This window comes from Larus michahellis, chromosome 5 (genome assembly GCF_964199755.1).
Source record: "Larus michahellis chromosome 5, bLarMic1.1, whole genome shotgun sequence".
NCBI classification, from domain to species: Eukaryota; Metazoa; Chordata; class Aves; order Charadriiformes; family Laridae; genus Larus; species Larus michahellis.
Window position 1 is genome coordinate 13,646,126 of NC_133900.1, and position 439,575 is coordinate 14,085,700.

At 38.4% G+C, this 439,575-nt stretch overlaps 4 protein-coding genes across 19 annotated transcripts in view; 2 read left to right on the forward strand and 2 right to left on the reverse strand.

The window, feature by feature from the left end:
• Window positions 1-7,093, forward strand: part of PRMT9 (protein arginine methyltransferase 9) — an 18,839-nt gene extending 11,746 nt beyond the window's left edge. For 2 of the 4 annotated variants that reach the window (XM_074588834.1, XM_074588833.1), the window contains exons 10-14: window positions 2,347-2,530; window positions 4,288-4,999; window positions 5,823-5,976; window positions 6,431-6,553; window positions 6,764-7,093. In XM_074588834.1, coding sequence (XP_074444935.1) covers window positions 2,347-2,530; window positions 4,288-4,999; window positions 5,823-5,976; window positions 6,431-6,553; window positions 6,764-6,979 — 1,389 coding nt within the window. In that variant the 3' untranslated portion in view covers window positions 6,980-7,093. Of the gene's footprint in view, window positions 1-2,346; window positions 2,531-4,287; window positions 5,000-5,378; window positions 5,977-6,430; window positions 6,554-6,763 lie in introns of all 4 variants that reach the window. The other 2 variants (XR_012587215.1, XR_012587216.1) reach the window with 2 other exon arrangements.
• Window positions 7,094-9,127: 2,034 nt separating this feature from the next.
• On the reverse strand, window positions 9,128-20,940 carry TMEM184C (transmembrane protein 184C). The gene is made up of 10 exons (XM_074588838.1): window positions 20,510-20,940; window positions 18,676-18,806; window positions 18,542-18,578; window positions 16,357-16,562; window positions 15,478-15,552; window positions 14,480-14,573; window positions 12,942-13,054; window positions 12,131-12,230; window positions 11,480-11,651; window positions 9,128-11,000 (listed from the first exon to the last, which is right to left on the reverse strand). The coding sequence occupies exons 1-10, from the start codon at window positions 20,624-20,626 to the stop codon at window positions 10,708-10,710; spliced, it is 1,338 nt and encodes a 445-aa protein (XP_074444939.1). The 5' UTR covers window positions 20,627-20,940; the 3' UTR covers window positions 9,128-10,707.
• A 21,949-nt stretch (window positions 20,941-42,889) lies between these two features.
• EDNRA (endothelin receptor type A) lies at window positions 42,890-75,700 on the reverse strand. The gene is made up of 8 exons (XM_074588839.1): window positions 75,259-75,700; window positions 71,868-72,348; window positions 59,090-59,217; window positions 51,646-51,844; window positions 47,620-47,772; window positions 45,389-45,522; window positions 44,878-44,986; window positions 42,890-44,597 (listed from the first exon to the last, which is right to left on the reverse strand). The coding sequence occupies exons 2-8, from the start codon at window positions 72,267-72,269 to the stop codon at window positions 44,457-44,459; spliced, it is 1,266 nt and encodes a 421-aa protein (XP_074444940.1). The 5' UTR covers window positions 72,270-72,348; window positions 75,259-75,700; the 3' UTR covers window positions 42,890-44,456.
• A 73,208-nt stretch (window positions 75,701-148,908) lies between these two features.
• TTC29 (tetratricopeptide repeat domain 29) lies at window positions 148,909-428,244 on the forward strand. Of its 13 annotated transcripts, none has more exons than XM_074588981.1 (14): window positions 215,155-215,219; window positions 235,796-235,977; window positions 241,340-241,627; window positions 295,226-295,322; window positions 299,107-299,190; window positions 313,482-313,705; window positions 325,770-325,955; window positions 344,837-345,049; window positions 349,715-349,800; window positions 365,151-365,242; window positions 372,429-372,552; window positions 375,332-375,563; window positions 423,803-423,876; window positions 424,253-428,244. In XM_074588981.1, the coding sequence occupies exons 4-13, from the start codon at window positions 295,231-295,233 to the stop codon at window positions 423,838-423,840; spliced, it is 1,371 nt and encodes a 456-aa protein (XP_074445082.1). In that variant the 5' UTR covers window positions 215,155-215,219; window positions 235,796-235,977; window positions 241,340-241,627; window positions 295,226-295,230; the 3' UTR covers window positions 423,841-423,876; window positions 424,253-428,244. The 13 variants fall into 13 exon arrangements, with proteins under 13 accessions (XP_074445075.1, XP_074445077.1, XP_074445078.1 ...); XM_074588980.1 differs by lacking the exon at window positions 215,155-215,219 and adding an exon at window positions 216,043-216,160; XM_074588974.1 differs by lacking the exons at window positions 235,796-235,977; window positions 241,340-241,627; window positions 295,226-295,322 and adding exons at window positions 148,909-149,016; window positions 216,042-216,160 and having other exon boundaries at window positions 214,975-215,219.
• The last annotated feature ends 11,331 nt before the right edge of the window (window positions 428,245-439,575 follow it).

A 439,575-nucleotide genomic window follows, 5' to 3' on the forward strand; every position in this document is an offset into this window, starting at 1 on the left:
TGTCTGTTTGTTTTTGTCGTGGCCACACAGGAATGTCCAATTAGTGCAGCTAAAAATAAAAAAGAAAAATTGTGTCTGCTCCTATTGGAATAAAAAAACCTGCTATACTTACAGACAGTAGCAGAATTACCTACTAAAGATTGAAATTCAAATATGAAATCACTTAGCACTAGTACGGTAATTTCAAAGACCCATTTTCTAAGCTCGTATGTCAAAGAAAGAGAGGGATTTTGCTCTTATCTGCTCGTACTAACTATGCTGACCAAAATTGACAGAACTGAGAAAAAGACTTAAAAATATGGTGCAATAGTTTCTCAAACTGTGTTGTAAGAGGCTTCAAAGACATCAGTACAGGTCAGAGAAATAATGGTAAGAAGTTAAAAAAAAAAAATAAATAAAAAGGCAGTTGAGTTTTATGCCGATTACTTTATTACTCCTATTATTAGCAGCAGCCCAGTTCCCTGTTCCCCAGGCAGGGGAATGAGATGTGGCTATAATTACAAGCTGCAGACACTTGCACTTAGCCAGGTACTACCTGCGTGCGTGTTTGCTGGCAGCAGATCAGTGCCACTGGGAGTGGAAGTGAGTGTTTACCTCAACAGCCAGTAATTAAAGCTCAGTCGCACTTCCAGGCCCTAAAGGAACTGAGCTCTTGCCAATGATTACAGGTATGGGCTCTTTCTAATTTTAATGAGAAGTTACTGTGTGGAATATTTGAGAAATTCTGGATCAAGACATAGGAAACTTGATAACTGCATTCTTCCTGTGGTTTTTCCTGAATTTTTTTTTTAATGCAAGTTATCTTTTTATCATTCAGAGAAATGTGGCACAGCATCATTTTGGGTTTTTTTCTGCCTATTCCTGGATTGTTGCTTTATTTTCTTTGCTGTGTCTTTAACTGCACTAGCTGATAAATTGGCATCCTGATGTGCTAGAGCTGTTTGAGTCTGTAACTGTCATAAATAATAGAAAAAAATGCATGCAGTGGACAAATGTGAGGAATAAATATGGGATAAGCAACATGGCAGAGAGTGGAGAAGGCTGGAATAACTGCCTTCAAGTGGGTTTTAAGTGTTGTGTGCCACAAGATAGGGATGTAACACTACAGTTACTAAACTAGTGGATGAGAACTGTGAACCTGCTGCTTTTAAGGAATAATCAGGAAGAATATTTTTAATATCAAATACACTTCTGAACTTCCCAGAAACTGAGAAACAGATGTGTGCTTGTGCTCTTGCTGTCTTGCTTCAAGAGGCTTACTGCCAGCAAAGCTTCAACTTCCTGCCCTTTTTTTGTTTCTCCAGTTGATGTATAGAAAGAATGACTAGCAGCAAAGTACTTTTATTGACGAGCAGTGAGATCTCATTATGAACTTTAATAGCATCCAGTAATTCTGACACATGCATTGTCCAGACATCTCTCAGTTGTGAGAAGAGAGGTAGACCAACTCTTGGAGAACACAGAATGAGAATAAAAAAGGGAAAAATAAAAAAATGCAGTGTGTGAGAGCTACTCTTAGAGTGGAACTTTTTGTTTGCCCTGTGTATAATAAGATTGAAACTTAGAAAGGAGAAATGTTGACATAAGCAGATCGGGAAGCTGATAAATGTTTAGGCAAGGCCGTTGTGTTACTAAATAGAAGGGTTGTGACTAAGACAATCTTTGGTCCCTTGTGACTGACCTCCTGTTACTTGGCTTATGCTGGAACTATCTACATTAGAGCCGGGCCTTTTACGTTTGTGAATGTTCGTAACAAAAGGTAATTACTGAGGAAAATAAATAGTACGTGGAAGTACCTAAAAATGTACCTAATTCTTGTTACATATTCAAAACATTTTAGGAGTATTGGAGAATTTATAACCTGATCCCTTTAGGGGGAGATCTTAGTTCTTTCCAGTAGTGAAATTGCATATGCCTGAGCTTTTACACAAAGCCCAGGTAGCAGAGAAAATATCCTAAGTATGTAGTACCTAAGCATTGGTTTCAATCCAGTCCAAAGACTGGCTCGGTTTACTTCTCGTAAGGCAAGCCTTGCCAGTCTAAAGTCCTTTCTTGCAGTTTTCAGTGTTTTTAAATACGTACGTTTTTAGATGTAGATATGTTTGCTTTAATGGCTGATGGGGGCAGGTTTGTTGTGTGCATAACTGCACTTACATGTGGGAAGACAATTCCTATGCTATCATACTAAGGATAATTGGTATTGAAGCAGCTTGTTAACTTCAGGTTTCTGTTGGGTGCGCTCACGGATTGCTGCAGAAATTTGAGCGACTTAGTGTAATAAAAAACATTTTTTATTTATGGAAAGAAACGCTTTCACGCTTTTTTTTCTCTTTGCATTTTGGTCAGGAGCTGAAAAGCCTTGCAGCTAGAAAGCCCTGGAAGCTCAGCCTGCCAGTCACTGAAGGAGGAATACTAGATGCTATTGTGGTGTGGTTTGTACTACAGCTTGACGATGAGCACACTCTATCTACAAGTCCCAGTGAGGAAACTTGTTGGGAACAGGCAGTCTATCCTGTGCAGGGCCTCCTTGGTATGTCCTGTGGATTTTCTTGTTGCAGTATATTAACTTGAGTTCATTTTGGTTTTGAGCTAGTTCAGGTTATCTCGGAGATTAGAAAGTGGCAGGAAATAGGTTTAAGAAAAGTTGGAACAGCAAGTACCTGTGAGGTGGTTCCTGAGCACGTTTCTGGACTGTAGTGCACAAGTCTTGTTCGTGTGACTCTGCTATGAAGCAGAAAAGGACCTGCTTAAGATCTGGGAGAATGCTTTTCATTAAGTTCTTTTTTTTTCTATACTGGATTAAATGCATTGTGGAGCAACTCCAAAAAGTGGGGCTACTGACTGGCTTTACTTAGTCAAGATGTGACTTGTGAAAGGGAGGTGGGGGACGTGAGGTAGGAATTGATAGCTGCTACTGCCACAAAACCAAAACTAAACATTCCCACCTACCCCTCGCCTCCGTTTTTGGACTCAATTTGAATACCGTTCTCCACACACACACAGTGGCACTGTCAACTCCTGCAGCCTCTACTCTCCATTCACCCATTTTCCATTCTCCTGTTTCATAGAATCTTAGAATTATCCGGAGGGACCCATAAGGATCATTGAGTCCCAACTCCCTGCTCCTCTCAGGACTATCTAAAACTAAATCACATGACTAAGAGTGTTGTCCAGATGTTCCTTGAACTCTGACGGGCTTGGTGCTGTGACCACGTCCCTGGGGAGCCCGTTCTGGTGACCGTCCACTCGAGGTGGGACCGCACCAGTGCAGTGTAGAGTGGGACAGTCATCTCCCTCAGCTGGCTAGCTGTGCTGTGCTCGATGCACTCCAGGACATTAGAGTTGGCCCTTTTTGCTGCCAGGGCACGCTGACTCATTCAATTTGCCATCCGTCCCCAGCTTGCTTTCTGCGGGGCTGCTCTCCAGCCCTCTCATCCCCAAATTGTACATATAACCAGGATTACCCTGTCGCAGGTGGAGAATCTGGCACTTGCTCTTGTTCAGTTTTGTAGAGTTGGTGATTGCCCAGCTCTGTAGTCCATCCAGATCTCTCTGTAAGGCCTCTACCCTCAAGGGAGTCCATAGCTCCTCCGAATTTAGTATCGAGAGACAGTAGGGGCAGCTGTGCTATAGACTGGCTCAACTGAAAGTGTAGGTGAGGGAAGAGATTCTTGTAGCCTGTGTTGCCATTGAAAGAAATGTTTGTCAAACAATAGCAGTTCTGTTTCAAATTTCTGGTCTGTGTCGGTGGATTTACGTTCTTAGAACATACTCTTAGAACATATACAGAGAGTATCCAAAGACCGTCTTGAGCTGTACACCATAAATATGTAAATAAATGTTCCAGTAAAACTTACTTGTAATAAATTACCCTTTCTAAACTGTAGCTGTTGTTTTCCATGTAACAACAAATTTACCTTTGTCTACAGGAGGTATTAAAATGTAAATATTTAATATTTAGCATTTTAAAGCAAAAGCAATTTCTTTACCATGCTGTTTTTGTTCTGCTCTGCTGTTGACAGAACACTTGAAGTAATATCTGTTTATCATAAAAAGGCTTATTTTGAGGATAAATGGATTTTTTGTAGTATGGGACAGTTTAGGGCAAATATTTACACACAGTTGCAGATTTCAGCTTGTAAGCTCCAGACTAGAACAATTCTTTTATACACAGTAGTAAGCAGAAATGAGGTAATGGTTTTGTGGTTTGGTTTTTGTTTTTAAGCACTGTATGGCTGCTTCACTGATGTTTGCTGTAAAGTGACTTTTTTGTGCTGTTTCGCCAAGATTATTCTGTGAAGACTGGAGATACTGTGATGATGGAAGTTTGCTGCCAAGACTGCTACTTGAAGATCCAGAAGATTTCCTCTTTGACTTCAGAGTGTGGGATGGACGTCGGTGACAGAGACGATGCGCTGAGTTTGGGCAATGAGGCTGAACTATGTAATGCTCTGGCTGGTCTTCAGACAAGTAACAAACAGGACGGCAATGGTCAAGTGTGTGTGTTGGAATCCACGGAAATAGCCCTGCTGAACAACGTACCGTACCACGAATGCTTTAAAGCAGCCATGGGCAAAGTGCTGTTGTCATTAAATCCAAGTAAGGACTTACAGTCCATGGATGTTGATGGACACGGCAGTGGGGTGAACCTCCAAGAGAACCAAAACAAGAGCTCTCTAGATGTGGCTCCTGATCCTTTGTACATTTTAGATGTGTCTGAAGGCTTTTCCATCCTGCCAGTTATAGCTGGCAAACTTGGACCAGTTAGAGCCTACAGTTCTATTGAGAAAGAACAGCACCAGGCAGCACTTACTGTAATTTCAGAAGCTAACCATTCCCCGAAGGAAACGTTAGAGTTTTGGCTCAGTCACTTAGAAGATGAAAGTGTGGTGCTACAGAGACCCAAGTCGGACAAATTGTGGAGTATTATTATCTTGGATGTTATAGAGACATCAGGTTTAATCCAGCAGGAGGTGATGGAAAAGGCTGCAATATCCAGGTACAGTATTCTTCATGCTTTGTGACAACAGAATACTCCAGGCAATTTATGGTCATTACCTTTTCTAAGTTTTGAATAAATCTTTGGGTGACTTGAAAGATTTTTTGCTGTAAGAACAAATGGGAAGTTACTCTGACTTTTATCATATGTAGACTCAAATCTGTTGGCATGAAAATACATCCAATAGCGAGCTGCTTAGATACCTAATTCCTATGAGAAGAAGCCTGCTATAGGAGAAGGAAACCTAAACCGATCTATTGAATTGGAGGTTTTTGATATTATGCTGAGTGAAGTCTCCTGTCATGTTGCTGCTCTCAGCAGTGTGATATTCTGTGGCAAGAGACCAAGCAAGCCTCAGTGTTGTTTTTTTTTTTTTCAGAAAAAAATGCTGTTTCCTGTATTGCTGTCAACTTCAGTTAAACACTTCCAAGAAGGGTGACTTAAATTCCCACCAGGTTTTGTTTCCCTGTGGGTGCGCTGCCTCTTTTACCAGTGCCTCCCAACAGCATGTGCTGTGTGACTTCCGGTTTTAATAAGCATTTCTGCCAGTCCTTCAGTATTAGATGCTGCAGCTATGAATAAATCTCACTATCTTCATCTTGAAGTATCACTGTTTCCAATACTGATGCTGAGAAAAGATGACTTAATTCCATAGTTTTAGTATTATGTGACAAGTTTTCCTGGTCAAATGGGATCAAATTCAAATGCTTATGAGCACTTGACTTCGGAGGAAGAACTAGTGTGCCTTTCTTAAATGTAGTTGATGTTCTTTCATTGCTGTTGAATGAAATGCTTTAGGGGTGAAATCTCTCTCATTTTACAGATGTTTACTTCACAGTGGAGGGAAGATTTTCCCACAGTATGTGTTGGTATATGGGATGCTTGTAGAATCAGAGTCTCTGTTACTGGAGAGTGCTGTTCAAGGAACAGAACCAACTCTTGGGTTTAATATAGCCCCTTTTATCAACCAGTTCAAGGTATGAAGTTGGTGGGTGTCTTCCAGGCACAGTTCCAAAGCCTGCAGCTGTCTAGCTGTTTAGTTTTGGTGTAAACTGCAAGAAAACTGCAGAGCTGAAATTTTTTCGTACTGTTGAAGTTATCAGGAGAGGTTTATGTGACCCAACAGGGACCTTGACATAAAGTAAAAAGGGTAACATTTATTTTAGGACTGGTGTGGGAGAAGTTTTGTCTGAGTAACAAAAGATGCAATGTTACTTGTAGAGAAGAGTGACTGTGCTGTTAGTATCTCCTTCATCACCGCGTATGCCGACAGTCACGTTTCAAAAGGGATTAGAAGGGTGTATTTTGCGTTATGGCTGTGTCTCACAGGCATTACAGTAATTCATAGAAACTTATGCATTACGATTAAGTCTCTTCGCTTTTCGCTTTTTAATGGCTATCGATGCCTGAGGTTATGGTGTATACTCTTAGGTACCTGTTCGTGTGTATTTGGATCTTTCTACATTACCGTGTCTACCCTTGAGCAAGCCAGCAGAGCTTCTGAGGCTGGATCTCATGAACCCTCTGTTGAACAGCTCCAGCAGAGAAGTGAAGGTGAGTCGCGTGTACATGAAGTGAGAAGTGTGCTTAACTGCTCTTCTGCAGAGCTGCTCCTTCATTGCTCACCTTGGCTGAAAATTTCAAGACAGAATTTACTTGTCTGCAGGTATCTCTGAAATGGATTGAGATGGTTTGAACTACTTTATTTTCTTACTTCTTTGAAAAGGGTATAACCGATTAAACTCATATTTTAAATATTTTTAGGTACAAATCTGTAAGTCTGGCCAAGTTACTGCAATTCCCTTCTGGTATCACATCCATCTAGATGAAGACCATAGCTTGAATACATCGGATGAGTTCTCGCACTGGAAACAAGCTGCAGTTGTTCTCGATGAGCCCATCCAAGTTCAGGTTGGAGATGAACTTGTGCTTGATGTTCAACACCATAAAAGCAATATTAGCATTACAGTTAAACGGTGAAGAATGTCAAGTGTAAACTGACTTGTGGTTAATTACCTGTGCATAAATTGACTGTTTGTAACATCACTGATGTTAACTTATATTAAAGTCTAAATTTTATCTACTGATCAAAAAGTCTATTTTGTTGCTTTAATAGTAGATACTTAATCATCGAGTCCAGCCATCAACCTAACTCTGACAAAAGCCATCAGTAAACCATATCTCTAAGCACTATGTCTACCCACCTTTTAAATACCTCCAGGGATGGTGCCTCAGCCACTTCCCTGGGCAGCCCTTTCAGTGTAAAAATTTTTCCTAGTATCCAATGTAAGCCTCCCCAGCACAACTTGAGGCTGTTAGTAAACTTTTTAGAATCCCTGAGAGAATCATTTTTCGTAATATAATGGGCCTGAACTCCTGTCTGCATGAAAGTTGTATAAAACATTACATCAGTCACCACAGCACTCCTGCATCCCTTCTAGTGTTACGTTTTGGTATAATAGGGGTAACAAGTTCCTTCTATTAATTTTATATCCAAATGGAAGACTAACAAAAGCTTCTAACTCAGCATTGATTCTACCTCTGTTAGCAACATATTTCTGTAGCTGCATTTCTTTATACTGTCAGTGCTGTCTCTTCAGTGTAGAAGAGGCATTTCTGTGATTGCTCCTTAACAGGAGCTTGTAGAGACACCCACAAATAATTTTTCTAGAATCTCACTGCATGTACTCTTCATTAGGTCAAATGTTTCAGGTAGGCTCTCTCAGTTTAACTTCAGGGACTGCTGGAGCTGTGGTTGTCCCAGCCTGCAGCTGAACCTGCACCTGATAGACTGCTCTAATAAAGCTCCTGCTGGAAGGGTGGAGGAAAGGTCTCCAAATCTTCCCTCCCCCCCACCACCAAAACAGAGGTAAGGAAAAAAGTCAAGTTTTCAGAAAATAAAGTAACTGGATACCATCCTTTATCCAAGAGCTACAATGCATAACAAAATATAAGCGAATTAGAGTGGGCCACAGGCTTTTCATACTACATAGAAAATAGCTTTTCTTTAAAAAAAAAAACAAAAAAACCCCACAAAAACTAAAAAATCCCCAAAACCCAAAGAAAGCCATGATCCATAAAAATCTAAGTTACTGTGACACAACCAAACCTAGTAGGTACAGGATACTTTCACTAAAGTGCAGTTTTATAGAGAATTGTTGAGGCTTCTCAGGCGGGAAGACCTCTGATAAAAGCAAACCCATTAAATAATAGTAGTTAGCCTTATTTATTAAGCTTTTCAGCAACTAATAAGACCGCAAAGTGATTTAAAGAAAAATTAAGGACATATTACTTAATGAGACTTACTCAATGGGACTAAGTAAAGGGCTGAAAATGACCATTTCTGAGTTCTCAAGCAGTGTGTTAAGTAAGGCAAGGGCAATCTTATGAAGGACTATATAAAATGTTAATTTGCAAATAGACTTGGTAAGTCATGCTGTGGAATGCTGCTGTAGTAGTTTCCAAAACACAGTGTAGGTGTCATTGAAAGATTTATTTTGGAAGTTCGGTATCAATCTTCAATGGAAAGGTATGATCCTGTAAGATACTGCGATGAAAGAAAACCTTTTCTCCCAGACAGAAAAAAAAGCAGGAATAGTGTGCACGTGGAATAACTGAGTAATAATAAAATAATTTAATAGCTTTCCAGAAATGACATGAAAGAAGCAACCATCATTTCAAGTATTACAAAAAACTCTTCATTGTGAGACTTTTGAAAAGCTAGAGCACAGTAGCTACTTAGCTTCCAGCAGCTCTGATCCTTCAAGATGCTATTTCTACCACTGCCCTTTTTTACCTGCATACGTGCAGGAAATCAGATTATTTCTAATATAGTGACTACAGTGGGCACTGAAGGCCCCAAGTGTGAGCTTTTACAAGTTGTTTCCTTTTAGAACGTGACTATTACGTGGATAAAAAGATACCTGGAATCAAGCATAAATAAGTAGATTCTGATTCTTCATAAGCTCAAACAAGAATTCCCTTTTTAGTACAAGCCTTAAAATACAGAAAGCACAAACTCTTGTACAAGTTGTACTGAAGATCCCTTCCTTCCATGAAGACAGTTGCATTCACCTGTCATTCACACTCTTAAACTACCGTAGCAGTAAATCAAATGGAAATAAGATGAACAGTTTAAATAAAATCTTTAATTGCTTATTTACAACAAAGGCAATGACTTGGCAAATTAAAAATTATGATTTGCACTTTCCCACTAACTTCAGATACAGCAAGTACAGTCAACTATAAAATATGCAGCCTAGTGAGTAAGGCGCAATATTTACATCACACTAGTACTGCAAAAAAAAAAAAAAAGCACTTAAATGAATTTACCGTGACAGCCAGAAGTTAAACATTTATCCTGTAAAGGCTAACAATCCTGAAAAAGAACCTTCAGATGTCACTTAAAAGGTCAGTGCTCTAGTTTTGTTAGGTTTTGGGGTTTTTTTGTCCGATTGCAAACATGCAAAAAAAGTAAAAATCTGGTAATGGGATAAAAACAATACCCCTCTGATTTTGTCAGTTTTTGCAAAATAACAGTTTGATACAAGTGTACTATTTCTTGGTCTGAAATCTAATGCTAGTAACTTCAGTATTAGACTAGCTACCTAGTTTTACCTTAGCAAAGGTCTTCTCTGGGGTGGTGGGAGGAAAGAAAAAAAAAAAAAAATATCAGCTATTACATTTGAATCCAGGCTATACTAGAAGCATAATACAATAATCACACACACACACAAATTTATGAATACAAATTACTACAGACACATTGTCAAGATACCCTGCTTTAACAGCTTAAAAAAAACTTAAGTGTTAAAGAATTTATTGCAGCCCAAAATAAAGAAATCAGGGTTGTTTTCTACTTCCTTTGACAGCCTTTATTCCCTTCCACCCCCCATGTATTTTAAGGTAGTAACCGTTATTCTTATATTAGGAGGACAGGGAAAAAAGTCGTCAAGTGTAAAGTATTAATCCAAAACCTATCATCCTGGCTGTCTCTTCTATATGTAAAAGACATACTGCAAATTAAGTGCTACAAGGACAACAGATATGCCAACCATATGCTGTGAGCATGGCATTTTGTAGCGAGACCTGTAGGGAATGCTTTCCTTGTACAGGTTCTTTACTGATGCTCTGTAATAACTATCTTCATGAAGGGGTTTTATTTAGCAATGCAGGAAAGGGAAGAAGATGGCATCTGTACACAAGTTACCATTTCGTCCACACTCCATTCAGCACTGGGGTAGGGAAGTTACCATCATTAAGAGGACAACCAAAGCTAATACAAACACTTCCTGCTAACTGCCCTCCCCACCTTAAATTACATTCTTGAAATTAAGTTTTTTCCATCGCTAGTAGTACTTACGCTTCCTCTTTAGAAGAGCAGAGTATTTTTTTCAAATGTTTCTTTTGTATTAATAAAAGTCAGTGTAATTTTGACATGATGCGTTAACTGTTTAGCAGTTTAAGGAGTCAATTCTTAAATTTATGCAGAAACTTTTACAGTGTGCGTGTTTTGTATTCGTGGGTACTCAAAGATACTCACAGCCATTATAGATTCAGAATTCAGATGTCAGTTACGGCCATATCCTCTTCCTGTCTATGCAGTAGCTTTTCCAAACTTCTCAGGTTTCATCACTAATGGTACATGTTAACAGAACGTGTGGCAAGTCTATAACAGATTCCTTAACACATTCAAAGAAAAAGTGAGTCTAACTTTTATTCAAAGCCTTCTCTGATAAATTGTGCTCTAGTTCGGGTGGCTCCTCAGCGTCTCGAATACCAGAAGTGTTATAAATGCCATCAACTGCAGGGGCCGTTGTTGGCGTTGTGAGAGGTGTCACAGTGTGTCCAAACCCCTGATAATGACCCATGGGTGAAGATGGCATTGAAGAAGCATCAGAAATTGGGTCTTGAGTGGATGAAGACAGCAAACTCGTATGCTCGTTTTGTTCATGATCCTCAGCAAAAAACATTTTCCTTGGCTGACCCAAAACCGTCCTTCCTAGAATTATGCCAAATGAAAATACGTTTTAATACTTCCAGCACTATACCAAGGTCTTTGAACACATCAACTCTAAAATAGGCATGTTACATTAGAAGATGAGTCTTTTTTTATAACAGTTTTACATGGGCATCGTTAGCTTTAATAAATAAAAGGATGTCTTTCCATTAAGAAAAACCACAAACCCAAAAAAACCCGCAGCCACAACAAGAGAGACATCCCTCTCTTCTACGTATCACACCTGAAACTTATCCTGAGATCCACCTATTTAAAAGAAAAATTAAAAACTAAACTTCAAGTCAGTCAGGAGTACTGGAAAGAGCAAAGTACCAGATAAACCATCAAATCCTCTAGGAACGCAGCTGCCACTAATTTGGTACGGAATGTTCTCAAGGTCCTACAGAGATGGATAATAATGTAAAATGAAGCTGAAAATACATATGCTGTTAACAGATCATACAAATCTGGCTGTTACTTACCAACGTTTCGAACCTGTTCTGATATATCTGCCCTTATATCCGAAATATCCCACATTGCAAGAAAAGAGTCAAAGCACGACCCTTCTTCAGCTTCTTGAACATAAGGTTTATAGGAAAAACTGTAGTGATGCGCAATAGCAGCCAGGAACATCTCAACACAAATGATAAAATCCTGCAATGAGAGAGATAGTAACTCAATAGTTAATCATTCATAACTGAAGAAACAACTGAAAGACTGCAATTGCCTTGGGATACTGGCATCAGCTACTTTTCCACCAGAGGCAGGATATTCTGGGCAGGCTTCGGAGAGCCGTAGATACTGGAATCAGTCCTTGCCTGATGGACTGACTTACTGGAAGCGGATATTCAACAAGCAGCAGCTCTACAATGAATTCTTGCAAGAAGCAACGCACAGATATCCAACAGAAGTAGTTAAACTGGGGCACATTCCTCCTGCCCAACGCACGGATATAGAAGTGTCAAGCAGAGAACTCACTTGGGGAGACTGGCTGAAACTCAGCCCAACTTAGAATAAATTCAGTACTAATCTAGCTTGTGTTAATGAAAGTGAGTATGACAAAATTTGCTTGACATCAGCTACGTCATCTTATGTATAGCCATTCCTCCTAAGAAGTAATTGTCTGCTCCTACCTGTAAGCCTGTAGCCACAGCTTCCACACTTTGCCATTCCCAGGTGTGTTTCTCAGAAATAACGCCAACTTTCACCAACAATGCAATAAGCACAGCTTGCCTATAAAGATTTTTTTTTTTAATTGTTATTGTAACAGTAGTGCCAAAAAAACTTCAAACAAATCTGGTAAACAAGGCCTGTTTGTATGTGTACGTATGTATGAACATAAGAAGAATGTTACAGAAAACTTACTGTTTATATATTTAGATTTTTAAGAGGAGGAAAACAAAACCAAACAGACTTGAAAAGAGATGTCATTCATCCATGGTCCTAAAGACCAACAGAGAACCCAACCAAAGAAGAGTTTGTTGCTCCAGTTAGTTATTAGAACAAGTTGCTTCTCTTTCGGGGTATTGCTGCAGCCCACAGAGTAATGTTCAGGCAGTTAAAGGCACTCTCATTAGCAGCTATGCATGAGCAAGGCTTAAAATAGTAACTAATAGCAACTTATTCTGAAAAGGTTAAAGTATTTTTTTCTTTTAGTTTAGTTTAAAAAGTAAAAATATCATTTTTCATTTTGAAATAACTGCAAGTGAAGATTCTAAAATAAATTCTGTTCTCGAGAATCACCTTACAAAATTGCAAGTCTAAAAAACAATCTTAAGTGAAGAAGCCTGGTCTGTCCAAGGCACCCTTTTCCCCTCACAGCACTTCACCAAGATTATGGGCAGATTTTTTTGAGGCCTCTAACCTCAGTAATAAATCCAGCCTTTTTAGCTCTTTTATGATCCATCCTGAGAGCAAGAAGCAATAAGTAAATAATTCACTTACCAGAAAGAAACAAAAACGACCATCTTCACACAAAGGAACTTGCCAACAGGTTGGATAGGATTCAGTTCCTCACGTAGTACTTTATAAAACAGCACCAGACAATACATAGCAAACTAAAAGACAAGGAAGAAAAGCTTTATTTTGTGAGGGAGTTGTTTTACAGCATCTCTTCAGTTAAAAAATGTATCACAGTATGATACAAACTTAAGCTATCTATTTTAGAAAAGGGGCTCTGGATTTATGGAAACTTTGCCATACTGTTTTAAAGCAGACTTTTTTTTTTTTGCTTGAAGTTGTATTCCTTGAATGCGTGGTATTGGCAGACAGAGATTGAGGTCATCTATCTACACACTAAAGCAAAGCACAGGAAGGTCCCATAAAATCTTTTCAATGCTAAGCACGTCTCTAGGGAAAATGGGATAAAAAGCACGTGTTCTTTCAGGCTTCTGTTAAGAACACCTGAAATGTTGCCTCTTTATGAGAGGCGAGGCAATGAATGCAATCTTCACTGCAAATCGGAATGAGTTTCCTATTAATGGCAACTGCAAACTACTGAACTAATGCATAGCCAAACCTCAGGAATTGATCTTTTCGCACCTTTTCACACACATTCTCCTAGCCTCTTGCTACTACGTTTCTTTAAGCAATCCTGTCAACCAGGACATGCAGAAGTATCTGCTGGGACTGTTGTCACAGCAGAAAGCAGTCACAGCTCCTTCTCTAACAGTCACCCATCAAACACGATGGTGGCAGTAGGAGGAGGACACCCTTTTTGGATGGGATGTCACGCTGTTCTGACTCCTGCTGCTGTTGCCAAGAGAAGAAGCTTGGAGGCTAGAAGGCTAAGCAGCAAGGAGACAGAGCTGCTGCTCTCTCCTCTTGCAATAGATCATGTGTAATATGCCCTGGGTGAAGCAGAAAATTATTCCTCTGGATTCCCAGCAAGCCACTAAATGCAATCTCTGACCTCCAAAATGAAATTTTCAAGTCTAGGGGCTGACATCTTATCCTTACCCTGACATCATCTGGCAGCTGAACCAACAAGACAAGGTTGGCAGGCCAGAATCTTAGCACTGCACGCACCATCTCCATTTTTTCCTGTCAATGTTGTTACCAGCAGCTTTGTAACACAGAATTTTTAACATAGCCACTGCCGATTTTTACAAAGGTACATGTGCTGGGAGGAAGCTACATGGGTGAGCGAAGTCGTCTCTTCTGCAGAGGGGCAAGTCCACAGCTCTAACATGCTCAGGCCATATCACTTCACCCATCACATAGTTTGGGGTAGAAAGGCAGGGCACTTAATGCTTCATGGAGCTTTGCAGTAAAAATAATAAAAGTTTTAGGTTATCTGTTTTCCTAGTATTTTGCATACATAGTATTTAACAGATAGTAACTTTAACTTACAGTGGGAAATATTCTACCCATAAGAATCACCAGACATTAACACAATTACTGTTAATAGTTCACATAAAAAGATTCATGCAATATTAACATGATGACTTAAAAGAGCAGAAAGGTGTACTCGTGATACTCACTAGCTGTGACATGTTGTTAAGTATAACCAAGTAAGTCCAAGCATTGTTGAAGCTGAAGTTTCCTTCATCGTACACTCCCACGAGTTCACAAATTCTGAAAGAATTTTTAGAATTAATCACAATGTAATAAATGATCACTTTCTTGAAGTGATAAATCTTCGTTACATCGATCAACTGTTATAATCCAAAAGCTCTTTCGGTACTCAAATATGGGCACTGGGGGTCTGCACAAGAATCAATTTCCAACAGCATATGGCATAGGTTTCCACCCGTATTGTATCTTCCATAGAAGAAACTGTTTGAATGCAGGGTAAACATACCCCATTGCTGAATGAGTTCAACAATTAAACATCAATTATTTTTTTTTAGCTGTTGCTTTTAACTGTTAGAACATATACAGCTAATATAAACATTTACGTGGATATTCTTGGTGAGTAGCAACTTCTTCCACAGTCCCACAGAATTAACAGTAATGACCATCAATACAAAGTTCATGAAATTAAGCTTTCAGCATGAACATGCATAACTGCCTGCTATTCCTTTACAGCAACAGGTTATATGATATGTATGAAGGCACACGGTCAAGCTTGTCACATGCAAAGTTTTATAAAGTTAAAAAAGTTACATGAAACCTGACTTTAAAAGTATGCTATTGTTGAAGCCAATGAGAAAAGGGGAAAGGAGGAAAAAAGGCTCTAAAAATTAAGAGATCGTAAAAATGTCTTTCCCACATAAACAGTGCTTCACATTCTCTCCCACTGCTTTCAGCAGCAGGCATTAAGTATTTACTATTTCAATTCTGCAAACAGTGATTTGCTATAGAGAATTCATAAAGAAATCACAGGTTGATTCAAATTGCCAGGACCCATTTAGCACATAGCACAAACAGTCTGCTTTCAAACTGCCTTGATTCAATACAAAGGGCATGAAAATTCTTTCCAATGTAACTCAAAATTACATCCTGAAGATCATTATCAATTATTTATGGGCATACTTACAAAGCAATAATGGTAGTAAATGGTCTGACAACAGTGTACTGCAAAACACCCAGTTTACATCTAAATAATAAAACTCTGCAAGAGAAACACAAAATTCATTGTACAAGAATTTAAAGACAATTCACTTATGGAAGTTTCCTGTTCTCAGTAGTTCCGATAAACTGAATTTTTATTTCACAGTAATTTCAACTTCTGCTTCCAGGACTTCAGTTTTTACAGTTCATAGTGTGTATATATGCAATACACAAAATACCTAGACTTTTATAGATACATAACAGGAAATACTTAATGATTCAGTTCTTTTAGCCATGGAAAGGTTCCAGCTGGGCTAAATAAAGATAATGCAATCTTCACTGCGTTTGAAGATGTTTAAGAATGACTTACATTCATAGTTTGTCTTTAACATTTTAAATAGCTTTATTAAAATCTCTTAAGAGAGATGCTTATCAGATTAAGCGTGCAGGAACAAACAGTTCACAGGCATATGGCCTTTTGTCCTTCACCTGTAGAAGTAAAAGCAATAGCCTATCTGGTCTACCAGTGATTCTACATGAGGTTTTTGGCAAATATTGTATGATAGGAAAGGAAACAAATTCAAGGAGACCTTTTTCCAATATTTTTCAAAAATAAGGAATTTTCCTTCAGCACCACTTGAGTCAATGTATGTTAGTAACTAAGTGCGATTTATAGGATGTTTTACAGCTAGATGAAAACGTGTTCACAGCTGCTTCCAGTAGAGGTTCATAGTGGATAAACAAAATGTGTGCAAACCATAAACTGACTCTGACAAGCCACAACAGTTATACTACTAAGTATGAAAACAAAGTATTTGTATCTGATTACACTGCTTAAAATTTTAAGATGTCATCATATACTCACTCTCCCATAGCCCACGATGGACAACAACAGAGAGGCGGCAGATGTCTCTGCTGATCTTTTGCTTCTATTATTAATACGAGGTTTGGATACCGGTTGGTTAGATAATTTGAAAGAAAAACCATAAAATTATAGATGACATAAGCTTCATAGCATTCTCGACATGTATCCACATATATTGCAATGTTGGGGTATTTCAAAGCTATCCACTGTAAGAAGAGAGGTACACAAAAGGTTACATGCAAGAAAGACAAAAGTGATTCCAATGACAACACTGGCTGGCTAGTTCAGCAAGCAATACTTCATTAGATAGCAGGCACTAATTAAACAGGGCTTGAAGCATTTGGCTAATGAGAGCATGAACGCTACAGCTAGAAAATATTCTGTGAAAATGCAAGTAGAATTTCAGATCGCATCTCTGCTGCTTCAAATGCAAGCGTGCCTAAAGCACTGCACGAGAGATGCTCTGTATCTTTGACCACACAATTCAGTCCTTAATTTAAAAGTAACAAAGGAGATGGTTCCTTACACATAACCTACTCCTGTTAGGAGGGGACAAGATTGAACTGTTTCCTGAAATTCATATATTCATTGTTAGTATGTGTTTGAGAACTAAGTCTTTAGTCCCTCAGTATAAAGTTGATTTATTTTGGTATCTAATGGGTAAATGTTTGTTCTGGCATGTTTGCAAAATATAGAAGGCAGCAGCAGATCAGCCTTAAAGTGGTAGTCATCCCTCTAAACGAGAATTTCAGACAGAAAAGTGATTTTTTTTTTTTTTTTTTGCAAAACTGTGGTTATGGAGCTGTCAGAGCTTTCAATTTTTGATTTTGAGTATCACACTGCTGTTGCACTGTTTAGTGCATCCTGCCCTACTGTTTTTTTTGTTTTGTTTTGTGGGTTGTTTTTTCTTTGGGGGTGGGGAAGGGGTTAAATAGAGGCGGATCTTTTGAGTTTACTTTGCTTCCCTAGGTTGTAATAGAGCAAATGCTGTGCCTTCTCTGACCTTCTTATTAGAACTACAGGAAAATGCTTCACATCCTCATCGTAGTTAAGAAATACTAGAGATAACAGATGCTGCAACACTTTTGTGGAAGATGTAATACAGCATCTAATAGACTGAGAATACAGTATTTGAATCTGAGAAGAGAACTTTAAATGCAGCTCAGATTAAGCAGTCTAGCAGGATACCACATATGCAGCAAAGACCATAAGATCCAGGAGTCTATGGAAGATTTCTGTATGTCAGAAACATCCCTGAATGCCTGGCTAGAGCTCACGTAATTAGCAGGTAGTTTTTCTTCTAAGGGAAAATTCTATACTTGAAATTGAAATATCAACCTGAGGTAATTGATATTCCCCATAGGAAACAGATAGCCTTGTTTTCTTCCCCACTCTCCTTCACTCTCAGATACTCTAAATCCCAGTCCTTCAAAAAAATAAAAAAATAAAAAAGAGGCGGGGAGAAAACATACATACATAAGGATGACACTCCATAAACACTCAAGAGATGGGAGAAAAATCAAAGGAAAAGTTCCTGGAAAGCTGTCTCTTATGGTGGAAACAGAAGCATTTGCAATGTCAAGAGATGATGACAACATGTAAACACACATCCTGTACAGTCCACAGGTTTAGTATGTTGCTTAGCTCTGGCTGAAATCATGTCTACAGGCGACTTATTACCATGAACCATATCTGGTATGGCAAATAGAATCTATTGCATAAAAGCATTCAGAAGTGGATTTTTTGTGGGATATTACCCTTTGCCTCCTGAAGCAAAAAGGATGAATTTTAGCACTAAGCATAACTCAGGAAAGAATTTTAGTTCTAAGCTTAACTGGTAAGGCACTGAATTTTGAGACAGTACTTGGATCTGTCTGGTTTCCAGTTCAGCCGTTACTGAAGATGGAAGGACCAAATGCAAGCTCTTGTCGTACCCCTTTCCACATCTGTCATAAAGGATACTGAAGGTTAAAAAGGGTTAGCAAAAGTGATCCCACAAGCTCCACAAGAAGAATGTAATATCGCTAGAACTACGTTTCTGATGTATTCCATTAATAGGAATGACCAGAAGTTTCTAGGACTACGACTCTCCATGCAGCGTATTTTCTGCTAACTGTGACACTTTTCCCTCACTCCCACAGCAAACAGAATTTTATCGAGCTGTTAACAGTAAGAGAACACTTACACTGTCTAAACTGTAAATCGGCACCATCCATAGAATCCTGTTACAATAACAAAAGAACATTTAATATTACTAGAAGTATTTTTAGTCTGAATTAAATTCAACATTTGTAGCACAGATAAAATATGAAATGTTACCTTATTATTGGCTTCTGTAATTCAGGTTGAGTATAATGGACTAAGTGTTGCAGTATTCCCCAGAGAGATATCGGTATAGTCATTAGTAGAAATATCCCAGCAATAAACCATGCCTTGGTATGAATTCCAACCTTGCAAAGAAAAAGAAGAATGCAAGATCAAAGTTTCAGTACTAATACTTTAAAGTTTTACTAGTATAGCAAGAAAAATAATTTATCTTTCTTTTTCTATACCGTGAATAAAGTTTTAAGATGGATATTAAGTTTATCCCAATAATAAGTTTGGTTTTTCTAACTCTCCCTTCCAAACATACAAAATCCTAAAGTCTCCCTTGCAATCTGTTGATGTGGCTTAGAGTAAAACTTAAAAATTCAAAAGAAAAATATGAGGAATCTTCCAAAACCAAACAAAAACGATCACCAATAAACACAAAACGTTCTACAAAAACACCGTAATGCTCCCTATTTAATCTACTGAAAGCCACAACAGATTCCTTGCTTTTCGTCTGGAACTTATCTCAGTTCAGTGCTTCATTATAAAGTTTCTGAAAGATTGTGGATTTAAAGTATTTTTAGCTTTAAAACAAAGTTCCAACTAGTAATCTATTTCAACTAGTTTCATTTAACAATCTGAAATAGATATGCATTTATATATATGTATGGCTACAACTTTAAAACAAAGTTCTCTGAAAAATAACTATATTAATAACCCTAAGTACCCAAAACTGGGAAACATAGTAGACTCTTCTCAAACAGGTTTTTTTTTGTTGAAAATGTCTTCTTTGATCCCCTACTGTACATGAACATCCCTCATCTTCTGTTGCTTTACAGGTCAAAGATCCTTTCTGAGTAGTTTCTCTACCAGTATCGGATTTAATGATTTTGAAATTTCAGATACCACTTTGATATAAACATCCATTATGCTAAACATGTGAAAGCATCAGAACAGGGTTTCAAAACAGGAAACTTAAAATACACTTAACACAGATTTTACTGTCATTAAGTGCTTAAGATTATACCATGAAAAAGGTTACCTCCAGTAGAACAAGCCTGTATTAAATTGGACAATATATTTTTTAAGGTTACAATTTTACCTTTTGTTAGAAAAGTAATACTATCACATGTATGCGTAATTCATGCACCACTGTTACGAGATACTACAGTATGTCACACCACCACGGACATACCACCAGCACGAAAAAGAAGCTTCTCTACTACTATCTCAACAGACCGGGCAGAACTACCTGAAACATTTTAAGCTGAAAGAGGGGAGTTTTAGATTAGATACCAGGAAGAAATTCTTTCCTGTGAGGGTGGTGAGGCACTGGAACAGGTTGCCCAGAGAAACTGTGGATGCCCCATCCCTGGATGTGTTCAAGGCCAGGCTGGACGGGGCTTTGAGTAACCTGGTCTAGGGGAAGGTGTCCCTGCCCATGCAACTAGATGATCTTGCAGGTTCCTTCCAACCTAAATCGTTCACTGATTCTATGAACGCTCGTATTACCACAAAGTGTCAAAACATAAGTTCTGGGCAGGGCAGCGGCAGAGGTCCAAGGTCCAGCCGTGCCCCTACAGAGACCGACTCCAATTTGTTCAGCATCGCATCAACTGTTAAAACACCGACTACTACTGAACCGGAAGGAGAAAGCAATCCTGTCCCGTTCCATCTTGCTCCGTTCGCGCTGTAACAGCCCCATAAACGCCCGCAGCCGCACCGCGGAACCCCTCCGCCCTCTCCTCTCCTCGCCAGGTCTTTGCCCGGGGCTGAAGGCCGCAGCCGCCCCGGGTGGGCCCGGGCTGACAGTGTTACCCCCCCGCCGCAGCCCGTCGCTCACCTCCAGCTTCTGCAGCTCCCAGACGCAGAGCGGCACCACCACCAGCAGCCCCACGATGTACAGCAGCACAACCAGCGGCCGGATCCACCGCCGCCAGTTCCCGCAGGTGCACGGCATGGCGGCGGCGAGGCCGGCCCCAGCGGCACCGGCACCGAGGCTCCTCACGCACCACCCCGGGGCCCGCCGCGCCTCAGCGGGCCGGCGCCGGGCCCGCCGGCGTCCGCATCACCGGCGGGGCCGCCCGCACGCCCGGCCGGCTCCACATCAGCCTCCGGCTCGGCTCGGTGCCCCACTGCCCCCCTCAGCCCGGCCGCTCCCGAGCCCGGCCGGCCCTGGTCCAGCCCAGCCCGGCTCGGCTCGGCTCGGCTCGGCTCGGCTCGGCTCGGCTCGGCTCGGCACCGCCCCGCGCACACACACACACCCCCCGCGGCACTTCCGCCCCACCCTTCAGCCGCCGCGTCGATTGGCTGCCCGCCCTGCCTATCGCGGCTTGCCCCGCCCCAGGGCGGGCCGGCGCCTGGGACAATGGGCCGGTAACGGCGTGGCCGTGCCCTCCCCGGAAGGGTGGTCTGGTGGTCTCTTCCGCCTGTCCTCCCCCGCCCCCCCCCCCGCTATCCCCTGGCAGTGGTCCGTCCCGCGCCGGGGAGGGGTTGGCGGGTAAGCCCGGGCTCGAGGGCACCGTTACTTCGTCTGAGGTAACGGCTGTGCACGCGCCCGGCCGTTAGTCGCCCTTCAGTTCGGCGGCTCTCCCCGAGCTGTGCCCTGCTGACGGCGGAGGGAGAAGCCTCCCCCGCACGCACACACACCTCCTTCCCGGCGAAAGTAATTAATTAACGAGCGGTTGAGGAAAGAGGCAGGTGGCCTTTCCCCAGGCACCACAGCGTGCGCGGGTAGCGGGTGCGCCTCACGGCGGAGGAGCGCGGAAACACGGGGTCACGCACCAGGCCTGTGGATGCCAGTGAGAGCCGGAGCTAATGAGATTAACGTTAGGAAGCGCGCGGACGGGCAGAAGTGACAGGATTTTAAATTAAGAGATTGTAACAACTTCACGGCTGGACAAAGCATCTGTAAACAGGGTCCTGTCTAAAACGCCTGTATGGATGCTCACCTGAGAGCAGGACGGAGTGAGCAGTCTGGTGTAGAGAGGTACTTAACAATTCCAAGAATGGATGACAGGTTGTGTGACGTGAAGACTCCAGTGGGCATATGAGTAATGCAAAATATGTATTAAATTTCAAGTATTTGCTGGACATTTTTTTTTTTTTTTTTTTCTGTAGAAGTGCCCTGTAAAAACTGCAAAAATGCCAGTGAACTCCACAACTCCGCTAACGAAACAGAGGACCTCAGGTGCTGAACTAAATTAGGACCATTAGTGATACTCTGCTAAATATCCAAGGAACTGCAGCTGTAAATTTTTGGAAGGAGGCAAATGCAGATTTCAGTTTGAGGTGTGACAGAGAAGTGTGTGCTGGAAGAAACCCCGTAGAATAAGAGGTACTAAGGAACACTGGCTGGGGTCTGTCTCTTTTTTCTCTCTCTAGCTAAATTCCTGACCTTTTTTTTTGTTCCTTTTTTTTTTTTTTTCTCTGCATTGCAATTGTTTGCGCAGGCTTTCCACTATTAAGTTACCAGTGGTGCAGGCTTTTATTCAAAGAATGAAGCTACATGTTTTTTTGAATTGCTGTCTCTATATTGTGGAAGTGTATGCACATTCATTGAACGTATGCACAGTGAATAGACATTTCCTACTCAGTAAATTGCAAAACCCCAAAACTTGTCAGGTTGCGTATCCCAGAATTGACATAATCAGCAGCGTGAGGCCAGATTCCTGTTTGGGAGATCTTTTTTCGTACTTCACATACTGCAATGATGTGGCATCTAATAGTGCACAGGGCTATGTGTGTGGATGAGGCAGCAGCTCATCTCAGATGGAAGTGTTCAGTTGTCCAGCTACTATGAAGTGCAACTCTTCCCTGTCTCCTCCAAGGAAACGTCAATGAGGCTGAACTCAGTTGAACTATACAGGCTTAGCCAGAGACCGAGATTGTGATAATGGGTTGTTAAATTTTCCTTTTCCATCCAATCGCTTAGGAGGCAAAGCAACCTCAGGTATTATGGGTATCCTCAGTAACTGGTAGGTTCCCCTACAAGTGAGGGAGGGTTATAAGGCCCTTCCTAGTAGCTGATGTGTTTTGGAGTTAGTATGAGAATAATGTTGTTGATAGGTAATGCTTGTATTGTCGAGGACTTTTTCAGCTTCCCATAGAAGCTGAGAGGGAGCATAGACAGGACACGCTGGCCAAAGGAATGTTGTGTATCACAGATGTCGTGCTCAGTATATAAATGGGGGTTGGCCAGGGGGCAGGAATCCATGATCACTGCTCAGGATGGGCTGGGCAACCGATCATCGAGTGGTGAGCAATTGTATTGCATCACTCATTTTGTATATTCTTTTATCATTATTACTATTCTCTTCCATTACCGTTCTATTAAACTGTCTTTACCTCAACCCACAAGGTTGAGATAATAAAAAGGTTTCCTTTTTTTTGGATTCTCTTCCCCATCCCACTGGGGGGTGGAGTGAGTGAGTGAGGACTGCGTGGTCCTGGTTGCCAGTTAGGGTTAAACCACGACACCATGCTAAGTAAAAATTCTGATACCTCAGTTGCCATTTCTGCCATTTCCTACCAATCAGTGAAATAGCTATAAATTAAATTTTCAAGTTTAAGGATAAGAAACATTTTAAGGGAACGGAAAGATCATCTCTGTGTTACAGATATAATAAAAATTCAGCGGAGCTAAGTGATTTGCTTGAGGTTATGGCAGACTTGTGAACAGAATCTCTTTCACTGATACTGGCACTAAAGAACGGTTCTTCCTATACTGTTCTGAGCTGAAATACTACATTTCTATATTGTATTAGCAAGTCAGTATTAAGGTGCCTATTCTGTTCACCTTTGTTCTTTGTATGTAACCCATTCTTGGCAAGATGGTACAAGAAGTAGGATAATTAGAAGCTACCAAGCTCAGTCAATAATAAAAAGAAGTATGTAAATATAAGTACTTTCCTGAAACATGTAACACACACAAGCCCAAATGTTTCCAACGTTTCCAGAAAAGCAGACAACACAAACGCATGAGGACTAGAAATAACTATGATGGTAACTTATCCATAATTAATATATCCAAAATGACAGAAAATATTTTACATCATTAATGAATAAACACAGTATTATTTTTTTTTAAGGTCAGGAATTATTTTAATTCCCCCTGTACTTTAGTTCACTGAAGGCCAAGCACTGATTTGGTTTTAGTGGTTTTTTTTATACTTCCCTAAGAATATCAAGCTGCGAGCTAACTTCTTAGTGATGCTTTTGATACTCATTCTTGCATCATTTGTAGGACTCTTAGGGTTTCTTCAGCACTTGCTGGCCTAAAAAAAAAAATCACTGGGGAAAACTTAAACACAGACTTAAAATCATTGTTTTGAGCTTATCCAGTCCTTTTCTGTCTACTGGTGTTTTGTGTGCTTGCCTCAGGTTCCAAAGTAGGCATCTTTTGCCAGAACAAGTCTGGTCTCTTTACAGTTAGATTTTTTAGAAAGCAAAGCTTAACACAGTTGTGTCATATTGTTGCTGGCTTGACTTCCCCTCTAGTGAACTTGAATCTTTTGGCCAGTTTCAGCCCAATCTGAATCAAGGGTCAATGTCCCAACCTACAAAATATGTTCTTTTAAGTTTTGTAAAGGCTGGTAAACTAATGCTTATCTTTACCCTCCTGAAGGAAAGGAACCTCACGTTACTCGTACTGCTTATCACAAGCATACTGGCTGGCCAGTCACTGTAGATTGGTTTTAATTAATATTTCATTAGAATACCATTGGACTAGAAACCCTAATAAATCTTTACAACCCTGCTGTCTTTGATTTCCTGTGATGCCCTAGAGGATTGATACACTAGTCTCAATCTATGGAAGAAAGGTAATAAGGTTATTAAATTGGATACTCTTTTCCAGTGGCAGTTCTTAATGTAAAGCCATATTGTAAAAATGTAAGTAAATATAAATCCTGAAAAAAGGTTAAAGGAAGGCATTTCTGCAAATAGGTTGTTCTGAATACTCTCAGAAAGTTTTCCTACAAAACAAATAAAAAGTGGAGTGCTTTTTTACCATAAATCTGAGGGTTTAGGGTATTTTAACAGTCTAAAGGGAAAGCAGGTTTTCCACCAATTCAAGTCAAAATATGTGAGTGAGTAATGCTCAAACAACTTTGGAAAATGCCATCACTAATTATAAATGTAAATAAAAGTATCTTTCATAGGAGAGGTGAAGCAATCATTCTGTTCTACTTAGCATTGGTAAGGGCTTAACTGGAAAACTGCACGATGTTAAAAAAAAAAGGAAATCTGTGTCTGCTGAGAAGCAACAAGCACGATCAGAAGTTAAAAATGCAGAAACTTTCAGGAAAGACTAAAATAACTGTGTTTAGAGAAGGCTTAAAGGAAACATGATAAATGTGTAAATATTTGCTACAAAGATAAGAATTATATTTTGTTACTTTTGATGTAGATAGTGCAAGTGTGCTGAAACTGTGGCGAGAGGAATTGTGTATACATAAGCACTGAAATAGATTAGTTTCAGTGATCGCCACCATTGAAGGTTCTTATTGGGAATCTTCCACTTCCATGTCCCAGAAATGATTCTGAGTTTTGATTACAAGAGGAACTGGTCTGATCTGTCAGGTTCTAGTCTTCTGTTGGGAAATCATTTGTTAGGAAATTGCCTTTTTCACTATTCCTGTCTTTTAAGAGATCCGAGGGCATGTTCTGTCTTTGTTGTGTCAAGCTTCCATTGTCAAGAACCAATTCTTCTTCTAAAATAACTTCATAGACCAAAATGATTTTATAACAGAAATGAATATGAGTTAATAACAATATGGCCCTCAAAATGCAGCATTCTTGTGAGCTGATAGTTATAAATATTCTTGTTCCTTAGTCATGTTTCAGTAATACAGGAAACAACTGTATGAAATTTCATCCTCACGCATAGATTCATGTTCATGAATGTATTATTTTTCAAAGTATTGTGCAGCGAAAAAGTCATAGTTGACACATAAGAGAAGGGAATGTTTTCTGAAGTGTTGTATGCGTTGTCAGTGAACTAGCACCACTGTGTGGGACAAATTCCATCTCCAGAACACACACAAGCTTCCTTGTTTTCAGCAAGAGGCTACATGTGAAATAACACTAAAAACCAAACCGACAGAGTTCATCTTCACTAACTGTTAAGGCTTCTAATATTAGAGAAAAGAGTAACAAAGCTAGTCCCCAGAACTTGGAGATAACAGCAGTACTAGCATCATTCTCCATTACTGGAAAGACTGATGTGAATTATTGTTGATGTCAATCATTATGTACATTCTGCTCTCATGAATTTCAAATTTATTTAGAAGAGAATTATGTCAAAACATAATAAACTGGGATTATTCCTTAGTATATGGAACCCAATAAATAATTTACTAAATTAAAATGGCAAGGAAAACAGACTATTTTATAATTGCAGTTGGAAAAATATGTGGTATATATTATTCATGAATTATATTTTTATTTATATGCCATTACTTTCATAGGTTTCCTCGTTTTTACTTCTTACTTTGTATTATGCACATGTAGATCCTTAGTGATAAGCGGGCTGTCCATCTTGCCTGATCAGAATTTCACTGTGGGGTGGACAGTAAGGATTAAACTCATATTCTCATACAGTGAAAATCACAGATTTCCCCTCTGGTGTTATGGTGGTATTACTGTCAGCTCTTTGAGGTGCACATCCAACAGTATACAGCTGATTAGTTCACGCTCCACTCTGGTGCTTACTCACACCGGCAACCTTTCTAGTGCATTTTTGTTTCATTTTATTAAAACTTAATGAGAGTTTAAAACTCAATTTAATTTCCTTTTCTCTTTCCATCATCAATTTTCTGTCCCAGGGCTGTCATCAGTTCTAAGAAATTGATTTTGTTATGGAAATGCTGCCGTCACATTCTGATGACTTCCTTGTTTCTTTTGTGGATGATGGTTGAAGGGAATGGTTGTTGTTCGGATCCAGAAGCATCTGTAACTAGCAGTTTGGGTGGTAACTTAAGAGGCGGCTTCTTTGTTTTCATGTTTACTCAGACTTTTGCATGTTAGCTAACTGGGGACTTGTTAGCTACCTACTACCACTAGGCTATTTGGCATTTTAAAACATGAGCTCCTGTTGCAGTGAATGGAGTTAATGGACATCTGTCTTTTGCTTGGCAAAGCACTGATAGAGTTTTGTTCATTTATTTTATGTATAATGCCTCAAAATACATTAAGCAATGTAACAGTAGGTGCTGTGTAAAAGGAAGTAGTGAATATGAAATAATCAAGTGTAAATAACCCTCATACACAATTCCTCAGAAGGCTACGTCTATCATTCCTGTGAAAGAATGGAAAGAACACATGCCAAATGTTTGGAAATTCAGCAAGATTATTACGAAGTCTTCTTGCCACTTGGTTCTCAAAGGAAGGATCTCCCTGTAGAATTCTGTAATACAAAAACCTTTCCAAAATTTTATCAGATATGACTTGCAGTAAAGAACAAACAGCATTTCGATTCAGTTTTAACTGAGCCAGTATACCTCTTTTCTAAAAGTCTGTGCTCCAGATGAAGGACAAATTAAAATTAACAGATTTTTTGGGGTGTTTTCTGTAACAAAGAGGACTATTTGGTATGATTTGTTGAGGAAGTACTTATTTAATGTGAGAGTGACTGAGCACTGGAAGAGGTTGCTCAGAGGGATTGTGGAGTCTCCATCTTTGGAGATACTCAAGACCTAACTGGACATGGTCCTGGGCAACCGCCTCTAGGTAGCCCTGCTTGAGCAGGGGAGTTGGACAAGATGCACTCCATATGTCCCTTCCAACCTCAGCCATTATGTTTATGGCATTCATGGGAATAAAATAGATGCCAGAATAATATGGTGACATAATATGGTGGAAAAGATGCTGCTCAACACCTCCTCTATCACAATTTTTTTTTAACTCTGACAAAGGTCATATAAAAAAATTACTCCCATACCCCATCACCTGTGAAGAAAGAAAACCATCACCATGGACCATGACCAGAGGTCCCTTCTGACCAGAACTTGTTTCATTAAGCATAAAAATATATTTATAGTAAATAGCATTACCTGCAAATCTTTTATCCTTTACCTGATACGTGCCTTTCTGTTGAGAAGTTAGCAGATTTTTATTGAGAACCCCCTTTGTTACTGTTGAGGTTTTGTTTATAACAAGGATTCCTGAACTCTGGTACGTAAATTATTCCAGGAAATGATCTGGCCTGGTAGAGAAGCAGGCAGTACTGTTGCTTAGGTTGTACCTGCTGTTACAGCCACTGTCAGTGCTCATTGAGAAAATGTTTGTGATCTGTGATCAGAAAAACACCCTGTCATCTCTTACCTTGCAGCTACAGCTTTAAAACACAATATACATGCCCATCTCGGGTTGTTAACGGAGTTTCGACTGCTGGAACCTCGCTTTTCTTTCACTCTCCCTCTTAGGAGAGAATTATGTGGGACCTGCCTGTGCTCCTCAGCATTATAGGGAAGGATGGACTCGCCTGTAGGTGGCGCACAGGGACTATTTCTGGGCAAGTTTTCATCTCAGCCAAATTGAGACATTAACGTTGTCAGTAACATATGTATTGAACATGAGTCAGGCAGGAGACCATGAAGCTAAACTAAAAACTGGGGGTGCTTTTAACTGAGTTCTGATTTTTGAGCCTTTGGAAAACTCATATATTAGTAGCAGAAAATGTGTTTCTCCCATATAATATGATTTTAAATATCTTAACCATGAACAAAATACCAAAAATGTATCAGGCATTAAAATTACCCTATAATAACTGAAACTGATTGAAGAAGGGGAAAGAAATATGTGAACCCAAATATGAGAGAACAACAACATGGGAGGGTCAATTCATGATCACCACCGGAATGGAATGGAATGGAATAGAATAGAATAGATTTCAGGTGGAAGGGACCTACAATGATAATCTAGTCCAACTGCCTGACCACTTCAGGGCTGACAAAAAGTTAAAGTATGTTACTAGGGACATTGCCCAAATGCTTCTTAAACAGTGACAGACTTGGGGCATTGACCACCTCTCTAGGAAGCCTGTTCCAGTGTTTGACCACCCTCTCAGTAAAGAAATGCTTCCTAATGTCCAGTCTAAACCTTCCCTGGCAGAGCTTTGAACCATTCCCACATGTCCTGTCACTGGATCCCAGGGAGAGATCAGCACCTCCCTCTCCACTTCCCCTCCTCAGGAAGCTGTAGAGAGCAATGAGGTCACCCCTCAGCTTCCTTTTCCCCAAACTAGACAAGCCTAAAGTCCTGAGCCACTCCTCATAGGACATTCCTTCCAGCCTTTTCACCAGCAGTTCAGCCTATAAAGCCTGTCAGGGATACAGTACTCCATTTACAGATCTGTTCCTTTAAGAGACAAACATGTTACCTGATATTTCTTATTGAGAAGATATACATTCAAAATATGATAATATCGGAGAGTGAGAAATACACTGAAAGGTTTTGCAGCTATGCAAAATTGTGAACTTACCTGAGGAAAAATATCTTCAAGATTTTCCATATAGGCATTCCATATTTCATAGCTCTCCACATAAGAAGTCATTTAAAAATCTCTAAATGGTGTTGTTACAAAATGTTGTTTTAACACCGTTAAGCAACATTTTATTTCTATTTTCTCTTGATTGCTGCCTGCTTCAACAGACAGCTATCTGATTGTGCTGCATACTTGGCTGGCAAAAAACACATTAAAATGCTGTAATAGATGCATTTTTGATGACTAAATTTATAGTTTTATTAACTAGCTAAGGACTTAGTAATGTGTATAGCCCTTTAGTCATATTTCCTAGATAAAGCTGCACAGATGAAACTGAAGTAAAACCAGAGATGTTGTTTTATCCTATTGGAAAATGAAAACAAAAGGACAAACTGCACTAGTGTTCATTTTATGTTCTGCCTAAAAATAGCTAAAATGATGCATAGTCAGAAGCATGTTCTTGTTTAAAAGATGTATAGAACCAATTTTAAAATATTCCATGTTCCTGAATTATCTCAGTTTTATTAATTGAAGCTTCTTTCCAAAATCCCAACTTCATTCTTAGTTGTTCCATAAAGGAAAAGAAGAAAAGTGCATGCATTGAAGGATACCGGGAGAGTATTTATGCAGCTACGACTGAGGTGTTGTGTAAACCAAATATCATGGAATGGTGTGAGTAACCACTAGGATGTGCTGTCGGCCTGAAATTGAAGCCCTGGTATTTACGACACTGAAGTTTCAAAATTCTCAAGTGTGGTGTAAACGTAAAACCCTTGTATTCTCATTTCGAGATTTCAGAAAAGAAGTACAAAATACAGGTTTTTGCAAGGGAAAGAATGGTGTATTTGAATGATAGGAAAATTTTCCTATCATGCTAATATCCTTAGCAGTCATACTTGAAGTGAGAGTTTACTAAAGGAATGTCATAGACATGACCATATTCAATTTATTGAATATCTAACATTAGAACTGATATTGCTGGAAATTATGCATATTGTTTCAAGGTGTGGTCTCTGTGGTGAGACCTTATGTGCAATACATGCAACATCTTTGCACAAAAATAATTAATTGTGTTCTATAACAAAATACTTGTGCTCTTGGTCTTCTGTTGCTTGTTGTAAATGTAAACATGTGTCAAACAGTGCTCAACTAAGATTTGTGGATTTAAACTGATATACTGAACTGCTGTTTGTAAAGCTATGTTTATCAAGATGTAGAGTTCTGAAAACTCTACATGGTTGTTAAAGTTTGCAATTTGTCAGTTCAGTAATACTTAAGTGTTTTATCAGTTTTGGTACTTTAGCCTAGAAATGGTTTACTGTGTTAGGATTTTCCAGCACTTGCTACTTTATAGTGGCTAACATACTCTTAAATTGGGTGTGTAGAAACTAGATCGATAAGCCATGCAAGTGAATTTACGGATGGATCTGTTTTAACTGTTCAAGCCAAGAATATGATGCGTAGGGGTTGGTAGCTGGCAATCCTTTCAAGCCAGCAACAATTCTTGCAGGCATCCAGAATTACAGAAGTCCTTCAGCAAGGAAGGGAGAAAGAATCCTACTTTTGGGTTTTTTTGTTTATTTTTTCTGGATTTTCCATCTTAAAAAATATAGCAGGAGCATAAAATGTTAAAGATCCCTAAAATACTTCAATATTTATGTATTACGGGCAATGCTGTTACTGGTAGTGATTAAGTGATCTAATAAGCCTTTTCTTTAATTTGAGCGATTGTCTAACTGATGCACCAAGCTTGCATAATATTAAATATAGTGTTTCCAATCATTCCTTCTAACACCACTCAAAAACTGAGGTTTACTACAGATAAGTTTTGATCATACTTTCTCAGTTATTTACCTCTCAGTGTTGTTAATAGTCTACCAGGATTGAAAGGTAATGCTGCAAAGTTTTTTGTATTCTTTGGAAAAAAAACCCACAACGTAGACCACTTTAAAAGAAAAAGTCCTTGGTCAATTAAAACATGTCAGCATAACAACTCTTGCTTCTGAAGAGCAAGATTTTATCTCTTTTCTTTCTTCTGAGAGGCATGAACTGAGCTCTAGTCTGAGAGCCAGGAATTCCTCCATTCTAATTCTGATACTGACTCAGTTGTAGCCTACGGCAATTTATCACATTTTTTTATATATGTAAAATGGAAATATTTGTCCAGGGGCAATATGAAGATTAATTACTTAATATTTATAAATCGTTCTGAAAATCAGCATTACGATTTATTATGATATTATGATATTATGATATTATGATAATATTATGATTATTTCTGAGCAGTTGATTCTAACCTGGGATGAGGTCCAGAAAAGGACATAAACACCTGATGCTCAAGTAGGTGGAATTTAGATGCCTTGGGTCAAAATTGCAGACCTAAAAGTGTTTACGCATCTATCACGTAACCCTGGAGGTACCTAAGTTTGATTGGAAGCTCAAGCATTTTTTATTATGAGACGCATAACATACTTCAGCGGTGCTTATTCATGTTCTCAAAGGTACTTAAGCTGTAACAGGACTGAGCAGCCTAGTAATTAACTCAGGCTAATGCCCAGTAGGTGTCCAGAAATGAAACATTCCTCTGCATGTCTCCTTGGAGAGTTCAATCCAGTAGGTGAGCTCTGAAAATGCTTACTAGGCCAGGACCTTGCAGCAACAGCTGGCCCCACAGTGGAAAAATCTGTTTCCCTTCAGACTGTAGCTCAGTCCTTAGAACAGACAGAAATGTGGATGAGATCCAGGTTCAATTCCCTTGTTTGTCTGAAAGGACTGAACCGCTCCTTTGGACCATGCTTTAGTCAGCAGGCAACAGACTTTTTAGAATGTAGGAAGGATTCTCCCATCTTCAATTTCACTTTCCAGAGAAGATATTCACTATTCACCGTCAGCATTTAAGTCTTGCAGTTATGGCACATTGGTGAGAAAGAGGATCTGTTGTCAAATTTTACAGAAAATAGAGAAATGATCAGACCTGGATAAGTACAAAAATAGTTGTAGGAGCTGGGATTAGAACCTAGGGCAGAGAGCTCTTCAGTGAGTGCCTGCTTGTATTAATCTGCTCCCTATACAACATGATGACTTTTGTAGGTGTACCAAATCCAAAACCTCTCCTTCATGCATTGTATAAAGACTAAACTCTGGATTTAATTATGCAAGCCAGGAAGATGAAAATCAGGTGGTGTAATACTTAGGAGTGCAGTGCTTTGTCTTTTTTGAGATCTGTCCTAGGTTCAGCAATAGGGATCTGTCAGATACGATAGAACAATCTCTCTCCCTTTCTCCCTTGCTTTCTTTCTCTATTTCTCTCCATGCTTGTGGTCAGTTCTTAAAATTGACCAGATAAGAAACACAGTCTGACTCTGATCTTTTTCTTCAGAAGTCAAAAGGAAAAATCCTTGTGATGTTAATGAAATGAGAATTGGGCTCCAAGTATTAATTGAAGAAGAAATCTTCTTAGAAGTTTCTTGTACAGTACCTGTTATACCTAAACCTCATGCATTTCTGCTGTGATTTGTCAAAGCTGCTATTTCTGCCAAGTCAGTACTTGTCGTAATACTTCAAAATAAATTAATTAAAAGGAATTTTATAGTGATTTAAATTCAAATGCTCTGAGATGTTGTCTGTTAAATGGCTGAAAATACTGCTAATATGGAGAAAAAAGAAAAGTAAGTAGGCTTTTTTTTTCCAGAATACATGCATGGTTTTGCTTTTAGCCTTGCATGGATATGTTTAGCAAAAAGATTTGTAACATCTTGTGCATATGACTAGGCCATCATCATGGAACAAAATTGTAAAGACAAAGTTTTCACTTTTTGAGGAATGTTGGTATAAAGAAACATGAAGAGTTGTGAAGATGAAAATAGACTTTGATCCCTGCCAACGTGTAAACAGTAATGTGACTGGAAGATAATCTTCACACTAAATACATTTCTACATATCTACAAATAGATAGCTATTAGCGGGAAAAAGAGAGAGAGTTTTTCAATAACCATAAAACCAAAAGCTTTCCTTTTCTAAAGCAGCACTGTTTTTCAAACATTATAATATTACAGGGTTTTTGGGTGCCTGTAACAAATTGCTTGCTCTTGTGCTGCAGCTTAGAAAAATCCATGAAACAGACTGAAACCCCCTGAACTGGGCCTCTGGAAAAAAGAAAAAAAAAAAGCTTTTCCATATTTTAAAGTGGCTTTTCAGGCCTCCCGAGTCTTTCTGGCACATCATTCTCAGACCCTTATGGACTGGGATGCTGCCAAACTGCTTTTTTCCCACAAAACTTTAATAAACTTTGAGTGCTGGACAGAGGAGTAGTGCAATTCCCAAAGAGAGATTTCACTACAGGATTCCAAAATACCTACAATACAGAAACTAGCCTCTGAATGAACCCAGCAATATTTTTCCTTCGTTTTCTGACAAATACAAGAAATTCAGTTCTGTGTCTTACACTGGTTTAGCATTTTGCTTTTCTCTGTTTAAGAAATTATTTTCCTTCGCCAGCAATATGATTCCTAATATTGTTTTATAAATTAGATGTGCTTATTCTAATGCAAGTATAATTTGATTTTGCCAGACATTAAACCATACTTACAATTACTTACAACCGCATCAAAATATTTTGTAACTACAGAGTATTTAGACACACATTTCCCAGAAGGAGAAACATACTGGAGGAGTCATGGCCAAATTTCAGCGCTTAGTTACCATGGCTAGAGGAAGTCAATCCAAGCGAGTCTGTAGCATTTCTTTGGACTGTAATCCACTGCTAGACCTTCTCAAACTTTAGCATTCTCTAACTTCCATTACAAACAAAAATATTAGCTGCTATTGAAAATAGAGCTTTTCTATATAGTTGCTTTTTTTTCCCTACACTTGCCTCTAATGCCTGTGCTACTTGGAGTTTGGCGAAAGCTCATTTCGTGTTCCAGGTAGGAATATTGTTTGTTCTGTGTGTGCTTGAAGTAGTTCAAAGCTAAAGTAGCAGGAAATTTCTTCTGATGTATTTTGAAGGAAGTCCATAGGAGGTGATAAATAGAGAACTAGAGCAAAAAGGTTCACATTAGTCATCTCAGACTCCTAGTCATAGAATCATAGAATTGTCAGGGTTGGAAGGGACCTTAAAGATCATCTAGTTCCAACCCCCTGCCATGGGCAGGGACACCTCCCACTAGACCAGGCTGCTCAAAGCCTCATCCAGCCTGGCCTTGAACACTTCCAGGGATGGGGCATTGACAACTTCCCTGGGCAACCTGTTCCAGTGCCTCACTACCCTTACAGTAAAGAATTTTTTCCTAATATCCAATCTAAATCTACCCTCCTTCAGTTTGAGGCCATTACTCCGTGTCCTATCATTACACTACCTGATAAAGAGTCCCTCCCCATCTCTCCTGTAGGCCCCCTTTAGGTACTGGAAGGCTGCTATAAGGTCTCTGCGGAGCCTTCTCTTCTCCAGGCTGAACAACCCCAACTCTCTCAGCGTGTCCTCACAGCAGAGGGGCTCCAGCCCTCTGATCATCTTCGTGGCCCTCTGCTGGACCTGCTCCAACAAGTCCATGTCCTTCTTGTGTTGAGGACTCCAGAGCTGGACACAGTACTCCAGGTGGGGTCTCACCAGAGCAGAGTAGAGGGGCAGAATCACCTCCCTCGACCTGCTGGCCATGCTTCTTTTGATGCAGCCCCGGATGCGGTTGGCTTTCTGGGCCACAAGTGCGCATTGCCTGCTCATGTTGAGCTTCTCATCAACCAACACCCCCAAGTCCTTCTCAGCAGGGCTGCTCTCAAGCCATTCTCCGCCCAACCTGTATTTGTGCCTGGGATTGCCATGACCCAGGTGCAGGACCTTGCACTTGGCCTGGTTGAACTTCGTGAGGTTCGCACAGACCCACCTCTCAAGCCTGTCAAGATCCTTCTGGATGGCATCCCTTCCCTCCAGCGTGTCAACCGTGCCACACACCTTGGTGTCATTGGCAAACTTGCTGAGGGTGCACTCAATCCCACTGTTCATGTCACCAATAAAGATGTTAAACAGCACTGGTCCCAGTACCGACCCCTGAGGAACGCCACTTGTCACCAGTTTCCCTGTGGACATTGAGCCATTGACTGCAACCCCTTGAGTGCGACCATCTAGCCAGTTCCTTATCCACTGAGTGGTCCATCCATCAAATCCATGCTTTTCCAATTTAGAGACCAGGATGTTGCGCGGGACAGTGTCAAACGCTTGCATAAAAACTTTTGCCTCTGATGTGAGACAGAAGCATTCATCTTTTTATTGATTGCAATTCTGAAGAGGCTTTTAGAGAAAACTTGTGGGAAGTTGATAGAAAGCCTTTCCTAAAGATGGGAAACTCATTTCAGTACCAATATTTAATTGCTTTTTTCCCCATTAATTTTATTCTGTTTCCTATAATGACTTGCCCTACAACTGTTACATTTTAATTACTTTGTCTTCAGGAACTACCCTGACAATTGAAGGTAGGTTCACATTGGAACTGTTAGTATAGGGATGCAATACCTAAGGCCAGCTTTAGGCCTGGATAATGTTAACACTTGAAGTAGTGGAAGCAGTCAAGAGTTCAACATAAGTTAATTCATACTGCTTATTGGCAATGATAAGACAAGGATAAGAAAGAATCTCAGAGAGGAGGAGAAGATAATAAGAGAGATGTCAAGGACAAACTGTAAGCACCAAGTCAGAGAAACTGGAATTCAACATACAATTTGCAGTTTCTCTAACTTGTATATTAGACTATTTAGAGAAAGTTTCTGTTATCTGTTGAATTTGCAGAGTTCTCAGGCTTCTGCAAAGTTTGGATAATGAAAAAGAGTTAACACTCAAAATTTCTTGTAGATCACTTCTCATCATCAAACTTTTAGTATAAATATTATAAAGTTTCATTTTTAATGTTTTATAAAATTGTTGTGCAGCCTATGTTGCCACGGGCTTGCAAAGTGTAGTTTTGCAAAAAATTATTAGAGTATTTATACAACACATAGTTGAAGCAGCATTTGGAATAGATTTTCAGCTCCCTGGTGAGCTCAGAATTGTTCTTGAATTGCATTGTTTGTTTATTTGGGTTGGTCGATCCTTTCCATTTTCCATCTTGGCACCCACTGTAACAAATTGTTGCTAACACGTCTGTAACTGTTAACCAGTTCTAAGCATAGCATGGTAATTTGGGTTACAAAGTAGTGGTGAAGTAATCTTACTTGAACTAAGACATAAAAGGTATATTAAATTCATTATCTGTGTTCAATTTTGAGACTCAACAGGGAAGAAGTTAACCAATTATCCAGTAAATTAAGCATTGTGTGGCATTCTTATTTTCAATTCAAGGGAAGGATTATTGAAATTTACTATCAGATTAACTAAAAAGTAATCTACTATTACCAAGTGGAGCAAGTATGTCAGGTTGGCTTAGTTATAGAGAGCGCCTTTTCTTGTGACTTCTAATTCCTTTTCATGTAATACATTTTCCATAATATTTTACTTGATTATTTTATTTGCATACAGAACAACATTTATGAAATCACATACCCGTGGCAAAAACTGCAAAGTGGGAATGACTGTACATGACAGTTCTCATGCAGTGTTCAGTTAGTGCAAACTGTGTTTTCCCAAAGCCTAGAAAATACATCCTTAGAACAGCTAAATATGTAATCAACTACAGAAGATTAAATTTTCTGAAAGAAGGCAGATCTCAGAGGTCTGTATATGAGGAGAATTGTAAAGGTTTTCAGTTTGACTCAGCAGGGTAAACCCCCACAGAGATACTTTTCTCTTGTATATATCAGCTTCTTCAGGAATACAGCATACTACATCCCCTGCAGTAATAAATATTGATCCCGCGATTCCTCTGACATAGGATTGCTATATTTTTGAGAGATATGTGCTCACACTGTAATATGTCCACATTGATTTCAGTGTAGACCAGAATTGTTTCAGTAAAACTGATCTGCATAATTGCAGTAGGCATGTCAGGGATACGTAATGTTAGGATATTCCAGCCAACTGTACATTTCCAATATCTGCCTGAACAGTGAAGAGGACACATGCAGTAAGTGCATTGACATAGATCATTCTATTGATACCTGTGCAATAACTTGTATAAGAGTTACATCTTGGAGTAAGGACAGGATCAGGACAATACTCTAGATTTTCAGAATATCAGCATGCCGTAGTAAGGATTGTTCCCTGCAAGTAGACAATCTTCCTATTCCCCATTTCTGGCCATCTGTCTCTGTTGGTGGAGTGGTGTGAGAAGAGAAGCCTGTTATGTCTGATTTCTTTTATTAAGCTGATTTTATAGGAGGGAAAGTGTGCCAAAGCTTCTTTTCCCACATGAGCATATGAGATGATTTTGCAATTATTCATGGAAGCCCCAGAGAATCTTTTACTTCGTCTGTCCTGCTTAGCTGTAATGGGCTTAGTCACATTGCTGTAGTTACCATGCTGATGGGACTCCATCATACATTTTGACTGAAATCACAGTCCTACTGAAGTCAGTGGCAACTTTAAAATTAACTTCCATAGGTTTAGCATTTTATCCCAAGTTACTACTCGAAATATGAAATTACTTAAATGGCTTTTTTTAAGTTTGGCTGAGGTAATACCTTCAGCTGGTGAATAAAAGAACATCCTTCTTTATTTTCTTATGCTTTCATTCAGAGTAGATGCATTCAGTGCATGCATGAGCAAATTATAATCTCGGGTAAGTAAAACTAGACTGGCTAAGTCTTGATATCATTTTCATACTTTCCAAGCAGATTATTAAAAAACAAAAAAACTCCAAACTCAAAAATTGATAAAATGTATAAAAGTCCTTAATGGAAAATGTATAAAAGTCCTTAATGGAAACATATATTAGTTACGAAACACAGAACTGGGATATAGTTCATATGTAAGACCACTTCTAGTCTGAAAAATTTTGGTATCTTAGAAGTGAATTTGATCTTTCTTTAGCTGCTTTTTTAAACTGAAGTTGTAGCCAATAATTTTCTTTGTAGATTAACCTCATGCCTTTATCCCAGTGGCATTTCAGACATAGGCTTAAACAAATTTGCGTGTTCAGGCCAAATTCTTGTATTTGTCATCAAGTGGATCTACCCAATTTTTGAATTTACTGCTGTGCTAATCTCTTTTATAGAATATTGAATATTGAAACAAACTTTCATGGTTATGAATGTATTCATTCTTTTCTATTTCTCAACAAGCACTTATATGTTAAAACATTTAGGTCTTTGATTGCCCAATGGGCTATTCATATCTTTGGTTATCATAGTGTACAGTCATATGTGATATGAAAGTGCTTGTAGTTAAACTACACAGTATTTTTTTCTGCTTTCTCTCCAAATGGCTCACATTTTTTAAGTAAATGGAAGAGAAGATCGGGAATTTTTATATATAAGTGCACTTTATATGGAAGAACAACCACTGCTTAAAGTTCTGTACAAGCAAATTCTGATATATTCAAATTATCATAAAAAGGAAATAATTCAACATTTTATTCCTTGATTTTTGAGAAGCCCTTGGCATTGTAATTGCTGCAGTTCATTCGTGATACAGGAAACCCAGAAGATGCTGAATATTACAAAAAATATTAGCCAAAGACTTTTTTGCAGTGCAAGAAGGCAATGTTAGTTAACACTCAGTAAGGCATCTCCTCTTCTTCAGAATTATCTCTGAGGTTGAGATGTCTCCTGGAGCTAATACTTTAGAGAAACACTGCAGGGAAATCAAAGAATCTTGCATTGGATAGTTACATCTTCCTAATCCCCGGAATTTAGACTTCTTTTATATACTGAAGCATGAAGATTTATAGCCCTTACAGTATTTTATTCCAGCTCATGTAACTATTTTCATTATTCATGTAAATATCTACTCTTTTACTTATTATTTTAATTCTGGATGAATTGGCAAAAGTAATGTAGGTTTGGGGGTTTTATCTGTAAAAAATCAATATATTTTCCACTAGTAGTACTGAACTGTAGTATTCACTTGTCCCAAGAGTACTGTGTTAATTTTCTGCTAAAACTTGACCCTAAAACTTTTTTACTTTTCTGGTAGCGTGGTTTAATTGTGCTTCTGTATTGGAATGTATCTGGAGGTGGATGCTTTATTAATACTGTGTAGATATTTGAAAGAAAGCTAATCCAAATGCATACTTTATTCAGAGGCAATACCAAGGAGGCCACTGTACAAAAATTTTGGAGGAGAAAAGACACAAAAACTTTAGACATAGAAATTTCAATAAATATGAACTGTGGATACAGGATGGCACAGTGGTGTCTAGTAATGATGGATTTGTAATCTTCCCCTATGTTTCAAATATATACTAGAATGCATGTTCTCTTGGATGGCTTAGAAATGCTTCTCATTAATTGTTTTGGATGCTTGATTCAGTAACTTGTAGACTCAGGCTTTCTACTCCCAAGGACTAAGACAGCATGAGATTAAAGTAAAAGCCTTATTTGGAGATGCACCAAGTATTTCCAAATAATTGATTTCAGAGCAGTTTTCAGATACTCAGTTACTCTGAGAAATGTGGACAGAGTGCTGCTGAAGAATGGAATACATTCTTTTTTCTTATCAGTTGTTGTTGAGCTTTATTGTAATAATAAGCTACTGTAACTAATGAGACTACAAAACTGACTCAAGCAACAGTTTATTTCAGAAGCAGTGGTGTCTGTACAGGGAAAAAGCTGATTCTAGATGAGATACTAGAGGTCAATTAATTTCATCTTCCTTTAGAGAAATTGGAAATGACCTACATTTTTTTATATGTTCTTGTCTTCCTTTCCCACACTTGGACTAATGATAAGCTGTGTTTCTTTTAGGGACGCATTTTAAACATGCCTGGTTTTGGTTGGCTTTTTTTTTCCTATGCAATTTGGGAATTGTTTCTGTTCTGTAAACTTTTAATGCATTTTCTCTTACTCTGATTTTGGAGGTAATTGCCTTTATTTAGTCTTTGAAAGGCTGAGGAGTGTACATTAGGAATACTCTGCTGAGCCAAGCTTTCCACAACTGATAGGAAGAAATTTTGCAAGGCAATGTTAGCATGCAGTCCGAGTGTGTTTCTTCTAATGAAAATGCATGCTTTGCCTCAGGGACTTTTGAGCAGAAATCTGTTCACAAATGCAGCAGAATTTGAATTTGTACCATGTCTTCTCACAAACTGAAACCCATAAGGCTTCACAGAATCAAATGATATAGTAACAAGATTGTGGTACATATGTAAATGATGAGAGAGAAACAGCAAAACAGCAAGTAATTCCACACGCAATGGAACTTACAAATACTGGTTTCCAAGAATTTGTGTGTTGTGGTTTGATTCTCAGATGTCTTACAAGTTGCAAGCTCTGATCAAAGCTTTTGCTGCATCTGTAGTTTTCACAACATCTCTCTATCACGTGAATTTGTTGAGTACATATAAACTCCATTTCAGCAATTTTCTGCATAGAGCATGAGTAGGATCTTGTTCTTCTACTTATCCTGCAGGTTTTGTGAAATTCTCTGTTACTTCATAATGACGATAACTCTGTTCTGTAAGATTTATTGAAATTGGGTAGGGGGTTCATGGTTGGTTTTGGAAGATGGAAGGACAGACAGGTAAACACCTGAAACTGATTGTATTAAAAGCAAAAATGAACATATTCAGACATGAGGGTTGCATAAGCCTCCTTTCACAGAACCAAGCTAACAGTTCTATCAGGTGACATTTACGATGAGCTCCTACATAGGCACTTTTTTCCAAAGCACAGGAGTTGTCTAGGTCAGGCCTGAAACACAGAGTTCCAGAAATAAATAAATAAAAGTGAAAACCTATGTATGTTGTATCTTTGAAGCAAACAAGTATAAAATATAGCAAAGAGGAAATGTTTAGTAAGGTAGTTTGAAAAAAATGCATATTTAAAACAAGGAGAGTAACAGGATTCTAAAATTAAAGAAAACTCTGCAAAGCGTTTAAAGTTGAAATGTGAGACTGTATGTAAGAGGAAACATTCAATGAAATTTTACACTGACTGGACTGACAAGAATTGGGAATTGTGAAGTCCATAAAGAAGATGATTGTGATAGTTAAATGGATTCTGATTGTAATGAACAGATGTTTCAAAAAGTATAATAAATTTATCTGCAAATTTTGGAATAGAGATCCTGTCATCTGCAGAGAAAAGCTAGACTTGGTTCAGCTGAAAAATGCAAACAGCAGATATAAAAACATCTATAAAATAAGAGGAAGATGGAAGCATACTTGTGGTTCTCACGTGAAAGAGAAAGCAACTTCTGTGCAACATCAGAGCAAAATCCCAACTAAACCTACACTGTCTTTGATGCACAAAGAGAAATGCTAGAGCACCTTTTTGTGGAACTTGTCAGGAAAAAGAATGGTTAAAATTAATTATGGTTGAATTTCAGAATTGTGGAAAACTTTTGTTGCTTCTGTTGGAAAGGTGGCTTTTTCAGAATCGAGCGTAGATACAATACGAGGAGGAATATTTACTATTATCACTGGGAAGAATAGGAGAGAATTTAAAAAGTGTAGTACCTTAGTAAGTTTTACAGAAACAGTCCCCCCCTCGCCATATTGTCACATCATAACACCCTTTGTCCTTATGATTGGTTTGTGAGTGGGAGCAGCCGCCGCGAGTGAAACTACAAAGGAGCATGCCCGGCAAAAAGGAGTCTGAGACCTCCCGAGACCTCACTTGTCACTGCTATTTAGGCTCTGTCTGTCCTTCCACTGGCTGGAGGGGACGGAATGAGGATCACCAATTAGTTTTTATAGGATTCGATCCGCAAGTAAGCTTCCAAAAATAATTCTAAAGCATTCAAGAAACACCTCTCACATCTGTTAGATACTTTATCCTCTTTTTTTCTTTAGTTAAAAAGTTTTGTATTTTATAATGCTGCCACTAATGTCAGTCAGCTCTTTGGGCAGTAGGAAGATGTTTTTTACATGTAGGCTGAACTGGCTTTAAGTATGCTTTGTGTGTGCAGGTGCATATATCTTTGCCTCATAATAGAGCCAAGTATTATTTTGAAAGCAATAGATGTTTGAAGTGTTAATGCTGGAAGGAAAACTGTTCTCTTTTCATGACTTGTGGTTGGTAACAGTGCTAGTAAAGCCTAAAATGGTCCATTTCAGGGTCTGAAACTTTTGCAGGTAGATGGGTTTTTTTGTGTAGAATTTAAGAGTCCTAAAGTTTCTGTGCTGGATTGTCTCTACTGCTCAGTGTCTTACATAGACAGATAGAAAAGATTTTCTCTGAACAATCAGAGTACTGATTTGCTGATATAGTATGAATTTTTTTGTTCATCTAACCATTGCATAAATAACAGAAAAGGGGAATTTGCACAAAGCTTTTTCATGCCTTGAAATAAAAAAGAGTCAATTTGCAACTTAAATCCATTCCTCATGTCTGTTTTGTGTTTACCTTTATCACCTGCTCGATACATTCTGTTAATGGAACAGTGAAGGTGTCAGGACGTAAAGAGACTCAGTAATTCAACCTTCTCAAAGGAAAGCAATGCTAGTCATTTACTATGATTTTTGATACAGTTTGAGGATGAAATGTTTTGAATAAAATTCAGCCAAGTCTCATTCAATACCATGCTCTTAAGCACTACTACAGAGCACTGTCAGAAGACTGTATATAGGTTTATAACATACGAACATAAATTTGTATGTATTTATACACACATATATGTCACGGAGACAAAAGCACACAAAAATACATAAACCAATTTAAAGTCTTTTTTTTTTAATATACTTTAGAAGATTTGTGTGAATGTAAACATTTGGGAAACTTGTGCAGCAGAAGTCACTGTAGGCACTAGCATTTTGACCTCGTAAATAAAAATATGCAGGATTATATCTTTTACTTGTAATGGATGTTTAAAAATTTGTGGAATTTTAATTACTGTTGCTTAGACTAGCACAACATATGCTATAAATTTCATAGCAGATTTGTGCATGAGGCATATTATATATGACACCACACTAATTAATTCCACTATTTAATGAAAGGCCACCTATTAAAAATTTTTATAGCCAAACAAGGAGTCTCTTGCCATGTAACCATACTGGATGGAAATAATAAGTATATCACCAGTTTACATGTATGCAAGCAATATTTTCTATATATTATTCATAGCATTTTTACGGTTAACAATTCTAATAAACTATCAAACCCCATTAAAATCTTTGAACGTTGTGAAAGTAAGACAAAGAACTCTGTAAGCATAAGGCACAAAATAACCTTGTGCACATCAAACTGTTACAGACTTCCATAGTTCTGCACTCACCATGACTATAACCTCATGTTCACAATGTGTAAGTAGTGTTGTGCATAGTTGCTATGATAATAACCATATTCTCAGAACTCTTTGGACAACTTTAGTAATGTTTCACTGTGTTCCAATGACCCTCATTTCGACTTAGATTTAATGCAGCTATAGTCTAAATAGATTAATAGGTTCATATAGTTTAAGAATTAACATGGCAGGTTCATTAAAAAGACATTGTAAGATGCCCCTCTGTGGGCATCTTTCATTCTTTTTGCTGATATAGATTATGTTTATTATGTTTATTTTGTACAGAGCGTTAGAATAAATAACACAGTATAGTACTGTATTATTAATACCTTTTTTTGGTATTAATAAGTGCCAAATGTTAATGCTACTTGAAATGGTCTCTTCCTATTTTTGAGTACTGAAGTGCTACAAATGTGAACTGCCCAGCTAATGTCCTGAACCATTGTAACATAAGTAAATAAAATACTGGTGTGGACCAAAACATTTTCTAACAGAAACCAGAAAAACAACAACATGCAAAACATACGGGTGCATGGAATATATCCACCACACAAATAAAAGTTAAAAGACAAATGGGCAGAGAGAAAATAAAGTCACAAACAGATTCCATTTTGGTATCTTCTGAAAAATTCCGGAGTGATTAATTCTAGGTGACAATCAGGTAAAATGGTTGTATTGTACCAGTCACAGACACCGGACATGTTCTTGCTTGGTTCAGGAGAGCAAACCGCTTCTGTAGTTCAAGTCAGTTTTTTGGTGTCATAATCACATCAATATAATTTTCAGAGACAGAATTACCATCCAGTGGATCTCAGTTCACAGAACATCACAATTATAGTCAGTCATTCTACTCAGTCACCTCTAGAATTAGGTACGAGCGTGCACATGTCTGAATTGATTATGGAACAGTCACTGGGCTTCCTGTTGAAATAGCTTTGTTGTGACTTTTTTTTTTCCTGTTTGATGCCGAAGTGGTATCAGAGTCCTTAATTTTCAGTTTATGCTGTCTTTATGGCTGCTTCGGTCTGTGTTGTGGTTGTTTAGTTCTTGATTTTTCCACTGAATGCTTGTTCCATTCATGGGCACTGAAGTCACTAGGCTCTTAGACTGGGAGCAGCAACAGCAAAGACATGACTGGAAATTAAAAAAACAAAACAAAACAACAAACAGTTTACATATTTGTATATGAGGACTATGACAAACTTATTTACTGGTTTAGCATTTTAGTTAAAGCGGATAGCTCCACTTTCAGTTTGGTATGTGTGCTATGCAAGTTGCTAGTGGTTAAACTAGACAATTTATAATCTTTCATTCCTTTGCATGTCTCTTCTCCCAACTGCTAAAAATAGACAATAACTAAGTGGTTTAATACAGTTCATTAACTGGACATAAAATCTTATCAAAAAGATCTTACCTGGAAACAGTTTTTAAACTTCTTGCTCACAAAATACAGAGCTATTGGGTTTATACAAGAGTTCATGGTTGCCAGATTGATGCTGATATAATCCAATGGCAGCAAGAAACTAAGCAACAAAAGAGAATGCAAAACATTAAAAATGTACATATACCATAGAAGCATTCATGCTCTTTGTGGTCACAAATTCTTCTGTCACAGAAACTAATTCTCTCTTACCTAACTCTCTCAATCTGATCTTGTACCATGTCTATAATAACCTGTTTCACAGAAGTTCACAAAAGCCGGAGGAAAGTGATTGCAATGGTGACAGGCAACATCTAGTGAAATTATGCTACCCCATTAAAACTGAAACCCCTGAAAATGGATGCAGCTGAAACATCATAAAATATAGTGTTTGGTCTTCCAACACCACAATTGCATGCATGATCACACTTCTCACATAAACTCCAAGTGTGCGGCATTATATATGTTCAGTATAAACAATCGATTGACATAGAAAATGAAGTACCTGAGCAGTTCGCATCTGCCGGGGTCTCTTTCATTGTATACCATTTTCTTCAAAATTCGGCTCAAATGGAGAGGGAACCAGCAAAGAGCAAAAATCACTACTAAACAGAAAACTGTCTTTGCAACTTCTCGACGCTAGAAAAAGAAGTAAAGATAACTATGACTGAGTGCCTAATTCATATTGGCAGGTGATTGTACCGTAGTGATGTTGGCAGCAAAGTAATCTAGATAAAGCATGCAAGGATCCACAAAGTGCAGCTTCCAGAATACCTGATGTCCCTGAACTGTTTTTTATGGGGCTTGTCATGTTCTTGATTCTGGCCATCCTCTATAGAACCTGCTCATCGCTGAGACTTTAGCAGCTAGAGCACACAGGTCATTGCCAGAACACTGTAGATGTTCGCCAAGTAAAATCCACTGCCGGGCTTTCCTGAACCTGATTACTTTCCCAGCCCTTCTTATTCCTCTGCACAGGATTAGTTTTCTGGCAATACCTCAGATAAACCTCTTTCTTCAGAAACATGCATAATCTGCAAGAAAACTTCTTCATGTATGAGGGATTGATAAACCACTTGTACCTAATCTTTGATGTGGGGCAATCTGTAAACCCAAGGCACCTAATTCAACTGGCAATAAAAGTTCCATTCAACCATGCACGTAGTCAGGATGTCAAACTCTCTCTGCTGTATTATTTTGTATTTAGTATGCATAATGTTACAGAAAGGGATACTGCACAGTATATTAATTTTGCTATGTGATCCTTGCTATGTGATCTTGATGTTCTTAAGTAAATAGCTCCTCTACAAACAAAATTTTAGAAATGCCTGTATTACAGCTTAAGCTTGTAATACTTAGTCAGGAAATAATTTCAATTTAATGGATATTTTATATGGCACTAGAGATTTACAGATGTTCTAGTGGATTTTTGACAATGCATACCAGTGGTGTTTGGTAGGCATAGATTTGATAAACAGAAGCATATGAAGGGGTAAGAATACCACTTCTGAAACTGCCACTGTAATGTAACAATAACAAGCATTGCAGGGCTCTGTCATTAAAAAACTTAAAGACAAATGTGTGATTATGGTAAGTCTTGCTGGGCTTTGAATGTGACTAGTGTTGTTTCTTCTTTCTTATAATAGCAGTTTTTATCAAAATGCAAAAAGGTTCGTGACTAGACATTTAACGTGGATGAGGCTGTAGGGAAGAAAACTGTGTAAATTGTGGTATTAAAGTAATCTTCCAGCAACCAGTCTGAGTTGCTTGCTGGGCAGTGCACATCAGGATGGGAAAGCCGGAGGGTGGATTCCCTCACCCCGTACATACTGTTCTAGTTCTAATGGGTGGAGTAGCTTGTGCGTGGCCCTAGGACAGACTGTGTTGCAGGCCCTGGGGCCTGACAAGGTGGGGGGAAGTGAAAGATCTGCAAGAGGGAAGGGTTTTCTGGTCTGCCCTGGTCTGGAATGAAACAGCAGAGGAGGAACCTCTGAGAACTCACTCCAATGCAGAGGGGACTGCTTTAGGGATCCACATCTATGAATGTGGCATTTGAAAGAAAGTGGAATTTGAGGGTCTGACATTAACACAGGGGAAAAGCTACAGATTGTTTTTAAAATTTCATCTAGGAATTAAACATCAGGCAGTACTGCAAAAAGAGTAAAGTGAGATCTGTCGGTTCTGTGCGTGACTACTCTATGATCATTTGTTTGTACTATTCTCCTGTTGCTCTTTTCAAAGCAGCGACAGTACTGGTACTGCCACAGCGCAATAACCCTGGAAAAAAAATCCACTCTATTCTAAATCAGGTTACTCTACAGTTGCTTTTTGTATGAAACTGAAGTTGCATATCAAAGTGTGCCAAAAGTAGGGAGGACCCATCGAGTCATATCTTTATGAATAAAAAGAAACATTTTTTTGGCAAATCTTTGTAGTTAAATTTCAAAGCATTTAGCCAGTAGCGATTTGAGGTTAAAGACCAAGAGACACAACTGTCATACATACTTAAGAAAGAAACTGGCTAGTTTCCTGAGTGTGCTATCTTCAGTAGCTTCTTAATACTATGATTTAGTTTTGTGTTCCAGGTTTAAATTAGTACCTTAACGTCATAAATAACCTACATCCTCACTTTCTATTTCTGTAATTTACTGTATTCACGTACACTTTGAAACATTTCTAAGCTAACCCAAAGAGAGAAGAACAGTATTTTCAAACAATGGTGTTCCTAATATTTACCTGCTTAAGGTGTTCACTGAGAGCGATTCTCAAGTTGCTGTTTCTTCTGTTTAGCATTTCACAAGTCATTAATGTGTAAAAGATGGCAGTACACGCCAGTGGCATGCAGAAATAGAAACCAAACAGCCACCAATCCTTTGCATCTTTGTAGAACTGTAAATAAGGTAAAGAAAAGAGAAGATATTTTCTTGTGATTCAATGGAAAGTACCCCAGAAAGGTCCTGGAAAGCGTGACAGCTGGTATGCTGGTATCTGTCTATTGGTAAACTGCACCAATTATATAAACTTTCTTATCATTGATCCATTTTGCACCAACATCAAAATGGGAACTGTGGCAGTTTAAACATCTATTTTACCTTACAGATGGCCTTTACCTTTGTTGCAATCTGTCTTGGATTGGAATTAATTTTTTTGGTTGTGTTTTCTGAACATTCACACTCATTCATGAAAACTGGAATACAGTTTCATGAAAAAGACATACCAAAATGTAGCCAGTGTCAGTTTCAGATAACAAATCTTACTAAAAGCCTGTGTCGGGAAATGCCATTTACCTCTATGGCTTCTGTCCTGATTCCAAAAAAGGAAAATTCAAAATGTCTTCTAAGTTTAATCACCTTTTGTTATCAGTGAAAAGATTGGGAACTGGTTTGCTTATGCACTGAGCAGATAGGAGCCACTTCATAAGTGTTTGTCTGATATATGCAAAGCTTAGGATGGATGCCTTCTGGTGGTACAGTTACTTTTAACCCTTTGCCTGCCATTCATACCATTTGCCTTTTGTGAGAGGCACTGAGGGACTTGATAGAATAGCAGTACTTTGCTGTGGAATCTTAAGTGTTAGCTGTGATTTAAGCTGTGCTTTATATTAATACATTTATGTATTATGGGAAATACTACATTTGACAAAACATTTAAAATTACTCTTTTCTGTAGACGATTATATTTTCAGACTTGAGAAAATATTGTATCTTGGTTTTTAACTTTTATGCTCAGCCAAAAGGGTGCACTGAAACATGACATTTTAAATACTTCCTGTCTCTATGTTATTAGTCACTGAGATGGATGTGTGTAAAAGGGAACCTTCTTTCTCATAATCTTTCCCCCAGCTTGTTTATTCCTAGCGGATGTGCTCTTGTAACATCACAGTTCCCACACCAAATGTCAAAATGCTAATAACTGAGGATTATATGAATCCTGTTTGAAAAAGTCAAACCTTTGACATGTAGTTTACATTTAAAACTGAACAGTATTAAACTTCGAAAGATGAAAAAAATGGATGCAATTAATAGACTAGTATTTAATAATGGTCATTTTAAAATCTGCTTTAGTTACACTAGAAAGTTGATTTACTAAGAAAAAAAGAATGCTTTTAATTTTTCTCCCACTGTCCCAACACAGTTAGGTGCTTACAGAGCTTGCTAATTTAGAATATGCTGCTGGTATCTAGGCCACAACCCCACCTCACAGAATATTTTGAATTCTGTTGATGAACTTGTTTCCTCCTCCTCATTAGCTTCATCCCAGCGTGAGGAGGGGCCTCAGTCTGCTGCATAGTTGCACTCCCCTTGGGGACAGAAATTCCCCCACTGGGAACTGAGCTTCTGCCAGTAGAAAACCAGAAAACAATATGCCTCATATTTGAAGAGTTTGTACTGAGGGGAAATCTAATTACCACTCCTTCTGCAGAGAAAAGGATTACAAATACATGGAGACAATTATCTTTTCCGTGGCAAACTCCTCCAAGTCAGACTGGAATCATATTGGTTGGGCAGCACAACAAAATGTGTACTGTCTGAATCCATGCTATGTTTACAAGGAAAACTTAACTCATATCAGTCTACCAGCTTTTGTGAGCATTGCCTGTCAGTCAAGAAAACACACACATAAGACTTGCATGTCCAACCCTGACCAATGCATCAGTTCTGTATGAGGACTTGGCTTTGTGAAGTTATAAAACCTACACGAAAATGTCTGTAAATGATTAATTGTGGAATCTGAGTTTCACAAAGCTAACATCAAAGCACAAAACTGGGTTGATTTAAGAGAAGTAGACATTCTTTTGTTTGTCTTGAAAGCCCACATGGAACTGGTTTTCTACAGGAAACGTGCTTTTTAAACAAGCTTCCTAGTGCACTCAGCCTCTTGGGAATCATGGTTTAGCATGAATCTTTTAAGTCTTTCAAGGATAGCTTTAAAAATGAATAAAGCTCCTACTAAAACCAAAAGTTAATCATAAAACCTTCCCAAAGTTTAGTAATTGTTTATTGTGGTGGTTGTGGTAGTAAATACTATAGTTAAGGTTAAAATGGTCTTTCCATTTTGATCTCATGTTTGTACTTGCTTGCAACACATTGAAACACAACACTCTTCATTTTGACTGACATGTCCAACATTTACTCTCAGCTTGGATATAAATGCTGGTTTGTTTCCTTGAAAATCAAACTGACATAGGGAGATTTGGAGCTTTTGAATTATGATGAGCAAGTAAAAGATACTAATTCCTGCTAATAAAACAAAGCAAACTATACTACTTACCACATTAAGAACAGAACAATAATCATTAAAGTCAGCATGCCTATGGAAGACCTGAACTGTAGTATTTCTGAGAAGAGGGAAAACTATTCTTTTTCTTAGGGAAAGAGGAAGTTAAGATTGTCCAGGCACATTTGTGGAGAAAAAAAGCCATAACAAAAGGGAAATTTTCTGCAGTGCGCATTTCATAAATCATATATTCTTATACCTACACTATCTACAGTCATATAGTCTGTAGAGTTTAGAAGCAAAGATATAGTAAGTCCTGGGCAACTCCACTCCATCTTTACCTGCATTAATTATTTCCATTAGGGAATTCCTTTTGTCTTCTCTTGCAATTGTCTCTTGCTCTTCTGCCGTCCATGCAGTCTGTGTAACCCTACCAATGTTGGGGATGTTCCTCTGAAAAACACTAATCATCCACGCTTTTTCTAAATTTCCTTGGTCCATTTTGCCCTATCCTTCCCAATTCTAGCGCAAGACATATTCTTATCCAAAAAAAGGAGAACTGCCAGACATTCAAAAGAGAGAAATTTGCGCTCTATCATGAAAAATTCTAGTCCAGAAAAAAATACGGAGTTTCCTTCAAGACCATGCACTATCAGCCTTCTCTGAGACAAAGCAGAGTATTACTGTCTTTTTATTACTGGGTGAATAGTGGCTGGCCCTTCTTTGGGTTCACAAAGAAAAAATTAAGATACCACTTTCCCATTTTCTCAGTGTAAGGCCAGATGAAAACATCACTATCCCCCTATGCAGTAAAGATCTATTAATTCTGTAATGACAACTCACCTGACTTGCTTTGAACAAGCTAATGTGGGTATTGGTAACTGTCAAGCTGCAGTAGCACAGAAGATGAAGGCTATGAAACGTGCCAAAGCAGCCTGGTGTCTCACGCACTTCTCTTGATCTTGAATTGCTTTACCTAGATGACAGATAACAGTGCCCAAACTACCTAGGTTGGAGATATGAGTCTGTCAGATTTGTAGTCAGGATTTCTTGTAAATGAAGGGATTATTCTCTGTTTGACTTTGTAAGTGTGTACAGAATAGGAAAAATTATGTTAGAGCATGGCCCCACCCTTTTCTTTATCTGCCAAAAGAGCTGGCTACTGCATGCAAAATGATGACTAATCATCGTAAAACATGGATTTTGACAGTTACAAGCTCCAAGGTGTTATACCTAGAAACACAATAGCTTCCAAGGCTCTGACTACCCTGATATAGCCCTTGATTGTACTTAAAGCAGGCCGGAATTGCACATTTCTGTATTAAGAATCTTCAGTAGTGAAGAAATTAAAATGTTGTAAAGTCCCATTTAGTGTCTCTGGATGAAAGTAGAGATAGGTCACTGTACATGAAGAATCCTCTTTGCACCAATATACATTAGAATACATTTTGCACTTCAATGGATGAATAAAGCATATTATAATCCAGTATCTTGTCTAACCTCTATACTGTGGATTCCAAAAAGGGAAGAAAGGATGTTACTTACCAACATAAAATTATTTGTAGGATTGAGCATGCAGGTAACATAACCTTCATCCTTGTATCTGAAAGGTACTACAGCAAAACCAATTGCTTCTGGAATAGCCAGTATGAAGGACAGAAGCCAAATGGAGAAAATTTCAATAGCAGTGATCATAGGGATTCCAATTCCCTGAACACGGCTCCAGGAGGCAACTGCTCGATACCTGAAAGAGACAGGCATGGTTTCCAACCTTCAGTTTCTTCCTTAAATTCAAAGATCTTGGTTCAGTTTTATACATTAAGTAAAATCCTAAAGCTGACACCTTAAGCCTTGTATTGCGTGGTTTTTTCTGCCTGTTCCAGGGGCTCTGCCAGCTATCAAGCCACGTAGGACACAGCAGAGCACATCAAGGGGTGGATAGGGATAGCAGAGAGCTGGCTGCAACTGTTCTTAGGCACAGGATTGCATGGAATTCTGCTATGTGGACTACGCTAATGATTTCTAATTAAAGTAAGCAAGGTTTATGAGGACAGACTGCATCTTCCACTAGATCAACTGATGTTACAAGAAGAAAAATATCTTCCAGGTACACATACCATTCTAATAGATACAAAACAACTATCTCCAGCTACCTCAGCTGTAACAGTGGTGCTATCTGAAGTGGTCAGCTTCCATGCAATGAAATACTGTGAAAATAATCTTCATGAAATGAAAATGCATTTGTTCTATTTATGCTATTCGATGTTAAAAATGCTGGTTTTATCAGCATGTTCTGTATTTGCTTTAGACCATGACTGAGTGCTAGTTTAGGCTGTCTGATAGCTACCTCAGCCTCTGCATCACCTTTCTGATTAGAAATTGAAGTGCGTGGCTAAGAAGTCTGTACATGCCAAAACCAACGTATTTTCCCACTACTTTATCCCTTAGACAGCAACTTGCTCTGTAAAAAGTGGAATTACTGAAACTTACTTTCCTACGTGTATGCGTCTCATAACTAATCTTGGTAAAAGGTGAGAACTCTTAAAGAAGTTTCAAATAAAGCCCATGCATTTCTCTCTTTTCTCCTCCTCTCTTTATCTTCTCTGTCCCTCCAATGCTGGAGGATTCTTGTTACCGGGTGCAGCCTTTCCCACTGAACTGAGAGGGTCTTTTTCCTCTACTTGTCTGCCGGTTTCAAGGAACCTGTAGAAATTTATTAGCTTTGAGACCTCAACCTCTCTGTCAACTCTGGTGAAAAGGTTTTGAAAATTATTTGGAGAAGACTGATAGGCATGCAATCCAGAATACAAACCAGACCATAAATAAAATTTTCAGTAGAAGACTTAGCTGTTGTCTAGCAATAACTGCAGTAAATGAGTTACTTAGCATCTCCAACAATTTAGCAAACACAGCACTATCTAAAAATTATGGAAAGAACAAATATTATTTCTGATCTTATAATAATCTGAAATGCACGATGGATAGCCTTCTGTCATTGGTGATGCAACAGTTTCTAAACTGCTTATTTTTACTGCCCCAAAATAATAGCACCTTCTCATTGAGAATTACAGTGCTACATGGATATATAATGGCATCCCCTGGTGAAAGAGTCGTCTTTTAGTTAAGGAGAAAATAAGTCAAGAAAGGGTGTTCACCTGCTTTAAAAAATGTCAGAATAAGAAGTCACTGAAGCAGAATTGTAAATTGTAAGCAGCTGTGTCATTTTATTGTCCTGACTATGGCAAGTGTTCTTTTCTTCCTCAGACATGCCCTCGTTTTCTGCCCCTTGAGTCCTGGCAGATACATTTGGATACGTGCAGCTGCCACCTCTGTTCATAACACCATGGCACGAGCCAAGGTTAAGCTTTCAAGCTTCTCAGAGAAAACCAAATAGGATGGTGATTTTAGCTGATGAGAGCAGCTAACTGGAGTACAAAAGGGCATACCAGCAGGCACAAGGAAGGTGAAAGGGATGGGGAAAGGAGATGTCCTCAACAGGCCAGGAGCATACAATTTGTAAGTGTGTAGGCTCTGAGTTGCAGGGATGAGTGAGCTTTGACAAAGGAAGGAAAGAACAGGGAAATTTAGATGAGAAAGCCTTAGGTTGGAGGATTAGGTTGTGGGAGGATGAGAGTGGGATGGCAGAGGTGATTAGAAGGAATACAGAATTTTGGCATGGGCTTGAAGGCTCAGGGATAACACAGATTTAAGGAAAAGCATAGTTGAGAGCTGAGTTAGGATGCATTGAGTGTACTGGGAAGTACTGGATTTTGAATTTCTGAGATGGAAGGAATGAAGAGCTTCCGATGTGGAAAAACATTACTTAGGGGATATAGGACCTTGGCTATAGAGGTCAGTAAAATTTAGAGTTATTAAAAGGCATCCTCACCCCTTCTCTAACCAAGACACTAATTTGGGATTCACACACAGAGCGTTTCTTCTGACTTCCTGTATCACACCCCCTTTTGCCTTTGAAGTGTGCATGTTAACAGGATGGAAAACTTGTAAATTAAATCCTTTGTAGCCTCAATATTAGAGGAAGGAAGATGCATGAATGCAAGATCAGGCTGTAAGCCCCTCACAAAAACTTCAGAAAACATTATTACTCAACATCAGTGGAAGATCAGAGCCTTGTATGCCATCGTTCTTGCAGTAAACAGACTAGAAACTTTTGCTTTGATATCTATAGCAGTATCATACACAGCATACTCACAGGTGTACTACGGACAGGTTCTCAGTACATCATTTTAGCAGAAATGGATGTATAAAGTTTTTGAACATACTAAAGCGAACTACATTTTGGACTTGCAGACTAAAGGTAAAATCATGTTCTAAAGGCATCCTTATCTTCAAAAAATATCAGAAAGGAGGGAGGCAATGGTTCACTCATGGGGAGGAGGTCTACAAGATTGGAATTCTCAGCATTGAAACAAACTATACTGAGATAATTGAGAAAGTAACATTCAGCATCATATCTTCTCACACATATTTAGTCATATGAAAATTAAAATTTAATTTTAATTAAATTGTGATAATCTCATATTTAATTTTACCAAATATCAAATTTTGGTTTTAATGACTAAATGGAATATTCATAGAAAATAACCTTTCACACAAATACTCAAATATTTGTGAACTTTGAAAATTTAGCAATCAACTCAGATTTTACTTTCTGTTGACTGGCAGGTTAACAATCAGTCCCATCAGCTGCACGAGGTACATGGTACTGTCTCATCCTTGACTCAATGATGTTCTTAGTGAACAGGGGTCTGTAGACCCCATATTTTTCAAGTAAGAAATGTAAAGTTTTTGTTGTGTCACTTGTATAACTATGTAATTGACAACAAATGGGTTGTAAATAGTGAATACAATTCTTCCCTTTCTTGCTTTTTTGTACCTGTTCTGTTTGAGTTACATCTGTTTTGTGCATGAGAAGATCAGTATGCACAGCAGTAAGGATTTGGGTCCTGTATGGTAGCAATTTTTTAGCAATTGCTAATATTAGCAATTTTTTTTCAATTCACAATTCAAGTAATTATCAAATAGGGATTTATCGGCTGAAGAATTTTATGAATGGTTTTGGCTGAAGTGTAAGAAGCTCAGTAATTTGCTAAATGCCTATTAACCTCCTACTACTTGGACACTTTATTCACTGCTCTAAAAGTGATTTGAAAAATAGTGGTAGTGTAATTTTTCAAATGGGTGTTCTGTGAGTTATGTAATATATAGGATCTTTGTCTAGCCACAAACCTCCCATAATTAAGAGTGGGAAAATACTGCAGGGTTTATTTCCCTCACACTTAGAAAATATAGGATGTCTGCCAGGCAACTGACATAAAATACATACATCATGCATTACGTTTAATTCCTCAATCTAAAATCTGTGTGTTTTGTCCTACTTTTTTTTTTTGTTTGTTTCCCTTTTGTTCCCAATCTTGTCTAAAGTATTCAGTTCTTTTCCAGGTCATTTCCTTTTCTCTGTTAAGTGTTGTGGCTCCTCTTCTCTCTTCCCTTTTCATTTTCTACTTCTCATGAATGTGCTGTCAACTTTAGTATATCCCTCTTCTCCCATTCTTAGCTGTTTATTCCAACTTGCTTTTCATGGACTCTGCAGTTCCTCCTGCTACTTATAATTAGAGATGCACGGTATTTAATGATAAGGGATCATTACATCAAGAAGTATACATACATACAATTAAATATTTTGCACTCCTATCTAGATATAACTTCTTTAAAGCATTACTTTCAGAAGGACATCCTGTCTTGATCTGAGAACATTAAAAGCAGAGTACCTTTGCCTTTCCCTGGTGGTTTCTTCCTGTAGTTAATCACCCTCATTGTTAAAAACGTGTAACTTATTTTCATTTTGAATTTGTCTGGCTGAAACATTGTTCTATAGGTTCTTATTATATTTTTCTTTGCTAAGCTAAAGATCCCATGATTATCTGGTACATCATCTGTATTTCAGTACTTGGGTATTATATTTAAGAGGCTTCTTAAGTATTGTTTTTGATAAGCAACATGTTGAGATCTGCAAGGCCACTGAATCATTTCTGATGCTTTTCTACACCTTGTACGTGATTTCATCGTTTTTTGGTAAAGAATATTCTAGAACTCTAGTTAGACTTCCAGTATTGGTCTCATTAATCCAGCATGGTTGTAGTTTTTGCTGTGGCCCAGATTAGTTTTTGGAACAATTTGGATGAATTTTACCATAGTGGTATCCAATCAGAATTTTAAAAAAATGTATTGTGGGCCTTAAGAAATGAAATCAAGGAGTATCTGAAAATTGTATCATGGGCTTTAGTTTGTCTGTGGACTATCAGTCTCCTCTGTCTGCTGTCTTACAGAGCAGGTGCTTTTGTTCCCTTATTCCTTTTGACTGCATTAGAAAATTAGTTATTCAAATGGACCACTAGTATAACTTATTTCTGTTCTACAAGTATTATCAGCCCTTTATAAGAGGGAAAAGCACTACAGAAAAGATAAGAGACTTTATCAAGGAGGTAAGAAGCAGTAACTGCCAAGATCAGTGTCAAGACAGTTCCTAAATGACACTACTGTTGCTGATATCGATCTGTTCCTCTTCATTGCGAGAGATCACAGCTGTTCTTCATTTTAAGGATAGCCAGCAGTGTGTTGATTGCAAAGCTCTTAATACAATAAAGCTCTTTGAGCTTTGTTTTAGTGGTAAAATCTTGACTTATCTTAACTTACTGGAAGTTGGGCCAGATGAAAGTACCTACCCTGAGATTTCTGTTCTATGCAATTTGGTATGCAGAGGAGGCAAGAAAAGGGTGTACACATATTAAATGAGATCCATATCTTCACTCTTTTTCTTACAACCATTTCTTCATCAAAATCATTATGCCCAAGACATAAACAAGCATAAAAGTCCAGGAAGGTAAATATCCTTCCTCTTAGTCACAGTCAAGCACTGTTTAGAAAAAGAGTCAGACTATCATTATCGTCACCATCATGACCTGGAGTTTAAAAATGCCATAGGGGCATCTGAAACAAGTGTGAGCTTCCTCTGAAGGGTGAATGGCTGGTTTGGTGTTTTCTGTCAGCCTCTTAAAACCCTTCCACATGTAAGTGGACATTGTTTCCCTCGGGCTTGCACAATTAAACCTTAATACACTGTCAGTGCAAGTCACTTTGTGCAAGGGGCAGTAGTAATGAGTGGAGTTAGCACAGGGAACAGCCCTTGCAGGAAAACAAAATAATCCTGTTCAAAATTAAGGCTGTAGTCTGTAAGAGGGACAGAGAGTCAACAATTACCAAAGCTGTGGAGCTCTGAATTTATTATACCAATTAACTCTATCTTTTTCTACCTCCTAGAATGCAATTCCATATATAGACACCCAAGATAACTCTAAATGAGATTGTTTTCAGGACCTTTTTAAAGAAGAGAGTAACTCGCCTGTAGACCAGAAACAGTCCAGTTGTGACAGCACACAATTCCATATTTACTCATTTTCCATGCTAAAAAGCAAACATTACCTGATGTGGAATTCTGTATTAATGTGACTATGCCACTTCCAGTGCCCAACCTAACTTGTTGAAGGTGCTCTCAGATCCTGATTTTATGGTGATTTAACCTAGATTCACTTTGTGTTAGTCAATATCTGACTGTATACATGTGTCTTTGAACACACATTCTCTGCAACCATTTACTAGAGTAGCACCAGATGATAAAGAATATGTCCTTTTCAAAGCACGTAAAATGGGGGAGGAAATTAAATAGTCTGAGTCTGATCCCATACAAGACTATACTCAAATGGAAACAGCATTTGGTTGTTGCGTGGATTAGCAAATCAGTGCTCATTAAATAATATGTATGCATATATAAGAAGGTAGCTTCAGCTGTGTTACTTGCAATTTATGAAAATGTATGTAACAGTAGGACTAAATCTAGTGATACTACATTGGTCGGAACGCATCTAACAAATTCCCTGTTTCATATGTGCTTGATCTATGATTTATTCCTTAGAGCAGTCCATGGGATTGTATTTTATGCTGGGCAGATATTGTTTGAGAAATAGTATTCTTTTTATAGTTCTCAGACTTAAAAAGGGAAACAGAACACTTGCCTGTGCTATATTTTTTTGTTTCTGGCTTCAGCTAATGAGTCACTAATACAATAAGGAACTGTATTTCAGGTGTGGATACTAGTAAGTTACTCATCCGTTGCAAACCTTGTACATCTACTTTTTATGTAAAACCAAACCAAGATTAATTTTAAAGTTTCTTTTACCTTTGCATTGCTGTACTAATACACATAAGGTATTTTATTTATAAATATTTTCTATATCAGAATTACTGATATTTTGGACTAGTAAAGGATCAAGACCAATAAAAATAGCTTTTACAGAAGTGAAGTCTTCACCTGCTATTGCCTTATATGAATGAAGAAAAAACATAAAAGAATAATGTTCAAAAGTACATCAGCTGTTATTCTATCAAAAAGTTTATGTATCTTCCTGAGCACTTCTAGCAGAGGCATTAATTTTCAAACTATCAAAGCAAGTTTCTAACATGTTTTCCAATAAAACTCAATTACTTATAAAAGTTATCAAAATAAACACTGGTCCATAGGCAGTCAGTTGAAAAAAATTATTTTTAAGACTAAAGATTATGATACTGTTCAAATACAAAACAAGCACGAGGTCATATGAAAGAAAGAATTCTGAATACTGAGTTAAATCCCAGTAAATTTTTCTCTGGTAAAGGAAATTGAAATAATGCTTTAGGAGAGCTTTTAAATACCTTTAAAAAAAACCTGTAAAGTTAATTAGTCCAATGGCTTCATATTATACTTTGAGTCACAGATGTGGTGCTTTGTTATAGCCAGGATATCAAAAAACAGAATGTAAGTTACATCTATACCATAGTCTGCCTGCTAGGATGACCATACTCAGTGCTCCCAGTTTTAGGAAAACTGCAAGGGCAAGAACGGTGTCTGTCAACAGAGTAAAACATACTGTACCTGTCCACGCTAAGGGCACAGAGGTTAAGGACTGTGATTCCCACCGATGCCTTCTGTATAAAGGGAAGGAATTTGCAGAGAAACTGTCCAAATTCAGAATCTCCAAAAGGCCACTTCTGAGCAAGGAGCTAAAAAGAAGATATAAAATAATCAGAATATTTAATCAGTAACTTAGCAAGTATATAATAATTGTAATTATTTCTTGTCTTAGACACAGCCATTGTAACCTTGAATTTTCCATACCTCAAGCATGTCCTTAGTACTGAGTGAATCTGGGAAGTAACTGCTACTACAGAAGCACAGAGCATGCAAGTTTAAACTTAGGTGTTGACCTTGTGCTGTTGTAATAGTAACTTGCATTGTTAAAAGATTTTTTATTCTTGTGCTTCAGCCACCAGTACTGAATAAGGGAAATGTAACTCAACCCTGTCATGAGTGGTTGCAATTACCGTGTCCCAGAACCAAGCAGTCAAGTCATAGCTCACAGTTCATAATGAAATACCTCAGAGCCAAATTCTCATGCTGCACGCAAGTAGATTCTTGTCATTGTAAATGTACCACTGTGTAACTCATTACAATATTCACTGCCAGATTCTTAAGTGTGTGGAGAAAATATTGTACATACATAATTTGTTCCATATTATGTTTTAAAAGACTACCATCATACATACGTGTGGGCTGTCCTACAAGGCAACAGAAAAGCATCCATTTGGAAAGACGTGAATGAGTGGCTGGGGTTTAGATTAGTATTTCCAAGGAGACATTTACATAACAGATATGAGTACACTGATTCATGTGAATAGTTGTGAATAATTAGGACGTAAACAGCAATCTTTCTAGCTGTAACTATTAAAGCTTTGAACAAGTATACATACAAAATATCGGATACAAAATTATTCAGGGTAGTCAAATCTACAACTGACTGCAGAGTCACAGATCATCTCCCTTTACTGGATGCGTGGCAGTAAATCTAAGTAAATGTAATGAGTGAAAAATTATTAAGTCCACACAAAGTACTGAGCTGATTCCACTCAAGAAAGGGATCTTACAGTCACCATGAAGAGTTGAAGAACTAAGTCACTAAACCTTCTCACCAGAAAGGGAAGAGTCACTCTTGCAGTACTGTGTTTTTTAATCGTCTTCCCCAGTCTCTACTACTGAGGCTTTGTCAGGGGTAGGATAGTGAATAAGGGGTAAGATGAGTTCTTTGTGTGATGTAGCGCAGCAGTTCTTATGCTCTTAACAACTTCTGTTGAAGTGGTTGTGTAATAGAAAGCATTAAATTTGAAATAAAAATATCAAGTGCTTGAGTCAGATATGTAATTTGTCAACATCTTAGCGGATGTTGTATCCCCTATATAAACAGGGGGCAGAGTTTTAAAGTCAGTAATAATAACTGTCTTACTGGATAATTAAATAATTACTACTATTGTGCAGTCATTGGTTTTGTATTAAGCCTTACTGAACAAAAGCTGGAACACAGAATATTTTGATGGTACCATCTAAATTTTATGTTTTTATTTGCCTCAGAGGAAGACAGCAAACGATACTCTGTGGAGTAACAATTATATGCCAAACCCAAGCTTCTGAAAGCTTCTAAAACCCAATTTTGCTGAATTTTTGAAGATAGTCAGATAGAGACCTGGGACCGTTTTATGGAACTAAAATAGATTTAGACTTCTCAACAGTTTTATTACCAAGTGCCTGAGATGGAGATAAACTGGTGGCATAACCAGCATTTCCAATAAATACAGTATGTGCGATGTGCCACAGTCTAGCTGTTCCTGGGCGAGAGTGCAGAACGGAAAACAGAGAACAAGGAACCATAGTTTCATCTGCACAAATGTGCAAGGACTGACACCTCTGCATTCTGCATGCAAAAATTAGTTGTGTTCTTTCAATGATAGATACAACCTATGAATCATATATTTTTAACATTTTTACAGTTAAAACTGAAATAAGATTATACTGTTTGGAATATGATTAATTCAATAGAAATTTGAATTGTTGTTTTCAGAGTTTATTTTCTCGCAGACCTGTTCTGCCACGCCATCTTCATATTTGGGCAGACTTCTTTGCTTACAGTCAGTTCACATTTTGAGAGTTATCTTTGCAACCACAAGGCCTATAAATTTTTTTCAGTAGAAGCTTAGGCTCTGGAACACACTCATTTGGTAAGAGTGGGTGGATTCTGCCTGTAGAATTAGAAAAACAAATTTTGGTTGTAGCTCAGAACTGCAGTATTCAAAGTAAACATTTTATTTCTATTTTAATTACTGTTAAGTTGAAACATACTAGTAATCACTACCTTTAACAATATAAATGTTAACTATGGGGAGTTAAAATTCACATCCATCTTCATCTCAGTTAAGTTTCACAGCATGAATTTTTCTGGGCACTTTGCTGTAGTGTACAGGATGTTTATCACTGAATGCCGGATTTGTAAGAATCCATCTTCTCTTCACCAGTCCTGATCTGGCTTTTTCACATCCTCTTTTTGTTATAGCCATTCATCACAATGCTGAATTACTTGTGCTTTTTTTCCCCAAAATAATACCTCAAAAATGATGAAAGCAGCTATGTATTACATAGTGCCTATGTCTCTCTAGGACCATATTCATACTGTCATTTGATTACTTGTATTTCAAGACAGATTTTAGCAATTCATAGCTTTTAGCCATCTGGTTGTTAATACTATGAAGCAAACCTATGTGTATGACTGCTCGTTAAATAGGAATGGCATTATCTGTTAGGCGTTATATTTTTAACTGGATTTTTTTTTTTTTTCAGCCGAATATTAACGTGAGATTTCTCAACATAACCTATAGGATCAATCCAAGTTTGTCTACTCCCTATTTCTTGAGAGTGGTAGAATATCATACAAATATGCTTCCATTTGTGATTTACCTTCAAGACCACAGCAGAGAAAATGTGAGCACCTTTGCAATGTTATTCTAGTTCAGGGCAATCACATTTGACGAAAGCCCTTGTGCCAGAAGCTAGGGAATGGATCGCTAGGATTGGTGATTTAACTATTGTCGGTACCTTCAGTAAGAAAGGTAATGAGATTATACTTGCAAACTGTTGATTAATTCCTCGGATTTTACCTGTTATCTATACACTAAATGAAATACATGGAAAGCTCTGGCAGAATTATTTTCTAGATAGATTTGCAATATTATAATAAATGGTTGCATGGCATTGTTTTGCCTTTTGCCTACAACTCTTGCATGAGGCTTTAGTTTATGTCAGGGCTGCAGAAAAGATGTTGGAAAACGAAGGGGCAATCTGAATCCATGGTAATTCTCCAGCCAGTTGTAGTCACATGGAACTTCAGCTCCAGAATCTTGCCTGGGTTTGGGTAAAATCAGAATAGTTTTCAGACACCACTGTGTGAAGGCTAAATTATAAATGGCACTGCCAGGGAAAAGAGGCCCTAGCAGACTTTTGTCAATCCCCTGTGCCAACCAGAGCCCCAAAACTGATTTATCATTACAGATCACACTTTAAAAGGCAACTGAAAGATAGCCACCTATTCATTTATGTGCCCTGACTGTGACTGTAGCGTATACCCAGCAATAGGAATGAACAAGCATTTTGTAGTGACTGTGAAACTCCGTTACTACAAAGCAAATATTAGCTTCAAAAAGAAAAGTGTTGTACTTGAAAAAGGTTCACTAACTCGTTACTCCTCACAGGGAAGTTTTATCATGGTTTCAGCGTGTATACATCTTCCCCACACCCCAGGAAGCTCTCCTTTTTTAAGATTAAAAGTATTTTATTCCTTTTGTTTCTTACACTTTTCCACTAATTGAAGTAACATCAGTACAAAGTCATTAGACATTCTTTTCAAGTTGATTTTAATCAAAATCACTGTGATCAGAATTATTTGATTTTTAAGATTAACTTTGCAATCATTTCCATGGGTATACTCCATTATCATTCCACATCAGCTATGCATTCATTACTTCCCCTTGGATCAGGTGCCAGATTTTTCTTCTGTAGATATTTTTAGTTGGCAAATCTGATCCTGTCTTTGGTTTTACTAATTTTACATCAAAACAAGTCCATTGCCCTCTGTTCTGCCCCAGCAGGGTACAGAAACTTCAGAGGGAAATAACACATTTATTTTGTATAAAAAAAATGGGCCCAGGAATTTAATTGAATTAATCTGGTTTTACTTAGGTACAATATAAGAACTGAGACTACGTCTCTGCTCTTCCAGTGGTTTTGCATGTTTTAATATCCAAACAAAATGAGATTACATTTTCTCTCAAGGCACGAGGATAGGAGGAATCAGGCTGATTATCCCAACTTGTATCCCAGTTCTCCCTGAGTTGGTCAAATGGATCGTGCTTTTGGAAACCCACTCACAAAATCTCTGAGATTTCGAAATAAGATATGCGGCAAAGGAAGTGCACTTTTCCCCCTGTGCAGTTTGCAACTTAGCAGTATTTCATACTGTTCAACTGTGGAGCAATTCCTAAGTGAGAAAAGAGGGTAGTCAACAGCATATTTTTACACTGAAATCAGAAACCAAGATTTCAAGGTTCTACTGTTGGTCTTAGAAAACCTCAGCAAAGTGACCAGACAGCCACAGCTTCCTTGAGCATCTCCCCTTCTCTGCTGCTTTATAAGGCCTCTCTGCCCTGATGCTGCAGCTTGAAACAAACAAGACAGCAGCGCTGAGAACATTCCTTTGCAATGATTTTTAAATGTCACTCAGTTGATTTTATTCTACTGCTGTTGCTATTTTCTAATCCCCATTAGTATGCTATCTGATGTACAAAACATAAAGTCCCACTGTGCATCCCAAGCAATTCATATATAGTCTAAAAGAGAGAATGTTATAATCCAACCACATGAGTATTCACCAGTACATGCTCATGTGTATCCACAGTGTTTATCTAATAGTCGGCTGATACTGTGTGTTTACAGGCAGTGATGACCCTGGAGCTCAGCCCAAAATAGATGGATTGGGTTAGATGCTGGATATGAACCAGCTCTAAGCTGCTCTATAAAAACTGCTTTGGGTCAACAACTACGTATCAGGAGGTCCTCTCTGCCACGTGGCATTGAGGATGAAAGCAAAGGTTTCATACCTGCCCTTTCCTGCTCCTAGTGCTCTAGAACCTTTCTTTTCCTATATCCACGTGGGACCATTGTTGTGCTGACACAGAAGATCCGTTTTCCAGAACCTGAACTGTGTTTCATAAAGATAGTGCTTGCCCCTCGTGCCACCCCCATGCAGGATACTCTCCTGAGTTTCATGGCATTTAAATGTTGAATGATACTGATGGAACAACTCTGGCACAACCTTGGCAGTCAAGAGTTTCTGCTCTGTCTTCAGCAGGACAAATAGAATTACCTTCCATGACTTCTTACACTTGTGCAGTAATGGAGAAATGGACCAAACCAGCAGATTTCTGTTCATATGGGTAATGTCTAGTTGTGTAAGTGACCAGCATCTCCTAATTGTAGTTACAAAACCAGTGTATTCCAGGGTGATTTCCTTTCCTTGCAACATAGCCCAGAATGAAAGATGAGAAATTCCTCTGGTTTTGTCAGATCAGCAGATTTGGGGTTTTTTTAAATTTGTTTTTTAAGGCTAGTTTCCTCTAGGAGACATTGAGCTGTCTTAGTAAAGCTCTGTCTTACATTGCATTCTGCAAGTATGCATGCCCTTGTCTGCTTCAAGGCATGAGCCAAATATGGTACCTGGCTATTTTGCTTGGAATCCAGGTGAAATCTGAGTGAACACAGAAGTGTCCAAAGTCTATACCAGTGAGCTGACTGCGTCAAGTGACAAAAGATGATGATTCTGACTGAAGTGTTCCTCCTGCCTCTGATCCATAAGACTGGTTAATTAGGAAGAAGGGTGGATTGAGTCTCCTGCTTGTGGTATTTTGATTGTGGTATTTTGATTCAGTGACTCAACCGGGACCCTTCTGTCTCCATGAAACTTCATAGGACAAGAATTCACTGCATGTTCTCAAGCCTTTCTCTTTGTCCTGCAACCCATATATCCAAGAGAGAATTGCATTGCAGGACAATCCTCATCCATTGCTTGCTTGGGACCCACAGACAGTTGTTCATCCCACATATGTAGCTCAGCTGTGCTCCACCACTTTGCTGTAAGGGTGAAGGAGAGAGAACACAGCCTGTCTCTAGGTACTCCTTCCCTTTCCACTGCTGGAGTTAAAAGCCTTGACTTTGGGAAGGACAGTGAGTAGAGGAAAAGTAGAGGAAAACAAAGAAAAAGGCTAACGTTTATAATGCAGGGCACAAGACCAATATTGAGTATATCATGGTGACATGATAGTTTGGGCTTCTGCTAACTTTGGTATCACTTGTTTTTTTTCTTTATACTTAGATTCATGATACTGCCATGGGAGAGAAGGCACACTGCATCTCTTCAACTGTCCTTGGCAGGAAATACATTCCTAATTTTGCTACAACCAAGAACCGTCTTTTTTCCACTTTGGGTGGATAAAAGTTTGACTGTTTTTTTTTTTTTCTGGAAGGAGGAAAGGTTATGTGGGGATCCATGGGAACCATCAAAGACATTTTTTCCTCAGAATTGCCATACCACAACTTTTTCTGCTATTTTGGTCATCTTTGCCCAACTGAGTAAAGGTGGAGGTACCAGAGGGTCTCATGCCATTTCATGAATGCCTGCAGACTTTTTCTCCTGCTTAGGCAGCTCTGAAAGGGAATGTATAGTTTTTACACAAGAGAAAACAGATTATACTTCAAGAGATCCTGAAAAGTGAGAAAACAAATGCCCTGTTTTTGAAGCAGAAAATTCTGTCTCAACTAACTGATAAAAAAATAAATCCTAAGTTTTACGTTCTTGTTAAAATGTTTATATTTATTACAAAAATCTACTTAGTGGTAAAGCATTCCTAACAGCTCTAGACATCTCCCCTGTGGTATTTTTGCTGTTTACAAAGTAGGATTAGTTTCTTTTTTGTTGTTCTGTGGTGTTGGCTAACTTCCTATCCTTTTACGTAGACTGTTTCTCAAGCTGCTCTTCTTCAGGGAAATGAGCTGCAAGGTGTGCTTATGTGCATGGCGATTTGTTGAAAAGAATTTTTTCAATCCCTGGGCAAAATATTGCTTTTGTTATTCTTCCAACCGTGTTGTCTTTTGTGTGTGGCTAAAGAGAGTGACAGGGTTGCTAAGAAATTACTGCAGAACTGGTAAACCCTGGATATGCACAATCAAAACAATTCCCTGTTATCTGTAGAGTTCAGCTGATTGAAAAATAAAGAGAGCGAACATACTAAAATATTCTGTTAAACTTAAGAGTCTCTAGGTACTACACGGTACTACAAATCTGCAGAACAGCAAGGCAGGCATGAGATGTGAAACTGAAGATGAGGGAGGAGATGCCTGTGCATTGAAGGGAACATATATCCCACCTCCCCAAAGTACAGCCATTAGTTAAAGGCAGAGTGGATCTTGAACTAAGACCTAGAATATAAAATCTCTTCCTTAACCCCTACCTTGGTATGCATATTAAACACTTTCTGCTAGGAAGCTGAAGTCTGTACATGGAGAGAACATTCCTGATTGACTTCCCTTCCCTGTTCCATTTTGCATAACTTCTGCCTTCTGACTCAGTTCCTGTGCTCTAGATTTATGTACGATCGTGACATGGAGACACACACCCAAATAACAGGTCATGTTCTGAGCAAGTTATATGGATTTCTGCATCACATGGGACTACCAATATGTTACTTCTTGGAATCACTGATAAGACTTCAGTGAAAGCCAGAATGCAGTTGTTAAACTGGTGGCCTCAGAATTTCCTACTGATGCTGGTACTTCTTGAGAACTATACACTGCACACATGACAAATTTTGCTTTTAAAGGGGGGTTTCTTTTCTAAGTACACTTAACTTTTTGTGGGCTTGGCCTTGTAGTCCTTTGGTACAAACCTGTAACTACTGTGGATGTCACTTCCTCTGTTAGCCTACACGATTGGTCTAAATGTGTTCAATTATCCCTGCTTATGTATAATATTAATTCTGTCAGTAAACGTAATCAGGTATGCCAAATAATTTGTGATTAAGAGGGAACTGGCTAACACTTACGCATTTTCTCTGATGTTGAAAATTGTCCATGACTAGAAATGCTTCAGCTAAGTCTTCCTTTACTGAAGACAAAATGGCTGAAGATGTTTGCTTACTGCCAGCTACCTTTTATACTTAGACTCATAATGTGCTAGGTGGACTACTCAGATTTAGATGCTGTCACAACTAAGGTAAGCATGAATACCAATTTACTAACAAAAAAGCTTAGTTTATTAAAGAAAACATCATCTTCTTGAGTTGAGCGGTGGACAGTCTTGCTTGTTTTCTGGGTAGATGTCTTTCACTTTATACCAGTAAAATAATTAGGAAAATATTTTTATTCACATTTAAAGAAACAGGTTAGAATCTGGATAATTAGCTTAATCTACTTCTTTTTAAACTAATGGTTTAAGGAGTTAAGCATATTAAGATGTAAGACAATATCATTTATGTCAGTCCTATGTAGGTCAGTTTGAAATAAACAGAACTAATTTAAACATTTTTCTCTAAATTGCATAAAAATGGAAGCAGTCACAGCTCAGGACTTCCCAGTAACATAGTTAAAACAATTTTGCCATTCCACGCCTTGGCCTAGAGTGTTTTTAGCTCCAGGAGCTCAGGAAAGAGCAATGGACAGCTTTTTCTGCGGAGAGCACATGTTGTTCTTGCTGTTGCTCTGTTAAACCTTAGCTGGTGACAGTGACAGCAGCATCAGCAGCAGCCATAAGGGCTTTCCAGCACTTTAGCACAGCCAAGGCAATAGTAGTGCTACGGATATTCTGCTGCTGCCTATGTATAGCCTTAGAAAATTGTCTAGTTTCTGTATGGAAAGCAGACCTCTAAAGAAGTTTTCATACAAACTTAGCTTCTTTGCTACAAATACATATGGCAGCGATGCAGCAGCTTTCAGCTATGTGCTATGCCACCTGATGCGATGGTATGCAAAAAAGAGGGATGAAAAAAGAGGTATGAAACCTGTCTCTTCTTCAGTGCCTTAACCCTACCTCTACAGCAGCATAAAGCATAAAAGTTGTATTTCCCAATCTTCTTTTCACTGCAAAGAAGTCATTCTTACTGATTTGGAGGCTTTAGGCTTTGGCATCTTGAATGTCTGAGATGGGTATGTTTTGGGTAAAGAGGAACTATTTGGGTCCAGGTGGTACAAATATGTGATTAAAAATGAAATTGTCTTAGTTTGGTCTATTAAAGCTGGATTTATTTCCAATAAAACTCAATTTGTTACAATTTTTAATATTGATTTGATACTACAAGTGGATATACTAGTGGTAATTAAGTGTAATGGGGCTTTAATACATCCAGAATATCTTCAAAGGAGGCTGGTGAATATTACTCACATCTCAGTCCATTTAACAAATTGCTAAGGGGAATCCGCTATATAATTACAGTAGCTGGAGAAAGTAAGGGGAATTTTTGGGCCTACTGTACCATGAAGAAAGGATAAAAATGTCCAATACCATATGACCATATCTTTACTGACATAAATGACATAATTTTTTTTTCCCCAGCATCACATCTTTGTTAATTGTATAGATGTGTAACAGAATGATGGTCTCAATTCTCCTGGGATCTTAAATTTTCAATTAATATAATCTTACAGCTGCTTCTCCTTAGAAGCATTTGTAAAATGGATCTGAGTATCAGTAACATTACCTACTTCTCTTTGGAAGGAATTTCAAAATCGTTAAGGCTACCTTATGTTTCAGGAAAGTAATTATACTTGTTTCTGATATTACGTTGTAATTACATAATATTACACGTTTCGTTCTATACGACATGGCCATCTTAATACTGTACTATTGGTTATTTGAATAGGCAGATGAATGCTTGTTTACTGTAATTCTGATTTCAGACCTGTTTTGTCCTTGTAAAAATGAAGATCTCACCTATAAGGTATTAAGTGTTTGACACCATTTGTTTATATAGGATACTAGTAAATGGTTCAACATGAGGCTAACTCTAAAGCTAAAAGAATCTTTAAAATAAAGTTCAGAACTAAGTGTATAAAACACTTTTAAATTTAAACTTTAAAACAAAAATAAAACCACTTTATTTTTTTTTCCTGAAAAGACTATCACTTCCACTTTCAAATTGTGATATTTCCAGTGCTCACCCTTCATACTGTCACTCAGCAAGAGGAGCTAAATGGTGCCACAGAGTTTAGGATCCCTCGTGATACAAACCAGACTGGTATTTAACAAACTTTAAAATCAACTCCTAATGTAGGCAGACATGTTACTGAATGGTTTACATGAAAAATGGACTGTAAATAATAACAGCATTTGTTACCAGAAGTACTAGACTCCCTTATAAATGCTATAAATGCTTCCCTATGTCAGAATACATGCAGCTAACCTTATACAACAGTTGTATGTGGTAATTTTTAAGTAATTTATTTTGGAGGTTCAAGCACTCAAAATTACTAAAAGCTTGAATGCTTGTAAACACAATTTTAATTCTGCCTTCTTAATGTGGGAATTGACATACATTGATGTCAAGGGGATGCAGTTTCATTCACAGCCTTTATTTATCAAATGCTTCGCTGCAGTACAGAAATAAATTTTCATACAGGCTGAGGTAATTTCATTTGTACAGACATTTAGGACCACAGTTTAGCTCATCATATTAGATACAGCACGGCAAGTGAACCTATAGAATACCAAAGAAGTGTCAGAAAACTAATAGAAAAAAATGTACTGCAAAGTAAAAATGTACTGCAAAGTAAAGGGAATGTAAAAAATATTGTTTGTTACTTTTAACTAGACTTCTAAAGAATTTTCAGAAGACCATCAAAAGGCAATTCTGAAAGGCAAAATTAATTCTAGGTTTCCATTCCTCTTTGTGAAGAAGCAGCAGAGCTCTTGAAAAGTTAGAGAAAATTGTATAAAAAACCAGCTGTTCTTTCCCAAACTCAGCTCTGAAAAAACACGTGCCATTTTCCCTAAAATTTCTTATCAGAAATACAATAAGAAGCAAGAACACTGCCTTAGCAATTATCCATAAAGACATCAGGATAATTTACCAGGGAGAAAACTGTAATGCATCATGGGAGATGCAGTCCAGGCTACGAGTCCAGTTCACCAAGAATAATGAAAACATGCAGAACCCCAGTCCTGTGTCCCATTAGGCATCCACACAGTTATGGAAGACAGGTGAATCTCAAATCAGGCAGAGACTAATCTTTCTCATCAACTTGTTAATCCAAAATACTCTACAGATATCTGATATCTTGTCAACAAATTGATTATTTAATTTTCCATTTGAAAAGTGGAAACTAGAATTTACATTAAATCACGTGCATTATTATGCACGTCTTTATCCTAGCTTCAAATTCATATTATATTAAAACCAGATAAAGTTAAAAGACTTATCTGTAATTTATACTACTGGAAGATCAGAACCAGGTACTGCATTTTACAATGGGATAATATGCCTTGGTATAAATGTAGTGTTTGCACATACACATATTTTTAATCCATTAATGAATTCAAATTTTTATGATCTTGTCCTATCAGTACCTGCATTATAATGCAGGTCAATAGTTATGATGTCTATAGTTATACAGACACAAAATACGTCTTTTCAATTCACTGTTTCTTTAATTTTAAAATCCAATTTGAAACCACAGGACAGTAGTTATTATAAAGTTATGCATTAAAATGTTTTGTTTAAAACACATGTAAATAAAATCAAAGTCTCTGGAATCTTTAAGGCCCAAAATTGCAAAGAATGTTTTTTTTCATTATATTACCTAGTGGTTTTTTTACTAACAGAAACACTTTTTTACTGAGAAAAGAAAGAAAAATTACAATATCCTATCAGCTATGCACCTGTATACAATCCACAAAGATACAGATAGAAGCTTACAACATTCTTTGACAATTTTCTAAGATAAGTTAATAGCAGCGAGATATATTAAAAGAGGACTCAGTTCTGTTCATTCAAGCCTGTTCTGGAATCATGCAAGTTACATAAGTAAACATATATTTGTTTATGGCACTGCTTTATGGCTTTGTTTAATTAAAATGGAAAATAAAAAAACTGGGACAGGATAACTTTATACCAGATTAAAGAATTGGTGAGGATCCTTCTTAGACTTGGACAAATCCAGATGAAATTTAATATTTCAAAAATGTTCTGTGATATAATTGATTTTACTAACTCTGTAATAATTTTGAGAATCTGCTATTAATTAATTAAAACCTTACTGCTCAACTTAACTGAAATAATCTCTCTCCACAAAGTCATAACATGAAGACCACGGATCACAGATTATTTTCTGTAAAAACATAAAGTAAGGATAGGGTATTCCAAAAATAGCAACTAGTCCAATGCTGTATGTCCATCAAGGAGGAGAACAGTTTATAAAAAGTCTTCCCTCATAAATTCTTTTGCTAGCTATAGTAGCTATAATAAATGAAGAGTTCCTGTGAAATGCTCAACGCCGTGCTTTGGTTAAGAGCTAAAAGCTACATCACCTTTAAAAGGAGATACGCTTTTTCTTTATGGAGGTGACACCTGAGAGCAAGGTTTTTGCTGTAGAAGAAAAAGGAGCTGTATTTTTTCTGAAGTGCACTATTCATTGACAAAAGAGCACTCCTTAGACAAAGAAGTAACCACAGAGAACAGACAGTGTACTTGTAAGGAAACTGCAATTAGAATGTATTGTTGTTGCATCCTACCTTGTACACAATGATAGGAATATCAATGACGATATAGATAAGGTCTCCTAGTGCCAGACTGGCGATCAGTGCATTCGGGCCATTCCTCATACACTTGTTCTGGTAAATGATCCTCAGCAGAGTTGCATTCCCAACCATTCCAACGATGAAAATAGCACAAGATACCACCGTGTTGATATATTTAAAAGTTTCAGCAATCTTGGTCTGCTGGGAGCATTTGACAGTTTGGTTGGACACCAGGGGCTGTCTGGTGGTTAGGAGTATGCTGGATTCGATCCCTGAGAAAGTGGAAAGGTAATTTCCCAAGTCACTCCGATTGGCAGTGTATCTGTCAGAGCTGTCACAGAGGACAAATCCTGGAACCAGCAGCAGCAAGGAAACTCTTAAACACAAGGCTTCCATCCTGAAGTCCCAAAAAAGCAGATTCAGTGAGACAACAGTTTTTTTCAGTATTTCAGTGAGGTAATTCTCACTTCTTCACCTGCAGAGAGAAAAAATAAACAAAAACAAAGAAGAAAGAAACACAGAATCAATACAACAGGTAGACTACACACCCTGCTTCTCGCTTAGGAAGGTATTTGAATGTACAGTCTCTACAGCGCATATGTATAAACACCTGCTTATAATCACTGTGCTACTCTGAAATCTAAATTACCCACGTTTTACTGTCTGACAAAAGGCAAAGACAAAAAATTACATAAGTAATTGATAGCTTATACAAATGAGATCCAGGAAAACCCTCTTAGTTTGAGACAGAATTTGTATGAGTGGAAAAAATATCATGGATGAAGTTCTGTTTTCAAATATAGTCTTGCAAGAAAAGCGTACCAGCAAAGAAAAGCGTACCTTGGAGACTGATGAATGATATTTTAGTTACAATAAAAAGTTACTATTTTTTCTTTGAAAAAGTAAGGTATCAGCACTGCATTAATAATTAAAATATAAATAAATAACAAAAAATTGTTAATTTTCTGAGTGTTTGTGATATATTGCAACACTGAGGCTTTATATTATTTTTCTCTGATTTTATAATTACCTGGATTTCAAGTGAAGACTGAAAATACATGTATTTCAAGTAAAATTTTGGACCAGATCCAAAGTCCCTAAATATTAGGAGGAAGACTTATAGTCTCAGGGTAGACCTCAGGCCAGGAAAATCCCTTCAAACTTTACATGTCATATGGTCACTGAATGTCATTGCAGCTCCTGTTCAGTACTTACTCATGGTGAAGTTAATTATAAAAATATAAGCTCTTTTAAAGATAAAAAATACTTGGTTTAGTATTCTAAGCAACAATTCATGACATTTCCAGATAGAAAAGGAAGCATCATAGCATTCTGTCCCAAAAAGTATGACTGCCTATGCGTAACCACCAGAGCTGGCTCCCCGCCACAGGGAGTATAGATACTACCCCTCCCCTGAAACGAAGGAGGCCACTCAAGTCCATTTCCTTGAAGCCTCAGTTTAATTTAAGATAAAGATTTTTTTAAATGGCTCATATCTGCAAAACATGACGAAGTGCTGCAGTGTTGCCAAAAGAAGAGTGAAAAGTCAAGTATAACTTTCTTATTTCTAGGGACTTGCACGAAGGATTTGGGAGGATCCTTTTTAATAAATGATCCTAATTTCATTCCCTATGGGGCTATTAAGTCAGAGTTTATAGCAAGAAGTTTACTAGAGAAAGAATGTGGGAGACAATTTACTGATAGGAGCCACAGTATAAATATTTACTACTATTATCCTGTTCTGTTGTGTGTGGTCTGTAGAAATGTGTGTGTACCTATATACAGCAGCAAATGCAATGTTAACCTGAGTAGTCCTGTCTGGCATGTAGAGTGTCATCCCTCACAGACCAGACATTTACAGTCTTGTATATTGGTGTATTTGAGATGAGGATCTGACCAACTGTGAGTTCCTGGGCACTCATTGTTAAAGTTTAATATACTAAATAGTAAATCCTTCTTTATTAAATGCCGGTTAAGATGGTATCTCAGAGCAGTTAGCAACAGTTTGCATGATGTAAATGTGTTCACTTTAGGTTTCTAAATCATATCAGAAACAACAGACTTATTTGACTGTGACTCTTTTCAGGCAAGTATTAATACTTTTCTTATTTGCTATGACTATGGTTCTCCAGTTTACAAATGGAAAAACTGAATCACTAATGATTTAAATAACTAAGTTCATACTTCCTAAGTAAATGTGATACAGCTATGAACAGAACCCCCAGCCCTATGCTTTAGTGGTTTTATTAGTATCCTCCTTATTTAATGACCTTTTCTTGCGAAAATTTGATATATGTATATCATACAAACATGGTGGTAGCATGGCAATCATGCCGCCAGCATGCAAAGCTAGGAACAAACTTGCCAATTACCATCTCTTCCCTCTCCCGAAAAAAACTTTTTCATAAGAAGCAAAACTAGAAAATTTTTAATATAATAATTTCTAAGGATATTTTCTTAAGGATTCCTGACAGCCCTTCATTCCTCTGTGCATATTTTCAAAGTAATTCTGTTGTTACGGAATGTAACATGCAAGCTACCTCATGTAAGCAACATACCAGCATCTGTAATAACTTTTTGTAATAGCATAATCTAGTATTCTCCTTCTCGTGTAATCTGAGTAGCTGGAGCGTGTGCGGTTGTTGCGTGACTGTGGAGGCCACATGCATGTGCTGTGCCTGTGCTCCTACGGCACTGCAGAAGTAGCCGCGGATGCGGAGAACAAAACTCCTAACTGGCCTGGGGGTGTCAAGCCGAAAAAATTCCCATGCCGAGATTCCCAAGAAGAGACCCTGCTATCGGAAATGAAATTGTTCAAAGGATTACAGACCAGCTAAAACGTTAACAGTGATTAATCTGCCCAAAAGGCAGCCGAGATGTAAACAGGAGCTAATAAACTTAAGCAGGGCACAAAAGCGCTGAAAGAAATACATTTCTCTTGGTTGTCTCCCGCTCCAGCGCAGGCAGTGGGAGCTCTCTGCTGCTGGGATAATTGCCTTGCATTTCTTCCTCTTAACACACAAGAAAACATTCTCCGCTTGTAACGCTATCAAAAGATCAATTCCAACAAGCACTTGGCAAATCAGTACTACCTCCCCTATACAGAGCATCTGACAAAATCTACATATTGTTAAACTTTATTTAATAATAGTTATCCCAAGCTGCCTCGTGCCTGTCTGTCGTCCTCTCTCTTCCTCTCTCCCTCTCTGACTCGCACACGCTCGCACACACACACACACGCACTGAGAGGTGCAGCATCGCCACCTAATCGCTATCTGGAGCGTTATCGAGAAGTGCTGGAAGTGTCCCGCGGTCTGGGCCGGGCTGTCCCCGGGGCCGGGCAGTGGCTCCCGGCCGGCTGCGGCAGCGGGGACCGCGCACTCACCCCCGCCGTGCCTCCCCCGCCGGGCTCGGGCTCGGGCTCGGGCTCATGCTGTGGCTGCTGCCGCTGCTGCCGCTGAGAATTTCCTCCGAGTGGCTTTTCCTGGGATAGTCTTACCAGATCCTCCTGCCTGCGTCTGACTGGGTGGGATTGAAAATCTCCACCTCCGCTAGATCAGTAAAAGAAAGAGGCAGACTGAAGAAGTCAGAGCGTCCCCTCTTTTCTGCCCCCTCCCCCAATTAAAACAAACCTCCAGCCCAAACTGAGCCCCTGCCAATGTTAAACACAAAGGCTGCCTCCCGGGCACAGGGGAACACTGAGCTCTTTAACTGTTTCCTCGCTGAAATGGAGCTGAACTACTTTGCTAGACTCATCTGTGCAACAGCCTTGGGAATCCACTACTGTAGCTGCCTGCTAATAAATAGCTCATAGGGTTCTCAGAAAGGTTGCGTGTCTGATCGAACCAGGCGATGTAGGAGCCGTGAGCAGAGCGAGGAAAACAAATCTCATGAGAAAACATACAGCTTTTGCGTTGCATTTTCCCCAGGTTTGGCCAGGTTTATAATATGTTTCCAAGACAATCAGTAAAACTCGGTGTGTAAGAGTTTCAAACAAGCTGGATCTGTAAACAGTGTCTGTTCCTGGGTGAAGATATCTGTGGTCCATCTAGGACACACCTTGCTAATACCTCTTAGTTTTCAAGACCAAAAATGCATTTACAAAGGTAATAAAAATGCAGCATTTTCTGGCATTCCTGTGGTCCCAATACTGTTCTTCTGTCAGAACAGTGGTACAAAAAAACTTACGCAGAAAAAGTGGGAAGTTCTCTTATAGATAATAGTCTTTTCTCATGATGAAAAAACACCGGTGTATTAGAGGGAGCAGCTTGTAGTGGAAACAGTTTAAAAATCCGTCCATGCTAGCAAGTTCCAGAAATCTTGAGTCCCTTGTTGAATCAATGCAGGATCCTCATTTCATGGCAAGTTTCCATCTGGCCATACCACAGAAATTATTTTCTAAACACATATGGGCTTCTTTTGGATACATAAAGGCAGTCTTCCTAAATATGATATAAAAATACGTGATCCTAAAAGAATAAAAACAGACTGAAAAGAACAATAGAAAATGTGATGCTAGTGGCCTGCAGAATTAAAATATCTGGCACTAAATCATGTAAGAAATGGTTTTCAACTTGATGAGTTTTGCATAATTAAAAGAATGTTTCTGTAGACATTATTTTAAATCATCTGATAAATCTTGAACAGGAAAAAACAGCATCTGGATTGACTGGAACAGCAATACTTTATTTCTTCTAGAAAGTCATCTCAGTTAAATGATGTGTCAAAACACAAGATCTTTGAAGGAACATAAGTCTCCAGGCAGAGAATCACAAGAAGCCTACTGTTTGCAAATCAGGTAGAAAAGTTTAATTCAAAATCTCAAATTGCCCTGAAATTGAATAAATGCTGATAAGCCACTAAATTGTCCACATATTAGTAAAAGTTACTTTAAATTCTTTGCAGTTTGGTCATAGATGCATAGTACTAATGATTTGCTTTGTCAATATCTGTATGATAACTTGTTGGAAAAACTATTGAAGAGCTAGAAAGATGTACTTAAAGTCATGCAAACTTTATAGAGTGCTTTATCGAATGTAATTCTTAAATCTCTTATATGTTCTCTAAATGTTCTTAACACCCTATTCCTTTCCGAGGATCATTTGAGCTTCATGTCTAAACACCTAGAGTTGTTAAAAAAAATTAATTTAATGTTTCTGATCTCATTCAAACACACCTTTGTCCTTCCAATTCCTAATTCCATTAATTCGGAAGGCTTACATCATATGTTCAGACACTGCCATCCATAACTGTATTTACTATTAGGGCAAATACATTTACTAGTGCTGTTTACTAAGGTCTGTTTCAAAATATGAAAAAAGAGAGGTCTTTATTGCCATTGTGAATGCTTCATAATTGCCAACCCACATAAGTAGTATTAATTATTAGAAACTACTGAATTGCTCAGTTCTGTGTTCTTTGTTATTATTATTGTTGCTTATTTAGTAATTGGACCTTTGTTCCGTCTTTCATCTTTTAGGTGTCTGAAACTGAGTTGCATTCTTGTCAAACTAAGTTAAATTCAAAAGTTATATGTAATTGTTCCTGCTAGGGTTTTTTCACTGTGTTCAGGAAAGTGACATGGAAAAGGAAGTTATATATGAATTATCCAAAAACTGCAGCTGCAAATGCAATTCACCTCAGCTACTGAGAAAAGTGATAAAATACAGTTCTTTACACCAAGATATTTTCAGCTATTAGAGACACTTTCACCATCACTGTAGGACTGCTATGCTGTGCATACGTTCTTTTATGGATGTTCTTGACTGAGGACTCTTCCACATTCAGCGCAGTGAAAGTGTTTCCTCTGACCTCCTCTGTTTTGCGTCTTCAACTAACTACTTAGCTTGTCTTACACAACTTCAAAGATTCAGAGTAAGGGTGACATATTAGTCTCATCACAAAATAACCCATTATACTTAAGTTTTAAGGATACCTGGGGTTTGCAGGTGGAATCATGCTTCAAGAAGACTCTGAACATTTTGTAAAGCTATTAATTTTCCTGAAGCCTTCAGGTATTAGAAAGGCATACTTTTTGCAAGTGTTACTAGCCTAATGAAACTAAAGCTGCAGTGCCTTTTATACAACTACCTCAGAGGCAATTAAAGAGGATCTTTAGTTATGTTTGGAGGAATTAATTTTATTGATTGAAATGAATGTTTAGCGAATGTATTACGTGTTAAGCCACATATCTCCTCAGATTTGGTATGAAATAGGAACATAAGTTCATCAGCTCATGGAGTCCTAAATTGCATTCCTGAGACTCAAAAGACCAAAATCAAAACCACATATTGTCGATAATTGGCATTTTCATAAGCAGTCAGTCGATGTGGTTATAGTCTGTAGCATTTTCAGAAAATCAGGAGAGTTATTCATGGCAAAGTATGTAAATATCTAATTATTCTTCTTTCTTCCACTTGATTTCTGATATAATTTTTGTTCCCTCAGGAAACAATACAAAATATTATGTTAGGAACCACTTGGATAATGTGGAAAAATGAACCTAGATACTTTGGTTAAAATACTGGATAACTGTTGAACTTTGAATTCTGTATGTAGATCTAGTGAATAATTTTGCTTTGTATTTTTGAAATAAAAAGGAACTCAGCAAATCCAAAAGCTTTCGTAGAAACATGATAGTTTGAAAAATATTTGGTGGGCAAGTTTCTCAACTTTTACTAACCCTGGTTCAGTCAAAAGTTGCACCTCATTTAAAAAAAAAAAAAAAGGATCCAAACCATAAATGGTATTTGTATCTTTTGTAGGTTTTCTATTGTTTGAGAAGAGATACACATATGCACTGGCTTTAGAATAATTCAGTTAAATAGAGTACCTACCAGAAAATGTAAATTCATTAAAACTCAGGCCCTGTTATTTCCAGTGGTTATTGAACTATTTATTTGTTTCTATTACAGAACATTTCTCTTTCCCAGTAGCTGCTTTATTTAAATTGTGTCGCTAGTAATGGCATATCTATAACTCTCTTTATGTGCTTAGCACAAATAAATACTCTTTCTGGCAAGAGTATCTTGCTCCTCTCTCCTTCCTCTCTCCTTCCTCCCTCTATCTCTCTTTCCCCCTTTTGTTTCCCTCTTCTTGCTAGAAATTTTTGGCAATTTACAATATGAATTTATAATTCAAAGAGAATTTATATTAGTTTATTCTAATAATTGAAAAGGTATTTGTATTGGAACCACTGAAATATTCCTGTCCTCGGACTATGGGAAGTTGAAACCTGAAGCTCTGATGGATTCAAAAGGGAAAAAGGATTGACGTTTAAAGGACAAAACAGACCACAGTGCCAAATAATTAATATAGGAACAATTGCAGGAGCTATTGCTCCCCAAGTGGGAATATTAGTCAGTAACTGTGCATTGGGTGTATATCAATTTTGCAGAATCATAACAGAAAAGTTTTAGTAAGAAGTGAGGTTGCTGGACCTTTAGTGTGCATATTGGAGAAGTAGTACCATGTATTGTTAATTCCCTTTAATTACTGAGCATTTTAGCTTCTTCTGTGGAATATTTTTCTACTGTGTTAAATGCAATAGACTAAGAACACTTCATGAAAGATTTACTGGGAGAGTAATGTTGTTGGTCTCCATTTCCATAGATGGAAAGCCTAATTTTCAAGCTCTTGTTTCATAGAACCTGATAGGAATGCACCCATGAGTGCTGAGTGATTTGGCCAATGTCATTGCGAGGCTACTCATGAAAAGGCTACATGAACCAGCAATGTGCCCTCACAGCAAAGGAAGGCAATGGTATCTGCAGCTACATTAAGCAGGGTATTGCCAGCAGGTCAGGGGAGGTGAACCTACACCTCTACTCAGCATTGATGAGACACACGTGGAGTGCTGTGTCAAGGTAGATATGGACCTACTGGAGTAAGTTGAGCAAGGGGCTAAGAAGATGATTCAGGGATTGTAGCATCTATTATGTGAGGAAAGGCTGAGAGAGCTGGGACTGTTCAGCCTTGAGAAGAGAAGGCACATGCAGGATCTTAACAATGTGTATGAATACCTGGTGGGAGGCAGTAAAGGCAGCAGAATCAGACTCTTCTCAGTGGTGCTCAGTGACAGGACAGGAGGCAGTGAGCACAAGCTGAAATACAAGAAATTAAATTTAAAGATAAGAAAAAGCATTTTCGTCATAACTGTGATCAACAGGTTGCCTAGAGAGGTTGGAGAGTCTCCATCCTTGGAGATGCTCAAAACCCAACCAGACACAGTCCTGAGCAACCTGCTCTAGATGACCCCGCTCTGATGGTCCCTTCCAATCTCAGCAGCTCTGCAATTCTGGGATTCTGTGATTTGGATGAAACTTCCATTATATCAAGAGTTTTTTCACTTGAGCTTTGGAATTATAGTGTTCAAAATACATAGAAATGTATATATATATATACGCACACACTGTTTCTATTGGAAAATATATGGTATTGAATTGAGCATGAACTACACTACAAAGAGTACTTGTAAATTAATATTCTGTGGCAAGTTGGATATTGTCCAAAAGAATAATGTGGGATGTTTATTGAAATATTTAGCAAAGAGTGTATTTTTTTAACATTAGGTCTATTAAGAATTTTTTTTTCTTCTTCTCTTCTGAGGCCAAGACAATAAAGCAACTGAATGTAGAGAGCATTTAGGGAACTTCAGCTGTTCTCATTCTTCGTCCCCATTTCAGGCAACCTGAAACTAGCTGTGAGCTGAGGAAGTTCAAGGAACCTGCTCCAAAAAGACCAGTCCTTAATGGTCATAGATAAAAAGATTTTACATAAAACCCTACATATGTAGTAAAAATGTATACATAATGAACAATGAAACAGAAATATGTCACAGAAGATGCCTGTTATAGAATCGTGCAATGAGTGAAATTATGCAATGAGTGATTATATGCATACTAAAGAAAAACATGGAAGAACGAAGAAGTTGTATGAAAGGCACTGCAGTTCTAGTTTCATTAGACAAATTAAAATTTAACTTAAAGAACACTAAGAGGAAGAAAATTTATTAGATTAGAAAATATTTCATAACTTATGTTAGTTCACAAATTTCAATCTGCATTTGCAGATGGGAGCCCATGCAGAACACGCGTTCTGTGATAGAGGAATGCTGTTCTGCTGCCAGATGCTTCTTTTATATCCTAAGCACTAATAAAATTATCTAGATAACATAGTGAGATGTTAGAATGCCATTTTATCTTAATCTAAATAAGGTTAAAATTATTTCTATTGGCTACTCTGCGGTGAAGCATTTCTGTTTCATGGAAAACCCTGACTCATCTCACTTATTTCTAACGTTTCTAAGTTACATAATTTTTGGTTAGCCTAACTAAAGTTAAGTTGAAATAAGCTAGTTGTACATTTACTTTGATACAGTAAATTCCCATTCTTATATTATTCAATGTCTAATGATTAGCATATAGTATTCCACGTATTATCCTACTGTAAGTGATGCAGATAGGCCTATTTACAGACTTATAATTAAGTGATAGATCTACAAAGTTCTGCATCTTTTTTTAGATGTGAGGAATGCTCTGCAACTCAATTTTAGGATAAAGACTTTTCTAAGATCAAGGTTTCTGGAAAAGGTTCCATAATTCCTTTCTGCTATCTAGAAAAACATTCTTTATTGGAAACCAAAGCGCACATTTAGGTAGCTCGGATAGCATTAAGACACTGTAAACAGAAAATCTAGGTTTGTCATATTTGAGAAAGAAGGAGCAGACAGCTCTCTAGATTTCGGTGACAAAACTCTTCCAACCATCCAAGAATAATCCTTCTATTTTTATGTTTATGCATGTGGATCATTCTATTTGTTTTAACAGTACAGTTGGCTCTATCCCACGTTTAGAGGGGCTGGGTTAAGATATGACCGGATTCGTGGCTGTAGGATTGGTATGATGTGCTGTCATGTGCTGCTACAACCTTTGTATGAGTATCACCTAAATTGCAATACTTATAACTGATGAAAGGAGATAGCAATAGTTTTTGTTAAGCAAGTTACCTTTATTACCTTGCTGTGATGTGGACTTCCATTGCAATGAATTTCACCCTCTTTTACATAGATGAGAAAAACCAAGCATGAATGTTATTATGTCAAGAGGCAAATGAAAGTCCTTGTGCTAAGGCCTCAGGTTAGTTCCTTGCAGTTGGTACCTAAAAACATGTTTTGTGGGTTTGTTTTTTTTTTTTTTTACTTCATTCAGTAAAGAACTATCAGGAATCTCATGAAAAAAAATCCAGGACAATGTCATAATGAACATTTTCATTAGACCAGTCCAGCATTTTCTGCATGACTAATACAAAACTACCATAATCCAGGAACTTCTTAACAGTCATATACAGATCCACAACAAATAAGAACATATTAACGTTAAGGACCTATTTTGAAATCCTGCATTTTGATTAGAGAGGTAATTCAGAATTATATTTTGGGTGTTTTCCATAAAATGCCATAGACTGATTCAACGTAATCCAATTTCACAAATCTCTCTCTTACACTAAAAGTGCCATGGGACCCATTTTATCATTGGGAATTGTTCTGTGTTTCTTGAAGTTAGACACTATATGGAAGAAGCGCTTTTACTGGTACTTGGCTGTGTTAATACAATTCAGTGATAGTAAGTTTCATAATTGTCAAGAAATCTGAACTTGTCTTGAGGATTCAGAGGGTTGGGAGCCAACTAACCTTGGCTCCTTTCATTCCTTTTCCATCCCTGCTTGTTCATAGAGAGCCTTATCTCTTTTGCTGTTTTCTTTCTAATTAATGAGAACTACTTATATCTTCCGCACATGCCTGGTAGGCATCGAACGCTGACAAGAGCGTTCATCAGCCATCTTCCTTCTACTGATCCTTGTCCTACCCACTGTTGATGATCTACTGTAGTTTCTCACATGCTTGGTAGTGTGCACATTTCTTCATACACTAAACACTAAACGGATGAATTTTGCTAGTTTAGCCTTAATCCCAATCACAGTGCTGGGGTTTGGTGTGGTGAGGAAAAGACGGACAAGAAAAGCAGACAATGTCAAGCCTCTGGCTGGCAAGGCCCTTGCCTTGCTGCCTGTGGTATCCCCCTTGGCTACTGGCTCCCCAGCTCTGAGGGAGCAGCCGGCTCTTGCTGTTCCCTGACAGGCAGGGCATGCTGGAAAGAAAACAGGGAGTGATTTCATGTGTCTTAGTCCAAGTATCCTAGACAAAAGATCCAACTCCGTTCTGCTATCTTTTGACAGAAATATTTCTTTCTCTGGTGATAGCAATTTTACTGTCATGGTTTAGGCTGATTACTTTGCCTTATAAAACAACTTGAAACTGAGCTGATTTCTACGTGTCAAGCCACTGTGAATTAACCTATGTGCTCTCAAATAAAGGGAAATTATGGAAAGATAAATTAATAATGCTGTTAAAATATACAGGCATATTAATACTCTGTGTATTCTTTGATTTTATTTTTATTCTTGTCACAGGACTTTCAGATTTTTCAGAATGTGAAATGAAAATGAAGAAGACATATTTTTGCCAGTTTCCCTTTTCTGTCTGATATTCCACTACAGTTAAAGGACTTTCATTTTATAATATTGGATTTTTGTCATGTTAAAATCCTGTGTAATAAGAATATAAATACCATACAGAAGAAAGTCCTACAAAAAGTCCTTTGTATCAAGCTATAACACAAGACTATTCTGTTTGTGTAGACTAAAAAAAAAAAAAATTTGAGACCTATGCAGTTCCTGGGCACAGTAGGGTAAATAATGATATTAGCTTTTTATGAATATAGCCAAAAGTGAACTGTTGTTAGTAATTAAATAAAATTAGGAATTTTAGGTAACAAGAACCAGTATAGCTCAGTTTTTAATTTTTTAGCTACTTCTTATCCTAGTCACAGACTTTCATCAATTCTTAATTGATTTAATGTGCTGTTCATTTTAACTGTTCAGGGAGTAGACTAAAAAATACAACCAATAAATGCATGCAAATATTATTTTATGTACTCTTTGAACTGGTGAGTTTATAATTTGCGTCATACTTTCCTAGGGAAGAACATCTGGAAAAACACTTTCCACTTCCTTATGAATGTAAAACTCATTTTTACTAATCCATAAGTAAATGGTGTAATGCTAAATCTTAACTAGGTCAGACTTAAGTTGGTGGGATTTAATGTTCTTTTGTGCATGATGAAAGGTCTGTAGTTATTTAGAATAGTGTATTATGTGGTTATGAAACAGATGCTGAAAACATAGATATTAATACTGGAATCAAATGTTATTTACTTCAGACCCACTGAAATCAAAGATATGTTGTGGGACTTTTACAACACTGTTGGATCAGATTCTCAGCTGGCATAAGTGAGTGTAAATTTCTTGATAGAAATGGAAATACATCTATTTGTATTGCCAGGGAGTGATCATAAATGATATAATTCTTTCCAGCTCATATTAATATACGTTTTAGGGAGCCATGCCATCATGTACATGTATCTCAAAATATATCTGAAATAGGACAGTTACTGCAATTTTCTGCAACAGCTGTTTCTGCTTGTTAAGAATTTTGATTAATTTCATAACTTTTTTTAGTAATTCCTGACTTTTTTATGATTATTAATTCACAAGTGGCTATAATAATCCAGATCTGTAAATTTTCAATAAGTGTTGAAAAATAGTTGAAAATCAAATTTTGATTCTGAAATATTCTGTAATCTGAAACATTCTTACTGGAAATGAGGTTCCTGGGACTGAGAGTATTTAAAGAAATCTGCATCCAAACAAGCTTTAAACTGAAATAAAAAACCTGAGTATTGACTCAGTGAATGGGCCTTACTCAAAGCTTGAGGGAGGCTAATGTTTTTTAATAATTACAGATAATGTATATGTATGAAATTATATTGTTCACATGAAGTTTATAATCAAAGATAAAGTTATTTTAAAAATTTAGACAAAATATTTGTACAGCCATATGAAGATCAAATGAGTGGGCAAAGCTGGATTCTTGCAAATTAAATAGTTCAGCTGTTTGGCATACACCCATAGCAAAATATCTGGATCAAACCATCAGCAGATGCCTGTGATTGAAAAATATGGAAATAGCTATCCTGTTTTTTTTTTTTTTTTTCAGTTGGTGCTATTTAAATCTAATCTGTACTATTACTTTTGAAATAATGGCCAAGAACAATAGAAGCTTACAAGAATTGTGAACAATATAGGAAAGAAATGCCTTTCTGACTTAGATTCAGAATACTGTAGCGGTCTAGCAAAACGCAAGATGGACTCGAAAAGTTCTTTCAGCTTATTTTAGAACCTTTATTTTGTATCTTAGACTGAATTTTATTTGGGTCAGGATCTGTGTGCTGACTTTTTCTCTTCAATTTATATTAAAAAGTGGAAAAATGAGGAAAGGTATACCAAAAGCCTCAATATTATTTTCTGAAATTTTGTAATACTTTCTTGGAATGTTGCAATATACTGAAATACTTGAGGGAATTGCTTGTGAAAAACTTCTGCTGAGGTATTTTGGTCTCTGCAATATTTTTAGTTAAAGTTAGAAAACAAATCTATTAAAACTGTCCTATCTCTGAGGAATGTTTGTTAGCTCCACTAACTGCACCTTTATTCCTAGATAAATGTCCTCAGATTAAAGAAATTTACCCAGCTTTGCAGTTCCTTGAATACACATGCCTGTACATATATATCAGATACAGAACCCTAGAAGATCTTGTTTATTGTCAAAATTCATATATGCAAAAAAGTCTTTCAAGTTATGCAGAAGTAGGAAAAAAGTCTGTGTGATTTTCGCTGCTAGCATTTGGCGAGACTAAAGGGAAATGAAACAAACAGATGTCCTATAAGCTGTCAAGACCTAATAAGTCTGGTATTAATAGACATGTCTGGGCCAAGTACTCTCTAGAGATAGTAACAATAATTGTTGCCTCCAGATAGTCACATGCTTAGTCTCTGCAATTTTCTAAAGGGTTCAAATTCTCAATTGTTGTGTTTTTAAAATTTTTTAATTAATCATTACTTATTATAATGCTGTCTGTAGATTTAAGTACCCACCCCTAATGAGGTGTCTCAACATGAAGCAAAGTTTAAGGGTTTTTTTAGTGGTGAATAGGAACTGATAGTTTAATTCCTTCTGCCCTGGAGGGCTGGTATGACTTGGTATATTAAGAAATGCTAGTTTGAACAGATATGTTTGGCAACTTATATCAAAATGATGAGACTCAGATTCAGGTTATTTCCTTGTATGAGGTTGTTCTGATATAGTACACCTTGCCCTCCATTGTCACCTGGTGGTTCTCTCAACTAACACTATACTAGGCTGAGTATCTCAAGTGCTTAGGAAGGTGGATGAATAATACGTTCAGAGACAGTCTCCTTTTCACTTAGGGCTTTCGATATGAAATGATATTAACTAATCAGCTTTTTATTTCTTCTGGTAGAGCACAGCAATTTTTGGTCTCTTATTTAACCACTGTCAAACCATTTAAGTGAAAACCCATAGTCCTAGTGGGGGACTTAAGAAATCACAACACTCCTTTACGGAAAGCACACTTGGAACAGATGTAAACACAGGTAAATAGAGGGAGTGTCATAGAGCATTATTCTGTTCTACTATTTACCCTAGCTGAGGTTAATACCATTTGGCTTGCTAAACAAGACATCACATTAGTCAGTCACCATCTTAGGAAGGATCTTCTTCAAAGAAAGCAACTCTCTCATGCTTTCTTATCCTCCAAGTTGCTTGTGCATATTTATGTTTATAATATTTTCCTTACTTCACTTGGCTACATACTCTACCGTGCCCTACAGTATTCTACAGGCTAGACACTTTACCCTGTTTGCTGAGATATTGCTGCAAAAGCCACTATTGTAGGGCATTATTGTTTGCTTTGATTAATTCTATGCTTCTTAGAGGTCATGCAATTCTGAAAAAAATGTTATGTTACTGTATTCGTATAGACAGTCCTTTTAACTTATTTACAGTATCTTGTTTTGGCCACCTATTTCTAGAGCATTATATTTATTGCTAAGGTTTTAAGCTTAATTTTTCCTACTAGAGTTTGTAATTTAGAAAACTAAATTAACTTTGAATAACGAAGAGCTGAGATAGATCCAAAATTCCGTTTGGAAGACGCTGTTTTGTTTGGAAGACAACACATATCATGATATGCATGCAGTTATCTAAAGGGTTGGGGGCCCTTTGCCATTTTCTTTATTTACCCATACATGATAAACCATATTCAGAGAAATACTCATGAGCTGTGTTTATACTAGAAAGCATTCAAAAGACTGAATTGACAGTTTAACCAGATCTTTCATTAAACATTTACATTTTTCAGATATGTCTGATACCTGTTTCTCCCTGTGTACTCACAAACATCCAGAGGAATTAAAACTATCAATATTTAAAAAAAATACACTCTTTGTATGTAACATCACTGTAGATGCATATGAAATTCTCAGTGGCAGTGCTGTGGCTTTTTTAAAGAAAGATGTTAGGGTTTTTGCTTTTAAAATGGTTGAGTCAAATGTTTTCAACCACTTAATAAAAACAAGCTGGTACTAAGCTTTTAAAATAAGACTCAAAATGGCTGGCACTAGAAAAAATATCTTTGCACAGAAACTGGAACGTTTTTGCAAGTTTGTGGTATTCTTTTCAGTTTTCAGTAGGAAGAACTGGTATACAAAATCTGCTTTCTGATTGCTTTGAAGTAAAATAGCTCTTCTCTCCTAGTTCAAAGTAGGCCACAAACAGGCATCTTCTGAATTTAGTTACCAAACTTTAGATGGTACTACCCATCCATCCATTGCTTGTCACCAACCAGAATCTGAACATAGCCTTCCCCTAAAGCTCTGCTAGGAGAGGAAATATTGTATGTGTTTCTAATTCACCACATGCCAGGTCCACCTGCTAATAATACCCACTTGTACTTATGCATTAAACTAGAGCAGCTGAGTTGGTCTGAAACAAATAAAGGGACCCTTGGGCAGGCTGCCCTTGTAGAGGAAAGTTGGTGGTGAGGAACAGGTAAGAGGGTGCTTGAAGATAAAATTTTTTGCAAAATGGATGTTGGTTAGTGGCTATGACTCTTAAGAGCACTATAAAGCTCAGAAAAGTTTTCCAGTTATTTCTAGGTCAGAATTGCAGGGTACTTCTGTTTTGTTAAGTGGCTGATGTAATTAACTAGTATGTGCTGGGAGTTGCTATAGCTTAAGCTTTATAGAAAGGGAAAGAAAAATGAAATAAACTGATGTTTTAGTTAAATGTTTGCAGCTTCCTGTTTTCCATAGTTTGACTTTTCCTTATTTTGTTTTTTTTAATTCTGTTGTCAGAATGTTGTTCTGATTAGCCTGAATTCCAGACAGTGTGTACTTTGCTGAACAGTATGTGAATGGGCTGACAGTCCTCAGCATGGCCATTTACTTTGTAGTCAATTGATTGAAAAAACCCTTCAAATGTTGAAGACCATCTTCTAAGTGGAGGGAGAAGGTTTAACTTTTCCTTGTGTTATTTTTTATTTCTTGTTATCTATATTTGTTATTTTGTTATACTATTATGCTTTTTAATGCTTTTTTTAGTTTTTCTTAATTCATCAATGTGCTGTCTGAATAGGCACTGAAGTAGAATCACTGATTCATGCCTAATCACCATGTCTGACTGTAAACTACCACATTTATTTATGACTGCAGAGTATGTGACTCTGGTGAGAGGCAAATTTTCTTCAAAATGTGTTTCTTGAAAGGAACATGCTATTTGCTCAGCCAAAACCCATTAGTAAAAAGCGATTCAACCAATATGAAAAAAATTACCCCAACCCCAAGTCACACAGTTTATAAAAACTCCAGAAATTGCAGGTTTAAAGTTTGCATAGACTAAAATGTCTAAAAGGTTGGAACGGGAAGCAGAGATAATCTTTCACTCTTTGCATGTATATTTTACAAAGTAAAACCTATTTTGAATCAGATTGGAAAGGTTTTTTTTCTTTCCACCAATCCATGCCAGAATCCAATTATAGAACACATCCCAGTAGTGGCAATAAATAATAGTTATAAGAGCAGTGTGAGGAACGGGAAGGCATGCTACAATTTGTTGTTGCCAAATAAGACCCTTTAATAAGAACCCGTCTTATTCTCTTTAAAGTGACATTTCAAAGGCTTTCTTCCCACTTTACAACTTAAGAATTGGTATACTTCCAGTATCTTGGTGCATTTGAAAATTAACTAAATGAAACATATTTTTTAAACTTCAGCAGCTTATTCCTCCTCTGAATAAAATCTGAAGCATATAAGGAATGAAATCCTGACCACTTCGAAGTTGCTTGGAAAATTCTTTTTGTTTCTCAGTGAAGCTAGAATTTCACCCCAAGTGACTCAAATCTTATGCTATTCTAAATTGCATTTGAGAGACCAATCTTTTTGTGGAGGAAGTCATATTGCCATTTTACATCATTATCCTGTTTTAAACTTTAAAATAAATTCCAACTGGCATTTTGCTCAAACTCATTAAAGAACAGGCTATTCTTTTACGTTTCTCTATGTAGTCATGGAGGCCTGAGAGCCAATTCAGAGTTCCAAAATTGTCATGTTGAAAAACAGAAGGCTACATAAGAGTCCATGCTCCTGTGACTGTACAGTAAAGACTACATACAGATGACTTTTTCCTGTGAACAATTTAAGAATCTGTATCAACAGATACAGCTGTATCAACAGAAAAACAGTGAGTTCAACAGTCATGACTTTTAGAGAGTTGTAGTGGCTATTTCATTGACATTACATTAGAAGCATTGGACTCTCTTGCTGCTGATTACAACCCTATTGTGGAATAGGGATGGGGCACATGAAGAGTTTCTTTGTGCATTTCCAGTGCTGATTAGTTTCTCTCCATTTATTTGCTACCAATTAGTTTTCAATCAAGGAAATAGCTGTGCATATTTTCTGATGGTAATCACCCACAGTGTTCAAGATTTGTGGGGGTTGACATTAACTCTACAGGCATAATGAGCTCCATGTTGGAAGGGATGCTTAGTGAAGTCACACCTATCAAAGTGAAGGCTTTAGAGACCTGCTGTTAGTAGGACTTAAAAATCTCAGCAATTTTCATGGTGCTTTTGGTGTGTTTTAGATTAGTTGGTTCTCTCTTTCCCCTTCCTGTGTCTGGCATAGAAAGTATCGTGGATTCAGAACTGGTAGCTTGTCTTGGAGAGTTGTAAGGGTATCCAGCCATGTCAATTTTACAAACAAGACTTTATTTCTTTTCTTACCATGGGAGTAAATTGTAGCACTTCTGAAAGTGCACAAGATAAAATACCGGACTGAATACAGATGTTAAGACAAAAGATAGTAGAGACCCCTAGAAAGAGGGTGAAAAACACAGGATATATCTTGCCAAGAAAAATTATTTATATTTCCAGAACTACAAGAAGGATGTGTTCTTTATTATAAATCCATTCCAAATTCCTTTCAACAGAGAGACATACTGTAGAGTGTATCCTGTAATAGAATCCACAGATAAGTATGACTAGAGTAAGTAAAACTAGTAGATAATAAATGATAGCTTGCAATCTATAGAATAAGTTTATATTTGAAAGTTTATGTGGCATGGGAAATATGTAATCCCCGTGGAGGTGAGCACACTTTATCCCCATACTTGGTTTATTGTACAAGGTGTGCTTCTTCAGTAGAAGATGCCAGGCGCATGGCCAATACATGTTTTCCTTTGCTTCCTGTCGCTTTGTTTATAGGAAGGAAGCAGGTGATGTAATTAAATTGCACATGTATATTTTACAATATATAGTAAAACACTCCAAAAGGTGAGTTGAGAAAGATGTGTGTACACCACAGGAGGTAACTGACCTTTTTCTGGTTGAGGATTTCCCACTTTTTCTCAACATGAAAACTGAGTTTTTCAGAGTCTACCATTATGGATGTGTGTCAGTACTGAGCCGTAACCTAAACTAACCTGAGCCTAACCTAAACCTAAGTAGTTGGAAATTCTTTGTAGCCTACCATTTAAAAACCTGCATCCCCACTGGGCAAACTGCTGTGCTATCATACAATGTAAGTTCAAACTGCTTCAGTAAAGTGCCTCTGGTTTATGTAAAGGCCCTTACATTAAGAGCTTGCCTCTTGTAAATTTTACACTTTTGCTCTTATCTGTTACAGAAAGATAACTAGCACAGCATACAACCTATAAGAAATAAGTTTCCTAATGCAAAAAAGCAAAAATGCTGTGCTGCTGTATCGGTACGAACAGAATGTAGTAACTGGAATGTAACCATGGAATGATTAATTTGGCCTACAAATATTAAAACCCAAACTTCTGGTAGTTTTAAAGCTATTCTGTCTTAGGTACTGCTGTTTTGTATGCTAGTTCTGCCATTGGTGGTAGGAGTTATAATGTCATTTTGTTTTACTAACATCAGCCAGTCTCTGACTTATAAGCAAATACGCAAAGGTAGCTAGCTGAATGTGTACAGAGGGATGTCAGGAGAATAGGAAAGACTAGTAGGAGTGCTTGCCCATGAGTAGCATCACATGTGTTAGCATTGTCATTGAGAGATTATGTTCAGACCTTTTTTAAAAGTAGCATACAAGTCCAGCATCTCAGAAGTAGCCTTAGAAAGAAACTGTTGTCCAGAATTTTATGTCACAATTCTGTTGTTGCCCCATCTTTTCCCTAGGTCCTGTGATATCCTATGGCTTTGCTGGCTAATCTATAGCAGAGAATTGAACCACGCATCTGCCTCTTTCTCGCTGCTTCTTAACTCTTTCACATTCCTGTTACACCTTGAATAAAAGTCTTAATGATGGGAGAGCTGTTATGTGCCTCCTATCTGCAATCAAAGTGCACAAACTATACCTGAACCTTGCTGCTTTAGTTTTTCTGAATAGCTGATTTTGATTAGAATTATTTCAGACTATAGCATATGATTTGCAATATATTGCATCTGAGAAGAGGAATGTTTTTCCTACAGTGTTTTGAAATATAAATTTACTGTATTAGTGATAGTATGTATAATGATTATATCACTGCACATACTCCACATGTGTGAAGTTTCCCTAACTGGATTTAAAAAAAGGAAAAAAAAAAGGGAATTTTCCTGTATACCATAAAACCAGTATCATGTAAAGTCAGTTTGAACCCATGATTAGAAAGTTTTCAATGGTTTAGATTCATATCTCAGGTTAGTCCAGTGTGTAGTGGCATTGCCCGAGATGCAGAGATAAGATGGTACTGTGTGACATGTGAGGAAAAATTAGTAGCGATGACCTCAGGTCACAAAACTCTGCCTTGCAGATCACATTCATACCAGGACACACCGTTTTTTCACTCTGAATTCCATTGACTTCAATTAAATTGATTGTCCAGTTTTTTGGATATGTTCACAATTCTGTCAATATTGACATTAGTGGACTGACTGTAGATTTTCACAGGGATAGCAGAGGGAAGATTTTGGTTTGTTCCTTTCTTACAAAAATGGTTGAGTTTGCCTTTGAAAACCCTGTTCTGCATAGCTTTCTGTTAGCAGCCACATTCCAGTTCAACAAAATGTTTAGTGGCAGTTGTGCACATTTTGGGTATGTCGACACTGAAATATACTGAGTGGATCAAGTTGAAATGTAGCATTGGTAGTCTGAAAACATGGGAAGCCATTTTAGACAGATCTTTATGTTTATTTAAGTTTTAGACTGGAAACTAAACATACAGTGACTTTACTGAAAATCTACAAAGAAAATAGTAAAGAGGAAGTCGTTTCCGTGTTGATTGAAAAGCTTCTTAATGCTTCTCTGCTTTGAAATTATAAAGGTGATTGAAGGGAGAATTATGTCTATAGAGAACATAAACAGATTGCATGCTCAGCTTTTACAATAATTGTTACATGTCAAACTCTCAGATTTTGTTGGGTAGTGAGTGGAAGTTTGATGCTTCTCCAAAATGTATGCCTACTTCTGAGACGAACAGAACTGGTCTGGAAACCTCAGGACACTAGGCTTTCTTGGAATTTTTCTGGCACTTATATGTTCTGTATTTGATGGAAGTGCCATCCAGACAGTCTTTCCCACAGCATTTTGGCACTACTAGACTTGGCTTTGTCTAAAGAAGCTTCTCAGATATACACAAATGTGAATTGCCAAGTCTTGGACATGAGCTGATGTTGAGTCAGTGAAATTGGCTTAATTTATATGAAGTTTTTTAATTCACAGTAATAATTTTAAAATCTATTTTCTTGAGAAGAACACTCATGAATCCAAGGCATAACCTTATTCTACCTGTAAATTAATGGGGTTTAGTAGTTCCCTGGTTTAACTAGTATGTGTAATTTGTGTTATTGCATCTCCAAAATTTTTGGTTTTCTGAGCAGGTGCTGAATTCTCCACATCAAACTCACTATTCTTGCCTTCCTCTGAAGAAATGCTGCTGCTTCTTGGATGTGTGCAGCTGTACACATCTTCTCCCCTTCCCGTTCTTTAGCTTTTCTTCTGCTTAAAACAATGGTTTGCTGTGATCTTTGCTTATTCTCTTTTGGCAATAAAAATATTAAAAAAAATAAACAAACTTGTCCTTTAGCTTTTCTTGAATGAGTAATATAATAGCTTTTAAGGGATTACTTGGGCATTAGCTTCAATTTCCCTAGTCCGGGTTGTGGGCAGAAATTTATTTGATTTCTGCTCATGAATTTTGTGGTGAATTTATTATTCTTCTTAATGTGAGTTATATTTATTCCCGTTAACATAGCTTTTACTTAGGAGAGCAGTCAGACAAACCAATTGGAAATTTAGGATCCAGAATCTCTAGACAACTGGGATTAGGCTCTGCTGTCACAGACAACCATATCATTTAGCGCATGACAAGAATTTATCAGTGGTTCTGCTTGAAACCAGTTTCTTGTCCCTTCTAGTTCCTAATTAAAGGGTGATCTAAAATATACTCTTCCAATTTTTTTGGCATAAATTTATTTAGGGTTTCATTGAAGAAAATTTCTCTTGTGCTAACATTGTATTTAACTTAGGTCATTTTTCTTCCTCGGTGTTTTTAGAAAGAGAGAAATAATTTGGCTTTATTTCGCTTGGCTAGCAAACTAGGTTGCCTTATATGTCTGTCTTACAGCAGGTTAAATGGGAACCTATCATGCCGCTTTACCTATTTCTGACTGACTGGTTCTTTCCTGACAGCGGGGTATGGAAACTGTGGACAGCAGTTTCTGTTGTAAACCGGGACAGGCAGAAATGACTTGGGGGCGGGGAGAAAAAGCTAGCAGTATTTAGCGAACATTTTGACTACAAGCCATTGGTTTGAAACAAATCATAGACTCATAGAATAGTTTGGGTTGGAAGAGACCTTTAAAGATCAGTGCAGAAAATGCAGTGTTAAGCTGCAGCAGCAGATAGGAGTGTATCCCAAGAATACAGCAAAGTTGTAATACCATTGCACAAAGTACTAGTGAAATCCTCTGTGTTCTATTTCAGAATGTGTTTTCTTCCTGTCAATATTACATTTAAATCTCATTTGTTTGTTCTCTGTGTTTAAAGGTTATCTGTTCTTCTGATGTGATTTCTGTGGTGGCATAGCTAATGCCCTGATTTGTGTCATCAGGGCAAGTGTTTTCACAACACTTAAATGTAAGCAATGAATGAATAGAGGTGTCAGTATTCATAGCACCTAAGCTAGAAGGGTCATCTGTCTAGAATCTTTCCTAGTCCCAGGGGAGATATCTCTTCATTTTCTGCAAAGGCAAATCATCCTCCTAACATAGACACCCTAATGCGATAATTTGAATACCCTCCTTTCTGCCTTCAGACATTTTTATTAGCATGTTCCTATTTTGTATAAGAATTTATTTGTTCAGTGTCCAACTTGGTGTGAAAATGCATATTGCTAGGCGTGTTTACTAACTCTATATGAGTTAGTCCTGATCCTAGTTCCAAAAGACTTGGAGCTTTTAAGGAGTGGGGAAGAGGGATACTAAATGATACATGCATGATCTTATCTACTTATATGTACTGTCAGGTTTAAAAGTGCCTCAGTCTTGCTATGGTTAGGGAGCTGACCTTTAAAGTCCTTGTGATTGTGTAACTGAAATTAGGCATGTGTAGCTATTAATAAAATTACGCGCATAGGTGAATGTTTGCCAGGTTTTAGCTCATGAGAAAGCTTATTTTTTTGTATAGGTACCATGGCAGGACTCCATGAGAGACTGAAAGAGTGCTAGAGTGTGAAGTCTGAATATAGAGAAATTGGAAATAACTGATCCAATTGATAGTACTCTTTTTTGTCATGTTTTTTAAAAAAACAACAACACTTCAGTATATATGCATTAGAGGTTTTATTTGCAATAATTTGCATCCCTCTATGCAAACCCTGTAATTTTCACTTTGCCACTCCTGTTGCAGTATTTTAATGATGTATGATTTCACATTCTGCCTGTCATCTTAATGTTCATAATTTATTGAGAAGTCCCTTTATGTCTTTATGATTTGGACCCTCAAACAGGGACTTCTTCAAAATGTTAGTGTCTCAAACAAAATATGTACTTGTATATCCACTTCTGCGCACATAGATTCACAGAATGATTGAGATTGGAAGGCAACTCTGGAGGTCATCTGGCCCTCAAGCAGGGCCACCTGGAGCTGGTTGCTCAGGACCATGTCCAGACAGGCATAGGTTGTTTATCAGGTGCATTTCCTGACAATTCATAGCATTTGTATTTCAAATTATGCTTGTTGTGAATAGTGTTTGTGACTTTAAACAGCAGCTTGTTATTGTAAAATCTTTGTATTTTGAATCTGTGTCTCTGAAAGAACCATGTAACCATACTTGGTAATATTAACAATATCTCATTCCCACTTATTTACTACATTTTCATTTATTGGATCTAGAACAAATGTGTTTGAAATATTTAACTCTTGAACAAAACAAGCAGGAAGAACCAGAAAAAACAGCTGGTAATACTTATTAAATAATCAGTTCTGTCTCTGTATCAGCATTGTAATAGTTTCTCTAAGATGCCCCCCAGCTCAAGTTTAAACAACTGCAATAACCTAGATCCTGTCACTTTCTTCAGGAACCGGCCCATGCTTGGCTGTCCTATGGAAACATTCCAGTTCTAGGACATCCTTTTTCCCTCGCAGCACCGTATTCTCTGAATTTTTTCATATATTCTCTGAAAGGGGGACACACTAAAGAAATCAAAGTGTAGGTATGCTGTGCATAGCAGTAATAATAAAGTTAAAAGGGATATTGTGAAATTTTGTATTGATTCCCTCTGTGGCTTCTTTTTCCAGAGAAATAGGTGAGTAAAAGTTGCAAATAGAAAACAAAGAACTCTGTAAACTCCAATTGGCATATGTCCCCAAGGTTGTCTTCTTTCTTGCTTTGGCAGTTTGAAATCAGGCGACCACAATGTACTTAATTGGTGTTGGGTGTAAGCCAGAGGGAAACCCAGGGTGTACTTGTCCTAAAAGCTTTGTGGTAACTTGAACAAAGCTTACTAGTAAAAAAAAAAATTTACTTTCTCCATGCTTTGTTCACATGCTTTGTTCACAATTTATACAGAGTTAAGAGTGCTTGGAAGAGGGTTGCACTTGAGGTATACCTCTCAAAGATAGTCTCAGTTATTCTAGTTCACCCACAGTAGCTTTAAGCAGTAAAAACTCTGGAGTCTTCTATATAAGCCCACTAAAGTGAATATGTGTGAAAACTCCACGCTTGCCTTGCTATATAGTTGTTGCTTTCCCCATATATTAAAAAGTTAGTTGGAAACTAGCCAAACAGCCTGATCTGAATCCTTCTGAAATTAAATGGATATTAGTCACCGACATAAACTTTGGATGGTGGTGTATCATTTTCTACCTTCAGTAGTCTTTGACCTTCCATTGTATTTATAAGGTGACTTACATGCTAGAGAATAATGTTGCTATAATTCATTTCTTCCTCAGTTTCCTTCCTTATTGAATAAATCCAATGTTAGGAATGTTCATAGCTGTATGAGACAGTGCGAATACAAATGTGCAAATAATATAGCAGTGTGTGTCTTTATGGCTAATGAGTGGAAAATGAAGTAATATTTGAAACAGAACAGTACATCTCTAAATGCAATCCAGATGTTAGATTCTGGTTGCAATCTCACTGGTGCAGATTGTGTGAAGTAGCTCTATTTCAGGATTTACAGTGATATCAAATAGATTTTAATTGAAGCTAAAATGAATTCGATCAAAATTTCAGAGACAGTAAATAAAATTGGAAGTTAACATTTGGTATCTTGATTGTATGACCAATATCAGATGGGATGAACTTTTCAGAATTACATTGGAGGTGAAAATTATCCATGCTCTGCATCTCAAACTCAGGCCATACTATCATGATTCTTAAACTGGCTTGGGAACATGAGGAAAAAGAACTGTGAAGACTTCAGCTCAGTGCCTTAGGGGTCAGCAAAGTATGACTATGCTGACCAATAGCATGACATCAAGAACTATGAATACATTTGATTTACTAACTTAAAATACACCAGGGTTTCTATAATAGTTCTACCAAAGTAATGTTTTCTTTAGTTAATTTCTTTAATTCTGTATTAGTACAGCAGGTAGCAGAATGGGGCATTTTCCTTAATAAAAGCTGATGGGTATTACAGTAATACGATCAGATACGTCAGCTGCTGTTAAGCCATTGTTTAGCTCCATGTCCTCTATATCATAAACGTAGGTATATATGGGACATATATTTATCTTCTTGATTTCATTATAAAAATCAAGAGGCTTGGCATGTGTAAAGTATAGTCAGTTGAGGTGTGTTACAAACACCCCGTGTGTGTGCTTCTGAAATTCCCACCTCCTACATCCTCTTCTCCAGATAATGTTGATTTTGCTTTGTAACTTTCCTTGGTCTGAGATCTATCACATTCCTCACTTTTATTTGTATAGGCAAAAATCCCACTTTCTAAAATTGCCTATGTGTATTGGTAACATGATCTGACAGTTCTAATACTGAGAGTGCAGAGCGTACACTGTATACAGCATGCATACAGAACTATATGAATAATAAACTATGTGTTTGTTACAAATGGTAAGGCTGTAACTCTTCCTGTAGTAGGTTGGGTGGGATTTTTGGTTTTTTTGTTTTTTTTTTTTTTGTATCCAGGATTGTTCTAGCTTTTGTTTTTCATCCTGTTCCACTCTGATCAGGCTATACCAAAACCCACTGGGAAATGCGTGCATTTCTGTGAATACTTCACAATACCTTTGGTTACAAAGAAATAGGACACTTGGGATCAAAAGATGTCAAGGCTGAGTCAGCTTTGGATAGATATCCAGACATTTTTGTCCTGGAAATTGAGCAAGAACAGGCTTCTTATGAATTTTTATTACCTCTCTGTGTCAGCCAGATCAAAAGTGCTATGAGAGTAACCTCTCTCACGATCTTTCTGTCTCACATTCCTTTTTTTCTCATGTTTCTTTCACTTCATCTTTTGCATATTCCTTAAAGGGGAAGGTTCAGAGAGAACAATATATTATTTTGAAAGGTGTATAATGTATGCTTTTGGCTTCCCTTCTTAAGGAGAGCTTGGAGCTTGTGTGAAGTAATTTTCCTATTTATGAAATTCTTTCCTGCTGTCACAAAGTGGACTTGAGCCAGAACTATGTAACTGATCTTTTGTGTCAACCTTCAGAAGCCATGTCTTGAAAAACTTATTATTGCAGAAGGTTCTGGGGACTGTTAAAGACGAAAATGCGTTCCTAATGACCTCTGTGGAAGCATGTAGGTGTCAGAATTCCAACAGGACGTAGACATCTCGCTGCTTGTCTTTCTGGAAACTGAACTCGATGATTCTCTGCTGCAGCTCCCTTTTTCATTGGTCTTATTCTGCAGTATCATATTGCTATGAACTGTAGTGAGAAACCAGTGTCAGCTTGTGCTGTGCAATATACAAACTATAAAGAGTGGAAAGCTAATTTAAAGTTTGTAATGTCAGTACATAGAAGAGGCAAAGTAGGCAATAAGAGATAAGGAGCCTAAAGGAACAATAAAACAGCTTTGGCTAACATGATACTTGGTGGTAGCTGGGCATAAGAGCTTAATAGTTAGCACCACTAATAATTTTATGGCAGCATAGCAAAAAAGAGCCTTGGAGATGTTTGTGTGATAACTTTGTGAGTGTTTACAGGGAGCTCTATGCAAGTGTGAGGGGCAGCATGGTAAAGAGCCCAGTGATGTTTGTTTTGTTTTTCAAATGTAAGAGGTATCAGATGATCTCCATGGCTGATCAGAAGTGGAAACTGACATTTATTTGGATAATGAACAAGCGATAATCCATATGGAATAGGTCACAGGTAGCAGAGTCATAAAAAGTGAAGGATCTGATCGTTGGAGAAGAATAAGGACAGTACTGGTTCTAAGGTTTGTACCAAGAGTCACCAGGGGTTTTAATGACTGCAAATTCAGTGGTGATCCAGATGTAGGAGCAAGATATGGGACATACTGAAGGACAGCTTGAAACAGCAGTTTTAGTGATACTAGAGAGACTAGTGATAAAACAGAGAAGGGATACGTAGATGTTGTTGAAAGGCAATTAAACACAAGGCCTTTTGAGTTTGCTTTTAAAGCAGTTGGATACTAAGGAACACTTGTGTTGTGAAGGATGGAGCTGGAGAACACTATGGAAATTGAAGAAAAGGCGAATAACTTTTATAAACTTCAAACTAGAAAATTAATTGTTCTGAAGAGGCTGAAACAACTTTTTAAAATGTTCTTGTAAAAATGAGTTCTTTGTGAAATCAACACACTTAGAAATATTTGAGTTTTTTAATTAGTATTTTTCCAGTGAATAAAAATTTTATCAGAATTTTCTGACCACGCCTAGCTCAAGCATAATTTTTGAACACCAAAGAATTTTCCCTTACTACACTGATACCAGCTAAGTTGCCACTTAAACCTCTTTATGTTTATACCATCTTGATGAAGGATGACATCATTCATGATAACTCCTTTCAGTTCAGAAAGTGTTCGCTGAATTATCAACTCATAAAAAAAATGACGCCAGCCTTCATGTTAACTACTAATCTCAGCTCATCCTGGTGGCTAAAAGCTTATTTAAGTGCCCAGTCAAAGCTGTTTTAAGCTTCCTGTTACTCATGGTAACTTTAGCTCTGCAGTTTTGATTAAGAAACATAAATTGTTTCCCAATTTTCAGATGAGGTTTATCCTCTTGTATTACAGTAGTTTTCAACTGATGTTATATAAAGTCTACTGTTAGGCAATAATATAAAGGAAGTATTGAGAAATGTCTGAATCTGTAAACCAAAAATTCTTCGTCATTAACCAAAGTTCTGGTTCCCCAGTACTATGTCTTTTTCTCTCCCCTCCTCCTTATGCTTTAAAAGAAACCTCATACTGAGTATCCTTTTAGAAACTCTAATTTATCTGTCAGGAAAAGTAGAATAGGGCGGAGGAGTAACCAGCTACTTGCAGATATAGTTAGTCTTAAAGCAACAGTTTTAAAGAGATGTTTTAAAGGCAGCTGTATTTGTGATCAAGAAAAAATTAACTGCACTTTACTGGAATGATCACTACCAGTTTCCAAACATTATTACTTTTTTATTTTTATTATTACTTTGCCAGTACAAACATCTTCATACCTACTGGGATATTCCAAAGAATGGAAATCTGTCATCTCCTTTTCTGATGGATACCCAGCAAAGGCTTCCAAGAATCAGTGAATCATGAGACTTAGCTGATTTATTCTTGATGTTTCCATGGAGAGCAATGTCCAAAATCAGGACCAGTTCTTGCAGTTCAGGGAGCTTTTACATTGTAAACAAGGCATTAGAGTGAAAAGACTTTGCTTCTTTTCTTACTAAATAACTAGATTCAGAGCATTTTCCTCTTCCATGCAATTGTTTGGGAATTTAATGGGGGAGGGGGGAAACTCCAGTGCAAATTACATTTTTTTTCAGCACCATTTCCCAACTGTCATTCGTTCTCATACTGTGGGTGTTACAACACCCACAATGTTCTCTTAAGAGTTGGGTTCAAACCTTCCTTGAAATAAGAACACTGATAAGTCATTAGGAACTCTGGATGAAAAAGCAAGCAGGGGCATTGTGTGATTGTATTCCAAATGCAAGGCCATTTTGACAGAGGTGCCACATGGGCAGGGTGATAAGCGTGTGTGGTTACACAGGAGGTCAGGTACTGGAAGAGTCAATTTTCATTTGGAGATGCTCACATGGTAGTTATTGCTGCAATAGTGGGCTGTGATTAGCCATCAGTGAGTCATACTGCAATTCCTCCTCATGTAGAAAAGTTATTTGGCTGGTTTGTAAACACATAGGTCACAGGAGTCATTTGACTAGTGTGTTCCTGCCCTTCTGTGTAGGTGGTACAGGACATGGAGAAAAGCACAGGGAAGAGGAGAACCCATGTTCTCCCTTTATTCTCCACAAACATATTTGAACAAATAAAGACAAATACCAAGGTTCCTGACTATGCTTGAGAAAGAGGGTACTTTTGATGCCTCAGGGAAAAAGGGTAAAGATTGGTGGTGTTCTGGGCTGGTGGGAAGACCTTTTCTAGTGATTCTGTCCTGTCTTTATAACTAAAGACACTGAAAAAAAAAACCCAGGCCTCAGTCTCTGTAGGTACATTTGGAAGATTCCAATAAAAGGGTAGGATGAGGACCTCTATTGTGGTTTCTCGGTCAAAAACCCAGTGTATAATCTGAGCATGTGTACTATGGCAGTGATCCAGGATATGGGCCTTTAAGTATGCTGCTTTCAGTTTTATGAACTCATAAGAGTGGTGCTTGCTGCTATAGTTTGTTGTCAGATCACTTCCTCACCCTGTTGCCATGGTACTCTTCTGGCAGCAAAACCACATGTGCAGGCTATTACTAGGAGAAACCCCCAAATGTCCCATGTCAGGGAAGGAAGAGAAGCAGTAACCAAAAGTGGGAGGACTGTGAGATTAGTGCTTTTGCTTTGTTAGATCAAAGTAGTGGCACAGGAGCCGTAAGGCATGAGATGCCTGATGGATTATCTCGGAAGGACTGTGAGGGAGGAGACACATCTAGTGCGTATCATGCCTCTGTTGTATGCACTATGAAGACTCTTGTCCAGTTTAGCTTCTGGTCCGTGACTGTTACTAAGCTCAGCTGAATTCAGAGTGAATGTGATTATGATCCCATGTTAGTATTAATGACTGGGAGGGAAACAGGGCCCCAGAATGAAACAGAGGACAAAACAAATGCAGATGCACCTTAAATACATCTTAGTTTCTTTCTCCCTGCCTTCAGCCTTCTCTAACTTCCTAGAAGCTGGTCAGTATGTGTGCAGACCACTTAAGCCTTTCCAAGGATTTTAAATTAATGAATAGTCACCTACAGTTCATCTTGTAATGATGGCAGGTCCTGGGAGAACTGTATGCTGGTGCTCACAATGTGGAGAAGGGTGGTGGTTCCTTTTTACACCAGGCAAACTGAAGGAGTCTTTCTTCTTATTGCACTTACAGCAGAAGCTTGAAAAAACAAAAACCAAAATATGCACAGAACTTTCTCGTGTTTGCAGCCAAAACACTTCAATAACATTAGAAAATGTAGGGCAAAGTGGATGAAGTGTCTGACTGTGTAATACAGTCCCGTCATCAAGGATGAGAAGTATCACACAGGAATGCAGAAATGGGGGAATCATCCAGCAGAGTGGAAGAAGGCAACTTCAGCCTGACTTCTCACTTCTGCCTTGTCGTCTGAGTCATCCCATTTGTACATCCTGCTAAAATCTGTGATATACTTCATCCTTGATGATGGGACTATCTTGCGTGATCAGTGCTGGGGGGAGTTTCATGCTCTGTATGTGAGCCTAGAAAGTGCACACTGGACTCTTATTTATTATAGGTCCATGACCGTGTGGATTTTTAAGCTGTAACTGTCCACTTCTGTTTTATCCTTCGATTTCTGACTTGCTTTGCTTTAAATTCACATTCCAATAGTTTGGGGTTGGGTTATTTTATAAATTCTTCATGGTTTTGTGTCAGAAAGTTTTGAACATGACTTTGAAGAATTACGTAAGCTATAGTTCATTCTTTGTACATTGTCACTTGTAGTTGTTCTATGTTAGAAGAATATGACTTTTAAGTTGTTTTTTAGAATTAGCTTTATTTTATTTTTCCTGTGATAAAAACAGGGTGCAAAATTTCCTTCCCCTGTATCCACAACTCTCCAGAATCAGTCAGGTATTACAAATGTAACTGAGTGCAGAATTTGGCCTAGGTTGCGTAAATCCCCAGAGAAATCCTATAGCTGTGTGGGAAATGTAACTTTTCTTGTGTTTTCCCATTCATTGCTCCTCCTCTTTCCTGTTCAGCTTCTGGGATTCTCCCCAAAGAAACCCAAGACAGTCTCTTTTAATACATGTTTACAAAAGCATAGAAGCAATGTTGGATTTTGTGCCTCTTGAAAGAACAAATGGGTGTAAATTCAGATTACTTCCAGTTCACGTGCTGATATTAGCTGAGTTGCCTATGTTTATGAACAATAAAGGAAAAATCATTCAAACAGATTATTATTTAGTCACTAACTTTCAGTTGGTTAAAAGATCAAAAATAAGATGATGCGGGTTTTGATATAAACCAGAAAATTAAATACCAGATTTTATTTTTTTTAGTCATCAGGAAGGACATTGAGTTGTGAATTTTCCCAGAGAAAGTCAGTGTTATAGCTCAAATTAATTATTTGCTCTCTGCTCTTACTTGGATTACTTGGACACTGCTGTACTTGATGTTATTAAACTGTTTCGACTTATGATCAAAGTTCATGCTACCACAAATCACCAGATGGCCGACTGAAAGGACATGTACAGTGTTTGTGGGATTTGCAGGCTGCAGCCCACATACATTTCCTACAGACCTTTGAAATTCCTCTCTACCAATCCTCTGGAAATACAGAGGACATAGAAAAGAGTCACATTCCTTGTTTCTCATACGCATCGAAAAGATACAAGCATTTTATAATCCTCTGATGCTGGACGCATAAAAAGTAAGCTTCAAAGTGCATAGTTACCTTCAAATCTGCTGGTTTCTCCCTGTGTTCTGCTCTCTTGCTCCATTTTTTAGTTTGGAGCGTTAAGGCGGGAGTGCATTTAGCGTGCTGTCTAGAAGATAAGTGAAAACACATGCATAGCAACTTCAAATACTACAATTTAAGTGGCCGATATCTGATGCATGTATCCCAAATTATGGTGTTTCTGACCCTACTCCAATAAAATAACTTTTATTTGATTTAGGAGCTTTGTGATCCAGCTTATTTACGGAGATACTGAATTCTTGTTCCCATGCTGATTTTTCTTTTTTCTACATTTTCAATCAACTGTTTCTTTTCCTTCTCTGCTATATCCACTCTGATCAAATTACCATATGTACAAAATTCAGCTGCAAGATTTCTGACTTGCCCTGGGTCCTGGGAACATACCACCCTCATTTTGATCTCTCTAAATTAGCTTCCTGTACAATTTCCTGTCAAACATGAGTTTCATGAGATTTGTCCTTGAATGTGTGTGTGATCATCCCTTCTCACTGCAATGAAATTTTGGCTGCCTAACTAGCTGGAACATTTTCACCAAGCCTGCTAGTAAATACTAATGAGACTTATTTTCTTTCTTAAGTCTCAAGAACTACTCTGCAGAGAAAATTCAGGTTAACTCTCGTGTGAGAATTTTTAAGCAGGGGTTTCTGATACTCATGTGCCTGTGTGAAAGACTCTTCCCTCTCCCCCCCACCCCCACCCCAGCATCTTGTGAATTACGTCTTGTATTATTTATTATGATCTCAACTTCATGAATCTTCTTATGTTCAGATAATGTAAAATGAAATTGCATGAAGAAAGCAGTGTCTACTAGTTAAGACAATTGCAGGAATACTCTTTATTGGAACTTGATGTGTGACTAAGGAGAAGACATTAATAAGCATTCTCAAATGCAAACGTTATTTCCTTAGGGATGAATCCTGAGGATGTTTTGTCTTGCTGAGAGGGCTTCTGCTGCAGGATACGTGTATCTCAACTGAAAAAATCAGATAAACATGGTTTCCAGTGAGTCTAAAATCAGTAGCTACTTTCAAAACTTTTTCTCAGATTTGTTCTCTGCTACTTTCTTTTAGGTTTTATGACATTTAATTCTATGTGCAGAGCAGGTTTAAAAGTGTAGATACAAACTTCTAAAAATCTAGTTTCTCACTTCCCAGTTTGTTTCTAAACTGAATTTTCTGAAGACTTACATTCCCAAATTGAAGATTTGCAGGGCATGAGGCTAATTATAGGTCTGCTTCTGGCATGGGATGCTTTCTGTTGACTGCCAGACATAAGCTAAGAAGCAAAAAAAGTTCAAAGAACCATCGCCAGGTAAACAAAGTAACAAGAATACCTGATTTTTAATAGTTTACTGAAAACATTGATTAGGGAAAGCGGCAAGCAAGTATGTTTTGCTTTCACGCAGTATTTGTAGGATAAGTTTCAAAAACTCAAAAGAAAAAATTCTTAACACTGAAATGTTAAGAAATGGTGACTAGTGCCCAGTGTTTTAAGGATAAATTTTGCTGTGACTTAATTTGTTAAGTTGCAAGAATACTTTTTACTCGCAGCCGGGAAACCTCAAAACAAACATGAGCTAAAGGAACAGCTCCTAATAGCAGAGCACTTCTTTTTGTAATCTGACTCTTGACGTTGCATGATTACATATACTGCAAGCAAGTATACCCAATTTGTCACTCTTCCTCTTGGCATACTGGGTCTAAGCTTTAGTGTTAGCGATGCCATGTGATTGATTGGAAGAGTCTGATCACGTCCTTCAATCAGCTCTAACTACAGAGGTGAAAATGTTATTTGTTTTCATAGCTTCTTGCTTGTGACCATTCCTTTTGATTATTATTCTTCAACTGACATCTCTTTTTGACCTAATTTATGACAAAAACATTTTTGTGGACTTCTTCATAGGTGTTAGTAATAAAAGCTTAGAAGAATTATGATACGCTCTCTGGCATTTTTAGCATGCACTTTCTGCTAGCTTTTCAGGTCAGGAGCCCCTTTTTTTGCTCTGTAGAACAGCTAGCGTACTGGGGTCTTGATCTCGCAAACTTTAGAGACAGCAAGGGTCATGAGGACAGGGTTAGGTGCAAGATAAGAATTGTCTTTCAAGTTTGTGTTCAGATACCTAGTGGCTTCTGAATTTGGGTGTAGCTTGGCACAAGCAGGACACACCTGGCTATGTGGAAATGTGGATCTACCAGGATGGGAGACAGGGCACTGTACTCTGGGATCGATTCCAATACCAGAGATTAGGTACCTGACAATTTAATACAACTTTAATTGTAAATTGGGGCTCCTTCCAGCCCCCTGTGGTGAAATAACATGGAAATAGCTGTGAAACCTGCGGAGGTGGTGACTATGCCTACTCTGACAGATCTTTTTGATCTTACCACCCATTCCCTAATGATTTGACATCAATACTCAGTCCGAGCCCAAACCAGCCCTGTATTTCAGGCAGTCAATCAACAACTGCTACTGACTAGGAAATAGTAAGAAGTCTTGTTATGCCATTATTCCCCCATTCCTTCCTCTGCCTAAATCTAATCAATCTTTGCAGCCCATACTAGCCTGAACTTAAAAACCCCCTAACTCTAAAAGAAATAGTCAGAGGAGCTGTTGCTAACTCTCTTAAATACAGTTTAACAGCTCCCAGGAAGCCCTGTTGTGCCAGAATAGGGACAGGGAAATTGAGGGTGAATGAACGCTTCCTGGTTTTTCAACTCTGGATAAGAATCTAAAGTCTAGCTGAAAATCAGGCATTATGGGAGGTTTTCACCTAAAAATGAGTGGAGGTTGTTTCAACCCTCTTTCCTTTAACAGTACGTTCTGCCAGGTGTCCGTGTAGGCTGGATGGGACCTTTTTTGGTTGCAGGTCAAGAGAAGGCCATACAGTCATGGCTTGCGGAGGGAAAGAGCATGGCATAAGCAGATTGTAAAGTCTAGTATGCAGACTGGTTGAGGATAATGGAGTACAAAGAATGTGAGGGGTTGTAAATAGGTTTTTTTGTGTGACTTCTTGACCGCATTGCGGGAAAAATACTACACTTCATGTAAGAAGTAAGAGAAATTACAGCTAAATATGGAATTTAGCCTTTTTTATGATGGCACATCTTTGGAGAGGTCTTTGCACCTGTGATTGGATAGGACTGCTAATGGGACTGCTAGTCAAGAAGTGCACTTGAAGGAATTAAATTGTTTCTGACTATTTTGTTGACCAGTTCTGTGAAGTTCTCCAGGCTACTTGGGGAACTTGACTGGGGTTTTTGGTGTGTGGGCTTGAAGGAGTAGGGAGGTATTTGGATTCTCAAAACGGGTGGCAGACCAAGTCAGTGTCTGATGCCAGGATGGGTCAGCAGAGCAAGCTTTGGCTAAGATGTTCAGGCATGACCTGAAAGGAGAAGCTTGATTTATGGCTAGTTAGAAAGGGGATATATGTAAGGTGCAAGAATCAGAAGTTCTGCCTGCTTCTGAGCTGTGGTCCACAAGAACTGAAGAATTGAGGAGTGGGTTCACTTCACTGGCGCTTTCTGTGTAAGTATCCATGGGCCTTGCCAATGTCTTAGAGTAGTGGTATGTGGTAGAGAGCTGCTAAATAGGGCTCCTTCTATGCTGGCTGGCTGTAAATGAGGGTATCAATAAAATCAGAGGGCTTAAAAGCAGCTTGTCTTCATTGCAGGTGCTGTTAAGGTAGTTTAACAATTGATACCTTGACAGAGAATAGAAGAAAGGAAGGGATGCGTACCAGCTTCAGTCATAGATTGTCCCAAAGAACAGACATAGCAACTGGCTGCCTAAGGCAGCAGTTTACAGGGACTCACAAACAATCTAGCTTTCTTATGTGTAAGGAAACAAGATTTTCAGACTGAAAAACTAATGCCTACCTACTTCCTTTGCCGTTGCTGCTGGCATAAAGGTTGAATGTATGGGTGACAGCTGTGCAGATAGCCTCTCTTAAAAGAAATAATCACTGTTCCTGTATTCTCTCCTATACATGGTGTTTTCAGAAATAGAAAGCCTTGAAATGGGAGATTTTTCCTTATACCGTATTCACTCCCTGGCCCCTTTCCCCTCTCTGTGCCTCAGCAACAAGTTGAAATTTACCTCTTTTTGTAGTCGAGGAAGAAATAGGAGCCTCGGAGGGAGAGGGGCTCAGCACGTATCAAGAACAGAAAAACAGATGGATGGAAGAAAGTGAACAGAAAACAACTTCCAACTGTAGCTATTTTACTGACGGTAGATGGAAGGAACTGTGACCAGTTAGATATGGAAAATACATATATCAACATGCATTTTGAGAGAGAGCAGTTACAGCTTTACCCTCTTATCTTTTCTCTTTGAACTATCCTTTTGTCCCACTCTATATTTAGCAAATGCAATGTGGCAAGTGCTAGAAGAGGAGCTGTTACTTATCGTGTAATCCCGGAACGTGCATCAGACCTGTTATGGGTATGCGACCAAGTACCTAGAAGTGTGTCACACAAATCCCTCCCACTTACTCCTACCTATTCTTAGAGGAGAGAAATTTCCCTCAGAGATTATCATTCATTAGTGATTTATAAGTAATGATACCTCATTTTGTTTTTAAAGACTAATTATAGCTGCAATATGACACTCCTGCATTCTGAGTAGCATATTACTGTTTTACCTGGTAATTTGGGGTAATTATTGAATGTTTAATGAGTGCTATTCCAGAGTTTGTGGACAAAGCAAATACACTTCTATAGCCTAATTCTTTTCTACTTTGTCTGTGTATAGTGCAGGATTTACTTCTGATTTACCTCCACTTTACTGATTGCATTCAGGTGTAATGAATGACATGCAGAGAACAGCAATTCAAAAGATCAGTTTTCAGTTGGGATCCTTGTTTGAGTCGACATTATTGCTATAGTTCTTACATTTTTGTCACTTGTACACTTGTATGTGTCTATTATCGTAAGTTTTACTCTTGATTTATGCTAGTTTAAGCAGAATGATAATAGAGCTCTCAAAGGTTGACTTAAACAGTCTAGCTGTACTGTACAAGTTTACTTTTTTGCTTCAACAATAAGGGAGCTTTCACAGTGTTCTTTTTTTTTGTACCCGCTGATCTCTACTTCTAATCATTGTTCAGGAGTATAGTTTTCATGCAAGTGTGCCCAGATTGCTGCTCTTTTATTGTTGTTTGCTGAACTCTGAACATACCTGTTAGACTATGGTTTCTGAGATGGGGTAGAGAGTGCAAATTTTGAACTTCTTGAGGCCTGAGAGTGCTACTCAAACATAGAAGCTGTTCAAGATATTAATGCCTTTGGATATGTACCTAAGATTACTAGCAAAACACACGTTTACCAGTGCTTAGATCTCTTGTGTGACAAAGCTTTCTGTAGATTGACCTCAGTTTAGCTGTCTAAATTCTTCTTAAACTACCCTTCAGATACCTGCATCTTCTCTTTGTATTTGTCCTTAAACCAATTTCTGTCTCATCTGGTCAATGAAAGTAGTAATATCTTTCTTTTTACAGGATAATTAGAGCTTGTCTAATCTGTAGGAAGTCTGGTAAGACAGGTCATATCAATACTTTGACAGCTAATGATAAGGACAGTAAGCAAGAACAGACAAGACTGGAGAGGTGAAGAGTCTGGCCAAAAATTGTACAGGGTATTTGTGTGATAGTGAAAATAGTTCTTGCACACCTCTTTATTACTTTCAAATTGTAACGAGAAAAATCTTGTTTCTTTTATCATGGCTAGTGGAAGCCTTATCAGAAAACTTTTTTTTTCTGGTGAATAATACATTTAGTGTAGGAAATTGGTTCAAATACATTAAAGTTGTTTATCGGCTCAAACATTCCAGGAAACAATTATCATTTAGGGGACATCTTCCTCACTGACTTGCAGAGTAGAATCACTTCCCAAGCATATGCTACTCAGGAAGCAATACCAGGTAGCTCATATGAATTTGTGTTTCATTTGAAGGAAAAAGCAAACCTGTTTCAAAGCAAACCTGAATCAGTCTCATGTATTTATAGTCAATCATTTCGAATCCATTTTAGAAGAAAGGCAAGGGCAGATAGCAACTGTGGTGAGGTTGTTGACTTGGAAAAGCGGATGCTAATGTTAAGTAAGTGATGGCTTTTATTTACTATATGAACATCAGAACATGATACATTTCCTTAGTTCTTTGTTCTGTCTCTTTCTTTCTTGCTCTACTTCAGAAAGGAACTTAAAGACAAATTTTCATTGAAACACAATTGTTTCTTTTAAATCCAAGATTGTAATTATTAGGAAATGAAACAATGAGATTTTGTTCTGATATACTAAATAGACAGACAACAAGCAAGGAAAGCAAAATGCTTTTCTGAGAACTGGAACATAAAAATCATATGAGCTCATGATGGATAGACCTCTATTCTCAGGAGATGCTCTGTGCTTTAGTGGGAACCCATGACCAATTTCCTAAGGGTTGGCCAAGTGCCCAGTAGGAAAACCAACTTTTTAACTATTGCATGCTGTATTCATTTGCAAGCCATCAAAGTATTTTAAAATTAAATTTAGGGTAAGAGAACATCTGCTGCAAGTAGTCCTGCAGGTGGAGACTTCATAGTCTTTCATTACCTTACACATTTCTAATGTTCATGTTCAACTATTATTTTTCCACATCATCATTGTAATTGGAAAAGAAAAAGGGGAAGAATGTTTTGTGAGAAAACCCAGAGAAACCCTGGAAGTTCCTACTGAAAATTAGCCAGCTAAACAAAATGATCTTTCTGTAAGACAGATGATTTCAAAAATTATAGAAAGATATTATCCATCTTTCTGAACTCTTTGCCACTTCACTCATTTTTAAATGGTCAACACCAGATTGCAAAACATAAGCTTTAATCATTGCTCAAGAAAAGTACAGCCAATAGCTCTAATGAGTTGCTTCAGTGACCCTTCAGTAATATGGTCTGATTTGATCTCAAAGATCAAAAAGTTTCATTGCTTCCAGAAGACTGAAAGCTCTTACAGAGGCAGTCTTCCACGCAATGTTCAGCAAACTCATTTGACGTTAGCCACTGCCTGCCACTTCAGAGTCCCCAATCCTTGACATCCTGGTGGCATGTTGCTCTGGCCAAACTCCAGCTCCCTTCTTGGCTGACTTTCACAACAGCAGCTGCTTAGGCCATGTCACCTACCTGCCCACCGTTCTAGGTTTCCTTTCCACCCATGTTGTCTCTTTCCTCAGTTCTTCTTTCAACCCTTTCCTTAACCTTCATTTAACTGAACCTAGTTGTATAACTGTAAAAGAACAATTAAGATCAATCGCATTGTTTTTTACTGTGCATGTTTGTAGTTAAGCCTGGAGAAGATAATTTTATGAAGTAGTGCTACTGCAAATACAAAACTGCGGTGCTTAACAGACTGTTACTACTTGTTTAATCTCTGATTGCTTTTTATATAGGAAAGACACCTGTGCCTCTAATTATGAGCATGTTTTGATACAAGTAAGATTCCCCAGATGCACTTTCTCCTATAGTACAATGCAAGGCAAGGTGGATAAAAACCTTGACTTCAATATTAGCGTACTTGTATTTGTGGTGTCATCATTCAATTTGAATACCTGTCTCTTTTAAACTACATAAAGAATGAATTTATGGACTTAAAACTTTGAAACTTTCCGCTGAAATTATTTATTTTAAAACAGCTGGTTTATCTTTGGACTTATGTAAGTACAGAGGAAAAGAGGGAAGAGATGGTAGAAGTGTTTTGCATTGGCCAGAGGAGCCCTGGGGAGTGGAACAGACTGTCCTGTAACACAGTTCCCCAAGTACCACTCAGCTTTTTTGGTTCCACGTTGTTCCCAACTCAGTTTGGGCTGTCGTCTGATCTTGTCATCTAATCCTGTCCTTTAAATTCCCCTAAATTTTGAAAGAAGGGGGAATTTTTGGCAAGAACTACTTTTGGCAATTTAACAACAGTGCAACAGTAGCATAAAGTCAGTTTTGTATCTGGGCTACACAGAAGGGCACAGTCAGACCTGCTCTGAGAATTTTCAGATGCATCCTTTAACTTTTTTTTTTTCAAACTTCACTTAAGCATAGGCAAATGCTGGCCATTGCAACTATGTTACGGTTCACCTTATGAAAATACTCAGTGAAGGAATTTCTTGACATACTTCTGAAATCAATGGGGAAAGGGAAGAGATTTTCTGTTCACTGTTTTCCTTGTCTGATGCAGAAATGGAGTCTAGCTGCCAATACTGAGACCTGACCACATCTGCTGAAAGATAGCGATCATTTTTCAGAAGGAAAAATTTCCCCAGGATCCAGGAGATTAAGGCTACTCTAGTGTTTATAAGGAGTTTGCTTGTGTTCTGGTGCTTCTCATATTGCTGAGTGCTTCAGTTTAATAGAAACTAATTCCATGTTGAAATAGGGCATGTCTTTTAGAAACCCATCTATGTCTGATTTTTAAAAAAAAAAAAGTTAAGTTATTCCAACAGGACCCTACCCTAAGTATTTAAGAACCAACCAACCAAACAAAACACACTTTATCTCTGGCTTGAAATTGTCTGTTTTGAGTCCTATTCGTAGTATTTCTGTAACTTTGAGGTTGAAATACTTTCTATCATGTTTATATTTCCTGGCCAGTACTCACAGGATGAACCAAGTTGCCCTTTAACTGGTTTTGGTTAGGCTAGAGAGATTGGACTCCTAGGATTTAACATTACTGTCCATATTTCTTCTGATCATCAGTTACTCCTATTCCCCTTCTTAAAACTCTCGCATGTTATTAGGGCCCTCCTTAGAGTCTGGACACCAGATCTGGACATGGTATTCTGTTAGCATGATACCTCTGTCAAATACTGGGGTGTAATCCTTTCCTGCTGATGAATTAGATTCCCTTGCTTAGGTATCCGTTGATTACATTTGACCTTTTAAGTCCCACCAGTACAACAGGCACTTCATGGCTAGCTAATTGTCCTCTAAACTTTCTAGTCCAATCCAGTCTCAGGGTTTTCCAAGACAACATTTCGGTTTGTATATTTATGCTTATCTTTTTCCTTAGATGTATGACTTCAAAATAGCCACGTGCTGTTTGCAGGTACCCAAATTACCGAGCAGTCCTGAGAAATCAAAATCGACAAGCTGCCCTCATTACAAATCCTCCACTCTTCCTATAATTGACAAACTAAATATTCATTACGTACCCCTGATCAGCAAAAGGACTGATAGATTAATAGTATAGCATCAAGCAATGGCTTTATGATTTTGTGTGTGGTGTGGAACACAGAAAAGAGGGTACATATGCAAACTGTGGTCTTACCCTGCACATATGCCATTTCTTCCTGCACACTAGTTTGTACAAAGCTAGTGTGGAGGCTGGGAGCTCTATGTTAAACTCAAGGTCAGTTCCAAATGTGGTGAAAGAATAGGACAGCACAACGAATTTTGAAGCACGCTGGCCGCATGGTTGTGTACAGCCTAGTTGATTCCCTGGAAACGTGTCCATTCAGTTAGGGCTTCTGTTTACAGTTCTATTTTGATAGCAACCTGTAGTGATTTTTGTGTTGTTTAAATGTGTGTCATATTGTTTTTATGTTGTTTTGTTTTCTAAGTAAAAATGGCTACGTTCACACCAAGCTGAGCTTGCTTTGTTACTCCCCAAAGAGCCTGAAGCTGCTTTCTTTCCAAATACACAATTACCCAATTCTCTTGGGTCTGTGTTCAGTCTCTGATTCACTCTGACTATTAGACAGCACTCAATAGCAAAGGCTTTGTAGATAAAAGAATGGGTAGGAATCAGAGTTCAAGCAGGAGCATTTCCTGCTCACACGTAACTGCATTAAAAAAAAATAGGCATATGACACTACAGCAATCTTCCAACTCTGTCTCCCTGTCTTCCCCTCCTCTGTCCTGTCTTCTGGCACAACTGGGTATGTGAATTGTGATACTTGCCACTATATGATCGAAATTCCCTGAACTATGCTCCACAAAAGCAGCAGTGAACTCGACAGAGAAAAATGTGAGCCTATTTGTAAGGCAGAAACAAGAAGGACTTCACACTTTGCATTTCTGATGTTTGTTTGTTTGTTCTTTATCTGCTGTGCAAATTCATTTGGTTTTGGTTGCAAGCCACTGGGGTATCTTTGCTTACTTTTTTAAAACAAAGTTTATGCAAAATATCGTACAAGAACAACTCAATCTTCCATTGCACTTACAGAGCTTTTCAATGGGAACAAGAGTAGAACAGGGTCCTTAAAATTGACTTTCTGTTACTCAGACTAATGGTGAGACCTTGATTAAGCAAAGTTCAGGTGTTGCAAAATGTATGCTTTTAGATCTTAAATATTTAAGGAAAATGCAATGCAGAAAGGATAGTGGCAGCTACTCTAACTACTGAATCAATACAAGAGCTTATTATACAAGTGTAGTTGTGTATCATGTAGGTTTTAGCTTCCTCATATGAAGACAGCTGGGGCTTCCCCTTCAAGTAGTTTGAAAATGTTCTGATCAGTATCCAGACTTAGAGAATAAGTTAAGCAACTACATTTTCAGGATTTAACCATCACAGATTATTTCTGCGCATACCAAATATTTACAAAAGCTTAGTGAAAAAGAGGTACTGATTGTGATGGCTGTTGCAGGTAGTATGGTTTATGGCAGTTAGGTATTCCTGATACTGTATTTTAACAGATTATTATTATTATTATTGGTTATACAAGACTGAAATACTGTGACAGTATTCTTCTTGGAGAACTTGCAGTCAAAAACAATGTATTGACAGGTAATAAATTATGTGAAACTAAAGTGAAAGGGCCTTTTAATACCATTATACGCCCTTTTTAGTTTTACATACGTTTAATTTATCTTCTAACTTGGTGCTTGACTCATCTGCTCTTGAGACATGAGTGGAAAGGTAGGCTTTCTGTTCCTGAAGGCTTTGGAAAGAGAACAGAGGGAACAAAACCTTACCCTAAAACGTATTCTCCCTTCCAGAAGTTTTGCTTTTAATTGCCTTTTTCTTCCTTTCCCAGAAGTGCTCTTTTCTGAATCTACATCCATCAAAATATTTCTAAAACAACTTAAGACTTCGTATAAAACAATTCTTGAACAACTAGTTTTCTAAATTGATTTTCCAAGATGCTAATTAAAACCGTTATTTGTCACACACTCTACACATGACTCTTCTCTATCTCTGATAAAAGTGTCTCTTGACACTTTTTCCCCAATAGGCAGCTTATTTGCAAGTTTGTTGTACAGATGCTGTGCAAGCACAAAGAGTTCAACAGGAAAAGTAGCCAAGGATTATGTTGCTAACACTATCCTTGTGACATATACATTCAAGTTACTCATGTGCACACTTCTAAAATCTGTTCCCAGGATACTGCAGGAAAGAAAAATACAATTCTGACTTCACTTTTATTTTATCAGTAAGTTTGTTTTGCTTTTGTTTGTTTGTAGTTTCTGGAAGTCATATGAAACTATTCATTTTTCTCTTTCTTTCCTTTATCAGTGTGTCTCTGATCCGCATATAACTCTATGCTCTTTCAAACTGTACATTTATTACTTGTTTCTGAATAGTAAGGTGCAATCACAGAAGACAGATTTTTTTTTTTAAAGACCTAAAGGGGAACAAAAGTATGTATGTGTCTGTGCATGTGTAAAATGAATGCTGATTTTGTTAGCCATATCTCAAGCAACTGCAATTATTGTGGTCATTTCCATGTGGTTTTCTGGTTATTTTTCTTTGATTAGCAATATATTTATGTGCAAACAGGTGTAACCTAAATAAAGTTATTAATGAAGGAAAAGAGTGCATTTATTTCAAAGATATTTTAAATATGAACTCTAGCTGTTATTTGATTCTGCGATATATTTTAAATTCTTCCCTTTCAGTTTTTAAGTATTTGTATTTAAGATAAAATGACTGTTCAGGTTGTCAGGCAGACTGAGCAGGACTGATATGATTAAAATGTTGCAATATTTCAAAATACTTGTTTGCCCTAACAGAATATTTCTGGAGTAAACTAACAGTGGTGTAAGAGCTTCAGTGAAAGACAAACTCAAATCCAAGGACTTAATGTTAATCCATGTATTCAGTTGAATTGAAGCTAAATCATTTGTCTTAACTGTGGTCCTCATCTTACCTGAATTAGTAATATTAATCTCCTTTCCAGTATCTTCCTAGGGAATGTGACATTTAATTCTTTATGCCAGGACATTCGAGGTTCAAATGCCTTGAATCTTTTCCATAACTTCTGAGAAGAGGTAGACATACATGCTGCATTGAGAGAGAAACGTACACAATTGTTTGAGAAGAACCAAAACCTCAAGCAGAGTGAATTCTCTACTATGAATCAAACACATCATGTGTACTGTGGTTATACACAGCCTCAAATACCTACAGACTGAAATTTTCCCTGGTATGATTCGCAGCCCCAGCTGACTCACTGTCCCAACCAGGATGTTTTTGCTTCTGGTGGTGGTCTGTTCTTCTTGGATGCAATACATGTGAATCTCAGTCTCTGCTGCTTTGTTCAGTGACTGGCCCCATGGTTACGGTCCTGGTCAGAGCATTTTTGCTGAATTAGGCTATTCCTTTAGTACAGCTGCGTCCTGTTTGTTGCCTGGGCTGATTTTGGTCTCAGGCTCATTCTTTTGCTTTCTTTTTACTTTCACCTTTTTGCTAGGGCTGGCCAAAACCAAAGGGTTGGGACTCTGCCTCAGTTCAATTTGAGTGTGGCAAAGCTTCTTCTGAGAGCCATTCCTCTACTGTCAACTAGCAACAAGAAATCTGGTGTAAGACTTCCTCCCGTTCATCTCTCAAGCACAAGGCTGGACCAGTTGTGCATTGTTCACAGCAACGATGGAGAGAAATGTCCTTTTAATACATAGCACATAAAAGAGCTGGGGCTCCGGATATTTTCTGCTTCCTGTTTCAGGTCTCTCTTCCCATGCTATTAAACATTTTTAGTAGGCATTTGGAAGGAAATAAAGCGGTGTGATAACAGAAGAAAAAGTGCTAAAAGTACATGGCTAAATCCCATCTTCTGCACACACGGCTTGAACAGGAGCATGGCCCCCATGTTCTTCTGGAGCTGTTAAAATGCAGCTGGTAAAGGCAGAGCCCAGGCAAATCTGAAACTATGGTGCGGAAGAAAGTGCTTTTTGCAACTGGCTTGTTCTGTATTCCTCTATTTACAACAGCTGCTTTCAGACTATTACTTGGGACACTATTTTTTAATTCTTTGGAAACTTCTCAGTAGTTCTGTAAGCCCAATAGCTTCAGTGGCAGTATGTGCTAGTTCCATCTGTGATGAGTGAGAGGAAGGTTCTTAGTTCAGTGAAACAAATCTAGTGAGAGTGATCCACGCATGACCCTCAGGTTTAGCTAATGCAGCAGGAATTTGTGCTGAGTGTGTATGTATGTGAACAAATGTATTGGTGAGTGGCCATGTGTGTTTCAAATGCTGTGTAGCTTTATGACCACCAGCAGTCTCCTTTTTATTTAGGAGGGAAAGGGATAATTTTGTTTTAAAAATCTGAAATGGAAATACCTACATCCATTTCAGTTGTTGCATTACTGATGTTGTTGTTCATGACTCTTTTGTTAATAACAGCAAGGATATATTGTCATAAGTAAACACAGATCATCTAATCTTCCTTTTCTGTAACTTGAATCAGGTAATTTAACTGCATTTCCTAGCTGGGAATTTAGTTGGTTTATTTGTTCAGAACCTTGCAAAAGCTGCAAGTTAAGTGTGAAGGTATATGGCATAGTTTCTGAAAAGCCAGGAACATGATATAGTGATCCTTTTGTGGTGGTCAAATGATGTGAGTAGTTCTTTTGACACACAAAAAAGGTATACGTATTAGGACTGAAGAACACTTTAGCTGGATAAAAACTAGCTTTCAAAGGTTTCACATTTGTTTTTCTGTGCCAAGTGTGTATGGGAGAAGCCTACAAGGTCAAGAGAAAATAAGCAAAAGTCAAAGATGGACTTGTAAGACAAATAGTAACATCTGGTAAATGACTTCCTTCTACATTTGTAGAGCTCTTGTTTACTGCGGTAAATGTGAAATGTTTTTCTTGGCAGGATTACGGGATTAAAGTCTATCAGTCTGGGAATAAAGTTAATACAGGTTTATAATATTACTAATACACAGTAACAAATTGCAAATGTAGCTGCATTTAAAACCTGTATGGAGTAAAAAAATAATCATCAAACAGTGAAGGTTACAATGGTTAGAAATAAGCAGGCTTTATTCTCTTTTTTTGGTTGTTTTTGAAAGGCATTTTGAATATTTCCTCTGGTTTATACTACTATATGAAATGCTGTGATTGTGCCCTGTGTCAATCTCTATCATGTAAATCTGACTTTCTGGTGACTAAAGGCCCACATTCTCAGGGAAACAATGGAGCAAGGTAGCAAATAGCTGCTAGTCATCTAGACTGAGGGTGTTACACAAATGAAGCTTTGTCTATCCCTTGTGTCATGGACCCCCCAAAATGGAAAAATTTGCTGGAGAAAGGTAAGTAAAAGGCAGAGCTGATCTGGTTTGGTGGATTTCTGTGTTAGCCGGCCAATCCCACACTGCCATCCTTCCCAATAGAATATTCAGGGAGAAATGGTCATGCAAACAGAGCTTGATTTCTATGGGAACTGTCTTCCCAGATGAATGTTTTTCCTCGGGGCGGGAGAAGGGGAAGAAAAAAGAAGAGAGAGTGCAGATTGCATAATTTTTGATAGTGTGGGTATGGCAAATAAACAACTTGCCCCTCTCCCCATCTCCTTTCCTCTAGGACTCAAATTCTGCAGAGGTTAAAAAAAAAAAAAGGGACAGCTGGGCTCCTTAAACAGAAGTTGCAGAGGTTTATTCAGTTGTAGGAGTACTTCAGTGAGTTCATGTAAGCATTTCAAGTTTTATTCTCTGGTAATTAATGTTCCTGTGGTATTTTGCATTGCTTGGAGTTTGTTCAATGCTAAATAGTTTAACTGGAACAACAGAAGTGATCCCCCCTGAGATCAGGCACTTGGATCAAATGGAAGATGCAAAAAGTCCATAGGACTAGCTGATGCATACACTAAAATCAGTCTTGTAGTTTAATCTCAAATGCGTCGTGGAAACTTCTTTGTAGCTTTTAAAAGTTTTAGCTGTGATATTAACTGCAGTCTCTAAGACTAGGCAAATGAGGATTTCCTTGTGCTTGCAGAAAATTGAAGAGAGTTGAAAGAGAAGAGAGGTGTTTGTGTAAAGTTCTTTCTGCTAGAATTGTGTATAGATACATTTCTAGAACAGTTCCAAAACCCCTGATTGTAATTTGGAAGTGTATGTGTGGCTGGTATCAACTCCTGCTTGCATTACTTGAAAAATCAGGCCAGTTTCTAGAGAACAAAATGTGGCTGTGTTGTCAAAATTCTTGCTCATTGCCTACAGATTATTTGATAGTTAGTTTTCATGCCAATATACCAGCTTGGCTGCATTGACTTGGACACAATCTCTCATGATTTAAACTTGGTTGTGGAACCTGGCCCTTTGCGTTTATATTTATGATGAAGTCTGTTTATTGTCTTTGATAAAAGCAGGAGAAACCAGCCTGCTGTAAAATCAGGGTGAATTGTTCAGTTATCCTTGTAAATGAGGGACAGTTGTATTTTGCTGTTATCTTTGATTAATGTGCTCTTCACCACTACACAACTTCCCTATGGATTTCACCAGCCACATGTCAGCAAGTGTAAGAGCCAATTTCTTGCCCTTTGTAAATCAGGCCAAGGGGAGGTCTTGGGAGCATAGTGCCATTATGGGCCATGAAAGTCTGAGAGCAATTATTTCTAGCTAATCGAACACAAGAAATAGCAGGAAGCAAGGTTTACTTATGGAAGAGATGTCTACTAAGAAACTTGCAGTTTTTATTTACTACTTCCAAAGAAGATTACTAGAAAATGATCAAAATAAAAACCCTGTAATGTTTGAAAATAAAGACAGTTTAAAAATCAGTCAGAAGGGAGAAAAATCTCTCATGTATTTAAAAGATGCAAGATCATTGTTTCATATCTGCTATCTAAATAGCATGATATCTCTTCATTTTTTTTAAGGTGATAATGCTATGAAAATGATTAGGACAACAGGAAGTGGATGTTTCAAAGTGAGTCAAGCTTAACTTATTTTGAAAGGTCATAGTTAATGAAGTTTTAAGGTGTAGACTAAGGCAAATTATTTATAGCCTGGATTCAGGCCAGTGCAGTGCCATAGCAGCCCCTGGGTAGCTTAGGGGGAAATTTCACCTTAAGCAGGAAAGAACTTCATTTCTCTGAATAGTAGAAAGCTGCCCAAAGCTACCTCACTTCACGGAATACAGAGTATTAACTTCCTAGATACTCTTACTCTTTCCCATTGTGCTACCACCTTTTTCTCTTTGGGGATGCTGGAGGGGACGTTTTCTCCCTGATGTTGCAGTAGAAGTGTCCCATCCATTTGTGTAACTGCTTGGTCCCCAAGTAGACTGTGTGGATTGTTGCCTGTATCCACCTGTCCATTACCACTGTCACACTCTGTCTCTGCATCTGGCGTCACCTGTAATCAAGTGTAGGTGACTTAAGTTGTCAGCAAAATGGAAGCTCAGGCTTTTATTACAAAGAGCAAAACACTGCTAATTTTGTTGTGAAAGATGTGTCCTATATTTCTTCATAATTATATATTTGGTGTGTATTTATTTGGTGAGCTACATTAGGAGGAGTGTGTTGTGGTAATGTTTCCCTCTACTCAGCACTGGTGAGGCCAAAGCTGGAATGCTGTGTGCAATTCTCTAGTACACGAGACAGATGGAACTACTGGAGAGAGGTCAGCAAAGGGCCACTAAGATGATTGAGGCACTGTCATCAGAGGAAGGGCCGAGAGAGCTGGGACTGATCAGCTCAGAGAAGAGAAGGCTCAGGGGAGATCTTGTCAATGTATATAAATACCTGAAAGGAGGATGCAAAGAAGAGGGAGCCAGGCTCTTTTCAGTGGTGCTCAGTGGCAGGACAAGAGGCAGTGGGCACAAGCTGAAACACAGGAGATGCTGTCTGAACAGCAGAAAACACTTTTTTTTTACTGTGAGGGTGACTGAGCACTGGCACTTACTGCCCAGCGAGGTTGTGGAGTCTTCCACCTTGGAAATACTCAAAAGCCATCTGGATGTGGTACTGGGCAACTGGGTCTAGAAGGCCCTGCTTAAGCAGGGGGGTTGGAGCAGATGACCTCCAGAGGTCCCTTCTGACCTGAACTATTCTGTAATTCTGCAAAGGGTGAGTATTGAAGCCCTGTACATGAAATAGCATGTTTCCAGTCTCCTTGGAGCTCAGTGCTTCTTAGAAATCTAGATGGAGCCACACTCCATGGTCCCTAGCATTAGGAAAGAGAGTCTCCCCTGCAAATCAAAAGAGCTATTTTTCTCATCTCTCCTGTTACCATCTGTTTGCACTAGACAATTTAATCCCTATTAATAAAGACTCAGCTCTGAAAATATTTGACAAAAATCTCTATGAACCAGTCAATCATGGCCTGAAATAAATATTGAAGAGCACTAGAATGTCTTGGCCCAACTATCAGACATATCTGGATGCGCTGGACCATTGTTCAAAGCTTCATTGTGCATAATTGTGATTCTGACATATGAGCACTGTCTGCCCGGATTATTAAAGAAAATAAAAATAAAGCCATCTGTTTATTATACTTGCAGGTCGCTTCCTGCTTATGCAGTTCTTGGAGATAAATGCTGTGAAGTATGGAACAGTGCCTCTTGTATTTTAAATTAATTCAAGAAGGCATACTGGTGTTTATGACATCATAATTACATACAAAGGAAAAGAAAGAAATCATGCCTTTAGGTGAAAAAAAGTTGACCAAGAGAAAAATTGTGTGTGAGCAATTGAAATAAACTTATAAATAAAAATTATTTTATTACCAACAAGCTAAGGCTTCAGAATAACATGTATTATTTTCTAAATAAAAGCTTTTTTTTTTTCCCAGGTACAGCATATGAATGGAGAGATCCTGAGCCTTTTCTGTATATCTGTTTGGTAAGGTTTCTGTTACGCTTTGACTGTGTGGTTTTCTCTCAGATAAATGCATCGTGGATCCCCACCCCCCTGGTGACCTGGGAAAGTGAAAGTAATTTTCCAATTGCTCTTTAGTGGCACTCTGTTTGGCATCTTTCTGTGTTAGATGGAAGTATGCTGCTCTGGTGAGAGTAAATGCTGTGTGTTTCTACTTGAGATGTTTCCTCTGAGCTTCTGGAGGCTATTGGACTAGATCCTTGGAAAACATGAACAATTACAGTTATATTGTATTTGGCCTATGAGAAGACTTTTTTACCTGCATTCACAGCTATGAAGGGTTAACTGTTGCATTTTAGTTTGACTTAAACAGAGCATCAGCAATATCTTTACTTCAAGGACTGTCTGTATAAGCTGCAAGGGAAATCAGCCTATGTCAATCTACTCTTTGGACACTGGCTTACTTCCTTACAGTGCAGCAAAGAATGTAATTGCACAAATAATCTGAAAGACATATCCATGACATTTCACTGCTTTTCCAGAGAAATAGTATGTAGGTGTCTTAATGTTGTCTAAGATTAAGAAAGGATGATGTCTTTTTTGGAAACTGTTGAATAAGAAATTGCACTGGACCCTAAATAGCCTTGACACTCTCTAGCCGTAATAATGGCAACTTTTGTAGCCCTTGGCAATAGAATTAAGAAGAGTTTCTCTGCTCTCTCCCTCATTTGCACAGGCATACAGAGGTAGGACAGTTTTGCCAATTGGTTCCTTTGTTGCTGGCAGACAAAAAGATAAATTAGCGTTGCAACCTGCCTTTCCCTTTCCTTTTTTAAAAGTTTGCTTAAAAGACTACGACTAAGATCAAGAGCTTTGCAGATGTATCAAGAATTAATGACCCTTGTGTAAGTCACACATCCTGTGCCAACCAATCTACATCCCAGCTGAGGTGACGAGTACAGAGACAAACTCTGACAGGGAGTATGTCATGGGAGTAGCAACTGTACAGGAACAAGTATTGGGAATGACTTCTTACAGGGAAAACAAAAGAAGATTAGGGATTCAGAAAAAGACATGACCAAGATGTCCATAAAAATGAAAGTTGACTAGTCTGACAAGTCTTGGATTTCAAAGTTTTGTTGAATGGTGTATCTAGACCCTAATGGGTTTGATTTTTTTTTGACTGTCTTTTTTTTTTTCTTGCTGCCTTTTTGGCTTTCCTTTGTGTTGGTATGAGACAGAGGTATCTTCTTACGCAGTGATTCCCTTGAGCTTTTCCTACTTATCTGTCTCTTAATCATAGTGAAGAATCCAGGCTTTCTGATATGATCCCCTATCACAGATGAGCGTTAGCTAGGATGAGGGGAATTACCCACCCCATGCTAGGCAAGGTTGAGGTATAGTTAAGGGAAAACATATGCATTGCTTTGTTTTAGCTTTTCTTGATGTGCTGTAGAACTCTAGAGGAAAGAACAAATAATGCTTTCTTCTGGGGAAGCCATTTGGAGTTACTATTCAGTCAGTGTCACATTCAGTTTGGCCTCTTAGGAACAAGGGGAGTTGCAGCCTGTAGTTAGACTCAAAGAATGTCTGGGCCATGACAGATGGAGTCATCACAAGGGAGAGAGGTATTAAGCGCTGATTTAGTGTTTAAAACTGTTTTAAGCTGTGTTTAAACTCTCCATGGTCTGTGCCAGAAATTATTCAAAAGTCTTATCTTTTTGTCTGTGCAGAAGAGTCGGGCCAGGTCAAAATCCTGTGCCTGGATCCTTACTATGGAAACTTCTGCATCAGGCCTTAAATCAAAACCGTGTGGGTCATGTCTGTCTATGCCCTTGAATAAGAACAACCAGTGCTGCCGTATAATAGAGTATTTGCTAGTGCAATTAAAATATCTATAAAGTGAAAGACAAGATGTGAGGTACATAGTTATAAGGCAGGCCCTTGAAATAAGAAAATGCTGGGTATCATCAGGAATAGTACTAAGAAAAAGACAGAAGACACTGCTTTGCTGCTATATAAAAAATTGGGCTTTGCACATGTCTTAAATACCCTATGTGATAATTGTCTCCTCATCTCTAAAAGGACAGACTGGAGTTAAAGGAGGTACAGAGAAAGGAAACTAAAATGGTGAAGAGGATGGGGCTGCAGCATAACAAGGAGAAACTGAAATGTCTGGGACTCAGAATTAAGGGGAAGAGAAGGTTGAGAGGTGGAATTGTTTTTTACAAAGCTATGAAGAAAATACGTCAACTGCAGTCCATTATTCACCAAACCCTTTAGTGATAGAACTTGAGGCTACATAATTTCTTTAGTCTTAAATAATCCTCTACTAGTTTCATTACTTTGCATACCGCATAGTTAACTTCTAATATGTGCTGCCACAGAAGATGGTGGAAGCAGACAATATCAACAAATCAAAAAGTTAGATAAAACCATATATTGGATATCCATAAATAGGTACTGAAGGGGTTAGGTAGGAGGATTCTGTAACAACCCCAGTACAGCTCTTGAAGAGGAGACAGAATACTTGGCTAGATGAACCCCAGTAGAGTGTTCCTTATGTTTTTGTGTATTTAAGGCTGTCACATGTGGTGTCTGGTGAAATCAAAGGCTAAAGATATAGGTGAATTCTTTTCCCAGCAGAATGCAAAGACTTTTTTTCTTATCTTCTGGGTTGGCTATTCCAGGTTATGAACTGTCATACATTGGTCTGTAAGAATGTGTCGTCATCTTTCGTTTGTCTGTAGATCAGCCATTTCAGTCTCATGGAACAGAAAGTTACAGCTTTTTTATTTTTTGTTATTTTGTCTTGGCTTTTTGTTTTGGGTTGTTTTTGTTTGTTTTTAATAAGAACTTCAACCAATGCCTGGAGTTAAGTACAATTACACATAGCGTAGGAAGAGGTAGTAGAACTATATTGTACAATTATTTTATTTTTGGAAAATAGTTTGCAACTGCTTGTGATTACACTTAATATTGAAAATAATCTATAAAAGAATTCTGGAAAAATGTATTTTCACAACTTAATGTAATTGTGTCATATTCTGTACTGGCTTAATTTTGTTAAATTTGCTGTTCTCGACTAGTATATTTTGGTTTTTTTGACATCTTAATGGGATTAGCTGCTAGGTCTGACTAGAATTTGCAGAGTTGATCCCTTTTTGGGGTCGAATTCAGTCACTTCATTCAAGATTTGAGTCCTTTGTGCTCTGCTTTGAGGAAGGTTGAAATTATTTAATTTTTGGTGAATTAGAAGATTCTCCTTCTTCCTCTTTTTCCTTCATTGGAGTAGTTTGTTACTGTCAGGCTTGAGAGCATGGAGTTTATTTCTTTGCAAGCAAACTGACATGAGACTGTCCATGCAATTATGTTAAGCAGACTTTTGGGTGCGTCTTTTGCTTTTGATGGACAGTCATGCCTTTACTATGCTTTCTTCTGTCTGTGAGATGACTTAGGAGAAAGGTAAATTATTGTGAAAAATTTATACACTCCACCAAGAGTTTTCAGGAAAATAGTTATTGTGCTAAAATTTGTGAGTTTTGGGGGTCAATAAACACTTTCTTTGCTCTCTAAATACCAGCTTAAAGCCGATAGGTCAAACAAATAATAGCACAAAGAATTGGGGAATATTTCTGCATGATTGTACTTTGGTATTATCTCTTTCAGGATGAATTACAAGACTGGGAACAGTCTAAATGGCATACCCTGGAGTAGCCAGTTTCATTCACCAGGTGCAAGGTCCTGCATGTGGGCCAGGGCAATCCCAAGCATAAATACAGGCTGGGTGGAGAATGGAGTGAGAGCAGCCCTGAGGAGAAGAATTTGGGGGGTGCTGGTGGATGAGAAGCTCAACATGAGCAGGCAGTGTGCACTCGCAGCCCAGAAAGGCAACCGCATCCTGGGCCGCATCAAAAGAAGCATGGCCAGCAGGTCAAGGGAGGTGATTCTGCCCCCTACTCTGGTCTCATGGGACCCCACCTGGAGTACTGCATCCAGCTCTAGGGCTCCCAACATGGACCTGTTGGAGTGAGTCCAGAGGAGGGCTGCGAAGATGATTTGGAGGGCTGGAGCACGTCTCCTATGAGGACAGGCTGAGAGAGTTGAGGTTGCTCAACTGTGAGGAGAGGGGGCGCCGGGGAAACCATTTAGCCCCTTCCAGTACTTAAAGGGGGTCTACAGGAAAGATGGGGAGGGACTATTTATCAGGGAGTGTAGGGATAGGACAAAGGGTAACAGTTTTGAACTAAAAGAGGGTAGACTTAAATTAGATATTAAGAAGAGATTCTTTACTCTCTGAGGGTGGTGAGGCGCTGGAACAGGTTGCCCAAGGAAGTTGCCCCATCCCTGGAAGTTTTCAAGGCCAGGCTTGACGGGGCTTTGTACCCCCCTCTGGAAGCAGGACAGGCCTTTCCACACCAGCCTGAGAGAGAAATAGGCAGGAGGAAGGTTGTATTCCTCCTTCCTTCAGACACAAACATCAGCGCTCCACCTTGCCCAGTAAAATGCCAGAATACTTTGTCCAAGGTAAGCAGGTCCCAAGCAAGGAGTGAGCAATGAGCCTGTGCTGGCGGTGTAGGATCTGACAGTATGGGAGGAGATGAAAAGGAGTGGGTCTCTGTGTCCCAGTGATGCTTCAGATAACCTCCACAGTCAAGTCCTTCTGGAGAGGTCACAGACCCCTTCGCAGCCCTTCCCAGTGAGGTCAAATTCTCTCAAGCCCTGTACCTATCTGCAGATACCTAAATCTTTTTGCACTTACTGTTTTTGCAAACACCACAATAGTTGGCATTATCACAAGACAAAGTCATATTTTGCGTCAGTAACACAGAAATTCCAGTGGTGTCACCTATTGCTGTCACAGTCATTATCACTAAGGCAGTTACCCGGCTTCCCAGCCAAACATAGCTCTCTCTTCAGGAGACTGGGAGGAGGTGGGGAAAGCAGAGTTGGTGTTTGACAGCCTGCACCTGGGAGTGTACATGCACCCTTTCATGCCTTATCACACAGTTATACCAGCCAAATACTTTCTTTGTGTGGCAGGAAAAGGTGCAGTGACAGGAGCTGGCTGCCAGTATTTGACAAGAGAGTGGCTCAGGGAGAGAATGGGATGGTTAGTTGAAGCTAAGATGCTAAAAGATGTATGCCAATGACTCTGATATTTGATGTGGCTATGGTGAAAGAATTAGTGACCTTTGCAGTGCTGCTAATGGATCACAGAGTCAGGTCTCAGGAAAAATTTTGCAAAGCTTAGGCTGTAGTGTTTCTTGCCATTGAAAAGATTTTTGAAGATGAACATATGGGAGAGAGGAAATTACAGGAACATATTTGCAAAATTCCTGTTATTTTTTTTTATTTAGGTCTTGAAGAGAGGTTTTAGAGACTCAGAGTAGCAACCTGTTTTTCTTGACACTCACCAATATTGTCTGACTTAGATTAAAGCCCTGCAGAGTCATTTGCTCTTCTCGTGCTCACTGATGGCCAGAACCTCTTGCTCTTACAAAGGCTGGTGTGGCTTGACATGGCTTAAGGCTGCCTCAGTTACGAGCTTCACAAACAAAAGTTAGCTTTGCCATAGCTTCAATGCCAGAAAATAAACACGCATACACTTAAAATCCAATGAAAGTCAGGCAAAGTCTTTCTAGGTTTTTTAGTTTAATCACTACAGCCCTACTCAACTATGGAGCCTAGAGAACAAGTAAAGAGTAGGAGGAAGAGTCCTGCTTGCCTTTCATGTAGAAAAACCTGACTTCATCCTTTTCAAGGCAACAGAATGTCAAGTCAGGTTGTGTTGCCTAAGGCTGCTATGCAGTGAGGGGATTTAAATGTAACCTCCGCATACAGAAAAAGGAAGTCCCTTAATTCATTCAATATTTTATTAGAAATCTCTTAATGCTGGTCTTATTCCTAAAGGTAAACATCTCAGAGGCTTTTCAAAGCCTGTATTTCATTATTTAATAATCTGTTTTCAGTAACACAATTCCCTAGGTCTGAGCTTGTAACTAAGTCCACGGGCTGGAAATATCAGCAGTCCAGGAACTGTTAAATAATTAAGCCATTGGTGCCTGTAAGTGTTAGGGCTTGAATCACTCATATTTTATTTTCACGAACAGCTGGGAAAAAAGTGCTGTGAAAAAAGATTACTTATTGGCTCTTTTTAAGGACAATATAACTTTTGTCTACAATGGCATGGTCTGAAACTCCATGAATTTTTGTCTAGAAAGTGGTATTTGTAGGAGAATGTTTAACAGTGAGCCTGTACATACCCGGCTCTTTGTGTAGAGCAGTTTCACCTGTATGTAAAAGAGTGCTCCCGTCTTCTGGACTCACTGGAAATCCCTGCCTCCATTCAGAGGCCAAATATATTTTTATAGGCCTTCTGTATGGCAACCTCTTTAAAAGAATTCCTGGGAATAGCCATTGACTGGAAAATATGGGGTAGTGTTTGGTTGTGGAACGGCACATCTGTATACTAGGTGTGTGCATAAATGCTCGTTCTTGTGCTTGCACATGTGTGTATGTATATGTGTACAAAGGCACATATTTGCATGTATCATGTCTCTCAAATGGGGCAAACATCTCTGAAGGTAATGGAAGGCTAAATTTTGACATCTCAGACACTGAGGTGGAAGTGGGATCATTTTGAACACATAGGATATGACATACTGCTCTCTAATTTCAAGCAGATGGAGGCAGGTCAGTCCACTGAGGGAGTTTCTCATCCATGAATGATATATGTCATGATTTTTCTTCATCAGAGAAAGAAGCTGAGATTGGTTTTATCATGGTACCATTTACCCTGGAGGAGGATGAAGTCGTACAATCATGGATATAGTGTAAGAGAATAGGAGTTCAAGGAGGCATAACAGAGGGCTTTTCTGAGCAATAATAACATGCAGTCCATAATTTAGTCCAGACAGAAAACAATTGAGTGAGCACCATAATTTAGTATGGAACCAGATTACTGTAGACAGTTTGAATTTGGTAGATCTGTGGAGTGAGACAGCTGGGTAGAAACAGGAGGGGAGGGGCAGAAAGGGGAAGAAAATGAGATTTTGATGAAATGTTGTAGGACATGACTATATTTTCCTTGTACTGCTAAATTGAATTCCATACTTAGCTGTGCAAAAACCCCCAAATTAGTATAAGGCAGGAAATACATATGGACTGCCTCAAATACTGTTTTTTGTTCTCTTGCATATGATAGTATGCGATGGAGATCACTTCCACTGGAGATCATTCATTTGTCCAGTGATGCTTTCAGTGCTAAAACTTGCTGATTTGTCTTAGTGAAGTAATTCAATATAGTAGCAGCAACAGAGGATGAAACCAACTGCATGACATACCAAGTAGCTCTTGGTCGCGAAGGACCTAATTAATTTATTAATATGAATATACATGTATGGTATTTACCTCACACTGAGAGGCTTCTGGATCTAACACGGTGCTGTGTTGTATTAGGTCAAGGTTTTAGAGGGTGGGAATATTTATTTTTTTCTTAAGTCTTTTTAGTCTGTTGCAATGATACTGTATTCTTTAGTTCTTCAGATGACCTCTCTGAACTTAAAGTGCATATTTTAAAGCACCAACCAGACAAATGACGGGATGGAAGCTTATGACATACTGATTTTATTTGAGACTGGTACTTCAACATTTTACTCTTTAAAGAACACAAACATTTTCTGGTTTGTTTTTTATAATTGCCAGAGTTGTGTCCCCAGTCACCTCACTAAAATAAATCAAAACAGTTCCTTGTATGCACTGTATTATAACCACAGCAGATGACTTATTCTAATGACATTTTATCCTTTTTTGAGAGGAGCAGAAGCATTAGTGTGATGGATGACTATTATCTACAATAATAATAACATATTTAATCAGTTCCAGGTAAACAGCCTCAAATCACCACAGATTTGCAACAGGGGAAGCACATATACAGGTAGTTATCATAGAGCTGCTAAACTGTGGTAGCTCGTCAAATTTTCTGCCCTATTCTCGCTCACTCTGTGGCAAACGTGATGCACCTGGCCCCCATTTTTGTCTTCTCTCTGAGGATAAAAGGACGTTCATAGCAGCAATGTTAAGAGGCTTCTACCAGTTTTCCATTAATAGGTAAATTCAGTATTATTTCAGGAATGCATGTCCCTGAAGAACAGAAGGAAGAAATAAATAGCTCTCTTGAACAAGTATTCTTAGAATAAACACGTGTAAATATGAATGATGTAATGCACAGTATTCTTTAGAATTAAGATTTCCCTTTGGAGTTAGCAGGCAATTAAATGCCAAATTTAAGTCAGAAATTGAAGCAAGATGCTAATAGATTATTTTTTCTCTGTTGTAACAACCGTTGTTTCCTCTTTAAAAATCCAGCTTATTAAACTGTTTTAGATGTCACGAAAGGGCTTGGACAAATAGCTGTTAATCTTGTTAACTTTGATATTGTTGGCTTACTGTAAACCACAGGAAGTCATGCTGTCATGCGTCTGTCCACAAAATTAATCTTAACACCACACTGCAGCTTGCTTTAGAAGCCACTCCTAACATAAAGAAGTTTAAAGAACCCATCAGTTACACCTGGAATTTCACTGTATCTCTAATGGGAATGGAAGTCAAATGCGGTTTTTAATGCTTGTCAATAGATTCCAGTTAAGCTTTCATTCTTTTTGTCCATGTTGTCCAGAATAACCAGTAAATGGCTAGAACACATTCAAATGTATAGCGTTTGAAGGTGAGAGGGAAAAATCATGGATTTATGAAAGGAAAGAAATAAGTGGATAGTACAAACAGGAAAGAAAGAATAAGTAGAAGGTTTAGCTTTAGGTCTTTTTCTAAGACATACAGAATATATCTGCTGATGTTGCCGGCACCGAGACTGCAGTCAGAGACTTCCGAGCAGGAATGGGACACCAGTAGCGTACATTTTGTACGTGGTGGTGCTGACCCCCAGCTCCTCAAGGTGAGGCTCTGCTGGCCGGATTCTGTTCTCACGTGGGCTGATGCAAGGCGCCTCCTCTGGAAAGGCTCAGGTGGAAGGTATAGCACTTCTGGAAACTCTCAACCATCGTAGCATGCCTATTCTGGCAATTTAAAATTCAATTAGCATGAACATTTGACCCAAGTATTTAAATTTAAACTAGCACCCTTTCCTCTAAACATAATAGAGCCGTGAAGAGGGCAACTGCTTTGAGCCAACACTGTGCATCACGTACTGCAAGAAATTTGCCAGTATAGGTGGTAAAGGAGCAGTGAACTTGCATTATGTCTTAAACAGGGTACATCATCCTAAACTGAGTGCAAGTGTATTCTGAACCTTGTTCTCCACTTGCAATGTTTGGAACCTATCCTGATTAGGTGTAAGCAATCTAATTGGATTATTGTACTAGAAGTGTGGCCTTTGAGATTTTTTTTTTTATTGTTAGGCTTTTTAGCTGTGTTAACCTGTACCATGATAAACAGCAAATACTGTCAGCATCTCTGTGGCACATCTCCTTCTGTTGGGTTGACATTTTTGCATATTCTGGAAAAGAAACTAAATTACAAATGACAGCCTACAGCATTCCCCTTTGCATTAGTTTGAATGAATTAAGCAGGTTATAGAACTATGTTTTCTTATGCCTTTTTGGTTGAAAGCACATTATTGGTTTTGCCAGATCCTTGACTTCTTTTGTGTTGAGGCACAGGGTGTTTGCAAATCCACATTACTTCAGGGAGAGTTTAAAGAATTCACCAGTTCCTGGAGGGTCCATTGCTGGATCAGGACAATGGTAGACAAACAGGAATGCAAATTACTTCCATTATACAATTTTAATAAATATGATTCAAAGACAACTGTTCCTGCAGCTTGTCCAACAGGAAAAAAAAAAGCTCAAGCCAACTGCTAAACAAAAATGCCAGTAGCTATGATGAATTATAATTCAATTTGGACAGGAAAGAATAAATATGACCTAAAGGAAAAGAAAACTTCAGGCAATGTAATTAGGGGGGAAAAGATCCCATTAGTATTATGAACTATGGGCTGCGCAGGAAACTCCCAAGTGTAAGAAATGAGGCTCCAAATCAGCAATTGTTCAAAAACAAGCTAGAAATGCATACAGGAATGATGCAGCAAGTTTTGCAAAAGGTGAGGGTCTTCAATAAAAGACAATTTCTAGGATTCTAGATGCTTATGCATCTAAAATTCAGGAAAAGTATCTGATTTCACATACAGAAAAGTGCTAAGAGCAGCCTTAACAATAAGAAAGTCACTTCACTGTTACAGGAACATTCTTGCCTACAGAAGATTGCTAAATAGAGTTCTGCTTTCCCATGCTCAAAGAACCTCTTCCATTTGAGAGCTGTTTATTTGTGCTTGTGGGCCAAACTCCAAGCTCAGGGTGACTTGCCTAGCCTTCTGCCTTTTCTGTTGTCTTATCTGCTCTGTCCTCTTCCTCTAACTTTATATCGTAGTTCCTCTTCTTGTTTTCCTTCTTACAAGATATTTCTTAGCCTTTAAGTCCATGAGAAATGGTCGCGAGTATTCTCTTCATTGTCTTATTTCTGCTATAGGAGAGACCCTGTGTCTACAACATTAAACTTCGTGTCATCAAGTACAAATCTCAAATCACCCATCAATTTCTACATATCCATTCATTGATCCATCCTTTCTTCAGAGACGCAGTATATTTTCTTTTTCCTCCTTATTCAGACCATACCACTTTCCATGGGATTAAGGTTGGTTGTAAGTCACTGTTTTAGTGCTTCAATTTGTAGCTGCAGTGCCCTGCAAGGAAGCGTGGTGTGCTTCCCGTTACTCTGCTAGCCTCAGATCATGGGATGGAAAATAGTATTTAAAGATGGATCCCTGAATGTCAGAGCTAACAATGCTTTGAAAATTAATTTGGTAATTTACCATTCCCCTATTCCTAATCTCATAAGACTTTTTTTTTAATTATGGAAGATAACACTGGGTCATGTTATCATAACTGGATTCCAGTAAAATTAATGCTATGTGTTAGATTTAAACTAGTCTTAACCGTCCCCTGGCAGTGAGACCTACATCTACTGATGTGTACCGTTTAAACCAGTAACAGACTCTGTGGAACTTAATGCTGTGGTGTGTCATTGTTTCAGATGTACGTAGATTGCAATTTGAAGTTGTGTTTATTTTTACTGTATGTTTCTCCCATTGCAGAGTAAGTTTGCTGAAATTCATAGGAGATATGCAATAACAAACATTAAGTGTACTATTTACTATTCTAGGGTCTCGGTTTTGCTTCTGTAACTAGTCACTAAGGTTAAATGTGTGGAGAGTGGAAGTTACAGAAGCTGTTATCAATGAATGGGAGCAGGGTTGCATTGCTGTGCTGAGATACATAGCAACAAGCAGCACACAAAATAATAGACTGGAGTGAAAGCAGAGTGGCCTCTGCTCTTTTGGCTGCCAAACTCAAGCTCTTGTAGACTGCTGAAGGGAATGTGCTCCAGAGGTGAGGCCATACTTAAAAAGATAGCTCCTCCGTGATGCTTAGAAAGTTATGACAAGAGAAGAGACAGGGAGCATGTACAGTCTCCATTTGACTTTTCCTCCTGGAACTGTTAAATGGAAGTGTGTGCCTAGGACCTGAGGCTGTGTTGGTGGGTTTGCTTGATCCTTCTTGACACCAGTGTACACCAGGAGTCATTTTCAACACTTACCAACTGTATTTCAAAATTAAAGGCCTTTTTAAGTACAAATGATGTGTGGAGGAATGGCATAAGTGAGCATGTGCAGAAGTGAGCGTAACAAAGTGAGGCAAAAGACAGCACTGTGTCAGGCTGACCCAAAGGATCCCGTGTGGGCAGCCCATGAGTGACTCCTGGCATATCCATTAACTGCTGTCCATCTCCTGCTGCTCTTGTTCCTTCTTTAACCAAGACCATCCTGGTGTGTGTGGTGCACTATGCTGGACAGCCGTGTCCCTGCTTTATGAGGGTGGCAGGAGGACTGCATTGCTTACTCTGTCATCTCCGATGTCTAGCCCAGGAGCCCAGTTGGAGCTGATTGCTGATGTCGGCTGAGTCTGATACTCAGATTAGTGAAAAACAAAAAAAGTGATATCTGAGTGACAGCTGAAATTCCAACTATATAAGATTCCAGAGCTAGAGACTATGTCGTCTGATCCTGTGAGAAGAGGAGACCCTGTATTTAAACGTTGAATGTTAGATTAAATATTAAGGCCCAGATTCTTCATTGCATTGCACCGGTGTTATTCCAGGATCAGTATTCTGACTGCACCTTTAAATATTAAATTTCTTCTGACAGGATGGAAGCTGATATGCAGCCTCTGACACTGGGCTCCCATGCTGTTTCTTATGTCACAAATGATGACAATTGCCAGAAACAGTGACTAGCAGCAGCAAGAGACTCTGCAATATTCACTTTAATTGCATTCTATATTTTCAGTTATAATTTACAGTTTTAAAGTGTTGAAAAATGAGCGTCCTGACATGAGTGCTCAGTATCGTGTAGCAAGCCACTGGGAACAGGAAAGTTTTTCTTTCAAGATTCAACAAAAACAGTCCCTTACTGTGTGACAGAAACAAGCTGCACCAAACCTGCCAATGATTCAGCATGTTTTTCTAAATTCAAACTGGGCTGCAGCCTAAAGTTTGCAGTAGGGATTCAAACCCTGCAGGGAAACACCAGAGGCTCAAGCCTTTCTCCCAGCATCCGTCACAGTGCCAGGTAGGAAACCAAACGAGTAGCAAAACACTCTCTGTACTAAAATAGCGTAACAAATGGCTCCAGGGCACACAGAGAGAGGCCAATACACAGCATTAATTAGCCTAAAAGTAATTAGCAAAATATTGCTGAAAAATCATAAGTGGCACAATTGAGAGCTGGATGAGTTTTTGAACTCAGCAATATGAAAACCCCTGTGTAGTAACTGGGAATTTGATGCACATTGGGAGGTTTCAGTGACAAGCAGACCAGTTTTGACTGGAAGAGAGAAACATAGTATAAAGTATAATTTGCTGTAGAAATTAAAGGCTCTGAACAAAATATACATTTTTCCAGTAAATTCTGACCTATGCAAGACAGAGAAGAAACAGACATTACTCTTTACTAGAATTAGTCACATGAATTGCAGTGAACATTTTCTTGACTTTAGCTGTGTTTTTCTAGGTGCAAACTGTCGAAGCGAATCATTCCCTTTTCAAATGCTTTCATTATTCAAAAGTTTTAGACAAATATTTATGAGACTAGATTTCGGCATATGGATCATGCATGAATAGCCTATCCTTAGTTTTACTTCCCACATTCAATATTTAGTATGACATCCTTGAGCTACGTGATCCAATAGGAAATGAAGAACGTGTTTATCATACTTTTCTAAACACCGGAGTCTAACATGACTGAAGAGTCAAGGCATTTTTGACACTTTTATCTTCCCCCCCCCGCCCCTGTTTCATAGAATTTGTGAAGTGTTGAAGTGATTAGGACTTCATATAAGGACTTAGGCTCCTAAATCACTTCAGAGTCATGAGAAATATATTATCTCTAAAAACTTTGGTGTATCTGTTACCACAGATCAAGCTAGAAAGCAATAGTCTGCAGGATTCTTCATCAGGGATGAGGGTTCTCCCTTTCTGTGCTCATGATGTTCTTGTCTGATGCTTTTAGCAATATCCTTTAACAGTATCGGGGTTTGCCCTCCAGCGTATAGTTATATCATCTGTCACATTGCTCCTATGTAGTTCTGGTTTTGTGACTATTTTCTTCCCCGGTATAACTGCTTGAAATGAAGAAGATCTGGTTTAAATTTCTAGTTCAATTACAGTTTTCCCTCTGCAACTCTAGTGTGTCCCTTTTTTCATGATCAGTTTCTTCTCCATCAACTTTCTGAGGTTGCTTAAAAAGTAGATACCTGAGTTTTTGCAATGGGTAATTTCCTGTAAATACTGACTTGACTTTAAAATCTTGATTATTGTGGCACGTATGAGCCTTAGCTAGGTGACATCCAGGTCAGACTCTGATCAGACGTAGACTTTGTGTAAGGCTGGGAACAGTTTAGCATCTCAATAAATGTGTTAGTGTAAATGGAAAGTGCAATGTGTTCATCCAAACTGTTTTTTAGGTGCTCATCCAGCCAGGGACAAATAAGTTGAATATCAGCATGCAGTTAATTTAATTTAGATGAATTTTGAAATAATCACACATTTTTTAACTGACTCAAAGGAAAAATTAACCTGGACGCAGACACGGTAAGAGATCATGCACTGCTTGTAGGCGTTCTTTGAGCTGGAAAGCCAGTGTAACTTAATACATAACTCCTTCATGAGTTAGTCACATAGCTCTACTGCTGACGTAATTTAGTGCTGGCAAAGCTTTTCACATATCAAATGGTATGATGCAGGTGCACAGCACTGCTTGTGCTAAACAGGAAATTCCCTGGGCTTAAATCTTCATTAGATCTGACCTGATTCTTCATCTGACGCTTGCTCTTTTTGTTAACCATCCTTTCACATTTCAAATAACTTCTTAAAAACTTCTCTATAATTCCAAAATTTGGCTCATTTTTTGCTTCTTGCTAAATCATTATCCAGATTCTAAACTCTGCATTTTAGAAATTCACCTTCAATTATAAACATGCAGGTACTTCTGCTGACCTGCACAAACTTGTACCCAGCTCACATTTGCTTCAGTAAGCTAAGTTACAGAAAATATCACTGACCAAAATGAAAAGAGCAAATGTAGCGCCCAATTCTTTTGTATAAACTAGATTGAATCAAGAGCTAAGGGTCTTAACAAAAAAAAAAAAAAAATCTTCGTGCAACTTCCAAAGAAACACTTATTCAGTAATGTGGTAGTATATATTGTTGTGAAGTCAAATGCCAAAGGCTGTATTATTGAAGAATCCAGGAGTGGACAGTATGGGTGTATGCATACAGTTATGACATAACTTGAGTCAGAAGAAAGGCTGATGCCTTTTTCTTTCTGCCGCTGTTCGAGAGACACCTACGATGAGTCTGAAGGGCACATCTTTGTTACAGTTTCAGCAGCTAGGTTATATTTTGCAATATAGTCATCCTTCAAGTTTCTGAAAGGCAACCAGTTGACTGCTTGTCTATGTGAGAAAGGTATCCATGGATAAACCAAAATGCCTGCTCCCTTTTGCTCTTCCATTTACAGTTGGAGCAGAAGGGGATGAGAGATTCTTGCTGTTGGAGGGGATTTTGTTTTTTGTAGAAACACGTATTATTGTTGGTCAGAAAATGTAAAATATGTTTTTATTTTCACAAGCACCGAAGTTCATTATTGCTTGAGTTACTTGTCTCTTTTTTTTTTTTCCATGACTAGTCCTGTATTTGTATATGCCATACTAAATCTATCATTTTTGATAGCACATTATGGCAATGTGTACTAGCAGGCATATGAATGAGGCTCATTGCTTCTGGTTTGGAGAAAAAGGTATATGAGGAGCTGGAAGCAGCTGAGCATTAAATTAATTGAAAATCAGATTCTTAATACTCTTAGGGAGTAAGTTGCTACAAAATGTTAAGATACCAAACAGAAGCTCAAGATCAGATAAACAGATTATACCTGATATACTTTATGCATTCTCAGAGATTACAAGAATAAGGAGGCAAAAAAAATATATTTCTGGACTCAATCAAATGTAACGTGATCATTAGATTTGCAACAAAGGAGAATAAAGAGGGAGGCGAGTAGTTAATGGCTAGACAAGGCCCAGGAAATAGCGTATCATAAAATTAAAAAAAAAAAAAAGGGAAGATCTGTACTGTTTTCTGTTTCTGTTGTGAATGTTTTCCTTTGAGAGTTATCAGACTAAACAGCAACAGTCATTCCTCAACCCTACATACATCTATGATAATTAAATGTTTCCTTACTGCCTGCTCCTTTTATATAGGATACCTTCTGCTGCAAAATACATTGATGGGATGACACATGATTCCTGCAGTGCAATTTTAAGAGACTAGTAAAAGAGGACTAGGTACAAATTGCATGTGTCAAAAATGAAACCAGGTCGAAAATACCAGAATAATTTGGGGATAAATTTTGATGTGTTAAAAATGCCTGGGCAGCACGTAAAAGAATTTCTTGCATGAATATAAATTACATGAATGGAAATTCAGTTGTAGTGATTGTGTAGACATAAGCAGTTAGCCTGTGTCAATAGCAAACACGGCAAAAGGGCTTTAAGAAGGAGATGGTACACAAAAGTTTCAAGATGGAAACGGAGAGAAACGGTACCTAATGGAGATGCCTAATCTAAGTCCTGGAAGCGAGAGAGCTGGGTGAACGTAGCCTCCTGCCCGGCCAGCCCTGCTGCCAGTCGCTGGTATCACAAAGTGGGTCTGGGGAGCATTGGATTCAGAGTGGTTTCAGTTAATTACGTTGCTGACTCGCTTGGGATCTGCTATGTCAAATAGGTCTGGCACTTCTAGAACACCATTAGAGCCTTTTTTAGAAAAAAAAAGTCAAATTATGAATCAATATGTCTTTTAACATACAATAATAGCGTATTTATATAAAAATTAATAAAACCATCTTCTGACCCCCTAATACCAGCCACTCTTCTCAAATGGTCTTGTTGCTATAGGAGTAGTCATATACCTTCATCCAAGCAATAGAAGTGGTGATGGTCATCCAATGTTTGATGTGTCTTACTGAAAGCAGTTTTATTTACAGAATATTTTTTTTTTCTGGGAAGCAGGAGAATTCCTTAAGGAGCAGCTGTTTCCTTTCTATGCAAAATGTGGAAAGCTACGGTGTACTTAAATGCTTTGACTTTGCATGTTATAAATGCTCAAACTATGAGATCTAAAACAATATTTAGTCTGGAATATGCTGAAAGACAGAATATTTAGATTCAAGAGCTTAATTTTTTTTCTGTGGAGAAGTAGAGGGGAACAGCTATTTATACAGTTTGTATGTAGGGTTGCACTCGGATTTGAATTTCCTTAATTATTTGTACAATGTGAGTTTCCAGTTTAGACTTAATCCTAAAAACAAGTCCAACTAAATATTTTTCTATATAAATGGTATTTATTTACACATGAGATTTATCAACACTTCTGTGATAATGATAATGAGAATTTGCTATTTGCTAATTTTGAAGTAACAAGATTTAAAAAATATGGGTCAGTAATTGTATCCATTCTTAAGCTTTAGGGGACGTGTTTGGGTTAAGAAAAGCCTACAATATGTTTTCCATGCAAATATGCAAGGTATCTACCTAATTCTACCACTGCTGGTCACCTGTGACCTAACAACATTTGCTGAAAAAGATACAACCAAGAAATGCAAAAATAAACAAAACACTTGGCATTTGCAAAGTTTTTTTTATCCTAAGACTATAAAGTGCTTTACAAAAAATGCTGCAAAGCTAGACTTTGAAGCATCTCTTCTTCAGCTGCTGAGTTGAGGTGTTTTTCCCCTTGGAAAGCTTTAGATGTATTTGTCAAATTACTGGAAATAGTGAACAGATTATGTGTTAATCTGTGCTAATTAATTTCTTTTGCCTCCACAAAATTTCCATCTCTCTATGGGCCACTGGGCTGCATTTGCAGAGTGGCTACTATCCTTAAGAAGAGGTTAGAGATATCATACTCCACAGGGTGACATTGTCCCCTAAGTGTTGTTTATGTCCTAAATACATTGACAGCAGCTGTGTTCACAACCAGGGTGGTCCAGTGCATAAGGCTTAAAGGTGGGAGTGGGGAGAGCTTGCTTCTACTCCAGAATCTGTCATTGGCTTCTTCCTGGACTGAAGTTTGTCTCCATGTCTCTTTCACTTAGCACTGTCTTCCTCTTGTAGCTGGTTTACACAGACTGTAGTAGATGTACGCTGATTAAGACCTTGGTTTGAACTCTCACAGAGCACTATCCATGACTAACAGTTTCTAATCCCTCCAGCTGTTTTGAACATTGCACCCCACTGTAGCTGATCTTGGCCTAGAATCAACTTTTTGTGTATTCATTACCATTTAAGCAGACTATAACAATGAGATGTGTCTGGATATGGCATCCTTAAAATGAATTAATAAAATTGGAGTAATACAGAGACCTGTAGCCCATCAGCATGGGTTACTGGCACTGCATAGGCACACGTACCTTTTCTTTGTTCTCTGCTCTGGCTTCACACATGGTCTTGGTGGCCAAAGTTCAAAGCTTCACTCTCCTTTTTCAAGGCATTCAGCAGTCTGACCCCAGTGGTATTCAAGACCAAAAGCATCTGTCCTTTAAAGACCTGAGATGAAGATGGGGGTGGATGATTCTGCTCCTTCTGTATAACTGTCTTTTTATATTTGGAATAAGGTTCTTTCTGATCACTTGAGACACCTCAAGTGTCAAAAATACAACCTGTGATCCTGAAACCTGTAAGAATCAGAAAACCATGAGAGCAACATTTTATAGGAAACATGGAATTTGATAAAAAGAAAGAGAAATAAAATTTCAAGTCCAGGCAAGAGTAAGAATCTCTGGATTATAGCTCCCCACCATCCACAAAATCTGCCTTCGACCTATGAAGGTTAACTTTCTGAATGGTGGGTCCACTGAGCTAAGTGAAAGTATGCCCTTTACAATACACACAGGTATGTCTCTGATGTATTTAGATTAATATCGTTACAAAAAATAAACACCTTTGTTTCTCCCTTTGGAGCTAATAAACAACTATCTCCAACGCCTGTCAAGGAGACTTTCAGAAAAATTTGGAAGAATGGATTGTGTGGCTTCTTAAATTCCTTCAGCATACAGTAATCTTTACTCTCTTCCTTGCAGATGGCTTGTCATCCTGTTCTCACCATTATTGAATATAAATATGACACACTGCAGTACACTGTAGAAAGAACAAAAAATTTCCCACTAAGAAACAGTTTTTCCCTAAGAGAGATAATGATGCCTCTTCCCTTTAATTATTGATTTTACAAAGTATTGTCAGTAGTGAAATGGTTTTGAGATTGTTGTCTTTGCACAACTGTAAACAAGGTAAAAATAATTCAGATTAGATGTGGTTGTAATAGGGTCCATATACAAAAATCAAGAAATTCAAATGATGGTTCTCACAAATTACATTCACGTTCAGTGCAAAAGTGAAAACCTGAAGGATGGTGCTGGTACTACTGCCTGTACTGCTGACTGTCCAGGTTGCCTGACATTTCTTGTTAAATTAAGCGGTTTCAAATTGTTTATAAATTTGCTGAACTTGAAAATTCTTTGGGCTAAAATTTTACATGTTGAATAACTACCTGAGGCTATTTTGTTTGATTCATTTTACTAGAACGGGTTTGGATGTTTCAGAGATCGTTTTCATCTTGAAGGAGAAAATACTTTATTCTTGTTAAATTGAAAAAACACCTGCTAAGTTTTCCTTTAAAAGTACGCAGTGCTCTTCAGACCATTGAATATTTTAAATTTTCTTTTCTCCAGCACAATTCTTTACCAAGATGAACAAGATTTTCCTCACTGGTCAATCTGCATCAGTTCTCCCTGCCATTGACTGAACGTCAATGCTAGCACATGGCTGGGAGTGGGGAACCTGGGGCTGGGGGTCAGGGAAGAGTGGGAGCTTGGAGCCTAGAATTAAATTGTTTTAAGTGTCTGTGGAATTGCCTCCAAAAAATTCAGAGGGAACCTAGACTAAAGTGATTCTGGGCATCCCAGCCTTCTTGGGAATTACACTAGGTTTGACTAGGATGATTACTATCAAACATAGACTTTGGTACAGATCAATTAGTTAAAACTGTAAAATATAGTAATGTTTAAGAAAACTGAGTCAAAATACAGAATAAAATTTAATCACCCTACTGTATAACCTCTTTCATGTATAGATGCAAAAGGGCTATACAGCTCCCTGCTAAATGAATCTCAAAGTGCCTTTGCAACAGGTTATTACTAATATTTTATGAAATGCTGCATAACATTTTAACAATATGTCAGTTCCTCAGCTGGCATATGTTTCTAACTTCATTGTGTTTACTTGATCTGAGATGATTTTATACCAAAAGAGCATCTATTATATTTCCTAACTATTTAGAGAGTAACAGCTTGATGATGATTATGATGATGATTATCACCGCATTATTGTCTAGAGATCCATTTCTACCAAAAGTTAGGAAGAATAAGGACGGGTGAAAAAGGTATACCTAGTGACCCTGCATATCTTGAGGTTCTTGTTCAGGAAAAAAACTTAGCTCTGGCAAAAGCACCGTTCCTTGAAAAGATAATGACTAACAGCATTCTCCTAGACTGTGTAGACGCTATTTTAGCAAAAGCTGGTTCATAAGGGACTAATAATGGTATAGTAACCTCCTTGCAACTTTGCAAATTCACTAAGCAGATATGGGATTAATATCCTGACATATTGTGAATGGCAATATAGGATTGGTTACGCTTTCTTAAAATATCACATAAAGTTCATTTCAAACAGTGGTTGAAGTAAATTTGAAGATTGGTCCTGCTTCAAGCAGTAAAGGACTACCAAAGGAAGGGTGCCAAAGAGTCATCTGAAAATTTCTTCATGTGGGACTAGGCTGGAGGTGGGTGTCTTAGGCTAAAAGTAAGCTAATGCTCAAGGCTAGAGTTAGGATTTAGGGTGGGAAAGAAACAAAGCCTAGCATTCCAGTTGGAGTGGGACTGCAATAAAGCTGCCAAAGGAAAGGACGGGCTGCAGAAAGACTTCTCCCTGCAGAAGTTCATCATGTGCAGTAGGGATGGGGACCTTGGGCTAAGGCTCAGCCTTAGGTCACCTTGATCTAAGGTCAAGGATTATGTTTAGGACTGGGAATGGCAGAGAGACTAAGTTTATTGCATCCTTTGGAGTGGGGATGCCAAAAACATTGTCCACTGAGGACTTCTTCATGTGGCACTAGGCTGCGTCTTGACCTAAGGTTTAGTCTATGCCAATGCCTAGGATTAGGATGGTGAACTGAGGAGAGACAAAGCTTAGGGCTGCAGGTAGACTGAGGCTGTAAATGCCAAAGGAGGGAGGAGGCAGGAGGCTGCTAAAATGTTGTCCCCTGAGAACTTCATGCAGGACTAGGTTGTGGAATTTGGGCTAAGGCTCAGCACATGTATGGGCCTAGGGCTGGGCTTGAGCAAGAGACCAAGCGTAGAGCTGTAGGTGAAGTGGGGATGTAAAGATGCTGCCAAAGAAATTGTCAGTCTTCAAGTAGACGTCTCCCTTCAGAATTTCATCATGTGCAGGAGGGCTGTGGGGCTTCCTGTATGGCTCAGCCATTGCCTAGGGTTAGGATTGGGGTTGGTAGAGAGACAGACCCTAGAGCTGCAGTTGGATTGGGGCTGCAAAGGGCCTGTCAAAGAAGGAGCAAGCTGGAGAAGGATTTCTCGTGCAAGAACTTCATGTGGGACTTCATGTGGGTTTTACCAGTTAACATCTAGAGTTCCATTCCAACCTATATTATTCTATGATTATGTATTAACTCTGGGAAACAATGTGAAATGAAACACAAAAAATCTCTGTGGCTGTAGTTCAAGTTTAAAAACCAGAAAATTCAGGATTATTCTCCCATGGTCTCCTCAACATGAAAGAGTCTGATGCAGCACTGCATTGGCTACTATCCAGTCTAGTTGGGAGGTAAATTGTAATTCTCCTCCTGGAATCCAGCCTTCACCGCCAGTGCCCCTGACCCCTCTTCTCCTGAGAGCTGAAGTCAGCCAAGTGGAACCACAAGCCCTGCAAGACACTGACATTCACAAACCAGTCCTCCCACCCTTTTACCTCAACATTTCCCTCTTGTTTGCTGAATTTCCTTCTTGGCCCAGACAACTCCAGGCTAGACAAGTCTTTGCTGTGGCAAACCATCTAACCCCCTTGGGCATGGAGAAGACAAAATGTATTTCCTGGCTCCAGCTTGCAAACAGATGAGTCTTCATGGTACCAGAAATTCAGCTGTTGATTCTAAACATGTGACACTTCCAGCACATATGGGAGAAACTGCCTGGGAACTGGGAATGCTGTGTTTTGAATGGCTGATCCGTCCCTTCTTGGGAATGCCCTTTGGGAGTCAGTGGACAGGTAATTTTGTGGGCCCGATTCAAGTAGTCAGTCTGGCACATCAGGCCTACTAGACGTTGATTTGTCAGCAAGATACCTTTCTGCAAGAATCACAGAAAACATGTTCTCTCTTATAAGTTTGCAGTTCTCTCTATAAATCAAGACGTTTGTAGAGATAAGGGTCAAACCATAGAATAAAATATTTAGTAAGTACTAAGTGCTGAATTTTTAAGTGTTGCCCATTTCAAGGGCCAATTTAAACAAGCCAGAATTATGTTGAGCTGTTTACCTTCCTAACACTGCTTGCTGTAGCATAATAAATGATGGGGCTGTAAGCCAAGGAAGGCGACTGGAAGAATGTTTTGTTTAGACTGCTACAATAGCCAATTCAACATCATGGTAGGAATGCAGTAGGTTAGGAGCGAGCTGAACTGGCAGAGCTACCAGAAGAGTCATGAGTTACTGAAATGACTGAAGCGATTGAATTTATGCTTCAGATTTCCCCAAATACCCCGGTAGTATTTAAAGATTTTAGAAGCGGATGTTATTTTATAAAGGGTGAGGGGGAAGAGATTACTCTTGTCTCTATTTTACTCTTTTTTTTTTTTCCTACATTTTTTCTGCATGGGTATTTACTTCATTGTATTTCTAGTTTTACCACTAGCTAAGTGCTTTTTGAGAAGTCACTTCATTCTCCATACCACTGTTCTTCCTGTGAAACAGCAACTGTTCTTCCTTCTTTGTCTCTGGAGCCTCCAGCTCTCTAAGTCTCTAGAGAGCTTTCATTATATTTTGTTTTATTGGCAGCAGGACCAGCAACTTTAGAACTGCACAGAGAACAAAGAAAATTTAGCTTATGAAAACACTTGTGTCCAATTCAGTGAGAAACAAGCTCCAAGAAGCATTTTGCTGCAGGCCTTGGGAGGCTTGTGATTATAGAGCTGTGATGAGAAAAGAAAAAGCACTGTCTTGCACAGAGCAGTGCACCCTTCTCCCAGAACCTGGCTACTTTTTTATTGTCGGAAGGTCATTTTCATACTCTTTTCAAGCTCTTTATTACTCCTTTGAAATTATTAATATACTGTTGACAAAACTCAATTTTGTTCCTATTTCTGATACCCTTGTATTCAGCTGTTTCTTTTCCTATCTTTTAGCTCTTCATCTGAAAGCAAGAATTTGAAAAAGAAAGTTTTGAATTATGCAAATTAAACAAGATTTGGTATAACTGTATATTAAAAAAATGTGAGTATTTGGTCATAGCTTGTAAAACACTTATCATAGTTCAAATAATCTTTGTCAAAAAGAAGGTTAGGGTGAAGAAGTTGTATCTGAAATATTGAGGCATTTTGCAGATGAGGATTTATCAAGAGGAGGAATAAGGAAAGACTTTATTCTCTCATGTTTTACTACTGATTGTTAATAAGTACAAGCTTCTCCCAAGTTATGTCTTTATATCTGTACGCATTCATCACCAATTCTATTTTAACTATTAACTGACGATATTAGGTTTAGCTAAAAAAATATAAAAAGATTGCGAATATACACAAAACAGTTTTGAAGACCAAAGTAGTTTAGGTATAATCCTTAAAAAATCTATTCTTTCTTTACTAGCATAGCACTGAGTATCTCAGCCAAACATACTGAGGTTTTTCTGGGGAAAAAATATCAGAAGTACTTAGGACTTTCAATGAGACTGAGATTCTGAAGAAAATAAAGGCTGGATCTTTAAAGATATTGGTACTTTCCACTAATTCTTCTAAGAATGTGAGCTGAGTTAATTTTTGAAATTGAGATTTAAAGACAACCAAAAATTTTATCCATGATGTCTGAATCCTTCTTTGAAATTTTTTGGGGTCATAGCAGAGCCATAAAAGAGATAAACAATGACTTTACAAATCTCTGGTGAAAAATCCACAGTGTCGTAAAAATGAACTAATAAGTTTGTGTTGCATATTCTTACTGGTGATACTGCAGAAGAGACCAGCCCAGTGGTAATTTTACTTTTCACTTAATTTAGGATTTATTGTCAAGCTCATTTTCAATAATGCTTACAAATGGATAATAAAATAGTTATTGTGGTTAAAGATTTACTTAGAGGTTAAAAAGTTGTTTTAAAGGTATTTAAGGCTCTTTGTAAATTTTTTTAATATCCCACTTTTGCAGCACAGTTTTGACCAGTTTATGCCTTTTTCATTTTACAGACTAACCAACCAAACACACAAACAAAAAATCACATCTCAGTTGTTTATCATATTAAACAACGTCTATAAACAGTGTCAGCAAGTACTGCCGTGTAATCCAGTACCTAATATAGTCGTGTTAGCATTTGTTGAGTAACATAAACTTGTAATAACTTTTCTTACAATATGATTTTATGTTACTTATGTCCATGGAAACAATGGTGTCATGAGGAGTTTCACCCTTGGCTGAAAGCTTGAAATTGTAACTGATCTCTTCAATATGCCATTTTCTGTCTTTGTGAGGATATGTGTGTTGATAGATGGCTGAGAAGGTCATAGCAGCAAAATATTGGATATGCGTTTTTATAGTGCCTGAAATGTTTAAAAAATTAAACAAATTTTCATCATATTTTGAAGTATTGTTCACAAATTTGCTGTGATCTCTTCGTTGTAGCTAAACTCTAAGCTTTTTTTTTTAGTTTTGTTTTGGTTTTTGTTTTTTTTTTAGAAGGCTTTCTATACTGCAGTAATCATCATCCAGCTTCCTAAAATGGTCCAGTGTTTTTCTTCTGTGCTCATGCACTTCTACCAGAAGAGCTCTGATATTTCAGTACAAAGCTGCATTAATAAACTGCTTTTGGAATTATCAGACAAAGCAGTATGACTGTGAGTGCTGAACAATTTGAAATCGTGAATCAAACCAGCTTGCTGTGGGCCCTTTGAAATGAACAAGCGCAGTGTTTCACCAGGTCTCCTAAGGAGTTTTTTGTATTTATCATAAATATTCATCTGTGTCTTTTCTGCCTTTTGGATTGTTTCTAAGATGCATTGTTTGTAGTGCTTTTAAAACGTGTTTAGTATGCTATTATAGGATACTCCAATTAGGTGAACCTAATTGGTTCACCTGTTGTGACTGTTGGTCTGCTGTTCTGCTGTTGTTCTGTTGTTCTGCTGGTCTACAAGCCCATTGGAGGAGTGGGAGCCATTGTAAAGAAGAGCTCACAGTTTAAATAGGTAAGGTAGAATAAGAAGAAAACCCCCGTGGCTAAATGGGGACAGTGATTTGGTCGAGCTCCAGCAGACACAGCTGGGAATATAACTCAGACCAGTACATGCTCTGATATAAGCCCATGTGTTTCTGAATAAGAATCTGAAATTAAGAAAGAAAAACACAGTTCTGTGAGATAAGACTTAAATTAGTCTATTAGTTTGAGAGGAGATATATGGCTACTTACATTCAGGCTATTCCTCTTTGTTTAAACACTTCGTAGTATTACATCAGGCCATTTTTTGCAACAGTGCAATGGCATAACATCATGCGCAAAGCAGTTCTGTTCTTCCTTTAATGTTTGTTCAAGTACTTAGCTTTTTATTTAGCTTAGCACATGGTAGATTAACTTGTATCTAACCCTAGTCTTGCTCTTATTTTGAAAACCATCAACTGGGTAGTATTTTTTGAACATCACATAAGACTCAGATAACAGTCATGTTTCTCTCTTTTTTATTTCTTAAATGTGTCCTATTTCAATACACGATGTGATGTTTTACTTGATTTTGAGAGGCAAAAAGTTCAGTTGGTGGAGGTTAATACTTTCTCAAAGCCTGAAGTCATGATATGTGTTTGGTGCCTGTTAAAAACACTTGGCTAACAACATTTTTTTGTGGAAAAAGTAAGGAGCATCCCCACGTGGATTAGATTAATATCTTTGCTACTTTGAGGGGCCTTTGAGAAATTTAAATTTGGTCACACGTGTAGTACTTGTATACAATGGAAAGAAAACACCCTAGCCCTGGTTTTTTTTTTAGCTAGTGGATTCATATCACTTAGGAATACTTCATCCTAGAATAGCCTTCTCCCTGTGGGCTGCAGCTGAACTGAAATTGGCAGGGGCTGCTTCAGCTTGGTAAGGTAACTTCACCCCACCAATGAATTTAAAACACATGTGACAAGCCGCACCTTTCTAACTGAGAGCTGGAATCTGGGCCAAAGTGTGCGGAAAGAATTTTCATACTGTGAAGGTCTCTCAATTTGCACGTGTCAATAGGTAACGTTCATTTATGTCCTACAAGCTAGCACACCAAAGTGGACTCATAGGAGGTGAGGCATCTGGAGTCTTACTTGGCAAAAGCAGAAGTATTTTAACTCCAAAAGAAAGAGCAAATGTTGTGCAAGATCTTTACACAATATTGATGATTCTGAGTTTGCAGTCTAAGATAGAAACCCAATCCAAATAGCATATTGAACTCTGATCCTGCTGTTGGTTCATACTCTATCAGAAAAAAATAGAACTGGGACAAGTCAGACACAAATATGGACTTTATTTCAGAACCCAGAAAATGGAACAGGGAAGGCATTGTTCGGGAAGCAGGCATAGTTTACACAGAGGACAAACGTGTTTGTGTTTCTTATACTGAATTAATTATTTCTTAGGTAAAGAATGTCTTTCTTATGGCCAAGATATAGTAGACGTGGAAATTTTTGCTATTTGAGTGCCAATTGCTGAGGATGACTATAACCTGTTTAAAATTGCACATCTAACTTACGATAAATGGTCTCTTTGTTCCCATAAATCCATGCAGTTTGTTCATTTTGTACATCTTATTCCCCTATTTTTCATTATCTGGTGGTTTTCCCATTTACCACCCATGACTTCTGCAATTCAACGATTTTTAGCATGTCAGGTTAATATAAATCATTTGTAGAGTTTTTAATTGATTCCTGCTTCTAGTGCAGCTGATTTTAAGCTGTGCTTACGTACTTTTGGTTTCCCTGAGTATTAATGTATGGCTGTCCTAAACACAGCTGTGACAACCATGATCTTGCAGAGAGTAACACCTTTACCCTTCCTCATTAAAATCTTCGGTTTGGCTTAACTTCATAAGATGTTTGAAGGTAAGATATCTTTCACTTTTGTGTGTCTTCTGGTTTTGAACTTCAGTTTGCTGAAGAGGACTTTCATTTTAAATGAAAGAGGACGTTCCTGGGTACGTATTTGATTTCAAGAGCTGTAGTGTTTGGGGGAGGAATTTTATAAATCTTGATGGAAACTTGGGAGTTGGCAGCTTTGATTACAGGCAAAAAGTATTTCTGAAAGACTCTCTGAAGTAAAGAACCAAATGCTGGTTAGTTGCATCTCCACTCCCTCTACTTTTCTTTTGCTTTTCTCAGATTGTCTAGACACTTAACTGGCAGGAACATTCATGAGACAAATAAACTGTAAATTCAGTAAATTATTGAGGAAAACAAATTTGGAATTCGTCAGTAACGAGTATTTCTAGGAGAAACCTGACTGTAAGTTAGTCACTTAATAAGTAAATCATAACACTACCATATGGTTTGCATACAATCTAACTAAAGTAGCACAAATTTGAAAGCCTCTTATTTAGTTGTTGATAAATTATAAATCAAGAGCTGGTAGACATCATTGTGAAAGTAATTGTTATAGAATTAAGAAAATCAATAATGGTTTATGCTGCTCACAGGACAAAAAGCTGCATTTGTTGAATCAATTACTGTATGGCATTTGCTATTCTCTAGTATGAAAGTATTTTAAAAAACAAATGCTTAATACCACAAAAAGATCTATGTCCAAATGCTTAATACCACAAAAAGATCTATGTCCAATCGACAGGTTTATTTCATTAACATTAACAAAGCTGGAAAGATGCATAAGCTAGAGCTGATTTATATATTCATGGGGGTGTTTTGCGTTGAATCCCAATATCAATTGGATAATAGAAAGCAGAGTTCTCTGTGCTACCACAGGGATGTCAGGGTTTTCTTTCACAACAGCCATGAGCATGGACACTCTGGCACTTTTTATTCCCTCTTCTTATTTGCATCCTACCTGCTGGTCCAGACCCCAGAACTAAATTGTTTGTCTGCTTTTCTACCACCCACTCACATTGTTCTTTGACTATGGTGGTTCTTCCTTTGGTTTTAAGCTTTTCGATATTGACTAGAAATTGATTCATTATTGATTTCAAATAACGTTGCTTTTACAGTATGTATGCACCTTGACAAAGGAGAAAGCAGGATTCAGTGCAGGAACAAAGGTGGAGTAAATCAGAAGGTCTTTGTGGGATGGGGTACAAATACTGAAGATTGTGAGTCTTCATGAATATGCAATCTCATGAAGCACATTAAATTACACTAAACATTACCAAATGGGAGAACACAATACTACGCGTTTTTTGTTTGCCCTGATGTAAGAATGATGTAAAAATGATTTGATATCGCTCTGATGAATAAAAAAAAAGAAAAGAAACAGGAGAAGCTGGTGTAACATGACTCCTTCCATCTGGTGGAGTCATGGTTAGCAAATTATATTTCCATATAATATTATGTGATTTTTACTTTTGAAATTTCTGTTAAAATCCAGCTGCATTATCAGTTTGTCATGAACATTGAAGTCATTCTAACTGAGTGATATATCTGCTTATAAGTTTCTGAGATGATAGATTTTTGCCTGACACTTTCTATGCCTGGCCTCAGCTACAATGTCCAGTCTTCAGCAAAATTTAAGCAAATTATGCTCAGCTGTTTTGTAGTTACAGTGAGGCAAAGTTATAGGCTTCGTGTACTCCAAGTGACACTTCTGTGCTTTCGTAACTCACACAGCTGTTGTTATAAATCTTGAAGTAGGATTGTTTCATCGTTCTCAAACTGGAGAGAAAAACAAGCTGAAATTCAGAAATATGGGTTCGTTATTTTAAAAGTTGACATTTGCAAATGCACAATAGAATGTCCTTTTTTTTTTCTGGTTAACAGAATAACTTAACATCTTATGCATCAAAAAATAGCATATTAATTAATACCATCTGAGGTATAAAGACAAATTCAAGTAGAGATTTATCAAGACTTTAATTCAACATTTTTAAACTGTGTAGTTTAACTTGGGGTATGTTAATTGAAAATGTGTTATTCAAAGGACAGTTTATAATTTCATTTTATATTTTTTTTAAAAGCAAATATCTTAAATATGAGAACTCAAGAAAACAAGATGCGATAAAGGGGATTAACTCAGTGACGCTCAAGTCCAGTGTACATATTCTTATTCAGAAATAAAATAGCTCTGTTCAGTTTATCATAATTACTTTCCACAATTAATTAGGATAAACACATATGTGCAGGGCAGTTTAATGTGATTCTACTAATCCATTTTACAATTTTATTGACATTATTTTCCAGAATATAGATATAGAAAAATATCTTCATTTGCAAGAAAGTAGATAATTATATGGAGAAATTAACCTTTTTTGCACTTTCATTGTTTTGTCTATGTGGTAACATGAAGTTGAATTGGTCTCTCTACTTCTGAGCATAGCCCTATCGCTTTTCTTAGTAGCGTGAATCTTACCAGCGTCAGCAGAGGAAAATGTTTCTAAACCTACAAAAATCAGAAAAGAGCCCAAGTACATACTTTACCAAAAAAAAGTGTCTTGTATTTCATTATACATAGAATTTACATTGCTTATGCGTCCTTAGGTTTTATTGCTCAAATAGTTTAGGAGCACTGAAATATTTTGTGTGATTTTCTATTTTTCTTAAAAGTTAGAGAACATAGTTTTTAAAACTACTGTTTTTACAAGATAGAACCAACAGATGAAAACCCTGGAGTCAGGATTGTCTATCAGTAAAGGTTGCTGTCATCTACCACTATATAGATATATAAATATTTTATATATCCACTTTCACTAAAAAATGTGTGCCTTAGCTACTTTTAGATACTTAATAATAACATGAAATTTGGCAATATTAATTTTCCGTTTTTCCATCTAGAAAGGAATCACTATAATATTTGGAATTCCCCTTGAGTCCATGGTTTGACACTTTGCTTGGCTTTAATGTTTTGTTAAGGGTACCTTATTTAATATTGCTATTATTATGTAGATTTATGCTGCCTTAAACCTCAAAACAAGTGAAGTTGTTAATCAAATAGCTATTTAAAGGGAAATAAATTTGCTCCATTAGTTTAGAGTCTGTGCTTTACGATGTAATCCAATTAAGGAACACCTCACTGGGCACGGGCAACGGCATGATGCTATCTAGCTGGAATTCTCAATCATACTTACCATCATCACGTAATGCTAAGGAACTTAGCTTCAAGCCAAAAGTTTCAGCCCGGCAGCATTATATAAATGAAGCAAAGACCCGTAATAGCATCTCTCCAGACCTCTTTTAAAATGGATTGTATTTTGGACTATTTTTCTTTCATAAAAATGTTTTACAATAATTTTGCTTTCGTATCTGCTGTGGCACTCTGTAAGCATACCCATGGTACATGTCATTCTTCTGTTGTGAAAAATTAAAACCTAAGATAGATAAGGTGATGTATAAGAAGTGTATTTTTCCTTTTAAGTTGTTTACCACTATTACGAGGGAAGACAATATCATTATGGAGACAGCTGCAGGGAATGCTGACATCAAGGATGGCATTTATCATTGTCTTATGTTTGGGAATACTCAGGGTAAAAAAAGAGCTGTTAGATACTTCTCTAATGAGAAAGCAAGCAGCAGTGAGACTGGCTGAAGCGATACTTACAGTTCTTGAGAAAATTTGAGAGGTACATTAAAAAAACAAGTCCAGAGTTTACCCAGGTTCCAGGGCTGGTTCTGCATGGGAACCGAGGGGGCTGGGAGTTGGAGGTTTCACCAGACCCGAGGAAGACAGCCTTGACTTTGTTCATCTAGTATGCATGGCATATTGCTACGGTGTAACTTTGTGACTTTTAATGACTCCGAAACCACCTCATCGCTTGTGGAAGGAATATGCTGGAGTTTGCCTTCACTCAGCTTGACAAGGTGATGGGAGGGATAGATCCCCCTCACATGAAAACACCTGTCAGGTGTATCAAATTTGGCAAGACAAGCACCAATGTCACCTTGAGAAAAATGTAACTCAGATGACATTCGATGCGTATGCCTACACTACATGCTATAACACAGCCTAATTTCATGTGATATATGCAAATACAATCTATTTTGCCTTTTTCCATTTCCGTGGTGCTCTCTCAGAGCTGCATCTTGGCTGATTAAAAGCAATGTGCAGTTTCTTCTGAGCTCTTGGTTTAAATAAGCAATGAAGGTGAATTCTGTGTGTGGTGTTATACAACTTCTTCTGAATGTTGCCTGTTTAAGTAGGTAACTGGAGAATTCTCTGACATGTTGTTCAGGTTAGTTAAAAAACACCAACACAATAAGAACCCTGAATGCTGTCAGACAACAGTTTTTGTGATGTTTTAGGATTTGGTTTATATTCTCCCAGTCAGCCAGCCAGCCTTGATTCAAAGCATTATAATTAAATATGAATGGATTATCGGTCCTTGTAAGCACAATGTAACAACTGAACCCCTGGTGTCTACTACTTCTTTGGTAGTATCCCAGTAAAGATCGTGGTGCTTTTATGTTAAATCTGATTCTGTTAAAAGGATCACGGTAAAAGGATTCTGTTAAAAGCATACATGAAAGCTGAACTAACCAGTGCTAACAGCGACACCCTTCACTGGTGCAACAGAACTTAAATAAGATTGATCCTTTATCCAACCCTATTGCACTCCTGCTTAGAATTTCCTAAAAAAAGTGGATGCAAAATTCACTCGTTTAAGAAATAAATGGGGTGTATAAAATAGGTACAGCTCAAAACTATGACCTTCCTGAGCAGTGAAGTCAAAATGCAGTCTTTGCTTCATTTTACAGTGCTAATTTTAGTTGAAATATTTTTGCCACTTTAATTATTTTTTTCTGCTGGGGGAGTAATCTATTTGTCATTAAAATTGTCTGTTTATTTTTCATGTTACCACCACTTGTTTCTTTATGTTGGGATTTTAAGTCAAAATCTATATTAATAGAGACGTGCTGACCACTTGTAGCCCTCGTTGAAAGAAACTGCATTGGCACGTGCTTGATATCTGCCCGATACCTATCTCAGTTTGAACAAGAAAGAGGTGAGCAGCTACTGGGGTTCATGGGTTAAATCTCTTGGAAAGAAAAGCATGGCAAAGTTGCCAGTTTTACAGGGCCTAAACTGTTTCTCATGCTTCCCTTCATCTGACTCTTGCAGACTGAACATATCTGTCAAATGCTGCTCTTGGCCTCGTGTCTGAGAAATCTTCTGCTTCTGACGTATTTTCCTAAGGGAGTTGCAACTGTTAGTGCTTATGCTTTGGCAGCCTATGATCAAGAATATTTTAATTGCCTCCTAACAGCTTGAAAATGTGACTAGAGATGCCCCTTGTCTTTGCTTGACCTCCTTCTTCTGGAAGACAGTCTGAGCATTCTTGAGGTGTACTGCAAGTGACTCCCATGGTACTGCAAAGCTCTATATTTTGCTCAGTTGCTAAAGGCTGTACAAAGATGAATTAGAGTATAGAAATTCCCCTTTGCAGCTGCTATTGAGAAGTAAAAATTAAAAGAAGAGTTCTGCTCTTCTTTAATACTGCTGTATTAGTTTGAGTCTGGGCAGGGAGGTAGTGCATAGTAAGCCGAGCGCAAGCAACCCTGTCAGAACTTGCTGTCTGGACATTTGTACACAGTGATTATACAAATTAGATTACTACAGCCATTCAGAGACTGGAAGTTTTTACTTTGTGGGAGAAAAACTACAATGTATTTAGAATGACTGTGACAATTCTCATCCTTGCCTAGTAAACCTTAATTTGAAAGTCACCATCAACATTGCCATTTACCTGCTGTGGTTGCACGTCAAGAAATTCCAACAGGAGAAGTCATTATAATTGGCAGCCAGTTTATTAGTTTAGGGGGTTTTAGGGATTAGGTGTTTATTTAATAAGGGTGTTATGAGAAGGTTCTATGGTAAGGGATGCTCTTTTGTCATCTAGGAAAGATTTCAAAAGCTACAGCCTGCACCAGGGGTGAAAAGGTATTTATTACATGGATGCTGTCTAGCCAAACTTGAAAACGAGACATATTTGCTCACAGGACTGGAGTTTATCATGCAGAAAGAGTAATTAAATTTGAATTGTATCAGCCAAATACCTTAAAATGAAGAGAAGTCAATGAATGTTGCTCAGAGGAGAAAGAAGGAAATGATTAGTTATAATTATACTCAGTGTCCAAGACAAATGTTTCACACCCCTCAAATCTGTTGCAAAGGGAGGAAAAAAAACCTAAACAAAGTACCTTCAATATTTCTCTTGTTTAAAATTTCTTCAGTTCATGATTCACTATGGGAATTAGAGGAAAACAGATATTACTGTACTATAGTACAGTACTATTCTAAGGATTGATGGATGGACTGTTTGGTGGACGAGGAATTGGTTGGATGGTAATATCCACAGGGTAGTGGTCAACGGCTCAACGTCCAGGTGCAGATCAGTGATGAGTCGTGTCCCTCAGGGGTCCGTGTTGGGGTCAGTACTGTTTAGTATCTTCATCAGTGACATAGTGGGATTGAGTGCACTCTCAGCAAGTTTACAGATGATACCAAGCTGAGTGGTGCAGTTGACACACCTGAGGGAGGGGATGCCATCCAGGGGGACCTGGACAAGCTCAAGAAATGGGCCCATGTGAACTTCATGATGTTCAACAAGGCCAAGTGCAAGTCCTCCACCTTGGTCGGGGCAACCCCTGGTATCAATACAGGCTGGTGGATGAAGGGGTTGAGAGCAGCCCTGCCAAGAAGGACTTGAGGGTACTGGTGGATGAAAAGCTGGACATGAGACAACAGCATGCACTCACAGCCCAGAAAGACTTTTTAGCAGGGCCTCTTGCGATAGGACAAGGGGTAATGGCTTTAAACTAAAAGAGGGTAGATTTAGACTAGATAGAAAGAAGAATTTTTTTACAATGAGGGAGGGAGAACACTGGCACAGAGAGGTGGTAGATGCACCATCCCTGTAAACATTCCAGGTCAGGTTGGACAGGGCTCTGAGCAACCTGATCTAGTTGAAGATGTCCCTGCTCATTGCAGGGGGGTTGGACTAGATGACCTTAAAAGATCCCTTCCAACCCAATCTATGCTATGATTCTGTGATTCTAAGTGCCCTCAGTAACTGAATGCAACCAATGAGGCTCAGGTAAAAATGCACTTAGAACAAACTTGCCCATTTTATTTTAATTTAGAAACTGTTTTAGCAATAGGAGATCAGAAAAGATTTGCATTGAAACCTTGGCTTGCGGTTAATCTGGAAGTGCTTGAATGAACCATTTGTACAATGTCACACAATACAAACCAAGCTGGTCCTTTGAGAAAAACTTGAGAAAAACTCCTCTGAGAAAACAAAAGATAAGATTCTTGTTATTGTTTAAAGTTGTGAAGCTGGTGAAGCTGGCAGAGGTTGCTGTCATTAAAGTTATGGGACCTTTTTTATTGTAGCATATAACTTGAAAAAATTGGACCTGAATTCTCCATGGCTAGCATCAGCCTTAGGCTGATTTTTTTTCTTTTTTTTTTTGGAAAGTTTCAGTAGGCAAATAACAAATTCAAGGCAAAACTTATTGTTTAACCAATGGTTAAGAAAATAATCTTATAACCATCTTTTTGAGAAGCTGGAGAGCCTGGGGTCCAGAATCTGCTTAAATCTGGCTGTATCACAAGCCTCTGAAAATTTGCTATTGTACAGTCTCTGAGGGAGTTTGGCAGCAATAGTCCCTGAAGACTCCATCTGTGCTGGCCATTCGCTAGAGCCCAGGGTGTCTGGGCTGAACAGGAGTTTTCCTTATGTTTGACCTCCAAATCTACTTGTGGCTCCTGTGGTTTATCTTTTCTCCCTTCCTAGCATCTTTGTGGCTCTATTTTATTTGTACTGGACCAAGCAGCACTGATGGATTAGTGCTTGGTTGAGTTTGAAGGTAAGGTGTCACAACAGAGCAAATGGATGGAAGAGCACAATAGGAAGGGGACAATTAGAGCATGAATGAACAGATTTTTAAGTCACTGATGTACATAAGGAGAAGGTAAAGGCAGTCTTGTCAGTCAGTTGGCCTTTCAGCCCTACAGACAAGGCACTATATTGAGCCCCACATTAAAGAGATTGCTGTACTTTAAACAAATGCTTGACTAGATAAAACAAGCAGCTAGTAGACCTGTGGGACTCCTTGCCAAAAGATGTGTGCCTTTTACTTCCACAACACGGATTTTAAGGGAGACCGAACAGGTACTTGGAAAAGATATCTATTGGGGTAATTGAGAAGGCAAATCACAGAAAGCTCAGAAAATGCCCTAAACTGCTTCTGCTTGGAGGCTGAGAGATTGTACGGGGTGAGGTGGACTCTTGATCTAAAATAGTATGTCCATTCCTATATTCTAAGATGTCACAGATGGCATTTTTTGGAGCCCAGGATCCTTTTTATCTTGCACAGTGTTAAGGTTCAGGGGCTTTAGGAGGGAGGGGAGAGTTTTCCCAAGCTGCAGACAGAGCTCAGCTGTGATATTTAACAGATATTTAAAGTTCTTCCAGGGACCTGTTTGGTGGCTCTCAGGTCACAGTCCTGTGAAGTCTGGCATCTCTCGGTTGCACGCTTACGTTTGCTCAGTGCAACTGGTTGGATTACTTATTTATTCCACTAGATAAACTTCCATATGGCACATAAATTGCCCTATGTCATGTTGTCTCAATTTATGCCAGCAAAAGATGTAGTAATTTTTTAATTTTATAAGGTGAGTTTTCTCTCTGAAAATTAAAGTGTTTTTCCAGCCGTTTCACAGGCTTAGAACAGAAAATCTCTGTCTTGTTTAGAAATGATTAGTTGCAAATAAATTGAAAAATGGCACAATTTGCAGATTTGTTTTGTAAAAAGACTGTTGTGATTTGATACTAGATGGGAATGCTAATAGTTTAGGAAATAATTTGTATTTACTCTGTATTTTTTGTAATACTGAATACTGTTTCACTTTTAAATAATCTTTATATTTTGGCATGTTTCACTTCTTGGAGTTGTGGAATGAGGGAGAAAGAGATCAACTGTAGGAAAACAGTAGAAGATTGTCCCTCCAGCTCCCTTTTTCCCTGTAAAGAAAAAGGCAGGCAGGCAAAGAACTGACCTGGTGCTTCATATTGTGAATGATGGTACAGGGAAGAAGCAGTTGTAATAGTTAACCCAGTCACAAGCAGATTGCTAACCGTCCCATTTTCAATAAAGCTTTTACTTTCAAGGATGTAAAAGAAGGACAGAAGGTGTCCTGATCAGGGAATCTGAGTACTTTTGCTCACCCTGAGTAAAATCACTAACATAAAAATTGCTTTCCTAATCGTTACATCACTCTGGCCAAAAATCAATTAGACTTACCAGAGATTCTGGTGAAACTTTTCTCTCATGACTACGACAGGTGTTCTGTATACTAGTTATCTCCAAAAATTAGGCCTCCAAAAATTTTGCCTAAGGATAAAGCATAATTTAACCAGACTAATAGTAACTCTTAATTAAGATGTATGTTAAAGACTTAAGAAAGGAGTACGTGAAAGTAAATATGGTAATAAATTCTATTTAGGGCTTGGCATTATTCAGTCTGAAGAGAAAAAAAAAAGTTACAAATTTCCATATCTCTTTCTAAATTATTAATTCCCTTATGTCATTTGTAAAATTAATTTTTTTTCCAGTCTTAGCTTAGATCTCAACTATTTGATGACATGTCTGCACTTTAGAATGATATTTGATTTGAAATTGTTATGATCGATTTTGGAATTGTTATGAAGGGAGAAATTATAAGAGACATGTTCAATTCAACTTCTATTCATTTTTCTGAGCCAAAATTTAAAACAGGAGGTAGTCCAAAAATATGTTTTACTCTGGATTCTTTTTATTATATCATGGCTATAAACTACAGATGAACCAGAATTCACAGTGAATGGCGTGAAAAAACATTCACAAGTTTAGTTATTTTCTCCACTTTAACTAATTTAGATTAAGCCTGAGAAATTAATTCCTCAGAGGTAACTGTTCATGTAATTTTTATTCAAAATATTCAAGCTAGTGCAATTTCCACTGAAGCAGTGTTTTACAGCTTTCATTTATTTAAAAGCTATTTAAGTATATAAAGGTGTTTTAAAGATAATCCACTAGCCAGACTCTAAGGTCTCCAAGCAAAGGGTTTCCTAGATGGTAATTCCTTGATCTTCCCCTGGTCCCCCTTTTTTTTTCTCCACAGAGAAACGTTTAATTTACCACCAGATTCTTATTTAAGCTACTGCGTTCCCCCTGCCTCAGCTGAAGGTACTGCCTGGGAGGTGATTGCTGACACCTGGGCTCAGGATGCATTATAGGAGAAGCACTTCTTTTTTTCTCCCTCCTGGAGGGACTGAAGTGGTAGGGTACGTGCTCTTCCTTCAGCCATCTGATTTTTCTCCATGGTATGTAATTTACATTTAGAAATATCTTTGATAATCCAGTAAATCTAATAAGGTTACCCAGGAGCATGTTTCTTCCTCCTCAGATATCTTTCGGTTTTGTTATTGTTGTGTTTTTGTTATATTCATGGAAATTTGGATTTAATTCCTCAATTGCTTGGTCTTTTCAGCCTGTGTTTCTTTTGGTAGGCAGCCTATTAAAAGGGAAAGCATAGAAGTTTTACTGAGTATAAAATGGTCTGTTCAAGACTCACCATCTTGTTGCCCTCTAGGAAAAAAAAAGAATGCCTCTTTGTGATTTATGCATTTTGGATGATTTTACTGCTGACTCGTTTAAGAGTGTCCTTGAAATTAGAGGTAGGGAAGCTTCCTGGATGGCAGAAAGTAAAGGGATAATGTTCTGTGCTCTAAATAATGGCAATCTTCTGCTTGAACTTGAGAGGCTAGAAGAAATCAGGATTAGATCTCATTTTCGATAGTTGCCTGTTGGGGTACGACATCCTTTCTGACTTCCAATTTTCAACTGAAAAGGAGAAAAGGCTATATGGTCTAAGAGAGAAAGGGAATAGTATTAGAACACTAAATTTGGAGTGAGTTTTCTTTAAAGCCTTGCAAAACAAAGCTAACTTTCTTGTGTGTTGCAAGTAGAGGAACACATTGTTGTTGGATGATGATTGAGAGATTTGTGCAAGTAGTGCTTCTGCATCTAATTTTCCATCAGAAGCATGCAGGTGTGTTGTATTAATCGATAGCACAGGTGCATTGAGGACAAATCAATTAGCCCTTACAGTGCTAGTTTTCATGTATATTGGGTATGGGGTTTGTGCATGCAAATGGAAATACCCATATGTTTTTCATATGTCAACTCTGGCCTTCATCATCTTACAAGTATGTTTCAAAATGTTGCTAAACTTCATGCAATTTGAAAGAACAAAGCATTAAGGACAATAATTTTATGCTTTTGTACAGTATAAACAAAAAACCCCAGAACTTTCCAGGCAAGGGAAGGGAGTGTGTCAAATTAATCTATAAAAGTCAGACAAAAGGACTTTGCTTGGAAAAGAAACGCGGAGTGGTTTTAATTAACACTTTGCTTCAGGTCATGCCATGTTCTTTCAATTAGGACTTTGGTGTAAGAAAGACTGTCTCTTCTTAAATCTCTTTACTCCTTTAAAGGGAAAGACTTGGTCATTTTCCACAGATGGGGGAACGGGATATTTTCAGTTGTCTTCAGTATGGGGGAGTTTGAATTGTGATTCTCTCTCAATTCTGAGTTTAATTGGGAATGGTCAGGATCAAGCAAATTTAAGTGCCGTTCTTAAACTCTTCATTTTTTTTTCAGTTCAGCTCTCTTTTTGTTTTATTCAGAATATTTTTCCATTGCAAAACTCTGGCATAAATAATTTCCCTGATGCTTTAATCACTGCTTTTCTTTAAGGTTAATAGTTTGTCTCCAGTTGCTGGAATGGGAATAGTTTTCTGTGTGTTGTCTTTCAGTGTATGTCTTAAAGTACCTGGACCTTAGAGTTTTAGAGTTTGCAAACACATTGCTCCTTTCTCCTTATAACAACTTTTTTAAAACAATAATGTGTTTCCTCAACATATGCGTGTGCTCTACAGTGGGACCTTTTTGTTTTCTAACCTTCTAGTTCTGGGTGGAATGAAGTACTGAAGCAAACAGGAAGGTTTGCTGAGAAACTCCACAAGAGTTCCATGACAATTTCCCCTTAGGTCCAAGCTATAGCCCGCTTCTGGCTGATACCTGCCGAATGAATGCCATAGTTCCTATTTTGCCTGCTAAAACCAAAGTAAAACAAGTAAGAAGAATAAACTAGCGTATCTACATATCTAAAGAGTGCAAAAGAACTGTAGAAATCTTATTCATTAACATTTCCTATGTCCTCCACAAGCATGGGGTCATATAAATATCAATCTAGGTCTTTATTTATGTACAAAATATATTAAATAGTTAGTCATGCATTCCTTAGCGCTGAATTTTGTACTAGTGGAATAGCAGTGTTGTTACTAAAATGATATTATAGACTGTAGATTAGCAGCAGTGGGGGGGGGGGGATTTTATTTTTTTTAAAATACTACTTAGTTTCTAATCCCAGCCTTCAAAAGTTCGGAAATTCCAGATTCAGAACTGCCCTTGCTATCTCAATTTGCCACATTGTGCATCTATCTTACTCTTCTTGTAAGACAAACATCTTGTAGAGAAAATTTGTGAGTAGTCCTCTAATCAGATCGTATCATAACATATTGGTATAAGGACATAATATGTAATTGTAAACCTACTTTTGCCCAGCTTCTGGCTTAACCTTATAGACAGTGAAAATTATATTTAGAAATTGTCTTTGAGCTGCTAGGTATTTTAGAAAAGGAGAAAAAAAATAAAAATTCTTTGGCATGCTGCAGCTGCCCAAGCAGTGGCGTGAGTCCAGCTCCTTCCCATAGTTAGGGCCATCTTTTTCTTTTGAGATGTTACCAGTATCTTTCTGAGGAATGCATGTGGCAGGGGAGATTGTTGTTTTACACACATCATTCATCTTCAAAACCGGTGCCTTCTGCTATTCCTTTGCAAACAATTTCAAATGCTTAAGGAAAATAATATTGGACCTTCTCAAGCAAAGGTCAGAGGAAGCTTTTAAGACTGAAAGATTTAGCCTAAATATAGGGCTTGCTATGAGATCCCAAAATAAGTGAAACAAGAAAATAGCCTCAGTAGTCTTATAAATGTACCATTGAATGCATTGGTTTGAGCTTTGGTGCTGGGTATGAAGTTTGCTGAATATTTTAACTTATTAACAAAGGAAAGTGGAAAAGGTTCTGGTGGAAAAGATATATATGAGAATATAAACAATGTTAGCTCTTGTGGCCTATTAGATTCAGTTGTCAGAGCCTGATGTAATTTAATAGGCATGTCATAATACTTTATACTGTTATATTTACAGACCAATGTACTTATGGCGAAGTAGTTTGGTGTTTGTTTGTTTGCTTTTTTTTTTAAAAATACTGCCTAGAGATGCCTGTGTTATTCACAGTAATATGAACAGAAATTGTTAGTGCCTACTTAATTGTTGTGGGCTCCCTGATAAAGCCTGCTGTCTTATGCATTTCCTTCAGCTGTGTTTATTGTATTTAAATAGCAATGGGCACAACTATTACCTTGTTGCTCTCTGAATATTTAGCCGTTTACAGGTGTTTGCCATCTAGGTTGGATCCTATTTAATTTTTCCTTGTCAACTATAGAATGCTGTAATTAATTGCAAATGAGATTGAGATATGAAATCAATTTGTTGGAAGTATTTTATACTTTCTAGCTGTTAGGAAATGCAATATATTATTGGTGTCATGTCTCAGCTCCTGGGCTGAGGCAAGCATATTGAATTAATTCCAAGAATGAAGATGACTGCTAACAATGCACAGTGTTAATGGTTTCAAATCTCTAAATATCTGCTTCCAGTCTGCATGCCCCTTCCCATCTGTTTCGTGCCCGAGTCAGCTGGTTTGACTGTGCTGTAGGAGATATCATTAAGTCTACAAAGCTTTGGTGTACTATGTGTGCTTTACTAAACAGGCTGGATACATCTGAGTCAATGTGTCTGTCTATGTAAGAGAACCTATTGGGATCCCTTTAACTTCTCTCTTAAGAAGCACCTGGAGGGTGACAATTGCATTTGAGTCTCTTAGGTTAACGTGACTGGAAAAAGGAGGTTGAAGACAGAAGGATGTGGTTAACCACAGACCCAAACACATGTAGTGGAACTGCAGGGGCCCATCAGGAGAGGGTGAAAAGAGCTGCCAAGGGGGTGCGTTTCTGGTGTACTGCAATAGCTTCAAGATCCAGCCTGAAGGGTGGTAGGCTGCAGAGTTTAACCTGTTGGAAAGAGGTCAGATCAGGCCCGTCACTGAGAACTAGTACTCTCAAGAGAGCTGAGGAGAGATGGCAAGCACAGCTTGACCCAAACAAATCGCAGTCCCAGCACTGGGAGAGCTTTGGCCTCCAGGGAAGCTAACCCCTGGAGATGCTGGCATTGCATAAAACCACTTTGAACCAAACTCAGCACAGAGAATCTGCACAGCTCTGACTGAAACAGTCTTTTGTTGTAATGAAAAGAAAGCTGCAGAAGGCATGGTAAATGATGAATCTTTTCCTTTTATTTGGAGCCCAAAATTGGCTTGCTAGTGTTATACAAAGAACACTCTGCACTCAAAGTCCATTTGAAATTTAGTCAAACATTGCAGCAAATGATGTAACTTGCTGCCGGGAGCTTCTCCAGACCTCTACTGTTTTATTTGTTTATTAGTAAGGCTTGTTTCACAGTGCAACTTCTTTTTTCTCCTTTTCTTTTCTTTCATTTCTTTCTTTCTTTCTTTTTTTTTAAATTTACAGACTCTATGTTTGCACTTCTCAAATATTTTCTACTTAGGGTTTTGCTTAAAGCAATTCTGATCAAATGATTGGTTTACTTAATATCCTTAAATCATGGATTTGGATCTTTTTGACATGTAATAATTTTCCATGTTCGTTAAAACCACAGCTCTTCAGCTTTAATAATTGCTTCCAGGCTCTTTAGAAATAAATAAACGCTGGACTCCTCCATTTGACGCATTGCTGTATCCTTTATCATGAGCTGTAATCCTTACAATTCTTTCTAGTCTTCTGCTTTTATCATTCTAAATACTTTTCGATCTCAAGTTTTATGACACAGTAAATCATCTCAAGAGTGCACAACTGAACTTTGACCTTATGAAGGCATTCAGTCAGATCTGTTTACAAAGATGTTTAGGATCATTTATGGCTTTTTAAAACAATTAGGGAACTATGTATTTTTTTTCTTCAAGTTACATATAAACACTTGTATGCATACGCCTGTTTCTCTGTGTGTAAGAAATATGCTTAGTGGTTCTATGGGAGAAAAGGTTAGATGCATTAGAAACACCGCAGAAAACCTGTTCCAAATTTCTCTTTTGTTGCTGCAGTTTTCTACAATAACACTTAGAGGCTTTTGCTGAACCAAAATCACAGGTCACGTTAACTTGAATTTAGAGACAGCTTTAACTGGTTCTTCTCTCTAGCAGCTACTTCAGCATGTCTCGCTTAACCAAAAGGACTCCAAAAGGGACACTCCATGGCCTATTTGTCTTTTCAGGAAATCTTTTGCTGTAGGGGAAAAAAAACCAAACCAAACAACCAAAAACACGTCTTCCAGTTCTAGCTTTTCTTGAATGCTGTGTGAATATGAAAATTAGTCAAGCCTTAAGTCACTCCTGGTCATGTTTTGTTTGTGTACAAACTGGTCCCAGCAGCCAAACCTACATAAATAAACTGCTGCAAGAACCTTGTCTGCCGTGCTGAGTCTCACAGCTTCAGAGATTTTCCAGAGCTTTGCTGATGACTTTTCAGCCTCCCTATATCTCTTGAAGACACCAAACAAGAGATACTGGGGCTGTAGCAAGCAAATGTGGAGATAAGCCAAGGATTGTATTGTGGGGATACAGTATTTTGCAATGTGTCTGAGATCTGCAAGTTGTTAGCATCCCTGTAGATCCCCTTGAGCACAATAGAATATAGTCTAAATGTGATACGCTGTCTTTTTCTCTAAGCGTCCTAGATTCCATGACTCCTATGACGGCTACAGAAATATTTGCGGTGCGGAGGATTTTCAGGAATATCTTTATCTTCAATTTCCATTTGAGTTTAGGTTTTAATGTCTAAGATGCTCTTATCAGAAAAGATGTGCTTGGTTTGGTGGGGTTTTTTTATTCATCTGGTGAGAATTTTACAAAATCCACCTGGAACTCAATTAGATGTCTCAAGTGTAGAAAGTTGAGTTGACCCATGGAAGACGTATATTCATAGGTATATAATCATGCAAAAGATGAGTTGTGCCTGAAAATGTTGGCTCCCACATGCAAGGAAGCCTTGTCTTCATTGTAATGCCTTGTAGTTTTTACAGTAGTTGAGCTACTGCTAGAATAGATCAGATCAGATCCCAGGGTGGGATCCTTGCAGCTGACTAATAGAAGTGGCTTGTGACCACTGGGAAGACCTGGATTGTGAATATGAAGTATTTTTACTACAGATGTCTCCTGGTAGTGTGAGAACATAGCACCTGTATGTTTCTATATGCATGTCTGTGAGTGCATATGCTCTTCCTTTTGTCTGAAAAGGACTGGTTCATATTAATGCTATTTTGTTGCAACTGTTGTCGCAAAAAGTGACTTTTCATGCTGGGCTGTAACAGCAATAGTAGACCATGCAAAACAGGAGAGGCATCCCTGTTCCGCTAAGCGTGGTGACAACTTGACTAGAACAGTGCGTCAGGTTTGGGGGTTTCATCTCAACTAGAAGTGGGCCCATGAGAGGGGTTCCAGATGAGGGCAACAAAAATGATCGCGAGTCTAAAAACCATGAGCTACCAAAAAAAGGTCAAAGGAGTCAAAACTGCTTAGTCTAGAGGATACTGGGATCACCAATGTAGTTGTTGTCTATTAAAAGGCTACTGCAAGGAGAAAAGGTGACTTTTTGCCACGTTTGTGTGGTGTAGGAGGACAATAAGTCCTATGGGCTGAAACTGCAGCAAAGATGACTTGGATTAGACTTCAGGAAACCTAACAGGATGGTGAAGTACTGGAGCAGGCAGACTTGCAGACTGTCTCTTATGGGAGGCCTTTGAGAAAAAGATTGTGTCATTCCAGACCAACAGCTGCTTAGGTATAACCGATGTTACCTCATGGCAAAGAAACAGTACAGATGACTTTTTGGAGGCCCTTTTCAATCCTATGGTTTCTCTGAGGACCCTATTTTATTAAATGGAAGGTAGTTTTCCAGCATGACACAGATTGAACACTGGCCCTTATGGTTTGCACATTTGGTGTGTTTTTAGAGCGTCGAGCTTTACAGGAAAATGCAGCTGCCTATTGACCAGCAGTTGGCACTAGCTTCTTCCCGGCTTGCCAGCAAAATGCTGCTGACCAAAGGGAACAGGAGGTTCTTTAATTCCCCGCTTGTGTGCAGCCATAACACTCCAGGCTTCAAAGGGGAAGGAAGCTTGAGTGCTCCGTGTTCAGATATTAAATATTGCTGTCTAATAAAAATTGACTGGAAACACGCTTCAGAGTGTCCAAACTCTTCTGTTGGAAGTAGTGGTTATCAAGCCATCAGTTTGATGCTTGCCCAGTTAATATAGGCCTACTTTAGCTTATCTGAATTTAAGTCTTTTCAGAGAACGTTTCTCTCTCGACCTTTTTAGTATTACTGCTTTTTTTCTTCCCAAATAAGGAAGATTTAACCACAGTGTCTGCCTGCCAAACTTTAGCTTTTTGGAGCTGCAAATATGAAGCAGGATGCTATCTGTTTTTATGAGGTTTTTCTGTTATTTCTATAATCCTCAGCTAGCCAAGAACCCCTCATTTATCCTCCTGTTCTAATCCTGCTGTGTAAACAAAAGCCAGACACAGGCTTCATTCCAACTCAGCTAAAAGTTGAAGCAACTTAATGTATAAACGTAACTTATAGATGGACCTATTTTTTAGAAACATGTATCTTTAAAGAAATTGTGTTACTGCCCTCCACTGTTTGAGGAACACCTGAAGAAATGTTACTTTCTCAAATATATTTTAATTTGTTTTACAGGGGGACCTAGAGGCCTCAATTAAGAATTAGGGTTTTGTTATGCCAGATGTTGAGCAGTGCCTATGCTGAAGAATTTGTTTACTTTAAAAGCAGATGAGGCGTTGTCTAAGAAACATGGAGGATGATAGTGAAAATAATATGAAAATGTACATAAAGGCTTATTTGAAATGGAGTGAAGTCACATTTGTAGAAGCTGTAAGATTTTAAAAAAAAAAACAAAACCAAAAAACAAACACATAAAAAGGACATGACATTACTAAACCTCTGATTTGCTTGTTGTGGCCTACTCTAGTACAAGAGATACTAGAATAAAATCTCTTCTTTTACTAGAGTAAATCTAGTTCTCTTACTAGAGTAAATCTTTTCAAGTGAAGACCTCTGTGTACTGTTCTAAAGGCTGATACTTTCCCTAATTTATCAGCTTGTTTAAATGTAGGGCTTTTAAAAATATGTTTAATGACTCCATGGTGCAAATTATAAAGCCTTTAGTTTCCTCAAGAGTTTTTTGTAAAACTCAACAAAAAAAATAATAAAAAAATAAAAAAGAATCCTTGGTTCTTCCTCAGGCCCTGAAATGTTGCAGATACTAGGATGAAAATCTGACCAAGTCAGAGGTAAAACTTCCATTAACTTAATGAGGGATTTTGCTCCATCAATATTCAAAAATACGAAAGTTACACTGAGATTTCTGATCTTATTTCGGAAAATAAGGCCTTCCTTTTTGCAATGGACCTATCTGTGAAGTACCAAGAGAATTTCTAACAAAGCCTGCAGTGCAGGAAGTTATTGCTTACCTGTTGTAAATTAGATTTGATTACAAATTATATTCAGAACATGAGACAATTATTCTTATGTCTTGATTACATATTGATAGTGCACCGTTGTGGTTTCCCCTGTTCCTTGAGTGAATTTAAAGTAACATTTAATATAGTAGAAGGGTAGAGTTGGTTTTGTTTTGCTTTAATCTACAAGTGATGTTCATACTGATTTAAAGCAAAGCACCTTGTTGCCATAAATTTGTAAATGAGCAGTAGGTATAGCCTCATAAAACTAAACAGAAAGGTTGTATGAAAAACGTAAACCAATATGGTACTAGAAGTAGCATCCTGGAAAAAGGTCATAAAAGTAACAGAAAATTATAAATGAGGTTGATTCTTATATCAAATAAACAAACTTTAAAATAAACAGCATCTTAATTCTTTCAAATCAAGCCAGACGGAACACCACATGAACAGTGGAAATAAGCATCTAATCTTTTTAAATTACCCAAAATCAATGGAAATACTCAACATGTGAGAAACTTGAGACATTTTGTGACATAATATTTGTCAGTGATCAGTAAACCCATTTAGTACTTTGTCTTTGATGAGGTTCCAGAAGCTGCACAATTTCAATAGTCCCTGAAATCTTAGGGACAAATATTTTCATTGGATCCGTCTTCTGCTCTTCAGTAAGACTTTAAATGAATAACAGTTCAGACTTAAATACATTTATTTGCTGACTTTTCTTCTTAAAAGCAAAGAAACTAATCTTTGGCTGAAGTTAAGCCTGTAACTTTGTAACAACATTAAGGCTATGTCAGTTAATGCCAGCAAGGGATTTCAAAATCTGTGGATGTTAAAACGTCTAACAAATATAAAAATTGTTTTAAAACATTGTCAAACAAGAATGGTAGACAGAAATCCACAGAAGAACAAAAACTAGTCTGTAGACAGTTTGCTACCAAGCTACTTGCGTTCAGAAATCAGCAGGTAATACACAAATTCTACCTTAATACATGAACAAAAAAAAAATAACAACAAAAAAACCCCAAAGAAACATTATAAAAGGAAAAGAAGCTGGGTACATAAAGCCACTGGCTAAATCGTTAGTAAAAGAACTTGGCTTTTAAGAGCTGGACTAATTGCATACATTCCTCAAGCAAAATGGAACCTGACTGTGAAAATGTGAAGATTAACAAAAATCAGGACAAAATGAATCCAAAATATCAATAAACCTATTAAGAGCCATGTGAGAAACCGATCAATAGGGCAGGCAGTAGGGCACAGCTGCTGAACAGTCCACTTTAATACCATCAATAGCCCATAGGGAAAACTCAGCCTGTTGGTTTGGGAGCATGAAAGAAAAAGATTAACTGTAACAGGGGAAAAAAAAAAAAAACAACAACAAAAAACCAAACCCGAAACAAAGTAAATTATAAATTCATTGCTTTCAGGGGAAAGCATACTACTTGCAAGAATTTAATTTATTTCTGATTTAAGAGAAGTATCTGGTGCTGATTTAAGAGATATGTTTATCATCTGCACCAAAATTGAGAAGGGAATGATGGTAACATTAAGGTAGACTGTTCAGAAGTCAAATGTCTGAGTTCTGGTCCTCTTCAGTTTCGGTGGCAAAAATGCAAAAACTGCAGTCAAAGAAGAAGCGGATCAACACTCAGCTCTGCAGAGCTTCTTACCCCTTTTCTTAAAATGCAACTGTCATGCAGCAACATCGTTGGTTTCTTTGCTAAGTCACTCTTAGCAAATTCCAAGGGGTCAGAATGCAGAGCTGTGAATTTATTTTAAAACCTTTGCAGAAATATTTGTGGAGGCAAACACACTGATGGAGCTGGGGGTTCTTGTCAAATAGCATTAAAGTTGATAACAAATGGACTTTATAAACACGGTGTGTTTCAAATGTGCCTCTATCTGGATAGTTTCTGACACTGCGCAGAGGCTTTGCTCCAGAAGTGTCCTCCTTGTAGCTCCGTAGGAGCACAACCCAAACCTTGTCCCTGCTTGTGAGCAGCTACACCTTACAGAATGCTTACAGTGATTCTGTGTTTGTAACGGTGCAGCTCACCACTGCCTCTCCTCCCTGCAAGTGAGCTTTAAAAGCCACGGATAAGCTTGGATATATATGGATTGCATCTCAAAAAGATTATTGTACCTTATTGCATCCCTACAATTGTCACAGAACAGTCGTGTATGGCAAAACTGTAAATGGCTATTGCACGTGGACTATAGCTTATAATTTTACTCAAGTAGTAGTGGTTTGAAGAGGTCCTTCACTTGATGGCTGACATAGGCTTTGGATTTCTGGGATATGCCTTTCTCTGTTGTGAGTTCTATTAATGCTGGAGCTACAGCGTTACTTTTCCAAGATGCAAAGCCCTACCTGTGCAAACTGTAGATTTAGGAGTAGCTGCCATACATCCTTGCAGCTTTCTTTAGTACTATGTTGAAGGTCTTCCAACATCTGTTTTCAGCCTCAGTAATTAACTGCTCTGATACAGTATGCTGTAATGTGCTTGAATTCCCATACCTGGGCCACTGAGCAGAAGCCAAAGTCATCTTTCTGATGAAACAGAGTGCAAAACCAAGTCTGCTTCATTGCTGTATTCATTCAAGTCAAGTAGTGAGGGGTCAACTTCCTCAAAATCTGATTAGTCCTCTATAATGAGATGAACAGTCTACGGTTTGCAGTGAGTTCATCTTTGCTCTTTCATCTGTTAGAAATGCTGTTTATTTTAGTTCTGTACCTCTCCTGCTTACTCCCACACCCTTCAACTATAGCTGCTTGTTGTGTCTTGGATACCCTTGGCCATATTGGCATGTGATTCCTAGGCCTGGGATATTGGGTTTTGACATAACATAGCTCTGCTGTCGCCTTGGGCAAAATCCTGTGCTTGATGACTTGGGTAATGTAACTTTGCTATCATAAAACTTTAAATTTGTTTTTATTGGTGACCTTTTTCCCCTCTTGCTGAAGAAATGCTTGGGACAGACCTACTTGCATCACCTCTGCAATGTGCCAATTACTGTAAGCGTGCTCTGCTCTTGTCTTGGCATTATTCTAACCTGAAACTCACCTGAGTTTCATGAATTATGTGTTTAATGCTGGATGAAAGTGTAACAACAGCATTATCATCATCAAAATGCTGTCTCCCAGGTCAGTGGTTGATTCCTAGACACAGGCTTTCTCTCTTTCTCTTTCTCTTTTTTTTTTTTTCCTTGCCTTTAAACTCCAGCATAATGATTCTTTTTACTTGACTGTAATGTGTAACCACATATAGGGTTTCATTTTCAGCCTGAGTTCAGTATTATTTTTTTTTATTCTCCATCACTTTGATGTCTGTCTCTGATACTTTGATAGCTCCTCAGCAATTGTATGTCAGTGGAGGGAGGGTTATGTTTTCCCCATAATACTTAGGAATTGACTGCTGCATCTCTGGTTGGCACCTGGGTACGAGCCTTTCTGCTAGGCTCTTTCTGTTAGGAGAAATCCCCAAGTTCTTTGGTCTCTCCTTTATTTCCCAATGTTTAGAAGCTACTTGTTGCAAATATAGTTTCTCAGAATTCTCTTTTTTTTTTCTTTTTTTTTAATAATCTACTGTATGTGTTATGTTAAAACCTGAATTGTGACAGAGGCAAAGGTCTCCAAAGTTTTGGAAGCAGAATCTGGAGGGACAAGGTTTCAGGTCAGTTCATACCTTTTCAGTTTTTAGCAAAATTGATTTTACTTTAATAAATGTGAAATACGATTAATTTCAAGCTCCATGAATATCAGAACAAAGCACTCTGAAAATTAATCTAGGTCATCAAAAATAGGATTTTATTTAGATTTATTAACTTTTTTGAAAGCTTCAAGTCAAATACAACTTACTGACCAAATATGATTTGAAATTTTCTGGTAGCTCTTACTTCTAACCACCAGAAGAAAGAACTGCAGCTATTTTTTAGCTTGTATCCTAGTTCCTATTGTTGATTTTTTATTTTATTTTATTTTTTTTCATTCAAGATACTGACCTTGGTAATAAGATGTCAACAGCTGACAAGTCTAGAGGTAGGAATGTTTCTGAGTGCAAATTGCCCTGGACTTCCAGATCATACCCCAGTTATGCTTTTGTGTCAGTGCTTACAGCTTTACAGAAAATGGATTTCCTTGGATATCTCAAGGTGCTTTTGTTTCAAATGACTTTGTGTTTCAGTAACTAATTGTGCAGAATTTACTTCCCTAGATAGCTTTTCTGTAGAGAAAACTAGTGTCTCTGCCTTGTTTTTTTTTCTTTTAAGTTTGGTTTCCAGGGTTCTCTGTTCTGATAAAGTTTGTTTCCCACAACTTGGAAGCTGTAAGTCCCACAGGACTTTATAGCAACATCAGGAAAAGCATGAACTCAATTTCTTGTTACTGAAGTACCACAGCGAGATCTATGTGTCTCGGCTCCCTCAAACCAATTCATTATTTAATTCACAGTAATTTTTAACCTCCCTCCCATGTCACTATTTTCCTGAGATTACCTAGATTTATGCGGGGCTCTAACGTTAATACTATGTGCAAGACCAACTAAAGGTTAAAGCGTTTTTGTGCTGACAGGACACCCAATGTGTCAAACGGCAGCTTTGGTTGTTCTGATATACAGCCTGCTGGTGAAAGCTGCTAAACATAGTTGGGCTTATCGCAGCCCTGGCGAAGGGGGGAGTGTGGCATTCCTGTGACAGGAAGCCGGCACCGGGCACTTCAGACGTGCCATTCCTCATTCTCTTTTGCAGGGCTTGAGCCGGCGTTTAGTCTTTATCATCTAAAATCAATTCTGAAAAAGCATCTGCCGTGCAAAACCCTTGCAATTGTTTGGCCCGATAGCTGCCGAATTTATCGTGCGCTAATCAGTTACATCATGACACTTTGCAGGGAAAGAAGCGAAACAGGGCTAGAATAATGCAGACAGTTCATAGAATGAGTTTGCGTGAAGTTGGACGGCTCTGGCGCTGTGTGTCACCGTGACCTGTTTTCACTTGGGCAAGCCAAAATTAACCTTGAAACAGAAGGTCCTGCCGCACATTAAAAACAACAACAAACCCGGGGGGAGCCAAAAGCCTTGAAAGATGATAATTGTCTCCATTTCCTATTTAAATCAAAAAGGGATTTCAAGGCAATTAAGATCATAACAGAATCGGCGCCCTGTGGATTGATAAAGATTCTGAATGCCAAACCAAAACTGGTGTGTTCATGTATCTTTTTAATTCTCTTTTTTAAGCTTTAGGAGCCTTGGGCACACAAGGCGTCAGTTTTACATCTTTGTTTCAATTCGTTTAGTGCTGAATTTGCGCTTTCTAAAGCCACAGATGGTGTAAATAGCAATGGCCGTTGCTGCCTGGGGCAGGTGCTGAGGCCCTGCAAGGGGCAGTAAACACACAGCCCGAGTGGTTCAAGCGCAAATGCCACTTAAAAAGTGTGCTGTGTGACTTGGGGTAGGGCAGTGTTACGTGGTTTTGTAGGGCAGTGGAGTAAGCGCAGGCTTGTGACAGTGGTCTCACAAATAGGTTTGAACAAAACCTATGCAAGTCAGACCTGACCTCCTTCAATTTTAATCTTGAATCTTAACGGCAAGGAAATATCATCTCATGAGATAAATATAAATATTTTTTTTTAGGGTGCTTCCTGCTTTTACTGGGATTATAAATAGCACAAGGGCAACCTAGATGAAAAGCAGAAGCATGCATGTTTTGAACACTTGCTCACTGACAGCAACACATCTCACCGCAAATACTATTTCCAAAAAATTAATTGACCAGCTTTACTTGTGGTACTTCTCATACGTTTCTGCTGGGAGCCAGACAGTTAACTTTAATAAGCCTCTAATTATTATTTTTATTACTGGCGATTTTTATCTGATAAACTGAAATTTTCATGGGTTTCTTCTAGATGTACTTTGTACTTCAGGGATAAAAATGTGGAAAAAGCTCTCTCTATGACAGCCACCTCATTCTCCTGAGAGAATCCATACTTCAGAGAAAGAGGCCATAGATTCACATATGAGAAAAGAGAAAACCAGAGGATTAATCGATACCTAAATTTGACTTGACTCTGTTCAGCTTCTCAGCATTGAACTGCTGTGAGGAGGTGAATATCCTCTCCTGGGAAAGGGACTTGGCTGCCTCTCATGCAGCCACAGGAGAGATCCTGGTGCCAGCTACAGAGGTCACTGCTCATTTGCCCTCTGGCTTGAAATGGAAAAAAGGAAACATAGCCAGAGAAGAAGAAGAAAGAAGTGCAATGGAGAAGAGGCAGTGTAAGGCCAAAGGCAAAAATGTGGGTTGTTATGGGTATACTAGAGAGGAAACGGTTAGAAAAGAAAAGAAATCTGACAAATAGGGAAATGGACTAAGCGTCCTGGGGCAGCATCAATGGTCCTGGCAAGCAGGATGTTGACAAACCACCCTTGGACAGGAAAAAATCAGACGGGGCACAGAGCGCGGAAAGGAAGGGAACACAAGGGCAATGGAAATCTTGTCCTTCAATGATTGCCCATCTATTGTATCGCAATGCAAACAGCATTGCCAGAGAGAGAATATAGTGCTGTTTCTGGGTCTCTCAATACGATATGGTGCGCTTAGGCTGTTAGAGCCCTAGGAAGAGAAGCTAAGTTGAAACTAAGTGGCAAAAAGTTTGTCGTTTTTTGGGCGAGAGTTAAAAAAAAAAAAAAAAGAGAGAGTAGCCTAAATGTGTGTTTAGTATTTAATGAATCTCAAGAAATTGTTGTTGCAGTAAGATTGTGGAATGCTGTGTGCTCATGGAAAGCCATTAATATATATTTTGTTGCCTAGCTTTGAGACCGGAGAAAAACCGGGTTCCTCTGAGGAGCAAAGAAGTGGATTAGAAAGAAGTCAGAGAGGAGAAACAATTGAAAGTGGCGCGAGATGGGCAAGTGAATATTTGGGTGCTTGAGGGACTTGACCAAATACCACTGTCAAGTTCTGTCATATCAGATCAACCTTTGACACTCTTACTCTGAAGCCTAGCTCCCTGCTATTGTCTGCCCACGTCCAGCTCCTGAAGTCCTCTGGGTGGGCAGGTTTTATAGGCATCAGCTCTTTGGACAAACTAAGCTTATTAGAATGGGCAGGATATCTGCTTTGGGATGCTTTGGACTGCACGTTAGCAGTGTCTGTTCCTTCTGTTGACTCCAAAAGGAATCCAGTTGACCAGCTTGGGTGCGAACTTCTTACGCTGTAGGTATCTCAAGATATGCTCATATGTCCCAAGCCCCATCCATAGCATATTTGACTGTACTCAAACGTTCTGGCATGCAGCCAAAGCACTATGTATGTTTAGCAATATCCACAGGTACCTCATAAAAATGCATTTGTATAACCAGGAGTGGCTACAAAAAAAAGGGTGGATGTGGGGGGTAACTTGCACACTTTTTAGTCAGCTTTTGATGACTGTTGGTAAAGTGTTTTCCCGTGGCATAAAAATTAAAAATGAACAACTTCTAGCTAACATTCAGGGACTACTTTTCACTGAAATTAAACCTCTAGAGTGATTTCAGGTTTGAGTGGGGTGCTTTTGAGGGGTTTATTCTAGCTTTCTGTTTGGGTTGTCATCTCCTCTGCCCCTCTCCTGAGCAAGGAAAGAGTTGTAGATGGAAGTAATAACTTTTTTTTAAACTGTGTGGCAGGACTGGGCAATTGAGGAAAAAGACAAGGTGTAGGATATGCTGTTCTGAAATGAAAGCAATGAAACTGAGGGATAAACAACTATTGTCAGACCGAGTTCTTTAGCAGAAATACTGACAAGTGGCTACTGGTGATTGTTTTTCCTGTGTGTGTTTTTTTTTTTTTAATAATCCTGGCAGTTCTGCCAATGTGGCTGTACTGTGAACCAGGTCAGGGAACAGAACTCATTTTAAAGAAAGATTTATGGGGGAGTGGGAGGAGGAACTGTTATATGTTGTTATCAAGCCAGGTCAGCTCTCCAAACTGGCTTATAAAATGGCCACCCAAATAGCTGTGCAATGGTGATTGGTGGTTTTGGGAGACAGCTGGGAGAAGGAAGTGGGATGGATGGGGCAGGAGCCTCTTCAGCTGATACTGCTGGCCAGAGAATGTCTTGTGAAACTCAACCTCAACTCAAACGCGTTTCTTTAGCGGCAAGAGTGGCTTAAAAAGTACTTGACCCCATCTCATTCCCAGGTATTCTTCCTGCCCTCAGACTGTCCCTGGCATTGTACCAACAATGTTTGTATAGCCACATGCTAAGCAGGTGCAAACTGATTGGAAAATGCTCTTTCTGTAAAAATGAAATCAAGTGATTTCTAGGCAATGGAGAGAAATAGGAACTTATCTGCGCCAGAGCTCACACAGACACATCTGTACTAGAGACAGGTAAAAACTGATAAGCTGAACTCTACCTACCACATCCGTCGCGCAATGTGGAGGGTCATGCATGCACTATGAATGTACCCAGGGGGATAGAGAAGGAAGAACTACAGAAGCAGTAGAAACAGAGGTTTACCATCTTATAGAAATCTCTTGAAATAGGTCAGTCAGTCCTTGCTATGTAAGTATCAGAAAGATGATCTTTGAGAGAGCCCTAAAGGTAAGAGCACGGACACATTTCTTTCCCCTCTGGTGTAGACAAAAGCTAGTGGCAATATTGACAACAGAAGTGTTACGTAGCGAGGATGGGTCAAGAACTTGCTTTCTGTAGCAATTTGTCACTGCAGCAGACCTTGGAAAATGATTGCATAGAATTAACCTTCAGGGTGAAAAATCAGTGAGACTAGACTATGTATTTTGAAATGCAATGTGACTGTGCCTTTAAAAGTTGGATGTGTTTCTTAAACCAGTAATCATAATTAAAAAGATGAGGGAATTTTCATCTCTGCTCCTGTGCGCTGGCTTATGTTAATGATTATAAAACATTTGAAATATACCAAAACTATGTATAAAGAGATTGCCCTTTAGAGAAAAAAAGCTAAAAATCTGTGAAGGATTGAAACTTATACAATTCTCCAAGCCTACAGCTGCAGACCTCTCTGAATATCGGCTGTGATGTGTTGTTTACTTAGTGCATTTTATTGCTAACCAACTGTTGTGTTGTGGGGAAAAAAAAAAAAGACCTCCATAAACTTAGACCACTATCAGCCCAGCAAATGGACAAATATCAGCCGTGTGAATGGGTGGGAATGCAGCTTATATGGCAAGCTGCCTTGTGATTGTAAGTCCTTGATGCTTTGTGGCTGTGGGGTGACGGAAGGCACTGCCTCTAACTAGAAAGCAAGCGCTCTGCGTAGCTTACTAACTTGACTGTAAAAAGATGCCATTTGCTCTTTAGTGTCCCTAAGGCTCACTGCGTGATCTCAAGAAGCCAATGGACTTTGTGTCCTGCTCCAGTTTTTCTGTCTTGTGAGGAAGTCTACTGATTCCTCCTAATTACAAGAGAGATGGATTTTTTTTTTTTCTTCCCCATTTCTCAAGCTGTAGTAGACTCTGAAAATGAGTAAGCATGGTAGATGTTTCTATGGGGGCTCCAAAACCACAACAAGGCTCTGAGCTGTCTTTATGAATACACAGCTAAAATGCTCAACCTGAAACATATTTTGCCTTCCAGACTGCTTAGAGTTGTTTTTCTTGGCCATTCCCAACTTTCTATACCTGCATAGGTCCAGACTGCATTTGATCGTTATATTTTTGATCAAGATAACATAAGAACATGAGTTCCAATTGCTTTTCCTTAAATAGACTTCTACTGAACTTAAACTCTTAAAGTACTGAAGTGTTGAGGTGGGAGGTAACCAGACTGCTTACTGGTGCAGAGGAAGACGCTCTGTACTCTGAGCTAACAAAAAATGATGTGGATAAGGTTAGGGCAGTATTGAGCCCTAACAAACAGGTCCTAGGGGCAGGATAAGATTACATGAACTTCTAGCAAGCTCATGTCTGTCTGCAAAATATTATGTTTCCAGAGATGGGAGCAGGAACAAAAACCACAAAGTTTTTCTTCTGAAATATGGTTGTGAACTTTAGAAGTAACACACTGGTAATGTTTTAATACAGCCCTATGGCATTCTTTCATGTCTTGAAAGATTTTTATTTGCTAGCAGCTAAATCTAGATTCTGCTGTCTGTTCAGACTTACCTGATTAATGGAACTAATCCTGCCAAACTACGTGTTTTCATGCAATATACTTTAAATATCCAAAACTATAAATTGAGTACAAGTGTCCACAAAAAAATTCTGTGAGGATTCTCTATCAACATCTTTCCCTCAGGCATACCCTGATATTCATTCAGCATTAGCTTGAGGATAGATTAGAAAGGGTTGGACTATATCTTCTGTGGCTCTTTTGTTTGTGTGGGGTTGTTTTGGTTGGGTTGTTTTGGTGTGTTTTTGTGGGTTTCCCCGCCCTGTATTAGATCAATGGTTGGCAAATGTGCGTGGTAGGATATTGAATACTTATCTGTGTTCCACTTCTCCATTTTTCTCTAAATCTGCTTAGGAGAAGTCAATAGTATTTCTCTAGAGCCTATCAACTGCTCATTTTTATTTTTTGGGGGAGGGGTGTGTGTGTTTGCCTATTACCATAAGTCAACAGATACCTGGCAAAACGTGTAACGTTTGGGGGATTAAAATCCTGTAATGATGTTTTTAAAAGCTTTCTCAATGTTCACACTCTTGTGTAGTTTCTACTAGTCCATAATTGGCATCATATTGCTTAACTCATGCTTGAGGTAGTTGTGTTTTGGTTTTTTGTTTTGTTTTTTTAATTAAAAAAAAAAACAAAAAAAACACAACAAAAAAAGTCCCAAAGAAACAAACAAAACAAACTCTTTGCTCTTCTGTATTCTCATTAAGGCTTTCTTTTGGGAGGGGTTAGGAGGGACAACTGAGTTGTGTCAGCACTTTCATTTTGGCATTCTTAGAAGACAACCTGACTGTACAGTAAAGAGTAAAATTTTGTTATGTATTTTCAATACTTGAAATACTCCAAATACCAAGTTAACAAGAAAACACCCACACATGTTCCCTGGTTGATACTAAAAGGCCAAAATTATGCTCTAGTGTAATATTTCAATGGGTAATCTAAGCACTATTAAGAAAGAACAGCTTTACAAATTAAAAGACTGTTTGAATGTGTCTGTTCTTTCATATAGAAAAACTTGAGATACCTATTAAGAGTTTATACTTGAATTAAAGTGAGGTGAAGTTGGAGTATGGATTGTTTTAGCTGGAAGAGGAAGTAAAATGGAGTGTGTGAATAAATTAGTAATAGCATTGGAGTAAACTGGTTGCAATAAAGCACGTAGATGTTTTTCTCTGCATATTTCTCTGGGTTTCGTGTTTCCAAATGTCAGCATGCAATCTGAATGCAGATATTACAAATGTTGTGGGTTCCCTCACCCCTGGGGAATCTTGCATCTTTTAATGTCATGTCATGAATTACAGGTGATCCTTTCAGTCATAAATTCTGAATTCCAATAACCGTAAACCCTAGAAAAACTCTTGCTACTTACAGCCATAGTATTGTCTCGTAGGGAATAAGAGCAAAGCCTGAATCTTGAACCTTCCAACGGTCAGTTTCAGTCTTTGCTGTTTAAGTTTGACTGGTTGCAGATGATCTTTAGTTCAGCTAGAAGAGGATGTTACACAGTCTGAATGACTTATGCAAGGGATTGTTGGAAAGCAGTAGTTCACGGGAGATCAGACTCTTGATCCCAGCCATGACTGCAAGAAAAATGTGACTTAAAGGTGAGGAATGAGATCGCCAAAGAATACTCAGAAGCAGTATCAATGAAAGGTGGAATTTGGCCTAGAGAGGTGGTACAAAATCAGAGGAGAATTTTGACAGAATCACATAGTCAAGATTAATACTTATGTGAATGTATTTGGGTTTTTCTCTTGCATAGTGGTAAGAATAGAGTACGCCCTGCTATGAATAGCTCTGTTACATCTTATAAACATCTCCAGAGATGAAACAATGAAGAAAAGAGAATCTGTTCTGAAAGCTTAAAATCTTAAAAGTCTGAAAATGGGTAGAACAGGAGAGCTGTTCAGATACAATGGCCTTATTCATGGTAGAAACCTCATAATAACCTTGGCAGTTTTAGGGCAAAATTTTCTATATGGTTGACTTTGGCACCAGTTTTCTGATTTTTGGCATTCCTAAAGTAGTTTAAAATATCACATTGAATTGAAAACAGAGTTTGCTCTTAGTTGTGGAGATTTCCACTGTATACATCTATACCAATTATTCAAAGATGAGAAATAATTTCATGATTTTTGAAGGACGTATTTAATTGCTGCTTCCAGTTAGGAAAGATTGATCTCCAGCGTACTTCCAGTGTTTTTGTTTCAAAAAGGCTATGAGTAGATGCAAATTGAGATTGCTGTGTTCTTTTCTACCTTGCTCAGAAAGGTGCAGCTTTTTTTGGATTGAGTGGATTTTATAACCCTCAAAACAGTAAATATTTTTTTTCCTGGCAAAGGTGCCAAAATTGTCAAAAGAATATCTCTGCTAATGTTAGAGGATGTTTCCCCTACTGCGCCAGTGAAACCAGGATTCCACAACTCTTCACTATCTCAGTAACAACATACTCCACTCAGAATCCCAAATTCTTTGCTTTTAGTTTGAGCGCTATTTTTTTTTTTAAGCTGTGCTTGTATGCAGTGACATAGATGCAGTGTCTCCTTGCTGTATACCTGCTCACTGCCTCCCCAAAGGCTTATTCCCTGTGCATGTTTACCAATGTTAATGTGAGTTCAGGTGTGATGGAATGTATTTCCAGTATTCCTCATCCCAGCATAGGATGTGCTGTCTTACATTTATCCTCTTTACGCTGGGAAAGAATCCTTTCCATGGAAGAATCTCTCTTTAAAAAATCCAAAACAAAAGAAAAAAACAAACCGAACGAACAACACTGCTGTGGATTCACTGAAGCTTACTTTGAACTTAGAAGTCAAGAGCACGCAAATCCTGAAGTCTTAATGAAACATTCGAAGTATTTGCCCAACTCAAACATGTAAGCTAAATCTTTTTGCTTCACAAGGACACTCCCTTGCTTAAAGTTAGGTACGGGTCTTTAAGTATTCTTGCTGGGTTTTGTCTCTTGTAAACCATGTTCCAGCTGCTGTCCCTTATTTATGAGTACAGATAGCTCAGTAACATTCTTTTTCCTTTAGCAGAATACTTAAGAGAGCCAAATGAACTGTTTTTAAATCCTGCTGGTTAAAGAAGGCTTTAAACTAGAATGTGATTTTTTTCAGAGATAAGGTAGCATCATCTTTATCTGACCTGGCTAGACATGAACATCAAAGCTCCATAAAGGTAAGGAATGTGATACTCCGATTATGCTAAGAGAATGCTTGCAATAAACCAAATTATTCAGTGCAGTCACTCCATCAAGCGGATACGAGGTATCTCTGTTAACAAATCCACTGCAGTGCATAACATCCTACGGGTTCTCATATACTATGGCATATGCTGGTATTACTGTTATATGATAACCAGTGAAAATTGCCATCTTTTTTCGTTAACCGGAAAGAAAGCAAATTAAGTTAGTTCTATCTGCTTTGCACTGGTGTTTCTGTTTTGGAATGCATTTAGGTTTTTTTCTTCATACTTTCAGAAGAAACACTTTTATGTGTTCTAGAATCATAGAATGGTTTGGGTTGGAAAGGACCTTAAAGATCATCTAGTTCCAACCCCCCTGCCATGGGCAGGGACACCTTCCCCTCTACTCTGCCCTGGTGAGGCCGCACCTGGAGTACTGTGTCCAGTTCTGGGCTCCTGGTTCAAGAAGGACAGGGAACTGCTGGAGAGGGTACAGCAGAGAGCAACCAAGATGATTAGGAGACCGGAACACCTTTTTTATGAAGAAAGGCTGAGGGATTTGGGTCTCTTCAGTTTGGAAAAAAGACAGCTGAGAGGGGACCTTATCAACACTTATAAATACTTAAAGGGTGGGTATCGGGAGGATGGGGCCAGGCTCTTTTCAGTGGTGCCCAGCGACAGGACAAGAGGTAATGGGCACAAACTTGAGCATAGGAAGTTCCACCTAAACATGAGGAGGAACTTCTTTACTTTGAGGGTGGCAGAGCCCTGGCACAGGCTGCCCAGAGAGGTGGTGGAGTCTCCAACTCTGGAGACATTCAAAACCAGCCTGGACGCGTTCCTGTGCAACCTGCTCTGGGTGACCCTGCTCTGGCAGGGGGGTTGGACTAGATGATCTCCAGAGGTACCTTCCAACCCTATGATTCTATGATTCTACTAGACCAAGAGGCTCTTACTGCTGTCTTTACCTACCTAATGAAAAGTTATAGGGAAGGCAGATCCAGGCTCTTGCTGGTGTTCACAGTCAAAGACCAAGAGGAATTCACATGTCACATCAAGAAAAATTCTGATTGTGCTCTCTTTTTCATTATAAATATAGCAGTCCTTATTGTCAAATCAGTCCCACCACCACTTTGCTTCCAGAAGGGTTTATCTCTGTGCCCTGTAACTATACAGAATTTGTAGTGTAGAAGTTATAAATCCATGCTTGAATGTCCCAGTTTAACTGTTGCATATCAGGAAGAAAAATCTAAGTCCGCTTCTTAGTCTAAGCTGTGTGAATAACACCAGGGAGGGGGGAAACATGTCTAAAGAAAACCATGCAGTTAAATCCTGAATGTCCTGTGCCTGACTGATTAATTTTAAAGTTGTTTTCATCACCCTGAAAAGTGGCCTGTGCTTTTCTGGCGTGAAGAGGGAAAACAGCTCAAATTGAAAAGATAAGTAAGTTGTTACATGGTCAGTGTGGGGACTGTGGATTTGACTCTGAACATAAACAAGCTTTTTCCTCATCGCTTAGTGCTCTAAGGCCAGTGTAGCTGTTCTAAATAGGAACCATGTGTACAAGGTTAAGGAGGCAGCTTCTAATCTGACAGACTGATTTGTAGGTATGTGATGTTGTCTGATGTCAACCAAAGTTGCATATCTGTATTGCAGGGTGAGGATGGTTGGGTTTTGTTTTTCTCCCCTTTCTCTGGGTCTGAGAAGGCAACTTGAGCTTGCTGCACAAAATTATGTGTTTGAGGAACAAAAGGGTTCTTTTTGCCATTCCACCTATGTGCCAATACTTGGAAAAATCTTGGTATACTCTTTGCCTTATGCTAGCAATAGACTTCTGTGAGGTTCTTTGGCATCAAGAAAGTTAGGGATGTCAGTTTTGGCTCAGTGCTTAGAAGATAAATTCCTGAAGTTGCATAGCTAGGCTTCCCTTTGTGTTTGCCTTGATTAATAGGCTATACATAGCATAAAACAGAGCGACTAACCAGTGCAAGTAGATCTGAAACATGTGTAAAACTTGATTCCTGTAAGCACCTTAAACTTCAAAAATTCTTCTAAATAAGAACCAAAATGGGCGAGTCAGTTGGTGACTCACAGATTTAAGCACTGCTGCTTTTAAGGGGGGGGATCATCAGGGCACTCCTTCACCTAAGGGGAAAAAATATGAGCGTGGTTATTCCTCATTGTATTTTAAGGACATTAAACACAATACAACTGACTCCTAGTTGAAGTATAATCTCTTAAAGTATTTATTTTCACTGGCACTCAATTCATTTTGATTGCCAACTGTGGAAGGTTGATAGATTTGCCTGCAAAGTTTATAGCCAGCTGCTTGAAAGGAAAAGAGTTTTTAAAGTCTTAACAATACTAATGGGGATTCACTCCTCAGCTCCGAGAGAAGAAAATGTCAACAGTGGCAGAAAGCGTTATTGTGGAACTGCAGTTTTCCCAGGCAGAATTTCTAGAAAGATAATGGCCTTAACTCATAAGGTAACCAATGAGAATTACTAGTAGTGCTCTACTGCACAAATGCCATGTTACAGTTTTATCATTCTATTTGCTACAAAAAGGCAGGTTAAGGGACAGAGTTCCCAAAGTTTGAGTTTGCACAACTGTGTATGTGATATTATCCTGAATTTGCATGTGTACCTAAGGTACAAGTAGGTTATCAGGTTACTAGTGGCCACTTGGATGTCTAACTGTACCACAGATAACCTGAAAAACCAAAAGTTAGAACTTGGGCTCCCCAAATTGAAGGGTTTTTAGTACACACTTTGAACGTGGAGGTCTCTAATAGGCATATTTAAATGGCTATACTTGTGCAGTAGTGTGGGGGGAACCATTCTCAGAAAAACTTAGTTGACTGTTTATTAAAGTTACAGTTGTCTCTGAAATCATGAATGGGGCAGCAGCATTAATGATATCCCTCAAGAAAATATTAGCATTTCTAGTAAAAAGATGACAGGTTATTTACCCCAAAAGTAAAACACAGAGGTTTTAAAAGACCAACTAGATCCCCACACTCTAAAGGCTCATTTCCTTTTCTTAGTAAAAAGTATTGTCAGAGGCCCAATTAGATGGAAGTGATACATTAACACTCAGAGAGCTATGAGTTATCCGAACACTTCTTACTTTCAGCAGTGTTTGCTGCACTCATTGGTTGTTTATATTGTGATAAGGCCTAGAGACAACGTGCATTAGACACATGGAAGTATGTCCCCGCCTTTAGGATTAGGAAGGAATGAGAAATAGCAGATGTCCAAGACAAATATATGTGTCAGAATACAGAATAATGTCAGAATAAGAAAAATACTGTGATATACAGCATCTTACTCTGTCAGGCTGAAACGCTACAGCTCGTCCCTTGCCATGTAATGGTTTCAGTTAATTGTGTCCCTAATGGAAGCTACGAGATGGGATTTGAAACAAAACATAGGCAACTTTGCAGCATTGGCTCCAGTAAGAGTGCCATGAGAGAAGACGTGAGCGTGCTGCTTGGATGAATGTAGAATTTTGTGAACACTGGTGATAAGACTGTCAGGTGTCACAGCACAAGTCACCACCTGGGTCTTAAAGGATATTTACCTTGTGTAGAACCGGTCTAGACTGCCTGTAAGAATGGATATCCACCAGGATAAACTAAGCTGGCTTCTAAAAAATATTTTATTAATAACAATTTATACCCACTTCAAAAAGATGTACCTGGCATACATTTTATCTTCACAGCCTAGTTTAGTACAGATAGGGTCATAATTCTTGTTCTCCTTGGGAAACAGAAAAACGATCAGAAGACAAGAGAAAAAAAAAGAGAAAAATGCAAAAGCATCATTAATACCTACACAGCAAGATGAAGGAAAAATGTTCTCTTGGTAATTGGAGTTTTTGTGTGTTCGGAGGGGAGGGGCTTTCTTTGCTTCTTGCTGGAGTTAACAGATCTTTTCCTCTTGTAGTTATGCGAACTGTCTATAAATGTTACTTTCAAAGGCTTTTTTTTTTTTTTTTTTGTTAAATTCGGGTTTTGTTCTGTTTAAATAGGCTACCGGCATGATCCTCTCTGTCCTTTTAATATACCCACTGGTGATATTGAACAAAGGAAGAACATTCCGTATCTATATCCCTAAAAAGGAGTGCCAAAAATGAAAAGCAAGCTGAAAGGAAAAATAAATCCTAGTCTCCAACGTTTCCTCTTCAGTGAGACCAAGATACGTGAATTGAGTTATCAAACTGCTGAGACAGGCGTATGTTATGCATTATGTCCTGCAGGATATACTGCAGATTGAAATACAGAATAGGTTTGCTTGGGATTTTTTGCTTTGTTTGAACAGTTGATGTGTGTTGTTTATTCCTTTTGCACGTCTTCAGATAAACATCTCTCTACAGGTATGGTTCTCTCTGCTTAGGAAGACTTGATTTATGCTGCCTTTCTTTTTGCCATTATGTTGAAATTGGAATAGGACTATGGGCAAAATAGCAAACTGAAAATGGCAGGAGTAGAACACACATATTTAATGCAGTAGTCTTTCCCTGTGGGCTTTCTGATTAAGGTAGGTGGCCTAATAGATTCAGTATGACTGGACAGCCTGCATGAAATGCATCCTTAACTGTGTGGCAAAAGCAAGACTGCAGTTTAGTCTCATCCTCTTAGGGAAAAAAAAAAAAAAGAAGACGGAGAGAGCGCGAGCATGGTGATATGTTACTACCTTTACTACTCATTTCTCTGGTTAGGTTTCTTTTCAGAAACAGTCTTTCACTTGTCAAAGTAAATAAGAGTCTTTGATAGCAGATGTGATGGGAGGTAAGATCAGCTACAAACTGGACTGAATCTAGGATGGCCAGAGGGAGAACTGAGGATTCTCCTTGCTCATCAGGTTAAGGTCACCATTATAGGCACTGTGGTGTGATGCCTGCCTAACATCCACACCAGAAAGAGTGCAAGACTAAGGTGCACTGCATGCCTGCTATACTCTGTGTCTCATCTTCAAATGCAGTTTCTAGAAAGTGGGTTGGAACCCCCTTGGCCAAAAGGCAACGCTGGCTTTGCATTTCCAACTTTTGGGGGGAAAATTTCTCAGTGCTTGTCTGTTCTCTGTGTGATGATCTGGCCCCTCACGAGATTAATGTGATCGTGTTGATGTATATTTTAGTTGTCTTCTGTGCACAATGAGTGGTACAGGACCTTTGGGGATTTAAGTGCTGTTCTGCCTGATCTCTGCATCTGATCGCTTCTGGACACATACAGAAAGCGCTTGCATGGCACCCTAGGAGCTCCCAGGTCAAAGACGACAAGTGCGTAGTCAGCACAGAACAGCCCTGAGCAGGGGAATGGAGTCTGGTGTCCAGCATTTGCCTAAGTTCTATGTCTCAGCGCTATCTATTGTATCCATGATCCTTGTTAGCAGCAATACTTAGAAAGATTTTTATCCACTGCAGTTGCCTGCTGCGTGCACTAAACTTTTTTTGTTGGATATTACCGGGATTGTACATCATGCCTATGCAATGATTGCCACCTCAGCAGGGGATGTCTGGAGTAAACAAAGGTTGAGTTTGGTCCTAAGTATACAGCGCAAACTATTCAGGTAAATTGCTTGTGTATGTTATGAATTTATTAGCTTACCCAATGGTATTAACTGACTATAATGCAGTTAGATTTTTCATGTCTAATAACTGTCAAGTGATTAAGTGGTTTTCACTAGCATAATTGCTCAGCTTTTTACATTTGTGTCAGAGAACCTCAAACCACTTTGAGACAGCTTACATGGTAGCTCAACCTTTCACGTAAATGGCTTATTCCCTTTTCCCACCTCTCCAATATACTGTTAAATGAGAATATTTTATTGCAATTGCTCTATGTGCTTGCTTGCTCTGATTCTCTCCATCAATATCTTTAATTTTTGAAATGCTGCAATTATATGCATTTTCTCTGTGATAAAGCTGAAGAAGTGAGCCTCAAGGAACTCAGAAAATCAGTTTTTATTCCTGTAGAGTTGAAAGCTGCCCTACTGTTTTCTTAAAGCTAAATGTACCTATTCATATAAATAATGTTAGGGATTGAGTGAGGGGAACAGTGTACAATTTCTATTTTACATATTTTATTTCATTTTCTATAACTACCATAAGGCTTTCTGTTGGCATAAACAATACATTTGCTTCAAATCATTGTTTTCAAAGTCTAAGCTGTAAATTATTTATGATTATTATTCCTGGTAATATAGGTATGCAATCACATGGGATGCTCCATCAGGAGCACGATACTAAAATGTGACCAGATTATGCAATATGTAAATCATGGTAATATAGGTAAATAATGCAAATAGGTAAAGTGAGGATTACAGTATAAATAAGTGATGACATCACAGTGTACTTCAGTGTTATTTGTCAATATTAAACAACTAAACTGAAAGATGTTTGTAAGGAATAGTCAAAGGAAAGTATTGTAGTGATACATTTAATCTGTCCAAGGTACAGGCCATCCCCAGAGTATTTGAGTATGTTTCATGGAGTTTTGCATCCTGTCTGCAGACTAGCCTGAGAGAGACATAAGCTTTTTGTGACACACGCTTGAATAATCAATTCGATAGTGGCTGTACGTGAGGGTATGGTGCCGATCCGTGCCTTTGTGTCGAAGATTAGTGTTGAAACTAGAATGCAGAACAATTATTCCACTATACTATACATAGTCAATGAAAGACAAGCACTTTCAGAAACATTGCAAACCGGGATAAAGCGTGAATGGATGGAAAGAAATGTGGTGTTAGAAATAATACTGTAGAAGGCGGTAATGTGTATTAGGGAATGTCACGTAACTCCATCGAAGTCAGAGCCCGTTAGACCCCTGCCCTGGTTTGAGATAAATCTCTTTACCTACCTATCTCTCCTCTCTTTGGAGACAGAGTTGGGGGAGAGCATCTGTTGCGCGCTTCAGTGGTCAGTTCGGCCCAAACCATGGCAACCCTTAAATCACTCCCTCAGTAGAAATGTTTTTGCCTCTGATGTCCACCACTTGGAGCTAACAGTTCACAGTAAACGTGCCACGTGCAGTCCTATAACCTCCTGCTGACATAAATGAAAATGCTCCCTTTGAGGAAAAAAATAAATGCCAAAGCATGCCCTCACTTACTGAACATTTCATGGAAAGACGCTGTTGAAAGGAAAATTGAAAAATGAAATAAAGAAATAAAAACATTTCTGGGTGAATTTTTAGCTATGTGGCTTGAAATTTGGCAACCATTTGGAAAATATACCACATGGGACCTTAGAGGGGTTGCTCACAGAGGTAAAAATATTAATGTAGTGGTTGGGCTCTCACCCCGGAAAAGAAGCACGTGTTACTTTTTGCTGTGCATTCATAGAAGGGAAAGCGAAAAGGCATAAGGCTGAGGAAGAGAGAGCACCACTAGCGTGCAGAGCATGGCTGACTGAGATTTGGGCATGTCAGTTCAGGGCAGGTTGAGCTGCAGTCTCTCTGCAGCTGGGTGATTGCCTTCACAGGCATTCCCTAACATTGCCAGCGAGCACCCACCCGCCGCTGTTCCACTGAAATCCTGGCAAGAACGCAGGCCTCCATTTTAGTGTTTTTCCAGCAGCAGAAGTTAGTAGGGCACGTTCTCGTCTTGGCTTACACTGGAAACGATGACGGCTGCAATCTGCATAACGTTACTGCTACTATTTATTCTTACGTTAAAAAACAGAAAAGTGAATGCCCACTAATGCAACTGTTTACAGCTCTGCCACAGGCTATAATTAGGTCTGAAAGGGCAAATGGGAGTGATACCTTCTAAATGTGGAGGTATAAGATGGAAAACATGTTGCTGACCTTACCTTTTGGTTTGTTCTTGCTTTAAGGAGAGATGTGTCAGGTTCCCTTTCAGCGTATGCATTTCTAAGCAAGAATAGGTACATTTATTTTGTTACCAGTGAGGATATAATTTGCATATTGAAAATTTCAGCCTAAATCTATCTAGCAATTTACTAGCTGAGCTTTTTATAGTCTATAAAGGGACCTCATTAAATAATGTTTGGCTAATTCAGGAATTCTATATTTTGAACAAACAGGGCCCATGCTTCATAGCTCCTGACAAAGGTTCCTTAGCAGAGGCACCCAGCTACAGGTGTCTCATCAAGACCGTCCTCCCCCTGCCCCTAAACACACCAGAGTGTGTTCACGGGATCATTTCAAAGTGCAATCGGGAATAAAGTAACATTTGTCAAAAGAACAAAACCATGTTTTGTTACATACTAGTCTGTTGGTTTTTTCCTAATGTATCTGCTCACTTAAGGGTTGATTTACAGAATTTCTGCGGCTCACAATCGGACTTAAAATCTCTACGTCCAGTTAGTTCTCTGAAGCAATATATCATTCAGAGTGCTTTAGAAAGGAGACATCTGGTTTTAATCTTAAAAATCAATGGCCTAATATGGCCCAGGGCTTTCAAACATTAATTTTCAATAGGTTCCTTTTTTTTTCCCCCCTTCATATCTGTTGTTAAGTGATAGACCTTTTCTGCCACAAAGCATGCATAAATTAAAATGCACGAGTAGAAATATGCTTGTACTGTATGATGTGCACATTAGTGTTTTTTGGAAACAAGACATCCTTTCGCTCGAGTCAAACTTGCAAGTCTTGCCCCTTGGCATGAGCCCCTCCAATTCTCAGAGGGCATAAAGCTGGGTTTGGTTTTTTAATTTATTTTTTTTTTAAGTAAGCCATAATAAAATTGATACCATGTGATGTAAAGACTTTTCAGCATGTTAAATATACTTATTTCTTTCAAGCTGAGAAGGATTGAGGTCAACATTTGTTTCAGATTTCCATCAATACCATCATTGCTGTGTAATAGCTGAAATGGTTCCATCCATCCCGTTATGGAGTTACTTTATTTCTTGACAAGAAGACATTAAGTGCAAAGCAAATTGGGGGTAGGGAGAATCAAAACTGTGTGAATTGTTTAACCTTCCACCACAGTTCAACAAAATTTAAAAAAAAACCAACAAACAAAACCAAAAAACCTTTGGCAAACTGCCTAGATTTTGTAAGGCTACTCATGCTTTGTAAGCCCCCAAAGATCACAGTGTTTCTGGCTCAAGGCTGAAACCACATTGAGCCAAAGCTGAAGAAAACTCTTCAACCGTGCTGAGTAAACAGTTCAAGGAACAGCTATTGGTCATGATGCTTTTAAATATTCTGTGTGAACTGGCTGCCACATCTCAGACAAAGATGAGCAGTAATCATAAATGCATTGTTTGACTTAAAACATGTCTAGATATCATGGTGGTGGTCAGCGGTAGGCAGAATATGGTGTCTGTTATTTCTGTCGAAACTGTGCGCTGGAAAAAGGAGCAAAATGATGAATCCACTAACTGCACAGTGATATTCCTTAAAACTCAGCTACATAAATCATCATGAAAAAATTGAAGCAAAAGCTTTTCCCTATAACAAGATTTCTGATTCTAACACTGTAGAACATGAGTTCCTTCTTGGAGCCTAGAAGATGTCATGGCCCAAAGCAAAATACTTCGTTCTGAAAAATGGTCCAGTGATTTTGAACTACTGACGAATTCAATTTTTTTTGTTTTGTTTTGTTCCCACCCCGCCCCCCCTCATTATCCTGTCTCTGAATGGCTAGGTCACAGTCAGAACCAGAGTTTCTTAGAGTAATTTCCAGAAAAGCTGAGTCAAGGCTTTTGAGTGCAAATAAAATCTTTAATTACAACAACCAATATCACTTGGGGAAAAAAAAAGTTATTGGAGAAAGGGCTTCAGTGCCCAAAGCTTTTTCCAAACTGTATTAATTTCACTACTGCAAAGATACTATTCTTCTGACCATCACAGCTGTAATGGTACTTGTATTTTAGATGATTCATCTCTAAACCAAAAAAAAAAATAAAAAAAAAAATCGTGCAATATTTAGTGCTTGAGGACAACCAAGGGCAATGAAGACTGCTCAATATCTGATCTTCAGAGGAGCGTTCTGATATTTGTGCAATGAATTTACATAGTATGTAGTAGCATAAGTAACTGCAAGCTTTTAACTGGCTGCTATTTTTCCTATTGAGGAAGAAATTTGACTCCTTACAAGAGCAGGAGTCGCTAGTTCCTTCCTTTTAAATGAAACCTGAAATTAGTCCATCATACTTAAATATCTATCCTTGGAGTATAGTCCACATTTAGTAGCATCCCTATCCTGGCTTTACTTTTGGTATGGTAATTTTATAAATTGATTGATCCTCTGTGCTCTGGAAATCACTGGAAATCTCTAACAATCTCTCTTTAATTAGAAATACACTACCTTTTCCACATGAGAAGGACGTAATGTCATATTAAAATCAAGAAGCGTGGGGATTTGTTAACTTTTTGAACTTCAAAAAAGTTCATGTTTAGTTCACATTTCAGGATAATATTTGAGATGGCTTGTGTTCAACTCAATCTCTTATGAAACTAGAATGTTAGGGACCCATTCCTTTATATTTTGCACAGGGAATACAAAGTCCTAACACTGCTATGAGGGCAGGCTGAGAGAGTTGGGGTTGTTCAGCCTGGAGAAGAGAAGGCTCCAGGGAAACCTTTACTGCAGCCTTTCAGTACTTGAAGGGGGCCTACAGGAAAGATGGGGACAAGCTTTTTAGCAGGGCCTGTTGTGACAGGACAAAGCGTAATGGTTTTAAACTAAAAGAGAGTAGATTTAGACTAGACAGAAGGAAGAATTTTTTTGCGATGAGGATGATGAGATGCTGGAAAAGGTTGCCCAGAGAGGTGGTTGATGTGCCATCCCTGGAAACGTTCCAGGTCGGGTTGGACAGGGCTCTGAGCAACCTGGTCTATGAAGATGTCCCTGCTCGTTGCAGGGGGCTTGGACTAGATGATCTTTAAAGGTCCCTTCCAACCCAAACCATTCTGTGATATTTGAGGCAAATGGTATGAACGTTAAAGGGGATGTTCAATCAGTCACATTTGAGCGAAGACAGAAAACACTAATTAAATGAATATTAAGAAGCTTACAAAACTTTGAGTTTTACTCATCACATGGAAAGTATGTTGATAATATATATAACACAAGTGAGGTATTTCATGGTGTAATGTCTACATATGTTGGTACCAGAAGTATTTGGTCTTCAGACGGGCTCAGCAAAATGCTCCTGAATCCTGCTGCCATAACACTGTAATGCATACCTTGTTATGTGCTGTACGTACAATCCACGTCACGGGACAAATATTTGTTATTAACAAAAGTTTCACACATGAGTTTCACCATCCATTTTCTGGTCAACTCCAATTTAACAACAATTTTATATTTTGCCTGCAGGCTAGAAAGCTAAGTTTGTGTCCATGTTTTCTGTTTTAGCTGTCATAGTCCAAAATGAACATTTTATTTTAAAAAGAACCTGGAAAAATTAACTCAGGGAAATTCAATTTATTCTGATGTTCTAAAAAAATAAGTCTAATAAAAATAGTTTGTTTATACTGTGCAATAAGCATAATGTAGTCTTCAATTTCATAGCAAATAGCGGAAGATGAACTTGAAAAAATGCCTTGTTTTTATAGTAATTATTATGGTGGTCATGTAAACATCAAAGTTCTCTGCTAGATTTAACTTTTCAGCGGACTGCAGTCCAAGATAGTTTCCCTGGATAAGCTCCGTATCTGTTGTGACTGCAGGGAGTAATTCTGACACCCAATGGCATTATAGGAAAATAAGTGCATGAAAACTGGGCATACGTGAAATATGTTGTCAGAGATGTGCTGGATCAGTCACTTTTACATATTTTTCACTGTTAGGTAAAATATTTTTTTCTATCAACAAATATCGGAGTGCCTCAACGTCATGTGTAAGTAGTGACAAAACTGAAATTTAGAGCGTGCAACCTTTTCTGTCTTAAGTGGTGTGGATTAAAATTACTGATACATGTGCTCAGAAGACACATACTGTTTACAAGGATATATCAGTAAGTTTTGATTGCTAGTGATATAACATATGTATGTAGTTAAAGTTCAGGGCAGGTAAGGTAATTAATTTGTGGGTGTTAATGTAACTGATGGACTCTGGAAGGCCTTTTAAACTCACTCTGTCCTCATTCCCATAACAACCTCCGACACTTTCTAAGATTTTCTGCTTTTGGGCTAAAGCTTCTCATGTTTCATTTGAACTCTGTTTGATTTTTGGATGGAGAAAATGGAGCAAAGGGAATGTAAATGCGTTAACATGTTTATGTTCCTCCCACGCACCCCTTCTTTTTAATGCATGTGTAGGAGGAATGAAGAAAAAGCCATAATTTCCTTTACTTGCTACAGCTTTCATTTCCTTTCCCAATGTGGAGGCAGAGACTGCAAGAAATAAAAAATATTATGCGTCATTTGTTGGGATTTTATGTTAAAGTTTTAGGGTTTGAGCTTTTTTTCCCAGAAAACAAGGTATGAAATATTGCCTCTGTAGGAAACACACATCTAAATCAATTCTTCCTCAGTCATCAAAGTCTCAGGCAAGAATGTGTGTGTAACACTAGGAACATGCTTAAACATTTTCCTGAAAACTTGTTGAATTGCAGGTTATATGAATTTTGATATAAACCTCATGCTGTGTTTGGTCAGGCAGGCAGCCAATTTTATTTTATTAAGACCCTCCATTCACCTACAGATATAGCGAAAAATAAAGGAGAGTATTTACTGAAATACAGGCTAGGAGTAGACCTCATGAGATCACAGTCAAGGCAGGCTGTGCTGTACCTGCATCAATCCTGACAACACTTCTCTCGTCTGTTCTTGAAGACTTCTCATGTCAGAAACTCTACAAATTTTTAGGTAATCTGTTCCAGAGCTTCACTAATCATACTACTAACAAGGAAGTGCTTTTTTTTTTTTTTTTCTTTTTTGTATGCCTGTGTCTGCCATGGGCACAGTGAACAAATAAATCTTTTTCTTCATCGCAGCAGCTTGTCTGTGGTTAAGATTGTTATCTTGTCCTTGCTAAAACCCACACTCAATATTCAAAGATTTTTCCAGTCGCTATTTTCAGCAGTTTCCAGAGTTGTACAGTCTCCTCTTAACTTCTATCTTTGATCCTTCAGGAAGGATGATGGCCTTCTTCCAAACAAGTAAATGCAGGAAATGGATCAAAAAGTACTTTCAATATGAGAACAGAGCAATCTAAGAAGACATCTGCCATACAAACTGTTAGGTATGCCAGCCAGCCAGCTGGCAGCCAGTTATGCCAGGGAATGAATTCCAGGTCCTAACCCTAGGATTAGATGCCAGCTGACCACTGAGGAGACTTAAGAGAGCAAAAATAAGTTCTATGTAACCAATGACAGTTAAACAGAATTAAATCGTATGCAAAATCTTGTAAGGCTTCATCAATTACGGCTACTTATTTTAGAAAATAAATAAACCATATAATAGAAAAATTAGGCTGAGCATGTTTTTTCCATGTAGTAAAGGGGACTCAAAACATGTGAACTAATGCTGGGCCCTGAAATTTTTGGCAAAACTCTCTTAGCAGGCAAGGGCATGTGCATGCAAGCATGCTGTATCTAAAATGGCTACCTCCAGTTGCTATTGTATGACTTTTTAGTACATAATCTTAAATCCTTCAAGATAGTAAGTGTTCTCTTACTGATCTGGCAAGATACTGAAGCGTATGCGTAATTTCAACCTTGTGCCTAGTCCAGCTGAAGTCAGTAGAACTATTTATGGTCTAGATACTGTTCGGCTTTGTTTTGTTTAAAAAAACCAAACAACCAACAACAACAAAAAAAACCACCACCGCAACAGAAAAAAAACCAAACCAAACAGAAAAGCCTAGCAGGTTTCTTCTTAGGAAGAAAAAATGATAAAAAAGCCACTAACTTTTTTTTTTTTTTTAATACAATTCCATATCTTCTTTATAGAGAAAGATAAGTTTTTTGGAAAACTGCTCTTACTTTCAAGTCTCATTCTTAACAGCCTTCAATGCAAAAAACAGTCTTTCCTCCAGTAGTCGGTTACCAGTGCTGTACGGGTAGTCTTTTCAAACTCTTCTTCCTCTTGGTCTTTCTTATTTCTGCCTATTTCTGACTCTGCCACATGTCCAATCAGTAAACCCAGCTTCTAGTTTTCTGTTCAGTCACCAGGGAAAAACAATACAGATCATATCACTCGCCTCTTACCTAAACCTTGCCAGCCTGGTCTGTGAGCACTACCTCTGTTGTTTCCATTATCTTTAACCCATTGTGTGTATTTAGGCATCAAATAAAATATTTTTAAATATGCAGATCTGGAAAACATGCATCTGAGAGTTTTAAAAACAATGCCTGATGAGCCAGCTGCTAGCAATTGCTTTTCAGCTATGGCATGGTATCAACAGGCTGGAAGAGATTGTGTTGTTCCAATGTTCACCCTGGTGTTTGAGAACCATGTGAGGAAAACATGACCACAAATTAATAAACTATTATGCAAAAAAAGTAGTGAAGGTCAACAGCCATCAATGCAGAGGAAATCAATCCCATCAAAACTAACTTTGTCTTTTTCCCTGGTGAGATTGTAAGTTGAGAGAAGGTAACATTGCTTGCAATGTTTGTCAACATTCAGTTGACAACAGTAGGCTAGTAACAAGGATGCTAGGGCTGACGAAAGAAAGATGTTTAAACGTATCCCAAACTAGCTTCAACCACCATGCACCGTGGTTCTATTAGTAGAACTGTAGATGTGATGCAGACCAGCTGTAAGGCCCTCTACAGAGAAAGCTTGAATTTGTCGTTGCTAGAGCTCAAACATATCCAGTGTCGGTGGATAAAGGAAAAGCAACTGAGGTCATCTACCTGGCCTTGTGCAAAGCATTTGATACTGTCCCGCACAACATCCTTGTCTCTAAATTGGAGAGACGTGGATTTGCAGGGTGGACCACTAGATGGATAAGGAATTGGCTGAATAGCCACACTCAAAGAATTGCAGTCAATGGCTCAATGTCCAAGTGATGAGTGGTGATCCTCAGGGGTCAGTATTGGGACCGGCACTGTTTAACATTTTAACACCAGTCCTTGAGTCATCACTTGATCTTGGCTGTTTTGTCCTGCCTTCATGCTCCTTTCAGAGTATTGAAAAATACCCACAGAAAACTGTCTTAGCCTTCCCTTGCTTGCACGTATTCTTCATCTGACATTGTCACTTTATTTTCCATTATCCCCCCGCCCGTGTTTTTCCCTTAGAGTGGTTAGGGATTTTTGTTTCAGTTCATCGTTGCTTTCATTATTAGAAACTTTTTTTTCGATTTCCAACTTTGCATCTTTTTTTTTTGGTAACTTGTGTCTGTCTGTTCTTGTGCCACTCTATTCCTTTAGCACATGTAGTTCTTCTCTGTTCCTATAACTTACTAGAATTTATGTTCTGTCATCCAGGTTCCATTTTATTAGGATAAACAAATTATTTGCATCTCCCTCATTATGCTCACGTTGGTAGTATGGATGAAGTGGGATTATTAGGTCAGTGATCAAAGACTGACTTGTGCAGAAACACTCCATTGCCACATAACAACACTATTTCTAAAACGAAGCACCAAATGCATCTTGGGGTGTTCCACACTTTGAAATCCAGTGTGTTCATTGACAATATAACTGGCAGGCAGCTTGATGCTAGGGGAAAAAATATCCTTGACTACATAATAAATTTGTACAACACACTTGACTTCCGTGGAGCTATATTGATTCAAGCTCTCTTAGAATTTATTGGAGAGGAATAAAGCATCAGTTTACAAAAAAAATAAATTGGCCTTCAAAATGGGCAATTTTTAAGCCAATGGTAAATTCTTGCAGCTGCTAAGAAGTTCCTCCTATTGTGGGAGGAATAGTGAAAGAAGTGGTATTTTTAATTAGACTACCTTTTCTTTCTCTGTAGATTCTTATGCTCATCGGGGGAAAATTAACGTTTTTATTTCCAGGAATTCTTGTTTCAGACTTCTCTCATGTATTTGGAGCTATTCTTAGACCACCAGAAGTCAGAAACACAGCAGCCCAATTCAAGTCTTTCAATATTTAAGTAAAATTATTTTTTGGAAGTGTATTATCTAGGACCCTAAATGATTAGAGAGCTAGAGGAAGGAACAGTTTCCATAACAGAATGCTAGAAAAAACTGTGAAGTAAAAAATTAATTCTTGCAGTAGACAACATTAAACCTGCCGCATTCAATAGTAAGTGAGCCCAGCTGGAGAAGGAATTCTTACTGTGAATTTAATTCCATTGGCCACGTGGTCATCCATTAAGCCGCTGTTGGCCATTGCTTCTTCATACATGAGCCCTTTCTTGGTAATGTCCATGTTCACTGGCACTGTGTCTGTTCCCATGTGTATGTTGAAAACTTACGTGAATCTGTGAAAGTATGGGATCTTTATACATGGGGGTGTAAATCCTAGGATAAACTGTGATATTGAAGGAGTATTATTGACTGCAAAGGAAAACATAGCTGGCTAAAATGAAACTATTTCTGTAATTTAAATAAAAATAAGTCTTATGCCCTCCTTTTCCTCTTTACTGAGATGTATATACAGCCTCATAAAGCACGTGAGACAAAGTTTCAGTTCAATCAGAAGTCTCCACTGCAATCTGTAGGAACTATGTTGTTTTACTCTAAATAAAAATAAAAATGTTTATTTAACCTCAAAAATATCAAGAACATCAACTCATGACTTGTCTGTTTTTACTGGAGATTCCTCTGGATGACTGGAAAAAGTTGTTCTGAGTTAAAAAAAGAATAGCATGTAGAGAAAGCCAAACTCATGCCAGAGGACAGTTTAAAACTGTTGAGGACGGATGTTTAGTGTGTTCTCTGGGTCAGTTTGGGGAAAAATATGCTGCTGTGACCCACTCAGAAATTCTGTTGACAGTGACAGTTACCTACTTTGTTTCTGGATAAATAGGAATGCATCGTATTGGTTAACAGTAATAGTGGTATTTAAAATTTGTCTATTTAGTCATGATGATTAACCTGTGGGCAATCAGAAATTAAAAAAAGAAGGAGGAAAAAAAAATAAAAAGAAAGAAAAAATTCCCTAGAAGCTGGGTCTCATTAAACCAGATGAAAGAAAATCAAGGCACACTTAAAAGTTTTTCACGTGGACGGGCGAAGCCCTGTGAGAACTTTCAAAATAATTCCCTTTAAGGTTGCTTTCTTAGGCCCTGCTCTAACATGGATTGGACTGGAAATAAGAGGTGTGAGTGAGGAATATGACTTGAACAGAGCACACCCTGGGGGTATTCCACAAAGGGCCCTATACTTCAATCACATACTGAAATGGGGAATTTTCAGCCTCCAGAGCAGCATAGATTTAGGAAAGTGCAAAGTGTGCTGCCTTCTAGGACAACAAGTGTTGTAATGTCCCTATAAGTTCACCATCATACCCTGTACCTTTCTTTTAAAAAGCGTCAGCTGTTTCTGGATTCCATTGAATCTTCTATGAATGATATGAAGGTGGTAAATCATCAAATAAGTGATGGCAGAGTAACTTAAGCATTATAGAACTAGGAAGAAGTCAGTAAGATATTTGTGTGAAAAAAGAGATGAAACCGTTCTCATTGTAGTTGGCAGTACACACAAGGGAGAGAGAAGGGTCTGTAGGTGGAGGTTTCAGGTTTTTTAGCAGCACAAAGGACAATTGGCTTGAGTTCCTCAAGAGGCACCCTGTAGAGTGCCAAAAATATATTTGGCTAAAGTTGCAGCAGCTGCGGAACACTGTTCAGTTGTCATGGGTTTTACAGAGGCTGGGAAATGAGACTTAGAACCAACAAAGTTGAGGGCCCTCAGAATGGCTGTTCTGCTCCCAACAGATGTGCTGGGGATCACAGCTGTTGGGAGTCAGGGAATGTGCTGGAGCTGAGTAGTTCAATGCGTGAGCTGAGAGCAGAGCTGATAAAGTGATTCTGTCTGGCCTGTGGTGTAGATTATGCAAGTGCTTAATAGGCAAATGGGGAAACTGCCTCCCTGTATGGGTTCTGCATGTGGAAGCAGCGTATGGTGCTCGGCGGGGATGTCCTGAGGTAATTCTCTCATGTTCAGTAACTATCTGGTATGTGGCCTGCAAATTACCATCTTCTCCGCAGAGGAAGAAGGTGCCTAGAAAGCAGCACCTGGCTTAAAATCAGACTGGAAACATTCATCACATCAGTATTTAAAAATCCAGAAATAATAATAATAATGCCTTGTTGACGGGGAAATAGCGGCTCTAATACCTGGAGAGCCATCTGTGAATTACTGTTAACACCAGAAAGCACAGGTTAAAAGAAAAGCCACAACTTAATTATCGAGAGAATGTGTATAGAGATATGTGCACATACCCATAGTCAGAAGTGCCGAGGCTCTGGCATGCTGGCCTGGGGAGAGAAGGAAGAATCCCCGGTATCATCGCTAGCTTCTGGCCCATCTCCCCTCTCGGGCCTGAAATCCACCAGCCTCTAACTTATAGGTAGCTGTAGAGTACTGATCCTCCAGGATAGCATCAGCTATTCTGAATCCTACCACTATGTCCTGAAAGATTCTGTCTTTACAAAACTTTTCCTGACATTAGTCTTCCCATGCCTGTTTGAAACTACTTTCTTACTAACAGTTCTTGGAAGGCGCAGGCAGAATTAATGCAGAAAAGACCTGAATGTTTTCTGCCTGACCTTCTGTCAATGTGGATATGCATCTACTGTAATTACACCTTCTAGACCAAATCTGCATCTGATCAAAACCCATAATGGAAACAGAGGTGCAGTCATATCCCAAAGTAACGGGTATCAAATTGACCTGGGGGAAGGAAACATTGCGGGCAAGAAGTTTCTTATTGTTGACACAAATTTGACAGCTTGCACAACAGTGGAAGAAACTAGCAGAACCCAAACACACACCAAATAACCAATGCAGCTAATCCCCCGTGATAAAATGTATCATTTAACGATCTACTTAAACTGCAAATTTTCCTTAGCCTGAAAAATCCTGAATCTCCTGTAGGATGGTGCTGTATAACCTAAATATCTTGCTTGCGAAAAACCATCAGTTCTGTCTTTAGGGCTGTCTACATTGACTTAACCAGAAGTTCTTTTAGTTTTCCGTAGAGGAATGGCTCTTTGATGAATATGTCATCTTCAAACTGAGGCAAAGCACTTTCCAGACTATTGTTGACTCCTGCAATATGGACTGCCTGCTTAAATATCTTCTACTGGAGGCAAGGAAATACAGACTTTGCATTAGACTAAAGGACCCAAGGAGACTTGTCGACTTATTGATTTTACAATATCGGGTGTAGTTACCGCATTTGTTCTTTAATTTGGCACTCCAGATATCAGCCACTACCAAGAAGAGAAATAACTGTAAGAGGCTGATATTTATAGTGATACTCTGCTCTGTCCAAACAACAGCCTCCTTTATCACGAAACACTGACCTCTGCAAAAGCAGTTGACTCGTTGCTACTGTCTGAAATAGCAGCTTCCATTGAACACACCGCTCCAATTGCTATAGACAAACCGTACTGAGATGAGGCAGGAGGGAAGGCCATAAGTGAAGGAAGACCCTTCTTTGTCCACGTAGTCACTGTGACACGGGGATGCCCTTTGAAAACCCTGGGAAGAGCTTCCTGCTGACACTAACAGTGCAAAGTAGCTTTCCCACCGGGTGACATTTGAATACCCAGAAGCATTCGCAACTGCAGGAACACTGCGGATTTCCCTTGACTCGCTTAAACTCTAAGAAAAACAGCTTGAAAGTGATTAATTTGTGTAACCTGAGAATATAGTTTTAAAAGGGTAAGGCAGCTCAGAGCTGTGTATTCTTACTCACTCTCACCTGTGCGTAGTACAGAGTGTCTGATTTATACACCAAAGTGTATAAATAGACGCCTGTTATCGGAAAGCATGGCAAACACTCCAGTCATATCAGTACTGGTGTGGCTTACTCCTTAGCACGCTAGCTCAACTTGTTTTTATTATTAAACAGACATCGTCCTTAACTGTTTCGTTAGCAGTGTTGCACAGCTCTCCTCTAAGGGACCATCTACACATTTTCATAGAAGTTTTATAGCCTTAATTCAGAGCTGGTGATAAATAAAGCTGTTCCCAAACTTAGAAATACCGAGAGCCAAGAATCACAGTTTATCAAATCTCCAAAATAAATAAAGCATGTGTCAAACTTGCCTATCCATTGGCAAAGGGATGCCATGAACACTGGTGTCTGATTGTTGATAAGAGAATGTGGACATTGTGAAGTGTTGACTGATACCAGCACTCAAGGGAATGGAAAAGAGAAAGTTGTGTAAGATGCAAAAATGTATCAGCTGATATCCCAGTAGGACTTCTTTTTTTTCTGGTTCTGTGAAGATATCCTTCTGACAGATAGCAGAGAAGAATAACTCTCAAACTTATGGCAAAATGAGTTTTAGGAGTTTTATTCTAGTAGTTTTGTGGAGTTGCCGTGAGCAAAGCTTTTGTAAAGTGCACGCCAGGTCTGGTTCCCTTGGCTTTTATTTTTGTGGTTATGGATACTTTTCACCTTCAAAAAAGTATACCCTTGTTATCTTAATTAGGCCATCTAAGAGCTGATGTAACAGAATTGATAGATACTGTGCTCTTTGGCTTGTTCTTTACTCTGTTCCTCATCCATAAATGAGGGTAGTTGCATTCAAAAGGGAGGATTTTTCCTTCTTGGGTTTTTTTGTTTTGTTTTGATTACCTTTGAATACAGCTCAAGGCTTCTCTTTTCTTCTTACTTCTTCCTCTCTAAGAATTGTACTTCTTGTACGCATAGAATATGTCAGCTACTCATTCTGTTGCTAGTAAATCAGCCAGGATCATTTCCAGTAACAGAGGCCATGTGCCATGATGCACTAGCACTGGTATCCCACAATTATAAATAGATTCTTGCATGGACTTCAGAAGGGTAAGTAGATATTCAAGATTACTGCAGTCATATAGGAGAAGAATAACAACTCTAAAAACTAATGCCAGGACCCAGCGTTTGGTTATTCAGAGGGCTGTTTTTTCTCTCAAAGGGCTTGGCTTGTGTAACTCTTCAAACATTTCTTAATTTATTTTTTTTTTTAGTTTTATTTTATTTGTTTTCCTCTGGCACATGGACGAACTGCTGCTACCCAGTATGCGCTTTAGTGGTATTACTAGTTTTCAGGAGGAAAAGGAAAAGTTTCACTGTTACGGTTATTTCTGGTTTTCACGTTGCTGTGCTCTTTTCACAGCTTCTGTCCCCACGTATGCACAGCTCTGTGATGTGTGTATAAGAAGCCTCCCTGTATTCTGCGTAAAAGAAACCTGCTAGTTGAGTCGAGTAAGAATCTTTTCAGTCAGAGGGACTCAGCAAGTATTTGAAAATATTTCGTCTGGGCCTTCTTGAGTGCAAGAGTTTTTGGCTGTATATAAAGAACATGGGTACTGCTTTTAAGAAATGCAGTCGTAGAGTCAGAAAATGGTACTACTTGCTGTGATGTAGATGCTAAGCCTGACCAAATGGAGTTAGTTGTGCATAGGCCTTGCAATATGTTTTACATCGGATTTTTTTTTTATTTTTCCCAAATACATTTTACGCAGTTTTCTGAAACTCCTCCTCCTCCCTCCCTGCCATCTTGCAAGACAGAGCAAGCCAGGTGTGCGTCTGTAAAAATCTCAGAGTTTTTCAGAGTTTTTCTGACTTGGGGATTTAACAGCCAACTTCTAGTGAATCTTGATGTGACGCTTTAAACCGTCTCCCTAACCTGCAGCTCTCTGCGCTGCCTCTCTGCTGGATGTGTCTGCCTCTGAAGCGCTTGAGCCTCACCCATTGTAAGACAAATCCCAGTATTTCAGCTTTAAACACTGATGAAATAGTGTGTGCCCCCTTCTCATAAATCAAATTTGTCAGTAATAGGTTTGGAAAGATGTAACCAGGGCTAGTAGGGTAGGGCTTAAAACCACCACAGCCATATTTGCCTTTTACTAAAACCTGGGACAGTATAAGCCTCCTGAACTTTGTTCTGCAACAAAACCAAAAAGAAGCAGAAGCCTCACTGGCTGTATGGATGACAAATAAACACAGGGCTTGTGTACTCACAAAAGAGGAGTTTGGTTTCGGCTAAAGAAAATTGCCGTGTCACACTTCCCAAGGGCTTGATCTCCCGTCTTAATGGATGCATTACATTGAACAAATCCTTAAAAGGTTCTTGGCCTGTACACACTATTTCCTATTTTTCAAGGATACGTCAAGGAAGACTACATTTTAGTGAAACGTTGTTTCTTTTTAGAAATTTTGGGTTGATTTGTATGAATGTAATGAAACATCCAGGCTGCAAAATAGAACATATTTAATTTGATCTCCCCATGTAGCCAATGTAAATTTTGGAGGGCTACAACACAAAGTGACAGCGTTATACCTGTGTGTTTGCTCAGCACTCCCACTTGTAAGGCTCTGCTTTCAACTCATTATTACTTGTTAGTTTTTAACCATTTGGTCTTGGCATTTTCATGACACGTTTCCCCAGCAAGTGTCAGTATTGGGCTGAATCAAGCTTTCCAGAAATGGCAAAAATGATTCAGCTCTCTAAGATAGGAAGGGGAAAAATATATTTTGCCCGTGTCCAGAAAATACTTCGTAGCCTCTTCAGCAAGCAGTTCTTGATTTCAGGAAAAAAAAAAAAATAATTAAATAATTAATTGGATACAGGAGTTGTTGTGGTGTGAAGGATTTCCCTTATTTCTGATTTGAGGGGGAAAAAAAAAAGTATGCTGACTAGTGACTTATGAGCATTTGTCATCTTGAATTGGGATCTTATGGGCAAAACAGAGGATGCTTTGAAATCGAACGTCTGTGTGTCCATCCCCATCTCCCCTGGGGTACCTGGGACCACTCGTTTATCTAAAATGCTTTTCAGTGGCATCCTCAGAGCACGCATCATAGCCTCCATAAGAAAGGGAGCCTTCTCTGGGGCCGAGGGAGCGTTTGCCGGTCCCGGCGGTGGGGATGGGGGCCGCCGGCAGCCGGAGCGTTCCCTTCCCGCTGTGTGGCGGCGCTCCCGTCCCCCACTAGATGGCGCCCTTGCTCCGCGCCGCCTCCGCCGGGGGCAGGCGGGCGGTCAGCGGAGCACGGAGCTCCCACCCCCGGGCAACCCCCGTCCTCCTGGGGGCGAGCAAGGAGCCGCTCGATGGCCGCGCACGTGGAAGCAATTCGCGGACCGAATTTCCAGGGAGGGAGGCCTTTCAGAGCGCACCCGCGGAACTAAGGTCACACGCAGGCTGCTGGCGCCTCCGACAAAAATACCGACACCCCCCCACCCCCCCCCGCCATGCAGGGTGTCACCAAGTGGAAGTTGTTCCCAGAAGCGCTGTTGCAGCTGGTTTTATCTGGAACTGTAGTGGTTTGGAGGGAGAGCTCCCGCCTGTGGACAAAGCCTCTCCAGTCTGTGCCCTCCGCTGAGCTCACTATGTCTGAAGACCACAAATGGAACTCATGCACTTGATTCTCTTCTTACCGGAATGAAGTATGATGATTTCAATGCGGGGAAAATTAGTCATTACTGTTTAACAAGGTTAATCTTGCATTTCTTGTTAGCCCAGCCCAAATCTTTGACAGAACTTTGTGCTGCCACCGCCTCTAAAGTAACATGTCAGGTTACGGTTCCCAAACTGGTACAAAATGGGTTACACTTCGATTCAGCTTTTTGAGGGTTTGTCTCTTCCCTGTAAGTGCTTGAAGACTACATAGATTAGTTTATCTATAACATATTGCGTTCAAAAATCTGGATTAACAAAGCGTTATTAAGGCTGCAAAATCAAGCACACATGTTAATTTAACATTGCCTGTGCATCCTGTGCTTTCTCCTTTCTACAGAAGTAGAAATAGTGTTTATGTATACAAACGCACACCGCCTTATTTTTGCCATGTAAGCATGTTCTTTCTTCTTCAGCTGGGATGGTCTTTACTTCATCAGCATTCAATGCTTCGTTTTATCTTCATTGAAAAAGATGAGATACTATATTCATATTCTGTGATGATGACTGAATTAGTAATTTCTTTGTGTATACTTTTGCAATACTTTAGAATAGCCACATAAAATCAAGCAGTGTTACTGGGCAACCTGGGCAGTGTTGTGAGATGAAGTTTAACATTGCCAAACTGATATTAATTTTGGTGGTCACAGTGAGATGTCTCGAAAATGCTTTTCGAAGCACTCTGCATATTTATACCCTATTAGGTATTCATTATACTACATTAAACTTTGGCTGAAACTGTGAGTACTCCGCAAACTTGGCCAGATGTTTCACATGGGACATGTAAGAAGTGAGAGAATTAGTGATCGTCGCGTTAGTTAAGGTTTCCATTTGGAGTCCTGCCTTGTGTTATGTACAGAGGCAGACACAGGATCTCATTCTTCAGGTAGCATTCAACCGTCTTGGCCCTAAGAATACACTTTTTTTTTCTCCATACAGTGATCTCCTTAATCTGCCATCCATCTTCTGCGTTATTTAAAAAAACAAGCACCAATAGCGAAAACAACAGAAAAAGAAATGTGACAAAATTATAAGGACCATAGCGGTCTTGGCTGTGCAGCTGTGATCACTGTAGAGAAATGTACATCACAAGGAGTACGCACGGAAGAGAGCACATTATGACGGAACAGGGATTTGTAATTTTGTTACTGCTTATCTTATGAATTTCTTTACTCGCAAGCATAATATTCTTTTTAATATTTTGTGTAATTCCCTAGGTTTTTACCAAAGCTAACTGAAAACACCAAACTAGATTTTTTGGAATCATAACAACACCCACAGGGGTCATCAGCAAGATGGCAATCTTTGGATGCGCCTGACAGCTGTCTGCTACTTGAGCTGACTGTGTCATCGACGGCAGTAGCAGAGAGTTGGCTTTTATACTGACTGTCAGTCGAAAGGAAGAAAGGGTGTGCATCCTGTCCAGTCCCTGACCTCTTGCTGGGAGTCGAGAAATTTTCCCATGCCATCCAAATCCCTGGGAAGAAAGTCTTGGCCGATTGACCGGCTCCTCAAAGACCGAACCTTTCTGTCCTTGTGTGACTATTCCTCATTTCCCTGCTTTAGTCTTCCACCTCATCCTCCTCCCTGCCACTCCATTTGGTCCCAATATTCTTCTTCCTTGAATCCTTCATCTCGTTTCTTTGTTGTTCGTAGCTGCCTCAGCACTCTCTCCAATTCCCTGGCTCCCCCCTGGTTCAGTTCTCTCTGGTTTGCTGTCTTCTGAGCCCAGCACTCTCCGGGGTTAGATTAGATGAGCTGGTATCACTTCAAAACCGACAAGTTTCCTGTTACCTCCTGATTACTCCTGATGGCAGGCTCTTACCTGCCCCTCTGCTCGCAGTTTTCATTTCCTCCACTTCCCGTACCAGCTTCCCTCATCCCATCCTGCATAACAGGGTCCATTCGAAGTCGTGGAGCCCTTGGCCATAGGGTATTTTCCTGAACATAACCTCCCTGCAAACCGAGTTATTGTCCTGCCTGTATTTAAGTTAGGTTGGTTTTATCTTCAGATCTGATGAACTTTACCTGCTTTCTTCCAGTGTACTCTTTCAGGAAAGAAGTTCTCGGAGAAGGTCCCTACATAGCTGTTGAATGAGAAGGGAGTGCAGTCGAGGACTGTCTTACGTTCCGCTTCAAAATTTATAGTTAAATCATCTTGGTTGTATTATAAGGAGGCAGAAAGTGGACAGCCTGTCTTCCAGCTCATTCACTTCAGGGCTAGATGTCACAGAATCACGGGGTTTAAGTCCAGAGGGGATAATCAAATCATCTTCTTTGAACTCTCACATGCTGCGAGCCCTTATTTCACTCCCTTAATATATATTGTATCTGATAAATTGAATTTTGACACTGAGATGATCACGGCTTCTTAAACAAGGATTGGAAAGCCTGAGGAAAAACACACACGCACGCACACTCAGATGGGAAACAACGTGAATTACTGCCTTTGTCAATATGATGGTGTTTTTCTGAGAGCTGACATGATGGCAGTGTGTAATACAATTATAAACTGAATAAACAGGTGATGTTATAGTATGTATATGACACTTCCTGTCACATTTCTTGCTGCAGTACTTTCTTTTGCACTATTTTCTTCCAGTCCATTGAGACGTAAGATATGAAAATTCTACTACTACTTTGAGTAGTTACACAGTTTTCTTTTTTATACCAGCAGAAATGAGGAGTAAACTTAATTCTCGTTAAGGTGAATTTTATTTGATCCTCTCCTAAACAGAGTTGAGTGCCATTTAAATACTCCATTATAAACCTACAGATATTACCTGAAAATGCATAAAAGCTAAGGATTGTGATTTGGCTAAACTTGAGTTACTCATTGTTTGTTGACTTAAATCAACAATGAGAATATGGGTATTTTACGTGGAAAAGCCTTACAATAGTTAGACATTGAAGAGTGGAGTAAGTTAATCTAAGAAGGCCTGATTTGTATGGTTTTATGCATCGTGCCCAGACAGTCTAACTGATTTCCAGAATTTATTTTCTCTTAAAGCTTATCGTGTTTAGTTTAGAAACAATTTCACTAATGCTAAGTGCACTAGCACACACTGTTATCAGCTCAGGAGCTGTGCTGTTCAAGTATTTTGTCTTTGAAATATCCTAATGTTTTTGAACTCTTTCAGTAACTTCTATTTTAAAAAAATCATCTTCAGAAACAACTTCCAAAATAAGGAAGAAACACACAGAAGTTTGCTAGCTTTGTAAAAATAACAAAAATTACTTCAAAAATCTAAACAGGCCCAGTGTTTTGGATGTATAGAGGAAGGTGATGGCTGTGTTTGAGTTAGTATTATTATTTCTCTTCTTTTGAAAGAGCACCTGGAGACCCCATTTGCGACCAGCTCCCTACTGTGTATTGCACATACACATAATAGCCTCTGGTATGCAGGAGGTCAGACGAGAAGGTGTTCTAGTCCCGTCTGGCCTTAGTCTATGAATAATAGAAGACATTTGCTGCCCAATGTTTACAATGAAAATAGACTTGGCAGATGGTAAGGAAACATGGAGATACTCTGAATTCCCACTTTATAGCTGGATAACTGAGAAACTGAGAGGCAACTTGCCCGGGGTCACAGAGAAAGTTGAGTTAGTACCAAGAATTAGATTGAGCACCAAATAAATGGCTTGGCCACAAGCCTGGCCTTTCTTTTGCAATCTCTAGCAGTTAACAGAGTGATCGGTGCAGAGGCTGGATACTATTGCTAGCTCCTCTGTAGTTCCTTTTGGGAAAGGAATACTGCTATGAAGCAATCTTCGCAATCTTCACTTGAAAAGGATGTACCGAGACCCAGCCGTTGGACTGACTGTAAAAGTTCTGGAGCAGGACTTTGCAGTTCCTTCTCAGCATGCTTAATGAGGACAGGAAATAATCTCATGCTGAGCAACTATTTTCACTGCAAAGAAGATGGAGTCATAAGCGCATTTAGCAAGCCAAATAAGCGAACTTTAGCAGGATGTTTTAGGTGTAAATTCACGTCGGGGACTTACGGTTCACCTAGGTGCCTGCCCTTTGGACCACCTGTGTCCAAATTTTAAATCTTCACAAGTTGCTACTCAGATGGACACTGGACTTTCCCAGTTTCTACGTCTGCCTGCATTCATTTACATTAGAAGCCCTAGACTTCTAAAACTGATTCGGATTATGATCTGAACTGCCTCAAATGAGACAGTACTGGAAAGGCACATCTCCAAGGATTCTCACTGTTCATAAAGTCGGGGTTTCCCTGCCTGTCCCAGATCCTGTGCTCTGCCTTCTGTTGTTCTTAGAGCAGGCTCTGCAAAATACATGACAGAGGGAAGCAAATGCTGCTTTCTGTTCAGCTGCTCAGTGGTTGCGATATTTGCCCAGGAAAGCTGGAGTTTGGTCTGACTAAATGGGTTTAGAGCTGTGTCCCAGAAGAATGCTCTAGTCACTAAGCTATAGCTGTCTGGCTTGAGGCCATGCTCGCTTCCCTTTATTTGCCACAAAATACAGTGGGTTTCCCGCTTATTATGCTGGACTTTTTTTGAATCTCATTCCTCCACGTACCAGCATAAGGAACACGGCAGCATTTCACAGGGATGACCAAGTGCCCCAGTACCTGCAGTCGCAATGGCTTGCTCCCTATTGCTAAACTCCTATCAGTAGCTTAACCTGCCCGAATTCAAAACTGTCTAACTGAAAACTAGTGACCTCACTTTTGCTGATTTTTACGAAGTTTCCTTCCTGAGCGGTGGAGAGAAACCGGTGAGCGCTCTTAAAGATTTTCAAAGCATAAGAGAGAGCACAGAGGGGAGCGCTGATTTCCCACTGGCTTGTGCAGAGAATTTCCCGTGCCTCGGGTTCCAAAATGTTAACTGGAAACAATACACCCCTACACGAGGGAAGGCACAAAAGAGGAATATTTGTTATTCTTCTACACATATGCAAATCTAGAAAAATCATCTGGAGAGATGAATGCTGTTGTAATAGCTGTGCTAACCCCGAATGTTTTCAGGTATTTCACATTCTGTTCCTGCTGCAGAGGAAGAGAGCTGCTGCTTTTTTCTCATTTCAAATCCTAATCTTATGTCATGCAAGTCTAATTCACGCTTTACAGCAAAGATTTCTGATGTAGTGAGAAGTGAAAATGACAGTGAAATTTCCCAATATTTCCTCATTTGCTTTGCCTGGACCTAATTGCATCTGTTACTGCCTGAGTTGTATGCAGTCTCTAAAGCTGCTTTTCCTCCTGTGTACTTGTGATCTTTTTAACATTTATTTCTCAAATCCCTGCAAATTCTGGAAAAGGGACAAGAGCTGAGATGCAGTTAGCAAAAGGTGCCTTAAAGATGAAATATGGGGTGTTGAAATTCTGCATGTCCCAGACCACAGAAGTAACCAGGGAAAAAACTTCTTTCACCGTTTCTCTTAAAATGCATGTTCTCACATTCAAACCAAAGTAAAATCTCTTCGTATCACAGTAGCAGTGGAGCCAGAGTAGAAACTCAAATAAGCGAATGCCCCAATTTGCAATTTTGAGTAATCTCGTTTTGGATTTTTTTTTTTTCTGCTTTGCTCTCAGCTGACATGCAGGACTTCTTTGCAAAGCTGAAGCAAAATCAGTGCTTCTTGTTCGATAAAGATGTGAAGAGTTGTTTTGCACAAGAAAAAAAAAAGGCTTTACTTTCTCAGCCTGTGCACTCAACAGATGCTGGTCTTAATGGGTAACATATTTTGGGATTTATTATTTGTAAAGAAAATATTAATACCAAAAAAAAAATAAAATCCATGTGGAAATCCCCTTTCATTTTTCATGCAGTCAGAGGTGACTAAGCATTGTACTAAGCTACTTGTCATTTGATTCAAAGCGTGTTTTCCTATTTGCTTCAGTGGAAGCATGCACATAGAGGTTGCGTAGATGTTATCATGGAGATTTGCATGTATAACTGATTTCATTCTACATTAAGGATGTAAATAAAACCAAGAATAATTTGAAGAATACAAAGATATAGCTGCAGTATGTACAGGTTTACATATATTAATATATATTTGACACATTGACTCCTGCTTAAGACACAAGTGAGTCAACCATTGCGAAGCCGGCAAGGGCTTGGAGCAGTGATTTAAGGTGCACGTACTGTTGTTCTTCACTCCTGTGGAATGCCTTTGGGAAAATATTGTACATAATTCAACTGACTTGTGTAGTTTCAGTTGGACCTAGTTAGTCTGTGTGCCTGGATGCTAAAGAAATGTGGGGGGAAGATTTGCATTCAATTAACCTTAATGCATTAAAAAAAAAAAACAAAAAACAACAAGCAAAACCAAACACTTCTTCATCCAAATAATGCTTAACTTATTTGGACTACATATTTTTGCTTTCAAAAACTGGTATGCAATTCAGCACCAGACGGTTTGAGGGGTGTTAATGATTTTCAAGATTGTGTGATATTGAGGTTTTCAAGATTGTCTGGTTGTTCTTAAACTGTTGGAAAAAAAAAAGTACAGAAACATTATTGAGCATGTATTCCATTTCTAGGAGAGGGGGAAAAAAAGAGGAAATCTATTATTTAAGAAAGAAATACAGCCAGTGTGATAAAAGTGCCTTCCCACGTCTTCTGGCCAGGTGCTACGTGCATATAAATGTTTCACGTTAAGCTTTAAGATCAAGGAATAGTCTGTGGGGAACCTTGTTTCCTGGAGATCTGCTTGCTGGAGTAGCTCCCAAGTACTGACTTCCCATTTTTTATTTGGTTATTAAGGATGAAAGGCTACATCATTTTCTGGAATAGCAGTTCCTTGCATGCCATTATCTTTGTCCACAGCTATGAAATGTGCATTTCCATAGGTTCTTGTGGATCCTTAGCCTAACTCAGCTTAGCCACTATCGCTGCTGCTTGATGTATGTTTAATTCAAAGGATCACCTTTATATCGTGTTGTAGAGTGAACAAAAGATATATGATTTCATTAGTTGAGAAACTGTCGTTTTAGATACAGCTCAGTATAATGGGTCTCCAGCCTATGTAATGCAGGGCGCTCTCTGTTACTACTCAAAAGGAAACTTTGAAAGTCTAATTTTCTGACATAATTCACTCTGGGCACTGTGTGTATGTATACGCAGCCTTACACGTGCAAATTGCTAGTATGAACGTTTGCACACTATCAAATGTGTACAGAACCAGTAGAAAAAAATGCGATTGAAATCCATTTGTACTCAGTTTGCATGTGCAAATCATCCATAGGGCTAGAAATTCCAGCACTTACCTTATTTATCACAGCTACCCTGCATAAATATCCCTTCCAAAAAGTCAAAGGCTTATTTTTAAAAAGACAGGCACAATGAGCACAGATGTTTAAAATATCCATATACCAAGCTTAGCAAATAATGTTTTGGCTTGGAAAAAATCCTGTTTTAACTACTGTATTTTGTTATTAGCTATTTTTCATATTTTTGGTAAATGCTATTAACAGGAATGTTTGTGAAGTTCAAATAAAGCACTTTCATTAACCTTTTCTTTTTAAAAAAAGTAATAAACAATTTAAGCTAAACAATTCTTGCAAAATCTTGTTACCAATACAAATGACAGAAGTTTTGCTCAGTCAAATGTAACAGATCACTGTAAGATGGTAAATGGTAATAGCCTTTATACAGAGGTATCGAGGAAAGCACAATAAACGCCGTAATTTAGAATAAAACAAAGCCCTGCAAAACTGAACGAAACCTGGTAATTCACCAAGGGTAAAAGTAAGTATGGGGTGTTTTTTTTTCTTTTCTTAGGGATGAAGGATCCAACCTATAGATCTTTCTCTTCCTCTGACCTGCCTGCTTCCGTCTCATTCTTTAATGTGTTTGAAGGTACTTCTGATTCATCGGGAGGCCTGAAAACAGGTGTCACGGAGTTGCTTGGCAAAAAGCTAACAAGGGCAATCTACTGTCTGGAGAGTTTATGCTCGTGCATTTTCTCTGACATGACACTCATATCAAATATAAACTTAACAAGGACTGATCTATATTCTGTACTCTTCAGATGTTGTTATGGAATCTATTTCCTGCTGACTCTAGGGAAGAGTAATTGTGTTCCTCAAAACCAGCCACGTGGTTCATATGGGGTAGAAAAAGAAAACATGTATTTGCCTATACCTGAGTTTTGTTTGTGGGACCCAGAAGCCTATATATATATAAGTATATCTCTGAGTACATCTGTATATAAAACTCATACTTCTAACTCTTCTGAGACAGACATACAGGCATATAAATGCTATGATCTTTCTCTGAGAGATACAAACTGATTTCTAATACATGTACCCTTTTAAACACCAAGAACATGTTAAGGAAAGAAAGGAACATTCATTTTTAAGTAAACATAAATGGTAAAGCAGAAATAATAATTCTAAATATTTTCTATTTTTACATTAAATTCACTTTAGCTCTGATGCCCTCTCTCTTGTTTGCTGTCTCCAAAACTCCCGTGACTGTGTTTTTTCAGTAGCTACCTAGAAAGGATAATTCAGCTTTCTAAAAATGGAAGACAACCTTTCATTCTGTATAAATATGATTAAGAGGAATTTCCACGTGGCTGTATGAAGGCAAAAGGAAGAAAAGCAAGCAAGCGCAACTCTTTATCGTCTTCACAACAAAACGAGACTAAACCACAAGGCTTTGCTATTTTCTTATCTAGTAGTGGTGTGTATCATTTTTGAATGCTTTTGTCAGACTTTCTTTAAAAAGTTTTACATCAGATAAAAATTTCTTTTTAGAACTTGGTCTTCCTTTAACATAATGCAATATGTATGGAGAAAACATCACCGACTTTTAAAGCAAAATAACTGGTTTTGTTTAAGTTGCTGCTTAAAAAAGTAATGTCTCAAAGTTTGATTCCTGATTTCTGTGCCAAGAAATCTAAGCCTTAGCCAGCTAAAATGTACTGACTATAACCGGCTTTACCAAACCTGTTCTGTTTCTCTGTCCACTATTATTTATGCCACTTTCATGGAAAAGAAAATGGGCTCCACTAAGGAATTGCCTTAAGATGGAAACGATAGGAAGGACTTCCAAGTAGTAGAAGATAAGGACGTGATTTCAATTAATTTAGTTTAGAGGATAAACACAGATAAAAGCACAGTAAGCAGGAGACTAATATCCTTGGCAGAGGAAGGCGACAGAGAATCTGCATGGCCCATTGCCCCAGCAGCTCTTCAGTGCAATAGGTATTCAAGTTTGCATACTGTTTTTTAGAATAGTTCAGTTAATAAGAGTTTCTGAAAATAGTCTAGGAGTAAGAGTTCAAAGAATGAAGAGCTTTTCTCACAGATTTCTCAGACTTGGAAGTAACCATAGTCCATCTGACGTGAACGGAAATGAACGCTGTTACGCTTATGCTCCTAATTTGGCAACACATCTGCGTATTTTCCTACATCTAAGGATGTGTATATTGAGGAATACATATAAGCTTGTGAATACCTTCATTGAGAAGAACGATGCATCCGAAGAGTTGTGTTATCGAAGGAACTTGAGTTGGAGTCACTGTTAGCCTCTGCTTTCATGTATCTTGTTGGCTTTATGTGGAAAGTCAGGGTGTTAGAAAAGCTCCCAGTAATAAACATTGTCCTAGCTTTCCTGTAGAGCATGGGGGTACAGTTTCTGAGATTCTCCTGAGAATTTTAACGAAAAATATCTTTTTTGGGGATCTATGATACCACGTTGTACTTTGCTCTCTGCCTCTGACATGTTATTTTGACGCAGTAAATGTTTTGTTTACTTCAATGCTCAGTTAAGTGTTTCATGGCCTGACATGAACTGAGTACCTGGTGGGCAATTCTGAGCCAGACTTCCCTACTATGGCTGTCTATGGTTACAGGGTGGTTGGACTGGCGACCAGTGTGAAGGCCTATGTCCTTATGTTATGCCTTTATATTTTTCCTTCCCTCCACATGTATTCTCTTTCTAATTTCCTAGGTTTCTTCTGTTGGATTTTTTTTTTTTTTCAGGAAGCTTTTCTATTCACTGTGGATATTTCATATTTTCCTTTTTTTCTCAGGTTTCTGTTAATCTTAATAGATGCAAAAAAGGGAGAGTAAATATTTTTATTTCTAGTACTTCCTTTTTATTACTAAACTGCTCTCCTCTTTTTTTTTATTTCTAATCCTTTACTATTGGTTACATCTTCTTTTCTCTCTGTCTGATATTCTATCATCTAACCTTTATTTTCCTTCTCTACTTCTCCTCTTTATTAATTTACCTTTAACTGTTCCCATAGTACGGTTGGGGTTTTTTTTTTCTTCCTCCAAAATATGGAATAGTTCTATTTTTCTTTTTCTGATTCATTCAAACCTGAAAAAATAATATTTTTTTATTTTTATTTTTTTAGGCTCAGTAATCCTTGTTCGCTCTCAGGATTATAGAGGCATGAGGTGGAGCCATGTACTTCTGAGAAAGGCATTATAGTTGCTGGCATCTGCCCACTCTGAGGAAGAAGGACCTGCACTTAAAAAAAATTTACTAATAATAATAACATGCAAAGTGAAGAACCCCTTGAGAGCTGAAAAACCACCCTTCCCTGACATGAAAAACACATCATTTACCCCGTTTCTAACAGATGGCGATTGCTGTAAGGTAAGCCTCGCTTCTGATAATGTAAGTGGTTTGGTCTGTTTGTAACTATGAATTTCAAAGCTGTGTACTGAAAGGGAAAGTGAAGTTTTAAAAGCAGCGTGCCTGCTTAGAAAGTCTACTCTGACATACACGGGGCTTAGCTTCAGTCTGATACGTCTTCCTGCTTTCCCTGCAAATCGAAGTGCTTGGTCATTAACACAGCGAGTCACAGTAATGTGTTATGATCTGATCTGGCATTTATAAGGAAATAGAGTGCCTGGCCTTGGGTACCTCTCCTACAGGTCATTTGTCCTAGTGATAAAGAGAGTGCTTGCTCCCAAGAGAAAGCAAAGCCACCCATTATGTCAGCTCACACCCTGGAAAAGGCTACTGATTTCAGTGCATCTATTTGTGATGTGCTCTCTAAACGGGGTCAGTGTTATAACTGGGAGGAGGGAGCAGTTTCAGCCGTGAGTGAGCGCTCAGAGAAACGGTATAACTGACTCTGTCAAAGAGGAATATAAAATGTACACAAGCTGGCTTGTTTTATATTCACTTTAAAAAAAAATACATATATAATGATTTGTTTTTTGGATCATTGATTTATATGTCAGACACATGAAAAGCAAAATCCCTATGATGCCTTTATCATTATTCTGACAAGGATTGCTTTTAAGTTAAAGACTGATAAAGAATGCCAACTTTTGACATTACTAGAACAGCCCTATCAGCTTTAGTTTTCTTTTGTTTTCTTGTTGTCAAAGAAAGGCCATTAGAGATGAATTATGATCTCAAACCGGTTAATCTAGTGACGTGCATTTTTTTTCCCATAAATTGCCGTAGCCAGTTTATAAAGCATTATATAATGTCATTGAGGAGCAAGCTACAGAACGTGGAAATTGCAAACGTCGAACATCATCGGTCTTTAAGCCAGAGGTTCTCAAACCGCTGGAAGACGACGGGTGAGTTGTCCACAGCTGAACATATTGTACAGCTGGACAGTGTCATATTGCACAGTTAAATGTATGAACCCATTTATTCCGTCTGACTGTACTTTTGTGTGCACAGTTTCCTTAGCATGCTGCAGACCGCTAGAGTGTGCTCAATTATAAGTTTGATAGGAAGCACACATAGTGGTGCACAGGGAGCGTTCAAGGTTGCTGAAAGTTTATTTTTTCCACTAAATTAGGGAGCTAGTGCTCTTGTCATTATAGATCAAAGTTAATTGACCTCATACCATTAGCATCAGTATAGTTACAGCACAGAGTCTATACAGAAAACTGGAGAATTTAAAGCTGGAAAGTTTCATTTTGACTGGTCTGTGTGTGTACGCCGCAGTTTCACACTTCAAGTGAGGTGTAGCTGTGCAGATTATGAAGATTTCACACAAAAGTTTTGTTGCCTCGGATCACACTCGGGCTCCAATATATACTGTTTCAAAGCAGTCTTTACTGTTCTCCCTCTTTCTTTTCTCTCTTTTTCTTCTTTCTACCAATTTGCAAGTTTGATGAGCGTTCAGCCACAGTGTTTTCTATAAAACATAATTGACAGCTAATAATAATTTGCACCTCTTTAGCCTGGCATAGTCAATGTTTTCAAAGCCTTTATAAGCATTAGCTGAACCAAGCATCCCCCAATCAAGTAGGCCAGTATTATTCATATATTTTGACAGGTAAACTAAACTAGAAAACAAAATCAGATAGTTTCCTTGCAACCACAAGATTGTTTGTGCAAAAGCCAGGACGAGAACGTGTATCTTGTGACATTTATTCCTATGCTCAACTATGCAATGTGGTTTTTTTCCAAATACATATATGATTATCATTATGATTAAAGCATTATGATTAACATTCTTTTGGGAATAGATAATAGGACTTCTTTACGTTTATACTAGAAGCTTTCAAGTGTAGTATATCATCCTGAGTATGTTATAATAGGACTGACAAAAACAGAGAGTACACTAAAAAAAAATCCTCCCTGCAGCTCAGCTGGATGTTAGCACAGATATACAAGGCAATATGCGAAGTGAAAGAGAGAAACAAAGAATCGGAGAGAGAGGTGAGAAGATGCTGATGAAATCAGCAGAAAATATAGAGAATGACAGAAAAAAAAAGAAGGAAGAATAAATAGGGGAAAAAAGAGGAATCAGGCTGGATTTATTCATACCAAGGACTGAACTGTATATTATAGATGCTATGCACAGGATGTAATAATTAGACATTATTTAGTAAAACAAGCATATAGAACCTAGAATCACACAAGTATGGAATAGAAATAAAAATTGTGTTTCCTGTCCCAGTATGTAAAGACTCTGCTTGTCAGTCTTGTCTGTTTTTAATGCATGATGCTAAGGGAATAGAAATATTCTGCGTGTTTCACTATTGTGATGTGATAATGTCATATATCAGTGTGTATCATACCATATTGTATCATATACCTGTGTGTTATCAGTGAATAGAAAATATTTGGAGATAAATTCTTAATTTACCGGTGAATAGCAACATCTCTGTAGAAGAACAGAGCCCCAAAATAACAATACCATCCAGAGAGTTATTGTAAATTAAATCACCTTTTTTTTTTTCTTGTAGTGTATGTATTTGCAGTATCCTCTTTCAAGAGTTTGGTATCACAGAATAACTGTTAGTGTTTAGTCACTTTCTGCACCAGTGATTCCATCTGCTGGGGATTCAATTGATTTTTCACATCTCAGCATAAGAAGGCCCAGACTGTGCCCTATTGCCTGTGAGCGTGTGGTGGCACCGGCAGTAAGGGATGTCAAGGCCAATGCTTTTAGGACAAGAGCAACGATGCTGGAAATACCACAGACAGCTTTAAGGTTTCATGGAACTGCAGACATTTTCTTATCTGAGCAGTTAAAAATGTGGATTTCATATGGCAAGAGGCTTTGTCCTGTAGGATGTTGCCGCCTTATTAATGTTTAAAAATCAAAAAGGTGCGCTACTGTTCCTTAGTTTGAAGCAACATTTATTTCCTTTTACATTTGGATTTAATCCTCAACTCTTTAAGCATGAAATTAATTTATATTATTTTCCAAATCCTATTAAAAGATACTCCTGGGAAGTATCTCTCTCCTGGGAAGAGTAGAAGGTTAGGGATAGATGTGGGAGCAAGGAGATTAGTGCTATGTTGGCTGAGATTTTACCTTCTTAATGTATTGTGCCACCAGGCACAGTATATTTGTATTAATTGCATTTAATTGCTGTCAGAGCACTTAAAGCTTCTGAACAGACTGAGAAGAAGAATAGATTCTCCCTGGCCCCTCGCTCCTCTCTTTTGCACCTAAATGAAATGGTAATAGACAGAGGCCGATGGGACTGTAGTGGCCAAATAGGTACGTAGAGAAGCATGGTCATGGAGGATGAGGGCCCGTTGCAAGGACTGGGGGTGGATTACTGTTTGGCTTTCCCTTAACGGTAGATGTAATCCCTATGCTGCACACGTGATAAAGTATAATGTTTGCAAACATTACTTGCTTTTATATGGCGTTCCCATAAAATCAACCCTCATTTCTGTTTAGTTCATTTGAAGCTCCTGAGAACCTGACTTGGCCCTTTGGAGAAGGGAAATTCAGGTCTTTTGACCTAAATCCTGAGAAAGCGGGGTGTGATGCTTTTACGAAGGTATGACAGTGTTTGACCTGTGTGATGGATGTAGGAATTATGTTTCTTTCTTCAAATGAGGGCCTCCAGTTAATGTACAGGAAAGAGCTTCCTAAGTTGATGGCAGACATGACCGGTAAAAAAAAGCTCTAAACTAGGAAACTGGGGAAGAATGGGGAAGTAGCATTAACTGTTTAAGCCTTCTACAGGCAGTATAAGGGAAAGAGGCATAGTTGCAGTAGGATGAAATGAAGAAAGAAGTGATGATTATCAGTGGCAAATGAAAGGGTACATCAAGTACACTGGAACTGGCTGTTCCTCCTACTGCTGGAAGCCTGAACAATAGGATGAAGGAATTAAAACTCTTCGTACTGGATACAAACCCAAAACTTGCAGTAGTGATAGAACTATGGCAGCCATGACATACTCTGGATTAAAGAATTGAAAATTGATTAGGAAAGTTGAGAAATATATGCCTAGGCAGTGAGACAGGATTGTCTGTTAGTGAAATAAAAAATGGGGCCACCGGGAAGAGGGATGTTGAGAAATATCTAAGGTTCGGAACTGGATAGTGATATCCATTTTGTGAGGTGGGGCAGAAACTAGTAATGGAATTTATGTGATCATGAGAGATTTTCTCTTTCCCAGACTAAGACACAAAAAAATGTCTATTGAAAAACTGGACATTTGAACACTGCGACTTCACAAATTTTTTTTCCAATAAAGTCAGGTCTCAGATATTCTTGAAAGTGAATGAAGGTAGATTTTTTTACCAAACAATCAGTGAACCAGCAAAACACAATGATGTGTTATGCTTAGTTTCACTGAACAGCAAGATCTAAAGGGGCTGGACATAAAAACAACTTAGAGCAGATTCAATTTTGTCCAATTCTTTTTCTGAGAAAAGTGAAAGATAAATCTGTACTTCTGGGGCCCTAGAAAGGCAAACTGAAAAAATGGGGATATTTAGTGAGTAATAGGAAGCTTACATATTTGAACCTGAAGGAGGCATATAACAACTTTGAATCAAGTTTTAGCAGCAAGCAAGATGATACTAGTAGAAAGGAGTATAGATCTCCCTGGAATGATAGTCCTCTTAAACTGTGTGTTAAAAGTAAGAAGAGAATCCATAAGGAATGCAAAAGGGGATTGATTAGGAGGAAGAATTATGCCCTGGAGGTTAAAAGATACAGAACAGAAGGCAGAATGGCCAAAAGCTGTGTAAAACCACACTTGACTATTCATTTCAGTTTTCTGCAGAGCTTGGCAAACAAATATTGAACAAGGAGGAAAAATTTTCATCCTATATCTTTTCCAAGGAGCATGCACACACTAAGCAGAGGGCTGTGTGATGGCTTTAAACAACTGATCAGGAAAACCCACCTCATACACCTGAGAGCACGTTCCTTGTTACTGACAAGTGCTGAAAGAAGGGCTGTTGTCCCAAGACTTCCTCGTGTTTTCTCCCTCTGCCAAAACCCTCACCACAGTATATTTTGTAAGAAGCTGTTCGGGGGACTCGTTTTATTTGCTAATAGAATATCAATAAACAAAGCCTAACATAAGCCCTCCGGCTTGCCGTTCAGAGAGGCAGGCTAAATGGGACCTGAATGTGGCATTGCTCTTAGTGCCACGGCAGAGTGGAAAGGTCTCTCAGAGAGAGGCAAGACAAGAGGAGACTCACGTGTATAGGACTCCTGCCTCTTTTACTGTCCCATTTGGAAGGTATGTAATAAATTCAGGAGGAAGTTACAGGACACACACGCACAAAAAATAGTCTCAGAGTCAACAAAGATGAGTTTACTTCCGTAGCACCCATTTCAGTCTCAGTGTTGTTAAGAAAATTAGTGGTCCATTGACATTTTGTCTTCAATCTCTCTAGCTTTTAGTCCTCCATCTATAAAATGGGAATAAGAATAATTTTTCTGCTGGTCGAGGCTGTGTATGTGAAAACACATGCATTCTTGCTGTAAAGCACAATGAAACTGGTGACACAGAAATCAATAATTTTATTCTCAGTGCAGAAATGGGAAGTGCGTGAGAATAAGTTTTTGGAATGATCCATTCCCTGAACAGTATTTAATATGTAAATGTTTGTTGAATAAGGCAGTGATTTTGTAGGGAGAAAAAAAGAGAAGTGATAATGAAGTTTAAGATTGTACTACACTGGTGATTCAGGGAGAAACTGAGGGTTGTATGAATATCCTTAAGACCAGTGTTTCCTTTGGCTTCTTTTTAAGTATTTTTGTCAGCTTGTGATTGATTGGCTTGGCAATCTTTATGTAACATCAGGCTTATTTTAGTGTATCATATCCATATATATGCACATATGGAGAGCCATAGAGTTGTATTATCTATGTATATACCAGAAAACATTTATTACTGTTAGGACAGGAATAGCCTTGTGTTACCGCCTCTTACCCAAACAGGTATGGCTCAACCAGGGAGCTCTCTGCCAGCAAAATAATCACAAGTAAGCAGTCGAAGAAACCGTTCGTAGGCTGAGATTAACTTTGTGCCTAAAGGAAGAAAATTATGCACGGACCATCGAAAGTCATGAATGTCCTAGAAATGAATGCTACTGGGATCGACAGGTTACTGACAGCTTAGGGCTTGGGTTTATCTCCTGCCACAAAATCCTGCGGGACCACCCAGCAAGAGTGCCACAGGGAGACGATATCGCCGTGTGTGGAAATGCGTCCCCACCCCGACACTTACTTGTTCGTACACAAACACGTTTGTGAAGGGGTGCAGGAGGGAGGCTGACAGGTAGACTTGGTTGTTCACCGTTAATAGCATTTCGCTGCTAAAATCCCTAATTGTTGTTTCAAGAAGAGAAGCTTAAGACTGAAATTCTCTGGGTTACGTGCATGCATATCACTCAGTGCACTGTGTCAGCGTGCGACAGGACCGTGCCTTCCACCAAGGACTGGGGAGCAAGAGTCACTCAAACTAAAGTCAGTCTTTACTTAAGGTTTCACTGGACTCGATGTAAAATTGTCTAAGTGAAGCCTGGGGGTGCCAGATGGTACACTCTGGGGCTGGGCGGTATTCATATCCACAGGGGCCTTCCGAGTGCCAGTCTATGGATAGCGGCAGAGATAATTGTTATTGCAGTTCATCTAAGACACTAAAAAAAATTTTGGCAATGAAAGTACTCATTTAAAATTTCAATCTTTATTTTATGCTGTGGTATTCAAATGAGCATGCTGTAATTCCAGGTGAGGGAAAACAGTAAAGTTTACAGGCCGAAGGATTCAATAAACAATGAGCAAAAAGAGAAGTTTCCACTATTTATATTACATATTATTTCTATAACATTGTACAATGATATCTTCATGTTTGCCTTATACACTCTGCTGGGCGCATACCTCAAGTTTACAGCATTGATTGTAAATTCTTTTAAGGAAGGCACTGCACTTCAGCAGCCCACTGGCTTCTGTGATGTAAGTGCAGTTTCTTCTACACTGGTTCTTTTGTCTGTAATGTAGGCTTTGTTGCTAATCTATAAGGAATAGTGGATTAAAGTGAGCTAAAAATGTAAAATGTGCTCTGTAAACAGTATTATTCCAGCAATACTGCTAATAATGTTAAAGCACAGACTTAGGTGCTTGGTTTTCTTTGTTTCTTTTTCTTTTTTTTACACAAATGATGAGCTTTTGAAATGATCGTGTAAATATCATAGATATTCCAGTACATCTGCAGTTCAGCCCTTCCTTAGCTGCTGTTCCTCTGAGGTTTATATAAAATCTGACTGATTCCTTTCCCTTTATTTTCTACCTTTAAATATTGTAAATCAAACAGTCAACACATCCAAAACATATCAGTTCTTTGACTCCTTCTGGAAGACTCCCTACTGTGCTCTCTGAATTTTTAAGCTTTTCAGCATCTCATATGACAAGTGTGTTTTCTTCCAATGGACGTGTGCAATGCACAGTCTGTCAGCTTTTTCCCAACTCGGTCGCTCAGAAAGAACTTTAGCATTGCTGCATCAACTTATTTTTGATAGCTGGAAGTGGTCAGGTCTTTCTCAATGAATCCTGTAATCCAGTTTCTTGCGCTGGAAGCATAAACACAAATTATGGTAGCCCCTTGGTTAGTCTTTCCCCCCGTTCAGCTCTGCTCGCAGGCTGGGGTCACCCAGGCGGTATGTTTTTGTTTGTCGCTCTTGCTCTATGTGCTCCCTCTAGTGATCCGACCACGGAAAACATTTCCTTCTGGAGGGGGGAGAGCTGGAATTTCCCAGCTGGCTCACAAAACGTTTAATGAAGTGCGTAGCGCAACCATTTCATTACAACATATTGTGTACTTTTGCCTTTAATAACTGCATTCCTCATCCAAGAAGTCTCTATAGCTTTCAAAAATGAATTACAGTGGTATTATTTTTCTCAGAATATATTTTTCCATGACAAGAATAGCACTTTCCTAAACTATTGTATTTATTAGCAACCTGTTACCCTCTGACACCACTGTCATTTTCATCAGCCTTGATAAAGTGAGTATCATTTAAAATCTCTTTAAAAATTATTAAACCAGCTTTATTTTATTAGTTTCTTTCCTTTTTTTTTTTTTTTAACTGTGCATGAGGCAAGAAAATAAGAGTCTGTAAAAAAAATTAGAATTTTTATTCTGATTCGGTGGCAGTCGAAAAATCAGAGTAGCCTGAGGGTGAAATAATTTTCCGTGGTGGGACGGAGAAATCGCACGGTCCTGATGAAGAACAGGCTGATTTAGAGGGTGTTCTCCAGCTCCAAGCCAAAGTGTGAAGCTCAGTGCTCTGGTTCCTAGGTTCCTACTGCTTCAGCTTCAGGAAGAGCTGCTGCTCTTCCTGACAGTTTAGAGGCACTGAATCTGCAGAAACAGAGGCCCATGCGCAATTTCTTGCTTTTCTGCGGCTTCTTTGTTCCTTTGTGGCTTTTGCACGTGTATATTGTCTGCTGCATTTTATCTGTCCACTGACGATGTGAAGATCTATGTAGCAAGATTTATATAGATAGGGCTGAAGATCTTGTGCTTACTTTCTACATGACAGGTGAATTTTACCCTGTTAGAGGGATATAATGATGGCATAAGGGATTTTATTCCTTCAAAGTTAATAAAGAAGAACATAATAAATACGTTGACTCCCTGTACCTTACAGTACCTTTGCTTAAATAATCATTCTTAATTTATTAAACAAGGCTTTGACAACAGCATAGTTACTGGTGGACACAGCTGCAAATTAGTTACCACTGGCACCTCTTAGCTAGGCTGAGGAATTAAGAGGCAAAGAGATTGAACTGCCTTTTGATCCACAAGTCGTCCTTCTGAAATATGCTCTTACATCTTTGGAGAAATCATGTGTGACCTAGTTGCTGTGGACAGGGATAGGATGCAAACTCCTTCCAAAGAGGTCCCTTCAGCATGGATGTTCAATCCCCTGTAATAAGTGTCATTATGAAAAGCTTCATCCATTGTGTAATTCAAAGGAGTAAGAAGAGTTGTGATGGAAATAATTTCGTTTCTCATATATCTGCATAAAACTATTAGAACAAAATATTATTTTTTTTAAACTGCAGCTTTATTCCTCCTATCAGAACTCTGTCCTTGAGGCATCGCAGAATTGGGTTTCATGTTCAATTCTTGACAGATATTTGAAAGGTGCACTTCTGTGGTAAGCACAGCAGCAGCTGCAGCTACAGCTCAGCTTCCCTTGTTTATAGCGTGAATGTCATCCTATTCATTACAGCCAAATTCTGCCCTTTTTGGACAAACTTCAGCTTCCCATGAACTTCAGCAAATGCTGAGACTGTGTATGTGTGCCAGTGTCAACAATTTAATAAGTGTTTGTTTATTCACAAACTACGTTGTACAAACAGCATCCAGTTCTTCTGGTGCTGGTTGAGTATTTCTCGACTCGATGGGTCCAGGGTTGGGCCCTCGATTTGCCAGAAACCAGGGCATTTAAATGAAGTATGCCTTGGAGAGCAGATTGGATAGCTGCTCACACAGAGTTTTCCTTGATGTACACATTATCTCTGATAGGTCCAAGAGGTATTAAATCTAATGTGTGTGTGTGATTAATCTGTGTATGCACAGTGACTCTTACTGGCTAAGAAAAAAAAAGTGGTATGTAATTATTTCATTAGCAACCAGCAATTCTACACTGAAACCAATCTATACTAAAAGCAGTCTGCAATTAGCCCGACAGCAAACTTTGTCCAATGCCATTGTGCGTTAATATTTCCATACTTTCTGCTAAAGTCTTCTCATTTAATTAATTCCTGTAGTTGAAGGAAAAAAAAAAAACAAAAACAAACAAAAAAAACCCACAAAACCTTACAAAATTTCCTATCATGAAGGATCAAGGAATTACGTCAAGCAACTAGCAAACAAATGAAAGAAAGAAAACTGTGTAGCCTGGCTTCCTTGTGTGAGCCAGGAACAAAGGGGATATGAAACCGCTGAAGGATTTCAGTTCTACCAAAAAATGTGAGGTTGCTGAGCGGCTTGTTCACATCAGCTAGAGATGAGTATCTCTAGAGATGGATGGGCAGAAACTGCAGCAAAGAGCGGCTTCTTCTCATGCAGGGACGAGGTAACAGGGCTGAGAGAGACTTCTCTAAACTTTTAGTAAGGGTGACAAGCTAGGTAAGATCTGTACATATCTTTTCTAACCCTTTGCTCGCGTGCTTGATTAAAGAAAAAAAAAAAAAAAAAAGGTTTGGGAATAGCAAATAGAAGCAGCCCAAGAAGAAAACTGCGCTGCAGAAATCCACCTGAAGACTGTGGGATTCACCGAGGGGCAGGCGGAGGGGAAACCTGATCCAGAAGGCAGGCTTACTAGCACAACCAAAACGGATCCAAGCATTTCTTCCCTATAAGCATGACACAGCTATTCAAGGCTGCTTTTTTTTTTTCTTTTTTTTTCCCAAAATGGAATTATATCTTTGTTTTTCCCTGCCCTTATATTAAATTGGGCAATAGCTACTTTGTCCACACTGCTGTTTGACCCGGGCAGCAGTCTGATATTTTTAACTGGTTTTAGCATTCTGAATGCTTTGCCAAAAGTGGTTGCCGCTCCTCTGCAAATCACAAGGTCACTAATACAGAATCTTCTTCCCTCATTTGTGAGATGAGTCCAGAGAACATTTAGTGGAAGCTGAATTTGTTGAGAATGCCAGTGCTTCCAGATATTTTAAGTAAGATAAAGCCAAATTTCTGTTTTAATGTAAAAGTAACCACCCCTCCCCCCAAACCCTGGAACCAGCAAAGAATAATGCAACAGAGGGGCTGATCTTAAGAGTTACATCAGTCAAATGGTGCTCCAAAGCAAGGGAGCAGCTCAAATACAGTTTTAGCACCTCTGCCTTTCAGAACTCAGTTGGATGTAATGTCTACATCAAGGAACTGACAGAATGAAGCTAACTGGTGTGAAAAAAACCCACTCCTTCTGAAGAAGCTTCTAAATACCAGTTGTCTAAATCTATTGATAAGCAGGGATGCATTATTAATGAAGCCTGCAGCCTGCCTAGTGCTGCTCAGATGGTTCAAGCATTTAGTAGGAAGTATTTCTGTGAAGTGCTGCACGGAATAATGACAGTGTCTGTCTTAAATCGAACAAATGACTATAGCAAGCTCTGGGGAGGCGCAGAGCAAGCAGATGCTTTCCAAGTGAAAGGCAGTGGGGTACCACCTGCTGTAGGCAGGCAGGCGGGAGCAGTCCACTAAATATTGACTTGTTAATAATTCAAGACAAGAGGAACCCCTAGCTCTTCAAGCGTGGCACTGCCCCTTCGTCATGTGGCTTTTCATCACCCTAATGAGCTACTTGAAGAATCAGACACCGAAATGTCTCTCAGATATTCCCCAAAGACTAGGACTGAAGCTGCCGTAATTCTGAACAAGAAGTTGGCGGCGGTACACAAAATCAAGTGAATTTTAAAAATGGCAGGATCAGTACTTTAGCTAAATATTGCTGTTTGCTACACATTGCTGTGCAGTGACTCAGTCTGCGCTTTGTACAGCTCCTGGAGCAGAATGCCTGTCTTTTATGACACTTCTCTGGCTAAAAATAATTGACATTCCAGTTTATTACAGGTGTATTGATAGTTTTATTTGCGACAAGAAAAAAAGAGCTCTGTGAAAACTCCAAAAGATTACTTGCAACTAGAATTCTCTATTAATACTTCCTAAAAAGGATTTTGGTTTTGTGATTAGTGTGTGTTTGGGACCCTCCTCAATTCCTGCCTTCATCATGGATGTTAAATCATCATTTGCAAATGAATACTCTTCAACTGAAATAATTTCAATTGAATATCCATTGGCAATGAATAACCCTTCAAAAGTTTGCAAAGTTTCTATGCAGGGTTTATTGACTTGGTTTACTTTATTGACTTGGTTTACTACCGACAACAGCAGTTTGCCCTACTTGAACACTGCAGCTCTATGAGGAAATGCAGGAGCTCCTTTGTTAGCTGTACATATCCTGGTGATTGTTGCTGTGGCTTCTCTTTCAAGATGCAACCTTAACAGAACCTTCCCATTCATTCCCCATTTTTTTGATTTAAGATATTTTTCTTCCCCGAATATATAATTTCTCATTTATTTTGGAATGATAAAGTAATATTCTATTATGAGATGTTTCTCGTTTGCATGATTTTCCCAGCTGGCAAACAGTTACGTTATCTCTCACCTCCCTGACTTCTTTGCAAACTTCACAGGCTATTTTGTTGCACTTAATGAAGCTGACTAGGCTTCACTCTGTGAACAGTTTTAATAATTCCAAATTTAGTAGACTGTCCATAAAGCAAGTGATTCTCTATACTGAGGAACTTAAAATCACAGCAGATTCATTAATGTTGCTATGAAGACGGTGCTTCTTCATGCCACAGTGAGTGAAAGTGTCTTGTGACTTCCCAGCACTGAGCAAAAAGCTTTATTTGAAAGAGCCACGAGTGTGTGTGACTTTCCCTGCTGCACTGTTGAGCTTCTGCTAACAGCCTTCCAAGTTTTTGATCATCTGTATGCATTGATAGTCTTTGCGTTTGTCAGGACTTGGAAAATGACCTGGGCTCCCTTACTGAGCTAATTGAAGTTGCCCGCACACCTCCACAGACTTTATGCTTTTTTCTCTTGTTTGTGTTGTTAGAACATTTTAGCAATCTATACTGGTTGTTCAGTGGTGGCTGGTCCTTACTGGACCAGCTGGAAGTGATGTGTGCATGAAATCACTCTTTAAAGAAACCCCAGGAATTTAAAACTGCAAACTGTAGTTTTTCCCCAGGTATTGTTTGGGTTTTTTTGAGAAGGTCAGTAGGATAGAAAATATCTTCTGATTTCTTTGTAGCATGAGTGTATGTGGGGTTTATTTCAAGTAGAACTAACAGCTATCTGGGAAAGATATGCACTCTTCTTTCCTTTGCCTAGGACACTCTTTTGTATTGTGGCTGTAGTAGTTTATTTCTGTTTGCATCAATTGTATCATTCTTTTAGATTCTCTTTTCCACTGCTCAGCTGCAGCTGTTGCAGAAATAACTCTCCATGCATCATAAATGATATAGGGAGATGAGAGAAATCTACTCTGCAAAAGTAAATTTGCCAAAACAGCTAGAGATTGTGGCAAGGCTCTGTTGTCCCCACCTCTCTTTTGAGATGGTGAATAAATAGGCATCTTCAGCACAACTGATCCAGTCACAGCTGGCAAATACTTATAGAATTATAGAATGCTTCGGGTTGGAAGGGACCTTAAAGATCATCTGGTTCCAACCCCCCTGCCCTGGGCAGGGACACCTCCCACTAGACCAGGCTGCTCAAAGCCCCATCCAGCCTGGCCTTGAACACCTCCAGGGATGGGACATCCACAACTTCTCTGGGCAACCTGTTCCTGTGCCTCACCACTCTCACAGTAAAGAGTTTCTTCCTAATATATAATCTAAATCTCCCCTCTTTCCATTTAAAACCATTAGCCCTCATCCTGTCACTACACTCCCTGATAAAGAGTCCCTCCTTATCTTTTCCGTAGGCCCCCTTGAAGTACTGGAAGGCCGCTATAAGATCTCCCTGACGCCTTCCCTTCTCCCAGTTGAACAATCCCAACTCTCTCAGCTTGTCTTCATAGAGAGGTGCTCCAGCCCTCTGATCATCTTCATGGCCCTCCTCTGGACCCACTCCAACAGGTCTATGCCCTTCTGATGTTGGGGGCTCCAGAGCTGGACACAGTACTCCAGGTGGGATCTCACCAGAGCACAGTGGAGGGGCAGAATCACCTCCCTCGACCTGCAGGCCATGCTTCTTTTGATGCAGCCCAGGATGCAGTTGGCTCTCTGGGCTGCGAGTGCATATTGCTGGCTCATATTGAGCTTCTCATCAACCAACAACCCCAAGTCCTTCTCCTCAGGGCTGCTCTCACTCCATTCTCCACCCAGCCTGTATTTGTGGTTGGGATTGCCTTGGCCCACATGCAGGACCTTGCACTTGGCCTTATTGAATTTCATGAGGTTTGCACAGGCCACCTCTCAAGCCTGTCCAGGTCCCTCTGGATGGCATCCCTTCCCTCCAGCACGTCGACCGTACCACACACCTTGGTGTCATCGGCAGACTTGCTGAGGGTGCGCTCAGTCCCACTGATTGAGTCTGTCTCATCTCCAGCTCTTTAACAGTTACAGCACTGGTTTCCCTGACTTGCTCAGCATCTCTCCCTGAATGGGGACATCAGCGTTAGCAGTGCTTCTCTGTTGTCCTTACTGCCATATATGCAGCTGTCATTGCAACACTGAGGCAAGTATTACCCTTTCTGCTTCCCCCAAAATACACTTGCTTCTGCTACGCGGAATTGCTGCTCTTTGTATTCAGGGTAGAAGCAATATGAGCTTATATTGAAGTATTATTTTTCTTGCTTAGACAAAACCTTGGTTTATGGTAGATCGGTTGCTGGTCAGACGTTATTGCTAGAGAGTAATAATTTCTTCTGCAGCTTAAAAATATGTTTATCCTGATTGTCAGAAGATAACCCATTAGCATTTCCTCATAGATTCTAATTTGTTGGCTACAAGAGGCTTAGGCCAGTGCTTAATGTTTTGTGGTGAGGAAAAGCAAAGAGGTAGATGATCCTAGATTATGCAGTCTTTCCCTCTAGTGAGTGGTTTTGCTGTATGCACAAAAGTATAGGGATGATTTCAAGGATGAACATGATCATACCTGTAGTAGTGTAAGAAGCCGCCCGTGTTGGTAAATGAAGAGAAGTCTTAATGGCTGAACTGGGATGTTTGTCTCATCTGAACTTGCCCTTCCATATGCTTTCCAAACTGTTAAAGAACAGACTTACATCCCATATTGCACTTTCATACAAATTAGTTCTGGGATAAACTTGAAATGGCAGAGCATCGGCCTGCCAGAGGGTCCTAAATGTTTCTTTCTCCATTTTGCTGGTGGAGATTGCTGGTACTTCCAAAAATGGTGCATGTTGCCCAGTATGACTTCAGATAAGATAAAGATTAAAAATGTCAAAACTTCTAATGAATAGATACGTGTAAAAAAAGTCCCAGATATGTATTTGGATTACGTAGATAGCTGTAAAACTTGTGGATACTAGCAAATGATAATACGTATGTTCATGTATTATGTTCATTTTGCATGCAGGGGGTCTGATTCAAATCTTTTGGGGTGACCACAGATGAAATTTTAAAATTATTGATTTTACATTGGAAGAAACCAAGGAATTAAAAGCCAAGATCAGGGCCTAGACTATAAAATAATACAAATAGGTAGCAGTAGGTGACAGACCTGTGTAGGAAAACGAGTTGAGTAGCTTTCCCAGTAGCTTATTTTCTTAGTGGAAACAGCTCCTGCCTCCCTGTTCTCACTGTTCCTCAAACTGGAGCCCACAGGTAGGAATCATAGCCCAGCAGTAGGCTGCAATACACCGATTTTTTTTGTGCCACCCTCTTTCTCCCCTCCTGGCAAGAAGAGAAGTTGTGTTTTTCATAATGGCAAGGGTGAATAATCATGTAGGTTCCAGGGACGAATTGCACATTTAGTCATGTTTAACTGTGTTATAAAAAAGATAGATAAAATAATATATATCAAATAAAAGCGTGGGAGACCAAGGCAAAGATTTCCTGCCCGAGATATTCTGACAGTGAGAGAGAAGTGCCCCCCAGAGGAGACTCTCTGAACTAAAAGCACCTAGTGATTACAGCCTTGGACCAGCCTTCCTGAGATGGAAGACTCTCTGTTGGCACAAGTTGTACAGTTGAGTCGTCCCACTGAATGTTTTTACTTTATGCTAAGTATGCATATGGATAAAATATAGGTGAGGACCTGCGTGGTCTATCACAAACTCATCGCTAACAGCATTCATTACTGGCAAAACTGGGTACGTGAGAAACGAGAATGGACATCTGGTTTTCATAATGCACAACTTATCTTTGTATACACTAATGAGAAGATACGGTCCAGGACCTGGCACCTGCAAACAGGGGTCTGAATACACCCTGCCTTTGCAGACAAGACAGCAAGCAAAGTGGGGTAGGAAATTTTTAAGTCAGAGACTGAAAATTTGATCCCCTATGTTATTTTCAAATAGATGTTACTTTCAAAGTATGTGACTTACAAAGTGGCAACTACGTGTTTGTCTTGCCTACAATAGTATTGCTAAACATTGATCACTTTTCTGCTTTCTAAATTAAATGGTGGGATAAACAGCAAGCTGCTTTTCTCAAAATATTGCTCTGTGTTGTCAGATCCTGAGATGTCAACAGAATATGTGGCACTGTTGAGGAGTTATATGCATGCAGTTTGCATGTTTCAATATGCTTCACCAGTAGAAGCAATCAATTGCCGAATTCCTCACCAACACTGCCAAGTAGACAGGATTTAAGGAGGAGAACATAATAGTGTTATTCAAGAGCGCCTTTGATCATGGGAAGCTTAAGCTTTTGAAATATCTTGCAACTGGCTAGCTTAGAATGAAATTTTTAAAGGCTGCAAGGATCTTAAAGCCTTCAAAGGTGTGCTTTCTGTCAAAAATCACTGTGATTGCTCTGCTATGTGAGACTTTGCTAACAGAAGAAATACTTGCCTTGTACGTCAACATTAGCATCTCTGAATGCTAGAAGTACTATCAGTAAATTAGTTTTAAATGTCCGTTGATCTGATCTTTATAGCCATTGGCCTAGCAGACCTGCCGAGGCCCCATCAGTGCAGCTACGGGGCAAGTATGTCGAGGCAGATGCTGGAAGGGTCTGGAAGTAAGCACAGCTGGCAGAGAGGCCTCCCCCCACCACTGGGTAGCTGTTCGGAATCAGAAATTGCATAGCCAGGAGTAGCCGGGACGTAATTAAGGCTGAAAAAACCCCACATCTTAATGTGTTTCACTGCGTTTTTAACCAAGCAGAAAATAAAGCCCTCATTTTCCAATAACTTGAATATGATCAGAAATAACACTCCAAAAATCTCATCTCTATCAAAACATCAGAGGAACCCCAACACACTTGTCGCGGTGCTGAGAGGGAACAGAATGAAGTATGCCTTTTTATTAATTCAGACATTTTCTGTGATTAAAATTGTGACTAGCTTTCCCCTATAAAACCAGTTTTGCTTCATCTGCAGTTACTTATGTGAGTGCCTCTTTAAGGAAGGAGAAGAAAACTGGGGGGAATTCTGCATTGTGGTAGTGCCTGAGATTGCATCTCCGCCGGCAACGCTTGCTGCTCTAATGCAGACTGCATCTGTCGCTCTGTGTTCTAAGTCTCTCTTCTGCCCTTCCTCGCATCCCTGCTGATTTTATTTTTTTTTTCCCTCTGAAGAGAGAATAGTGCTATAAAATGCAATAGATTAGGAATGCATCTATTCAGTACCACCTCTCAAGCTGATCTCATTTTTCTTTAATTGTACATCTAGACCCTCCAACTGCAAAACCAGAAATATCCTCAAAACTTAGGCCATCAGACATGCAAATGCTTGCGCTGATTTTGCAAGTAGGTTGACTAACAGGTTTGGGGTTTTTTAACAGGAAAAGGAACCGTTAGGTTCAGTCCACTGGAAGGACAGTCCAGCTGGAAGGACAGTCCACCCTGCTGATGTTGTCCATCTCTTTCTGGTCCTACAGCCGACTTGTTCTATGGCCATGGACACGTCCTTTCCTCTGTCAGGCTTCCAGATGTAGGGTCTCGTTTAAGTTATTTTCATGGAATGAATTATATAAGCTTAAATGCACAAGAAGATGAGAATCCGACTTGCTGACTTTGAAGAAATGAATCGCTAAGTGTGTTACACGGGGCTGCTGTAAGAACTCATCAGAAGGATGTTTTGAAAGGATGCTCTAGAGGAGCTAAATATTCTTGTATCATGATCAGGACTTATTATGCCTTATAGACAGAAGTGCAATATCATACATCTGAATCTACACCAACCACTCATGCTTAGTATCTATCAGAATGCTTTTCTTTTTCTATATAATATATTCTTTCAGGTTGCATGTGGGAATAATTTTTAAAATGTCAATTTTCTAACTAGGAAAGAATAGTCTAGTGATACAACAGCATAACAGTGTGGTACAGCATCCTTTGGAATGTGAGATAGTGGTGTTGCACAGAGTGGTCCCATCCCCAGGGATATTGTTTTAACAACTGCCTGTTCCACACTAACTTCACTTAGGGCAAGAATGTCTTTTTATTGGAGCTTTTCCCAGTATCCTTTTTTTTGATGGGAGCTCCTCAAATGTGGCAGGGTGAAACAGCTTGAAGAACTTCTAAAGTATAAAATATATAATAAAGGATAAAATACTGAAATTTTGTCCTAATTATTTGGACTAGCCAGATCTAGGCTATACAGTGCCCAAGAACAAAATGTCAGACCCGACCACAAGATACAGGTAACTGGATATGACTTTAATAGACACTGCCTATATTGTGGGCCAGGAAAATAACATTCAGAATTCCTGACCAATGCAGATAAAACCAGGTAGATGCAGTCTCAATTAAGTTAGAATATTTATGTTCAAATTAACTTTTTTTTTTTTTTCATATTTAACAGTAAGCGCTCCTGGATATCTCTTTATTCAGATAAGGAAAATTATATGGTCAAAAATTCTTGATACCTAGATGTTGTCTGTGAGAACCTTCACAGGATTGAGGGCCCTGCCTTGAGCAGCTTTACAGGAGTGCAAAATGAGGAAAACATGCAGGACACTACTGAGCCCACACAGATGGGCCTTCGGATCTTTCTATCTTTACACGCAGGCTAGAAAGCATATACGGATGTGAACGATGAAGAGAGCAGAAAGCTATTTTCACACAAGTATCTGGCAAGGGAGCAAGAGTGGAGAGCATGATGCAGTGTAAGCATCATACAGCAAACATCAGCTCTATCCATAGATAAATAAATATTGTCATCAGTGGTGTTACAGCTGTGATGGTCTAAAGACAGAAACGGGGCAAGGCTTGTAGGAAAAAGTAGCATCTTCCATTAGGTCTCTGGTACAGTTTGAAAATACAGAGAAGCTTTCAGGTGTACGGACCTCTTCCTCATACTTTGTTTACTTCTCTAATGCACTGTAACAGGGCAGATCCATTACCGAGCACTGGAGACCCGAGAGCTGTTGGCTGGTGGGGAAGATCCTCTTTAGAGAGGCCACCTTGAATAGAACAATGAGGAGGAAAGAGAGAATGGACGGGGCAGGGGATTTCCATGCAAAAGGAAACCAAAGCTCTGTACTTGGAAATATGATCTAGGCTGGGATGTATGCTTTATTAAAAATCCTTTTTTTTCAATTTAAAAGATCTTAGGAGATGTCTCTTTACAGTGACCGTGTAGTTTAGTGGAATTGGTTAGACATTCTATCACCTCATAACCATTTTATGGTTTGGGCTGGGAAATGCTATTTCCTGTTCCAAAAAATTACTGTTATCTTTTTCAATTATTAGCAAATCACTGCCTTACCATCACCTTCCCTCTCTGGCTTTTAAACAGGGTATTAGCTGCAAGCTACGGTATAATGCAGAGGGAAACTTGCTGGCTCATAAAAACACTTGAAGTACTTTTTTTCATGGTACAAGAGGGAAAATATTCCTATTCTGAACTCATATCAGTTTTGATATATTAGATCTGAGGCCACTTTATGTTCATTCTTGCTCCTCTTTTTTCTTTTTTTTTTTTTTTGTTGTTCAGATTTTGCTCAGGACTGTCACTTTATTGCAACTTTCAGAAGTGTCTGGATGCTTCTTTCATTAAACTGTTCTTTCTAAATGGCCTATTTTTAATGCTGTCCTTCCTTTCATTAGCAATTTTAGGTAATTGATACTACATTTCTTTAATAATATGTTGAGGAAAAAAGTTTTAATAGCAAGGCAATTGGTCAGTGAGAACACAGCCCTGGTATTTAACCTGGTTCCGTGTTCCATTAGAAAGTATTTTTACCAGAAAAATGACTCTTACTCCTTTTTTCCCATCTTCCTTTTAAAGAACTAGTGCATTTTTAAGTATATCTTAAATAAGTTTGTAATTTTTGGCATCTTAAGGTGCCAGAGCAGAGAAATGAACCATAAATGAGAAACATCAAAAGTAACTTAGAGAGAATTTTTTTTTTAATATTAAAGCGATGAATCACAGGCCAAATTAACAAGTAAAGGAATCCGCCTATAATGAAATCTTTTTTTCTAACATAACACTTCATTATAAAGGGAGTTTTTCTATAATAGTAGCAAGTGTAATTACATTTTTATATATAATTAGGACATTATTATCATTTCACCATATCAAAGTTCATTATAAGACATCTCCAATGCATTTTTCATAGAGCAAAAATAAAAAGAGAACAGGGGTCCTTCAATTAGACTCGTATAAGGACATCCACAGAGACTGAGGGAAGCTGATCAAACAGCTTAGCCCAAAAGGGACCAGGTGGAAACTCATTGCTTCTCTGGCACGGGGAAGTTGCGTTTTTACATATCCTACTTGGTATTAATTATACTTTTCACCCTTCTCATATTCCACTAGATTGTTTGGGAGACAAAAATGCTTGTAAAGTTGTAATCCACCAGAACTGATTATGGAAGATATGAAGTCTCTGTATTCTATGAATTTGAGTCATGAGAGCTCCTCTACTTTCTTGAGCACGTTGCTGTTGTGCCCAGGAAGATACACCTGTGTCACCAGAAGGACATGCAGATGGAATCCATGTAAGGTGATCCATTTTCTAGATTATTTTGAAAGTGTTTGGGTTCTCTTTCTTACTAATTTGGAAAACAATTTGACTCTTTCCTCTTTCAAAAATCCCTTTCTTCCTGAGTAGGGTGAGGATTAAAGAACTACTGAGACTTGGTACAAGAACAATGAAATGTCGTGTTGATTATTAGTTTGTATATTCCTTGAACATTGGTAAAACTATGCATAGTTTGATTATGCCCGACTTTCCTACTCCTGAAGGGGTTAATTATCTGATGTGCCCATACATGTAAATCCCTGCATGCTTTTCTAATTGCCAGAAAAGGTATGTCCTCTTCCTCTTATAAAATGCATGTAAAAGTCCTCTGGTAGAACAATACAATGGACAGTGTTTAATTCTGAATTAGTGTTAGGCTGAGCGTATTACATCCCATTTATCTGTTGGTCTGGAAGCAGGAGGTAGGTAGATTAAATCACGAACACAGTAGGAAATTGAGTATTTCTAGTGCCATTAAAAATCTGCAGTCCTTCACAAAGCTGGGAATAAATCATAACGAGATCCCGAAAATGTGGCTTTGGACACTGCACCTGTATATGTGTTCTGGGATTTGGAAAGGGAAGCACCGCATGACGTTGGACTGTGGTGTCTAGTGTTTGTCAATGTAGACGTGTTCCTCTTCTCCAGGAGTGCACTAATGCGTATACAAGGCTCGCTAGCATGTGACAACAGCTGGGCGAAAGAGATTTTGAAGTACAGAAGTGCTTTAAATGACTACAGGTCAAATGGTCCATTCATCAGAGGGGTGCCTAACTCGGGTGCTTGCCTACCCTCCACGCTGAGAGCTCCTCAACTTGCTGATTAGGTTTCGGCAGTGGGAATTGCCTCCTTCAGGGCAGCTCAGAATAGCACAAGGGGTGCTTTGTACAGAAGGAACGCACACCAAAAAAAAGGAGCTGCTTCCTCATACTCTCTTCCAGGCTGCTTCTATGCTAGGAAAAAAATCAAGGCTACATTGAAAGTATTCAAAGTAAGGATTCAATTTCTACAAAACTATGAAAAAAAAACCAAACCAAACCAAAAATCACCCCTTTGTTTTATAGTACTGTATTCCTGGCTGGAAAAGCAGATTTTTGTTAGAATAGATTGTGACTACACAAATGACCTCTGCTGCCAAAGCCTCACCTGCTTTAGTCAAAGCTTGCACCTCACCACACTGCTCCCTGACACACCTGTGCTGGCAGAAGGCTGTGATGCAGATCCGCTCAGGGATGAGGCAAGAGGGGAAATGTCTGGACGACCCACCTGCCCAGGAACCAAAAAAATGTCTTGCTATGGCTCAGTTCTAGAGATGGTCCATAATCAATATATTTCTAACAACAACGAGTTGTTGTGTCAGGTTGGTTTCTGCACGTGAGCTGAAGGTAATGCCTGGCTATGTAATAATTGTGGTGACCCCGAGTCTTACTGGCCTTACAATATTCGGTGATTGCCAGAAGGTAGTTGATTGATTGCCTACTCAAATGGGAGTTTGCAGAGTGTTGACTCTAGTGATTGGCGGTTTATTGTGCACATCTCAAATGACACCTCTGGTTGTGATGCAATACTTTTCAGCCCTGCGTTTTGGAGATCCCTTCCCATTCCGTTCTCATCTGCAGGCTGTTGCAACAACTCGTTGTGCTCTGTATCGTGAGGGCTTGGCACATTTTTCCTAGAAATATTAGAAGAACATATTACTCTCTGCTGTCTGCTGCCATGCAGAACACCACTGACAATTAGTTTGTCGTTCCTGGAATAAGAATGACTTTCAGAATGGTGTAAATGTTTTTTTTGCGGCCGCTTGTGTGTCAGGGTGTAAAATGTCACCTAAGTGGTACATGTCAGGCTCGGGGTGTTTCTTCACACGGCACACGCAGAGGTTGGAGGTGGAACGCCGTCACCTACTGGCAACAGCCCTGACCACCCGCAGCCCTTCTGCTCCCCTACGGCAAGCTGACAGGCAAACGCACCAGCCCCGCGGGACTGAGAACAAGCTCATTCTTTTTTAGAGCAATAGTATAATGTGTATAACATGCCTAAATTAAAGCGGATGGATGTTCTTATGTTTCGCTTGTTCACTTTCCCCTTTCTTTTCTCTCCTAGCAACTTCCATTGATTATTCGCGTTTAGTTTGGGATTATCTCCTGTTTCCTTGTTTTCCTCTCTTCATTTTCTCTGGAATTCAAACCCTTCTGTATAACCATCTGTAGCCATCTATATGATCCTCCCTGGCTTTGCCAGATATCACTAGGATTTTTATCCTGTCAGGACAAAAGTTAAACTATAGTTCAGTTGTTATAAAATGGGGAAGTATTCGTTAGAGACCTGCTGGATCTTCTATAAGACACAAGCATTGCTAGAAGACTTAAAACAGAAAACTAGCACTGCAACTAGAAGTTCTAATATCAAATTAGTATTACAAATTGGTATTACAAATACCACAGGCACAGGAGTTTCATTACAAATATTTGCCTTTATTTTAATGGTTTCTGCATTGCTGGAGTAAAAGAGAGAGAGCAACAGCATTGAGGAGGTTTATGTTGTATCTTACACTTTGACAGAGGTGGACTTCGCTGCTCAAGCAAAATCCTTACGAGATCACTGGGCCCTGCTGGAAGAGTTGGGCTTCTCCCCAACTTTACTGGGATCTGTGAAACAAGACATAAAATACAGAAAGGAGAAGAGACCAAGATGGCAAGGATAGATTAGACTAGACTTAGATTAGACTAGACTAGACTATTTCAGGTGGAAGGGACCTACATTGATCATCTAGTCCAACCGCCTGACCACTTCAGGGCTGACCAAAAGTTAAAGCATGTTACTAGGGACATTGTCCAAGTGCCTCTTCAACAGTGACAGACTTGGGGCATTGACCACCTCTCTAGGAAGCCTGTTCCAGTGTTTGACCGCCCTCTCAGTAAAGAAATGCTTCCTAATGTCCAGTTTAAACCTTCCCTGGCAGAGCTTTGAACCATTCCCACATGTCCTGTCACTGGATCCCAGGGAGAGATCAGCACCTCCCTCTCCACTTCCCCTCCTCAGGAAGCTGTAGAGAGCAATGAGGTCACCCCTCAGCTTCCTTTTCTCCAAACTAGACAAGCCCAAAGTCCTCAGCCGCTCCTCGTAGGGCATTCCTTCCAGTCCGTTCACCAGCTTTGTTGCCCTCCTCTGGAAACATTCAAGGACCTTAACATCCTTCTTGAATTGTGGGGCCCAGAACTGCACGCTGTACTCTATGGTGAGGTGGCACCAACACTGAATGCAAGTGGGATAATCACCCTGACTGGCTGGTTATACTGTGTTTGATGCACCCCGGGATGGGCTTTGCCCTCTTGGCTGCCAGGGCCATGTTGAGCCTGCTGTCGACCAGCACCCCCAGATCCCTTTCTGCAGGGCTGCTCTGACCTGCTAAATTTCATCCCAGTGCTCCAATCTGTCTAGATCCCTCTGCAAGGCCTCTTGTCCCTCAAGAGCCAATAGCACCTCCTAGTTTGGTACCATCAACAAACTTGCTAATGGTGCATGGGACAATAAAATCTGTGGAGCACCCGTGTGCAGATGTAGACAACTGCTAAATGTAACTGCAAGTCCCCAGTAACCTTACCGTTACCTTTGGGGCTTTCTGTAAACATTACGGCACAAATGACTTTTAAAGCAGGTCTCGAAGGAAAAAAATGTGGGGACCTCGGCTTCAAGTTATGTTGTACCATTTAGTCTGACACAGGGGCTACTCAAGGCCACTGTTAAAGCTTTTTAAATTTTGCTGCTATTCCAAAAATACAGAGAGGCTCCCTTCCTTATTTACCAAACCAGCCAAGGCAAAATCGTGCCATGTGAATGAGGTTTGGACGACTTAGGAAATAAAAAACCCAGTCAAGTATATATACTTTATTTACTGAGGGCCTTCTTTTAACTGCTCAAAAAAGCATGTCACTTCATCTTTGCAGTACAAACCAGGTGAATCACCATTTTTAACATATCGTTGCGTGTACAGAGTCAGAAGTTACGCAGATTTCATATTTTATTAATTACAAGGATCTTAATTATTTTGCTGCACTCACAGCCAGGAAAAAAATGGTGACGTGGAAAACTCCCAAGCTTCCTAAACTCCTGCTGTGCCTTCTCTCCACAACCTTGCAGAGCAGCTTCACTCTTTGAAAAAATAAAATATTAATTTTTAGAGAGAAAAAAAGGACATAAAAATGATTTGGTATAGAGCAAAAATGTGTGAAACCAAGCATGAGAGGAGGAAGATGAGACTTCTGTAGCATTGTATTTCCTTATTTCCAAGAGAGTAATGCAACAGCCATTGTGTTGGATGTCTATGAAGTCTGCAATAGGATGAAAAGAGGCTGAAGCCAAATCATAACGTTACTGCATGCTGATCCTGACTGCAGGGAGTGTTAACCCTGGGTTCATCAAAGCGCTAGCCATGGCTGCAGAATTTCAGTTTGGAGTGATCCATGCTTGATAAGTTCAGAGAATGAGCAAAGTAGGCTGTTGTCTATTTGAAAGACTGTAGATGTCCCCATAACCATTCATTGCTTCAGAGACTGACTTTCAAAGTATTTATGCAGCGGCTGTTTGGCCTTTGGCCTTTTCTATAAAAGATTTCTTGCGCTCACATAGATACGTGGCGGCAGCACTGTGAATTTCTGGTGCAGGAGTGCTGAGCTAGAGGAAATCAAAACTCAAAGACCTGGGTAAGGTGCTGAGAGTCCAGTTTCTTGCACTGAAACTTTTAACACTTGGGCTTCCACCTGAAATCATTTGAGTTTAATTTTCTCTGACGCTGAGTGTTGACACAATTGTTCTTAGCTGAAGTTGTGGGAGCTCGGCATCTTTTAGATGAAGGAGGAGGAGCAGGAGGAAATATAGACTTGGACATCCAAAATGCAAGGAATCTAAAATGAAAACCACTAACAAATATTTAGTGAAAAAGTCTGTCTTGGTTTTGCCTCTCTGTAAAGTAAGGATGTTAATAGTTACATCCCTCAAAAATGGATTTTAGGGATTTCAGTATTTGTTAAAGCCCTGAAGAAATACTGTCAGTTCTCTTTAATTAAGTTCTTGGGAAGAAAGCGAGTTTGGTGTTAACATGATCCTGTCTGCCTTTCCTTCCCCTAGAGGGCTATTCCCATCCCCAGTAAATGGCCCGTATTGCACTTCAAATATGGCTGGTAGAACAACAACATGAAATTTTACCTATGGGAGTTTTGCTGTTTTTTCTGCTGGCTTCTGCAGCAAAATAGATGTTTGCCTGCAGAGGAAAAGAAACACATTAATAGTGATGTGTTTTGCTTCATATTTTAAATTAACCTTTTTTTTTTTTTTCAAAGGTGGGTTTCATGCCCATAAAAAAATGTTGCCATTTCACTCAAGTAAGTGACTGCAACAGAAAGCATCGTCTCCTTGGCACGGCTTCCATCTGCCCTTCTCTAGGGAACTCCAATGGGTTGGTACCTGGGCTCTGGTGCTGTTGCCTTCACAGTAACAAGGATGGCGTAAGGCAAGATGGAGCCATACCTGTCTTGTGACATGGGAAAGGCCCCCATTCCAGCTCTGCAACGTGGCTCTCTTTCCTGCCCGACCCTGTGGCCCTCAGTACGCACACATTCAGGGTGAAGGTGAGCTTTTGGAGCAATAACCAGAGACCTCCTCTCCCCTAAAAGAGTGGCCTTGTTCTTTAGGAGTAACAGGAGTAGTAGTTTGAGTCTCCTCTCCTCTTGAGGGCTATTTCGGTTCTCCTCCTCCTGGGATGGGGTTTGCTTGCCATTTAAAACGGCAATGAGATTAATAAATCAGTTTTTCTCACGCACAAATATTAACACAGTTCTCTGCAAACTTAGGCAGGTGTCAGTGATTTCATTTACTTAGATCATATTCTGGAATTTTTCTTTATGGCCAAGAGAGTTAGAAGCATTTTATTTCAACAAAAGGTGTGATTCTGCTGAACTCACGGAATTCATGAACCTCGACTGAGGGGTACAGGCCTGTAGTTCTTCCTATAGCCACAACACACGGGGTATCCTCAGGAGCTGCTGTTCTCTGTGCTTAGGGAGGGTAAGATGGAAATGGGAAAGGAGCAGCACAGTGCACCCATCATTGTTTTGTCCACTTGTTAAACCTAATTTCTGACACCAGTTTCAGTCAATTAAATTTCTGTTGTAGTCTTGCTTTTCCTAGTCTTGATGTTTAGACAGTCTCAAGATAGTAGTAAGAGATTTTTGGAAGAGAGGAGGTACCTTTTTAAATCATTAAGGCCAGAGATATAAGGTTCTCTCTAGAACTTCCCTCGCTGTTGGTGTTCTTTCCTAGGAGCAGGTTTCAGCATGAACTGATTGTTTTGATGATGATGGTAATGTGCTTCTAGCGACTATTTCTTTTGGGGCCCCCTCTTCTTTGTGTTACTCTCCAGTGCAGCCAATCCGCCGGTGCCCAGCCAACGAGGCATTTCTCAGAAAATTCCCAAACATGCTGCAGATGCACTGGTAACTGCAATATTGTATGAATCCTCAGCCTGTTTTTGACCGTCTGAATCGCTGCTCAACTGCAGGGTATGCGTTGCCTCAGTTATTATAATAGGACAAACAATCCATAAAATAAACACAGAAGGAGAAATAAAATCAGTCAAAGCAAAATATGCACCTTGGAACAAAGCTATTAGAAGATTACCGAGAGGTACTTCAAGGACTGTAATGTCTGTCAGACATGTAGTACTAGAACTAGATGAAATGATTCAAGTGCTGCATTAAATGCTTTCAGTATAAGCAAGTGGAAAAACTCAGTGAAGAGACACAATCCTTGAGGTGGGTAAGCAGCATGACAGCTGGTGAAAAAGCTGACAAAATACATTTGCATAGAGCAGTTCATTTGTACAAGACGGTAGCGAGATGAGCTCAATAACAGATGCCTGCAATTGAGGAAAGAATATCTGAGTTGGCTGGCAAAGGCACAGACTGTCTCCCAAGCAGGCAATTTTGTATTAAACAAGCAATTACTTACCCTAATCTCCACACTACGGAGTAAAAATGGGTGTCCGAGAGAGACAATATGGATTAAATTTGCTGTAAAAGAACATTATTGCCTCCTAGGGAAGAAAGGGAGACTAAAAGACTTAATATCTGTAAGTTTTCTGAACTAAATTGCTTCCAAGCATTTAAGGTGTCAGTTGAACAAAGATGTAACGCAGACACAACTGCTTCAGTTTGGTGTATCCAGTATGTACCTCTAGGAGCAAGTGACCAACTGTTTAATGTACAAATGCTAGATTCAGAAAATAGGGACAAGTAATGCGATGCCAAAGAGAAAGTGTATGGGCTGTTGCTTTTCCAAAAAGGACACCGGGTAGCTTTCGCATCAAGTCTGCTGTTACCAATGGAATGCAAATTATGAAAGTCAATATGAAAATTGGCTTTTCAAATGCAAGATTTGGCCGGTTCAATTTTGCAATCTGACAATTGCAAATCAATTTGAAAATGAGCATGACCAGCCAGAACTTTTCTTAAAACCAGTAGGAGTGGCTTCAAAATGCTTTCAATGCGTGCGGCTAAAATATCTGTGTAATTTTTATGCCAATAGTACGCCCTAATTGAGATTAATCCGACAGGGAAAAGACTACGGTATATATCCAACCTTGAGAACAGCAGAATTAAAATATTGTAATAAAATATGTCTGAAATTTTCAACCTGTAAGAAATAGGAAAAGTGAGTAAAGCCTCCAAATCTATCATCCAGACTAGTTACGAGGCAGTTTTAAGAGAGGCTGAAAACCTCCAAAGATGTAAACAACAAGAAACAACTAAATGTTCATCGTTCTGTCAGTCTGGCCTGACATCAGGAGCAAAGCAGCCCACGGGCACGGCGAGTTGAAAAATAAGATCCTCTATACTAGTAACTCCTTGTAATACCCGGGTCATTGAAAACCTGAGCTCTGAAGGACGAGAACAGCTCTGGGAAAGAAGCGCGAGTGCTCGGAGGAGTCGGAGTTCCCACATGCTGGCCAAACATCAGCCGGGTTAGCAGCCACCTGAGACAGGAGCTTTCCCATTAGCGAAGCAAAAGCTGCCAAATCTGTATTTCTTTCCGGCGTCCAATGCGTAAGACAAATACGAGAGCAGAAAAACAAGACACCAGGGACAAATTGCATGAGATGATTGTGTCACAAAAGGAGGTCTGGACAGATTATTCCACGGTCTCCTTGCAGCCTTGCCTTCAGTAAGAAATGTTTGGTCCTCAACTGTAAAACTGTTTGTGTACTTTCTAGTGTAACTCTAGATTTGTAATTATCATCAAGCACGGAGCCGAGCTGACACTTCCTAATTACTTTTTTTTCAGGGTTATCTGAACAAGTGTGGCAGTGCTGTTTAGATGAGGTTTGTTCTGTTTCACCAGGATATTTTAGAACAATGTGATTATGCATGGTTGCACCTAGCTACTACTATCATGACAAGTACAGAAGTTAAATTATGAAGCAAACGTAAGCTTTGAAGAAATTTTTATTTAATCTGTATTCCCCTGTTTCATCTGCTCATCCATCCAGCACAATCTGCATCATTATTAACCACACCATATTTCTAAAAAAAGAGTATAAAAAGTAAGACATCTGTGTTATAGCATTAATATATTCAAAGGTTTTTACTTTCATCTTCCAGGCATTAACACTATGTAAGTGCAATGTAGGCGCAACTTACAGCATCGATGAGATACCACGAGAAAAACGTACTAAGTGGCAAAAAAGAAGGAAAAAAAGATACAAGTAGACTGAGTATTATGTAAAAAGAGGACTTTTATTCATAAATAGAGCACTTTTGCCTATTGCTCCTATATACCTTTATTTCTAATTGCTACCACAATTTTTAAGGCACTGAGGCAAGCCTCCAGCAGTGTGCTGAAGGTGTGTTTGTGCTGTTATGCCCTCTGGCTTTGCTGCCAGCCTATTCCCTTAGATCAGAGCCAGAAGGCAGACTGTTTTCGAATACCGATCACCTCACCCGGACCTAATCCTTTGAGTTCTCTTTGGCATCTATTCCTTCTGCCAGTTTCCTCTTCTGTTCCTCTCTTTTCTTCTGAAGTTGACAACAAAGACATCCTCAGGGCCCTCCTTGATGTAAGACCACTCTTGATGTTGTTACAGTGTGGTTTTTTTTTTGTACCCTAAAGTTGCGCTACTTTTATATTCAGCTAGCACAATATTTGCACACCAGAAGATAAAGAAAATGAGAATATGTTACACAGAATGATAGTTTCTTTTTTATTTGTACACCTTGGTCCTTTCAGTGGAAACCTTTTTTCTTTTCCTGTCATTCATCTACATACCTGATCAAGAACCTAAAGGTATCTTTTTACAGGCTGTGCTGCTTATATACCTTAAATTGGCCTGACCTGCCACTTTTAATTTTAAAAAGATGGCTGTATGGGATGTGGATGAATATGGAATTTCTATGAAGCACAAAACTTTTGAACGGTTCCTGTCCTCTGTGATAGTGAGTTTTAAAAGGGAAATCTCCAAAGAGCTAATTAGTAGACAAGTAGAGCTCAGGCTGAACAAAGCTGAAAAGATAGCAGATAACTAAAAGGACCTGGCCATAGCTGACAAAAATCAAAGCACTGACAGAGAGCTGGCAGTAACCTTGGGCTGCTAACTGACAGGGACAATAAAAAAAGCCTCCGAGTGTGGCAGAGAGTGACAGCCACAACCACAGCTCTCTACAGAGCCTGAAACCTCCACCAAAACGAAGATATAATCTTCTGCCCGGCAGCACCATATACTTTTCCCTCCCTACCCAAATTGGGGAAATTGGAGCTTGTCTAAATAATTCTGCTGCATGAATGTGAACTGAGAATGGAAACGGCCAAGACTGGCATACAAAGTTTGGTGGCAAACCTATGGTCTGGGGGGACACGTCTGCAAAAATGTAAGTTTGATTGGGGGAAAGTGAAGGTTTCCTTTGCTTACCCTGACACTTTTGCCGGAGCAGCCACATAGCTGATGGACTCTTACTCTCTGTTAGTTTAACACGAGATAAACACATAGCGCAAACTATGAAAGACATTTAGTCGCTATATGCTCCCTGAAATGTAATATAAAATGGAAAATACAATTAGCTTCTCTGCAGTTGGCGGGGTGGGGGAGATGCTTATTGCTGCATCACGTTCATAGAGGAAAATGTGCTTGATCTGATTCCAGAAGTCACTTAAATTTCACTTAAGAAATTGTGGCAGTTCTTTCTATTTGTATGCCCTCCCTGATTGTAAACATTTGCACACTGTGATCAACAACCTGTGAAGCCCTGTTCAGCAAGTAATCGTTCACGATCTAAGATACTGGGGAAACACACACAGGTAGCGGGTAACATATTGGACCAGCAACCATGCAAATGAGTTATGCAAAAAAGCCTTGGAGATTGTTTCAAAAGACAGTAGAGATGGTAACTGCAGGGAAACTAAGGCTGCAGAACGCAGACAGCGTTTATGAAGTGTTATCACCATTCCTGAAATCACCATGACAAGAGCTTGGGTGTCGCTTTTGGACATATTCACGTTAAGACAAAGATTCTAAAACTTGCTTTTCACATCTCAGTGTTCTACCTGCAACCAATTTCTCTTCTTTTGTACAGTGAAACAGGGACCGATCTTCTAAGAGGTGGCCAGTTCCTTTTGTCCTACAAGCTGCAGTGAGCTTACTACGTATCAGCAATCCCCACAAGCCCTAGAAAACTGGGACACAATTACTTGGGAAAGCTCTCTTGTTTTGTGGAAGGGATAGAGATGATTTTAAGGTTAAGGAAGAGCTGAATTTTTCTTTATACTCTCCAGAAAATTTTGGCAGCACTTAATAATCCTTGGTTTATCCAGTCCTAAACCGGTCACTATGCCACGCTGTCTTGGATATGTGTGTTTAGCTTGATCTTTCAGCTAAAAGGTCAGTTCTGAAATGTCATGCATACATTTGAAGCACTAAATAAGGCTCAGAAGTAGTATCTGCCCAAGACATGCAAGAAAGATGCATATAAATCAGTATTATTATTTTGATTTGCTTAAAAGCTTAAAAAAGTCTAAGTTCTGTTTTCAGAATTAACACTGCTGATTAACAGTTTTAGAGTGAATCCAAAATCTTATAGAAATTGGCCTGCAGCTTTTAAATCTCATAAAAGACATAATATTTTGCTTCATTTACACCTGTAATGTACCAACCTCAAGACTGGGAAATTCTTTTATTTAGAAATTGTAGTTCTAAACCACAACACACACAGGCTGCTTACGAGAACCTCTGTGTGGTGGGACAGTTACACGCACCAGGGCATCCTGCAGACAGCCCGCAGTTTACGCTTGCAGTCAGAGCCATGCTCTAGATGAGAATCTTGATTAAGAAACTATCATGGGATCCTTTGAATGTTAATATTTTTAAAAATTTCATTCATCCTGTTTGCCACCTATTTTCATTCTCTTTTTCATATGACCAAAATAGCCTTTGGCAATGCTTCGTTTCTCCTTTTTCTAAACCCTGTCCTTCATTCTCAGTCTTTGGCCTGGCCTGTTCCCCCTAAGATTTCTTTTTCCCCTCTTTCATGCTATGTGTCTTACAGTCTCTTTCTAAGCCTTTGAGCTCTTCTTCATGGCTCCCACTTTCTTCTCCACAGGTGTTCCTCCTTCCTTGCCTACATACATTTCCCCTGCACAGGATACATTTCCCACTCCCTCCCCTCAGAAAGTAACTTTACTCTTCCAAGTATGTGTTCTTTATTCGTTTTAGGACAGAAGTCTGTAAACGCATATGAACCAGAATGACATAAAAGGGCCTGCAAGAATACGGCCATTTCAGGCTTTTTCTTGCTTATTCTACTTCAATAAAACTTGCTTTGACCATTTTTCCTCTCCTTTCTTTCTCAAACTGGAGTGTTCTCTATGTTACTGCGTTGTATTAACAACTGCCCCCACTTAAAAAAAGGTTCACAGCTTCATCCTCTGTTCTTACACTGACATAGCTGAAGAGAAAGCTTTTAAAATCTGCTTTTGATAATTTTAGTGGTTTAATTCCTCACTGCCTAAAGGGCTGGTAGGGGTTAACATACTAATACATATATATACTAAAACCATCGTAAATTGGTTTTGGAAGGTAACGTTGTACTGCATTATACTCAATGCATTCAAAATGAATACAGTTTATAAGGGTGACATTCATTTCTGGTAGCAACTGAAACAAAATTGGACCAGTTTAACTGAGATTGACATTAATATATCACTGAGCAGTTAGTTATATCACATGAATTAGATATTACAAATTCAAGAATCATTTGTTATGCTTTTAGTACAAATTTTCCTGACATAAGTGAGATAGAGATAAATAGCCAGTCACAAAGATGTCATTTGGTCTCTTTGGGGCTATATTGATGATTCCTGCTGAGAAACTCTAGCAGCAGTTTACCATGCAATAAAATGTGAAACTGGGCATCTGTGGTGTTTTTAGGGGTCTTTTACGATTGGTTCCTCACTTTTTAATATTGATTTTTATGACGATTTGCGGGGGGGGGGTGTGTGTGCGTGCGCGTGTGTGTTGGCAGAAGAAACTCCATTGAGAACCTTTGGAGTCTCCTCCATTTAACAGACATTAAAATAAATGTCATAAGGAAGAGATGAGTTCTACCTTGTTACTACTTGCAGTGGAAGGAGAACAGCTGTAGGTGATGAGGCTTTGTTTTGAGTGTTACTCAGATTTATCTTCCTTTTCTCAGAACTACCTTGCACAGCCCTTCTGGATGTCAGTACACTCACAGTTCCAGTAATTACCTTCAAATTGTTGATACCCTAAAAAATAGTTAAAGTTTACGATTTGCATTATCATATTTTATTTTTATAGATTGCTTCTGTATTGTTATATTATGTTGAATTGTTCAAAATCTTTTCTCCCCAAAGTTTGGGGGAATTTAGTAGCAAATTTAGAAATGCTGCCGCCTTGTTGTGGTTCAAGACAAAAATTCAGAAATGCCAGAATTTTATCTTGGGCAAATATCCTACTTCTAATTCATGCGCATGTTGACGTTAACCTGTGCTCAGGCTGTGTATTCTTTCTCAAGTAGAGTTCTGTGACTCTGGATCTTGTGGACAGCAAGTATTTCTGATACTTTGAGAGAGGATTTGTTTATCTACAGCAATCGGCAGTTGCTCCTACAGCATACAGGCTTCCTTTCTTTAAACAGAAGTGTCCGCTACTCAAAAGATGCTTGATGAACGTAGTACCCATTTAGAAATATCCAAATGGCAATATGTGTTACAGATCAGCTCTTTTTATTTATTGTACGCTTACTGGCACGATATGAGTCTTCCTGTTTAGCTGTCTTTTACCGGGGTCTGTACAGTGGAAGCGTGGCCTCTCTGAGCCTCTCTGTGCATACAGAGCCCGTTGGCATCGACGAATAACTAGATGCGGCTATGAGCATGTGAGGACTTGGGCCTCATGGGCCTCATCTAACTCTTCTGAAACTAGTTCTACATTCCAGTGATGTAAATGAAGGCGCCCCTCATACCGCAGCGAGAAGCAAGAGCAGCTATGTGCTTGAAGTGCCTTTTCTTTTAATATGCACATTCCTTGAGCGCTGCCTGAAATGACCAACAGCGTAATGTAAAAATGAAAGCTGAAGCTGCTTCTGCCAACGCAATCCCAAATCATCCGCTACAGCAGGACTGAATATTTACTGAAGAAACATAGTCACAAAATGAAATTAATAAGAACGCTGCCAACACAGCCTCACAGAGAAAACGCGGAAAAGACTAAAAATCTCTTTTCTCCTAGTCATACTACACTGCACATCCTTCTGTAGTTTTCTTTCTTTTTAAGTATAATAAAGCTACCAGACGCTGCATGCATACTTTGGTCCAGTACGGAGAGATTTTTTGGAGCCAGGGGTATCTTTAAGCAACAGCTACAAAGGATTATTTTGCGTGTATCTGGTTGGTGAGAACTGTGTCTGAAAAATGAATAGAAAATTTTATCTTATTTTTATAATTTTGAAGTAGTTTGCATCACATTAGTTGAATGGAATCTTTTTCAATCTTTTCATTAAAAGAATTTGCTCTCTTCATCAACAATTTTATTTGTAAAAAAATCTTTCATTTAAATGAAAATCAATAGAACCCATGTTGAAGCTATTGCTGCTATGTGTGTTTTAGAGAGATAACAAACGTTCTAATGGTTGCTAGAGTTTTTGCTTTTTATTATTAGGAAATGGCTTCTGGTAAAACAGACCTGGTGGAAAAGACATATTTTTGCTGGAAATATGTGCAAACTAGGGTTTTTGGCTATTTTTGATGGACAAATAATCATATCAGGAGCCAAGAGTGTTTTCTTCATACATTTATTTGGCAAAGAAAAACACAAATTTTCCTTTCGGAGATTCGTCTCCACTGTGTAATGCGTTCAAGCCGAGCTAAATCTGATGTCTCTTCATGCAGCACAGGATGTGCTTGCTTGCGTGCTGTGGTGGGATTGCTCACGGGGAAGCTTGCAGTTGCTTCCAGATTGTTTCCAAATACATGAGTTTTATGGTTTGAGTTACTGATTAAAGGTCACTTCTCTATTTGTATTCTACTTTGACGCTTCGGATGAGATGAAATTCTTGAATTATAAAGCTATTTAGGCAGCTATGAATTGTGCTGAGCCGCGAGAGCTCAGAGTTCAGCTCCCTGCTGACTAAAAGAGCCCCAGATTGTTCCCCCAGAAGCTTCAAGGGCTGATCTTTTTGAAGAGACTTTGTTGAGACCGTAAACTGCATTTTTGGAGGAATCTTTTAATTGACAGTGGCTCTATTAGTCTAATGTATTTTAATACCGTACATGCTTTTAGTCTCATAAGCATATTTTATAAATCAAAAGGGAGATGCACTATTGTATATAATGCATTCAAAGAGAATATTAACACTATTTAAAAGAACAAAATCTACAGCATATGGCAATAAGTATGAAATAAAAATGGGATTACACAGTAACCTCTTCACATTAAACATTGTTAGTCACTCACATGAAACAGTGTTAATTGCATTGAAGTGTAAGCTACAATTAATTATCAACATCCTTGCCCGTTCACTGGCTGCAGTAAAATGATTCCTGAAAGGGATTAGGCCAGGTGACGCTCACATACCTGTGCCTGATGATTTCAGGTGACACTTCTGATGTCAGGTCACAACAGCCTCACGGGGCAGTGCGCTGAATGACTACAGGACTATCAGAGCTCTCACTGTGCTGGGTTTGTATCTCTTTGCCTTCCCCAAGGATTCATCAGATGAAAATTGATGTGAGGGTGATAAATAGCCTAGGCAAAAATGACCTTCAAATCATAAATCCATTTTCTGTGTTTTCATTAAAAAGTTTCACGCAATTTCTTAAATATTGTCCCAAGAGAAATGTCTGGCACATATTTCATTTGGGGGGGGGGGGGACACGACGGGGGGCCAGGACAGGAGGCAGTCAGAGGCCCTTCTCTCTCCAAATAGCCATCAGAAAGATATTTGCCAGATTTTCAGTGAACACATCAGTTGTTAACGTAACTATTCAATAGCGTGGCTGCAGATTAGCTCAACTGAAGTTCCAGTTGCCTTCCCTTGCTTTCCCCAAATTACTCCACATGTACGAAGAAAACACAGGAGAATTCTCACACAATAATTCATGAAATTGCTTTACTCCCGTGCAAGGGAAACAAAAATATGCTCTGAAGTGCCTAATTTACGCTTGTTTGGTATTACGGCTTTTGGATGCAGAAGGCAGAAGTGTTAACTGTGTTGCTGTGTAACAATGAAACACTAGGTGTTGGTTCTGCATAGAAATTTTCAATGTGCTTAGTTTTGCGGAAATGAACACCAGTAAAATCTCTTAAATACCTTAGAAGTCAGGTAGAAAAAGCAAAGAGTTAAAGTACCCAAGCTGTACAGTATTACATGCGGCTTTTTAAAGTTATTTATTGCCTTTCTTTCCAACTGTAAAGTGCATGCTAAGGAAAACTACAGTCATTTGACAGTAGTTACCTGTTGCTAACTGCTCCATTTTAGTGGGAAAGAAAAGAAGCTTGCTGCAGCTTTTTAATCATCTCCTGGCTCTATGAAGACAGTAACAAAAAAGTATTTAGATTGAGCAGAAAGCAATAGGGAATACAGGAGTTGCAGTTCACTTTTTTCTATGTTTTTATTAACGTTTTTTATAAAGGTGATGTTTATATATTCTGATCCTTTGTGATCTTCAAAGTTAAACTTTCAGTAGGTATAGACAAACAAACATAAAGAAATGACACACACGTTAGGGTTTTTTTTTAATTTGCAAAGTGACTGTTCTATTTCAGTTAGGCTAATTCCAAGACTTGAATTAAATCTGGAAAGGTGCCTGAGCTAGGTAGAACGCTTCTCAATCTTCAGGAGTGTATGAATTATGATAGCCTTTGGCTAATCATTTCACAAGATTTAGAGCCATTGCACTTTCAGTTGCTGACTGTCAACCTTGTCAGAGGATAGAAAGACCAACATGATGAAAGAACCTCCTGTTGTCAGTGGCTTTTCTCAACCAGCCTCAAAAACAGGCCTCACAATAAGAACAATCAGAAAAACACAGAAAAGCTAAGCCCAGACACCAAAAATGCTTTCAGCGAGAGGTGTTTGCATCTTTCTAAGAACCAGACAAAAGGTCTACTCCAAGTGACCCTGTCTAACAATAAGAACATCTCATATGATATAAAAATTACGCAGCATGAAGTCTAGACCACCAGAAGACAATAGGTTGGTTGTCAGCATAGATGTGCTACAGTGCTCATCTACCTGTCAAAAGCGACACAAGAGAATTCAGCCCAAAAGTCTTGACAAAATATTGACTTAATTGTTCTGCCCTCCACTAAGATAATAATAGTGATATCCCGTTAATCTGCCAGATCCCTTTAACAAATAAACTGGTGTTCATTTTCCAGTAAGTTTGTTTTCATTTACCATAGGCAATGTATCAGCGGTTTAATGGTCATTATTAAAACCTGGATTATAATTTGAAGGTTTAGGACAAAAACATGGTACTTACAAAGTCTTCAAATTTGCCTGGGAGGACAACCAAGCCAATGAACTAATAAGATAAATTTAAAAACATGTCGATATTATCATATGCCATAATGAATATGGCAACATAGTAATTCCCTAAAATAATGACTTTGCAGTCAGGTTATGTTTTATTTATAGACTTACCATTTGTTTTGAAAAATGACTACCTGTTTCTTATTTTAATTAGTCGCAATCTCCAGAATCCAACGAAGGGCACTAGCAGCACTAGACAAGAGAAGCCTCTTCTTATCCACAAACAATCCAACACAAATTGCTTAGCAGCCATCAGACACTACATCTCCAGCTCCATCCTTTCAATAGATCAATAAAACCTTAGTGATAGTTGCAAACAGGCTATGGGAAGCAGAGACACACTGGCACCTGCCACTCTTAAAGCTGTTGAGTTGGAAATCACTCTCCCATCAGTCCCTAAGTATTCCAGAAATTGCCTGTCCCCCCCAAAATCAACCCCAATACAATCAGACACCCCAAAACATACGCAAGTTGAGAGAGACTTTTAAAGACACGTAAAACAAGAAGTGCAATATAAGACAAATTGTTCTTTTCCTCCTCGTATAATGATGGAGGCATCATTAATTCAATTGCCAAATTTATATCTTTTCGTTTAGCAATTTTGTGTGATGTGTTGTAAAAGCCTTCTACCAAGATCAGGGAATTCAGGCTCTGTCCTAGTTCTATCATAACCCTTCAGTGTGAGACGGAGCCAATTGTTTTCTTCTACTTCAGTTCTCCATTGATAAATGGGAATAACAGTGCATTTCACGACAGATGGATGTTGGTGAAAATTTACTGATAAACCTGATACTCACAGGATAAAAGCATGTGCTTTAAAAACCATCTCCCTTCTTTGCTAGTGTTGATCATCCTGGGAAATGCGTAACAGATGGTTTCTTGACAGCATGGAGGTGGGAATGTCTTTTTTTTTTGTCTGTTTGAGAGAGTTTTAGAAAAAAGTAAACTGGGGGCAGGGGAGATTCTAGGCTGCAAATAAGACTTATGAAAACAATAGTTATTAAAGAGTGAATGGTAAATATAATCATTTAAAGGAAAAATGAGGCCAGCTGCTTTCCTAAAATTAATCTGTGCTTTTCAATATCAACGAGACATTGGTCTGAGCAGTTCACGCTAACCTATCTGAATTCAGATTAGGTTAGCTATAAGAGGTTTCAATTACCAGAGGACTGTTGCAATTAAACCTGCAACGGGTACGCAATTGTTAAAGATAGTAAATGGTACCCTTTCCTTGATACTGCTGCAAGCAACCCCTGCTAGGGGAAAAAAGTGATGTACACTCCTTGCAATTATTCTCTGAGAAATCGTTTACTCTTAATCAATAGTGAAAATAAGTGCTACCTCCCACAGCCAGGTATAGTGAGTATCAGGCAATTGTATCTCAAAGACCGCAGACAGAAACACTGATGGAAAGTTTTGAAGATATAACATCTGCCTTTTAAAGAATCACTCAAGTGTTGATAAAAATAAAATTGCACATATAATTAAGTATTACTCTGATCTAAATAGTACTGTTGATGCAACTAAAGATAACTTGGGACACAGCTAAAGTGACTCTTGGGGCTGCTTTATTAGTGATAAATGAACAAAAGGAGGGAAAACATAACAGGCTGTTGGAAGAACATCCGTTCAGTAAAATGGACATGAATCTAATGGAGATGTCAGAGTTTCAGAGTTATTTTCAGAACGGAAGGCTATTAAAACTGTTTTCACCAATAAAATCGGACGATGTACCCTCTCGTAAACAAGACAGATTACTTGCACACGTGCTAAGAGTGCACTGAGATAAGGGACTGACCAGAACAAAATAAGGGGAGTTGGACGTTTCTTGTTTTGGATATTGCAAAGATGCTTGTGGGTTATTTATAAACAATTGTGTTCTACATAGTTACTTTAAATGGCCAAGCCTAGATTTCTCAACCAGAACAGTACCAGGTGCACCATTATAGGAGAAAGGAAGAAAAAAGATAAAATAACTAGATTAAATGAATGGTTCTATTCACGTGGATTTATGTGTTCTGTCTAGCCTGGCGGCCTCATTCATCCAGTGAAAGGTGTTGCCTAGACTTACTAAATACCTTGGGAGTTAGGCATAATTGATTCAATTAAAAATAATAACATGTATTTCTCTAAAGTGTTCTTATATATTTACAAATAAAATGAAAGTTATTATCCAAGTTCGACAATGAGGAAACTGAGACGCTGAATGTTATGCGATTAGAATAAGCTTGTCCTGCAAGCTAGTGACAGAGTCCACTGGAGTTAGGAATGGAAGCAAATTTGATGCTGTTGCCCCTGGGTCATGTTGATTCTCCTTAGGCAAGGACTGCATATATGAGATAAGTCAAATGCCACATTTTTTTTAAATGTATGGGATTAGCTGCTTAACAAATACTGGTTTATGTTTTGGATATATAGAACAAACGTGAGCAAAAGTACTCACTGGCTCAAGTGGGTCAAGATCAAGCCATATAATAATAACTAAAAGATGTATCATATATCAGAACAAACTGTCTGGAACCTTGGATCACAGAAATTTGCTATGGGGAAAGATATATTAGGTTATCTGTTGCCTCCTGCCTGGTTAGGACTCTCTACTACAGAAGAGGTTCCTTTTTTTTCTTTTTGTTAGCAGGTGCCAAGGCTTTGTCTTCTCTCCCTCAGTGCCTTCACTTCTCACCCTCCACCTCAGCTCTGGTTCCATCCTAAACCTCCGATTTGTGCTTTCATACACTTCTCCCTGAATCAGATTCACAGTTCTGAGGCTCCACAGGACTCTCCCTCTTTCCCTACCCAAAATACTGAAAGACACAGCACAGTGGTACAAATGAGGCATTGTTGGGAAAGGGGATGGGAGGGATAAAGCCAGCTTCCAGCACTGTGTCTCCATTCTCCCATGCCACCTCAACCCACAGCTCTACCCATGCATGGTGGTTGGAGAGGCAGTCACAATGCCACAAGGGCTGCCATGGCTGCTGATTCTCCATTCCTCACTCTTAAACGTTCATATGTGACAGAATTAAGGAAGACTTATACAGAACAGGTTACACTCTGTTATTCTCTTCTCATACACCCAGTAAGACAAGAAAATGTAAGTACTAGTTGTAAAGTGTATCCACAAGTGTTGTTTTGCTAAAAATAAGAATGTTTCATGTACTTTTCCAGTCTCTTCTCTATAATTATTCCATTCATGTCCAGAGATGCACATGTCTCAGATCTGATTAAACAAATTTTGGAATTGTAAAGCAGAAAGAGGTATACTCATGTGTAGGATTAAGGGCCTCACTGAAGTCAGCAGCTGTTAGATGCACAGTGCTAAGCCTGCATGCTGAACACAACAGCCAATCTGAAAACAACATGGGCAGCCACATGCATTTAGAGTACTTAAGACACTGGTAGGGTTTGAATGTACTGAGCTGCTGTTTTATTAACAATACTTTCTACTGGAAGACTTATACATACACCTTTCCAAAAATGCTCTTACAAATACAGGTAATACACTGTATGCATCTCGTATTAACTTTCTTTGCTAACTTCGCTGACCTTCACAATAACAGACAGTTATAATAACATACTGAAGCAATAACATTTCGTATCTCTCTTTTAATTTACTGCTGCTATTACTCCAAATAATTAACTTCTACTCACTTATTCCTATCAATTAACCAATAGAAAGCAGGATATAAGAGCTATAAATTAATACTAAACCAGGATATGTTATTTAAGCAATGAAGCTCTGCGCTGGAGCTAGAATTCTGGTTGAGTTGGGGGCTGAGGTTTTCGTCCACAGCATTACAGAAAAGGATAACTGCAAGTCTAGACACAGCACAAAAACTTGGCATAGTGTGGTTCACATAACTTCCAGGGAAAGATGTTACAATCGAGTCTTATTTATGGAGATGTGTTTTACATCCATTTTACATGGAATTCATCCAAATGCAAAGAATTCACAGGAACTGGAATATTTTTTCCTCTTTTCTGTTTATACATTTGCTTTGTAAATGCAGAAAGGGAGATTACATGCAGAATTTTAAAAGAAACAATTTTCCCAATCTCTTGTCCAAATTTATCAATTAAGCATCATCTGTTAAGATGCTTAATTCTACTAAGAAGGAAAGAAAGCAACTCTTCCTCATCCTTTTTTTCATTCTGGAGGAAAGACGTCCTGCCTTCCAGGTTGTATTTTCAGAAGGGTCTATTTCTGGTGATTGTAGTCACTATTTCCCTTATGCACCTTTATTTTGTCATTTTGTTTAAATTAATGACCCTATCTCCAGAGCTGAATATCACAGAAGTGTCATTAAGTTTGCAGGATAAATCAGCCTCACTGCACTTGGAACTAAGAAAACCCAAACGTGTGTCACTTGTTCTACAAGCTCTGGTGCAATTTGCAGCATTTCATCCCTCTGTTCCGTTGCCGCTTTGCTGTGGCAGCAGGTGAGGTTCTGTGACAGTTTCTCTGCTGCCTAGTTTCCCAGACTAGCATATTATCTTAAAAGGCTGATGTGAAAATGGTTATGCTAAGATGTTGACCTGTGAACTGGTGCCCACCAGAACGTTCTATTCTGCTACCCATTTGCTGAAGTATTAAACCAAAAGCAGAAAGCTAAAAGAACAAGAAGGGGCAGTCCATCACAGTCGAATTTGCTGCAAGTTGTCTGTTAGAGCCCCTCCAAGAATATTGGTGGTATCTGCATGACCTAAAGGTTCTCAGGGATGGGCTGATTATGACAGTCATGCCTCTACTGATAAAGAAAATTATTTTACTGATGAGAAACCAAAGATCGTGGCAGGTAGAGTGAGAATGCTTAGACCTTTTGTTTTCAGAGAGATTTTTGATTCTGAACATCTACCAAGACAATGCTAACAATACTTTATAATGCCTGCTGATTTATATGGAAGTGAAACCAGAAGAACTTAACCAGGAAGGATAAATTAAACACCATCTGAATGACACCAAAATAGAATAATAAGATGATTTTCAGATTAGTGAATGAGCATGGTGTCTGGAGAAGATCTAATCAATTCTATGAAGAATGACAATACGTTATTATAAACAGCACAGCAAAGTATTTCTGGGATACCTGTCATTTTCTTTCTTTTCTTGCCCACATGACTTAGGAGAAGATGAGATGGAGGAATCATACTGAACAAGAACTACAAGTTCCTCATGTTGAGTTACTAGTTGAGTTACTAGTAATAGGAAAAATATTCTGTGACAGAAGAAAGTGGGAACAAGTTCTGAAATCTGCCAAGGTCTTTTCAGAGTATTCAGTGACAGAGACCAGTACAGAAGAAAAGAAAGACCTATATATTGTGCATTTACTGCTATACATTGCTCTTCATAGTAAAATTCTTGTTCTTTAAAAACAATATCTGTTTGTTGGGGAACCTATTGCCTGAAGGTTTCACACACTTCTCATGTTCTGTTCACAAAAAGGATAAGGGAACCTTAAAGGGAACAGCAGCACACACAAACACTTGTATGTATGTTCACATGTGTTTTACTTGTCTTTGCCTTGACTGCTTGCCTAATTTGCAGCCTCCTGAGGTAGGAATTATTTGCCTTTCCTTTCTTACCTAAAGCATTTATATACCGAATCATTTTTTCAATCATTCTTGTCCTGCAGATTACCTGCAGGCAGTTTGTTAAAATGTTTTTCTGTGGACACTGAGTGAGACCATATGGTTATTGTTTCTTCACTGGCTGGGAATAATTTGTAGCCACGTTTCTGGTGTAAAAACTGATATTTAGGAGTCTTCTACCTCTGTGAAAGTTCCTACCAGAACACATGAAAAGGGTGGGATGAACAGTTGGAACAGTCAGATTTTATTTTTTTTAAGCATAAGTGTCTTTTCAAAGTTGCTTACACTTATTCATATAACTAACTGTATAATGCTTTCCAGTGTAATTGGAAGAAAATTAACATGCCATCTGAACATGTTCCTCTGAAAGATTACATTCATGATGGAATGTAGCATTTCAAGGAGCCTACACCTACTGACACATTGCCATTTCATTTCACTACGTCTGAAGTCTTACTTGAGTATAGCCCAACGTACAGTCTTCAGCAATCTCAGACCAGTCAAAATACTGACAAGTGATTGTTGAGCATAAGTGACCAGTTAAAGAACACAGATTTAACAAGTTTGTGTGATTAGCACATGAAAAATGTCCTGGGCACAAATAGCTTAGGGAATTCCGCAGCACACTGGACAAAAATGAAAATTCCTCTAAGATTTTAATTATTTTCAAAACTAAATAGTCTACTCAAATGCAGAGATGCAATTATTCATTTGCAGTCCACAAATTCACATAAAACGATCCCTTTTTCACTCTCCATTTGGACGACAGGATGGTGCTGAAGAAACAAGAATGTTTGCCTGATGGGCTATGTGTCTTTATTCACGTGTATCCAGAAATAATGGAATGAGTCCCTCAAACTTTCAAAAAATAATTTTCATCCAACAGAGACCTAAACTATGAAAATTTCACCCGGCAGCCAGAAGTTTTCAGAAAGTTATGAGCTGCTGAAAATGGGGGTAGCATGGAAAACGTCACCCAACCTGAACAGTAGTAGTCATTTTCTCTCCTACTGTCATATGTTACAGTATAATTTATTCATGTTCCAAAGTACATTAAGTAAAAGTAATAAATTCTTAGTGCTGGAAGAGTTAACTCAAATCCTATAAAAGTCAATACAGTTTCTCACGTGTAAGATTAAGGTGAGACTTTTGCCTCGATTAACTGTTTTGCAGTTGCACTAAATGAGCAAGATTCCATTTTAGCTGGAAATACAAAGTGCTTGTCAAAATGCCATTTCCTACTGAATTTCAGTTTCCTGCCCTGGGAAAACAATCCCTAATAGCTTCCCCCCGCCCCCATTGACTAGCTCCCTTCACATTTTCCCTGCTTTTTGGAATAATTATAGCAATTGCTAAGCATAAAAATGCTTGCTTGCAGAGGATATTGTCTTAAATTAATTCTTCAGACAGGAAAGCTATTCAGAAATTAAAATGTACTGTTTTCTAGCTATTGTGCTATAGTGCCTCCTCCTGCTTTTTTTTTGCGATCCTCTCCACTTTTCATACTGCAATGAGTTCCTTTTGTTGTTCATTTCACAGAATTCTACGGCTTGATTTTTTGTTGGCTTTATTTTTCACACAGAAAATAATTTTTTTCACCCTTATACAAATCTGTATATACAGGATTAGAATCAGGGCAGGGTATGTATTTAATTACACAATATGTGTAATGGGTGTATCCTTGAAATGTTAATGGGTAAAGACAAAGTTTATTTTCACCAAAAAAAGTTAAGTCCCTCATGAATTTAAATCAATTTGAGTTAATAGGCAGCATTCACTGCAAGTTTGTTTTTATACTTCCTTTTTTTTTTTCCTTGGAACCATCAGAAATTTTCGTTATACAGTAAAGATTGCAGTCTGTTCTAAGCAGGCCAGGACTTCCAAAGCATTATTTAAATGCCTCAGCTGAATACCAGCATTCTTTCATCCTATTTCACACACTGAAGTACCAAAAGGGTAAATAACTTGCAATATCATTTTTGACTGACTTGACTTTGAAAAAGGCACAACCTACATAAACAACTGAGCAGTTGTTAAGTGCTTAACTGGATCTCTAAATGATCCCATATGCTAGTCTGCTAATGCTGGTAATGATTATAAACACCTCAGTTCATCATATTAATGAGTTATAGCCAATAGAAAAGGACAAAATCTATAACTTTTCCACAAACTTAGTTAAATGTCAAGGTTTTTAAAGGCCTAGTTAGCAAGTATATTAGATGAGATATGTCAGTTTCCCAATTTACGACTCTGACTTGTCTCTTGTGATTCCTTATAGCCTCTAGCCATTCTCCTCTTACCTGAGGCATTCTCTGGCAAAAACCTGATGCTTCCAGTCATTCTGCATTCTTGTGTTCCTTCAAAAATAATTGGACAGGCACCTCTCCATAAACAATCATCATTAGTCACATAAGGTACACAGATAAGAATACCATACAAATAAGTTTCAATGGAATGTCTCGAGCCAAATAATAATTATTTGGCCAGCATGCTAAAAATGTGATTGACAGGGAGTTAATGCACTTAACACTTTTCCAGCAGGCTGTTAAAATTAGTTCCTTGATGCTCAAAAAGTCCTGCTCCCAGAAAAGTGACACCGACATTGACCAGTGAGTTTGTTGCTGTTCAGTAACCTGCTCCATTTCCAGACTGTATGATTAAAGTCATTATGGGAACTGTCAGTAGGAGGGAAAAAAATGAAAACTGTCATGAGAAGCAACTGTTGGAAATCTTAGGATTTTTTCATAATGCTAAACTATTTTAAAATATTGGCTGTAATTTTAATATCACGATATCCAGCCATATAATAAGGATCCATATAATAAAATAAATCCTTTGAGGTTGTGTTGTAAATGATACACACGTCCTTCTTTATTACGTATATAGTAGAAAGGAAATTAATCATAAATTTCCTTTTATATGAAAAAGAGTGAATTAGCTTACAAAAGAAGAGCCCTTATGTTAAAATGTTACTATCATATTTAAATCCTCTAAATTAAATAAAAACTAGAAAGTGGGGGGGAGAAAAAACAAGAAGTCACAGTTGCAAGAATTTTGTCAAAAGAAAAAGCCTGTCGACAACGTAATCATTTCTAACACCAATCCTACAGAGCCAATTAGTTGCTTCATGTGAATGTGCTAAATGAGAAAGATAAAAAATTCCTAATTTCCACTTAAAACTTCCCTAAAATTATTTTAATATTTCATGCAATTATATAGGAATAATTTCAAAGAATAGTTTACACTCTTAAATACCCACTAAGCTCTGTTTTAATTGACCCACTGAATGCACTGTAAATTGTTGTTAGTTATATAGAGATCACAAGACTTACATCATGCGTTGCTCAAATAGACATAAATTACAGTATTTGTCTTGTATTTTAATATTTTGGTAGGCTTTACTGATTTTTTTTTTAACAAATTCACAAATACTTAAATCTTAAGCTGTTTAAAGATTCGTGGTTTTTTCATATCACACAAAGATCTGACCCTTTCCTTACTATGTTTAAAATATTTTTATAGATCAAAAGGCTGCTTAAGGAGATAGTGTCTTTATCTAATACAATAATACCAACACTATAATTTTCTGATATTTATTTTTCTTTTCTCACCTGCTACATCTAGGTTTTGACATTAAGAATATTGTGTTTGATATTTTCAGCATTAAAAACCACTTTATGCTTTGGTTCCGTTTTACTCCCAGTCAGAAAGATCAGAAAAAGCTCAAGTCACACAGTGAGAAACTTTATCCACTGAATGAGACATTATCCATTCCACCAGACTACAAATCAAAGAGTATCTCTTAGGCTGCTTAAAAATTCATTTTAAAATCTGATCCTGATTGTACTTTTATGGTAATTTCACACCATCAATCATCCTTTTACCTTTAGTCTCTAGGTCCACTGCTTTCCCCATAGATCTCATTCACTCTACCTCATTATAATTCTTTAGGTGAGAAAACAGGGTAAGAAACCTTAACAGAAAATGAGAGAAAGATGTAAATTTCTCGAGAAAAGTCAGGTTCACTAAGAAGCATAGCTAATGATATGTTCTGATCTATGTTTTTTAAAAAAAATTAAAAGATAGAAGGGGATAGAATAGAGTGAAAAACACATTTCCCATGCAAATAATGTGTTTGTAATCTGTATTCTAACTCAACAATATCATTTATACAACTAAGCTGTCAAAATACCTTCTTAGATGGAGTTTCTTAAAAAAAGAATAAAAGAGAGATTTTTGGAGCTCCACAGAACTTTTCCTAAATAAGTGCTTGGCTTCCTACAATTCTCCACTTACTGTTTACAACTAAGGCTGACCCCTCTTTGCTAATACTATGGATTATGTAAATTGTAATAATTAGGAAATGGAATTAACTGTAGAGTGCTAGAAACATACGGATGAAACCCCCTCTCTTACACCTAAACTACACTACATCATTGTATAAAATTAATATATAACCTTGTTTATTTCTTCAGCAGTGCTGATGCCTTCACCAAGAAACAGCTGATCACAGGAAGGGAAAGCTACTGTGTATTGTTCTGTCAAACAGTTCTCAGTGGCAGCTAAAATTCTTGGAAATAGTTGAAATCTAGTCTACGCGTGGTGGTTTCTACATGAGTCATACTTTCCCAGAAGTCAGTATTATAGTTTCACTCTTTTCATTTGAATCCTGGCCATAATGAAAAGCCTTTTTTAACAGCATGGAGAAGTATGACAAATAATGAACCCACTTTTTGAGACATCTAGACTGGAAGAAAAACTGTTGTTAATCACAAGGGAAAAGAATGATTTTTCCAATACTGTGGGCCCATCCATGTTACAGTTCCTAATGTCTTTAACAAAATGTAGCCATAAACCACTGAATACTGGTAATAGCAATAATCCCTCCAAAATGGTTTGTTACCAGCAGTTAGTGACCAGTTTCTTAGTTAATGGCCTGAGGGGAAAGGCTTTAAAAAAGCTGTATTCACTGTTTCCTCTCAGGCAATTTAACTGGCTGCATTAAACTGTATTTTCATTGAGATTCCTAACATTTGTACTCTGATAAAATTCTAGTCAGGGAAGGGAATGAGGCGGCGGTGCAGTATGTCATCGCTGTACTTTGTAACAGAAACATTAAGAAAAAAAAGTTATTGAGTGTCTTACTCCTCTGAATGATGTTAGGATTTGGCACTGATAGCAATAATAAATTTTAAAGTCTTTAAATAGCACGTAAAATTAAAAGTAATTAGCAACTTTATCTGAAGAGAAGATGAGAGAGTCTTTGGTTTTATGATATGATACAACGCCCTTGAAACAATCAGGGAATACAAGAAAAAACATTATGTGCTTTCATGCAAAATCAAAATGCTAATCTGAAATGCTCATTTATTTTCATAAACCAAGTAAAAAAAGTACCTTATTTGGAAGAGTAACACATGCTAGCCTGATACATGGTAATATTAAAAAGTTAATAAAACATGAGTACAGGAGGGCATATAAAACAATTAATATACAGTTTTAATTTGTATTTTACTGAGTTAATACACTGTTTCATAAAGTGCTTCCAACTATGTCATTGATGTACAGGCTTACACAGGTGGGATTTTTTTTTTGAAATATATATGCTTTATCCATACTTTATAAAAAACATTTTCAGTAGATGAAAATATTGTACAGCGCAGTGCTCTATTAAAAGGTAAAGCAAGAATATGCCTTCACTATTTTAGTTGTGTACCAAGCTATAAGTCAGTCAAACACATAAACAAGACTATGCTGATTCCTCTGCCTGCCTCCACAACTCACTGGGTTTAAATGGTATCTCTTCATTTTTCGCTCACATGGGTAAAAAGACTCATTAATCAGAAACTTTTTCCCAAGTATGGCAATAAAGTCAAAGGAATGATTGGCATTACACAGAACACTCTGTAACATACACACAGGAATACAGGCTCTCATTAGGCACAGCATATTAAAAAACCCCAAAACAAAATACTCTACATCTTTGCTTGCACTATATAGGATGAAGGAATGATAGAGAAAAGAACCACGCATAATGTGTAGGGAAGTGGGGGCGACTGGAGAGAATTTGAGGTTTCTGGAGTCCTGGCACGAACAGAAGGAATCAGTTCTGGGGAACTCTGACAACCTGCCTCACGGCTGTGGTGAAAGGTGGTAGATGGCACAATCCCGAGTGAAGTTACTTTTGTGCAGGAAACTGATGTGAGGGTTTGTTGGGACAGAATTATTCTGTTCGTGCACAGCCTGCGTGAGACACTCCAGCAGTTGGTACCACTACCCAGCTGCGTTATATGCAGTAAGACCTAGTGAAACCGGCCATTTCAGGAACCTTGCTTTTATTAAAGTGCTATTGGAGCACTTTTTCTGTCAGGTCCCAGTTCAAGTCTCTCTACCCCCCACCATATGGAGAATCTTATTCCCGGCAATTCTGGATCTACCGTAACTGCCATATGTAGTAGACTATCATTTTACAGAACCATCGATGTTTTAAAACTGCATTCTTGTGTTGAGGTGGGCTGTTCATTCTAACTGTATCATCTAACTATAAACTCAACTGAATTAAGGTGAGTAGAATGAACTATATCACACACAAAAATTCAGAAATAAATAGACGCGGTGTTTGTTGGAAACACACCATTCATGCAGTTAAGACAGTCATAGGATGTCTTATGTAAATAAATAGTGGTAAAAAGCAGCATTAAAAATGACCGAAATGGAACAATTAGGTAGCAACACTGGAATTTTAATATACTTAGGTGGAAACGTGAAGGGGACAAAGAAAACTAGCAAGAAGGGGAGAGAAGGGCTTATGCTTTGAGAGCAGAGACAAATTTTTTCATGGGAAGCAAAGGCTGAATATCCGTGGGAAAGGCCCTAATCAAGAAAGATACTTATTTTAAAGAGGGGTTTTTATGTCACATTTACAATTTACAATTACAACAAGCTGAAACATTTTTCTTTAATAAGGGAAGAATAACTGCACCTTTTTTTCCTTTGTGTATTATATACAAAAAGAGCTTTAAAACCTTTTGGTTTTGTCGTTTTCCCAGCCTTCTTAATGCTCAAAATATCAGTTGTTAATTCTGGCTTTGCTGGAGGACATCTTTGTGGATGTACCTCCTGTACCTTAATTGAACTGATAAGAGAGAAGGGACTGAACATTTAATAATACATTCTTCCTTCAAAAAATTAATGAAACAAGAGTATAAAACATTAATGGAATTACTTCATATTAAACTATCCAGAGAAGGTGCTAAACATAAAGGGCCTCATTGTTCAGGTGACTGTATAGGTTAAACGCTCTGTTTGGATAGAAGGGGATTGGAGGAAATCTGGGCTCCACGGATGTTGTTTCATCTCTAACCCCTACAAGGGGCTGAGCTGTGACACCCACTTGTCTGAGGCCAGGCAAGGTTTCAAAACATCAAACTGAAGGCTAGTTCCTTGCAGCTGAGGGACTTCTCGGAACAAAAGCTGAGCAGAGGAAGGAAAAGAGAGTGGACTAAAAGCAAGAGAAAGAGATGAGAGAGAAGAAAGGTATTTTCTTGGCAACAGAGCTGGCTCGGTGGTGTCTGATTTGGATATTTTGAAAGCAGAATTACTGGTGTGCGATTTAGATCATCTCTGTTCAAAATAAAACAATTTAGTTCACTTTGAATAGAAAGACACCCAGAAGCTGGGGCATTTCTTTTGGATGTAGAAATCTTCATCATTGTAAAATGCCAATTGTGCTACGGCGTTGGATGCAGCAGTATTTGTTTCACTCTAAACTGACAACTTCTGCGAGATTCACCACAAAAGACATCTGACATAGGAAAAGTTCCTACCTCTGATAGCCTCCGTATAAAGAGCTGGACTAGCGATAGCGACTTGATTTCTAGACAATTTTCTTCCACTGATGACAGAGCAACAGCTGATGACTGAGCTGGGAATTTGAAGAGATTGTAGCTGGTGGATTTCGTGTTTAACAGCATTGTGACAATTTACAGAAATATACACACTGCCAGGTACAACAATAAACATTTTAAAGTTACTTCTTAAGAGTATTTTGCCATAAGGAAGACTGTATTGCTTACCAGTTGTTTTGCAGAAAGTTGTTTGCTCAGGAAGACTGGCAAACAAGTGCCCTGCTGGTGCTGTTTCTTTGCTACCTTAGTTTGTTCCTTACATTCTCCAAAGAACTCTCAACTTGTTTCACTTCCCAATGTTTTATTTAAATCTCAGTGAGATGATGGAGCATGGGAAAAGACCTATTTCATGGCTGATCCCCCTTTCAAATCTCCAGGCTCAAACAGAATTGCATAGTATTATGTGACCCTTTGCACTGACTGTTCCGTCAGTGGCCGCGTACTGCCCAAGTGGTCAGTAATGATGCGATCTCTACCGTGATTTCTGCAATATTAGCAACCCTGTGAGAAATATAGCTCTTCCATTAAAAAAAAAAATAAAAACAGAGAAACACACAACAACTTGGGTTTAAAATCCTTTTCTACTTTACTCCTCATGCTAATACATTTGTGACAAATATTATTTCCCCAGATGACACTTGTACAGTAGGTCTATAGGAAATGTCAGCCAGAGAAAAAAACTCCTGCATTAATGTGCATTCTGAAAGCCTTCTCATTATTTCTCATGCCAAGTAGGAGCTTACTAAATAAGAAAATAGAATGCAAATCATAAAATAATGCAATTAAGCTCATATAAAGTTGGGGTGCTCCAGAAATAGCAGAGAAAAAATGCACGCAATATTTATGTATGTATGATTCCCTTAAGAAAGATGGGGTACTGGTTTTATGCACACTTTAAATTCTTATTGCTCAAATCATGTGGAAAAAAAAGAAATTAAGGTGATACTGTGGTATGGAACAACACAGAGTGATGAGTACAACGGAATCTGCCAGGGGTAATCTTTATGGGTCCTTTCAAAATAATTTTCCATATGGGATCTGCAGTAGGGCCAAAAAGGAAAGTTCAAAAAACATCCCCAAATTTATGAGATTTTTAAAAATTAATGAGGGTGATTTCTTATTCTTTTTAGCAGATTAAATTACATTTAATGTTTGCAAGAAATTTTTTTTCCCAAATTTTTGTTCTGAAAGAGACAATGAGCAATCATTCCTTGACCACCTTCTTCATACTAGTAACGATCATACAGGCATCCAGCCATTTAGTCAACTCTCTCTAGTTTTTGTAAGCCTTTCTCTTACAGAAACTATTCCCTACCCACCCTCAGTTGTCTAGATGATTACGCACAGCTCCAAGGACAGACTTCCAGGGGGACTGTTACAGAGAACAGGAGGACTATAACACAGTACCAGTCCCCCGAAAAATGATGAATGCCCAGTACGTCTGTCCAGTCCATCCTGCTCTTAGGAATACAAAACTGAAGTTTCATAAATGTGTTGGTCCAGAAGCTAAAGTACTGTATGACCCATTACAGAGACTCCATGCAATTTTCTTTAGCAAGACAAATTACTGTAATCTATTAAAGAGATTTTTCTTCAGATATTATTTTAACAAGGAAGGTTTGGAATGTTCCTGCTACCAAAATCAAATAAGAGTCTAGGGCAAGAAAAAACATTCTTTTAACTGTCTTAAAAACAATCTAATTTAAGCTTAGAGCAGAGAACAGAATCAAAGATAGCCAGTTCAAGAGATTACACTCATCCAGTCAGGGAAGAAAAAGATGTGTGACTTGGATGGCCAGCTAGAGGTAAGACTCCTTATAGTTTGGAAACTAGAAAGAAAGTAATTGCACAGCACCTATTGACAAAAAATTATTAAGAAATTTATATAAATAGTGGAGGCTGCGATATGCTGAAGAAGAACTCAGCTTCATGTGAATGGCTGTAGCTGCTAACAAAAATATCTTTTTTTCTATGATAATAATCACACCAATAACTGTTACCCTTAAAATTATGGGGCACTTAATCAAAAGAAAGGGTTGAGTCCCCACTACGTACACACAGATATGTTAGGAAATTAATGTCACAAGCAACAGAAGTAAATACTGGATCTCACTGGATTTAGTAAAATTCTCTCTTCTTTCTGTTGGAGCGTTTCTTTAGAAAAAGTCTATCATAAATACAAAATCATAACTCTGAGAAGTAGAGAAATATTTAGTTAAAACTATAATTATATATACTTATACATTAACACATATTAACGTATTAACACATACACATCATTACAGCCTCTTGCTATTTGCCTGGATGTTTCTTTAGCAAGCTAGCAACAAAATTTTCAACTGTGATTTCTTTTGGAAAGCATGAAGTTGGAGACCCTTCCTTAAGTAATGTTGTAAAGTTCACACGGTCATAAAACACCAAGGAGTCTTGGAGAAACTCCTTTCATGTAGCTAATAATTTTAAAATAATATTATTTTAAAGTTAACAATAATAATAAAATTTAAACTTCAGATCGTTTTCTATTTCATCCTTAGTATATTTAACAAGTAAACATAAATGAGACTCTATACAATTGTGGGAATTAGCAACAGAATTAGCAACAGGGAGCATATCTAAGGAAAAAAAATATGCTCTTTCTCTAACATGCTACAGATGATGAGCAATAGTCTTTATTTTAAATAATTTGAAAGGTTTTAGATATTACAGTAGGAAACAATCAAGTAATAAGACACAATTTTCTCTGCCTTCCAAAGGGTCCCTCTTTATCTTGTGTATCCTCCTCAGATTTGCTTGTTGGATCTGACTTTAGTATTCTAAGTAAGGATATAGTTCATTTAAAGAAGCGGGATTATATTTTCAACCCATTTCTTTCCATCCTCTTGCTCTTCACCATCCTAAGAGTATTTTTATTCTAGCCTAACATTAAGGACTCTAGAGAGAGTGTTTTACAAGTTGTATTAAATTGTAATTTGTTTCTTCTTCATTTGTTATTTTATTGACATGCAGAAAGAATGCTGGGAATTACTTACAGGTATTTATAAAATGAAATATTTTATTTCAAAACACACAAATTGGCGTTACTAGGAATGAAAAACCCTCATGCACCAAATCATGAGTAACGTGCCCAGACCTTTTCAGAAAGCTCAGAAAAGTACCTCAAAAGTCTATGCGAGTCTGACATATAAAGAGTGATCTCAGCTGAGAAGAGCAATAAAAGTGCTGGTTGTGATTTTGAAGGTAACTTTGCTCATAAAACCCAGTAAAGTAGAAGACACTGCAAGTTACTTCAATGGAGTTAGCAAAGGTCCAAGTGTGTGTGAAGCACACCTCCAGTGGTTCCTCTGCTCCAGAGCAATGGCAGGAATTTCAATAACGGACAGCCAGTCCTACATGCCTGAAAATCCACAGAAGAAAATCCTATGAAGAGTGTTGACTAGAGGTGCCCTGGGAGTTACTTTGCTTTCAAGAGTCTGACTGCATTCTTTGTGCTTTTGGCAGCATCACTAAGAAAAAAAAAAGCATTCTTGGATCTGAATTTTGTTTCCTATTGTTAAAAATGATTTCTGAAACCAAAAGAATATAGCTTTGCATCTGTCAGATAGGATCTACAATGTTGAAAAGCTCAAAAACTTCTTTTGGCTGGTAAACTGAGCAAACACGGTATGGAAGTTGAAGAGAAAACATCTATAGAAACTATACTTTTAGATATTAAATTTTTGAGAGAGTGAATGTCTTAGTGTAGAAGAAATTTAACATACTTTCCGATCAAGTTTATTTATAATTTTTTAATTGTCTATGTATATTTTGGGGTAAATTCAAAATTTAACTCAAATTCGAAAAATATAACTAACCTGTTTCTGTGATATGATACCTCCCCCCCTCCCTTTTATTTTTTAGGCGTTTTATCTGTTTCTCCTGCTGACAAAAACCCAACTGCTTTCAATGTAATGTTTTCCTAGTGTCTCAAATGTGACCTTGATCACCCCTTCTTCTGTAAGTCTTCAGAACGCTCATGTCACACACAGCCATACTTTTCCAGAATAATGCTAAACAGCTTGAGAATTTATTCAGTCTTCAGTTCTAACTATATCTTTTTCTGCTCCCTCTGATCAATCTGTCTTGAGTACTGCTTTACCCCGCTGCATTGTTTTCTTTCCTGCCCATATTTCTGAACAAGTCTATTTAGATAGTCTGTTTCATCAATTTTAACATCAAACTCTATCATTACCTGTTTTGCCTTAAAAAAAAATAAACTCCCTGGAATCCCATAACATCCTAACTTCGGAGCAGCTGTCTCCCTAGTAAAATAAAGACATAACTTCATTATCATGTGCCAGCATCCCCAGTTAGCTAAACCCAGCTGGCACTGGAAACAATAGTCCACAAAGAAGGGTGCAGCACAAGCTTTACAAGGCAGGAGCCCACAGGATCCTTTTCCCAGGATCCTTGGGAACATTGGCGGTGGAAGGCCAGCACAGCCCTTGATCTGACCATGTAGTATCGAGGAACTACTCTTTCATGAAGGCCTTAGTCAGTATTCTAGTCTGAAAACTTCTTTCTTCTTAATTGCATTTAATACCTGCACTGTCTCTGCTGCTGCAGATCCTACCCACTATCCTGAAACAAAAGCAGGAGCTGTGAGTATGGTCAAATACTTTGTTAATAATTATTTTTATCCCAAAATACCACATGGCAGTATCATAATTTTTTACTAAAACATTTTCTGCACTGTTTATGTAATACCACTTATTTATCCTCATAAGACCATAACATAACACCTGCCAAATCAAGCAGAAACAGATGTCTTCAGTTTGTGATGTCTCTGACCTATAAAAAAGCATATGACATCTCAGTGCAGAATTATGACAGAGTTTTCCCCATTTGGTTGTTTCCTTCTCACGCTTCCACTGACTCCTGGTTTATGCTCTGAAGTAGTTATATGAAGTCTCTACCTCTTTTCAAAGTCAGATAGATGTCTATGGTTGAATACTAAGCTATACTACACAATTATATACTAATTATACTGATTTACTTTTTGTTGCTCTCTAAGTAAAAATGTTTATTCCCTTTTAAATTTCTATTAAAAACTGGAACACGGTACAGTGATGAGCTGCTAGACTTATTATGTGCATATAAAAACACATAGATATTTATATATGCTAATCCATTTAAACACCCCTTATTTAGGAAATGCATTATTAATTACAATCTCAATAACTACAAAACAGCTAAAAAACAACCCACTATGAACCATTCTGAAAGTAAAAATACTGCATTTCCTAAAAATATTCTTTAACAGGCATAAACTCTGAAACATCTGTTTTCCTGACTTTATTTATTTAGAGACTAAAACTGAAAATCTCATTAATTTCATTTGTTTCTATTTCCATCACATGATAAAATAAGTGAAAGCAGGTCACAGGCCATGTTCTCAGCTGACAAGAAATGGCACAGCTAACAGAGAAATGCTTTATGCTAGCTGAGAATCTAGCCCCACGTTTCTAAACGTTACTCATTTACTATTTTAAAACATACTTTTAATTTAAATTCCAATGGAATTTGGAATGTATACACAGAATGCTGTGGAGCATATGGCCTGTAATTGCAGAAATGAATGTCAGATTAATACCTAATATTATTCTTTGCTAAGATAATTGATGTTCCTTCTAGACAAAAGAAACGCAAAAGATTTCCTCCCTGCACTTTAGAATGGAGCCTATTACAATGCTACATGGGAGTAACTTTTTACAGGGGAATTTATACAAGAAAGCATGTAGGGAATTCACTGAAGAGGCGATGGTGACATACTATGTTGGAAGGAGAAATAGCCAAGCTAAAAAGAGGCTATATATAGGATTGAGAAAGTAGTGGTGAGGAGATAAATCACATGTAATACACTCAAAAAGGGTCTTGGCAATTAGGAATAAATGAGTCAAAGCTGCGATGAAGTTTGAAACACAGAGAAGGATCCAAATATCCAAATAAAATAACTCTGAAGGCTGGACTGATTTCAATGGCATGAAATTTAGACGTACAGAATGCAAAATAACACAAATAGGGACTAAATGTGGAGAATGTTTCTGCAAGATCAAATTAAACTCTTAAGTGGGTTCAATTTTCAGAATTATTGTTATGTAAATATCTAAAGAAGTTGCAGTGTATGGCAATGACACCTTTTAGTGACAGCTTTGGAGGCATGAATTCCAGGGCATATGGCTCCTGCCACTTGGAACAGGGTTCTGACTGGAATCCCATTTGAGATCTTGGACTAAAAGGGATTTATCAGTGTCACATTATTTGCACTTTTCTAAATCACCTTCAGCTCAGCTAATCCCATCTCTGGCAGGAAGAAACAGGCTACCTCTGCATTTGCTAGCTTGTCAGATTTCCTCTGATGCTCTGGCAGATAATACCATGCTAAGACACGAGATTTGTAGGGCTTGCTTTGACTTATCTTTACCCCTGGCAAAACAGGTTTGAAGCACCGGGCTGAGCAGCCACTGCTCTGTAGCTACAAGTCTGGCTCCTGGGTTTGAGAGTTTGCTGGAATGTTCTTCATCCATGTCATAATTTTAAATTTTCTGCTTAATTCCTCTACCAGCCATAACTGAACATATTCTATAGCAAATAACCTATTAGAAACATAGAGTGGTATGAAGTTTTTTATAAAAAATATTTGTCACACCAAAATCTTACATGGGGATTCTTAAACAGAAATCCTCTCTTCTGCTTTAAGTCTACCTGCTCTGCTGGAACTTCCTTCTTGCATATAATTTCTTCTTCTAGCATCAGTCACTCCTTTATCTCGGCTCTTGCAATGCTGTACAGAAAAGGTCAGCTCCAAGCAACCCTACTTTGTGGCCTTCTGTTTACCTAGTAGTAGATAACTTTTCTCATCTCTGTTGGATGCAAAAGTGCTAGTTTCTCTTCTTTCTGAAGTGGCTTAGGAAGATCACTCTTTCCCATTTCAGAGTCTGCTTCTTTCCTCCATTTTTACTTAGAGAAAGGATGAAGCATAAACATCAGCAGCTTCTAACACAGCACAATTTCCCTAGTACCCAAATATATAAATCAAAGCCACCACTATTAATGTTTTTTGCAGCTGAGATGGTATGCTAAAAGGATACTTTATATTCCCTTCCCCTAAGAAAAATGCCAGATAAACTTGTTACTCTGTTTAAGTGGTGCCTGACTGAAGATCTTACCAACATGTGGCATAGATACAGCAATAAGAAGGTACTCCCTTCATCAGGATATTCCCCCCTTGTAACTCAAGCTTATCCTTCTGAAACTAGCTGAGAATGAAAAGTTTGTTTACATGTTAAATCTGACCTGGACATCTCACCTTTTCTTCAGAACTGCCAGGCGCTCTACTTGGCAACACTGGTATCAGTCTACTGGACATCCAGTTGTACTTCCATGCATTTTCACTCTTTTTTCTCAGCCAGTACCTGGCCTCATAGTGTTTTTCCTCTGTTTTTTCTCCAGAAGTTTATTCAACAGGTTTTTAATAACTTATCTTCTTCCACTAACATTAGTTATGCCTTCTTTTCTTCACATTCTAACTACTACCTTTAACTCTTTCATCCTCCTCCACACTTCCTGGTCTTTCTTTGCTAACCATTTATATTTCTTTGCATTACCTGTTCCGTGTTAGAAGTTTATTCTTCCTCTCCTTTCAATCTTTATCTCAATCTTTACCTTTTTCTGAAAAGTCATTCTCAGTTTCCACATACTTCCTTTTCCAAAGGATTTCTAATCAGTTCGCTAATCCATAAAGTTACATTCCTTTCTTCTTTCTGGAGATTATTCTTCATTGTTTAGTTCTTCATACTGTCCGTCTGCATTACACCCAGCTTGCACCGAGCCGCCCACCTGGACACGTGCAGCAGCTGTTAGTGGTTTAGGGCAAACCTATGCCTATGTTGATGTGATATCCAGGTTAAGAACACCAACATCCCTTGCATCCACACATAAAACATCAGAATGTTTGCTAAAGTAGTTTAATGGGCATAAAGCAGCCAGGGCTCTAGTTCCGCAGTTGCGCCAGTATGCTCAGGGAGAGCTAGAGCTCTGTTTTACACAGCTGTTTATGTATGTTTACATGCTGTGACTCAGCTGGGAATTAAAAACAACTAGGAGATGCTAAGGACTCGCTTTCCACATCTTTTGGTCTACCTCATGATAAGTTTCAGGTCAGCTCAAAACATTGATGAACATACACAAATTTGCACTAAAAGTGCGGTCTGTCGCAGTGGATCTTGTGTCTGAAGTCCCTTCTTGTTTAAAAAGAACCTTTACTGTATAACATTGCGGAGAGGCTTAGCACAAACCGACAACATCAGATGTAGAGGCAAATTATGAAAAATGCCAGATGACGAGGGCTGAAACTGCCTACCCATAAAGGCATACTATGTGAATCTGCCCGTTCTTCTCATCAGATCTGAGCTCTGCAGAATATAGCAATGGCTCCATATCTTACACAGCCCAGTCTAATGTCATGTTACAAAAACAATCTGGACATTTTCTCCCTACTAATAACTAGCAGGATCTCACCTGTATAATTAAAGAGCACTATAACTACTTTAAATTTAACCACTTAACATTTAACTTACTAGCCATGAGTATATAATTTGTTTTTTAATGTTAAATTACGTGAGTCAGTTTTATAGTTTGTGTTCTTATAATACAGTAATAAAATTCTAGTCAAAATACTATATGTACAAGGTGAAGATACTGTAACATAGAAGAAAGAGCCCTCTACCTCAATGAATAATTCATTTGTGAACCACGGAGGTGATAAAAATCTGAGAACAATAAATATAATCTACACCATAAAGCTTGGGAGCGCTGAGTGGGGGCTACTCACTTGAGCTCAAAGACAGTGGAAACAGTTTGGTTCTAGCTGCCCTGCTGAAAATGCCAAGACTGTTATCTATTACGTTAACGTAATGAAAGCTATGATCACGATCTCTTCAACCTCAGGTGCAAAGAAAATACTACAGCAGAAAAGCAGCTGTCAATTGTTTCCAAACAAACTGAAGAAAACAAGTAGAACATGTCGCTAATCCAAGCTGATGACAAGAGCGTAGGAAATTAAGAGACCTTTACTCCAAAAAGATCTTCAGTGGCTGGAGGCAGAGAAGGTAGGAAATTTACTGTGGGCTGTAATAATTGCTGTCTGCCCTGGGAAATGGCATCAAGGCCAGAGCAGTCATGGCTCCATGCAAGCATATCCTCTAATTATTGAAAAACCTGTGTAGAGTCTCAATGTTAATCAGTCTCTCAGAGACTTCAGCTTTATGTAGTTAGTGCAGATTTATGGCATTTTTCTTTTCTTGTTATTAAAACTGATATTTCACAAGGAAGAAACTATCTCCAGACAACTGTTAAAATGCAAAGTTTCAGTCATAAAAGAGAACTGCAGGATTATTCTGAGACTATTCCACAGAGAACCCAAACAAGAAGGGTAAGAAACAAAACATCAAAGACACAAGGAAAAATGGAAAAAGATGAGACTTTAAAATATTAACTAAAGACGCAACAGTTGGCCTATAGATTCAAGAGGTTATAGTGTAATTAATTAAGTGCTTGTTACAATTAGGGAAATAAACAGTGCATATACTAATGCAACATGAATAATACATAACTATAAAAAAAAGTAAAACAAATTGAGAGGTTTGCAAGGCCACGTTACTGTAGTTATTTGCATTATTGTATCAATGATGTCCTTAGAAAACAAACAAAACCAGAACTTTAAAATTCTATTACATGGCCACAGTTTGCTTCCTTTTACTAGTACTGCAGTAATAGTATAATGTACAATTTCTGATTATTCCACTGGGATGATTTTAAATTATATTTTGGTCCATAATGCTGAAGCAATTTTGAAGTATTATACACAATGGTCTTTGCCAAATAATATATTTAATCAATAATGTTTCAGATTTTCTACCAGCTGTGTCTGCAAATTTCTGGCAAACAAAGTGGAAAAAGTTATGTGTCTCAAGATCTTTTCTCTTACATATTACATCAACCCCTACTTTTCAGAAGTACCTGCCACTTCATAAATAGTAGAACCCTGGGAAAGTTCACAGGAATGAAACCATAAAAATTGCAAACTTCTATGTCACTGACAGGATTTGAGAAGGGCTTGAAGGAGTGGGGGATGGGGGATGGCTAGATGTGTTAGTCACACATCATTTAGTTGTTGTCATCATTTTGAAAAATATGAAATAACAGATCTGATTTGTCTACAGGTTTTGATTTACTAGTGATGGCTCACTGCTCTTCAGTGGCCTCAATTAGCAACAAAATAATCTTTCTGGAAAGACATGCATAAATACTGCATAAGAACTGACCATAGATTGTACTTGTAACTCAGAAGACCACGTTTACTCTGTATAGAAAAAGACTGTGCAAGATACCCAATTATCTATAAGGCAACAGGAAGTTCAAAAGATGTAACTGGAATAAGCAGTGGGAATGCCTAAATCAGAGCACAAGACCGGAATAAAAAAGGATATGCAAACTGACACCTGACATCAGCTCTTTATTCTGCTTATGACGCTAATGCTTGAAAAGAAAATAAGGACTAAAATTCCACGGATATATGTGCAGGAAAGATGCAGAATGATTTAAAGTACAAAAAAATTGTATGGAAAAGCAAGTAATGTGTGTTCAAGAATTCTCTTATCTGCATACAAAGCTGATAGATATAGAGCTCTTAGATATAAAGACACCTAGGACACTATTTTAGACTAACTTACTGTCCATAACCTTAACTATGACGGTATGATAACTTAAATCGTGTCACGTGCACTCAAGAGTGAATCACAGCCGCAGTTTTTACTACATGATTTACTCTGAAGATGCAAACAATCTGCTGTAAAGATTATGACCAAGTCCAACTCACAACCAGAATACGTATTTCTCATTTTGGATTTGAATTTGAACAAACACCAGCTAATCTTGGTAGGAAAAACATGCAGTGGGGTCAGTATTTTATTGCCAGAATGGCATTTGAAAAATTATCCCCATATAAAGTAACTCGGCTGCTACCAACGCGACTAATACTGCAACGATGGCTGTAATAACAAATAAAAATAACAGGGGAAGCATAGAAAGCTGTGTATGCTAGTGATTTTGTGAGCCAGGCAAAAGTAATTAGATTGATGATTACTCATTACAGATTATAACTCAGATGTCTATCAAGGATTAAAACCACTCTGTAATACTCTGTGTATTGCTCTGTGAGTCTCTTTGTATATAGCAGTTTAGATCTACATATTTTTACCTGTATACATTTCTATTTCTCAGCATTATTAGCTACCACTCTCTGCCTAAGTAATAAGGTGCATGTCCAGAAAAAAACTGAGGGTTTCTCAGCCTTTTATAATAACATCATGCTGAATTGCAACTGTATGCAGATTATATATTACATATAAACATAGACATGAAAGTCTAGGTTTTTGCACTTGTTTCTCCATCTGCGTAATTGTAACTGTGCACTTGAATATTTACATGTTCACTTTTTAGCACATTGATTTTAAAACATGAAAAACAGAGTTTTGCTGGGTGAAATATGACGTGAAGTGCCACCTTTAGAAAATACAGTATTCTACAGTAATTACTGCAAACTGCAGTATTGCTATTGTTACTTATGGTTTCTTAAATCGTTGCTACAGAAGTCCTGTAGTAATATTTTTAAAAGGAGCAAAAATACTTGATTCGTACAGGTAAACATAATTTGCATTCCCAAAATTGTTTTAATGCTCAGCAGGAAAGTCAACAATAGTTAGCCAATTTAACTTTCAAATCATACCTAAAATTATCAGCTATATTTATCCTCTCCTTCAACTATTCAAACATACAGAAGTATAACACCTCTATTTATTCTATGATTCATTACCATCAATTAGTGAAAATATAGCTGACAGCATCAAAAATATAAACAGAAAGTGAATTTTTCTAAAGACTTAGTTCATGGCTTTTCTAACCTGCCACTTACTGGCCTTATAATAATTAGAGATTATCCCACCTTTTAAAGTAAATACAAGATTTTTGAGTAAGAAACTACCTAACCGAACAGAATCTTTAAAGACTGAATGGCAGGTTTGATTAGAGCTTCTTCACTTATAAATGAAGCAGCTACTCTGCAAAGGCTTAAAAAGTTTAAATCAAAATTGTTCCATTAAGCAATCAGTGGCTATACAAGAACATATGTATGATTTTCATTTTATTTCATTAATTATTTAATGAATTTTGCTTCACTTTATTTTATAAGCCATCCACACTTTTATGTTGATACCCTACCTTTGCCACTACCAGTACTAGACACTGTAAGTGGTGTCTTGATGTGTTCTCATGTAGATAAACAAGTTATCTGAGACGAATGGACCTCGACTAAAAAGAATGAAATACGTAACCCTGATTTAACTTCCACATGGATATGCCACAAGCAGTATGATCTGCTTTTCTGGGCATGCCTGGCTGTATGTTAAGTTTCCAGTGTTTCTGCACGTCCCAGTCCTGCTTGCGTACTCCCTATCTGTATGGATACAGAATTTTGTCCCTCTTCAAGAGATGATGTAAACATACTGAGAAAAATTTACTAAGATAAAGACAGCAAAAACAAGGGACTGCTTTTATAGGAAGAAGGCTCATTTTGCTATGAGTTCAGGCAATAATCAAGAATTAGCTGTAAATGAGAGAAAGAAACACCAGTACTTGAAGGAAAACACTAGGTGCAAGGAAGGAGAATCACTAGCTCTTCAGAAACATCTGCTTGAAAACAAGCCAGATGATAACTATCTGTGTGTCACACATTTTTGTCCAGCTCTGCATATTGTTAAAATTAACACCAAACAAGTGTAGGATCTCTGCAATGTCTGTATTTCATATACTTCAGTGTCACATTTCTCTGTTAAGAACCTATGCCAATTAATTCGCAACTGAGAAAAGAAATACTAAATTCCTGAAGGCTCTTGGGGAACTTTGTAATGAGTCCTCCCTGGTTGGAGAGCAGGGACTCAGCTCTCAAAGGAGCGTGCAAGAGAGGGAATCTCCATGCTAAGACTATATCTGGAGACAGAAAGGCAGAGCTTAAACTCTGCTCGGGTTGGAAAGGGTAAGGATTCACTACGAAGCCTTAGTGAGAGTTCAGATGCAAAGTTTATGTTGTGGTTTTGGACGGATTGGCCAATCAGAACGACAGATGGCCCTTCCCCCACTCTCTCTTCAGAGAGGAGAGGAAGAGATAAGGAGATTGACGAGTTTAGAAAAAAACTAAACTAATGAAAATAATAATAAATAAGAACATAGTAAATAATAATAGAATAATAAAAATTAAGGAAAAAAAAGTTTACAATATATACAAAACTGTATCCAGCTCCCAAGATGACGATCGCGTCACCAGCAGACACAGGAAAAGTCCCAGACTGGAGTCAGTGACGGACAGGAGCTGAATTCTGGAACTGGAGTCAGGAATGCTCAGATTGGGATCAAAGGCAGACGAACAGACAGGGTCCTCCTCAGACATCGGCCACTGAAGAAAGAGTGAGCCAGAGCCCCCTTGCCCCTTTGATCCCTCAGCTTTTATACTGAGCGTGATGCACATGGGATGGAATACCCTGTTGGTCAGTTTTGGGTCACCTGTCCCATCTGCTCCTCCCTGCAGGTGGGACCCCTCTACGCTTCTCCGCTTCCGACCCTCTAACGGGGCAAGCAGCGAAGTTAGCTGACCTTGGTTGTTATAGCAATAAGTCTAAGCAAGAGCCTCTGTGCATACCGTTCTTTGGTATAATCAGGTCTTATCACTCTGGGAGTGAACAGTGCCTGAACTATTGTTCAGGCATATTTGCTGCATATTCTGCTGCATATGCTGCATATTTGCTGTTAATTTCAGAGTTTAGTCAGTTAGAAGAGGCCCAGCTAAAAAGTAGAATTACAAATCAGAAAATTGGTTCTGTTTTACCTCAAACCAGGACAGTTTACAGTGTAGACAAGAAGGCGGCTGTTAAAATTACAAAATTAGGTGATTATAAAATTAAAATGTAGGTGATTATGAATCTACATTATGCAAGATTCTTAACCCTGACCTTTTTAAGGTGTTACGGCAGAAAAGGCTGTTTCTGCAAAGCAGACAGGAGGAAATTTATTGATTTCCAAAACTCTTACCCAACGCCACTGTCCCAAGCCAATTCTACCATTTTTCTCCTCCTCTTTGGTTAGCTTTGGTTTAGCACTGCAGTCAGGCTGCTGCCAGTTCCAAATAGGCATCTGAACCCTTTCCTGTATCAGACGGAGCAGCTCTAGCTAGCTCTTCCCATTCTGTCCCCAGCAATAAGACACTCCATTTTGGGGATGTTGTCCTATGGTTTTACCAGCAACTACTGACGTTCAATGAGCAGAGGCACAGGCACATCCTGGCTGAATCCTCTGTACTGGGTTCTGGAGACTATATATTCCTCTCAACAAAGCCAAGATCAAAGGCACATGGGTGCTGGCATTACAGTTTGTCCTCCAGCAGGAGATAATGTTGAATTTCATTATGGATGTTAGTTTCTAATCTTTCTTGTGGTAAACTCAAATTATTATCTTGAATACTGCCGTAATCCATCTCTCAGCTGAGCCATGTTATTAAACTACAGTTTCAGTTCAGCTTGTTTCAAGACAGAGATACTATGTACTTAGCTGAAACCGTTTAAATAACATTGTCCAAGAAATTATCATTAATCACCCTGTAAGAACATATATCTGCCAACATTTAAGACAAAGCTAAGGACTGATGTTGTTATGACAGAACAGTAAGAACTATTATAAAAGTTTTGAATTCAGAGTCAAGTCCCACGAAAAGGGGCATGATCCTCTCTTCTTTCTGGGGTTAAGAGATTTAAAACTCAGAAAGCCTGTCTATTTGTAGAAAAATGATGATCAGGACAGCGCAAGGTAGATGATATGCCTGGATTCTCTGCATCTGAGGAAACTGTTGTGTAAAACTGCTATGTATATATGTACTACAGTTACAATAGTGTGAAGTTTGTCCACAGAAGAATCAATGCCAAGAACATCCATTTTCAATAAACAGTGTACTCTCCCAAAGGCTAATTCATAACAAACTGTCTGATACAAACTTCTGTTTCACATTTAGAAAAGAATGTGACTCAACAGTTTTGGCCATGTGGCCACCACAAGACAAAGGCATTTGCGTCAAAGCCTACTGGAACTGCACATAGATCCAAGTTCAGCTATTACCATAGTAATATGTCTTTTTCAGGATTTATGGTCCTAAACTTTCATTGCCAGCTGCTGTTTTCAATTTCACTCTTCAAAAGATGTTCGTCTAGATAAGCAAGCAGAAAAAGGGTAAGGCTAGACTGGACCACTACTACCTTGAGTTACACTTAGATGTTCCTGCAGATTGAGGGACAATAAATGTCACCTGCATCTCCAAATTCTATTTTGAGGCAGATCCATAAAGAATGAGTGAAGCTGTTCTTCCAGTGACACAGGGACGGTGGCTTATGCTGGGGAACTCCTGCTTCCCTGTTCCGGACGTCTTGCAACAAGTTAAAAAATCTTCCCTCTTTTTGCATGTTAGTGAAGAAAATCAGGCAGGTGTTTCTGATTCCAGTAATGTAATCATTCCAACAGAAGCTCTGTGCCTCAGCAGTACTTCACTGAATTCTCCAGCTTCATCAGTTTAGTTACTATTTTTGTATTATCTGGTAATTTAGATACAGTTATTGTAGGTTCTTCAGCGTGTGTTAGATATTCTCTATACTCCCCAGAGTTTTGTATCCTGTTTTATACTTCTCTTGTTTTTATCAGTTGTCACCTATTGTGCCTCAGTATTTTACTCTCGGGTGCTTCAATTATATATGAATGTGATGTGCTTCACAGCAGCTAGTTTCCATTTGCCATCTAAATATCTTTGTACATGAACGGAGTAACCTACATTTAACTTCACAGACAGTTGTGCAAATCTACTGTATTTCAGCTTTCGGTGTTGTGTTTTGGGGTTTTTTTTGTCTGCTTGCTTTTATTTGATAATTGATTTCTAGCTGTTTTTTCCTCTGCTTTCCAAATCAAAAATAAGATAGGGGAAAAAACCAAAAAAGGTTAGGAAAGAAGCCACAGAGCTTATCCCTAAACCTGAAGGGAAAGAGGCAGCTTGGGATATTAGAGTGCCCATCCGACCTAAGAGGTGTAGTCATACTGGTTCCCTTGTGGACCTCATGTACTTAAGCTTGGCAATTTCTTTAAAAAAATGTCTATTACAAGAAAGAGGAGCTAGTAGATTTTTAATGTCTTAGTAGTAGTAGTAATTATTTGCAACACTTTCCTAGTACCCCACAAGACTAATTTTCAGAAGTGCTTTCATCCCACAATTAAGTAAAAGCTTTTTTCCCAGTACTCCTAAAAATAAGACACTGAAAAGAGAGCGGCAAGATCCCTGCTCTAAGACTATTGCCTACGTAGACAAAAGTCAGGTAAAGAAGGTGACAGGCATATGGACTGGCATTGACATTTATATGAATGTCCTTTGACTTATTTTCAGAAAATATTTGCGATGTCCGATACACAAAAAAAGTGTTTGATGCTTGTGTAATTTGTTTACATAAATACACTGAAGGAAAATCAAGTGTACCTCGCACCATGCTTCCCTATGTTCCTTATACAGTATCACAGGATAGTGAAATAGAATTTAGTATCAAATTCTTATTATTAAAGTTACTTCACAGAGAAGGTAATAATCTGTTCAAACTCATGGAAAGTATGGGGGCTTTTAGGGAAAATTGGGTATTAAGACTCACAGTATTCTGTTAAGCAGTAATCTTGCTACCTGCATCTGAATTTCATACTCAAACATGCATTTAATATCATGCCAGTATTCAGAAAAACATATAAAAAAATAAGCATATATTCGTGTAGGAAAAAAAATAAATCTCAGTACTAGAAGAACAGAAAATAGCTGCATAGGGACAAAAATAATTCAAAGCAGAACCCTTTGATATATAGCAATATAACATTGTATTTGTTCTGATTTTTGCTTTTCTGAATCCCATGAGCTCTTAATGAACCTTTTAGATTATTCTGAAATAATTTTTAAGTGAATAATTTGGTAGGATTTTTTTAATCAATTGTTAATCCATGATTTGAGTGGCAGTCTCACTAATCGGGAAAGCAGCATGAACAAGTGGTAAGTAAATACAAATCAAAATGCATCAAGAAATAAATGTCTGAAAAAACCAGCAATGCACTAGGGGATTTTTTGACTTCAAATCTGTGCAAATACAGATTGAGCTTAAGATGTGTGGTTATTGGTTAAACAATTTTTAATGAAATATAAAGACCTATGTGCTCTTAAATGGATAATTTATGTGCAATGTTATTGTCTCTCAAGGTTTAATTAAATGTTTGCCTTGTGGCTAATCAGCTACAATTAATAAATGAAGCCCATATTCATGTCACTGATAGGGAATGTTAAAATGGCCTCCATTAGAATTTCAGTATCACTTTTGTGTCTGGTTGGTAACAACAATCTAATGTATCAGAAACTTCCACAAAATAATTTGATAATGACACTAAGACAAAATTACATTAATATAACGCAATGTTTTTATCACAATGCGTAACTTTAAATTTAATTTGGAGGCAAGTATCTAGAAGTATTTCACGTGGAAGTGTATGCCTACAAAGTGCTTTTCATTCCCAAAGTTTCCAAAGTTCAATTTAAACATTTGCTATACCTAAAAAGAGCAACATTTCTTAGCTTTATGGATACAAAAGAGTTAACACAGTGAAGCAAAAACATCCATTAATTGCCAGACCTACTGGACACAAAGGATTTGAACTATCTCTGGCATGATGCACTAAACGTTGTCTTAGGACTATGTAACACCACCACATTATTTTTCTCGACATGGGCTTTCCATGCCTTTTTCACTCCTGCTACTTTAAGTTATAAACCCCAATAGGTAAGCATTTAAAATGCAGGTGAGCTTCCGTTGGGTACTCTCCCACCTGAATACATTATATAAATCACAGGCCAAAGGCAATGCTGGCTGTCACTGACAGTGTTCCAGAAGCCAGCTAAAAAGAGAATTCAGATCTCCTGACCTCAAAAGACATCTGTTCTATGTAGTTACCATATTGCTATTTATCATTTACGCTGCAGAAGTGCACAAAGGTCTCGGGGCTAGGCCCCATCATGAAATGTTAGCTGTAAATAGTATGCAGTTACTTGTCTTTATCAGTGTTTAAGATGAGAGGCAATCAACGGGTGTGACCAGAACTAGAAAACAATAATGGAAGAGTTTAATAGCAAATAAGAATAAACAATCTTCAGGGTCCAAATGCAAACCTTTAGAGTTTCAACTTACTGGGGAAAAAATATTATCCTTCAGTGCAACTTAATATGAGCACCTTTTGCTGGCAGTCTTTCTGATTATCTCAAATGATTTTTTCCACGATTTAAACAAAATCTATCAGACAAGGAAGAAATCTGTACAGGATAATCACTTAAGTCATTAATTTTGATTGCACCTCCTTTGATTTATTTAGATTCTAATTCAGCCACAAGTCATACCATGTACAAAATCATGAGATTCACTCAGAGGAATCTGAAAGATTGTAAATACTACTGTCTTCTATTAGTGTAAAGAAAGGCGTAATCAATTACAATACAGTAAGGATAGCGGCTGTATATTTTGTCTCAGGAAAATGAAAACTTATTTAAGAATAACTTATTTCTCTTGGGGTTGTAAAGACATCTTTATCTGTAAGTCACTACTCTTTTACACAGACTTCCACCTATTACAGAATGAAAACTATACAAATTAATGTAGTAGAGATTTTTAGCTCAGTTCTGCATGAAACAAAGCTTGTCCCAACATATACGAGAATAAACAGACAAAGATACACCGAATACACAAAACACAGTAAGGTTTTCTAAATGTGATTACAGTGGCTGTTTATATCGGTTTCTACTATCAGTTCTACACATAAAACATTTTCTAAAAAGTGCTCTATAGGATAAACAGTCTTAACCTAATTCTGATTACTATTTCCCATTCAATCATGAAGGAGACCTTCAAACTCACTTGCCTCAGGCACTGAGAAGCTCCAGGTCTTTGACGCTCATGAAAGAAAGATAACAATCACTCTTCAGGGGAGAGAGATCTTATTATACGTACCCCGTGGGTTTTTTTATCCTTTATCAAACTGCACCTTTGTGGGCCTTTAATTTCTTAATGGGTTGTTTATCCTTTCCCCCATAATTCATGATGATAAGCTAGATGTCACATAGATATTGTTATAGTGATGAAAAAGTTGTACTGATGAGCCGAGTCAGTGATGTAGTTTGATTAACTTTTTATGTAAATCTTTCTCGACAGTTTTCAAAAGAAGGCAAAACAAATAAATTGATAATGTTACAAATGTTTCCATAGGTGAAAATCTATCTATCTGATGTATACCTATGAGTACAAACACCTGAAATAAGTAAACATTACCACAGAACCAGGAGGAGATATTAATGGGATAAATTTCAGTTTATTATAAAGAGAGGGAGTGGGAAAGGGAGCGGGAGTAAATATATTAAGTGCACGCTGGGGCAGTGTTCTGTGTAATGCATGTAGAATACAGGGCCTGCAACGGCTTGATATAAAAGACTTAACAGCATGAGTTTTGTAAAGCAGTATTACTTGCGACTCTATCATTCATAAGTTTATTAGGTGATCTCAGGCAAATGCTAATAAAACCTTTGTATGATGCCACCTTTGTTTATCCTATACATGTCTCTCAGGTTAAAGAAATACTGACTTAGACAATTCTGAGATGTGTTAGGTTACCACGAATCCAGTTATCATTTGTAATAGCCATAAAATTGAAGTGCAGTATCTCTTGACCTTCCAGGACTACAAATGAATGTTTCTACACTCTTTTTAACAACACAAAACTTAAATTTCTAGGCATGCAGAACAACAAAGCCTGAAGAAGGGAATTTTTTGCCCATTGTGGCCCTTACTTCAATGTCTGAGGAAATGCTGCTTTTGTAAAAAATAAAATAATAATATATTTTCTTATTTTTTGTGGCATTTCCTCTTCCCTAGTACCTATTTCTGCCAAGCCACATTCCATACTTCCATAAACATTCAGACTAGATTGTTACTGAAATAACCACAGCTTGTTTTAGTAAACCGTAATTGTATTTATCCTCCTTTTAACTGTAACAGCCCTTAGACCTATTTGTTTAGAGCTAAACTGGGAAGGGTTGCTACTTATATTAGCAAGTTTTTAGTCATATGAGTGGTTACATTTGAAGAGAATGGAACAACTTATATAAATAAATGCTCACCAGCACCTTAGAGTAGTGTTAACACAGTCCTGTTTCGCTTAGTTTTCCATTACAGTGTTTGAAGTGACATAAGCAAGGATAAATGGAAATCCTGATAAAACAAAAGCTTATAGTGTCTAATCCTTTTGCTCTAATGCTACTGTGGAACACTTCCATCTAAACACCAGATGCAAGCTATAGCAAGATGAAACATGACAAGAACCGTGAAGTAAAGATTTTGGAGACTTGCGTTTTCTGTCAAATATTTGGCTCTTTCCTGGGCCTATTATGCCGGCAATGGAACTTGACAATGATCTAGTATATCGATGCATAATATGTATATAATGAATAACAAGACTAGAGATCCTTATAGTAATTTTTACACTGTAAGTTTGTTTGATCTTCATCAGCACTGCTGTTTCCATCTCATCACTCAAATAGAAAGCTAAAAAAGGAGACACATGATGTAGAGTACATTGCTGAGGTTGCTTAAACAGGATGCAAGTGCCACAGTAGAACAGTGGAAATCTTCAGTCAGTGTGCTACTACTTATTCAGATCTAAATATGTACTTGCCATAAAGAAAAAATCAGAGAAAAATCCTCCAATTTAGTTGTGTATTCCAACTGCCTCTAAAATTAAAAAAGATGGCTCTTGTAGGAAAAGTAACTTTTATATTCAGTAATACTTTATTGCTGTCAAAAAGAGCAGTACCAGGTCTTGCCTGGCACAGCCTTCCTTGGCTAATTACTACCTGCACCAGGACCCCTATTTATGAGGGCTCCGTATTTACCCTGCTTGCTTCTTCAAGTGCTAGCTTCATGCTGCTACCTGACCAGCAAGTTTTGCAGCATCACCAGTACCTACCAACAAAACAGCTGATCAACATGTGGCAGAACTGGGCTCCATACTAGCTGATTGATCCACAAAATCCTAATGCTCATCTCTAAAGAAACCAGAGGGGTATCACGTACAGAGTGATAATCAGTAAGGTACCTAAATATGGTTTTGAAGAGTTTGCTGTGAAAGAAACATTATAATGTACCTGGGGATGTGTCTCATGTGTGTGCAGGAGAAAACCTATTTCTGGTGGTACTTGGCCTATGATAATACTTAGAATAGCACATTACACTTTTCACTAACGTAGGGACATCAGAAAGGTCGAAATGCTTTTTACCTCTCACATGTATAAGGAAAAGATGCATAGGAAAAATGAATCATTTTACGGAAAGATAATCCATTTTGAGAGATGAAAGGTTTCCTGTTATTTTGCTTTAAAGAAAATTCACACAAAACATTGAAAATTGAGGTTAGAAGTATTGACTGCAAAACCTTACAGGATCTGTCTCCAGAAATTCTCTGGTGGTCTTAGTTTTTGTGTATTTCACTTGGTGGGAAAAACAACATTAGTGCCACAGTCAACTTCTGGTTAAAGATCATGCCAAATCAGTACCTAGCTCAATATGCCACCCAACATCTCAAGGAGTTGCAGAATCTTCTCAGTCACCTCCTTTTGACTCTGGCCATGGGCCTGGTGGAGGAAGAAGTTTGACTAAAGAAATCCTGCAACTTCAGAGATTATTTCTGTTCCACCAGCTTGTCATGTCTCCCCACCTGCAGCCCACAGCAGCCAGCACTAGCTTTTTTACTTTTTGTATACTTTCTGCATTGTCCATTGTGTACTTTGTCCACTGATTGCTGACTGGTGGCATGCTTGGTGTTGCCCCCCTCCAGTTCCCTGGTTTTGTATTTTTGACATTTCAACCTTTTCTCCTTTTTTTCTCCCTTTTTTTTTTTTCATATTTTTCTCCATGATCACTTTATTTTTCACCAACTCTCTCTCTTTCCCCTCTTTTAGAGTGGTGGAGTGGGGACACTTAAGTTTTGTTTTTTTCTGCAGTGGTCAGGTTAACAAGTAACACGAAAATCAAAGCTGCCAGGGACCAAAGACGGAAAGCTAGGCAGGAGTAAAAAACTTTTTTCCTTTTTTTTTTAAATATAGTTAAAGTAACAGTGCACAGGTTCTTAACTAGTCTTACGAGCAGTATTCAAGTATTCAGTATTCAAAAGTATCCAAATAAGTTCTGGGAAGTTTTTGATGTTGCCGCATTTAAGCACAGACAGTATGTTAGCAATTCCTTTTTCACGCAACCATTAAAGCTGCACAAACACATTTCCTAAGGGTACCAGCTACTCAGAATGATCAATATATTGCACTTTTTGCCCCTTTAGATTCCAGTTTCAAATATGCCAACATGTGAACACCAAGTTTTTCTCAAGCTTTTGCAAAGTTGATCTGATATAAAATATTATCCTTCCTTGGACATTATCAGTGCTTACAGAATTGGAAGAAGACCTACCCCAATGACAGGAACAAAGAGAGTTAACAATTGAAATTTTTTTTTTTTTCCATGGACAGACACCCTTTCCATTCAGGACTTGCAGACCAAACATTTCTAGACCAATTACATTGGTGCTGCAACACAGTATTGTAATAGGAGTTGGTTTCATCCTTAACCACAGAAAGGCTCCTGCCTCTCCATATTCCTATACAGAAGTAGACTGCCTTTGATTCTTTGCTAAGGAGTGTTCTAAGTTACATATTGTTTGGCATGCAGGATCCTTTGAACACATCTCCGTAAAAAAAATTCTTACTTTGCTTCCAAGTCAAATGAATTATATATGCTTAACACGGAAGGTGTAGCCATCGTGTAAAATGGCTGCTTGTGAAGTACTTCAGGTATCATTCCAGAATATTACCAGTAATTTAAAATCTGCTGGTTTATCTTCACAATTTTTACAAGTTTTCTTTATATAGGATATAAATAATTGCGTCATTGAAGTCCTTCATCCAAAAAGCTATACGATAATAAGTCAAATGCTTTACTGAAGTCTAATTAAATTACATCAATATGTGAAACCTGCAGCTTCATTAAGGAAATAAAGTCTGTTTGCCACGCTCTAGTTTTCTGCCAGGATATTTTTTTAGCAGAAGCCCATGTTAATTGGAATTATAGGTCATCTTTTAAATTCTTTGTTAACTGAGTTTTATATTGGCTATTCCGTCTTTTGCCAGTGACCAATGTCACATTAATAAACTACTATTATCCCACTTATTCTTTTGAAGTATTAGAACAATACTAGCTTTACCCTCTTTATGTAAATGTCATAGTGTTCCAAGACCTTCTGAATATGAACACTAATAGTGCCTACTTCTTGACATGTTCATTCAAAACTCTTATGCCAGTTTTCTTTTACTAACTGAAGTTGAACTGTCCTCCTGTATTATCATTTGAATAGAAAACAACTCTTCAATACCATACGACATAACTACGTCAGCTGCCGTCTTACCAAATGCACAGAAGAAATATGTATATGCTTTAACATTCCAAGTTTGTCATTAATTACGGTTAAAGCTGACATCTTTATCCCTTAATAGGGTCTTCTCACTATTCAGGTAATTTTCTATGTTCTATACTTGAAAAAAAATTTCATTTTCCTCATTTTAACTCTGTTAACCATATGTGTATTTCCTTTATAACCTTCTACTTCCCACAGTAATTTTCTACAATTCCTAGCTTCCAGTGTACATGTATGATACCACATTCCTTCTGTTTCATAGATGTTTTTGTCTTCCTTAGTTGCGGGATTATTATTATTTGTGGGTATCTAGGCTAACATCCTTAAACGGTTTCCAATTATCATTCTCCCATTTCAGATTAAATTCCTTCTCCCATTGATTTACCTTATAATAGTATTCACCTTTATAAAGTTAGCCCTTTCAAAGCATTAAGTATATATATTATTGGTTTGGACTTAATAGTGTTTGCACATAACAAATTTGATCAAATCATTATCAGTTATACCTAAGTTATGGCTAATTTTTAGTTCTGCGATCAATTCCTTTTCATCTGACAAGATGAGGTCTAATATAGAATTCCCCTGTGTTGGATGCAACACTTTTTGAGTTAGGAAATTGACATTTAAAATATTTTGAAATTCCAAGTACATTTTAACACTGGCAGCATGAGACCTCCAGCGTATGTCACTTGGATTGAAATTCAGTGCAGTACAGCAGTGTTTTCCCTGTATGTTGTAGGTGGGTAAGGCATAGGTCATGCTGTTCTCTAGTGTGATTTGATATCAGCTAAGTACCCTGTCAACTTCTGACTTATCTGATAGAACATTGACCCATAAACATTCAAGATCATTTGCTTCCGATTGCCATCAACTCCGAAATGGGTAATGCCATTTTTGGAGTGCTTTCTGTCCACTTGATCCTTCCAAAGTAGATTACAACAATTGATTTTGACATTCCAGTTTTCCAAACAGTTTTAGCAATAAAAACTAGGTCAAATCTCTGCTAAAAAACGACCTCTTCTGCTGGTCTTAAGTTTCCAACAGTAAAAAAGAGGCTACTAAAAAATGTCTGCTCTTTCTTTGTATTCTGTAGCATCCCAATTACGGTTTCTCTTACCATTTTCATTTGCACTTACCAAAACCTCATTGGTTCCTTCTCACTATTTCCATTTCTTCTAAGCTCCCAGACTCCCTAGCTGATCCATCCCTCAGAAGAACACTTCCTTTGTTACAGAAAATTAAGCAGCATGCTCTCACCAACAGAAAGTGACATAATTTTCCACAAACCCAAAGCCTTCATGTTATGTCACTTACTTAGAGATTAAGTCTAGTCTTTCCTACTTGCTCTTTTCCACAGCTCAAAAGTCCTGATGGATGTCGGAGATCACAGATCCTGAAGGACAAAAAAAAGCCTGCTCACTCCAAGTGTTCATGTATAATCTAAGAGACTGCCCACAGACCTTCCTGTAAATATCGATGTGATACTGTCACTGACTCCTGCCAACTGCAGAAACTTACTCAGCTTTGAGAGCTGCTCCCGTTTGAGATAAGCTTGTTTGGCGCCCATTTGAGCTGCGCGCCAACACCTCCCGTTAGCTAGAGGCCCCGTTCACGCCAAACACCTCGAGCTGTGCTGATTTCTCACAGCTTCCACATTTTTCGTGGTCGAAAGCGGGTCTTGGCGGCTGGCCTGGCCCGCAGGCCTCTGGGCTTGCCCCTCACGCTCCGGCGGCGGGCCGCCTCACGGAGCCCGAGGGCAGAGCCGCCTCGCCCTGGGGCGGCCTCAAGCGGGCGGCGGGGCCTGAGGAAGCCGGCTTGGGGGAGGCGGCGGGGCCGGCGGCCCGGCCCTCAGCGCCGCCCGCCCCCGTCGCTATGGCGAGGCCGCGGGCGTCCCCCCGGCTGCGGGCGGCGTCAGGAGGGCCGAACCGCCGCCGGGCCGCGGGCCGCGAACGCTGCCGGCCGCGAACGCTGCCAGCCGCGGGGGCCGCCTCCGCCTTCCCGCCCGCCAGGCCCCGAGTAACGGAGCCGTTGAGCGCCGGGGGAAGGCCTCATCCTGCAGCCGCACCATGAGCAGAGGTCCGTTCCCCTGGAAAGCTCAACTAATATATATTATTTTTTTTTAAGGGCTGAGACAGTACCAGAGGGAAGGGTTGAGGGTATGTGGCTTATGGGGGTGGTTAATAGGTGAAGGGGGGAAAAAAGTGTACCTGGCTGGTGGTGGGTGAGGGCCAGGAGGCAGGGAAGGGCGGCCATCTTCCCACAGCTCTGGGTGGGACAGCCACAGGGACGGAGGAGGGACGGAGGACCGGTCAAGCGCTGCAAAACCAAGCGCTGGCTGGGGCCGTGGCCTCCTCCAGGTTACTTGGAACAAATTACACCCATCACACTGGCCATAGATTTAAAAAACTTACTGGTTTTTGGTTTTTAATCAATCATATCAGCGCTTCCAGTGTCGTAAAGCGGCGTGACTGTAAGTCTGTCCTGTCACACATCATTTTATTTTATGAGGTGCCAGTTAGCAGCAAATGCATCCGCAAAGGCAGGTGGATGTAGCCATGCCCACTCCCTAGGCTGCTTCCCGTGCTGGGAAACCCTCAGCCCCCAGGTAGGCTTACGCACGCCTCAGAAAACACGTGGGAAGAGCTAGATGGGGCAAACAGGTTTCCTAAAAGATGCAGAGAAAGGCCATTACACTCAGTTGGGGTTTTACCTTTAGTTTCAATGCACGCTGGAGCGATTGCAGCGTGTGGGGAGATTCCCTTGATCATGTCATTAAATACAGCACTTCCGTAGAAACAAACTACGCTGCCTTGTCTTTTGCTGAATTCTGTGGGCATTTGATTATGTAAATGAGATGGGGCTTGGGCCTTATAATAAAGGAGTAAAGGGGTTAGCAGTCTTTAAATTAATATAAAAGCATGTGTTTCAGAAGGCTTATACCTTCTGTCACGTGTCTCTGTGGTAATTTACCGGTAAAGATTAGTTACCTTGGAAATGAGGGGAAAACACCATCCGTTTCACTGTGAAAGCAACCTCCCACCTCTAAAATAAGAATTACATTGACATTATCATGAAGCAGGTATTTTTTTTTTCATTCGCAGGCTTTGAGCTTGAAATAGGAGTCAGGGCAATAGTTTTAATCCTTGTGAGGCACTAATGGTCTCTGAAAAATGCCTGTGTATGTGCCTTCTGTTAGTGTGAGACCTGTGTGCATGCCAGCCTGTCTTATCATATGCTTGATTTCTGTGGGGTGGGAACCTGGAGCGTGTCAGCCAGTGAGGAGATAACGTATGCTCCATCCAGGTCCCGTGTGGGTGCAACCTGGAGCCTGAGACCTGCAGCATGCTACAAAGTACACCTAGCCATCAATAGCTTTTCACGGTTGCAGTGGCTCTACCAGGGCTTTTAGGGTCTCCTCTCAGCTGCTTACCCACCCTGCCTTTTTTGCCCCATAGCTGCAGATGGTCAGCTCTCCTACCTTGCCAAATTCAACAGCTGCCATTAAAATGTGGTCTGTTTGCTTTTTCTCACCTAATACCACAAAACTAAGAGGCTTGTAGAAAGGTTTGTGTCTTCTCTGGTCTTCAATATTGTTGTTCCAAAGTTTAATTACTATTTCTCACTGAATAGCATCTTCCTAAAAAGAGATTTTCCTTTCTATATTGCTTCTGGATACAAACCTGTCATTCTCTGTAAGAAGTGTAATTTTTTATAGTGATGAATTACCCATATGTTTTCATTCTGTTGATTTCTTTGTCCATGACACACTTGTGTAAAATTTTGCCGCCTCTGATTGTAGATTAGTTTACTTATAAATACTATTTTTTCCTTTCAAATGTTATTGTTAGTACTAAGCCCTAAAATAATGACTTAGGGGAAAGATCGTATCCTGTCATCTTTTCAACCTATAATTGCCTTTGTTATTCCATTCTAACACAATTTAAAAAATTGCTTAACTATAACTGTAGCAAAATCTTGGATTAATGAAATGGCTTTTTATCCCAAAAAGGCTAATATAAAAAATATCTCCTAGTCTGATGCTGATCGTTCAGTATCAAGTTGATTCATATCTAACATTTATTTCCCGTAAAATAAATTTCCTTTCACTAAATGTAGCAAATAGTTAAATTCTTCCCCCCCTCCTATTATATTCTGTTTTCCCATTCCTATTAAAAGTTTGTGCCTTGAGGCCTACCAGCAGGGCATGCAATACTACATTAAACCAAATTTAAAAGTAAGGGTGCTCCTGCTGCTAACGTCCTCAGATCACAGACATGCAAAATGAAGGAACTGGCAGCTGAAACTTTAATGGTAGGAAGTGTAGACTGAATACTTGGGGAAAAAACACAGTAGCTCTATATGACAAAAAAGTCCTATTAGCATTTATGTACTTCAAAATGACGAGTTAGACGATTCTACCTAACTGTGGGGCGTTCGGCTTTTGTTTTAAGTAAACCCCTGTGTTGTAAGTATAGCATTACTTACATTTTTTATTCAAAGGATTGTTACGATTACGGTTATGTATTATTTTGAAAGTGAATACAGTGCCTGTTGTACAGTGCACACCGCATGTTCAATCATTTCTCCACCTTATGTATTAACTTAAAATATTATTAATAATTGGACCTAGATAGCTTCAGAAAGCACAGGGAATCACATGCAAGTAAGGTTCCTGCATCGGTTGTTCCTGTGCAAATCAAAAGCACTCCAATGAGTGAAAAACATTGAAAGTAAGGTCACGACCATTCTTATGCATTTTGTCCTACTGAAGTAATCTGAGGCCTGAAAAGATTTGTGTGGAACTGGAGTCCAGTTTTACACGTAGTGCACTGGAAATAAAAGAGGGTGGACTGGGAAGCAGCACAAGAAGGATAAAAAACTGCATCACTGCGAAGACATTGTTTCAAGTAAAGTTGGGTTTGTTTGTTTGTTTTAGTTAAAATGAATGTGTTGCCTCAAGCAGTCCTACAAAGCCCAGGGGAGCATCCCATGTTCATAGAGCAGACTGTTTGCCCCTCGTTAGACTTTGCAAGGTATGTACCTCTTTTCTTCCAGAGTATCGTTTTTACTGTGAATAGCTTTAATCAGCTGCGCTGAGGTGACAACTTATGTTTGCTTTTTTGCAGTGTTTAAAACTGTAAAAATCAGAGGCACGGAAATTCTCTCTTAGGAAAATTTTGTAATTAAAAGGGGAAAAAAAAACCCAAACAAAATAGGAGATGTGTTCTGTTTAAGGTAGATATTTCATCCTAATTTTTCAAAACTCCTTCAAGAGCAACAGGAAGTTATTTCCATTTAGCATTGATATGAATGTAGGTCATTGAAAATGTACTTATTTGGATGAAAAAACATGATTTTTTTTTTTTCAGGCACAAAACAGTTTAGCGTTTCTCAAAATATAATGAATAAAACTGGCTTGAAAAACATTATCATATACTTAATAAATGAGGGAGTTAACAACAGCACCATAATACTTTCAAGCCCTCTTCATGTAGGCACATGCGTACGTGGCTTTCCATTCCCTTGCGCTCGTTTCTCCTCCTAGTTACTTGTATCCATACATTTTTGTCTCCCTCAGTGAGTCTCTCCACTATGCTCTTTTTGCTGGAATTCCTTCCATTTCTGAAAGAATTGTGCTTATTGTCTTCTTACTCCTCTTCTTCCCCGTGCCCCCCCCCCCCGCCCCAATCCTAGCATTCCCCTTAGCCTTTGTCTGAAAGGTTTGGGGCATCTCAGAGTTCAGCAGCTGTGTCCATGTCTAAAAGCACTAAGAATCCAGAAACATGGTACCCTTGGGCCCAGTCTTTCTGAGGGGCTCATACTGATGGGTGTCCTCTCACACACTGATAGAATAAGGCCATGCAGTGGTGTCTTACAATTTTATTTTTTTTTCCATCTTTTATGGCTGGAGCCGTGTTCTGCAGCCATCACTTTTTCCAGTAACTATGTTGCTGGAGAACTCACCACAGAGGTAGGAGGCTTGATTTTTCCCTTTACTTGGGGAGTTTCATATTCAAAAAGATCATTCTGCAGCAGTCCCATAGAAGTTGTGCCTATTTGCAGAAAAGAAATGTGTGATGCTGTAACGGTCGAGACGGTGCTGTAGATGCCTAGTGGTTAGAGCAAGACAAGCTCTGCCATTTTCTTTGATAAGAAGTTTTGAGAAAACTGGAGTCTGACTTAACAGAATAGGCAGTGGGGATAGAAAATCAGGTGAGAATCAGTTTCATCATTTATGCAATTTTGTTCTGTTCTTTGATTGAAAAGCTAGGTGTATTTATCATGCAGTTTATTTCTAGGAAAAATATCAGTATCCATTTTTTTGCTGTATGGTAACAGAAATAATTACAGGAATGCATGGTGTAAAATGTTAACTCTGGGATAGGTGTCCGTTGGATTAAAATATGTTTGTCTTTAAGAAGTGAGTGATTTAAAATTAAATAGGAGCCAATTACAGGTGAAGTAGACTTTTTTATAAACTATTTATGAAATATTGTGAGTCATCATGGAAACACTGGAGAAATAAGGCTAAAACAGTTTGCAAAAAGCAAGTGACAACTTTTGGAAGAAAAGAAACAATGCCTCTTAGCCAGTGCCATCCTCACCTCATTTCTTTATTAAGAAACAATGTCCATTCCAAGTCACAGTCTCAGTTCTTCACATTAATTGCTTTTATTGTTTTTAATTCTCATTGCATGTATCAAGACATTTAAAAATAATGATTATTTGAGTTGATGGAATTTTCTACTGTGTATTTTTTCTGATGTATCATCCGCCTGTCTTTTCTGTGTTATTGCTACATTAACAACATTGATAATAACAGCCAGGATAAGATAAGTCATTTTGGTAACTTAAATTCTTTATGATGTATGACCGTGTTTGTAGTTGCATCAGTCCAGTGCAGGGCATTGCAGAACTTACATAAACAGTAATTGGTTTGCAAGTTGTTGGTTTTGGTTTTTTCCCCCTGGCTGTAGTTATCTTTAATTTAGAGGGTGTTACCAATCAGAACTCAGAAATCTATACCTTAACTATAAGGCAGGTGACATTTGAAATTGTAAATGATTCTATGGGCTTTTCACCTGATTGTTTTTTATTAAAATACTTTGAGAAGGTAATGAGAAGGCATCAGGCTTCCCTTTGTTACAGTTCAAGATGATTTTTAACTGCAGTGTGGATTAAATTGCAGCAAACTGATAGTGATGCCTAGGAATTTGCTTTTTTCAGTTTGGAGGTTTGGGCTCCCCCCTCTCCCCATATCTGGTGTGTTCTCTGTGTGCTACTGATCTGCAGAAAGCTCGTTTTTGCAGTCTTAAAGTACAAAGGTCGGTCAGGGGGTTTTGTGTTGTCTACTGAATACTTTATGTTTAATTACCCAGAGATACTATTTTTCATTTTTTCTATTACCTCATGTAAGCCTATTGTATATTGATGTTTTACATCAGTTTAAAATATACAATAATTACCTTATCTTCATTATCCTAATGACATTGTGTCTCTTCCTAAATTGTGACTGTTTTGGTGTGAAAATTTTGATAGTGATTATATTTTTGGTATCGACTGTAACTGAATTTTTATGGCAGTATCCATAAGGTGTACATTTTGCACAGTCAGCAGCAACTCATATGGATTGTGGTATGCACAGCTTGAAAGCACAAGCCTCTGTTGGTGCAGCTCGGTAGTAGTAAATTCTGGAACAAATTTAAATGCCCTATTTGTGCCGGAAGTTTTCACTATTACATTGCTTTAAATACAGACATGTCAAAATATCTCTACATTGCTTAGCTATTTTGTTTTCATTTAAATGAACTTCATGAAGTGTCTTTGGTATTCTCAGAGCAATAAGAAGCATGACGCTTATATTAGCTAACATTATGAAAAGAATTTACTCTCATCCCTGTAATGAAAGACAGCAGTGCAATACAGACAGAGAAAGAGGAAAGTAATAGATTTATGTGGAACACTAATGTTGAATTTCTTTTATCTTTGAGTGATTAACCAGACAATCTTTACGCTCTTTTAAAGAAGAATAAAAATAAATTCACATTACTTTTATAAAGATAATATCCTCTACAGTCAGGATATCAGAATCTATTTAAATACACTTTATGGTCAGTAAGTGCATATTATCCTTTAAAATTCAAAGCACCTCTTGTGTATCAGAGTGGAGATGCAAAGAGATGATGGCTCAAGTGAAAGGTGAAATGATGTACAGTTCAAATTTTAAAATTAGATCCATGCATCCTGAAATTTGCTGTTTATTTTAATACCCTTAGAATTACCCCCTTAGTGTCCAACTTTTGCAATATGCTGCTCAAACTGTGGAAAGCTGGGAGCAGTGTTAAAAGTCTGCATTGCATTAAGGAAAACATTTTGTATTGGGTTTGGGATTGTTGGTTGTTTTTTTTTTATTTTGAAAAAGTTAAAAACAAAATAGATTGGACCACTCTGATCCATATTGATAATGCAAAAAAGTAATGGTTCTGGTTTAGAAAACAGTTCAAATATGGATAGCTTAATCAATTATTATTGATTTAGCTAATACACAATTTCTTCTAGCTTAGACAGAATTATCAGATAACCAGGTCCTTGAAAGCTAATACCGACTCTGTTTTCTTTCAGAAATAAAGATTGGAAATAGCTACAGACGAAAAAATTAAAAAGATATTTGTATGTGTTTATAGAATGTCTGATATATTACTTTGTCAATATTTCAGTTTTTAGCTCTACTTGGCAATGCTAATATATTATACATGCTGCAGAAGTCTATGTTAGCACCTCACAGGGTTTCTTTTAATTTTTTTCATTTAAATTTAGGATTCATTTGATCAAAGACAAAGATGGCATAGATGATTATTTGGCGAAGAATATCAAAGGGCTGTCAAAACAAGAAGCTGCTGCGTAAGTTGGCTTTTTTGAGGCATTTTAACATCCATAAGTTTATTGTTTCCTTTGTTTCTAGTCATCATAATCATTTAAATTTAAAGTTCCCTAGGCCCTACCCTTTTTAGTGGAACTTGGCATTTAAAAATTGAAGTTGATATTAAATAATGATGGTTCATTTCTCCTGATCTTAAATATATCAAAGCATTTAACTCCTTGGTTTTACTAATTTGTATATTTACCAAAGTATTACAGCACATTTGTAACATTATTGTTAAGATTGTGTCAGTAATTATATTTGAAATTGTGCTGCTTTTTTGGGGTTTGTTTTTTTTTTTTTTCTGAGCCTCTGTGAAATATCTCCTCTGGGGTGGAAGCTTAGTATACCGACATACACGTTCTTGTAATTCTGAATTATTATTTAGCCAAGCCCAAGTGCTGACTTCTGCGGTGAAGCATTTAATACACCATTAGTTATTTAAAAACCCAGTGAATGAAAGAAATCTAGATAACTTTTGGTTTCTTACAGCTGAGGTATTTACATTTAGAAGTTACAAGAGACTATGACTGACTTATTCTTCTAGAGTCTTTTAACAGATCTGGGGTTCAGCACCATCAAAATTAATGAAAGAATTCTAACAAATCTGAATTGCTGGTTGCTTAAGTGAAATGATTTATTTATTTCAATATTTAAATAATAAAAAGATGCATATACAAGGACTCTAGGCACCCTAACAATTAATATTACAAGATCACCCTTGCAGCATAAAAACTTTCTATCGATCAGACAGGAATTCGACCAGCTAGTTTCTTGCAAAACATGCTTCTTTTCTGCTTCCTAGCCTAAGAATGTACCCGCAAACCTTCCCTAAAAACTTTCCAATTAAAATCTAGAAAACTACCCAATTTGAGTTGAGGGATAATAACTTTAACAGTGTCCTAAACCCATACCATAAAATACTCAGCCCGCAGACAAACTTTTTTTTCCTGTGATACATGTCCAATTCACCTTTATTTTTACAATGGTGACATGATAAAGCTAATAAGTGTTCTGACTGTCAGTACAAAGACTGTAATGTATTTGGCCTGATGATCTAGGAGAGCAATTTGTTTAAAGCAAACTCGTACCCCATTTCTTTTGTTTGAACTAAGACTGGGTTCAAAGATGATGGACTAAAGATTCGTTCAATGATGGGATTGGGCAGGTCTTCCTCAGTATGTCATCCTAAGGTTTGCAAAGGTCAACGTGTTCCTTTGTCTCTGGAGGAGAGACTCTGTTATCGTGGTCACAGTCTGCGGGAGAGAGCAGCGTGACAGGGAAGTGAGTTAGGTGAGGCAGTGGGAAGTGCCACATTGCTGCTCTGTGAGTACACATGATTGAGGTGGGGCAGTTACCTTTGATCATGCTGTCATACTAATTGTGCTAAGTGTCATAGCTGGTTTAAATATTCCCTGCTTAAAGAGAAGGAAACTAAGATTGGTCTGTGACTCGGTCACATTCTGCGTGAGCTAGACCAACATGAGGAACAGATCCTCCCTGAGAAAATGCTGTGTTGACAGAGGTCCTGTCCCCTGAATTAAGGGTAGCGTAGTTGCCCTGTGGGTGGGGAAGAAGTATCAGACCTCAGGGAGGAAGCACAGAAATAAATACATTTGCTTATTGTCACCCTAGATCCATACCAGCTATGCAGTGCTGCTGTAGTCATTACGCTACAACGATTGTTACAGCCTGACTTGCCTTCCCAGTGAGCTGTTTCAGTCTTTAGCCCCAGTGGATTTCCACACTTCACACACCATGCTAGGGACAGAAGTGTTCTCTCTGTGATTACACAGGAAGTCACTGCTATTTTAGGAAGGCCTTGGGGCTTCAAAGTGCATTTTACAGATCTGATTTGATCAGGTCAGCCTTTTACTGCTATTGAAAAAAAAAATGCCCCACAAACAAAGGGAACAAAACAACAAAAATACCAACCCAGAAAACCCTCCTGTACAATTTTTCTTTTTATATCCAAACCGTGAGTCTGGAGGTTGTGGAAAAGGAAACCAGCAAGCAAATCCACAATGAAGTGAGAATTTTATCATCTGTTCCACAATACCTACATAAAGCGAGATGTTTACTTACTGTTTTGTAATGTGCTGTTTTTCAAAGTTATCAAAGCCTCTTAGAAGATTAAACTGAAATATCATATGTATTCTGGTTTATTTCTATGGAGATATTTAAAGTATATCTCTTAAAAGATTACGTTCATGTTCTGTGTATTTAATTATTCTCAGAATTTTAGCTTTTGCTAATAGCTCAGCAGTTACAAAATTTCTGTAGTATGTGATTTACTAATGCTGTTCCATAAACATGATACAATCATTTGAGAGCAAACAAATGGTAACGAACTAGCAGCTACACAGTTATAATAGTACTAGGCTAATCTAGTTATAAGAGACTAAATGAATCAACTGTAATTTTAAACCGATTTATAAAATAAGGCAATGCTGTATCTGTAAACGATCATACGGAATTAGAGTATTTTGTATGTCTCAGCAGACAATAGATGGTTTTATTTTTAAAAGTGTGAGAAATGGCTTCTAATACGCTGTGTAGTTTTTTTTAATATTGTTTCCATTCCAGAAGTAATTATTGCACTTCTTTATAAAAGGACAGAATATCTTTCTTTTGCCACCTAAATATCTGTACTTTTGTTTAATATGGAGGTTAACTTGATAAGCCAGTCATCATTTTGCCAAGACAAATTCTTGTAGCCACACTCCTGCTTAATATTAAACATTCTTTATTTTTTTGGTGTATGCTAGGCAGATAACAAATCTATTACCTCCTAAATAAAGGAGTGCATGGGTAGTATCACATTTATGGAAACAAAAAACATTCTTTAAAGCTGTTCCCTAAAACTGTATCCTTCACAATATTCTTTAAAATTAAGATAAGCTAGTTTCTTCATAGTTGAAGGGAAAAAAAAAGGTTGCAGTTATCTTTCTATTATACAGTATTGTACTCTGTTCGAAATGACAGCAAATGAGAGGAATTCTGTTAAGTGTGTTTATGTTATAATCTCATTTTTCTGTGGAAAAAAGTGGAGATGTTTTTCATTTTTTTATTTCTAATAATTTTTTATCCCAGGGTGATATGATAGAAGACGAAGAAAAAACAGTGCTTAAGAAAGATAGTACTTTAATTATATTAAAACAGGGTATTGCTTTGTGGTTTTTTCATTGATTTTGCTTTTATTTCTTTCTCTAAGACTTTAACTTGAAATAAGAAGTAAATGGGGTGTAAGAAGCTGGAAAAGGAAAAAAAGTAAAAGTTCCCATTAATACAGAATGTGACTGCTTTCTTGCCACAGAATTAGGCTTTTGTAAGCTTATGAGGAGGTTGGCTGACTCCACTGGCCTTGTGTGCTTTCCCTGATACTTTCTGTTCTTGATCTTGACTCCCCAAATCATTAATGGCTCAAAATCGGGTTGCAGTAAAAATTAAAAATTGCCCTCATGACTGATTTAAGAGTCAAAAAGTTCCTGATGAACTGTGAAGTAAGGCTTTTTCCATCAAGAGATTGATTCCAGGGTTGAATCTTCAAGTGAGTTTGGAGCCTAGAATGGACCAGAATTTGATACTGTCATTCCTGTTTCCTGATCTTTTTGTCAGGGCCAGAAAGATCAAGTAACCGTTCTCTCCTCTTCATACAAATGAAAACTGTCCAGACAACCATATCATCAAAAAAGAGTTAAAGACTAGAAAGAGAGACTTCAAAATCTTTTTGATGAGAGGAATGGGGTTTTTTAGTAGTAATTAACAATTATACTAGATGTATTTCTGTGAATTGGATGATGGAGTTCTAGTGTCCTCACTTGAGACTCATTGATAGTCAGATGACGTCTAAATTATTTTACAGAGATGGTAGGGGCTGACCTAGATATGCAGGAAACTTCTGTTTGTGTTTTCTGTCTTGTGAGTGGTGGATCAGTATGTTACGGAAAGCTTGCCTTGATAAATTTTTGTCAGTAAAGACATGCTCTGATATGACTTTTTCAGGCAGGAGACAAGATTATCTTATACGTATTCGATCAGATGTGTTTGAGATATAGTATGTTGTTCTGCTTAGAATTCACCAGAAGGCTGGTCCACTTCAAGGTTACTGGAACACAAAAAAGCAAAGGCTTTCATTTGCAGGTGGGCTGTGACCCCCAAAGCAATCGCAAGCTATCTCAGCTAATACTGAGATCAATCGAGATTAACTGATCCATTGTTAAACTACTTTGCAGATTTTATAATGAAAACTGGAATATAATATTTTTGCTCTAGGAGTGAATGTAGTAGCAATCCTTTGCTTTCATAAACCTTTGTCCTCTGCAAAAAAGACCAAAAGGGTTTTCACCTTAGTTTAACTGATCCAGAGAACTAGGTTAATCACCCTGTATAGAAATAATGAAGAATAAGTAATTCGATTAGTTGAGCTCCACCTTTTAGGATTCAAACAGCTGCTTTAAAGTAAGGTGAATTATACTTTTGAGGCACCTATTTCTCTCCATTGCTTATATAGAGAGCTTAGAGTGACCAGACTGGATGTAGACATGTACGTTTACTGCTGAATCCCACACTGGAGAACCCTGGGAATTTTGAAAGCTGTCAAAAGGATCAGGTAGAAATCTGAGAGAGTTGCATTCACTAATTCCTGAGGCAGCATTTCTGCAAGAAGCTTGTAAGTCCAGAACAAAAGTGACCTGGCATAATTGTAAATCTTCTCTTGGTGCCATCTGATAGAAGATTATTTTTCCATTTTTCAGGGAGAGAATTAAAAGGGACAAATCATTTACTATCCTCCCCCTCGCCAAGTTTCTGCTGTTTTTAGTGCCAGTACCAGCTAGGTAGGTTCAGGAAAAGATATGTCAGACAATTAATGAGGGATTAAGTTTTAGTGCTCAAGATAAGTTTGTGGAAATGAAATATTTCTTTCCTACATCCTTACTTCTTCTGCCAGTTGGTCTCTGAATATTCAACCCTATCTGTCCTCCAAGACTAAAGAGGAAGAAACTTCCTCAACTGATTAGAGGTCGGGATGATCTGGAGAGTCCACTGAGGGAGAAGAATGGGGTTTGTGGGCTGATGGAGAGGAGAAGGCCTGGCTTGAAGAGTGTTTTATTCTTTATTTTCATCATAGCCATGAAAGACTAGGAAGCCCTGCTAGACTGGGCTTCTTCTAATCTTGTCCTCTGTTTATAAGTTATTTAAATTACAAGAGTTTTGGTACTCAGTTTTAGATTTATTTGCTTTTCTATTTGTCCTTATTCTAGTCTTTTGTGTTGATGAACCAGTTCTTTAAGGACCGAGCACAAATAGCTGATTGGGGTTTTGATTAATCCAGAATTTTTAGTAGCTGTCACCTCTACCAAATAAATTAGTAAGGTGACTTCATAGATGACCTATGAAATCTCTTACTCAACAAATAGGTCAGAGCATTTTTTCATTGACAGCTTATCGTATTGCCATGTTTTCTTTTTCACAACCTGAAATCTTTACTGGGGCTTCCCAGTTTGAACATGCATACTTTAGGGTTGGGAATTTTGTGTTATAAGGTGGATTTGACCATTTCTGTGTTATGGAGTGAGTCTCTTAAGGGACAGGGGAGGGGCACTGCCAAGAATAAGTGTTATCTTGTTGGTGTGGGTTTAAGGGAAGGAAGGAGCAGGGGCAGCTGCTATTACTAGAAAGCTTGCAAAAGGCAATTTCAGACACAGACAGATAATGTGTAGGTGCAGATTCTGCTTTTCCCTTGTATTTCAGTCCTTCATTGCACAGTACTTGGTTGTAGTGATGCACTGATTTGAGCTGCTTCCATTTCTTCTTTGTATAACACTATGAAGACGAGGGAGAGAGGAGAGCTCAAGGCAGCTAAAAAAGGACATAGCAGCAAAAGGAGAAGTAAACTGTTCTTTCCCTTTCATGTTCAGGTCCTAGCAAGATTATGCTGTTCTTGCTGATGTCGATCTTTGGATATGACCTGTGAGCACCTTATGACCCTCTTTGTTCACATGACTCTGGTTGGACTGGTGGAATGTTGTGTCAACTCATTTACATTTTATAAGGATATTTCTTCACTTTTAAATACTAAAACTATGGAAAAGGGTAAATCAGAAGCAAAGAAATGTATCCTTTCATAGTAAAAGAAATTTTAAATTAAGGCACTCTGTCCCAAACTCCCTGCTGATTGTGGAATGGGAGATGGCACAAGTCACTTAGTGAGCTAGATGATAAATTTTAAATTTCTTTCACAATATTATTTAAATATGTATTTTTTTCCGTCTGAATAATTCCTAACAATCTTGCTTGCCATGACCAAGATTCAATGTTTATTAAACAACTTTCAAAAAGAGATTTTTAGCACTTAGAGGCACACATTCTTTTTGGTCAAATGAATGATCTCTGCGAATTTTGGGCCTGATAAACATATTATTTAGTGTAATTAGGCAGTGATCTAAGGAGCAGAACTCTGTGGGAAGTGGATGGTTTGCCTTTCCAAAAGAAACTTCTCTGTGCTTTTGTGTAATGTGAAAGGTTTTTCTTGAAAAGGTTAAAAAAAGTTCTAATCAACTTCTGTACATTATGTAGAACTTCATTTTCTAAACTCTGCAAAAGAAAGTTTCATATTTAATGGGAAATCATGAATTATTCCATTTATTATCTACTTCCTCCTTTCAAAGACATGATCTGGATAAAAGGCGGGGTGAATAATTTCAAAAAATACAATACATTTTTAATGGGAAGGTGCAAACTACAGATTCTCATGACTATTAGCAAGTATAGAGGAAACAGAATTTTACTTGCAAAAACTCATCAAACTCTTGCAAAGATAAAATACATGACATACTTTAATAAAGAAGAACACAGTGAGCTGAAGTTTTTCTTTTTTTTATGTAACTTGTTGTTTTTACTAAGTTTGGTCTTACAGTTTTCTAGTGCTTTCATTTCTCAATAGTTCAACAATATTTAGTACTGAAGATAATGTACAAGCAATACACAACTGACTTCTATTTTTAAAACACTCCATAAAGGTGAAGCATCACTAACTTACAAAAAGAGTCTGAAATAAAGAAAGTGTAATTTGCCTTCATACAATCATGACTTCCTAATAATTCTCATAGTGAATCATTCTGAATTGTGTAAAATCCTCTTTTTTCTTTTCTTCTTAATCTCTGTGTGGTCTGTTCGTCCTTAGACTACTGAGTAAGTTCTTTTGGGGACTTTAATGAGATACCATAAACAAAAGCAAAAATACTGTGGGCATAGTTTGTAGCAATAGTACAATAAATGTATAGCCTTGTATAGGGTTTTATGATAATTAATAGCATCAGGTTGAGAAGACACAGAAAGTAAATAGTTATTATTATGTTTTTCTAAAGACAATTTTACACACTGTGAAAGAAACTTGCAGAGGAATTTAATGACTTTTGCGATATCATGGAAGTCAAATGGAAAAGGTTCCAAACTCAGATGTTTCCAGCTCTCAGTCCATTAGGTCAGCGCTGAAATAAAAGAGGAAAGTTGAGAGATACTTCAGTTTGATAAATAATAGTCCATAAAATATGGTCGGAATTACTTTTTGTTAATGAACATAATTAATTTAGAAAGAAAAGCAGAAAGATTAATGAAGGTAATGTTTTTTTCTGATTGTGCTTGAAATAATCACAGGTATGTGTGCAGAGGTGTGTGTTCTTCTGTATGAAGAACATTTTTATAACAGTAGCACTTTTATCTTTATTTTCAGTGCTTTCTTTGCATTTGTGTTTAGAGACAGAATGTTCCAAAAGTTCATTGCTAAATTTATATTTCCATTTTCTGGGTTAATGAGGATTCTTAATTATTACAGTACTTACATTCATTTTAAAATACTTTTTCTGTGTCATCCTTTGATGTTTATAATTGATTAATTTTTCATTTTATGTAGTGTTAAAGTGGCAGTGTAGCTTTGAACAAAAGGAAGCGAGTTCAATATATGTGTTCTTTGCAGGATCCTGCTGACAGGTTATGCATCCACCTTTGATTGCATGATTTAGGTTAAAGTGTGGTTTGACAACAGTCAGAGACTGTGAGGCAGTAGATGAAAAATACTGCATTTCTTATGCTGAAAATTATTGTACCTATGTGGTATAAAGTACCTATATATTTATTTTCTGACATACTTTATTTTAATTTTTCTATTAATAGTTCTGAATACATAGCTCCATAAACCTGCTCTTATTTAAAGAAAATTTGAATTGTTGCAAAAGTCAGTTTCAAGTAGATGTTCTTCCCTCTCATGATATGGACAAATTGTCACGCAGTATTTTGTATTTACTCTTTGGAGTAGGGAATTCTTTTTATAACATTTGGGGGTTTGGTGGATTTTATGCTTTTTGTATTAGGACATTAGCTCTTTCATCTTTAAAATTTGGAATTAAAAAATATGCACCCCACCCCAATATAATTTAATTATCAGCCTTATTAATCAAAAATTGTGATGTGTAAGCTAACCGTCTATTACTACTTAATGGCATTTACTGTACTTTCATATCTTTCTTTAACGAGATTACTATAGCCTACAATTTAACATATTACCATCCAGTTAATATTTCATTAAAAGAAAAGTATTTAAACGGACAGTCTTTAAACTAGGACTAAAGAGGGCTGTGCCCTGATTCAGTTAAAAGGCTTTGTATCAGTAGCAGTATGTGGTGAAAATGTGGTGAGTACCTTGATCAGCTGAGGGCTTGACTCACCAAAGTTGTTATGTGTATACATTTTCACACTGAACTCAGGTGCTCGGATATATTTTCCAGTTAGCTGTGTGCCTAACTTATGGTGGATTGCAGCCCAGACACATGACAATGTAGATTTCGACACTGTGAGTGCATGGTTTTATACCACTGTAACCTGGATTGTAGCATCGCTGAATGCGATAGTCAAATCTTCAGCTTCCATATTACCAAGTATTTGCATAAGTGCTTTTTGTGTTCAGCAATGCCCTACAGAAGTTTTAACTAGATTTTAGATGTGGGTCACTAACGGTGTTGCAAAACTGTTATGTTTTTTGGCTGTCCAGCTATAACTGAACAATAATTCCTGTTTTGATTCCTAGGCAGAGCAGCCTGAAATTATAAATTCTTACAGCATGCTTGGCTTTTTAGTGTTTCATATAGTATATTCGGTTTTACTTAATGCATATATTTTTAAAATTTTAGTGAGGACATTCCGGTGTCTCATTGCTTATGCTGTGTGTGTTTGTATATAGGTTAAACACAAAGTAGCTAAGTATTCATATACTTGATGTAATTTTAACTTTCTTGTAGATTTATAGACAGGAAATGTTGGGGGGGAAGTAAAATGTATTTGTTTAAATAAACTTAAGCAAAAATGTCTTGATAATTTTTTCATAATTTTGTGATCCTTAGCTAAGGCATTTTTATCAGTCATTGACTTGCAACTGCAGAAGGAAACCCCAAGTGGATGAAACCTATTTGAATACAGTTTTTAAACATTACAATAATTGGTAGAGTAATTATTTTACACTGGAAGTACACTTTAATATTTTATATACTATCGTTGTTTAATCCATGCCATTTTGTGCTTTACAAAATGCGATTGCTACAGTACACTTGTATTGTAATCAGCAGCCGGCATTAACCTATAGTACTAATTAAATCATACAAAATCTAAAGATATGAACTGTGATATAAAAAAAATAAATAAAATAAATCTGCCGTCGGAAAATAGTAACCTTTTGCACTTATTTTGCATGTCTGTAATTGATCACACCAAAGAGCAGGCATGGAGAATTAAACTTATGATAAATAATTTTGTTACGCTTTACTATTCTGATTCTTTCTAACACCAGTATCTGCCTCTTGGCCTCTTAATTTCTTTTCTTCTTTTCTCTCTTTCAGCGTAAAGGGTAGAATGCAAATAGCTTTATTGTGCAGGATTTTAAGTTAAAGGGAATACAGTATGGTACTGTCCTGATCTCCCAGCATTGCTTAAGAGTCTTGTAAAAGTACAATACCAAAACATAGGAAGGTCCTTGAGACAGTAACCACAGTGTAATTTCATTAGCCTCACTGAAGGTTAGTATTTATGATTTTTGCGCTGGTAAAGGCAGATTAGAATCAGATTTCTGTGATTCCTCAGTATGACTCTAGATCATTTTAGACCAGCAATGATAATAATAAAAGAAATCCATGCAAGAAAATTATATAAGTAGCTGTATAGTTTAAGAAAAGTAAAATGCCTGTAGCAATTTCCAGGTACACTTAGAGCACAGTGTTAACAATAGCAGTGCCTTTTCAAGCTTGCAGATATACATTCAATAAATCGCTGCTTCCACCCATGTCATATTATACTACATGAAATCATCATCTATAACATGGTACCACTAAAACAGCAACTTGAACTTTTGGTGGTTATTTATTTGGTGCTAAAAATTCTTCTGACACCCCCCCACCCTCGGCCCCCGTGACACACACGCAGAAGCGCACAGAATTTTTCAGCATCTCATGCATAAAATACTGCATCACCGTAACTGCCAGTGTAGGACGAACGTGTGATGCCCAGCCAGACCCACTCAGTGGACCTCATTTCACTGTTTTACCCAATCTGTGTAAATAAACATGCAGCAACATCAACAGGGTTTTGGTGAAGACCGAGATGAGTGTACGGTCAGAGGAACAGCGCGTTCTCAGCATCGTCTACATTTGTGTTAGGTATTGCGCTTTTCATCTGTTGACTTTCATGGATTTAAAAAAATAAAGCTGCCCTACATTTAAAATGGATTAATTGGTGTCTTTGTTTACCCATAAATACATAGATATCCTCCAGATTTCATTAAAAAATTATTTGTTTTTAAAAAATCCATCTGAAATCTTTTTCTGCTAGCATGCCCGTACGATCATTCAAAGGGGAAAAAAGACTTTAAGTTTATATTCGTACCAAGGTTCAATTTTAAAATTAAACACAGCTAGCACGACAAAGCGGTCTGCTCATTCGCATTCTGCGAGTTTAGTTGCTTGCAGGTGACGTTTGCGCGTTTCTGGCACGGCGCTTTTGGGGCAGCGGGTCAGGTCGGCCAGCCTCGGCGGCAGCGCAGGGCGCGCTTCTTTCCGCGCTTCTTCCGCGCCCCGCTCGCAGCGATGCGCGCCCTGCCTTTGATCCGTGCCGCTGCCCTTCTTTGTTCTGCGGCCCTGCCCGACAGCGGCACGATTAACATGTCCTGGCTGCAGTTTTCCAGATTTCCAGTAGATGCCCCCAGAGACCATTAAACCTCTTGGACGTCTTCGGCTTCAAGCAAATGAAAGGCCAGTCTTTTTTCATTTTGCTTCTTGAAGTAACGTAATTGTTCAAAGGAAGCCTAAAATCGGCGTGGATGCAATGCAGAAAAACAAACTTACTCGTTTAATAATATATCATAATTTGTTAGGTGGTAAGGTTCAAAAGGTTTAGTGTAAACTAGTTTATTAATGTAGTAGGAACATACTGTTAACAGTTGGGTTTTATAACATAAGTCATGTACATTTAATTAGGTATCAGGTTTTGATGTTAATAGTAGAAATAAAGTAATCTTCGGTTATGTAAAACACGAGATGTTCTGTTTAACCTCTCATTGTACCTGCTGCTTGACGTCATAAAAAGCAGTATGAGAAGGATTTTGAAGATAGAGAATTTATAGTTTATCTCAAGATATCACAGAAAGTTTACTTCTGTCCCTGGCTTTACTCCTCTGTTTGAAAGCACAGTTTGTTGGAAAATAAGGAGGCTGGCATTTTCATCTGTAACTTTGATAACTGAAAACATTCAACTGAAACAATTTCAGAAATCGTTGCAGTGTCAAGCTCTCGTAGGTGTCACGAATACCATTCATCCCCATAACAGCATTCATTTCTAGCCCTATTTTATTGTTTGTGTGTGATCAGTCACTTGTGGCTTATATATTGCAGAAACTTAAGGAAACAATAGTATTATTATTTTGCGCTTTGCGTGTTTTCTGTTTTTAAGTATAACTGAGAGATAACTTCCATCTTCATGCCTCTAAAATTTGAATGGTTGTACAGTAGATAGCTTCATTGCTTGTGAATTGGTCAGTTATCTTTGCCTAAGAAAAAAAGGGTCTCTGTACTGTATGATTACTTCAGCACTATTTCATTTTCTTTATTAATTGGGATGGGATTTATTAAAAGAATATTGACACTAATTTTTAAAACTGACCTGTTTTACTCTATGTTTTGTTTCCCTGTATTGATTTGCTAATAATGCTGTCTTGTGGGGAAAATGTGCTTTGACTTCAAGTAAAATGCATCAGGAGCCAGGTTTTCTATTTATACGAATATTGGTACTGCGTTCAGTGAGTATGCAGAGAGTGTCAAAAATTAACTGAATGACGCTTTGTTTAGTCACTGTTAAGATCTTTTGGCAGTACTTTCTTGTTTACTTCTAATACATCTAATGACCTAATGCATACACACACATGTACACATCTATGGATTGCATGATATAAATAAATGTGTCTGCTCTACAGACTTTTATTCCACTGCTCTGAGTTATATTACTGTAGGATTCGGTCCTAAGCCTTTGGAAATTGGTAAAAATTTTTTACCTATATTCTTCAATATTTTTTTTTAGTTAGGATTTTAAAACAGAAAAAAGAAGGCATTCTATATACAGAGTAGAGAATACATTGTGCTGTATTAACATAGTATCTTTACAGTATTTTTAAGCTATATACTGTCCATCTGATATATGACAAATATAGCATATTCTGGCAAATTAAAATTTAAATGTTTAAAGATATTTCTCATTTACTTTTCCAATGTTGCAAATGTTTGCTGGTACAGAATAGTTGGATATTTTCCCTTGTCTGTGTGAACAATGTGTGCTTTTCAATCTCAAAACCCACCTACTTATATATTAAAGTTAAATTCAGTACTCTCCAGTCTAAATCATATCAGGAATTTGTAATATTTTTGCGTTCAGTTCTGGTACTAAAATGTAAAAAACACATATGAAGGACTAATGTGCCTCTGTGTAGTAATTAATAGATTTTATTTTAATCATATTAAATATGAAATAATATAGATTATTTACTACTGACATTGCACATTACTGTTTATTTCATTGACAGCTAGCTAAGAAGTTTTTTACATCATTTCGTCTTATTAGCGTTGTTTAAGAACTGCAGTAGCTCTTTTTAGGCTAGAAGTATTAGTCTCGTTAAGCTATTGCTTAGCATGAGGTCATCTGAATTTATTGCATACGCTATAAATTTCAGGTTTTAGAATTCCGTATTTATTTTAAAGCTGCTGAGAATTTGAAGTTAAGTGGATTTTAATTTAAAAAGACAGTCTTGAGAACCCTTTGGAAACTTAATGGAATATACAAAATAAAATGAACGCATCTGGGTCCTTGCCATTTTACTGGGACAAAGGTTTGTTTTCTCACACTAGATACCTGCGCCCGCCAACCTTTACATCTCTACTTTAGTGTTGCAGGCAGTCCCATTGGACTCATAGTTTTCACTGGGATAGGACACAATGATTGTTTCATGCCACATAAAAGAAATATTTTGATTATTTCCATAAATAACACCTCAAAAGACATATTACCTCTTGAGAATATTTGATTACACAACTTTTTGATATGTGTATCTTATCAGAGTTTATGAGTGAGTTAACTTTGATATAAATTCATCGTTGCATCATTTGATTTTAGAATTAGGGAGAAATTATCAAACTTCCGCATCAGTGAACCAGTTCCAGCTGAAGTTATATGCTAAACAGCAGCAAAATAATATCTAATGATTATGTTTCTGGCATAGCATTTGTTTGACGTTTTAAACCAAGCCATCATATCCTACAGCAAAACTATTTAACATATACATTGTTTTGACATGTGGAATGTGCCTCATTTTTCCCTGTGCACTGTTTTAAAGCAAACTAAGAGTTCATTGTGTTTTCATGAGCTAGTGTAAACATGGAGGGTTTCCCCCATCATTCAGCCTTTTTTACCAATACCAGCTGAAGAATACCAGTATATTTTTAACATGTTTTCAATATATATATTGGTATTTATTCATTGTTGCCACATTTACTTCCCTAGGGTATGACATTCATAATCGTATTTTAGCAGAATGCTTTTTGAGCAGAGGAAAAAATACCCTTTCCCCGCTGCTGAACTGCAGAGGTCTCTTCTTGAGAGCCGTTTTAGTTATCTGTACTTATTTGGCAAGGTGGAGAAGAGAATACAGGCTTAAAGGCTTAAAATCTATCTTTCTTATTCCCAGTAACAGGAATTCGTACAAGAAGAACATCTGCATAGACATGCTGCGACAGGGTTATCACAAGTCCTTCTCCGAGCTCTTCACTCTGATACAGAAGTGGAATGCCTTGAGGGAGGCTGCAGGGCCTGGGTCAGCCATATGGCAGCAGAAGTCCCTGGAGGAGCAGCCTGATAAGCTGGATCAGCTTTACCACTTCCTGACCAGGGCTGAGGCAGCCCAGCGAGCAGGTAAATGGGGGGATTGTGGGTAGCAGAGCAGCGGGAGCCGCAGCCGCCAATGCCTGGGGGAAGCTTCCAAATTGTTTCATGTATGAATTTGAAACGTTACTGCATCTTAGCACATTTCAGCCTTAGTCAACTAAGCGGTATTTATAGAATAAATGATTAGGAGCTGCAGATATCAGGAGAGGTTTTGTGAAGGAAAAAAAAAAAGGGAAAAGCATGTAGAGTGCATTATGATATCATCAGAAATGTTTGATGTGTTTATAGCTTTGATAACATCTCAATTATTTTCTCATAGTTTCATTATTTATTGTTTTTCTTTCTCTATTGATTTGAGTAGCTGGTTTTGTATTAGAAAAATTTAATAGGTGAAACACTGTTTCACACAGTAATAGTTTTATAAATCTGATTTTATTAAATACCCTGTCTGCTAACTGTGTTTGGATTTGTGACTGACTTAAAAAGGATTGTGAACGTGTCAAATAAAATGCAGCACACAGATGTAACATGCCACCTGTGAATTATTAGATATTAGTGAAGACATAACTCCAAATTACTGGATTTTCTCTATTGCCTACTATTTACTAAGCACTCATATTTATCGTTTCCTTTTACTATAAATAGTAACATAACTTACTCTGTCTCTCTCCTTTGGTATAATTGTAGGGATGGAGGCAGCTAAAGCTCTAACTGCAATGCTGTTTCATGTCTGAGCTGATTTCACTATAGTTGGCTTGTTTCAAGTTGCATTTTGATCATTACAAATATGAAAATCTACAATAAAGCTCATGAGTCTGGAGTCTAAGCTTTTTGACTTAAATTTAGAAACGGACAACTTCATTTAAAAAAGGAACAACAAAAAAAACCCTTTCAGTGCTTAAAAAATGTTCATTTAAAATGTTTATTTTATGTTTACTATGAAAGCCAAAGGTTGTGTTTCTTTATTTAATTCACTGTGATTCTAGGCAGGAAGTCTAGCCAGCCTGTGATTGGAAGGAATCTTCAGATTTGTCTGGAGCATGACTAAAACCTGAATAGGCACCCCTGTAGCTTGCAGGAACGCAAGAGAGAAGCTTGTGCTCAGCCTGCCCTGGCAGAAGTGCATTGCCAACACTTTGATGTTCGAAAAATAGTAGATATGTCTTATCTTGGTGGGCCTGTTTCCTGCAGCTGCTTGAGGAGAGCATTTTGACTCTCTTCAGTGCATGATATTTTTCAGTGTTACAAACTGACGTGTGACGACAGAGTTGGCAAACAGGCTCCCAGAGAGTCAGGGTGCTGCTGACAGTGCTGTTTCTGTCCCTGAAAGGCAGGGGCCCTTTCTCTCTCTGAATTCAGCATTCATTGTGTGATGGGCTCTATAAGTTCACAGAAACAAGACACCACCATTTGTCTGACTGATTGTATCTTGCCTCTAGGAGAGAATACGTCCCAACTTTGCCCATTAAAATTGTTTAAAATAAAAGAAAACAATGAGAATGTGCCAATAGAGCTGGCAAGCACATTTACTGAACTGCTAGATCAAGGTATAGTTAGTTTTGATTTTTTCACGAGTTTCAGTGAAAGCCTTTGCACAAATCTCTTGTTAGTTTTAAATGAGGCTTGAGTCACCTGGCGTGTGAAGGGGTGGACACTAATTCATGTTGCAGGTGTTAGAGATAGTAGTGCCGTGAAGATAATGTATGAATTATACGTCTCATCAAATACTCATTCAGTAGTTCCGCTAATCCAGTTACTCTCTGATTCTAATCAAATTGCTTGGGGCTCTGGCTTATGATCTCCTGACAACTCCAGTTGACACCATTTAAGAAGCGTTCAGCAGTTCTCCTCAGCTGCAACTTACCATGATGTAGCAGCCACAGCAGCAGCTGACCTGCATTTGCTCATCAGCCACCATAGTTCTAGTTTAAAAGGCTGAAAGTAAGCTTTGGGGTTGCAAATGGAGGGAGGTTTGTAGTGTGGTTGATGTTACTAACATTGGGCTAGCTGAAAATTTACCTGTCTCAGGTATGCTGTCCTAAGCTAAGAGTTGTGTTGAAGAAGAGAGTAGCTGGTGTATATCATGCAAAAAAAAAAAAAAAAAAAAAAAAAATCCTTCATGACTTGTAAGTTTTTTGATGAATTTAAGCTTTATGAAGGGGTTGTTTTTGAACCTGAAGTAGTAAGTGGAAAACAAAGCTTTGCTTACTGTGTCAGTAAGTAATTTTCTTATTTGTTATTTAATATTTCTCACCTGATATTTTTGTATTGTACAGTGTTGCTGTGTTAATTGTGAATATAACTTAGAGCTGTTTCTCCTAAGTATAGAGTTTTATGGCTGTTACCACAGCGGACAGAGGAAGCTAGGTATTCATTCTTTTTGCATATTCATTGGTGGAATATGTTAATGTTTTCATTTTTTTGATAACTTGTAGTTGTAGGACACTGTAATGCTGGACATAAATTGTTTGCTTTAATAGAATCAGCACCATCCATCACAATGTGGAGGTTGATATCAATGACCAATTATTTTTCTTTCCGTTGGGATGGAAAATAGTAACACTTTGTTTACCCACATTACATTGTACAGACTGTTTACCTTTACATATGCCAATGAATGTTCTCTCTATTTTCATTTTCAGTGGAACATTTTGGTTGAACTTCAAATCATACAGGAGTCTTTTCTTTTTTTTTTTTAATTGGCTATTACTAATATTATACTGTGTGTAAAGAAAATATCTTTTTTCTGTCCAACTTAATTGCATTGTCATTGTTTTTGAATACTTCTCAAGTATTTAAAAATAGAGAGCTAACATTAATCCTTACAGCTTCTCAGAAAAATAGCTGACACAGTTACGCTGTCCTAGGTGTGGCTTTGTCCCTCAAACCCTGGCAGGAATATTGGCAATACTGGACTGCATTCCTTTAGGCCTTTTTTGATGCAAATAATGTAAATGCTTCTGACTTCAAAACTGAGTTGTTTCTAATTATTCCTTAATCTTCCTTCATTATCATGGACTAACCTCTATTTTTACTAGTTCTGGTCTCAGTAGATTAAAAAAAAAAAGGAGATATTGTAGCTGTTTAAATATGTATGGTTGTAGGGGTTTGTTACAGAAGAATGCAGGATAAATGCCAAAGCAATGTATCTACATAGCTCAGCATTTGATATATACAGTTGTTTCTTGGCATGTGTATGAAAATGTTGGGTTTTTTTCCAAAAAGAAAGTTATATTTTGGGCCGTGGAATGGCCTGTCCGATTGCTTTCTTGCCTGCCTGATTGTACTGCTCAGAAAAGGTATAATTGTCCTTGAAAGGTATAATACAGTGCTGGCAGGTTGTTGTTGCTATCCCTTTGAAGAGCCTAGCTCCTACTCAGTGCTGTTCTGGGAGTTAGCAGGAGGGACAGTTTGAAGCCACAGTCCATCCTTGTCTGACATTGAGGGTTGCTAACTAAATATCCTTTGGCTGCTCATACCCTGTGAACAAATGATAGCCATACTCTACAGAGGTGTGCCAGCTGAACAGAATTCTTTTTGTCCGTTTTGTCTGTCTAAGACCAGACAAAATTTGACTTCTGTATCTGTTATGAGGAAGAAGTAGGAACAAAGGATATACAACTAAGAAGTCTTTTACTTATATTTTGAAATTTTTGAACAGCACCCAGTGCAACGTGTGCCTGAGAGAACAATTCATTGTAAAGATAAAGCTGCTATTCCTCAAAAATATTTAAAAGTTAAATTAAGCTAGTATTTGCACAGATTTTACCATGTGAATCTAACTGATTCTTTAAATCACTACTTGGCTGCTACAGTCTGTCTTATTGTTTTAAAATGCATTGCTGATTTACTTGTTGGGTCTGTATGCTGGTTAGGATAAACCACTTCTCAAATAATCTCATCAAAGTATTGTGTAACTACTTTTAGTTACTTTAGTTAGCACTGAACCTGCCAGAAGAATGATTGATAGTATGCAGATTATACTGTAAAACATCAATCCTGTGTTTTAGACTGAGACCAGCCTCTCAGTGGTAGCGTGCCAAATTACAGGTCACCTGTCCCAGTATTGTTTCAGAAGGGCTTAAAAAGCATTGCTCTTTGTTGAATTACGTATTATTTCATCAGAGTTACATACTAAATGTAGGCTTGAACCCTAAGACTAGCAGAGGCCTTGAAGAGCTCCTAAGATCAGTGCTTGTTAGAGTGAGCTGGTTTGCTTATATTGTACAAGTTGAAGGTGATACAAGGCAAGTTGTAGCTCAAGAACAATTAAACGGAGATGTGTCTCTGCCATTGGCTCTACTTTGCAAGAGCAGGGGAGCAAAACCAGGGAAAATGCCACAGTCCAGTGACTGCAAGGTGTATTGAGCAGTCAGAACTATAGTGGCACATCACTGTGTTTACCATGCCAAAGCATGGAACCTATACTCGGGTATGCACATGCCTTCAAAGGGGTGTCCTGGTTTGAGGTAAGACAGAACCAATTTTCTGTTCAGTAATTTTACTTTTCAGTTAGGCCTCTTCTAACCGCAAGGGGCAAGACACCACTTATTAGTTGATCATTGGGGCAGCTGGTGGAGAGTAGGAGTTAAGACCTGGAAGCTGTTGCCTTTCTTAGATTCCATCTGCTCCTGGTTCCTGACCCCATGCAACCTTTGTGTTATGCTAAATGCTGAATCTGTGCATGTGCTGCAGGCTGCTGACCCTTGTTGTAGAGAATATCAGACACACAGAATTAGAAGGAAGTGCTAACTTGGCTTTTTTTCCTCACTTCAGTGTGGAGAAAACTTCTGACAGTATGAGTTATCATTTGTTGTTGTTGTAAAAGATGACTTTTCATAAAGTATGTAAAGAAAGCTTGAGTATTTGATGTGCTTGCACTGGAAAAATCTTTCTTTGTCTGAGGTATTTAAGGTTGAAAACAGAGTTTAGTGTTTTACAGTGAAAAGCTTTTCTGTAAGATTTCACGCTTATGCCTTAGGCAGGGCTAGAAACATTGCAATAACAATTTTACCCATGCTATTTTGGAGAAAAAAAAAAGGAAAGCAATTATGCATTAAAAAAGAAAAAGGGTAAACATACCAAAACCTCTTTTAATATTCACTTGGAGGAGGAGTAGTTTTGTTTGGTTTTGGGGGGATGGGGAAAGGAACACTGTTTTATTTTCTAAGCAGGTTTATTCTTCTCCACTTAGCGTTGTATCACAGGGAAAAAACAGCAGTATTTGCTAGAGACCTATGGAGGAGTTTAGTATTTTTGTAATTATCTTACAAAGAGTGAAGTGATTCTGCCCAGGAAAGAAGTCACCCTTCTCAAAATATAGACAACTGTAGAACTATAATTGGCTTCAACAGAAGCAGCATTTCTTAGAAAATTTCAGCAGTGTGCTTTCGTTGCAATGGCTTGGAGCTCTCCATTAGTATCCCAGATTACCAGTTAATTGCCTTGTATTGTTATCATTAGATAGCTTTATCCTTACTTGGCAAAATTACATCCTGACTGTTTCCTTAGCATCTTTGTATAGATTCTACTTTCGTATGAATATATGAAAGTATATTCCAGTTCACTGAATATACCACTCTTTATGTACCTAGTGGTGTTGGGAGGGGTGTGCTCAGTGTACACCCTGCCCCATGATATCTAGGAAACAGAGGCTTTGTCTGAAACTTGATGGTGTCACCATGCTACACCACAGCAACCTTTCTTCATTTGTGTGTGAGTTTAGCTTATGCATGAACTTTCTGGAAAAAGGAATGATTGGGTGGTCCTCTACCTGTAGGTCTGGAGGCATGATTGTCCTGAGCGAGCAAATGGGACTGGTTCTTTGCTGCGTGTGGGTCCAGATGGAAATTGATGGCAGCACCATATTCTGTTAATGTTCATTCTTCCTTTTGGCCCAATGGCCTCCATCCTGTGTGAATTCTTCACAGCATCAGATATGTTGGTATTAAGTCACTGGTATTGGTATCTCTGTCAAAAGAAAAATTAAACTTCCAGTATCGATGTCTTATTGTGACATCAAAAAATGAATCCTAGTGACTTAGTTGATCTTAGACCACTCCTTTATACATCTTCAGGGGCGAATGGTCAGTTATATTCAAGTCATACTTGCTAAAAACAGCTAACTGAATGGGAAGGTGAGTGTTACCAGCTGTTGAAAAATTTCCATATGGCCGCCTTCTGCCAGGAACAAATGGCTGATTGGTGATTTTTTGAGTGGAAAATATTGAAACATAAATGGATGTTGAAAAATTGCTTTCTGATGCCTGTATTTTAAAAATAAGTTCTATTTTCCATTAACAAGAACAGCAGCCTCTTTCTTTTCTCCATTAAGGAAAATACCAAGCCAGAATCTTTTGTTGTCTTCACCTGTTCTCTAAAGACCATTTCTGTACTTCTTTCCTTCTTCCAATCCATCCTGTCATGAAGGAGACATACAGAAGTAGCAGCAGTTGTAATTAAATTACAGTAGTATGGTTTGGGGATCTTCTATATGTTTCTTTTTCTCTCATTTAGCTCTGTTGGGGTTTTCATACTCAAACTCTGCCGCACTGGCCCTGTACATTCACTACTTAGTAGTTGTCTAGCTGAAGACGACAAACACGCAGACCATGGATCTGAATGTTCCTCTGTTCCATGCACACCTTTGCTTGTCAAGGGAAGAGTTCCTGAGAAGAGCGCAAGAACAAAGTGGGCCAGTTGGGACTATGGCTTGAGCATAAGAATGAGAGATCCTACTTTACACTTGAGATGTACCTGAAGAGATCCTGATGCAGAGCAGGCAATGCTATGTGTGTTTAATATATGGGGCTTAACGTTTAAGCTTGAGTCAAAGGGATTTTTTCGAAATCTGTTTAACAAAAAGATCTCAGCAAGGTTTGATAGGGATATTTTCCTTTTGAACATAGATACCCAATTTCAAAGTTGTTTGCCATTGCAAAGGACAATGAAGGCAAAATATTTTGAAAAGTTCAGATCAAAGTTAAAGAAGTCCATTTTCTGTTACTTTTATTCTGTGACCAAAAACATAAAACCACTAAAATATTATAAAACAAGTACTGCAACATAGCATGACTTGAAATTTGTTTTCTGCTTAACTTTTGTGAAATCTTCCTGCCTGCAATTTGGCATTGGAAGAAATGTTCTGTTGGATAACTAATGCATGTGTTCTTAGCCCTGCTTTAGATCTTCAGTTAAGTCCAAAACTCTGAACTATCTGGCCTCACCATCTATGCCATCAACTTCTGTTCGTTCTGTGTAGCTGCCGTTTTGGGTGAATGTTTGTCTTTACAGTATTCTCACAATCCTGTGACTTAAATGTTCTGGAAGACCTGAATTTAGTTTCCAATGTTTTATGAAATTAATGTAATTTTTGAGAGATTAATGGGATCAGCCTTTCAGTCTTTATCTATGTGCTTCTTTCATTGTTTCTTATTTAAAAACAGGAATTTGTCTTGCAGGAACCGTTTTACAATTGCGTGTGTGATTCAGACTTCTCTTTCTGTTGATTTGGTGTCACATTCCAGTGCCATCATTCCCCCACTGATAAGTAGTGCAGACCATTATTTTTTTTTGTATCACAGATAGATAAAGACGATTTTTTGTCCTGGCTTGAGGTAAAACAGAACCAATTTTCTTTTCAGTAACTTTACTTTTCAGCTAAGCCTCTTCTAATTAACTGAACTCGCTGAAATTAACAGCATGTTTTTCAGACAGGGTCCACTTCTAGCAGAGTTAAGGCCTGACGTTTATAACTAATACCAAGGCATGGTATGCAGAGAGGCTCCCGTTTGTACTTAATTGCTGTAACAACCAAGGTTGGCTTACTTCGTTGTTTGCCCCATTGGAGGGTTGGAAGTGGAAAAGCCTGCGGGGAGGAGTGGACAGGACAGGTGACCCAAAACCGACCAATGGGGTATTCCATCCCATCTGCATCCTGCTCAGGATAAAAGCTGAGGGATGAAAGGGGTCAGCTCTTCCTCTTCAGTGCTCAGTGTCTGAGGAGGCATCTGTCTGTTTGGCTGCCTTTGATCCCAATCCGTGTGTTCCCGAGTTCAACTCCTGTCTGTTGCTGAGTCTGGTCTGGGACTTTCCCAGTGGCTGCCGGTGACATGATCGTCATCCTGGGAGCTCGATATGGTTTTGTATATATTGTATATATTTAATTATTTTCTTATTAATATTATCATCTTTTCTTTTTGTTATTAGTATTTCATTAAAGTAGTTTAGTTTCTTTTCAACTCATAAGTCTTTCTCTCTCGTTCTTTTCTCCCTGAAGGGAGAGGTTGGTGCGAGCATCTGTTGTTCGTTTTAGTGGCCAGCCCAAACCACGACACTTGTCTACATGCATTCCGTTATCAGTTGCAGAGAACTTACTATACAAAAGCTGAGAGGTCAAAGCTTTAACACCTGAACTACCTATGGAAGATTTTATGGAAGATAATATTTACCTATTCTAATATTTTTCTTCTCCTGGGGAGGTAAAAGCTTACTTTTGCTAAGTCTGACATACAAGCTTTACCACTGTCAGAATAATCTCAAATAATTTCTGGATTTGTAAATCGGACTTTGAATCCAGAAGACAATACGGCTTCTGAAAGTCTATCTTTTGGGGTTTACTTTATGACCAGTGTATCTGGTCAGCCACTGTCCAAGACAATTACAGAGAAATGGTTGTCTTTGTGCGCTTCTCATTGTTATTCACCAGCAGGATAGTCATCAGAGGGTCACATTAAAGTTCATTCAATCAAAGCTGTGGCAGTAGCAATAGTCCGCCTCGGGTCAGTTCCATCTCTTGAGGTTTGTAGGGCACTACCTGAAGTTATTTGCGTAATTTTATGTAGCGTTCGCGCCTTGATACTTTGTAGCAAGGATTTCAAAGGCAGCAAATCTGTATCTAGTGTTCTACCCCAATGACAATCTGGTTATCCTTCCCTTTGCTGTGTTATTGTAACCATCTGTATGTATCCTGTGGTATCTTCTAAGTTAGTTTTCACTTAGCTGTAATCTGTGTATAATGCGTATTGTTATCTTTATGTTAGTGGTTATAATTAGGTTTTGTATTTCTCTGTTCATGTGGCTATTTGTTTATGTACTTGCAATAGTCATGGGAACCTCTGCCTTTTTACTTTAGAGATAATCTTTAAAAATACTCCCTTGTGCTGCAATAGATGTTTAAGTTGCGATGAGGTAAATCGCAGCCAAGAATTTTCTACTTTTTTCCATTGAGAGTAAAGGGACCCTGGGTAACCCATACCTATATCTAAATTGGTTAGTTTGCATTAATCCCAACTACGTCTTGACTTGTTTTATCTGTACATAGTATAGATGGGCATATATATATATCTGTGTGCACACAGATAGATAGATAGTTGTATATTAAGACCAAATCAGTTCTTTTACTTCCATTCCAGTATCATTTGCGGAGAATTTTATGAGGCTATTTTACTAAAATAGTCTTAATTTCTAATGTATGAGTAAGTTTTTTATATGATGTACACTCCTAGATATTCTGAAGAAGAGGTACCTAGGAGGTACGTTTGCAGTCTTGAGGGGGAACAAAAGGCATGAAAACTCACAGCCGTGAAGAATGTTTTCATTAGGAATAGATGAAGTCTATATATTGATAATTATTCCTCTCAAAGCCAAATTTCTAAACCTAAGCTGACGTTTGGGCATCAAACCTTATATGCAAATGAGATGATAATCTAGTTGTAATTTCTGGGGTATTTCTATTTAGGTGATGCTAAAGAGATTGTGAAACGTTCTTATTCTTGGAAGGGGTGTTATCTTATTTAAAATACTATAAATGGAAATGTATATTACACAAACTGGTTCAAAAAAAAATCATAATTTTATATATCTTAATGGGAATTATTAAAACGGTAGAAATATAAGGTACCATTTCATGGAGGAAAACATCTGAGAAAATAAATAGGAAAGCAAAATAGTAAATAAAAAAGCAAAAGCAACAAAAAAGTATCACTGACCATTAGAGGAATGAACTTGCAAATCAAAAGACACAACTAAAGAGCGTTCAAGAATGAAGAAAAGACATTTCAGAAAATTTTAAGCAGGGAAAATTCAGACAGTGTTCTCAAATGGCCAAGATTAGATAAAAATGGAGAAGAAACAAATACTAGGTAAACCTTTTGAAAACTGCAGACATGATTAGGTGATAGCAGGATTGGTTCAGAAGACAGAATAAAGTTCTTATGGTGTTGTGCAACGCACTGGAGAGTTTTATCAAGATGTTTGGAAGTCAAAGAACTTAGTCATGACAACAGACAGAATGAGAGATTTGTATTACTTCCTATTGGACCATACCTAACTTGTCACTTTTAATTTTGAGACAAAACATACTAGAGATAAGGCTGAGGAAACACCCTCTTGTGTGGTTTAGTGATCCATTCAGCATACTTCTTTGGTAATTGCGGCTGTTTGTTCCAAACAATGCAAGTGGCTCACATATGTGATAGAATTTACAGTTTAGAAATTAGTCCTCTTTGAAAGTTTGATTTTCGCCAATTCTTCCTGCAGGTAATAGTAATAAAATAAATAAATAAAATTTAACTGCATCTTTTGATCGAAGTGTTTTGCTATGATATCACAGTTTTGAAACAAGAAAAGATCTGGGCTTTGAGAGAGATCTTACCTGTGTTGAAATCGGGTATTTTTCCCAGTTGATTTCTGTGTGGTGCTCCATACCCAGGAGTAAGAGGGTTGGGTGTTTTTTTTTTTTCTTTTGCCCCTTTTCTCTCTTTGTTGAGCAAAGCTTACAAATTGCAGAACTGCCGAAAGCAAAGCAGTTCTGTGCACACATCTAGCTTAACCAAACAGTCTCTTACCTGCTGCAAGACTTGTGGTTCTTAACTCCTTCTTTACCCAACTATGTGAAAATTCTTTCAAGAACTGGCTGTTTATCTTACATTCATTTAATGGCCACAAACGCAGTAAGGAGCTCACCCAAACTGCAATGGAATTTTAACTTATTATTCCCGCTCGCATCTGATTTGAGCAGAGTTTGGCAAGAAAATTCATTTAGTTTAGCCAGCAATAAATTTAGCGGTGAAACATACAGGTTCATACTGTACTTTATTATCTCATAGATACTTCAGCATCATGTAGGGAATATATATTTCAAATCCCCCTTAGGGAGAAGCGGTATGGTAAGAGTTGTCAGGTAAGTTTTAGGTCTTTACTCCAAGTTAATACAGTTTTGGAATAATCAAAAGAGGATTTTTTGTGGATTTCTTTTTAAAAGGCGCTTTTCTGTGTGAAATAACTCTGTAGAAGCTCTCATTCTGTAATTTTAAATTGTGAATAATATGTTTGTTGATAATTTTGTAATGCAACTTAGATTTGGGACTTGCAGTGTTTTTATGAATTTTATGGATAGTGTGTGTTCATTTAGCTGTCTGAGATTATGATAAAGAGTGGGAACTGAATGTGTTTTTTCTTCAGATCATAAACGAGATCTCTGAGTCTCCCCTGCTTTCCACCCTTGATCTGAGAGCAATACCTTGGTGAACTGTCTTTTTAAGGGCAAGATGTGAGACTTGGACAATTAATTTGTCCTTAATTTCTAAGAGTGACTGTTAGTAAAAATGGAAATGTACATGAAAACTCAAAGCCTTTTTTTTTGAACTACTAAAATGGTATGAATTAATGGATTGTGTTTGCTGAGTGTTTTGTTTGGTTCATCTCCATCACTGCAGTTGCTATCTTAGACCTGTTTTGAAAGGTCTCAGTGGCTCAGGCAAATTGCAACAGTTTTAAAACTTATTTTAGCAAAACCACAATAAATTGCTCTCACTTCTGTATGCAAAACCAAATTTCCATTCAATAAAACATGGGTAAGTTTTTGATTCTGCCTAATTTATGAGGCTATAATTTTCCCCTTATTGCATTCCTTTGAATGGACATGTAGGAAAACTTGGTGGTACTTGAGTGGTGGAAATATACAGCAATAACCATATAATGAAAATGAAGAACTATTTATATGTAAGGTAGATGTATATTGCTGTAATATGTAAGATTTCTGAAAGCTGATGATAATCTAATATTTTTGTTGTAATTTTTGTTTTTAAAGGGCACTATGAAGAGGTGTACGATAACCAACTTAACTTGGCCTACTGTTTCAATGACCCTGAGGAAAAATGGTTAAGTAATTACTTCTATGAGCAATGCTTTAACACCGCTCAACTAGTAAAAATTGATGGTGGGAAAAGAGAAGCACATGCGCATGCGAATATGGGCCTCATCCATGAAGAACAAGGTAAGTCGCTGAGATCATAAAGCTACATGGTATCAGCACTGAGACAGTCATATTTGGCAATTTGTATTTCATCACAAGGCACAGTATTTCAATGTAAAACTAATTTGCAACCATAACCTAAAAGAAGTTTTATAACTGTTGCAATTTTAATTTTTGGAGCAGCAAATAGAAAGACAAAGTCTGTAATTATTCACAGACCTGTTTCCTCTTTTGACATTCCATCTGCAGTTGAAAGTACTCAGTCAGATGAAAAACAAAACACAAGTTTAAAGGAAGCATTTGTTTAGCACAAAGGTTCTTTGGGTTTGACCTTATTTCCTTTTGCTTCTTTTTGACAAGACACTGGTAATGCTGCCTCAGGCCACAGGTGTTTGAGTAGGATGGCAGTTGTAGTTGCCGAAACTGGGTCGATTTAAATGAGGTATGGGCATGTACTTCAGTTTAATCCTGCCTCCAATTTACACTCAGATAAAACAGCCTGTATTTTTGTGTTCTTTTAAAAAAAATACCTTCTGGTTCTCCTGCCTGAAAATGACACCCTGTTTGTTTGTATGTGACTGCCACATTGGCGTTTGTCTTCAGATTTATACCTTACCACAAGCACCATTTCTCCATTCATGTATCTGTATTGTCAAAGTGTGAGTCTCTGAAATTAGAAAAGATATTAATAGAAGTAACTAGAATTATAGAACAGCCCAGGCTGGACGGGACCTCGAAAGATTGTTTGGCCCAACCTCTAATGGGAAAGGGAGCCTAGATGAGATCATTTTAGCACCTTGTCCAATTGCAACTTGAAAACCTCCAACGATGGGGACTCTACCACATCCCTGGGGAGGATTTTTCCAGTGAACAATTGTTCTCACTGTAAAAGATATTACTTCCTTATATCAAGATGAACCTTATTTCTATATTTAAAAACATACGTTACCTCTCATGGTGGAGGGGTTTGTGCATGCGTGTAGCATTCTGTGTATAAAAAAGGTGTTTTCCTGTTTGTATAAAATCCTTTCATGTTTTGGGAAGACAAGCAATGAGTGAGCCTCAAGTAACTGAATAAAACCTATCTTCCGGTTCTAATTCCCAAGCATGCTGGATGCCTAAGCATTGCTTCAAATATGTGCGATTCGAATAGTCGTTATGTTTTTGGTTTTAAGTTTGACTTTGTGGGTTGAAACCATTCCAATTTTGAGCTCAGCTTGTGGCTGGTTTCTCAAATAGAATGGCTCCTCTCAGAAAAAAAAGAAGATTCACAGAAATTGAAATATTTTGTGGAAATAGTGTAATTCCAGTAAATGTGTGACAGAATCGATGTGTTTTGAAAGATGACCTAATTTCCCAGCAAAAATCTGGTCATAAAACCAGCAGCTGGTTTTTTTTTTTGTGGTGTTTTTTTTTTAATTGAAAGGTTATTGTCCTGGTTTTCCCCATGTTTTTTTAAAGCTGAAATATCACACCTTTTTCACTATTTCCTCATATTTTTCTAGACTGCTGGACATTCACGCTGTTTTCCTCTGAACTGTTGTCATATCTTTCTTGCCTAAACTTGACTTCATCACAATGATCAATAAAATGGAAGGATTACTTTTCTTACAAGTTGTATTTTTATTTGTGTTTTCAGGTAGAACATCTACTTTTTTTTTTCCACCATAAATTCCGTACTCATATTTAGTTCATGGTCTTCGGTAATCTCTAAATTCTTTTCTGAAAAACTGTTAACTAGCTATTCTGTTCCCCATTCTGGGATCACCAGTTAGTTCTGCCTAATGCAATATGTTGCTTTCTCTTTGCACTGAGTAGCATCCTGTGTTTTGTGGCACTTACTAGAAATTGTCAAGGTTGTTTTGAATTCTGAAGCTGTCCTTCAACATGCTTTCTCTTCTTCCTAATTTGGTATCATTTGAACATTTTAAAAGCCTTTTTCTATCCTGTAATTCAGATCCTTAATGACAATACTAAGTAGTAAGCCGGACCTGTGACAGGCATCTGTGGAACCTCACTGAGTACCTTTTTCCATACTGTCAGTGAACTACTGAAAACCAATGTCTATATAGGACTTCCTAACCAATTTGAACTTAATTAACAGTAGTTGCAGGTGAACTGTGCTTCCCCAATGCTTTACAAGACAGTTATATGACAGTGAGAAATAACTTACTAACTTAAATAGAAGATTGGTTAATGATATTCACTCTTGATGTATTAGTGTTGGCTGTAATATTTTCATGTTTTCTCTAAATGCTTAGGAATAATGTGTCTGACTGTTTATTCCAGTATTTTTCCAGGAACTAAAGTTAAGCTAAGTCCAGTTTCCCAGTAAATAAGATAGCACTTGCTTAAAGCCCAGCCAGTCACAAGCAAGTAACTTTCATTTAGAGTGAAAAATGCTTAATTAGGTTATCTGTCTGATGCTCAACAGAATAAAATGATTTTTTGCAGCCTTAACCTCGTCCTTCAGTTACTAAAAAATAAAACTATAAGAAGGTGCCTAAAAGCGAGCATCCCTATCTATTTGTAGCTTCAAAGGCTCGTACTGAGTGTGATTCTCTGCTGTTATTGAACCACTGCCTAAAAGCAATTTTAACAGTTCCTACTTTTATGATGTGTTAAGCAGAAGTTGTTGAATACTTAAGTGTCTTTAAGCCCATTACAAAAGCACATAAGTAAAGTTACGAAATACACTTTGAGATGCTCTGAGGAGGGGAAATTTCATTTTCTTGCAGTAAAATATTAGAAACCTCTATAAGAGAGGCTTCTTATTAATATTGGTAAGGAGATATAAAGCAAGGTGTATTTTCACTGCCCAGGGTAAAGCTCTACTGAATCTGTAGGGTCTATCTTTTTCAAATATTTTATTTCCATAGAGAGAGGTGGAAAAATTAAGAAGCTGAGAGAGTAAGTGTAGGATTTGCTTTGAGAAACCGCTGAGAAAAAGGCAGCAAATGTATTCCATGCACTTTTTATTTTCAGCAGGTGAAAAATTAAATCACAAGTTCTGATTGCACAAAACGTGTAAGATCAGATGTTTAGTTGGCATTGTATGAGTATTAATGATGTTTTAAGTAAAATTCTAAACGTGCTGACAAATATGGCTTGAAATTAAATGGTCTTTTTCTGTTCAGTTATTTATAATGCTGTAATATAATTTGTTTGTGGACTGAGTGAGTCAGATGCCCACTTCGTATGGGGATGTATACATATATGCAGGAGTAGGTACACATTTATAGATATGTATGTGTGCATTAATATATATAGGAATATGTATGTGTACCTATATAAATACAGGGATGTGTAATCATGCCTGACACATTATACTTTCATTTGATTTAAATAATCACATCTATATTAACTGCATTGATTAATAGTGTAGCCAGGAAGACAGGAGAATTTACAAGAAGAATTTAGCCTTACAGACACTCGTGTGTATCCTTTTAGATGTAAATATCTTGTGCCAGTTCTTTTCAGTTCTCTCACCCGATAGTGTATTTTTGATTACTTGTGCACGGATGCTTTCTATTTATATGCTTAGGACCGATTGCTTGGGAGTATAAAGTTGAACATATACTTGTAAAGATCGTTGTTTGCCTTGGAAGCAAATCAATACATTTGCTGGGTAATTTTTGTGTAATCAAATTTAAAGTTCTTTGACTTTCAGCCTGGTCCCTGTCCTAAAGGCTGGATATAATCCAATCATTGTTAATCTTCAAAGCTAAATATTTGCGGTGTTGGCAGTGTAGACTTCAGTCATGATATTTGGATGCAGGCGATTAGTGTCTGTCAGTACATAGTGCTTGTCAGTACATAAGGGAAAGAAAACAAAAATAACAGAGTAGCCTGCTACAGACACAAATGGAACATTCTACTTGGAGCAGGCATGATTTTAGTTGCAGTTCTTTGCAGAATGAGATTTTTAACCACCTCTTTAAAAAAACTCTGCTTGTAAAATAAGGTCTCTGTTTGCAAGTTACCCAAATGACATGTTACTCATTGATTATTGTAAGAGTGTTCAGGTTATGTTCCTGTTCATTTGGCTGTACTCACTCCATAGTTTGTCTTTCCTGAAGGGGCTGATATTAAATCGTTTTATTAGTTTGGTTACTAGCCATTTTCTCATATAGCTATTAAACATGTCGATGTCACTTTGTACACAGTGAAAAAGCAGTGTCATATTTTAATATTTTTTTCTCGCATTAAACCCAGTGTTACTTGTCATCCAAGTGAGCACAGGCATTGTGATGGAATCTCAGTTAAGAAAAAGTAATTTAAAAAATATTTTTGCTTCTAAAAACACATTCAAAGCACAGGAATAATGTCAATCATTATAAATGTGTGCATTTCTCTGCATATCAGAGACTAAGACGACTATCATAGTCTGTGATAGTTCTATTATATTAGTGTGAATTCTGCTGAAGTTAATTGTGAACTTCAGACTTACACTGTTGTATCTTGCAGAAGAAGCACGGTGAGTGTACCAATAAGCATAATGGCTAGTGCTAGTTTGTGTAAGCTCTTACACTGCTAGCACTTATCATAACAATATTTGAGTGCTTTCTGTTTTGTATTAAATGGTTAACATCTATCATGCATGAAATGATGTAGACCTTAACTATATACATTCCAAAGTTTCAGATAACTTATGTCAGTAACAAAAATGGTACAGGGGAAACAAGGAATTTGTATGTGTAGGAGCTATTTGCTTCAAGTAGGTAATAAGAAAATTAGGTACAATATATTTCTATATTATTCAAAAGCATAATAAAACCAGATATCTGAAAGTGTACCTGTTCTAAGAGCAGCCATCAAGGCCATTGCAAGGAATACAGGTGTGTGTATATACATATGCATCTATATACAAACGTATATATATGTACACACACACTCAAATATAGCCTGTGCTTTAAAGCCAGTACTTCAGATACCAACCTTTCAATCTTAGTGTCAAGCAATTCTGCATTTGTGAGAGAATCTTAAAGATGACTAATTAACATATTTGATGGTGTTTTTCTAACACAGATGCATGACTGTTCTTTCCTTAAGGCACAACCTTACAAAAAGATAGGTTAGTGGCCCATTGTGTGGGGGACAGTGGAGCAGGAAGAGTGAGATGGAGAACTCTGGAGGAAACAACGAAAGCATCATCGCTACAATCTTACTACAAATATCTGTCCTCCCACCCTTGAACGGTGCAAGTATCTCAAAGCTTACCTTTTGGATGTTAGCAGCAAAGGTAGACATTCACAGGCCATGGTTGCTTTCCCACATGAGTAAATTAAGGGGTGCACGGGGATGTCCATGTGCATTGGAGAACAGGTTAGTGCTAAAATGGTGGTAATAATACTGCACATGCTTTTGGCTTGTGCTAATTTGGACTTTCTTGCCCTGCAATTATTCATGGGCACAGTTTGCTAATTAGGAGTGTTGCAGGGACTTTTCCTAACAGGCAGTTTGCAAGCAGCTGCGCTGTTCTGAAGGATAACAGAGTTTACTATGTTAAACACATGTTTCCATACTTGTTGGTTGCAGTGCTTGGAAACATTCTGGATACGTTTAAATAACTAGTTTTGAGAAAGCATATAAGTCTCACGGTAGAGTCCAATGAATAAAACTTGCACAACAAATTCCAAATGTAAATCAGTGCATGTCAGAAACTGCATATCCCCTGGTATGACATTTGTGAGGTGTATGAAAATTATGCCATTAATCTCTATGCAGTGGTGACTTTGAATTAGTCATCAGATTTATATTCTGCTAGCACGTAAAGATCGACAAAAGTGGAGGTAATACTTTTTCTGAAATGCTTACAGACCGGAAAAACTAAAGGCAGGCAGAACTAGTAAGAGAAAGGAACAGAATGCAAAGCAAATATCCATGTTAGATATGGCAGTGCTGATTCCTATAACATGCAGCTAATCCATAAACTCAAGTTTGTGTGTCTTTGTGTGTTTTTTAGATTGCAAGTCTTAAAGAATTCCTGATCAAGGTCACCTTAGTTCTTTCTAAAATAAACTTAGACCTTTCAAAAAGTCTGCTGTATTCTGCAAATTAGTGGAGGGTTTTTAAGCACTCAGTCTTAATCTTGTTCTGCCTTGATTATAAGCAATGTTAAACACCTGTTGCTTTTCAGTCAGAGCAACGTTATCCCAGAGTTGATCACTTCTGATCCCTCTGCACCTACTGCAAAAATATTAGTAAATTGGACCTAATTTGTGAGAAAGGTATAATTATTCTATCCGTAATCATGGATAAAATACAGTATTTCATATCTTAGAACTTGATGTAGACTTTTCTGGATGAAAGGCCTACTGAACACAAGGGAGTTGTAAATAAATTTAATTAATTTGTTGGGGAAAAAAAACCTATAGAGTTCTTACAGATTTTGAAAACCTGGATTAAGACCGAGAAGTAGGATTATACTTATTGTTTTACCATACCGTTGAAATTAAAGTTTTATATCAAGGCAATATAGAAGTTGGTGGAAAGATTCCTATTGAGTCTGATGGGCATTTGATTCAAGCTTCTGAAGCTTAATTATTAATTACTAGATCCATTTGGTAAGCAAAAACTTAAAGGCAGTTCACAATATCATCTTTTTGTTCTGGAACATATAAGGTCTAAACTGATTATGTTCTTGTTCTTAGCAGCTCCTATTTAATCCATTGCTAAGAAATTGGTGATTTTTGTATTTTGAACTGTTTATGGCAAGTGTTTTTCAATTAAAAGCTGTAATGTATAAATAATTGAGGGAAACTCAGCATACATTCTTGAGTATCTATGCAGAGGAAATATGCACGTTTAAGCAGAATTTCCAGAATTGGTTTGCCTTCCGGCAGAAATAATTTATATTCAGATATAAAAAAAGAGAATGTTAATATTGCAAAATGAAGTACTAAAAAGGTTTAGAAAGGCAAAAGTTAAAATTGCTTATGAAATTTCCTATGCTTTTGTGTGTGCACATTTTGCGAAATTACATAAATATGCAGTGTCTTTTGCTAGGAGATTCCTAAGTATAACCAGAATAACATTCACCTATTGGATGGATGGCCCACATACACCTTCTACATTAACAAACTTTATATTGTTATCTGTGTTGCAAGTCTGCCAAGTCTGCCTAAATGGGAAATTCTCATTGTGCTGTATAATGTAGAAATGAAAAGTGCTGCTTTACAATCCAATTGAAAAATTAGAAACAGCTGGTAAATAAAACAAACCAGTGGGACATTTGTGAAGAGTGATAAATTTGTTCCCTACTACCTGTAGAGTGCAGAACTGTTACTGATAACAGTATTGCTGCATTTGAACTATCCAACCTGCCTATTTAATGTTACGTTTTTAACACAAGGCATCTAGAGGTCTCCATATTGTTGTATTCACAAGCGCAGGTCAGACACTGGAAGAAAGCAACCTAAACTGGATCCCATTTCTCCTTCAGGAGCAAAAGCAACTCAAATTACTAGCTAATACCTACCTTTCTGGTTTCATCCATCCTTGTGTCTGTATTAGAGATTTCTTTTGTAAGCAACTTCTTTTGGTTTAAAATGATACCCAGATAAGTTTCTGATTATTTTTTTTTATAAAAGGTGAGCCTCATAATTTCCTTTCTCTTTATTTTTATAATGGGATTTTTCGTAGTGTGTGCCAAAAAGAGAAAAGACAATTAAAGACATAAATGCCTATGTAATTGTTTTTCATAGGAAGCCTGAGTGCCAGTCAAAATATGGCAGTGATCTAAAGGGGAGCTGCAGTTCTAGAGATTTAGAGGATATGTATCCTTTGAGGCAGGACCCACTGTTTTGTTCTGGGTTTATACAATACCATTTCCTGTATGCGTCTATAAGACTTGTGCTTGGTGAGGTTCAGTGTGTGCTGTGATAAATTGAAAGCTATATGTGAACGTGCTGCTGACTGGTCAGTGCGTAGTTGCTGGCTGGCTGAGCAGCATGCTGCCCTCTAGAATACGTACTGCATTCTGCCTGTCTTTCTGTCTGTTTGGAGCTTTGATCAATGCCTATTCTCAAGCTACTAACATTCTTAAAAGTGGTGAGAACTTATTGTCCTATGGACTTCTTGCCACTTCTCACCAAATTTGGTTGAAGTTCACTCCAAAAGTAGCTGGGGGAACAGGATGATCACATAGGCTTGTTTCCTTTGGAGACTAACCTAAAAATATCTTTTTGTACAGTTCATCATTTGGAATAAACATGTAGTGTGTTTCATATGATTATTTTAATTTTGCTTTATGTAACAGACGGTATCTAGTAGTGACCAAATATCATTGATTTATCATGATATCCCCCACTGTGTATCCCAGATTGTGAACTTCTAAGACTTATACCTAGCTGTGGTTATTTATTCCAAACAACTCTTTCAGAAAAAGGAGTGTAGGAATAGGTCAGACCTGAAAACTTACTTATGTGTCTCCAAATTCTATATCTTTGTCTCCATACACCTGTTGCTAAATTTTGTCTTTAAGGTCATGCCAGAGACCTATACTTAAAAAGAGCTTCCACATCAGGGACTTTAGAGACAGAAAGAAGCCTTTCCTTAATGGGACATGCAATTCTGCATATCCAGTTTGACCATTTAAAACACTCTGGTCATTGATGGAGTCATTGGGCTAACTCTTGTTATTCTGCAGTTACACTATTTCACAAAGCAGTTATATTGGGGTTTCTGTGATTGCTTAAGAATTGAATACATAAGTTAGCTGGGGAAAACTTGATTGTAAAGCATAGTTTAAAAAGTTTAAGCAGCAAATTGTTAGGAGATAAAATCTTCAGGCACGATGCTTTTCTCTGTCAGTCAGTGGCAGACAGAAGCAGCCATAAAGCCAGATAGATTCTTGGGGAGGACAGATTTAAAAGGTTTATTAAATAATTGAGCTCATCCTCATGCAAGTGCAGAATGAGATTCTCCAATAAATTACACCTTATTATTACAGGGTTGTTACCACTATTGAACTATCAGGTACTGTTTTGAACTGATGTTATAGAAATTAGGTATGTTTTTCAGCTCAAATTAGTATACTCTTAAGAAATTCTGAAAGAAGCTTCTGAGCATGCAACATGAAAGCAAAAAGGACCTGTTAGGTTCATGAAAAATATTCTTCGTATAATAATTTTTTATTCTTACTTTTTAAAAGATGTTGGTAGGCAATGAAGATGTTTTGAATAAAAGAACTCGGGGAGAATTCTGCAGGGCTCTTATTTTCACTTCTGAAAATAAATACTGTGAAAATGAAAAACTTTCTTCATGCTTTTCCTACAGTTTATTTAAATCAAGGTTTATTATTAAGCACATGGAAGTAATAATATTCTTTACACTAGGAAAAAGTAAGCAGGCTTGCCAAAAACCTCCTTAATCCCTTCACCGCCACTTTTCTAGCCTAATTCTTCAAATGGAAAATCTTTCAGTTCTGTTATAAGGAGAAGCTCTTCAAAGTATTCATGGCAATGCAATAGTGCTAATTCTAAATTTTGTTCTAAAACAAATTTTCAAGGAAAACTTGCATTTTCCTTAAAAGTTTTTGACCTATGCGGAGGGGGAAAAAAAAATCTTAAATTAGTTTCTGTTCTTAGGTTTTTGATGATTGTAAAGTTCACTTTCAAATGCATTGTAAAATTACTGAAAAGGTATTGCTGCTGTTTACACTGAACTATGAAAGGTATTGTATCAGAAATACTTAAACAAAACATTTCATGTACACTTGAATATAACGTGTAGCACTCAAGTGAATTGATTGTATACAAACTGTAAGAATTGTATTCTTTCTTAATGTTTTTGGTATCAAATGTTGCTCTGTTTGCTTTATGTGCGTGTTCATAAGATTATGACATTTAATGAAGAGATCTTCTTAAAGTATTGATAGCCATGAGTAAATTACACTATGTTTGATCTGTGTTAAAGATTCAAAGTCCAAGGTCTTTGAATAGAACTTAGAATAAAAATGTAATTAGGTTACATCCCTAAAGTCTGATATATCTTTAAACAAGACTGCAAATGAAACTTTATTAAAACTTCAAATGAATTATTTCTTTGCTTTTTTAAATTCTTTTTCCCTCACTTCTCTTTCATGTCTATTACTGACATTGCTGCTTGTATTTTACCTGTCTCTTTCTGAGTATTTTAATTATTTACTGCTTAATGAGTAGTACTGAGAAGAAGCTTCATTCAAAGCTGCCTGCTCACTAACAGGTTTTTTTTTTTTGATTCAAAGCTTTGTAAGGTCTTGGACTGCTTCAGCTGAACCGGCAGTTGTCATCATAAACTTTCCTGGAGGCAGTGTTTCCTTTTAGTAATTGATAAAGGAGGTACTGTTTCCAGAGGTGCCCTCTCAGTGGGACTGAGAGCTGATGGGGTTGCATGGCCTCAGCCATTATCAATAATGTGTGGAAGTCATAGGTAAAACAAATATTATGAAGCTACTAATAAAAATATTTCTTGCTCTTCTGAGGATCATAGGATAATTCAAGTTGGAAGGGACCTCAGCAGGTCGTTAGTCCAACCTGCTACTTGAAGCATTCTTCTGAAGTAGATTATCTGTACAACAGACAGTGCTGGAGCATTGCACCTGATACTAAATTTATCGTTGGAAGCTGTGAAAAGTAAGGGGAATGGGGTAGAGTCTGAATAAAATGTAATAACTACAAAAAAATTATTTAAACTGAGGCCAGCATTTGATGTGAGTTAGTTTCACTAAATTACTTTTTTTTTGCTAATCTGCTTCAGTGTCACTTTCTGTATTTAAAAGATATAATGATAGTATTACTCTTTGAGATGAAATAATAATATAGCATGTCTTCATTTGGTTCTATTGAGCTAAAAAAACCCCTCAAGCCGTGAAAAACAGAACTGCAAAGCATGTGCCATTCTGCACTATTCATCGGTGCATTTTCACCTCCCTCCCCTCTCTGCATTTGGATATCTGCCTGTAAACACTGCAATGTTTGTGAAACCTGAAGTGTGAGCATCCCACTGAGCGTGGGCCTGCTCTTATTCAGAGCCTGGAGCCTTACATTGTGAGCTTCCTGAATACATTTTGCATCTTAGGTAGCCTTTGCATATAGAAAGCCCTTTGATGCTTTACAAACATGAAAGAAGAAGGTTTGAATGTTACCGTGAAGCAAGAATTCCAGTCTCTTTAAAATGAGTGTGTTGTCATTCAGCTACTGTTTGACATTGTTTGCAATGCTCTCCTCGAGATTAAAATTGACGTGTATCAAAAAGTATTGGTTTATATATAATCAAACAAATCAGAAGAAGGCATCTGACAAGGGTTGCTTTCATAAAATATGTTAACCTAGAAAGATAATGGAATTTTAATTGTAAGCCAAAATTTTCTGTGTTAGTTCATTTGAATATGAATGTAGGACAGACAAGTTAGTGCCATTTTCTTATGGGACCTGTTCAGTTGTCAGGCTTTTTCTGTGAAGTTGGACGCTGATCTAGGAAAAGTACATTTTTTTATTCTATTTTGCATGTGGGCCAAAGGGTGCTAAACCAGTTTGTACAATTACAGTATTGCAGAGCCTTCAGAAATTCTAGATGCTACCTCAGACCTAAACTACTGTGAAAAGGCCTGAAATATGAACATTTTTTTCCACAGTTAAGCATAAAGCAAAGGGAAAAATTGGTGATACAATGTAGTTCAGGTAGCAAGACAGTAATTACAGGTAAGTTTGTAAGTTTCAGAATTATGGGTTACACTTAGTAGGAAATCACTCTTTAATTAATTATATGTCCATACATTGTGTTTTGTACCACTCTTTGTAAAGTATATGTGAGGTCTGCGTGCATATAGTTTTGGGAAAATCATGTTTAAGTGACACCAGATGCTCTTTGTAGAGCTACTCTGAGTAGTTGCAATCGATTTAGAGTAGGTGTGTGTCTCTTATAAGATCTCTCAGATTTTCTCTGTAGAGCCTGAAGCAAGTTAAGAAGGCGTGGAGCTAACCCAGAATTTTCAGGGTACAGGGGCTGCTGCAGTAGCTGGAAGAAAGGCAAGAGGAAGATATTTGTTCCAGTCTCCTCTACAACAGTGCCTGTTCCTCCTGTACTTATTCTTGGTGCTTTCTTGTAAGAACAAGAAGTTTTTTTCAAAGTAGATCCTCTTCTGGTAATGTGCTCTTCAGTTAATTACAGGGTTTTTTCCCTCTTGCTGGTCCACAGTAAGCTATCCCCAAAGCAGCTGTCATTTCAGCTGCCTATGAGAAACCCTTCCTCCTTTGCTGTTCAGAAGTGTTGGCAGCTGCAGGGGAAGGGATTAGGGAGCAGACAGGCAAGCAACCAGAGAAACTAGTATTATCCCTAGCTTGTGGGGTGTCTTTCAAAGAACCCATTAAGCAGCATCTTCTAGAGCGTTTTTATTATCATAATGTGTTAATGATGCACTGTAACAGACTGTGAACGGTCCAACTGTGGGTGCTAAAACATGCACTGCCCTCTAGGTTTGTATAAGTATATTTTGAGTATTTGAGCTTTAAGGCAAGTAATTTAGGTCCTAGGAGGACGAGACTACGTATGATCTAATGCTTACTGGATTCCTACGGTTATGTCTTTCTTTTTGAAGAACAGATACTTGATTAACTAATGTCAGCAGAAATAATATATCATTCTCTAAACTGCAATACCAAGGATTAGCCTAGCAGTTCTTGACCTAGACAAGGGAATGTAAAATGCCATCTTTTTGCACTGCAATTTCAGTCCACCAATGCCATATCTCAGGTTGTGTGATGCTCAACTTTCCTTTTTATCTCCATCTTTCTCCTTTATGTCCGGAAGCCTTCTACCGCTGAGGCATGCTTTCGGTTGACCTCGAGCAGCTTAGGCTCTAGGGAGAGATCTACTGGTGTATTGTCAAATCGGGAAATTGTCAGAATACCCTATGATGAGCTGGCATGTTCATTACAATATTCTTGTGAACTTTTTATGTCATTTTGCTAAAACTCCTGGTGGAGTCTTTATGAAAAATGTTGTCAGCTCTTGTAGAGTGAGTGAAAGTAACTTCTTTATCCTTTAACTTAAAAATACTTGTCTTGATTGTTGTCTGATGATTGGTTGTGGTTTAGAGGAATCTTGTAGAGTTATGGTTTTATCTTAAATCTCTTCCACAATATTTGTCTTGCTTTTGCAGACGGCACGTAAACTCAGGTTCTTGCATCTGAGATCAGTCACAGTGATGTGATTCTGTACAATTCATTTTACCTCAGGAGTCCAGGGTGGTTCAAATATTTGCTGAATGAGAACCTTGTTTTATGATTCTTGTGAGCTTTTTGTTCCACCTCCCAACACAGCTCTGTTAAAGACTTATAACAACCTCTGTAGATAGTGACACACATTGGAAACTGTGACAGATTCTTAACTATTTCAGCGTGAATAGTTCTACCATGATTATCATAATTGAACATATAGGAAGCTAAAAATAATACAAATAGTTCAAGCAGTTAAACTGAAATGTAAGCCTGTATCTTTTAAAATAGTATTAACAATTTTCTTTTTTTTGCTACCATTAACTCTTGCTTCAAGAGATTTTTGTGTTCATGTTGCACAGTGAAATAACAAAAGATATCCTAGTTCTAAATTAAAATATACTGTAATATACATAAAGCTTTACTGTTCCTTTAGGTTGTTGTTTTAAGCTAAAGTGGAATATTTTCTAAAGTCCTCAATAACTGTTTACAATTTAGAATTAAATGTGCTTTCTGCTTGTACTAGTACTGCTGAAGTAATATACCTAACAGACCTGTCACTTTTTGGTTGGTGCAATTGTTTCTGTGGCATTGTTTTCATTGGTAAATGTATGAGCTGATAGAAAAGGAAATCATTAGGTGCTCTCAGTATTGCTGAGGCATGGAGCTAGAACAGGTCAGTCACTGCATTTTGCAGATTGTGACATTTTAAATTACCTGTATACTACTGGAAGCAATCTGTGGACCTAATTAACATCTCACCTAATTAATGTCATGTCTGTATATAGAGAATTCTAGATAGTTTTGCACTGCCTTTATTTGTTAAATACCACATTATTCAAATTTGCTATCCTTAATTTCGGTATTGAAAACTTCAGATTTGTGTGCTGTTTTCTTAAGTGGGAGTAACTTCTTTTTTTTTTGTCTCCTTCAAGTAATCAATGCACTGCTGAATGAGTTCATTTTAATGCACTCAATCATGCCTCTAATGTTTGTAGCTTACGGGCGCAAGCATCAGTAATGCAGGAATGTTATATGGCTTTAGTTTGGGCCATTTCATAAAATATTCATGGAATCAAAAATGTGCATCAAAATAGCGGCTGGGAGAATTACATTTATGTGCCTGCTTTTATGGCAGCTTCACATTTAAACCCATTTGTGTTAATATCTAGTCAATCTTTCTACTTAAAAAAAAAAAAAGGGCAAAATAGTAGTCTCCATATATACCCCTTTTGGCTTGATATCTATTTTGATATAACAAATGTATGCTTTCGGAGTGGGTCTTAGGAAAGGAAATTATAAAGGAAGTTTTAGACAATGTAAGAACGTTTCTTTTCAGTATTTACAAAATTACATCGAATTCTTTTGCTTGAATGAATAGATTTATTTTTTTGACTTTAAGCAACTCAGTGAAAGCTGTAGCACAAATCTTTGTGCGTATGTATGTAGTTCCCATGAAAATAAGTAATTTCTAATATTTGATACTGTTAGGGGCAGAGCAGTGTCTTATATAATTGTTTAAAACTGATTCTTTACTCCTAAAATTATATTGGGGTAATGTTTGCCTCCCATATTTAAGATTAAACTCTTGCTGATAAGGTTTCTTTTGTTATGCCCTGGGCTTCATTAAGCTATAATGTTTTAGTAGTGGTTGTTTATATGTCGTAATAGTTACGTTGCTGTTTTTTGATTCCTTTATAACCAGGGAAGAGATACCAGAGATTCTCAAACTCCACTTAATATACACTGGGCTAATTTCTGCATGGCAGCGGGAAAGAAATATGCAATTGCTGTTAATGTTGCCAACTGAAAATGGCTATACAGCTTTGTGTAACATTTTCCAAATAGATTTTTCAAGTATAGATTTCCTAGAAACACCTTCTGGATTTTCTCTTTGAATTGCTAGAGATATAAAAGATGCGTTTCTACAAACTATTCTAAGTGATTTTGCTACTCATTGTTTTTCCTCTCATTTTGCTTTCTTTTTCTCTTTTCTTTTTTTTTTCCTTCTTTTTTTCCTTCTTATCTTTCAGTTGATGATAAAACTAATTTAAAACTCTGCCTTGTCGCTGCTTAGGTGAGATAAAAATATGCTTACTCAGAAATGTTCTGTAATTAGTTTATAACTTTCTCTTAATGCTTTTCAAGATTTTCAGACAGCATCTACCAATACCTGTGCCTAACAGTTGCAGTAGTTCAATGTTTAAAAATTGGAATGCACTGGCCAGATCAATTCCAACTGAACTGACTCATGACAGTGAATAAACTTGCCACCCCTGTAAACATTATTTTCCTACAACGTTTGAGGTTCACATAAACATTATGGATTAAAGAAATAGGCTGATATGTCATTTGCTAATGAGAACAAGGGATTTCAGATTATTTTGATGGAAAAATGAATTTCAAAGTCTAAAACACTTTTACCTTCCATGAATTTGAGAGGTCTTCAAATAGCCAACATTACTTGAAAGTCTTCAATAGGCAAATTCCCAGCCATGTAAGGGCTTCCAGGTCAGGGATTACATCTCTCCCTCCTTTAGGAAACCAGCAGGTATTTTATTTATTTTTCCTTGGCATCTTCTTTTTGATATTTCTGTGAGCAGATTGTATTACTTCTTACTTCATATTCTTTCTTGGTAGTTCAGTGAAGTCTAATTTAGTTCCATTTGAATACTACGAAAAAGATTATGTTGCTGTTGTATTTTGAAGCTTGATGTAGATGGATTGTTTCTAAAGAGGTTTCACTGAGATCTGGCAAAAAGGATGTCAGGTCACAGCTCTTATGGTTAGGTCAACTCTTAAGAACTATGGGGTACATGGAATATATGAGTTCAATTTCTAGTCTGACAGAAACTTTCTCCAGGGGATACTGCAAGTGAGGAAGCATGGGTAAGAATTACCATACCTGATAGTTCTAACAATCTCAACAATTGTTTAGTTCTGAAGGTTACATGTATTATTTACCTAAATGATGTGTCCCGTTAAGAGATTGTTACAGAGTCTTGGGAGAAACTCAGATAATGTGTTCAGCCTCAGATTACATACCCAGGTGATACCGTTCTTTTGTTTGCTGCTTCCCATTCTCACTAGAAGTTTTTGAGTTACACATGAATCAAACTCTGTTATTCTAAAGAATGTTACACATGTGGTGAAAGTAGATCATTTAAATGTATGGCAATACCCTTTCAGAAGGATAATCAGTTGATTAATAAACTTTGAGGAGAATTCCAAGGAGGAGTTTGTATGTGTTTATGAGCATCCAATTGGATAAAATGCCAGATCTGGCAACTAACATTACATTTCAACTCAACTTTCTATCATTCGTGTCAAAGCCAACACCAGCTTCTTCAGTTAATATCTTAAATCTGCAGTTAGCAACCTGGATAACTGGAATTCTGTTGACTTCTGAGTTGGACTTTCCCTAAGAAGTTAGCTGGACTGGGTAGGCAGAAACCCAAGTTCAAATTGGAGGCCTCTAGAATGGATGGAAGTTTTCATCTGGGTTTAGCAAGTCTATATCTCTATTTCCTGATATATGTACTGTCAGTGAAAGATTAAACAGCTTGTACTGGTCATGATAATTTCACTTTGCACTGCTGTTTGTTCAGCCTGATGTCAAGTATGTAATATTTTGGAAAGTACATATAGATCTTTTCCTGTCTGTTTACAGGATCTGGTAGCTACTCTGACAGTAAGATTTTTTTTTTTTTCCAGTGCTGTGGGCCATCTCTCCGATACCTGTCCCTAGCTAGAGAGGAGCTGCATAAAGCTTGTTGTCTTCTCTTTCACCTGACACTTCACTCTTCAGCACTTTGTGTTGTGTCCTCTGGGACTCTTACATGAATCCTAGGTTGTAGAGCCTTAAAATGCTTTGTCTGTGAAACTCATTTAATTAGTTGCGTTTTTGAAAGAGAGGTTTCTTGTGCTTGCCAAGTTTAGTTGAAATCATTTTAACGATCAGTGAAGCTTAATATGAAAACATTTAATTCTAATAAAGATTAGAGTTAGTTTTATATTGCAAAGTTGAAAGCATGGTTATACAAGGATAAAGTATGCAAAAGACAAATCTAAATTAAGTTAATAAGCTCTTCATAGCTGTTCTGCTGCCTCTAGGTTGGCTGGAGGCCTGGGAACTAGCCTTGTTTTCTCTCAGAACGCTTAAAGGTCCTTCTCTCAGCTTCTCTCCCTCCTTTCCTGCATTTGGGAAACACCTTTTCTCCTTCCTGGTTCTTTTCATAATTTGAATGCAGTACCGTAAAAACGATCTGCAAAACAGTAATTGTTCCTTATAAATCATGTTTCAGAAGGTGTTAAACTGCAAATACATCTAAACAAACTTAGTTTATGGTTTATTACACACACGCACGCTTACTTATGAAGGAAGAGTCACATTCCCAGTTCTTCCTGTTATAGAATATTCTTTCTGAAACAAGGTACTGTGACCAGAATGCACTTTTTTTTTTTTTGGTACCTGCTTCCCACTAGTTTTTCTGTGCCTATTAAGTATAAGGAAAAGCTTTTCTGTTTTGTCCAGAATGCATAGAAATCTTCTGGATTGCGTGTATACACTGAGATAACCCTAGCTGAAGGTAGAGAGGAGAGAGGATCTACTTCCATGTTAAAATGAATTGAACTTTATCTTCAAACTTTCCTTTGCCTTAAAGATGTTTGAGTAACTTACATTTGAAGACCTTAAAGTGTATTACTTCAGGCTCAATAATTAATCTATTGGTAGTTAATGCTCTTCCAGTAAATTTACTACATAAACTCGCCAGAATTGGCCTAGTAATAGTTGTTGATATATGTTGAATAGTTGTAATAATAATAAACTTTGCATAATAATTTTTTGTTCATCGCTTATTTGAATAAAGATATTCCCATTCCCCCACCACTGCCACCCCAAATTTTTTACCTCTATTCTCCACATTTGGAATCTTTCAGCACAGCTTTTTATTATGGAAAAAGAAACTTGAGGAACAGTTCAAATTGATTCCTTATTCATAGATGTGATTTTGAAATATGAGATCACAGAATCACACAGAATCACAGAATGGTTAGAGTTGGAAGGGACCTTAAAGATCATCTGGTTCCAACCCCCCTGCCCTGGGCAGGGACACCTCCCACTAGACCAGGTTGCTCAAAGCCCCATCCAGCCTGGCCTTGAACACCTCCAGGGATGGGACATCCACAGCTTCTCTGGGCAACCTGTTCCAGTGCCTCACCACTCTCACAGTAAAGAATTTCTTCCTGATGTCATCTAAATCTCCCTTCTTTCAGTTTGAGGCTGTTACCCCGTGTCCTATCATTACACTCCCTGATAAAGAGTCCCTCCTTGTATCTCCTGCAGGCCCCCTTTAGGTACTGGAAGGCTGCTATAAGGTCTACAAAGGCTACGTTAATGAATCTATAATAGGTGTATTTTCTAGAAAAATCTGACTTTGCATCCTCGGTATCACACTTCCCAACATTGTGAATCTACAAAGGAAAGCTAATTTAAAATGCAAGTTCAAATTACAGTATTACTGATAGCTGTGAGATTTGGTAGCATTTTCTAGTGATCTCTAAGTTATATATTGAAGATTCTTGAAAAATCTGTGAAATGATTGGCTGCAACTTACTTTCTAATGAGAAAACTATTATAGACTAAGAACTTTAAAAATATTGTTGATTACGCTGATTGTAATTATGAATGATGTTTTTCAGGTCATGTCATGAAAGCTGCTGAGCATTATGAAGCATTTTATCAGCTAACAGTGGGTTTGACATGGAAGGATGATACAGGCCGTACTTACAATTCACTGGCATGTGAGCATCTCTGGAGAATTTATACGTTACTAGCAGACAAAATGCTAGAAAATAAAGAACACCAACAAGCCATCAAAACGCTAATAAAAGCTTTAAAAATGGCAAAAGAAGGTAGGTGGAAAATAACACTTTCACATTTCTTTATTTGATGATTTTCCCAAGAGTAAAGTAGAAATTGTCAAGTGTTTGACTGGGTAATTATTTCTTATGAAATTCAAAGACAAATGCTATCAATACACTTCCAGATCTCACTAAGGCAGAAATGCCTTCTTGCTGACAACAAAGAATCTTTTAGATTCCTGAAAGCTTTATCTCCAAAAAACCCAAGCTTGCGGGTTCACTGTTTCATACTATTATTCCCATAATCATAAAGTGAGGTTACTGATGGAAGCTCAGCTCACTGATTTTGATTGGCGAGTCACTGCTGATTTGCAATTTTTCAGTGACATTATTTGCTGTATCACTACCTTTTCACTCTACACAGTCATTTAGTACTTGCAAAAACCAGTTTTCTATCATAAGCAAACAAAACTTCTTCTGTATGTATGTATCTTCTGTTATACTTTGAAACCTAAAGTGAAAAATTCCAGAATCGCAGTATAACTGAGGTAAGAAGAGGGACCTCTGGAGCTCATCAGAGTCAGCTGGAGCAGGCTGCCTAGAACTACATCCAGTCAAGTTTTTAGTGTCTCCACTAGTGGAGACTCCATAACCATTCTGGAAGATGTTTTCCACTACTCAAACACCCTCGCAATACAGAAATATTTTGTTGAGTTCAGATGGAATTTCAAGTTGTGCCCATTGCCTCTTGTCCTGTCACTGAGCATCACTGAGAAGAGCCTGGCTCCTCTTCTTTACACCCTCCCATCAGAAATTTGTGCACATTGATGAAATCCCCCCTGAGCCTTCTCTTCTGTGGTCTGAACAGTCCCAGCTCCCTCAGCCTCTCCTCCCAGGACAGATGCTCCCAGTCCCTTAGTCGTCTCTGCAGCCCTTCGCTGGACTCGCTCCACTATGTCCCTCTCTCTCTCTTGTACTGGGGAGTCCAGAATGGGACACAGCACCCCTGGGGTGACCTCACCAGTGCTGAGCAGAGGCGATGGATCACCTCCCTTGACCTGCTCACAATGCTCCGCCTAATGCAGCCCAGGATCCCATTGGTCACCTTTGCCATGAGTGTGCCTCGCTGTCTCGTGGGCAACTTGTTGTCCACCAGGAAACCCAGGTCCTTCTCTGCCAAGCTCCTTTCCATCCAGTCAGCCCACAGCCTGGGCTGGTGCCTGGGGTTATCCGTCCCCACGTGCAGGACTTTGTGCTTCCCTTTGCTGAGCTTCATAAGGCTGCCATTGGCCCATTTCTCCAGCCTGCCGAGGTCCCTCTGCCTGGCAGCACAACCACCTACCTGGTATATCACCCATTCCTACCCGGTTTTGCATTGCCTGCGAACACGCTGAGGGTGAGCTTGGTCACACCGTCCAGGTCATTAATGAAGATGTTAATCAGCATTGGTGCCAGTATTGATCCCTGAGCACACCATTAGTGACCGGTCTCCCACTGGACTTCCTACTGCTGCTTACAACCCTTTGAAGGCTGGCAGCTCAGCTAGTTTTCAGTCTACCTCACTGTGAATAAAGATGTTATGGGAGACGGTGTTAGAAGCCTCACTAAAATTGAGAGAAGCAACATCCACTGCTTTCCCTTCATCCACCAAGCCAGTCATCTTATCGCAGAAAGCTATCAGGTTCATGAAGAATGATTTCCCTGTCATAAATCTATGCTGTCTACTCTTGATTTCCTTCTTGTTCTAGATAACAGCTGTATGAAGCTTTGTCTATGTGCAGATAGGTTTAAAATTGGGGGATATTAGAATAGCGTTTGAATGTTATATATAATGTGAGATGTTGATCAGCTAGAAATACTATGCTCTGTAGCATTTCTTACACAAGAGGGAACAGAAAAGAGACAAATATACCTTATGAAAAAATACTAATTTTTCAGAAATCTTAATAATGCTTTTTTCTCAAATGATGCTGTTAAATATCCACTTCTACAGACTGACTTTTCCTACGTGATTATTGGCGTGCTTCTCAGAAGTAGGATAGAAGGTCTCAAATAATCATCGTTTAACATGCACAGCAATTCAAGAGCCTTTCTTAGTATTCCTTAAGGGGCATATTTTGCATATGAATTACACATACAATTAATATGTAATATTAATTCAATATTTATCACCAGATACATTAGGTTTTTAAATTTAATAATGTATGCCTAACATGAATCTATTAGCTAGTTTTTGAGTAGTACTTGGGATCAATAGAATTAAGCTATCAAAAATGGCAAAAAAAAGAAAATATTTTCCAAATTTTAAAATAAGTTTTGCCACATATAAATATATGACTATACAGGTAGATAGTATAACACAGCAATCTATAGAAGAGTATAAAATGTATTTAGTGAAGCTAAGTCAAGTTCCTAAAAAGAAGTATCTTTATTGGATCAGCAGATACTCTTGGAAAAAATGAACAAGATCGCAGGCATCTAAGCCCATGTGAACTTTGCTGATTATTGTTTTTAAAAGTGCCAGCAAATTGTTTCCATTTCAGGTTTTTTACTGTATTGTGGAGAACCAAAATCTCTCAGCTTGCCTTATCTCATGAAGAATAATTTAAAGCACCATTTGAAACCTAAATGCTTTTATGTGGAAATTTTTGGGGAATAAACCAAACAGGACTTTGGGGGCAAGAATTCAGTTCTTTCCGTTTCATTTTTAAGGGCATATGATTGTATTTGGCTAATTTTTTCTTTTAACTAAACCACTAAGTAACCTATTTTGTTTTTATCTGCAATTCACATTAGTAGATCTGTCTTATGAGTTGCCTGTTTAGATCTTTTCTCTTGGGTGTATGTACCCAAATGTTGAGAACGCCAATACAATTAATCAGCTCAAGGAGGACACATTTACCCAAACCCAAAAACTTTTCTGTCTTTTCCAGCTGCATCTGTTGATCAAATGCAAACTTTTAGCTTTTTGTGCAGCTGTTGTCTGTAATAGCTTAAGTCACAGGTACAGTAAAACTGCTGCTGATGATCTTTACTGTAGTACCTGGAAGGACTGCTGGTGAAATTTCTCATCAACTTCTTCCTATTGCTAGTGAAAACTGCTAGGAATGAAGAGATTGTCAAAATGGATATGATGCCTTTCCAAAACTTACTTTGACCAAGCAGATGTTCCAGTGCCCTTACTTCAAATCAATTGCTTTCCATAGCTTCCTGAGGCATATAGTAAATATCACTACGCACTTTGGCATTGTTCTTTTTAAATTTAAGCTATAAAAGTTTGTTTCAGACGAGTTTTCCAGTTCTCATTCCAAAACCATAACCTCTGTTTATGACGCCCATATTTAACAACTTAGTTAAACCCATACTGGCTCTGGCTGCCTTCTGTAATAGCCATTCTGTCCTTCTGGACCATCATCTATGTTTATGTCTTTTATGGATTAGGATTAGGTACTACCCACTTCAGACTCTCAGACTGTTCTTAAGTGAGGAAGGAAGTTTTTTATATCCCTAGCAACTTTTTGCTTATTATTCCTCTGTGAAACTGTATTTCTGTATCCTTTTGCTTCATTAAGCCTTTTAAGGGATATTGAATATTGGAAAAGACCGGCAGGTTTTTGAATTACAGGCTTTTCATAACCTTGTGTAACATATTAAGTACTATAGATAGAGCATTGCTATGGCCTCAGCAATTACAACATTCAGCGAGTTCCAGAACTAGATGTAGCCTGCTGTGTTTTTGGAGGTAAAGAATTTATTAGCCTGACAAATGTACGTAGATAATCTCACTTTTCATTGCAACTATATTTATTTATGCATGTTACAAAATATCTTGATATGCAGTTATGGGTCAGGTTGATTTTCCAGTCTTTATTGTGTTTGAGCAGATAGATACTGAGCAACAGAAAGAGTGGATTTGGGGCTATTTTTAATATAATTTAATCTACAATTTATTTATTTTTATGAATACTGATGTTCTGGAGGGAAATCTTTTAATATAGCATGATACAGTAAGCACTTATATAATTAATTTATATAAAGTTCAGTATCGAACGGATGATTTTCCATTGACGGAGCAATATAAAACAACCAGCAAGCAGTGTCTGTTAGGTCAGCATTAGTGAAATAAAACCTGGTATGGAAAAGTGTTAGCAACCACCTATGAAGAATTTTCTGTGACTACTGCTTGCAAGTGTAAGTTATCCCTATTTTTTTAGCTATTCTAGCCTACAGTAGCTTGCAAGATTGCCATGAGAATAAGGAATATGATCCTGGTCTACTGGTAATTCTCTCTTGGTGTTTCACTAAGATTCATATTAGTGAAGTGTATGGGTCAACATATTATATATTTATATGTTAGGGTGTATTATATATTTGTAGCTACTTTTATTATATGAATATATAGAGAGAGTATTATTAAACAATTAATGACAGAGACCATTACAGCATGTTAAATTGATTGTGCTGCATTACTTACTGGAAGATAATTTCTCTGACATTTTGAACTTTCTTGTTGAACTTTGTTTTGATCCATGGCCTCTATTTTTAATCACCGGTATATATTTTCAGAAAGAGATAAGTGGCAAGGGTAAGGAGAAGCAAAAACTTACTACGGTATTTAAACATCTCCATGTTATTTAAGAACCTGCAAGAGCCATCTATACTAATGTAATTTTGTTCAGATTACACTGGTAACTGTAACTTTAATCCTTTCTTTAGGAGGTGATATGAAGATGGAAGGAGAAGCTGCGTATTGCTTAAGTTTAGCGTATAATTTTGCTGGAGAACAACAGACAGCGTTATCAGTAAGTTTATTTTAAAGTTGCTTTAGCTTTCCAGATGCCTTTGTCTGCCTCCTTGGCATCTTCTTAGGCATTTTGGAGAGTGGATAAGACATGGAGAGACTTGGCTCATGGACCTTTTATAACTGTATCTGATCCTGTAGACAAGGATCCATTTAAGCAATTATGGTTCCAGTAAATTCCAGAACTGATGGAGTCCAGGTTTCCATGCTTGGATCTGTAGAAATAATACTATATCATAATATTGAGGTTATATGTGACTAGCTTTCGTTTTCCTGTATTCATACATATATAAAACAGTTTCTATTTAGTTAGATTTTTGTATAAAACACCAGTTTTGCAAACTAGTTTGATACAGCGTATTTCTGAGCAGCAATTAAAAATATATCAATGCACATGTTGAGCTTTTCAGAATATCAGGAATTTGGAAGAAACATTAATTGCTTTTTGTATGAAAAGCTGTAGTGCTGATGTAATCCCTTCTGTTGATACTTGAGTTCAAGCTCCTCTTCTTGTGTTTCCCTTGAGCCTCCTATACATAATCATTCTAAGACAATGAGAATTATACGTGTGGAATTCTAGTCTGGGAGGAGGGTTCCTCTAGTTCATCATCACTACAAAAAAGACATTGAGGTGCTGGTGCAGGTCCAGAGAAGGGCAACAAAGCTGGTGAGGGGTCTGGAGAACAAGACTTACGAGGAGCGGCTGAGGAAGCTTGGGGGTGTTTAGCCTGCAGAAAAGGAGGCTGAGGAGAGACCTTATTGCTCTCTACAATTACCTGAAAGGAGGTTGTAGATAGATGGGGGTCTGTCTTCCAAGTAACAGGCGACAGGACAAGAGGAAAGGACCTCAAGTTATGCCAGGGGAAGTTTAGACTGGATATTAGGAAAAAATTTTACACTGAAAGGGTTATTAAGCATTGGAACAGGCTGCCCGGGGAAGTGTTTGAGGCACCATCCCTGGAGGTATTTAAAAGATGGGTAGACATGGTGCTTAGAGATATGGTTTAGTGATGGTTTTTGTCAGTTAGGTTGATGGTTCAACTAGATGACCTGTAAGGTCCCTTCCAACCTAGGCGATTCTATGGTAGAGAGCGAGCTCATCATAGTGTGAGGGGAATGATAAGCACCAACTTGACTTGTCTGTGGCAGTCATCAAAGAAGTCACAGTCCTCCATTATCCTCTTAAAAATGTTGCCCGGAAAATTAATTTATTTGAATATTTTGTTCATGATTATTGCAATTAATCAGCTGGATGATTACTATTTCTGTTTGTTCCTTTAACTGCAGAGTGGCTCAGTATTTTATTAATGAACATATTTTATAGCAGTCGTTCTTTGTGGTTATTTGTTGTGGTAGTTTATTTTTTTCAGAAATAGACCAATAGAAGTCACAGAGTGAATTCAGCATGGGTTTCAATATTGCTTGCTTGGTTTCTGCAGTGTAGGAACAGTTCGAGATTTCTGTCTTGAAATATCCTCTTATATGCTTTTAATAATTTGTCATACAGTTTTTCCAAAAGTTATTGACCATCTTTATTTATAATTCCTCAATGCTGATAGGCCTATCTTCTGTATAAATCAACTGAATGCTGGGAAGTGGGAGCCTGTTCTCACATCAATTGCAAAGCCTGTAGCTGAATGTGAGAATGTTTCAAAATTTAAAAGCTAGATACAATGTTATAAAATTATAAACATATTCTATATTATATAAATATAAATAATATATAAATATAATAATATGTTATAATTATATAATTTTATAAAATTATATCTAATAGTTGCAACAGCAATGAGAAGATTCTTACCTGATCTTACCTGATCAACTTTTCCGTTAAGTTTCTGAGAGTCACAATAAGCTGCGTGAATGATGAAGTGCAGCAAGATAAGCAAATGTGCTAAATAAAGAACCCTGCATGCATATTTGATCTCTCCATCACAGGAGAAATTAATTAATGAACAAGACTGCACAGTCTCCATGATATACGAAGGCTCAAACTACCCGTGAAAGTCTCAAAAATATTGATGTCCTGGCATTGTTTCCTCAGGATCCATTTTGCTTACATTTTATAGCTGCTCCTTTCCCTTCATTGCTCCCCCATGGCTCCTGCCAAAAAGTTACAGCAATCATTTGGAAGTTCCATTTCTTTCGTCATGTGCAGAATTATTTTTTAAGGAAGATTCTGAAACCTTGAATTTTGTAATGTACCACTATTTAAAACATATATGTAATAAGTTTGCCTATTGTTTTTAGTCTTACAAAAACACCTGACAGGTAAGGAAAGCAATGTGCATTTTTGTTAAAAGGGAAAGAAAATCTCAGTAGTACAAAATAAAATAAAATGTTAATAGTATAGAATGTTGTTTTAACAGTAATGAAAATACCAATACTTTTCTGTGTAAATAATAATATATTGTAATATAATATAGTGGTATTTCTTAATGTAATGGCATTTCCAATAATATGACACAAGAATCTTATGAAGTACTTTCATTCAGAAAATAGTGTGTGTTATGGGACTGAGAAAAAGGGGTAAAATTTTAGTTCCTTTTGTCCGTAACAGTGATCAATACAGACAGCAGTAAAATACCAGTGGTTGACAGTACTGTTGAGCACAAGTTGTCTTCACTCTCCAATTAGAAATCATTGCCTAAAATTTACCCTTCTGTTCTCAGTTTAATGGTCTCTGTATCCAAGGGGAGCTCAGATGCTTACGGAGATGAAATCATTGCATCCTGTTCCCAGGGGACTACTGGTTATCATTACACATAACATGCAGACAATACTGCTAGGAGCCAGTTTGCCTCATGGTAATATGTAGTTCATCACCAGCTTCTGTAGCATGCTAAAGAGGTCTTGCCACACAGCTTGGGACTATTCGGGTTTAGACTCAGGGGTCTCAGCAGTTATTTTCCTGCTTTGCATCAGTTTTCATCTTCTTTATCCTTTTGTGCTGTGGTCCACCTCAGGCAGTCTCCTTCTAGGGGAATCTGAAAGGAGCAGCTGTTACGGATACCATTTCCTCCAATTGTTGCCACTTGGTTCCTTTTGCCATTCGGCGCACTGCTCCCTCCCCCAACATGCACGCACAGGAGCATGCATATAAACTTGTTTCTCTTTCATTCATGTCTTCTAGCAGAGTGGAGAAGCATATGTTCAAAATATTCATTATCTGATGCAGTAATTAAAGGTCGAAATGATTAAGCTGCAGCCTATTATATCAAAAATATGCAGTCACTTTGTATCAAATGGGCTAGTTTTGTTGGAGAAGGTTTTTTATTTGCTAGGCACTTGGTGTATAATCTAACATAATTTGATTTGGTGTATAATCTGTATAAATTGATTTGATTTAATTTTATTTGATATATATGATTGATTTCAGTGGACCTGCTCAGATGTAAAAACATAAGTGTGTGCCACTTTAAAAGCCCGACAACTAATTGCGTTCAATAGCAGTGTGGTATGTTCATAATATTTTTCATATCATCTGGTTTGTAATCAAGTCTAATGGCTTTTCCACAAAATATGACTCAAAATATTAGTAGTTCACATTATATAGATTTTATCTTAAACATTATAGATTTTGTCAGGGAGGGTTCTCCCTCTAGGCTAATTTTAAAGTAAAAGTTACTGTTTATTTTTCTTCAGACTTGCATAACAAGCTAAGTGTTAAGTGAAACACTTCTGTGTCGTTAGAAATCTTGCATAAGGTATTGTAATCTAATGCTTGATGTGGGAATTTTTTTAAACTGGGCTTTCAAGAATGCTTCAAAGCATTGGGCATCAAGGGTTTTTTCCTCTTTTAATTAGAATTGCATCCTAAATCATCATGAGAATTACAGTCCTCATCCCTTGTCTGAGCATTAGTTTTTTCCTAAGTGTTCCTTTATTTTGGACATTGAAGCCTGTGTTTCAGATATGCTACATATTTAACTAATAGAGGCAGTGTTCATGAGTACTGAGACCATGCCAAAATAAATGTGGTAATTTATGGGATAATGCTGTGTGCATGAATTGTCAGAATTACGATATACAAGCCACAGGCATAAAATTATCAAGAAAATTTATGAACTTAGAAAGACATCATCACATTCGAAATGACCCTATTAAAGTAATTAAAGGTGATTTACGAGCATAAAGTTAATTTCTGAAAAAGTCCATGTCAAAACAACTGAAAATTTTGTCTCAACTTATGCAGCTAGAGGGAATATAAGTAAATATATCTGGGATGCAGATATTCTGGAGTTAGCATGCACAGTGTATTTTATCTAATTATATCTGTTATATTTAAATATATAGATGATGCCCATACATATCTATGAATTTGGTGAATCAAGGAGGATCTTAGCAAGTAACAGAACTCCAAAAGGTAGACTGAATGTTATCCTCTTTTCTCCCAAACATTGTGAAAGGTAGTTGAGAAGAATGAGCATCATTCCTTTGAGATTTGCTTACGATTCTAGTGCTTTTCTAGAAGGCTGAACTTCAAGGGACTCTTCTGCCAACAGTGTCTGAGTAGACCGCTGAGTTTAGGTTTAAGCTTTCTTTACTGTTACTACAAAAAGAAACACTTAAATGGAGACTCGCAAAACACATCAAAAGATACTATTCAATGGAAATTATTTCAAACTCCCTTCTTTTAAATCACTCGGATTGACCTTTATTGATCTATATGTGATATTTAGCCATTAGTAATGACGTGTAACATTTTCAGATTAGCAAATGGCGTCACATGCTAGAAAAAAAACATTTTAGCATACTAGGTTAAGAAAAGGTCTCATCGTTCCTAGAGGCTTCACTTTTATTGAAGCAATTTTTAAATTGTTCTTAAAACTGTACTCACAAAGTAATTTTGTGTTTTTCATACCTGAGGAATAAAAACCCAGGCAAACTCTGAGTCATCTTTGAAGGTAGGCACTTCTGATTGATCACTGACACTGGATTGACCACTGACAATAGATCACGTACAAAGGTGTTCTTCTTGAAGGTGTAGAATTAGTAAGCCAATTCTGAAACTGATTAAATTTCATGTTTCTGAAAGGTCCCACTGCAGCTAGGCATTGGTGAAGGCAGTTCAAACAAAATTATGTGAGAACAATTAGTACTGGTAGCAAACTTTGCCCTGATAAAATATACTGACTCAAATACTGATGGAACTAAGAGATTAGAAATTACTTGTATTGAGAATCTTAAAGAAGACCTGAAATTTTGGGGAAAAGGTGAATTTCTGATCATTCAATTTTTTTTTTGTTTTAAATTTAGCACTTAATTCTTAAAGGGAAAGAAAGATCTAACTTTTTGTTTAGATATGAAAGTTAACAGTCTCCTAGTGAAGGAAGGATTTCTTCTGTTGTTTTAATTTAGGTAATAATTTTCTTATCTTAGCCAGTTTCTTGAAAACCTGAAAAAAAAACAGGGAAAATGTTCTGAGTAGTCCTGACATGTAATGATGCTATTTTCCTTCAGTACTTCTCTGTGTACTACAGAGCTTTGCACCTTGGTGATACAGTGTCCGCTACAATTGCCTGTGGAACATGGTATCCTTTTCCTTTTCAAGACTGTCGTTCCAATTGCATTTTGCTTGGTTAATAGCATCAGAATAACTCCTCTCAGTAAGCTGGATTTTTGTCAATATAAACATACCACGAGAATACCCTTTGTAAGAAAACACTCTTAAATGCAGTGCTGCTGCAGAATTACAGTAGTCAAGTTATGCAAAAATTACAGAGGATGAGAAACAAATAAATATTAAATACATAAAAAAATCTATTACTTGATGACAAGCAAATCAGCTCATGAGATTTCCATGTTTTCCCATAGCAACAATGAAAATAAATGCACTATTAACTTGTCGATATCACCCTTACTCTTCAGGAGTCTCATGGTCCATAAGACTTCCTACCAAAACACATAAATGGGTGGACTTTCATCTCATCCATTACAATTTTAAATTTAATCATTCATACATCCCAAAAGAGCAAGACAACTGCAGCAAGCTGCGGATTTGACTGCATGTTCCATTAGATAAATCTATACCACCTTTTCAGAATTTTAGGAGTATCTGAGTACTGGTGTTCTCAGGAATATGAATACGAGTTGGTGACAAAAAGTTTAAAACCCCAATTTTGAGGGCTATGAGTGGAGGATGTTGGGTTTTTTAAGTGTTTGGTTTTAATTTCCAAACAGTATGAAAGTTGATGGGTTTATATATATTTATAAGGTTTATGTAGCCTTACTTAAAATATATATATAAAACACCCTGAATTTAGAAGGCATGCCATTTAACATACCAAACGTGGTTTCCCAAGCTTCAGACTCTATTTTTTGGTAAGATTTTGACTCAGAGTATCTATTACAAAATGACAAGTTTTATTATTACCTTATACGCACATGCACTTGTGCGTGCGCGCACACACACACAGAGTCTCTGTATGAGTTTGCAAAAGAACTGGAGGGGGCTTTAGTGCAACATTAACAAGAATATTTACATGCTTCTGCATTAATAATAATAATAGATAACCTAAGATCAAGAGAATTCTTTGTATGACTGAATCATTTCCATGAAATTGTTGCTAGCTGTTATATTTGAACTCAAAAGAAGCAAATTGTCCCTTACTGGAGTCTTACTTAGCTCTAATATGTTGAAACATTGAGGACAAAGCCATAAAAACCTCTTTGAACTGCTCTGCAAGGAAGTAAAAATATCCTTGCATCTATTTTTCACCAAGGCGTGGAGGGCAGTGCAGTTGGCAATCATGGAGCCTTTGTTCTGGTCCTACCTTTTTGATATAGCTGATGGGATGGAACAATCTCTGCTGTTCTCTGCATATTCTTTGCTAGGTATGGCCAGTGGAGATGGCTCTTCCTCGTGCTTTCCCAGGCAAGGTAAGAGCCAGGTGGTGACCACGGCTATACAGTGTCTGTTTCATGGGATATAAGGTTACAATTAGTCCACTTGCCCTGACTGAGGTTTCTAAAACACTAATAACTGTCTTCTGTCAGTTAAAAGATGTGATTTAGGCAGATGATTTCTACTTACTGTATTGATTTTTTTTTTTTAAAGCAGCTAATAAAATATACTTTTTAAAAAACAAAACAAAAACAACTGCTGATATAGAAGTTTCCACTCATTTCATTCCCACAGGCTAGGAACAAAAAAGACAGAGCAGTACAACTGTATGTTATAGAGGTTATTTACTTCATGGACTTTAGACTATATTGGATTTCTAGCTTAGATGTGCTAAACCTTGGAACCTAAATGCTGTATATAATTGAGGGAAAGAGATAGTTACAGCATGTCTTAGCTCGTAGCTTATATTATCTGAAAAACAACAGCATGAGAGATCTGAAGAAGTCAGTAGTATGTCCAACAGTGAAACTGCACATATTATACCCAGGGCTGTAGCAAATGGCTGAAAAACTGTACAAGAAATTTTCTAATTCTGTTAGATTCTGTTACGGAAGTCAGACTTATGTGTTTTGAGAAATTAAACATTTGTACCCACACTATACAAACTCAGGAATTTCAGTACTTAAATGCAAATATATTCATAATCTGGGAGGTTTTGTTTTTCTTTGTATAGTTTAGTTCGAATGAACAGGCTTTAAAAAATTTTCTATAAAGTAAGGCTTTTAAAATTAGATTGTTTTCTCAAATTGATGTAGTTCAAGCTGCAGCAATTTACTTATTAAATATGTGTTTAAATTTCAATTCTGTTATTCCCATTGACTTCAAGGGAACCACTCATATATTCAGGTGTAAGCAAATGCCTAACAGCTTTGCTAGATCAGAACCATCAATGGCTAGACTGGAGAATAAGAGGTCTTGATTCAGGCATCAGGTCTTAAGGAATTTAAAATTTATCCTTTGATAGATAAATAACCTGAGAAGTTAAAACACTGAAGCGTGCCAGTTTAAAACCTAGAGCTTGCTGCTTCGTTGCTAGAAGCAATTTGTTTTGCTGTTTTGCTTTCAGCTTATGTATTATTTCAGAGCTGATCAAAAGAATTGGTAGCAAAGTGTGAAATAAATTGTACTTCTAAATAAATCGATTTAACATTCCTTGGTGCTTTAAGTGATTTTAGTAATATTAATATTTAAAGTATTTCAGACAGAAATCTTTTTATGACTACATATAGCAATAATGGCCACCATTTCATTCTGCTGTTTTTCATATTAGAATATTACACAGTAAACATTGTAAAAATACTATCTTTTAGCACTGAAATGGATGCAAAAGATTTCAAGTGTCTATTTGCATGTAAATGACTCAAGTTTTATTCAGTCAATAAAAACAGTCTATTAATCCTTTTACTGCATTTCTTACACAGGTTAAAACTTAAAGAATATGAGGTTTTCACCCAAATGAGAACTTGTCCTTAACTTCCATATAGTTATGCAGAAAAATATTTTTTTTTTTAACTGACTTAAATTTTTTGTATACCTTCCTAGTTTATCTCTGCAGTTTTTTCCATCGTGTTATGCAAACTGAAGGGTTGGTTTGTTTGCTTTTAGCTAGGAAAACTTCATGCAATTAAAAATATCTGTTCATGAGTGGACTAAAGATATTAATAAGCATGAAGCAGAATATTTATAGGTGCTTTGTCTAAGAAGTAGTGGGCATTTAAGCATGCACATGCATATAGTATGATATTAATGTCTTAGGAGGCTACAGCAATCTGACAGCCAGGTACATTCATGTAGACACAACAGTGTGATAAAAGCAGTCCAGACATCTGGATCACAGTGCTGCGATACAAAAACATTTCTGAACAATTCACATTATTGCACTTACCCAAATTTCCAGTCTCGTCCACCCCTTTCTCCTTGTTTCTTTCTCCGCCTCTGCCTTTGTCTTTTATGTACTTGCGGAATCTCATTTTTCCTTTACAAGTCACCTCCATCTGCTTATGTGTCAGAGTGGCCCTCGTGCCACACATCACATTGAGGAATTCTCAAGATGAAGGGCTGTATTCACATCACTACTTCTGTCTCAGCACTGTTTCATGCTTGTCACTGCTCGGCACTCAGCGCCACACTGCCTTGTTTTGTCAATAACCATTTATTTGTTGCTGGAATAGTAGCAACCATTACATCTGACCTCCCTGTTTCATCAATTATGGATAGATTATTGGATGTGAACATCTGCAAAAGCTTGCTGTTGAACTTACCTCCTGGCTGGGATTAGATAAAGTATTAAACTGTTGTTTATTGTCAGGCCAAAACTCTACTGGGAAGCCAGGGAATTCCAAGACTAGCAGACTCCCATCAGCAAGCACCAAAAATTGTTTAGTATTGCCACTGTTTCCCATAAGATCGTAGCCATTTATTATTTACACTTATTACTAGTTGTTATAACATACTTGATAAAAGCTCTTGGCAGGCACAGTGTTTCCAGCTATTGTCACATCTGTCAGGATGGAAAGGATACATAAACTGTTTTTTCCTCTTATATTGCTGTTAAAGGGTAACAGATGAAGCTTCTTCACTCCAGACTGTTAAACCGTGCTTTATTTTGAAGAAATATGTCAACAATGGCTGGTTTGGAAAACATTACATTCCCGTACCAAATAAAGATTACAACAACCTTTACTAGAGTAATGTCTCTTGCAGTAAAGGTTTCAAATTGTACAATAGTAACAAAGTAGTATTCCTGGTTTTGATGTTTGCATAGGTTTTTTTCCTTGTAGGACCTGGCTGATTTTTTTTTTTTAAATAATTATTTATTTTAATAAAACCCTCTATGAGGTATAGTAAATAATAAATTGGTGACTGCTTTCCTACAAAGTTGTAGGTGTAGAGAATCAGAATTAATATAATTGTTAGTAGCCCAGAAGGCCAGGATTAAGAAAAGTAATAGAGAAGCTAATACAGAAGAAATAAGGATGAAATATACATGTGAATGAATAAAGATAAACTCTTGTTTATCTTTATTCAACCACCTGTACATTTCATCTCTTTTAAGTTTCCTGTGCAGCAAAATGAAGCATACGGGGTAACTCCTGACTTTGTGGAGCCAACAGAGTTTGAAATTACTCTGGGGAAAGGAACTTTTTCAATTAGTTACTTCTATTTATGTATTCATTCAGAATCAAAGCAAAACTACGTGCTCTATGTATTACGCAAAGCATGCAAGACTTGATACAGGCAAAGAACCCTAAGTCTTATCTTGATAGGCTGTTAAGGAATGAGTGAAATGTTTGTCTTCTCTAATCCTTCAAACAGATGCAGACACAGGTGTCCCAAAGCATGTATTGCCACGCAAGTTTATAGAGCACCAAGGTAAATATTGCACTTGATTTCCAAGTATAACAGGGGGGGAAGAGTGTGGACTGGATGGAGCGGTTACCCCTCAGGGACAGTATCAACCAAGCAATGCCTTAGTGATAGCCACTTCCTACCAAGAGCCTGTGGAAGGTCTTGAACAAGGGTGCTCTGCTTTGATGTTTGACTTGGCCAGACTTCTGGCTGGATTCTGGAGGAATCCCTCCACATCCCTCTGTCCCTGATTCCCTTGCTCCAAGGTGCATGCTTATGCTATGCATTGTCCAAATATCCACATTAAAGTCCCTGGAATAGCAGTGCTGGAACAGACTAGACCAGCCAATTCCAGACAAATTCTGTCTCTGTGGGAACAGTGACAAAGTTGGTACGTTTCTGGTTTAATTCTTTCCCATTTATTTATCCAAACAGTGCAGTCCAGTGTAATTGGATGTGGCTAAGGGCAAGGAGTTAGCATTCACATTTACAGAATTTGAGTTGGTGAATTTCAGCTGTGGGAAGAGAGGGAGAACTAACATGTCTGGCAAATCGGGGACCACTCCCTCTTTCCTCAGCATGGCACACAGTTTTCAGTATCCCTTAATTGTGAGCGTGCAGACAGAAAGCTGTACTGCTTTTACCCGGCGTGCTCGCAATGCCTGAATATATTTAGCATTTAGCAAGGCACGGCCTGCCATTCAGTTGATATTGGTTTATTATTTTCCTGGGATCAATGAGCTCTGCTTATTGTAATCGATACATTACACGAACAATACAATTTTCTTATTGCTGTCCAACCTCTCCCGCGCTGTGTTTTGGCCAAAATAAGAATACATCTGGGTTTGTATTGTGAAACTTTCCTTTGACTTTACTCAGGTTACACAGACGTGTAACCACTCAAATTATGATAATAAAGGCTGTACTTTTTTGGCATTTTCAAACATGCATTTCTTGGGGAGCTATGGGAGAGAGTTCACTGAACTGCAAAAGGTCTATGCATACAGTTCTATTGTCTTTTATTTTTGCTGGAATAACGTGGAAGTGATTATTTAGTGACTGTCAGAGCTATGTGTTTTTTCTGAACGTATTTAAGAGGTATAAGTGGTATGAGGCCAGTAGTCTCACTCGATTGCATTGTCTGTCTACTAACACCTATTGTTGGCTCCAGAAAAATATTGTCAGATGCTGCTAGCCAGGCTGGGCCTTAGCCTGTTACTGCAGCGCCTGTCAGAAATCATTAGCTAGCGATCTCTTTGACTAATGTTCCAGTTGATTGTCTGATTCATGTTCAAGATCTGTAAATGAGGCAGAAGCATCTTTACTGCTCACCAGCTGTGAAATGGCTAAACACAGCTAGATTTTCCAAAATCAAAATAAATGCGTTTCCAATAAAGTTTGACAACAATATCAAGTGCAAAGCTGAGAGCAGAACTATGTTTTTGTGTTTTTTAAAGTTACAGTATTATAAATCAATATCATCCCATCATGTTTTTGTCAGAGTAATGTATTTTACCAAAATAATGAACTGCTGGTAGTAGCATTAATCTCGTGTTGAGTTGGATAGACATTCTTTATTCAACATAAATTCATACCTTCGATTTTTACTCTTTTGTCCATTATCCCCAGATGTATCAATGTTTAGCGCAGCCTGTGTCCTTTTGTCTGAGTCCTCAGCGTATGCCAATGAGGTGTGTGCTTGTTTTTATGTACGTATAAAAGAAGTACAGGTATGACAACAATAAAAAATAAAGGGTGGGATTTTGGGGAGGGGGAGTCTTTGGGGCGGAGCTGGTGTATCCGTTTTATATTAACAGAATAACCCCAGGAGGGTCCCACTGGCGTAATGCTGAGATAATGGAGAAGTAAATCTGGGCCTGAATTCTGACTAATGTTTTTCTTGGCAAAGGAGGTAAACATGAAATTCACCACTGTCTAGAGAATTAGTGCAAGAGCTGTACCACAAATAGTCTCTAGTTTGAGGATTTAAGCAGAGCTTGTTACTTTATTTTTACACTGTAACTAATTGTAGCCACAATAGACTTACAAAGACCCAGGAAGAGAATTTACTTAGATGCTCCCACAGTAGCTATCCTCCTTACAGACGCACCTGCATGAAGCTTTTAGTGCTAAGTAAGAGAACAAGGGAAATTGTACAATGTTTCCTGATTTATTTTTTTTTTATATCTATTTTGGAGCCATAAAAACTACTTTCTTTTTTCTCCCCCACCCCCCCAAAAAAAATAATAGTGGATGGTATGTGGGACAGTTATCTGTAATGTGGAAGACAAAGTTGAAGTCTTCACCCTGCCACCTTCCTATTGAAACCCACTGTTCATTTCTGGTTTTTTTAACCAGTATTTCCACTGTGGACCCACAGAAGTAGGAAGTTTGAGACAGTCAGTGTGCTTGGTTGCCTAGAGCCAAAAACAAACTCGTGACCAGAACCAGTGCTGACTTTATAATTTTTATTTTTTTTAAACTTACCTTACATTTTCTTTTTAGAGGTAGAAGGAACTGTACATTTTTCTAGTCTGTTCAACTGCATGCACAATGACTTTTTCCGGTAGTTGCTAGGAGTATCAAACTCTTTGAAATAGTATGGAGATTTTATAATGGAGCTAGCATGATCAGGATCAATCTATTGCCACAGCTTCCTTCCACAGAACTCTTTGTACACAGCAAATTAAAAAACAACAAAAAAAAACCCTACAACAAACAAAACAAAAACACAAACAAAACCCAAACCAAGACCAAACCAAACCACTTTTTCCCCTTCAGTAACCCCAAATCTCTGAAAACGTCTTCTGAGTTTTGAGAAGCAAATTCAGCCAGATTCACGTAATACCCAAACCCACTCTTTTTAATGTACATTACCAGCATAGGTTTTATGTATTTATGTAGTCCCGTTCAATAGCTCTTTACACAATGTTACATGGTTTTATATGCATTTCTATAAAACGAAGAAAACTACCAAGATGTCATACAGGGGCACTACACAGCTCCTTTCCAGCAAGAATGTGGCCCTTTCTGTGTCCCTACATAGCATCTGAAGCTGGAGGAATTATTTGAAATACAGACATAAAGAATATATTATCTATTGTAATTCATAAAGATTTCCTTCTTTTCACATAGATGATTTAATTATCATTATTTAGAATGCAACATCTGATTTGTGTAGAGTAGTAGTAACCTGGGCCCAAAATGAGCACTTTTCATCAATATGAATGAGTGGCTTTATGTATTTACTTACTTACTTCTTTCTAGCAGCTGTTACAGAGATGCAGCAAACCAACTTTTCACTTTAGCTACTCTGGCTATGGTTTTTCCTTGGTTTTATCTATACTTTTTAGGCTTTGTGATATCTTTGATAGGAAAAAAGTACATCAGCCTAAGCCTTAGGTGCCTGAGTAACCTTTCTGTGCTAGATGGTAACAACTAGAGGCCCTGTGTCCTAGTTTAATATTGTAGAGGCCAGTTTAAAGTAGCAGTGATTTTCAGTCCAGCACATAAAATTTTGCAAACCTTCTGACATTCTTATGGCAGGTTTTCAGGTGTGGGCATGATTATTACAACAAATGCTGTAGGTCCTCTGAGTTAAATGCGAAACCAAGAGCTGTTTCTCGGACACTTGTGTATGTTTGTGTTACCAGCCTGGATTATTAGAAGGACGCACTGCAGGCCCTGACAACTTTGAGTACACATTCAGTTTAGGGTGAGTTCTGAACTGATGTGACAAGTTCCTAACTGAGGTGCCTGCACTCTCTTTTTGTCATATCTTATGCACCGATAACTCAATTGATGATGACCTTCAAGTGTAGGATGTAATGCTGATGTATATGAGAACATAACTGATAAGAAAGTACTTGAAGGATGATAAATAGTGGAGTGCACATTGATAAATGCTACTTTTTTTTCACACAGAGTTTACATAACTAAAAAATAAGAGCCTTGTCCAGGGATACTCCTGCAAGTAGTAAACATCTTTTAAGAACTAGAAAATCTGAGTAGTGGAAACAGTGACAGAAATGGTGACATCCATAGCGTTAGCACACACAGGTTGTCTTCTTTTGAACACTGCACTTTGCCCATGATAGGGGATGCAGTCTTAATAGAAAATGCCTTATCTCTTACCTCACTATAAACAGGCATCTTGGGGCAAGCAGGATACTGCCGTGTGTTCCTGGGCATCTCCCATCCCCCTTCAGAGCTGGTAAATGACATTCACTACTCCTTTCTTGGAAATGTGCAAAAAGGATTTCCATAGATAGTCTTTGGAGATTTCCTGTTTTCTCATGTGTGTAATAGGTTGGGTCAAGCAACAAAAAGGAGGGAGAAAAGAATATGATTTAATTTTATATGCACTCTCCTGTCATCACCATTGGAAAAAAAAATGGATGAAAAGAGAAATTATGCAATACAGGTGATGTCGGTGTTAAATTGAATAAAGATCATATTTTTTTATGCAGCAGCTGTAAGCCTTCGGTTCCGGCAAGGGACACGATAATACATTCCAAATGAATGTTAAAAAATTGCTTGTGTGCGTGAATAATTAGTCAAAAAATAACAACGTTATCTACAGTATTTTAAGCCAACATAGTTCAAATGTATAACCTATAATTTATTCACTTTTTGAACATCTGAATTGTATACTAAGAAAAGTTGTTATAGTGACGGTTTAAAGAAAGAAAAATGGTGTTAAGTTTTATTTCAGCATATCATTCTAAAACACTATGAATGCAAAGGATACCATCTTAAGGTATTGATTAACTGAAAATCATAAAAGCACAGCCTCTTAAAATCTTTTAAATTATGGATAAGGAAATTTATATTGCAAATCGGGTAATATCTCTTTGGTTTTTGCAAAGTGTCAAAATATAGGTATTTAAATGCAAGTTGTATCTTTTGAATTTGCAATCATTGAGTAGTTTCAAACAACTATAAGTAATGATCAAAATCCTAGTCCCGTTACAGCTAATTAAAGAAGAACTGCAGTGGTGGGAAAACTTCAATTTTGTGTTTAATATGGACACAGAGACTGCAAAAAAAAGGTTCTTAGCATTGTGTTTATTGCATTTTATTTTCCTGTTTCACAGATTTTGAACACGTCTGTGAAAACCTTCACAGCACTTTGTGATTCTGCTGGCCTAGGCAGAGCATATGCAGCTATAGCCAAGATCCTGGTAAGGTAGGTTAGCACATCCTTGTCTGGCTGTCAGTGCAGATTCATTCAACTGTGAAAGACTTAAATTGTTAGAGGTCTGTCGCTTCCCATTACTGACTGCTTAAATTTTAAGTAGTGCCCTTCTTGCAGTAAGTGACCCTTTCATTGAAAGTTATTTTAAACTGGTACACATTTTTTAAAGTGTATGATCCAAGCTTTTCTTTACCTGTAAACTATAGTATGTCCTTTTTTCCCCACATTTTGGGGGCTTTTTTAATTTATTTTTTTTTCCCACAAGTTTGGGAGGGACCTTACTGGAAAATAGAAGAGTGGTGTATTTTCCAGGTTAAAAAAGACGGAATGTCTTGAAGAATGTTGCAAGCTTCACTAGGTAATCTTTTCTGAACTCTAATTTTACATTTATTGCACTCACTTCTTCTGTGGAGCCATTTCTTGTTTGGGCATATATAGATAAAAATTTCTTGCAGACAAATTGCTTGTCTTCAATGGTTTTGTTTCAGCATCTGGCATTAAAATCTTCAGGGTGAATTAGTTTGAAACTATGTCAACTTCTAACAGAAATAATTTTGACATAAAGTACTCTAATGCAATTATCATATGAAGTTGGAACAGAAGGTGTTAAAGTGAAGGCTGTAGCTTATCCTTGATTCATCCTACATTTGGGAACTTCAGTGCACAAGTTGCATGATACAGGTTAGCAAATTGTTTGTGGAGGAGAACTTGTTACCAGGTTTATTTCAGTGTGTGGAGCAAATTCTCCTGTTTGAGTTAGATGCCTTGCCTCCTGGCCTTTCAGAGCATTTAAGGACCAGACACAATCACAGTTCTCTTCAGCTTTCTGATACATAATTCATGGCTATTCATATTCTGAGTATCCTAAATAAGTGCATGGGATAAGATGTTCAAAAAGCCTCAGAACAGGCTTAGAATACCGGGTCCCATTTTCAAAACTGTCTTAAGACTTCTTAACTGAGAAAGATTTAATTGCTGGGACACCAGCTGTTGCAGTGAGTGACTTCGCAATGAGTGCAAAGGTGTCTGAGCTCTCAGTAGCGTTCATGGGTTCCTTGTATGCACAAAAAGCAGCAGTCTGGGTACAGGGTGGCCTAAGATAGCCAAGAGGACATTCCTAGAAAACCATGTAAATAAATGTCTTCTCTCTGTGATTTAGGCATTCTGGAACGAGAGCACATACGTTTATTTACTCAGAAATTACAGATTTGGAGATCCTTCTGAAATCAGGTTTCTAAACCCTTCTTCTGAAAGACCATGCCAGTGCAAATTCTTTTCTTAAAAGCAGAGCTAAACAAGGAGTGGCTAGTGATTTTCTTTGGCGTCAAATCTGTACTCCACACCTTCTAAGAGCATTCTCTAGCTTCTTCCACTGCCTGTGCATTTCTGTCTTCCCCTTTAGTTTGACCAGCAGGTTTCGACTCAGCCATGCCAGTCTCTTGACTTTCTTTCCTGATTTCTTACACCTGGGGATCAAGAGATCTTGTGCTCTATGGAAAGAGTCCTTAATGATCTGCCAGCTCTGTTCTGCTCCCTTGTCCCTGAGGGTGGTTTCCCAGAGGGTCCTATTGACTAACTCCTTGAACAACTGGAAGTTTGCTTTCTTAAAATTCAGGGTCCTAAGTTTACCCTTTGCCTGACTTATATCCCTCAGGACTGCAGACTCCACCAGTGCATGATCACTGCAGCCCAGGCTGCCTCCAATCTTGATGTCACTGGTTAGCTCACTTGCGGTGGTGACCATCAGGACTAGTATTTTGTCACCTCAGGTAGGGCTGTCTATTACCTGGCTTAGGAATTTATCCTCAGTGCATTCCAGGAGTCTCCTGGATTGCCTACAGCCCACCATACTACTTTTCCAGCAGATGTCAGGGTGGTTGAGAGTCTGCGAGTGCGATGCCTCCTACAGCTGGAGTAAGAAGGCTTTGTCAGTAGGCTTCCCTTGAGCAGGCAGCCTGTGGTAGACATCAACCACAAGGTTCCCTTTCTTGCCTCAGTCTCTAATTCTTACTCATAAGCTTTCAACCTGCGCATGGCTGTTCTTCAGAGACAGCTCTTCACAGTCAGTCCATTTTTTGATGTAGAGGCAACCCCTCCACCACTCCTTCCTTGTCCTTTCTGAACAGCCTGTAGCCATCAATAGCCACACTCCAGTTGTGGAATTTGTCCCACCGGGTTTCAGTAATGGCAACTAGAGTTGAATCAGAACAATTTCAACATTCTGTTGACCAAAAAGTGAAAGGATCACAGTTCTGGATTTATGTTCTAAAACCTTAAAAAAGTCTCAGCTAAGATGTATAAATTTGTCTGTCTACGTGGCCCTTACTTCTTCCTGAATGCTTGAACTTGAGAAGTTTTCATCCATTGTCTTCATGGGGCAATTTTGCAAGGAGGTCTCACAGATGGGGAGCCACCATTCCATAAAACCCATTTATTCGTTGTTTTAAATAGAAATTGATAATTTGCATTATTACTTTTACTATATCAGAAGCAGCAAAAACAGCTGAGTAGACTGTACAGTATCTCTGACATGAGAATATAGCATAAGCAATATTTGAAATGTTGCAGCGAGGCTGCTTTTGATTATCTTTGAAAAGTTGTGGTAACTAAGGGAGGCTCCTGAGAACTGGAAGGTTGCAGATGTCACTTCTGTCTTCAAAAGAAGACAGAAGGTCTTCAGGCTGGTCAACCTTGCCTCTGTCCCTGAGGTGGTGGAGCAAATAATCCTAGAAACAATTTCCAAACATGTTAAGGCCAAGAGGGAGACTGGATTTAAGATAGGGAAATTGTGTTTTACCAACTCAATAGCTTTCTGCAGAAAGATGATGGTGGATGAAGGGAAAGCAGTGGGTGTTGCTTCTCTCAATTTTAGTGAGGCTTCTAACACCGTCTCCCGTAATATCTTCATACACAAGCTGATAAAGTATGGCTTAGAAAAATAGACAGTGAGGTAGACTGAAAACTAGCTGAGCTGCCAGCCTTCAAAGGGTTGTAAGCAGCAGTAGGAAGTCCAGTGGGAGACCGATCACTAATGGTGTGCTCAGGGATCAATACTGGCACCAATGCTGATTAACATCTTCATTAATGACCTGGACGGTGTGACCAAGCTCACCCTCAGCGTGTTCGCAGGCAATGCAAAACCGGGTAGGAATGGGTGATATACCAGGTAGGTGGTTGTGCTGCCAGGCAGAGGGACCTCGGCAGGCTGGAGAAATGGGCCAATGGCAGCCTCATGAAGCTCAGCAAAGGGAAGCACAAAGTCCTGCACGTGGGGACGGATAACCCCAGGCACCAGCCCAGGCTGTGGGCTGACTGGATGGAAAGGAGCTTGGCAGAGAAGGACCTGGGTTTCCTGGTGGACAACAAGTTGCCCACAAGACAGCGAGGCACACTCATGGCAAAGGTGACCAATGGGATCCTGGGCTGCATTAGGCGGAGCATTGTGAGCAGGTCAAGGGAGGTGATCCATCGCCTCTGCTCAGCACTGGTGAGGTCACCCCAAGGGCGCTGTGTCCCATTCTGGACTCCCCAGTACAAGAGAGAGAGAGGGACATAGTGGAGCGAGTCCAGCGAAGGGCTGCAGAGACGACTAAGGGACTGGGAGCATCTGTCCTGGGAGGAGAGGCTGAGGGAGCTGGGACTGTTCAGACCACAGAAGAGAAGGCTCAGGGGGGATCTTACTGGTACCTCTTAGGCAGCAGTAAAGAAGATGAGCCAGGCTCTTCTCAGTGATGCTCAGTGACAGGACAAGAGGCAATGGGCACAAAGTAAAATACGTGAGATTCCATTTAAACACAAGAAGAAGGAAAAAAACCTACTGTGACGGTGAATGCTGGAACAGACTGGGGAGTCTCCGTCCTTCAAAAGTCACTCAGAACTCCCCTGGGCACAGGCCTCCTCTAGTTGCTCTGAGCAAGGCGCTCAGTAAATATCCAAACTTTTGGATATTTACTTTTCTGACATATAGCAAACAAGCACATTTTTGGCAAGCCTGTTCAGAAAATATTGTATAAATGCATGAGTAATTACTGTTGGTGACAGAATCTCCATACTCCGCTTGATCACTTTTTCTTTACTTGTATTTTTACCTATCTAGACTAGATTTGTGCAAGTCATTTTGAATTTAATGGATAATGTCTTTAGAAAGAAAATATGACTGTTTCCCTAAAATAATGCATTATAACCATAATGTCTGTGAGAATTTGCACTGATTGCCTTGTGACAGGTTGGAGAAAGTGACTGAGTCCTCCTGAATCACTTTGAACTTGTCTATGGCTTTGGAATTTTTCCTGAAATCTTTGCTGTAGATGTTTCCACAAACCATGGGAAACCGAAATTCTCTATCATGTGCATTTAGGCATGTCATTTTCCAGGGAAAAACCTGACATAATAGCATCATGTTCTTGACTTATTCTGCCAGTGTCCACCATGGTAATGACTTCTTGTGGACACATGATTTATACATCCAATTCAATCACATGAGCAATCCTATAAAAGGTGCATATTTTCATAAAAGTCTAATAGGGGTAAAAACCTCATAGGGCATTTTAGCATGAAACTGGAAAATGAGTTGCTGTAGATATGTAATCTCTTCTGCTGAAGTCATCGTAACTGGTCTGTGGGATCATGAATGCCTATATCTTTAGGAAATTACATTTTATGCATTTAGGAAGGTGATGTCTAAGGAGATAGAAAGTATATGGCTGTATAAAATAACATGTAGATTTTTGAAGGAACTATAAAATATTAGCCCTTTGAGTAGGAAAGCCCTGTTTATCATGTTATCAGGTCTTGTGCAGGATAAAGTGTTTCAGTAATCCTTCTAACACTTTAAATATCTCAAGCTCTAGTGCTTTTAAAGGTACTTCCTTTGAAAAATTGTTAAGCTATACCAACCAATTGCTAGTTGGTATAAGTGAAGTTCTAACAGTGAGAAATATCTTTCTGATATGTATCAAATTGATTTCTGTTTGCTTGAAAGAGGTTATATGCCCTAGCAATTTTCACATTTTCTATACGTGGGGCATAGTTTTTTATGTGAAATATAAAAAGTGGCCAAAAATACATCAAAACATTTCTATTAATTCATGAAATTAAGAAAGCCTTTTTACATTTTCTCCTGTCACTGATTCCATTTGCTTTATTACTTTTAGCCTCTAGCCCACAAACTTGGTGGCACAATCAACAAACCCCTTAGTGGCTGTTTCATCTCTGCTCTATTTGATTTCTCCACTCTGAGTAAATGATTAAGTTTTCATGCATTGGTTCAACCAAAATCTATGTTCACTCAACCACATCCTTTATTGATTACTTCTACTGCAAACAGTAGGCCAAGTGTGATATACATAATTGGACAGTTGTCAGGGGATGTGGGTGTTAACAGTCCTGTTTTCCCAATTGGAAACTGGAATCACCTTGATACACAAATATTCTGCACTGTTTCATTCTCATTCCTTGGACCGAGGAGTCCTTTTCCTCAGAATATATGTTTTTAACTCTCAAAGGTCTGGTTGAATGGATTTAATGATTATACCATATAATATGCTCTTCAAGTTGCACCTGTGCACTGCATATAGAAAACTAGAAAAACTGGAATTAATATTTGTCTAACACTTTAACCTTGTCCTTTAACTTATATAAATCATATGCTGTATTTCTGTGGGGAAACATTTGATTTTCTCTTCTTAGGAAAAAAAAATAGATTTAAAAAAATGTGTTTCTATTTCTAAAATTTAGAAGCCTTCTGACATTTGGTAAATGTTTACAGTACAGTATATTTAATATTCTCATGATATTAAAATACGGAAATTAGGAAACTTTGGTAAATCCAACTCTGCTCATTGACAACTAAGCTTTACAGGAGCGTATTTCGAGCATGTTAGTTTGCAGTGTTTTAGCATCCTTTTGTAGCAGTCTAGCTCATCTCAGTCACGTACAGATAATCGCTACAATATTGTAAATTTTGCAGCCATGCTTTGCTATGTTTCCTGTTCTGTGGCAGGCGCTACCCTGTTATAATTACTCTGATATCGTAAGACAGGGAATTGCAGACTTCTGACAGGTTTTAAAAGCACATATGCCTAATAGTTTATAATAAAAACCATAACGTAAAGAAACGCCAGTCAGACATTTGCTGCAGGAATATAACTTGAAGGTGTTTTAAATTGGTGAGAAAATAAATCAAAATTCTTCATCACTTGCAGTAACTTCTATTTCTGTGAGTTTCTTAATTAAGACTGGGTTTTCTGTCTTGCTTGGCAGCTTGACATTTAGCATGCGACACTCCTACATTAGTGACTCAAGTTCATGGCTAATATTGAGGTCAGCTGCAGTAACACTTCAGCCTTAAAGGGAAAAAGAGCGCAGTGCCTTACCCACAAGCAAACCCAGATGTCTATCTTATATCTTGTAATCATGCTGCAGAGATCTTATATTGTTAATATGACTGGCTTTATTAAAAAAAGGAAATCTGCAAATGTTATTGTCAAAGTATGCTAGCCAATTTTCAACTTAGATGCAGCTGTGACCTCAGGTTGCTCTGATCACACTGGGATTTGGGGGTGACACCTGCAATCCACATTTTATAGGTTTGCCTGTGTGACTCCAGCAACCTTTGATCTGCCCAGTCAAAGTGCAGCATTACACTCAGGGAAAGGCTGTCATCCCCAGAACTAAGAGACAGGGACATTGTGGAGCCGCTGCTGCACCACCAGGGTTCTGGAGCAAGAAATGGTAGCTCTGAAAGAGAGGAGCACAAAAACTCTTGCTGGAAAACTAGCTTTCTTATGGCTTTTCCCTATTTTGTCAGGATGTGAAGTCTGGCTATACTGAAAATGTTGTCAGCTGCTCAGCAGAAAAAAAAAATAATGGAAACTCCAAAACCCCAGTAAAATCATCACCTGCGTTTTCATTCTTGGCCTTAAAATATGGCACAAATGTCCTGAAGAAGAATTTTGTTTTATTTCACTCAAAGGATACAGTTCTGCTCTCAGAGGTTCTGTGTCTAGTCTCATTGGTCTCAGCACAGGTAGTGCCTAGACAACCATCTTGGAAATAAAGTGCAGTTATGGACGAGTCACAACAAAGTAAAGTTAGTTCAGAACAGGGGGATAGATCTCCAGCATTTGGTGAAGCCATCTCAGTAAATATTTAATTTTGTCCCTGTCCTTTGCTTCAGTCAGGAAAAGGTGGCTGAAACTATTGAGTACTTGGAAGAGTTTATGAAGGCTGCTGAGAACGCTCATCTAAGCCAAAGCCTGGTGGATGCATGTGTATTACTTGGGAATATTTACAATGAAAGAGTAAGTACTGGTTGTAGTAATGATGTCAAACAATTGCATTTGATTCTTGGTAAAAATCTGGGTTTGCATATGAATTTGATTCAGGTATTGTATCTTATAAGAGTTACCAAAGGAGAAGATACTGTGTGACTAATTAAAACGAGCCTTAAGTTTTGGGGAAAGTTAAAAATTTCACACCGTGTTTAACACACAGGGTTTTGTACTAGAATGGGTGAATAAAAACTCTGAATTCAGATCATGAGAAACTTCGTGTTGTGAAAAATCCGCATCCAAATCACTATTGGGGCTGCATGTGCCCATAAAAATTCATCAGTTAACACAAATGAAATTTTATTGTACTATACATTGAAATTTGTGCTTTTTTAAAATGAATATATGCTACATTACATATTAATAAGCAGTTTTTAATCTTAGCATGATTTCTTCTCCATGTTCTCTCAGCTAAATTTATGAAATGGGTGCTAGCAGCAAGTAGTTTGGCAAAGGTCTGTGTTGGTAGAAGGGCTTTCTCTTCTATATTCCTCCATCCAGCCTGATGGCTTTGATTCAGCCTGTTTAAACCAAGATAGGCAGTGACAGACAATATTAAGCTAGAGGTAATTAAGAAGCACCCCTTATCGGAGTTTCTGAGGTCTTTTGAGGTACGTCTTTCTGACCCATGTGCCAGTCTCTGAATTGTGCCTCTGGGGTGGACCCAGCAAAGGCAGCAGTTCTGTTGGCTGCCTGTCTGGGTAGTGGTTTCTGGGCTTACTCGGTCCCTTACCCCATCTAGAGATGCAGCACTTGCACTGCAAAACCTGTTTTTTGAAAAAAATTGGGTTTTGAAATCAAAATGGTTAAAAACATTACAAGACAAGTAAAAGATTCGTGCTGAGCCCTTTAACACCTATTTTAGAGATGAAATGCTACATGAAACTATTTAGATATAAAAAGTAATAAAAAGAATTCACTCTGCAGACTGGACAATGTGGAAATTAGGAAACACTTCACTATGAACAAAAAAAATAGAAATATCCTTTCTAAATCACCATTTCTAGCTTCCATTGCCTGTTTTTTTTGTCAGAATTTCTTTTCTGTGTGTAAAGTATTGAATTAGGATGCTTGCCTCTTTTCACTTACAATACCCCAAATTCCCCCACCCCTTTTTTTTTTTCTTGATTCCTCTTACAGAGCACTCCCACTACCAAAGTTTGTGGCCCATTTTTTGTTTCATAAGCAGTAGAAAAGTTTCTTACTCTGTAATCTCTAAATTAGCCTGCGAGCCTTCTATTTACATATGTTCTTAGCATAAATGCTGAATTTCCCATTGAAAACTAAGTTTTAAAGTCTCTAAGAACTTGCTGAAGTAACTTTAAAAAGGATCTGAAACTTAGAAGAGAGTAGGGTGATGTGATGCTGTGCTTAATTATTCTACTCCAAATATGAAAAATAATTAACTAAATTCTATTTAACTGTTTCTGCCACCATTGATAATAATTCTATGAGAAGTGATATTTTAAGAATTAACCTCTTTTTGGTTATTTTCTGAATTCTCTTTCTCATTTTGGAATTTGCTGCCTTGAACGGGGGTAGTGGTGTAAAAGGGAAGAAATGCAGTCACTTAATCTTATTAACTTACATAAAATATATAATTTAAATATATTTTTAAAAATCTCTTAAAGTTTTACAATTCCCTATTTTCTACACCATTTTTTCTGCGAGGTCGGCAATGTTTACCAAAACTGACTCCAAATAAACATTTCCTCTCTTGGATCACTGCCTGCTTGGTGTCAGCTGTCATCGCTGGTATTCTCTAAGTCATTATTAGGGTATTTTTATTCAACTGTGTACTTCCCCTGGTGATACAATTTGCAGTAGTACTGTCCTTCTCAAGGAATTAAAGATATCTCTATTTATATACAGATCTGTCCTTGGGGACCTTTAGTAAACCGGGGATATAACTTTAACTGTTCTTCCCAAAGTGATTTGCTCCTGCAACTCTTCTTTTGACTCTGATGGCAACTCAAAGTAGCTTCATGGCAAAGAAGTAGTTGAGGACTTTTCTTTATGTATCTCACATAAAAAATAGGTTTTGTTATACTTTTTTTTTAATTCCTCTTAATGTATTATCTGCTGTAGTTTATACTCCTTTTTACTGGATTCATGGCCGTTGGATTTCTGTATTCTGCAGGATAAAGAGATAAATTATGTGAGTTTTCTATTTGCGACAGTTGGCTTATATTTCTCCTACTGTTTCTCTTTTTGTGATTAGGAATATCCCTGGTTTTTGGTATACCCCTCTTCCCGCACTAATCTGTAGGTTTAAATTTCTGCTCTTTTCTGTGCTTCAGGTCCATCGTTTCATTATCCTCTGTTTTCCATTTTTAAGATTTCTTTTCTAAAATTTAGTGTCACAATAGTAAATTAGGACCTTTCCTCCCGCAGATGTGTTAAACTTAATGAAATTATAGTGATAATTTCTAAATGGCCTGGCCAGAATCAGTATCAATACTTAGCATTGGTATACTTAGATTTGTATGTTCAAAATACTACGCAGACAACCAAAAACCAATTTGGTTCCTGAGAAAGATATAAGCAGTGTTATCTGGATTTTAGAGATTAGGAAACGGCAAGGGAGAGTGATTTGCTTAGTAGCACGGCATGAGTCATTTTGTGGGCTGGCCTCTCAGCTGCGACATCACTGAGGTGCCAGAGGAGCAGGCTCTAATGTCAAGGTAAAATACAGGTGACTACAAGTAGTTTTTAGAATTCTTTTCTTTTTTTTTCTCTTCTTTACAAGGGGAAGTATAATGAAGCATTTGAATATTTCAGTCAGGCTTCTGAGGCTGCAAAAACTTTAAATAATTTGCCCCTAGTGGATGAAACAAAGACTTATTGTGGCATTGCGAAGGCTCATAAACTGATGGTGGCATTTAACAGCCATATAGAAGCAGAAGATCCCGTCAGCCTCAAGTACCTGCTGGCATGGAAGGAGAACAGAAGTGACATGTGCACTGACCCTCTTACAGTCGGTAAGACATTGGTTATGAAACACATTAGTGCTGTATTGTCCTCAACGGTTAAGTCATTTTTCTTGTAGAGTTTTATTGAATTATTTCCTGCGTTTAATCCTCCTACTGAGTGGAGGTTAAATTTACTCCTTTGTGTGCTTATTTTAAAGGCTGAATTAAATAGGTTTAAATACAATATAGCAGGGGGAAACAAATAGTTGTAGTTGCTGAGGATGGTAAGTTACTTTTTTCAGTGCTATTTTTCAAAACATAGTAGTTACAGGCAAACAGTGATGTATTAGTTTAGTTAAATATCATTATTTTAATCTTCAATGAAAAAAATAACAATAATCTTCATTTGCAGACAGTGTTTCGAGTGCATCCAAAAATAAATTCTCTGTTACTATAAGTAAGAATTAATTTCTGCTTGACATAGCGGACAGTTCTGAATTCAGAAGAACATGCTTTTTTATTTTTGGCATCCTTATACTTGACATGGGAGGGGAAGGAAAAAAAAAAAGCAACTCTGATTTCTTCTTTGTGTTTCCTTGTCTCAGATAAAGAGTAGAGGAGGACTTTGTGTGGAGTAGACCTCTTTCTTCATGGGTTAAATTTTCCTTACTTTTTTCCTCTGTACTATATGTTAATACAAGACAAACTGAATTATGCATTATCTCCAAGTATTGATAGTATTAAACTGTATTGTACTGGGGAAGGAAGAGGGATAAGTCTTCTCCACCTTAAAACTTTCTTCTCTGCATTCCTGTGGAGAGTGTGAATCTGGAGTAGAGTGGAAATAAATGACAGCTGGGGCGAAGTCATAATATGGAACTTCAGAGTTACTGTGCCCAAATTCCCTTGGTTATCATACTCTCAAGGACAAAGAACCACTTGTCTGCTGTTTTCTTGTGTATCTTTTCCTTTCATAGAATTGGAACAGTTAAGTATAACTTCAGTTGTGAATTTTATATATGAAATAAGCGGTTAACAGCCTGGTAATTGAAGATGTTAAAGGTTTAAGAGGAGCCAGGATACTGGAGGCAACACCGGAAGCAACTGAGAGTTGTGGAAGGAGGGTATTCATTGGCATGCTGATGTGATAACAAATTAGATAGCGCTGTTTAGAGTTACAGTGATGGTAACAGGGCAATTCTTTCTCGACGATAACACATTTCTTTTTCAATTACTATATATATATATTTATGATTTTTGCCTCAGTAACTGAATATCCAGCATACTCCCAAACAGATTTTTTTAGGCTGGCAGAGTTAATTGGGTGTGTATCTCCTGCAAGGGATAGTAAGTTGCTAGACCTGTAGTGCAGATGCCAAGAATTCCAACAGAGATGGTCAAAGAAAAATCCAACGTCAAGTATTTTTATATGCATTTCATGTGAGGATCATTAGTTGTAGCTGATTAAATAGGAGGCCAACAAAAATAAACAATGGCAACAGCAAAAAAAAGAGGAGCCCCAAAGAGACAGGATGATCTTTGTATCTTCAACATGTATTTCACTTCTTGCACCTAAAGAGGTTTTCTGTTCAGCTTTTATACATTGCTTTCTTCAGCCGGTTGCAAAACATATCCTGAAATGGTATGTGCCCCTTTAAGCTTGAGCTTCATGCTCCTCTTTAACAGGACTTCAGGGATAAAAAGAGTATGATTAGAAAAGCCCTTTATGTCCTGGCAAGCATGGTACCAGAAACAAGTTCTGCCTGCTGAGATTCTCTTCCTTCAGTATTTCTGCCTAGTTTACCCTCTGTTGCTTTCAGTGTTAGAGTTTTCATTTTAGTTCCAGTTAACTCCAGGAACCCTGTGGCTACTGCATATTTAGCAGCTCTTCCAGTTCAATATCATTCTTCTCATTAGTGCTCCAAGCTTACTCTCATGATACCCAGATTACATCCAGGAAAACATAGTGTCACACTGTCAGCACAATCTGTAACATTCTTCATGTTTTGTGTGCCAAATCGCTCGTTAGTACTGGCATTACATTTTTAATATCTTTGTCTGGCAAAATGTGACCTGGCACCAATTCAGTATTGGGATTCACTGGCTTTGAGTTTCAGGTGCAGCCTTTATCCTACCTTCCAGCAGAATGTCTGTGCATCCTATGATGGACTCATCACTTTGGAAATTCCTGCTGTGATAATAGAACAGTATTTCTAGCTCTTTCAAAGACCTCAACATCGATAATCTACTAGATTTTTCTCAGCCTTTTTGAGGATAAAACAGCTAAAGACAAGATACAATGGTAGTTCTTAATCTTCAGGGGAATTTAATGAAAGGAAGAAGGAAGGTAGTAAGTTTTTATTTCTAATCGTTCTGACTGAATAATTTTTGTGACAAAAAAAAAAAAAGAGTAGTTTCTGTATTCTTAGGCTGGTGGAGGAACAATGACATTTAAATTCAAGTACTGCCATACACCTTATGTCTTTCAACCAAGTCTTATTTTCTAAATCAATCATTTCAATAACCTGGCAGGAAGAACCATTAATTACTCAATTTACCTCAACATTTATTAATAAAATGGATGTTTTGACCAAAGTTGTCATGGACAAAAGGGATAGGATTGTCAGAAAACAGTGTTTGTAAATGCAAAGGAAAATGTATTTCTATCTGCTGTATTTGACTCAGTCACCTGACTTCACTTACAAGAGAGTTATTTATGCCAATGTGAGATGCCACTGCAAGAACAAATATGTTTTTATTGATCTTTTTATGTTTAGTTAAACGTATAAAAAAATAATTATCAGCAGAATCAGTAGGCAAACAGGCTTGTCGACTCCACGTTCAAGCCTAAAAAGGAACCCACAGTATGACTAACATTGACCGATGAGAAAATATTTCACGGGTCTTTCAATAAATAGACTCCTGACTTGCCACCTTCTAGAAGGGAGAATAATAATTGAAGGTGCTGAAGGCAGGAAAATTTTGGATCATATTTCAGATATTGATTACATGAAATGCTGACCAGGAATTGTGGTTTTCTGTGAGCCTGGCAACTCTCAGTCCAGGTCATTGCATCTGGCAAGGCTATGCCTCAGCAAGAGGCCTTGGATGCTTGAAATCATTTAAGCACTTAAAGAGTAGACTTAAAATGTATTGTCTTCCTCATACTAAAAAGTCTTTGATTGTTTTCTTGAGAAATGTTATGTGCTTTTGACCACAATTTAGATTTGCATTTCTCGACTTTGGAGAAGTTTGCAAAATTGACACATTTTACTCTAGGTTTTCTGTGTTTGTTTTGTTGTGTTTTTTATAATAGTTACAAATGCAGCATAAGTGGTTTTCTTACCCATATCATCAATTGTGAAGACTTAGGATCAATGGAATTATCTTGTACCATCAACTTCAGCATGATCAGGACTATTTCTCGCATTCCACACCAAAGCAGTCTTCAATGTGATTTAAAATGCATGCACCAGCTAAAACTATAGCTTGGAAAATACAATCCAATGAGCTTCTGTTCTTACTCCCAAATATGTAGTCCTTCAGTATTCTTTATCCAGCTCCCTTGCGCAGATGTATGAAATGGTACATTCCATAATGTGAATGTGTCCTTTTTTGTTGTGTAAAAAGTTAAATTGTCAACCTACCGATTCACATTTTTAAAAGCTCTTTAAGATGTTTCGTAGTCATTTTCCTGTAAAGGGTGTTGCTAGCACAAAATTGTTAATGTGTTGAAGAATAGAGATTTTACCAGGTGCATTTTAGATTGAGCTTGTGTGGGACTTTGTCATTCGCTAATAGAAGGATTATCCCTAAAGAATGGTAAAGTCAGAAGTGAGATATGAGATCAAAGATTACACTAAAAAAATTCTGTTAACATTTCTCTACTGTAACTCACCACAGCCATGTAATTTATGGGCCATTTTGGTAATACTGTCCAACAGTAGAACAGTCTGCTTCATAATGTGATAAACTGCTTTTTTTACTGTCGCGTCTTTCTGAACTACACTAATTCCAGGAAAAATTCTAACATTACAAATCTTGTCTTTCCCTCATTAATAAATTACGTCAGTTACCTCAAATGCATGCTAATAAAACTGTTATGCTATGGCACTGTACCCAAAATGCTTGACTGCGCTTTAGCAAATCAAAACCAATCTTCATCAGGAATGTGCATTATAAATTATACTTTGTATTTGCCTAGTAAGCATTCATCAGTGGTAGCAGATTTTTTGATCTGAGAACGTTTAAGAGAAAGAAAAGGTAGGGTGCACTAATCAAAACTACAAAAATAGTCAGTCTTTGTACCTTACACAGCTGTACATCCTTAAAATAGTTCCTATATGATGTCAGCGGAAAGGTAGAGGCTTCTGTCAGCAGGTTCTTTTCACTGCATATTTCATATCTAAAACTCTGTTATAGATTTGGGCATATCGTGATACTGATGTGGGACTACTGGAGTTGTGCACGTGCATGCGCTGCCTCTGTTGGTGTGTCTTTCAGATTGTTTGGCTCATTTATTATTTAAGAAGTTCTATTCTGCAGTTAGCATGTACAGAAGGCTTGTATGCTTGCATGGTGACTGAAATTAGCATACAGTCTTAGTATTTTCTTTTAACAGGTTTCTTCTTGATAGTATATTAGTGGGTTTTGTAACTAACTTGTTGAGTAAAGATAATTAAAATATAAATGCTGTCACTGACAAAGTAGCTAGAAAGAATTTGAACAGGCCAAACAGATTTTCTTCCCAAGTACTGCTGTGAAGAAGATGGGAATGATTCAAACCCTCATTTTGGGAGGTAGAGAGCACGCCTGTGCCTCCCAATGACCTGCTGGACCCCTCCTCACTCTCAAGGGTCTGTTCACTGTGCCAGAGTCTGGAGATAGGATCTGTAACGGGCTCTGCTTCAAGCTCTATATGCTTATGATTTATGTCAATAGTGACTTATACAAAGCGAGTGTTTGAATACATTGGTAATATGACCAAAAATAATGAGAAACAGAAAGGATTTTAGAGGCAGATTTTGTTGTTTTCTTAGGAAATACAAATGAACATGAAATAAGGGAATTATACACTTGTTCACGCTGTTAAATAAGAACCGTGATTTTAAATCATGGAAAGGAAGTGTGTGACCAAGTACAGGCTCCGAGGCTGTCCCTGTGCCAGAGGCACAAAGGCTCACGTCTTAATAACCATGTTTCAAAAGTAGCTCAAATGGTTCATGCATACTGCTGAAATTCACAGGATGGCTTCTCTGCATTTTTGTGGGGTTTATCAAATAGAATAATTTGCTCACTTCTGGAAAAATACAGTGGTTAGAAATGCCAAAATATATAGATATAGGAAAATTATTAGCAAAAAAATGAAGGTAAAGGTGGTTCTGTCATTATTTCTTTTTCCTTAAAATTTTCTAAACTTGTACTGGCTCTTCTTATTCATATCACCTAGCATTCATCAGTTGCTGAATTTTACCTTATCTCACTTTTAATTTTAAAAAATCTCAGTCATTATTTTGTACTGTTGTACCTTTGATATTAATGCAAAATACCTTAAGTAAATGTTGAAAAACAGCATACTTACATATAGATGTTGATGAGATGGAACAGGTGTGTTTCAGAAAATTGGCTTATGTGGTTCTTATGTTTATTATTATTATTATCTTATTATTAATTGGTGTTTATTTTTTAAGTCTGCTTAGTGATATACTCTGATATTTGTAGAAAGTGAGAGTAATTATTGCTTGGACTACAGAAAGAATCAAGTGTGAAGAGAAGAACTGAGGGTGACAGGGAAGGTTTTCGGCACACTGTGATCATTGGCCAGGCGCACTACATTCTCAATGAAGAGTCTGAAAACACCGTTTAAACATCTATGACAGTTTTGCCATGAGTGCAGTAGCTTGTCCTGTTTATTGCTGATGGCTGAAGTTTGTCTGAAAAAAACATGTCAGGGGAGTGCTGGTATTCAGTGCTCTTACACTTTGTACAAATGCACTATCCAGTTTTGTTTTCTTTTTTTTCCTGTGATTTCTTCTTAAATACTACCTTAAATAATTGGGAATTGCTAGACAGGATCAGATGTAGGCCAAGTCTGTGGGTTGGCAGTAGCAGGTTTGAGAGGAGGCTGCACGCAATATTTTAATGTTTAACCATGGAATACTGTGTTAGAGGTTTCTTCATGGTCTTTGCCAAAGGTTGGCAGTTCTTGTATGTCTAAGTGGTGTTATAACTTCAAAAAGTTCACTATCATCCTGTCTAATGTGATTGTGAGTGTTCTTTTCATCTGCATCTTAACCAGAGGAGAATTTGGATCTCATCTAGATTTTTCCTCCATCTGATACTTTCAATGGAAACATCTAAATCTCCCTATGCATTTGCTTTAGACACATCCTGTGCTAAACATTGTTGGCATCCAGCTGTGTTTTCTCAGACAAGCTCTCTAGATCAGCAGAAAATGGTTCCCTAAATAAGGTGAATTGTTCTTTCTTGTGGAAAAAAAATGTTGGAAGTGGTGCTCAAACTGCAGTATATTGTCAGACCCTTTAGTGTAGCTTTATGCACTGAACTAGTGTAGCTTTGTGCGAGGCACTGTCAGTACTTCTACAAACAGTGGAGTTCCTTACCAGTTTAAAAAGTGAAAATTCTCAGGGCAAATGCTCAGTCTTGCTCTGATTCTACAGGATACTTGAATGGTGCAAAAGAAATTGAAGCTTTGCTCAACCACATTAGGTAACTTCTGGAGAAATCCTTGATTTGGAGGCACCTAGAAGTTTTAGGTTTGCCTGCAGTCCAGAGCATAAGAAATGCAGCGTCAAGGAGAAGAGTCATAAAGCAGAACAGCTGGCTCCTGCTGTGCTCTGGCAGTCCCCTGATGGTTGCAAGGCCAAAGAAGGAATAACCAGTTGGCATGCTTTGAAGTGGCCCTAGGGCTTTTCCGCGTGTGCCCATCATCGGCCCCTTTCCTTTGCTGCATACATGAGCAGAGATGTCTCAGGTGGTTTTATACTCTTGTTCTCAAAAGAGAAAATTGATCTTCAGAAAGAACCAAAGAGCAGGCTTTTATGTTTTTGTTTAATATTGAGAAGGTTGTTGTCATTTAGGCTTCATAAAGAACCCCTTATTGGTGCTGTCTGCAAACATGCCAACTGAGAGAGATTGACCTCAGGCCAACATGAAAACAGTTCTCTGCTGCAAACCCTTCCTTACCAAAAGCTTCCCAACAATCCTTGGACATGGAAAATCAAAGCCAAGACAAAGAAACTGTATTCAGTGCATACTTTCTGTAACAGAACCTTTAGGTCATCTCAGGAGTCACAGTCAATGTATCAAACACCTTCCTTCTCCTTGGTCTCCCAAGACAGCTTTCTTTTCTGCATCTTTGAGGGGTGTTTTTTCTGAGATGCCTTCCCCTGCCTAGACATGTCCTTTTACGTTCCTCTTATGTTTAAGTAACAAATTGCTATTTTTATTAATACGCTGTGGTCTGAAGGTGGCCAAGATTTAAATTATTTACTATTTAGAATGAGTCCATCTGTTTTAAAAAGTGAAGTGTCATACTTCCACAATTAATGTATTTATGAAAACATATTTCTTTTGTCCAAAAATCCACTTCTCTTTTTATTCTTTTCTGTAATCATCAGGAATATTTGTGATTTTTTTGAACAGTTTCTGAAACAGTTCTTTTGTTTTTTTTCCTCATCCTTCCCTGTCTACTTCTCTTTTGTTTTCTCTCTTGTTCTTCACTTTATTATTCTCTCTCCCTTTTTGGCCCCACACCTTCATTCCAACCCCCAAATTTATGTATGTTTCTGTCAATGTTCAAGGAGCGTAAGTCAGTTACCTCTATACCCAGTAGCTAGCATCTCAATCTATACCTTATCAGGTATATAGTTCGTGCTTGTAGTAGAATCAATGGGAGTTTTTTAAGAGCGGTGTTTCAGTTTTTTCATACTTACCATTTTGGCACTGTTCTTCATGCTCTATGGTTTTATTATGTTGTGATCAGAGAATGCACGGGAAAGAATTGTACTTCATATTGAGTATCTTGGTAAGTTGGTTAATAGAAAATTGTGAAGTATCAAAATAGCCTTTAAAGAGATCTTAATCACCTATGTGAATGGATTGACTAAGTTTAAGTATACAACTAGGTGATTAATTAGCTTGAAGATCCAAATGTGCTTAAGTAGATGACCATGCCCCCAGGCTCATCCACTTGTTTCTACTTACTCAGTTAAGCATTCAGTATTATCTGCAATACAGAATATTCCCATTTAAAGGCTCGTACAAGTCTTGCCACAGAGCCAAGTAATTATACAGTATTTTTGTAGTGTGTCATATGAGTACATCATATTGAACGTGCAGCTACTATCCTATAATACTGACATTAATAAGTATCAGATAGAGTAATTGATCAGGGGAGGCTAATTTGAAATTGTTCTGAGTCAAAGTTGTTTTCATGTTTTTTCCACGGTTGCTACAGTGTTTTAATTCAATCCCTTTTCCTAAAAAATCTGGCATATTTTTTAATTTCTGAGATGTAGCTGCAATGGATGTTAGTCAAACACAACGTAGCTGGTGTCAGTTCCTGTGGGGAATTAGTCTTCTGCAGTGGTTTTTGAAATGGGAACTGCAAGTGCCCAGTACCTCTCATATCTAAACCTTATGCTTATTCATATGCTAATCATAATGTCTGTGAAAGCCAATACTCAAACCGTGTCTTTTTCGTGAATGTGTATTTCATATTGTCCGATATTTACAGACAATTACAGACTGATTGTGTTTATGCATCGCAGCTGGTCATCCAAGCGATAGTACTGTGCATTCAACTCATTGCTGATATAAAATTGAACCTGTAACATGGAGGATGAGTATGGCACATAGTAGTCTTGCTCAGCTCATCTTGTGGACCCAAGGAATTTGAGGCATTGGAACTCCAGATCATGCCCCTGTAGCTGGTGTCAAGGAAAATCGGAATGTTATAGTTGGTAGGAAGAAGGAGGGGAGAGGGATGCATGCTACGTGGTGTTGATAGTTCTGGCATATCCATTGATTTCTTATCCTGGGTGCAGCACTTGCAGCCCTCTGTTTACCTTACACTTGTGTTCTCCTGATGGACAATGTCACTTCAGGGTGCTGTGGAGCCCTGTCCTTTGACTCCAGAACCTTTCAATCTGTTGAAAGACGTCTTGAGATGTGTTATTCCCTGAGAGTGACTTTATCCTCACTGGTACCTCTAGCTCAGTTTTGAGAATAATATTAAATGAAATTATATTTTGTTTTATTTTGTTGATATTCATACAAGTATGTACACTTATGCTACAGTAAGAAGAGAATTGAGGTGAAACATTGATGATTTTAAGCATTCACTGATATCAACTGATATATTAGAGGATAACTGGGTTTCTGTTCTTGTCATCTCTTACATATCTTGAAATGGCTCACAGTTTATGTAGGGGAAAGCAATATTTCAGTTGCTGTGTTAGAACTGTTAGTAATTACAGCAACAAGTTAGCTGTGATTGCCAGGAAAAGATTGTTCAGCCTAATGACTTTGAAATTTGATTTAGATAAATTTAATTTGGTTTTAGTTCAAAACATTTCTTTTTCTCACATACTTGGATACTTTTTAATGATTATACTGCAATTATATTAGCTGCTTGGAAAGTGGATGTGCATGTGGAGTATATGTACATACAGAGAGAAACTGTATGGCAAAGAGGAAAATGTTGCAAATGTGCTAAAAATTATGGACCGAATACTGCTTTTTGTTATGCTCATAAAATCTTGTTGATTTGAGGGGAGTTGCACAAGTGTAACCGAGCAGAATTTGTTGCTTTTATCTGAGATGCGTTACCAAAAACTTCTAGGTAAGCAGAGGTTCAAATAATGGGGGGAATTGCTAGGTTTGGTATTCATTCTGAGGAACATAACCTAGGTAAAAGGGAGGTTCCGATTAAAGGTGTTCAACTAAACAGATTTTAGTATATTATATTTTGTATTTCTAAAGCATGTTGCTTCAGCATTGGTGTTGAGAAGCACTGGAAAATATATTACTCACTAATCATAGTTGTAGTATGTTTAAGGAATGATCCACAGAACTAAAATCTGGAAGATGCAGGAAGAGTTCTAATACTCTTCCTTAATATTTTTCCTTAATAGGAAAATACGGGGTTAAAGTGGACTATTTTTTAAGCAGTGTTCAGTTGACTTGCTGTGTGGGGAGAGACTTGAGCAGTCCTGGCTAATGACTTGTAGGTACTGAATCCTCAGGTCTCTCAGGTGGTTTCACTCGACCAGTTTCAGCAGAATGATGAAAAGGTTGAGATAAAATAAACTGACAGTTGCTACTCATCGCAGGCAGCAAGCTGTACCCTGGCAGATGAGACCCTGGGAGCCCTCTTTTTTAAACAAAGGCTTTCACTGCAGTGAGCAATGAACTCCACACAAAAAGGGAAAGGAGAGAGAGATTGGCAGCTGGTGACCGACAGGAGGAGGGAAAGGAGGGAAACTGAGAAACACAGCAATTGTTGGCTAATTAGAAGCCATTCCCACCTACTTAATACCAACCCATTAAGCAGAAAACACTTTTCATCTTACTCTCGCTGCTACACATGACATTATACTCCAATCAATACCCTCCCACTGGCTGCCCCACTGCCCACAAATGAATACATTGCAGTTCAAGAATGCAGTAATTGAGTTGGGGCAGTGAAACTGCAGCTCGCAGTCGAGATCTTTCTCTGAAGATACTAATGCAGTGTTTGTGATGCTTGGATAAAGAAATCAAATCCCTATATTGACAGCTGTCAGCAATTGGCAAATGGACGAAGTCAGCAATCAACCATTTTAACCTTTGATTGAAGAGACAATAAGTGTTTATTTTCAGAGTGTTTTTTTCCATTTGAGTAAGAGATCTAGGGTTTTTACACCTAGATGTTCAGATTTTCCAGGGCATTTTGAACTCTGATCCTTGGTTATACCTACAGAGTGTATATATATATATACACGTCATTATGTACATGTAACAGTACATCTCTATACCAATACATCTCACAGGCTTCCCTGTTTTCTGGAAGGTTTTGAGGTATCCCTAACCTTTTAAGAGCATTTACAGCTGCTTGGGTTTTGGTGGGTTGGGTTTGGTTGGGTTTTTTTCTGTTTTGTAGGCTACATATACTGGAGCTATTTTTTAATTTCATTTTAAGTCCTACTATGATTTTTAGGGGTTACCTTAAAATGTACAGTTTGGTCCACAACAGTACGTTGTGCAACGAATCCAGGATCTTACATTTCTATCATTAGGATCTTACATTTAAGTTCTACGTTTAGATTCTTGCAACATTTTTTTCAAATTAAATCCCCTGTTCCCCGAGCCATCTGGAGTTGGTAATACTATGCACAATCTGCAGCATAAAGTGATACTGTGCAGACCGCAGTATAATTCCTTCTTCACACCGGTTTTGTCACCACAGAATCAAAACAGCAGGACACTGTTACTCTCCCTCTTTGGTTAGACTGAGGAAGACATCAGTGTAAGTCTTCTGGAAGTGCTGGAAGGAGATTCCAATGCAACACGTGACATCTCTCCATCCCTTTCAATTCCAAAGAGAATTGAGTATCAATTCAGGAACTTAGATTCCTTACAGTGCAAGTCTGAAACCATCTTTTCAATGCAGATAAATTGTGTACTGTGACATCTGATATTTGCAGCAAGAGACTACCATCATGTGTGCTATTCATTGTCATTATAATATGTGGCATAATAATATTATGGCATTTCTTCAGATGCTGTTTGCTAAACTACTTCTTACGTACATAATTGTATAATGTGTTGTTAACTTGCCAAGCTGAGCCTTGAACCCTTGAGTTTGGCATTATGGATGTGCAATAAGGTAGCTACTACTTGGGGCACTCACGTTTTAGCAGCTTATCTCTATCCGAGTAAGAACAGTTAAAGCTGAGTATAGTCAATAAGGCTGACACAGTAGCAAACGTTTAGCATCTTTTGAAATTGTAAGCCAAATAACAACAAACTGCTACTTTGTTGCCTCTTTCCAGTTGTAGTATAATATTTTAAGCTTATTAGTATAATTAGCATTAATTTTCACTCAATTCATTTGTTTCTCAATATTGTAAAGCACTTTTCAGCCACCCTTTTTATGTATGCTCCCTGGGTTTCTTTAGATATGTGTTATTGACAGCCTTAGAAAAAGATTTGTCTTCAGTACAGTCTGTAAAGAGGAAAGAATCATCTTCTGATGGAGAAAGCTGGAATCTTCACCACCTGTGAAGATGCAGGTACCCAGGACATAGGAGTTGAATATGATAAGGCAGTGGGACAGCGGTTTTAATTACTTAGAGATACTTGGATAGGACAAACAAAGCTACATTCAGATTTCACATAGGTACAATCTGCCTTTTAAAACAATCTGGTTCTAACGTTTGTTTCTGTAAACTATGGGACTTCGATTCATTTAAACACAGAGGTGTACAAGTTCAGTCTTACTTTGACTAGATGCCAGTTAGAAGGATCAGAAGCAGGCTAGGGAAAATGTGGAGAGCAGTTGGCAGTCTTTCTGTTTCTCAGTGCCAAAGCCTGTGGGGTTAATTTGAAGATACCCAAATCACCTTGGCAGCATCATCTCTAGTCTTTTCCAGAACTGGAATTTAATGAGCCAGGACAATAAACATAGGATCCTAGAAAAATAGTTACGGAAGGGACTTTAAGAAGTGGTCTCCTCCAGCCCCAATGTAGGAGCAACTGTATTTATGTAATTTCTAAGAGAAGTTTGTGTTGCCTCTTCTTAAAAAATATCTGGCAATGGACCATCCACAACGTTCATGGACAATCTGTTCTAAAGGGTAAAATGATGCAGAAAAATGAAAAAACTAGGAATCTTTTCCTTTATGTCTGAAGTTGTCTGTAATTCAAACTCTATATCTGTTCTACTCAATGAAGACTTCAAATTCATTCCTTCCATCTTTGCAGTAACTATGGAGAAAGGAATTATCTGACACATGCTGGCATTTCGCAGAAAATTTTATAGCGATTTTTTAAAAGAATGATTATAAAGATTACTTAGTCGAAGTATTACTTAGATGTGTTGGAATGTAGTTCCTCCTTACGAGCATGACTGATGGAAGGGGATAGAAAGAAGAAGCAAGGATCCTGTCTCCTTAATAGTTATTTTCCGGTTATATTGTCCAGTAGGACTAGTCCATATCACTCAACTGAGCACAGTAGATTGGTATCCACTCCCAAAGGGCAGGAAGAACAAGGGCTTCCCCAGCAATAAATAGACCAATGCAGAGGGAAGACTTGCTATTTAATCTTAAATGGTCTCTCTAAGTGCTGGGAAGCTTTGTTATTCAAAGTCTCTTACATAATTCAGGACTCTTCTCCTTACGTAAGTTTCTAAAGCAGGAAAGCAGCTAGATTTCTGAATTCATCTTACTGAGTTAATCCACTCATACTTCAACTCTTACTAGAGATGCAACTGAACTCCTTATTTATGATTAAGGATGTTTCTTCTAGAAACCCAGATGTGAGATATGAACAGTCTCTTTATCCACTCTAGACTGCATGTTTTGATACATCAAAAACCACACTCTGATTTTTCTCCAGGTTCAGAGTTCAGCAATTGAATTCATATCCTCAAATAAATAAAATCACAGTACTGCTGTGTGCCTTCACAACTCTAGATTCTCATAAAGCTGTACTGAGTCCTGTTCTGCCAGTCTTCTGTAAAGAGAAATCCAAATACTTACAAGCCAAATGGCTCATCTGTTGAGCCCTTATCTAATGCTTTTATTCCCTTTTCATCAATTCTTTTTTTTTTCCTCCCATGGCAACTTAATTAACACTTTTTTTTTTCTGATCTCGTGGCCCCTTCTAATAGTCTTACCTGCAATAGTTCCCTAGCTCCAGATTCTCAAGTCAAGTTCTTTTCTAAATATCACTCCTCTTTCTGTCATAACTAAGATTTAGCCTCTGTTAGTAAGAGCTTCTTACAGAGAAGCTTCTGCCTAAGCTAGAAGCTGGTAAGGCTATTGTTTGCATAGGACTCATTCGTGAAAAAAAGTCTGAGGCTATATTTGTGTTCTGCAGAAGTTATAACTAAGGGAAGAGAGTACAAAAAGCATCCGTCTTCAAATAAATCAAATGATCAATAAAACCCACTCAAATTCCATCCAGCAAGCATTCTGCTCAAGGAGACACTGCTTCAGGAAAATGGCTTCATCATAGTTGAACAGAAAGAGTATCCTGTGGAAGCAGTTATGGCCAGGCAGTTAGTTGGTCTTCCATACGTTCTTTCACTCCAGGTGAAACAGAGGTGTGTTTGATTTTCTTTTACCAATTTCGGTCATCTCATTCTGCTGTGAATGCCGTGAATCCCCCAGATTGATAGATGGAGCCTCTCTAGAGAAAAAGGGTGTTTCTTTCCCCTACTTATGTGTACACCAAGCACTGCAGAGACACATATTGGTTTGGTTTTTATATTGTGAGATGCCACTGTGTTTGGGGATGTTTGAGAGATGGGTGTTCCTAATAGAAAGAAAAAAGAAAATTGTCTATGAACATCGCCTGTTGGCAGACTTAAAATGAGATATGTTGTGCATTATTGATTTCCATAAACTTCAGCTTTGTGTTCAAGTCCTCATAATCATTGAGTCTTCAGTACCTCTAGAGTAGTAAACATTTTCCAATATTTGTCTCTAAGGATGCATATGTGGGACCTGCTAATGCCCAACAACTGTTTAGTCACGTTTAGTTAAGGGGAAAATGTTTTTTTCCTGACCTTGTAATTTCTGTGTACACAGAACTTTGTGGTCTAGATATTAAGAAGGCTGTTGCATTTTATTTAGACTAGACTGAGGTTTCCTATGAGCCCAAGAATCTCAGTCTCCATGGAAAAAACAAGGGCTTAAGAGCTTCTGAAGTAATCATTACTTAGAAGACTGAAGGATTGTGCTCTGCGGGTTTCTGGAAACAGATGAAAAAAGTTTCCTTCCATCAGTGTTGTTTTAATTGTGATTCTGAGGTGTCAGCAGTTAATATATGTTTGGTTGCTGCAAGAGTTAGCTGACACTTCATTTTTTATTCAACATTGTTAATGACAGTTTTCATTTAAAAACTGATTAGTCATTCCTTCCCCCCCCCAATAAATTCAGTTTGGTTTCTGGATTAATCCTGATTCTTTATAGTTCTTTCCTTATTCCAAAGTTGTCTCCATTGGCTGATTTTGGTGCAGTTCTCCAGGCTGTACCTCCAGGCTGCGCAAAATATATATATGTGTGTGTGTGTATATATATGTGTGCGTATGTGTGTGTTTGGTAATTGCCTAGGTGGTAATCGTCCTGTTTTTCATACCTACCTGAGACTTACCAGGTTCTTTCATGTTTGCTTTGCTATACACAATTTTATTTCTCTAGTTTGAGATTGTAGCCAATGTTGTATATGCTAAAAGTAAGATTAACAAATCAGTATTAGCAAATAATAAAAAAATGGCCCTTAGAAAAATCTCAGATTAAGCCACAGGGGCTCGGTCTCAGGAGCTGCCTCGAAGGGTTGGGTTTAGCTGGCTGCTGGTGGGTGTCTCTGCACAGTGTACCTCTCTGTATTGGTACCTCTCTGTGAGATAGAAGTGAGCAACCCACCCCTGTTGCAAAGTCACTCTTTTTTCCCCATTTTCCTGTCAGATTAGCGGTATCGTAAGCAGAAATACTTGAAACTGCAAAGCATGTTTTTAAAATCATTTTTAAGTGAAATACAGCCACTAATGGTAATTTTTTACGTATTGCATGTCACTACAAGGAAACTGAGAATGTTTCTGAACCTTCAACAGCAATCTTTCTGTAAATTTGAGATTCTATTAAATATAACCTTAAGGTAATTCAGAATTTCCTGGCTTTATTACGCTCACTGAGGGGATAATTGCTGTTATCATTTAACTGTTTTTACGCACAAATTCCTGGTAGAAACTCAGCCTTGATTACATCAAGTGCAGTTTTATGTGAGAATGATTGCAAACTTGTACCTGAAAACTGGATCTGTCTTGATAATCAGAGAAAACTATGAAACAGTTTAAGACATTACATGTATTTATGACCAATCCATAGTATCCTTTTGAAAATCACCATTTTTATTAATCATTGTGAAAAATAAGATATTTAATAGAAAATTGTTTCTTAATTAACAGAGTACTGTCTTGGAGAGCAAAGTGTAAGAGATGTAACACATGACAGTCTTGTTCTGAGGGGAATTTTGGTACTTCTAGGTCAACTCTTCATGTAATTTAGTTGGAAAAAATAGCTCAATACTGTTCTTGTATCTTGTTCTAATTAAATGAAATTGGTATTCTTTCACACAGGTGCTTTATTTAGCAGCAGTGAGGTATAGCAGGATGTGAAATATGAGAAAAGAAGAAATAATTTAATTGTAAGCTGAGGAACAAAGTCCACGAGCGTGAGCCTTTACAAATAGCCTTGTCTTACCTAAACAACAATTACAGCACTGTTAATTTCCATTCAGGAGTGGCTCTGCATCATTTCATTGGAAATATTTTATATTAAGAAATTGACTTTGAGTGAGAACCATGGGTTATCGAACTAGCATATATACACCTCTTTTCCTCGAAACTGGGGGAGCATGCCTTTCGACTCCACTTTGCTTCCCCTATGATACACAAGTGTAGGATACGTTTTCCTTTGAAGTTATTTTGGGCTCCACGGTGGAGTCCAGCATGAGCAAGACATGGCCTTTACTGCAGGCAGGGGTAAGAAAATCTTATTCTTCATTTTTTTTGTGCAGCCCTACTATCTTGGACAGCAATGCTCTGCAGGATGCACTTGCAAAAGAACACTCCATCAAGACACCAGTGCAAAACTGATATTTGTAATACCCTTCCTATGACCGTCTAGGGTCGTTTTGTTTGCAAGGGGTGATCTAGGGCCAAATGCAGGCCTGGGGTAGGGGGCCGAGGTGAGTGGGTGGCTTGCAATCCTGCCAGGAGTTGCGTTTAGCCTCTAGAGGGTGCGCTTTGATCCCTCTTGATCACACAACAATTTGCTGTGACAAAAGCAAGCGAGCGGGCGAATATAGCCGCTTATGCATGAACAGCAACATCACACACCAGCGGAGACTGTTGAGGCAAGGCTCTTATCTTATGCAATATACCATTTCAGCTTATGTATACTCTTCAGAGACGGAACCTGCCCCTTTTTTCCCTGAATTGGATGTTAGGTGTTCAATCAGCATTCAGATTTATGCTTTAGATGCTCATGAAAGAGGACGCTTTCCTTCGTGTGCCTGTCAGTGGTGATGTTTGCAAGCAGATTTTGTATTTTTGGAGTTATTTTCTTAAAATATTAACACAAACATCCTGCCACATAGAAAAATCTGTGGAGATACTGAAATCTGAAGAGTTAAGAGATTTGCAATATAAGCTTTTGTTTTACCCTTTGACTTCCTTATAAATCCTTTTCTTTTTTTCTTTAATGTGAAAGGTGTCTTCAGGAAGATAGCTTATCATTTTCCTGTGATATATGTGTGCTTTTAAATGTAGTCTGAATTTGCTCACAGAAAACCGCATTCAGGATCTAGTAATATAGTTGCATTCAAGACAGAATAAAAGGCTTATATTACTACATGTGATTCAAAACAATGGCTTAATTGGCCAGGAAAATGTAGTTATCAGATGATAAAGATATGAAGTCAAGGGCAAGATATGCCTGAAAACAAGCATTTTCCTGCCTAAAATTAGGCAAAGTTAATAGGTTAAATTTTGTTTATTGAATAAGAGAACCCAAAGTTGATTGATATAGTAATTTCAGTGTTTGCTATGGCAAATATTTAGCTCATTATCAGTTTTAATAGCATTTTGCAGAACAAGCCTTTTCTTGACATGCAGAAAATACTATTAAATTTCCCTGCATAGATACATTGTTATGACATGCAATAACTACTTGAATATAAAGGGGATTAATAATTTAAAAGGTGTTAACAAATTAGGGCCATCATTAAAAATAGACTTTGAACCATTTTGTAGAAAAATCAGATTGAGGTAATGCTCCGCTCTTATGATAAAGAATTACAGCATTAATTCTGCAAAGTGAACTTATTGCTCCTATTCGTCTCCAAAACCCTGGAGCATTAAAAGACAGGAAGAATGAAATGATCACTGCGTTTTTTCAGGCACAACAGCTCTAATATTTCCATCACAGTTTCACAGCTCAGCTTGCATGGTTGTGCTAGAGAAAAAAGCCCATAAACGTCATGCTTCCCTTTGTTTTGTTTTTGCTGGTCTTATGAAATCGGGTCGAATTTTTTCAGACAGTTTATATTAATATACTGAGAATTTTGCTTGTACAGCATCTGTGCAGAGTATAAAGCAAACATTTCTTCTGTATAGAAGCTGTTCTTTTCTTGATTTTTAAAATGTAATCCTCGGTTTTCTTTCGCATTTTGTTTTTCCTTTCTTGGAACAATTGATGACCAGAGGCATTTCAAGGTTGAATTCTTGTTGGTTTGCAAATTATTAATTTGTTTTCTTTCCAACTTGAGATAAACAGTAATAAGATCACTTTTGAACCCTTTTCTTCATTGTTTCATATTGCATCCATGCAACATGCAGAAAAATTGATCCCATTTTTTTTTTGGCGTAAGTGTATTAGTAAATACATCCATGATTCTTACTCATGTGAGTAATCCCTGCCCATGTGAATAGTTTCACTGTCATAAGGGTCAGGATTGGACCCTTATTCCAGAAATAGTCCAACTGAAAGCTTTAATGCTTTAAAAGGCTAAGCTTTTCTTTTTGCTTCATTCCTCTTATTGTTTTCTTTCAGACATATTTTGGAGAAGAAAAAAAAATAATTTCTGGGATTTAAGTAATAAATTTCACATTTGAAGGACAGAGATAGCAGGAGCTCTTTCAGGCCCCGAAGGTAGCAAAATATTTGTCCTCTCCCTCTCTCTCTTATTCTCACTTGCCATGGCAGTCATCTCCCTTCATAACATTTCCCTCTCACCCCCCTTTCTGAGTTTTCCCTCCCCTTCTCCTTACACTTTCTGAGACCACAGAACCCAGATGGTGCCCTCACTCTTGCCAGGCACTGGGGGAACTGTTTTTGTTATACTCACCTCTCAATAGCTGCTCTGAGAAACATGCCAAAAGTCCAGTGCTGAGATGTGTTTAATTTTGATGTTATTTTCTTTCCAATGAATGTGTTTGTCAGCACTAATTTTTATCCCTAAACTCAAGTCTCAATATCAGCAACAGTGCAACATCGAGTTTAAATAAAACAATGAGTTTCCAGTCATCTAGTTGTGATTTTAGCCGAGTCAGATGTTGTTAAGGCACCAATCAATAAATGGTTAAAGCATTGTTTATATAGCACCTCTATTCCTGCTAATATTGAAAAATTCATAACACCACGACATTTTTCAGGCAGAAGTGCATATGTTGGTGCAGACAAAAAGAACATCTCCTTTCATGTACCAATATACCAGCGTTTGATTTTTTTAATCACACAGAATGAAGTCTGATGGAGAAAGTAGAACATATAGCAGAGGAGAAAAGATTCATGTTCTGATAAAGTATAAAATAAGAGTAACTGTGGTAGAGATACGGTTAGTAAGGGACAGCAAGGATAACGAACTATTAGTATGTTATTAGCCAGAGGAAGATCAAGGGGAGTATTAGTCTGCTATGCAACAGAAGGGAGAAACTCTTAATAGATGACCTAGGGGAGGCTTTAATGCTTTTTTTGCTTTAATCTTCACTGAAAAGGTCAGCTGGGATCATGTGGCAAACAGAGTTTATATCTGCCACAAAAAAGGAAGATCCAAGGCTAGAACAGGAGAAAGTAGGCTAGAGAGTACTTAGAGGAGTTAGATCTTCAAATCAAGTTGGCCTCAGAAACTTTGTCCTACAACACTTAAAAAAACTGGCTGGAACAATCTTGAGGTCATTAGCCGTTTTTGAAAACTCATGGAGGGTCAAGTCAGGTTCCAGAGTAGTGGAAAAAGACAAACCTGATGCCTGTTTTTAGAAAGGGAAAGAGGAGAAGCCATAAAAGAGTTTCAGATAGATCAACTTAAGAGCCTGTCTTGGAAAAATACCAGAACATACAATCAGAAGTTTAATAGATACCTAGGAGAAAACATGGAAATGTGTGACAGACAAAATGAATTTGCCAAAACTAATTGTGTCAAGCCAAAATAATTAACAGGGCAACAGGACTTACAGGTAAAGAAGTTAAAATAAGGAGAATATATATGATACAGTCTGTCGGAAGCTTTTGACATAGTATTATAAGAAAGTAAGGAAGCATGGAATACATGAATCTACTGTCAGCTGGGTGAATAATGATTGTAAAAAGCCCTGACTATTAAAAGCTATCAGTGGCTGTTGTTAGAAATGGAAGGCTGGTTAGCATGTGCTTCTACAGGGTTCTGAATCTGTACTGTCCTGTATTTTCATTCCTTATCTGGAGACTGGAATATGCTTATTACATTTGTAGATAACACAAACTAGGGAAGGAACATAAGTATTATTGTTCATGGTGTTGCAATTCAAAAGGATCTTGACAGACTGAGAAACACATGTTGTAACGTTCTCAGCATGTGTGTGTGTATGTGTGAGTATGTATAATCAAGAATAATCAAGTGCATAGTTACAAAACGGGAGCAAGTACCAGTTTTGTAGAGAGGGGGGGGAAAAAAAAAAAATCTAGATTTGCAGTAAATCACAAGCTGAACCTGCATCAACAGTGTTAAGCTGTTGTAAAAACTGCAAACATCTTACTAGGGTATTAAAAAATGATGACTCGTGAAGTAATCCTTCTGCTCTATTCAACACTGATAAGGTCTTAACTTAGCATCATAGCAGTTCAGAAAGGTTGAAAAGGAAGTAAAAATCATGACCAAAGGAAAAGATTCATTTAATAGTAGATTTTGAGTTTCTGTGTCTCCAGAAGAGACCCAGGGAAGATTCAATAACAGAATTGAGATACGTAGAATTTGAAGAGGGGGAGAAAATAAATAATGATCTTTTCTCTTTGCCCGTGATAGGCTGAACTAAAAGTAGTGGGCCGGAAAAATGCAAATGCTAGAAGGATGCTTATGATTAGCCACTGAGAAAAACTTTACAAGAATTTGAGAGGCAGACTGTGTGATGTCCATTGTAGACACATTTCAATGGTTTATGAGTTGCCATTATGATGAGGGTGATTTTTATATCTATTTTTTCATTCATGTCAGAGAATACAGACAGCAGCATTCTCAACACGCTGTAATTCTGGACATAAGGCTGTGAAATGCCGGTGACAGGATCTTGTGGCCTAGCAGAGAGAAAAAGAAATGATTTTCTGGGAATAATTAAACTTGCATTTTATTTTAAAATAAACACTCATGTGCTAAGAGAGGTTGGGTAAATCATTTAATTTCTTTGTGCCTCAGTTTGCTCATCTGTGAAATCAGCTTTAAGACATTGATATTTTTTATAAAATAGCTTTCCAAGATACTTCTTGACTTAAGGATAGTAAGAGAGAGAGATTCCTTGCCTATGCCAATTCGTCCCCTCGTCCTTTCCTCCCTGGAAGCTCTCCAGTTCTTTCTTCTCTTATCCCTGCTCTTCTCCTCCTCAGAAACCATTTCAAGGCTACCAAAATCTTTAATTTTGTCAGTCCATAGATTCTTAGGGCAGCAATATTCAGTTTTGCCTATTGAGGAAAGCCTTCATATTCAGGTGTAACGTAAGGGCAGGCTACGGAGTCTGAGAGTTAAATCCACTTTTGCCTCTTGGGAGCAAAGTTCACAGCTGCAGACTATACTCTTTCCACTGCCTGCTTCTTCTCTCTCTGCCTAGAATAACAAACCAGCCTTTTCATCCTGCTTGAACAGGCATTACCATGTGTCCCTGCTCCACTTTCCAGCCCCGGACCATTTAATCTCTTCCCATTATCAGGCTCTGGGCTGCCAGGAGTTCAAGTAGTAAATGCAATCTTTTGCATTTTCAGCTTTTGTCTCAGTGTTTCTTTCCAAAGCATCATCTCTTGGGGCTTAAGCCACGTACATGACCTCATATTAAGTTGCTATTAATGGCACTTTCATGTGCCAACACAGTATGAGTTTTTTGTTGGTTTTGTTTGGGTTTTATCCTCAGGTACAGACATTTTGAAATGCAAATATTCAAGTGAAGAGAACATATATATTCTAAGTTTGCGGCCTCCCCTTTTGCTATTCCTGGGGCTGCATGCCCCAAAACTGACAAGCCTGTCTTAAGGGAGCAGCAGCACACAGTGCCTTCAACATCCTTTCTGCGTAGAACCTAAGGGCTAACATGGGCATCTTTGGCTAGAAAGGATGGGAGGCTAGAGTGTCTGGCAGTGATTCAGTAAATTCCTCAGGGTTTTTTCACATGAATGATTTGACTGTAAACAAAACAGGAGCTATAGGTATTTGTGTGTATGTGTGCATACGTTGGTGAACATGTTTTTTTCTGCAAATGCTGAAAAACTTCCACCATATGAGAAAGAGAGGTGCAATTACTGAAGGCTTTCTAAGACACTGTTGTGCTCAGTCCTAGTATTGTGAGGAATACTGAAGCTCCTAACCTTTGCGTAGGAGTTATTTATGAAAACTCAAATAGGGTGTCCCTGTATAGTTGAGACATGTGTCAGGAAGAGGCTCCAGTCCAGATCATTCTGGAGAGTGCTGCACAGATCTTGTTTCAAAGGTGTTGAGAGCAGCTTACAAGTAGGAGTGTTAGGATCAAGAGTAGCTTGCAAGTAAGAATTTGGGGTGGAGGTTATTTCCTATTTTCTTGTTCTTACTCCGTTTTATGAAAATTCCCTGCTTCTCCAAGGGCAAGTCAATCTTGCCTTCATATGTTTTCCAAATAATGCACTATATAATTACTATTTTAAAGCTACTTCAAGGTAAAATGTTCTGGTATATGCATTTTTGAGTCCTAGAACCTCTGGTAATTAGCATCCGAAGATGACCACGTGCCGTAACTGAAATGCTTGTTTCCATTGGCTGATATCAACCGAGAGATATATTTTCTCATTCAACATTCTATATGCACTCACAAGATTTTTTTGTCTTGCTGCCAAGTCTTCTGCTATAGTATGATTTTCATTAACATATATTTTTCAATTTAAAAATGTTTCCATGTTAATTCAACTTTAGGCATAGGTAACTAACAAGTAAGATGAATTCAAAGGAAGTTCTACTCGGTCTGTAGTGTCTTCTCCATCTACTCAATATTAAGGGACCTATAACCCAAGAAATTAAAGCTTTTGAAGGTAAACTAAGCAAATAAAAAATTGGGTCAGGGCGGTGTACGTTGTAAAATATTAAATATTTGAGCATTCATCCACGTCTTTTGACCTCTAGAAATTACAAATATTCATAGATTTGAAATTCGGACAACTATTTGAAGAATGAATTGAGTACAATACTTGATGGTTAAACTGTATCTATAATTTCCTGCAAGCGTTTAAACTATTTTATTGCTTACCTTTTGGAGGAAAAAGAGAAAGAGAAAAGGGCTATAGAATGATGGAAGTTGTTTCAGAGCCTGACTTAATAAATGTGACGATCAAATATGAGGATTTTTGGAAACAGACATAAGCGATGCTTGCCCGAAGGCTGAACTTAATGTCAAAGAGGGTGTTCATGCAAAGTAAAACAGTGTATCTAGTAAACTAGAGAAATATCATCTTTGGAGAAAAAAATCTCTAAAGATTTTATGCCACTTTTAACAGACAACAACAAAAAAGCCCTAGCTGTACCTCAGGATATGATCAGTCTTTTTGAACTGAATTTGTTCAGTGCTTTTTTGTTCTTCAGCACTGTCTGCAAGCATTCCCTGTCTCAGTCATAAGGCTTGGGAGTTTGGCAGTTTTATTTCTTTGTTATATTTTCATCATGTGAGATAAAAAGTCACAGATGAGTGATATAATGGAAACAAATGTTACCTGTGTCTGAGAAGGAGGAAAAAAGCCCTCGGTTGCACTGAATCTGTGCTCTTATTCTTTCATAAAATTGTTTGAAATTTTTTGAAAACGATAGGTGGTTTTTATTTTTATTTTTTTTCTTTCTCTTGCTCAGCCAAAATGCCTCTCTACCTGAAGTGAAGTTCAGTAGCCACCTTAGGAATAGCATTTCTCAGGATAGCTGAGGTTGAGACTGTTGTAGGTATGATATCTTCAGACTCTGTGGGAGGGGATGAAGGCTGCATCACTCTGGAGTAGCCCCTGGAGGTTAGCTTAGAGCAGCAGTACAGCTTTGGAGGAAGCTGTCAGCCCTCTGGGCTACAGGGATGTGCTGTTTTTAATAAGTACATTGCACAAGACAGTACCCATGAGTTAAAGCGTATTTTCTCACAAGAAAGTATTTTTAAAAATAACGATTAGTAAGTCCAAAGCTGCATAGCTAATTTTTGAAGAATATAGGGTGCTCAAAATACCAAACAGTCCTAGATGTTTTAAATGTGAATACAGCCTAAATAAAATACATTCTACAGATGGGCAGTTTGGCTCATCCCTTGCTCAGAGATTTGAATTTGAGCTCTATTTGTTTTTACTAGTTGTGAAGGAGTTAGAGATATGAAGATCATTTCTTTCCGTTCAACAGTGGTTCTTCAGCTAAATACTATTTCATTTGATTAGTCAGCATATTCATTTTGTGGGAGAGGAATTGAGAGGAGGAAAAAAATAATAGGCACTATTAATAAGTATGCCTTTTCTAGATACCACGATGCCATATATGTTGCAATAAATTGCTTTTCAGAATGTGGAGTGCAGCAGATTTCGAGGCTATTGTATACAACTTGTACCTTCATTTCTTGCTCTAGTATTTGGTGATGACAAGCACTTGATATATCTCATGTTTTTTCAAGTTTAGCTTATTATGCTCTTCATCAATTAGTTACTGAAAGAATAGGCTGCTTTTTTTTTTTTTTGACACATTGTGAGTACACACATCAAAAGTTACTCAAAAATTAAAACTGAGCAATATGTTATCGACATATTGAGCAAAACTCACATGTTCATGACCAGCAATCGAGTGAGCTAAATCAGAGAATACTTCAAATATGACATGATGTGACAAAGAGTCCCTTGTATTTTCTTTTGCATATATTTTATTACTATAAAATGTTACCAAGCTGGTGTTCATAGGCATGATTCACTGACCTGCTTACTGAATATGAGCAGTTTTAATCAAAAAGTCCTGCTGAATGTCATTGACGAACTGGTCTAAAATGAGACTGCAAGGTTGCCTAGCTTTTTATTTCCAAAGAAATGCATGTCTGCCAGAAATGAAGGATGAGGTTCTGGTTGTCCTAAAGTTATTACGAGTGGGAGATTATACGGACATATATGGTAGTGATGAACAGAGATCAGAGAGACCAGAACATCAAGGGTAAGGAGAAAGGGGAATTAAGAGATCAAAGATTGTAGAGAAACTGGAGGGAGAGTTGGCTTTGTCTTCTCTGCCAAAAAAGATGTGGGTTTTGTAGTGAAAAAACTAACAGTAGTGTTAGTTATTCTGCTGTAGAAGACAACAAAAGCTCTGTAGCTTTTACTGTGCTGTAGCTGAACAAGTTCAACTGTTGAAGTGAACTGTAACACCTCTGTCCCTTTTTACTTAACAATAAGATAATTTTTAATGAATGAACAGTAAAAAAAATTAGTCCGTATGTCTCTTTTTTATTTCACTGAACACTATTCAGAGAGGAAAAGCCTAACAATAAGAGCAGCCTAACTTGGACAGAAATGATGGAGTCTGATTTTCATCCTAAGCAACATTTGACACCACAGGAAGGACTCGGACTATCAGAAAAACACATGGGCAGTAATATCTGGAGAGAATAAGGCACTGAGGGTCGTGCAGTATGAGATAGCAATTTATTTCCCTTTTTACTACCAATTTGCTTTCTAAATGTTGAAAACACACTTTTCCTCTCTGATATGCTTTTTTTCCTTATTTCTCAAATAATCACAGAAAGCACAGTTATGCATTAATTCTTCTTTTAATCTTTCATTATTCAAGAAAAGAGCTTACTGAAAGCTAAGGTCAGATCTCTTTAATATTGGCTATTTATAATTAGGCAGTGAAAGCCATACCTAAATATTTAAAGCAGTTTGAGATGTTGATTACCCATAACTCCCAATGGAAATATACACTTTATTTATAAGAAGCCTAGGGACAGAATGCAATCTGTGTATTTTTGGAGGTTTTGAAAGAGTAGGTTAGAGAAGTGATCAGTTGATTCTGATCAAAAGTATTATTCCAGGACCATTTTTTTATCATCTTGCGCTTCTTGGATTTCAGTCAATGATGTGGCATTACATGCCTAAATGTAGTACTCCGGTTTTAAAGACGCTTTCTACAAATTATAGCTTTTATGTACTTTCTCATATAAAATTAACTGAGACTTTGAGGAAGCTTGTCTACAACTTCCCCCATCTCATCAGTAGTAGACAAGGTTTTGTCAGAAAGCTTTGAATAAAGAAGAATGGTGAGAGCATGCTTATGCTGGGTCATATCCTAAGTTTCCTTTATCATACAAGTTTCTGTAGAAGGAATTTGCACAATGTGAGTGTTTGCATAATAGTAGATCAAGCAAGAGTGGAATTGTCATGTATGAGTTACATTGGAAACAGTTTCTTCAGTTTGGTGAATTATTTCAGTTCTGTTAAATTTTCATCTATGTGTATTGGAAGCCAACATATCTGCCACCACATTCTCGTTACTTTCTAGAGAATGTAGTACCTAATTGTCATTTTTAGTACCTGAAAATTATTAAGAGAAAAAATTCCTCACACCCAAAGTTAAAAGGCAATAATGACACAGCCAAATAGTAATAACTTTATTTTCTGGTCTTCAGGGTAGACCTCATAGTATCCCCTTAAATTCACAGCAAAAGAATAATTTCTTTAATAGAGTAAATTTTCCTCTAGGATTATGTATTTAACAGATGTCTAATGTATACCTTATCTAGGGAGTTGATTCTTTGTTTAGTATAAGTAGCATTGGGATCACGGTAAAAGAGAGGGCTAGCCTCCTTTGCTGTCTGCAGACTAGATTGCCTTAAGAGACGTTGAGACCAGTAGAGAAAAAAGAAATTACACTGATCCAATAGATATACTGCTGAGAGGTTTCTATTATATTCTTACCTCAGACATTGTACCACCATTAAATTCACACTTTCAGGCCCTGGGAATCAGGTCAGCATGACAGAGAAGTTTGGCTGAAATGAATCTGCTATATTAGTTTTTGTGAAAATGATTAAGCTCTGCAGGTTCAAGATCAGTACTATTTTTCAAGCAGTCATTGTTTCAAAGCTAGGCAAATAAACCCTAATATTAAAGAGAAAATGATAGGGAGCCAGACAAAGATGAAATTGAGTAGCAGAGTAAACAAACTACCTGAATATATGATCTGAAGTAGAAAACAGCACAAAGTCATTCATTTGGCACAGCTAAAAATCAGCTGGCAGGCAAATTTTTTTTTTAAGTATTTTAAGTAGACTGCCCATCAAATAAGCATAATTATAATCAAAATTCTTACAACGTTCTCAAAATTCCTAAAGGCAATCAGCTCCACTCAAATTAGTAACTTGGATAAATCACCATTAATTAGCTAATATAAGCCAGCAGGTGGTTTTGAGCCCAGAGAGATTCCCTGGTTATTTAAATTATGTATACTATACTACACCAAAGATGGAGTAAGCGAAAGGGGAACAACAGGCACAAGTCTGTTTAAAAAAAAAAAGAAAAACACCACAAAAAACCACCAAACTGCTTAGGGATGATGCTCAGCTGAAGCCTTCTTCGACTCCACATCCTACCCAAAGGAATACAAGGCAGCTTTGACCCTCAGCTCAGATAGTATAATCCAGGAATGTTCTGCATAGTTCCTATTTCAACACTAAAATAGATGCAGGAAACAAAATCTGCATTGGAAGCTTGCTTGAATAGGTTTGTTCTAAAGATATTGTGATTACTAGAAGGCTGGACATAGCCTTCTGATAATGTTTTACAAAAACGCATCATTGAAGCCACAAGGATTGCCTTACCAGCATACACATTAATCACAAGAACAGGAGGCAATTCTTTTTTGTGAGCTTGTGGTAGGCATTTACTATGAATAAACAAAATAAAAATTACATCATTTTAAGACATTAATGTCCAGTCTTTTGTGACCGATGCTGTCATGCTCAGTTGTGGGCAATAACTGTTAGAAACCAAACTGAGTAATTTTACATTAGTACAGCAGAAGAAAATTAGAATTTTTTGAAATACTGGTACTGAGAACTTCATGAGATCCAGAGATTCTTTGACAAATCTGACCCAAATCTGCATGCAAATCTATTGGTTTGAAATAATTTCTATTTGCATGGTGCGATACCCTAAAAATCCCAGAGATTGCCGTAAAATTTTGTCATAGATTACTGCCACCCATGAGACTTAAGCTTGGTGATCATGCAAAATTGAGGCTCAGCTATATTTTACAGTCTTTGATTGAAGCTAAGGACATTGTGTGGGAGGAAACAGCAAGATCAATACAGATATTTGCATATGTATTGATAACGTCTCTGGAAGTCTGGACTGTGATGCAGTAACGGTAAGGGACTAAAGGACTAAGGGACTTTTAAAGGACTAAAAATCCTGCCAGGTTTTACTGAATGATGTGCAGGTCTGGTAGTAATATTTAAGCCCAATGTGTGCTCTTGGATCGTCCATGCTCTTCACATTAATCAACTCAGTGTAATGCTCTGTTTACAAAGAGCTAAGATTGCATATCGCATTGCATTACTGCCTCTGTGACTGGCAGACTCGTTGCTGGCACATACTTTGTGCTGGGTGATGTATTTTGATGAACTTGTTTTCATACATTTATGCAGGTTTATAGTCTATCACATTTTTTTCAATGTAAATGATAAATGTATTATAAACGTATTATCCAAGAATTATTTAGCATTTCCATTCAAACACAAGTTTCTATAAATTACGCCTGTTCAATACTGGAAAGAATAGCATAGGAAGAAAGGGTTTTCATTGCCGTGTTATAACCCAAATCCTGAAGTCCTTATCGTTTTGCTTAACAGAGAAAACCTGAAGCCTGTACCTACCTAAGTCCTCCCCACTGCCGTGGTAAACACTTAGGAATCGTGCTTATCCCACATAAATGGGCAGTCAAGGTGGTTCCCGAGTTATTTGAACAGTGTAGCATTGTCAAGCCTCAAGACATGTTGCAAACTACTGTGCACTCTTCATAACATTTCAATTAAAAACACTATTCGGTGGATTATTTCCTATGGCCTCATAGAACGACGCTTCCTCCCAGAAGAGGACAATAGAGATATAATTATCAAAAGCGTGAAGATAGGTGCACATTGTCAACTTTCCAGCTATTGACAGAGACTCTGTTAAAAGACGATAGAGACTAGAGCTTTATTCATTTTTCTGGGGACTTCTTTACCTATCGCCACTCTAGCTTTGGGTCACTCTACCAGGAATCAGGGAGCCTGAGCAAGAGCCTGTGTGTGTGTGAAGGACTGGACAGCACAGGAGTTTGCCAAGTTGTAGGGCAATTTTTCCTCATTTTTGAAAGGTTTTTTCAACCTTTGGCCTAGCCTTTCACTCTTCCACTGAAAAAAGAGAGTTAGGGCGTAAGCAATGATTTCAGAATGTATCCTCAGTCAAATGTAAAATATGTAAAAATGGTAACAACCATAACCAATTCAGTAGGTAAAATTAATTCCATGTGTACACAAAAGTAATGTCACTAGTTTTGTAAAAAATGTGTCCTGCACTGTTATTTTAAACTACCTTAAAAATTCTTTTTTTCTGGGCATGGTATAGAAGTATACAACTGTTCAGGGGAAAAAAAATGCAGACTTGTTGCTCAACACATGCAACAGTGCCCTTTGATATCTTTTTTTGGACTTTGTAATAATGCTGTGACTACTGCTGTTCACAAATATTTTATTTATAAAAACCATCCTCCCACAGGGCTGCTGCAGATGATCTGCAAGCCGAAGACTAGCCTGTAAACTCCACTCGCTCTAGGAAATGGTGCTTGTGATTTTAAATATCAGTGCTTGGGTTGGGAATTTTAGTAACTAGCAATGTGCTCCCAATTTCAGCTTATAGAGCAAGGGATCTAGCTCTTGATAAAGTGTCGAGATAATAGTTTAATGTCCAGTCTTTCTATGACAATGCTCTTAAGGTCTATTATTGATAAAAACTGTAGAAAAACATGGAAACAGGACGCCTTTACATCAGCATGACAGGTAGAATTCCTGTTATTTTTGCAAGTAAAACTAGTTATTTGATATATTGGCAAGATCAGCAGTCATAAACTATCATTTGTTAGTGCTTTTGAATGGAGGCCAAATAGGTGTTAATGCTCAGAAAATGTCAAGTTTAATTGAATGAAGTTTAGTGGCCAATAATATGAAATTTAGAGAGTGATGAAAACCCTGGCATAGTGTTTAGCAGAGGTAAGGTAACTATGATTTCACACCGTGAACAATTGTAAGAGTCCCTGTGTATACTTTTTTTTATGTTAAACCTTCTCTAATCTCCACAATTAGACATCATGGTTTTCTAATAGTAACATGATATATTGAAAAAAATGACTGTAGTAAGCCAGATCTACGGTCTATCTTGTCTGGTATCTGTCTAGCAGTGGCTAATAGCTTAGGAAAAAATAGAAGAATAGAACATTTGGAAGCAATACTTCTGTCTGGTATTGTCTCCACATCTTCAGCAGCCTGCAAGTTAGGGACTCTCTGAAAAAGAAGTTGAATGTAGATCCCACTGTATTTAATAGGTTTTCCTGTACTTGTCCATGAACTTGTCCAGTGTATTTCTAACTGTTGCATGACTCTGGCAGCCAAGACACCTCATTGAATTTCACAGATAAAAAATGGCTTTCTTGAATCTGTCCTTAACCTGTTGTTTTGCAATTTCAGTTGTCGCCCCTCAACTTTTGCTCCATGAGAAATAGTGAGTTATCATTTCTCACTCCTTTTCTTCATGGTGCTCATGAAAATACATATATCTCTTTATATCTGACCATCAGTCATCTTTCTATCAGGCTGAAGCTTGCAATCTCCCTATGCATAAAAGACTGTTTTCCACATGTGCATTAATTTGCATTTATCAGCACTGAATTTTATCTGATGCTTTATTGCCCAGTCACAAAATTTTTTTGAAGTTCTTTACAGTTTTGCTTTTGATTATCTTGTGTAATTTTGTATCAGTAGATTCTGTCGCTTTGCTGTTCACTAACATTTTGTGTTCTTTTTTTTTTTAAATGTTTAACTGTGCAAACTCTGCCTTAGATCCCTGTTGAATTCACTACTGATCTGTCTTCATAGTGAAAATCAATCCATCTATTCTTACCTTTATTTCCTACCTTTAACTAGTTATTAATCCAGAAGCATTCTGTGAATCTAATCAACCAGGTAATTTTCATCCAGATCCTCATGCATTCCTCAAAAGAACAATAATCTCATGAGACTTCTATGAAAGCTATCTTGATTTCCTCATTATAACATTTTAGTTCACTTATCTGTCGTTACATCCTTTATTAGAGTTGTAGCTAATTTGCCTAGTATGGAAGTCAGATTTTTACTGGTCTCACCTCCCATGGAACAGTCGTCTTCTTAATAAATGTCCTGTTTAGCACTTCATATTATTCTCATATTGAGGCTTATTTAAGCAATACCTATTGCTTAAATAGCAATAACCATTAAACCTCTTGAGCAAATACCACTTTCTTGCCTGATTCATTTCTCTCTAGTTTGTTCTAATCCTCCTCCAATTTTGTTTCGATTAGGGACTGTTCCTGTCACTCTTACCTAGAAAATAAAGATGCTGATATAGATCTCTGCTGGAGGTCTTCCTTAGTGACCACCATCCCAAGAGATGTGCCTTTCTGCTGTTATCTTTTATTCCTTGAGTTCTCTTTTAACTTTTTTCTTTTTTTTTTTGGGGGGGGGAGGGGTGTCTGGAAAAAAATTAAAAAGAAGCATGCAATTATGCTTTTCCCCCACTATTTTATTGTAAGGACACAAATAGAAATAGGAAAACAATGCAGTCTGTGGAGATGCGGTACCTGCAATCAGTGTTCTGTTATCTTTGTGCGGTCCTCGTAAAATGAAGCAGTGGAATAAGTTGTATTTTTATGCTTATACTCTGAAATCTTTCAGCTTTTCTATTTCATAAAATTGTCTCCAATATCTTGGCAATTTGAAACATTAAAAACAGAGTTCAGTTTAAAAACAGGTAGTCATCAGCTATTTGTAGGTGCCATGAGGGTGTCAAGTTGTTGTTCTTGGGTTTTTACCAGGGAGCAGTTTCTGTGTCAGTGGCAAATAAGCAGAATGCAGAGTGATTGCAAAACAGGTGTGTTCTCCCGTGCTCTGCAAGGGAATTTCTGACAGGCATGTCAAACTACAGAGGCCCTGATTCTGCTTTCAATTAAGAGCTATATGTTAGAGACATCCGTACCTTCCTTCTTCCATGTTGAAAAGTTCAGGGGAGGCTTCCCCAGTAACCCGTGGCAGAATACAACCCCATGTGGTAACTAAACTTTTAGTGATTTACTCTTTTTTCACTGTATTGTCCTATTCATTAGTTATATGAAAAAAAATGCTGTACTGTTCATGACCATTTCCTCTCTTTCTTCCTTCGTCCTTCTTTTCACATTTTTGCTATCTTCAAGGCTTTCTTCCATCTTTTCCCTGCATTTCTTTTCTCGCAGGGAATTCAGTCTTCACTCCTAGTTCTTTTCTCACAGCACTAGTTAGACAATCAGAGACGAAGTTTGGCTTGATAGCAAAGTGTCGTTATTTGGATTTATAGATAATATCCTAACCGAATTGGGAGTGGAAGAAACAGCTTACTCCTCCAGGGATGTTGCTTTCAGTTGTCTGCCAACCTAGGCAAATACCACTGCATTAGTTATTCGTCAGTCAATGGAGGAAAAATTTGAACCTCTTTGCAGAAACAAGTGGAGGGAATAGTTCAGTGAACCTATCCTAGAAGTCTTTGGGAGAGAAGAGAGAGAAGGAATTAGGAATATATAAATGTAGTGAAACAATAGAAAGCATCAGCACACAAAGAAGGAAAGATTTGTATCTTCTAAGAGTTTTGCCTGGTCACCCAACAAGGGGAGGGCAGGGATTTGAAAGAAATGAAAAATTCAGTTAGTGATCCTTTACTCTTTTCCTTTTTTGGGGGGTTGTTTTGTTTTGGTTTGGTTTTTTGTCCTCGTGATCTGTTTTTAAAGGAATCCTGAAAGGTTCTAGGCTTGCTAACTTGAAAATTTCAGAAGATGTGGCATGTGCTCTGTGGTATGTTGCGTGAGCTTTTGAAAATTACCTTAAAGCTGCCATATTACATTTTTGCCTAATTACATTTTCTCACAAGTGCATGATGTATGCTTGAATTAAGATGCCATGATTTGTTTAAATGTTCGGAAAAAATCCAAAGAACAAAAAATGCCCAAAAAATCATGTCTTTTTTCAGCAGCTTAACTTTTTATCTTTCTACTTTACGGTGTCCTAAGCTTGCTGGGTTTTTCTATTTACTTTCTTGACATAGTCAAGACCTACATTTAAAAGAACAATGCATAAAAGCATGTAGGTAAAAATGTAACCTGAGATTGATATTATATAACCTTTTTGTATTAAGGCCTTGTCTGCAAATGTAAGGCCTCTTTGCTTTCAAGTTAGTTAAGTAACATCATAATGCAATACTAAAAAGAAAAAATCCAGACAGATATCTTTTTCAGCTTGCTGGTATAAGTTCTGCATACAATTAAATACTTAGCGCATGTTCCAAATCCCACCATAGTCAGCAGAGTTGAGATGAATAAAGACCAAGTTAGAATACCTTTTAAATTAAAGGATAATGTTGACACAAGAACAGAGTATTTTTTATTAACTTGCTCATTGGTAGGTTTAGGTCAGGAGCTAAAAGTAGTGAAGTTTTGAAGAAACCCTAAAAATAAGGCATTAGGGACTTCTCTTAAGGTAGGACTTAATACTTCAATGAACAAGATTATATTATGTGAATGGTATGGTGGGACTATGATCCTAAAAATTCAGAGGGTATTGATTCAAGCTTGTAAACTGAAAAACTGAAAAATCGAGATTCTCAGGCACTCCTTGATGCCTGATTCAGTGATTCAGTTTTGGAAGAGTTGTTTATAATTCCCTTCATAGGTCCCATCTGTTCAAGATATTCAAGGGTTTTTATGGTCTGTTTTAAGACTACTGAGGATCTAGTCAGTGTGTTTTTAATTTGTTTTCTCCTGTTTTTCAATTGTTTTGGTTTTGTTTTATATATAACATCTTTAGAAGTGAGGTTCAACCATAATCTTAGTGTAGCAGGGGAGAGATGGAATACAAATATAGTTTTAAGATTTTGAATTCCCTTGGTGACCTGAGTGCGAGCTAAAAATCTTGACCTAACATTCTACAGAAAATATCTAGCTGTATAAAAAATGTTTAATTAGAATCACTGGATTTCAGTTGCCATTAATGATCAAATTATTAAAATTACTTAGTACCAATCCCCCCAGTGGTTAATGAAGAGATTTGTGAAGTTTTACAAAGTCGGGGTTCAGTCCAGAACCACTAATTTGGCGCAGTGATACAGCTCATGCTAAGTTGCTTGTTTACCCTTGCTTTCAGTGAATAGGTATTTCCTTAGCATATAGTTGTCCATAAACAGATTTAGAACTCTTCAAAATAAATCTCTCACATTTCATTATTCAAGCTTCTCTGCTAAAACTACTTTTAAAATGCCAGTAGCTGTAGTCTTTATTTATTTGTAAATCCTTTGTGTGTATGTGCGTGTAATTAAACTTCAGAATAAGTTATAATAAAACACTTTGTTTTGTTACAGCATTACTTAAAGCTCCCAGGGAACTGGGTTGTAAATATTGCTCCCTGTGACATGTTTTTCCTATAAAATAGGAAAACCAATTTCATATTAAACTTGCCTTTTCATATAATTATTAATTGTGAAGCTTTTTTGCCATTACAAACAATAATGTGAATGTAAATATATCAAAAAGATGTGTACTTGAGAAGTCTATACTTTTAATATAGGTGAATTTATTTAGCGATCTCTAAACTAACGATGTCCTAGAAGACCACAGAATGATTCCCCTTCCTGAATTTCACTTAGCTGTCTGGAATAGTGAATAGTAGGAAGGAGTGACCAAAATTCAGAAAGGATTTAGCTAATGCGCAGATGCGCCTCCACGGATGTAGTTGTTCTGGTCTGAATCAGGTAACATTATCAATAACATAAATAACACATCAAAAAGAGACATTCAGTTGTGCTTCAAATCAAAGTCTCTTGGTCTGTGCAAGTTACTCGCGTGCTGCAGGCATCTGGTACTGTCTAATCTGCTCTTTCGCTTTCATGGCTGTACCCAGGTGTTACAAAGAACTAAACTTAGACTTAAGCCTGGGGAACTTTCCAAGTAAGAGGGCTCGTGCTGGGATTGGGTTACTCCAGAAGTGCCCACTTTTGGGAAAGATTCAAACTGTGCTAAAGTCTCTCTGTTGACTTATTGTGGACTTACTGTGGTGTGGACTCCATCCATCCTGTTGAGGTGAGACAGCAATTTTTGGTAGTGGCAAATGGTGATGAGTGGTCCAAAGGAACAACTTTTCTGTCTGTCTCCTGTGTGTTGATAAAAGGACCTCGCTGCCTCACAAGCCATTTTGATTCCATGTCTTGGCTTGAATTTATACTGGATCAAATCTCTAAGAGCAACTTCTAATTAGAAATTCCTTGTAGTAAGTCTTTGAATATGCCATTTAATGCCAATTTATGAGAGGTTTTGAGGAGAATAGTACTTGGCTACAAATGATGTATGCAGGATGAACATCTTTAGTGTTAGTAAAAAGCAGGCAAGACTATTCCTTTTTTGAAGAGGTATTGCTTATCTCATCTGCACTCAGGAAGCAGTAAAATCATACAGAATTAAATACCAATAATTATGATTAGTGTACATATCGATAAGGTGCACAAATTGGTATTTAGATTTGGATTAATATTAGAAAACTAATCATTGTGAAAGTTATTTTATTTGCATATTAAACAATGCCATTAATGAAGAATACTACTGTTAAAATAAACCTGTATTTAAAGTTCTTAGCCAGAAGTAGAACAGACAAAAACTAACACTGACTTTGTTTTCTATCCTTCAAGTACAAAAACGCGCAAATAAGTGCAAATATTTAGTTTAATTACTATTAAAATTGAAGTCAGTGACTAGGAAGGGCATCTAGTGAAAATGTGCATTGCAGCTTACCCTAAAGGAAGAAATATTGGGCCGATAAAAGCAACCTATAGAGAATGTGAAATAACAGCCGAGTGCTGGCATTTTAGGAACGTCTGTTCATAGACGTGCAAGTTTTATTTCACATTGTCCTCACCCTTCTCAATAAGAATGACTGATAGCTTCACTTTGTGATTTCCCAGCTTTTAAGAGTCTATTTTTATTTATTTTTTATGACCAACCTTACACTTGTTAAATGTAATTTTTGCTTTATGTAACGTAAAAAAGAGCACATCTGCAGTATGCTGTCCCATGAATTAACAAGAATGACTGGACATGAGACAAGAAATCCTTTAAAAACATATGTTCACATTAAATATCTGGGCTATCTCAGTAGAGGAGGTCTTATGGGGTCATTTTTGATGCAGTGCAAGTAAACCATTTCTGCTCTTCTGAAATAGTTTCTTTCAGGTTTATATTGAGCTTGTATAAAGGCACATTACATAAATAAGGGCTTAGTTTGTACATTAGTCTTTTACATCTTGGATTCTTACTAAATCCTTGTTTTTACCAACTTGATGCTTAAGAGATATTGATTTCTGCTACACATGTCTGTGGTGTTTATTTTGATATGTCTGGGATTAAAAACAAAATTAACACGCATAATCAATTTTCTTAGAGTTAAAAAGGGTGCTTTGGTACCTTTGGTTACATTCTTCTGAAGAAAAAGGAGAGTAAGAGAGATGTGATAATAAAGGGATCGATTTATTCAATCACTGGGTATAAAAACATTAGCCCTGGGAAAGAGCCTTCCTCTAAGAGCTTTAGCTGCCCAGTCTCACTTGTGTGGCACAAAATAATTTGCATTTTTAGAGAAATTCCGTGTCTTCTGTGAGCTCTAGTGAAACATGAATAAATTGCTTTCTTTTCCTCTTTTTCTGATTTTATAAAGCTGAATCCATTAGGGGCTGAGTCAAACTCTAATGAAAGAAAGGCAACAACTGAGATGATGGAAACCCTGGATTAGATTTCTTAGTAGTCCAAGCCCAGCTGTCATGGCCTACGTGTCAAGTTAGTGCTCTTTGGGGAGGCCCCACAGTACATGTGAATATTTTTTTAACTGCTGTGTTACAACAGGTCTCTAAAGCAGCTAGGAATTAAACAGAGAAGCAAAGATTAAGAATTAAATAGAGCCACAGCAAGCAGTTCGCCAGAGAGATTTGCAGTCAGGCAAGTAAACCTTTCCAAGACTGTTAGCCCGCTGCCATCTGCCTGACAGGCTTGCATGTGGCCCGCCATGCTCCCGTTGTGCACGCTGAGTTTATGTGATCGCTGAAGACGCGCGTAAAGGATGCGGTTGTTCCCATTACTGAGTGCACTGGCCTGGCACTGCTCTAGCACAGTCTGTCATGTTCACCACAAACGAACGCTCAGCTCAAATAAAGCCTCTGCGAAAGGTCGGCTTTTTTATTCTTACATATCACAAATATTCTGCTTAGTTGGTTTGTAATGTAATAGGTACAATCTAAACAGAACCCAGAAGAAGCCAAAGTACAGTTTCTATTTTATGCCTGATAAATGAATTTGCACACCAGGATCAGACTAGGGCTCTCCTGTTGGAAGAAGAACAAACTTCAAGATTTGTGCCTGTGAAATATTTCTTCTGTTGGAAGAGGCTTTGCTTGAAGACTCTTAGACCTTCAAGCAGGGGTGTCTTATTCTGATTTATATCAGGAAATTTTGTCTATTATACCTTGTGAGCTTTGTGATGAGCTTAGAACATGATTTGATCAGAACGTACAGATTTGAGCATGGATTTTAAGGGGAAAGTTGCACATTTATTGTTTTTATCAGGAAGACCTCCTTTCCTGTCAAAGCACTAAACATTCTTCTGAGTACAGTCTGGTGTTAAATTATCAAATTACTGTTACACAGAGTCTTCTACCTAATGCTTGGAATTTATCCAGCTTCCTAAGAGATTCTCACTTCCTCCCATCTAGGGGATGATGGCACAGTCAAGGGGTCCCCGGGTCTGTAGCAGATTCAGATAGCTGAAATCATCTGAAGTTTCACATTGACTTTGTGAATTTGGGGAAACTGATGTTTTCAAACCTATGTTATTTTCAAGACAGGATTCCTGGACTGTGAGAACAGTTTAAAAGAAAAAAAAAAAAAAAAAAAATCTGCCAGAATCCCTCTCAAACTTGTCCCCTGGGGAAAAAATCTTTCCTTGTTTCTCAGCTGGTGACTCCACATGACTTACCACGTCTTAGGAAGGCATTTCAAACTGGCAGCAGCTGTAACTGAAATGGTACCTGCCTCCATTCCACTGACGCCTCTGTGAGGGACAGGACCGAGAGTCAAACCTTCCCTTAACAGTCTAACCTATGGCAGCAACACAGAAATAACCTTGTTCCCTTTTCTCCCCTTGCGTTGTGGTTGGGGGAAAGGTTCAAAAGAAACCAGATCACCTGTCACTGGTCTCCTTCCCTCAGGCCTAGAATTCCATGCCTCCCTTCAGCCTCATTAAGTCCCTGCTACACTGAGAGTATCTGGTGGTGGTTCTCATCTCAGCCTTGTCACTGCAGTCGAGGAGTGGAGTGGCAGGGTAACATCTTTTACTTTATGAAGAAGTTTGTTTGCCTAGTGCGTGTTTCTAAGCTCTGCTGTTCCTAGAGCAAAACAATGTTATTGGTGTGGCATAATTCAAAGTGAATTTAAAATCACTTAAGTCAATTTCTTTCTAAAAAGACCTGTTTTGAAGCAATTTGGCAAAGCTGACATAACCGTGCTGACTTCAGTGAAGCTGCATTGGTTGCAGCTTGAGGATTGGGCCCAGACTAGCCAGAGCATTTATTTTTAAATTCTAGCTTCTACTAGTATGTTCTTAAAAATCTCTGTAGTTCTGTAACTTTCTAAAGTAGCTCACAAGTCTTATGCTGACTGCTAATAAAACAGAAAATCCATTTCCATTTTTCAGTGTAATCTTTTTTTCATGTGAATCTATTTCTCATCAAAAGAAGCGGATGACTGGCCTGAAAGCTGGAGTTCTCTACTTATCTGTAAAGATGGAAGAATAGAAGTAGTGGCCCTTTCAAGTTGTCCCATGTCGTCTGAAAGAACGTGTCCATAAATCCAAAAACTAAGAGGGAGAAACCCAACACTCAGTGTTGCATTGACCAAGAAAAGTGTTGTTCCCAATGCCTGGTGAAGAGAAGTAGGTCTGATCCCACTCTTGGTAAAATCAGCTAGGAAAGTTAAGACGAAGAAGTTTCTCCAAAGCGTCGATGGGAGAGGTATCTCACATAGCATTATATCCATGTCACCACCTGTGAATGCAAGGACCCTGCATAAACCTGGACCTTAATTTTCAGCAGCTGTTTTGTTGGTTTGGTTTGGTTTGGTTTGGTTTTTAAGAGAGAAGTTGGAGCACTTTGCATCGATCTTAGAGGAGGACTTTAACTGCTACAGAGAATGATATTCTCCCCAGAAAACCTCAGTCACAAGGAAACTGATACTTCCATAAGGGATTCTGTATCTTCTTTTTAAAGAACATAATCTTCCAGATGCTTCCCCTACATCTCCTTAGCCAAAGAGGGTGCACTCATGCCTAAGATGCATTAGAAGATGTAAAACTAAAGTCAGATAAGGAGAAAAAAAAAAAATCTCCCTGGCATCCTGTTTTTTGTAGCAGATGCATTGCTGGATTTTCTCTGCTTCACTGGCTTCAGTTTCTGTACCCAGAAGATACCTTTGGTTAAGCTCTTGGAAGGCAGTTTCCCAGGCAAAAAACCCTACTTTATAGAGGCCTCAGATGATAAACAGTTTGTGAGCCACCAGGCAGAGTAGTCACTGGAGATGCTGAAATAAAGAAGTCTCGACCATGAAGAAGTACTCTTAGATATAATTATAGGAGAGTAGGTAAGCCTTTAGAGGCCAGCAAACAGCAGAGCCAAACCAGAACATGAAGAATGAGATCTGCAGAACAAGAAACGCAACAAAATTACATAGAGCACTCATATCAAAATACAGAGATAAAAGCAAAAAGAACTAAAATCAGAGATACTTCTAATCAGAGCAGTCAGATACTGTATTTGAAACTCTGTATGCTAATGGCATATAATTAAGCAAGAGGCAGTGTTTAAGTAATCTGAGCTTTCCAGCTTTCCCTCCCTTTGGGACCCTTTTGAGGGACCTGAATTTCAGAGAAAGGGGTGCTAAACACTCTCTGACAGCCAGATCCTTTGAAGACACATCAAGCTGCATATTCAGAAATAAATATCACACACTATCAGTGATTTAAATACTGAGCTCCTCTGTTCAGTGACGTATTTTGTTCAATAGGTAGAAGATGGTGTTTGCAAAATGCAGTTAGGAACTGTCCTGCTATCCTGTCTTGCAGTTTTTAACGGGGCCTTTATAACAAGTGCTTAACAGACTTAACGCAGTATGTCTATATGAGTAAAGGATAAGATGTGAGGTTTTATGTGTAGCCATGCAACAAGGTTGCATAGTAAGTGCATAAAGTAGGCTCTCAAGCAGAGTATTAAAAATTTTTACAGGACAAAGACTGTAGTGATTTTGGGGAAGAGAGCACGAATTTTTCAGTGTACTAATTTGAGCATGAATTGGCCTTAGAATCATTGCTATGCCTGAAATCTGTGTTTTCACATCTACTGTACTGTAATTATTCACTGAGCACCTGATATATCTTGCTTTGCTTTAAAATTAATATGGTGATGATAATTCTGCACACAAAATGGGAACAAATGTGCGGCTTCTGTTGTGATCATTATGCTGTCTGAAACATCAGTCCACTTACTGCTTCTTTGCCCTTTGCAATGAGATTGGATTTCATACATAACTCTAAAGGTGTGTGTTAAAAATTTCTGTGCATATATCATTAAGATATAGATATTTTTGCAAAAGCCTGTAGTAATATCTTTAAAAATGCTGTCGAAAGTTCTCCAGGACTGTAAAATACCAGTTCTGTGAGCAATATAAGGATTTTCTTTTATAAGGATTTCTAAGTAGCTTTTGGGCTCAATCTTTAGTGGTGGCTCATGGTTCTCAGCAGAGATAGAGGTAGTGGAAGTGTTTTTACACTGCTTCTATGTTCTCTCCTCACCAGCTCCTCAGGGCAGCCAAGGGTGAGTTTGGCTTCTACCACAAGAGCGAGCAGCTCAGAACTTTGCTTTCTCGGGAAGTTCCGCTGGGGCTTGTCCTGTCCTTAGGAGAGAGCAAGTAGGTTCCAGTTGTGATCTTTATTCTGCATCTGGGTGGGGGGTGAAGGAAAAGAAATCCTTCTCTGGGACTTCTGGGAATTCTTTGCGCTGTGGAAACCTTGATTAACCAGCTAAGCAGATGCTCAGCCTGCTTCGTGTTGCTGGACAACTTTGCCTTTGACTGAGAAAGTTTCAAGATCCTGAGTCTGAAATGTTGTTTCCTTAATTTCTCCCTACCTTGGACTGGAGTAGAGCCAGAGATGAGATGCTGTATCGAAACTTTAAACTAATAGCTTGGATTTCATGTAAAATTAGTTGACGGTAAAGGTAAAACTATAAACTAAAAACTGGCTGCTCTTTTGTTTAGGTTTCTTCATGTTTGAAGTGATCTTCTTGATGACTGTTTTTCAAAGCTGATTTTTCTGTGTATTTGAGATGTATCTCTCAACTTCCAGATACACAAAAGACACGGTGTCATATTTTGGCCTTGAGAAAATCCCTTTTTTCTACCTACAGTCACCAATCTGACCCGATAGAGCCGTTATTTAAAATTGATACTCAACAAATGGGTTTTGCAGAAGGTGCTGCTGTACTACATTGTCACAGACTAGTGTATAATTTTCACAATGAACAGAACTGAAAACTGTAAGATCAAGAGAGATTTCCATTGTTGTGCAAATGTCTGGCACATGCCCAAACTATGTGAGAGAGGAAGATTAACTTGTCTGAGGACTGTTGAATATGAATAAGCAAACAACGGAAGTTATTAGGCAGGGAAAAATTCATATTCTCCTTAGGTTTTCTCATCCAAACCAGAAAAACCTTGCACTTTCCTTATTGTGCCATAGTCTGAGTAGGCTCTTTAAAAGCATATAAAATAAATTCTGCTTCTCATTCATAAACTTACCCATCTGTGAAGCCTTTATTCAGAGAAACCTACCTGCTCAAATGCTTGCTTCATTAAAGGCTCCCATTTGTACTCATAAAGACTCATTCATTGCCCTGAATAATATATATGGTATACTGAAAAGAGAACCAACTCTCTCTTTTACAACCTAAATTAAACAACTTTGTCTAATAAAAGAATCCCTGTCTCATTTCTAACTAGGCCATAAGCCCTAAGGGTCTTGTATGTGTGCATTTATTTATTTATTTTTGCCAAATTGTCCTACAAGGATCTGAAAGCTAAGTGAACCGAGCTGACTAAATTGTTTCTCTCTCTCTGCCTGCTTAGAAAGACTGAAGGAAGCATGGACACAATTGCACTGACGCAAATACTCGCCCGTTAACTTATTCTAAAATGCATCGTATGATCTCCTGTCCTTTTCTCGGTCCCACCTTCTAACCTTTCTAATCTTGAGAGTTCATCTCTATTATATGTGGCTCTTACAAATGCCCATGATTAATAACCGCTGTGATTCATTAGCCTGTGTTGTTGGCATTGTTTCCCCAATGGGAGCATTTGCTATCTAGGGATAGTCCATGATTACTCTGCCTTGTGGAACAGTAAGATGCTTTCAATCTAATGCGCTGTCCATGTTTTAGCATAAAATAATATTAAGGCATCCACATAATGGAACCGTCTGAAGATCCATTTTATTAAGCACTGAAAGAAAATGTGTGTGTGTTTGTATGTGCAAGGGAAACATAATCAGCAAATCTTTTTCACCAGAAACATAATTTCAGTAAGCATTTCACATAAAGACGCAGCTATTTTGAGATATAGTTCTTTGGATTTCAGGTTGAAAAAATACTCTGTAGCCAACATCTTACCTGGTACAATTAACTTACTCAAATTATGTACTGCCTATTCAAAGTAGGAAAAATAGGGAACAGAGGTAGATTTATTGTATTTATTCCATTTTGCGGGTATTTATTTTAAATGCAATCTACCTTCAAGTACAAAGCTGTAGTGCTCTTAAAAGATTACTGTTTCAAGTTACTTCACATACCTTAACAGAGCATGTAACCTTTTTACATTATATGATCAACTTTTTGACAGTGCAGGGCCAGCACAGCTAATGGAATAATAGCCTGCAGGGTCCAGCTAAATGATATACGAATATAATCAACCTTTGTGATGACTATTCAAAAATAATCCCTTTAGCTTTCAACTGCAACATATATTTCAACCAGGCAAAGCCATATGAAGAAAATCTCTGCAGACTCCACTGATACAATATGGCCTTCATATCCCCACAGTGTGTTTGCTGCTCACAGTGAGTTTTAAATTTAAGGTAATGGCTACTGTATATTCATGTGAGCATAGAACAATACCTTTGATTTGTTGGAGAAATGTTACATTAGCTACCAAGGGCCCTATTCAGTAAACTTTGACACAACCCTTATATATGGTTTACTGCTTATTCTAAATGGAATATGCCTGATAAAAATGCTTTGCATGCCCAAATTGTACAAATTCATTAATCTTTATATTCATAAAACTTCCAAGTACAACTGCCTCCATTCCAAGTGGACCTAGTCAGGATACATGGCTAAACGTGTAGGCCCAATCTGCTTTTAAAAAAGCATTGCATCAATTTTCATTTATCAAGAGAGAAAAGAAGGAGGAAGATCTTCAAGTGTGGGACGTGCCTGTTGTTGGCAGTCATATTATTTGCTGCTTTATCTTTATTCCTACTCCGTTACATCATTCTGCAGATTATATAACTGAAAACAGATGCATGACCTTTAAAAATGCAATTTTTAAATTACAATAACGGGTAATATCTCATCAGCTGCATTATGCCAACTTGATACAATCCTGCCAAGTCATGGGGAGGGTGTAAAGAATATGGTGAGATAGTCTTGCTTTCTCTCTCCCTTTTGTGACAAAAGTACAGTATTTGCTAACAGTGAGCCTGAATGCATGGAATTCATTGTATTAAAGGAAAAGAGAGGTAAGGAAAACACTGCATTGCTCTATATTGCTGCTTTTGTATGTACAATATAGTAAGAGTTCACTCACATTGACAGCAGTTGCAAATATGGTCTTGTTTGCATAAATGTACCTAAATGCATGTAAAAACATAAGAGCACTGTTGCTATCTTTTGTTTGAGGTGTTGTAGTATGGGATTTTATGCCACTTGAGCAAGTTAGCTGTAGTGGAAGAGTAGGAGAGGGTACAGACATTTCTTCTATTTGTTTGCCTTGGCACTTCTTGAGCCTGCAGAAAATTAGGGCATCCTCAGCATCCTGCAGCTGGGAGTTCCAAGGATGAGTTGTCAATGCACAAAGAACCCCTCCCTTTGTCTCTAGGTCTACCACCTGCTACTTTCAATACATCCTACTTCGTTCTTTTATTGGAAGAGACAGTGAAAAATGGTTTCAGGGTCACCTTCTGCATGCTACTCTCATTCCTACGTTTGTTGTCTCCTGAAAATATTGCCTTTCTTTTATTTTTTCAAAGCAGTTTCAGCTCCCCAAACCAATAGTCCTCTTATGATTCTTCATTGGTTCATGGAGCTTTTCAGCAGAGCTCTTGTTTAATAAAGTCCAACGGTCTCTGAACAATGCAAAACTTGGATTTGAATGCTTTCTCGTCTTATGGGCATGCAAGCTCAGGAGCACAGGTGTTGCCTGTTTCATTTTCTTTATAATCTTTGGAGAGAATGGTGCCTAAAATTCATGTTCTCTCTGGAATTAGTGGTCATTTTAGCTTCAGTATTTGTAGGTGTGACTTTCATTCTTTTGTATGACTTTTCACTGATTATATTGCGTAGAGGACTAGCAGCTCTGCTTAGCTTTCTCCCAGGAACATAGTGAAATAATGAGATTTTTACAAGTGTAACGATCTTTAGATAGACACATGTAAACAGCAAGAACAGAGATGTCAATTCTAGCTGCACTGAAAACTGGACCAGACAATTTTAATTATATTTTATCAACAGCAGTGATAATATGTCAGGAACATCCTATTATGGTTAATTATATTTACATACTATTAATACATATTAATGTTTATCTCTGCATTTTGTGCAACACAATAACATAGAAGGAGAATGCTTGATGGTGTGATCAAGCATTGGTGTATATGTATTATCATTATGAATATGAGATGTTTTTATTGTTCCCAAATAGCACAGGCCAAACAAATGCCAGGAAAACATTTATGGCTCAGTATTCCATCAGTTATTCTTGATATGCTTCATATTTGCTGGGAGGATAGAACTGTTAATCAGACAATAATAGCTTGGTGTCCGTGTGTGAAGGCAAAAGGCCAAAAGGTGCATGAGAAAAGCCATTTAAGCTATAATTCCCCATCTGTCACGTACACATCCCCACCACTTTTCGTATATGTCAGTGTCTGTAAGATACATTGCTGTCAGAGACACACTTTTATGTTTATTTGCTTGCAAATACATATGTTACTATACATACCTAGTCACGTTTTGGGCTTGAGTCACCCCAGCTGTCTTGCATCACTTTTTCAACAATAAGCTTCCACTGGAGGGAGTAATAATGCTACACGGGTGTAAAGCTGGCGTGGAGCAACATAGTTCAGACCCCTTGTTAGCACTTCTGAATTGCATGAGGCGCTCGGCTGCTTCACGGTGTTTGAGTTCCTAAGGCAAACGGAGAGTTATAGACTGTGCAGCCGTGGGCAGAGCCCCTTGTATTCAATTAGGTTTAATTAGATTTTTTTGTTTAGACATGGTCTGCTAGTAAAGGAATTTCCATTGATGTACTTTATCCCCAGTTTCAGAAAATGTTACCTGAAACAACTATATTGTTACATACAGAGCAAAGCACTAACGTGCATGTTGCCCTCGTACAAAATGAGACTTCATACGATAACTTAGCCTAATTCTCAGATATTCTTCATAGATTTACTTACCCTATTCTGACTTGCACACAACTATGGATGAAGTCCTAATTAGTAACTATACTTAATAAAAGCCTATGATACGACAAAACATAAATTTTATTGAGTCTTGAATGGTCCGGTGGTTTGCATCTGTTCCAAACATTTCACTAGCAGAGACACTGCTTTGAACATTATTTTTCATCTCCACCAGAACTGGATTAATGTATTTATTTTGGACATCAATTAAATTAGGACGCCATATAAGCACCATTGGTATTACAGTGACTGAAAGACACAGAGTCCAGTTTTGGGCATCACAGTGCAAAGAAGTAGTGACAAATTGAGGAGGATCCAGCCAAGGATTATACAGAGGTCAGAAGACATGAGCTCCTTTCAAATATTAGAGATTGCATTTGCTTTATCTCAGAGAAGATTAGAGGAAGGAAAATAGTCTCCTTTGCTTTTTGTGTCTACCTGTGGTGGTTTGACCCCAGCCGGCAGCTAGGACCATGCAGCCAATTGCGCAGTTCTCCCCTTTCCCCTTCAGAAGGGTGGGGAGAAGAGTAATAAAAGGAGGGGAAAGGAAAGGGAAAAAATCTTGTGGGTTGAGATAAAGACTGTTTCATAGAACAACATCAGAAGAAGGAAAATAACAACAACAATAATAATAGTAAAAAAAAAAATACAAGATAAAGTAATACAACACAAGTCCATCTCATCACCTGGTGAATTGGTTGCCCAGCTCATCTGGAGCAGTGATCGCGGATTCCCACACTACTGCCAACCCCCATTTATATACCGAGCATAGTGTCTAAGGTACAGAATATTCCATTGGCCATTCTATTGTTCTGTCTGTGCTCCTTCTCAGCTTATGTGAGAAGCTGAAAAAAGTCCTTGAATAGTATAAACATCACCTAGCAACTAAAACAATATGCATTATTGACATTCCTTTCTTACCAAATCTGAAAACACAGCAACCACTAGAAAGAAAATTAACTCTATCCCAGCTGAAACCAGAACACCACCAAAGGTAGAACAAGAAAAAACATCTTAATTTGCAATAAATATTTATCTTAAGTATTAGGGAAGAAGCTGATCTGTAAGATCATGAAGCACTGGAACAGAGAGATTAGGGATGTTGTGAAACGGCCTTCATCCAAAGCCTTTGAGAATAGATTTGACAGAGATGTCAGGGATGGACTAGATATATGCGCACTTTCTTCATTTAAGGAGGCGAACCAGATCAGTAGTTCCCAAAATAGGAAAGAATCCCCCAGGGATGGTGTGGTTGTAACTAGGCAGATGGAGGTATGATGCTGGAGAGTCACTGGGAACAGAGCAGAAAGTACAGCTAGGAGGTGGGAATTTGGTGTGAAAATGGAGCAATGAAAGACCAAGGCTGAGCATCACAGATCACGGGAGCAAGAGAGGTCTGTGGCTGCCAAAAGCTTCAGAGTTAAGCCATTGCCTCCCAGGCACCTGCTCCTTTGATCACATCCCATTAGGGCGACCTCACTGAGAGGTGGCATCCTTACTTATCCAACCTCCTCACCCTGCTCTTGCTTTCTGCACTGCTCACTTCTTCCCCTGGATAGTCTTCTTGCTGCCTGCCATCTTTCAGTGCTGTCTTTGACATCATCTTCTCCCAAATGCATCTTCCTTGTAGACTCCCCAGCTGGTCCCACCTGGACCTATCCTGCAAAACCGGCCTGTTTGAGAACTGTTGCGTAGGAGTACAAGAAATAAGAACAGAAATCGCTGTCAGTTCTGTATTTCTAGGATTATGTCTTAAGTGGCTCTCCTCTGTGTTGTCTTAGATTGCCTTCTCCTGTGACTTTTTGTTGTTATTATGTGTTTTTCTAATAAACCTTCTAGGCTTTTTTACTATGAAGAATGTTGTAAGTCTAAAGACTAATGCACCTTTTTTTTTTTTTTTTAATAACAGAACTTGATAAAGAAACAAGTGCTTCAAAGCCCCTGTGAGCCTCTTCCAAAGACACCAGTTCTAGATCCTTCCTGGTACAGTATTTGCTCTTAATCCATAGTCTTTATACCAATATGCTGATTTTTGCAAAATGTCATTGGTATCAAAATTTAACCTGATTTTGACAGGCAATTGCACATCATCTCTGTTCTGCTTTGTTCAAATATCAATATCTTTCCTGCTCATAAATGAACGAATCACACTTCCTTCAGATTTTTTACTTGTTTTCTCAGTTTTAGGATTTAATTGCCTTTGATCATGTAATTGCTTTTACTTGACAGAAATAAGCCTTTGAGACAGAAACAAATCTATTAACCAGATGCTGAACCCAAATATAAAACATGTAGATATCAAAGCGTATATATAAACTCACAACATTTGCTAATTTTTATTTCCTCTTTTTCATTATAGAGAATGCCTGCTTACTTACAGAGAAGCTGATAGATGTATAATGAGTACAGGAAGATCCTTGAAGAGTCATGCAACAAAGTAGGGATTTGGGTAGGAATTTTGTCATTTAAATGGGAGCACAGTGTTGCAGTATGAATATCTGCGAGCTCTAAGTTCTTTTATGACTGAAGTGTGGCTTCAATATGTATTACGCGTTTTCATCAAAAATAGCTGGTGTCATTGAAATAAATACAAAAGAAAAATAGTAATATAGAATAGAAAGTTTGCACTTTGTACCCCTAATGCTTATTGTCTTCCCAAGTGTCAAGATCCTCCTGTTAAGATACTAAACATCCTCTGCGCCTACTGAATGGGAATCCAAGATGCTTGATACCTTGTAAGATCAGGTTCTAACTGTGTCTAGAGAGTTTTCTTTATATCCCAGATTATTGTCCCTCTCAGAAAAAATAAAGTACAAGCTCAATGCCTTATTTATAGGGCTATCAGTGATTTTAGCCTCTGTGCTTAACAGTTGCGGTTCAACTGTAACTTGAATCGAAAAGATCCAGCCTGGGTGGCACACTGTGGTGCAATTTTGATCTACTCTATAACACAAGTTGGACCCAAAACACAACTGAGTTTGTCTAAAATCTGGTTGAGCGCACTCATGAAACTGCTGAAAGCCTGTACAATCAAAGCATTTGAAATGCCATTGACTGTCTCAAGAGCAACATCAATCTTACAGGCACAGCTGAAACAACTATATTTAACAATGAAAGTGTATTTGGTAGAATACCCGTATGTCACACTTTCAAAATTGAACCCAAAATTCCCCCTTTTAGCAAAAGCTCTGTTCATTCAGACAATCAGGTAAACTAAAATTCTGCCTAGATTCTTTTCGATAAATAGTCTGAAGCACTGATTTTGGAGTGTGTGTGGACAATTGTCTCCCATTTTGAGCTGATTAAGTTCTTGACAGTGGGTTCCCCACGTTACCCACAACAGTCTGACTCCTGTGATCTTCACAGTCCTCAAGAGGGCATTTTCCAGCTACCATCAGTGTTGGCCCGAAGAAGAGATAGAGGACAGAAGACGGTGCTTATCACTTTGCAAAATATACGTAAAAGCAAGATTTGGAGCCTTTGAATTTTATTTAGGAAAACTGATGCAATCTTTCTTAATTTTATGTATTTGAAAACCTGTTCTTTCAAAATACATAAACAAAGCTTTATGAATACCAATAGTCGACCATTCCTTTCTTTAAACGGAGGTTTCCAGATTCAGAGTTTGAAGCAAGGTCCATTAGACCTGTAACCAGTTTTTATGACAGTCTTTGAGCAAGCAATAGCTTTTGCCATAGTAATAACTCAATTCACTGGTTTTCTTCAGGACTGCAATTTCAGTAACTGGTTGACATGTGACAATAGGATTTTTCCCTGTTAAGGTATAGTAAAAATGTATCATTAACTAGCTCTTATTAGACCATTTTTGATCAAGATGCTGTGTACACGCAATGTAAATACAAATACCTCAGTAATTTTATTCTTTTACTTAGAGGTCTTCATTGTCTAAACACCAAACTTATTACAACAATGTTCATTTAGAATGTTTTTACAAGGCTGAAAAGTTGCATAGGAATGTTCCTACGTGCAATTATGCACATACATAAGCATACAAATCTCTTTATTAAGTGTTAAAAAGGAGGTGAACATTTTATGAAAACCAGGAAGAGAAACAGGAACGTGAATTAAATATAAACAATAACAGTATCCAGTTTACCCCTTATATTTTAATGCTATTGATATGAAATATGAAGAACATTATAAAACCAGCACAATTTTGCAAATAATATCTGAAAATCACATTAATCTGCAAACTCTTCTAATCTTGATAGGTATAGCATGACTGCTTGTAAGAAGTTGTTATTTTTAGATATTTGGAATTTCTTTTATCAGTGTGGTTTAAAGAAATGGTGTATTTGAATTTATCCTTCATAGTAAAAAAATAGATCTAAAATAACATAAACCAAGCAGACTTTGTAGAAAAGAAAAATACCAATTTTTCAAGGGCAAGTTTCTAAATTCTTAAGGGTTTTGAACCTCACATACCTTTCTGCAGCAGCTGAACGTTTTGTGTATGTGTTCTAGAAGCTATCATGCAGTTACATTAAATAGCATCCATGATCATCACTACTTTTTGACAATCTGCACTTAGTAACAAGCGATAACTTTTGTATGCTTGTGAAAAGATGGTCACAAATTAATCCTCTAGAGCATTAGCTCTCCCATACTTTTTAACGATACTTTTTAGTCATAAAGCTTTTAATAAAAATAAGGGGACTTTTATCATCCTGTAGTAATGTAAATGCAAGTTGTGTTCTTCAGAGTCAGGAAGCTTTGGGAGAAAATCATGTGTATTGAGCTAAATGTACCTGCCTCCCATCCCAGTAATGATTTGTCTGATGGGTAGCTCTCTGTCTGGCAGAATGCAGGCGTTGTTCTGCTCCTCGCAGACTTTTTCAGCAGGAAAAGGAAGGCTCCGCTTTGCCCTTCAAATTAACAGGGGAAGGAGGTTAGGCAGAATGTTGTTCCATACGTTATACTTTGGACGGGATCCTGGAATACACCTCTCGGCTGTTGGAGCAGTCAGAGCTCCGTGGGTCGTGGGCAGGCCTCGGTGTAACGCCTCGCGTGATCCAGCTGAAAGCACAGTGCTCACTGAACTTGGCTGCACTATCAACTCGGTATTTCTTTAGAAGAAAAATCGCCACTTGCTGAGTTACCAATGCCTCTTCCAACACCACTTTTCTTTGGTGATCCCTTGTTGGACATCATCCTGCTCATAAGATCTGCTGAGATCAGAGCTCAAATTGCTATAATGGAGCTTTTGTCCTTTGTCTCTTTACATGAGAGATGCTCTCATTTCTTTAAGGAGCTCGTCATATGGAACAGAATTATTCTGCCCTCTGCCTGGCTCATTATCATTGTAATCCTTCCTCCAAGTTTTTCCAGAAAGCCTCTAATACCCTGACCCTTAAGACTTTTCAGTCAGAAAGGAGGACTCATGAGAGAGTATGAACTGCAGTTACAGGTTTTTCTGTGCTCTGAGAAATTATAGGCGTAGTTGACTTTAATGAAGTTAGGAAAGCAGGTAAATCAATTTAGCATATAACACCAGGTATCCGTTTCAAAACTAAGACTTGTCAGACATATTATAGCGGATGAAACCCTGAATAGTTCTGAAGTGTAATACTGATGTCTCTAAAACCTGCGTCTTGTGGGTGCCTAAGGTATGCGAGACTGGCAATTAAGACTGCTTTTTGAATAGGATTTTAGTAGGTTTCACTGTGGATGGTATTGACTAACAATTCATAGGGGGAGGTTGTACCTCAGAAAGGATTCTGTTTATAATTATGAAAAGCATGTTTTCTGACTGTTAATAGGGTGTATCTTGTTAATTATGATGATATATAAGGTATTTCACCTGTGAAGCCATTTAGAAAATTAATGTTTGAGTCACAGAAAGGTCATTGCCATTGTGGAAGGAATCCATTCATCTCTAAATAGGCCATCCGAATATAGACAAAGAAATACACTATATATAATTACCTAGAAATAGATGGAATAAATAAGATTGATGATAGGTATTACTAAAGCCACACTTTAGTTTCCTGCTAGGAAAAAATAGAACGTAACTGGAAGAAACAATAATATGCATGTAAAAATGCTAGAAATAGGTTAAAGTCTGAAGTAGTTATGTGAGATTCAGCTATTACACGAGGTGAGAACTCATCAGCCTTCGGAAGTGGTGTACATCAAGGCTTTGTCCTGAGATTCAGTCAGGTATTTCTGAAGACAGGTACTAAAAAGAAGAGAATGAGGACTAATTTTTATTTTTTCAAAACTGTGTCTTGTTTGACAGCGTAACTTCATAGTATCTCTATATTTGACACACTTATGCTTACAAGTAGATAGAATGTATGTGCTGTCTTTGAAGATAAACAAATAAACATGTTAATGAATATTTCCATGTGTGAGTCTTCTTTTGACACAGACATATCACTGAAGAGTGACGCTGAGCGTGAAGGAGCCCAGCAGCTATGATGGCAAAGCACACTGCCAGTTTAACCTTAGGAGATAAACTTCTCTTTCTAAACATTTAATGTTTCGGTTTTTAAAACTACAGAGTAGAAGTCCAGAAGGGCTGTTGGTCAGGTGAGCTCTCAAGCCCATTTAGCAGAGGAAGAGAGAGATAAAAAGGTGTGAGTGTGCCTTTAATTGAAAGCCTGCCGTTTAATCTTAGCTCGTCTGTGCAGGAGACAAAGCCAGTCCCAGATTCATACCCGCTTGCTGCAAGGATGGCTTGGAGGAATCCATCTCAATGGGTGAGAAAGCAATTTAGTAACTAAAATCCCCTGTCCTGGTCCCTGCAGAATGAATAGGTTTGTTTCACCGAGGTTAACGATGAAGTTACCTGTTTGTTTCATTACCACATGAAAGGCAGACAGACAACTTTGCAGCAAGAGCGGCTTTCAAGCACAGCTAACCGGGGTGAGATCTGAAGTGCTTGGCCCTACCTGAAGTCTCTGGGAGCCGAGGGTCTGCAGCCCCAGAAGAATTGTTCAGCTCTTTGTAGGATCACGGAGAGGGGGAGGAAAAGTCTGAAGCTGTCCCAGCAGCTACCCGTTCTCCAGCTCAGTTCTGCAGCTTGGCCACCTGCAGTGAGTAGACAGAAAAACGGTGGACAGCAGATTTTCAGTAGCACATGGAAGACCCAGGGGCTGGGAACTTGAGCGTCCTAGGAGGAGCATCTGGGAGCAGCAATAGCTCCTGGCCCCCACTCAGCTCTGAACCCAGCTGGGACCAAGATCTCCTGCCCCAGAGAGACTGATGAGAGGTAAGCCTTGTCTCTGGGAGGCAGCTTCCTTCAGCACCAGCTTTTGTAACTGGCACATGATCTGGGCAATACATATCCATACACAGAGGTATATCACCTTTGAAAGATTGCTGCCTCCTACACCAAGTTATTCTGTGCCTGGCAACATCGCTCCCTGGTCTTCCTGGACTGTTTCAGAAGACATTGCCCCATCCCGACGCACGTTCACCATTTGTAATTCAAGTGGCTTGAATCTGGACTTAACCACAGCGGTGCCTCTAAAAACACCTCAAAGAGCTCTCCCTTAAGCATGGTGGTCACTGTTATTTCCTCCTGTTTTCTTTCATAACTTTTGTCTGCCTCCCAGCTCCTCAGCATCAGTTGGCTGAGAAAATTAGACATTCTCCCTTTCCACGTGAGTTGCAGGAAATCAGTTTCCCTGGCATTGCAGTCTGCTTTCTGGGCAGACTGCACTCATGCCAGGCTCACAGTACAGATTAAAACAAAATTTATTTATGATAAGGGAAGTTCAGGATTACCTAACTTCTGTCTCCAGGCCCCACTCTCTCTCAGCTGCCCCTTTAACTTTTACATTCTGAATTGCAATGAGCTTTCACATCTGCTGAGCCCTGATGCTCTCAGAGGAGCTCTGTGATATTAGAATATTTTGATGAATTAGAGCCTTTGCTTTTACTTCGCCTCTGCAAACCTCTGTTCTGGGAGAGCAACATCACCGATGCATTCACATTTTGCCGTGCGTTGGGCAGAAATGGCTAAACTGCTCAAGATGGGGACAGTTAAGCAGAAAGGGACGAGGATTTATGGCACTTTGAGTTCTTCCTGCCCCGCTGAAACCCAGCGCGAGCGTACCCCGTTCAGCTGGGGAGGGATGCATCTGGCCTTGCCAGCAGCAGCAGAGCAGATCACATCCACAGAGCCAGTGGTGAGCGGACACCCACACAGGCTTGTAAAACGTAGCTGCTCCTGTGCTGGTTGTACGGAGGCTCTAACAGCAATCAGCAGCTCCCTTATGTGCAAACGTTGGTATTTTTCAAGTGCTGGCTGTAGGTCAGCCAAGCGGCTGTGTACGTACCACAGCACCGGGGCTCGGGGCTCTACAAAAGCAATACAATCCGTGTTGGCGCTGCGTACTTTGTATAATTAAGGAGGGACACCACGAACCAGTCTTACTGATGTGCCTGTAGGGGAAGTTCTCGTTAGCCAGAGCCGATAACCCTTGTGTGAAACCAGCCTGGACCAAGCCAGCTCAATCTCCTGAAACACAAACTTGTGGGCCAGCAAAGGTGACTCTGGCAGGGGCAGGAAAGATGTCCAGGATCAGTGTGAATGTTTTAGGTGCAGTAGGAGCCAGTTAGACGGTAAGATGTTAGGACTAAGAGCCAGCTTTGAGGTAACTTGTGCGTACTGGGCTTGGCACAGTAGTCGGGGAGCGGGAGTGCTGGCACAGGCCGTGTGCATGCACACACGCCAAACCGCCTTGGAGCAGGCCACATTCAATCAGTGTTGCCGGTTGGGGTCACTCGTATAAGTCATGTTCTAGGTTTTTTCCTCTCCTTCTTCCTGATTAGAAAATTGCAGAATAGTGGAACCTGCCTGGAAAATTGCTTTCTGAGACCATCTGTGCCAGAAAAATTGGTCGTTTCTGCAAAGTAAATAAAAAGCAAGCTGTGAAGGTGAGCAAAGTAAAAGAATAAAAAAAATACACTAATATATTTGCAAAAAATGTTCTTGCCTTAGTCACCCCCTCTGTTTCTCCCAGATCCCACACGCCACTGTAGGGAGCTGCGCTATTTCCATCAGTGAGACAAAGCAGTTTCCCTTGAAAGCTGCTGGGTTTAATCTCACCATCAGATGGTGTGATTCATTTCTGCAGTCCCTGTTGTACATTTCTTAATATCAGACACGAGTGAAATATCTTCAGGACTGTGAGTGAGAGTGGAGTTAACTATTTTTTCAAAGGAAAAAGATGCTGGAAATACAGAGTGGTCTCCATCAGCTGAAAGAGCTTGGGAAACCAAGGCCAGACTCCTGGGCTGCACATGATGAGCCTGTCGTGGTACCGACTAAGTGAGCCAGGAAGAGGCTTTCACACCTCTAAAATAGAGCCAATTTGGTTCAGCCAAATCCCATGTGCAGTTTGGAGCATTTGGCCCAGCACGCAGCTGCCTGGAGGTGGCCACATCTGGTGAGTAACAGCTACTGCCCTGCAGAGGAGAAGGCCTACTCCGGCTGTAAGGCTGTGCTGCGTGACATTGTCCTCTGCCTGAATTCATCCTCCGCAGCACAGCAAAGCTTTCCTCTGCCTTTTGTAGTGCTAGAGCGGCTCCACAGAGCCATGTGAATGGGCAAAAAGTTTCATGTAATAGTTCAGGTTTCCTCTCATCTTCTGTGAGGTCAGCGCATGTCTATAGTCTGCTTTAAATACGGTCATCATGTGCGTTGTCTCAAATCATTGTGTAGGTCAAGAAGGCCTCCTGAGACCTGGGTTCAATGAAGACATGCTGAAGTCCTTTTGCTTTTTCCTCTGGTTTCTGAGCTTTTGAATTTTGTTCACGGTGTATGCTGAAGTTCTTCCCTGCAACGGCTTTCCTGCAATGGAAGCTGCAATTCTCAGGCCGTCACTTGACTTCTGAAGCAAAGGCTTCAAAGCCTCCCCGCATATTGCAAGCTGATAGCCCCGAATTATGTGTTTTCACATCTTTGCTTCCTGATGGTTGTGCTCAGGCCTTTTGAATTTCTACCCATAAATCATCTTCAACACCTTTGAAATACGAGCGTTCATAATGGTTCCAGGAGCTGAAAAAGTTTATTTCATAGTTTAAAGTGGTCCTGTCATCTTTAGCTGTTCTTTTGCATCGCTGCACAATGACCACCCATTTGGGGGAAAGTACTTTCCATGATTTTGTCTGGTTTACCATGACGGGTTCCTTGGTTAGGAGCTTGATCCTCTTTTCTCACCTTTTTCCACATGCAGCATTACAGTGTTAAAAAAAAATCTGTTGATGGGGTCAGATGGACATTCACATCAGAACTAGATCAGAATCTCACTCCCCAGCAGAAAGGCTTTGGGTCGAGACCCAAATACAAATGACCATAAAACTGAGATTTTGAGCCCGCTATATTCCTTTCCCATTTGCACTTTCTTCCCCACTTTTCCTTGTACTCATCTGTTTCCTTCTTTCCCTTCATTTAAAGTTTCCCCTCTGTCTTCACAATCTTGATTAACATCGGGTTCTGCAGAAGCTCGTTCACCCACCCCGCACATCGCCTGCCAAAAAGTTGGCACGTGTAGTTCCTTCTTTATAAGGAATCACCATCTCTTCTCTCTGATTCTCCGAAACCGCTCGCTAAGCAAAGGTAAGTCACGTCTCCAAGACGATTGTGTGGCTGGTTACGTTGCTAGGACAAGTGAAACTGTTCTGCGCTGCTTAAAAGTGAGTCAACTCATGGGCTTTGCGCCTTTGAAAAGCAGATGAATTCTGTTTGTCCGTGTTTATTCCTGACTTCACAACTGTTTTCCCCAGTTTTCAGGTGTCGGTAACCTTTGAGAGCAGGATTTGCTCTGTGTTGCTATAGCCTGGGATTTTGGTCTGTCTACTTTGCTTTGTAGCCTTCCTTCGTTGTTAACCAGGTATGCCTGCCGAATGAAGACTTGATACAGATGACAGGTAAAAGATGATGAGCTGTTTCTAATTAAGCTTCGCTGCAAACAGCTGGTTTGTAGAAGTTACGTTACGCCCTCAAGAAAAACGAAGGTACTTAAGCCTAGAGTATCACTGATCTCTGTACACCAGAGATTTTGGCTGCTAAATGCCTGCCAAACTCTGCCCTTCGCAAACTCCAACCCTCATCTTCAGGCCTGGCTGTGGGACGCGCTCACGGACCTCCATATCAGAGCAACCCCATCAGTTGTGAACTGGTCGTGCTTTTACCCAGTATCATCCGCGACTGTCTCCCCCTTAATTCTCTCGGCCTGGAAGCAGCCTGGTGTCTCCTGAATAGGGGTTAGCGTTATTTATAGCCATTTGCAGGTGTGCTGCTAAAAGACTGAACTGCAAATCACCCCAAATGTTGTTCCGGGATGAAGTGCCTCTATATTATTTAACAAGTTGTCCCAACACGACTGAACGGTGCACGATGGAAAAAACTTGCCACAGAAATGCAATATCGAAAAGGCCGTAATACTGCGTATTTAGTTTAGATTTGTAATTGCAATTGATATTCTTCTGTCAGTTTTGTATTTTCAGCTTCAGAAAAGCAGAGGACTTCTAACCTGGGGGTGTCAGCGGGGCAGTACGATGACTGATGCGTGTGACACTGTTATACAGCTGGCTATGTAGAGTTATTTGACACAAAAAAAGACGCGGCTGCCTGTGCGCTTTTTAGTTACAGCTTACTGCCTGGAGTGTGAGGCAGCCGCGTCGTTTTACAGTGTGTGAGAGTGATTCTGCCTCAGTCGAAGGAAGATTGAGGTGTGATGAAATGCCAGGCAAAAACGCCTGCAGATACCTCAAAATAAAGAACTACACATGTTCTGGGATGCTGGTCCATCGTATTTGGCCTTAACCTGGCGCACAGCGCTTTCCCGGATCAAGGACAGGCTTGTAATTTCGAAATGAGAGGAAAAGTAGAGCAGCATCCTAGAAAGCCTGGGCTGAAAATTAACCACATCAATTGTTATATTAATCCTTTTTCTGGTACTTGCAGGTGTTTTTCCTCATTCAGACGTATGTACAGGCTACCATTACGTGGTAAACAGCTTCTGGTTATTCTTTACTTGACCAAGGACAGCTTAAAGATTGTCATGCCTGAAACATGCACCCAGTCGAGATCTCACTGGGTGAGACCCGGCACAAAAGGTAACGGAGCCGCCCGGCACCGGCAGCCAGGTCAGCTGCCGGCTTCCTCTGGGCCAGAAAACTTGCTCACAGACAGCCACAGGCATACTTGGAAGGGCAAAGGAGGGAAGAGGGGATCTGGAGGAGTGAAGGGAGGGCTGGCATCAGCGCTTCCTTCCCAGGGATTCGGGGTTTGGAGTTGTATGAATTAAAGGGCCTTTTCTAAAGGTGAGAACTGAATAGCCCTGGCAATGCCCCTGTCGCTTTTTAAGGAGTAACTCTTTGTTTTCAATTTAACCTTTTGAGTTTTCTCAGTTAAATCTTAACATCACTCAGATCCCTCCTAGCGTGAAGTCCAAGACCTTCTAAAACTATTGGTGAAGATGTTTAAAATGTCACTACAGACATGAAGTGTCCGTTTCCATGTGGATAACGGGGCTGTTGGTGCTGGCGGGTGCCTGTGTGGAGGAGGACCCACTTAATTAAAGCCGGTCTCAGGCTGCAGAGCTGCATCCAGGCGCCGGGAGGGCGAGCGCTGTTGCAACGGGAGCAGTCTGGGGGACAGGAGGTACCCCGGGCGCCGACACGTTTGCCCAAGCTGCATCTCTTCTTCAGGTGGCTCAGTCACAGATGGGAGCCTGGCTGCCTCGGGAGGGCCTGGGGGACCACGCACCGCATGGCTGTCCCCGTCTGTACCTCTGTCTGCGCCTCCCCCGGCCTCAGACTGGCTTTAAAACCCTTCGCCCACTTCAAACCAATGGAACAGGTAGAGAAAGGGCTTAACTGTGACTATATCCCCACAGGTTTTGTGCGGTGAAGCAGCTGACAGAGGGGACAGACCCCACGTGTGTCCCACACAAGGGAAAAGGCAGAAAATCACACGTGTAGCAGAAAGCCTGCCCCAGGCAAGAGGTTTTATTAATGCTTCAGGCTCGGGAAAAGCGTCAGTCCGAGTTTGTGCCTTATTTGACACCAGAGAATCCCACCAAAAGACCCGAATCCGAGGGAAGTCGAATTTCACCGTTCCACTGCCACTCTGCTGTGGTACCCCTGAGGCTGAGCTTTAAAAACGACCGCTGTGCTGCTGCTGGGGAAAAAAAAAAACACTTCTTCCTGTATTTCGAGGTGAATGGGTGTTTTGTTGGGCATATCGTACTCCCAGCGTCCTGGGAGGAAGATATTCAAGGACGCTACTGGTTCGGGTTTGTGGAGGTGCTGTCAGATGGGGCTGGGTCGGTCCCCTGGTCTGAGCGCTCTCCTAGGACTTGTGCAGCTCCTCATCCATCCCAAACTTCTCTGTTTTCCTCTGCTGCCAGGTGGGGTAGCAGCACGTCCCTGCCTCCTGGGGATGCTGTGGGGATCAGTACACTAAATACCTGAATTGCCATAAAGACACAGAAAAAACTGTAAAACTCTAGGAAAAAAAAAAAGAAAAAAATCACCAAAAAATAACCCCCCAAACCCAGCCAGCCCATTGGGGCACAGTGTTAAATACACTGTCACTCACCCCCAGCGTGGTTTTCCCTTTTCTGCGTGCTCTCTTCCATGCACTGCCACTGCTCTTGCAATTTGAGCCTGCGAGGCGTATGGAACGGGACTATCGCAGCACACGCAAGCGTTGGAGTTCGGACTGCGTGTTTTCCTTCCCCGAGCACTGCTGCCTCGGCACTTGTCAGTGATGTGTTTTGCAAAAATAAATAAATAAGGGAGCGAATGAAAATGTCATATACATAAATATGCCACGATAAGTTTAGTCTTTGGATCAAAGTGCTCAAAACGAGACAGCTTTGAAACAGAAAGGTAGGAATCAAAATTACACCTCCCTGCGTATCAGCTCGGATGCCAGCTGTTTAACTGAGGCGTACGTACCGTGGCTGATTAAATGAAAACATTTTAACAGCTGTCTAAAAAAGCAAAACCCTCTCCCCATCTTCCCGGGGCTGCCTGGTACACCATCCTCATGGGCTGCCCAAGAGAGCGGCCACTGGGCTCCAGACCCTGCTTGCCCCGTCTCCGCTCATGGACATGCGTGTGGGGGCCGCAGGGCACACAGGGCTGCGCCAGGGGCTGGTCCACAAGCTATAAAATCTTTGGCAAGGTCCAGACCTCACTGAGTCCTGGTGCCATTGACTCGCAAACCCACGTCTGGGCAAAAGCCCATCGGCTGGCTGGCTCTAGTCCAGACTATTCAATGAGTTAAAAGTAACGCTGGCTAATTCCGGGGGACAAAGCGGCTCAGCAGGTTGAGGGGAGAGCCGCTGGTTTTCACATCCAAGCCAAACACAGCCCGACCTCCCCAGCGGGGAAGAGGCTTTATGGAAGAGAAAAAGCTTTGGGTAAGTGATGGGTGGTCTCTGGTGGCTGCATCCCTGCCAGTCTGCAGAACCAGCTGGGAACCGTCCTCCAGCCCTGGGGCCAAGCGGCGCTGCCTGACTGCTCATTCCCCTCCTCTCTTCCCCTCCCTCGCCAAAACTGCCTGGGCACAACCGAACTGCCTGTTTGGAGCAGATACTGTCCCCAGCCCATGGGCAAGCATTGCCCAGGAGGGTGTTTATCGGCTCCGGGCAGCATGGCAGAGCCAGAGCCGTCTGTGGCCAGGCTGGTGGCCCCATCCTGCTTCGTCTCCTGGTGCAGGCACAGCCAGGAGGTGCTGACCGCGATGCTAGCCTGGGCTCTGGGGGGGCTGCACTAGATGGCCTCCCAGGATCTCACCTCCTCAGCTGTACTGGGAGGACGATGATACTCTTCTTGTAGCGCCGGTGTTGCCACAAACCCCAGCGCTGGGTTCTAACAGTGGCCTCAGCGGGGCGGGCAGCAATCGCACAGCCTGGGCTGCGTCAGCCATCACCCCTCTCTGAACGCGACCCCACTCCGGCCGTGGGAGGTGTTTCCCCAGTTTTCCTGAGCAGCCAAGGGATGAACCTGGGCAGAGAGATGGGGACTGGACACATCACCCCACCACCACCCCCAGCCTGCTGCTGCCATCCACCTCGTGTCTGCCTGTTGATGGAAGCTGAAACGTGACGATGCCCTGTGAGGAAGGGCCAGTAGGAAAGGTTTGTGGGCATCTTCGTGTAAGGTATTTAAGTACAAGAAACTTGGGAGGGTCATGTATCAAGGCACCAGGCGTGTCCATCCACAGCCATTTTTAAAGATGCTGCATTTTAAGAATGTATCCTTAAAATTTCCAAAATGAAGAGCAAGCAAGAAAGAAATTTTACAACTCAGGATGTAAGAACGATTTCAAAATGTGACATCACCTGCTTTTTTTGCATAGCATCTGTTGTGTTTAAGTGTGTGTGTGTACACCTGTGGGATGGAGACCTTTATTACGCTAAGGTTTGCTCAAGCCCACCTCGTCACATTCTTCTTTGGCTTCGTGTTGCTGCCCGGTGGGCACTGCCACGCATCTTGCTGCCAGAAGCCCCCCCACAAGAGTCGCAGCCATTACATGGGTGGCACGGGACCTGTACGCGGCTCATTCGCTGCTGCACACCCACCACTTCTGCCCGCAAAATAGGGCAAGAAACTGAACTGCTCTTCACTTGCTTAAAAGCTGCAACTGCTGCTACCATAAAATGTTGTCGTCGTCGTAACTCGAGACTTTTCCATGGCTTTCCCTCCCAGCCTGGCATGGACTGACCTGCCCAGCTACGTCTGACACAATGTTTTTAATGGCTTTGTTAAATACAGACAAAGCTATCTCCCTGTAAAATGTCCCCCACAAAAAAAATGTATGTTCTCCATGTTAAGTTTATCCCACCCTTCCACAGCTTTCCCTGCAAAATAATGTGGTGCCACCTGCAAGGGAGAAGCCACAAGGGTTTCAAGTGAGCGGATCGGTAAGAAAGGGCTTTCCACCATGCAATGAGCCCTTCTCAAACCCAGCAGGCCACGTGTGTGCGCCCGCACACACCCTGAGAGGACTCGATCCCCAAAATGCCACATGTAAACGGACAAGGAAAACATACGCTAGCCACGAGCCTCTGTGCTACATCTCCTGTATGTTCCTGGTGGCAATAACTATGAACACCTCTGCAAGTACAATTGAATGCGTCACCCTCAGGCCTTCTGGTGGCCCTTTGTGTCTCGTGTTTTTGCCTACCCGGGGTGATGCTTTCGCTCGTCGTCCTGAAGGTATTTTCCTCTGCCCAGGGAGCATCTGGGACCAGTGTAGCGGCGGTGGCTCTAGGAGGGGCTCACATTGCTGGCGATGACCCTGCAATCCGACGCGTCCAGCTCTTCAGTACCATCCGTCTCTCGTGTGGGGGCCAGGGCTGCATGCACCCCATCCTGCACAGATGGAGGGCCCCCCCCGGCCTCGTTGCCCAAGAGGTGGGGAGGGCTGGATGCAGCCGTGTGGCCACTTACACATGGTGCTCTTGGCTGGAGAGGAGATAAACGTTCCCACGGGTGTCAGCGTGTCCCTGGGACCGTGCGAGGAGGTAAATATGCCTTTGACACCGGCCTGTGTGTGGAAGCCGGTCAGAGCCCCTGTGGGGGTGTCTGTGCCGGGCTGCAGTGGGGTTTGAAAGGCTGCTGATACCTGTACCCCCCCACCCCACCCCGCAGCCCCCTCTGCCCTGGCCCCTGAACCTCTGGGGGGTTCCGGGGGCAGAGGGGCCTTTCCGATGCCTGGTGAGAGTCCCCTCCTGCAGGGGGGAATTGCCGGCGCCCTCCCCACCGCAGCCCGAGCGCCGCGGGGGCAGCGGGCGTCCCTCGCCGGGGCCTCGGGGCGGGCGCTGCGGGGCTGCGTGTCCTTTCCCCCGGGGGGGGGGGGGGGCGCCGGCCCCGCCGCCTGGCTGTCACCGCCGCCTCCTCCCCGTTATTTACATCCGTCTTTAGCAGTCTAATTACCCGCTTTATTGCTTTCGCCCGGGGGAAGCCCGGGGACGGCGGCGCAGGGGAGGACCCTCCCCGCAAAGACCCCGCCGCGCTCCGCACCGCCCGGGGGAGGGAGGGGGGACGCACGCACAGCTCAGCCGGGACTTCCCCCTCCCCGCCCGGTTTTCGGCAGGATTTCGGGCAGGGATGGGGGGAGGAGGAGGAGGAGAAGGAGGGCTCCGGAGGCAGCCGGGACCCTCCGGCGCGCAGGACCGGGAGAGCTCCGGGGGGGGGGATTCGGCGGAGGGTCCCCGGCAGCCCGCCCTCATGGGGCGGCTTCATCGGGTTTCACCAACGCGATCTGCGCCAGCGGAGGGGAAAAAAAGAAAAAAAAAAAAAAAAAAAAAAAAAACAACGACAGAATAGATGGATTTTCAGATAAGCAGCGGAGGTAATTTATTGGCCTTTATGCTCTTCCGATGGAGCGGGGGAAGAGACGCCGGAATCGCGGCTGCACATCATTAAAGCGGGTTTACTCCGCCTCAGCCAAAAGAGGTTCCCCCCTTTCCCCCCCTCCCCGCTGCCGGGGGATCCCCCGCGCCCCAGCCCGAGCAGGGAGGCGAGCCCCGGGCCGCCCCCGGCCAGGGCCCGGCGCCACGGTGAGGGGCCGTGGCGGCGGGGTGCCGCTGCCACAGCCCCGGGGGGAGCCCCAGCCTCTCCCCGCTCCTCCAGGTTGTCCGCCGCGCACTTGCTCTTCCAAACTCATCTAAATTACATCAATAACAG

What these genes read in the sequence shown, in the direction of transcription:
- TMEM184C (XM_074588838.1), bottom strand. Translation starts at nt 20,626, where the DNA reads ATGCCGTGCACCTGCGGGAACTGGCGGCGGTGGATCCGGCCGCTGGTT. An exon ending in CGATTTACAGTTTAGACAGT is followed by an intron (nt 16,563 to 18,541) that starts GTAAGTGTTCTC and finishes CTCTTCTTACAG; the next exon opens with TGGATAGCTTTGAAATACCC. An exon ending in TTAACAACATGTCACAGCTA is followed by an intron (nt 13,055 to 14,479) that starts GTGAGTATCACG and finishes CTTGTCTTTTAG; the next exon opens with TTTGCTATGTATTGTCTGGT.
- EDNRA (XM_074588839.1), bottom strand. Translation starts at nt 72,269, where the DNA reads ATGGAAGCCTTGTGTTTAAGAGTTTCCTTGCTGCTGCTGGTTCCAGGA. An exon ending in TCAGTGAACACCTTAAGCAG is followed by an intron (nt 45,523 to 47,619) that starts GTAAATATTAGG and finishes TTCTTTTTCTAG; the next exon opens with CGTCGAGAAGTTGCAAAGAC. An exon ending in GGCAGATGCGAACTGCTCAG is followed by an intron (nt 44,987 to 45,388) that starts GTACTTCATTTT and finishes TTTGTTGCTTAG; the next exon opens with TTTCTTGCTGCCATTGGATT.
- TTC29 (XM_074588974.1), top strand. Translation starts at nt 215,169, where the DNA reads ATGAAAAACACATCATTTACCCCGTTTCTAACAGATGGCGATTGCTGT. An exon ending in TGAGGCAGCCCAGCGAGCAG is followed by an intron (nt 313,706 to 325,769) that starts GTAAATGGGGGG and finishes TTGTTTTTAAAG; the next exon opens with GGCACTATGAAGAGGTGTAC. An exon ending in AACAACAGACAGCGTTATCA is followed by an intron (nt 349,801 to 365,150) that starts GTAAGTTTATTT and finishes CCTGTTTCACAG; the next exon opens with ATTTTGAACACGTCTGTGAA.